Source organism: Heliconius melpomene, chromosome 8, assembly GCF_056956725.1.
Source record: "Heliconius melpomene rosina isolate 202511_hmr_F chromosome 8, ASM5695672v1, whole genome shotgun sequence".
NCBI classification, from domain to species: domain Eukaryota; kingdom Metazoa; phylum Arthropoda; class Insecta; order Lepidoptera; family Nymphalidae; genus Heliconius; species Heliconius melpomene.
In genome coordinates this window covers 9,041,796-9,479,846 of record NC_140396.1, presented here as the reverse complement: position 1 = coordinate 9,479,846, position 438,051 = coordinate 9,041,796, and the positions used below count along the sequence as shown (strand labels likewise).

Genomic DNA, 438,051 nt, shown 5'->3' with positions numbered 1-438,051 from the left:
TGTCTAGCAAGCTAAAAATAAATCCCATATATCACATGTCACTTACTTCGATTCCTATTTGAGAGAATGAAATATTTAATGTCGACAGTGGTGCAGGGGTGTAAGTGTGCGAATATAAACATGAAAGGTTGTGAGTTCGATTGCCACTTGAGAGAATGAAATATTTAATATTTTCTTTTCCTCGCTCTGGTAACGAGACAAAAGGCGTTGAGTTTCGCCTCTCAACACGCAATGTATCCAGAAAGTTGGAAACGGAAATGTTTTAAGGTTCCTATGTTGCCTCTGCCTACTTTTATATGTGCGGGATAGAGCGTGAAGATATACTATAATAAGAATGATTCTCTTAAAAAAGTGAGCATTATTTTTGAATATGTTTAAAAATAACTCTTATCGATATCAATTTCATGCAATCAAAACGTTCGATCATTTCAAAGCACCTGGAGTTTAAAAGGATCAAAAATCATCCAATTCGACCAATTATTTTCTCACCATAATTATAAAATTAAATGTTTGAATCGCTATCTCCATTCTGTTGGTCTGTGGGTCTGTTATTTCTTTATAATTATAAAAGTTTGACCGCTAAGCTAATGATAGCATACGCGTTTTTAATTGCAACCCCGTCGCGCCGCGCCCGCCGTCTTAAAGGATATTGCTATGCTTTTTAAATTATCTACAATTGTAACTTGTGGTAAATTTTCTTTTTGTTTCGAGTTTTTTGGGTTCGGGCTTTGGGGTTGTTTAGTCACGTTTCGTATTTAAAAGGGTTTAGTTTAATAATATATGTTAAATGTAATTGCAATTATGCTTTTCTTTGTATTTTACTAACTATTTATTAACTGTGGTTTCGCCTCGCTTAAATTAAATAAATTATTATAAATTTTTAAGTGTGTCATCAGTTGTTAACAATTGCGACAGATATAGATTCTCATTTAATTATATTGTTAAAGTTAAAAACTACTGTTATTTAATTTTTTCTATGTCCCGCTTTTGGCAAAAGTATCTTTAGCTTAAAATATTTAAAAATGTCGCTTTGCCCCAAGATAGAGTCTGTAAAAGCTGTTCCAATTCCCAGATACAGTGTTTTTTATTGGAACTATTGGCCTTATGTAATAAAGTCTTTAGCCTTCCTTCTAATCGAATTAATACCACAAACCGCAATATGTATTTCTTTAGTTTCACTTAAAGTTTTCACCTAAAGATTGACTAGAGATCTTATATAGATGTATAATATAACATGGATAATTCTTGGACGTATAAACACTCTATTTAACTATTTTATATAGGTAGGTATAGTCGTAATTTTTGCACTGAATTTTAATTAATTCTATTATTACCTATAACTTAATTTTAAAACTTAAAGTTAGACCATTTTGCCTCGGGCTAGCACATTCCACTACCACTGCAATAATAATCATTTGAACAAACACAAGCGACTAAAATGCCAAAGTCGTTAACTAAGATATCTAGAAACGTAACGTTTTAGTGCATAATAATGTTATGTCCGGCGCAATGTCTGTTAATCTTCACTAGATACCTAAATGAAACGTTATTGAGAATATTCCAATTTAATTACGGATAATTGCACAAATATTTGCTTAGATTACTTAATTTAGTATCCTTCCATCGTGGCGCAGTAGCACGGCGGATGATTGTAAACTTGAGGGTTGTGGGTTTGAAATCCAATCGGGAGAAAGCTTATTTAAAGCTTAGACAAGTCATGGCGTTAAGATCCGCTACTCAACAAACAAAGTCACGAATTGAGGCAGAAAGAGGGCCAAAGGCTGAGGTTTTCTTTGTCTACTCCGCTATGAAAGCGTGAAAGTACAAAAGTCCTACTTGTTGGAATAAAGCATATAATTATAAGTTAAATAGAAATGTCCTATGGGTCGTAGGTTCGTATTAAAAAGAAGAAACTTCTTCGTAGTCTGTGGATTCTCTGTGCCCGTCATTTGCAAGACAGCTAAGACCCACTTACTTATATGGATACATTTTATAAATATATTTATATTTTATAAAACATTGTAATGTATAATTGAATTATATATATGTTATTTAAATTAAGCTAGTGGCCATTTCGTCCTGCTTACAACGTGGTCCCACTATAGGTGTGTGTTTAACGTTTCAAATATACTAATATTCATAAAATTATACAATTAAAGTTAACCTTTATAATATAAAATGCAGCAAAACTTTATCAATAAAAGACAATTCAAATCATTGAGCGTAAACAATTAGGGTCGAACTACTTGTGTGCAATTGTGGTTACTAAGAATTCTATAGTAGCGTTAAATGTCAACGGAAATGATAACGAGGCATGCGCGTGCGCATTTACTTATATAATTTATTGTTCAAAATACACCATTATATTAAAAATATAATAATGTCGTTTTCTATTTTATTTGTAGGTACGACAAAAACAGTGTGAAATGGTAATGTCGAATAAATAAAATTGCAGAATTCCTTCAGAATCCTATAACATTTAAGGGTTTAAGGGAAACTTAATAATAAATATAAGTTAAAGTTGAGCATAAACTTTACATTCTTATATAAAACGTATAAATATATTTAAAGAGGTGGTTATATTTTACGTGAACAATGTTTTCTATCACGCGCCCGGTGGGGGGCGACGAGCTAACGAGTCGACGTTAAATATAGGCACTTGTACTTTGTATTGAGTTTGAGGTCCACGCCTCGTAGATAACATGAAGATTTTTTTAAATATACATTTTTTTTATTTTACGCTGTTTCCGCACATAGCACCCTGGCAGAAGAAACATGGAAATTTAGTGTTAGACACTGTTCCCATTAAGACACTATCGTTCTCCATTTTCCACGGTCAATAATTATTTAGGCCGCCGTGACGCAGCGGCCCAAGGGTGTGACTGTAACGCGACGGTTATGGGTTCGATCCCCACTCGAGGAGGCGAAATATTTATTTACGTTTATATTTCCATTTCTTCGGTCTATCGCTCTGTTGAGCTCTGCCATTAGCACGCAAGCCTCCAGAATTCGGCAGAATGTGGGGAACGAAGTGTCTTTAACACCAGGTTCCCTCTGCCTACCCTGCAATGTGCGGGATACAGCGTGAAGCTAAGCTTATCGGCTTAAATAGAACAGTAATATTTGAAATGTAATTATTTTATTTATGCTTATCTGTGGTAAATAAAGAGGTTGTAACAAGTCTTATTTAAGAGTTCTTATTTAATATATCCTATACATGTAGAATAATCTCTTACTAATGACAGATGTAAAACAGATTTTAATTTTCATTCATACGCAAATATTACAATGCATCGTAATGGAATAAAAATCTTCAATAGCACTAAAATTTTGATGCCAAGGTAAAGTTATAAATTTAAAAATAATATTTTTTCAAAAGTTAATCTTTAAAAAATAAAAGCGACGAGCAGGAATCTAATACAAAATAAATGATATAGTTTAAAAATAAATTAAGCTTCACGCCGTATCCCGCACACAGCAGGGTAGGCAGAGTAATTAAATTTTTACCTACTCCCAATTTAAGTTGTTCCCGCTGGACTTCCAATATAGCCAAGAACAATGAGCTCGACTGGCGCGACGTTTTGACGGAGGCCGAGCAAATAGTGGGTTATCCCACTTCCTTTCTAAACCTGCGATGGCTTTTTAACGACGAGATAGCCAGCACTGCCATACATCTCAGAAAGTTGGTTAGTACTTAATATGAAAATAGCAAATATAATTTAATATGGGTAATGTTAATACGTAAAACATATTACATTTAATTATTTACTAAATAAAATTGAATGCAATTAAATAAATAATGTTAGAATCTAATAACAATTTAAAATTAACGATTATAGGCATATGATTTTTTTATTTCCAAAATGAACTACGCTGGTATGTAATTATATCGTTAATCCTTAAATATAAATGACATGACAGATATTAATATAATATAAATGTTCTAAAATACAACATTTTTAAGACCGAGGTACTCTTTATTATTGATCTATCTCTTTTCGAATCAACTTTTAAAGAAACTATATTATATTTAAGGTTGGCACAAATCATCCACTATTAAAATCAGCAAAAAATCTCCTCATTGGTTCCAAAAGTAACCTGCAATCAGTGGGTCTCATTATCCTGTTAGTTTCAAAGGCAGCCGGATTCGACTCCCAGGACTATACGAAAGACAAGCATTCCTCAGGCATTCTTCATAGTCAGAGAGCACTCGCTGAGATCGTGGAAATGAAGAAAATAGGACACATGATACACAAAACTATGGTGAATTTGAGAGAAAAGGAGAAGCATGGGGAGAAATACAAGGATCTGTTGTATGGAAATAAAATTGTTTTGCTTACAGGTAATTTGTTAATTTTATTTCGGATATAGAAAACAAATTTTGTTAACTTTGGATGAATAATAATGGTAATATATAGGTAATATCTAGTGTGGCCGTCGTGGTCCAGAAGCGCTTAGGCAGATACGTTCTTACCAATATGCGTCCATATTTTAGGTGACTATCTTCTGGCAAGCTGCCTGAAGAATTTAGGAGGTTTATATAATAACGAAGTGACGGAACTTATTTCGACTGGCCTAAGAGATCTAGTGGAAGGCGACTTCTTGGGTGAATATGATGATGATAACAATCCATTGCCGAGCAGACCAGTAGGTAATGAAATGTTTTGATCAGTATTATTTATATTAGTAATTTGATTCCTGTTTTGTTTCCTGTGTTGTTGTTTTGTCAAAAATACTAAATTAATTATAGAAAAAAAAAACAACCCCTTCATCACCTATATTTTCAAAGAATGCGCGATGAAAGAATGTATAAAAATAATTATTAACCTATATTTCAGCGTGTAATGATATGAAAGATTATATATGGGTAAAAGAAAATAATCTTGGCACGCTTGGTTCAAATGATTATCTTGGCCAAGGAAAGAATGAATGGCTCTTGCGGACAATGCTGACATCGGGCAGTTTACTTGGTAAGGGTTGCCAAGCTGCCATGAAGTTGGCAAATAAGGGTCAAAGTATAGAAAGAGATGCTTATGTCCTTGGCGGGCATTTGGCAATTATTTGGCAACTTTATTTAGATATAAAAGACTTTTATATTCATCCATACTCTTATTCTTTGGTGGGTGCGCCTGTAATCTTAGCTATATGGGAATATCCAACCATCTATAGCTTTATTATAGAAGCGAAATTAGAAAAAAGACCGGTAGAATATAAACAATTATACTACGCCGTTAGAGCAACTAGATCTTTGGACTATTTAACGACTCTTCTTGAAGAGGAAATGGCTGCCATTTTGGAATGCAGTACCAAATTTCCGGTTGAGGACGCTAGAGTTGCGATTCAGAAGATGGCGTCTACAGTACACAGCGAAACTTTACAGTACATAGAATAGTGGCCATAATAAGAATAAAAAAATATATATACATACATTTGGATAGGTCACACACAATGTCTGATTCCATTTTAAGTAAACCTGTAGTATAAGAGTGTTCAGATAAATAATTCATTTAAATATAATATTTATAATTAGGTATATAAATACAATAAATTCCTGTTTATTTTACTAAATTTCTTACCGACCTCGACCTTATAGTATATTAATATATACTTAATAAGGTCGCCTTTGCATACTACTCTATGCGCAAAATGTGTTTATTGTTATGTTTTACTATATGTGTTATTTTATATTGCTATTCCTATCTCTCTTGTAAAATGTTTTATTTCCACTATGTATGCAAAAAAGAGATTTATCTGTCTTTCTTCTTTTTAGAAGCTAAACTCAACACCCTCTTATTTAAAACATATATTAATTATTATTAACAATATAACCAAGCTCGTCAATAAAAAACAAAAAAATAAATGTATTATTCTTTACGTCACGACACCTGAGATAGAAATTTAAAAATACGCCTGTTGCAGTTACATTCGTAATTTACTTGTTTTTTTTATTCTCACACGAAGGCAAGCACTTATCACCGTACCGTGCAAAAATACGTTTTTGACATTTCAAACATAAATTTCACATTTTATTGACGTTTTATATTATGAAATTGAATTGAAATTTAAAATATTCTTAAAATAAATCCAGTGTCGGTACGATAATTAAAGGAAAATTGTACGAAACTGGTTTCCAATGATGATGTGTTGTTCAATTAAAATTTCGCGACTGAACTCTTGGTACTGACCCGTAATGTCAAATATGGCGGTGCGGAAATGCGCGGGAAATGAATCCCGACGCCGCGTCAATTACGTATTCTGAAATGTCATTTTGTAAATTATTTTATCATGTCGCAGAGTTTTAATATTCATGAAATCGTATAAATTTATACAGTTGACTTTATAAAAATATTTTTTTCTTATATTTTTCACGTGACTATTTTGAAATACAAGTAGGTAATATTTCTCATCATCATCTTCAAATCAGCCTTTTCGGGTCCACTGCTGGACATAGGCCTCTCCCAGGGTGCGCCGAAGCTCCCGATCCTCCGCCTTCCGCATCCAGTCGAAGCCAGCAACCTTCTTCAGATCGTCCGTCCATCGAGGTGGAGGGCGCCCTACGCTACGCTTGCCGATCCGCGGTCTCCACTCAAGGACTCGTCTGCTTCAACGGCCATCGGTCTTTCGACAGATGTGTCCAGCCCATTGCCATTTCAACGTATTAATTCTGCGAGCGATGTCGGTAACTCCGGTTCTTTTCCGGATAACCTCATTTCTGATTTTATCTTTCAAAGAGACTCCGAGCATAGCTTGTGGACTAGACCGACTGTTAGTGTCCACGTTTCGGCACCGTAGATCAGGTATTATTTATTGTAAGTAAATTAAAATATATACTTCTATAATTTTAACTTATAAGTAGTTTTAGTTTTTAAATTACATAGAACATGTGTCAATCCTAGTCCTAGTACCTAGTCGGCGAATTTTTGGACATTCAATCGGCATGTGGCTACTGTGCAGGGGCACAAACGTGCGAATGTAAACACGACGGTTGTGGATTCGAGTCCCCACTCAGATATGAAATATTTGATATTTTCATGTCCTCACTTTGGGAACGATGCAAAGCGCTGCTGATAATCCGGCGGAAAGTAGAGAACGGAAGTTATATGGAAACAGTATGTCTTAAAATTAGGTTGCCATGGCCCTCGGCCTAACTTACATAAGTAAAAAAATACTGTGAATATTACAATGCTTATTAGGTATACCGTATACGGCATACCTACGCATATCTATATACTTTATAGTATTTAAATAATATATTAAATTAATAATGTTTTTTGTATTAAAAATAATTACTATGCTATTATTTTTTCTAATATTTAGCTTGAAATAATTAAAGTCAAAAGCAGACAAAAGTACATTATTATATTTAAAGTCCGTAGGTTCCATATAAAGTTGAACCAAGCGATGATAATTACTTTTTTTCAGTGAATATTGATTTGTTAAATAATTATTCAATATGTACTATTCATGATCAAAACTCTTATTCATTGTGCTAATCAAAAGCAATAAGGAGAGTTCATATAATAAATGAAAAATAAAATAAACTTTAAAAACCCATCGTATTTATTGATAACAAACACAACAATCGCTTAAATTATATATATCACAAAAACGATATTTACAATTAAAATAGTGTTACATACTAGTTCTAAAATAAAGCAAAAGTTAATAAACAACAACAAATTTTTGCAATAGCAATATTTAATAGCCCTTAAAACAATTGTTATAATTTATGTGGTTATTTTAATATATTACAAACAATTATAATTTGCATTACATTAGTATTACTTGGAAATTGCAATCACTATTAATTATCTATCGTTACTTTTTAATTATGAAGTAGAGCCTCTTTATTAATAAAAAAATTTACAATTAATTTGTACTGTAATATAAATCTCTTTAAACAGGATGTTCCTTCTAAAATAATGCAAGGTATTAAAATATATATATGGGATAGTAATAAATAACTTAGTTTTTTTAAAGTATTATTACACTAAAAAAACGTAAATATTTAGAAAAAAGTATAAAATGTACAACGTTTCAATGAGCGCTTGGACTGTTTCGAGTTGAGAGTCACGCTACATTATTTTTTTTAAGTTTCTCCATCTTTTAAAGTACCTACTGAGTCCTTTTAAGATTCTAAATATTTTCCCTCCCTGAAAGTAACTTGTTTTAAATTTCCGTCGGAATTTGTGCAAAGCATTTTTATTAATTAAACTGAGATGTAGTTATATTTCATGATATTCCCAGAGGGATTCGATTTCATGTATTCAATGTCACAAACGTGCTAGGAAAGCGTCAAATGTGTAATTATCTAAAATTAAGCAAATACTTAAATCATTTTCAATATAAACTCAAAATTTCAGTATTCCTGTAAATCATATAATTGCTGTTTAAAATGTAAAGAAAATTACCAAGATAACGTGAATTAACCATTTTTAATTCGAGAGACTTAAGTAGTTGGCGAATAAAAAATATCTTTCGAGTTACTTATATTTGTATCTATATTATTTCTTTTAGTCTCCGTTTTAAGAAACAGTTAATTTAGCCTTGGCACATTTTCTACACAATGATTTAGAAAATTTAAATTTGTAAAAATATTTTCACGCTGTCCTTTCAATAATGTTTCTTTTGTTTTGCTTTCTAGGTTGCTAGTTTCGCAATTTACTTTACTAACGTCGGTGTTATGACGAAAAACGGTCCCCGAGGTAGTTATATATTAAGATTTTTTTTCTGACTGCTGACTGGTCAAATCTACATATTAGTAGATACAATTAAACATATCCCGCTCCTCTTCGACATCTATGGAGAAGTACATTATGAAAAGAATCTTGGATGAATGAGATAGATACCTATCACAATTAGAGAAAAAAAGATCAGCAATGCCAGACATACAGCGCGGCATCAGGGACTACGATGGCTGAATTATTTAGATGTACAGAATAATTCAGCCATAGTAGTCCCTGACGCCGCGGCAACAGAAGAATACAGAGAAATACCTAAAGATCGATCATCTGATACCTGATGGTATACTACCGTTAAGGAGATAGGCATAACCTTCAATAGTGAAAAAACCAACCAGTGGTGTGTCTGGTTAGTACAAAGTGCTTATTTACTTAAAATATTAGAAAACAAATACTGCTCTACATTATAGAACTGATAACAAATATCATCAATATAAATATATGGCCATAATATATCAATATAAATATAGTATACCCATATTACTTGAGATTGGCTTATCTATTATATGTTATTATCACTTAAGTGATAATATTTTGTACTTATTGTGAATATTTCAAGGCTAATTTGCATATATTTGAATTTGCTGCCTTTTCTAATATGCTGTAGGAACTATGATTTGATATGGTGAAATAATAATAATATTCAATATGATATAAAAAAAATCAATAATTAATTAATTATAATTGTCTATAAAAAACACTTAACAAATAGAAATTATATTACCAACACTTAAAATCTATATCAAAATTAGGATATTTTTTTATAACTTATATTGTACTAATTAATTTTTTTATGGTGCTCACTGATTCATTGTCTCCAAACATCTCAACATAGCTCCTGGCTTTGTCTGCATTTTCTATATACAATTGTTTAGTTTTTTCTATAGCACCAGTATTTAAAATTTTTGATTTCAAATCAACAAAATCTATACTAGAAACATTCTTAATGTTATGTAAACTGTTATACAATTCAGGTAATTCGTTTAATGCGAATAAAACTGGGGCACTTACTAAAGAAAATGTTTCTTTTGTGTTAGTTGAAAATTGTTGTAGTTCACTTGAAGCTTGCCATGCTAAACACAAATGGCAGCCGAATAAATAAGCTTTTTTCTGTTCAGCTGCACTTTTGCTAGATAGCAACACCGCACCCTCACATCCTCGACCAAATAAAGACCCTCCATTATACATAGTCCGTAAAGTCCACTCACGTTTTGGTGAACCCAGTATATCTGTCACATTTAATGGCACTGTTTTGTTATTTATTTTAAAACTATCATGTTCCCTCAAAATGGGTTTTCCTGGTAATGGCATATTCTGGTTATCTCTTGGCCCAAAAAATTGACCTTCACTCAAATCTCTCAATGCTGTCGATATTAAATACGACAAGTCCTGATTTTTCAATCTAGCTAACATTCCATTTGCCGTAACTAGTAAATAGTCACCTATTAAAATGGCAATTTTGTTTGCAAAAATTGATGTTTCTTTGGTTTTATCTCGTTCTTCCAAAGGTATGTTTAGTAAGCCTCTGTGTATGTAATGGCCAGTACGAATCATTTCTGTTAATTCAGCGAGCATTCTTTGATGTTCTGTTAGTGTAGTTGTCAATAATGACTGTGTTGAAGGAGTTATGGCTTTAGATAATAGTAAAATAATAAGACCCCATGGTTGTAAATTGTTTTGTTCATTGTATAATACTGTTTTAGCTGTTTTCATGATGGGATGATTACTTCCTACCTATAAAAATGCAAATTTATTATAGCAAGTAGTTCTAAGAGAAATAAAGTAAGTTTATTTACATTTAACATTTATTTTTTATGGGATCAAGACTGCATTTACAGCATTATAGTTTTCTATTGCATCACAATAACATCTATCACTAATTAAAATATTTTTATTTAATAAGTTAACCCTAATATTTTTTAGAAACATATATGTTTCTAAACATGTATGTTTCTAAAAAATACAGTAGAAAAAAATATGCAGGATCAATTTTAGGATTATTTTTTTCTCTCCAAAGTGTACACTTAGCAATATTTTAAAAATGTTAAAATGAGTATGTTATAATAAGTTAACCTTAGTTGAGCCTTCATATTATAAAAAATATTTTAAAGGTTGGCTTCAAACTAGTTTAGTATTGCCTTTAAGAGTAAACCTTGACATATTATAATGATAATAACCTTGAAAAACATCACATATTATTATGTAGTTATAGTAATACTTAATATTATTTATGTAATAAAAATAAAAAGTAAATAAATTTATTTTTCAAAATAAATCATACATTTAGAAATAGTATATTTTTGGTGACTTCAACTCAGATTTAATTTCAGGTATTTTTTTTTTATAAATAGATAAAAAAATAAAATGTAAAAATAACATGTAAATGTCTATATTTGTATAAGATCATTTAAAGAGGTATCCCTAATTTAAATACTATATTTGAAATTTTAGATTAAAATAGTCTGTAAGAAAATTATAAGATAAGATCTACTTACAATTTTTCTTAAATGCATGGCTAGATTAGCAAATTCATCACTTAATAGCCACCTCAGGTTCATAAAGGAGGTGGGATATCCCACTATTCTTTCAGCTTCTTTTATAACTTTGCTCCATTGAGCCAGTGGTGGGCGAAATACGAAATCCTCTTGGGTTAGGTTGGTCATGGTACTCTCGAGCCTTATTTGCTGAGATAATACAGCTGTTTGACGCAAATGTCGTATCATAGCGTACGACATATTGAAATACGTATATTATTTATTTTTTTCAAAAGTTCACAACTAGTTTCAGTTAGGTTTTCGAGATTTATGATACAAAATGTAATTTACTGCGCGCCTCGACCACTCGTGATTATGTCATTCGTTATTTTGACGTTTCGCTATTACGTTACGTTCTGAAACGCAATAGTTGACATTTAACATGTTTGAAAAATGGTATCTTGACATTATAATTAAGATTTTAATTATAATTTAATAGTTTTAAAAAGTGTAAATTAAGTGGAAGTGTTAAGTTTGATATTTTATTTTCATTTTAACAGTGCTTTAAATTCAAATTATATTTTGTTCTATAACGATAACTCTTATTCGTTAAATTTCTTCAATGCAATATTTTTTTTTTTTTTAAGAAATGATAACATTTAATTAAAAAGGTCTCGTGTTACGTGTGAAGGTAAAATATAAACAAAACAATATAGTTACAGGCAGGTGCTAAAATTATTCATTATTTTGTGGTTAATTTATCGTTCACGGTTGTATTGTATACAGCTGGTGTGTTTGAATAAGCATTATACGAGGTAGATAAATAAGTACCTACTTCTATATATTTTATTTCCATTTTTTAATAAATTTATTATTTTTTTATGCTTTCTGATTAGCGAAATTGCTTTATTATTATATAGATGTCAATATATTAAAATGAAAAATCAGCTTCACGCTGTATCCCGCATACGGCAGGGTAGGCAGAGGAAACCTACTGTTCAGACTGTCTTAAGTGTTGACTGGCGGGACTCAACGCCACGCTTAGCCTCGACACCAGAGCGAAGAAATGAAAATATAAAATATAATGTAATGTCATATCAAGTTCTCGTATATTTATTAAACAATAAAAATTAAACACAAAACTAACAACCTTTTGTTTCTAAAACATACAGAAAATATATCTAATCTATTATATTAGCAATTAGCTTTTATTATAGATATTATCGTTTAAACGTATGCGAGGTAGTGAAGTCCACCGGCCAATCACATGTCTGAGCTATATAATTCAAAATAAAAGGGGCAAGTTGCCTTTGGCGAAGACGGTGGCTCGCTGTACTTTATATTTATATATAAACCTATGAATATTATAATACTTCTATTGTACTGTAATGAATTATTATTTATAGTTTTAATATTCGCAAAAAAATATTATAAAAATGTAAATCAACTTCTTAGTTTAATAAAAATATATTTTTGAAAATAAGTTTATAGAACTACCACCAGAAGACACTATTAAAATGACGCTTTTTAATTACGGTAGGAAAATTAAATTTATCATGCGTGCCTCGTTATCAGAGCTATTGTATATTTCTATTTGTTAAGTGTTTTATTCGTGCTTACAGATTGCCCATGTGCCACGGGGACCTCAAGTCCTATGTTAGCTATGCTATTTATTAGTACAGTGACTTTTCACTGTGATTATTTTAAACGAATTCCAATCACATGGCTTTAGAATACGTAAGTATTTATTTATTACAGTTTACATATAAAATATATAATATTTATTAAATCAGTTTTTGTTGATAATCTTATAAAAATCTTCAGTCTTATAAAAATAACATTATATACTTACCAACTATTAAAATAAAAAAGACATAGGTAGTTTTGATCTTATTTATTTTTTTATGGAAAAGACAAGGCGAACCAGCGTACCGGTCACCTAATGGTAAGTGATCACCGCTGCCCACGACACACCCCACACCACCCGACACCAGAGGAGATTCAGGTTTGTTTTCGTGCAACCTCCTTCTTGTCTTCTCCATACAACGTGACATTGGCGAAGTGATATGTGCTCAACTGGCACGCTCGGAGCGCCAGATTTAAAGAACCATACACCATACAGGTTCGTTGCCAGCTTTGGAGATGGAGATAGACGAGCTTTTAGAATGTACCGCAGGTGCCTACCTGCTTATTTATTGATAGCTTTTATAAGCGGCGTTAAGTTTCGTCACTCAATACACAATTTCTCCAGATTTCAGCGGAAAGTGCAGAATGGAACGGACTGTCTTAATTTTAAGGCCGGTATTTATAAATCGATCTCAGAGTTAAGAATGGTTTATGAGTACGGGCCTAAGTTCCCAGGTTCCCTCTACTTATCCTACTATATGCGAAATACAATGTGAAGCTAAAAATATAGCTTTGATACAAGATTGATTTGTTTAGCACCACCTATTTCAATAAGCATAATATCTTTGTTTTTATGTTTAACAATCTGTTTGAAAAAGTTTTATATGGATTTAAATTCAGTTATAAAGTAAATAAAAATAGCATTGTTCCATTGCATTCCATTAATGAAAAAAAATTACTATCAGAGATATAAATTCTTTGTGAGATGCAAAAAATTTAATAGTGTCATTTTGATTTTTTTTCATTTTTAGATATACCTATATGTATACCTATAGATTTATATAAACCTACCGTTACTTAGGATCGTATTTAAAACATCGCTCTGAAGTCCGAGATCGATCTTGAGATGCCGTTTTCAGTCACGGATATTTATTTTATAATTTATGAACGGTATCTCAAGATATCGGTTTTCTTTTTAAGACAAAAAAACCCTAGAGGCCTGTCCTGGTACAAGAGCAGAAGTCTGCAAAACGCGACGGTCATGGGTTCGATTCTCACTTGCGGAAATGAACTAATTAATAATTACATTTCCTGGTAACGTGGCAAATCGCGGTATTAAATTTCGCCACTCAACACGCAATGCCTCGTGAATTAGTCCGAAAGTGAGGAACGGTAGTGTCTCAACGGTAGATTGCCAGGTTTCTATTGCGTACCTTGCCACGTGTGGGATACAGCATCAACCTAGAACAATATAAAAATAAAAAAATGTACACAGGTAAAGCCATGGACCTAGCTAGTATAGGTAACGAAGGCACACCGGTGGCGGTCAGTCCGTTGCAATTAAAAATAAAATGTGTAATTTGTTGCAGGTTACCGAGCCCGAGTCCGCAAAACGAAGGAAAAAACAGTTTTGCATTTGCATTTTGATCGGCGTATTTCTGATTGAGTGAGCCCTCGCGTTGCTTGGAGAAGGTATTAAATGTATTATATTGTTTCATTTATTTTTTTGAGAATTTCTGTATATTTTTTCATTATTTTTTTGTGGAAGCTATGGTGGCGTATGGAAATGGATAATAGACAATATATTTTTTAATTTTCGATATAAAAATTTAACTTAAACTCTAAGAAGTTGTGTAACGAGGGTAAAAATATTTTTGTCAATACCGTAGGTAGGTAAGTAGTTTTCTGATTCCGTTAGGCGGAACATAACGCCACAGGCTGTTTTGCACAAGACCGATATAAATCCACATATGAATACTAACCTGTTGTTGTGTAACTATGTTAAATATAATATTTTCTTTCCAATTGATTTTGAATTTAAGTCCATCGATTGTGATGCCGCAGTTACTGTGTCAAATTTTTTTTTTGCTTAACGTTCAAAGTAGAATATTTATTTTGGTTTGTTAAAAAATATTACCTAGCTTAATCATTAAGACACTTCCATTTCCACTCCGACTGGGAATCGAACCTACTACCGTCGCGTTTACAGTCGCTTGTGCCCTGTACAACGGTGGTCTCAAATGAAATTAAAAAATATTTTTTAAAGCTTTTTCCATATTATTTGAGACCTTCTTAAGTATCCGCAACAAATTTCGATATAGATAATCTTCCTCTTAATTAACGTATTTAAATCTTTACCCTAATATCTTATATCTAATGTCAATTCATATATTCGTATTTTTTTCTTTATACGTTTTACGTGAAGATATAAGGATCAACTTAATTTCTAATTTAAAAAAACACAATCGATTGTTTGCAGTGCGATTTCCACTCGAGGAAATGTAATAGGTATTTAATATTTTCATTTCTTCGCTCTGGTGGTAAAGAGCAGCGTTGAGTTACGCTACTCAACACGCAGTGCTTTCAGAATTCAGCGGAAAATGGAGAACGGTGTGTCTTAACACTAGGTTCCCTCTGCCTATCCTGTTGTGTGTGGGATATAGCTTGAAGCTTGAAAAAATATTTATGATTGTTACTCATTAAATGACCCTTGGTTTTAGTGATAATATTATGTAACCTTATCTTACACAGGAAAACTATAAAATCACTTGTCTATCTGTACACGCAATAATTGAGGGTTCGATTCCCACCTAGGGGAATGAATTATTTAAAATTTTCCCTTTGCTAATAAGACAAGGCGGTTAAGCTCTCCAAGGTCTCGAACAATATAAAAAGAATATTTAATTTCGAATCAGTAAATCATGAGATTAGCATGTTGGACCAAACCAAACTCTTCAGTTTTATTTGTTAATATTTTCATTTTTCTGGCACTTAGACAAAAGCCTGGCGGAAAGTGAGAAACGGAGTGTCTTGACACTAGATTCGTGCCTACCCTGCTGTGTGCGGGATAAAGCGGGAAATTGATTTAATTTACAAAAATAAAACTGAAAAACCCTATTCTACTTACTTTTTTATATCTACCCCCATAAACTATAATACATAATATATTTGAATGTAACCTCTAATAAAAGCCACGAGGAGGCAAATTACAAGAGCCTTTATCCACCATCGCCAATCCTATCCATTTAAACGCAATTATGTTTTATTATGGCCAGAGAGAGACGGACGTTGATTGATATGGTGTTAGACAAGGATGGCAGATAACTGACCACAGACAAGATATTAGTTATAGATAGTATAACTATATAGTATTGGTTATTATATATGTATATATGTATAGAGACGGATGTGGAATAGTGGCATAGGGTTTGATTTTTAACATCACGATTGTGGGTTCGTTTCCTATTAGGTTTAATGAATTATTTTTATATTCTTTAATAATAAACAATTTAGGCCACTCAATAGGCAATGTCTCGAAAATTGGGAGGTAAATGGGGATTGACAGATGACTGTGGGAACCTAATCCTAAGGTGGAGTACCTGAGGATTAGGTTCCCACAGTCATTTTGCAATATATGGGATACAGCGTGAAGCTAGGATCCTAGATTGGATCCTCCGGGACGCCCAAGGAAGCGCTGGTTGGATGTCGTGATGCAGGACATGAGAGCCAATGGTCTAACCATCGAGGACGCAAAAGACCGTGCAAAGTGGAGTAGGTTGAGTAGGAAGGCAGACCCTGGCAATAGCCGGGATTAATGCCAGGATGAAGAAGAAGAAGCGTAAAGCTAGATTGAAATTTTTAACATACAGTTATACTTTACATTAGATTAGTACTTATTATATTCATTACGAATATGACACCTTTACAATATTTTTAATAAAACTTGCTTTGGAAGCTCTTTTAGGTAAAAACTGCTTCTTTTCATTTTAATAACTATATCTATTTTTCCCGTTTCACGCTTTATCCCGCTTCAACTTTTTTCTATTTTTTTGCACGCACTGATGCGCTGTCTTGATCTCTTATTGTGAATGGAGTCTAATGGACGTTTGGATATATAAAAATAAATGTAATAATGACTTACAAGCTATCACGACCAGGGTCAACCATCCGCGGGTCATCCTTTTGTTCTTCGGTGAACGAACCTTAACTAATTAAAATGAAATTTTCTTATTTCTCAACTCTCCTAATGTATCTATACTTAATGGGAAACGTCAGAAGTTGATTTTTGGAGAAAAAAATCACCGGTTACACGGTCAAGGCTGAGTTGATTCGTGGGCGTTGCTATTTGTGATTATTTAAAATGCAAAAATTTATCAGTTCGTAAAATTTTGGCTCTTCTAGTGATTTATTGTATGTTTTTGTGGTTGTTCTGAATGTTAATATGTCATATTTATTTTATAAATATTTAGGTTTTTAGTATCGCAATACGCAAAAAGTAATTTTTACATTTGGTATGGGAAGTATTGGGAGGAGAGCACGTCGTGGCGCAGGGGCAAAAGCGTGCGACTCTAAATGTGACCAATAGTGGGTTTGTTTGACGCTCGGGGGAATGAAATATTTAATATTTCCCTTTCTTTCCTCTGGTAACGAGGCAAAGTGCAGCGTTGAGTTCCGCCACTGAACGGTGGAAAATTGAGGAACGAAAATGTCCTAATAGGAACAAAGTGTCTTAACTGTAGGTGTCCAGGTTTTCTTTGCCTACAAAAAAAACTATTTAAAATCTGTAATTAAACTGAATTAGTGATAATAGTAATAATGGTATCATCATAAATTTTCGCAAGAAGTTATACACAGGATAGTTATTTTTTAGTTATTTTATTTTTGCTCTGGTAATAAAAATGTGGCGATTACACATTGCAGCAGATTTCGCAGAAGGAACCCAGTGTTACTCCATTTTCCACCCAATTTCCTAAACATTGTGGCAATCAATGATACCTTTCATCTTCTTACTACAGCAAAAAAAAAAAAATTAAAATTAATTTCCACAATTGAGAATCAAAATCACAACCGCCGCATTGACAGTCAGAACTTTTACCGCTGCGCCACTACGACCCCCCCAATAGTAATATAGGCAATATTGACGCAAAGGAAATCATCAACCAAAAGTAATTTAAAATACTAATTTGTTACGAATGTAAAACGATTATTATCGCCGTTGGCTAAATTTAAAACTAAATGCCTTATTACCTACGCGCCGCCCGCGGAGATCGCGGCCTTAATTACGAACGCCATTTTGCGTAAAGGATGAGGTATTCTCATTTGTTATATTTGTTTGTTTGTTATTGGTTTTTTTGAAATAATTATGCCTATTTTTTACAATATAATCACTCCCCCGAACGGCAATCGAACCCGCACCCCTCGTAGTCCCAGTCCCACGTCGTCTCGCTGCACCACGACCACGACAACCACGTATCTATAGAAACCACCATACAATGGTGTCCGTCTGAATGGCGCATTAGCGTACAATGTACCCAACGAGCTTTGATCCGCCGCTATCTCAGTATTTAGTGCGTTCCCCGACTCGGTGACTTGGATTTTTTTTTTAAATTTTGTGTATTTTTTTTCTTTTTTAATATTACTTTTCCCTTTAAAAAATGTACGGACGTTATTAAGGCTTCATGATTTAGGTCAAAAGTATTTTTTTATTGACTTCCTTTTTTATCCTGGATTTAGCAGGGTAGCCGACGGAACCTAATGTTTAGACATTCCGATTATTGAAATATAATTAGCAGTAGTAACGTAGTATTAACTAAAACTGGTAATGGTCCCTCGTTTTATAATTCATGAAATTCTTAAAAGTACGTATATCTCTATATCACTTTCACACTGTCTACCCGGGCTCCAATTGCGGGAAAAAGCGTGAAGAAATAAAATCTATTGTGGGTTATTTCTAAAGCTGCACAAGAACAGTATCTTTGATTGAACGCGTTTATTTCAGCAGCTACTTGTACGAATTATTTAACTCACTATACCTACCTCAATATGAAAACTCGATTTACTATAAAATAACTTAATAAATAACGAAAATTGCTTAAAATTGTAATTTTATTAAATTTTATATCCCAAATTTTTAGCACATTTAAAGATTTTAATAAGACAGTAACATAAAATGTATTAAATAACATAATATCATTCATGTACATTTGTAATTTCGTATATAATTTAAAATTAGCTAATATAATCAACGAAATGTTGCCTCGCGCATTTGATTATGCATCAAATAAATAAGACAAAATTGGGAAAACTTAAACAGTTATTAACTTCTTGTTATATTTCCTGGATGAACCCATTAAGTAGAACACCATTTAGTTTAGCTACCGCGCGGTAGATGGCGCTACCTTTATCGTTTTTTGCATTGATATATATAAAGAAAAGATAGAAACAGAGTGCCTTGACACTGAGTTTTATTTGCCTATACTGCAAAACTTGGGATATACCGCGATTTTTTTGCCTCAATTTACACTCTGTATAGCGAGTAGGCTGAGGGAAGCTATGAAACTGATGTCAAGATACTCTGTTCCCATTAAAACACTTCCGTTTCCCAATTTTCATCCCATAAAGGCACTGGCGCAACTCAACGCCACAATGAAAATATTAAATAAGCCATTTCTTACTTCCGTTTACTTTACGTTACGTTTACTTCCGTTTCAGGCTTATGTGCCTGCGCCACGACTGGCCTCAAAGTGAAGTTAAAAAAAAACTTTTAATTCTTTCCATTGGACGAGAGACTGCAAAAGAAGACAAGAAACTACTAATGGTGGTAAGGCAATTGATATATAATTGGCAATATTATCACATATATCCTAAGTCGAATTGGACTAACTTTCTGACTAATAGCTTAATAGACGAAGTCAAAACTCAATAGAAGAAGCAGTCATATAAATCATGTAAGAGAAATATGAGATTCTAAAGCAAATTACAGAAAGAAAGAAATTTAACAATTACCTACTTTAAAAGAAATGTTTACTAAAGTTGTTACTTTTATCATACTTCAAGAATAGTATAGTTACAAAGATTATGGACAATACAGCGTTCTATATACATATTCCTTAAAAAAATAAAAGGTATAAAAAGTGGAGATAAAGGCGAGTTTCTTTTAAGAATGCGGCATTGACTTCGTTGACTTTCTTAATAAAATTAGCCTGTATGTACGCTTAATGGCAAATTTCGTAAGTTTATACTTTTGAGTGGTTAAGGAATATTTTTTTTTTGCCAGGAATCAGGGTATGTCTACAAACCTAGAGTCTCTCCTTTCTCGAAATTCGCCAAACTTTCGAGACATTGCGTGGTGAGTGGCGGAATTCAATACTGCGCTTTGTCTTGTTATCAGAGTGAGACATTAATGGAAATGAAACCTACAATCGCGTTTACAGATGAAAAAAATAAATGATGACATGTAAATGAATAAAATAAATGAAAATTGATTAAACTCAATTACAAAAAATATCGAATTTCAACCCATCGTCAACTCCGGTTATGTAAAAAGAATAATTAACCACTATACTAGTCAAGTTATTAAAGTAGTTAACGTTAAGAACAGTATTAGACGGCAATTGAAGATAACTAAAAGATTAACTTTAGTATAATTGTATTGCATCTGACCTTAGCCACCTCTCTTGCAGCTACAATCGTTGGCATTTGTTTAATATCGAAAATATTGACTGTAAACGCTACTGGTTCTGGGTTCGATCCCCAATATATATTTTCCTTACATTATTCTAGTGTGTATATTCAAGGGGTTATATGCGGTGTTCCTGGTTAATTTTAATGATTGAAGAATTACTAATAGGTCCCGACTGTTAATCCTAATAAACTATTGCGTTTCTTTATTTTCTGTTTAGTTTTGTGCAGTCGGTGTTTTTGTTTTTTTAAATATTTTTGTTATTTTTCTTTAGCCATAAACTAAACTATTATGTTATTTTAAATATTTATTGAAGTTTACAGTTTCTTTTCACCTTAATTATTTTTCCCGTATTTAGAAGAGTAGACTGGGTTTTGTTCTCCATTTTAGTGAAATGAAAATAATGAATTTCCCCAAATGGAGATCGAAATCACTACCAACGCATTTTCACACGCCGTTCCACTGAACAACAACAGTTAAGTACACATTCTATTTCCATTAGAAATAATAATAAATTTAAAATAAACATTTGTCAGCACATAACTACTTTAAGCTATAAATAAAATAAAAGGAAAATTTGTTGAACAAGCTAACAATTTTAAAGTATCTACATTTTTAAAGCGACAACGTCTCCGAAGAATCTCATGTGTCCTTACTTTACGTGTTAATAATAAATGGGGATGAGAATTCAAAGTTTTATTTATAACTTTTTAACCCTTATCTTGATAAGGGTAGTTGAGTGAATAAGAGACACTGGGTGGACAGGTAGTGGGTTCGATTTATGTTTTGGGTATTTTTTATATTGCTATTTTCGCGTTATATACCTACATATAACGTAAGTTAGAGATAGATAAATAGAATCTTTTAATATATAATCAAAATTTACATTTTTCACCCTAAGCAGTATATATCCAAATTTTAATATTTTTTTTATATATAACCTAGTATTAACTTTAATTAACCTAGTTCACCTTTACCCACCCAACTTTCGAGACATTGTGTGTTGAGTGGCGGATATCGACGCCGCGTTAAGTCTTGATTCCAAAGCGATAATCGAAAATAATTTATGGTCCTAGTGGGAATGGAATCCACGTTCGTAACGATTTCAGATGCTGTGCAACTGTGTAAAGACGGCATCACGGAGAAATTAATTCAATAATAATGTGAACTAAAACTCAAGCCTCATTCTTTTATTTTCATTTCTTCTTCTATTACTGTTATTAACGTTAAAAGTTAACGTTAACTACTTTAATAACTTGACTGGTGTCGTGGTTAGTTATTTTTTCTATATAACTGAAATTGAGATTTGTTATTCCTTATGTAATTAAATTGTAAATTTACATTTTTACATGTCTCAAACTATGATAAAAATAACAACTTTAATTAATGTTTCTTTTAAGCTACTTGTTGAATTTTTTAATAATAGATTTAAATTTCTTATTAAGAGATTGTCATTATAACAAATGGATGTTTGTCCATTTTACCCCAAGTCTCCCAAAAAGTACATCTAAGAACTTTGAAAATCCATTAAAATACCAGTATTGCACTATAAATCAATATAAAACTTTTCTTCCGCCCTTCTATTGATATGACGTGAACGAAATGAAGATTTTGAAGCGTTATACACATAAAATTGTATACTTATCGTATGTATGTATGTATAACTGTATATAACTCACAAACAACGTTCAGAAACTAAAGTTAAATTTGCAAGTGATAGATATGCGAGGCGCTCCTGGAATGTAATTTTCACACGCTGAGCGACGTCACTGCGCCCCTAGACCCCCTTTTACCCCCTTTTTACCCCCCTTCGTGTAGTCTAGGAGCTGGCTGATGCTATAGGGTATTATAGTGTCTGTATTTAAATTATCATTGTATTGTTTTTTTTTCTTTTGCTTAAAAATATCTGTCCCATTTTGAGTAGATTAAGTAGTGTTCTTGTAAAATCTTTGATTTAAAACTTTTAAAAGTTTGTAGTTCATGGTGATATAAGTCTACCCGTGACCACAAATATACGCACATCCACCTTCATCCTTTTTACATCAATTATTATATTCCAAATAGTCTGTTAACGTTTATTATGCATAAAAGTATTATCTAATTATAATGCTGTTGCAATGCAAGAGAATGCAAGCGAATGCCAAATGCAAAGTTAGAACTGCTCGACTCTCAAAAAAAATCGACGTGCGATCTGTTCTAACTAAAAACGTCTGACTAAAAGTGTAAATGGAAAACGAGTAGTGTTTTAACATATACATAGGTTATTTAACCACCTACCTTACCCACCTACAAAAAAAATAAAAATAAAATAAATAATAACATAAAATAAGCCGCTCCTCCTAGACCATCGCCCCCGCGGCCTCTCACGACGGATGCCCGGAAAATTGCTACAATGATTGTGAGCGAGAATTTCGAAATGAAGGAAATGTACTAAGCCGCCCGTCCCGCCACTGACTTACGCTTGTCTCTTACTCTATCGTAATTACTTTCAAATAAGGTCCATTATTCTCTAATACGTACTTCTGAGGGTATGTACGTACGTGTGTTGTGTTATATGTGATGGATACACCATCGCGGTGTTGAGGTAGAGTGTGGAGGTGATGGTTGGGGGTTCGATTCTTATTCGTAGGATATTTTTTAGGTTCAGCGGCGAAGGTAGAGGGAGCGTGGGAACTTAGTTGCTTTACACATTAAATGTCTTTAACACTTCTGTTTCCCTCTTTCCGCCGAATTATCGAGACATGAAATGAAAATATTTCATTTTTTCAGTGTTAAACGAACCCATCGTTTCACACTCGAAGAAACTGGTCGCGTTTTTCATTTTAGTTATCTAATATAAAATATGAAACGCGTTATGAACCTTAGCGCGTGTAAAGTCGCAAGCAACCAGTAGCGAACAATTAATCATAACTTAATATAGATACAAGCTAGGCTCCAAAGCTAATTCTCATAAATTATTTAACCAACCTAGTTCCACATCCCACCAGCTCAAAAAAAACACAAACCACGTGCCCGCGCTCTTATAAATCAAAAAACTCAATTTTTCGGGTATTTCGCAAAAAAAATCTAATTAACTATAGGGATGTGTTTTTATCTGGGAATTTATGTCGGCCAGTGGCAGCTCGTCATAAATCAACGGACGTCGATCTTTCAATAACGCAATCAATGCTCCTCCCTATACGAACTAATGTTATTGTCAAACCGGCTATTATACTACGGCGAGCGTCTAAATGTCCAGTCACGTACGGAAAAAAGGGATGCCATTATATAATATGATGGAGAGTGAAAGGGACGGCGCGACGATGTAAATAACCTGCGTTCCTGGCAAGTGGCGGTCGTTGATGTTATACTGTTTCGACACCGTATCTAAATTTTAGAATAATGAAAACACAAATTTTCAGCGGTTTTTGATGGATTTTGAAAGTTTTTTTTGTTATTTTGCTAATAGTTGTTCCACTTTCTCGAGTGGGAGTCGAACCCACAATCGTCACTTTACACTTAGACCCTTGTGCTACTGCGTCACGACGGCCTCGAAGTGTTTAATAATATAACTAATTAATGTAAGTCTGCTGATATTTGAATAACCATCAGGTAAATTTTATTGCTGATTCTATTATTTAGATAATATTGGCTTGGCTTGGAGGATAAAGCAGTCGATTTTATATTAGAATTCTTTATGTAAAAATATCGACATTTATCTTGTCAGAATTGAAATGAGGTAATAAAGAAATTGCGATTTATTACATACATCCGAGGCTTTTGATACGATGAAATGTATATCGGCTAATTAAATATTTTTAGTCTGTTTTTACGTGTATCCGGCTCGAAGGACCAATTTATAGACCTTCCTATATAGGACTCGTGTATTCAATATTTAATTTTTGATATTTGCTATGCTTTTGTTATTTTTTTTCAGTAACTCGCTTTTTTCCGCATACAGCAGGGTAGATAACGCCTAATGCTAAAACACTCCACAGATAATAAATCGTGTTTCTAATATTAGCATAGACTTAAGCTTTTTCGTAGCGTGACCACCACAACCAAATACGTCCTAAGGGGGTATGGGAGAGTAAAATTACGAAACATAATTCGCCTACAGCCTGTATGTAACGCTACAGGTCGGTTTACTTCCTAGAATGTATTTCACTTAAGATTTAATACTAAGACATGGTCAATGAAGAGATAAATAACCCTGTTCCTAGTTTAAACGTTCATTTAAAAATTTATTCAAAATGGATGCGTGTTTGTTAGTTAAATTTTCATACAAGATCGTTTTAACATTGACATTTTAGTTATTATGCGAGTATACATTTTATTCAAATATAATTCTTGTTTAAATTTAGCTTTACACTGTTTCCCGCGTATGGCACGGTAGGTAGACAAAACTTAGAATCAAAACACTCCGTTCCTTAATTTATAGAGATTTATTCCGAATGGCAGATCTCAACGCCGCGCTTTGACTTGTTATACGATAGCTAAGATATGAAAATATTAATAAATAATAATAATTCATACTTCTGAATGGAAATTGAACCGACAACCGTCGCGTTTACCATCACACTCACTACAAGTCACTACAAATTAAGTACTGTAGTATAAGAGGCCACAGTTCAGTCGGGGCTCGGTTCCGGCGTGAGTGACGTAGCGGTCGCGAGTCGAATTTTTCAGACGTCCGCGAGGAAACGATCGCGTTTGTTGATGTACGGACAGCAAAAAGATAAAAATATATATTACTTAAATATAAACTAGGCGAAAACTAGAGAACTAGAACTTATAAGCTTTTTTTTATTTTTATAAGCTTCTTGCTATACCCTTTACATATGAGAGGGAACCAGGAAACCCAGAGTTAATACTCCTATCATCAACACTTACCAGGGCGAGAAAATAAAAATATGAAATAAATAGTAATAGTACTGTGTAGAAATAGTTATGATAAATTTTTCTACTGACTAAATTTCTTTATAAATATTAAGACCTAAATCCAAACTGTACTTTTAGTACTGTACTTACTACGTTCTTTGTAGTATCTTTAATTTGCTAAGTTATATTGCAATTATTAATGATTATATTTTTTTAATTATAAAATTTAACAGTTAGATACTTGGGTGGTCCTCAAGCTCAAGGACGTCCTGAAATTCGAACCCAATACCGGTCAAGTGGCAAGTATGCGGATGTTGAACTAAACCATTAGTGGGCTATAAATAACTGAGTGGCTATCACGTTACTTAATAAGTGATTTTATAAAAGATTACATTGAGTCAATAATGTTACCGTGTTTAAAATTTTGTATTTACTTGAGGTAAAAAAAAGGAATAAATCTTCTTTATTTAATATATATTTTATCTTCACGCTGTATCCCGCACATAGCAGGGTAGGCAGAGCGAACGTAGTTACTTAGTATAAGACATTCACTCTTCGTTCCCATTAAGATACTTCCATTCCTCACTTTCCGCCGAATTCTGCAGACATTGCATGTTCAGTGGCGGAACCTAACGCTGCAAGTTACCTTTTTTCCATTCACAACTGTTGACTGTTTTCAACACAACAGTCGCACCCCTACGACAAGCCTCATAATGAAATTTTAATTAAAATTAATCTTAATCAAACTGGTGTATTTCAGTGGTGACAAAGTTTTTTGTTTGCCTACAGTACACCGTTTCGCGACAATCGACACGGCCGTTAGTCGGCGCTCGAGCAACGTTTTTCACGGTCGCGCGTGATGGATCTGGCGCGTCCCAGTCGCGTGATTTACACCTGCGGCTTCGACCGCGCGGTGGAGCGGCTAAACGGCTAAATGAGTAGGTAGCTAGTAGGTATAGTATCTACTGGCTTAGGCATTCGTTGTAATTTGATGTCATTTAATGTGAGACGGTGGTTGTGGGTTTAGTCCCCAAAAGTAGGTATTTAAATGGTTCTGTCCTTATAAATTAAATGCAGCGTTTAAATCCGCCACTCAACACACAATGCCTTAAAAATTGAGACCGTTACTGACAGATAACGAATAGCTCCTGAACTAATGAAGTTGAAGTTAAGTATGTTTGTTAAGTAAGAGTCTAAGGGAGCGCAAAGATTTCTCAAAATTCTTTATATTCCCCAAAAATGGAAACAAAGTTGGAGACGACGACAAGTATTTTAAATATTGGGCAAATATACCTCACAGGCTTACCATACCAGGTGTATATATATGCTGTATAATGCAGAAAATAACTTCACATCGAAGCTTAAGTAAAGTCACCCAATAATTTAGTAACATCAGAAATACGTACAGCATACAGAGAGCAAACAGGGTACCCGCTCCATTAAATAAAGCCGGCAAGAAACATGCGGAACCCGATACGATAGAGCGTAAGCCGCAAAACAATAACAGTAATTTCTGAGGAAACGGAAATTTTCTAGCGAAAAATCCTGTGGACGGGGTCCAGTGGCCATCGGAGCTGCATAGACCATTTAACTTGATATAGTTGGGTATATGTACGTTTTAAAATTTAATTTATTAATGAGACTGGCATGGTGCAGGGGTTGAAGCGTGCGTGCTGTGAACCCGACAGGTTGTGGTTTGATTCCTACTCGAATACAATTTTAATTTTCTCATTGTGGTAACGGGACACTTGAAGTAAATGAGGAATGGAAATGTCTTCATGGAAACAGGGTGTCTCAACACTAAGTTCCTAGGTTCCCTCCGCCTATCCTGCTATGTGCGGGATACAACGTGAAGCTAAAAAAAGAATGACATTTATTGATGAGGTTGTCATGGCGCAGTGGCGTTGCGTGTGATTGTAAGTGCGACGGTTTTTGGTTTCCACTTTACGAAATTATTTTTTATTTGTCCGCTGTGGTAACAAGACGAAGCGCGTTCTGCCATTAAAATGTCTCGAAAATTTGCAGGAACGGAGTTTCTTGGCCATTGACACTACGTTGTCTCTGGCTACCCAAAATAGTAATCAAAATCAAGATATTATTCTTTAAATTAAGCCATTACAAGGATTTTTAGACTGTCAAGTTATGTAACTAGCACTTTTATGTAAATACTTCAGGTAGTGTCAGTCCTACAGGAAGCTATCTCCGGTGAGGAGGACACACTGAGCCCGCAAGAACCTCGAGTTGCTATTTAAAATATAATCGTAACAAATCTTTGTCTGTACATGGTAGATATATTAAGGGATAGTAAACTTGAATGTTAACACTTCCCCGAGCTGGTATCGAGCCCGCGACCACTGCCTGTGTTAACATATTTTGACATTTCCTGGCATAGACAAAAATAGATGAATTTGAGATTTCATTCAACACTGTCCTCTCAATTTTTGAGACATTTGAGTTGATTGACGGAATTCAACGGCGCGCCCTGTCTTATTCGAGGCAACAGAGTCTTACTAACGTAATGAGAAATATAGTCTGGCCCCCTAAATGGGAATTGAACCAACAACCCTCGCGTTTACAACCAGTCGCTGTGCCCTGATATAACGAAGTCGATATATACAGTTTAAACCACAATTTATTATATGACTAAATGCGAATGGTAGGCGCATGTCGCGAGTTCAAACGCCGCGGGAGTCCTCCTTTGACCACTCCGACGTTATACAGCGTGTATTTATTTCACCTGTATCTGTAATTGATAGAAAATTACTATAACTTTTCAATATTTCATCAAGCTGAGTTGGTTGCTTCCTGTTAATTTAAATGCTAATGGACGCTTATGTAAATATTTTATGCAGAATGTGAATTTTTGTCGATAAAACTATACTTTATAGTTTATTTTCAGAATTTTAGTCAGTTGAAGTTTAGTTTCGAAATTTTGATTAATTGGCATATCAGTATTAAAAAAAATATAATCCATAAATAAATCAGCTTCATGCTGTATCCGGCATACCACAGAGTAAGCAGAGGGAACCTAGTGGCGGTCAACACCGGGCGTTTGCCCTGGTGCCAGAGCGAAGAAATGAAATTATTAATCTTTTTGCTTACCTTGCTATATGCGAGATATAGGTGAAGCTGATTTATTATTTATTTATAAGTTTTATTAATTAATTATAGATCACAGCAGTATAATTCGTAAGTTCTTTTTAGAAAAAAAAATAAAGTTAAATCTAATCATATAATTGAAAGCCTCAAGTTTGTTTCAAAACAGAATTAACATAACCTAAGTGAAACATTCTGTATATAATTTAATAATTAATTAATAGTTTACAGTTTGTTTGTATGAAAGACTAACTAGACGTTAGGAAGGCGACGTGCGTGGGAGTGACGGTGAGGGCTCTTGGCGTAAGAAACTGGTCGAAACAGATTATTTTGATAATATACGTTTAAATTTAAATTAAGATAATTATTATTTGCTTTAGCTATATTTGGTTTAAGGGATTTAATTATTCATATATACAGCTTCACGCTGAATCTTGCATATAGCAGGATAGGCAGAGGGAATATAGTGTTGAGACACTCCGTTCCCCACTTTCCTCCGAGCCGAGAGTGTCGCGGGTGTCGTTCGACATGCAATGCCTCAATAATTCGGTGGAAAGCGAGGGACGAAAGTCTTAACATTAGGTGCCCAGGTTCCCTCTGCATAGGAAGGTGACGCAAAAATAAATTAACATTGTATTTTTTTTGTGGTTAATAGAGTGAATATTGTAGTATTTCTTTTTATTTAATATATGGTTTTCTATATCGAGCTAAAACATCCGGTTCATCGGATCGAGAAATAATTATTTTACAACTTTAAGGTTTAAATAACTTTTAACGAATCCACAAGTAGGTAAATATAATGAAATAATCCCAAAAAACATCAATTTCGTTGTTATTTTTCAGGTCTACCGTCATTTCTAATTATTTGTTTCTGAGTAAAAGTTTAATTAAGCTATAAATATGTCGCCGGTGGCCCTCTTAAATTAGCCGCCGTTGAAATTGGGAACTCTTGGGCTTTTGGTATAGTGAGGTCGACTAGTCGTGACCGCTCTGAAGTTAGGCTTTGAACTTTTGCACATTGTGCTGTAGGGAAGACAATACTTAAAAGTTATAAAAATGCCTAATATTAAATTTGCGCAGCCATCTACAGCATCAAGGCGGCCAAGACTCGTCAACCGTACTGTACATACTTTACTCGGTACTTCTACTCGGTACCTGCTGTGAATGGGATCATCGTTGTGGATTAAACTGAGATTTATGCAAGCAAAGTTTTTGTATTGCCTTATAAATTTTTCAACTACTCACTAATTTAGGTTAAATTTGGTCAAGGTTCAAATCTTACTTGAGGGAATTTTTGGAGGTATCGTGTCTACGTCAACTCGGTTGGTTTAGGTGATTATTGTATGTAATATTGGAAATTTTGTCCGTGGCAGGCTTTTAAGGCTTGCTTGAAAAAATATATAAGTAATAGCTCTCTGCCTATTTTAACAGATTCAATATAGAAGAATTTTAAAAGTTTTGCATATTTTATTATTAATTAAATTTAACAAGTAATTCTTCTAAAAAGCATATAATAAAAAAGTTGTTTTAAATAACTAAAAGCTTTATATTGTCACAAAGAAGAGTCTACCAAAAATAGCTGGCTTTGTCATCTCTTATTTCAATCTGTCGCTTATGCTACCTACGCCCTACATGTATAGAAGTTCCAAAAATATTAATATTTATTTGTGCTCTTTGAAAAATGGTATTAGCCTCTTTATCAATAATATCTACAGATATTATTCTGATATTATATCGGGATATAGCGTGAAGCTGAAAAAAAGACATTCCAGGGATTTATCAATAGTTTCTACCGTTCCCATGCTGCATTTTTTATTTTCTCCAAATGTTATTATGAATATATATGTATGGAGGAAATACAAAAGTAGCTACATATGTTTTCTAGTAGTGCTAAAACACTGTGTTCTCCGTTTTCAATCTCAATTAGAGATCTTGCGTGTTGAGTTGCAGAACTCAACACCGCGTTTTGTTTTGGTTTTAAATATTTTTTTAGTATAGTTTTTGTTTTTCTGTTTTATTTTCATCCACCTGCGCCAATAATTACTAAGGGATACACAAAACAATTGGAGCCAGGCATCATCTGGTTACTCTAAACATAAATTGGTACAGATTTAGTTTCTGAGCTCGCGTTTCTTTTGTCGCGGGGGTGACAAATGGGGGTGCCCCGTCCGCGGGCGATACAATCGGTGCGTTGCTTACTGTGCTTACTGGGTGGAATGTAGGGTTGATTGTGTTTTTTAGGTTGTTTTTTTGTGTTTTTTTGGTGCTTTTTTTGTATTTTTTATTTAGAAATAAATAAAGTGGAGTTTTAAAGGGTTGGATAGTGCGAGTTTTATTTTATTATGCGAGTAGATAGTAAATATGATTGGATTCTGTTATTTTATTCTTCTATTTTCTCCTATTTTTTAGAATTGTACAGCATTTATTTCTTGCTAAATGTAATCAGACCGAGGCAGAGAAATAAACTTGAATGTAAAAAGGAATTCCACAAACTTTTCCAGTTGAAGCAAACGGGTGTTATATTTAATAGTACTGTTTTGCTTCTTTCACGCTTCTTCCGCAAGGACAGGCAGTGGGAACCTAGTGTTAAAACATTCCGTTCACCATGCAGAGCAAAATTCAATAATTAATTTAATTTTCTTTCCTTATTAGTTATAGTATTTCTTAGTTTAACAAATAATTAAAGAAAAAAATAAAAATATCTATGTCCAAATTATCAAACCTATAGACAATTTAATGATTATTTTTACCACGTTTTCTTAGGAAATATATTATTTTTACCATATAATTCTACCACCATAATATAATTTAACAATAAAACACCAGCATTCCGCATCGGCAGCCCTGGCACGCGTCACTGGACCCGTCCCGGCGAGCCATTACTCACTGTCGTCCGCCATTCCGAGGCGCCACGCCCGCTACGACGCTACGCTGCGCTACGGCGTAGCACTTTGATGCTCTTGTATTATATATTATATGTTATTTGGAGGTTTGTTTGTTTATATGTTGTAGCTCTTGAAAATGGTTTAACAATGAAGCATTTTTTTTGTTAGTTCAGAAACTAATAAAAGGTCACTGTTTTCTTTATTTTTCTTAAAGCTGAACTTTATTTATACACACTAGAAAAATATTTATATGTTCATAAAATAAATAATTTAATTTTTAGTAGAAAAGTACAGTATTCGAACTCAATCATTATAATATTAAGTAAGGCTATAATCGATTTTATTTATGATGAGTAGATATGTGTTGTAGCGTGCGACTGTAAACGCGACAGGTTATGGGTTCGATTCCCGATCAAGGAAATTAAATATTTTCTTTTTCTCGCTCTGGTAAGGAAGCAATGCCTCCAGAATTCGGCAGAAAGTGGATAATATTCAAGTTATAGAATTTAAGTGACTTCAGTTGAAAAGTATTCATTTAATTTTATATAGTAATTTTATTCAAGTTGGAGTTTGACGTCATATGTATGTAAATTACTCAAAGTATATTTTGTTACATCTAGAAATTAATTATGAAAAATTTTATAATCAAAAAAATTTCTTGTTGTATATATTTTAAAGCTACAAACAAACAAGGGAACTTCACCTAACAAATAAACAAGAATAAAAACAAAAAAATGAAACAAAACCCATTTTTTATAGTTTTTTAATATTTTTTACACAATTCGTAGCATTCATAATGCCGACACGTCATGTCCCCCCGCGTACCGTCAGCGTTCTGATAGACCATCTCGGGTGAAAACTCAATTCACTTTCATACAATAACTCATCAATTATACAATACAAATATATAATAATCTCAGAAGTCGTTACAAGGTGTTTCGCTGACGAACATTATTAGTACTATATTTACACTTTGACTTCCAAACTCATATTCAATTTACATACATAAAACAATATATAATTATGATAAAGAAAAAAAAATCAAAATAAAATTCTTCAATTAATACATTAATCTAGACACTACGAAGACTGTCATCTTAATAAAAATATATTACAAAAATTGCATTAACAATAGTATCGTAACAAATTCCAGTGTTTTCGTGTTTCCAAATAAAGATTCTAATACTGAAAAATTGTATTGAAAACTGAACGGTTTATACATAGAGTTTGTCCACGTTTTATTTACAAAAGTTAACAAATATATTTCTAAAAAAAAAATAATATTATTATTATTATGCGATGTGTTTGTTTTCGGTTGGTAAATGTTGCCATATTCGTGTTTTTGTTCCTTTTTTTGTATCATCTGTATTTTTTTCAGTATTTACAGCGTAAAAAACAAACACAGCGCATTCACAAAAAACGGTTACACTAGAATAAAGCTTGTCCCGGATAACTATCGATTATGAAGTTAACCGCAGCTAATACCAAAATTCAATTTTTCGTCAATTTTATTTAAAAGCTCCAATCGTATACTTGCATTAAGGCTGGCAATTAGAATTACCTATGTTTTCGATTAAACATTTTGGTTCCGTAGTTCATTTTATATAAATAGATAAAATATAGTAACGAAAACAACGCGTTCTACGTCCACGGAACGAGGCCGTAACGCCATTCCATCTGTCAAACTCAATTGACACAAGAATTTGACGTTGACATTTAAAATTGTATACATGTGTTGCCGTACTTTAAAGTGTATTAACATTAATGTTAGAAGGCAATGTTAGGTATCAAGACAAAATAGAGCTAAAAATCTTTTTGTTTTTTTTAACAGTGTAAAATATCATTTATTCAATCGTATACATCGGTTACAAATTGTGCTACATTACTGAACACCAAGGCAAGGTGAATATGATATCCGATACCCATCATTATAAATATATATATATGTATATATAATCTATATAATCCAAAGATATGTACGTCACCTGTAAAGCAAAATTGCAAAATTACAATAATACAAAATAGTTTGAAACGTGAAATTGACATTTACTTAGATTTAAGTTGAGCGTTCAAATCCAATAAATAAATAATGGTGACAGTGTGAAATGAAAGTTTTCAAAGTAACCAAAAATGGTTGTTCCCGAATAAGTTAGAGTTGTCGCGCATTGTGTAAGTTTTAGGCATAGTATATGGTGGCCATAGCTAGTTTTTGTTTTAGTATTTATTTTTTATATAGTGTTGCCAGATTTTTTGACAATAATTATATATATTTAAACATGGATAATTTAAAACTGATTATGAATGTGCAATATATAAACTATATTTTAGTATTTAAAATTACTGTCTAAACATAATAATGTACAAATGTGAAAAGAAAGTACCTACTCTCAAGAGAAAAAGTACTGTAGTTCAGTAAATAGTGAAAGTAATAAGAATATTATTAATTCTGGCAACACTACACAAATTTAAACAGCACACAAACACACGAAACCCTCAAAAAGTCACAATAAAATACAGAAAAAAAAACTGAATAATCCAGACGCGTTATCCTCATATGTCATTTCACAATCCAGCGCCCTCAGTGATAGGTTTCAACTTACAACTAATCAATTATTTATTTTTATTTTTACGTAATAACAATACACAATTAGCTATAAATATTTATACGATAACTATCAAACCGTTTTATTGTTATATTCATTTTGCTCCGCAGTCGGCGGCGAGTCGTTGCGCGCCGTCCAGTGTCCAGTCACTTCGTAATTTACATTAATTTAAACATTAAAGTTGACTTTTAATCTTAATTTAGGAGATCGTATACTTTTTCAAATATTACAAAATGTTTCGCTTTATATACAAGTAGCATCTCCTGTGTGTATCACGTGCGCGCCGCGGGCCGGAGGCGGCCGCGAGCCGGGCGGCCGGACGATGGTTTAGACGTATCTGGAAACAGTTACATATTATTAGACACTATATTATTAAAAAATATTAAATTAATATTAGGTGTAATGATTTAAATAAATGCAATGGTTGTGGGGTCACATCGCTTTCGTGGAAAAGATTATCCTTGGAATGAGAGATTTATAAATAGATGTATGTTAGTAGTCACGGTTTAAAACACCATATCATAAAAGCAGTTTCATTCTCCTGCATATTATTAGGGTAGCCAGAAGCAGGTCAGAGCAGCGAAATGAAATTAATTAATTTCTCCAAATGATTTCTTCTAATTAATTAGTAAAAAAAAATACTTACATATACAAATGCGCATTAAAGATGATGACCGTAATATTCAGCAGGGTAGTGCGCGTAGCCCTGGTGGAAGGCGGGGTCCGTGGGTGGCCTGTGCATCATCTGCTGGCCGTCCATCATGTAGCCCATGGTCGCCTCCGGGCTGTACGCGCCGCTGGGGCCCGCGTGGGGGAACACTGCGGGGTAGAACACTGCATTGTTAATTAGAACTGCTCTAGGTGATGCTGTTGGTTTGTGAGCTAGTTTTTTCGATGTTGATTTCGAAGATCCTGAAGAAGTATATGGATATCGTATCTATAAGATAACGTTACTTATATTTAACTATAGCCATTCTGTTTATACCCTTTATTATTTGAATATTAATACTAGAAACTAGTATATTCAAAGATTAATATCACAGAAACACAAAAGTAGCAACAGTTACTGATCGTCATACTCGTATATTATTATAGACCAATCCAGCTTATCCGACATACGAATATAACGATTTCCTTCAGCCAACTCAAAAAGTTTTGTCATAGCCCATAATGCAGTCATAAAAATTAGTTTTGAAAGAGCATAAAAAATCTAAATTTGCTCTCAATTGTCAAGTCGGGCATCGAATCCGCTCAATTTTACCGCAAAACTGTTATGCCTTCCGTTACCAATAAATCTATGGGGATTATCAATCGCAAACTAATGGTGTTCGTCTATTATTGACGTCGATTTCCGTCTTCCTCGTGGGGCCTTTATGGTGGCACGCGCCATTGCACCGATCGGCACAAACAGGACTAATGTCGGGATCGGAATTACTTTTCAGAATAAGCTTTTTTTTTTTAAGAAAGGGAACCTGAAAGCCACGTTGTCGCTCCATTTAGCTAATTGTGTTTTATACGAATTTTCATCTTTTATTCTGTGGACGTTTTGTAATATATAGCGATTTCTCGTGGTCTTAGATATAAATCTTTATTTTTACGTTTGCTCTTTGATGATTTTGTGTAAAATATTTTTATAACGGAAATGTTACGACCCTTCGGTTACCACTTTCCACACGACACCAGAGTGCCAATATCGAACCCACGACCTACCGCGTTTAACCTCGCGCCACCATTGGTCTCAGTATTCTGATTTTAAATAAATACATATTTTTATATTAAAAAATATAAATAGACAAGAAGAAATAAAATCCAATATGTATTTCTATACAGGAAGCAACAAATAGCCTGCCTCTAAAAACGACTAAACAATCACTCTAATAAACACTGCATTATATTTTTTGCCGATAAAACACAATAGCTCATCCGAGGCGAAGCAATTCGAAAAAGTGGCAGCTTTTTTTACTTATTTTCTAAAAGAGCTCCAACAGTTTTCCAGTACGGAATATTAATGTGTTCTGGAGCGCTACAGCTACGGAATCTTATTTTTTTAGGGTTCCCTAGTGAAAAGGTAAAAATGGACGTTAAAAATAGCTAGAACTAACGATTACTGTTGTATTCTTATTGTCTTAGTTGCGAACTGCGCTTGGTGTCGGTTCAAGCGCTTTCCTAATATGTATCTATGCAATTTTTGGAATTGTTATTTTGGATTTGGATATCTTGAAAGGTTCCTATATTTTTGGGGAAAAATGTACGTCATTTTGAATGTTTTTAAAAAATAATTATTAACATGATGTATGGTGGTAGAAGCCATATTAGGCACATATTAAATATTAATAAATTGTTATTATAAATTTACAGAAAAATTGACATAGAAAAAATATTATGAATGTGTCAATGGTTTATAAAAAAAATGGTTTAAATTTCTTTTATTTTAGACTTAGTTGTAATTTGGCATGTAGGTAGATTAGATACTATTGAACAGCACTAAGGGAGGATTTCGAAATTCCTTTATGATTTTACATCTTAAAGTCCACTCAAACAAAGCTAGGAGAATAGACTAGTATAATATAGTTAATACGATTTCACGCTTGGCTCACACTAAACACAACGGTCTCGTAATTCTCAGGTGTTTTGAATAGATGTATAAAGTCACGCGATTTTTACGCGCCAATTAATTATAAAAAAAACCTGCTTTTGCACTTTATACAATTTCTATAATGTTAAAAATATATACGAATTGTATAAATATAAGTGTACTTACATCTAAGGTTTTATATATAATTTTTTTTGTAATAATAAATATATATTGATTTATTTAAAACAAATTTAATATTTAGTAGCGTAACGTAGTTTCACGCTATGGTAGATGTTTTTCTAGTCTATCTAAAGATAAGATATTGTGATGAGTTCATCTATTCGCATATAAAATTAATTTAGTATACTACTTGAGTAATATAAAAGTTATTTTATATCCGTTTTTAGCATCTATATCTGCTATCTAATAGTTTTAAACATAAAAACTATAATCTTTTTCAGTTTCTCGCTTCACGTCACTGAGAGAACCTACTCAAGACAGTCCGTTGTCCACTTTCCGCTGGAATTCAAGACATTTCATATTGACTGGCGGAACTTAACGCTGCACTTGGTCCTCTATAGTTGGGAAATGAAATTCACTATTCCGAGTGAGAATCAAATTACAATCATTCCAAGATCAAGCTTTTTTAAAATTATAATTATTTAAAATAAAATTATAATAGCGAATATCTATCTATATCTGTGTAAAACACTTAAGAGCACAGTGGAACTTCACTAAATCACAGTTTCCTGATAGTGCAATAGTAGGGATGTTATTGTTTCCTGCTGCTGGAGCACGGGAGATGCGCCCCACTAGCGGCTCCTTTATAGCCATCGTATAATTCTGTATTTGGATATAAAGTATTATATATTTGGCGATAGATTATTATAATATTGTCTTAGTATTTTAAATGGATTTTTAAAAATTATGTGGAATTTTAAATATATTTTCTAATAAGATCTGTCTACGTTTGAGTGTAAGCAGAGAGAGTAAAGGTCACTTCGTATTTTTAGAGAAAAAAAATATTACACTAGAATATAATTTGTTATAGATATTAACGTCTTATCGCAAAAAACAGCTATCGTTATTTAAGAAAAAAAAATATAATAAATGTAAATATTAATAACTAACTCAACGCGAATCTGCGCTTTGTCTAGTTACGTGAGCGAGGAAATGAAAATACCCATACTCTCGAACGAGAATCGAATCTTCAACCGTCGCGTACACGTCGCCACTAGAGCCTCCAACTAGACATCAACTATCTTAGAAATCCGAATATTACCTGTCCACAGTTTAATCAGCATAAGAGCAAAAATAAAGTAAAACATTTGCGTGCCGTCCTCATTGTCTTAAGTACTAGGGCGTCAGACGGCTGGCGCTGCAGCGTGGAGGCGCATAAACCAAGTAAATTCCGAATTCCCGTCTGATACGCCAAGTTCCCGGAAAATAGAAAAGGGGGTTGAAAATTGTTTTGGCAATCTGAAGACCACACATCCTGCGGTCAAGCCAACTTTTCCAATCGATTGTTTATGTATTCCTGTCGCGTTGCTTTCTACTGGTATGGGTCGTTTTTTTTCTCTCTTAATGCATGATTTGTCAATGTTCCCTTATTGCTATGTTTCGCTAGTGCTGTGTGGGAAACGGAAGTGTGAATAGACGTTTTTCCCATGTGCCAATATGTCACAGATATTTGGGCTATTGGACTATATAGGCGATGAATTTTAATGATTTTTATATTTGGACCATTGATAGATTTGTAGCAAGAAAGCAGTAAAATCTAAGATATTTTTTAAAGTACGTTTCGCGTTAGGTATTGTCAAGTTAGTTTAGTAAAGAGGAGACCATAAATCAGAAATATTTTTTTACATATTTTGTCAAAGTAATGAGTTACAGTAGTCTAGCAAACTAATTTTAGTGCGATGATAGTGTGCGAACTGTCCTAATAACGCACTTGTTTATTACTTATCAAATGTAATTACAACTTAATTATCTGCGCGCAAACCAACGCGCACAACGTTAAAAGCGTCAACGAGCTCTAAAACCTCACCAAACAGCACGACCGAGAGCACCATAAATATTAACGAACATTTAATAGGTCCGGCATTTACAAGTGCATTTTGTATTCGCATTTCCTTTGACGCACTCCCCGCCAGCCATCATTACTGGGGGTAATGAGTCAATAACGTGTTTTACGTTTTTAATAAACAGCTAGCCGTCAGTTTAATCCGGAAAGCTGGTGAAGCGATCGCTCCAAAATGGAGAACCGTAATTTTCACCAGGATAATAGTGGGGACCATCAGAGAGCAATTTATGCTGTTATAATAAATTCATTAGCCGTGGACCGGTCGGGCGCCGACAGGTGACTCGATAGTTGGCTGTCACAAAAGTAATGCTTATTTGGAAGATTAATTACGATTCACTCATTCAGGGTTGAGGATACTTTACATCGTTAATGTCGAGGGAATTAGTCTGGTGTTTAAAGTTGATGGATGCGAGCATGATGGCGGTGGTCGACTATTGGCTGAGGTGATTTTTACCATGATTACTAAATTATTGTTTGTGGAAGTTTCGATATGTGATGAGACTAACAACCAATAGGTTGTTTTGTATGGTTGGAAGCTTTCTGTTAGAAAGCACATGTCAAGAATCGTCAGTTCTTAATGTGTAAAGAAAGTTCGTACTGTTATTTGTGTAAATGGCACAAGGTATTCGCCATTTTATTACACTCAGACAAATTCATAATATTCTTAGAAACTGACATTTTCTGAATATTAAATAAATATAGAACAGTTGTTCCTATCAAGATGTAACAGACCCCGATATCAATATCAGTTCTGTAAGTTTCGCAAGACTCCTCTATATATTAATATGTGTAGCAATTCCGTATATCTGAGAGACAAAGGCGATCTAATCCCGTGTAGTAGCACACATCGAGATAGGGTAGCCGATTGTCGGGGGCGCGTGATGGATGGCCCAGGACGGGTCAACGAATTCCGACATTATTCTTTTTTACCCTTCTTTCGTTCGTAAGCCCTTTTTGCGACGTCCTTTTTTTCCCTTGGAATTTTTACGTTTTATGGACTGTTACAATTACAAAGTAAGGATGGAATTGCGCCGTAATTCTTGAATTGTTGATGTGCTGCTTTTTGTCGAGTTGCTTGGCTCCTGAATTTTTATTTTGTTAAAGTAACTGTTGCTAGTTTTTTGTTTGTCTGGGTCACCTTTTTACTGTGGACTTTTGAGCTGTTTGGAAAAGTTTTGGCTATAGATACGAGAATAATTGTTATTATTATTTAACTTTAATTTCTTCATCTAAACGTATGTTAGAAGTCATTAATCATAAGAAAGCATGTGTAAAGTAAGAGCATAATTATTATAATTATATATTTTCATTAACTTTTGATATAAAAATGTTTAAAAAGACAATAATTACTCTTTGCTTTTAATTTTTTATTGACTAACACAACACTGTTGACCTTTGTGACCCGCCATGTAGAGCTCTTCTCTTCGTAAGAAAAGACATACACTATTACATAATGTAACTTGAATACTAAGCAAAATATATATTTTGTATTGACAATGTCTTTAGAATCAGCTTTTACCTATTTCCCACTTTGAACTTACTTTAATTTATTACTTTTAAAAGAAATACATTTTATTTTCATCTCCATTTTAACCCCAACTATCAACTGATACTTTTCATTCCTAAAAAGGCGTGTCTCTGTGGACTGTATTGGGAAATTCGTTTAAGTAGTGGTCAGTCCGTCGGTCCCGGGGGCTCTGTGGTGCATACTGTATGAAGACGCAACTCGATTGTCGACTTCAAAGCTGACCTCCTGAATTATAATGAACCACGTACGAAATGGTCGGTCGTGGGCCTTTCAATAGCACTGGACTGGCTAAAGGTATTTTGGGCCTTATTGGCAATTCTGTTTCAATGTTAATGCATTTCGTATTAACTTTTCATATTCGTTTATAGTTTTTTTCTTACTCCATTTATATAGATTTTAGATTTTGATTGTAAATTTTACTCAAAATGTGTATAGTAATTTGTACATATGTTTAATTTTTTCTTATATTTAAATGTAAATATATACTTATAAGAAAAATGTTACCTGCTCTATTAGACTGGTCTATCATAGGCTGTACTATCCTACGTCTCGCGTTGATAAACCTGGAAAGAAAAAAAACATTATTGAATACTTATTATAAAAATAATATCAATATCAATATCTTGAAAAATCTTATAATATATTCATAATGACATAATTAATTATATTTTGCCAAGAAATGATGTAGGTCATCGTGATGGAGAGGCAGCATCTGACTGCAAATGCGACGGTTGTAGATCCAATCCTCACTTGAAGGCACGAATAATTTTCAGCTGCCTGTTCTAATGATAAAATAAAGCGTTGAGTCCCGTCACTCAACACAAAGTCTTAAAACCTGGGCGGTTCGGAACTTGATGATCCCCCCACCTACCCTGCTATATACGGAATACAGCGTGGAGCATATATATATTTAAACAAACGCACACGTAAACAAAAATTCCATTTCAAGTATTTCCACCATATTTTCAACAATTACTCGTATCGTATAGGTTATGAGTTGAATAAGTAACAGAGCGGGTGCATTTCGAAATTAACTGTCGTCATCAATTGCGATACCCGCCGCCGCCCGCCCCGCCGCCCGTCTCTCCGCCCTCCGCCTGTCCGCCCGCCCGATTGCTTTGTGATTTGATTAGTTTTTCATGTAATACCATCGAAATCATATTGTAAATCACATTGTGAAGTTTAAATTCAGGTTGAATATACTACTTGTTTACAAATGAATGGATTTTGGCAAGTATTCTGGTGGTTTTAACGCGCAGTTTGTCGTGAAAGAGTATCTGACTATAAATGCAAAGATGTTAGGTTCGATTCCTCCCTATGGAAATGAATTATTATCATTTTTCCGAGCAGTTCGACATAGCGTGTTATGTTCGAACAAGAAGAATAGTAAAATAAAAAAAAAATCAGTTTCACGCTGTATCCCGCACACAGCAGTGTAGGCAGAGGGAACCTAGTGTTAAGACATTCCGTTCCCCACTTTCAGCCGAATTCCGGAGGCATTGCGTGTTGAGTGCCAGAACTCACACTAGTAAAATAACTGTGACCCAAAACAGAAAATAGATGTCATCAACAAAACTACATCAGAAAATTATCTCCAATTTAAACTTGGGAACCCTTCTGGGGGTGTAATTGGCGACGCGGCCAGCGTCCGATGCTACTAATGTATTGTTAATATCAAGATTACTTAATTAACTCTTCATCTGTTTGTTCCCCCAACGGATGTCGCCGTGTGTGATTGTGTAATAAATTTTATTTTGAAAGTATTAACACCGCTGTAGCTTAGGTACAATTGGTGGGTGTGGGTTCGATTGATGTTAGAGGAATGATTTTAGGTGATTGGTGAAGTCGCACTCGAGAGGAGTATACCATAAGGTATTTAATGTTTAATTCGGTTCGGTTCTGGGTTGGATTCTAACACGATGATAAAAAAATTGAAAATATCCAAAATAAGCTTTTCTAAATTAAAGACTGCTGTATGAAATTTTTCTCACGACAACCGATTCCAACTAAAACAAAAATACATACAGACATACAAACAAACTAACATAGTTTATATCGAGATTAGTTAATTAGTTCTTTCATCTGTCCGTTCGCACCGTCTCCCTGGGGTATGAAAAACGGCAAGTTTTACGTGCGACGTGGGGGCAATTCCTTGTATTAATTTTGACAGCTAAAATTGTTATTACAGTGTTTCTCTCTCTCCTGCAATATGTTACAGAGTGGGTGATTTATTGTTGGACACTAATTTACCGATTGCGTAGTGTTCGTTTAAGAATTATATACTTTGATTGGTTCATTTTGGTAGATTGGGCGTATTATCGTTTTAGTTAAGTTACTTTATATATTTTCCTACATCTAGGTCCAGTTTAGACGGTTTCTTTGAAATGATGGTTCTGAGGTCTATTTGTATTTAAGGAACGTAAATTTTAAGTAAATTTTTCAGTTTAACTCCATTGATTAGGTTAAGCGAGTATTGTTCATACCTACTAGGCATATAAAGGAGAAAAAAGTATTTTTTTAATTAATATATATTTTTTAAAAAGATTTAAATTGAAATAAGGATATGTAAAAATAAAAAAATTGCTTAAGGGTTTTACTTTCACCTAAACACCGGCGCACGCCGTCTTGTTACCTTAGCGACAGAAAATAAAAATAATTCATTCCACCGAATGAAAATCGAACCCACAACCGTCGCGTTTACAGTCATGGCCTCTTATATATATATATATAGTAATATGAATTATTATTTTGTATGAATCATTAACTTTATCGAGTCATATAGATATTTGATCAGAACAAAGAAGCGTATACTGCACACTGCATATTGCAGTCCATACAAACACAAAATTACCATTTGTTTATCTGCCGGACCCCAGACGAGGGTGCCAAATCATTTTCACCCGACAAGGGGTTGAAGAAAGGAATGTATGTAATTCCTTGTATCTATCCAAAAATTACTTTTGATTTATACGTTTCTGATGCAAATTAGATTAATTGTTAGAGTTTAGATGCCCCTCTGCTATGCTGTTTGTGAAATATGGACTGGGTGAGATTTTTCGGTGTGTTATCTATTTTGAATAGATTAGTGATAAAAATTACCCTTTTATTATATTAGGGCTTAAAGAAATGTATGGTGTATGTGTAGTGTATGGTTTTTGTTTAAATGTTATTAGTAGATGTGGTTTTACTATGAGAGATAGACAAAAATGATCGTTGTCGACTGTCGGTTTCAGATCCACTCAGGGTATGCTATTTAACTTTTTTACCCTATTTATGATGCTACAAAAATACTATGTACGAAATTTCAATTTTTTGAATAGCAGGGTAGGTGAAAATAATCTATTGTCAAAACACTCCGTTCTTTGCTTTACGTATAGATTCGAAACTTTGCATGTTAGGTGGTGGAAATCTACTATTAATAATAATAAAACCACGTGTTACTAAAAAAAATAGAAATTTACCATGTACCTATTCTTGAAAAAAAATCGAGTGCCTATGACCTACTAGGGAAGACACACGAAGACATTTGGATATCTTGTAAGATAAAAAAAATAACACAACACACAGAAATATCTTAAACATATTGAAAACAGCGATAGCATAAAAAATATTACCAAAATTGACTCTACCTATAAAGGAGTACAAATACCCAATATTAATTCATTAGCCATACAAAGACATAAGGATTTTGTATAATAACGTAGCAATGTTCATTATTTTTATTACCAACGAGTGTTGTATAAATAGGTTATGTTAATGGTACTCCAGCTCATGATCTCTGGGTTTCTGTTATTATAGCGAATGCTCTCCCTAAATAGGAAAAGTTAAAGTGCCCATTTAGTTCCTGGGACACGTCCGATACGATCCTGATTCTGGTCGAGGGAGTCAAATTGAGTCTTGAGATATTTCACGCTAGAGCATTATGCGTGGCTTCGCTTGAAACATATACGTAATGAGAAAAAGCAGCTTCACGCCTTTATCCCTATAGTATAGAAGTAAGACATTTCGTTCATCTTCGCCCAATTCTCGAGATATTGCGGGAACCTAGTGAGGTTCCCTTTTTCTTCTGCCTCAACTCATCAGAGTTATGCTATGCATCTAAGCACTGAGGCCCAAGTTGCTTTTTTCTTTTTATTTAAAGTAGGTACGTTTTTAAGTAAATAGTTTCTCAAGACAAAGAACATTCATTAAGACCGGAGTCTGTAGCAACAAGCAAGGAAGGGGTGGTTCGCGGATCGGGAATAAAATTTAATTTCATCTCAAAGTTTTTGGATTTTAATTACCTGAGAGCAAATTAAATAAAGGGGGGTTGTGTAAAATTCCACGGATACTGAGACAGCGAGGCGAAGCTCTGCTAATTTATTACGGTCGGTTCTAAAGTATTTTACAATTAATTGATTATATATAAAGTTTTGGCTGATTGTTTTGTTGTTTTAAGCAACGATTTGTTGTTTTCTATGCATCACGCTAACACAGTTTAGCTATAAATTGTTGATTGAACGCGGCAGTTGCAAGTTAAGGCTCTACTAAGACATTTTTTTTAAGAAAGTGATGATGGAAAATCTTTTCTCTTGGTTGGTCAAAATGATTGAAATTTTCTATGGTCAATATGACAGAATTTCTGAGAAAACCGACCGAAACTGAGTTATTCAACGTTAATTGTGTCAATTTGTCAATAAATTAAATACGAAATTGAAATCGAATAAGATGCTTAGAAATATCCTTCTTAATTATTTTTTTATTAATATGTATATTAATATCTTCGCACTAGGATGAATAATTTTCACTTATGTTCCTATTCTTACGTTACACTTCTTGTCAGGAAAGATGATGTATTATCAATTAAAATTTTCACCTCAGCCATGTCCAGTTCGCACTCGGTTGCTTTCTTTAATGAATTAAGTCGTTGTTTGTACATGGATTGATTTATTTAGTAACTAGCTTGTAATAATTATTGTTTTTTAAAGTAATTATTTAACGTTGAATTGGTATTTAGGCTTAATTGACACTTACATTGCATAGGCGAGACGTGCGTGACTTCACACGGTGGGTAAATATAATTCTTATGGGGCAATTTTTTTATTAGTGTCACGGTGTATCCCGCACATAGCAGAGTAAGCATAGGGAACCTAGGAACCTATTGTGAGAAACTATGTTCCCATTTAGACACTTTCGGGAAGTATATATATCGGAATGTTTAAATTTTTTTGAACCAAGTTAAAAAAACATGGCCCCAACCAAAACTTATTAGAACTACAGGCCGTGGAAAACATTGAGAACTTCCACTGTATTCTCCGTAAAACGCATGAACTAAAAAGATAAACTTTAATCTATTATAACACACAAAATTGGACTCTACATCTAGCGTTAACGAAGGCATAACACATCATTGATCTTTTGAGCTCCCCCGAAAATCCCGGAATACACCGGCCACGCTCAAACCCATATATTTGTAGATATCCAAGGCTGAACTGCTCCAGGGTTCCGCATCTTAAGCACAACAAACTGGGGTAGGTGGGCAGCGATAAATTCTATTTTTCCCTAATTAAGGTTCCCTGCCGTCACGTTTCTGTCTCTCGGTGGTATTATTTAGCGGATAGTTTGGTAATTTTGCTTAAACTAATACATGTTTGGTGGACTTTTGGTGTTTGTTTTTGTTTTGTTTTAATTGAAATTTGTATTACTTTTCATTTATACGTATACGTTTTAATTTGAGGATTTTTAATAATTATTAAACAATTATAAATATGGACCAATCCCATAATACGGAGAAACCAATTTCTTCTATTTCGGATGTAATATTTTCATTATCAAGGAGAATAGAACCAATTGTAGCGTTGAGTATTTTCTTTAAAAAAAAAAAACACACTAAAGTGCCAAAGTTCCTATAAAATGACACATTTAACATAATTTAACACCCAAAATCAAAGTTAAACATTCTAAAATTAGACATTTTCGTTATCTCAGAAACAATACAAATTACATGGCATTTGGAAAGAAAGTTTTATCGCGACGGGTCCGGCCCGCCCGTAATCCCTGGGCGGCGCAGCTTATCGGACTCGCCAAATGAAGGCATTAGTTTTCATAAAGCTCACACTCCAGCCGGCTGTAGGCTGTGCTTCGATATTATTGTTCATATTTGGTGTGGGTTTTTAGAATTCAAAATGGGTTTTTGGGTAATAATAATAATATTTTTATTGTTATAGTTATTGGTAATAATATGTAAAAATTTTGAACTAGAAATAGAAATATCAGCTTTTAATTTTAAAGTAAAGAGGAGAAGAAAAGTTGTTCCATTTCTACTCAGGAGAATGAATTATTTCCATCTTCTTACTCTAATTACAGAACAAACAGTTGTGTGGAGTTCGTCAATACTTAGCACGTCTCGAAAATCGGAGAGCGAAGTGTTGTGGCACTAGCAGCGTAGGCCTATACTGGAATACAGGAAAAACTAACAAATAGAGAGACCCACACACAAATAATACAGAAACCATATGAACCCAACAATAAATAACGACCAAAAGTAATGTTTACGAGATCCAAGAGCACCAGAAGCCTGACGATTATTGAAATAGTGGGAAACGAGGAAAAACAAACGTCACATAAAAACTTACGACGTATTACGAGTAGAGCTGAGGCACCGCCGCACCGCGCGGTCGGACCGGCAAAACATCGACTGTAATTCATTATTAGCAAGTTGTTTTTCACTTCCGTTTGCGGGTTAAATTGTGGTCTGCGGGAGAGTTACGTCTTCGGATTTTTGGGTGGTGGTGTTTTTGTCGGTTTGTTTGTTGTTTTTGTACGTGACGTTTTTCGATTTGTTTTTTTTTCGTTAATTGATTTGTGTGATCTATATATTCCTTAAAAGCCTGTTCCTTAATCAGGCTAATGGTTATATTTAAATTATTTTAAATTCTCCACTCTGGTAGACAAATCACGGCGTTGAATTTCACAATACACAATGTCTCGAAAATTGAGCGTTCTGTGGGAAGCGGACGGTATTAGGTTGCCTGGGGTCGTCTAGATGACTTCTAAATACAGCATGAAGTTGTTATAAACATTTTATTACAAAACAAATACTATGTGATGGTCATAACCGAAATTTCAAGTATTTTTCTTAACTTTAATTTAAGATTTTTATCTTAACTTACTTTAATTTATATACCTAATCATTAGTATCGCAAAAATCCGGGAGAGACCAGCTCAAATTCACCCAAACAAGTTTTCTAATTAACAAACGCGTAAATTACATGTTTTTTTTTTATGGAAAGTTATTTTAGTGAATGCAAAATTTAGATAAATAATGTGGATATTAATTATAAATAATATATCATGGCTTGGATCACGTCCACGCGATGTTGGTCAGTGTCACGCTAATTTATTACTAGCTATATATCAAATTAAAACATATTTCTTTATAAATAAATAAATCGTAGCGCCGTCTGTTTCAAACGTTCGCTTTGCCAAAATTGCTGTGCCTACATTGGTTTTTGTGTGACGCAAATATGTTATAAATAATACTAATAAAAAAATTCGTTAAGTGCGAGTCGAACTTGGTCGCCGAGGTTTTCGTCAATTTCTGAATTATAAGGTTGGAGTCTCAAGCATCGCTGTTTTTCCAGTTACACCTTAGGAGTTTGCTCCCTGAGATGTTTGGCGCATAGCAATTTCTTAGTTAGTCTTCAAAAAATCCTCAAAAATGATATTACTAGCCTTTATATGCGGCTTCGCTCCTGTAGTCAGATGGACATAACTAAGACTAGTGTATGATACAGTGGGTTACATCGAAAAAAATAATTTACTTTAGTATACTCTACTCATATAATTTTCTTTTGATAAGTAGACAATCCAAAACAAAATAATTATAAAATTAGAACCTAATCTCAGGAACTACTTTCTAATATAAAAATGTGCAACCGAACAAATAATTTATTTCAGATAAAAGGAATTTTCTCTGCCACTTATCACGCAGAATAAATACCTTAACACTAGGCTCTCCACCAATCAGCTATACAGATCGAAGCGAAAACTATCAAAACACGACTAAATCTCTAACATTTGCTATGAAAACTGCATCAAGCTCACAAATAAAGGGTGAATAATTCAGTGAAACGCCGTTGAAATCCCATAAATCCAGTACAAGACGGACGGATCGCGTTTTGATGGCGGGTTATCTTACGTCCGACCAATTGATGATACTGCTTACGTTCACTGCTAACAGATGTTACTGGGCTAAATATTTATTATTGTATTGTTTTATTGCATTTTCGTGTGCTCCTGACCTAAATACGTTTTGTGTTGTGTTTAAAATGTTGTTTTGGGTATTTTATGTTGTTTTTAACCTTTTGTTGTTATTTAGGTACTTATAGGTATAGCTTTTTAAGGCAAAAATGTTAGGGATATGAAAATCATTGTATTATATTATAAGTTTAATAAATAAGACTTTTAAATGAATCTATTTATAATAATCTCATTCGTTGCTTCTTTAATTGAAATTTGGAGATATGTTGAAATGGAGACTAACGAGAACGTAAAGTAGAGCAAGGGCCTTATGACGAAATGTACAAAATAGGGTAACTTGAGTATTTGTTTTTCAGTAAGTTAAAAATTTTGTTTGAATTTGAGATCTCTAGCTTACTTTAACTAAGAAAGACAGAAACTAAAAAGAACCATTTACGACAAAAAACAAAATCTAAAACTCAAAACCGTTATGAAACAACAAAATAAGAATCGATTGAGCCTTATTTCTTCATCACTCGCCAAAAGAACTGACAACAATTTACAACAAAACAAAAACACATACAGACATCACGTACAAATTCTTCTAATCCGAATCGGCCTCGTGGGTAATAAATTTTTTCTATGAAATCCCGAGGCCGCCTCGTCGCATAGAAAGTGCGCTAAAGCAGGCCATTATAGGTGCGACCAGTAAATTATTATAAGGGAGGATCAAGAGTGGAGGCCGGACAAATGGACGAATGGACGAATATTGCTTATAGGATTTTTTATATTTGTGGAGAGTTAGTTGCTGTGTTTTTAGCACTCTCTTTATTATGGTTTGGAGAGATGATAAAATATGATATTCTTAGTATTTAATATACTATTATTATTATTATATGTTGGTAGTATAACCCGGCGGCTTCGTACCTGTGTTCATATGGAATTAACTGCCTATAACAGTACGATACATCGACGATAAGTGAACAATCCAACACAAAAATGATTTTCCGAACTATATCTTGTATCCGAACGAATAGTTCCTGGTTCCAATATAGCGTTATCATCCAAATAAACTCTCTACCTTTATAATAATAGTTTAAATAAATTAAAATTAGCTTCACGCTGTATCCCGCATACAGCAGGGGCAGAGGGAACCTAGTGTTAAGACATTCCATTCCCCACTTTCTGCCGAATTCTGGGATGGCCTGTTGAGTGACGGAATTCAAAGCCGCGTTTTACCTCAGCACCGAATAATCGAAAATTAGTTTAGAAGTATAAATTTGCTTAAAAATCAACCAACTTAACGAATGTTTGGCAAAACTTAGAAAAAAAGAAATCGATAAGTCCAAATGAAAGTCATTACAGTAATAAATGCGCCACTATAAGGAGTTCAATCTGGCGCGGCGTCAGCGATTACTGCATACGAGCACCGTGACCCTTGCCCTTCGACCTTTGCTCCTCATCTGCAACACATGGGAGTGTAATTATGAGGGTAGTTTCCGTTGTTACCACTAGTTGTGTTGCCCGACTTTGTTTAATTAAGGGATTTTGAGAAATTAATAATATTTGTGGTTATTTATTACGTTGCTATTGAGATGAGAATTCTGGAACTAAGGATGTAACGTTATGTAAGAAAAGTGAAGAACAAAAAAAGTTTTTAAATAACATTATTCCGTTCTCTCAGATTAATTATTTTTTGAATATATAGACTGATTAGATTTGTAAAATGAATTCATTTATAGGTTCGTCGTAGATGCTCTAATGGACACAGCACGGCGATGAGTTTCATTAGTCGACACCCAATGTCTTTAAAATTCGACGAAAAATGACGGCGGAATGTCTTAACATTAGGTTCCCTTTACCTACCTTGTTATTTAAAAAACCCAAAAAGAAGCTGCCAAAAATTATCCTCTATGCAAAATAAATTATCATCCACTGCGGAAGGCTAAATTAATTTTAAAATATCAATTATTAAAATGATCTTTCAGAAATTGTAAATTCCGAGTGGATCCTTATTATAACAACGACGTAATATAATCTTATCTGGGCCAATTAATGGCGTCGCGTAAACGGCAGTAAATATCTCAAGCTGTTGTGGATGCCTTGGATGTTATCGTTATATTATTAGGATTTCGAGTCGAATTTTGGAAAGGGAAAGTTGTTTGCTGATAGCCAAAATAGAAGGCAGTTCCACGATTTAGTTAATATATACAAACTTTTTATATACAAAATATATTTAAAGGCAGCCTAGGAATTTCCCAGTAGATAGGTCATAATAAGATTAATTTTAGATATAGCTTAAATAAGTTGCTATATATAAAAAAATATATTTAGGTATATATTAAAGGCAGCCTAGGAATTTGCCAGTAGAATAGTTTCCCTCTGCCTTGCGCGTGATACAGCGTGAAGCCATATTTATATAATTAATTTTAATAATATTATATACTAATATAGCTACAACCAATCGTTAATAACTGTAACTAATATAATATTTAAGATGTATGTAACGTCTATATCCGTGAGTGGGTCGCGGATACATAACGGCGGTAATAGGCCGACCCGGCGCCATGTTGTGTTGATTGCTTGACGAGAGTGCCGAATTTATTCCGCATTAAATAAAGGGTTTAGGTGCGAAATGTTATTGTGCGACAGATGTTTCATATAAACAAGATACTGAAATCTTAGGAGGGGTGCTTATTTGTAAACAGTTTAATAATTTTAGTATATTATTAATAATATTTTAGGGAAATTGGTGTGCCTACCTGTTTTAATTTAAATGTAGAGCGTTAGGTTCCACTGTTCAATATGCATTGTTTCGATTTAAATCGTAATATGGTTTCTTAAAATAATTTAATTATTTTGCTGAAAAGCTCACTTGCTTTTGCAGATTAATTTCAAATGTCATTAATTATGTTATTTTCTTTCAAAACAATATAGTAAACAAGACAAACGTAAAAAATTGTAGAGCTTTATAATTATTAAAATATTTAAATATATTTTGTATTATAATTAATTTATTGTAAATAAATATTAGAATAGATATTAAATACCAAATTAACATTAAAAATATTTTTTCTCCAACAAAAAAAATCCATATATCCAAAAAAATAAACATCTTAAAGTAATTTATTTATTTGTTACCAATTCACATTATCTGTGCAAAACTGTCCAGTCATTTATCCTGTGCTCGACTCAACTCTACGTGTTAAATACCAGGGCAGCATAACGTGTACGCAGTAACCGCTAATGAGTGCGACAGCGGCGCCGTGCGGCTGTTGCGGCGGCCGCGCGAACTAATTGCTGCTTGATGGATTGCTTGGCGGTCGTAGTGTCTGTGTCTTGTTTTACTTAAAATATATTAAATTTATGAGGATTTTTGGGTTTATATTGGATTGATGATGTGTTATGGCTTAGTGGTTAGTGTATGGAGGGGTTAGGGTGGGTAGTATAGTCGATCTTAGTGGGATTTGATTATGAAAAGCTTGTTGCTAATATATAAGTAGAATGTTATTGTAAATGTAATTAATTGTTAGTTTTGCCATTATTATTATAACCAAATTCATTAAAAAAGAATTACATAAAAAAATATTGTGAAAAGAAATAGCTTCCATAGAAGTTTTATATTATAGCTATATAATTTTCACTATAAATAGCACCACAGATAATAATAATAATATAACAGAAACGCAAAATTCATTAAACCGGAAACAGATCAGAGGAACTGTGACGTCACATATCAGGTGCCCGAACCCTGATCCCGGCCCATTAATTTGACAAACGGCCACTGAACGTAACGGTCAGTTGGCACCGACACACGACGCGTTTTGTATCTTTTTCGATATGGCCAAGAATGCCAAGATTTTATGCTATATTTTGCTATTCTTTTACATTACAATACAATTGCCAAGAGAATGGTGGGTGAAAATCTTTGTTTCTTTTTGTTTTTCTTTATCGTTTTGCTAATTATGATTAGTTGTTTAATACTTTTTCACGCTGTTTTATGCCTTATGCCTTATCACGCATACGAGTAGGTATAGTAGGGTAGGCAAAGAGATTTTTAGTGTTAAGGCACTCCGTTCTACACTTTTTAGCCCAAATTGGAGACGTTATATATTGAATGGCTAAATTTACCGTCGCGTCTCGGCTGGCAATGGCAACCATACAAATAATTTATATTTTTGTACTTGTTTACGAGTTATTTAGAAACAGACGTACCTACATATTAAATAAATTAACCTCCTTTTGGCATTGCCACAATCGTGTAAAAGTAATTTTTAACCAAACTAGAGAGCTTTTAAGTTAGAAAATTTTGTAACTGGCAAATATGTAGATCGATACGATAAGGCTAGGCCATATAAATTATAGCAGTTAAATTTTTAACTGCGAGATTTATCTAACTTAATGACATGGAAATTGTTGAAATTGGGGTTAAAAGTTTTTATTATTGTTATGGCGTTTTTTTTAAATACTAAAGTAACTAAATAATGGTTTGTTTTGGACTGTTTTATAATTTTGTTTATTTTAACTTATTTAAGGCTTTTCTGTATAGCAGGCTACAAACTAGTGTTAAGACGTTCTGTTGCTCATTTTTGGCTCAATTTTCGAGCATTTAGACTTGAGTGACAGAACTCAGGTCTTTCCATTTTTGAACTTTCTTTCTTTAAGCTTACAGCTATCGCGATTACCTGTAGTCCGGCCTCCTGCCTACTAAATATTGTATATTGTATATAATACCCTATGTATTACTCCATACAAAATGCGTTTCCATACAAAAAAAAAACAAAAATGCACTTTACATATGTACGTACATACAATATATAATATATTATAAACTAAGTAGAAAACGAGTCAACGGCTAGTAAGATCACAAAGCGATATCGATACAGAGACAAAGGTCCATAAATAAGGCGAAAAATTTTAAGGGCACCATTAGCCCCTTAGCGAGGCTGATGTGAGATTGTAGATGTTTGTTCAGCGTGAAATGCTCATGCTGGAACACGAAATATATAACTTTTTTATGGTAGAGTGGTGGTATAGCGATTGACTCTAAACGGAATGGTTGTGGGTTCGATTCTCACTTGAGTCACTCACTTATTTTCGTTTCTTCGTCCTCTGGTAGTTGCCAGAATCCCTGGCAGACAAATGTGTCTTGGCAAAAATCGAAGATGGCAACAGAGTGCCTTAACACTAGGTTCTCTCTGCCCCTTTGCTATATGCGGGATAAATAGTGAAGTTGTATATAATTTTTCTTGTTAAACCGGGATTACATTTAAAATTAACTTAAAACGTTTTATACAATTTTTTGCATATACAGACGAATAAGTAATTCCAGTCCATCAACTAATAAAAAATCATACAAAATTCATTAAAAAAAACTACAAAATAAATAAACTAAAATATAATACAATATTTTCTACACATAAAGAAAAAAAATACTAAGCTCAGTAATATTTTAAAATAGCACAAAACATTTAAAAGAAAGCTTATTCGACGCCTTTAAAAGATAGGGAAATCCCCGATTTCGTTGTAGAATATATATTTTTTAACTCTGCAATTACTTTGAATACAAAACAAACAGGGGTACCCTTATCAACTAATGACAACCGAGAGCGCGGACTCTTAACCACCTGAGCCCTTAAATAATTAAAAAACTGTTTTAAGCCCTTCCCTACGGGAAATTTTTCCTTTTGAACACGAATATATGCTTAAGCTGGAGAGATATAGACGTGTAAATAAAATGTTATGTGTTTTGTAAGTGATAAACCAGTAAATGGTCAACAATAGTAGGGGTTTTCCTCAAAGTAGGTAAAGGGGATCTAGTTTAAGAGACTCCGTTTCCTACTTTCCATCTATTTCTCGAGGCACTGTAAGTTGAGTTGCGGAATTCAACACCGCATTTCGCCTACGAGAGCGTGATAGTGAAAAAAAATTTATATATTCATTCTTTGGATAGGAGATCGAACTCACGACCAAGGCGTTTGCAGTTAGCACTTTGGGCACTGTCTCAGCATGTTATTAATAGTTATTAAATACATATTAAAATCTATATAATTCATAATTTTATACGAATTCTTGAATATACGGGTAATGTAAAAGATTTACCTAATCTGTGTATCTAAATATATATGAAAACGGCGAAGAATTATTTAATTTTAATTCATTTTTTATATTAAAGATCTATTAAAAGATACAAAGTAGAAAACTGACAGCCAATTGAATTAACGAAGCGCGACTATAAACTGAATAAAAGAAAAATAAGTTCCGCCATTTAACTTACTTGATTTAAGTTAGGCATGTAAAAACAGACATTTCAATAGCCACAAGAAAAACAAGACATTATGCGTGTATAAAATACGTAGGTACGTATAAAATACGGGCAAGGGTGGGCAATGCGGATTTTTTCAACACATAAATTCAATTTAAAATTTGCATTTTACATACAACATTCCACGCAATCAAGACACTAAAAGCTCGAACGAGAGTTGATATGTGAGCTTGCGACTCAATTAAGTTAGTACCAAAATAGATAAGATATTTTTTAGTTTCACGCGATATCCTGCATTTAGCAAGGTAGGCAGAGGGAATTTGGGAACCTAGTGATAAGATACTTAGTTCCCCATTAGAACAACGAAAATGCCGTTACGTACTTTCTGCTGAATTCTTAAGGCTTTGCATGTTGAGTGGTGGAACTCAACGCCACGCTTCACCTCGTTGCCAGTGCGAAGAAATGAAAATATCAAATATTTCATTTTCTTAATTGGAAATTGAACTGACGTCCCTGCTACTGAAGGACAAGACGAAACAAAGAAATCGACAAAATCAACAAACATCTTAAACAAAAGGGGTAGAAAATTTACGTTTAAAAACAACATAGATACTAAGCGGGATAGCATCTATCCTATTTAGATATTAATCTAAGCGAAAAAGCAAAAGCGATTCAAAATAGGCAACAAGCTACCGACGGGGACGGGGCGGGCCCTGTAATTGGCCATTTATCAAACTGCGAAGGGGTTACACTCACCCTGTAGGCACGGCTTAAGCGGACAAACATACGTACGTACTGTTTTATATTATTGTATAATTTTGTTTGTTAGCCGAAAAGGCTAATCTGAAAATTTTAATAGTGTTTACTGAGTGAATGTGTTTGGTTGTTCTTTTTTTTTTGTTTTTGTTTATATATTATGTACTTATATAATATGAATTCTCTTCTATTGTATTCAACTAAATAATTTTTTTTCAGCTTCCCGCACACAGCTGGGTCGGCAGAGGGAACTTAGTGTTAAGATACTCGGTTCCCCACTTTCTGCCGGATTCTGGAGGCATTGCGTGTTGAGTGGCAGAACTCGATGATGCGCTTGGCCTCGACACCAGAGCGAAGAAATGGAAAGATAAACGCAAACAAATATTTTACTTCCTCAAGTGGGAATCGAACCCACAACTGTCGCGTTACATACAATATTAACTTTTGCATTGATACTGCTTAAAAACTTTTAGAATCGTAATACTTATTCATTTTATGGCGCTTTTAAGACCTCTAATGCTGGTAAATAAAAATTCTACCAAGGTAAAAATAAGTATCTTCACCAGATAATACAAAACCAATTTCAATATAATAAATAGGTAGTTTATCAATATGAAAATGTAGGTATATGACGATGTTATATTATTATTAAGGTAATAAAATTTCACTACCGCCCTTAATTTCTTTCTTGTAAAGAAATTAAAAAAATAATTTCAGTCTCGTACAAAAATGGTCTCAAAATAGTCCAAATCACACCACCAAAAATAGATAACAAATAATAATAATATAATAGGCAATTAAACCAGCGAGGATATTAGAAGTTGGTAGTCTGCGCGCATTTGAATAAGCCGCCACCATAATTCAAAACAAGGCACTGATAAGAAAGTTTCATTACCCCAAAACGTTGAATTTAAAACCGGCTTAATCAGCTTTATGGGGGTTTATCCGAAATCAACGGGATGACCTGTGTGTTTAGGGAACGGATTATTTTGTGAAAATTTTGCGTTCATATCGCGCCGCCGCCTGGTTTATGCTTTAAATTAGGTATGAATTACAAATATGTGCTTGGTTATTGTTTTTTTAATATGTTTCGGTATTTTTTTATGGCTTAGATAGATATTTCTTATACATAGAAAAAGAACCAGAGACAGAAAAAGTTACATAATAATTCAACTATTTTCATCAAAATGAGTCTTAATAAATTCTATTATTGAGAAACAAACATGTATTATTCGATAATATCTACAAAACTACCAAAAATCCTCTTTAAAGTACCACAAACACCAACTAAAAAGCAGCCACAGATTAAAAAGAAATGCAAAACAATAACAAATCTAAACGTATTATCATATTTAGAACAAATATAAACAAGCAGACAGCAATTTGTCACTCCAATTCACCCGGACCGTTAAAGGGTACGCCAATCCAGCCGTGTTTAATTTGAGCTTTGTCTATGGCGTCGTGATCGGAAAAGTTCACTTGTAATCTCTATGGTTACGCTATTCTGTGTTTGGGGTTGCCAGTTGAAGGACAGATTAGATATGTCTTGAGGAGTTGGTAAATTAATATATTATAACAATAATAATTAAAGTTATTTTTTACAGCTTCATGGTTTTTCTTAGATGTAGCAGGGTAGACAGGTTCTTGGAGTTAGAGTTAAGCTATGTTTCGTATTTCAATATACGCACAATTTTCGATTGTATTTAGATAGAAAATATTTTTACTTTTATGAATGTGTTAAAAAAATATATTAGTTTCATAAGAGCTTTAATTGATTCAGGTCTTTGAAAAAAACAATCAATCATAGAATAAATGTCAAATATCAAGCTTTTCTCGTTTTTTAAGGTTTCGAAATCTACAATTGCGGTTCCCACTTTCTGCTGAATTCTGGAGGTATTACGTGATGTGTGGCGTAACTGAACACCACGCTTTGCCTCGTTACTAGAACAAAGAAATATTTAAAAAATCATTTCCTCGAGTGGGGAACCATTTTTTTTCATATTCCTTCTTTTATTTTACGAAATTTCAATATTAATTCCAAATATTGGCTCTATAACTAACTCTAAATAGTATCCACTCTGAAAAAAGGTCACCAAACCCGTCTCTTTCCAAACACAAGCTACAAGACTTATAATATAATAACAAAACTTATCTACCGTAATTAGGGGGCAGATGAGACCAGCTCGGGTGCACTTCTTAGCATTTAACAAAACTTTGATAAAAAGATTAACTATGACACTTTGAAATATGGCTTTAGAAAAATAAGCATGGAACTTTATCGGGAGAGGTCTGGTACTGCTGGCTGGTAGGATTTATTATGGAAAGAAAGGCGCAGGTGTCCAACTCTGGCTGGTATTAATTTGAGCGTCTCGTCTAATGCGAGCGTATGCGTTGCTGGTACTGGGCGGGACTCAGCTGTATTATGAAGCGTTGGTACCGAAGTTGTGGGGATGATGGGGGGTTTTGGATAAATCCCGTTGTGATTATGATGTCCCCGTGACAATTGTAATGCTGGCTGGTGTGGGATTTCTTTTTGTGGGGTAATTGGATTTTGTTTTGCAAATTCTATGTGTGATAAAGGCTTTAGATTTCTGTTTTTAATGTTTTAGTATCTGGGTTTTAGTCCATTAGGTTCCTTCACACATAAAGGCACTCCGTTCTCCACGCATTGTCCACTTATTATTCATTAGAAAAAACATTTCCTCGCCTCGCTGCACCACGTCTTGCCTCATCCGTATGTCCATTGACGTTATAGTCAATCAAGTATCACCAAAGCTACTTTATAAATCAACATATTACAGAACCACACTTACATCTCGTACACGATTCTTCGATTAAAAGATAATGTAATACAACGAAAAAAAACTACAAAAATACTAAAAAAATCATCTATAAAACTCGTAATTGTAAATTATAGTCCGAGGTTCCCCATTAACATAATTGTTTTAAAAGAAACGGCGTCTCTAGTAGATTGTAGTAAAGATATTTGAAGCAATTAAGATGTGTATTTGCATAGTGATGCGACCGCGTGACAATTTTGTCTCGCAATTTCACTTATCTTGAACTTGGCTCGACTTGTTATCATTTTCTTAGCAACGAAATATGTTTTCATTAGAGGTTTGGTCTTTTTCTTTTGTTTTTTTTTAATTCTTAATGTCACGGTAAAGGGCTAACGTTTTGTGTCAAGTTGACTGTAACTGTCAATTGATTGTATTTTTTATTGTAATCGTGTGTGTAATTGACGTTTCAATAACGATTTTAACTATTTTTTATGTATTCTCTTCTTCGTTTTTGTAGAATATAATTGTTAACTTATTTCTTTTTTCAGTTTTTATATAAATAGTAGTTAATAATTAGAATCTTAAGCAGTAAACACTTAGTCACTCGACAATTATGCGACGACTTTCTATCATATAACTTAATAATAAAAATAATTAATTATTTTTATAGGTAGGTTAGTATCTCGTACAATCATGGAATACAAACATAGCAATTATAAACTATGAAACAACTTATTATACATAATCTCAAAACATTCGCCCAAAATTAACAGTAAATTTCCAAAATGTTACCTTACGCAGCGTTGCTGTCTAGAACAATTGTTTAATACGACACAAATAGGTAACGAAAATACAATTTCCAAATATTTTCCTTTAAATTGAAATAACGTCGCTTAATTCCAAACATTTGTTTGCAAACGTAAGCCTAGAACGTATAATTTATATTTAATTTAAAGACGACATCGGTATTCGCAGTGCGAGTGCGTAATTAAAATTCCCGCCATGGCCGTCCCGCGACAGTTTTCGCGCCAATTTCGTGCGGAAATTAATTGTGACAGAAGGACGCGGCCACATCCTCCTGCGTTCCGTTGTACGGGTGCACTGTTAACCTTTTATAATAAATAAATTGTTACGTCATTTTTGTCACATGTTAACCTTAATCAGGTGTTGATAAATTGAAAAAAAAAATAAGTGAAAATTTCGTAACGAAAAAAAAATTGGTAATTTATTGTTATGTAAAATTTTCAAAACATTATTCAAAATGATAAAGTACATAGATATGATCGATAGATCAACAAAAAATGTGTAGGCATAAAAAGTTGTGTCATTATTTATAAAACGTGTGGGCGACAAAAAGTTTTAATTATTTCACTTGAGCTTGTATAAGATCTACAATATTCAGCCTAATATTTCTTTTTATTTACATTTATGGTCGCAACTAATGATAATTAAGCGCCAAAATATTTTAATTCAAATACTGATTAATAGGTTTTAATTAAAAACCATATCTAAGCGAACTATTCGTAATCAAATGGCTCGGAATTTTCATTACGAAACAGAACTGTATAGCAATTAATATTTGTCAAACGAAATGTAAAAAAAATAACTGAACTTGTGTTGAATGTAATATAAATGATTGTATTTTTATGTTTTTTAAAAAATAGTTTTAATTGATGGTTTTAATTATTTAACACTATGTTTTAAAAGTATTAAGCAATTATTTTTAGTAACTATTGCAGCTAGCTTCTAGCGTTCTAACACGTTGCTGAATTTTATCTCCTGATATTTTATACAAATTTACTATAGTACGAAATGTATAGCAACGACAAGTATTTATCTACATATGCTAAATAAACACTTTTATGTACCTTACTAGGGCGAAGAAATAAAAATGACACAACTTCCATCCAGTGGGGATTGAACCTATAACTAACTTAACAGAGACTGCTGGCCCGCTAAGTGTATATGTACTTAATTTATAGGGACAAAAGTTAAGGTGTAAAAAATGCAACAGTTATTTATTTTCGACCACTTCGGATTGACTACGGACAGTAAACAATTCTAATATTCTTGAATAAAAATATTAAATTATAAAGAATATTTCGACTGTTATCTCTCGTCTGCCTCGATCATAGAAAAATGATTGATCGATGACTGTTACATTAATAACATGTACGCATACTATATACGTGTTTTTTTTTACTTTGAAAGTAATAAAAATTATAATTTAAAAAAATATTTAATAGCATTTTATAATTTCCAACTGAAATAATCAAATTTCAAATCGTTGTAGTCTATACCAGTTATATTATCTGTGTTGTCAGAACGACAGATAATAAATGGCTTCAAGCGCTACAAGTCACAAAATTAATGTTTAAATTAGATTCGAGATAAGTCGATAATTCTCAAAACCATACATTTGCATATTACGCAGCTATTTTACAATATGACAAATTATTAAACATGGATAGGGAGGATGTTTTTTTAAATAGGCACGCTAATATCGAAAAGGTAAACTACTAATGTGAGGTGCTAGTCTTTTATATAATCAATAATTGTACATTTAAATCAATATATAAATAAATGTCATGTAAGCTGTGAGAACTGTCAATTTTTAAATTACGATATTCTAAGATGATATCAATGATAAATATTTATTGACTTTTAGTTAAGAATTTTATGATAAACATAATTATAGCGATAAAACGAAAAATCGCTAGATCAAATAGCTATTTTCACTTAAAACAGATTGTATTAAAAAAAATTGAAACGTCTAAAAAGGCGCGCTGTCACTTACTTTTTTCAATTGGATATTAACGGGTACAGATAAAGTCGGAGCGCACTCGGCCGAACTTTTATTTTTTTCGTTTATCAGATGGCTTACCGTTTGAATTTAAGGTACGTCAAAAAGTTTTAATAGACTCCAGCAATCTGATCTTCTGTAGCATTAAAATAAAATTGTTGAGTTGAATTCTTTTAAGATTAGGGCTTAAAGCAAATCCTATCTAGGATTCCATTTAAATTATAATATGGAACGGTCGCAAGTATTTTACAAGTTTAATTTATTATTATTACAATGATATTCTTTTGAATAAATAAAAAAAAACTAGAAACAGATAAAAAATACAGATTAAAAAGGCTAAAAATACAGTCAGACGTATATGACGGAACTCTTCGGCGACATCTAGCGTCAGTTGGAGGATAGCCAGGCGCTTTGTAAGCTCCAGCTCCGGTATCGTGAAAGCTTTGTGCTAATGCTATATATAAATTGCCACAGTATCTAGCATTTCGTTTACGACTAGCTGTACATGTGACTCTGCTTGTGATGTTTAAATATTTACTTCTATTATATATTTTATTTTTGTTTTCACTTTTGGGTGGTAGGTAATTTTGTGTTTGGACTGTGTGAAGAAGAATTTAGATGGAAAGCGGAGAAATTATCTTATATCTATATGTAACATACTCTTTCCGTGTTTGTAGGATATTATATCATGAGTATCAGAGCTAGTAGGATACCTATTCTTAACTTGTCCATCCTCCAGCTAAAAATGGCAGATATAATAATCATATACCTACTAACAGAAAATTTTTAACTACAGATTCACGTTATATCAAGCGCACAGCAGGGGCAAAGGAAACCTAGTGTTGAGACACTCCGTTTCCCACATCACTCATTTAACCTAACTTCAATAGACTCAAAATATAACACATCAATTATAATAAATGTAATACATACAATATTTGTTAACAGCAAATATTATAAACGTTAATATTATTTAGCAGCGGACTTCCCGGTACTCCTTCCGGTGCACTGCAGTTCAGGTAGACGCCGTAGGTGACCGGGACACTACCAACAATAGTGATGATTTACAGCTCCGGGATAAGGAAAATACTGTTGTGGATATTGTATACTATGTTTCGTATGCAATTACTTTAACTAAACTTTGAATTGAAAGCTATCTTATAATGGTTGAATTTAAAGGGTTTTTTTAATGTTATAATTGTGTGTTTAATATATAAAAAAAACTATTTTTTTTTAATAATTTCTAGATGTTAGCGCCATTTTGAATTGGTGCTACAGATAATTTATTAGATTATGTTAAATAAATTATATTACATGAATATAATCTGTAGTTTCGTTTTACTTCTCTTTATCTATGTTCAAAATAAAAAAAACAACATAGAAATAATTAAATTTCACATGTTTTTAGTAACTATTGATGTTAACCACATTATTTCAATATAACAGATAATTTCAACCACACTTCTATTATCTACATCAAAGACAAAGCTGTTATTATTAATATTTACATATAATCCGTATTATGATAGACAGACGCCATCAAGTACACCATTAAATATGTATTGGTACCATCTCATTTGGAACAATTAAGCATTTGGCATGAGATCAGAAGAGCGTTAGTCGTTATTAAGCCTTTTGTTATTTCGAATGGAAAAGATGAAAGGACTGATGGAGTAACAAGAAATGTTAATAGTTGCACTTGACGATATATTTGTTTGATTTTTGTAGATTTTGTATACAATGTTCGTGATTCTGAAGAATGAGAAGTCAATTTGGATTTGAAATAGACTTATTCAGATAAGTACAAATGGATAATAATTTAAATCAATAATTAAAACTGGAATTGAGTTTATTTGTTTTGGTTTTGAATGTGCGTAAAAAATATTATGTTTTTTGTTATTGTAAATATAATTTAATGAATCCTTAAAATTCCCTTCAAAACTAATGCGAACATTTGTAAAGGCAGTATAAATCACAACCTTAAAATATGTTTTTTTCTATCTTATTTTATAAGATTTGATATAAATTAATTATCTTTTCCAAAAACGATTAACAACCAATTCCACCCAAAAAAAAACCCCGAAAATACATAAAAATAACGCCTCAACGTTTGACAGCGAGAACCCACAACCCACATTATATATACACGGGCACGTACAAAATGAAAATGGGGGAGGTATGGAAATTCTGGTCAAATATATCATGCGGTGCTTGACAGGCCAATTCTCTTATCGCAGCCGCGCGGCGCCCGGACGATCTAAGCCAGCTAATATAAAATGGTTTAAATTCAACTTTAATTCAAGCTATCTGCACCCTGAAAGGCTACAGTACAAAGGGCGATTTACTGAGACGGTGTATTTTATATGGGATTTTAGATTGTTTGATCGTATTTTTTGGTTTTTAAGATGGGATCGAAAAATCAGAAAATCAATCTATAGGTACCTACTAATATTGTTGAACGCGATAATTTAAGATTGGAATTAAAGTCTTTTTGTGTCGTTTAGTGGAAGCATTGCATATTTCATTGCCTCGAGCGGGGATCGAACCCATAACCTGTCGCACGCTTGTACCACTGAGCCACGACTTACTTACATACCTCGTTACAGAACCTGGGCACTCAAATTGTGTCACAAACAACTTTTTTAGTACTTTAATTCAATTCAACGACGGGGGGCGAAGTTGTAGATAGAAACTAGTAGAAAAATAAATTTTAAAATTATTTTTAAAGTAAATAATGTAAGTCATACAATAAAACTATACTTGCCTAACTTACAAATGAAAATATATTCTACCATATAAATATTTGCCGCCGCATCCTCACCAGAGTAACAGCTGCAACTCTTAATAAGAAGTCGACTTGGTGCACGCAGTACTTATCACAATATCCATACCACATTGAAAATATATTTAAAACTTTATTAATACCCTTATTTAGCCTTAAAAAAGTATATTTTAAATTGTCGTTGCCTTATTCTTTTTATGGAAATAATAAATTTAAAAAAGCACCTTCACGTTTTTCTCGCAAAACAAGATATTATATTATTGGAAACTTACTTATTTATTTAAAATAGGGTAGTTTTCAGTTGATCTACATTGGGAGAAATTATTATAGTTAAATTATTTTACATCACCGCTCTGGTAATTAAACGCGCGGCGTTAAGATCCGCTATTCAACACGCAATATCTAGAAAATAGTTAGTTGATAGTTTGTCTGGACAGTTGATTCGTAGGGAATTGTGTGTGAACCAATGTTAAGTGGTTTCCCTCTGCTTTCCAAGCTACAGCGTAAAACTATTTTCAAAGGAAATTATATAAGAATATAAGAGAAAAAAACACCAATAACTCTCCACGATAAACAGTGGGCAGAGAAGCTAAACATTATCGGCATACAGTTTACAACGAGACATCATAAACTGCAAACAACGCCATTTTCCATTACAATATGTTTACCCAACAGCATTATGTGTGTTATCCTGGGACGACGCCGGAATTTATGAGGCATCCGCAAATATTTGGACTGAGAGAGATACCCTGGGCTGACAGGCGAAGATTGGCTGTTTGGTAACGTCCATGTTGATTGTGGTGGTATTTTGGGTTTTTTGGGACTGGTTTCGTTTAGTTTTTTTTTATCATTTTTCGTATAGAAGTTCATTCAGGTTTTAATTGTGGTGTGTTATTTTTTGGCGTATTTAATGCACTTGGAGTTTTCTTGATTTGGCATTAGCAAGGAAAGTTTTTTTTAATTTTATTCTGTGGTATTTCTTAATTCAGTTGTTTTTGTATTTTAAGTCGATAATTCTATAAAATTGGCAAAAGGCTATTTAATGAATGATTTATTTATTGGTTATAGAAATAAGTTTTTAGGACATTTATTTAAGCCATTCCATTCTTCGCTCTCTTCCTAAATAGCGCGTTTAATGGCGAAACTAAACACCGCATTATGTCTACCATTTTTCCCAGATTGAACTCACAACCATCATATTTACAGCCAGACATTATCTTAACAACACGCTTACCTCCTATCTATCACTAAGAAAACAAACACCAATCAAACTCAAAAATTATTAAAAAGACATCACCCAGCAAACTAGCGCACCAACGTTTGGTGTCATTAAATCTCGTAATAGGCTATCATAAATTGCAGGAGGTGGACGGCGTCGGGCGGCGCGCTGTCATCGTTTGTCAGCCATTTCACGCATTGTTGGACAATAGCGGGCATTGTGTTGTTCTGACGTGATGCGCGTGGACCGTCAGCCCTGGCATAGCTCAAATGTGACACCTGACTCATAATTTAGATTAGAAACAGGATTTTGGACAAGATATCGTTTGGGATATGCACGGTATATATATGGTACGCCGTTTGGAATACGTTTTGGATGATTTTATGGTAAGTGTCCGAATAGTTGGGGTATGGTTTGATTTCTTTATTGTTAAGGAAATATGGATGGGGTTTTAGTGTCTTTAGATATTTGTCACTACAAAGCTACACAGTTAGAAACGTGCCTCGTAATTTAGATTAGAAAGGGGGTTTTCGGCAAGATAATAATATCTTAACCTAAATATAAAAGCTGTTTTAGTTATTAATGTCTATTAGCTTATTTTATCGCAATAGATTGAACATTTGGGTGATAAATCAATTGTAAAAAAAGTTGGATGAGCGTCTTATTATTTAATGTCTTTAGCTTTGTGCAGTGTCTGGAGGCAGTGGAAGCTTTTCTCAAATTCTATGATATCCTAATAAATTTTGAAGAATATTTATTGTGTATTTTTTCGTATTCAATACAGTTAGGTACTCTTAAAATTTATGTTATTCGAATATATTTAGAAATAAAACATAACAAACCAAAATCAACACCCTCAGAGTATCATTATCCGTACAGCGTAGTGTAAGTTAACAAAATTGTTGGTATCCGACACATTCGTTGGGAGATCGCAATTTGAAAGCGCGTTAATTCTCACTCGGCTGTCTTGTTCTGTCGCTGAGAAACCTGGCACCCGGCTTACATACGGCTAAGCACGTCCCTTTAGGTCCACGCAAATTCCACCTTTAATCCCAAAGGGTACGAGATAAAATACCATCAGCCCCACACTCCGGTAGTGGATGCTATATGTAAAAAACGTACACCACCCATACCTTTGCATGTCCCAACGAATTTATCTTTAAAAAAAAACTATATATATAATACTGGACGGCTATTGGAAAAAAATCACTGTGGAACATCAAGTATTCTTGGTATGCGTACGAGATCTCATCAGAAATTTGAGCCCTCAAGCGTTGGCTAAAAAAACGACTAAAATAAAATCTGACCCCGCCGGACTTGTGAATTCGAATCAAATGTCATTATTTATATGAAATGATTTTTTGATACTGTCTGTCAAGTTTGTGTTTTTGCTCGTAATATAAATAAACATGGGGCTTAAAAAATAACAAAAAAATATATTAAAATAATTTTTAGTATTAATTTTAACGATTTGCATTATTATTTTTAATTTTGATAATAAAAAATAATTTATAATACTACAAGCTGTCACAACATAACAAAATCATAGTCAAAAAATTTTTTTTTTAATTAAACGCAACGCCACAGATACTAAACAAATAGCACCACCGTAATTACCTACTGCAATACAAAAACAACAAATCGAGAAGTCTGTCATATGAGATATTATCGTTTTTCCTACTCGATTCCTCAGCTAGTGTTGTATCGAATGTATCGGATGACGGCGTTCGTGTCTCGAGATAACCATCTCGGGCTATAAGATACTGTGTCTAGTTTAGACAAAGTTTCTATTTATTAATTTCTAAATAAATGCCGCGTGTTTTGTATTCACGCTTCGATAGCATTGTGAGGTGCGGAGGGAGAAATTGATATGGCAACATTTAACTCCATTCTTCTTTCATTAAGAAACAAATTTAAGTGTATATTATTAAGACGGAGAAACAAAAAAATATGTGTTAATAAAAAATAAATAAAACGACTTACTATTGAGGCAATGTGGTGATACCAATTAGTAGATAAGAACTTACTGTTGCCTTTACAGACGATTTACTTACCTAAAACAAAAAAGAACATTATATATGAATAAATAAAATCAAAGTTTCTGTTTGTAATTTTGAAAGGAATTACGTAAAGCTAATAAATAAGACCTAATTTTTAAATTTAATTAGTAAACTAAATAAGAGAACATTATGTCAAATATTTAATATTAATTTACCTGAAAAAAAAATGGAAATTAAAAAATAGAGCCATTTTACCTTATCACCCCATTCGTACCTACATGCTTACATGATCACGCTTCCCGCTAACAACACGACCACTACACAAGTTAACGACGATAACAACAAATTAAGCAATTAAGTGTAACTATCACTTAATATAATTTCAAAACGACTGAATGAATCCCTACGAACGACTGACTTCAGAATGATTATACAGCCAGGTTCCCTAAGACTAAATTAAAGGTGAAAAATGCATAATAATATGCAACAAATGATTACACGGCCACAAAGGTTCCCTAAGACTAAATTAAAAGTGAAAAACGCATAATAACGCACAACAGTACAATAATTATATGTAATTTTCATTTGATACGCCGAAAATTAAGTTTTGATTGGAGCTCTATAAATTGCGAATTGAATTGAATTGTGTTGAGCATATGGCGGGTTCCGTGATTAGTGTAATTGGTGTCATTATGGTGATTTTTTTTGTCGTAGTTACATTGAATGATTTTTTTTAGGTTTACCATTTGTGTCGCAAATAGTACGGTAGGCACAGGGAACCTGGGAACCTAGTGTTCCCCACTAACCACTAAATTCTGGAGGCATTGACTGTTCAGTAGCAGAACTCTACGTCGCGCTTTGCCTCTTTACAAAAGCGAGACTTGACATTTACTCGAATGGGAATCGAACCGACAATCTGGGCGCTAATATAAAATATAGTTGTTATTGTAGTTTTTACAAAATATTAGATACTTTTTAAAACCTTGTATGTTGCGTTGCCCAGCCCTACTTTCTCTATTATGTTGAAAGCAATTATTTAAAATATTACTTATGTTTTCTAACTTAATTATGCTTGTTTAGTATATTATAATCAATTAGAACGTAAATTGCAAATAATAGAAAATACAGATAAAATAGATATTATTTATATATTAACCTTTAATAAGGTTCCGCTAGATTTATACAAAACAGTAATTTGCCTGATCGTGATCGCGCAGCGTGACCCACCGTCACTCAGCGTCGGTCATGATACGAAAATTGCTCAGTTCGCTCAAATTGCTCAAATTGCTCAACTTGCTCAAATTGCTCAGTTCGAATTAATTAACCAATTTGTTCCGTGACCGATTCAATTGTTACGATTCTTAATATAACGTTATTACTATTGTGTGTAGGAATCATAGGTAATTTTGTATATAACAATGGTGGTATTGTCGAAATATTATTTTTAATGGATTCTAGAGCGTGTTATTATTATTTTTTATTCTATATTATGAAATTTGACAATAATTTTATATATAAGTATATCTATTAAAAAATATATATAGTATATGACTAATAATTTTTAAAAGATTTTTATATAAATACTAAACCTAAAGAAGAAATATAATATTTATATTATATTTCTCATCTTCATTATTTTAAACATTACTGAGCACTTGGTTAATTTTATTAAAGTGAAACCGTCCATAAAATACAAGATACAATGTAAGTTAAGCTGTTTGTTACGTTTCACAGTAATTATTTAATAGCTCGTTAAGTAAGCTATTAGTTTTACAACTAAATTGTAAAACGACTTAAACTTACAAAATATTGTGAAATTATAGGCATTGTTTTATTGGGTGGAAAGTGGTATAGGGAGTGTTTTAACACTAGGTTCATATAGCAGGCTGTATAAGGGGCACAATTGATGCCAAAAGAATAATTATCTTATTCAATAAAAACCATAAGCCATAAAAGCTAAACTTGTAATAAAACGGACATTATATTACTTTAACGTTCAAAAATGATAAACCTCCAAAGAAAATAAAAAAGCACACGCAAAAGTGCATTAATAACAAATATCCTTACATTTCAACTAATGAACTACCGAAGCAATTTCCACTGCCATCTTTTTCTCGAGATTTCCCAGTCTTGGCGTTTCCTTTGCTAAAAAAAAACTATACCTGTCCCACTCTGACGCACTGCACTTTGCAATACTATTATAGCCTTTTCACTCTTTTGTTTTGTCGACACTAAGCCCCGCCCATTTGTAAAATCGACTTGCCATCCTTGCACCTGTCTCTTTCCCGGCAATCTGATTTATGTGAGAGTGAGCGGTCTTGATCGATGTTTTGTTTTTGCCACTTCGAATGTCCGATTCGAAAAAATACGATTAGGTTAAAATATACTTTATAACTAACTGTACTGATAATATAGAATTTTCTAGAAGCTCGTTTTGAAACAGGTTTTTTTTATAACATATTATTATTATACTAGCGGACGCGCGCAGCTTTGCTTGCGTATTTAGGGGGTGAGTTCGAAAAAACCATGAAACACATGTTCAATTAAATATTTTTTTGAGTCGAAATTTCAAATTTTATAATAATCGGTGGCGTTTTAAAGATTTTTCCATACAAACTTTCAACCCCTTATTTGCACCCTTAGGGGGTGAATTCTAAAGAACCATGAAACACATGTTCAATTAAATATTTTTAAGAGTAAAAATTTCAAATTTTATAACAATCGGTGACGTTTTAAAGATGTTTCCATACAAACTTTCAACCCCTTATTTGCACCCTTAGGGAGAGAATTCTAGAAAACGATGAAACACGTGTTCAATTGAATACTTTTAAAAATCTAAATTTCAAATTTTATAAATATCGGTGCTGATTTAATTTTTTTTCCATACAAACTTTCAACCCCTATTTCACCCTTTTAGGGTTAAAATTTTTCAAAATCCCTTCTTAGTGGATGTCCAGATTACGAAAGTAAATATTTGTCCAAATTTCACGTTTCTACGCACAGCGGTTACGGCTGTGCGTGCGTCTTACCTCAGTCAGTGAGGACAAGTCCTTTTATTATTATTATATTACATAATTAATATTATCGATTGTTATCACTATAATGGAGACGTTTAGTTTCTTGCGTTGCGCATAAATAATATGGCTGAGAAAAAAAAAACGGAATTAAGTTTTCAAGGCGCGGAATGGCGGCAAAAAGCAAAATGACAAGTTGAGAAATATGGCGGCGGCGAGCTTTCGGCTAATCAAAATAGTTTACGTGTCGTTCGTATTTCACTTGTATTGTTTCATTTTGTTCCATTGAAGCCCAACACTCTATCGTGGGAACGGGGTTCGAAGTTATGCACGTTTTTATTTTTCTCTCTTTTTATATCGACACCTATTTGTGAATCGAGATGACAGGATGGTGTTTCTTAGAAAAGCTCAAGTGTTGTTCTTAGAAATGTGGGATGGCTTATCATAAATTAGATTAGTAAGCCTGTTAGAGAGATATCTGCATACAATATGAGTAACTAAACATATTATTACTTTCATTCAAAAATATATGATATTTTTAATAGAGACTGGACAACCACAGACAACTATTTCCACAAACATAATAGGTAACTGACCCTTCTAAAAACACACGTAAAAACCCAATAATTATCTATTTTGAGGCCAGTCGTGGCGTAGAGGTTGAGTGTTTGATTCTGAGTTGAGGACATGAAATATTTAATAATTTCATTTCTACGCTCTGGTATTTAAGTGAGTGAAATGAAGCGGAGTGAAGCGTCCTAACAGTGAACACTAGACTCCCTTTGCCTGCCCAGCTACATGCGGGATACAGCGTGATACCAAAAAAAAAAGAAAACAAAACTAACTACTAACAATTAAAAAGAACACCTCCCCCCTACACGCGCCGCCATAAATCAAACGCGACAAATAAAAACTCGCGATGCAAACGTTATTATCTTTATAATTGTACGTCAAGAGGCCCCCGCCCCCCTCCCCGTATCAGTCCCCTGGCCCCGTGATATATCGCCCATGAATACGAGATAGCGACACCTCACCTGCTTATGGATCTGGAGTGATAAAATTATATTATTTTTCCGTATTTTTCCCCTAGAGAAACAGAAGAAACACAGTGTTAAAATACTCCATTTCTCACATTTTGTTATTAGTTAAGAATAATAATTCCCCCAGGTTGAGATTGAACCTGCAAAGCATCGCTTTTATAATAACACCACTCCACCACTACGACCTCTTAAGCTAAAACAGTTTTATTTTTGTTTATTTATACTTGAAAATATAGAATTTCTGATCATATATCGTATTGGGATTAATATGCCACACCGTTTTACCACGGATTACCGGACGTAAGCGTTTTTTTTTATATACCTATATAATAAACTTTATGCAACAAGACAAGCCCAAGAAATATGTTACCGCGCGACATTTATATTTTTTTCTTTAAAAGATATAATTTATGTTCTCTTTTTGCTGTGTTTAACATATCTGTTTATTTATAATATTTTCTTATTTATAACGGTTAATATCAACGTATAAAGAGGTAGATGACTGAGTGGCAAGATGAATGAGGTATGGAGTGACTATAGAGTATGGCTTTCCGTACAGATAAAAAAAGTAAAACTAAAAAAAAAAAATAGTGACGTGCTTAACACGTTTTTAATCTGTACAAACTAACCGCTAACGACAAGAGCACGTGTCCAATAAAACAAACGTCAAACAGAGAAACAATCGTAGAAACGGACATCATAATACAACCAAATTGATATTTATCATAGAAAGAATAAAAAACAAAAATCTAACAATGCACTTACACGGCCAAATCAAATAGGCATAGAGTAACAAAATGGGAGATAAGGAACCCCGCCTGGTGCCCCGACGGTAACGAGGCCTCACTATCGATGTCTATGTCAAAAACTGTCAATGGAGTGACAGACGGCGTGTTGGGCTAACGAACCGCGAGGTTGCGGAGTCACTGTGATACGGCAGTTTGTGAACTGTGGGGGCGCCATCTAGTGTTGGATAGGTTTTGGTAAAAAGTTATTTTTCCTGCATATAACAGTATTAACAGACACCAATCGAACCCACAATCATTGCGTTTACATTAAGAGGATGTGCTGCTGCACCAAGATGGCTTTCAAAGTAATGAAAATAAATAAACTGACTTAAAACAGCTGGTAATTATCTAGATAGTTTATAATGTATTTTTAGAATCAGTTTAAAAGGTTTTGAGATATACCTAGGTATAATGAATCGATTTTGATAAAATTCGAACTGTTATCTATTGTTGTTGTTGCTCTTTATTTATGGCGTTCCGAGCGTGCCAATTCAGCACTAAACTGTTATCTAATTCGGGTGTAACTAATTTCCGAGACAATTATAGACAAACACGCTTAAAAAATCAGCACACATCCTTAGAAACTAAATACCAACGTACTCAAATATTATCCAATTCCCAAAAAACATACATACAAGTAACCTCCTATTCCAAAGTCGATTAAAAAAAATGAAAAACAATCTATAGTATAGCATATTATAGATAGATATATAAAGATGCAAATACAAGTCGCCCCCAGGCGGCGGGCGGCGGAACGAATTTATCGTGGCGCGCGCACCTTATTATCGCTAACAAGCGTTCGGGCTCTTTCTTTACCCCATAAATATTATATTTTACACCTGCATTAAAACGATCGAGCTATACAACTGAAACACGGTGTTTGTTGATCTTTTCAATGAATATTTATTTGTTTTTCGGTGTTAAATTCCGCCAATTGACATGTGATGTTTCGCAAATAGATAAAATGGCGAACGGAGTGTCTTAAGACAGAGGTTTTCTCTGTTTATCCTGTTTTGCTGTAAAAAACAAGCTTTTTGCTTGAGTTCTTAATTGTTAAAAAAAAATACTGCCAAAACCAATAATGTACAATTTTTTTTTATATCAATACCTCTATATAGAACAGAATCTGTCTATGAAAAAAAATATTAAAAATATATATTTATTTTTATTATCTTTACCAAATTAATTCTCCAATATTAACGAAATTATTTCCGTACCTTTAACCATTTTTTAACACGCATAAACAACTGTCAATTTGACACATTACACTTTTTTTTTTTAATTTCAATGCAAACCATAGACAAGTGGCAACAGATGTTCAACAGTTATGATCAATAATTACAGTCTAATATACATGTCACAGCGATGCGTCTTTATTACTGCGACGCAAAATTTATAGCCTATAAAAATATACGAATATATTCTATGAGTTTTAAATGTTTTTTGCTATTGTTTTACATCTTAATACTTAACTTTTTAAGTTTTTCTTAGTATCATGCTGTGTTATACATACTTACCTATATCAGTTTAGGCAGAAGGAATAGCGTTAAGACATTCCGTTTCCTTCTTTCGCTCAACCGGTTAGTAGGGGAACTTAACGCGTTATGTCTATCAGAATAAAGAAATTTTGGTGGAAAATAGAGTCTATGATCTCTCAGCTCACCCTACTGCATGCCAACAGGATAAAGCGTCACACCAAAAAAAAGAGAAAAACCCAACTATCACAATACTATACCTATACGCTTAAAAATCTATTTTTATTTAATCCATTTTTTCAAAATAATAAAAATAAAATAAAATAAATTCACTCAATTACAACGATTAGCCTGACATTTAAGCTCGCAGGTGACTCTTGCATACAAAATTACATTCGTTATACATGAGTATTACAATTTATTACTGTTTTTTTCTTCATTTTCTACTGTACAGACAGACGGACGGACGCTTTGCATTTTTAATTATTTGTTTAATTTCCTTTTTCGATTGAAATGGTTCTATTTCTGGAGAATATATCAATGGTGAGCTTTTTTCTATAATTGAATTGTTTGTAAACTTTTGCATATCCACTACTTAGATGGAATTAAAGTTATCACTTAATATATAATGAAATAAAGATAATAAAATAAACCTTAAAAGAACGAATGAATTAAAAATTATTATAAAATTCTCGAATTGCAACTTAGTGATGATTGTGAGTTCGATTCCGACTCAGAAGAATGTATTTATTTCATTTTCCTATTCTGTTAAACAAGGTGGTTAAGATTCACACAAGAAGATTAAGACATAGTGCCTCGAATTCGGGCGGAGAGTGGAGAACAGACACTAGATTCTCCATCCAAAAAAACTTACGAAACAAATTATACGGCGTAACTCAACGCCGCCTTTTGCCTCAACACCAGAGAGTAGAAATGAAAATAAAAACTTACACGAATAGGTATGTTATAATATCTTAGCTACCATTATAGCTTCACGTATAAAGTTAACGGAATTCTTGGTGGGGTATCAAATAACACGGTATTTGCGAGATTACGATAGCCGATATACCCGATTGATACCCGGATGAGCTCCCCGGGGAACCCGGGAAATATTACGCTTACATACTTCGGTGATATTTTTTTGTCCTTTTTTTTGGTGAATACACACACTTTTTCTCGAAACTTTTCTTACTATTGTAGAAATAATAATACGGAGCTTGAAGCCTATAAAGAAAACAATGATTGCAAATATTCTATTTAAATAGTAAAAATATTTGTATTGCTCCTACTTCGTATTAAGAATTTTAAAAAATCGAAAGTATAGTGACTTTTATGATATTTCAAAAGAAAACGTTTAACTATAAACATTTTATAATTAATTTACAACCCAAAAAACCATACAACCGTATATACTCATAATAATACAAAAAAGAAATACCAGTAAACAGAAAGAAATAGAGAAGGTTATCGCAACGAAATCCAAGTTATCTGGGCCGACGGTCTCAAAGGAAATCATTGTGAAGGCATCCGGAAAATTTACCGCACACCGCTCTCGAGTACCACACCTGCTTGCATCTTGGTACGTGCCCTATTCTTTACTGTGTTCAGTACAACACTGAACTGTACTATACTGCACTGTATATATTGCACTGTACTATAGGTACTAGGCTATAGGTACAGTAGAGTTCTGTACTGTGTACGCTTAAGAAATTGTCGCTTAAAAGATTTATGTGGGATAAACGCTTTTTCGTTTTCGTATACGTTTTAATATGTATGGGATGTGGTTTGGGGAAATTGTTGGTAAAATGTTTTCTATTTTTTTTGTATGGGAGCCTTTTTTTAGTTTTGTTTGATGTATTTCGTAAAATAATATTATGGAGCTCAGTTCTGTGGCTAATAGAATTACTTGTTTATAATAACTATTTATATTATAAAGGAAAATAGTAGACAAAAAACTACTTAACGCTAAGTTAAAGTTAACTTTTTTTTTTCAATTATAGGGGGCAGGGTACGCAGAGGGAACCTATAGTTAAGACTATTAGTAGATAGGTATTTGTATAATTTATAACAGACTTAGTAAAAACGTATAACACAACCACAAGTTAATTATGATTTTCTTCTGAAAAATAAATGTCTTTAGTGTTGTGTTTCCACTCATTCTAATAATTAATGGTTTCATTATTGTCAGCTCCATCTTGGATTGCGATGTCGTATAATTTGTGTTAGAGGATATACCAAGCTATAATATGGGAAAAAGCGTGGACTGAGAGCTGGGGTAGGATATAATGGTAAACGATGGTTATAGGTTCGATTACTACTCGATGGAATTAATTATTTTTATTTTTTGTTCTGGTAACAAGGCATAGCGCGTAGTTTAGTCAGCCACTTAACACGCAAATAAGGAACAGAGAGTTTTAACACCAGGTTCCCTCTATTCAGGCATATCTACTATAAGCAGATACTATAAATAAATAATAGCTGTACTATTACTGGTATAAAAGATAGATATAGATATATCCAAGTACGAACCCGCATCCTCTTGCATACATCCGACAACCTCACATCTCAAGTGGCAATCATTCATAATAAGCACTTAAACTAATAATGATAGACTCATTACTTATTTAGACTTTAGTGTTCTAGATTTGTTTAGACATACGTACTAATATTATGTCGTAAATAAATTATCAGGATTTTAATAAACAGATGCTGATACACACGATGATTGTAGGTTGGAATCTCATTCAACTACTTTAATTTAATGTAATTTTAATTATTTTTCACGCAGCTTCACGCTTTATCCCGCGTTTAGCAGGGTAGGCAGAGGAAACGTAACGCTAAATTTACCCCAAATGGGAATTGAGCCCACAACTGTTGCGTTCAGTCGTACAATCGTATGCTGTGCTACTGCGACACGACGGCCTCTAGTTATTCGAAAGCAGCCTCTGCAAATATACGAAATTTAGCAAAAAACCAGACTAATTCATCCCAACAAACTAAACATTATAACACACGTGCCACAAACCTATTAGACAATCGATTATATTGTAATTATTCATACCGGGGTTCTACCGCGCTATTCGGGGGCTACCTGCGGGTAGTCTCGTTAATTATTCACAATGTCGACACTGTAATGGAACACGCTGTATAAATATTTAAGAGGCGATCGAACCTTTCGTTAGACGTGAAATTTTGTAAGCCTATCTTTTGCTGTGCAAACGTGTGAACGTTGGAATTGTGGAAAAAACCCTTTTTTAGTAGGATTTGAAGGTAGGACCCTGTTAAATGTGGCGTGAATACAAGGTTTTTTGGCTTGACTTCGTATTTCGTATATAGACAGCTGGGTAGGTAGAGGAAATCTAGTGTTGACACTCTACGTTCCCCACTTTTCACCAACTTTTGAGACATTCCGTGAACGGCGAAACTCACAATATATTTACCGTGAACGGGCATCGAATCCACCGAGACTGCCAAAGCCAGCTAGTCTTTTTTTTCCTCAATAACAAAATCGGCTATTAAGCTCACTTTCGTTATATTTCTACAATCTAATTTTCAACACAAAAAACGACTTCAGCAACACATATGACCTTTCAACGGGCAATGACAACATAAAATTGTGCCCAATTAGGCCACATTGTTACTCTTTTGTAAGTACGCGGTGTAAAACCGCGGAGTTCCGATCAGCTACTTGACATTTGGTCTAAAAGTGCGGTTACAGATTTTTGGAAGAGTTCATTATTTTTGTTTAACTACTGTGTTTCCGGACTACTAAAATATTTTAATTTAATTTTTTTAATATTTAAACTATTGGGGCGCAGTGGTAAGGTGTCTAGCTATGAGTCTCTTGCTATAATGGTTTAGTTCCTGCTCTGAGAATATTATTTTTTTTCATTGGAAAGAACAAGACGGTGTTGAGTTCCGTTACTATGCGTTATAAATCGTCCTTATAATAGAGTGTTCTTAGAGACCGAACTAAATAATATATTTGAATTGTCAGACATAAGAAACTCTAAAAAAGTATGAATAAAATGGAAAGTAGGTATTTGATATTAAATAGGTATTATTTTAGTTTAATATAAACTGTTATTTATAAATAAATAGACCACTAACTAAAAGCTGAACAAAAACACACCAACAGTTCCTGAGATTAACGCGTTCAATCAAGCTAAATTCTTCACCTTATTATATTAACTACAGACTATTATATGTAAAAAGGTCAACAAAAATCACTTCACAATACAGGGTGTACTCGTAGAGCAATTAGCGGTCGGCTTCGAACCCGTGACATTAGAAGGCCAAATTGATTCCATTGCGCACGCGTTTCAACTTTCATTGCCATTGTGGTTTAGTAATTGGGCAATTTTTGGCGACGTCGTCGGTTCGTGTCATGTCACGGCAAGTCACGCTAGTATTGTTTGAATAGTATTCAAAATGGTGGTATTTAGAAGTTCTGTGGTAGGATTTTGTTTATTGAGGGTCGGGGGTTCCATCTCTTAGGCACGATTATTAGGCAGGATTGTTACATTTTTATTATACCTATCGAAGAACTTGAAATAAACTCCAGTATTCAGTGGAAATATAATTATTCAAAGAAAATAGTGATGGGTCAGTAGATTAAATGTGTATCTAACATAAATAAAAATTATATATAGCTCTACTATATAATAATCACTTTTGTAGTGATCGGTCACTATTATCTACTTCTTTACCTTTCGTTTTGCTTGCAAAACATTTTGAAATACGGAGAGATATACATATATACGTACATTATAAAATCTCAAAATTAGTTACGAACGAAACCTATTGTTGTAGCTATAATATAACCACCTGTAATCGCAATCAAGACTACACTATACACTCCGTAATCACGGTAATTCGTCGTAATCGCCGTAATTCGTTGTAATCACGGTATTACCGGGTAATTCCGAGTGGGGCTGGCCAATGGTGTGTTAATACCTATGCCTGAACGAAATGTAAGTTTGGGGAACCTATTGAATGTTTTGTTAAATATTATGATTTGGATATAACTACACGCTGTGTTTCACATAAGACAGGGTAGGTAGTTAAGATATAGTGTTTAGAATCTCCGTTCTCTATGCACCTACAATAATCGGAACTTTTGAGACATTGCTTGCTCTACCAGAGCAAGGAAATCAAAATAATTTAAATGGTTACTTAAATTGTACCCATGAGAGAGAACAAAACCCAGAACTCGTTAAAAGTCACTTTTTATACTTTTTATACACTGCGTCATACAGGAAACGTAAAATTTTTGATAAAAAATTATTATATTTAATTAAATATCATTATAATATATATATTCTCTTCTTCTTAAAAGAATATAGACAAAGTAGAGAGTAACAACTAGTATATATTACAAGTACTTATTCACATTACAAAACCAAGGCGTGACAATTATGGAAGGTGGTCAATTCTAAATGCAATTACTGTAACATAGGTACAGGTTCATATCTAGGATGTAGTCGAGGCTAACCACCTAACTCGAGATCATTTGCTAAATTACTTAGGTGTATGGGAAATTACGATAATCGCTTCGTGGTATATGAATTTGGTTGTTTATTATTTTGTTTATATTATGTATGTATAGGTACAGCGTTCGAGTGTAAACGCGACGTTGTGAGTTCGATTCCTATTCGAGGGAAGGAATGATCTTAATTTCTTCGCTCTGGTAACAAGAGGAATTTCGCCATTTTATACGTAATGTTTCGAGACTTGGGAAGTACGTTGGGAACGGAGTGTCGTAACAATAGGCTACCTCTGTCTACCCTACTATACTTGGAACCTGAGAACCTAATGTTATGATACTCAATTCCCATTAAGAAACTTCCATTTCCCTTTTCCGCCAAATTTTGAGGATAATGCCCTATGAGTTGCGGAACACCACTCCGCACATTGCCTCATTACCAAAGCGAGGAAATATATTTTGTTTCCGCGAGTGAGAATCGAACCCAAAAGGGTCGCGTTACTACCATCGAATTACACATACAAGTTCACAAAATTAATAAATTCAATACTATAGTACCAAAACGGTACATTCAATAATATGCAAATATGATAAGTAACGTTAGAGAGTACCTCCATTTAAGGGAAGACCCGCTGCGGTTGCAAATTGCGACATCCCTTTGTTCCCTACCTGGTACCTGCCTGGTACCTGCCTGGTACCTGCTTTACTAGCACCATTGAGATACCCGATGAGATAACAGAAAAGATATCCAAAGATGGTATTCGGACTATATTTGTTGTGATTGTCCTTTTGTTTTGTACTATGATCGCTTTATTATGGGATTTTTTTTATTGATATGGAATTTTGTTGGAAATTGTTTTTTTTTCATTGTGTGCAATGTGAATTTATCTATATCTAATTTTCTTTTATTGTCTAAATAGATAATAATAGATACCATCTTGGTTCAGTAAGACAGCTTCTGACTGAATGCGACGATTTCGATTCGATTACCACTTGGCGGACCGATTATGTTTAATTTATTTTCATTTCCTGACTGACAGACTATTCGCGGCGTTTTAAAAATTGCTATGTGAGTAAAAACGTGAAGCCGTTATTTAAAGAACAATATAACTATCCGTAGCCACTTATAAGGAAATACTAATAAATTATAAACATTTACAACATAATTAACACAACAATAAAACAACTCGACATTTATTAAGACATTCTGATGCGATCAAATATTCCAATATAGAGACATCAAAGGGAAGTAAACTACGTACGGTAGTAAAAAAAATATTTTTCCAGCTGTTACAAATTTTTTTTTAGATCTACCGCCATAAATTTATCTAGACAACAGCTTTGTAATCCAATAAGCTATCAAATTCACGTTTTTTCATTTGAACCTAAAACTATTCTCTAACGTCTTTCTCTACAGCCACGATCGTTAAGTTATAATTTAAGAATGATTTACGATACTACAACAGTTAATAGATTTTATTTGCGTTGATACTCTTTTAAGTGAACATAATTTATGTGTGTCTGCTGTGCCCATATGAGTCATTCTGTGTCGTTGCTCGTGATTTTAAAAGCTTTTTTTATATGTAAATCAAGAAGAAGAAGATTTTATTTGAAATGGATTTGTCCATTGTTTCAGCTTTACACTGTATCCGGGAAGCAGGGAAGGTAGAGGGAACCTAGTGTTAAGGCACTTCGTTCCTCACTATTCCCCGAAATTTTGAGTGTATGTTGCGAAATAATGTTATTACTTTATGAGTTTTAATGGTAATAATATTATAACGCAGTAGGTTGAGTGGCGGAACTCAACGTCGCGCTATGTCTTATTTCTAGAGCGAAGAAATGTATATAATTCTCTGAGTGGGAATCGAACCCACAATCATAGAGTTAGCACATCGCTATGACAATGTTATAGTATGATTATTAAATCATTATTTTATATCTTAACAATGATAATTTAATAATTATCATATAACAGTTATTGCCACTTAAGAATAACCATTCGTCCATTAAAATTAAATAAAACTAAACATTATATGTCGAGTGCTTATAGTTACAGTCGTATATAAATAGTCCTAAATTCAAATCCGTTTTTGAGAAATATCTATAAAAATGCACTAATATTAACGCTAAAGTGGGTTCGATTCCTACTTGAGAAAATTAATTATTTTAATTTAGATGGGAAAAGCAAGCCGGAGAGTACGGAGAGGTTTCTTTAAAACTAAATTCTCACTACCTAAATATTTTTTCCACTAATCTACCAAAAGACACACAAACAAACACAACTATTAAGAAAGTTGTACTAAATTACTTATACATGGTGCTCCCATGTGGGGTATTACGTCGAGACGACGGTCATTAGAGGATATTAGCTATTAACCTCATGTACGCGTAAGTTACTGCCGGGTAGAGGTAGGTAGGTAGTAGGTAGTGGGTAGCAGGTTGCGGTGGACTTGATTCTTGTGTCATTTAGCTTAAGGTTTCTGGTGCTAAATTTTATAATTTATGTACCTATTGGATTTTTTAGTTTCACGCTTTTTTCTGAATATAGTAGAATAGGTTGAGGGAACCTAGGAATCTAGTGTTAACTCCGTTTCCATTAATATATTTCCGTTCCCTACTTTAATATAACTCACAATATTATAGAAAAAATCAAGGATTTTTTTTATTAATAACTGAAATACGACGGTTATGAATTTGAAACTTATTAATACGTTTGATATTAAGATTTAAAATAAGTATAGTTTATGGTTTTGACCACACGTGCTCTAACTTTACAAAGCATATAGAAGTTTAAAAAGAAAATATAGAAGTATAAGTTTAAAGATAAATGCCTTATATTAATTAATAACCCCCAATATTAGCTATTACAGCGAAAATATCTAAAAACCGCATCTAAGCACAAAAATGAACTGCTAGATCTTTATTCACATAAAAATAAGGGCGTTTCAGACTTGTCTACATAATGCGGTCGTAAACTCAACAAGTGAGCAGAGGTCGCTTTACGACGCCATAAACGTCTGTCGTCTGACAACTCACTAATATCTCATAAACTAAAATTGTAGGGAAAATCTTGTCACTACGGCTCTTATGCTTGTATGGTTTATTATTATCAATATAAGTTACTTTTATTGGAAATGAATCAATCTTTTATTTATAAGGCGGTGTTTTCGGTTGGAATTTTGTAGCTTGATGTTGTACCCCGTATATAGTAGGATAGGCAGGGAACCTACTGTTAATACACTCTGTTCTCCATTTTTCACCTGTATTCGAGACATTCCGTGATCGAGACATTGCGTGTTCGAGACATTCTGTTATGTAGAACATAGGAACCCCACAATACACGTTATTTACCACAGCGGTTAAATAACTGTTCTTTTTACAAATTTAGTTAACTATTTTCAATAATTAACTCCAAATCATAACAAATATCTAAATAATCTATTAATTTTACAGTATTTCCACTACATAAAAAAATCAACTTCTTCCCTGAGAATGTAGCACACAGAAGCTACGCAAAGGGTACCTAGTGTTAAGACACTCCGTTCCTCATTTCCAATATATGTTCTGATGAATACATTATATTTTTCATATTCGAAAAATAATAATAAATCGTTATAGGGGTAGGCTCCGTGCGCTCTAGCGTGAGCGCGCTGGGGTCGCGCCGGAAGATGTAATGATGTTTGTCAAATGGAAAATGAGATAGGGAAACGTACGCGTTGTCATATTTTTGCTGACAATAATTTTTTTATAGGTATTTATAGAAGCTGGGTGCTTATAAAAGGGTATAAAAATCTAGAAATTAAATATAGAAACTCTGTGTTAGATAAAGAATAATTACCAGAATTATGCTTAATACCTCTATGTACCTGGTCGTTATGGCGCAGTGAGATAGTGATTGTAAGCGAGAGTTTTAGGTTCGATTCCCACTTGGGGGAATAATTATAATAAAAAATATTTTTACTTTCCTCGCTCTGGTAGCGTGACACTAAGTTCCGCCACTCAATACGCAATGTCTCGAAAATTGGGCGGAAAGTGGAGAGTGGGGCGTCTTAACACGAGATTCCTATCACACTGCTATCTATGCATGAAAAATAATAATGTTAATAAAATGCCAGAATCTATACAAAATGATAATTTTTATAGCAATAAATCTACATCATAAACTAAGAAAATTCATTAATTTCCAACATTAAGGCACTTTAAATAAGTTTTAAGCGTGCAATTACACAGAATTGCAAATATTAAAATCATCCCCGGCGCCGGGGTCGGGGGCGCCCCCGGAAGATGTAATGATGTTTGTCAAATGGAAAATGATATAGCGAAGCGGGTTGTACGAGGCTAAGGGTTGTACGTTTTGGTGTAAAATGTCGATGAAATATGAATTATTTCATTTATATTTCTTTTAGAATCACGTTAAATGCCACATATAGTAAGATAGAGGGAACCTGGGACCATTGTGTTAAGTCACTCTCCGTTCCCATTAAGACAATTCGGTTCCACACTCTCCGCCGCATTGCGTGTTGAGTGGCGGAACTCAACGACGTGCTTCCCTTCTCTTCTATTCTCCCCACCTCGTTACCAATACGAGGAAATAAAATATAACGAAATTTTTAAAATATGCATTAACTTTACTATAGTTACTATTTATAGGAAGATAACTATCAAAAAAGGTTACCTTATAAATTAAATATCGTCATTGATAACGATCGAGTAAACATTAATATAAAATGTTCGCAATCAAAAATATGGTAAACACCACTTTAAATTAATTAAAATAAGGTTATTACATGAACCAATGAGATTACTTCTGATTTTTTTAATATTAAACAAGTAATAAATCGTCTAGCGTCTATACGGTGGCAACACCATAATATTTACAAAAATAAACAGAAGGTGGGAAGTCTAGCGGAAAGTGGGGAACCTAGGTTCCCTCTGCGTGCCCTGCCGAAAAAAAACAGTTAAAAGATAATATCTAATTCACAAATACAAACATACTGAAATACCCACCAATAAAATGTATGAATAATTAAACAGACTAATAAATGTTGCCCTTTCCAGCTATGTTGACATTTAATTAAAGTATCGCATTAAATACCTACTGATTAAACGATTAAATATAGCTTTTAATTATAATTCGTGTTTATTTTTAGTTAGCGTTACAATGAAATATTTATTTAAATTCATATTTTCATTTCTTCGCCGTGGTGTCGAGGCAAAGCGCGGCGTTGAGTTCTGCCACTCAACACGCAATCCAGGATTCCGCGGAAAATGGAGAACGGACGAATTTCTTAGCACTAGGTTAAATTTCCCATCTAGAATCAAACCTATATTTTCCGTAAAATCACAGAACACCAGGCTGCAACACATCAATTCACTCATCCCCCCAAAAACAATACAAAAAACCCGAGCAAAATCGCACACAAAAACTATCTTCCCACTTAATTGAAAATTTAAATCGCAAATCCTATTTGGAATCGAGTAATAAATCTCCGCGTCTCAACAGCTGATGTTTCGAAAACATCGGCGTGCGCCGCCCAGATAAAATAAATGGTGGAACTCTGAAAAATGACGTCCGCCGGAAACAGAAAGGGCTACGTCAAAGGCTTTTGTGTTTTTGTGTATTTCGGCGTCTTTTTTTTTGGGTTATACCCCCACGCGAAATTAAGCTTACGATACTACTGTACGTGGTGGGTTTTGAAAAAGTATGTGTCCTAATGACCTATAAACGTTGATGGGTTGAGGTTTTTTCGAAATTTTACGGTCGGTCTCTTTGTTTTTGTTTCATGAAAGGCGGGATCGAAATATATTTTCCGGAAAACAAAGTATGTAAATATTGTGCATTTTATTTTCCTCTTTCTTCTATTTCTACGAATTTTACTCATTGATTAATTAAGTCGATTTTTACGGCGTTAACCATCTATAGTGGCATCTAACGGATTCAATTGTAGTTTCAAAAATAGGAAATATTGGGAAAATTTCATCAAAATCAGTCCAGCCTCTTAAAACGAGCAAGAGGATAAACACACGCACAAAAAATCATATAATATACAAATCCAATAATTTTTCAGTGGCTTAAAAACCAAAACAGATACCCAACAAAAATGACTACTTACCAAAAATTTCTGTAGATTCAAATACAAGAAAATCCACTTACCTGAGAACAAAAAGGAGGAAAAAATTTAATTAAAATACAATGAAAAAATGCTCATGATAATTTATTTACAGAGAGAGGCTCCTTTAATTATAATTAATATTTACAAGAGTACAATAAGGAGGACCAAGGATATTTGAGGAAAACCCCTTGCTTTAGGAATTGTATTAAAAAGATAAATAAATGACGGACGTATTTTTTTTGCAGGAGTCTTTTGTATTTAGTAGGAACTTGTATTTAAATTGATGATTAGTGATAAATATTTCAATTTAGAATATTTTCATTTAGTTTCACTTTGTATCCCGCACACAGTGGTGTAGGCAGAGGGAATCTAGAATTAAGAGACTGCATTCCCCATTTTCCGCCGATTTCTCAAGGCATTGCGTAAGGTATGGCCGTAATTCAACGCCGCGCTTTGCAAATTCGAAATTTGAACTGGTAGTTTCTGAGATTAGAGCGATAAACAAAAAAATCAATAGACAATTTGTTTACACTCAACAAAAAAGCTACTAAACGCAACACTCAATATTTAAGCGCGAATAAACTTTAATACCCAATAAAACTGGTGTAAGTCAAATTTTCGGCCATTCCAAAGACATTGGACCCCGCAAGGGGATGTACAGATATAGCACCGGCGGTAGGCACGGTACCGGTGGAACGAGGGCAGAAGGGTCTTTAAGGGAGTCCCGGACTTATCTCCCGTAGTATGATCATAAAATAAAGGTTTACTAGGCCGTAAAGAAAATTAAAATGAATTATTTTGACGAGTGTAGCGGGGTTAAGGGGAATTGTTACGAGCCATGGCGGGTAATTGTTTCTCTTGTTTAATTCAAAGGTTGTTTTCTTTGTAATTATAAAGAAAACTGCTGTTATGGTGATGTTTGATTGTTTTATTGCGGATTTGATGTGGTTGACTGTTGATGGTATGTTCTTTTGGTAAGTAAGTGGTGCTCGTGGTGTTGAATTTTTGGTTTTCGTTGTTATAGTTGTATGAACAACATAATACATGATTCTAGCATAATTTAGAAAAAATATGTCTAACAATGTAAGCAAATTTTACAAAAGACCATTTTTTTACGCACGTTCTATCCCGCATGTAGCAGGGTAGGCAAAGGGAACCTAGTATTACTCTTAAGGTAAGGGTAGGTATTGCGTAAGGTATTGCGTATTGATGGCGTAACTCAACGTCGCGCTTTACCTCGACACCAGAGCGAAGAAAATAAAAATATTAAGTAATTCACTGTTTCCAGTTGGAGTAGAAGAAATAAAAATCTTTTTAAGAAATAAAAACCCAAAACAAATAAGACTGCGAGGAAAATCAATGATCCTTTACATAAGAGTACAGATAAAGACAATCTCGGAGGTTCCTCCCGTTAGAGTAACGTCAATCGCCCTCCAAACGGCGTATTGATGGTGGAACGCCTCGTTCCTGATACAGATCTGTTAAAATTCACCCATTACGACCATCCCATTGTTTTATCGTGGTAAGGATATGTGTGTGTACGTAGGGGCTAGAAATACGAGTAAAACCTTTAAAAACATACAAACACGCTGTATCCCGCATTTAGCAGGGCAGCGGGAACCTAGGAACCTAATGTGAAGACACTTTGTTACTATTAAGATATTTCCTATCCAAATTTTCTGCGGAATTCTGAAAGCGGATTCTTGTTGGATGGCAAAACTTATTTTTCAAGTACCCTTTACCTATACTGCTATCTACGGGATATAGCGTGAAACTATCCATAACCTAACGTTTTAAAACCCATTACCCACCCGTACGTACCCACAGGGAACCCCCGCCGCAAAGGTGCAGTAAACGTGAAGTAAAACGCGGAATAGTGTTTTCTTTTATGGTATGGAGATGTGATTTGATCGTCGCGAATGGATTTCAACGGCCTCCCATGAATATGTGGGGCGTGTGCCATTGTTATGGACGTTTAATGGTTTACTTATTGCTAGCGTATTTTGTTTTTTGCGTATTGGTATCGGAAATACGTGTTTTTCGTGGTTTTTAGAGATGTGAGTTTCTTATTTGTTTTATTCTCTGTGGAAAGTAAAAGCAGCGTCACGGTGTAACGGGACATAGGAGAGTAGGCGAAGGGACCCTTGTGCTCCCACACCCCACCTTTTCTCCTAATTTACGAGACATCGTGTATTTAGTGTTGGAACTCTACGTTACGTTTTATCTTGCTGGTAGATCGTGGAAATTAAAATACTGAATACCTCCGAGTTAGAATCGAACTCACAACCATTGTGTTTATTGACAGAAAATATAAACACACATTTATTTAGAATAATTTGTTTACACACTAAAATATACTAAATACAATAATAAAAAAACCCCACTAAATAGACCTAAAAAAGCCACAAAATTAGCATTCACAAAGTATCAAATGAACGTAACAAAACGAGAACACAGCGTTTAAAATTACAACGCTTTTAAAAGAACATAAAAATAATTCGAGATGAGTAAAGTATAAGGGTATACCAGATCTCCAAGATTTTATCTTGGCTCTGGGTATTAACCGCGTTCGCGGCGCGGGCCTCGTAAAATGTCTTTGATGGACAATTTGAGTTTTGAACGCCATTTTGGGGGTTAAAATCGTATTTTGGTTGAATGTAATATAATCTAGTGTTGATATTGATAATTTTCTTTATTTTTATATATGCAATTTAGCGGAGAGAAAGTTTTGAGAGTGGCAAATTATGTTTGGAAATTGAGGCTGTCATGACTCAATGAGATTCCGACTGTGAATGCGATGGTAGTGAGTTTGATCCCCATTCATAACTAAAATATTTACTTTCATTTCCTCGCTCTTGTCTACAAAGAGCGGCGTTGAATTCCGCAACTTGGATAACACATACCTTTAAGTTCTAATAATATGTTTCAATAATCGAAAGGAGTGACTTATTTCCATCTCCTTATTCTAGAAAAATAAAACTGTAATTATATACATTTTATTTTGCAGCGTTACTAGCGAAAAGCGTTTTGCCTCTACACTACGAAGAAATTTAAATTAATAAATGTTCTATTTTTCCAATGGAAATCGAACCCCCAACTAGCTTGCGACTAGCCCCAAACATATACCTTAACCTATACCATAATTAAATTGAGTGTCTCCATAACAATGGATCTGAAATCGTGTATTCAAACCAGCAACCACAATGGGGTCTACCTAGATCTAGTTCTAGAGCTGTAATGGCTCGCGACACTATAGCTTAACCAGCTTATCTTGATTAGTAGCCGATAGATTGTAAGTGGGGATAGCAGGTTCATTATTATTAATGACCAATTTGTGATTTAGTATACGTTTGTGGTATTTAATTAGGTGTGGTAATGGGATTGGTGGGTTTTGTTGGCTTTTTGTTATGGGATTAATGGTTAAGCTCCGTTAATTTAATTAACAAAAAAAACATATTTATGCTTTTTCCTCCGCATAAGTAAAGAAATGTTACTGTCAAGACTTCGTTCGTAGAAGGGATCCTCTACTCTATGTTTCGGAACAACGCGTTCTCGTAGACGGCACTTAACGCCACGATCTATCTTAGTTCAATTATAAAAATATTATTTTCTTATTAATATACTTAGCCCATTTCTACAATAGAAAAAAGAAACAGAATACTTTTTTACAATTCACTGATGGATGGATGACAGTCCCAATTCACTTTACTCATAGAAAGTAACCACCAAGCAAAACCATAGACAAAACTATGTTTCACAACAATATTATATAACAATAAATCAGAAATTAAGTGGCTAATACGTTTAATCGTGTCTAAGCCGGCTAATACAGCCTAATGTAGAGTCAGGCTCTATGCGGCGATAATAGTTGGACGTTTGGGATTTACTCAAAAATATACTTGCCTTTTAATATTAAGATATGGAAATCTATATTTTTGTACTGATTTTGTGAAGGTGTAGAGTGTGTTGGTTTAAACGAGATAATCTCAGGAACTGCTAGTTTGAGTTATTTTTTTGTGTTAGATAGTCCCTTCATCGAGGAAGGAAGACCATATCTTCTTTCTATATATATAAAATCGAAAGGTCACTCACTCATCACGAAATCTCAGAAACTACAAGTGCTAGAAATCTCAATTTTGCATAAGAGCTATTTATAGGACGTAGGTGCTCGCTAAGAAGGGAATTTGCAATATTCGACTTCTAAGGGGTTGTTTTTTGGGTCGAAAGTTTGTATGAAACTTCATTACTAAAAATGCTAGGAGTCTCAAATTTTGCATAGACGTCACTAGGACGTAGTCATGGAGACAGAAATTAATAATAACATAGTTCACCCGGGTGAAACCGCGAGCGGGCCGCTAGTTACTTATACATGTACAATTAGAGATTAGATAATTTGTGCTTCATTATCAATTATGGAAATCAAACGCGTAATCTTCTCCAAAAAGACAGACAGACAGATTACAAGAAAAATAACAATTATTTGGTATATCAAGTGCTATAATAATAAAGGGTTACCAGTTCCTTTGTGCGAGGTGGTGGAACCCTCACGTTGTTCTCTTAAGGGAATATTTTAAGTAAATATTTGATAAGCCGCGCTTACGCCGTTACGCGTCTACGGCGTTTGCTATTAACAAATTGTATTATTCTTTGATGGAGGCCCCGTCGTGGGTCTGGGACAATATCTGACTTGTGGGTTCGGTTCTTACTCGGGAGAATTATTTTTACTTGGCTTGATAAAGATAAATAGAGAGATGAAGTCTACCAGTCATTAGACAAAACCTTATCTAGTGATAAGACAAGCAATCTTCCCTTTGTCTACTCTGCTATGAGGAGAAAAAACATGAAGGTTTACGTGATGATTTGGGTTTAATTCTCAGTTGGGGTAGTAAATTATGGTCTTTTCCACGCTCCGCTAAGAAACTGATCTGAGATTAACCATTGTCAATTGTTATTAAGACACAATGTCTTGAATTCAGGCGGAAATACAAGAACGGAGAATCTTGAGAGTAGGTTCTCTTCACTTACCCTATTTTATGAGAGATATAGCATGAAGCTGAGTTTAGAATTATTTCCCAAATTCTATCATTTTACAAACAGAATAATATCCCAAAACCAGCCTAACAACATTACTATTGAACATAACCATCAAGTAAAACAAACAACAATGACAAAATAAAACAATAAAATTTCCATACTCCACTCGCCTTCAGGCGTTATTTCGGAACAAAAGGCGATACAAAACGGCAGGAAGGCTTCCCCAGAGGTATGAATGAAAAATAAAATTTGAATTTCAAATTGGCCTTATCAATTACATGTACATTTCCAACAATACTGTGGCCGTAAGTATTTGCATCTTCATATAATACCAATTAGGGGCGCTGTCGTTAATTCGTCTGGGACTGGGGGGTTTCGGTTACGAGTTCGAGTTTGTTTGTTACATTGTTTAATAATTTGCATGTTTATTTTGGTCTAATCATATTGAATATTGAATAATCTGAGGGAATCGTGGCGTAGTGAGACGGGCGTGTGGCTGTAAGCGCAATCGTTATCAGTTCGATCCCGTTTGAGTGGAATGTTTATATTTAAAGTATTTTTTAATTTCATAAATTTTTAGTAGGACCCTCTTCCGTTGTGCCACGACGGCTACAAAAATGTTAACTATAAAGAAATCTTATCACGCATAAGCCTTTTTAACGTATTACGTGAAAATGCGGGCTCAGTCATGCAGCTAGCAGGAAAATAAAGGAAAATCATATTAATTGATGTAAAAAAACACAACTACAATCTACTCTGCGGTTACAAAGGCGGCCTCTTTCCTCCTTCTCTACTGACACTCGACGTAAGGAGGGCTTTAGAAATAGAGAGAGTGCCCGCTGAGACACCATTGACCCTTTCCGTAACACATTTTGAATGGGTTAACCTAATTTTATGTTTTGTTTGCAAAGAAAAAAGATCTATTTTTTATTTTTTAAGGGAAATTAAAGGCAAAAGTAAGTAAAGTATTCTTTTTTTGAGAAAAGTTTATTTTCTTGACTTTTAAAATTTATAGTCTTTTAAAATAAAATTAAGGTAATTAATTATAAAATTTATCACTCACGGTATAAAGAAAAAAAATTAAAAGCCTCCAAATATATATCTCTCTGTAAACTTCTGCTTAGCAGAGTAAGCAGAGAGAATCTCAATTTTTTAAACATTGTGAAGTGGCACAACTCAACGTATTGTCGCTATCAGAGCGAGAAATGCAAAAAAAAATATAATCCTACGTGTCACAACGACCTGAACAACCTTTGAAAAATTCATATCCACACAAAACATACCTACCCACTTATAGATAAGAAAAGATATAATAAAAGATAGCCCAGCCCACCCATTCACATATTTAAATAATAAATAAATCGCAAACCAATAACAAAAAGGTTTTAGACCATATCTGGTCGGCTATGGTCAATTTGTCGTGCTTTTTATTAGTGGTCGTGGTGCGTCCTACGTAGAGAGAACGTATGTAGGTATTAACGAATTGCATATGATTGTGTCGATTTAAATCACATTTATTGCTGGCTGTAGGTAGACTTGGGTGTTTTTGCGAGGAGAGTTGTTTAGTAGAAGCTGGATGGTAGTGGGTTCTTATTTGGGGGGGTGTTATATTTGTTTGCTCTTGTAGTGATAAAACTCGGTGTTAATATAATTTTCCTTCAGATTACAGTGCTATAAGTGAAATACAAAGTAAACCTAAAGAAATGTTTTTCTTTTTAAATCATTAAACATACTACCTATGTAATTTTTAAAACATAATATTTTTTAACATATTATGTTTTCAAAAAATAAAATAAAGGATAAAAAGATTTGTTAAGCCTGTTTTTATCGTACACCCGTTATTGAGGATTTTTTCATATATATTTATAAACCACGAGTTATCTCTGTCAATATATTTGATATTTAATTGCTTTCGTTACAAGAAATCGATAGATAACCGATAAAAGATTAAAAATTGAATAAATTTGCAACTTAAACTGCATATATTAAAGAGGTAATTCACGTTATTTTCCAATTAACTAACATTTTATTATTGGTAGCGTAACTCAACGACGCAGAACAAAAGGCACATCGAATTTAAACTCATACTTAACGTCCAACAAATTGTTCTTGCCACAATTAATAATATTATTTAAAACATCTTTTCTAAGAAATCGGTTAGAATTTTCTTACTCATATCAAATCCCACGTATAAAGAATTACTTATGCTAGCAATATTTTTATATTATTCTAGTATTTACATTACATTGCGGCATAGTCGACATTAATAAGAACATTCACTGCACCTAGCTCGCTGTGGTAATAAAATTGTGAATTTTATAGCTATTGAAATAATCACGATATTACCATACTAAAGGACATCTCACACTTTATGGATGTATCTATATACGTAGGTATATCTATCTATATCTAATATCTATCTATATTTATAAGAAAATCGTAATTGATCGGTGTACATAGATATATAAGAATTAATGGAATTTTATAAGGTAATTCAAGAAAAAACATTGATTTTTTTTGTCTGTTTGTTGAGAGTTTGTTCACGCTAATCTCAGAAACTGCTTAATTGATTCTATTGTGTTTTCATTATTGTATTGTTCTGTAACATTTATAACATTTTTTTAATTTCAATTGGTTTATAAATCAAATAGTTTTAAACTTATATTATTTTAAAGAATGATGTCCGACAAAATTGCTATAAATATTTTATTGAATTATGCAGTTTTAATGTAAAACTAGCCGTCGCTTGCAATCTTGTTTCCGTGGACTCTGAGACGTAAAATGGAAAACTATTTCTTCCCGTTACTGCTACGTGCTCCCCTATAATCCCTAACCTTCCTACAAGCCAAATTTCTAGTTTCTATGTCCAGCAGCTTCGTTTGTGTGTTGTCAGTCATAACTTAAAGATTTTGCGGGAGATTATCGTATTTTTATTTGGTATCTTTAATTTGGCTTAGGTGTTTTAAATTGATACTTTATGACTTTTGGTTGGAATTATGAAAATTTAGACAGGAAGCGTGGGATTTTAATAAATTTCATATGTTATTCACAAAATATGGCAAATCAGATGCCATTTTGTGTTAAAATAATTTGACTAAGCCTTGGATTGGAAATCCTAGTGTCAAATAACTTTACCTACCTAACTAGGTTTTAGGTATTTTTTTGTGGAATTTGAACTCGTTACCTACGAATGACTTAGTCAATACGTAAATTAACTACGAAAAAACAGGCAATTTTAGTAAATTCTCTCATACGACAAATCTTAAGATATATCTTAAGTGGAGAAACATCGAGAATCGCTATACGGATGAAGATGCGTTGGCGATATAATGATAACTGCATTCTTATGACCAGTAAATAACTTAAAATGGTCAGTTGCCTTGTATTGCCAGATTAGTTTTGAGTACTGAACGGTAGTAGTGGGTTCTTTATTGTATGAGTTAGTAAAATTAGTTTATAGGACCTCTTGGTTTACTTATTCATATATAGGCAGTATTTTGCCATAATGGACAAATGACAGTATTTTATTTCGCCAAATGGGAATCGAACTCATAGCGTTGACAGTCAGAGGCTGTTCTATTGCGTTATGGCAGGTCAGTCAACAAATTGGCCTACAAATTGAAAGTAACTTTAAAAATATCCGAATTTGAACCTGCTCCTACCACCATTAAATATAAAATAAAATATACAAAAAATGGCTGTTTTACTTAAAATTTTATCAAAGAAACACGTCACAAACACAACATACTTGAGATGTAAGCGAGCAACGGCACTTTATCGTTTTAGGTTAAGTGCATGGAATATCATCATCATGATGATGCAGGAAATAATGATCGTAGGTTCAAATTGCGTTTATTCTGTTCTCTTTAGACTATGTGTGGCGTTGGGTTCCGTTCAATGTTTAATTTATGTTAGAGGGATCGAAAATGAAAAATGGAATGTCTTAGCAATATACCCTTTTTGCCTATACTGCATAATGAGGGAGATGTATGAAGTTAAGACATTTACTATACAATTTTTGCCAAATATAGCAGGGTGGGTAGAGCAAGCATAGTGTTGAGACATTCCGTTTTCCTCTTTTCGTCTTCATTACCACATTTTATCATTTACGCCAGCGGTAATCGAACCTATCTAAACCGAAAGTTGTACAGACGTAGAAAAATGTGTCACAGTTATAGTAGATATCCGGAAAGAGTGCAAGATGCTAATAATTTTAAAAAAATCATTAAATTAATAAGATAAGCATACGGGTCCTCTAATAATTTAATTATAGAAAAAACAGAAAAAAAACACTCACCAATTATTTACTTGTAGTATCGTTAACCCTGTATCTTGTGCCAATTGCTTCTTTTGATCTTCCGAAGGATACGGATGCTGTAACAAAACAATCACTATGAGACAAATTCAATTCAATTCCATTCAATTCAATTCATTTCGGCTAATCTAATTTCGTCTGCTTTGTATGGCAATTTAAATAAAATTGCCTTTTGGATTTCTTTAGAGATCTATTATTTGGATTGAGTTTGTGCTCTAATTTTATTTACAGTTTAAAAAATAAATATACTATGTATGTATAGTGTATTGATGGCAGCGTACATTTTCATTTTCACTACGATGATTGGTAGTTCGATTCTTGTTGAGGTAAAAATAAACGATAACTTCACATTGTATCCCTTATATGACGGGAATAGCATAGGGAACCTATCCTATTCCCTAAAAAAGGCTAAGAAACCTAAAAAAATCGTCTTTCTGAAAGAGGATCGAACCCACTACCGTCACGCCTAATTTTAATTTCTCCATACAAATATCAAGATCATTACTTAAAAAAGCACTTAGAAAACCATAGAAGTATCTACACGAACGACACGTTCCTATAGAGGCATCTAATGACATTGGTTTCCGAGGGAGGGTCCCACGAGAGGGAGTTCCGTTACCCGGCAGTGTAAATTATTTACCTGTTAGATGCCCCGGTCGATACTGGACAAGTTTATTTTATAACTTGTTTATATAGTTTATATGGGAATTAAGAAATATTATAGGTTGTGTTTGCACCAAGCAGGGTCGGTAGAGGGAACCTGGGAACCTAATGTTAAGATACTACGTTCCCCTGTTATCGTGGAGTTTTGATAATTGTGAAGTATTTAGTTACATTCGCAAGGTCAAGATGAATTGATTGATGTAAGTATTTTCAAAATCGATAATTTTTTCACAATTTGGTCTCTACAATGGAACAAACATACATACATACATATATTATTATACAAAACAAACACCCAATACAATTACAACATCGAATTTCCTCAAAAACATCGCTTAAACTTATCCTTTACCTTTTAAAACACACAGTGTGGCCAGCGCGTGTATAAATCTTATTGTGACAATAAATAAAAATGTAAAGGCGACACCAGATCCGACCGATAGTGCGGGTTCCCAAAGAAATTGATACGTCACGTTGGTGCGTGCGCGTCTGACGTGTGCGCATAATGTGTTGTGTGGACGCGCCTTTATAATGATTTAGTTGGCCAGCGTAAGAATTAATGGTGGATAAGCTGGTGAAGAACAGCTTCTTATCATGGTGAAATATTCTAGTGAGTTGGTAGTGACACTTTAGGAACAGTGAGTGTATGTTTGATAGTTACAAGTTCGATTCTTTATTGGGATAAAGAATAGAATAAAGAATATTTTTGTTAAGGTAGAGGGAATGTAGTTCTAATTTAATCAGAATCTCATTACTAAAATTATTAAATTTGGGCAGAACTGGACAAAAATGACCTTCCTTTACGCTGCATCTCGAATTTGCAGGATATCCAACAATTTCCCAGATATTGCCTGTTGAGTGGCGGAACCCAACGCCGCGCGAAGAATAAAATGCAATACAATTCTCTAACCAACCAAAACACATGAAGTGCACTCGTGTTTCTACAATCATAGTGTACAGAAAGCTTTATTATGATTTACTCTTATGCGCTGAGAATAAATGGCGTATGAGCCACCATGGGCGCTGATACACCGATATCTTGCCATATCACTTGTATGAACAATGCATCAAAACCTTATATTACTGGTAACTTGGCTTGTATAATATTTATTTTAAACTATCTTTCATTTTTGTTTTTGCGACTTTAAGACGTTTTCGTAGAAATTGCGAGGAATTATCTTTTAGTGCTTTTCTCTCTTTGTTTTAGCTTCACGCTATAACCCAGCAGGGTAAGCAAAAGGAACCTGGGAACTTCCGTTCCCCATTTTCCATGATAACTGAATTCCTAATCTAGATTTCAGCTTAATCGGACCGTGGGAAGTCAAATTACTTTCAATACATTCTAACTTTTACATTTAAGTACAATAAAAGAAAAAAAATCAAAAAAGACATAAATTACAATAAAATATAAGACGAATTTCCAAACGATCTTCATTCTCCCATACACTAAAAGCAGTCACGTTGAAAATGACACTCCAAGAAATCGCAATTGAATGTGGGGAGCGGGTTACACCTATTTTATGTGTCGTAAAGCAATGATCTCTTGTTTATATCGACTTCCGTAAACCTTGTTTCAGTGTAAACTGGCGTATGTATAAAAATATATATTTAATTAATAGGATTTAATTTTTTAATATATTTTCATTTGGGGTCCTTGTTTTAATAAGTAAATATAATCAAGTGATTTGGGAGTCTTAGAAGTTGTCTATTTTTTAGAGATATTTACAAACACTACGATAAACAGCGCAGGTTTTCCCGCATAGTACGAATAGAATAAGCAAAGGAAATCCAGATTTAAAACACTCCGTTCTCCACTTTCTGCCAAATTTAGAGACATTACGTGATAAGTGGCGGAACTTAACGCAGCGTCTACCAGTAAATGTTAAACTAAATTAAATATAATCATTTGTTTGAGTAGAAATCGAATCCCAGACGTCACTGGTCCCCAACCTCTCGACAGAATAGAAAAGCGCAAAATATAACTGTTAGACATATCACTGTTTATTGAAGAACCTCAACTGACAATATTTCTTAAGAGCGAATAAACTCTCTAGTGGATATTAAAAGAGTTATAAAAGGGAAGTAGAGAAATAAAATGGACATTTCTGCGTTATGTTACGAGTGTGTTACATTCTGCTATGGGACACCTTAAGCTCGAGAGTTTTCTATACAATATACTTGAAGGCAAACTTATTATTATAAGCAATTTCTTTATTTTTTTAAGCTTTATGCTGTATCCCACTTTATAGCAGTATCTAGTAATCTAATGTTACGAGTTACGACCCTCCTTTCTCTACTTTCCATCCAATTCTTCGAGACATAGCCTGTTAAATCAGAAAGGTTCCCTCCTAGGTTCCTTCAGCGTGGAGATTAATAAAAAAATCAAACCAATCAAAATCAAATGCTAGACCTAGTTAATTCTAAGCAAATCAAAGACAGTCGACTGTCGATCTCAATAAAGTTTCTAAGAAACACTCGTTGCAATTGCTAAAACCAAGTTGGTTTAGTTCACTTAAAGGAATTAGAACACTTACTGTATGACATCACTTCCCTTTCAGAGAGAATTGCGTCACTATATATATTTGTTTATGATATCAATATTATATGAGATTTTAGTTAGTATAGTTTTTATTATTGGTCTATTCTTTCTGTGTCGATAACCGAAAATAGCTATGATATAGGGACAGACAGACAGACACGACGAATTATGTATATTGGGTTCCCTTTTTTGCCATTCGACTAAGGAACCCTAAAATGAATAGCGGAGTGATTGTAAATTTGAAATACAGGATGGTTAAAAAATGTACTTATTTATTAATCCAGTAAAAAACCAATAAATATGACCATAAGTTATTTATTAAGCACTTTTCATCTTGTACGTGATCAATAGGAACAAGATAACTCATAACTATAATCTAAAATTTATAATTTTTTCTTACTTTTCAAGTATTGCGACTTCGAATCCAAAATATTTTCTTTTAAGATTGTTTCTATAACACTTCAAAAAAAAATAGCTAGTAGCAACACGCAATGCCTCCAGAATATAACAGAAAGTAGGCATTCACATGTCTTAATGGGAACGGAGTGTCTTAACACTAGGTTCCCATATTCTCTCTGCCTACCTGATGTACGGGATACACAGTAAAGAGAAATCGAAGCTAGAATTACTCAGGTATGCTATACTTCTTATGTAAATATGTATATAGAAAGCACGGGAGGTCCGCCAGTTTATTATTACAATTGATCGGCGCACCGCTAATGCATTATACAGGATGTTTACGCGTATTGAAAGATGGGAGCGATGAAGTAATTATAAACCTATGATTGATTTTGTATGTGATTTGCTGAACGGGAATGTAAACTTGGAGTTGTGTATGTTGTGATTGTTGTCTTGTTTTGCGCTAGTACGACGGAAGTGATGGGTTCGATGGTCGGTTTGTGTAAATTTAATTGATAGGAATTGATATTTAAAGTCAATGAAAGTTTGACTTTTTTTGCGTTGCTTTTTAAGTGGCGAAACTCAAAGCGTGCTTTGCTTTTTTACCAGAGCAAAGAAATTAAAATATTAAATATTTAATTCTCTGAATGGGAATCGAACTCACAACCGAAGACAGTCACACGCTGTCACTGCGCCACAACGGTATAATATTTCTAAATTTCAATACATCAAATTTGTCTTTTATTTCCTGCTCCTCACCCTTCACAACTCTAACTTTAAACTCTAGAACCCCTCGTTCCTCGGAGACGCATTTTTGTTTCAAAATCACCGGCATAAGGCAAAAAAATATTATGTAGCGGGACACTGTACGCCACATACCGTTAGGGAATACTAGTGTTGATATGAATTTTTCAACAAAGGCGTTCTTTTTGACATTTTCTTTTATATTTTCTTCTAAGTTTACGAATTTTAGTTTTTTGAGTTTTTGCTATTCCTTTGAAAAGATTTATCTTTATTTTACTTGATACTGGTGGTGCTATATAGTTAACAATTTCTCTGTCAATATGGCACCTGTATTCCAATAATAACCAACTAGTTTAATAACCGCTATTGTAAATTGACAAAATCTTCAATGGTTACAAATAGGAAAACCTTTTAGAACGCTATCCAATACAGACTAAGAAAGTGCGCAAAAAATGGAAAAAAGAGTGAATCAAAATTCCTTTCTGTACAGAGTAAGTGTTCACTTAGAAGCATTACCTGAAAAACCTCAAATTCGTAGTAGTAAAGTAAAAAAATGCTAATAAACCTTAAGAACACCGCTAAACTCTGACACCATCCACACAAATCTCCATACATCTCATCCATTGATTAAAGCACCTACAAATATATTGTTTCTCCTCTCAGTTGCCATACAAAAACAAAATGTATAGTAGCGCGTATACGAAATTTTTCGAGCCGTTCGTTACATTGGGGGCCTTTTTTCACGTTCGATTCCGGATTTATAGCAAACTTATGCCCGGTATAATCGCGTTTTTAATGCACACGTGATTTATGCGGGTTCTGCGGGATTGCTTTTGCGAAATTTGATATCTCTATATAGTTTTATTATGCCCCCGTGGCATGGTGAAATGTGATTTTCTGAAAAATTATTCTTGCTCGTATGAGAGAATGGGTTGTTTATTTTCGTATATATTGTTGGTTGAGGTAGTCGGTGATTTGTAAACGTTGAATATATTTGAGTTGTGTATATATATATTTTTTTATATATTTAAGACAACCCTGAAATTATCAATATGAAAATACTGTAGGAAAAATTATAACTTACTAGTCTTTCCTATTAAAAAGTTCTAATAAGTAAATCTATACAATTTTTTTACCAGTAAAGCTGCTTGAGGGATCTAGGCGTAGGCCTACTAGAAGCGCCTTTTTCAACTTTGCGTGTTAAGTGAAGGAACTCAACGGCATATTTTACGGTTGATTACCAGAACGGGAGCTACTATATCAAAACTGATAGCTAAAATTGATACAAACATACAAATCTGGACAAGCTTGTCCACACACGTAAAACCAAAAAGAACCTTCAGTTAAGAAGAACAGTTACCGCATCTTCATACAAACGTTCAAGTTGAACCAACTTTTTGTGATATCTAAAAGGTGGTCACGAGCCAAACGTTGCAAATTAAAAATAATTGACGGTAGTCCAACAAAAACTCGGGGTCCCGTATTTTGACAACCACCGTTATCCTGGATGTCGCTAAGTTTATCATTTTCCTCTTTTTATCTTCCATAATAGGCATCATAAATTTTTGATGTTTTTTCGTTTCGGAGTCCGTTCGGACGAGCAGTGAAGCTCCAACATTGGTTCATTGTAAATTGAAAAGTAATTACGTTTGTTTGTTATTAAAATATTAATTGGACAGTATTCGTTACGTATTTTATTTTTTTTATATATAAATATTTTCACTATTTATTTATATTATGATAATAAAAGAATCTAGTTATGTTATGCAAGACATTGCAGGTTTGGTGGCGGAACTTAACTGCCTTAAAAAAATTGCATAATTCCCACATATTCCACATACTTCAGGATAGGCTGTTAGAATATAATATCAATACACTCCGTTCTACTCTCTCTAAGTTCTTAAAACATTTATTAACAAGCAAAGAATTATATACCAAGAAATATTACAGTACAAATATAATATTCCATTTTTTTTCATATTAGCAATTTAAATAGAAAGGATTACTTTCCGATGCTTGTGCCAACGGAACAGAACCAAGTTGATGTATTAAATTTTTCCTTCACCGGACGTGATGTTTCAGATTGAGCTAAAATATGCATGCCCCCATAGTGCCCCCGCCTACGCTGTACGTGCCCCAACTTTTCATACACGACGAAACTAATACAAAATATGTACTTTTTGATTAGGTTAGAATTTATAGCGGGATATATTGTTTTATCATAATATATGAAGAAATAGGTTTATTTTTATAAAAAACTAGCGGCCCGCTCGCGGTTTCACCCGCGTGAACTATGTTATTATTAATTTCTGTCTCCATGACTACGTCCTAGTGACGTCTATGCAAAATTTGAGACTCCTAGCATTTGTAGTAACGAATTTTCATACAACTTTCGACCCCAAAAACAACCCCTTAGAAGTCGAATATTGCAAATTCCCGTCTTAGCGAGCACCTACGTCCTATAAGTAACTCCTATGCAAAATTTGAGATTCCTAGCACTTGTAGTTTCTGAGATTTCGTGATGAGTGAGTGACCTTTCGATTTTATATATATAGATAACTGAACATGTAAAGAAAAATCTTATGTTATTATTTCTTGATAACTTATGAAACTAAAATAGAAAGACTAAGGTAATCCACACCCTAATAAAGTTTTTCTGCAATTTATATATTTAAATATACAAATACTACCGTAACCTAACACCGAATAATTAGAACCTTATCTTGACAATAAATATAATAAATTATCAATTATCCTGACATCCGTGATGTAATTTTGAAATTTAATTTAAATCTTCCCAACTCATTCGCTCTGGGACCAAAGGAGCCGTTAAGGGCAAAGGGCGACCACAAATAGACGTCAAAAAACCGGGGCTCCAGACTATGGGGCTTTTACGGCACACGGGGGACCCATAACGGTAGAAGTGTACTAACCCTATCGAAGATGTGACCGGATGGATGGCACTATTACCCACCGGCTGTATTTCACCGTTCTCAACCTTGGAACCTTATTTATGCCATCCTACTTTATGAGCGAAATTCCCTGTAGTTCAACGAATTCTTTTTTGTTGTTCCTCTAAGAGCTTTTTCATATTTGGAGAAGAAAAAGAAAAGATTTTATAAATATTTATAATGGTTGTTGTAATAAAAAAAAATCGATTATAATTTAAATCCCGAAAGCTTTGTGTTGTAAGCGAGCTGTCGATTCGTTTTAATATACTCATGTCATTGTCACGTTGGATGTGATAGAATTAATCGATTTTTTTTGGTGGAAAAATCGCAATTTAATCGAAAGACACCTGCCAGTACGGCACGTTTGGCTGGAGAGGTACATAAAGAATTCATCGGCTAACATCGGCCGCAGTACAAAGGGTGAATTATGCAAATCTGTAATTGACAACGTCCGCACTTTAGTATCGGAAATAGTGTGCTTTTTAGAATTTGACACGTAATATATGTCTTCCAGTTTAAGCTTTCTACGGGAATTTGTTCGAAAATAGTAAAGTAAGTTGTCTTTCGTTATTCTAAATTTAATGTTTTTAAGATTCACGTCAGATTTTCTAGGCATTTCTAGGATTTTTATTAAAAATATAGTATTGACACCTATAAACCATACAAATCTAATGCAATACGAAATTTCAAAACCAATACTAAATGCAAATAGCCATTCGGTATTATAGAGTCCAAAGCTGAATGCTTCTATGGACCTGTGGAGACAATGGTGGAGCGTCAAACGTTGATACTAATCTTCGAGCCGGATGCTGTGACGTCTCCCGGAAACGTAACTGTGCTGGGAAATGAGATAGTTGGAAGCTAGCTGTCGCTCTGATCGAATTGGAACTGGGTACAACAAGGTTACAATGAGGTATCGGTGAAATGATCGTACTTGTGGAGAATATTTAGGAACTGACAATAGTTTACAAGTAATTTTGTATGGATGAGGTATTTATTATTTATTATTTCAATATTTCTTGTATTAATTATTATTTTTATAGTATAAGCACATGTAAAAATTTTAACGTTTAATCATTATTTAGCACATAAACTTGCTTTTTTTTATGAAATTAAAGAATTTCATAGAATATACTTAATTTCAGACAGACAGACAGATGATAGTTATTGAACAGAAAGTGAAGAGCCAAGTGTAACAAAGTTTCCTCTGCCTACCCTGCTACATTCGGAATATAGAATTATGCAAGAAAAGAAAATTCTCTCCGAAATGTAATATTCGCAAAGCGGGGACCTAAGGACAATACCGCGTAAGTACTATATACCTTTTACAATATACGTAAAAAGATATTCCTACATATACATTTGCTAAACCTCTTCATCAACATTGCAACAAGACTCCACCAAGAGAATCAGAAATCTTTAAACAAACAAACCGTATCTCCACAGAGAATCATACACAGCAAAAAGTCGATGAATATGTATTCACTTATAAAACTTTGCATATCAATACACATCAAAGGCGGCGTGCACCTGCGCCGGCGCATGTACAAACGGTTGGCGAAATCAAATAAAATGAAATAAGATAAAGTGAGGTAAAAAAATATATAGGGTCCTATTGGATGCTGAATGAAATACAGGGTTGTTACGTTTGTATCTACTGTGAAGCTTTCTGGAAGTCCGTACAAAATTCTATATTTAGCTTTTAATTAATTTTCTTAAATGTAACAAAAACATTTTTATCTAATATTGAAATAAAAAAGCCGACTCTATTTATTAACACGTTATTTTAGATACACATAAGCTATTTCTTTAAAATTAGTTGATTTTTTATATTATGTTTGTAGAAAAAAATAAATGCTTTTGAATTTATCTCCTCTTTCTTCTCTCCACTTCCTTCTTCCCATAGCTGATCCTATCTAATAATCAAAATATCAATTATACGAAGGAATATCAGGTCTTTATCTGAAATTTGCATCCCCAACCTTCTTTCATCAATTCAATCAACACCACCGCGACCCATTCTTCCATATTAAGATAATACTTTCTACAAGTAAAATCCAGTACACCAGCCCTACATTGCGTCAATTTAGCTCGTTTTGCATGCGGTTCGTGTAATAAATAAGCAGCGAGACTGAAAAACCGACGCAAAACAGGTATTGTGTTCACGTCAACAGCTCTACGAGTACGACGAGTACGTAGCGGTGTACGCAAATTGACAATGGGTTATATATTGCCATATCTATATAATTTTTCAACATAGAAAAACGACATAAATATGTCAAGTTAAATAGGACGCGTTGGTTCAGAGGGAATTTTAGTTAAATCAATAGTAGTTTTAGGTTTTGCGAATCAGTTCGTTTTTGGTATAAAGTTTAACATTATAGTTAAAGATTCGTTAAATAAAGCGAGAGTAATGAGCTGAGTGATACGTGATCACTTAAATTAACTGCCATTTAAAAGAAGCTAGGATCCTGGCGCAGTGAAATAGTGGTTGAATCTAATCTCGATGCTTGTGGTTTCGTTCTCTATTCCGGGGACTGATAATTTAAATTTTCCTACTTTATCAACACCAGAATATGGGCAGAAAACGAAGAGTGGAGTCTCCTGAACCTAAGTTTTTTATGCCTATCATAATAAGCAGTATACCAAAAAACAATGCTTGCCAAGTGGTGCAACCTCATCCATTACATCCAAGTATATATACTACAAGTACAAATAATCTCCCAACTAGTATTGTAGAACTATTCATGAGACTACTATGTCACCATACTACTATACTATTGTGAACATTTATATTGGTGTATACAGATTGATGATTTAGTACGCGCGATATCTGCGAGAAGGATTTGTCATGATAGCAACGGTTTATGTGAAGTGCACTATGTTTCACAGTTACGATTATACTGAAACATTTGTTTGTTAGTGGAACTAACAATAAAAATATTAGTAAATAGAAAAAAACGGAAAAGTAGTGGAGAAAAAAGAGTTTGCTATAAATAAAAATAAGTTATAATTTAAAAATGTACATGTATACATTTGGAAAAACTAAGATGACACCTTATTTAAAATAGACTAAGAAGTAGAAAATATTTTTATGCATTATAATCATCAAACAACTTGAAATATCAATAAGGCACTGTCGCCAACTGTTAAAATTTTAAAAAAAATACTAGCTTGTAAAAAAAAAAAGAATATATTAAGAAGAATATTAAAATTGGACAGAAATTGCATAAAAATTCAAATTCTTTTTTTTTCTTTATCTTTTTAATTAAAAACACAAAACGAATACCTCAATATTTTATTAAAATCCTAAGATTTATCTCCACATACTAGAACAACAGACATAAAGGCACTACCACACTAATGATTTACCGCGCGTCGATATCTGCGAGATGCGGAATTTGTCACAGCGGCTGTTTATGCGGAGCTGTGCGCTTGATAACGCTGATTATACACGATCACTTGTTGGAATACCATTATAATGATTTAGGTGTTGTTCTGTGATTTATTGGTACATGCTAAAGATTTTTGGTTTATCGCAGAAACTTTAATACAATGCCTTTAGGGTTCATGTAATTTATTGTTCTAAAGTTCATAACAAGTTCAGATAAAAGAATCATAATAATATTAGTGTCTCATTTTTCCGTATTATTATTATTACGTTTTCCCTGTCTAAATTTAGTCATATCATATATTTAAACTCATTGATATAGTTGCTTTATTCGAAGTCATTCGCTTTTAAAACACAGTATAATTATACTTATTTAGGAGTTAGTAGCCCATAAAATGTATAATTGTGAATGTTGTCATTACTGACAACATTCTTCAAACAAGGTGCTGATCTTATAGTATTATTATTAATACCGTTTATTTCTTTTTATAAAAGTCAGATGTTTTAGCCCCGTGAAACATAAGGCCTTAAAGAATTTCATTTATCCAAATATTACGACCTTATTTTAACCGTTGTAAATAAAAAACCCTACTTTAATAACCACATTGAGTAACATTTATTCTATCATGTCAATAAATACAAGCTACTCAAAACAATGAAAAATTAAACCAATCTTGTCCCACCCTGGTCTACAGCGTCGTGTCACTTCCCTGTCACTTATACACGACCTCTGTAAGGGCAGACGAGGGCGGAGCGCCCGCCCTCGGCCTCCAGTTACACACGTATGGCGGGGCTTCTACCTTGTACCTCGACACTTGCTACGGTAGATTGTGTATATAGTTAAAATTAATGTAATACTGATCTCTATAGAAAATGCGACATATTCTTAAGTGTTTTATTAGTAAATGTATTTTGACAGTTTAGAATTAGCTATATTTAAGGTAAGTAACTATACTTAGTGAATATTAAAAATATTTTGAAATAAAACATGACGAACTATGACTTTGATGACGATTCGATAATATCATAACTATTACAGAATCAATAATTTTAACGAATTTATTTTTGTATTAACATTTATAAAAACAGAACACCCAAACATATTTCATTGGAGAATCCACTATTAACTATTAGAATCATTAAGCGAGTAAATAATCCAATATAATTGGCATATCGATTATACAAATGTATATATTATACATCTCAATACAAGAAAGCGATCAGGGAGCGACCTCTGCTCCGCACCGTCCTGTCCGGACGCCGACACTCCATAAATCAGGGTCGGGCGGTGCCAGGGAATGATGGATACTCGACTCACGACCATTGCGGCTTCGAAACCGAATGCATATCGAGGCTCGAACAGAACTTCAACACGATAATACTATTATAATATTTCAAATGTGGGAAATATCAGCCCGAGACCATCATCTTGTTTGGAGAACGAAGAAAATAATACAAATAAATGTGAAGCTAGCTGTAAATGAACTTTAAATGCTACACAAATATTTTTTCTCCTATTAAACAGATTGTATCACCGAATAGGCCCCCAAAAAAAGCAAACAGTTAACTTTTTGCGAGCAAATTGTTATAATCAAATCAAAATCATGAACGAAACACCCCAATTACTGAGCACGAGCCGTCGAGATGTGTTTTTTCTAATCTTCCCACGCGTTATGTTCGCGCGTAATTATAGGTTCAAATGTGTAATAATACATCGCTTCAATAAAATTGTACATTCCGCCTTCCCCGATGCTTGATTAGTGCCGCCATCTTGTGGGCGTGGACGGCCGCGGGCGACGCGATCCTCGGTCCCAATTTCTAAAACACTAATCGCTAAATCGAGCATGCGTTCTCTAACGTGGGTTTCTCGCTTGGGGACGAGCTCTCCTGCACCACTACCGGGCGGGGACATCACTACTGTCACTTCTGACGTCCCTGATTGACACTCGTATACAAGAGCTTGTTAAGAAAACGTATTATTAAGATGGAAAGCTTTCGATGTCAGTCGTTGTAACAATTTTGATTTGAGAGTGGACAGTTTTAGGTTTTTTTCTCCCGGAGAGCTCCTGGGTATGATATTAATTAACTCGGCCGCGCGCTGCAGATGAGTGCATATTGAAACGTCAAAAATCAGAGTTTCTTTTGCTTCTCATTTTCGGTTCGCTCCAATATCCTTCACGTCAAGAGCGAGACAGACAGCGTCGGTGGGCAGCGAATTTTTTTTAAGTGATGAAATAAAAAAAACCCGCCTGTTTTTCCAGGAAATGGACTCGAAATTGAAATTTCCAATTTTCGCTTTAGATATTTTTTGTGTTTCACATACACACACACATTAGGGAGGTTTCTATTTTCGAATGTGATTGATATTTGCATTCAGTAAACATAACGGAAGCTTTCAGCTCTAGTCAAAGTCGCGGCTGCAACACTTTTAATTAAACCTATTACAGTTTCCTCTTGAAATTTGAATGACAGAGAAAGTCATTGTTTTATTGCTGATGCAGGATGTAGACGTAAATGTTAAAACCAAAATTGATATTACGTCAAGTACGCTCTCATCACACAAGATATAAGTAACCCATAAATATTAATCACAACACAGCTAACATCGCAAAATGCTCAACTTTAATCCAAGAAATGATCTGAATCATTCATATTCATAGTGACGGAACCGAGAGGCTTTCACGAAAATGGCTCGGTGTCTAGAAGCCGGATGAGATGCATGAATATTAACACCGAGTACCATAACTATATTAGAGATATAGTGCATGGTTGGGGCACGTTTGAAGTTGCGCCGAGCGTTCTGAAATTTGACATTTTGACAGCTCTCCGACGGCTGCCTTGCCACCCCCTCGCACCCTGGCGCTCCCAGGGTATCGGCGTCCCACTCCCGCCTCCGCCACGTCTGCTCTGAATTGTTAATGCATCGGTAATTGATATTATAATTTTGATAGCTATTTCTGTAATGGCGCCTTTTAGTTTACGCTCCGTGTGTTATTTGATCTTTTGTGGTATTTGGTGTTATATTGAGTGTGTATCAATAGATTTTAGTTAATTACTTACCTGTTTATTTATATAGGTTATTAGACTTATCAGATTATATTAATTAAAATTCTGAGCTACCACTATCGTATGAAGTTAACAAAAAAGAAACTGTGATGCTCCAACAAGAGTTTCGCTTAAAAGACTTGAAATTTGACAACGAGTGAACACGTGCCGACTAATCACCAAGTCTAGACCAGAAAATAAAAGCTGTACCAGACAAAAAACCGTCAACGCGCCTGTCAATCGCTTACATACCCTTACTCCGGGTAAAACGGAAAAAAATCATCACAAAACGCGTATTTAAGGTTTAAAATAGAGTGGAGTGACTTACCAGAATATGCACTATTCAGTTTTAGGTGGAAAACGTTCAAAAGGAAATAGTACCGTCAAACGGCTTTGTTAAGTGAACATGACAGTAAAACTTCGAAGACACAGGATAGGTTTTAGCGGATTTTCGTCGGACAGGATAAAAATAAGCTGATTTTTTTTATTTTCTGCTGCAAAGCGTCAATTTACTAAGTCAAAGTGAGAATAATGAATACGGAACTCCATGTGAAGTGTGTTTTTATGGACGAATACGGGTCTTATCAGGATTTTTTAAAGGATTTTTTTCAACCTTAATGATTATTTAGTTCCTGATTAATATTAATAAAAAAATGAAGTTTCACAATTTTCTAATTAAATATAAGCATTTACACTAAGAACAAATCAAACCAAGATTTGAACCAGCAACCACCACCACACACAAATATATTAATTCCTCAACCAAAACACACATAAACTATGATCAGGAGAAACAGGAAAATTGAAAATGCTCTGAGTGCGTTTAAATGCAAATACAAACTAACTACCAACCTTAGCTTAGTAATTATCATAAATAGGCAGAGGACGTACGAGTATATACTATGGTTAGTTATTTACTTTACATTACCTTGCCCATCCCTATATGAGATTTGCTCTTGTAATCAACCGCGTCATGCGTTTATTATGTGGTGTCTATATAGTGATTGCAATTTATTTTGCTGTTTTACATAAGTTTTGAACTTGCAAACTACTTGGATTTGTCTGTTATTTTTTTAAATTTGGTATGTGATACTTTGGCAATAATTAAAGATAAAATGTACTACTTTTTTACTAATTTCAAGGAAGTAAATATTTATAGGTTCTTTATTTAAGACTTAAATTTAGTGACAAATTCCTTCATTTTATATTTACTATACAGTACAGCGGTGGGGGATTCACGTTTTTTTAAACATTTCATAATCAACAAAAAAATAAAATATTTTTTTAATATCATCCTATTCGAACCTCAAATATATGACCAGTATTAGCTGTAAATATTTTCACCAAGCACCAAAGGAAACGAAATCGCACTTATCAAGAAATGTAAATTTCAAGAAAACACCTATTTACATTCAAGCAACATCTAAGTTCAATAAACAACACATTTTACATCAACGATACGACTTCAATAAGCGGATTTAACTTTAGTTTTAGCATTTTATCGTGAATTTTCGCGCGTAAATTATTACATCCACTTTCAAATTCAAATATTCGAACGAAAAAAGGCAGCAAAGTGTACACGGCACCATGAAAGCCTTTCCAAAATGATTTTTGAACGGACAAACAGTTTACTCGCAAAAGAGTATACATTTTATTCAACGAGATATTGCTCTCTGCGTAAACATGAAATTTTATTGACGTTGGCGCCGCGTGCGACTTTTTTTACGCAGTTCTGTACATTTTTTTTAGGTTTTTTCCTTTTTTTTTTGGAATGTTTTTCCACCATTTTTATTGACGGCAATATAAATTCATACCTTTAACCTATGCCTCTTTTGAATTGCGCTGGACGGAATGAATCGGTTCGATCATTTTGTTGGATTTGTTTCAACTTGTATAAGCAAATGGGTTTAATCTTTATAGACGGATGAAAACAAAGTGCCTTGCAGTGTTTAATAAAAAATGGAAGAAGAAAAAAAAAGAAAAGGAGGAGGAGGGAGCCTGGGAATGAGTTAAATAAATAATTGAAGAGAGAGAGCCTAGCCTGAGGGAAGCTAATATCGTTCGCTATATTTTTGATAAATCTAGCGTTAGTAACAACATTCATCACTGCCGGTCTGATGTTAGGTTTATAGGTCCCGAAAAAAACAATACTGTCTATACCTCCTTGACCAAACATCCAAAATCCATAGGCTATTTAAGATTCGATTATACCCATCTTTCACCATAAAATAACAACAACAAAACCTTTATCTAATGAAATGCGCTAAAATCGACAAGTAAAAGTCTTTGATACACTTGAATGGTTAAGCGTTGTCAGAACAGCTCTTTGTTACAAAGGCAGCCTCGAGGCAAGCAAGAAGCCTAATCAAACGTGGAGTCCCACTTTGTTGGTAGTTTCTTTGAAGTCTGTACCTCCTGATATCATACCTGAAGGTACTGTAAAGAAACGACGGCGAGCCCCAAGCGAAGTAGTGATAGACGTTGTTTAATATAATTGTTCGCTTTGTTTGTTTGTGTTGCTAGATTTGTAGTAGCTGAGTATATTTCTGGTTGAGTCAGGTAATTGTTGAAGTCTTGTTACATTTAGTGTTTCTAAGGAATAGCTGAATTTTGATATGTTTAGGTATTTTTAATAAAAATTCTGAAGAAGTGAGCTATAACACTCACACAAAGAGAGCTATAACACTCTGTTATTGGCGATTAATTTTCTATGTTATTAAAAACACAATATTTTCAATTTGGACGCAAAGTGAAAATCAGAGTGTCTCTACACTAGGTGATCAAACCCTGCAATATGCAAGATAAAGAGTAGAGCTAAAAAATCTTATCCCGTCACTGTCTTTGTGACAAAAATGAATACTTGCCATGTTCTAAAGGGACAGACGAGAACAGGTCCTCTTAGTGTAGAAAGCATATTCTGATACAGCCAGGAACACGATAAACCCAATCAAAAGACAATACATAAGACGCAAGAGCCCAATGCGACCTGACAATATATTGTAGTTAGCTGTGGTATAAGTTATAAGCTTATACTGAGTATTCGTATGTATATTAATCTATATATCTATATATATAAAATCGAAAGGTCACTCACTCATCACGAAATCTCAGAGACTACATGTGCTAGGAATCTGAAATTTTGCATAGGAGTTACTTATAGGACGTAGGTGCTCGCTAAGACGGAAATTTGTAATATTCGACTTCTAAGGGGTTGTTTTTGGGGTCGAAAGTTTGTATGAAACTTCGTTACTACAAATGCTAGGAGTCTCAAATTTTGCATAGACGTCACAAGGACGTAGTCATGGACACAGAAATTGATAATAACATAATTCACGCGGGTGAAACCGCGAGCGGGCCGCTAGTACATATATAAAACCCTTCTGTTATTGAGTGACCGAATGATATCCCATAGACGTATCTACTGGACTTAGAAAGTTTAAATTTGTCGTATAAGTATAAATCACTTTTTAACCTATCTACGTGTGAAACGAAGGTTAACACTAGGTTCCTCCTAACTACCCTGATATATTCTGGATACAGCATAAAGCTAAAATTTCCAAAGAAATGCGCGTATTTCTCTATTATCTCCATCTTTATATTTAAGATACCTTTTCGCTTCAACAGCCAAAATCTTGTAAATTGAACCGCTCGAGTCTACCACCGATAACCCTGTCAGCGGCGTGACTGAGTATCGCGTTATCTACCCATTGTCCGTATTGTTGCACCCTTCGACGTCTTCATGCCGTAGTTACCATTAAAGGGGATATTTTAATTGAACTTTATGAAAAGAATTTAATGTTTTATAGGATGAAAGAGGGATCTAGTGTTGAGACACTCCGGTCCCTTCTTTCCGTCGATTTGGGACAATTCGTGGTGCAATTGAACGCCGCGATTTGACTGAAATATAATCTTTCTCCTGAATGGAGCTCAAACCCACAACTACTGATTATGGTTGACACTGTACAGACGATGTACCATTGTACCATGACGGGGTTAATGTTTTTCTCTTTGTAGATAATTTTCCTATTTTTTTTTTTTAAAAGAGAATTGACACTGCTATTTAATTTTTGCATTTTCTGTAAAAATATCGCGTTTTTATAGATATATGATTTGGTAGGGGAATTATAATTTTAGCACCAACGTTTACATATAAAACACCACCTACCATTTCAATGCATTAGAAACATAAATTAAACCATTTTTTTCATAATTCACGAACAAAAGTAATATTTAAATTGCAGCAACTAATACCGTAATTAGCATTAAGTTAAAATTACTTTAGATTTTATAAAAAAAAAGTATCGTGACGCGAAAGCAGCACATAATTTTAATTCACACGAGGCATTTTTAGCAATCTCGCTAAGATCTTACTTTAAGCCTATTAAAATTGCACCATATTTGCATATCAAAGTTTCTTTTAAAGTCACGCGGTGTTTCAACCATTTTTTTTAAACTTAAATTCACTTAAATAAATGTCTTTATAAGGCTTTGTTTGTATTTCTTTGTTGATTCGTCGGTATTATTTGGATTGGTGTTTAAAAGGTTGTAGATTTGATTCCAGCTTAGGTAGCCTAAGAGAGATTCTCCAGTGACAAGACATTATGCTCTCCGGTTTCCGCCTGAATTCCAAACAATGTGTTCTAAATGACAAAATTTAACGTCGCATTTTAATTTTACCAGAAAACATGAATGAGAATTGAACCCACAATCAACGCATCTACCATTATTTTTTTTCAAACTTCACGCTTTATTCCGTATACAGTAAGGTGTGCAGATGAAACCTGGGAACGTAGTGTTAAAACCCTTCGTTCCCATTAAGCCATTTCCATATTCCACTTTCCGCTGAATTCTGAAGGCATTGCATATTTCCTCGACTGGAATTTGGACTTGTCGTCTAGTCCCAACTACCCTCTATAGATACTGTTAAAACATTAACATCCACACAGGTTGCAAATGCACCATTCATTTTTGCTTTAACTTTTAATAGTTCTTAAAACACCGTGATGTCTTAATGTTGTTCCTAAGAAGAATATATCACGGTGCAAGCTGCAGTTCCAGAGTTAGTTCAGAATGGCACGCTAAAATATTACTAAGAATTTACTTTATGCCACGTTTAAGCTCGTAAGTTCGAGAAATTTTAGTTTTGGATGTTTTTGGGAGTTCTAGTGCAGATATTATTTAAATCTATTCGGATATCTTTAGGGATTAGATAATATTGTATAGAAATGAATGTTAACCTTTGAAATTTATAAACATTCTTGTTTTTTTTGTCATCAAACCTCTCTTATATTGCAAAATACTAAGCTGAAGAATTTCTTTGATGCCTTCTTGAGGAAGTGTTAAGTTCTTTCACAACTTTTAGTTATTTCCGTATGGCCTCGCAAGCAAAACCGCAGTCAAAAGCTAGTAACAAATAAAGTATCAAAGCAATTACAGTCCTCTAAAAGAATTGGTCGCAAAGGCGAGCACCTGCGCACCTACAAAGTTAACTTACGTTTCTTAGCAGCGGTATTATGAAAATGGCTACCAGACACACCCGCGCCGCTAAGTAATTGTTTGACATAAGTTGCTTCTTTGTAATTGCTTTTGCTATATAATAATATCTTTTTTTATATATATATTTGTGTAATTATTTTTTTAAGGTTAGTTTTCGAGAATGGACAAAAGAGTGACTCATCACAACATTCTCTCTGAATAACGCAACAAAAGTCACAATGAAAGAAAACTTGTGACTATTTTTTATCTTCACGCAAAGCAGCAAAGTAAGTAAAGGGAACCTGGGAACTAAATAAATATTTCATTTTCTCGAGTGGTAATCGAACCTACAACCTATAGCTTTACACAGCAGTTTAGCCTTATCCTTAGCTTAGTTTAGCCTTATAGAAATATTTGAGCTCTAAAAATACACAAAAAGACTTGCCATTTATAATTTTTAAAGGCTTTTAAAAATAATATGGCCTTCTAGTCGCTGACGGTGCACGGCGGCGGAGTAAATCCGGGATGACGTCACTTCCGTCCAATCCCGCTAATGGCGGCTTAAAGTTTACTTACTTTGAGTTATGCAGCGATATTGAAAATGGAAATTCTGGGTCATTTTGTACTGGAAATTTTGTTTTATTTTCGTTCTAGATTTACTTATCTTGCGCTTTATTACTTTTGTTAGGTTTTCTATAATATATTGATTGATTTTTACTTATATTTTTGTTCTTTAGATCTTGAGAGCGTGGCGCAGGGGCAAAAACATGCGACTGTAAACGCAGCACTTGTGGGTTCGATTCCGAATGGGTGAAATTAAATATTTAATATTTTCCTATTTCAAAAGCTTGGTGTCGATTTTCACCAATTACCAGGTTTAAAATAATTACACGGAGTGACGTATAGTGGAAAAAATTCAAATGAGATGTACAAAAAAAAATACAGTCGAATTGATAACCTTCTTTTCTTACAGAAGTAGGTTAAAAAGTATTCTCTCTATGTTATTTGTTCTTGTAACAGATTAAAAACATATATATATATATATGTATTTTTTTATTTACTTTCCAAATAAAGTAAAATAAAAATTATAATATCTTTCATCCAATTTACTCATTGATTACCATGAAAAGTCATGACTTTTCGACCGACGACGCTTAAGAAGGATTAACTTTATGTTAAATTTCACGGGGATTTAACAGATGTTGCGTAGGACCGAGTGTAATCATATTATGCAAAACTAACTTATTACAAGCTTAAACCTTTTGAACATTTTATTGAAGTGTTAAATGTGCACTTAAGAAAAATATATAAAAAAATAACGTGACGGGAATCGAATCCGCGCCTTTTTGTAACCGTCTGAGCCAATCTACTAATGTACCTACATATTCAATTAAATAAAAACAAATTAGTTATATGCGTGACAGTTTAGTGCTGTTTTGAATTTATAAATATTGCATTATAAATAGAAGTTTTGAATAATTGTAAGCAATTTTCATAATGTCAGTGTCGTGAGTACATCGACACGCTAACTTTGTACTATAAAGGTAGTGCCCAAAAAAACGGTGAAAAATTCTTCTCACATTTTTAATTAGCTTCACGCTCTATCCCGCAGAGTGAACCTAGTGCTAAGATACTCCGTTTCCTACTTTCCGTCAAATTTTGAGACATTGCGAGAAAATGAAATTATTTCGTTGCCTATATTCGTCGTGTTTACAGTAAGACGCTATGCACTTGCACCACAAAAACCTATTATAAAGATTGAGATTTATTAGATTTATTTTTTAAATAAAGAATGTCATCGAAACTTTCTATATAAAATTATACGCAATAATATAATTACCAAATAACTGAAAACAAAACGTACAATATCTAATTTGGTTTATTAAATTATTAGTTAAAGTTCAAACACCCGATCTAATATCCGATTAGGCGGGGTCCATTTAGGAGAACTCACTATCAATGCTTAGCAATAGGATTAAAGTAGGGAACCCGAGGTGACCAGACGGGGGTACAGAAGTGGTCAGCAAGGGTAATCGCGCGGATGTTATCGCAGGGTAATACCCCGGCGGCCGCTGATTACCTAAGCCCTTACCCCCTGAGCTTGGAATTATGCAGGCACGACTTGCTCCAGGCGAAATTAGATGGGATAAAAACGGTCCTTCGGGCCGGATATCTATCGATTGCTAATTGTGATTACGAATCAATTTGATTTCTATGTGATGTCTTGGAATTGCTGTATTGTTTAAATGAAGAAATGTAGTAATAAGTATTATTATAATAGTATAAAAGCAAAATAGCTACTTTTATACCAATTAATATATAATAATTCTATACATAATATCAAGTTAAGTCGCTCGGCTAGAAATTCTAACATATTTGTAAAAGTAATAAAAAAAATTACTCAAAGTGTTATTTTACCATGAAACATATATTTATATTTCTTCTTTCCGCTTAGAACTTTCTTTCCGGAAAGAAGAATCAGAGGGTTTAAACCTAGTGTTAAAGCACTCCGTTATTCAATCTTCGTCCAATCTTCAAGTGACATCTGCCAGATCCTACCTAACCATACCCACGAGTAGGTAAGAGACTAACGAACCCACAACTATCACTTATACCATCAGACCCCAACCCACTTGACCACGACAGCTTCACCACGTATCTACATATCTATATATTTCTATGTATAAATATCGCAACACATTATATCGAGTGTCACACAGCCACCTGACGATAACTCATCGGATGCAAATATACATTATCAGTGGTCCGCACGCCGCCTATGCAAATGATTATTAAAATTAAATAATTCTACCCTGTCCTATACTAGTGTATAGGTACATACGTGGTACACTGTATATACAGTGGTCGTGGTCGTGGTAGGGCTGGGTGAGCTAGTGTATTAATGCGTAGACTCTATTAATGAATATTAATTAGATTTAATGTATGTTAAAAGTATTGATAATGTTTTGATTTATTATAAATACAAATTATTCTTTCTTTCTTTGATGAGTGAGTTGATTTTTCCGTATTATTTGCGGGACATCGTCTTCAAGATCGAGACAAATTCGAAAGAGAACGAAATGTGAACCATTAGGTTCCATACTCCCTAATATATCGGAAAACCTGTAGCCAAAAATAAAAAAAAACCTAATTGATATCCAGCCCTACCTAACAAATACATGTATAATAACGTTATTTTCTGATTACTCATCAGAATGAAGATGCCATACTCGATGACCATGTACCGATACCAGCTTGAGATAGGGGAATTGTGCTCAAGATGGCATACTATGATAAGATGACACACTACCAATATTGATGAAACTATTAGCGCTAAGTGCGATCTTGTGACGTTTTAGAGAGTGTCTGTAGATGCAGCTAGTGCTTAAATTCAGTATGGCTGAAAGTGAATGCAGACGGGCAAGTAATTCATGTTTTCGTTATTTTCAATTGCAACAAATTTTTCTTTCGCTTTTGCTTGATGGTGAAAAGACATGTAAGATAAAGATTTTCAATTTGAACTAATTATAAATGTAAAATAGGATTATTATATGACACAACTAACGTTAAAAGCGCATCCTAACCTATAACCTTTTGGCACAACGGTTAAAATTAAATTCATATATCTATTGGGTAAGATGACATACAAAACGTGAGTATAAGATGGCATACTATCTTACCCTTATAAATAGAATCGATGTATTTTTTTTGCTTTACCTACAAAATGCCTGGCAATTACAAACGAATATATATTGGTCACAAGAAGAGATGGATGAGGCTGCTAGAGCAAGGGCATTCAAGAGCCGTCAGTGACGAAGCTTATTTCCCTTTTGGAAAAGGAAGTGACTGATAACGGAATCCAACCTCATAAAATTTGCAACATGTATGAATCTGGCCTTAATACTGTTTAAAAGCCCCCCAGCAAAGAAGAAACTATTTATTTGTGAACTATGCTCGACAAATAATGATGGGGTTTTTATACCACATACTAAGTATGTCATTTTACCCTGTAGATATGTCGTCTTACACTGGTCGACCTAAGTGCGATTTTTGTTTATTTTTAAGATGTTTGAAAGATGATTGTTCTGAAACTAAAATAATTTCGTAGATTATGAAATATATAATAGTATACGCAATATGCTGTTCTCAGATGACTTTATTAATTTGAAATATTTGTCTTCAAACAAAAAGTATGTCATCTTAAGCACAATTCCCCTACAGCCGTTACATTCCACATGGCCATTATGAGAGGAACTAAGCAGCGATATATTATAGATAACAGTGGATTAATCTTTGAAATGTATGTTAAAATATCGAATTTTACATATTAATAAAGTATGTAATTTTTATTTTAGATATGACGGTGAATTTTAATTTCATTTTTAAATTCATTAAAAAATTAAAGTTTCAATTAGTGCGAATTTGAAATAATTTATTTAATATTATTAAGCTCAAGTTAAGGTTCACGCTGTTATCAGCATATAGTAGGGTAGGCAAAGGGAATATAGTGATAAAACACTCAATTTCTCGCGCGCTTTGCCTTGTTACCAGAGTCAAGAAATGAAAATATTAATAAATAATCATTCATTTTCCAGAATATGAATCGAACCCACAAGGGTCGCGTCGTCTACAGTGACATACTTGTGCCACTGAGCCATGACGACCTTAATATTACATAGATTTACATAATTAATAAATAAATTACTATTTGTCAGAGAAACAATATATTTAGAAAGATATATTATAGGTTATATATAAAGCTTAGTTGGTATATATTTCAACTTAGTCCAATGTTAATGTCATTTACAATCTTTTCCAAACAATCTAGTCTTATCTTTCACTTACAACAATATTTTAACTCTAACACGTAACCCCTATAGAGTTCATCTCATTACTGATATAAGAGTTTCCAGAAAAACGTTTAAAAGCACCCGAGAAACACTCCCGTAGTTGGCCAGGCTCACAATCCAGATATATTGCGAAGTTAAGATGTGCATCTAAATAGCCCGCCGCCGTCCCAGCTAACTTTAGATTACTTGCACCAACTTCACCGACTTTGTAAAAGCAAGTTTTGTTGGAAAAATTTTCCAAGGTATCCCCCCCCCATTCAGCTCGGCACAAATTTACTGCGCAACTTCGACCCCGGAAATTACATTGTAAACGGAATTAAAAAGCAAATAACTTCAATTTTGTTTTTGAAAAGAAAGTTTTTATATTGTTTGGTATAAAAATACAACAATTTTTCAAATCTAATAATATTGTATCCTGTGTGTACCTTTCCTTCGAATTGCCGCCCTGATGGAAAACAAATTTCATCCCCTATTATCTAATAAACATTTAAACTACCCTCGTTTAAAAAAAGCCTCGGACACCAGCTCGGCGAGAGGAAGGGTTCACTTGCTTATTAAACATTCATCGGTGGAAGCACTAAAACCTATTACGGAGGGTCTCTGCGGGTGTGGAAGGTGCATTTTTAAAGGCACTTTACATTTTAGTTATCATAACGCGATAAAAAGGATTATTGATAACTCGTAAAGTGTGCTAAATTATTATACTGATACAACTACGGAAAATAACCGGTTCACTTTAAATTTCTGAATGAAATACTAAAGATAAACTCGTAATTTTCGATAAAAAAATTATATGTTGTTTTTTTTATTTTAGCTTCATGCTGAATTCTACGTATGGAAGTATAAACACCATGGAAACGAAAGAAACTCATTACTTTGAGTGGGAATCGAACCTACAACTGTCGCATTTACACTCAGACATTGACTCCAGAGGTCCAGCGCCACGAAGCCCATAAAACGTATATAGTAGATATAGAAATCGAAACGACCAAAACCATAAAACCAAATCTGCATCCCACCAAGGATTTAGCACCACCCAAAATCCAAATCCCATTCTTTTTACTGTATATTGACTATTGAAATAAAGATTCATCTCGTCGACCCATTTAAGCGCAGGTGTCACACAACGTTCCTTTTAATATACTTAGATTTGCAATAACGTCTCATGTACCAAGCACCCTTTCAAATAAATTCTGGCAATATAGCGACACACGGGCCAACATTAATCAAAGACTGGAGCTCTCTGGAGCTTCTTTCCAGGATTGTGGATATTACCCGGTATGTATAATATAACTTATTGTAACATTCATATTATATAGGATGGCTCAGATTATGTTTTCTTCTCGCTGTCGTTCCTTTTGTTTTATTTATGAACTAATTTTGTCTTGGTTTATGAGGAAATTAAATTTTTTATATCATATATTTTGGAGATTTTCGATGGATTCTTGGTCTTTGGTATGTTTCTTTTTGTTTATTGTTCTAATATTTGTGTATTGTAGATATCAATAAGAGGTTTCGGCGTATTTTGTATGGTATTTTATCAAAATAATATTAAAGAAACTCCATATTAAAACTATTTATGCAATCGACCGGTCTAATCTAAGCGACATAATATCAAGATCAAATAAGCTAATAGTATTACACACAATTACTTATAAACAACAAGTCTCGTTCCAAGAGTATAGTTAGTTGAGTTGACCAAAATTGCCCATTCCATATCTGGGTGAGATCTGGGGTGACTCCAGCGGCCAGCCCCCGCGGGTGGCTCGTTAAGATAAGATATCAGGGTGGACGGTCTCAGGTTACAGGATGTGGGGGTCCAGAGTAGCGGACGGTCCAAGGGTTCTTGATGTATGGTGGCTATCGATTTTGTTTTGTGGTAAATTTTAAAGAGTTATATAATAATGGATGAGAAATTTATGATTTTTTTTCTATGTAAAGAATAAGTTAGTATATGTAACTACTAAATAATGTCATTAGCATATTGTTAAATAACGTTAAATAAAGACAAGTACGAGCCATAAATATGGCTCGTACCTGTCTTGTTATGATCATTATTTCTTTATTACAATACGAATATTTCTTTATTGGAGTATCTCTAACTGGAATTTGGGCTTTGGGCTAGCGTACAGAAGCGTACACAGAGGCTTTCTCATATTTAGACACTGCGTCCAACATTTTCCGTCTAATTTAAAAAAAAAACTCTATGTTAAATGGTGAAACTCAATGCCGCACTCTGTCTCTTTACCAGAGCTAGAAAACGAAAATAACTTATTGCCTCTACTGGCAATCGAACCCACGACCATTGCGTTTACAATCAAACATCAAGTGCCCAAACACTCTTACAATCTAAAGAAAATTTGAGTTTCCATCATCAGAATAGCACCGTGAACTCTGAACAAATCGAGCACAAAGATAAAAGATAGCTTTTTCATCCATTAATTAATACTTGTCATTCGATCCTGTTTACCCCAACTGTTATCAGCGTGTGCATAGCCGCTGTGTCGGCGGCGCTATTAAAGGGTTACTTTGAGACAATATTGACGTGGATATCTATTTGGCAGGAGTCAGGAGTTGGGTAGAGAGAGAGCACGTCGTTGGAGTTGCCGATTGTTTGTCAATCAAAGGATGTTTTTAGTATTAGGGTTTGTTTGTTTGTTTTTGCTGACTAATCTAATAATATATAATAATCTTGTATGGTTTGGATCGAGTTTGCTATATATTAAAAAAAGGCAGAAGGAACTTAGTGGTAAGTCATTCCGTTTTTACTTTCCGACAAAATTACGATTTTTGCTATTAGTATTAATTAAAACTTCTCTTACTCCATTGCCTTTCAATAGCTCTTCCTTTTCTTCCGTGAATTTCCTCAGACCAAATTTTAATTTTAATTGATTTGGAAACATAAAACGTTTTACACTATCTAAAACACATTACGTATTCAAGGCGCGCTCTTACAATATAGCTATCCCATTCCATCTCATAGTGCAGTGCTATTTCACGTAGCTACTCTATTTCCGTTGGATCCGAATTTCCTGTCCGTCCCGTTAAGGCATTAAACGATTTAAAAAGCGCGATCTAGCAGGACTCCCCTTTCCGGAAATAACTTCTGTCGCCCTCTAGTGTGTAAAGATGGGGGTTTTTTTGGATAAATATATGCAACATTATAATAATATAAGATTATATATACATTTCAAAATTCCTTTTTCAAGAGGCAACGGAAATGTTCGATTTTAAATATTTCTTACTTACTTTTTTTTTCTTTTCTAAAATATTTTATAACTATTTCAACATTCTATAGATTTCTGAACATAATAACTCACTTTACTTTTCTACTTCTCTGTAATGTGTATTGTTTGCGGGAAATTAAATTATTTTAAATATATAGTTTCTCCCCTAAGAGTGATCTATATAAACTAAAAACATAATATATAGGTACAGGTACAATACCAACACAATAAAAATTATTATTTACCCAAAACCTTTCAAAATTTCTTTTAAAAAATCCACAATCTACTGTAAAACGTTAAAAATATCCAAATACACAGTTCGCATTAATCCAACAACGCGTATGTTCCAAAATATGGTTCAATTTTGTTTATTTTCGCTGAAAAACCGTTGAATAAAGTTCGTTATTTCCCTTGGTTTATTCGGTAAGGGCGACTCATAAGTTTTACTTGGAGAAGTCGGGGCAAATTGCATACGAATCCTGGAGATGAGAATTTATTAATATTGGACGCGACGCGGCGAGGGTATCTCCTAAGAATTAAGGCTGTTTTTTCGTTCGGTTACGAAATAACGTCTGCTGGGTATATTTTGTTCGGTTTGTAATTTCGCCACATGTTAGAGTGGCTCGTGTTGGATACAATTTTTAGTTATTAAGGTACCTATTTTTAAAAATTTTTAGTATTTTTTACTGTTTTGATTAAAAATGATAAGTTATATATCCTATTTATTATACATTGGCCGATGTGGAAATTGGGATTGTGCCTGATTTAAAATACTAATGGTGGTTCAAATCTCACTTAACGTTTCTTTTGAAATATTTTTATTTCCCTCATCTAGATTAAGCATTACATTAGAAAAGCGATATTTAAATAGATGCAAAGTTATATAATATTTAAAAATGAATTTTGAAAAACTTTGCTATGAAAACAAAGCGAAAATTAATTTCAATGTGATATTCTCATGACGATTCCAGGACCAGAACGATGATACAATGTTTACAACTTTGTTATATTGGTATTGAAATATGGCTTGCTTGTACCTACGTAGTATTAATGTGTGGCAATCACAGAATTACGATTAACTATACTCACTAACGTTAAAAGATATCATCTGTCCGTTAATAGTTAGATAGATATGTACAAATAGATAAATTGTATAGATAACTGATAGATAAGTGATTTCTAAAGAAGAAATAAGTGAATGCCTTTTACAGACATTATTATCATTAATATTAAAAAATATATTCTATCATAAAAATACCATTAAAGTTATAAAACTACCTCATTTTCGACACCCACGCACGTCACATACATATTTAACGCGCTCGCTATCGAGCATCGAGCAGATACAGTTCTCGTATTGAACACAATCAACTATTAACCGAGTATTTCCGACATGCTCCCATAATAACCGTAAACAAACATAACAAAGGACGGTACTAGCATAAATAAAGTATAAATTCTTTGCCGATGCTTCCATTCCGGAGCGGTGGATATCAAAGAGAACTCGATACTGTCGTAACTTAACACCGCGCTAGAGATTCCGCGTTTCGCCATATCACGTCTATGATGTTGGATCTTCTTGTAACGGCCTGTCGCGTGAAATAAAGCTTGTGTGTTTTGATGGGATGGGATTTTTTTTGTGTATTTGTTGTTTAATATATATTTTGTTTTCTATATTATGTTTATGGTCGTATTTGGTTTACGTTTTGTATAAAATGTCTTTTTTTATTAAGACATTTTGTTTGTCCTATAGTTCTTGCGGTTCATTATATTATATCTTCCAACTATCAAGCGCAAGACATGTCACAACTGCATTCTTAATGTTCTCCGTTCCCATTAGGACATTTCCGCTTCCCACTTGGTGCATTGCCTCGTTACCAGAGCGACGAAATGAAAATATTAAATATTTCATTTTCTCGATTGGGAACGTTAGTGCTCCTAGTTCGCTACGACCTCATAAGACAACTTCAATTAGAAAAATATCAACAGAAAAAAAAACAATATTGTAAATGCATAAAAAAATTAAAATTTACAATCATTTTAACAACCTCATTAACCATTCTACAGTATTTGTATAAATGACAAGATAATCATCATTTGAGTCCACGAACAGATGTTCACAGAAACAAAAGGCAGCACGGGGCTGCGGCGTGTTGTCGCGGGATTACCGAGGCCTTATAATTATTTTTAGCCCCCAAAAAGGGCTTAAAGTCCCAAGGTGGGATTTGTGAGGCGTCGTTATTCAATATTATATCTTGTGAAATATCCCGGGGTGTCGCGACACGTAGCAGGTACATCCCTACGACGGCAATCCCGGGATAGATTGATGATTAACGGGATTACGTGACAATACACTTTATTATGTATACTGTATAAGAGTTTGGTTTTAATGAAAGCGTAAGTTAGTGCTGGCGGGTATTTCATGATTTATTATATGCAAAAAAATGCATTTTCAGATAGACATATGGTCAGAAACAATATTTTTGTTTATTTAAGTGATAAATCACTCACTAATCTATTTTCCTTGTAAGTTTGCGTTAGAGTACGAAAAATCACGCTTTTCTTGAATCAAATTGAGCAAACATGTTAGGATTGTACCAAAACCATGTTATTAAGCTCAATTTTGTCCTCAAGGCCTCTTAACATTATATATGTACTTAATTTAAATTAAAATAGTCAGTCTGTCCGTACATATATTACGAAAAGGTCAAGAACGAACGCTAAGAGCATAATTTGTCTATCTAACACTCGCTTATACAAATTAATCATTTAATATGCAATTAACGCGTTATCTGCATTATAATAAGCCCTGAGTGTGTTTAGTAAAAGGTCATATCCATTCAGAACACGCTCTCAACCGGTCCGCGATCGTTGGAAACCACCCGGATCAATGAAATACAAATTCGTATGGACGCAAAAGTTTTAAAATTCATACCGTTCACAGTCAGATTGTTACCAATATTGCACGCCCCGTACGGAATTTAAATACATAGACCAACGCTCGATGGCCACCAACTAGCGGTCACAGATGACATCTCCTTTTTTGGTTTCATAAACGACACGAGCCTGGACTAGTGTTGTTTGGTGCCAGAATTATCCTAGATACGGAATAATGACTGAATGATCAGCAAAGGTTAACAAGCGAAGGTATGCTCATACGAGTATCTTCACTCATTGACCTGAAACATTCCGTTCATTCGTTCGATTGATAGTCGCGAATGCGGCTTCGGCAGGTGTCAGCGCTCGGCGGTGGCCGCGGCCCATTTCCCGCAACGTAATCGAATGAATATTACAAACGCCGCGCCGCAACGACCGACGGCGTGGAGCGACGTGCTTTTTGACGCCCATTTGAAGTATTGTCTGCGTCCGACCGCACAGCCAACGCACCAATCATGCAGTGACCGAGCATGTAGCTGTTCAATTACAATTTGAAATACGATACAGATTTCCACGAGTCCCAGCGTCCACGAGTACCGCGAGCGCGCGGTGGAACTCCGCGGCCGCCGTAATGAAAGCACTTAGCACTAAACGAAGCAATTATAAGTAATTTGGAGAGCGGTAATGGACGCGGACAGGGACGCGCAAAAACCCGCGAAACGGAACGCTAAAAGCTCTCTAATTCGATTGTCGATGGTACCTACTTTTTTAAACTCCGAAAGTTCGCGGACGGAAACAAAGCGCTGGAATTTTAGTTTACAGGAATAAATCCTCAATGCTCAGCTTCTTGGCGTCGGTAAAAGCTTTTCCGCGGCGACAATTAAAACTCAAATTCGTAGCCATAAAGAGAGTGAGGTCCGCGGGGCGGAGGGAAACAGAAACACCGGGCTCAGAAGACTTTGCGAGCGTCACCTGAACTGAGCAGAGCGCCTTCTTCGGAGCCGGTGATTTATGGGCGCGGATCCGGACCGGTAATGAAATTGCATCCCCTCGCAACCCTCCCTCCCTCCGCCGCCCTCCCGCGCACCCTCCAGTCGCAGAAGCCATTCTAGAAATTACTACGCAACGCTGTGCACTCGGCGAGCAGCTCAGGTAACTTCTTATGCTAATGTTTATTTTTTACCATCAATCACTATGATAGAAGGTGGTACCGTTATTGAGGTGTTGAACGCCGCGGACGAGTTTAATTGCATTCATAGGAGCCCTGCCCTTTGAGTCGCTCCCGTTCTTTGTCTACGCAATGAAAAATTTATTGCTTTCGCTGGAAAATTTTAATTGAAAACTCCGCAGCTCCGCCCGTGCCGTGGTCCAATTGTCTCGCTGACGTCCGTTGCGTGATTTCAACTTTGTATGGTGAAGTTAAAACAGCTATTAAGCTTATTCGATAATAATTTTAGTACTGAACTTTTGTTGGGTTCAACCTATTGTCCATTTGTGTTTCGGGTAAGCCTGTCATATATTACTGGGGTATGAATCATCATTGTTTAGAGTTATATTATATTCGTTTACGTCTGCGATATCCAATTAATATTTTGTTTTGGATGATGATACTTATATAAATATATTAAAATTATAAAGAAAAGTTATAAATCGTTTATTGCAGTTTACAAAAATCAAATAGGGTACCTATCACATCTAGTTTTCTCATAGTGTTAATGAATTTAAAGTCTAAGCATGGACTTAAGTCTCATGAAGAATATGTTACTTACCGTTAGATGTTGAAACAGCCACGCCCGCAGGATGTTGGTAGCCACTTTGGGGAATATGCCCCGTTTCTTCTGGTTCTTCTTACCGTTCGTGTCATCATCTTCTTCCCCCGTGCCCTCGCCTGAGCCGATACTCGCGTTACTGGCATCTCCTGAAAGAGAAATATAAGATTAATATTTTAATTTAAAATTAAATCTTTTTTATTTTTTATTAGCAGATTATGTTACTTCTTACTAAAATTCCTTATTTTATATTCTTGTTTGGCTTCACGCTGTTTCCTACCCATAGCAGGATAGGCAGAGGGAACATAATGTTAAAACACTACGTTTCTCACTCTCTGTTTTATTTATGATAGGTACATTACTTGTTGATTGACGGAAATCAACCTGCAACCAGTCTTGCTACCAATGCGAAGAAATGAAAATAATTAGTTCCTTCGAGTGGGAATCAAATCCTTAACCGTTACGTTTATGGAACCTTAAAACGTACGAGTACGTATATTTTATACGCTGTCTAAATACAGTATATTGGCTTGAAAATGATCACAATTATTTTTTAAAAATTTTATAGCACCTATTAATGCACATATTTTTGATAATCGAATTAAAAATAATCACAATCAAGACTGAACTGAAGAAAGCTATTCGTGTCAAATCGTCAAAAATCATAAAAATTAGAAAAGCTAATAATATATCGAAGATAATTATGGAAATAAATAAAATTTAATTAGCATAGACGTTTTGTTATCAAAAATAATAAAGTAACATTAGCAGATAAGTTGATTCGCTATCAACGATACAAGATTCAAACTGGTTTTAATTAACTATATTTGAAAATTATTTCATTAATATCCAAATAGCATTTAATTTTTTTTTATTTATTTTAAGGAATGTAAGTGGAGAGATTTAAGGTAAGCAGTCTATTCTCTTTTAGCACATTTCCGGTGACATTATGTGATAGATGTACCTACTCGGAAAGTAAAAATAATTTAAACATAATCATTCCCCCTAATGCAGAATAAATATACATTTTCCAATATCAAACCGAACCTACTACCTAATATACTGAACTGTATCACCTACTATGGAATCATTCCCTAGACTAACCTAACTAGTATAAAAGAGACAAATTCGTCTGCCACATTATAACAACGTGTTAACAGCAACACCAGGCAGCGAGTAACGCCGCGAGATGTCTCGACTTCGCTTATCAGCGGTGCGTCTGGCATATTAATTAGAAACACCAACTAGCATTTATTTAATCACCTGCCACTATGATTTCTATCTCGAGTATATATGCTTAATTAATTCTAGGTACGTCCCGTCGCCGTCATACGTGTGGCTGGTTGACTCGAGTTTGTAATTGCTATTCCTTTATTTTGCTTGTCTATATTAATTTCTGTATGGTTCATTGGTGGTGTGGTTGATTGAAAGACTAATAATTGTTTTAAAAATATATTGTTTTAATAACCATAAATATATTGATGTGTGAAACTAAATGCTGTTTAAGACAACCACTGTTGAGTTCTTTTTTCGGATATTTGAAGAAGAATTACCATCCGTGCTGGTGGTAGCTTCTTATAAGACTACTGACCATGTAACATGACTTCCTAAGTACTTGTAATGAACAAAAAAAAAAGAATATGTCAATTTGTAAATGTGTGAATTTAAAGTTTAAAGTGAATTTTGTAAAAAAAACTATAAATTTCACTCACTCAAATACCAAACACACAACTAACACTAACTTAAAAGTCCACGCCTAGACTTAAATAAAATGTCTCGCAACAGTGAAGTAGGCAACGAGCACAGGACTGACTGCATGTAGGCGTTTGTAATTCTGAATAATTGAAAAGAAATTCACTTTGGAAAAGGCACGCTACGTGTAAGGAACAAAAGCTCGAACACGATAAACAAATTAGAGTTCACTGAGGCACATCAAATATTTATCACAACACTGTATTGAATCAGCTCGAGGGTAGATTTCATCTTATTTCTTCCTTTGCAAGCCTTTTCTGTTGGATGGAAAAATTGTTTTCGAATTTGCCGTTTCGTATTGTTTTTTTGCTGTTTTTCTGGACTGGTTAGTCCAATAACCAATTTTATTTTTAACCATATGTAAGCAATTTTCTTTAGGATCATAGCTCATAGCATAATTGTGATATCCATGGTTTATCCAGTCTAGATAGACTAAGCTGTCAACGAGTTTCAGGCAAAATTTTTAAATTAGAAAAAAGTTAAGAACTCAGAAGTTGCGTTAGTCACTGTCATTATCATTTATATCATGATATATCTTCTCCTTGCTTATAGAATAACAGCTGTGATATATGGACAGACAAATAGTCAGTCAGGCAAATTTATAAGGGCGGAACTCTTCTTTCGTTTTCATTGACATTCAGTTACGGAACCCTAAACAGGTTCTTTCACTAGATTTTTTTAGCATTTGTTCTACAATCTATTAAAATTCAGCTTTCTCGACGTATGTGTCAACGCAAAATTTATATTTATGCACATATTATGTTAATTCAAAATTACTGTCGCTTTATACAATTTGTGTGGGAATTTTGCTATTTAAAGAATAATTTCATCATTCTCAGACGATTTTTCACTAATTTCTAATAATGTTATAATTATCAGTTTTATATTTTATGAAAGTAAATTAAATTAAATATATCGATCGACTAAAAATTTCGTATCTATAAAATTTTACGTTAATGGATGTTTTATATGTTTATAATATTAAGTGTGGGAACAACATTTTAAAATATTGTAAAATTATATCTTGCTAAATTATAATTTACCTACACATTTCATTATAATATACTCTCCTTTTGAGTTTCCTTTTGTTTTTATGAGTTTCTTGCTATTTACTACATAGCGACACAATCCTCCGTTTGGGAATTGAACTCACAACCATCACTGCGGTACGATAGTTTCAGATAGAAATATTTAAAAATAAAACCTATATAGATCCAAATGCTGTAGCATTTATACGTATATAAGTATTTCAATATTTAAAGGCAAAATTTTTTAAAATATATTTTTTGCTATTAAAACCTAATAAAATTAATTTAATATATTAATTATATCTTCTATTTTAAATATATTATATTAAAATTCAAACGTAATGTATGACAATGACGAAATGCAGTATCGAGTTGCGTATCGTATGCGACCGGTGGCTTGCATTGTCATGTTAATAGGGGCAAAGTAATAAAATTACTTTTACGCCATTACCCGCCACCCCCACTTGTTATATAGGGTGTTGTGATATAGTTATTTTTATTAATTATACATCATTTTAAAATTACCCTAAAATTATAATTCTATATCGATCATTTTTTAATTTATTTTTTGAAGTAAAAATTAATATTTGGAAACCGTCCAAGCCCTTGGAACGTTGTCAAAATGCGCGGGTTCGAATCTCGCTAGGTTAAAATTTTTGTGCATTTTTATTTTTCTATCCTTGATGTGGAATAACACTTAAAAAATTAAAAATATTATATAAAAATTGAAATGTATTATATTTGTACTAGTTTTTACTATTAAAGATCAATGAGATATGGTACTTCCTTATAATTCATCATTTTCTGATTAATCTATCATGTAGTAGAGGAAATCAAGTGTGTGTTTTAGTTGATTGGGCAAGTTCTTGTAATATAGGCTCAAGGTGTTATGTAAATCACTTTGCCTTTTAGTTTTTTTAATTGTATAGTGACAAACCACTGTGTGCTATTTTCTATCACTCAGACACAAATATAATATAATATTTTAATTAGGTATATAACTTTCAATTTTATCTTGAACCAAAGATTATGTCCTTAATAAAATAATAATGATTATTGTTTTAGGTAAGTAATAAGTATAACTATAATTTTAAACAAAAACAATCATCCTGTACACTATCAGCGTGCAAAATCAGAGTGCATTCGCATGATGCAGGGCTAGTAATCCCCTAATTCATCTTACGTGCACGCACACAGACACACACCCCCTAATATTCACTAATACACCCCCAAATGAGTGTACAAACACGGCGTGGGGACGCGCGTGTGAAAAGTCAAGAGAATGAAAATTAACTTAATGTAATGGAATTGGCAGTGTCATCTTTCTATTTTGTTTTGCAAAAACAATAGATAGCTTTTCAATTTAGTGGTGTGTGGTTTTTTTTCGTCATTATGTATTGTTTAAATTAGTGGCAAGTCACTTAGGTTCACCCTGTATCCCGCTTATAGCAGGATTGGCAGAGAGCACACTCTGTTCCCCACACGCCTCTCATTTTTTGGGACATTGAGTATGACCAGAACCAGGAAAAGAAAATAATTTATACCCTCGAGTGGAAATCGATCCCACGACCCGCAACGGTGGCCTCTAATTACTTTCAACTTTTCTATTACAATAAGAAATTGAAAATAAAAAGACATTGTCAAAAAATATACTTTACATTTATAACATCCATCAACATATGTACGTATGTAAAACACGTACAATCGCTTGAACTAATAAATTTAAATACCATCTGGTCAAGGAAATACAAAATAACATAAAAGAGCGCACTGAAACCTAATATAAACACTTTTTTCTGTGGAAAAACGCTACAAGGCGAAAGAATTTCCACGCAATACAAGTAACTAGTATATCGTAGCGACAGAAATAAACTCTGCAAGCGTTCGTTTACTGAACTGCTCATTAGAGCGGATCCTTCTACGGCATGGTGTTTGCTCCCATGGCATTTGTAAGCCGATTGCCGCAACCCGACACCGAACTCGCGACCCTTGCACGGTGTACCACCAAACTTGGGGCTGGATAACTGTTGGGGTCGAATCGATGGGGTTATTTGAGATAATAACACACATATTTATGTACGATGTTTTAGTTATGAAATTTGATGATTTGACTGAAATCTTTGGTATTAGAGAAGTTGTCTTTGTATTTTTTATTTTCATATTATATATAAACCAGCTTCTCGCCGTATCCCGCATAAAGCAAGATAGGGAGGGGGAAACTAGGGTAAAGGCACTGATTTTAAGGTTAAGGTTTTAAGGTTAAGGTTGAATTCCGCCACTCAATACCGAATGATTGGAATTCGGACAGAAAATGGTATGTGGAATAAGGTATGAAGATTAGTAGAAAAAACTAGTAATATATCATAATATTTTAGATTCCTTCTTCTTAGATGGATACAGTAGTCACGTATCTCGACTAGATGAGGTTTCTAAAATAAACCTAAAAATATATATGAGCACACACAACAATAAATATTAAGCTCCAAAGACATCTGACAGACAGACTGACACGTCTTGGAAGATCGTAATCTCGGAACTGTTAATCACGTTTAAAGAGATGAGTGCGTTGAACCCGGAAAAAAAAACTTGTCTAATATTTAAAAAAATAATCTAAGTTGGTGTTTAAAATTATAATAGATATAGATGTTAGATTAGTTACTATTTCACCCTGTACAGAAAGGCAGAGAGAACTTAGTGTTAAAACACTATTCTCCCCAATTTTCGTCAAATTTTCGAAACATTGCGAGTTGATTTTCAGAACTCAATATCCTATGTCTTATAACCAGAGCCAGGAATTGAATTTACTTTATTTTTCCCCAAGTAAGAATCGAATCCACAACCGTCTCATTTACAGTTAGAGCCGCTACGCCGCTATGGCTTCACTATACTTAGTTTAATGTATTTTGTTTGAGAAAACAGCGATACCCCTAATACTGGAGTGAGGCAAATGGCAGAACTATCGAGTTACGCCAATCAACCGAGCGCACGTGCCGCTAGGGATGTGCCATCGTGGGAATCAACGGAGTTGTGCAAAATAATAAAATAATAACTCGTACAAGCCCTAATTTTAAAGTTTCACAACACTAATATTAGTTTTTAATTTTTTGAATTAAGGGAATGGAAATTTTTAAAAGATTTTTTTTCGTATTTTTGATAAGCTGTAATAATCCACAGATAAGGAATTATTCTCTCCGTTTCTTATCAACTTCTAAATTGCCTGTATATATGATGCTGAATGAAATGAAGATAAATTCTTATTTATATCGCTTATTATCTATAAGTAAAAGCTTACGTGTAAAATATCACTATTTAAAATATTTTAAAATTAAATTATAGTTTGTGTTAAACCTTAATTTAAAACAATAAAAAATGAAGAACGGAAGCGTCTTAATGTGAACGGAGTGTTTTAGCCCACCTTGCTGTGTTTAGGATAAAGCGTGAAACAGAAAAAAAGATAGAAAAAGATAAAAATCTAATTTACCTATATTACCAAGAAAGTATCACCACAATTATACGCAAAACCAACACCATAGAATCCAACACAATTCAGTTTTGTATATCTATCACCTATCGACGAAAAGCTGACAATAAGACGATCTATCGACGTCACGCCCTAATCCGCAATCCCTATAAAGTGACAAGCGCGGTGTCGTAATGATTTTGATGGATTGGCTCCTTCTACGCAGGTTCCCTATTTGCACACCCTCCGCCGGACCCTATAGATGGTTGGGCTAATTAAAATTGGCACCCAGAGTGGGACCCATAAATGCTTTCTACCCAAAACATCTATGCCAATGGCTGCAAGGTTGTATTTTCTGTGTACAGTACGGTTCAAGAGTCGTGGACGCCCTGAAATTAGCTGTAGACGATTTTTCTTACTTTTCACTAATTTCTTCCCAAATTTAGTATGCGCAAAACTTCAAAGCGGCCACAATTCATCAACCGTACTACATAAAGTCTCATTTTTATTTTGACATGAGGGTAGCGTTGCATCTCCTTTATTAGTTTATTGGGTAGCGTAATGACGTTATACGACAGGAATGTGGAAGTGGAGGTGGAGGAGCACCTCTTATTGGGAATCTGGCGGAATTCCATGGAGTCATTAATTCTCCTGTCCCTGCGAGCGATTCTTATAATAATTACGAATTACTACGCTACGACGTTTTGACTGGATTGGGTATTTTTGGAACGTTTTATTTGGGGTGAACTTTAACTCTTCAGGAATTGAGTGAGAATTGTTATATATTTTTTATATTAAAAAAATATTGATTTTTTATATAGAAAATTTATAAAAATATTTGTTTCGTGTTGACTATTAGTATCTATTTATTTAAGAATTTTCAAGTTTCTTTACGCATAGCAGAGATTTTTTTTAATAAATAATATGAAATTAATTATTTTCATTTCATCTATAAATATCTTTAATTATAAATAATATAGATAGGTTATAGATAGATCTTGCTACGTTAAGTTCCGTCACTCAAGATTTAATGCCTTACTTCCTTTAACTTCTAAAAATCTTAACTCTAGGTTGCCAGGTTCCCTTTGCCTTTTCTGCTGTGTTCGCGATAAATGTGAAACATACTATATAGATATCAATAACATAATAAAGATAGATATCACACAGATATAGATATATAAGAAGCAAACTTTGCAACCTTAGGCTATTATTTGTAACGAGGCAAGTTGCCAGTCACAGGCATTAGCGGAGCAGCATCGAAGTGAAAACGCTTCGCACGCTTAATGACCGCCGCTCCCGACTCCTGAGTCGTCACTTTTGTGGACGTTTAAATTTTATATATATATAGAATATGGTATATGTATGTCTGTACGTTGTTTTTTTGGGGAAAGGGTTGAAAAGAAAAATAGATTATATTTTCCTTTTTAGTTTTCGGAATTTTTTTGGGGTGTAATTTTGGTTTTACAGTTAAAGTGGGAAGACAATTATACGGTTTTTTTTTATTTTTATTACAGTTGAGATTAATTAGATCCAACTCGTTGGTAATAAGTTGAAAACTTGTGTAGTAGAAGTATGTTAAGTACATATTTTCTAATTAAATACTTGCACTTCTGTTCTCCAAATTTGGGGATGATTTTGTTTTCTAGCTCCCCGCTATATCCCGCAAATAGCTGGATAGGAAGAAGGAACCTAGTGTTAAGGCTTACCTTTCCTAATTTTTGCTCAATTTCATAGACATTGCGTTTTAAGTGGTGGAAGTCAACACCACGCCTTACCAGAGCGGGAATCGAACCCACCCATTGACTAGAGCTAAAAGATATAAAAATACCACCCACAAACACACACGTCCACCGAAACTACAAGCAATTAGAAAAACATACAGCAAAATTTCACGACAGTAAGTTAACCCTTACAAAGGCACGTCTATACGATTACACAGCATTGAAAATTAGTTTAATATCTCGAATTGACGATTCCGCCCGGAACGGCCAATTAAGAGGGAATAACACTCGGAATGATCCTCCTGATAGCCAAGTTATGGGGTGCCTTTATAGACCATTAAGTACTGAGACGATTCAAGAATATTTTGTAGGAAGCTGGTCTTTTGGACCGTTTAGGTTTGATTGCTATTGTTTTTTAAGTAATTTTTTGATTGGTGCGGGTTATTTGGTTTTTTTTGTTCTATTTTCTATGCAGTAATAGTTAAGCTATAAGAGATATCTTGCTAGCTTAATGTTATGGTAGTTGTGTATTCAAATCAGATGAGAAAATATTTTTAGGAATTACTTTTGTATATTACATACATATTTGTATGATAATTAAATAGATAAAATTAAATATTTAATATAGATTTTAAAGTTATTCGAATATGTTTTATTACGAACGATACTACGAACATGTTTTTCATCTTAAACTAAGCAATATAAATATAATAATAATAATCAGACTACTTATCAAAGCAACCTTCTCCTAATACATTATATCTTTAAAAATTTCTCTCTTAATCTAGCTTATATTTTTAAAACGCTAAATTTTCCAACAACATAAACTATCACAAACCGTCCACATAATCAAAACAGGTCCAGCCCCACCCAGTCCCGTGTCGCTAAACACATATTAAGGGATTAGGGCTCCTAACGTTCACTCGCGCATTGATTTCAATTTGAATTTTAATTGAGGAATATTGTACGAAAGTTCATTACTTAATATTCACCCTTGGCGGTGATTTTTGCATAATCAAATCCTCTCGATAAATATCGCATTTTTAAATGTCAGCTACGTGATAAAATGGTGGTGTTATGGGCTTGAGAGGACGTGGTGGTACTGGGTGGTATATTTATACTTTTCTTTTTGGTTCACGCTGTATTCCGGATATAGCAGGTTAGGTAGAGAGAACTTAGTGTTAAGGTACTATGTCTTCTACTTGCTCATAACGTTAGAGACATTGCGTGTTGATTGGTGGAACTTAACGCCGCACTACATCTTTTTACCGGGGTGAGGAAATGAAAATATTTAATAATTCATTCCCTGGAGTAGGACTCGAACATACACGTGTAGTATTTTACAGTTACACGGTGTGCCATTGCGCTACTATAGACTTATACATGGATATACTTAAAAATGGATATTAAATATATGTTTTGGGTTTTTTTTTAAATGATTTCGGTCAGAAATAAGAAAAAGAATAAAAAATAAAAATCACATGTGATTGACTCAATAAATGCATATTTTAGTATTCAAATTAAAAAATATTTTCTTAATAACGACATAAAGGGGTTAGGGTGAGTCGCATCATGTTAAATGAATTCGCTCATATTTGACACATGGTTTAAATTCAAATTATTCAAATGAACGAAAAGTAATGGCTTTGTAACACATTTTGTTAAAATGGAATTAGAATTGAGGCCAGCCGTGGCGCTGGGGTTCAATACTGGGGGCTGCAATTGCGACAGGTTGTGAGTTCGATTCCCACTCGGAGAAATGAAATATTGAATCGGCCGAAAATGGGGAACGGAAAACCTAGATTCGCAGGTTTCCTCTATCATGGTGCAGTTGCGGGTTATAACTAAAGTGGGAGAACGTTCTATTTACTTAACTGAAATATGAAAGCCTGAGCAATTTGATTAGAACTTCACAAAAACAAATTAACTCAAAAAGTTCACAATTGAACGTGAACTAATTTTCAATTTTCAACGTTAATATCTAGAAAACTCCCAGAGCGACAAATTAAAAATAATTTAAACGAATCGAACCTGAAACCCTCGCGTTAAAAATCACACGCTACACCAAAACGTCATTTTCATATCAAAAACAAACAAAAAAAAGAGAGAAATCAAAGTAAAATGCAAGTGTAATCGCCCACGCACCGACACGAACGTTAATCGCGGCCTCATATCGCGTATTTATGAACACTGCTGTAGGTACGTCTGTAACACTATATCTCCTCTCCTGTGATTCATTTGTCCCCGCGTTTGATGCGGCCATCTTTCTCTTCACGTATTATGTTACTTAAATGACAATATTGTAAAATTATATATGAAATATGTGTGTTTGATTGTGTGGGACGTTAGTTTTGTGGAGGTTAGTGCAGGTTCGAAGATTTAAGTATTTTGTTAGTCAGTTTGTTCTAGTTAGAAATTGCTGCGTTCTAATTAGAAATTATACATTCAGAAAAGTTAAAATTTGAAATTTTATTGTTTTAGGGATGGCGTCGGATTGTATACGCGTCGGTTGTGAGTTCGATTCCCACTTAAAGCAACGAATTATTTTTATTTCTTTGCCCTTGTAATAAGATAAATAGCGTTGTGTTCTACCACGTTTTTAAGATTCAGCAAAAAGCTTCCTTTTTACACAGAGCAGGGGGAATGCATAAAATTATTATTATTATATATAGACAGCATTAGACATATTATTTCTGTCTATATTAAAAAAAAACCTGAACTTACATTACCATCCAAGATAAACTTATAAACGCCTACAAAACCACAATAAACCCAAGCAAAGGCTAGTTATACAATAACACGCTTAAGCTTTTCAAAGCTTTAAAAACTTTATGGTGCCATTAATAATTTTATTATACCACTAAATGGTTTGAGTTATAGAGTGTCCCTCATTTAATTATTATCTTCCTTGCAGAAATTATTACTGTATCACGAGGCTGCGGCAATTTCGAGGCAGCGGGGGTCGTTATATGGAAAAAACAAGCTAAAAAAGCTAAAAAAAAGGCTAAAAACTACATCACGACCGTAGTATCATCTTGGTATCGGGAGGCGAAAATTAATACTGAGAAAAAAAATATGTTATCGAAATCGAAACGATGTCATCGTCCGCGGACGCGCTGGGCGAAGCGATATAATCTTGGGAAAAAAGCTCTTATTGCGTAAAAGGTAGGGTTTTCTTTGAGAGCGGTTGTTGTTTTTTTTTTAATTAAGGCAACTCTACTAATCAGTCAAGATGCGAGGCTTTTGGTCCGAGTGTTGCCAGGGAAAAATATTAGTTTTTTCTTATTAATGTGTTATTTATTTAATTAAATATAAAGTAAAATTATAAATAAAAACAAATATGGTTTTAATACTTTTCAATATATTTCTTATGATCAAATATGTAAATAAATATATAGTTTTTATTCTTTTTTTTCTTTTCTCTCCAAATATTTTAAAGCACACAATAATATCATAATAGTAATTATTATATATTTAGAAGTTTTATAAAAATGCCTACATATGTTCGTCGTAGGTTCGAATCTCGTACAAATAGGTATATGTAACTAACATAATCTTTAAAACGGCAAATAAACAAGTTTGCTGTATGGGAGCTCCTTAATTATTTATTTTATTCTGCTTTTTAGTAGATATATGTTGTTATAGCAGCAAAAAAAGCATAATCATAAAAAAAGCATAAGCATAAGTTCATGAGATACAACCTGGTGACAGAGTGACAGAAAGCGGAGTATTAGTAACGCGGGTCCCAATTTACCCTTTGCATATGGAATCCTAAAAATGACCAATCATTTTTTTTTCTGATTTCTATAACCATTTTCGTATCTATAACAACCACCTCACCGAATACCTATAGCGTTAAAAATATAAATAGCCAAAGCCACACCATTATAATGCAGGCAAGACACAAACACGGTTAGCCTCTACTTAGCATTCCTGCCTAGACCAAACACTTGGCTTATCCAGAGTAAAATGCTAATCTGGTGAGCAGTTCCGGCTATAGTACAAAAATACTTCTGAATGCCGGTCTCGGCGGTGCTGGGCTGCAGCTAATTGTTATTTGAATAAAAACGTGACGAAACTGCTATACTATGATCGCCACCGATCGCTACGTGGGAAGAATGTTAAAATTTAAAGTTATTAAATATATGTAATTGTGTCGTAAATCTTTATAGATGTTTTCATGGATTGATGGAGTCATTTGAAATTATGGATTTTGATAGGTTTTTAACATTTTTAAGTGATATTTCATACTCAGGTACGAAAAATACGTTTTTTTTAGAAAATATGTAAATATTATAAATTAAAAATTCAAACTGTATACGAATTTTGTGTTTGTGGCACCATTTTTTATATATTTTTTTAATAATATTTTCATATAGCAACACAAAATTAAACTTCAAATTGCACAAATGTCAAAACGACGTAACCTGTCACCGGGCACAGATATTAAATCGAATCTATCTAATTGAGTCATTATCTGTGCTCGTAAACCGTATGTTTTACGATACCGTAACTAAAATAAATCAGGTGAAAAACAAACATTACTTTCAGTGAATATCATAAAGGAAGGTATTTATTATTTATACGCAATAAAATAACTGATTTTAAACGCCATAACTGAGATGACGGTGGGATTAAAACTCGATTGATGTGTCGTAACGTCTTACGTGTGTGAAGTATATTTTGCATGGAATAATTAAATTAAATTAGCTTTACGCTGTATCCCGCATTCAACAGGGTAGGCAGAGGGAACCTAGTGTTCATCAACACTCAATGAAAATATTAATAAATAATAATTTATTCCTTTGAGTGGGGATCGAACCCACAACCGTCGCGATATAGTCGTACCCTTGTGTTCTTTTGCCTCGACGACCTCTTATTTTACATGTTCCGACGCCAAATAGAAATTACTATATTCTTGTTTACTGTTGCTTAATTAAGAACGGTTATTTATGTCGTATGGACCTTTCCCGACTCCCGCACAAATAGGCCGAAAGCTTGTTAGAAAAGACAATTATTTGTTATACCGAGAAAGTGTATTAGTTTTTTTTTTTGGAACAGAATTTAGTGTGCTAAAGCTACTTAATGGCTAAGTGGCAAATGTATGCTACTTTTAGCGGATTCTGTATAAGCTTGTTTGTATTTTTTAAGTTGGCAACACCGGTTTATAGTGCTGTGAGCTGTATGAGTGTTAATAGTTCAATAAAATATATTCATTTATTTGTTATAGTTGGATTAAAGTAAATTATGGTGTTGGAGAAATATTATATATTAATTTAGTGGTAATATTCAGATTAAATAGTAGAATTTAAAAAAATAGTTTTTAGGTACTTATTACATTTAAACAAAACTCTTTGCGCATACTTAACAATTGTAATCAATACTCCATATAAAACAAAATAAAATAACAATTTATCAAAGTACAGCGTTGAGTTACGCCACCTGTAAAATCTCAAATTGAAATAGAAACCGGAGTACGGAGTGTTTTGACAGTAGGTTCTCTTTATCTGCTATTTATAACAATAATTTATTTAAGAATCTGTTGCGATACTAAAATCTGACATCATTCATTTAGTTCTAATTATATATTTATCCAAATCGGCGTGACAGTCCAGTTACGGACGCCCACCTCGTTACGAGTGACACATAGCGTCTAATATAGACCGTCTGAACACCTAATTTAATATGAAAGTCTTGGGAGAAGTTGTTATGCCAGAACAGCTACTTGGTGATAGTGTGGAAATATCTTTATATAAATATACTAGCGACCCCCTTGCGGCTTCGCCCGCTTTTACTACTGGATTATTCATATAATGTATGTTTGCAAAGCACTTAAGATAATGTGAAAATTAATTAAACTCTAATGCAACCCGCATTTTCGTAGTTTCAATAAGGATTTTCCAATTGTTTTACACAGCAAGGATTTTTTAGTAGGTACCGTAATTTTAAATCTGTGCTACTAATCTTTTCAAGTACTTATGAAAATATTTTTAAATGACTATTTTTAGATAGTTAAATGACTATTTTTAAACGGAAGAAATTATAAACAAAAGCCTACCTACTAACAACTACTACAAAAAATATGAAACCAAATATATCTCGCTGAAATAATACATTCAACTCCAATTATCCAATACGTGCAAACGCATCTAAATCTTCGTTGCTATGACTCTATAGCGGGCGGGGTTTTTTTCGAGCTTGTGGTTAATGCTGAAGAGGGTATTCTGTCCCTGATGAAAAGCAAGCACGACGTGGCTGCCTGTGAAGAAAATTAAATAGAATGCATTGGCCGGGAATCGAACCCGGGCTGCCCGCGTGGCAGGCGAGCATTCTACCACTGAACCACCGATGACTGCTCATGACGCGCTTGTATAAGCAAAACGTGGCGGGGCGCGTTTCGCAGCAATGATTTTTTGATATTGTAACAATTTCTAAAGTACTTATTAAAATGAAAAAACAGTAAAAGCCACTTTTGATCTACATTAAATGGCCAACGTAACTAATATACTTATTTATATGCTGAGAATAAGGGATAAGTAAAACTTGAGTCGGCACAGCTGATGTGTCAACGGCGTGATGTGTCAACAATTAAATGCGTTTTTCTCTAATACTATTCGCAATTTCGAAATAGTTTAAAAAGCAAATTTTATCTTCGTTTAACGTAGAAATTTAATAAAGTATTTTAAAGGATAAGGATTAATACCATTATGGAAAAATATCCCTCACAATAAAAAATATCTTGAAATTACTATTTTTAGACAGAAATATGATCACTACACGTTATCCTTAAAAGATAAAAATATGCTCTCGCGGACTTTTTTGTAGATCTTATTAAGAGGAACAATACTCCAGTACATTTTTTTCATGTAGTACTTACCATTAAAGCAGCGCATGCGCGAAAGTGTCTCAACGGGTAGGACTTTAGACACATCTATCGTATTTATGTTAATTTACATAAGAATGTACAAATAATAAACTATATATAAACCTTCCCTGAAAAATACTCGACCTAATGGTGAAAACCGCATAAAAATCCGTTGGGTGGTTTAGAAGAAGAAGAGTTAGAAAGTTCAGACAGACACGAAAAGCGACTTTGTTTTATAAGATATAGGATTTAGAATAACAAGTAAATAATAATTTGCTTTAAAAAAACTAGACAAACTTTATTTCGTTTCAATATTTTATCTGTATCGATTTTATAGGTTCGATCATCACATCTGAAATCGATAAAGCATATTGATTTGCGACTTTCTGCTGAATTTTTAGGACATTATTTATTGAGTGGCGGAACTAAACGCTGGGCTTTCGAAAGACAACTTGCTATGTTTAAAATTTTATCAATTTCATGTTTACAGTTTGGATTATCACATCTAAAATCGATTATAATTATCGAGATATTCGAGAAAAAAAGCGACTTTAGCATACTACCCTCCAAAATTACAAAACAAAAAGATATCAACTAGATTTATAGCATTAATATTCTGTATGAGGCACCATACATCCATACATACATACATACAAAACGCAGCATATTTTCGTACCGAATCATCCCGCACAAAAGGCAATTCGTTCAGTAACGTAAACAATGGCGGGCCCGTTTGTTTTTAATTACAGTTCGCGTTCACGGGAACGCCGGCCGCGGGATGTTCGGCGAAACTGGTGGTGTGTGCCCATCGACGGCTATCACGGTGTAACTATTAATAGATCAGTGTCTGTATACTATTATTTATTTAGTTTTTCACGGTGTAGCCCGCATTTAGCAGGATAGGCAGTAGGAGTCTAGTGATAAGGCACTCCATTCCCATGAAGACAGTTTCTCACTTTCTGCGACATTCTGGACCCATTTCATGAGTGGGATTCAACGCCGGTTTTAAATATTTCATTTCCTCAAGTGGTTATCGAACCCCCAACCTGTCGCGTTTACATTCACACGGTTGAGGCCTGCGACTGGCCTCACTTACAACTATGCACATAAAAAAATCATTTTCTCAAATATTTTTCAAAACTACCCGTAAAATTTAGTGATATATTTCAACACAAATGTCACACATACGAGTACGTCATTCCGTTCACATCAGCATCTTGATAGAAGTGAAATCTTTTGTTCGAATTTTATGGATTGCTAAGCGCTCCCGGGCGGGTGTCGCGACGCTGCCAGCTCGCCAGTTAAAATGTTAATTTATGTAGAATCATAGAGATTTATGAGATATCTGTAATGATGTATAAACACTTAAGAGACTATGTTGGAAATTCCTTTAATTTTCTGGGTTTATTGGATTTTATTTGAAATTGTAAAGGCGGTTGTGGTGTAGTGGTACAGTGTTTGGTACTCCCATTGGGATGAATGAATTCTTTTGCTTTTTTTGCTGTGGTTACACATGTTGTTGTGGTGGTGTTGAGTTCTGCTATCATCTAGAAAGTTAGACGGAAAGTGGAAATTGACTGCCATAACACAAGGTTCCCATGGTTACTCTGCTTTATGAGAGATAGGTTATAGATTCAAACTTTTCTCGGGGAATTTTAAAAAACATAGCAAAAAATTTATCCTTCCTTATTAGACAAACTATAGAAGGAAATAAATGTTTTTATTTGACTATACAAAATATAAAACTTAAATTACAACGCAACGCCATCTATCTTTGGATAGCTACACTATATAACGAAAATCGATTTTTGTAATTAATGTTAACAAAACATATTGATTTTTTTAAAATAATAGTCATTGTCCTAAATCATAATAAATGATGAAACACAACGTCTAATTGTTATAAACGTAGGAAAGTTTATTCCCTCCAATAGGAGTCGAACCTACAGCCATCCTGGTCAGTCCCAATGGGACTATTAAGAAAATATTCAAACTCTTGTTTAAGTATTTTTTTTTTATACGAACTTTACGTTACAGATTATTTTATATTTAAAATATTATTGTATTATACGCTAGGGATGTACCTACGTAGTTATAAAACATTGTCTCAATAATAATAGATTTCTTTGACAGTGCGCGGTGCGGTTTGACGCTTAGTTGACTCAGACCGCAGCTCTAACAGCCCTCGCTCTCTTTACTCTTGTTAAATCTTGTATTTATTTTATTATCTGTTGTCAATTTTTTAAACCCCATCACTACACGTTTTGTGGTGAAAGATTTTTTTGTTTCTAAGAACACACATGAAAATGGTGTTATTATTATTACAATTATACTATTTTTTTCTTTTTTCTTTTCAGACAGTCGCAGTTCGATTTCCATTCAAGTAAATTAAATATTAAATATTTTCATTTCCTCGAACTATATTATGTATTATATTTCAAATATATATTTATTTACCAATTCCAACTTACATCTATCACATGCTTCGTAAACATAACATCTGCACCGCAACGGCTCTTTTTTATTTATAAAGTAAATAAAATCACCTTATATGGAATACAAGCCTACACTAACCTTTGTAAAATGCTAATTACATTACCATCAACATCTCTCAACCTACGTAGGTACGTATGTTTGTATTATTTTAAAAATACAATAAATTTAAAATTTATAGAATTTCAATTTATAAAATTTTTAAAGTAGCAGGAATCGAACCCGCGCATTGTCGTTCCCAAAGCGTTATCTTAATTGATATGTGTTCTATTACCGTTCTGAAAAATATATCTATTAATAAAATGCCTTATTTTATTCATTATCGGCGATATTGTCAAATGTCAATATCCCATAGCAATCGTCCAAGTAACCCCCATACAAGTAACCCTAACTATCGCGGTTCATGTAAAGTCTGGCGAACCAAAGACAGACGGATGGATCGACAGCAGTTTCTCATTTTACCTTTTAGGTACGGAATCCTACAAAATTACAAATTTACGCTTTTCCCATATATCAGAATAGAAGCCTACCCAAACTTGTATACTACAAAAATCGAATCCAACTTCAATTCTATACTACGCTACAGGTACACAACAATTGTATAGTAAACAGTGGATTGTTTCCCACATCGCACCTAACTGCACTCGATCACGGCCATTACCAGCGATTACCGCTAATGTTACGTGTTGGTGATTTGAAATAATCACGCTGAATGCCTACACATGGCTGTTTAATCATATTCCATGGGTTTTATGGTGGTGTTATGGGGAATAGATAGATTTAATATAGAAAAAAATTATTTTACATGTGGAAGTGCCTATTTCGGCTTTAAGTTCCGCCACTCGACAAGAAATGTCTCAACAGCAGAAGAGTTTTAATGAAAATGAAAAGAAAGTGTATTAATATCACAACACTAGGTATTATTGTCAAGGCTATTAGGTTCCCAGGTTCCCTCTGCCTACCATGTGAGGAACACAGCGTGAAGCTAAAAAAACATTTACTTTCCTTTATCCTCCGCGACCGCATTTCAAAATGAACATTGACAGCTCGGCGGGAAACTAAAGAGGTCGCCATACTTTATTATTATTTTATTTTTTTAATTTAAAGTGTCCCATACACGATGAGTTTATGCCAAAAGCGATATTTTATTCGTACAAGCTATCAAATCACTCATATAATGTAATGAGAAATCCTTTCTTAAGCCTTTAAAGAAATTTTATTGTCAGTAGGTGGCTTTAATCTTTTGACGTTTCACAAATTGTTTATATTTGTAGGTATTATTATAATAAAACATAATAAAGTGTATGGATATATGGGTGGAACATGAAGTTTTCATGCATTTAATTTTTGTTTCTATTAAATCTATTTTTTATTGTTTCTTATACAATTGACTCCCTTGTGGTCCCATAGGAGTTTGTCTTAGCTACTGCAATTATTGCAGGTTCAAACGCTTCATTTAGTTCTTTTTTTCCATTACCAGGTAAATCACAGTGTTAAGTTACGTATATCCCGTATCAGATGCGTAAAATGAAGATAAAATAATAAAAATGATCGAGACTCAAAATGTTCAAGTCATTCTGACTCAGCCATGTTACTTATTGTTCGAGGAATATTTCAAAGAAATGAAAGTTTTATAGGTAGATATATTAAAGTATGAACATATGGCATTGTGGCATAGCGACACAACGTCTGACTGTAAAGGCGGTAGTTGTGGGTTCGTTTCCTCTGAGAGGAATGATTTTTTCCACTTTCGCGTTCCAGTAACAAGACAATGCTCAATCTCTGCCATATCTCAGCTCTGGCAATGTTTTAAGTCTATGTTTCTTCTGCCTGCCCTGCTGCAAAATAAAAAAAATATAAAATAAAAAAAATACATTTAACATTAATTTGCATAGGTATTCCTCTCATATTTATACCCAATACCTAACTACCTTTATTTATTCGTCTCGCAGTCAGGATTACACCGTCTCACAGTTAAACGCAAAAAAAAAAGAAAAAAAAACCCCCGGTCCGTAGCGAAAAAGCAATAAGACGCACGTCAAAAATAACTTGAATTATAATTTTAATCTTGTCAAATCCCCGTTTTTATTGTGATACGGAGGAGGGCGGTGGACATCATTTTAATTTTTAAACTTCAAAGTTATTTAATAAGAAGTGGGTTCCTATTCGTAACTTATTACAAGTACGTACCAACTGAACGCAGTAAATTTGAGATTTTTTATATTTTTTACCTTCTTTCGTTTCGAGACGTATACGGCTATAGGTATAATGTTAACAAGGCAGCATAGAGTTGTCCCATCACTCACTACGCAATGTCTCGAAATTTGTGCGGTGCGTAGGGAACGTAATGTCTTAACCAGGTTCCCTCTGCCTATCCTAATATTTGCGGAACTCAGCGTGAAGCTAAAAAAGTATCCAGTTTTAAAAAAGGTAGGTGCTATAGTGCAGAGGTATTATATCTCAATGGGCAATTATCACAAATTCGAATTCAATAAGTATATTTGTATAATTTTTGACAAGTTACGTGAATACGGCGTTGGGTTCCACTACCAAAAATGTCATTATTAAAACAGTAACATGTTTAACGAAATGCGAAATTTTCTTTCGAACTTTATTTTCTTTTTAAAAAGAAATGACAACTTATAAATAAAATTGTTTATTCTAAAGCAGAAATGATTACAAAAAAGTTATCTGAGCCGCGTGTCTGCGTGCAGGTCGAGCTCGGATGGTAATAAAATGTATAACGCATTACAAGGTGGGGTAAGTTGAAACGGTTTTATTTATATTACATTAGGCCGTCGTGGCTCAGTGGGTTGGTGTGTGAATGTGAGCACGACGGTTATAGGTTCGATTCCCACTCATTACAATGTGTGTTCGTAACATACTACGAAACTTTTGAAAATTGGTGTCTCTACCATACCTACTATATAATCTAATAGTAGTAGAACCTGGGAAACTAGTGTTTAGACACTCCGTTCACATAAAGACACTTTCGTTTCCTACTTTCCGCTGAGCTTTCCTCGTTAACAAAGCGAGGGAATGAAAATAACTCATTCCCCAAACTGAAGATTGAACCTAGAACCATCAAAATAGCTTCAACACCAATAAACACAAATATAATTAACTATAAAATATTTTAATTCCAAACAATCTAAACTATATCGAACTCACATCCTCTCAATCGACATTCCTTACATATTCCAATCTATTATAGATTACACTTCATCAAATTTACATGTTTTTTTAATGGGGTTTTTTATAGAATTCTAAGTATATGGGTGTTTTATGAAATTACTATAATTCTGGTCAAACAAAGCTACGAGCTGTCAAGATTGACGAACGTAAATCATCGGGTTGGCCCTTTTTTTTTTAGTTTTTTGTTACTATAATAATTTCGTTAAGGACTTTTTAAACGAGCCGCATATTTGGAATAGTTGGTTGTGGTTACTTTGGGTACCTATAGGTAGGCAGTTCGAATCAGTTTTATTGGAATTTAAATGGGGACCACTTAAATTGTTGTAGAATTTAATTTCTTTTTCTTGTTTTGTATTGCTAAGTCGGAAAGGAAGGTAATGTAAAGAGCAATATGGTTTTAAATTAAGTATTTTAATTTTGTTTTAATAGTATGTTAATAATTTTATTTATATATCAACAATATTCTGTTCTTCAAGTAAAACTAAGGAAGTAAACAGTGATATATCATTATTAATTCCGCATTCTGCTGCTATACTTATGTAGTGATATGGACGACGGAGCCACAGCGACGGAGTTTAACACAGACCACACCAGTCCGGTAGAATGTAAAATTACAATTATGTATTACCATGGGAGATATTCCCTATTAAATTATCATATTCCTTTACTACCAATACTAAACTATCTAAATAAAACATTCAATCCATATCAACCGATCAATCCAAACGGCAAACCTAACCACAAAGCTAGCTAGCTATACTATACTATACTAAGCTAGCTATACTATAAAGCTATCAATCCACTTGTAGTAGAAGCGTAAAAACAAACACCATTACGTATCAAGATAGCCAATGTAAAGCGGAAACTATTAGGGTAAAACCCGGATAGTTGCCACACTTTTTGAAAAAGCTCTTTTGTTAGAAATGTATACCACTACATTACCTATTCAATGTGTGTTCTTAAACATAGTATATTAATCTTCTAACTTAGCCAATTTTTTCAGATATAAATATTATTAATTTTGAGTACAGCCTGTTTTATGTGGCCTATAAAAAAGGGGATAGTTGCCTACTATGGCGGATACTAGCCTAACGTTAAAAATGGTTCGGGGGATACTTGCCTGTCTATTTTTTTTTGTTCAAATAAAAACGAACTTATATTAATTTAAGTAATCACTTTTTGTTATTGAATACAATCTTTCATAAAGTATTAATCAAAGTCAATATAATTATAAAATTACAACAAAATAGACTCCAAAATGGTAATTAAGTATCCAAAATAATAATTAAATATTACTATTTATTTTAAAGGTAGAACAACAATAAAAATAAGAATTAACTTTGGCATAGCATCTATTAAATAAGTATTCAGTTCTAATTACTTACTGAGATCCTTTATAATTATAACCCAAACAACACTTAAAAGTACTAAGGTTTTAAAATTTTAAATTTGAACATGTAATTTTTTAATTTAAAAAAATAATTCAATATTAATATTTATCTTAAATATTAAAAATAATTATGGGAATAACTTTGGCATCTCATGCAATGGTTTTTGAATATTGTACAAGTTTCATGCAACCACATACGACACATCTCACATTGTATCCAATCTGATTTTGATTTAGTTAAATTATAATTTTCAAAACATTCTACACAATAATTATCAACTTTAACTTCTTTGTTGGTATTTCATTTTTTTGAATTTGCTAATTGATATTGCTATTTTGAATTTATTATGGTTCGAGAGGATATGCCATAAATCCGGGATATTTCGTTGATACTTTTTTGTTTTTTATTTAGATCTTCGAACGCAAGTGCTAAGCTATCTTCTGTCCAGCTGATGTGGCGCGGCACCACACCTGGCTTTCGTTTATACTTGCGAGGCATTTTGCTGTTGAGAATTTATTTTATTTAAGATAAACTATAGTAAACCCCAATAAAAATATCACCAAGAAAAAAAGGTAAAACCAAATGAAAAAAATAACTAAGAAAAAACCTGTTTGCTCGTTAAAATGTGTCGTTACGGATAGTTGCCCCAGGGCAACAATCCGCAAAAGACAGTAAGGCAACTATCCTTTTTGATACGGATACTTGCCCTTTTTATTTACAAAATAAATAAAACATATTTAACAACAAAACGTTTATTACAGTGCAATTTAAACTCTAATGCAATCAAAGAAATAATTATTTTTCTGAAACCGCAATTAGTTACAATTATATTTAACGGAGATTACTTGCCAATATAATTCTGACGCTCGTCAAAGCATCGTCGCGGAAGATTTTTACTCACACGGACAAAACTCGTGCACCTACTTCGACAGCTGATGCGGCACCGAGTCCTACGCGGGGGACGCTTCTTATTATGATCAAAAAGAAACACTGACAACACGTCTAACATAGAGCATTTGAAACTGAGGCAAGTATCCGTCCGAGGCAACTATCCGGGTTTTACCCTAAAGCAAACGCCGAGTTCCGACGTCTCAGCCGATAGCGGGGTAGATTTATCACCCGCACACATTACTCATATCTCAACAAAGGAGAAGAATAAATTATTCGCCCTCGAAAATATCTAAATCCTAATCCATTCGCTTCGCCTGTCCCCGAATGGATACGATTCTAAAATATTTATGGAAACGCAAACAAAAAAATTAAGAAGACAGCATTAAAAAATATAATAAGAAGAAAAAAAACGCACGCCTCGAGAACGAACGCCGGAAAAAAGTCGAAATGATCGTAGGGTATCTCGATGCTGTGTTGTTTTTTTTTCGATACACCGAGTGGGTACCTACCTACCCATACGTAGGTACCTGTAGGTACCTATAGGTAGGGAGGTAGGTACCTACTCAGTTTCATTAGATCCGTTTCAATTCAGGCAGGATTAGAGAAAGGTCTTGATAAAATGCGATGGCCGTTGATTTATGTGACTCGTTTCAGTCGTCGTAATGAATCGGGTTCTATACGCTTTTTACAGGTGACTTTCAACTTAAACGGCACCAAATTGTCTCTGTTTTTGTTAAAACGCTAAATTTCTCCTTAACAGTTAGCTAGTGATCGTGAGAAATAAACTCGATTTAGTAAATACTCTCCAGCCTAAACTGCAAGTGTCTAAACGGCTGTGTTTTTTTATAAAAGAACACGTATTCGTATATCAATATCGAGGCCTCAGATAAAGTTAGCAGTGATATTTATCTGATCTTTTTATAAATATTACAATACTTATCTCGCAGTACAAATTAATCGTATGTTTATTTTAATAAGATTTTTTTTATTTATATATGTACCCAGCATCTGTGTAAAGTGCGACCGCGCGGCCTCACGTGCTCGGGCGCTGCGAGTGACAGCCCCAAATTAGTCACGTGGCCGCTAATAGCCCAGGGTGAGTGCGGGTTCCAAGGTTCCCCGGTGTTTACAACAGTTGGTGGCTATCGATCGAGACGTAAATAACTCATGTTTGTTCGAGGGGCGTTCTCTGTTTTCCATCGATTTTCCGCCGGACCGCGGTAGGCATCTCGGAAGGCTATGCGCTTTTACGTGGCTGTCGAGGCGCCGCGCTGGTGTGCGTGCGGCGCGCGTGTGTGCGTCCGGCTCGGGGCGCAGTGCACGATTAGCGCGGCACCGCCACGCCGCCTGATTGGGCCATCCATCACCGCCGCGCTCCCCCGCGCGCCCGCACCCGCCGCCACCCTCTAGCCCTCCGCGCGTCGGTAACCCACACAACCAATACACACCCTATTCCCTTCTATTAACGTCCAATTCGCTTTAGCGAAACGGGGCGCGTTTCCACATCCCGCTAATGCCGCGACGGAGATCGAGGCGTATTTTTAAGACGGATACTTAGTGCGTTACATTATTATAGTTTTGTTGTTTTTGTCCGTGTCGGCCGCAGTCGTGTAACTCACACGGGCGGGTCGACGCACGGGGAGCACGGGACGCACGGGACGCACCGCTCCGGTTATGATACCGAATGCCTCAAACATTTTTGATTGAGGTTTTATTTTATTTGGCCTGGCCGCGTTCGGACGATTACATTTCTTGTATTCGTTCGACGCTCGCCTCGCTTTTTGTTTCGACGCATTTCATTGTTCGTAACGAGATCGATTTTAACGATAAGCGAGTGCTTTTAATGAAGACGTGGGTGTGTCGGTGCATCGCGCTTTTGAGTTGCGGCCTCCGGACCTCGTCTACCTCCTGCCCACCTATTATTCTGCTGTTCCAATGTCCACCGTCTTATATTTTGGAAGCTCGACGTCGCCCACAGTCTCTTACAGTAAACTTATAAAAACGAGTTTGTCCAATTACAGTTATCAAAGCTTAATACAAGTTTGTTAATCAAATGCCGCCTACACTTCACTTGGAGAGCTTAAAGTATTTGGTGACGCAAACACATATAAGAAATGTTCCATCTGTAAAAATATAATACAAAAAAAAATCCTCTTCGTTTTGTAAAAAAAACCCATGACTAACATTGTCCATTTCTAACGAATACTTATTATGAAAATTATTGCCCATAAAATATTCTAATTTAAGACTAGCAATTGACTAATAATACTGTAAAATATCAAGCTTGCAGTACATAGCAAGATGCTAGCCGAAATAAAATGTCTCTTCAATCCAAAGTGGAATATTCATTGTACGAGTAGGTACCTCTCGTTTACGTAAATGGCAGGTTATTCTTGTATTAGCATATAATCGACTCTCGGCCCATGCTGGAGGTGAGAGGTCAGGGCAGAGCGCCGGTGTAACGAAACTTACAAATTGTTCACTCATGTTTCGGACCACCAAGAGATTGCATTTAAATTGAAATTTGAGATTGAGATACATTTAAATCAAATCTGAACTTAGGAAAAATTGTGATACAATTTGTTCACTACTGTTTATTATTTTTGATACATTGTTATTAAAGAAACTTAACATTACATTTTACTCATTTCTCCCAAAGAGCAATTGAACCTGCAACCATCTTGTCCATGGCTAATTACGAGTGATCTCGATCTTAGTGGAGAACGAACATATATTACGCTAGTTTCATTACAAACTAATGAAAATTAAATAAATAGTTAAATTAATTTGCAGATCAGTTGATGTTTGTTTAATTAAAATTACGTTTAAATCATTGGACTTTGATGTTGTTAAAAGAATATTATTTTAATATTATTTTAAATAGTTAATTTAAAGTGTATTGGTAAAGTTGATGATGTGATCTCAGTGATGATAAAATAAAAAATAAAAAATATTTCTTATTTAGAATTACGAAGTCTAATATAACTTTAACTCTATTATAATTATAAACTTATGTTAGCTTTAAAATGTCTAAGAAATCTCAAGCTATATACTAATATATAGTTAAATTACTTAACTTAACTAAAAACAGGTTCCGCAGTAAAACGCACGCTATCTCCCCATCGATAGATAGGTCGGGCTTAATTGCGTTACAGTACAGTCACCGATGAGTAAAGTCGATGCAATTTTCGCGACCGGTGAACGATCGTCGCGTCGACCACTCGGGACAGTTAAAAACATTTTTTTTTATCTTCACGCTTATCCAGTTTTTGCGGTGTAAGTGGAAAGAATATAGTGTTGAGACACTTATAGACAGATACCTATATTTGAAATATTGCCTGTCTGATAGCGGAACTTAACACTGTGCCTTTAGTTAGAAAGGAGGCCGAGTAAATAGCCTAAGTAAGTAAGGAGGTAAGTAAAATACTATTTACAAATAAGCCACGATAGTATCTTCTATATATAAAATGATGTTCCCACTGACTGAGGTAAGATTTACGCACAGCCGTGACTGCTGATGGCAGAAACGTGAAATTTGGACAGGTGTTTATTTTCATAATGTGGACACCCACTAAGAAGGGATTTTGTAAAACTTTTACTCTAAAGAGATGAAATAGGGGTTGGAAGTTTGTATAGAAAAATCATCATCATCAAATCACAACTGATTTAAAAAAATAGACTTTTAAAAATATTTCATTGAACACGTGTTTCGTGGTTTTTTTGAATTTACCCCTTAAACTGAAAATAATTTCATAAACATATTTAATAAATATTCGTATAGTTCAAGCGGGTGAAGCCGGCCAGGCCGGCTAGTCCAAATATAAAATAAGATGGAGACTAAAATGTATCTTTAAGCTTAAGCGGCGAGCTTTGAACCAGCGATATAGAGACACGCGAGCGTCGAGACTTCTTTTTTACTTTACTTTAGTATATATATCTTGACTTTTGCGGCAAATTAAAGACAAAATGTAAAATTAAAATAAATAAAAATAATCGTATAACTCTTTGTATAACGAACGGTGTATCTTAACACTACCTACTGCTCTACTAATGGAAATTGAGTTGCTTAAATGTATCAAATATATCAAATTAAAAATGAAAGTATTTAAGTAGAATCGAATTTACTAGCATCATGTAACAGGGATCGAATCTATATAACCACCTACAGTAAAATTAAATATCTCAAAAGTGTGCCACATTAGTCTAAAATACAACAATAACTAGATTCATCAGCGGCTTCAACCGCTTGGTCACATGGAAATAGCTTTTCTGTTTTTGCAATCTTTTTTCTATATACCCGATAAGTAGACTATACAATATATATATTTTTTTAAATTTGAAATAGTTATTCTTGAAGTTAGCCCATTCAACTAAATAAACTTTGTAATAATAATATAGACCTATAGATATAAAGGATAGTACTTTGAGGTCACACACAAAGCTCAACGAACACCAATTTGTGGACATGGCGGGAGATCGATCTTATTGGATTTTTTGGGAAAGAAATTCACATCATGAGTTGAGCACAAATTGAGCAATTTCATTCTGTTTCACTCTCGCAATATAGCCGTCTCGCATAATTTTGCTTAAGCGCGAATTGAAACTTTTCAAAATTAGCCCGAGCCCCATATAATTATGTTGCCGGGGATAAGATGGATGAACATGGCTTTGTTTTAATAAAACAACAGTAAATATGTTTAGTTTAATTAGTTATGTCTTAAAAATGCTGCACTACATTAATATTGAAAATTTGTAAGATAATCAGGATTTGAACCCGTGATAGTTGGGCCTTCCAAGCACTCTAATTGTTTTTATTGAGCTACATGCTCTTGAAATCAATTTTTTTTTACACTTATTAAGATTAAGTAACAATATACGATTTTATTTGCTATATTAATTTTTATTTCAAATAAAAAAAATATATTCTTAAAAATAATTGTCCTACAATTTTAATAAAGAAAAAAGATCTTAATCCAAATATAATAAAAACAAATATTAAATACTTCTCTACAAAGGAAACTAAAACAAATATACATCAGCTGTTAGTCACAATATGACTAGTTTTATTTGTATCTACAATACATACATATATTCTAATTTATGAGAAAATCATCGTTGATGCGGGCAACTCTTCAAGTTAACCTAAACATTCCAGCGCAGCGGGTCACCATAGCAACCATCCTACCAGCCTGAGTCGAACCCAGCACCTTCTAAAACCAACCTTCTAGGACAACCACTGAGCCTTATATCCCTTACATATCAAAATCAAGTTATAACATTTCAGTACTAAACGCTACAATTGTCATTATGCAATAATAACAATAGAAAAACGACCTTAAAACTCAGTAATAAAGTGCTATTTTGATCGTGCGAATGACTTAAGAATAGCAACATAAGGAATTGTTATATCTCTTTTACACGTCGTAAAGACGAGATCGCGCGTGCTCTTTCTTTCAATCCTTTCTGTTTGAGGACGGCATCGATTGACTGCGAGTGTCCTTTTCTATCGCAGTTTTTGTGTACTTGTAATCCGTCTTCGGCATTCATTCGAGACGTTAGATAAAAATCGGAATTGTAACGAAGCTTCGAATAATGGTTTCGTTTCGAACGATTTTACCACTTTATTCTGCATCTTTATAAAGAAAATGGTACTGTGAGAATTTCTCTAAGGAATATCACATGATGTATACTTATCTAAGCTTTTTATGTTGAGAAAAAATATATATTATTTGCTAAATTAAGTATTCTTTTTTATTAACTTTTGTTTTTAATCCTTTTTTTTATTAGAAGTTTAGCTAAAAATTCTTATATGTAAGCCTCGATACTTCATTTTTACTAAAAAAAACATTTGTTTATATCAAAAAACAACAAAACAGATCCAAATGCCTGTTAAGTGCGAATAATTGATTTAGTGTAATGGAAACGGGCAATGAAGCTGATGTAGTACGATACGAGGGAGACAACAATATATCAAAACCACGTGCGGAAAAGAGATGAATGGTGTTGACGTGTACAGTACTTAACGGTGTAAGTGCACGTTCGTGTTATTGAAATTGTTGCTTTATAACAATGGTGTAAGATTTAATTTGACTTGGAGTGTGGCTTTCATTTTATTGTTATGAATGGGCTAATAGATGGCGTTGGTATATCGATATCTTTTGTTATATGACAAGTGGTTTGATTGAACAATATTCGGTACTAAATCCTAATATTATTAATTTGAATGTTTGTATTTTTGTTACAATATAACGCGAAAATTTACAATTTATAACTGAAATAATATATACCTATAGAATATTTTTTATGTTGAGGGAAGAGAGATGTAAAATTACTTCTGATTTAAAATATTTATGTTTTGATTATTATTATGTTATGTATCTAGGTTAGTGGTAATGGGTTCAGAGCTTATTTAGGGTGCTACCACTTGTAACGTTAATATTATCTTTGTTTTGTATATTCAAGAAATCGTAATATAAAAATTGAAAATGAATTCTGAATAAATAAAAAGTAATAAACAAAGTGACTGCTCACTCAACTCTCTCCAAAATCATAAAAAAAGCAAAAAAATCTCCACAAATTACCACAAACCAAGAGAAACAAAAGCGTAAAGCGTGAGTAAGTATGAAATTTGTCGTAACTTTTCGTCACATCATTATGAGATCGATTTGACTGTCAACGCGTGGCTGTAGCTATATAAATATTTATTTAAAACGCGGAGACGCAGAAGTTTTGCTTGTGGGCCGTTCTTACTGTTATAACCGATGGTAAAGCTAATTTTATGTACGGACAGACGGTTAATGTACGTATATATTTTTTGTTAAATTAAATTATTAGTTTTCTTTTTGTTTAAGGTGATTTTTTGTATTTTTTGGTAAAATATTCTTAATTTTTGTTTGTTTTATTATATATAAGAAATAAATATGATATTTCTATCAACTTATTAACTAAAACCTACCTGGATATTCACCAGGGCTGCCCAGGAACACTGAGGAGTACACCCGCCGCGCCACGTCCGGCGGCGATGACCATTCTCGCCTGGATCCGCACCATTTGCCTGGGGGAGAAGAAAAAAGTTAATTAACACAGTGTCTTAACATAGTGTCTTACTCTGCTACACCTATGAGAGATGCAGCGTGAAGTTATATTTTCTTTATACTTATTATATTTTCAACAGCGTATTGTTTTGCAATACGTAGAAATATCGAATGATTTTTAATGTCAAAAAAATTTTTCAACATTTCAAAAAATTCTTAAAAGGAGTAGGTTTCACAGTAAAAATATTACTTTATATCCAAAATGTAATTCACCTGACTGTCAGTCTCTAAATACACTGAATATATAAAAAATAATAATAAAAAATAACACCAAACTGGTTACTCGTTTCACATAATCGACTTTAACCACTGCGCCAAATGGTTTTACAAATAAACTGCTACATTAAGACATTTTCTATCTAATGGATATTTCCAAGTCTCGCAGGACCTCGACGTCATTACGTAAAAAACGTGTAGAGAAGAAAGAATACTTGAAAAAAAACACCTCCTGGGATCGCGAAGGTGTTACCACCCCAGTGTTTTTACCCTAAAAATAGGGGAGGCAATATCATACACCATTAACAATTTTCCCTACTTTTTTTAACGGTGTCACCCTGTATAAGTGTATTATAGGAGTAACGACGAAACAAAATTATCTTTTTGAAATTTATTTCCTAAAGAAAAAATATTTGATGTTATAGTCTTGAAGTAGGTACCTAGTAAAGGATTCAAATTTCACTTTAAGAACTCGGTATCAGTACTAAACACCGCGTTATATCTTCTTACCAGAGCGACAACATTAAAAAAGCTAATTCCCAGAATGAAAATCGAATCCAGACCCATCTCATTTACAATCCACCAACGAACAAAAACAATTAAAATTATCGAAAATTCACAATTAATAATTAAATTGAATAATATGCATAGCAATAATACAGTATTTTCCGCACAGAGCATAGTGCGAAAAGGTTCCAACTGCCACAGTTCCCGTACAACGTACACCTCTTTCGGAATACGCAACACGAACAAAAGCGGCGCAATGGTGCATGCATGATTGATAGTGGAGCGATGACGGTTTACTCCAAATGAACATTCGATTTTATGAAAATAAAAGTCCTTGACCCGCGCTTTTGTTGGGCGTTGCCTTAAAAATGTGTTGTTTTTTTCTGTAGTGACTCATCTCTGCTAATTTTGTGGAGAGAATAGTGTTGGGTCGTTTTAGGATTTCAAAATGTATTACTTTCGAAATGTTTCTAAGCTTCAAAACGGAACAGAGTATCCTTCATTCATATTTGCAGAGTGAAATTAGTGTTGAGTCACTCTCTTCTTAAGTTTCTTACGTGAATTGTATCCAGGGTAAAACCTCGTAACAAGACAATTCGAGACGCTGCGAGGCTAGAGCGACAAAATATCATTCCCTCAAACAAGAAAAGAACCCACAACCATCGCGTTAATAGACAAACTACGTTACTTGTCACCTATCTGAACTAGAAGAGTAAATATTTCCCCCCAATTAGATTTGAATCCGCATTCAACACCTCCATTCAAACAAGTTCCAATTCCACCACAATAGCAATAAAGTCACGCTATAAGACACTCAAATAGCCAATTTGCGCCTGTAAGGGAGGCCGCGTAATGTCGAATTACACGTTGATCGTTCAAAAAAACGACTATAGCCCTGACGCTGTTGCCTTTAAAGAAAAAAAAACGTTACCACCGTAAACAAATAGTAAAAATCTTGTAACCGAAATAAGGCGTCGCTCTAAATAAGAATTAAAATAAAATTGCTGAGGTGTGACACCCTCGAGGGTAGACGAGGTTAGACGGTATTCATAACGCGAAAAATTGTAATATCTGAATAGGTGGCGACGATGCTTTATTTATACCGCTATAGGTACGGTAGGTACCCGTTAGGTAGGGGCGAGACCCTGCGTTTTATTATTTGTTGAGGAAATTGTCTAAATATGCCTCCTTTCGTAGCCGTGTAGCGTGACGGCAGTGAACGAATACATATGTTGAAGTGTTATTTAATAATAGTTTAATAATGTTTTATTTTAGTGGGTGTTTGACTTGGTGTATGTTGTTTGATGGTGGCGGGTTTGAATCTGGTGAATCTAGCTTTTTGTGTAGATAACAAATTATTAAATTGATACCTTAACACTCAATTACAGCGAGTAACTAAAAAAAATAATAACCAAAAAGCCCACATTTCCAATCCAATTAAAAACAACAAATTCTAATTAACACAACAACAAAAACAACAATTTGCCTAATCAAACCTGTCAGAATATTTATGTAGATATATTCCAGAGGATACACAACCAATAATTAGATATGAGATATGGAATACCAAAAACACAACAACAATAGTATTTGTTGATTACACATTCATAATTCTTTTCGACGTTTCCAGAATCAACAATTGCTTAGATCCGAATCGCTATAATAATAACATAGTAGTGTATGGAAGTAGATCGAGGTGTAATTTGTATGAACCATCAATTATAATTAAATAACAATAACTATTAATTACTATTTTTATTATTGTTTTTGGTTCGTTTCGAGTTATTTTGTATGTAGGATAGTTTTTTTTTTTATACTTAGGTATATAGTGTGGAAAGGTGAGTTTGTTATTAAAATATGTGTGGGTATATTTTTTCAGCGTAGTCGATAAAGGTAAGTAGGGAAAATTGTTTACTAGGGCAGGGAAATGAAAATATATCCCTCCCCCAAATGGGAAACTAACCTACGACCATCGCGCTTAAGGGCAGACGCTGTTGCACTGTGGCACCGTTGCCTCAAATAAAAAAATGTCCTGAATGTAAAATTAAATATTATTAATAAAGGAACTCTACATATCGCTCTATTATTTATTAAAATGAAGAGATAAAGATTGTTTTTTGTATTTAAATAACTACACTTTGTCCAGCGTATAAGAAATAGGAACACGTGACCACTGACCTTGTAATAAGAAGCTATATCTAATATTTATAAAGTTAAAGTTAACAAATTTGAAATTTATTAAAAAAAACAACTTCACTCGTTTTCCCGTATAACAAGGTAGAGGGAACCTAGCGTTGAGACACTCCGTTCCTACTTTACGATATATTTTGAGACATGCGTGTTAAGTGGTGGAACCTAACGCCGCCCTTCATCTACAAGAAATTTGAACCTACAGCCATTGAGTTCACATTGAAATACTGTCCCTTATGGCGGCAGCCTCAAAAGGCATTAGAAGTTATTCAATAGCTACTCATAAATCAAACCTACTATCCCTAGAATTCAATATCAAATACAATTCTATAACAAAACTAAACTAAACTAAACTAAATATACTTATATCTGTGCCTGTAAATATGAAAAAAAAAAAAACTAACACCTGCCAGTATACCTGAAAGGGCCACAGTGTCTTCTCACGATAAATCACATCTCCAGAGACACCCCGTGTTTTATGTCCTGAGCTTCTTTTTTTTACTTTTTTTTGTTTTTTATTATTTTTTAAACGGTATTGTAGAAATGTGTTTTTGTGTTTTAGTTTGAATGTATGATAGGTATACTAGCGGGCGGCTTCGTCCGTTTTATCTTGTTATTATATAATAGCCAAATTATACAAAATGTTTACATAAATTGTAGCATATGTTTTATTCTGATATATTTAACTATAATATTGTAAAGCTCTTCCCCTGAATGGAAATCGAATGTACAACCATCCCGTTTACAGATAGACCACTGCACTACGGCGGCCTCATACTAGAAACTATGTCAAAATATATATACCTATCATACGTAGAAAAAAAAACAGCAACGTTTCACATACTGAAGCTACCCTACGCGGGCAATATCCCGGGTCTATAAAGCAATTTCCTTAATGGTGCGCCCATAGCTCTCCGGTAACCCTGATCCTTATCGATCTAGTCCGAGGAAATTAAAATGGTAAAAATACATGTTACAATTGATATTTTAGTTTTTAATCTGTATGTCTTTATAGATACACGCTGTATCCCGCATAGTGTAAGATGGGAACCTAGTGCTAAGAAATTCTGTTCCCGAGGCATCGATTAATTTTCGAGATGTTGCGTGCTAACACACGCTGGTATTAGAGTAGAACATGAAAGTAATTCATTCCCTCGACTGGGAATCGAACTCACAATACAATTATCATAATCGGGTGCTGCTACGACATAGGTACTCATTACAATTTGACGTTAATTTTATATTATAAAAGTGTAAGATAGGAGAGTTTAGTGAAAAGCGTGTTACTTTCATTTAATTATTTTCACTATAACGCTTAAAATATTAAAGATATTATTTTTTTTAACACATATGCAACTAACTAATTCAATTACCTAATCAATCGATATGTTTCTCTGATTTTAACTACTAAAATAATATTTAATTAGTAAAATATACCGTATTTCATTCTCATATCTCTAGATTTATAGAATTTGTTATTTTTAACACTTCTTTCAATTATGTTCTTATCATAAAGTGTTCTAAGACAATAAAAGCTTCAAACAATACCTAATTTACACTACAAGTGGCCATTACGACAAAATATGATGTACCAACGTAATCTAACATCTAATGCTATAAAAAACAAAACAAAAAAAAACCGCGTACGGGAGCTTTGTAAGGCCAAAGTTTCTCAAACAATTATGTGAAAAATTAATATTGAGAAGGAAAAAAATAAGTTTATAATAACAATAGTTTGTTAAGCCGACCGTGAAAATAAGTAATAAAAAGATGCATTTTTAAACGCGAAGCAACTTGCCTAATTGCTGCCCAAGATAGGGCGGGCGGTCCGCCCATCGGTTTTCCTAAGCAATAAAGCCTATAATCCCGTGCACCGGACAAGTCTTTTACTGTCTTATCGAAAACCAACTCGATTTCGCAGACTTGGAATCGTCATAAGAAATTCCACATCTGCTAAACGAAAAGAGATTCTGATCAGTTAACTTAAGGTATGCTTTAGTTTGTCAGATTGGAAGGTCGATGCCTTGGGGTATATTCTAGGTACATCATCCGTAGGTACAGAAGAGATCGATACTTAGTACCTATACGGTAGTTCGGTGTTTGTTTTTAGTTACGTCAAAACAGCTCAGCTTACGGCGTCGTTCGGTTAGTTTTGCAGCCGAAAATACCAACGGAATTTTCTAGAAAGCTGTCTTCTGAGGGCACTCGACAGCCGTTTAATTTATTGGCCGTGTCCATTCGGGAATGGTCGATATGAAAGACCTTCTTTGACCGTTATACGATGTTATTTCTTTTCGTTTTCAATCTTATTTTTCAATTCATTTTGGTTGTCGTGTGTTTAGTTGTTCTGAATTAATGATATAGATTATTGTTAGTTTATATTAAAGATAATCGTTATTGTTTGTAATGTTCTTAGAAACCCACGCTTTTATAAATCTAAATTGTTTTCTATCCTAATTAACGTAAAAAAATATGTTAACAAGTGTTATCACGGTCGGGATTGGAACTGGTATCAATAAAATGACTAAAATGTTCGATTCTTATATATGTATTTTTATATAAAACAATATTCATCGCAACGCATTAAGTATTATCTATTTTCTTAGAGAAATAATATAACTTTTATACTTAATAGGAGACAAGCAAAAAACCACTTTTAATCTCACCAGCTTAATTTGTTACTGTGATAATAATTCCGTGTGTCCAAAGCCTTTTTATCATTCAACATTTTTCATCTGTAGCATTTTAAAAATGGAGTTCGATAACCTGTCAACTTTGAAGTTAAAGATACTCTAAAAAATAGATTCATTAATTACCACAGACAGAAAAAAATGTTTAATTAACAATTCGAAGCACTTAGCGTTGTTCGGGAATAAAAATATCAATGGGAGTTAGAAAAAAACATACGATTATTAATATAAAAAATATATATATCGACCGTAGTTCGTTGGCCCCGTAACAAACATGGCGTCATGGCACAACGGAAGGCTATCCATTACGGCATGACAGCACCGCGTTTTTCAGCGTAGCCCACTTTGACAACCACTGTCTGGGCGGTTTGACAGCTGTCAAACTCGACCTTGACACTGTCAGTTTGACAGCCCGCCATCGATCATCGGCGAAGTGGTCGGTACGTCACTATTTATAATATGCAACTTTCATAGGTTACCGGCACAGGTATTTCAGGGGCATGAAGTATTTGGGGAATTGTTCAGCTGGGAAGTTGAAGTTCGATTCCAAGCTGAGGCTGAGTCACAATATTGACAAAACAAAACCCACATTATTAAGATATAAATTTATAAGAAACACTAACGATAAAAAAATTGACTGACCAATGGTTTTATCCCTTGCAGAGGCGTGAAGCGGCACCAACTGAGGGTGCATTTGCCAAATGAATATAAAACATTGAAAGTATCGAGGGTGTGTTTTAGTGACGACTTTTTGATGACGATCGTACCGGCACGTGAGAGCGACATCTTAATTGGACTGGATAGAATAGATGTAAGCAATAGTATTAGATACTTTGCTGTAAAGGAAGTATTTTACATGGATCTCTTTTTAACAAGTATTCTTCTATCATTATCTCTTTTCTACCGTACAATCTCCTTCGAATCGAAGCCTATAGCGAAGTCTATACAAACATAACAAGTCAAAATAGGATATCATTGACAAAACTTAAGTTAACCTATTGGTGAATCCTGCCACTAGAGGATAACTGCCGTTTGAGGCCATGGTAGGCAATTAAAAAAAAAAAAACTAATATATTAATGTTGAAATGAGTCACTCCAGTCCACATCGTAAAAAGGCAAAAATCCCCACAGCACGATGGCCAGGTCCATACATTTGAAACATACTAAACATGAGTGTATACGGACTTACGGAGGGATTACGGAACGCAATAAAAAAGCAAAAATATCCATACGTACCTACTTCAAAGCAAAATTGTGCCAGTCACGAGGATCGGCGGCGAGTAGGTACGTTCGGTACCGTTAACACAAAATTCTGTTCAACCAACCGCTTAAATATATACTCTAATATTATAAATACAAGGTTCAATTTGCAATACTTCCCAAGCTATACATATACAGGCTGTTACAACAACGAAATGAAACGCACCTATAGAAAAATGTGATTATTCATGCCGACTTTGGTAAAAAATTACAGACTACAGGCCTCGCGGGGTCGCCCGCTCGTAGCTAGTTCGTTTCTAGGTCATCATCCTTCATTGAGTACTAAGATGCGTTTAAAATACTCGTGACTTTGTCGAATTAAAGAAGTAATTTCAAGTTGTAAACAAGTTGGCTGTGGAAATTAACTGTTTTGTAAGTATTGTCTTCTTATTGTTGTTTAATTATGAGAACTATAAACTTAAGTTTGTTTATCGTCCATATATCTGGCAATTGCATTTTTAAATGTTAACTAAATATCTATTTATTATTAAAACTCTTCTTTTACCGAGTGACTTTCTAAGGCACAGACTTCTGGACTTAGAAAAAATGGTATTTTGGCATTTTTTTAATAAATGTAATCAAAGAAGTGTACGGAAGCGAAAAGACTGAATGTTCCATTATACATCACTAAAATCCACAAAAATAAAGTTGTGGACGAAGACTAGTGACTAAAAAACTCGAAATTTTTCTATTTAAGAGTTTATTAATATTGGATAATTTAAATCTAAATCTAAACAAGCTACAGCCATATTAGATATATTACAATAACATTGTGCTCTGATTTCGGCAAAATTGCCACTCTCGTAGCATAGGCAGGTTGAGAAGTAATTAACAGTAGTGACATCTGCCGGTGGCAGCGCGGCGGGGGGTCGGCGCCATCTTAGCTAGCACAGATAATGTATAAATGCTAAGATCACTATCTAATATTGTTATGTTATCTGTGTTTATGATATATTATTGTAGAATGTTTTAATTTTAATTTTTAGTAGCTAATAGTTATCGAAGTATAGAATAGGTTATTGTTAAAAAGATATAGATATTGTACTGTATTCGCAGAATTAAAACGATTGATTATGTTTTCCCCTTTTTAAAGATGGAACTGGCAACATTTTTTTTTACTTCTGCATTAGATGTGCAATGCACTTTTAGTACGTTTTAACCATTTAGACATTTGCAAGCATTACTTTGTTTTCAAAAAAATATCATATAACTTTAAAAAATACATGACATACAGACTCTATATTTATTTAGATACATTATTGTTTTATTATCTACTTCCAAGCTGTAACCTAAAGTAAAATATATCCATATATAATCTGTGCATAAAATAACCCACATATATCTAAAGTTTTATTTCACAACTACCGACCCATCTGCCGCTTCGCCCGCTTAAATTTATTGTTAAATTAACCGAATTATACTAAATCTGTACCTAAAATTGATGTGTAAGCTATATTACTGTAAAGTTACATCTAAATCGGTTCAGTATTTCCTTTAAAATGAAATAAACAACCATCTCCAGAAACTTTCACATTTATAATAATAGTAGGAAGCAGGATTATAATAATCTGTGGGTAAAACGGCACGTATCTAAAGCATTATATCACAATTATAACAAACGAATCGTTAAAACCGTGTAAGAAATGTTAACGTAAACAGTATCAACGACCAACGTATTTGGGAGTGCCAGTGCCTGCCACTGAGGGCGGGAGGGAGTTGGGGGGGGGCTAGGGAGGGAGGGGAGGGCCCTCTGTAACTAAATTTTGAACTGTCACGTAGATTAATGATGCTAGGCTTGTGCGATACGCGCTAATGCTGCGAGATTACTGTGGACCGTCTGCTGTTTTTCTTTTTTTTTTTCTAATTGCAATTTTTGCATAATGATTAAGTTTTTTTACGGGTGACTTTATTTTTGAATCTTATTAGAATTTACGTACGTTGAAAAAAGTAATATTTTTTTTAGTTTTCTGTGTATTAAGAACCGTTTTTTTTTAAGTGAAACTGGAACCCATATTTACTACGAACAGATAAACAAAATCATTGCTGATAAAACTGTGTAATTTTAATACCACTAAATACAAAAACAATTGACGTAATACAACGTAATATTTGCATTATTTAAATTTAACAAAACAATTCTATGTTTCTATAATTCTAACTATTGAAGAAAAGCATCTATCACAAAAATTATTAAAATTTTATCAATAATTAATATTCTGACGAAATTCTAAAAATAAACTACGTATATTTTAAATCCGATTTAGAAACACTCAGCGAAATCAATACTAAAAATAATTTTATACAAAAAAACCCAATATAATTTTAACTTTTTAAAATAATTAAATTTGAATAATATATAAACGTCGTATCCTCATCACGAGTACGGCGCGTCGCGAGGGTAGGCAGAGAATGGATTTCGGAAATCGATTGCCTCCAAAAATATTTACAGGGTTCACGTGCGCTTCACACACTCTACATATTACAGTATAGTTTTAACTGGAATGTTTTATTATTAGCTTTTATTAGTAGCTTCACGCTGTATCCCGCATTAGCGGGGTAGAGGCTAGTCGTGGCGGGAGGACACAAGCGTGTTAATGTAAACGTAAGGATGTGAGTTCGATTGCCACTAGAGAAAATAAAACATTTAATATTTTCATTTCTCTGCTTTTCAATTTTCAATAGCACAGTGTGACTGTAAACACGACTGGTTGTACGTTCGATCCCCACTCGAAACAATTAAAATATATGCTTAAATTTAATTCCTTCGCTCTAGCTTTAATTTCATTTCTTCGCTCTAGTGCAGAGTGTCTTAACGTGTACGGAGTGTTTTAACACTATGTCCCCAGGTTCCTTCTGCTGTGTCTGAACAGCTCAAAGCTCATGAAAAAGTTTAAGTTAAATCAATTATTTTTTAAGATATTGTAGCGCAGTGGAGTATTTGGCTGTACGTGATGGTTGTAGATAGGTGTTCAAATAGAAACAGTTAAAAATATAAATTATTTTTATATACATTCTGTATCTACTTATATTTTAAGCGAAACATATTTCAGTTAATTAAAAAAAAACCACACAGATTTTCATTTAAATGTCACATTCTCTGACTTGGCACACACATATTTGTTTTATTACGATTATTTATATAAGTATTTTTAAATTGTTAGTTATTTTCGTTTACGTTGAACGAGAGCCGAGAACTTTTTACGTCTCACTTCATACTTGATCCCAATTAACCTTTGGCAAACGACCACGAGCGCGAAAAGCGAACGCCATTTTGTGAATTTTACGCGTGACGTTTGTGGAAAGTCAATAATATAAGCTTAGAATTGTAATAAATGTTTGTTTATCTCGCTGTAGGTAGGTAATTACTTTTTAGCAAATAGCATTAACTTAACGCTGTATCCCACACACGCTGTAGGCAGAGGGAACCCTTGTGTTACGACAATTCGTTACCCATTTTCCGCTGAATTCCGGAGGCATTGCATTAAGAGGAGGAACTCATTGTTGCCCTTTGCTCGTTAGCAAAGCGAAAAAATTAAATATTTCATTACCCCGAGCGAGAATCGAACCTAAAACCGTCGTCGTCACAAACGCATATGCCACTCTAAAAAATAATTTTAAAAAGCTCAAATATAACTAAAACCATGACCTTACCCAACACAAATAAAAAAAAATGACCAAAACAACTATAATATAAATTATGAAAAAAACATAGCACTAAACGTCACGGCGATCAGCTGATCAAATATATTGCTACTATAAAAAGTGAAAACGCGATCAATTCGCCCCTATCGCTGTCTCTCTCTAGCCCACGGGCTGGACACGCGTACGAGCGAGACACAAACACCACCGGGTATGCCGTCAAATGATATATTAGCATCAGCTGCGTTTAGGACCTTGGGTGTCTCTGTCTACAAAATAATAGATTCTTGTTTATTTTTTTTAATTTCACGCTGTACTTCGCATTTAGCACTATAAGCAAAAGGAACCTAGTCGATTTTCAAGGCTTTGCGTGTTTATGTGGAACTTAATGCCGCGTTTTGATTAATACCAGAACGAAGAAATAAAAATATTAAACAATTCATTCCCAGAAACGGGAATCGAATCCAAAGCCGTCGCGCTTACAACCACTACGCCACAGCGACCCCAAAATAATAGATAGTCGCAAAATAAACCCTCAAATGCATTTCTGAACCAATATTCGTTCGTCGACCTCGACCGTGGCGTAAATCACTATTGATATACGATTATACGACGAAGGTCGCCATCTTGAATGAAATTTGAATCTGTTACAACGTTCACTTTGTGTAGAGTCGGGCTTTGTTTTGTTTCGTGGTCTGTCGATGGTAATATAGGTTATAAATGAATTGGTTTGTTAGAATTGATTGTTTTAGCTGTCATGGAAAATGAATTATTATTTATTATTATTTTCATTTCTTCGCTCTCGTGTTGACGCAAAGCGCGGCGTTGAGCTCCGCCACTCAATATACCTTAAGTGCAGGTACGAATCTGCCAACGCAATACATACTTACGGACCGACTTTAACACCACCATGTTCCTATTTAGTTTAGGTATTATATTATCGAAGAATTTGAAATTTTTAAATAGCAATTATGTAACTTTTACCTATCTTCTAAAAGACTCTCCGTACTCTCTTTAGTTAGGTTAGTACAAACAACAAGAACAACAACAAAATCAATTAAAAAATCTATTCGCATAATCAAAGCTAACATGTAGTAAAAGCGAGCGTAACGAAATATGTATGAACGTACAAAACATCACTCATTGTATGTAACATACATACATAATTGCTGTTATCTCGATATCGTATGATAGAGCGTCGATCTGACGTATGTTTACTATACTATACAAATTGCTCACGGCTCGTCTGTTACCATATTACTATGAAACAAAAATTGATTGCGGCGTTGAATTCCGCCATTCAATATGCTCTCGAAAATCGTGCAGAAAAAGAGCAACAGAGAGTCTTAGCAATACTCGTATATCTTTGTCAATTCTGACATACTTACTCTCTTGGTACTCCCCTCCATCCCATCAAGATAGGTGATACATGCCATAATTCAGCGTTCTACGCCGCAGAATTCCGTTATTTCGAAACTAACGTTTTTAATATATAGATAGACATTTAATATTAATTTATTAAGTTAGGTCAGCTGTCTATTTAAGTGCAATCCACGATAATTTTAATGAGAAGTATTAATTTGTAGATGTACATCGCACTTACACTCAATTTGTGTCAGTTTTTATTTCATTTACAAGTATTTAAATTTGTTAGATAGAATTATCTGAAATCTGAATTATGTATTTACTACATGTTTAATTTTGTGAGGAACTGATAACAGCGGCCAGTGGTGGATTTACCAGCACTGAGTGGGTACCTATCTGCTTCTTGATGCTCTGGGGTTCCGTACTGAAAGGGGAAAATGTTGGACCCTATTACTAAGACTCTGCTGTCGTTTCATCTGTCTGTTTGACTGTAACCAGGCTACATCTCATGAACTGTGATAGTTTGACAGTTAAAACAGTTAAGAAGAAAAGTGAAGTGAATAGAAGAAACACATCGTGCGCGAGCCCGACTCACTCTTGGCCTTGTCTTAACGATTAAAAATTTAAATAAATACGATATAGTAAATCAAAACCAATTGTAAAAGTATATTTTCATTTACAAATTGAATATTTGACAAAATAAGAAAGTTAATATTTTATTTTAGATTTTTTTTTAAACCGAATAAAAAAATCTCTAAAAGTAAAAATATAAATAAAATATTTTACAGATGAGAAATAACAGTATGGATACGCCACACAGCCGCATGTAGGTCGGCGGTCGCTTATAGAATCATTAATCATGAAGTAGTGATTACAAGACAATGCTGCACCGACGCGGACGTCGACCATGTAATAAAACATATTACTATTAACGGTATTCTCATAAGAAAAAACTAACGTGAAAAATAATATTTGACATATCTATATAGTATTTCTTTATTTTAAAAAATTCAAACGAAAATTGTCTTGGCTGAATATTTTTTTGCTGACGTCAAACCGTTACAGATGAAACATAATAAATGTATGTTTACTCTATATTATAATAGATGGCGTTAGTTGTGTGTGTAAATCGATATCGACAACGTCAGGCCATAGTGGCACAGTCGCCATTTGTAAGCTTTACGGTTGTGGGTTCGATTTCGAATTATAACGGAAATCAAATTATAAAAACGGAAAGTGGAAAAAGAACGAACACTACGTTCCCTATGCCAACCTGGCAAAATGTGGGATACAGCGTGACATTACATAACACGGTTCGTTTTTATAAATACTATCTATAACATATTTGATTACTGTTTTTCTTAATATTTATACTTAATACACAGAAAATAATCACAAATTGCCTTAATTTTCCCTAGATGTAATAAAATATCTGTCGTTTTAATGGGATGGAATATATTTTGCTTCAACACGTGCAGTATTAGTGTTTTATTTAAAAAGGTGTAAGACCTTTGATAAAGATAAATATTAAAATGTAATATACTAGGGAAATGGATTATACTTCTATACTTATATTATAAAGCTCAAAAGTTTGTTTAATTGTAAAGTATAATATCGAGCACTACTGGTTCAAAATGAAAAAAAAAACGAGTTGGATAGTCTATTTACAGAAGCAGGCTTTAGGCTGTAGGTATTATTTCACGGTAGATGCAGGCGTAACTGCCATACGTTTACTCAAACTAATATCGACTGCGCCACCACACCGACTAGTTAGTTTAGTTAAAATTAAAATAAAAGAACAAATATGGCTGAGTGTGTTCCCATGTCCGTTATTGTACAATTTAATTTACTTTACGCATTCCCGCCAAATGAATACCCAGTTTCCGAACTGACAAAATTCCAAAATTGAAACGGATACGAACGTTGATTTTTGAAATTGGAATGAATACGTCATTTTGACATGTATGAATATGAATATGGCGTTACGGTTTTTACGGGGATTGTTTAATATTTAATATTTAATCTGTTAGAGCTTTGTTTTGCCATTCTATATTTAAATTTATTCAATTAATAAAATGTATGTACATTCTGTGTTTAAAATGTGTGGTTGTGTGTTCTTTAATTATATTCGTATTTTAGTTTTGTCGAAGCATTTAATGTACTTGTGTTATATGGCGCACTTTAAAAAAATATATGTATTTGCATTAACATTGCATTAAGAACACAGTATTTCTAAATCAGCACTACCGACAATGAACCGTACCAGAGTCCAGAGGTGAGGTGATTTTCGATTCGTACTGGCAACAATTTAAAAAGTCGTAAACGCCGTCACCCGCCACGCCGCATAAAGAACGCTAACGTAAAACTTTTATGGACGACTTTTGTGTGTTTATTACAAATGAAAGTTGGTTCGAACGCTAATAAATTAACATGCTTTAATGACCTAATCAAAGTTTATGACGCGAGGCGAATCCTCGACTCCTAGTGTTGCCCGATTAACTTATTTCGCGTTGAAAAAAACCTCACGACCTTAATTATTTTTCGAATTTTATGAAGATTGGAAATTTTTGTTAACATGATCTTTTTACTGCCTCACCATGATTTATGGAGCTTCCTGTTGTCTCGGACTTACCCATGGCATCTGAAACAAGACAAGAAAAACATTTTACTATATTTGCTATGCGTTTATGTATTTTCGTTCAGAATAGAACGCATTGCAATTATGGAGGAATGCAATTAGTGTAGAGCGGTGAGAAAAATGTGAAATATTAAGTTATTTGAACTACCTTCAACTTTGCAAGTTATTTATGTTTTATTATAACAATATTATCATGTAAATGTTTGTTTGTTGAACAGTTCCAAATATTATATAGATTTTCCTAATTGATAATTCCTTTAAAATATTCTATAGTAATTGACAAATTATTATGGATAAATTGCTCTTTTTTCTTGCTATCCTATATAATTATATAGTGTGTCAAAGAAAAAGGAATTAAAAAAACATTATATTAACGCCATATTTAATTTAAAACAAGATATACACGGCAAGAAACATCATTTGTCACCGAGATTAGAATATCGTCTGAAACGTTTCATCAAGGGGCTATATTGGGCTGTTATCATCGTTATCAGTTCTAAGAACACCACTATCATATCGACTTGACAGAATGACAGCTTGACAGGTTGACAGGTGATGGGGCACAGAGTATGAAAGATGTAGATTTTAGTTTTGTATCATAAAAAATTTATTTAAATATTTTATTATTATTTTATAGATATTTTCTTACTAAAATTCTTGATATATAAATCTCATAATATCACATACTCTGCTATGCTTAAAGTTCTTTTGTGAATTATTCAAAATATCTATAAAAAATATATATGTGTTTTTAAACACAACCTTGAATAGTTAAATAAACTCATGTAGAACCATGTAGAAACATGTAGTGAATTTTAATTATTCTTGTACAAATTGAAGTTCTCTCAGTGTAATAAATATCATACATATACCATCATGACACCGTTTTCAGTCATTTCACTGACATCTAATGGGTTTAGGTTCGATTCCCATTGTAAAAAATGTTAATATAAAAAAATATTACGTAAACTAAAAATATTATTAAATAGTGACTTAATTTCATTTACTCTATACATTTCTCTGTCTATCTAAAAATAAATAATATATCTAAAAAAAAACATTAAAATTAATCCATGTAATACGATGTTGTAAATAATAATAATAATACAACTAGAAACCACTTCTAGAATAGAAGTAAGACGCCATAGAGTAATACTGTAAAACTAACAGTGAGACCGTGAGGCATGACTATGCTATGCATAAATGATAAATAATTTAGCTTAGAGTTTTTGCTCAGCGGTTGTTGCCCGTCTATTTACATTCCGCGTACATTACACTGTACGGTACCAGCGTGCGCTCTCTGTCTTTATTACCTACTCTGTGTTCGGTAGTTATTTTCGACGTGTAAACAAACACTTGTTGTGTAACGTGGTTTCGCTTGGTTTAAGATTGGTTTTTGTTTTATTTTTATTATTTTTTTGTTGTTATAGATAATGTGTGATTGATAGAGCGCGGTGTTGAGATCCGCCACTCAATTCGCAATGAAAATAGGGAATTGGTGAATTGTGAAGTGACACAATAGGTTCTCTACTATTATATGTGTGGGGTACAGGGTAAAGCTGTTAGTGTTATTTAGTTTATTAATATTTTTTTTTTTTTTTGTAACCCCACAGTTTTTAAGATTATAAAATCTTGTCAAACACGATTTCCGTTGAAATTCCCAATTCAATAGTCTTATTAGAAAAAGTGCGATATCTAGTCTACTTAATACTTGTAAGATATTTTATCTACAACGCAAAATAAGATAACAATAAATAGATGAATAAAGATAAAAGAATTACAAAGTATTTTTTTAAACTAAGTATATTCGTTTTATATATTTTTCTTAAATTACAACTAATATATATATTTTATTTTTTTTCCTGTTTCCATTGGAATTTCAAACCCTCTCTCTTTATCCCATACCATGACCTTCATGTCAAATTTCAACTAAGCCCAGTCAACAGTTTCGTCTACCTCCTCTATAATATATAATCATTAATTCACCAAAAGAACGGGAATAACTAGTATCTAGTGTCAGAACACTCCGTTCTCCACTTTCCTTTCACTTAAATACAAAACCGATTACTTTTTAAACCATTTTAAATATTTTTACCAGGTTTAAACGTAAATCTCAGGTTACCATAGCGGTAGTTAGGTCTGCGCGAGGCGCGCGGCGGTGCCACCGGCCGCTGTGACGCAGCCCTACTTGGAAATGTACGTATGATTCCACTTACTGCTGCACGCCGGGTTACATGACGCGCTCGTTGGTGTTGGTTTTTTTTGTTTTCTTTTTTTTTAATTAAAGATGCTTATTAAGAAGCAGAATTTAACATTTTATTTTTTTTTCTTTACTGTCTTTCTTCTTTTCTCTTCTGTCTTTCTTTCTGTCTTGTATAGTGGGTATTTGTTTGTTATTTAATAATTTAATAATAGTAAACGTGATTTTTTTAGGTTGTCATATTTTTTTTGTTGATAAAATAATGTGATATTCTATAAAATGTACGTAGTTCTTTATAATAAACCATTATAATGTTTCCCTCTTAATATAAAACAATAAATATTTTTACCTTAACCTTGTTTTTTTCAATATTACCTTAATTTCAAGTTCGATTACTCAACACATACTGCCCTTGATTGAGTGGAAAATGAAGAACGGAATATTTAATCACTAGATTCACATACATAACCCACAATACACATCAGATCGTGTAGATAAAGGAAATATAAATATATAAAATTGTCCATCTGATACCGTCATGTAATACTACGTTTACACGCTTGCATGCCTGCCTGAGTGGGAGTCACTCTTATTAAGAATCTTATATACAATAACAGCAATCTACAGTATTTGTTTAAAATTAAACTTTATTCCAAAGGGAATAGGGTAAATTTTAACTTTTAATATGTAAAGTTATTTATACGTGACCCGTAGTAGTGAGTTTGACAAGCAACGACACAGTTTTATAGATTCAGGTGGATTTGAAACGGAATGGTCAGATGATTTGTACGGTTTCACGCTTTATCCCGCATATTGCAGGGTAGGTGGAGGTTACTTAGTTTTGAGACACTCCTTTCCCCACGCTCCCCCCAATTTTGTGACACATTGCGTAGTTAGTTCTGTTACCAGAGCGAGGATATGAAAACAATTAACTTCCTCGAGAAAGGGGAATCGAACCTATTGGGGTAGAGTAGTCAGTCAATGTGCCGCTAGGCCACGAAGGCCTTATAAGTAAAATAAATATGAAACAATAGTAAAACATAAATTAATAGCTGCTTATTAAAAATCGAGACATTACTGATTGCATGTCAGATGGAGAAACTCAACACCGTGGCTTGTTTAACCACTGCGAGAAAAACATAAAACATTTTTTAAATAAACCCCCCGAATCAAAATAGAACCCATAACCATCACTTCTTCAGCTATACCAACCAGTATGGTCCATAATAAACATTTTTAATCACCACTATCCTTTATAAATATAAAATATATACAATATATATAATATATTAAAGGGTCTTAATGCAGCACGATAGGCGAGTGACGCTAAGTGCAATCGCTTGTTCCGTAGATAACGCATACACAAACGTATACATACAAACATACTTACATTACTTACAAACGATGTCACTTTTCGTCCTTTTGGGATTTGAATGATCCCTGATCTATTTTTGTCAGTGACAGATGTACTGAATGTACCTACCTATATATACGGTGCAGTTGGAAATCATTTAAATTATATTGAATTTTGTTGTAGTTTTGTATATTTTTGTTGTTAGCCCTTGTTGTCTTTTGAAGGTTCAGGGTTCGATTTTGGTAAAATTGTATTGGAGAATATTCTAATATCTGATGATCAATTAAGTTCTAGTACTAATATTTGACAATAATTTCGAAAAAAATAATTAATTTATATATTATGTTTAGATATAAAAATATCTATATTTAAAATAATCTTTATTTTTTTTTCTTTAACTTACGTAAGTTAATTAATAAATATAAAATTGCTGCTTACGTTACTTTTGGAATAAAATAATAAAAAAAATCTTAACATAATCACTTTTGATATACTTTTAAAAAAAAGTAGAATCGAAGCCTTTCTATAACTACGAACAAATCCTCGCGAAATCGAAAGCTCATGATCATTTGCTACCTATCCTGCCCCATATCTCTTATCATTTTTGCTCTCCGGGATTCGGGAGCCCGAAGCAAATCCCGGTATCTGGGGATTCGTATGGAATCCCGTAATCCCGGTTAATAGTGTTCCGCGCCCCGGTTACGCTTACTTCGCAATATAGTATAGTTATAATTGTATGTTAACGCCATAGTGGCGCAGTAAAAATATTTTATTATACGCATATTGGTTTTCGGTTCGATTCCTACTTAGGATAATGATAAGGTATATTTAAATTGCTTTCATTTCGTTGTTCTGATAGGCGGCGTTGTATTCTCTTAACTTACAGTCTCCAAAATTACATGAAAAGTGTAGAACGGAATGTCGTAACAATAGGTTCCCTTTGCCTGTTGTATACGGAAACAGCGTAAAACTAACAAAAACTAAAGTACTTTAACGATGATTTCTTTCATATTACAATATAGGAACCAATGGATAATAAAGGTATCCTCTAAATCCGGAATGAGGATAATACTTGTATCCTCCGAGGGTGGAAATTGCATGTTACGTAAACGCACAATTTATACCCATTACTTATTTCCTTACGACATATGGTTCTAGTGCTGAATTGCATCATTTTGGATATAATTTCTTTTTTTTTTTAATATTATTTTAGCTCCATATTTTATTTCAGATAGCAGAGGACTTTGGCTTTGAACAAATTTGTTCGTCCCAATTGATTTTTTAATTTTTTTGGTGATTGGGATGGGCAAAGACTATCCCGTGGTCTGTGCCCAGCCCAAAAAATAGTCCCACCTGCTGTCTTAACGCTCATAAGAATAGTGTCTAAGATACTTCATTCCCTGTTTTCAACAACTTCTTACGTTCTTCCACAAATTTAATCAAAACCCCAAAAACCGAAATTAAAAACCATCAAAAACACCCAAACAATTTGTGGAAAACCGATAATAAGAAAACTAATAAAAATAAAAAAGTAACTTGTCTTACACTCAGTTGTTACATGTTAACGCACTTTTTATAGTACAAATCTTTTGATCTCCGCCCATCTGTTGGAAATTCGTCGTAAGGGCTGACCACACACGACCGTTTACGATCACTAACAGTTTTACAGCCAAACAAACACGGGATTCCAGGCAGAGCTGGTTTAATGCCGGCGTTAAACGCTACTATCAAAGATGAACGCCGATTTTCAATTCCTAGGAATTTGGACGTGAAAGATCATTTAAAAATACAATAACTATGGTTGGATGCAATGTATGTCAAAACAAATCAAATGTCGTTGTGTACGGACGGACTGTTTTTAAAATATTTATCGTTTAGTTAGCCATACACATAACTATAACTAAAAAAATATTAAGGAAATAGATGACATGCAGAGTTAAATTACGCAGTTCAGCACGCCCATCTTTAATGGAGAATCAATTATTTTCATATTTTCACTCTGGTAACAACAATAAGTCAACAATAACACTCTGGTAACAAAGAGCAGTGAGTTCCGTCACTAAACACGTAATGTCTCGAAAACTAGATGACGAATTGTAACGGAGTGTCTTAACACTAGGCTCTTCAACCTTGCCATATGCGAGATAGGGCGTGAAACTAAAAAAAAATAAAAACAAAGCTACACATCCAACAAAGCCATATGATATTCATTAAAGCTGGCGCAATAGAAGGTTATTCCAGAGCAGAACAGAACAGAAGAGAGGTGGACATGAAATTTTCTATTCCAACAGACAAAAGGCTCAATTAACAGGCTCATTGTTCGCAGTACAGGCGGCCGCGATTATTACGTTATGTAATTTTATGGGATTCTTTATTATAGTTGTCAGTGTAAGAATGCTAGTTTATGCTGAGTTCGTTTAAAATTCTTAATTGGTTGTTGGTTGTTCTGATGGATATCTGTATATTTTTAATGGATCTTCGATTTTCATTTCGTTAATTATTAAAATATCTATTATATTTATGCAAAACAGAAGTTGACAAAAGGATGTTTTGATTGATTTGAGTGATCTCTTGGTAACCTTGGTCAGGTCTCAGTTCTCGGCTTTATAGCCAATTTCAAGACATTTCGTATTGACTGGTAAAACCATGGGCGCAGGAAGCCGCATCTACCCCAGAATAGTTTGGTGCCTCCCCAGAAATTTTACTTATAAAAAATTGCCCCGAAAAACTTAAAAAAACAACATTTACAAGAACATATCCGTTCAAACAAGAACAGAACTTAAAGGCACAAAGATTATAGGCTCGTTCCCACTCGAGAGACGCAATCAAAACTGGTGGAAAATAGGAAACAGTGTCTTAACAATAAATTTTCTAAGCTAAAAATGTATATAATCAATAGAAGAGAGAGAGAGAACAAGAGATTGACATTAATATTCAATTACGATATTCCTCAAAAAGAAGTAACACCACAGACAGCAGCTAGTGAACTGTAAATAGCAAATGTATCCGTTTAAGACAAAGGCGTTCGTGGAAGGGCCGTCCCGATCCTTTGATATAGCTCTAATAATAAATACACTATCTTTCCTGCATTGTTAGTCGAATGCGTTTTTAGATAATGAAATAGAAATTATTTTAGGAAATAAAACAAGAAGAAACTGAAGAAATGTTTCAGGGAATTTTAGTGAATGTTTCTTCTTTCTTGGTAATGTTGCAAGATGTTGGATTTCTTAAGATCTACCAGCTAAGAGAAATTTCTTAGCATTCCATTAATTTACCATGGGCGTTGCAGGGTGTGGAGGTACGAGTAGGAACCTGGTATTTGCAGCGAATTAGGATCCTTTATTTATATGTGACGGTCGTAGGTTCAAGTTTGTTTGAGACAATATTTACACACATGTTTCATTACTAAGATGAATATATAGACGAGATTGTAGCCCGAAGTATCAAATTATATCCTAAATTAACTTAACGTTAGGTTATTCCTAATTTCCTACCAGAAAGAAAAATTGTTACGGCACGCATGCGTATTACTAAAAACGACAGTTCTAGGTTCAATTCCCACTCGGCGGAACAAATTATTTTCATTTCCTTTCTCTTGTAACACTCAATGTCTCTTAAATTGAACAGTTCGTGGAGAACGGAGTGATAACACCACGTTCCCTCTGCTCTCCTACTACATGCGGGATACAGCGTGAAAGTAAACACACCAAAAAACATAACTCGCTCTAGATTAATCTTACATTCTTAAATAGAAGCTACGTCTCTGTTCCTTATCACTGTTACATCTGCTAATCTCTTGTGTCAACCGTGGGGCAACAGCGTTCCAGCACCGCTACTGGAGATAGCTGGATAAACAAACTGACTGTTTGTTATAGCTTTAGAGATATAATATGGGCTTTGGTATGTATTACGATTTTAATTTTAAAATGGTATTTAGTTAATTTAATAACTCTTTTAATACCTTCATGATAATAAATTTATTAGATATATTTATCTGTGGATGCGACGGTTTTGGGTTCGATTTCCATTTAGATGACTGAGTTACTTATATTTCCTCGCTTTCATTACAAGATAAAGTATGGCGTTAAGTTCCGCCACTGAATACGCACGCCTTGGAAAATTATTTGCAACGAAATTCTAGAGCCGGGTTATTCTATTTTTCTATACTTTTAGTATATTTAAAAATAGCATAATTATGTAAACCTAAAGTAAATTAAAAATATCCCCACCAATTAACGTTGAACTTATACATACAGACATATCTATTTTTATATACTTATCAATTGTTTTATATTTCACAAGTAAAGTCATGAATTCAAACTAGTATTATATAATTAACCTGTTACTCCATGACATATTTAGCTTTTATCAGAAAATCTTATGAATACATCTCTCTATAAAGTGTGCAAAGATATTAAAGATCTAAATAGCTTATCTATTGATAATAATATTATGATAACGTCGGTGTCTTAGAAGTACAAACACTTGTAACGTAGTTTGTTTCTTTGCTAAGTTAGTAATAATACCTAGATATACCTAGGCCATAGTGGCGCAGTGGAACTGTGTATCGTTAACGCGGCATTTATGGGTTCAATTCATTAATTCATAAGTTCCATTTCGATTTTATGATAGATTAGCAAATACAAAAATATTCATAATATATATAAGACTCTTCTGTTATAGATTGACACAATCTAAACTAAATTTGTTATATTTATTTAACTAAGAAATATGAGATTTGACATACAAATAAATTAGGAAGTATAGAGGGACTTCCCATTTTACATTTAAAGTCTACGCAAGCGAAGCAGCAGGCCACAACTAGTACAGCATAATAGAACCAAAAATACTCCTACTGTTCTGTCACACCAACAAGCATTAAAGAAGACAAAGGCCAGAGCCAAAAGTCAAGAGAAATGGTGTGTCACAGCGATTACACTGTCACTGCGTGGTTTATTTGGAGGAATCTATCAAGTCGATATGCCTGCATGCATGCCAAGTGCATCATTTAAATTATGCTTTTAATAGTTTGGTCTGACTACTGTGTTAATTTGATATATGGGAACTATGGCTGGTCTGGCGGTGTGTAAAATGAGAACTGTAGGGATGGATTGCTTATAGTTTATTTTTTTTTGGAAATTGGCACGAAATTCTTAAGATTTTTTAGGATTAAGTTATAAAGGTATTAGAGTAGAATCTAATGTGACAGATTCTTTGTCTAGACTACAACGAGGGAAATATGAAGATGGAAGTTTTACTAGGCAATGGATATATATACATTCTCATTTTGTCATATCGAAATTCTTATAAGACGATTTTTTTCTAGTTGTCTCAAATACCATTAAAAACTCTATGAAGTCATTTGGGAAGAAAAGTCAAGAAGCCATATAAACAAAAAAAATCACAATTTCAATACAAAAACATGAACAAAACAGGCACAGACAACACCTAGCACATTATCGGCACAAGCACAATAAGTCAGTAGCTAATAAAGACGCGGCAGTGCATCGCATGTCCGCTAAAACACTGGGCGGGGGAGCCCCGCCCAGACGAGACGGCTTTTAGCGCAAACTCGCCTTACGTTTTACGATCCCAGTCTTCACTATATTGTTGCGATCCAAATTAGTTTTGTAGACAATCGCATCGCGTGTTACTTACGGGGGAACGGAATGGAACGGAACGTAACGGTTGGGTTTTGGGGAAGTTGGTTTTATGTATGATGATGGCAGTGGTAGCTATGTAATGGTATTTTGAAATAAATGATGAGAATTCGTTTCTTTAATTATATTATTTTTCAAATAAATTGACTCATTTATTAATACTTTGTAAATATTTATGTATCACGAATAACTAATTGTGGAATGACCCAATCTTCTCCGCTATAGGTAGAAGAACAGGAAAATATCAAAGTTATAAAGGTACTGAATGAATACTTAAAATCATCTGAAATCCAAAAAAATAAAGAACACAAAAACAACAAAAGCCACGTGAAAAACTCAAACTGTGGGCGGCACCAGAAAATTAGGGTGTCTTAGATAAATCGTTGCAAGCATCGAGTTAACGGGAGAATAATGAAAAAAATCACCACTATTGACGATCGCGTGACCCCTCTCGCATCCCTCATTGAAAAAACTACCCCCAAACGAAGTATAATTTGTATAGACATTTCGCGTGCTACAACCAATTAACAAATTATAATTGGAATTTGGCATTACTGGTGCATGGAATGGGCAGTTCTGTTCGCACCTTTCCCGTTATTTTTATATCATTAGATATTTATTATGATAATGACGAACGGATATCGATAATGATATTATTACTAGCAGCTGAGTAAACTAGTGAATGCTTTATTTCTCATTAAATTAAATAAAATACACATTTTGATATATTCAGAAAAGACTTGTTTGTTTTATAAATTATTGGTGATATTACAGCTGTTGTTTTATCAGTAGGTATCTCTCGTGTCATGCCAGGTCTGCATGTAGAGACAACGTCAGCAGATTCACAATTTTATTAGTATTTTTTTCATTTTAAAGACAATGCTTAACTTATTAACAATACCGTAGTATACTCGTACATGTTTTGTATTTATTTAGACAATGAAAATAAAATTATTATAAAAATAAACACCAGTAAGGTCGTTTTGGCGCAGTGACAGTGTGAATGTAAATGAATGTAAACGCGACGGTTGACGGGTTCGGGGAAAAGAATTATTTTATTATATTTCTAGTAACAAAATAAATCCTTTAAAACGCAAATTGAATAGAAGTATCCCGAAAATTTGGCGGAAGGTGGCGAACGGTCCTCCTTACCGTTAGGTTCTATTACACTGTAATGTGTAAGAGAGAATAGATCTAAAGAAAAAAAAGATAAATTAAATTTCTCCTTAAAGAAAAAGTATCTTACTAAACATCTTAGATCAGCTTAGTAAATATTGGAAGAGTTCTTATTCACGACCCGTGTTAACGTCACGTCATATATTTTTAAAAATAAAATTTACATGTACCAGGCAAAAAATTGCAAGACCACATCAGCGGTGGCGCCACTGTACTATCTATAGCCAATATTATGAAACATGATACTCATGGCCGTAGGATGCAAATAACTCGAGGATTTTTACCATATTCTTACAAGTTCAGCTTCTTTACTTAGTATGTTTGGGTGAAAATTTCCATGGATTATTTTTTTGTTGGAGAAGACGCGTATCTCGGTGAATATCTCAGCCACAATCGCTGACCGTAGATTAGATAACGCCGGATGTTGCTTCTGAGATCAAACAACGTTTGCTTAGAGATAGATAAAGTTGGTATCGGTGCCTACTGCTTGAGCAAATTACAATTTGGAGGCCGAAATTTCTTAATATTTTTTTATCTTTGTCATAGAATTTCGCTTAGAAGAATATCTGTTTTGTTAACTTCCCGCTACATCCCGCATATATCAGGATAGGTAGAAGGAACCTAGTGTTAAAACAATCACAAGATGTTCCATGTTGAGTGGTGGAAATCAGCGCCGTGTTTTTTATAGTTGGTACCATATAACCGACGGCTTCACTTTTCCGACGAATGAGAATCGAACCCACGACTTCCGCGTTTACAATATTGGATCGGCAATCAACTAATTTCAAAATCACACCATTAATCTAAGACCAAATAGTCCCGAGATACCTATATACATACAAACATACATACGTCGATCACATTTGAATCCCGCGGGATTGTTTACATTCTCAAGTATTGTCACTACAGATTACTGGCATTACGTGTTTGTAGGTCTATTGACTTTTTGAGTGGTTTTAAACAAACACCATTGAGATGAGAACAGGAGATCTCTTGTGCCCCTCGTAGGCAAATAGCACTGTTGTGTTTATTTTGAAAAAAGACTAATCTCGACGTCGAGTGTTTTATCGTATCCGGTTAGAATTAAATATTTACAAAGAAAAATGTTAAGTATCCATACAAAAAACAAACTCTGTTAGTTTTTCTCATGTATTCCTATACTAAATAGTAAACCAGTAGCGAATTCTATGAAACGGCGTTTCTAAAAACAAATTTAAATCTAACGAGGCGATGACACCTCATTTATTAAACGAACACTCACGTCACAGCTTAAAAATCCAACAGATAACACTAAAATTAACATATCTCACAAATATTGTCTCTGGCTGTATAGATGGCAACATTAATAAAGCACTGACGTTTCACACGACATTCATTACTTGAAGTATCATTAGTCAATTCTATTTCCAATACTTTAAAAGTTTTTCTAGACGGCGACGATGCCAAAACTTTTCCCACATGTGACGATTAATTAATTTTAACCGACACAGAATATGTATAGTGAAAGCTGAAAGTTAGAAAAATCCTATAGAGGACCTGTCAAACTGACATGCTATGAGGCGTTGACACTTGACTGTGGCCGCGTACAGTGTGGCTATTGGTAAAAAACATAAACGTTCATTTTTATAATGGGTATCTATTTCTTGGCGTCGTGTCTTTTTTTTTATTGTTTCGTTTTTAAACTAAAATAGATGGACGTCTTGGTATTTTGTTTTTGATTTTTAAATTTTAGCGTAGTCGCGTGTGGTACGAAATTTTAGATTCGTACAATATTTAAATGTTTTTAATATAAAAAACCTTATGTGGGAATTGATTTTATTCTATATTTATTTTAGTGCTTAATAAAGATACATCAAATTTGTAGACAGTTTAACTTTACACAACCAAGAACCTAGTCACCATAATATTATAAAAAAAAAAACAAATTTACCAATTAAAACGAATAAAAAATTGTAAATTTACAAAAGAGACACCCGACCGAGTTAAATTAAGATACATTCGCTATCATTTACACGTTATAAAGCGCGGCGGCGGGCATCGGTCACTCACGGTGTATTGGCGAATTTGTCGCCAATTATTTTACTATAAGATTAAATTATAGCATTAAACTTAACTTCACCCCGTGGCATAGTGGTAGGTACAGTATATTACTATGTGTGTGATGGTTGCTAATTCGATTCCTTTCGAGGAAATGATGCTTTATTTTTAAATTAAAAAAACTTCTTCGATCATCAGTCAGTTAAAGCAGAAGTCAACTAAATTTGTAGTTTAATACTAAATTGCATTTTTCACATGTAATAATTTTATGTGTTATATGTTTATGTAAGTTATTGGAGATCAAACCCCCTTGTAACATGTTTCTAGATACGTCGATGCAGAGAAAAGAGTGTCTTGGCACTAGTTTCCCTCTACTTAAACCACGATAACATCGGTGACATTGAACTTAAGAGCAATTTAAGAAAAAAGCTACATATAAATTAGTAACAACTTCGATACGGGATATCGAACTCGAGACCACTATCAATCTATATCTAAGCCACTGTGAGGTTCGTCCGTGAAAACGATAATACCCAAACAAATTAAAACAACATGTAACATAAATAAAACATATCGTCTAAGTTACAATTTTGCTGGTCCGCATATTAATGCAACTCGCGTAGAAATATTCAAATAGATTTGTGCTATATCATCGGAATACGAAAACGACACGTTGCTAGTACTATGTAGGAATTGATTTAACTAAATGCTACATGTGTAGGGTTGGATAGGCTGTTTGTGTGTTTTCAATTGATTTTTGTTATTTTCCTTTATTGATTTCTTTTTAGTAGAAAACCTATTTTTAAGACTCTCCGTTCTCCGCTTTCTCGGTTTGAATTTTTCCCTAAGTTTAAGGGGATCCACGATAGACTTTAGAAGAAAATTTTAGTAGAAAATTTTATCGAAATCTGTTAATTGCATGATTTTCTATATTTAAATGAGAATAAACCTAAATATTTTGAAAATTTATCTAATATTTCTTAATCATCATTAAATAGATGCTTTACCTACTGGAAGATATATGCTTTATCAATATAAATATACTTTAATTTAACTAAAACCATCCAAACAAAGTCATATAACGCATTTAGTTCAAAAACGTGACGCAAATGGTCCCCGTAGTGTATTGCGCCTTATTGCAAGACATGAATAATAATGACAATTTTTTTACGAACCGTTGTTTTATCGTTTACGATCTCGATCTAAACTAATAATGTCTCATAATAATGTGGAATTCCACCAGTAGCCCGGGTCACTGGACGTGGATTTAAATTAGCATGTGACACAGTCTGGTCTTTTAAATGTGGCGTTAGGTTACGCAATCATTGATGAACTTTGTAGATAGGCTGAGTGACTGAGAGATTCTTTTTTAGTATCCAATAAAATATTGTTTTTAATTTTTTTTAAGATTTTTGAAATTTCCTTTTAAATTTTGTGATAGATACGAATAGAAAAGTTAGGTTAAATTGCACAATAATGTAAAGAAGAATTAACCCTTAATCAAACAAACTTTATTTTTCGAGTAATTTGAAATCTGGTCACGGCTTTTAGGTAAGTGGGTGCCGTAGATTTCGAAAAACAACTCCTTTTTTTTATAAAAAGGGGGGAAATGGGGGTTTTGCAGTGGGAAATTATTTCCCAGTATCCGGTATTTCAAAGCAAAATATAATTAAGTGGGAAATTATTTCCCATTATCCGGAATAGCTCTCAACTTTTGATATATTTTTACTACAAGTTCTATACATGTAAGTTGCTCCTACTTTACTTGTTTCTTTTTTGTCTTATATAATAAAATTGAAAAAAATACTGTAATATGAGTGAATAAAGTTATAAAATGAAACAACAACGTTAGGAATGATATATAGTTTTAATATAAACTGAAACTTAATTACTAAGAAAAATAATATTATTGAGGTGGAACAGTGTGAAAGGTTTTGAAGCAATTTTTAGCACACAAAGCTACTCCACAGGCGGAACATTGTATTTTTGTTCTCTGTTCTTTCTGTTTGGTACTGCAAAAGCGACACCTTTTGTAAGTATTAGTCTCTTCTGGCAAGTGTATGCCCACATTCAATAAACGAATTTCGTCTGGCACGCCAAACCTACCCCCTTTCTTATCTTTTTTAAAAAGTACACCTGTTTGTGCTTTACCTTTCCGTGTTGTGTGATTATCTATTAGGGCACGTGCTAAGCGTAACCTAAATTCTCGGTGTCCGTGAAGGGTCGCAACATGTGTATAGTTGTAGGTAATATATGCATTTATTATGGATGCATCGAACAAAAAAAAGAAAAGTCTCATCCAGTATTTTCGTGATTTACGGCTTATTGGATACGATGATCTAAAATGATCGAATAGATCAACTCCACCCATGCTAAGTGTATACGAAGCAATTGCTTTCGGGCAAAGAATGTCTGCTCTAGAACCATCCTTTTGGGTCCTCTTTACAAGCATTGTATCTAGTGGCTGATGGGCTGTCGTAAGTATAGCGACTTCTTTCGTATCAAGCCATTTAATGGCTGTGATTGGCTCTGCAGTAACAGCTGCAAACTGATGTTTTTCCAATCGCAATGGTTTTGGTTGCTTTTTCTTTATTATATCAGGTAGATCTTTTCTATTGCATCTGACTGTCCCTACTGCATAAATCTTTTTATCATAAAGATCTTCCATAAGATTACAACTTGTAAAAAAGTTATCAAATGCGACTAAAGTATTTTTTGGTACACTACTGCAGAGTTTCATGACAACATTGTATCCTAATCCTTCATTTTCCGTGCTGTCGCCTTTTCCAGTATAAACTTCAAATTGGTAGAAGTACCCGGTTTTTGCATCGCACCTTGCCCAGACTTTAAATCCTCTCTTGATGGGCTTTTTCGGCATATATTGCTTTAACGAACTTCGACCTTTAAACTTCACCATACATTCATCAATTGATTGTACTTCAGAATTAAATGCTTCTCTCTGATAAACCTTGTTCAGTTCTGTGAGGAGGGGTCTCAGTTTATATAATTTGTCGTATTCAGAAGAGCCTCTTGGTGGTTCCATTTCATTATCATTTAAGTGGAGATTTTCCGTAATTTTTTTAAATCTTGTGATTGGGAAAACCTGGGCAATTTCCTTGTTGTAATAAAAAGGATCTGAAGACCAGTACAGTTCCATGTCCGGCAGAGGATTTAAGCCCATGAGGATTAAAACTCCTAGATACGCCTTAATATCTTGTTGAGTTACTGGTTGCCAATTGTTGCTATTTTTCTGATATGCGTATCTATTTGTTTGTTCCACAATTATAACAATCAGTTCATCAGGAAAAAGCCGTTCAAAAATACTTAGTGGTGAAGTTTTGTGCGTGTCATTCGCCTTGGGTTTAAAACGTTTTTCAAAAACGGGAATATCATGGGTTTCGGATTTTGTCTCCCATACTCTTGGCTTAGAACGATCTCTGCGTATTTCGTTGTTAGTTTCAGTCTGTTCATCATCTGCCAAAAACTCTTCCATGGGAACGTCAATGACATTTATTAAGTCTTGCTGAACTTCAAATGCGTGAATGTCTTGAAGTTGTATATTACATTCGTCATTTTCTGTATCTAAGTAAGTTAGCAAAGGACTGTCTGTTGTTGGTGAGTTTGTGATATGAGATGTTTCTCCTAAGGCTGTCAGTAAGGCATCCATTGAAATCTGTTGGGCTTGTATAGTAGGCGTTTCTTGTTTATCTTCATTCGATTCGAAGCCGAAGATATATTCAAGACGTTGTTCAATTAGGTTATCGTCAAGCTGATTGAGGTAAGTATCGGATGGAGAATGAATGCTATTGACATAGCATGAGTCATCTTCAGAATCTGAGGCTGATAAATCAGACAAGTTGTCTAAATTTTGCACCACCTCTTCCAATTTTTTCTTTGTTAGAACTTTTTGTAACTTTTTAGCGTCCATATTTAAATATCTAAAACAAATAAAAGGAAGTCTAAACTAACTTGGTAGTCTGAGCAGTACAAATAGTTCTAAAATATAATAGTTATAAAAATCAAGTGAGAAATCACTCAATCGCAGTCATAACTCTCGAGAAAGCTCCATATATGAGTTACTCGCTGACAATGTTGTGTAAGTTAGATAAAATTATAAGTAACTATACCTGTTTAGGTACTTATATAGTGCAACAGACAAATTATTTATTGTATATATAGAAATTGGTATTTTTCAAATGCAGGAACAAACAATGGGAAATAATTTCCCACATAATTAAACCTAAGAAAATACAACAAATATCAATGCTGCGAGCCCAAAAACCGTAAGAAACATTCAGAAAACAAATCTAGTTTACAATATTATTGTGTTTATGCACTTACCAGATTTTTTTTCTTCAAAAACTTTTAAATCTTCCGTTTGAACCGGTTTTTTCACAAAATATTTCAAACTGTGTTTTTGACATTGACATACAATGACAGTTCGCGCCTTAAGACAAAATGTTGCAAATTAATAAAATTAAAAAATTCTGTACGATTATTTTTCCCTAAGGTTGGTACTGATTAGAGTTGCCAAAAACGAAATAAAACAAAAAAATTACAGTAGTGGCATGTGGGAAATAATTTCCCAATATTTGATTAAGGGTTAAGTTACTTTTCTAACGCAATATACTTAGAACAGAAATAAAAATTCATATATTCCACCCGAAAACATTTACATTATTAAATTTTTTATATCAAGTGCTCTCAAACACCCGAGATAGTGTTTTTGCATAATCCAAACCACCCCCGGCCTAACAAAGTAACATTTCTACCGCCAAGTGGTCTCAAATTCGATTACCGACTAGTGCCAGGGGCCTCTAAATAACTTAACTCGCTTTCCTCGAGTGTCACTTTATCCGATTTAGCAGCGATTACAATAAGTGTTGTTCACTTCGAGAATGCGGTTTGGGAAGCTTTTTCTCGATACTTTTAACTTTACGACGCCCATAAAAGTTATTTTATAGTTACAAATATACGTGTTATAATTTTTTGAGAAGTTTTCTCCTTTGTTAAGTCCGTTTTAAATAACTTTTGGATATTTAAAGTTATAAAACTTGAATAAAATGTGTAGATTAACGTCGGATTATTAAATCGGTGTATGTCATTGTATTGTGTGAATGTAAATGTGTGAGTGAATTATTGTTTGTATGGTTGTGGAGATAATAATAAGCTTGTATAAAAATATTTTTTATTTCACGCTATATCCCGCATAGCACGGTATTCAGAGGTTAGTGTTAAGAACTTAGTGTTAAGACACTCCGTTCCCCACTTTCCACTCAATTTTCAAGATTTGTACAATTTTACGTGGAACTCTACGCAATTTGTCTAGTAACCAGATAAATGGAATGATAATAACTCTCTATAATTCTCCCGAGTGGGAATCGAACCCAAAACCGTAGAGTTTTCAGGCAGTCACTATACTAAAACGGCATCAAATCCTCAAAATAATTACCAAAAACCAAAAGAAAAACACAACATATCACCCAACAAACATAAAATAAACTCCAAACAACATAACGCCATGCAAATTTCCCCCAATACTGATAAACGTGTCATAGACCATCAAGTTGGGGAAACACATGCAATCTCGAAATAACGTCGAACCCCACGATACGGTCTTAAGGGCCCATGAAGGCATCAGACGTCGAGACGCCGAGTATAAAATTGCTATGAGAGCGTTAAATAAAGCTCGAACGAGCTATAAAACACTCACGTTTTCTTTACGCAGTATAACCTTCTTTGTTTAGGCCGAGTGCTTGATGGGGTGTCTTGGTTTATCTGAATTATATGGGATGGGTTATATTTTGGCTAAATGAGGAAGGTATTGTTTTAGATAAATATATAATTTTATTAGTATTTTAGGTTAATTATGTTAATTGATTATAGTATAAGAAGAATTTTAGTAAGGTAGGATTGGTTGATGGTCTGATAATTGTCAGGATTTGTCCAATGTATCTTGGCGTACTTAAAAGATAAAGTAGAGTATTTTAGAAAAATATTAAAAAAACATTCCAAAAGTCGAAATTCTAAAGAAGAAACCTTCCACTGGTAGATATCGACAGAAGAAAACCAATCATAGCCCAAACAAAGTAACTCTTGTCTTTATTTAATCATCCACCAATTGAATGTTAGTCGTTTGACAAATTCGCACGCCCACTACATCTCCTAAACGTGCACTTAAGACGTACCCTTCCTTCACCCTTGGATGCCTCTATTCTTTTTATATCGCAACTTTATTAACGTATAAAGGTCTGCCGATGGCCCTTTAAGAATTAGGATAGGTCCCGTAGCCACCCGAGCTGAACAAATGGAGTGCCGGGACAGGGACTTAGCGTGATAGCGGGACATCCCCACGCGCAATTAATGAAACCGTTATCGTCGCCTAAATTTGAATTGCGGAAGTTACTGGACCCTGGCTCTTTGACGCGACAATTAACCATTGTTTGGACGCGTCGCTTAATTGATTATGTATATATTGTTTTAGTAGATGCTGTTTTTACTGTGAAGTTAATCTAACAGCATCTAGCACATTTAGGGAAATATTAAGTAATATATTAATAATAATAAATAGTCTTTGATCTATTTATTTGGATTTCTGCGTTTTCAAGTCCATTTATTCTTTTAAATTACAATTACGTCTTGTAAAGCGGTATTTTAGTGTAAGAACTATATATTTGCAGCCCAACATAGCCTGCTCATTTTTTATTGATTTCAGCATCGCATTCCGGTTTCTTTCTGGTAAACCTTTTGCGTGACCTACATTTGACTAGGACACTCCTTGGGTTCTTCCGGTTGATGAAACAACGATTTTTAGTTAAAATGTGCTCAAGACATCCAAAAATCCTGCTCCTTTTGACATCACATAATATCTTACTGCAATCCATTGCTTACATCTGGCAGAAATAAACCAAATAGCTTGTTTAAAACCAAATAAAAAAAAAACGTAAAATAATTCTATTAGGAATGTAATACATCGAATAATGTGGGGGGGAAATGCTCGTATATGAGTATCGACGAGAAAGCAACTCGATTTACATGTATACAGCATTGTACTCAAACGAAATCATGAATGAAGCTCAGTATAGGAAACCCAGAACATTATCCTTATGCTGCCATTTTACGACTTTTACCCCATCCAGCAGAAAGGGTCACATTGGTACGACACGCTGTAAAACTTCCCTCTCGCTCTCACCCTCGGGAACCTCGTAAAACGGAGAGAGATAATCACGAAGATGAGTCGAAAATTATTTTTTTTATTATCACCATCGGCGGTGCTCTTTTATTTCCTTTTTACGGTCCGAGTACCTCATAAAAAGACAATAAACTTACTATTTACAGACCATCAGGAAATTGTTAGCCGAAGAGGTCTCTTTACGACACATGTTCGGGGACGGGGGGCAAGTGATGTGCCCTTTACGATTGACGCGGCGTTAAACGTACCGAATTATACTCTGCCTGGCTACTAGGTCTGCGTTTATGTGTTACGTTATTCTTGCAAGTACAAGTAGTTGAGGCCAAGCATGTGATTGTAGACGCGACTGGATGTGAGTTCGATTGTCACTGGAGGAAATTAAATATTTAATATTTTCATTTCTTGGCTCTGATGTCGTTGCAAAAACGTGGTTTTGAGTTCCGCCACTAACACGTAATGGCTCCAGAAATAGGTGTGTTAAGACACTAAGTTCCCATTAAGACACTTCCGTTCCCAACTTTCCGTCAAATTCTGGAGGCATTGCATAATGAGCAAGTATTTGATTTCATCATATCATATAGCGGTATACTAGGTACTAAGATATATCTATTATAACTGTCTGCTGTCTCCTAGAACCTATACCTAAAAATATACCTTAAAGACGCCATGAATTATCATTTTCGTGTCCAAATTTTGACACCTACGGTCAAAAAATCTTACCAATGTCTTTTATAATTTGTAGCAATATTTATAATATTTTAATCGTATGTATGTTTGTTTGTTTAATTACACAAAACTGACTGAATTGATAGCCACCAATAATGACCACTTAAAAACAAGTATCGTGCCTCATAAAAAACCTGTCAAAATTAATGGCTACGAAAATAAAGATAAGACGCTATTAAATTAGTGCTTTTTGCCATGTCCCTTTTCTCTTTTGTAGATATAAAGGAAAACAATATAAAAAAATAAAGCCCTATCGATTAGACCAACGCGACTGGTTGTGAGTTCGATCCACTCGAGGAGAACAAGACATTCCGTCTTAACACCAGGTTTTCTCTGCCTATCCTGCTGTGTGCGGGATGCAACGTGAAGCTAATTTAATCGATTTTTTTTTTTTTACAAAAATATAACTCAATTGATTAGAGCAATCAGGATATCCATAAAGTATCAAACGGTTGTTTTGAAACCACTTTTTTATCCCAAATTTTTTGGTGAAGATCTTTAATAATAGTTATTAAACGGTTGCTTCTCGGCTAATACAGGCCATAACCACTTTTTATGATTTAACGCCGATTCCACCGATATAACCGGGCAGTAAATCCTTACCAGATTACCGGGCAAATTGTTTTACGATATGTTTTTATTATTAATAAACAGATAGATAGATACACTCTTGGTGTAAGTTTTGGGAAAGTTTAAGGGGATTGTGCAATGGATGTCTTAAAATGGAATAATAGTTATTTAGGGGCCATCGTGGCGTTGTTGGACTGCGTTTGACTGTGACCTTCCATAGTGGGTTCGATTCCCATTAGGAGAATTGTTTTTTTTCAATTCCTGGTTCTGGCGTAGCGTTTCAGTGTGGCGATGAGTTCCACTACTCAATTCTAAATGTCCTAAAATTGGGGTGTTATGTGGGGAAAGGAGTGCCTAAACACTAAACCTAATCTTTTGGCTAACCTGCTACTCGCGGGATTCAGCGTGACATTTCTTAAATGCTCAATGACGCTATGCCGCATTTTAGTAATTAGTGTTTGAACTTATAAAAACTCTAGGAATCTACTTAACTTAGTTCAACGTTCTAGACTTAAAAAAAATTGTATAACAGTACATATCTTAAAAAAATTATATCCCTTAAATGATAAATAAAAAGAAAAACAAATTAAACAAAAGCAACACTGGTTTTTCCTATACAAGCTAATATGTAAAAGATACGTGAAAATTACAATATTTAAATAAAAATAATTAAGGATGTAAGTGAGTCACGCCTCGTTTGAACATTACTTTTTTTATCCAATTATAATTGCTGTAATCTAATGTGCATCGGCCGGACAAAAAATTTAATTTAAAAATAAATAATAAAATGATTATCAAGTAATTTAAATAAGTATAAGATATTCGACTTTATATCTCTAGCTCTAGTCAAAATTAGATACAATCTTGTTAACATATGTATAATTAATAACTTCATCCCGCACATGGCAAGGTCTCTCTAAGGTTCTCAAGGTTCCTATTAAGAAGTGCCGTTCTTACTTTTGCCGAATTCTTCTTAATTTTGTTGAGTGGCGGAACTTAACGCCGCGCTTTGCCTCGTTATTAAAGCGAAGTTCGAGTGGGAATCTAACCCACAATTGTCATCTTTATAGTCACACTTCTAATAGCTTGTCAACGATACAAAAAAATGTTACTTAATCGAAATATTATGTTATACAAATACTATATATTTATTTTATTTTATTTATATGAATTAATCATGTATTTTCGCTAAAATAATTTACATTTTTAATCTTAAATGAGACAGACGAAGACATAGAAATATCACCAAAGATGCCACACACCACCAGATCATAAACAAAACAAGTAGAATAAATTTCTTGAGCGTTGATTGCAAATGCTTGAAAGATTCCAAACACATCGTTACGGGAAACACAATTTATACGAGCGCTAGTTCCAAGGCAGTAATTTCTTGGAGCGGCGACGCCAAGGATTTCAATATTGTGAATTCTGAGGATGTTTTCGCATAATGAATTTAGGGATACCACTGTGGTTTTCTTTACCAACCCTCCAGACCCTCGAGAGGTATTATTTTCAGTTTATCAGATATAACGGGCCTATGTAAAGATAATTTTCGAAGAGAATGCGTAACCAAAAATACTTGGGGCTGTTCCGTGAACGGAAGACGGTGGCAGTCGCGGCGTGGCACGGCTACAACCAAATATATGATAATAAGGGGTGGTATTATTTAGGTCCGGCAATTCGTATGATAAAACTGAAGTGATATTTGCCCCAGACGATTTCTATGGAGATTCCGGTCTTGTTTCGAGGTTGAATCTGAAAGGAAATGATATATAACGGCCGCCGAAATTTTCCTTATGTGGAAATATTGGGCCAGAATATATGGGATTGGTGTGCCAGCGATATTAGAGTAGTTGTGATCCAACCAGTCGAATGGGATTCGGCTAATAAGAGCCAATTGGCAGATTTTGATGAGACTTTCTATATGCCGTAGCTGTAGTTTATAGATGATAATGTATGGAGGACTGTCGAATGTGATTTCAGAATTGACAAAAAAGTATTGGTCCATATTTGTCATCAAAAATCTTTTTAGTTATTGGAATATTTTAATGTTTTATTTTACAAATTACTCATAAAAAACCTAAACAACCACAATTCAAATCTAAATGAAACAGTTTCAAACAAAATAAGTCATCAGAACCCATGAGTTACAGGAAACGTTGCGGATGCTAGAAATCATTGTAGTGTTCTTGTTAATTTTTTAACGCCAGGTTGTGCTCGAGCTGCGGTCGCCCGAGGCGGACCGTTCTAATTAAAATCGCTTCGTTTCTCTGGTATTCATTTTCATCCTTAAAAAGCCTTTGTTCTGGTCCCTGTTAGCTTTTTGTTCCCCAGTTATTATTGTGGCCAACTAATTTACATGTTAATGAGATGGTTATAGCGTTATTCAGAATAATCGATTGGTGGACGTTGATTTATCGTACTCGTATTAATATTGGATGTGATTTTATGTTATGTTTGTTCGAATTGTATGATTCTTTTTTTGGTGGAAATCTTATGTTAATCTATTTTTTTTTAATAAATCTTTGTAGTATCTAAATGATAATATTTAAAACATATATTTACAAATCAAGAAAATATAAATTATTTCTTTAGTCTTGACGCATTTTGAAGCTTTTTAGAGAGAGGCATGTCTCATTTCTCTTGGGTTAAAAAATAATTAAAACGTATAAACATATGAATCGATGACTATCTAAAAAGATTCAGCAAACCTATTTAAATTCCAATAAGAAATAAAACGTTATAAACTAAATATAAATTCTATAAAGAACTTGCTACTATTGATTACCTATTTATTTTTTAGCAAGATAGGCAGAAGGAAAGTAGTCTGAAAACATTCTCATGGCCACCTTTTGGCCAATAGAAAATCTTGTTTTTACAAGACATTCAAATTCAAATTTAAGGAAATGAAGTTACTTATTTGTTTCATTTCTCCAAGTGGAATCAAACCCATAACTTTCAAGCTCATAGTCGGCCTGAAATCTAAATGCATTATTATAAAAAAAAGTATAACCGAGGAGGCCCTTCTTTGTCTAGCATTATAATATGAAAATTACAACTACCTACACCTGGGCTCATTCATATGTATGTATAAAGATGAAATGGAAAATAATGTCTTCCATTAAAGCTTCTTATTTAAAATTAAATAAAATAATATTTTATATATTTTATCCAAGTACCCAAAGAAGGATAATGTGTTTATCAGTCTATGTATAGCATTAAGCTAAAAAAAAAACTAACTACTATTTGCGTGTTAGAAAAAAGGAAAAACAACGTGTAACATATGACGCATTGAAGTGTGTGTGTCTATGCACGTATAATTGGAACTCGTTTATTAAGCCCGCTGCGTGTTAGCGCGTGAAAAAACTAGCGACCGCTAGAAATAATCGCACGCTACTCTTTGATAGATTGTGTTCAACCACAATGTAATATAATTCGTTTCTTCTTGTTTTTTTTTTACTTAGTGATCTCTTCTATCATTTATTACTTGAAATTACTTGATTAGGTCGTAGTGGAACCGAGAAACTGTGCACGACGGTTGTGAGTTTGATTCTCACTAATGGGAAAAGATTATTTTTATTTTCTCGTTCTGGTAACAAGGTGATTCTTTTAATTTTTCAATCTATATAAGTTTACCACGCGTCTGTTAGTACACGATGATAACAGGTTCAATTCTCATTTCGTGTAATTACATAGAACCGGTAAGTTCTCTTTGCATGTATGAGTTCAGTACCTTCATGAATTTTACATAATTAAATCATGGTAATTGAATTTCGTACTAATTTGCAAACAGAGCCGTCGCGTCGTGACGATTGTATGCTGATTGCTCTTTCCATAATATATTCACCCTTGAAAGAAAAGCTGCTTCACGCTGTATCCCTCATATAGCAGGGTAAGCAGAGAAAAGCTTATATCAAGACGAAGTCCAAATTTCATGTCTACCGGAACAAGAAAATGAACTATTTAAATATGATAATTTCTCCGTTTTAATACTAGATTCCCTCCGCCTACCCTGCATGGTGGATAAGCATTTTTTACCATATTTCATTCAATCGAGTGGAAATCGAACCTGTCGCGTCTACACGCTTGGCCCACTGCGCCACGACTGGCGGGAACAGAGCTCCTTTGAAATGTTATCTAAGTATTATAAAATAAAATATAGAATATAATAAGTATAAGTATTTATGCGCCATCGATAGAGACTGTGATAATTCTAAAGACGCGAACCAAAGTGAAGTATAGATTTAAGCCGATTATTTTAAAAGCCCGGCCCGTTATCGTAAAGTTCGGGAAAGCCATGCTTTATGGTCCTAATGTTTCTTGAATCTTATATAGCTATTTATATTCTTATAAACAATATTTTGAAACTAATTGTTTTTCCTCACTCTCCTTAATTGATGTTTTAATCGATTATTTATTATTGAAATTATTTCAACAAGTGTTTTTTTAGTTTTACACTGTATCTTGTAGGGTGAGGGAATCTACTATTAATATTGTATGTTCCAGAAGCTATAGCTAGGTTAATAATAATAATTACATTATTAAAATATCTTTACTTAAACTGACTTTTTCATAAAATAACACCAAAAATTGAAAATAATCGCGATCGTCACCCGCAAAGGCATTTCGAGCGCTTCGTTCTAAATAAGAAGCGTCGCGGGGGACGCGCGCCCCTTGTGGGAAACGAAAAAATATTTATATATATTTATCAACTTTACGCCAAAAAGTGGTAACTCTTAAAATTGTTTTTTTGATTTTTTTCTTGTACATGAGGTTGATTTTTTGTACATGAGGAACCTTGTGTTACCACTCCGTTACCACTTTCGATCCAATTTTCGAGACTGCCTTTCTGTCAAAGCGATGAAATTAAAATAATAATTCATTCTCCTGAGTGAGAATCGAACTCACAATCGTCTAATGTACCTACAAATACAAATATAGGTACAAATGACATATAAAAAAAACAATTTATGGCGTTACCACCCTTTGCCCTCGTACTGCCTTGTATTTTGACGCTAACATATTCACATGTGATAAATCATCTTCGGGAAATTAAAAACGTCTTCAAAACAATGCTATACTTTCAACCCCTCTCCACCCTTCGCTTCGCGCAAACTGCTTATTATTTTTATACATGTTTGTGTCTCTGTTGAAATATGAATATTAGAATGTTTTTTTTTTAGTTTTACGCTGCATCCTGCATATAACAGGGTAGACAGAAGGTAGGAACTTGGAAACCTAGTGTTAAGACTAAACGCGGAACTAAACACCGCGCTTTAAACTGTTTCCACAGTGAAAATATTTAAATTTGATTCTCTCGAGTGGGAATCGAACCTACAGCCTCTTGTGTCGTTTTGTTTTGTTGAATATCTTTGATACTTTACAAGAAATAGAATTAAGTGATTAGTCACTTAACTCTCTGCACCAGTAGACGTTCACTAAGACATACCTACTCCCAGAGCGTGAAGTTAAAAAAAAAAACAAGTTAAATTTCAAAAGCAACATCCCCAACACATAAATCTGATAAAAAAAAACAAAAACACATTAACGAATGAAATCTATCTATTCCTATTCGAAACAAAAAAATCTTAATTACTTTTTCTGTCTATCACAGAGCGGCAGATAAGAGCAGTCTTTTGTTATCAGCATCCCCTGGCACTTTCACCCTTACAATTTTTTTTCTTTTTCAACCCCTAGCATACCTATCTGGCGTAATTTTAAGATAACTAATGCCTACAATCATTAGGGGGCATTGGAAGGCCAAGATGGGAAGTAAGAAAAACTCAAGCAAATGCATTTTTAATAGATGAAACTCTCGTTTTGAGATGATAGTGTTTGTATAAGTTTGTTTCATTTTTTTTATTAAAAAGTCCACATTGAATATAAATTAAAATTGAATATTGTCTCTTAGAATAAGTCTTAGTAATTAGGTATATGTAAGGTATATAAACAGGAAAGTTTTGCTTTTGTATATAATTTTTTACCTATCAATACATAATTTTACTCTTATATCTTCTTTTAAAATACTACTATTACTTTTATATCTTTTAAAAATTTGAACTCAGGACTGCAGGATTATAGGAAACGTTAGGTTATTTATTCCGCTGAGTTGTAATCGAAATCACAACCGTCGCGTCTTTACTCAGAAAATTAGTTTAATTATTTTTATATTAGTATGTTATAACAATTAAAACATTATAATAATTAGTTAACTTCTTAATTAAGATACCAGAAGATATTAAAGTTATTAAAACATTAACATAAATTATAAACAACCTAGTTTAATGAATAAAAAAATATAATAAAAATCCACCCCGTCGTCATAACACAACACATAAAAATGTTCAGAAATATATTTATTACAATTAAAAATTTTACAGCCCAATAAAAGTTACGAATGAAAAATCTCGTTACCTTTGTTAGCGCTGGTCTAATTGACCCTGGCACGCTGACCCAGGGTTTAACGACTCAAAAAACTAATAAAAATCATATTAAAATGAATAGGTATATCCTAGAAGTAACGATATAAGCCACAAATTTCCCAATTTCTGTTTCTCCATAAATTTCCAGTTGTGAGTGGTAATGTCATAAATTTCTCATTTTTTCTTATATCTTGTGAATTTGTAAGACATTTACTACAAATTGAGTGAATTTAACAAAAAAATGGAGATATTTATGTGCGACAAGACAAAAAGTTTTATGACACACTAACTTGGGCTAAGACGAGCCCTAATTCGGAAAATCCATCAAAAATGTAATTAACTTTTTTTTTCCTTTTGAGGTTAATATCGTGGCTATAAAACTTAGAATCAGTTCAACAATTAATTTCATGTCAAGTAAGTAAAGTGATGTTCAGCCATTAATAAGATTATTATTACAAAATGATATAAAAATAATAATAAAAAGTAATATTAAAAAAATGTAAATTAAGGTAGTAAGTTCAAAGTCAGCTTTAGTAATATTAGTTTTGTAGTAAACTGTAAAGCTTAACAGTTATGTTAGAGTATTTGCTGTAACCTGATCTGGAGAACGCAGACTTTCTTCTAATAAACATGGCGACGGTGACAGGTTCCTTAGTTTATTCACTATTACTCGACTATGTTTACGAAATGAAGAATAACATTTTCCAAAACAAAATTTAAGCTTCCCCACTTTCCCTCCAATTTTCGAGACATTGTGTTTACAATTTGCGGTAGAATGCAACGCCACGCTTTGTCTTGGTGTCAGATCGAGAAAATGAAAATAACTCATTTCCCCAAGTACAGATGGAACCTCCTCGAAGCGCCATAAATAAAGAACTGAACTGATGGAACCTATATCCGTCGTGTTTACAACCAGACGCTGCGCCCCTGCACAATAACGGTATCAACAATATTTTTTTAAAATTTTCATAAAATATAATTAAAATTACCTAATTTACCTCCAAATTAACATTCAAGCACTAAAAAAAACTCCCCGTAGGTATTTCATTATTTTTTACTCACGTTTCAAAAATATTATGGGCATCGCACAGAATGCTAAAAAGTAGTCTTGATTAAATAAAATGTCGCGAGGGGTTGGACGTGATGCGAATTAGGTAGACGGGCCTATTAACTGCGAACAGTGAATAATGGGTCACTAAACTTTGGGGATTTAACGTTGATACCAAATTGAGTTCTAAATAAGGATTTTAAGGTAAACGATCATGATTTTCAGGGTTCCGAAGCGAAATGGCGAATTTGAGATGGCAACATCCCATCATTTGTTATCATTAATGATGTAAAACATTGTTTAGTTGCTTCAATCGGGAATTGAACCTGTAGAAACTCAACAACAGCATTTCAGCAAAAAGAAATCGGGGCAAATTTCTAAATAGCAATAAAAAAACACGAATAAGGGTCAGAATCGATGTATCAAGGACTGTTCTGCCCTAAAAGATGGCCAGCAAATTGCGCATTCATACCCAACATACCACATAAATATCCAAGTAATAAGTTACATTGTATATGTATACGGAGGAAAAGATCACAAAGACCTTTGCCATTGTCGTAGGGAGTCCAATTTATCGCGTATTTTTCCTACCTTTTGGGCTGAAAAAAATATATATTCTTATATTTATTCATGAAATACTGCTAACTTATTGTGTTTGTATATAATACAAGTGACCCGCCTTTTTTATATGTTTTTGGTAAATATTTTGTTTTTTCTTCGCTGCACACATATATGAGGCCTGTCGAGGCGGAGAGTATAAGGGTGTAACTGTAACAGAAATACTTAATTGCATTTCTTCACTCTTACGTTGAATTTCGCTACTCAACACGCCATGCCTCCAGAATTCGGCATAAAATGGAATGGAGTGCCTTAACACTAAGTTCCCTCTGCCTATCCTGCTGTCTGCGGGAAGTGTGAAGCTATCTGCATACATCCAGCAATGTTATAAAGAAATAATAAAAAGTGAATAAGTTAGAGACACTGATTATGAAATGGTCTTCAACGAGAGTTTTAACGATTTCACTCATAACCAAGAAGTTAAATATACACTACCATCATAATATTTGTTCTAAGCGGAAATCAAACCTAGAACTTAAAATGTATTTTACTATCAATTAATAAAGAATTTCTTTAAAGCAACCGCCTCTTGGCGAGTAGGCATGCGATCGTTTTTACTCTATTAAGCATTAATCGAGTAATTAATATGTTATTTTATATTGGAATGTCGTCCTTATACATGGTGCTTCAATTTAACTAGAGATCCTTATAGTTTAATTAGGTTTATTCGTTTACTACCTGTGTGTATAATAAATAATAAACTAGTTTTAATGCTGTATATCCTAAAGTATTTATACGAGTATTTTACATATTACTAGGTTGTCGTGGCGCAGCGACACAGCGACTGTCAGCATGATAGCTGGGGGTTCGATTACCACTCATGGTATCATGGTACCGCTATTCTGGGAACAAGACAGCGCAACGTCAAGTTCTGCCACTTAGCACGCACTATCTGGGAAATTGGACGAAATGTGACTGGAACAGAGTGTCTAAACACTAGTTTCCCTGCTAAAGAAACCATCGTGAAGTTTAAAAAAAGATCGAAATGCATGCAGGAAGTGCACGTTCTGGGTTCAAATTCCACGTGATTCGCATTAGAGCGGGTGGTTAATAAATCAAAAGTCCCAACTTCGAATCCCAATAGCCTCAATCAAAAATTAGAAATACGGGGTGGAATTGTCAGCACCACTTTAAATGAAACTATAGTTTTAACCACTTTATAAAAGCCTAATATAATTCAGAAAAAAAATAATTCCCAAAAATGAAAAAGTTATTTTTTCAAACAAAATAAATAATAAAATTATCGTTTTAAAATAAAACGCCATTTGTAAAGTATAACATAGGCACGCACACATTTACCTGTCAAAGCGGCAACGTCGCTTACGTATGTGTGCGTCACACGAAATACAGGTATGGATAAAAATCGTGAAATTAAAAAAAAATCTTACGTCAAAACTGTTGAGGTACCTTGATTATTTTTTTTAACTTTGGGTTTGAAATATTTTACCCTATATGCAGTTATAGTAAAAGAAGCGCTGCCTCTTCCACCCTGTATATATAATATATACATATAAACACATATACCAACATAGGAAAGAAAATACACACAATTTTATCAATCGCAGCGGAACCCTCAAACACTGTCACGGCTGACCAGCCCCAACAACCCGGGTGCAAGGGGATGAATAATTGCAAAAAGCGATGCACCCGAACGGACAGACAAAATATATTAATATTTATATATGTCATATGGAATTAACATCGCGCGTTCATACACCTTTCGAAGTAATGTTATAATTGGCGGGGTGCTTTAGCTATACAGGGTGTTATTACGGAGTATTTTTCTTTAGTAAGGTATGCCATTAAGGTGGTGTGAAAGAATTTAGCTAATTTAATACTAAAAAGGGAGTTTAAATTGTCGAATATGAAATGTAATTGTTGCATAGTCGGACCAATTAAAAACACCTTTTTTTTGTTGCTTCACGCTCTGGGATCAGGGAACCCAGTGCTAGAGTGAAAACACTCCAACACTTCTGCGTGATAGAGCCAATACCGCCTTTGTCTCATTACCAGAACGATTAAACAAAATTATTAAATATTTCATTGCCTCGAGTGGGAATCAAACCACCAACCATTGAGTTTACAGTCACACATTTGTGTTCCTGCAACACGGCTATAGACAAAAAGCTTTTTGATAGATCTTTCCAATCTCCGCTTTTTACTTAATTACAAAGATAGATGGCAGAATAAAATGCTACACTTTCTGCAATTAGACCGGAAAACAATGAACTCAGTACCATAGCACTTAGAATAACCCATTATCACTAAGCCAGAACAGTAAAATGATTTGAACGAAATACTTAAATAACCTTGTTAATTGACTTATTTAATCCTAAATATCTACCACACAATCAAAACTAAACAGACAAACAGATCTAAATCTCTATAACATCGCAGTGCAAACCGCATCGCTCTCGTGCCAGCCTCCCGCTCCACGCCAGATTGACATCTGTCATTGAAGGGGGTCCATGTGACCCCATTGGAGTAAATTTTTAATCAAAATATTTCGCTTCCCCTACAAGAATGTTAATTTCTATTGTCGATTTGACGCAAGTTAACTCGCTTCGGGTGTGGCCTGTGTTGTGCTCGTATGAATAAATAATCGTATTGAATCATTAAAATAATATGGATAAGTGTTTCTACATGTATAGATGCTGTGTTATCTGTATTTATTTGACGTTTAGTGTTGCCATATGAATGACAGTTTGTTTGTAGGCAAGTTTGTAAATTGGGAATGAAAATTTTTAATTATATATGTAGTTCTACTTCGAAATAGTGTTTTTTTAACAAAACGAAGGAATAAAATTAATTAATAACCCAGGGTGCGAATCGAATCTACAACCCTGGCGTTTATATTTAGACTCTGTCAACGGCCCCGAGACTGTAGTCAATTATTTAACGACATTGATTCTATTAATATTAACGTATACAAGCATTATTAAAAATCTAATAATATTACAATACTCGTATATTAAATTTTTCATAGGTTCATAATTATTTTAAAGATGTATGATAATTTGTCAAATATAAAAGTTTTATTACACAAGACTCGTTGGCAGACGCATTACTTTTGTCAGCCAAAAAAACAAAAGCAACCAATTAATTCAGTTTCATCTTATGCCCAAAGAGTTGCTAAAAACGACTTCAATGGTGTTAAAAACCGTGAAAATTTACTCAAAACCGGCACAATAGTATTTCAAAGTAAAATTAACTTTACAAACAAAAAAATAGAGTTCAAAATTGAGAAAAAACTAGTATTTCCTAGGTGGTAACTTTGTAAGGAAGTATAGACCTTATATATTTAAAGAGATGCGTTAAATTCGAAGATATATTACACTGTGTAGAAGATATTGGGGATATATGGTCAGAAACAAACGGTAATCGGCCGGATTCGACACGGCTATCGGACCACCGGAGAGAAATGAGTGATTTTTGTGATTTATGAATATGATAATTTTCTGACGTACGCCGTGCCTCACTTTGTATGGAAAATATAGTTTGGTAATGGCGACAAAAGATAACGAATAGTTAATGAAATTCTCCATATCACTCATTATGTTGTTTTGTAAATATCTAGGTTGCGCTATGTACCACAATTAGCAGTGTAGGCAGAGGGGACCTGGGAACCTAGTGTTACGATACTCCGTTCGCATTAAGATACTGCTGTTCCCCACTTTCTGCCGAATTCTGCAGGCATTGTGTGTTGAGTGACTCGTGAGCAGAGCGACGAAAAGAAAATACAATATTTATCCTTTCCTCGACTGGGAATCGAACCTACAGACAGTAGGCGTACTACTATTAATACATAATATACTAAATGAGCCTCATATATATACACATATATATATGTAGAGGCAAGCTAGAGACGTACCAGCATAGGTGGAGCAAGTGCGTCGCGTGCCACCACCTGGATATTAGATTCCTCGCCAACATTACGGAAATACTCGCGACATTCTGAATTATACAACTTCTAAGGTGAAAAATACGTTGAAGTTGGTACCATAAAGATATTCCTGGAAAACTGGAAACGTTCTACATTCCTTTTCTTTATCGAAAAAAACGCGTTATTTTTCGCATAAGTTGGTAAATGGTATGAAATGAATGTTTTTTAATAACTATTGTTAGAGTTTTTTGTATGTTTCGCCAGTTTGCGGACTTCATTGCCATTTGAGTGACATATTCTATTAATTAGCTGTGGAATTCTTTCTTTTTTCGTATTAAAAGTGCTAAGAAAAAAAATTGTTGACTTAATTGTTTAAGCCGTAGTGGCACTGGAGTGCAAGTGTGTGACTGTAAAACGTAGACTGTAAGTTCAATTTTCATTCGAAGGAATTAATTATTATTCCACCACTCTACACGGAATGTCTTGAATCTGCGGAAAGTGGAGAACAGAGTATCTTAACACTAGACTCCCTGGCTTTCTCTACCTTGTATGCGTACACATATCCCTCAACGTTATTCAATATAATATTTAATACAAAAAAAAAATAGCAAAAATTAAAATACTTATTTTTTTCTTTATTTATTTAAAAATTGGCAATTACAACAATTACACCGATACGCCCGTACTCTCTAACGCTATAAAACTCATAATTTCCATCAAAATTAAATATAAACCACTTTAGTTTTTATCTTAAAATCTTGTTACACCATTTAAAACTATCTGAACGAAAGAAATATTATTGGAATAGTCATTACTTATGCAAATTAGACGTTCAACATGAAATTACAATGTTACTTTTAAAATATACAATGATTTATTGCTCGCATTCGGGGCCCTTTCACACACAGACAAACAAACCGAAAATAGGCTACTTGAATAAATATTTCAAACTTAAAAATGCAAATGTGGAGACCAGTCTTGAGATCTCTCTTAAATGAGGTGAGATAGCGTCGATTGTTTTAGAGAAAGGGTCAACTTATATTGGTATTTGTGGAGGGTATTGTGAACCAAAGTATACGGTAGCTTAGCTTTATAGTTAAAGACAATTTGGTTCTAATTATATTTATGAGATGCAAGAGTCAGTTAAATTTTTGTATTGTTTTTGTAAGCTTTTGAGATTTTTTTCGAGTCAAGTATTTTAGGTTTAAAAATTATGTATTTTGAAATAGAAAATGCTTACTACTTACGCGTTTTGGTATATTTAATGTTTTGGAAATTAAATTAGGTAAATTGTTATGTTTAATATAAAATCTAGATTTTTTTATAGGTGTTTCCGAGATATTTGTGGACTAACATACCATTCTATAATTACAATTGCACACCTTCTAGTCTAAAAAGATCATACCCAACCACATACATGTCAAACTGACTTCCTTTTCCAAAGTCAGTCAAAAATCAACTCCAAAACTATAAAATTTTAATTTCTATCACATCATCATTATTCATGATACAACAATATAATAATATAACACGTTATAATAATTGTCGATCTGTTCATCCCTCTCTCCGCCCGAATCTCCTCAACGCAGCTGTCATTGGTATGACGAATCACTTTGTCATTTTGACAGCTTTTTGTTCGTGAATGCAATTCTCACCCTTTTCGGGATTGTTGTAAAGAAATTATACAGTTGGTGTAACTCGGAATTATACATATGTATATTCTTTATTCGTTTTAGTCTTTTTTTTTATTAAATGTATAATGATTTAAATTTGTATCTTACGTTTTGTATGAATGCTAATATTGAGATTATTATTTTAATAACCATAAATGGTTGTATTAAATTTGTTTTATTTAGTTTTTTGTGTCCATTTATTGAGGAAGGCAACCCAACACTAACCTGCAGTTATAGTTACTTTAGGCACTTAGAATATGTCACGTGTGATAAGAAAACTCTTAGTTTTTCTTCTCTTAGAAATAAAACCTAGTTCTTTATGTGCACTATTTGACCCCTTTCAATAAAATACTGAAATATTTTATTTAGAATATTAAAACTTTTAATTATCGCAATATTTCTAAAATCATCCAAAAATACCTATAACCCTAAATATCATTAAAAAAAATTAAACACGCACTACTTTCTCCTAAACACGCTATCTGCATTGAAGTTGACGTGCATTTCGAATAATTTTGAAACATTGTAATACATTTAGTTGAGTTACATTTGACGGACAAACAAACCCTCTATACTCGTATATTATCCCAACAATTACCACGGATCAGCCGGCTAACATCAAAGGGTTACAATACAATCACCCCGTATTGTAATATCCTTGCAAATAGTATAGACTGTAATGCTTTTATATCAAAAGGTTTATTCTCTATAGAAATTCTTTATATCTGCAAAAATTAAAGCAAAATTATGTTTCTTTTCAATTTTTTTTCCTAATTTCTAAACTAAGTATGAGAAAACACAATAAATAATAATGCCTTATCTCCAAATCGTGTTATCTCCAATTATAATTTACAAATTAAAATACGAAATATACCTAAACAACGTTCAGGTTAACAAGTTATTTCTTCAGCACAAAGTTTCCATTATGAAATGAGACGTTCCAACCAATCATACTCCTTGGGAAAGTACCGAATCTATCAGAACCACGCCCCGGGGACGCCCGGGGACGCCGGGGCAACTCGCCCCACCGTAATCTAATATTAACCACGTTCGGATATTAGATACAAAGTGAACATTCACAGAATTTAATAATCCCACCTATTCGGCTACCACGGCCACGTCCCGCTCCTTGAATTATTAACAACAAATTTTATGATTACATTTAGCATTGGTGTAAGTGCGGCGCGACGTGACGCGAATGCCGATGCGACGTGAAAAACAGCGGGAAATCGTTACCAGTTAATATTTTATTGGTTTCGATAGGTTTGAGTTATGTACGGGGTCCTGGTAATTTTCAATTTTGTGCCTCAAATATTGATGAGGCCAGGCCCTGGAGGATGGTTTATTGGCTAACTTGGAATTAGGAACGCTTCGTCATGGTATAAAGATTGAGGGTTCATCGTTTGATGGTATGATTTATTTTTGAGTTCCTTAAGCTTACTTTGAGTCGGCACGAGCTGAAGTTAGTTCACTAGTCTACAGTTAAACTTAGAAAATAACTTTAATTATCTAATTATAAAGTTATAAGACCTGTCAACTACAAATATAAGACGGTAAGTTAAAACTTTGAGCACAAAACGAAACACTGTTAACAATTACCACTTTGCTACAATTAGTGTGAGGAATCAATAAAAAGTAAACAAAGCGGCCAAATGGACAAGCGTGAAAGAGTCGAATCGATTTAAATCTTTCGTTCCGTCCGTTTGCGGCGAGGCGCGTGACGGTCGCGATGTGCCAATGAATGTATTACTTTAATTATATTTACACCATTTGTTTAAACACGTACAAGAGCTGATAGAAAAACTACAATAATATTATTAGATGCCAGTCGTGGTGCAGGGGCACAAGCGTGTGACTGTAAACGTGACAGGTTATGGGTTCGATTCCCATTGGAGGCAATGAAATATTTAATATTTCTTCGAGGCAAAGCGTGGCACTGAGTTCCGCCACTCAACACACAATACCCCCAAAATTTGGCAGACAGTGGGGAACTGAAGTAGTACCCAGGTTCCCTCTACCCTGCTATTTGCAGGATTACCAAGTGAAGCTAAAAAAAAACAATATTACTATTTAATAACTTGTACTACAGTATTGAAAGAAAAACAATATAAGTTATTTATTTCTGTAACGAATTTGTCTGCATTCATTGAATTGGGCACACTTTGTTTTAATATAAAACTGTAACTAGCGTTACTAACATCGAATTATATATATTAACTCAAATCAACCACATTAGCATTAAATTAAATCTCAAATCATTTAATTATTTTTACGTAAATATTTTAGATAAACTCAAAGAAACAAATGCTAAACAAAAATTCTTTAAATTTGAAAAAAAAAAAAACAATACTATTTCTACCAAACATAACCCACTAAAGCCCTCCAGCTTTAGAATGCAGAGTAATTTAACAGTACATAACATGACAAATGAAAAATAAAACATTTTCATAAGATAAGAATTCTGGGCGAGTGGTCACCACGTGCCCCGAATGCCGACGTCGTGCCCCCAAAGTAGGGCCACGACATGTTATGACGAGAATGGGAACGAACAAGTTGAGATAATTTTATTTAGAACCAACTTTCCCCCTCCTCCTCTGTAACGCGATAATCGTATTGTCTACAAATTACACTTAACGTTTCGGGTTTCGGATTATTATTAGTGGATTTTTTCTATCTCTCTCTACATATATAAGTGTATACTGTTATTTTGTGCCAAAAATAATTTAGAATTTCATTGTTTTCTTACTTTTGAGTTAAATATAAGTACTTTGTAGTGACATTCTATGCAAGCAAACTTAGTAATTTATCATCGCTCCACTTTATTTTCCGTTTTTTCAAAGGCGGGCTGGTGAAATCCAAAGCCATAATTAAAAAACAATTACTTCAATAGGAACTTCAACCTATAACTATCGACAGAAGTCTGGCAACAACTGTGCTGGTATGTTGCAAATCATAATTTACTACTGAATTTAAATTTTAGTAACATCGGTATGACGTGCAACGCAAATATGAGGATTAAATAAGTGTAAAAATATTATATAATCCCACTTATAAAACTAATATTTTTATTACTATTAGAAATGTCATACGTCTCATAAAATAATGATCGTATTACTTATTTAAGCTCTCAACTGACACATTGTAAGTTGCTTTCATTATATCTATATTTTAATCCATTTCACATTATTTAAAGATCGTAATAAAAATCTAAATAAGTTATCGATAAACTTTTCAAAATATCATTATTTAGTAGTTTTTATGTATCGTACATACATTTAAAATAACCCACACATATGAAATATATTTAATCCAACAAAAAACACGGACCAACAGACAATTAGCCGAATCATCTCGGCTCATCCGAATTTCATCGCATAATTGTCAGCTATAATTGAAAAACGCAATTATGTGCCGAGCACGTCAGTTAATTAATATTAAATTCGCAAATAATCATCCCCCTCCCACCCCCCTCTCATCCCCTCCCGACACCTCCCGGGGGAGGAACGCCATGATTGAATTATAGGGAAATTTGGAATTTTGAATAATTCACGCAAGTTAGCCCTTTAGTCGAGGGCTCGGTCAGATGACATCCTCCATCCTGTTTAAACTTGTATTCGGATTTCGGAAAATCTATTGTTGAAATTGAAAAATCTTGTCTTCGTGGCATTTGACTATTCTCGTATAGGGGTTGTTTGCTTGAATATTACTGGGTAAAATGATTCTAAGAGTTATAACATGGCATTTGGTGTCATTAAATACCGTTTATATTTCTTTAAGTGAACAGCTAGTGAGAAATCATCTCAAGAATATCTTAATAGATGGAATGATGGAATGAGACCTTTTACAAGGTTTTTTGGCCATAAAAAAAAGGTGAGAAGATGGCGAATTGAAAACATTTAAAACATATCGTAGGGCAGGAATGTGGGATACATTTAACTTTATTTGGACACCGGCATCGGCTCACCAAAATTCAATTTCGGCCATACCACCGACAAAACCGTGCGACAAACCGAACAATTACACAAACGCGTGTCGAAAGCATAATTTTTCCACCCGAAGCCGAAAAAAAAAAGAAATATATCTGAAAATATCAACAAAAAACAAACCGTCGCTTTGTTAGTTTCGCGCCAACACTGAGCGCGCCCGCTATTTTTGACAGCTGTCAAAGTCCCACCAGCGCGATTGCGTCTTTTGAAGTAACACCTTTGCTTTTTTAATTCGAACCCGCTTTGAATACTAACACAATGTAAACCAGAAAATTAGGCAGGACACCTCACGGGCGTATCACCATCAGGTGATAATCGGTGGAGATACATACGTAGATACATATATTACAATACCCATACTGGCCGGTTCCTTTCAATAGGTATTGTATTGTACGACGGCGGCGAAACGTCATAACTGCTTATTCAAACCGCACTCATCCGTCTTTGCCATGCGAGTCGTATGACAATCGATCTGGACTCTAAATGTAGTATGTGTTGTTGGGTGTGAAGTGATTTCGATGCTAGGAGTTGATTTTTGAACGTCCACACTTGCTTCTTTAGCATCTGTCTCTATGCGCTGTATGAGCGTGACAAGATAGTGACGCGACGACGTGTCGCTGTCACTTTTAAATTGGTTCTTGACGGGTGTTGACGTGTCTCGTCGGATCTAGATCGTTGCGGACATGTTAATTGTTGGGTGCGGGACGCGTGGGAGCAGCACGCCCCCTTGGCGTCTCATTAAAGACATGTCCTCTTGCTGGTGACCTTTGACCTATACCAGCAGTTATCATGCAAATATTGACATTTATATGCACTTTCGGTAAAACAATATAATAAGTTGCGTCGTTAAGTACTAGACACGATTGGGTTTTTTCCACTAACTACAATAAATATGAAGATTAGTAAGATTATACTAAGAAGAAGATAACACATAATTGTCATATAATCTCCAGCATCCATATTTGTTTAGCGTTTTCCTTCTATTCGCTCACTAAGTTACATACAAATAGCTCATTAAGCATAATTTGTATATTCCTTTATTGGTCTACCTAACCATAGTTAAACGTTGTTATTTTAAAGAATAACTATATTTCTATGAATATTCTATATTTCTAAGACAACTAAAATGTATAATTATCTAAATATGTTTAGATATACGTAATGATGTAAATAAAACCTATACCTAACCTATAGGTGTTTTAGATTATTAATATTTTACCCTGTTATTTCCTATCGTATTTAGTAAAAACAAAACATAAAACAATCTTTTTAAGGTCTTCATTTTCACATCTAATATTTCACATTTTTTTTAAATAATAACCATTAAAACCTCCTCATTAGGCTCCTTACTTAGGAGGAAAATTCTAAGAAAATTCTTGCAAGAGTAACTATATTTTTAACCTAGACCTAAAATTTCACGCAAATTATTTTAAATCTAGGGCCTACCTGGATCCGTTGCATCGAGGGTCTGCGGCGGGGGTTGACTGAGGGGTCCAGGGGTACCTCCTGAGCCTGGTGAGCGGACATCATCGTTCACTGCTCCACCGTACGATAAGGAGGAAGATGGCGGCCTCTGTTGACAAGAAGAAATTATATAATTAGTTTATTATTTTTCAATTATTACCTACTTATATATTTTTTTTAAATCTTGACTAATTTTCATATTTTGTTTTAAGGATTAAGAATATATTTTCATTTTTGGCTAGAAGTTGGATGTTCTTGATTGTCCGTTTGGTTTCTGTTAGAATTTCGTTCTTCTTTATAGTCATGATGTCAGTTTATTTTCTTGCATTCTTTGGAGTATCCCTTTTTGCTATAGTAGAACGATATAAAACAAATTTCGCGAAATATCCCGAAATTTCATTAGTGAATACCCCAAAAATTATGTCCATCAGTGATCACCCATAGAAATCGCTAAAAGCTGAAGCTACACCACGTCTCAGGAAACCAAGAACCGATTTCTACCAAACCAATTAAACCATCAGCTCTAATTATATGATAACCAGCTCGCAATCCTTCACATATAGACAAATAGGTTCAGAATTTCCGTTTCGCAAGCCAGGCCAGGGTAATGAGGCGCGGGCGCACGCCACACAGCCATTACACGACACCTGGCCGGCTATAATGGCCGATACGCTTAAATTAGTCTGTTCTATCGTGATTCGTTAATGCTAATTTGACTATTTGTTGACATTTCTTAGTTTTACTTTTGATTACTTTAAAGAAATACTAAGAAATAGAGATATAGAAGGGACTCGAACCCGCACCGCATGGATACCATCTAAACGCTCGTCTCCCACGATGCGTTCCCAAGTTACGGTACTTCTTATAAGCTTGTTATAAATCATTTTTTTAAAATATCATATAGATATTTTATCATAATGTGAAATTGCAGCTATCGCCAGAATTAAAAGGCTAAGGTTAAATTTGAAGGCTTTGAACCTGCAACGATATGTACTGGGTACGTTCGAACTGGAATCGAACCTACGACCGCCAAACAAGCAAACTCCAATCCAAATCTAAGTAATTACAAACGAAATCGTCAGAAACACTCAAATTTGATTGATACACACTCTAATTACACATGATGTATTATTGTAATTAGAGAGAAAAAAATCTTTAATTACTGTTATACAAAATGGTACGCACTAACGATCGTTAGGTGTAGGTTTGATTACGACACACGATTGTTTTAATTTAATATAATAGCACCACTTAATTGAATATAAGCCTTAGGCTAAATTTAACTGAGAGGCCGTCAAAGCATAGTAGCGTTCGACTTAAGTCGCAATTGTAGGTTCGATTCCCATTCAGAGGAGTGACAGTTCCCGCATATGGGTGGGTAGGCTGAAAAACCCAAGGAAACTAGTGTCTGATAGTATCCCTTAAAGACACTTCCATTATCTCCTTTTTACAGAATTCTGGAGACTCGTCACTAAAATGAGGAAATGAAAATATTAAATACTTAGTCTCATCGAGTGGCAATCGAACCCATAACCTCTCGCGTATACCATCGCACCCGTAGGAAACGATTGGCTTTACGGCGGAATGATCATTTATAAATTCCGAAACTCAACACTCTCTATTGTGAATGTCTCTAAATGTTGTGTTTCTTGTCAGAACTAAACACAACGTGTTTTGATACTAGTTTCCCTCTGCTTACCCCGCTGCGTGATAAGCGTGAAGCTACCAAGATAATTGAAACCGCTAAAAATCTAAATAATTCCAAACTATGTCACCAGATTCCAACACAACATATTAGTAATTTACAACATTAAAAACAACATAAACCTACTTTCACAACATTTTACCTGTCAATAGCAACACTATAACGGCCACTCGAGGAATGCCGAACCAAAATAGAATCTCGGACCGACACCGGAGTGGCAATTTCAATAATCATTAAAGAAACCGTACGGATGGTATTTCGTATTTGTATTTGAAGCAGATGTCTGTCGTTTGCGATTACTGGTAGCTGTGTGACGATGATCAGGGTTACTAATTTTATAAATAAATCGGCTTCCCGCCCACAGCGAGGAAGGCAGAGGGAACCTAGTGTTGAAACTCTCCATTTTCCATCGATATCTGGAGGCACTGCGTATTGAGTGGTGGAATTCAAAGTCGCAGTTTTGCCTCGACTCCCGAGCGAAGACATAAAAATATAAATTTAATTAAATATTTCATTTCCTCGAGTAGGGAATGAACCGACGACCAGTCCAGTTTTATAGTCACGCTTTATGCCTCTACGCCACGACTGACTTCTCTAGTAGAAAATAAAGATTTTTTTTTATTTTATGCTTTATATATTTTTTTTATGGAAAGGACAAGGTTCTGTATAGACCCCTGAGGGTCGATATAGACCACTTTGGGAATCACTGGACTAGACAGTCTCAGTCATTATATAATAGTGTCATGTGGACAGGTTTCACAACCAAAATAAATGAATAAAATGCTTGAAAAATACTTGTTATACAAAATGACAAGTCAAATTCGAAAATTTCTTAACAGGAAACAAAAACTAACGCATTTCATACCATATGTACTAATAGATATTTCTGTAGAGTAATATGACAACAGCTAAAAATATTATATTTATTATTTTCTTTAGCCTATGCTGTATCTTGCACACAGCAGGATAGGCTGAGGGAACCTGGGAACCTAGTGTTAAGACACTCCGTTTCCATTAAGGAAGTATGGCGTGTTGAATGACAGAACTCAACGTAGAATGATAATATTAAATATTTTATTTCCTCGAGTATGAATTGAACCTACAACCTATAGCACGCTACGACTGGCATCAATATAATTATATTTTTATTATAATTTTGTTTATCCACGGACAAGCAAACGCGTAATTTAGTATCGTTAGTGACTACTGTCAGTCAGTCACCATTTGGCTAATGATCGTCAAAATAACACCTTTTCATTGTAATTATTTTCCAATAAATTCCGTTAAGTGTCATGGACACGCGATTGGACACTACGAGGAGTGTGGGATCTAATTCGGCTATTTTTTTTTAAATTTAATGCCTACGAAGCGAGTTACGAAAGTCGAAAATGGAAACATATGTTACATCTGTGTTCATTAGTATTTCTCTATGTATATACTTTTATTTTTATTTTATCTTATTTTTATAGTTTGAAAAGTAAAATTTTCATTTCAATCCTATTTTTACACTTCCCTGTAAGAATTTCCCCTACATTCCCCTACACTCCCTAACCTACCTAGTAGTCCAGTAAATTCGCGTCTGTGTACCTAGTCAATCACTCAGTAACTCGGTAACAGATTTTTATAGATATGTGTACCTATACAATGAAAAACCAAAATAAAATTTCATACAAAACATTAAACGAATTTTTAAAACAGCAACACTAAGAAAAACAAAAAAAAAAAAAAACTAATAGCTTTTAAAAGCAATACTTGTATAATATATATTTCTCCACCTAACCACCAGTCACTAGGGCGTGGTAGCGCAGGTTGTAATTTCGCAACACATTGCGGGTCGCAGATTTGGTTCCCGGAATGGGCGGGACAGTTTCTGATTCGGGTGAAAGTTTTTTGTGGTCTCCATCGTTTAACTTGTGGGGGAAACATTAAATGTTATGTCATTTGTGGCATGGCATGGCGTGTAATTGTTGTCTGTGTTTATCTTTTTAAGTTATTTATTGAGGCCAGTCGTGGTGCAAGGTTCGATTCCCATTCGAGGAAATTAAATATTCAATATGCTAGTTATTCCTCGCTTACACAACGAGGCATAGCGCGACGTTGAGTCCTACCGCTCTAAACGCAATGCCTACAGAATTTGGTGACAAGTGGGGAACAGAATTGTCGTTGCGGGAACAGAGTGTCTTTTAGGTTCCCAGGTTCCCTCAGCCTACTAATACTAGCTAATAAGTACCTACTTGTACTTTATGTTTACATTTTACCAGGAATCGAAGCCCCAACCACCGTAATACTCAAATAGCTACAATAGCGTAAAATATATCTTAGACGTACACAATCTTACTTAATCAAAAATATATTTACTATTTATTAAATTACAGTATAAATAAATAATTTACTTATAGTTATTATCACGCCACGCGTGCGATATCCGATGTCGTGGGAAACTGGCGAGATCAAAAGTCAAACTACAAGAATTGTTTATATCTATCTATCTATCTATATATCTATCTATGTTCACCAATTAAATAATATTTTACAGTAGGTGTTAAGTTTTATGGTCACAGCTTATTGAGACGGTGGTCACGAATTCGATTTAATTTATTTACTTTATGTATTATCTATGGGTTTATTAGACATAGAGCAATAAGTAGCTTTCTGTGATTATTATTATGCCTTTATTTCAATTATTTATACCAACCAATAGAAATAAACGCATATTTGAGGCATTTGTGGTACAGTGGGTGTATGTAAACGCAATGGTTGTGAATTCGATTTCCATTGAGGGTAAGAAATTTCATGGATTGATATCATTTCATCACTCTGATAAGACAATAAGGCACGGTATTTAGTTTTGCCTCTCAACACGTAAAATCTCGAAAATGGAGGAAATAGATTATCTTAATCTTCTTTTTATCATCATCATCATCATCACAGTTAGAGCTACCTTTACCTACTCTGCCATATTCGGGATACAGCGTAAAACCGAAAAAACCCAAAAATACATAGAACCAACTACCTCCCCCACCAAATATTATCTAAAAATACCCAAAAAAAGAAGTAAATAACAGCATAAATTATAATAAAGATGCCCCGATAAGCCCCGTCCAAGACGTCCGACTGGGGGGAGGGAACCCGACTTTTCCATTACCATTAATCGTACCAAATGAGAGTTTACTATTGTGTCATCTTGAAAGGTCATACGTCTTAATACAGCTTTTGTTTCAGTTTGTTTATTCCACTCTGGGAGAATGGGTTTTTTTATATCTATAGAAAATAGAACATTCACGCCATAAGTTATAGTAATTTTGTATAAATATGGTACGAGGCTGGAGTGGTAGTAAAGAATCTGATTGTAAACGCGATCTTTTAATTATTAGTGTGATCTGGTAATAAGATGAAGCGCGGCGTTGGGTTGCGCCACTTATAAAAGTAGGAAACGAAGTGTTTTAACACTAGGTTCCCTCTACCTACTTTGGTATTCGTGAAAAAACGAGAAGATGCTTATATTAAAAACATATGCATCGCTTGTAAGTTTACTTATAAATACGGTAAAATACAGCTTAAATAAAGTATTAAATTTTTAAATAATTTATAATATTTTTTTGTAAAGGGGATAATTAAAATAGAACGACAAGATTTAGACAAACACTACGAGACCAGCGAAATTTAGCTTTACCCTAATCCTCAAGAAAATACAAACAATTATTAATTAATGAGCTACCACAAGTATTATTATACAAATATAATAAAATAAAATAAAAACAATACATAAAGCAGTATATTCAAAATCTATATTAATAGGTATTTCGAAACCACTCTATCCCACCTGGCGGTATGAAACCTGATCGTGCGCACGCGCCGCTCTACATCTAAATAAATTAAATATTCTACGGAACCCTTTTATTGTTCTTTTATTAATTCCTCTATAGTATTACGTGACCGTTGTGCTTGTTGGACCTTATTTTGTTTTGTTTTTCAAGATTTGTAATAAGAATGTACTGGAAAATTGTTTTAGCGGTTGTTTAGGTGCAAAAAAGAACTTTTGCCTATTATTGAGAATAAGGCAGAGAAGCTGGTCAAATACTGTTTTTTATGATGATATGGACTACTGAGGAAGAAGAAGAATAACAGCCCTATCACATTATTAGTGTGTATAGTAAGTTTGCTTTGGAATGATTTATTAATCTGTATATTATATAGTTCTCTAAGACACTCCGTTCCTCATTTTCCGTTGAATTCTGGAGGCATAGCGTATGCTTGACAGAATTCAACGCCGTGCTTTGCCTCAACGCCAGAGCGAAGAAATGAAAATATTAAATATTTCTTCGAGTGGGAATCGAACCCACAACCTGTCGCGTTGACAGGCACACGGCTGTGCCTTTATCTCCATACAAACAAAGTTGTAGACAGCGACAATTAACATAATTATAATAAATTAATTGCAATACATATCAACGTATGCCATAAATAGTAACAATTATATAAGAATGATAAATTGAATATCGATAAATAATAATTAATCGTATAATAATAATAAGTATAGTATAAGTTTATATTAAATATTGTCGCGAAAACCTGTCATTAGGCGCCATATTTTTAATGGTAGGATCGTGTCCAGAATACTTATATATAGTAAGTAAAGTTACGACTCGCTTCCGGACTGAACAATTAGTGATTATATTATATTATACACAAATTAACATATTTCTTTTTTGTTTATGGCCAGTTGTGTGTGACATAAGGAATGAGCTGGTTTTATGTTGTTTTTTTTATTATTTTTCTACTAAAACAGATGATAAATCCAACATATAAGATAAATAAATTATATTATTGTCGGTAGTGGTAATAACTTCAATGACAACATTCTGTAAGGAGCGCGGCGTTTAGTTATGTCACTACAAACAGACTATTTAATGTTACAATTTTTTAGCATCACCCTGTATCCCGCATATATAGGATAGTCAGACGGAACCTGGGAACCTACTGTTAAGACATTTCCGTTCCCCACCCATTACTATGACGAGTGAATATAAAACAATAAAAACATTTAAATTAACTGCCACTTTTTTGTTTAAAATATTAAATAACACAAACAAACCACTAATTAAGTTATAAAAGAAAAAGGAAATAACTATAATAGTTAAATACTTCATTTATTTTATTCATTTTAATTTGTCAACCGTAAAAAGAGTCACGTAGCAACCATTTTGAATGCCACCGCCAGCGGCAGGTTCATTCATGAGAAGGCGTGTAATTCACTTTGTATGACAGACGAACATACAGCCGATATTATATAAGTATTGAAGGTCAAACTTTATGATTCCTTAATCCGTTCATAGTCAAAGTTTTATAGACTTCGTGATGTAACTCCTAAGTTCTAATATGCGCAGGCGCCGGGTCGACGACCGCATGGGAAAGGACACCATAACTCAGGAACACGTGACAGACAGACCAACATAGATAATAGGAACCATATTTCGTTAATGCTGATAAGCTATCAATTTCGCAACACAAGTGTTTGTGATGATTTCCTGGCCCAATTCACAGAGATATGGCAGTTTTTTTTTCGTTTTCTTTCCTTATCTTCTTGAGATCGAAGAACGATTAGAGTCATAAATCTTTTAAAGTATCTTGAATTCGATTACGAACGTTTACCTTAGAATATATTTTAATTATTTGCAACTTTTAATATTATTTATATTAAATAAAGCTAAGCAACTTTACCTTCAAGAAGAAATTAAATCTCCTCACAATTTTCTAATCCACTAAACAAGTTAACGTGTAAAAGCTAGTCTAAAATTATCTAAAACTAAGAGAAAATTAATATTGTTATTTAATATGCAAATATCGTTTATCTAGCCTGTCCGGTGCGTTCAATCAAAGTGTCCTTTATCCACTATCACCGCCATCTTGGCCGCCATCTTAGCCGCCATATTTATTACCGGCGGCTATCATTAAGGATAATCTGTACAGTCTATTGGAAGGATTTTTAATCTGTGGTATGTGGGAAATGTGCGTGGGTGTCTATGGTGTTTAATAAGATAAGTTTTTGTCTTCACTCGTTTCGAATCGCCATATTTATTCACGCGAGTAATTGTGAATATATTATTTGTTTACAATTACCATAAATATGCATATTCTCTGTCATTTAGTGCTTATGGGACAAATGTAAGGAATGTAATGATTTTTATTCTAACTAAAGATGTGTTTCACATGTAGACTCTTCTTTCTCTATTTTCCGTTTAATTTTCGAGATAATTTGTGTTGAAGTTAAGTGGCGGAATTCAACGCCGAGCTCTACCTTCTAACAAAAAAGGAGTAAATAACCATACAAACAATTAATTCATCTGACTGAGAAGCAAGCCCACAATCACGTTTTATTTTAAAGAAACACTACATTTCTTTTTTCGACTTTTTTGGCACTTTAAAAAGTTTTCTTGCATCTTTAGCTATAGTTCACATTCTAATTGGTAACTTTTCATAATATCTAACATTTTCTCATATTACACACCAAAATACTGTTTATCCAATCCAAATTAAGATCTACACAAGGATAATAGTAAATTCAATGGCTAATCAGTGGTAATTGTGTTGCAATGGGTTATATTCGGTTACCATTGTAACCCGATCCGGCACACTCCACTCGACTCCCTCCCGATCCCGCGGAACCTGAGGGGACGTGCGAAAGACAGCATATTGCGTGCAGTATTGTTGTAAGCTCATTGTTTGGCTTTTAGATTGTTTTTCTTTATGTGGGGTACTTATTTTGTGTTTTGGTTAGCGGAAAATTTGTGTTTGTTTTTAATATTTAATTTTGATTTTTATAATCAAATAAAAAATAATATTTGTGAGGGCAATAAAGCAGTAGAGGCCAGTTGTGGCTTCGATTTCCACTTAAGGCAATTAAATATTTTCATTTCCTCGCCCTAGTAATAACGACGTATAGCATGGCGTTGAATTCCACCACTCAACACACAATGGCTCAAACATTGGACGGAATTTAGAACGAAGTGGCTTAAGAAAAGGTATCCTATACACAAACTTAAAAAAACGCAAAATTTTCTCTACTTATTGGTAAACTTCAGAGACATGTATGACCGGACCAGTACATACCAGTTAAAGTTTTTTAATATTGATTAAAATAAAATAGCGCATATTTCCCTAAATAACAAGCGACTAAGCAAGGGTTGGGACGTAAAAAGTGCAGCCATCGAAATGCGCACGCGCATGTAACGTGACTGAGTGCGTCCCGCTGTGACGTGTTTTATAATTTACCACCTCTCGCTGATATGTTGGTGTACCATTTATTTCTATACTATTAAAACTCACTCTATTTAAATAAGTAAATCTATTATAAATTTATTTTGACTCATATTGAATTAACTATCAGGTTATTCTGACTATTTATGATTAATAGCTTCACGCTGTATCACGCACGTAGCATGGTAGGCCGAGAGAACTTAGTGTTAGGACCCACCGTTCTTTACTTTCCGCTGAATTTTTCGAGGCGTTGTGTGTTGAGTTGCGGAACACATCGCCGAACTTTTCCCTTTTTTCCTTTTTGAATCTCCGTTCACTCACACTCTTGTATGCAGGGCCACAAAAAGTTTCAAATTATTCCTATTTCTAATATTATCTTAACAAGCAACAAGGACTCTTGGAAACGTCACTCAAAAGGGCTCACACGTCATTCCCTAACACTTACACATTAATATTTATGTGAGAACTTAATATAACTAAAACCACATTAACAGTATATCAAAAACAAAGCCACGGACTTCTACGGAATCGAATTAACAAATCAAAACTATTTATATATGCATCGTCCTTACTTTCCAGGATGCACTTGTAACCTACATCAATATGACATTCACGTGGAGCCGAGACGGTGGGCAGACGAACCCGGGATATTAATATTAACTAACAGCAAATATGCTGGACACAAGTCATTAGTTATTCAATGTAACGGAACGGTAGGGTATAAATAATTCAGGTACCGTATATGGTCAAGCTTAGATGAAGGTTTATCTTTTGAAACGAACGGAATTACAAATGTTTGATTTTTCGTTTGGTAAATTAGAATTTTGGTTAAGGTCAGCTTGGGCTGTGGTGTAAGGTAGCTGTACGTTTGTAGAATTTTGGGTTGACTATTATAAATATTAGGTATATACTGTTACATCAAAATATTTTTTTTACATAAATTTATTATAGGCCTATAAGAAAAGCGTTTTTTAGTCATTTCAGCTTTACGTTTTATCTCGCACAGAAGGGCAGACTAAATCCTAAGGCTAAAATCTAATGTTCAGACAGTCTGTGTTACGACAACTAAGGACAAAGTTTGCTCAGTGGCGGAGCTCAACGCCGTGTTTGTCTACCAGAGCATTAAAATGAAAAAAAAATCCACCTATCGATCATCGAACTCACAGCCATCACGTATACAATCAGTCGATATCCAACCACACCCATACAGTCGGGGTGTTATTTCTATTTCTCCGCCAATTTCAAATGTATAGTAATTATATAAATAATATCATCCAGACACCTCTCCCATTGTTAGCTACATGCACTTCAGCTATCACTAGAATATCAATACCTAAACGCTATTCATATGCACGACACGATGGTATTAACGTCAAAGTGTCAAACAGGATACCTAACGAGCTTCCTTCCGGTGGCTAATTGAATGTCTAATACGATTTTTACTGATGTTATTCAAATTGGATCGGGTCTAGATTCCGATTTGGCCCGGCTTTTAACATTATCGAGGTTCCGGGGGACCCTAATTAATTGATTTAGCTCACTGCTGCTTTCGTAATTATTTTCTAATTGCCCTCTTTGTTGTCTAATTCTGTTGTCTAATTTCTGGATTGTTTTTACAATTTGATTTGATTTAAAACTTGAAGCAATTCCTTTTAAATAGCTCCTCGACTGCATTTATTTGTGCTTCTTTATCCATCACAATCGATGGGTACACCAACCAATCAAGCGTGATCGTGGCTGCAGGAACAACAAAAACCTCCTATTTGCTCTCAACCCTTGTTTGACAGGCGACAGGCGTCTCAGTCATTGTTGAACCCGCTACCCCCAAACTACTGAACAATCGGCACATAATGACTGCACTCCATACCGTACCGTGTTTTCCTTTGTAATCATCCCCTCGCTCCCCTAATGATTTTTCCTATTTGTTTTTGTGTGATAATTGTTGTTTGGTTTCTGGTGTATTTCTTGCGGCTAAGCAGCAATAAAGAAGGTTTAGACGTATGTTATTTTGGCTTTTAATTTGGATTTCCAATTATACTAGCTGAGAGTTGTAATGTAAATATATAGTTTATATGTATACATTATCATATGAACAACTGATGTTATCGTGGAAGTTGAGGCGTGTCTGATTATACGCGATGGACAAGTTCGAATTTCTTCTCGTCATTCCCATCCATTTTTAACTTAAACCAAAAATTACACATAGCCTTACCTACCTTCAAAAATTATTTTAGATACAGAGAAAATTCAATATCTACAGCTATTTCAACAGTAAATATTTATTCTTGCTTTTCACACAGCATTCACAGAGAGGGCCCAAAAATAATATCAATTGTGAATTCCTAGAGGCCCTCAGAGACGTCGACACGTGTTACTCAGCTTAACTGCACTCACAATTAAGCTTTAAACTCCGGTTAATTTAACTCAGGCTATTGTCGTTACCCTTTAAGCCGCCCACAATGGGAGCTTTACTGAAAAAGTCCATTGAACGGACGACCATTGACGACTGAATTGTATGAAATGTAAATAGGATTTTGATTGGGCCCATACTTCCGCTTTTGAATGTTTAAATTTTAATAGAGATTACTGTGTGTGGTTAGTTTTGATTATAATATTTATAGATTTAATGTATTAAAGGTTGTGGGGTTTATTGGTTTGCTATTTAAATTTGGTGGTCATTAGAAATTTTGGGGTAATGATAGTATTGATTTATTGAATAAATTGTAAGTTTAACTTCAGAAATCTAAATAAGTAGATGAGTTAAGATAAGTGATGAGTTCGTTTTCCACTCGTAGAAATAAAATATTTAATATTTTCATTTTCTCTTTCTGGTAATGAGGCAAAGCGCGGCTTTGAGGTCCGCCACTCAACAGCCTCACATAATGCCTCAAGAATTCAGCGGAAAGTGGGGAACGGACGTGTGTGAACACTAGATATCATACTATCATACTACCTACTCTGCTTTCTGCAGATACAGCATAAAGCTAAAAAACAATTTATTATAAATATTTCCTTGAGTGGGAAACGAACTCACAATCACCTCTGCCTCACGAGGCCTCACATATCACGAGGCCTCAGCTTCTACAATATGTAATATATAAGTATATTCTAACCATATATGTATGTGTGTATGTATGTACATTGTAACTGTAACTCAACGCTGTATGTATGTGTAAATTAAACGTGTCGGTAAACCTCAAATGGTTAAATGTATCATGAATATTATTCGGTCTATTCGTCTGCGTTTGAAGTGCATTGTTTGGAATGAAATATATTCATGGGTTTTAGTGATTACCTATACCTAGTATTTTTTACAAATTTACAGCCAGAGGTCCACATTCCGAGATATTTAGTGTTGCGTGGCAAAACTCAACGCCGCGCTTCGTCAACTAGAGAGAGGGGATAAAAATAAATTATAAATAATCATTCCCTCGAGAGTTGTCGAACCCATCACCATTACGTTTACTGCACCACGACAGTGTCAATTATACAACATTATATATTTGCAACTTATATAGGTAGTTAAAAAAACTATTTTTCAATTTGTACTTGAAAAAATAGTCAATAAAATCTGCCGCAAAAGAAAAAAAATGAAAATATTAAAACAAAAGAAAACTTTCAATATAAAGAGGGAACTTTGTAAAAATATGATTGAAACAAAACCGGCAAAGTTAGCGTCACGTCGCTCCCTAAGTGTATTAAACCGCTCCAACTTTGCAAAAAGTGAAAGGAGACAAACTCAAATAATATAAATACTTTCAATAATAAAAAAGTTCATATTCGTTCGGGACTGGTTCGTGTGGTCCAAGTGGTGAGAGTCGGGAAATAAATGAGAAAATAATAGAAGACACAGAACGGCGTTAAGTGCCGCCAGTCGATACGCGATATTTCGGGCAATTTGGACTAGATCTATCTGTATACTCTAGAAGATCTATACGAGTAAGGTAGGCAGAGGGAACTTAGAAACCTAGTGTTAAAACACTCCGTTCCCATTAAGACGTCTTCGTTTCCCATTTACTACAGAATTCTTTAGGCATTGCATGTTGAACGGTGGAGCTCAACGCCGCCTTTTGCCTCGACGCCAGAGCCAAGAAATAACAATACTAAATATTTCATTTCCTCGAATTGGAATCAAATTGATAGCCTGTCGCGTTATCATTCACAAGTTCGTAGTCCTGCACCACGTCTGGTCTCACTTAATATTCTCAAGAACATTTTAAAAGACATAAAAATCTTCTGTACGTAAAAACTAAAACAGAAAATTCCTTATATGGTATCAATATCGATGGAAACATACCGATCGTTTAGACTCATTTGTTCATAAAAAGGCGAGTCTACGAGTGTTCGTATGGGTTTCAAACATTTACATTACTTTCGTTATCACCCTCAGTGTGTATCTGCACTTTTAACTTATCTCATAAACTGAGTGATAAGTTTTTCAATTTTTTGCTGATTTCAATAGAAAAATATCAGTTTTGTAAGAACTTTTCTCATAATTTTGTTATTTTCTTTGTTGTGATCGAATTTATTGAAATTGAAATATCTAAGTCAATATACACTGACATCTATGTGTAACTACATTCGTATCTTATACAGTATTCAATTATAGTTTATTTGCTAATTTTAATTATTTTGCTTATTTTCTTAAGTAGTTTTTATGAAATAACGAGAATTTTAGATAAATTTAGCCACCTTACACCTAGATTCGGCACCTACCCGGCCATCATCAGCTATCTATATCAACAATATTCTTTGAATGGGCTAAAACTGCAGTTGACCTAGAATTATAGTTACAACGTCGCCAGGTTCCCACTTGGATTGGAGTGGATCAGCAAAACATATTTTTAAATATCTTTCAAATAGTTTTATCGTCTATTATCTGTCTAAGTAACACATAATAGGTATTATTAAAAGATCATAAAATACGATAACTTAGAGAAATTTGTCAATAAATAAACAAAAAGGAAGGCGATAATAAAACTTTAAAAATAAAGTTTATACTTTGCCCGAATTCGATAGAAAATAATAAGGCACGAGGGACGTGTGTGTCAGTCAGCGTCGGATGGCCGCCGGATCCCAATCAAAGTTGCAAACTTTTTGACTTTATACAAAAATGCTATCAATATAATATCTATTATAGATAGACGGTAAATACTTTTGATGTCGTTTAAAAGTTTTTATATATCGATATCGCTTTCTAAAAGAAAAAGCATTTTTAACATATTTTTATTAAGACTTGCAACTATGTGATAAAATATAAGAAAAAGATATATATTCAACCCAAGAATAATAAGATCAATAACATGCCCAAGATAATCTATGTGAAAATTGAAAAGTATATATTAAATTCTACCATACAGTATGTAGTTACTGGGTATCTTTAAATAGCAGTCAAGACACTTTCTCCGCCTTCCGCTAGATTTCGGAAAAACTGTATTGAATTGTGAAGAACAACCCAAGGACCTCCAAGTGGAAATGCAAACTTCAATCCAAATCAGTAATTTCAAATAATAATAAAATATTTTAAAGAATTTAACACCAAATAAAACTGAAAAACTAAAAATAAAACTGTTATACGTTACTTCATATTAAAACGCCTATTAACTAAGGATTTATTAGTTTTCCCACAGGTACGTTTATAGAGGCCAATACATAATAATATGAAGAAAGCTTGGATTTATGTATTATAAATTGATTTGCATGTTACACTTGTTGCTAGAACCAGCACTATCTAGGAATCATCGGTCATAAATCATTGAATCGTAAAAATCAAATATTGCCAGCAATAAAATTCAACACTTGCTGATGGGAACCACAAGAGGTTTGATAACTGAACTAAATAACCGATATGGTGATAAAAATATACAAATTAATGGCCATTTTACTATGTCATCGTTAGAAAGTTTAATTTGTTGTGATTTATTAATTATATTAATTTGTAGCTGGGCAGGCTGACGGAACCTACTTTGAGTACACTTACTTCCCGATATTTCGAGACATTGCCTGCTCAGTGGCGGAACTAAACGCGCCTTGTCTAATAGAGCGAGAAAATAAAACTAATTTAAATAGAGTAGAAACTCGATTGACCGGACTAATTGATGTCGTTAGTCATTCGGATAATGGAAAGTCCGGATAATCGAATGTATAAAGAAAAGTTGGTTTTGTGCATATTATGTAGTACAAAATCGTTATATGTATATTAAAAGCAACAGGTACCTACATATCAACGAAAATCAACGTTTATTACCTAAAATATTATAAATAAAAAAAAATTATTAACATTTTCCAATATAAGACTACATATATTTTTTTTAGGTTTAATTGTATAAAATAATTATCGCAGTGGATAGTGCGGATAATCGCGAATTCGTATAACTGAGGGCTGAAAAAACGAGTTTAAACTACTGTATAATCATTCCCTCAACGGAGATCGAATCTACAACCCCCAGTCCCATCACCTCACGATGCCCTCCAAGATGTTATCACTATCACATTTTGTTTACGAAAATGTCCACCATTTAATAATTAAACTTTCCATTTCACAATATCTATCACGATTTTTATTGCGTGTGATACAATCATTAGGACTACATAGCGTTAGTAATGAAAACTATGAATTTTTATTAGAATTTGTTTTATGTGAAATTAAATTTTAAGTCTAAAAACATAAGGATGATAATTGTATGCAATAATTAAAACAATATAGATTATCTGAACAAAATCTTCAGTCGATATAGAAATTATTCGCATTATAACTTTGGAAATTGATGAAAATGGTACTATTTATTAGTCGATTTAAGGAGACGTGTTACAAATTAGAGAAGTAATTTCCTGTATACCGCATACAGCTAGGTAGGTAAGGTAGGTAGTGACCTAGAGTTAAGACACTTCGTTCTCGACTTTTCGCCTAACTATTGAAATATTTTGTGTTGAGTAGCATAACTCAACGCCGCACTTCATATTGTTACCAGGGTCGGAAGAAATCAGAGATTTTTATATAAATTTATATTAAAAAAATTAAATTAAATTATTATAATTTTTACTTTTTTACTTTACAAGATACCTATCGTATAGCAATTGTGATCTGAATTATTAATCATTAAATAAATAATTCATTAAATAATTCAAGCAAAATGCTCGAATCGCTAATGAACGTAAAGTATATCGTTTCCAAAGCTAACATTGGTTGTTTCTAATAATAGTAAGCACCCTCAAATCCACCCTTTAAGAATTCCTGACTAATAGAATGCGGATAGACAGACAGACAATCCATCACGTTCCCCTTCGATGTATTATTTATGGGGACATCCTGCACCCTGCTAATCTTTCAATATCTTGAGAATTTCGAGAATTTGGGGATCCATGTACTTCTGATACCAAGTTTTTGAGAAGATCTTACATCTTCAGATATAGAGCTTATGATTGTAGAGCAAAAAATCGCTGAAGAAGCAAATATGGCGAGATCAGATGAAGAAATGATAATTGATTCTTATACAAAAATCTCTATACAGTGAAAGATAAGGTCTATTTTTGGATCAGCCGTCGTAATGTCTAACATTGTGCTGTTACAATAATTGCAGGATTTGTTTGTTTTGGTTGGGAACGAGAGTAATGGCATTGCAGTGGATGGGAAACGTAATTAATGGTGCTTCCTTAATGAATTTACGTTATGAGAACCGCGGCGTTTAATCGACTCGTGATATTGGAGTACACGTTGTTATATTCGTCATTTTACCTCAAAATTATATGGCTATAACGTTATTTCTACTTTCTTACATAAATATATTGTAAGCGTCAGATTTTTTTTTAAATTTTCGGTAATATAAACTTTTTGTGCAAAAATGTGTTAAAAAATTATTATGTGTATTCAAATCTAGATATTACTCAAAATTTTAATAAAGCGTACACTTAATAATTTAAGACCCTCCTGGCATGTAAAGGCGACTTTGGGTTCGATTCTAACTCAGAGGAATGATCAATATTCATTTCCTAGCTTTGGCTACAAATCTCTGATATTGAAAATTGGGCGGAGAATTGAAGCGGAGTGTCTTAACCCTATTCCCTTTCTTTTATATACTGGTTATAGCGTGAAACTACAAAAAACAAAAAAACCTAATCAACCAAATGCACTGGTATAACTTTCTCGAGCTTGGCATGGAGCGGACGGTAACCCTAAGGCGATCGCCTATAAGTGTTGTAATATATTTTGTGTACGTCAAACACAGGCGAGGAAACTTGAAGTCGTTCCAATTATTTCTTTAAAAGCATTTTCTAATATCTCTCCGCTAAAATATACTGTAAATAAATATATATTTATTATATTTTTTAATAGAAAATGAACGTATACATTATTGGTATTTTTTTATTTATTCATTATTATGAATAACGTGGGTTAAATAGTTTTAGGTAATTTAAAAATAATGATATAATTTACGGCCATAAGATAAATTTTAAGAGGAACTATCGCATTTATATTTTTAAATTTGTAAATATTTGGATTGGTAAAGATTTATCGAACTTTGTTAATTGTGGTTGGAACTAGAGAATTTTCTAAAAAATATTGTTATACTTAAATTATACGAATATTTAAATGGTCAAGGTCTTATCTATTATTTTAGTTTTCAATAAAACAATCGTTACTTATTATATGTTTAGTACGAATAGGAAACTTTTTTTCCCAAATTGTAGGCATAGCATTGAATAAATTTGGTAAATTTCTTAATGGCGGAAAGGGGAGTTTAAATACGGGATAAAGCGTGAAGCTACAAAAATATAAGCATATTTAACCGCCTTACACTCATACTAAACTAGATCTCATTCTATACGAGTATAACTGTAACACCATGACTCCAAAAGAAAGCACCAACCAAACCAAAGACTAATATGTAATCAAATATCAAAAGTAAACCGATATACCGAAACGGAGACGCGGAATCGATATTCCTGATCTCATCAGCACGACGCGACGCCGGGGCCAGGCGGTGTCCGCTTGATTTACCGGGGGTCGTTACAGCGGCCGTAATGAGCTGCGCCTGCGCATCGATTATGAAGCGAGGCATTTTTAAATTAACCATTCGTTGATTTGCTCTGCCTGTTAGTGGTAGTGGATTGCGAAATATTATTAATGGTGTGGTGGGATTTTTGGGGTTTTGGAATGTTCTGATCTATTTTTGGGTTTGGTTTTGTTTTTTTTTTGGTTTTGAATAATCAAAACCAACCCGACCATAAGGTCGGGCACCAAAAATTTTGAAGCTTTGCTTATTTTCTTCGTACGTATGTACGTGGGTAACGATTCTAACAACATTATTGTACCTAGCTAAATGTACTACTTTAACGACTCTGGTAAAGCAAACGTGGCGTTAGGTTCCGCCATTCATCATGCAATGTCTCGAAAATTTTGCGGAAAGTGAGTAACGCTCGATTCCATAAAATCAATCCAAAATATAATAGAGTCAAATTCATTCCAGACAAAAAAAAAACAAGTGTCAATGTTATTAGAAAATCGACACATTTAGATATTGATATAATTTTGTATGTTATGTGATATATGTTATCATTTTCAGTAATAGAATTCAATTTTAACGTTTTTCATTTCCGTACAAATCGCATCTGTAATATTTTTTTATAAACAACTCCAAACAAACATCCCCCGGGAGGATTATGTAAAAAGTCACTCAGGTTGCCGGCGGGGTCACTGAGGGATCTATTCTCGGCACTCCTTGAAAATAAGTGTTTTCCCTCCATTCTGTAATACTAAGTGCTGTATTTATAGAAATGGCCGAAGGAGTGTCGGATGTAACATTACTATGATTTTTATCTATATTTAAAAGATGTTTTTAATCAACAATACCAACGTATTGCTAAACGTTAGCTATCAAGACGTAGTGACAGCTCATATATTTGCCTGAAATTATTTTTGTGCTGACAATAAAAAAAAAAAAAATCACAAAATGGCTGGCATAAACAATTACCAGAGCATATATGATATATAAATATATTTTTGGGGTCACGCTGTATCCCGCAAACAGAGGAAACTCAGTGTTGAAACACTCCGTTCCCTATTTTCCATCGAATTCTGGAGACATTGCTTGTTGAATGGAGGAACTCCACGCTGGGCTTTGCCCCGATACCAGAGCGAAGAAATAAAAATATGAAATATTACATGTTATAGAGAACTTAAAACTGATTATAATATTATTATATTTAGAAGCAATAAATTCCTTATGTGATACATCACATCATACATAAACACACATGCGCTTACACCGAATAAAAATAAAAAGATTTATTTAATTTATATCTCAACAGTTTATACGTTCAAAATCATATATAAATCTCGTTTTAAATACAAAATAATCAAATTCAAAGAGGTTTTTGTTTACTATTTACACGAATTTACAAAATTTAACTGTATTTTATGTTCGCATGGTTGAAATTTGGTCTTCTGGTGCTGATCTTGGTCATTGTGACCCAGAATGTGGCTCACGCTTGCCAAATAATTGACGGCGATGTCATCGGAACACGCTGCCAGGAGATATGTTTTGTAATCAAAGGTAGAATGGTTTCTTGTAATAGCTCGACAATAAACCGCTTGGAATTCCATTTTGTATTTATTTTTGTGTACAAGTTGCAACGATGTTGTTTGTGAAATTCTTGGATTTTTTTATTATTATTGGCAAATTCGTTAAATTTTTACGTTTACAAAATTAATTCAGCTGATTTAGTTTGATGAGTAATTATAGGAATTTTATTGTGGAGAGTTGATTATAAAAACTTTGGAACAGTTCAACCAAGTATCATATAACAAAAGAAAAGATTTTAAAAAGAACAATTGGTGAATTGACAAGTTCATATTACAAAATTCTATATGAAACATCTTCTTTAATAGTATAAGAAACTATGTCATTATCCGTTAAACTACAGTCCATGGGTTTTTGTTGCTCTAACCTCATAAACTCTTACTAAAGATATATAACAAACAAACATACACAATAGCACAAAAGCTGCGGGCAATCATCTTGTACCAATTTAATTAACAACAAGCTAAATAACTAAACCGATCAATCAAATAGTTTAACCATCCAGTTAGACCTGCATAGGGTCTTACTTATCCAATTGTAATCGAACCCGCATCACAATTGTCGTTACGTACGTTCACCTATATACCCATGAGCGCCTTGGCAACTTGGCAACTCTCCTAATAGAAGCGGCATCTATCTCGGATGTCATCAAGTCATTCCTGGCTGTCGACGAGACTGACGGGGTGGTGGTACCTGACAAATTGACGAACGCTACCAATCAACCAGCCTCATTCATTGCAGACTCGGAAGTGATAATTAGTTGTAATCTAATCGATTTAATAATCGATATTATTAGTGATTTAGATATAGTAATATAATCGATTTAAATGAAGTTGTGTCTGGGAATGTGTTTGCAGATATGATTATAAATCTGGCAAGACTTGGCACAATATTATATTTCACCATAAAAATAATAAAATCTTATATAAACAATACTTTTATATTGCTATGTGTATTTGATAGCTTCAAATAATGTCTGAAAGCGCATTCTTAAGTTCTGCCAATTAACTCATAAAATCTTTAAAAATTGGTGAAGAGTGAATAACGGAGTGTCTGAACACTAAATTCCCTCCATAGAGCTCCTTTTTCAATATCCAAGTAAAGATATTATATTAAAACATAATCCCCAATGCAGCCAAGTACACGAGACAATAAGCGGACGTCACTCTAACAAGAGGTAACGCGACTCCGCAACCGATACGTTCATTAGCCTCCCGATATTACGTAACGGATGATAAATTTGTGGTATTAAATCTGAACGAAGATCCAGAACAAAGGAATTGAAGAACATGAGGAGAAATGAGGCTTTGAGTGATCTCTTGGTCATCATATATTAGAAAATTATCAAAAAATATATAAATTAGTGGTAGGAATTGCTTATATCTGACGCAACGTAGCAATCTATCCTTTGAATCCATCTCAGAATTGTTTTTTTTTTGTGCCTTCAAAGCAATGAAACTGTAGATTACAGTAACTTCTTACGTTCTCTCTACATAACCCTCATTTCGGGAAAACGGGAACCAGAAAAAAATTACATATGCAAAAAACTAACCTTGGGAAGATAAAATTGTTGCAAAAGTCTGGGTACGTAGGGCGCATCTCAATAAAAACTCGCCAAATTCAAACACCCGACGAGAAAGCTCCTGAGTTTTTGCGGCCCGACAGCTTCGGAACAAGTCATAAAACTTACGCACCCATTATTTTTGAGTTCCGTATAATAAATATTTTTGTTTGAATAAAACATCTAGTCGTGAAGAGTATTCGTTTGATTTTCCATTATTGTATTTTTTTATAGTTTACCGTTATTCGATTGTAATAAGCAATTTCAAAACCCTTTTTTTTTGCATTTTTCGCCTTATAAGGGAAAGACCAAAACAGTAGTTTTAATATATTTAATTACAACAGATGCAGCGTGGCTACGATGCTAATAGTGGATGGATGCCTATAAAATTATCTTTCTTACAAGACCAGATCAGACCTACAAAAAAATTACTCAGGGTCAACATATAGATGCAAATAGAAAAATTACAAAACTATACTTTTTTAGGCTTACGCTGTATCCCAGACATAGCAGGATAGGCGGTAGGAACCTGGGTATCTAGAGTTAAGACTTAGTTCCCATTAAGACATTTTGCTACTGGCCTTTAGGCCGGCAACGCACCTGTTGTGACACGGGGTCGTGGGCGGCTGTGATCACTCACCATCAGGTGACCCGTGCGCTCGTTTTGTATCTTTTTCCATAAAAAAGTGAGAATCGAACCTACAACTGGCCTCAACAAAACAAAAATAATTATAGTGTAAAGATAATATTTATCATAAAAGATTAATTATATTTTTTTCATACTTTTTACAACTACAATAACGAACCCTAAAAACTAATTAGCGGTACAATAATTAAAAACTATCATCGGCTCCGCAAAAAAGGTGGCTTTCGAATTTCGCTCCTCGTATTTCGAAAATCGGCGCGCGGTCATCTTTAAGACTGGATTCTTGAGTTCTTGCATCTTGAAACAACATACATACAACAATACACAACAAAAACCTACTTTATTACCATCACATAAGGTTTACGTTTCTTAAGCAATAATTGAGAAAAACAAACTATTTGAACCATACAATTTTAAGCTTTAGGTCTTCAAAAATAAGGTTAGGTTTTCGTTTCTGATTGAAATTACGTTGAACGCATGCGTTATAGTGAATTATTCGCGAGATAGTTTAGGAGATACGGTTGTTTAAAACAAAACTATTCGAGTGAGCAAATTGAGCTTTCGAAAGGATTCTAATCTGTAGACCGGCGAGCATAAAGCTCTGACAACTATTTATTGTAGTATTGTAGATACGTAATTAAGAGGTAGAGCTATCTTTGTGTTTACATAAAAAAATATTCTCCATATAAGTAATTGCATATAGCAGGATAACCCATTGAGTAATTAATTTTGCCGAATATGAATTGAACCCACAATCGTCGCGTTTACAGGCCATGCGGTGCCACTGCGCCATAACAGTCTCAATCATTAATTGATTTCTTTTCCATACGAGTATGACTTTTATCTTCTATATATTTTGTAAGGCTGTTTGAAAACACTAAACACAAGCACTTCCTCCAATTTTTACCTATTTCCAAATCCAATTAAATATTTTGTCTAAAATTTACTGTACTGAACTGCTGCCCCACGCACCGCCTAACCTTCGAGACATTGCTCACTTATGTACTAGCTCGATCATAAGAAAATTCTGAAAATATTAACTATTTTCCACCTTTCTGCCTAAAACATCAGAGAAATAAATATAAGGTGAATGCCTTATTGACATTAACATCATTAGAGCTGCCTACATTGATAAACAATAAAGAATATCGTCCAGATAACACAGCCAGATGTTGATACGTAAAATGGAAGCTATTATTGGAGTTTCATTTAAACCCATATTTTTATGGACAATTACTTTATTTATATACGAGATAACAATGTAAAATATTTAAAAAGGAAACTTGTATGTTAAGAAATATGCAATTTCCAGTCAGTCAGTAGGTAGTCGAAGCCGAAAGTGGACTTGCCTCAGCCCAAATTTGAAATTGTAATCCAGCCAGCGGTATAGTTATATTTGAAATTTAATAAAACGAGACCCGCTCGAACACCACTTATACTTTTTAATTTTATATCTCGATTGACCTTCGATACAATGAAATGAATAACTCGAATCGATTTTTTATTCGATACGAAGTTTTTGCGTCGTGTTAACGTAACGGTAGAACGGTTAAAATTATACATGTTTTTAAAACTTTAGGTTTAACTTTACAGTGCTAAGTGAACACACGTGTCCCGGTTATATTTGGATCGTCCGTGAGGGTGAGGGCATCACTAACGAAGCTTTTTTTAGATGCACATCACTATCTCTGCATCATATGATATATCAGGACTAACAAGGCAGATTTAAAAGTTACAAATGTGAAAGTTTTTAATGAAATACACGTCGCTTAAAGCGTCTTAATATATATAGATACTTTAAAAACAAACTACAATTATCTTATAAAGATTACCAAAACAAAGAAGGTATTTGAAACAATTTGGCATAACAGAAGATTACAAATAAAAAAATATTTATTTTATAACAAATATTTTCCATTATCCAGATAGAATGTTTTACAAGGTCCGCGAAAATTAGAGGCATGGGAACCGCCAATATGTTGTGTGCGTTCAGAATAAAAATGACCAATTTTTACATGATTTTCCAGTAAAACCGGCGAGAGGCGTAGTCAGCGAGGTGCACTGGTGCCTCTTGAATACATAATGTAAATTGTAAGTGCAATATTTGCATTTTGAATTACTCGCCCGCGGGTTCGGAGATGAGCAAGCCTGGGCCAATCATGAACCAATTAGACTGTATATAATGTGTCTCGAAAATGTTTTGGATAATGATTCTGTGTCGTTATGTGCTGATTGGGTATTCTTTAAGTAAGACGGAGAATAGAGAATATTTTTTTGAAAATTTCAAAAAAATTAACTTGAGATATTTTAAACGAACGTGAAGTAAACAGCAGCATATGTATAGATTCACAAACTTTTCTTTGTTTTGGACTTAACAAAATTAATCAAAATTGTGATTTTACAACGGAAAAAAGATACAAATGTTAAAAAAAAATTTAAAAAAAAGGAATTTTAAAATCCAAAAAAAAATTATTTAGCTAAAAACTTCAAATTTAGTCAAAATCCAAAGCTCAAAGATCAAGAGCCGCGAAAGTTGCATATCAAATGAGCGATCAACATGCGTCGTATGTGTGTATTGGTATTCCTCGCGCACGCCGCACCGAACGCGATCCATCACCTGCCAATTTACTTACATTCCTATGCCAATGCTGATAGATATTTTTATTAATCAGACCATCTGACCATCTGAAAGTTTGGACGTTTTTGCCATGTGTTAATTGGAGAAAAAGTTTTATTGTCTATACTTGCTTTAATTGCTTGAGGAATGTTCGTTTCAATTAATTAACTTATAACATTTATATGACCATCTAAAAAACCAGTTGTTAAATCTTACTATATTATAGCTGCAAAGAAATCTATTAGATATGACTTGAAATGTTTATTCAACATTCATTGTCCATAGCCCCATGGCATTTTATCAGAGAGCACATATCACAGACCATTTTCCATACCGCGAAAACCATGAGAATCAAGTGAAGCTGTCGAGGACATTATGTATTTAGTTTAGGCGCGCGTGGCGGGAATGTAGTGGACGAGATATCGCGCGGGATGCGCGCGCGCCGCATACCAACAAACCTCTAGATCCCGAACTGTCACGCCAACTTTAATGATTATAACTTTGTCGGGCCGTTGTAATTGCCTATTCTTTATTGATAAAACTATCTACTTTCCACGTATCAATGAATATTATTTAACATGTAATTCTTCGGTTCGAGTTTTGTTCACAACCTTTTATAAGAAGTTTCTTAAAATATCAGACGGTGCTAATTCTTTTTAATTAATTCGGAAGAAGTTTGATGCTCCGAAGATAGAGAGGTTTACGTGGTCATTTGGCTGATGAAAAAGCGGTACCGTAATTAATTCATAAAAATACGCGCGTGAAAAGTTTTTCCAACGACACGAATTCTTACTAATCTCGCCGACTTATTTGGGTGCACACAAACAAACACAATGGCCGATAAACGAGTTTAAATCGCGGCCCGTCCGGACGAGACAAGCATGTCATTAAGACGCCAACTTACTTCTACAATCTCCGGCGCAACGTGCGCCTTTCACATCACTATTTCTTGGGGCATAAGCTGCTATATCCCGGTGATGTTCCCTTTCATTGACAAAAATAATTTTGCTACAATCATATATTGGATTGACATATCTTGAAGTCAATCTAGCGTTTTCAAGTTTTTCAAGTCGATCGGAGATTACGGAACGCGGTGTGCCTTCATTACAATTGGCAGATACTAAAATCTGTTTGACGTTAATTGTCACGTTTTTTTTTAATTTGTCTAAATTGATATGTATTCTTATAATAGATTCCACATATTGATTTTGCTTTTTATCAATTATTATATGATTATAATCAGATTCTTTATTGAATAGTTAGTTATGTTTTATAAGGAGATATAAAACTTTATTATTTGTGTTTATTTTTGGAATGAAATAAGCTTGCGCTTATTATGTTTGCTGTTCAATGTTATTTAAGTGTTCGTAACCATATTGCGGGGATGTTTTCAATTCGATGAATTACCAGTGATGAATAGATTGAAGTAAATAAGTACGTCTAATTAGAGCGGTTTCCTTGCCCCCAGATTCCAGGCGATTTTCAAAGGAGACGCGTGCGCAGGCGACGCGCAGCCATCTGTCACGTCACAGCTGCTCCTCCTCGCTCCTGCTAGCTCTAATTATAGCTACGCTAATTAATTAGGAGATACCCTCGCCAACACTTTTATTTCATTGCATGAATGCCTATTCAAATATTAACGTTAGCTCTGCCCTGAACTCTTCTGCCATTCATTAAGTTATAAAAATTTGAATATGACGTCGTTAGAACGTTGAACTCCACGTCGTGACGCATTTCAAAATAACCATACATAATACAGACGTCATGATTAGAGGACCACTGATGATAAACTGCGAACCCGCGGTGACAATTCACGAGAAAACGAGACGGAGACATATGTGACACGGCGAGTACAAGCGGGACAGGGCTTCACACGTGAGATATAAAAACAGAGGCCGTTGATTTTATAATTTATTTGTTACACATTTGTCGTTGCGTGAAGATCGGGAGATACATGAGCTTTTTGTAGGAGACTAGTGAGTAGTGGGTAATACGCATCACATGTGATTTCAGATATAATTTATGGTGTTTGTACACTGAACGTCACTGCGCGTTGTCGTAAACAAGCAGTTTATTGTAGACATTACTTTCGACGAGTGGCGGAGTGGGCAAGCGACCGCAATGAGCATCATAAAGAACCCTACGGAGAAAGGATTTTCAACGTAATTAGATTTCAAGGAACATTAATAAGATCAGAAACTAACTAACGACGCGCAATAATAAAACGACGCTAACTTTAATGTATTTTGTGTCATTTGTTTTTATTTTACGTCTCACTACCTTCTCTGTACTCTCTCGTAGATATTAGCAGAACATCTGATGAAGTAAAGATGAGGTTTAGCTTTACCATTATAAATTTAGCTCGTATTGTCTAATCTCTCCGTTAATTCTCGTGCATGTACGATTTTTAACTGAATCCGCATAGATCCATCACGTGAGAATTAGCCGCGATCCAGCTCGCGCCAAGTCGCTGTCCACCGCGACGCGCCCGCCGTATATCAAACACGTTTGAGATATAGACCGCGTTTTATCAATGCATCGTCGCAATGATTTCTATGATTTATAAGCAATTATTATTGCGCTTGTTAATGTCGTTTTCACGGAGCATTCGCAACCGTCGCTGAGATAATTTCGTTTTTAATTTATGCTCCGTATAAAGATTAGCGTTATTGTTTCAAATTTGATCTACTACTGCTACTGCTTGTGCGAAATCTTAATGGCCTCACATTGGACTGACTTGCCACTTTGAATTAATTTATTATTTTAATAAACAAATGTTATTGTTATTATCGTTACATTTATCATCCTCATTACATGCTCTTGAAAAACTTCAAATAAAACAACTACTAAAATTCTTAAAACAAGCTGAATAAGTAATATCTTCAAGCATCAAGAAAAAAATTAATAAGCTTTAAAACTAAGAGTTGAACGCCCTACAATCCTGACAGTTTACGTGGCGAGCCCAACCGGGGATAAAATATAGCTCGCGTTCAGACACCGTAGTGGGGGGAGTGCGGGGGAGTGCGGGGGGAGAGGGGGGAGACGTCCGCAAATAGCTGCGTCGGGCAAAACAATGCTATGATGTTTAGTAGAGACTACAGATCAGCGAGCTTGAAAATATTCCGACGGCTTAGGTCTTTGCTTTTTAATATTTTTATCGAAAAACTATATTAATTGGTGTTTTGGTGGATCTTTTTAGTTTATTTAGTTAATTATGTATCTAGATTTTAGAAAGGCGTAGTCACGTGGACTAGTTTATAGAAGTAAATGCACAAATAATAGAGCTTCGCCTATGTTTGCAGTGCAAGCCTATACTACTGAAAAGAATTTGAGAAATTATTTTCTATAATTAATTATATAAATCTCTTAGATATTTGCTTAATGATCCTTGAAACGTATTATTTTTAATTAAATGTATTGCATTTATTATTAAAATTTAAATCTGTTAAAGCTTTGGATTGCCAAATTAAAATGTAAAAGAAATTATTCTCATTATTTACTGTAGTAAACGGATCGAACAGGTGAAAATGAGCCAGATCAACCACCGCCCAAATTAAAAACGTTTTGTTTGTATTCACAAAAATTTATAACCCGGTCATAACGAGACAAAGAAACATGGTATAATGCACTTTATATATATAATAAGCGGGACAGACGGACGAGCGACAGCCGCGAGACGACTATAAATAAATAATGCGCCAACATTTTATTATTATCATCATCGGGCACGTGCGACGACATTCCGCCACTCTGCCAGCTTCTGAGATTCAAATAAACAGCTAAAGACCGAGCTAGATGAAGATGGAGAAACAAACAAATATTCAGGCAAGATGAATGCTCTTGTCAGAAATCAAATTTTAATTCTTTTTTACTATTACGTTCACAATATATAAAATTTATAATATAATAAACAATATTGTTTGACAGTATTTCTAAAATAATGTCCAATTTAAAAATTATATTTCTTGTTTTAATATACTGCTATAGAGTTTTTTCTTAATTTCTATATCTAAATGATGATATAAAGTAACAGATAATAATCTTTATATATAACATCTGATTTCTTAAAGGAGTTTACAAACATTCGTAAAAGTCGTTAATTTGGAGCGAGTCCTTCGCAATCCTCTGGAGATTTAATCGTCGATCGTGAACAAACACATTCATCATAAAAGATTATCGCTTTAGCGGACCGCTAATATCCAATTAGCGAGTGTAAAGATTCAAATCGATTTCGAGTATTCGAAATAGAAACCGAGATATAGGTAATTGGAGAAACGTCAACGAAAGTAGGAAGTATTCGTGGCCCAGATAAATAACAAGCTATTAATAATGTACCCTTGCTTGCTTCTCACTAATATCAGCAGTTACAGCGGCTCCGACCAGTTTGTCTTATTGAGATCATCACTATTTGTATAAATATTGAATAGAAAGAAAGAAACAAACTAAATATTAAATAAGACTATGATTTTTATAAATTTAACTTTGTTATGAAAGTAAGACATATTTTCTCAAAACAATTTAGATTAAATCGCCTCGTTTATAACAAGGTCTTGGTCACTACTATAATTAAAACAAATGAACCAAAATAAGTGCACACTAGTGTTGTTCCTTGTTAGTGTAATTATTTTGGCTAGTGCGGTCCACCGGGGTAGTCGCCTCATTGATTATTATTTTAACGGACTATTAAAATTTGATGACCACTTCTACTTCTACTACGTTCATCTTCAACTCACTACGTATTAGTATAGTGTTCTTGGCACTAAAAACCAAAATCGATAATTTGTTCGTTACATTTTTAACTCTATCTAAATTAACAAAAGATTCAAATTCCAAAAGCATTTTTATCTTGTACGATCATTTTCACTGCAATTGCTACACTGAGTGTCGGAGCTAAGCGTCAATAAAAATAGTCATAAAATCTGATTCACATCTAAAATATGCTTTAAATTCAATACGCTAAAGTTGCTTTTGTTTAAAATCATTCCTTCCAGTATCACGGGAACGTGTGAAATAAAAATCATGCGTATGCACACATTCGTTAAGAATTGACACTTATTAAGGGGGATAATTTTTTTTAATTGGCGTGACGACATCACTTTATTTAGTTGACCACTTGTAGCGTGACACTGTTTGATTTGAAATTCCCTTAGTTGGCTCACGTCAATCATTTTGACACCCTTTCTTAATGGTCTCTCAGCTGCTTCTTTTTGCCTTATACAGAAAATATATATTTGACACGCGCTGCGACTGTAACTGCCCCAACGATTTATGATTCGTTCACAATCTCCTTTTGGCTTGTATGAACTCATTTTGTATGTAGCTCACGGATTCAAGTAGCTAAACGAATTTTCAGCCAAAAATCGGTATAACAATACTATTTTTGTTTCAACTTTCTCAAAAAGCCAAGTCTAAACTTATACAGACAAGAATAACATTAAAAGATAATTGGACACATCCAATTCAGAAGTCATAAGAAGCTGCATATTGAAATGAACCCGTTATCGATGACCACAAAAAGCTTTGTGAGCAAATCATAAGCCAGAGCGGTTCAAATTCAAATTGCCCGATTCAGATTTAGTACAAGAGTGCGACTGGCCTCCGAGCGCGTGACCAATCGCTAATTAGAAAATGTGTTCGACGATGTGCTTTTACGGAAGCCGATCGCTCTTCTATAATTAAACTTTTAAATTTAATTCCAATTTTAGATTTCAAACGCCATTTCCACTTCTGGTGTTACTGTAGCCAGCTTTATTTTTTATAAAAGAAGAGAAAAAAACAACAAGTATAGACAAGGCGCCTGATTCCTCTAAAACTTAAGGTGCTGTAACAGGTTTCTCAATTTATTTTACTGAGCCTTTGGTTCTATTTTATTTATTTTCAACATATCTCATCGAGTTCTTTTAATTTGAAAAAGAAATATATTCGTTATCATCTACTTATGAAAGTTAATTGTAGATTTACATTTCCTGTTAGAAATATTTGATCATTCCGGATTATTATTCTTACATGAGACGGAAATTTGTGTAGGCCTCCGGAAATCTCACTGGTTTTGCAGCAAATAGCGCGACGGGGTTCCCAACCCCTGGTCCAAGAAACCTAAACGTCCCCTCTTGACACGGTCACTGGCTACGGGAAAATGCTCGGCCACGAGAAAATATTGCACTTTTATGGGATTCAATTTCCGTAATACTGGCTTGTTTTTGTATTTTTTTCTTCTCTTTTTGATGTTGTAAATATTAGTAGGTATAAATATTAAACTCTATGTTTGTTCTTTTAACTTAGTTTTTTTGTTTAGTTATATAATAAAATATAACATACTTTGTTTTATACATATACCTACTCACAAATGAAGAATTTTTATTACATTTTATCATATTTATTAGTTACTATTTAGTCCTTATAATTTATTAAAAAGATTTCTGTGATTTTATATCGTTTTATTATCAAGAAATATGAATGCAATTGACAACGGTACAATCAATCCCAAATCGTATGAAGACATTGGCACCCTGTAGAGTGATCGTAAAACGAGACGCAGCAGGTACTCTATTGTCGGTAAGTACGTACAATAATGATCCAGATATAAAAATTATATCGACTTGAATAATAGGGGAAATTTGGTGGAGATTTGTTATAAAAATACCTGTAATTTTTCTTTCTCGACAAGATTACAAAAAATTGAGAGAGTGAAGATTATTTGGGTTATTTTTCAGGAGTCATAGATTCAAACCTTCCTACAGAAAAAGTAAAAAAACAACCCAATGTATCCGTTAAAGATGAACTAACAATAATTCATACTAAAAATAAAGTAAACATGAATATTAAATACAATAACCCTTAACTGCCGAGCACAACTTCTGCCACTAATAAACAACACGTGGTATTTACTTACAAACCGTAACAATATAATTTCTTATAAAGGAAATAATTACTGGGAACGCCATGATAATAAATTACACGGCATTTACGACTAATTTATTAATAGAATTTTCGCGAGCAAACCTTAGGAGCGTCGTAAACAAGTAACCACAGCGTGGCCAATGTTTGATCGTTAAATTTGTTTCTGCATCCCGATTGGTTGTTTTCGAACCAATGACCGTCGCCTAAGGATTTAAAACCGGCGGTTTATGATCTCCAGGCGTCTTGCTTTTTGGCGCCAAAAATGATAGTTAAAAATCTAATTTTGTGATTCATGTTAGTGGGGTGTATAACATTCTTAGACTTAGATTCTACTAAGATCTACATTATAGCTCAAATTATTTTTGACTAAATCCACAATTACTATAGTTGAGATTCCTTGGTTGATATTTTGTTACTAAAAGCCTAAATTCAAGCTTATTAGCTGTGGTTGTTTTTGGTACATAATGGTTTGAACCTGGCAGAAACAGGTTAAAGAAGTGATGCATCACTATATTCTCTTTACCTATCATAATGAGAAAGATGCAATAAAACACTACAGCTTCGAACCACATAATCTAAATAGATCGATGATATCACATTTTGCATCGTGTCACATACTCTAAATGATATCTAAGACATATTTATGTGACAATCTGTAGCTGCATAAAATTGTTAACTAACTAGAATTTAGTGTGTAATAAAGCAGTCAGGAGAGACGTACCTACTGACAGGCTGGCTAATATAAATATATACGTAAGGGCGGACCTGAGGTGATTTTGATTAGAGCATTAATTAACATTTTCAGTATGTAATAAGACTTTGTAGTATGTAACGCGTTTATTGACTTTTAGGTATAAAAAGGAGAGATCTCTCTCTGTTTGTCGAACAATAATAAGTTAAACATTAACATAAAAAGTTTATTATCTTAATTGAACTAATTATAATAAAGAAATGATGTTTTTAATTACGCTAAATTGTCTACATTTTGTCGTAAGCAAAGAAAATACCATAGAATCTTGAAATATTCGTGACAATTAACAACATGGAATTGCTAGAAAATTACTTAATATGTACATATTAGGTATCGTTTACAAGTGTTCTTACATCCAATATGCTAGTTGCAAGTAAAATATTGTGAAATAGAATACTAGAAGCAACATCTTATTTAATAACTACTATGAGATACCATTATTCTAAAAATTATGGACATAGGTTGGGTGTACTTTTTTAAGCAGCATGTTCAAATTCTAAGAGTAGGCAGGAATTGTTTTTATTTGATTTGGTAAATTCTTCAAAAAAATCAACAATAAATTAATTTGATCCATCATTTTAACAAAAAACTTTTATACTACAGCTCAACCTAAACCATATTTCATGGATAAGAATAAGGAGGAAGGGGGACAAGAATTGTCTCCAGTAAGCCCAGCATTGTCGCTGACAACGACGAATCCGTGACGAATCACCACTATCCTGTACAAATCCCGGTACCCTTATTTCATTATATCACTTATTTTCTTATTGCTCGAACTCTAAATGCATTATTCATGGATTTTGTTATGATTGTTAATGCTATTGAAAGGTTTTGGACAGATGACGTTTTTAGTAAAATTGTTTATTTTTTTATTTAAAATTAAATTATGTTTTTAAAAGCCAGTCGTGGTGGAGAGGCACAACTTGATGGTTGTGGGTTGGATTCCCACCCGAGATAATAAAATATTTAGTTAATATTTTCATTCCCTCAGTCTAGTAATAAGGTAAAACGCAGCGTTCATCTCCGCCCTCAAGTTCATTTGTCCTCAAGTTTATATAGTAGGGTACTATATACGGGATACATGGTGATGCTAAAAAACAAAGGTAAACTCCACTATCGTCCAGATTAAAAATACAGATTTCAGTTCCCGATCGAAGACTATTATTAATTTTGACTATTAATTTATGTATGATTGACTATTAATAATATTATCGTTTTGGATAAATGAAAAAAAAACAATTATCCAAACCAGCATCGGCTTTACAAATTATTTGCATCTATATTACTATACTTATCAAACGAAATGAAGGATCTATTAGAGGCCCCCTAACCCAGTCCCCCGCGGCTCAGTCGTCAGCCGTCAATGGCAGACGTGAAAAATAAATAAAATGTCAGATTGTCGTGGAAAACGTTCGTAAAAGATCCCACCAAGCTTTTACAGGAGTACCTTCTGTGTTTACGCACTGTAGGAATGGGGGTGTTTTGTTTTTTATAATTTATATAGGTTTTATGTAGTAAAGAAAATATCAAAATTATCAATAATTTAGGTACTGGATAAAGAAACAGAAATTTGAAAAACAAGGATTTTCTTATCTGTGCAAATAGCATTTATATATTCTTATTTTGTATAAGCAAATTAATTATCTGTGGATATTATAATAAAGATTTTTGGTACATAGATAAAAAAAACTAAAAAGATTTAAATATATCAAGCATTACATATTCATCGTTGAATATTTCTATCAAAATGTTCCCTAAAAACCGTAGTGCGTGTATTCCTAGCGGGTAGGAAAGATTATCGCGGCGCGCAGTAAGCAGTAAAGAAACAATTCCCCCTCCCGGGGCGAGAATCTGCGACATGATAAAAATACAATATTTTCCGCATAAAACATTCTCTTTACACTTTTTACTGTTTTCACCTTTGGAACATTTAACGAGTTTATTTTTGTAGCGTTGAGAAATTAGATCAACGTACTTGAAGGGAACTTTGTGTTGCTGATATTTCTTAATTTAAGAAGGTTTATTTTTAAAACAGGAGGCAGATTTTTTCTTTATATTAAGGTAGTCGTGTGTCATCTTAAAATTATAAAACAAACTCCCATGTTATTTCAAACAGAACATTTTATTGTAATCCGTTCAGAAAAATAATATTATAAAATTAATTAAAATCACATTGACATACAAGATGGACGTACACCAAATAGCATATTAATTATACATTTACGAGTTAGAATTATGAAAATTATTTTTAAAACATAAGAAACCTACCGCGCTGTTTACACCTAACTTAGACTCGAACTAGACAATAATTGTTAATAAAAAAAACTCATATACAGACATAAATAACCACTGAAGAAGACCTCCATACCAAAACATTTATTTAGAACCACGTGTTAGGTGCATTAAGGCTTCGAGTTAACAATGTGAGAAATAATATATAACACAAACAAAACAATTCAGTCTCAACGCCCAAAAACATACCTTATATATCACTAAACAAACATACAAAAAAAACGCGGTCGTTGTCACCAATTCTGTCAACTATTCGCGCCAAACGATAAACGTCACTTTCCACAGATTAATAATGTCGACAGATAATATCAATTACAATAGAATGTATTAATCGATTATTCAAATACAATAGTTACAGAATTGGCATTATTATTTTATATATATAACGTAACTTGAATAACTTATTTTATTATGAATGTATTGTAGATATTTTGTATCGTGCAATACCAATATGAAAAATACCAACCAGTTAGAATGCAGTGTACAAAAATACAGCAAACAATCTTAATAATTAAATGTTTACTTATCGAAGTTAGGAGAAATAGTGGAACCACATAAACGGCACTAATTATTTTTAGAAGCATCTAGATTTCTATTCATAACGCACATCCATATAATATATCCGATTATTATAATCGCTTGCACTTTAATCGATGGTCGTGATGCAGCTCCATTACAGACTCACGCGCAAAATGCAATCGATCGCGAACGGTCTAAAATTACACCTACCGTATACTGAATACGTATTTTCTTTCTTTTAAACTAACTAAATTTAATTTTTTTTGTGCTTCTTGTTAGTTAACGCAATAAAACTGCAATTATTATCTATTTACGTATATATATTTACTGTTTACTAGCCAAAAGATAACACTAGCATCTACCACCTTTATAAATCAATGACAATAATTTAAAACTCTTAAGTAATTCTTATTATCTCACTTAGGCAAGTTAAAGTTGTGTTTTTACGTATACTTCGTTTTCCAATAGTTTCCAAATAACCTAATTAAGTTTTAAACTAAGCTCAGAATTGTAATCGTAGCTTCTAGAAAGAAATTATGGCAATAGTTCTGGAGCTCGAAGGAGAGCAGAGATTTGAAAGACTTATCATGCTGTATTTACTTACTATAGTTATTTATTAGTATACACATATTACAATCAACGTTATACGTATGTTTTTTTTTAAATCGTATACATAATTCCGGCGCAAAAAAAATTTCGAACATCGGCGCAAAAATGTTCATTAGAAAAAGAACCAAATCGAGAGAACCCGATCTGATCGCACCCTCACCCTCACACCCCTCCACTGTAACGTGTGATCGATAATTTAGATAAATCAAATCAATGTTCAAATGGTACAGTGCAAAGAGGTTGGCCAATTGCAAAAACGAAGATTTTTAACTTAAACTATATAACTGGCGTTCGTGGAGTTTGCGGGACAAACTCCAAGAAGACCGTACAAGCTGGGGAGGCGAGATATAAACTAAAATGCGAGCACCCCCTGAAACACTTCGTTTTTGCAATGGCCAGACTAAGAGCAGGGGTGCACGAGATAGCTCGTGGTAGAATTGGGTGCTAGCTGGGGATCGCGCCTCTGAATCAGGTGTGATTTGCTATAGGGGGTACTCACGACGTCGGGGGTGGACGCGCCGTCGTGGCTGCTGTCGGGCGCCGAGCGCTCGCCGTTGGTGTCCGGCGGCCGAGCTGACTCCCGCTCGTCGATCACCAGGTCGATGGGCATCTTGCCCTTCAGGCAGCTGATGTAGCGGTGGCAGAAGTTGTCGCATAGCTCGTGCACCTGCACAGACAGATACGTTGTCGTTAGTTCGATTCTTCGTTCGTCTTGTTGAATTTTCTTTGTTGGTTGTGGCAAACAAAACCTTTTACTTTTGTCAGAAGTAAAATATTTAAATATATAACCTAAAAAATCTAAACTACTCTTAACAATACTAGAAAATTATCGTATCTCTATAATATTCAAATTGAATGCCCGCATTCCAACGAATACTTCGTTCACGAATAAAAAATAAATAATTCAAAACTAATCAAACAACATTGATTGCTTTTGATTTATTAGTTAATTAATGACACAATCCACACATTTACATAAACATTAATACTGATGTACTCGTATGGGAACACGTTTCCGAAGACTCTATAACATTCCCATATTTGGTATGTATTTGAAAATAATTATAATAATGAGGCATGTGAAAAAAATAATTATTTTATTTTATCATTAAGCTTTGTACATTTATGAAATATTTTGACAAGAAAATGAATATTTCTATGTTTTAAGCAATAAAGACCGTCGTAGCGCAGCGACACAGCGTGTGACTGACTGTAAACGCGATGGTTGTAGGTACGAATCCCACTAGCGGAATGAGTTTTCATTTCCTCGCTCTGGTAAACCACACTCAATACGCAATGTCTAGAAAATTTTGAAGAAAATGAGGATTGAAATGTCTTAAATCTTGGTTCTGTCTACCTACCTTGCTAAGACAGCGTGAAGGTAAAAAAACTTAAACAATATTTAAATCAGCTGTTCCCATGTTCGAGTTCGGACACGGCTGAATGCTTGAACGTACCCGCCAACCTCTGAACTAATGTCATTTGAACACAAAAACAATAAAAACACACACACAAAAGGAAAGAAACAAAGGGAATACATTTAGAGGCGTTCGTGGACCAACTGACGCACATTACGCGTTAAACTCCAAACGTAAAAACAATTCCTTGTTAAATAAAAAAGCAAATACATTTTTTTTTTCATTCCAATAAAATACGACCCCCGCCGGGCGAGTATTAATTTTTACGTCGAGGCCTTATAAATTTTCATAGGCATAATTAACTTAGAAATTAACATAAGGCAATAAAAAAGCTAACGAAATTTTTAGATAGCGTTTACACGATGGCGAGCTATAAAATGGCGGCAGGTGAAGGTTCGCGTTCAGAAAAAAAAACAAAAAAGGAATCGTCTTAGCGGATTTTGAAAATAGAACGCGTCGCAGGAAGCGGAAACGACTCTACCCGTCGCTGACAGTTAATTTTGTCTTTGGATAGTAATTTCCTAATCGACAAGTTTTTCTCAAATCATAAACTGTGAACTCGTTTGTCGTATCAAATATTTGGCACAGATTATATAAAATTAGACAGATGCGGCTATAAATGTTTATAATATTTTAATTCGCTTCATGTATACGAGAAACGTCATAATTGTGGTCATTTAAAGTAATTTGAATTTTACAGCTGTTGAAATCCATATTTATGGTCGGAGCGCGGGTGTTCTTCACTGTCAAATGACTTAACTGTGTCTGTCAAAATTTGATAGAGGCTGTTTACTGGGTCACAGATATTTCCGCAGATATGTCATTATTTTTTCTTTAAAGTATGCATGAACTATCGATCACACAATCACAATTCAGCGGGAAGTGCTAAACAGTTCCCTCTGCCTACTCTGTTATATGCAGTATACAGCGTGAGTGCTTAATATATAAAAAAGTATATAAATCTGACCGTTTCAAAAAGAAACATGTTATCTACAATGAAATTAATTCCAATAATCCGTCGTCTTTGTGAGCGATGCCCAATCTATTCTTAACCAGAGAAAGCGACAAAGATGACATCGTAACTCTTCGAATATCCAAATTTGGGATTGCTGTACCACCAGACAGTGAAGGTTTTATCTCCATACCGTATCGTTCAAATATAACCCTTATGGCCACCATAAAAGCATCATAATTGGTTGTACTGTAATGGAGAGATAGCAATATTTGAGTAAACTGTTGATGTCTTTAATGAGATATTACGGCATTCCGGGCCCCGACTCGGGCCGATTATCGTTACGAACATCAAAACTCTTTCCAGAAATTTAAATTTGGAACCGGGATTGAGATATGGAGTGTTTCCGAACGTATTCTTATTTTTTAATTTGAAACGTGATATATAATGGCAGCTCGTTGACGTTTAGAGCGTCTGCCCTCGGATGGAGTTTTTTTGATCCTAGTTTCAGAAACTTTTGTTTATACGTCGTCGTAGTCATCGTCGAGATTTAAACAGATTTTGTATCGCGATTTAGCACAGCTGTATCCCGCAGAGAGAGCTTAGAGTTAAATAATTCCGTTCCTCACATTTCGCTGAATTCTAGAGGCGTGCGTTTATTGCAAGTTGAGTGGCATAACTCAACACCGCGCTTTGCCCCTACACGAGAGCGAAAAAATTAAAATATTAAATATTTCAAGTCTCCGAGTGAGGATCGAACTCACAACCTATCAATTTGACAGACACACGCTTGTGCCCACTACTGGCCTCTACCACAGGTATTTGTTGAGTATTTTTAAAGATTTTTTTAAAGAGGGCTCCTCGTAAGATTGCCAAAAGCGTGGGTCGCATAAAACCCGCTCCGCAATGTGTGCCACGGCCGATTCGCGATTAAAGGGTTTTTTTCGCGATATGCACCGTGGGTGTGACTAGGTACCTAACGTAAATTGGAACGTACATAAGAAATATCATAACATTTTCTTGTTTAACCGTTCCAAATAATTTATTTTAGTTATATATTATTGTAGTTTATAATAGCATGTCAGAAACGTATTAAATAATAATAAAAAATTGTCTGTCGTTTTTTACAATTGGTTTTGCTTATGAAAAATTGATATTATATATTAATTTAACGCGTTATAAATAGAGTTTTACATAAAAATCTATACGATGAATTCTTGTAAGAGGCCAGATTTAAACTGTCACTGTCATTTTATATTTTTAAAAAGATATCCGAGTAGACTATGACGAAGCTTGCGATGACTTTTAATGTTTTTCACATACCTAGTGGAAACTCTTATTAATATAGACACATTCGTTTTATTTTATCTTTATGTATATTAACATTCCTTAGTTTCTGAATATTTTCGTGTTATTTTCTCTTATTTAAAAGATTTTAAAAAAACGGAATCAAACCCACAGGCGTCATAACTTAGCTTCAATCGTTTTATTTAAAAAAAAAACGCAAAATATTTTTAAAAAAGCACCTCACTGGAATGACCCACACAATGATATGCATAGGCAGATGCAAAAACGCATCGGACGACATTTCTGATCGGCCATCGAATGTTCCCTTTGTACGTTGTTTTTGCCGTTTTATATATATTTTTTTCCTTTTAATTTAAATAAAACCTGAACCGGCATTCAAATGAGGCTCGATTAGTTCGCACCTCACTTGCTCTACCATAAAGTTTTTTCTAGTCTTTAGAACAATTTAAAACTTATGCAAAAAATATTATGACAATTATTATTTCTTTCTCTCTCTCTCCATAATTTCAATAATAAGTCGAATTAATAATAATAAATCAACATAATAAATACAATTATCATTTAAGTATACATAATTATAAAATACAATTAATATAACTTGTCTTTTTGTTATTTAAATGAAATGTGTATTAATTAAAATGTTTTTCGTCCGTTAAAAGTGACCAGAAGAAATCGCGTCGCACTATCGACTTAATGCATGTTGTAAAAGTAATAAAGGCGCGTCGTAAAGGGTCGCGGGTTCGAAGCACGTAAACAAACAAATCTGACCTAGATCGTAAATCACTTAGCCACGCTGTTACAGATAACAATTTACGAGTTGAAGTAACAAAATATGAAATAAAAGCACGCATTCTAATCAGTTGGGTTTATTAACAGCCGTTTAGCGTTCCTACAAAAGTTTATTTTATACTTGTAAAGATTGGACTTGATAAAAAAATGTTTTATTATTTGTTCGGAGGTCGACAAGACGCAGGAGCACAAGCGTACGACTGTTATTGCGAGGGTTGTGAGTTCGATTCCTACACGGGGGAATGACATATTTAATATTATCTTTTTCACTAGAGATAGGAAAAGAAACCAGGAAACGAGGTGTTGACACTCTAGAGTTCCGTTTCTAATATTTTATAGTGGGCAAAGGAAGTGCCTTAATAAGACGGAGTCTCTTAACACTAGGCTACTAGTCACCCAGTGCCTACCTTGGGAGGATACAGCATGAAGTTAAAAAAACAAATTATTTCTCCTTTCTTTTTCTTTTTTGTTTTAATAAAGAGGACAGATAAATCTAATAAAAGTGGACATTACCGCAGGAATCTGGCTGTCTACCACATAACGTAATTAGGGAACAGACTATATAAAAAACCTGCTAGTGGACCAATCACCGATCGCGCGACCGAAAAGACCCATGATTCGAATTTCGAACCCGATGTGACCGCCAGCGGCCATGTTTAAAATATTAAAAGCATAAATCAAAAAACGTTATTGGATATTTTAATTTTAACGAGATTTTCTATTTGAAAATCTTAATAATGGAATGATAACTAGAGACGCCATTGTGGTGTAGTTAATAAGTGCTTAAGTGGGTTCGATTTCTTAGAGGTGTGTTAATCTAAATAAAAATAAATAAAACTCTTGTTACTGAATGACTGACAGACTGACAACGAAACTACTAAAGTTAGAAAATTGAAATTTGGTGGGTAGATTAGAATACGTAGGGAAGCACTAACAGAATATTTGTGGATATTCCTATAGGTATGGTAAAAAACGTGATTTTTTAATTTACGTCTTCAAAGTTGCGGCCAATGACTAGTGTTTGTGGTATACCTAGTGCTTTCTTATTTTGGATAGACACTGTGGAAAATTTTAAAATAAAAAAAAATAGTAGACTTGTATAATATTATGTTAAGAATAAAATATATATATTTCTTTAAAAATTTCTCTATTTCTTTACGACAATACCAATTACAATCATCGATCTTCTTTGTGACGGGCTCTACCTCTAATGTTTTTTATGTAAGTTTTAATTATTATTTAAGCTCCAAAACATCACCTGTGTACGGTGTGTAGTGAAGCGGAAATGGATCCAACTAACGGCATGTCTTTTTTTTACTTTGCTTTTATTTCGACAAAAACTATGGACGAGATAGAACCTGACGCATAGGTATAGGATATGAGCAATGGACAAAAAATGTTTTTTCTTTACAATATAATAATATGGTTGCTACAATCGAGTTTATTTTATTTTTATAGGTATTATTTAAGATAATTAATGTATTAAGTTTTTCACGGTGTATCCCGCAAATAGCGAGATAGAATCTTGTGATAAAACAGTCGCCAGATTTGCCTTGACACCGAAACGAGGGAATCGAACCCACAATCGCCAGATTCACAATCGTTGTGCCACGAGGGCGTCTGTATTAAATAACGACATTTAAATATCACATAGTACCTACATACTAATATATCGAATATTATACCTGCAATTCGTTTCATTATTTACTTTTAATGGAAATCTTATTACTTGAATTTATCATTGATGCACATAACTTGCCCGCAGTCGTACTAAAGAGGAGTTATAGCATCGGATCATTTCTGACTGCAGCCCGCGGGCTCCACGGCCGATATTTTGAATTTAAACCTCTTATTTTTATTCTTTTAAATGGTCTTTATCTCGCCCCCGGCCAGCGTAGACGTATCACATTTCGGGTTATCTCGTTACATACTTTTAAGTTGTAGGTATAATATATAAGTTTTAACTAATTTACCGGTTTCGAAACACATAATACACCTACTCTGGTAGAAGGTACGTACATAGCCAGTAGATACAGCGTGTGTAATTTTAAAGAATCTGTGGGAGCGACGTATCTAGTTACGAGATCGTCGCGATAGACTTTGCTCATACTAGTTCAGTACAAACGAGACCATATTGTAGAATAGACAAGTGGGTTTAATTCCATGTTCCTATAACTCACGCTTCGATGGTTATATGAATTTTACGTGTCTAATTGATGTCTGTACGCCCGAATCGTCCGATTTGATGGTGGACGACAAAAAGCGTGGGTCCGCCGCGTTACCGTTACCCGTCGAGGGTATAATGACGCGAATCGACGATGCGACACACGCAAGAACTCGGACCGGTCTCCGGCGAAACGCCGAAACGGGAGATAAGGGGGGAAAAACAAACACACAAAACGCGGCCCATTCACGGCACGGACACCTGACTGGCCAAATTGAGTGAAAACAACGAACTAGGTTCCCAATTTATATACTCAATATTTAAACGGGACCCTGAAGAGATCAGAGTTCAGTCGTAGCTCGTATGTGACATATGAGTTTGACAGTTGGTACCAAGAGTACGTCGCGACGAAACTAATTCAAAGTTTGAGCATTCAAAGAGCTGGAGGTGTGACCGGCGCGGCTCGTGTGCGTGCGCCACTCGCACGAGATCGATACGTTATCTCGATTCAAAATCGATACCCGAGCCCTTGGATAATCGAATCGATACTGGACAATGTCAGGTGATATTTTCCTTTCAAAACCGGTCCAGCGCGCCTCGAAATGAATTCCCTCGTAAATAAAACATTAAAAACACTTACTTTTTCTAATTCTAATAGGTGAAACCGTAGGACTTGTATCGCTTGCACCATCTGGAAAGAAAGAAGGTAACGTTAGTTTGAATAGGTATCTTGGACATGTTTTATAGTCGTTCGTAGGCAACCAGCGGGCTCTATCAGACAAAGACGAGCGAGTACAAAGAGCTGCACAAAGCGCACCGGTGCCCCGCTGCGCGTAGGGATGCGCTCGCACGATATTAAATCCGAGAATATTCCTCTTTAACTCAGACGCGACTCGTATCGCGTAAATTATAATATTACAAGATAACTCATAAATTACTACCTATTTGCCACAACAATTTTCATTTATTCTAAGCAAAAAATTGTATGAGCTTTATGTCTAAGAATTTACCTTCTAACACCTCAATGAAATAATAACTAGAGACAAAAAATCTTATTCACATACGTACTTGAGATAGTGATCTCCACTATGTTTGGAGATCTAATCGGAGTTTTGAATCGATCTATCTCAAAGGAGGTAATGCCGTTTTAATAGCGCCATGATTCGTTTCTGATTGCCGAGACGTGCGCCGCCTTCCAGAATATTCTTTACCGATTTTAACCTTTTGATTGATGGGGTTTATTAGTTGACTAGATTAAGTTTAAATGCCGGAAATTACGGAAGTTTACTTTTTTTTGTATGTGGCTACCGTAATGAGTGTCAGCGGCCGAGACAACTTCTGTACTATAAAATATATACAATGTAACTTAATTCCCAAGCACCTTCACTTGTGACGACGATATTGTTTGTAATAAAAATTTTATGCGAATATATAATAAATCATTATGATAAAAATAAAATCGATTATTGATCGTTTAATTTTTATGGTGAAATAAGCATCTTTGTGGAAAACTAGTCAAGTTTAGAAGACCACACGTAGGTATGTAATGTTTACACAATTGTTTTTTTAATAATTATTTTATGTTATACATAGTGATGTGCAAAGCCGTATCAATTAGACGCCACCGTTCGTTTGCACAGGCGTCACAGACACAGATAAAAATATATTGACATTAGACCCATATCTTTGGACAAACTTTACACTTTACAGCCTCTTCAGAGAGCCCTTACTACAAGGGCATTAGGGGTGATAGTAAAAGTTTTAAAAACCGTAGTGAGATGTTTGCCTTGTTTGAGGGAGGCTCCGTCAACATTATAAACGCAGTCCAATCTGTTTGCCTGACAAGCCACTTAAATATGCTACCGTCCCGAATAAAAACTTTTGAACTTCTTGCGTTTTAATATAAGAATTTAATCCTATGATTCTCATTATATTAAATATACCATTTGCGCAATATAAAGAAAAAATAAACGTTAAAAATTAATTTATTAACGTTGAGCCTTAAGAAGATATTTGAGATATTTCGTGTTGAGTGGCGGAACTCAACACCGCGCTTTGTATTCTTACTTGAGCGAGGAAATGAGGTGGGCATTATTCTATCAATAATCTATGAGGATGTACTACTCTAAATAGTGAGCCATATCCTAACTACTACAGTAAAAGTATTACCATTTATTCGATATTTACAAAATAAGAACGTCACTATGAAAATGTAAAAAACAATTTTAATGGGTTTTTCTTATAAACGTTCATTACAATAACGTAAGCTGTATTTTTTTAATATAGATATTTGAAATCATATTAAAAAAATACATACTATTTAAATTTAATTTAGCAGAATGAAATGACTCAAAACTCTTTTAATAGAGAGAGAGAGAGAGAGAGAGAGAGAGTCTCTGTCTGAAAATAACCTGGACACTAAAATTAGGATTTTTATTTTTATATAAAAATATTACAATTAATGTAATCAAAACATTAAAAAATTTAAATTTAAACTGTTTGCTTTATATGAGTTACTAATGAGATAGAAGTATGTTTGCGGACGACCCTTGATGGCTTAGCTGACTGTACCAACACAGATGTGGTCCAAGTAAACACCAGTGGTACTTTTACAGAGGGTCCATCATATAATGGGGAAAAGCTGTGGAGAGATTGAATTTAGTGTGTTATCTTATGAATATATTAATTTGCTTATATTGTATGTAATTATTATTGATCCTATATTTAATTAAAAATATTAATATTCATTAATAGAGAAGAAATTAAGAACTAAGAAATATTTTTAGCATCAGGTAGATCCGCTATGAACGGTATAAAATAGATATTTCTTTTTTAGCTCTCTCCTATACCTTTCCTAAAATACTTAAATGTTATTTTTATGGCATAACTGAAAATCTCAATATTTTCCCTTTCCCCATACTAAAAATGCACTAATAAATTTATTTTGAAACTTATGGTTATCCTAGCCCCATGCCAATGGGCTTGTCCCGAATAGTTTAGTCAATGGCCCACTGTTAGTTTGACTATTAAATATTTAAAACAATCTGTTGTTAGTTTTATGGTGCCATGACCACACAAGAGTTAAGAGATTTATAATTTGTGGCCCTTTTTTTAACTTCACACCATATTTCTTACAAATAAAGTTTGTTAGGGCAGAATTCTTGAGTTTTTTTTAAATATTAGGTTTATAAATTATGTAAGTAAGAATTGGCAAGGTTTAAACTTAAAATTTTAAGAAATTGAACTTTTTTTTTTACTAAATCGAGGTTCCCTAGGATAGGAATCGAACACATAATCACCATGCAGAATCAAACACAACGTTAACTACAACTAATATCATGTATATTTATCATGTAGTTGTATTAATCGACTTTTTAATTTTAATACATTAGCTTATAACGGACGGTATAAATTTCAAATTAAAGATAATTGCAGTCTATAATGAAATAATAACGCAGTGGAATAGAGGCTGACTGTAAAAAAGATTATGGGTTCGATTCCCACATGGGGGAATGATTTTATTCAAATTACATTTATTTTTCCGGTCTAGTAGATGAAGGGCGCCTCTACCACTCAAACGTAATGTTTAGAAAAATTCAGCAGGGAGTGTTTTAACACTAGGTTTCCTATACACTATTTTTTAAACAATAAAGTAATATTTCAACTCAACACAAATGAAAGAGTATTACGAATTACAAGCTCATTACATTGATACAGCCACTAGCGTTAAGCGCAAACAACGCTGTCAGGTGGAATGACAGCTTGCATTACAATTTGGTTATTGTCATAATACTCGTTTATTAAAAGTACTGTTGCTATTATAATTTCGATGATTATCCTATTTAAAGGTTTATTGGGATTTCTATAATAAATTATTTAATATAAAATAGCTATATATATTTTTAATTTCAGATTAGATTTTGCTCTAATAAGCTTTTGCTAAATGATAGGTTAAAATTTCAGTTGGATTAATATTATATATTATTTACCTTTTTTCCAGTAAATTATCTATAATTAAATACATTTTAATATTTTGACACTATCAAATATATCTGATATAGGTATATATATAAAATACATTTTGTCGCCGCGTCTCGATGACACCAAGTGCCCATATTTACCTGACGCACCGCAAGATGGCGCCTTTCAAACTAAATTACCCTTTTCAAAAGCACCACCATTCAAACTAAAATAACGTCAATTGAATAGCCGTAAACAAGTAACAAGAGAATTCTTAAAATAACCCAGAGCTTTACTCAAAAGAAATGGGTTAACCGTCGCGTTGTAATTAGGTTCCTTTTTAAAATATTTCAATAACTATGATATAATTACGATTATTTTTTTTTAATTTTATTTTATTACTACCGTCAGCTCTTGGAAGTATCAATGTGAAATCGATATTTATAAAATGATTTTAAAGTCTAACTTCCACTATTTGATAATAGAAAACAGAGTAACCTTGCACTAGGTTCTCCTTGCGCACTACGCTGAATACAAAACAGCCATAGCATAACCATAAAACGTATATTATTATAATTTTCTTTAATTATTTAACCAAAAGTCAAAAGTTTCACGTTAGAAATTCCATAATTAATTACTATAAGCCATTCCCATATCTATCTCCGCCTAATGACACATGACACATGTGGTGGCAACACATGACAGCGACAGTGTTCGAAACGAAAATATTTTAACCATTTCTTGCAAGTTTGCTCAGCCCGGATGTACTAAAAGTTTGTTTTGTCCTTATCTAAAGGTTGAGCATCAATAGCGCTTATCAGCCACCCAGGTACCGAAACCTCGCTACTGTTTCGACTTTAAAACCATGATTTATTCCCCTATAATTAATTTGTTCTCGCATCCACAAATTCCGATTAAATTTAACAATTTTTTCCATCATAATAGTAAAAGAAAGTGCACGATTTGATTAAAGCAATTTACCAAACTGAGTCAACAGCGATCGCCACAACCTACCAATTCGTAATGCTTAGAATTTATTTGTTAAAAATCGGTTAAGTACCCGTGTCGAACGGCACCGGTGGGTGGCCGCCATCTTTTTATTTCACGTTTTTGTCCACGCTAGAGCCGCGGGGGACGCACTGTGCGATTCAAACTTTTATGAGTGACAATACTACACCTACCCACTATATCTATAGCTATAGCTATATATATACAGATATAGACGATAATTCTTTTATTTTGTTATTCCGAGAAGAGTCTCGTTTACCTGCGGTTAATTTTAGACAGCTCTTTAACTAATCAAATCGTAAATTACTCGGTCGCCGGAGACGTGAACTATAAAATGTTGACTATTTTACGGCGTATTAAAATGGAACCATTTATTTATCTTTGAGGACGGTGGACATCATAAAACTGTATGGTACTTACTAATGAGTCGACCTCTGGGTCTGCTATGTAATAGGGTTTCTCTTGGCGTATCTGTGGAGAGAGAAGAGCGTGTTATTAGATTTGCTTGTATATTATAAATAAAATTATAAGATAAAATATTTTGTAATAACAATTATTATTAAAAATACCTCAACAAATACCTCATATAAAAATATAAATAGATAACAAGACAAGCCGGGTGGCAACACCAGGCTAATAAAGCCCGCTTCGCTGCGCCCGCGCATAGAGTAAATGAAGTCAGAAGATGTTATCAGCGTGACCAAGTGCGATGATTACATTCCACAAATCATTGCAAAAGAGGTTTCGACCATGTCATAAACGGGTTAGAGCGTGTTTTAATTTTTTTTAACTACTAATATTAGTTTTTTGTGGTTAATTAAAATTTTTTTAGCGTTACTCATAATGTTGGTATTCCTACTCAGTTATTTGCTTAGAACTTTAAATTTTAGTCTGTTCTACAGAATTATATTTTTTTATAATTCTATGCTAAGATATAGATGACTGATATAAAAAAGCTTTCTTTATAATGTATTTCGACATGAGAAGCATTTTTTTTTAAGCTTAACCTCTAGCTTGACCGGAAGTGCGATACTATCACGCATCTATGCACCGTGCCCGGATTATAAATGGTCTACAATTTTTATTAAAAAGTAAATTCTAAGGTATTATTGTAAAAAGACATGTGAAAAATAAAGTTAGATTTAAATTTTTTATTCCATTTTTTTTTTGTATTCTTAATACATTTTTTAACGGCGTTTATGTCTATTATTATGTGAGCTTATTCAGAGCTCTTGTAGGGGAACTTAACACTGCACTATATCTGATTAAACTAGAGAAACATCGAAAAGAATACATTAGTTATTTTTCTTAAAGAAAACCCACAAAAACGTATATCCCTATATATTTGAGCTAAACAATAATTTGTACATCTCGATAACCAATCTAAAAGCATGTGAGGTCACGCACGCCCCTCCTCCGCCGCCGGCGAGGATGTCCCTCATTTTGGGAACCACCGACCCGTAAACCCCCACTTTTGGACAATTAAATGCTAATAACATACATAAAAACCATTGGTACATACTTAAATAACAGATTTATATAATGTATTGTTCTTTTTATGTCTTTGAAGAACCTTTCTTAAATTTTTATGTGAATTTAATTAGTGACTAGTGTTTCTACTCTCCTTTTACCTGTTTTGAAATATTATTCTATATATTCCTTAGTAACTTAGATCCATAATCAATGAAGTAATATGTAAAATAATATTTAGACTTTCCTTATAAATTCATTAGAAACTCTTTGCAAAGTAACATGCCGTGCAGTAACCCTTTATTAACGTAAAAAGTCTCTGTAACGGTCGTGGATTCCATAAAAACGATTATTGTGTAAATCTAAAGGTCAAACATATCAGCTTATTCATTGCGATTACTATTTGCGATTTTATCATAAAAATAATATAGTCTATTAGTTTTTTTTTTCAACGTCGATATAAAATGTTATGCAAAGTAGGTATAAGTAGATGAGAACTTTAGTCTGTACGGTGTGTGATGATCGTTGTTTGGTTGTTTTTATTTTGCTATTTCACGCTGTATCAGCAGGATAGGCAGAGGGAACCTGGGAATCTAGTGTTAAGACACTTCGTTCCCATTAAGATATTTCCGTTCTCCACTTTTAACGGAATTCTGATTCCATGTTGAATGTCGGGACTCTACGGCGCGATTTACCTATAGGAAAGAAAATGAAAATATTAAATATTTCCTTTCCTCGAGTGGGAATCGAACCTACAGCCTGTGGTGTTTACAGTCGCACGCTTGTGGAACTGCAATTAAGTGAAAAACGACTAATTCTTTGTATCCTAATTCATTGTACACATCAACGAGGACACATTACATAGAACCCATTATGTTAGAATTTCTATTTTACAACCAATACTAAAAATCCCATAAAAATAAACACTTTTTAGTATAACTTTTGACTTGTCCCAAATATCTTTGTGCGATGACAATTGTACCTGGCTTTTATTATTCCTTTGTGCACTTTCAGGCGAAATACAGCATTGTTTGTATAATTGAATAAATGCTTCGTGTAAGCCCTTTTGTCCGCTCCCTAGGAGCTAAGGACGCGTAAAGATACATTGACAGGATCCTCATAACCCAGTTTTTTTAAATAAACTAAGGCAGGACGTGAGCTGAATGTGTGAACGCGATGATAGTGGATTCAAATAGTGGTTGGGGGAATATATTTGTCTATATTATAAGAATAGTAGAGTTTCTGTGTGTTTTTACTTTGCAAAATGGTGTAGATTTGGATATAAGATAAAAATAACACGATAGTTTGTCGCTTCACGTCACTGGGCTACCTGGTTAAATTAAAACACGGAACCTTCAATTAAATTTATAAGGTTATAATCGAATACCGTCGTAGACACAATTCGGACGTTTGACAAGGAACCCTGTTAAACATATATTACGGTGCATAATGTAATGGCCGTTTAAACGTTACTTATTATCATACATATCGGTGGTCGCGACCATCAAAATCGCTACCAAACGGGGTACCCTATAATTTGTGATAAAAAAATCTATTTATAAGATAAAATAAGGCATGGAAAGGCTACCTAAGATGCTCACCGATCGATCTCAACGGACTTTTAATAAATCAATCGTTCCAGGCCATTTTGACGCTTGTCCAAACTTTTCATAGGACGTACATTTGTGCGCCGGCGCAGAACACCGCGCACTTAATTATTCTGTAATGCGTAAAGGTTGAATTTTGTAATTTAGTTAAGTTGCCTCCTATTTAATAACTTTTTATACGTTGGACGGCGGGCAGGTGATTTGTCGTTTTTTTTTTTCTTCATTTTAACGTTCACCTAAAAAGTCTGGCCGGTCCTCGGCTACTGAAGTAGTTCATGTTCAAAATTATAGTGTTTTAACATGGTGCTTTCTGTTACAAAATTTATATTTATAGCATACGCGCGCGACGCCGTGGCCACGTGGCGGTGGCGGAGCTCCCGCTTGTTTTGGTGACTCCGTGGTCACATTTAATCACCCAGAGGACCACGACGTGCGAATATATATATTTCACCATCTTTACAACAGCTATAAAGGGACTTAATGAACAAACGTCTTTATGACGCCATAGTAAACGTCAGATATCACTCATTTCTCCTCTTGCCCCAACAAAAAAATGCCATAAATATTTCTTAACAGAACAACTCCTACTGAATATTGTAACCATAAACGTAGCTATATAAAATGAGGTTTGGTTTTTGTAATTTTTGTTAGACCCGGAGCTGGAATTAAAAGAACTTAGACGTGGGACGGAACGGGACCTTTTGTTTGCTTAACCCTCGTGTCGTCTGCGCCATAAATATGCAAATGATAGGAAAGTATTCATAACTAACTGGAATAAATAAATATTTTACGGTTGCCAGTTTATGGAAGTGGTGTTGGATTTTGCCGTAACTTTCGGAACTTGTTCGCCCTAGATTCCAACGTGAGGGCCGATCTTTATTGAACGTCTCTTAGAATATTTCTTCTAATAATTCGATTTGTCGGAAACTCATCGGATATCGTATTCTTGGATATGTGAACCACATGGCGAACTGTGGGAAGGGACTAATCTAAATCAGAAATTTCAAATGGTACTTCAGTGTCTGTGAAGCGTTATCCCCATTAGAGCGAGACACTAAACCAAGCGAGAGGGAGACAGACGAAATGAAAGGAGAGTTTTTCGTTCATTTTTTGCCCCAAAATTCGTGTGTTCGAAAATTTTATTTTTAATACAAGTAAAGTATTCAAAAGATACGAGAGCAGGTAGACGACGGCCGGGCCAGGCCGGGCCGGGGTGTTTGCTTAGTTTTTTTATCGCACAAAGACTTTAACTTGATTTATGGTCGTGGTCTGTGACGATTTGTGACCTGTAATTTTTGATGTGATTTTTGTCACTAACGGACGCCGGTCCTGATTTATTAATTTATAAAACCTGAGGAGGCGTGATTCCATTTTGACAGTTGTCCGAAACGTGTAATCTTGTGTTTATGGAACGTATTATTTTGGACGAAACGATGATGTGTCAAAATTAGGGTACGAAGTCTTTTTGCTTGGGCATCTGTGTCACAGTGGCCAATCATTATTCAAGACATTTATAATTTCCTGTTACCTTTATATAACTAGGCGGAATATAGAAAACGTCAATATCTCAACTTTAGCCTAACCAAATAAACAAACAGACGAGCATAACAATAAACTGTGCAAATCACGCATCCTCACACGGCAATACTTTCGCTGCGTTAGTTGAGCATTTAACCGGTCCCTCGGGGGTCATTTCAGCCCAGAAGGTCAGTTTTTCGACCATTAACGCGTTCAGAGGGTTGTGGAGGAATTAAGCAGGGTTATAAAGGTGGTGCATAATGACTCACTCCGGGGCAGTCGAGTAGAATGAAGTGCAAGTAATAACATCATTCCAAACCACTAATATTGTTTCAACGATTAAGGTAGCCAACTACTGTTATGATTGTCTAGGGATTTATTTATAACCGGGCAAAATTATAAAGCAATTATCTTATATTATATTGTTTTTATACTGCTATGAATTATTTTCATTACCACGCTTTGGTAACAAGACAAATTACGGCGTTGAGCCCCGCAAGTTAAAACGTAATGTCTACCCTGTCTAGTTAGGGTAGGCTGCTATAAAAAATTCGAAAGTTTCTTCGTACCATCTAAATATCCTATTGTTATCTTATGAAATGTTTAATACCTTTAATATATTTTTTTCATACAAAACCTTGTATCGTTTGGAACTCATGAATCCAAATGATGGATTATATTTTTTAAACGCCTTAAGATGCATCGGATTAATCTGTTATGAAAAGGCAGATGTTTCTTTATAAATAACTTCAAAAAATTACAATTGTTATGTGAATGTATAGGACAACGTATGTTATTATTAAAAATCCTCTTAAATATCACAAATTTTATTACGTAACAGTTTACTTCCAATGTAGTAGCGGGTTGTGTGCCCGAGTAACCTTTGTCCAATAGACCGATTGCTACAACAAATATTGAAGGGTATAAGGATGAATCCATGTGATGATAATTCAAAATAAACACAAATTCAAGTACAAAGCTAAACGTTTTCATTAAGAGCAATCACAATCACGGCAACCCTCAATATTTCCCATGACTTCACCGCTAAGGAGGTTGCAAACAAACAAACACTGTATTCATAACCGTCCGTGTTTACAACAGAGCACTCGCACACGTACCATATGAAAATAAACGGGCCAAAGTGTTTTTCGACGGCGAAAAAAACAATTTTTAAACAACGCTGACGAGAACAAATACTGATTCCATAGTTAAAGTTAACCCTTAAACAACTACGTGCACGTATGTAACGTACCACATTATGAATAAGTTAATATTCGGCATTCGGCGTTCGGCACCCTCATTTTGGGTGCCTTTTTTAATTCCACCCTAAATCCCGCGGGGCTAAAAATTAAAGTGTAATGGTCCAATGTTTAATAACTTATCTGCGGGACAAAATGAGTTTTGCCTTTTGTTAATATAATTTTTAAAGTTAATACCTTAAAAGGGTTTGTGAATCGATGCGTTATTTGCATATAAGTATTAGCTTATGGTATTTTATAAACGAATACTGTGATTGGAATTAGGATATGTTATCGAGTTTATTGGTTTATTATATATATTTTATTAATTTATTTTTTGACTGATATTATGATTATAACAAATCTAAAATATAAAAACTAGCGTGTAAAAACGGTAAGTATTTATTATGTGACAATCAGCAATGGACGCTGAAACTTGATCGCTTATCACAAGTTCGATCTCTAGACAAAGTAAAAACTCGTCCATAAAGATATTTATCTCAGCGGTAAAAGCGGGAAGTCGAACCCAACCCAATAGACAATATTTAAAATGCAAGTGAGTTAAATAACAAAACAACCGCAGTGTTGATTTATTTATGAAAAATAAAATTTGTTTTACCATATCTTATTTTTTTATTTCTAATTATATAGATAAAGACAACATTCGGAATTAGGTTCTGCTGCTTAGTACTGAAAGTAGGTAGGCGAGTAACTTTAAGGCAAAAGATACAATAAATTAAAAAATATATTTTTACAAAAATGTTAATATATCTTTATCCACCAAACTTCTAACAACATCAGATTAAGTTAAGATTTTCTTAATACTAGAGCAGGGGCGATACTCAAAACAAATTACAAGATTTCGCCATTACCGACCCCTAATCATCGACACATTGATGAAACAATTACAACTCTGGACGCAGAAGGGGTACGTAATCTTGATTGATCTACTACAAATAACAGTTTCTTAGTGACGAATTTACGCCATACTTTTATTTGGGGTTAACTTTTGTATAGCACTTTAGTGGGGTTAAGTTTGGTTTACAAATAAATAGAATACGATAAAACATCTGAAATAATAAATATATATAATAATAAATTAGAAATCATATTAAAATTGCTACTAATATACCTGTGTAAATTTCTATAACATTACTATAAAAATATATTAAAAACCACGAAAAATATGTTTAATTTAATTATATTAAAAATTCTACTTTAAATTTATGCCAGTACCTAGTAGTTATTATATATTTTTTTCTTCTTCTGTACTTAAATAAATTTAACATAATATGGTGATCAAATAACTGAAGTAAAATATACCTAAACTTATAACTCCATGGATAGGACAGTTAAACACGTTATAGAAAAATAACTACCTGCATAAGAATCAAATGTGATATCATCAATTTAATGACCAAGAAATCAACCACCATACTAAATGGTTATACACTTTTAATATCATACACATAATAGGTAAATGATCAAAAGGCTCACTTAATTACATTTCATGGCTCGGTTATAACGTGAAAGTTTAAAAAAAAATGCTTTAAAATGAAATATACGAGCTGCAATTAAGTAACAAGTAATATCTAATTTTAAACTACAAAGCGTTAATTAAAAACTATGATGGGTTGTAATTTCTAGACTTAGGGTATCACGCAAATTGGCTAAGACCTGAAATTATAGGGCATTTGATCGGGGTGAAATATGTACGTATTGAATATAAGGGGGTGAAGAAGCTATAAATTGTTTATGCAGAATATACCTTCTAAAAGTTATTTTAAGGGAAAAAAATGTCTACTATTTTCATTTTAGGTACATACTGCATTTTATACCATATATAAAATATTTTAGGCATTTTTCTGTCAAAAATGTAAAATTATTATTGTTTATACCTATGTATATCGGTTATTGTAATATAGTTTAATGATATAATATAAATGTATTAAGTAATTATATGCTTGTAGCATTTGTACTTCGTTTTAATTAGGTACTTTTTGCTGTACATGCTTAGTAGTACATTTTTAAGCCTACTTAAACATTAAGCAGTGACTTTTAGTCACAAAAAATCTAATAATACAGGCGTCTATAAATACAAATTATAAATACAAATTTAATAGTTAGATAGAAAAAAAACCATTTGAGTCCACTATTCCAACTAAAGTGTGATCACAAATTGATTCAGTTTGCGTTTATAACAAAATTAAACACATCTACTATACAATTGATAAACATTAGGCACCGAAAAACGTTTCTACCCCATATTTGTAGGTAAAGACACCCTAATCCACGTCAGCTGCTTCTGACTGGTCGTAACACCCCCACAGGCAGTCCCTTATTTACCCTCTGACTGCCCAAGACCTCTAGCCACCTTCGAAGTCCACAAAATAGGGTATCATTTTATACTGGTCTCATCGACCGCGACCAAAATGACTTAGCCTACAAATATGTACCGACAATAGCAGGGTTATACGAATATGCTGGTTGCTAAGTACCAAGTTATACTGGTCTTAGTCAACAGGGGCGCTCGTACCCTGTCACATACATAATGAGTGTGTTTTTTTATTATTTTTAGGAATTATGGCGGAGGCTTAAAAGATCGATTGGCGTTTAATGGTTTTTTGCTTTGGGAAACGACTATTAACGCAATGTTGACATTGATACGTATCGAGTTGAAAATCGGTACCAATTAGTTTTATGTAATAAAAAATAATCAGTGTATAAAAAAAAATGTTTAAATTGTTGTGATATAATTTCTTAGTACAAGATAAAAACAGTATAAATCATAATTAAACATAATAAATCATGAATGGTTTCGTATACATATAAAAATTTCAAGACATATAACCCGGTGAATGCTGTAGCGCGATTACAATCAAGTCCACAGGCACATTTATAAAATCGGTTAATAGTGAAGAAATCAGGACGTGTGCGCGGAATGCATTTGCGGCTTTTACAATTAAAATTAATGTATACAGAGTGTTTTAAATTTACAACTTTATAAAATAACCTAAAATAATTGAAACCATTCTTTTCATAGATTGAGGTCATCGTGGCCTATTGGTACAAGAGTGCGATTGCAAATTTTAATTCTTATCTATCTCAAGCCATAAGAATAACACTACGAAATTAAAATAAATCATATTATAATTGACCCTTGACATTTTTATATCATTTTAAACGTTCATTAATAACATATTTATAGATTACTCATATGAACCAAAACAAACGATCATTCGAGCAATAAAAATTGATAAATATTAACTTATTATTATTCTAACTGATAAGAACGTTAAGCACTTAAAGATTTCTATACAAAAAAATGTAACATAAACTAGCATTGAAGTATGCAGAAGTTCTCGCAATTAAACAAAAGGGAAAAAAACAAAAACAAATAGGCCTTTGGAATTTTTCAATCAATACGTCGAACAGATCTCTCTATCGATCTAAGATCAATACAAAAAAATACCCAACCTGTATGCGAACCTAGTATATTTATGTCATTATTAACCACTGAGAATTAATACTCATTTGGTGTTCATTTTTATCGCAGGTTTCCTTAGCAAAAAATGTCATTCCACCGCCGGCTTCGTATCTAGTTTTTGTTCGTTACCAAAACGGTAGTAACGACCTAACACATAGCTGCGACACTAAAAATATAATAATTAGAATTATAATTACACAATATTCCTTTGCTGATGCCGTTACTTTTTTGTCTGTAGATATTTTGAACTGGGAGTGATTTAGATCTCCGTATTATAATGACATATTGGTATTATAAAGTTTTAGTCTTTGCAAAAACGGCAAATAATAATAAAGTTACTTAAAAGCTCAACGAGGTCGTTAAATTGATTATATTATAACATAATTTAAAAAAAATCAGCTTCACGCTATATCCCGCACACAGCAGGATAGGCAGAGAAAGCGGGGCTAGTGTTAAGATACTCTACTCTCCACTTTCTGTCACATTCTGGAGGTATTGCGTGTTTAGTGGCAAAACTCAACGCCCTGCTTTGCCTCGACACCGGACCGAAGAAATGGAAATATAAATGTAAATAAATATTTCCTCGAGTGGCGATCGAACCCACAACCAGTCGCGTTTACATTCACACTCTGCGCCACGAATTACTTACGATCATTTAATATAATATTCTGAGAAAATTCCAGAAAAATTACCTAAAAGTTTAAGTTTTCAAACTTATAATTAGATATTGTATGTTTAAAGTGACGTTGTGATGAAAGAAGGTACTGTTTTAACCTTAATGCCGTTTTAACCTTACAAAAACGCGATCCGAGTCGGCACGCCGTGTCTGCTAATTGAGTCGCACACGCTATCGCATGGTACTGGGGTTCAATCGCGAACTTTATAAGCAAATTCCTTTATATCGTGCATATTTTTTTTTATTTTTCGAGTCAACGAACTCACAATTTATTGGGTTTGAGCAGCATTTGTTAAATTCTAAATTATCGGACCTCCTGCGGCGATTTTACTTTTAATTTTACTATATTTTTAGTTCTTTTCTCAATGTAAGCGGCGTTTCCTGTTGGAAGAAAGGATACATATTTTATTGAATTTTAATTTGTATTTATATTTTCCATTATCACGCACATCTGCAGTCGAGTGGAGCTGCTTAAAGAAACCGCGTTGAACAATAAAACTAATTTTACTATAATAACTCTACTGGAAAATGAACCTGCACTGACCTATATCTTTATTTTCATTTTACCGAACCTATAAACCAACTGCAGGTGTCTCTGCACATTGAATGCGCTTAAATCGAGGTATTACGTCAATACTATGCGTCCTATTCATATCTATGGTAGCCATCTTTTGTTGCATAGAACTGAGAAATTTCTAGGTCAACAGCTCGCTATAAAACATTATACGACTATATACTGTATAGGCCAACTAGAAGTAAGTGACCGCTAAAGTGACATTTAAATTAACAACATTTATTGAAGAATCGTAAACGAGAAACATTTTAAAGTAAAATAAAAAATATCGATTGTATCGATTTTTCCTGTATATTTAATATGATAATGGGTTTGTTTACGTTTTTCGTCACCTTACATTGACCAATGAAATTGAAATATACCTTTTATCTACTTTTTTACACAACATACAAAAATTTGATCATAGCGAAATTTGAACCCGCGCCTCTTGAAAACTGTTCAACCGCTCTGACCACTAAGCCATGCGTTCAGTACGTCCAAGAGGAGCAGTATTATTTACTTCCCTGTAGTAGCATCAAACCACGAACTTTCAATAAGACCTGCCAACTGAACCACGATGGTATCTCACAATATAAATACAGATCCCACACAAGATAACCATAAGATTTTTAATTAAAACCGACACATCATCTCGTATTCTAGCAGCACAAAACAAAAAAAAGAACACAAACCAGAAGTAAAAATTGAAGAAAAATGTGTAAGGAATTCGGAATTGTAAATCTAAATCGAAGGGGATGATAAAACGAAATCGGTGATGCGTTAAAAAAACGACGAATGCGAATGCGTGCGAGCGGGACGCAAAAAACGTATCGTATTGCGGTTCCACTCTGGCGCGCTCCGCTAATGATGGACCAGGGCCATCAATTTGATTTTAAACTAGATATACCATACGACTTTGCTTATCTCTTACAAATAATTTATAATAACAACGTTAACGCTAGGTGTGAAAATGTAAATTTTCACAAAATCTCTGGAAAATTCGCTTTTTTCTGTTCATTATGACTAAATAAGATTATAATCGTGATATATTATTTGATATTTATACGTTAGATTAGTAAATTCGTGTGAATTCGTAATAATAATACGGTAATAAGAACCCTGCGCACGCGCAGCTGCACGTTGTCTGTACCATTTATTTATTCTATATCCGCGCGAAAACATCCAATTGGATCATCGCGACAAAGAGCTTAAATTGCGCGTTCAAATCCCATAACAATGACAGACAGATGTAACTGTTGCTCTTGTAGCTGTCCATTGTAATTGGTACAGAGAACTAGAATTAGTGAATAAAATGAAATCTTTGATGGCGTTTTGTAGACACTTTCACTATTACTTTATTTATAGTAATTCTATTATATACTTTTCGTATATTCTAGAGTAAATTGTTGGGCAGAAATTTGATCTAAGCTTTGGACACCTCAGGGAAAAGATGGCATTTTAAGTATTATATATACGGAGTGCCTTAAAACCTAGTGTTAATCCACTCCGTCCCCATTAAGATACTTCCGCACTTTTCACCGCCGGAACTCTACGCTCTCCGCGTCATTACTAGAGTAAGGAAATACTTCATTTCCCCGAATGGGAATCGAACACATAACCTGTCGCCTCTACAGTTGCACGACTTGGGACACTTGTGCCCCTGCGCAAGGACTGGCCTCAAGTTCTATAATAATGATATACTGTTTAATGATGGTTTCAGTACACTAAATATAATATATTTGCCGACTAAATAGGTTTCTATTAACTAATAACAGAAATGGAGCATGAAAAATATATCTACCGTACCGTACATAAGTACCTAAGTATATTATAATCAATTGAAACCAGTGCAATAAACATTAAGATGATATGGTAAAGTAATTTTAAAAGAAAAACATCAACGTTTACATTATTATTATACATGTTTTTATACACGCTGTATATAATATTAGACAGAGGGACTCTAGTGTTAAGACACTCTGAATCCCCACGCACCGCCCATTATTTTTGTTCACCGCGTGTAGACCGACGTCAATACAATTTGTTTTATTAATCTTCACTAACGTTTCGAGTTAACGCAGTAAGCTGGGAGTGTTAAAACACTACGTTTTTTAAAATATAGAATATATAGCTCTAGCATTAGAATCGAATCTAATGCCATAGCAAATATCTCATGAATCTACTAAAACACTTCCACGATAGCGTGAAGAAAATTATACGGCCGCGTTAATTGCCCATACAAAAAACAAATGCGTATAGTAATCTAGCATTATAATATTATAATTAAATGAAGTCGTAAAAACTATAGCAATGCTACAGCCGTAGAGGTACTCGAAGATAATCTATTTGTAGAGATATCTTGATTTAGAAACCAGGCTTATACAGTCCGTGTTGGTGTCTGTACGCAATCTACACTTCATTACTATCTTAGTATACAGTGTGGTTTTTTTTCTATAAATAATAGTTTTAGTTGAGGCCAGTCGTGGTGCCGTAAGATCGTAAATACGACAAGTTGCTGGTTTGAATCCAATTTGAGGAAATGAAATATTTAATAGTTTTATTTCTTTGCTCTGAAATTGAGACAGAGTGCGGCGTTGAGTTCCGAGCAATACGTCAAAAATTCCGCAGAAACTAGAAAATTGACTTAACAGTACGTTGCCTGCCTATCCTTGTTCTAAAAAAATGATCTTATTGTAGAGTTAAACCGCGTTATCTAATTTGGAGATATCATTAAAAAAATCGTTTCATTAACATGTCCATGCCAAATGTCGATATATAACTGTTAATTGATATTATTAAAATTAATATATTCATGCTATAAAACATCGTTGCATATTTTCACACCTTGCCAGCCCTAGCCACTGATATACATCAAAATAGCTTTTAGAACGTTTATAATGAAGCAGAAGTTTATAATTAAAATGCTACAAAAAATACCTAAGGTCTTTCATAATACTCAATTAAAGCTTAAAGTTTTGAACTTAAACTTGAGATTTTTATATAAAAAAAAAACAACATGGACGCGGCGATAAAAATAAAAAGATACGATCCGATAAGAAAATACTTTAAATTGTACTAAAATTGAGGTCAATCACTTTAAAGTTACATGTAAGTTGTAACACAATATCAATGGAATGAGTTTGTTTTTTTATTAAAAAGGAAAAATAAAATACTTAAGGTATTTTAAAATAAGTAAAATAATATACCCATTATAAAAACGAGACACTCCCCTCCATATTTTGTCTAATTTTCGATTTATTTATTTTTAATGATTTATACACTCAAGTGGTAATCGAACCCGCAATCGTCACGTTTATCGCTGCACCACTACGACTTTTATTATAAATATTCAAATGATATTTCATGTTTAATAAAAATCGACACAAAAATACAAAATCGTAGTAATATTTTGTTTTTAAACTTTGTAAGCTACTCTAAAGAAAAAGTCATCGGACAAGTGACTTTCCATACATCTGCCGTTGGAATCAGATTATTTATTTATACCACTTACTTGCTTTCGTTTTCTATAGTTTTAATGAGTTATAAAACCGGAACCAGATATCTTTTATTGCATACAAATATAAAACAGCTTTAATAAATATATTTTTTGAATAATTTAAAATTACGACTTGTTATGAAATAAAAATATATATTTAGATTCCTAAGCAACGGAAATAAATGAATCAAAATGTGATTTTGCCAATAAAAAAGATCTTTTACAACTTCTCTTATCTTTCTCTCTTACCAGGCAAGATTAATAAATATATAGAAATATTAAAAGAACAGTAAAATACATTGTTTGCTTCACGGATGAATTGGCGCCAACTATGATGCTATAGCAATTAAAATGCCGCCATTTTTTTGTGCGTCCATTTTAAATATTGCAAATGAGTTTCTCGTGCGCCATAAACGGAGATCAGTATCAGTAAATAGCCACTTCAAATACAATACCTACTTTGACAAACGACGGATAAGCCAACTAAGCAAATATTACAATTAAATTGATCAAATGCCACAAGCTGATACGTTCTCAAAAATAAAAATAGAAAGGTAAGTTCGTTCGATACCATTTGTACGCGCTAAAATAAATACAGTTACAAAGGCACTTGGCGTATAATTGATCTGTATTTGTTTTTATTAAAAACTAGTTAGCACCTTGAACGGTTGGGCAATAAAAAGCTTCAGAAACCGACATCGCTACTCGATTTCGACGAGCGATCACTCGATCACATCACTACAGTATAGTAGTAGTAGCTAGTGATGTGCCGCGCTCGTGGCGATGACAGCGCAGGATGACAGTATCACTCCCGAGCCGATCGCCACAGAGAACACTATATCAATCACTCCACAATCGTACCGCATGCCACTTAAATAAATTTATAACATATTAAGTACGTTGAAAATAAACACTTTGCCGTTTATGATTTATTTGGTGCGCGGATGAATTATGGTCGTTGCTTATTAAACTGTTCTAGAGAGGGAGGTCCGAATTTTTTATCTCTTTTCGTGGCGATTTCACATGCCACCGCCACCGCCACCGATAAACGTTTTATTGGAGTAATTAAAAAGCAGCGATTAGCTTTTGTACGTGTTACATGCGGACGCATGATAAATGTGACAGTTTACAACGTAATCGGTAAACGATATTTTTATTGCGCTATCACTACTTGTCGGCCGATACAGATTTCGTAATTTATGTCACTACATAATAAAAACACTCGTCTACGCTGCTCCACTCGTAGCTATCTAGCCTAAGTCAATGTGGAAATATATCATGAGTAACCGGTCAGTTCCGCGACACTGACACGCTATCAGCACTATCTCTTAACCCCGAGTTCACTCCGCTTGCAATATTGTAAATATAAATACACAATTATATTTCAATAATTAGTTCACATAAGTCTTTGACTGATAACGAACGAATCAATAATATTATTGTGTAGGGTACTAAAAATACGCACAAACTGACTTCCGGTGTTCTTGACATTTTAATGTCAGTGAAGACGTCAAAATTGTTTCGAATTCCACCGCAACATGTCAACGCCTATTCACGGCGTTCCGGAAAAAAATAATACAAACAGGTTGCGGTTATAGTAAATTTATAAGAAAATAACATATCTGGATGATTGTAGGTTTAGTTGCCAGATTACCGGTACACAATGGCGAATCGTACAAAATGACTCCATTTAGTGTTTTTTTTTATCTTTTCATTCAAATAATAGGTGTTACTGCTGATTTACATTGTTATGTTATTACCGGAACCGCATAATGAAATATTGAAAACGTTGCCGCGGAAAATATTACCAATATATTTAATATTATGTTCAATTATTTGTATGGAGCATTCAATTTAATTTTTGTTCCGGAGATTCGTGACGGGCTTATTAATTTTGCGAATAACATAATAATATTGATGGCCACTCCACGAGAAATGAACGATTGGAAACAACTTATGGAAATTTATTAAAAACGTGTACGTTTATAATAACCTGTTGTATGTAGATGTAGATAATACATAACACTTTAAAAAAAAGAATGAGCAAAATTAAAAACATTACAATTTACAAGTCTTAAACAAGCGGTGCACAGATTAAAAATCGCATGACAAGTTTAAAATTAAAACTGGACGTAGCAAATCGATTGCGAACATATTGATATCGATATTTGACGGTACTAGCTGACCAGTCCGTAAACAATCGATACGTCGCCCACGCGGACGCGAACGCGAGCGCAAACCCAAACCAATAACTGATTTCCCATTGCTAATTACGCTTTATAGTTATTAAAGCCCGAAGAAATTGCCGCCGCTGATTTACGGGACGCCATTTTGCGACATTTTAATATCCGAATGCGTTGGCGCGCTTTTTTTTTCTTTTTTAATTCTGATGGGTAATGGAGGCAGGTGCGTCGCCACAAAGTTATTCAGCCCTGCATTCTCTCTTTCGCGAGTAATTTTCGTATGGTGTTTCTAAATGGGTTTTGTGTATGGAATCGAATTGGGAGGGCATCAGTTTTTATTTTTGTTCCAATGGTATTCATGAGGTTTTTTTTTCTTTTAGGTATATTTTTTTCGCTGTGCCCGATAAAAAGCGAGCGAAGAACTCGTATTGACGGTTGATGATTGATTAAAATTTATTTATTATCTGTATATTTTTGGGTACATATGTATTTTTTTATTATAATTAAGAAATATTTAAAGCAATTACCTGTTTACTGAAGACCGCAATATCTTCGTTGAATGATTCAGACGAGCAAACGTCGCCGCCGGCCACCCCGGGGTCCCGGGGGGTACATGTGGCCAGCTCGCACTTTTCAAATATCAGCGCCAGCAGGGGAAAGAGAGGGTGCCTGTAATATACATGTTAGTCAATATAAACCTTGTATCGTACACTAAGTGAATACTTTTAAAACAATCGATTACTTCTCTAATTAACTGGCAACACAACTCTTTTACACACAGGAACACAAACCAAATAAAATGTATTTAAATTATTGACACACATTTCATACTTAAAAAAAGCATAACTAAATCTTGAGATACTGTCCTATAAAATAATAATATAACATACATTCACATATGACAGCAGAAAGATCCAAAGATTCGATAACAACGAGATAGATGAAACGTGACAGTGATACCATCACATGAGATGTGTAATAATAATAACTTATATTTTATAGCTTCACGCAGTATCACGCACATAGGAGGCCTGGTGGAGAGAACCTAGTGTTAAGACACTTCGCTCACAATTCTCCGCCATGCCTTGAAGTGTCATGAAATGCCCTACTTGCTGCTCTTGATATCACAGCATTGAAATGAAAACATTTTAATAGGTCGAATGTTTTTTACCATAATTATTATCTATAGTTTTAATTCCATTATGTTATTGTAAATTCAGTTTAGTTTTATACTTAGAGCAATTTTTCCATACATCCTATAGATGTAAAAAAAAAGATAAAAAATTCATTTCTATAGTAATTAAATCACACAAAGATGTTTAAAAAATATAAAAAAATAATAAAAAAAAACCATGAATGAACAAGAGCTGTCTAAAGACCATATAAAAGTCGTAATTGAGTAAAGAACAAAAGATAAAATAATATTGGTTAGACGTGACGCTGATACCATCGAATGGAGGAAGTAAAACTTAGTGGGGTTTGGTGGCAGTGGACGCGGGTTAACAACAATTTAATAAACTTTTTTCACGCTTTATCCCGTATTGAGAAGGATAGGAGAAGGGAATATAGTGTCAAGTTTCTCCGATCTCCGCTTTCCATCTGAATTTACCTCGATAGCTACCTCGTTTATTTTTATAGGTATTTAATAATACAAAAAAAATCTTTAAAAAAATGTAGAAAGGTTTTTAGAAGAAGTTAGTTAATAAAAAAAAATGAATGTATTAGATTTAGCGATTATTTTAACAAGTACTTTAAAAACAGTACTCACAAGTTTGATATTAAAAAAAAATGCCAACACTTAGATATCATAATAAATATGTAATATTCTAAGAACTATCAAACATAAATATCAATATCAACGATGGCATGTAATTAAAATATTAAAATAACTAGAGAACTAGAAAACGTTTAATAAATATTACTTTTAATAATAATTTATCACGCGGCAAATAAATATTGGCCGCGATAAACGAACGTCGCATATCAAATCGTGGAAAAAAATGTATATACATATATATGATTTAATTGAAAAATAATGTTTAATAGTTTTTTACTTATAAATTAACATGTAGCGCGCAATGAGATAAAATCTATGGTTTTTATATGATAAAAATTATTAATTTGAATGATAAGTGGATGTTGTGGCGTAGTGGAATAGAGTATGTCTATAAGCGTGAAGGTCGTGGGTTTTAATAATTAGGGTCAGATCACAGCGTTAAGTTCCGTCACTCAGCACGCTCAATGTTTAGAAAATTGGGGGGAAAATGAGGAAAAGAGTGTCTATATTTTACTATATAGTAAAAAGCGTGAAGCTACTATATTAATCTAGCAACATAACTTAAAACAACTAAAATGTATATTATGTAGCGTTAACACACGTCTATAGGAGTAAAGTAGTTAAAATCATAATAACAGGGCCCAAATGAGCAAAAAGTAACTTCTATCGTATAAAAAAAGCGATTAAAACAACGATTAACCTTTAAACAGAAAGAACCATGACGAGTGTGTGGTCCCATCGACCGAGTGATTATTTACATTATAACCCATTAAAAATAATTGATCTGATAACGCGTTATAGAGTAATTAGTAATATTATTAAAATTAAAATCAGAATTGTATCATGTGAAAGTAACATTGGTAACGGTCAAAATATTACTTAATGTAAAGTATAAATGGGGAAGTCTGAGTTCCCTATACCTTCTCTGCTATATGTATGCGGGGTACATCGTGAGGATATTTTGGCTTCTCTACACTAGGTACCCAGGTTCCCTCTGCCTATCCTGCAAAATTCATGATACAGCGTAAGGCTATATATTATACTTTTTTTTGGCTTTTTTGGCCTAGGTATATCTACTTATTTGGTGGTAGTACAAAGTCTTTTTCAATTATAATAATATAAAAATGATTTAAAACAATATAACGAAAAGAACAAAGGTTTAAATCTAAAAAAAATATAATCTTACTAATATATTTCTAATTATATTTACATTAATATTATTTTAATATCAAATTTCATAGTTGAACGCTAACACTACCGCCATACAACCAAACTCCTTGACAAGTTTTGATCAGATAAAGCACATCGTGAGGACAATCCGCGAAGCATCACACCTCACGGCTATCTCATAAGTAAATCTCTATTATCAATCTAACCTCGTAATAAAATAGTTTTTCATATTAATATAGTAAGATATAAAAAAAAAAATATTTTACCTTCGCGATTATAGCCGAGTAGGTAGAGGGAACCTGGGAACCTAGCGTTACGACACTGTTCCCATTTATCTTTCAATGTTTTTTTTTAAAGATAGCTCGAGTTGATTTTTTTTTAATGCAATGACATTTACAATTAATATATCTATATCCATCGATAAAAGAAATTAGTAACTAAAGATAAAACAAAACATAAATAATTTCAATTCTATCTAATCGTGGATTTGAACCCATAATCCCAATAAGCCAGTAATATCTTTTAGACATGCAAAAAAATTGTATTCTACATTATCATTTTATCTTTCAAATGATTTTTTTAGCTTTATTTGCATTTATATGTAATGAGGCCATAGTTTCCGCTGTATTCTTAAAGGAATGGCGTGTTGAGTGGCGTAACTTAACACCGCGCTTTGCCTCGTCACCAGAGCTAAGTAAATATTAAATTATGAGTCGCCAAGACCACCTATTGATTTTACGTTGATTTTTTCAATAATATAACGAAAACTAAGTATTTACGTTAATTATTACTTACTATTTCTTAAATGAATCAATTATTTTTAGTTCTACTTCCCAATTTTAAATCATATAGATAATTTATTAGCTCGGCTACTGTAAATTGCAAATAACTGATATCTTTTTTTTTATGATAAGAAATACCTATAATATAATTTTGTGATATTTGTTATGACGTTTTACGGTGATTAAAAAGATAATAGATTTAAATAATAAAATGTAATTATAAATGATAAAATAAAATTCATCGAATTATAAGTAAAATTCCTGCGAAATCAGCCGTTTCACTGATAGCTGGTTTGTTTGTTATTGTCAAATTTATTTATCATTTTTGTATGTTTGGTTGTAAATGGTGTCACACGTGATTTTTTAATTTCAATTTGATTAATTTAGTTCTAAAAAGACTTGCTCCTAACTAAAATAAAATTGCTTTAAAATGTTCTTTTTAAACTAATTTCTGTTTTTATAATATTATTTTTATTATATTCTAACGTTTACCTGTAGTAAGGTAAAGTTTATGTAATGTATAGTATTTTTCAATTCGAATCCTTAGTTTCTGAGATTAGAGCATTCAAGCAAACATATTTTCTAGTTATATGATATTAATATAGATAGTACAGATATCACACTTGATAAAGATATAATGATTTTTAGGTAATCTTTTATGTTCATAGAATCGCACACATTATCAAGGCGAGGCGCCGGCGCAGTAACAAATATGTAACACAAGTATGTAATAAGACATTAAATAAAAAAAAATTGAAAACTAAAGTCGCAAATTCAATTCTAGCCTTAAACAAATTTCAAGCAAAAACTAATAACTATAGTTAAGTAGTATTTTTTTTATATTATCTATATTTTAGAAAGATATAAAAAATCACTATCATTGGACAGAGGACCAGTGTCTTATTGTAAATGTGATGGCTGTGAGTTCGATGCTCACTCATAAAAACAATTTCCTATATTTAAATCAAGTTTTATATATATAGTTATATATTCATTAATATCTTTAGTTTGCCCAGACGTTCGAGGTGTTAACTAAGTTTAGGGAGCCACTCATCACATTATTCCTAAAATTTTACTAAAAATGTCACCGCAAAGCGCGTTAACAGTACGATCTACAGACACTACCGTGCTACAAACTTACTAGGACTTCAAGCTGTATCCTCCATAAAGCAATGCAGGCAGAAGGAACCTACTATTAAAACATTTCCCCACATTCCTTCAAATATTCAACGTATTGCATGTAAAGTGGCGGAACTCAACGCCGCCTACTCACTAAACACCTAAAACACTACAATAAACAAACAAATGAACACTTTACCACCGGACTCACCCATATATCGCGTCCTTATCCCGCTTGTGCACCAGCGGCTCGCCGGGCAGCGCGTGCGCAGGCGCCGTGGGGGGGTAGTGCACTGGGGGGATGTGGGGGTGCGCGAGCCGGTGCTCGTGGTACATAGCACCGCCCTCCATGTAGCCCCCGCCGTGGAGGCTCTCGTCGTACTGGAAGTAGAGAATAGAGAGATAAAAATAAAAAAAGAGAACGAAGAGGAAAAGAAAAGAAAAGAAAAGAATGTGGCACAGCTTGTGGCCATCAGCGCGACAATAGAGGATTCGATTGCTAAGCTGGGGAACGATATATATATATATTTTATTTTCATGACATGACATGACTACATTATTATAATTTACACTTTGAAATATTACAATAAAAACAAAGAGATAGGTAGAGGAGAGATGTGTAAAATTGAAATAATAGAATATAATATAAATTATATTTAAACATGAGTTTGACACGAGACCAACAATGATTAAGCACTTGCCACAGATTGTTGTTACTCTATTTTAAAATGAAAACTGTAAAAGCATGAAAGTACCTAACTAAAAACATGTTTTGAACCTGTGCCCATTGATTCATTTCCTTTAACATTTCTATATATGCATGTATGTCCCTCGGAAATATCTCAAAAACATTTACTTATGAAAATAAACGGTATACAATACAAACTATACGTAACTTCATTAAATTTTGTGTTTAATTATCCTAAGCAAATTGCGATTTATTTACCATATAAGGGCAAGATATGTAAGCAACTATAAAGAAAGTAATAGAAATGTTAACACTAACAAAAAAGGAATATTTATTGTACTCTACATCAACAACTTCGTTACTACGCGCTATAAATTTATTTAAATGCTATTGTTTTTTTATATCATAATTGAACAGAGTGCTTTAACACTAAATTCCCTATGAAAAAGAAAAAATAAACAAAACCAACAAACATCAAAATTTTGCCCATTTAAAAATAATATCTAATAAATGTATTCAATTATGCAAACGCACGATATTTATTATGCTAATATTTTAAGATAATTCAACTGAATGTTTATATTGTAGTGTTAATGAACTCAAAAACTATTAGTAAGCGTAGGAAGGATCGTAAGTAAGAGAAAAAAAAAATTGCCGAGTCATACACCGTATCTATCATCTTTTACCTCCAATTAAATGCTCTTTCAAAATATATCTTATACTCCGAGGATGAGTATTTTAACATTTGACAGGCGGCGCTTTTGTACTGTAATTATGTTAAGTGTTGTTTTAGTAAAGAATATAATACGTGCATTAAGAGAGCGACTCGACTAACTCTCTTAGTTATTGTTATTTTTATTTCTTTTAAAAATTCCTAATGCATAATATGATCTGACATTTTAATTTCTCCATTATATTCACACTTACCAAGCACACGACTTAGGTTGAATCAGACGAATTACAATAAAAAAGCAATATAAAGTTTAATATTTTATTTATTCATATTTTTTCTATATAAGCTAAAATAGCGTTTAATTATCGGAAGGCGGACAAAAAAAATAACATTATAACGTCGTAAAATTTCGACTTAACCGCAAGCAAAGCGAAAAAACTACATAAACAAATAACCGTGTACACAACAATGATAATTGTTACAGTCTATGCTAATACAGTATCTAATTTTCGTATTTTTACGACCCATGAATATACATTAGATGGAAGTGCGTGTCTAGCGGAGATTTTGTTTTGGGAAATCGCAACTATTGTTTTTTTTTCTCCATTGTAATAAAAAATAAGAGTTCATTTACACTTATTGATAGTTTACATTTAAGAATTAACATTTAATTGAAGTTACATATATTATGATTGTTATCTTATGTGCATATGTATGTTATAGAACAGAAATTTCAATAGTATAACAGATTCAAGTTTAATATAAATTGTATTATTAGGTAATTTATTAATATATATCGTATACTTTGAAAATACGTAAGCTACTAATAAAACTTTCTCAGTTTTTGTATACTTAAAGGATGATAACATCAATTGTAATTTCAAGATTTAACTTTTAGCACTCAACTTAAAACTCAAGCTAAGCTATATATAACCATTTCATAAAAGACATTTAAAAGCAAGCTCTCCGCAGCACATAGCGGACCATCAAAAAGAATGAGTAAGCGATTTGTGCGATCGATAGCTCAGCAGTGGAACACCTGTTCACGCCTTCAGTTTATACTTTTAATGGCTGACAGTGTATTATTATTATTTTACAATCAAATAAAAGTTAAATTCTTAACAATACCAGATCTTATCCCATTATATTAATTATAAGGTTAAGTTTATAAGTTCTTTGGGATACATTTTTCAAGTTCATCCGTTATTTAAGAAATGTTTATGTGTGATACAAGCTTTATTATATTTTTAAGTTTTGTAGATATATATAATATATAGGGATGTTAGGCTTCTATTTTAAGATATTTCATGTTAGATGGCGGTTAACAACGCCGCGTTTTCCTTTATTTTATAACTATAAACAAATATTCTATCTATCATTTGTAGTCCACCAATATAATATGTCAATAAAAAGTAAATAAAAACGTTTCCCTACAATATTTCTGAGTAATAGCTTATAAACGTACAAACAAATTGTTTCACGTAATAAGGATGCTGGGCTACACCGTGCAGTCGGTGCGGGTTTATAGCTCATTCAGGGGTATTGTGTATATTTTATGTACAGATTAGCACTAGCGTATTAAGTTCTATGCCCCGTATAAAGCAATAAGCATTTCTAGCTTTCATATACAATTCGATCTTTTCAACGGTCTTTAATTACATGTTTTTATTTCTTTGTTAGTGGTTTATGTTGAGCGTGGATTTGAATAGCTATAGGTAGTCGGTTCGATTCTCAGATAGGATAACTTTTGTTATTTTTGATAAGGGTTTGTGTTATCCGAATCAGTATAATATATTTATTAGGATTATATAACTATATTTACTTGAAAAATGTCCATAATATGACAAAGATAGACATTTAGGCATATTGAAATAAGAAACATTGTAAAATGTTGTAAGATAAAATAATAAGTTACACAAATATCTTTTGAAACAGCTCTTATCCGTAGACTTAGGCGTAAAATTTAAATTAAATTATCTTTTAGTGGTCCTTCATATTTCCTAACCTACCTAGAAGCCCAATTTTAACTAAGAGAGTTAGATATACGTTTAGATAAATATATCCTAGCCCTCTTATCCAAGATTTCGTTTCAAAGCTTGCCTTGGCAGCGTTCGCAGAGTTTTATTAAAACAGGTAGGTACTATACGATTAGTCGGGACGGCACTAAGCTTAACAAATTAGGTTATTTCAGTTGCTACAGATGATATTGTCGTGCCTCGTACACCTTATTAATATTATAACATCATTTATAAGTGACACGATAAAGCACCTATTAGATACAAGTAATGCTAGCGATGTTAGTTTTAAATAGAATACCAAGTGTTGTTCTAGCAAGGTGGTTGACCGTCGGCGTTATTTAAAAAAAAACGTTATTTTCTTTTTTTATATTGACAGATAATAAATATAAATAATTGGGAAATTTTGTTAGTTATCTAATTAATTATCTTTAGTTAAATGATGAAGATCTGGATCATTTTTGTCTCCAACATTTACAGAAAAGTGGTACAAATTAATTCATTATAAAAATTTCTTTATTTAAAATTTATTAGATTTAATAAAATGAAAATGTATAGTTTTATCAATACAATATATAGGCAAAGCCACAATCAGGCACTAGTCTACCACCGTTATTGGCCGGTCGTCGACATGACACAGTTTGTCTTACGTCATTAATTTGTAGGCATTTGACACTATGTGGAGCAGACTTCAACATAGTCCAAGCAACTTCAACTCTTATAGCACCGCCTATAGAGCTATCTAACCAATTTGATAGATAAAAATATTTTTCCCATAAAATTTTAGGTCAGTGTCGTCCCACATACCGGCACGCATCTAAATATAGGGGTTATTTGAATTCAAAATCGTATTTATTATTTTTAAATTCTATTATTTAACACCTCAAGCGACTAGTTACGTACAATTTCGTAATATAGACAAAAAATAAATAGGTTCTCAGTTCCGGCGCTATGCTGTCTCACCCAAATAAAATTCGATCATTAAACATTTGGAAAATATGTAATGACTACCTTTTGACGTCTTGAGAGCCGGTTCCGAAATTAAATGATACGTTTTAAAAATGGAATCGCTCAGTCCCGCCTTTTTTCTGAGATAACCTTTAGTCCGTCGGGTTGCCATAAGGGAAAAAAGAATAAAAATCATACGTTTTAATTTTTTTAAATGACATTCCTGCGGTTTTTTCTCGCTGGGATGGGATTCACTGAGTAATAAGTTCGTTTCGATTTAGGTTTTTGCGATCTGTATGGTATGTCGGATTCTTCTGTTAGTGATGCATAACGTGATTAAATTTTGACGGTCTGTTAGTGTCGCGGCTCTCTGTTGGCGGGCATAAGTCATGGCCGGAGCTGATGAGCTCGAGCCCCGTCGCGATAATTAAAGCCCCGTGAATTAATCGTTTCAGTTATTCAAATGCAGCCCGCAATACGCCCGCTGGCTTGGTTTTTTACGATTGCCTCTCGAGATTAGCGTAGGTTGTTTCTGAGAAGTAAAAAATCTGTTTTGTGGCAATAATTAAATATGACTAAGATCATATGTTGTGGTCGGCCATTCCGATAACTTCCAACGTAAAGGAATTCAGAGTATACAAGCTGTTATATAAAAAATAAGGCGAAAAGGGACGACGTTTTCGAATACAGACGGTTGGGGAAGACAGGAGCGTCACTTGTGCCCGACACGGGGTGGGACACGAGGAACGCCACCCTTAAGCAGCCGTCCCTCTCCAACGCGCCCGCTCGCCCTTCGCCCCGTCCTGCTCCCGTCATCTGGCGAGGCCCTCACATGTCTGGGGCCACCAGAAGCGATTCGTAACAGTGAATAATGTATTTGAATAGTTCACAATACCTAATAGTAATAATGCGAACCGGTACAAAATTCATCACGCTGCAGTGCACTGCCTTTTATTATGAACAAGCTGTTGCTGCAAATAAAACGTAGAGATGTACCGGGTTATCGCCTTAGGTGTATTTTTATGTACTCTTCAAATTGATAGCGGTAAATCAAGCATCGTTAGACCTCAGTAGACGCTCGTGTCGAGTTTTACTGCGCCACTCGACCCGTACCCGAGATCGCCGTAAAACTTGGAAAAATCTTTTATATCACCTGTTACACGGAAGAATTGAGATGTGCGTCCCGCGCTAAGACACACACTGGGGCACCACCCGCTTTAAATTATCAGGGTGTCGTAAATTCCGTTCATTGATGACGCGGCAGCAAGATCGTACCACCAACCATAAATACTAATAAAACGGCCTCGTTACAACAGAGGGACAGATCGAAAATCGGGCACACGTCTTCTTAACGACACCTATTAGAGATCTTCTGTCTGGTCGGTGTAATTGAAAAATTGTATCCAGAGCGTTGCAAGAGTTGTATCCGACTCCCGCGCCGGATGCGGGCCCAGACGTCCATTATCCCATTTGCTCATCCGCATGGGGACACGGCGGCAGGCGATAACACCAACACGTGTCAATAAACCAATCGCGGCCGTTTCCGAGTGTAGCGCCCAGACCAGCTCGTTCCAGCCAGGCTAGTCACGCCAGCCGGGCCAGCCAGGCCAGCCAGGCCGCTTGGACAGTAATTGCATCTAACTCTGCACTTCTAAATGTGAACGCGCGACCGCAACGCGAACTGCGGTCACCGCTTTTTCAATATTCATTCACCTACAATATTTTCTCGTCCTCGAAAATCGCCGCGATATAGCTGATGTGAGGATACACGCAGATTTATCGTTCGAACAACAATTTTAAGGCCACAGATGAAAGCTTTAGCGCACACGTTTTTAATTTGAACTCTCAAAGTAAACAGTGCCCCTCGCCTCGAGCCCGCTCAGATCAGCTGGTTTCAACCGCCATTTTTAAACTTATCAGATGCCAGAGTGACTCTTAAATTATTTATGTTCTCGAAATTAATTTAACAGACCGTTAACCTCGGCCCGATCGTTTACAAATCGATGCTAGTCTTCGGTTTATCAATTCTGCGCATCCATATCATCGGCGCCGCATATAAACAGTGCGCGAGGTCGATAGCTGGCATATGAACCCGCGATAGTGAGTGCCCCCTTATCGTCTGCTGCACTCCAAGGGACAGTTTCGGACTCTCGTTCAGATTTTACGTAAATACTTCGCCGTCGTTAAGATAACGATTTCCTTTCGACGCGACGGCCGTCTCCGTTTTTGCTTTTATTAAATACATAAAATAAGTGTCTGCTTAGAGGATTTTGTTGTCAGTGGAGTTGGCGATAAGTAGTCGTCCTGATAAATAATTCCAACTAATTTCAGATTTAAGTCCGTATAACAAAACAAAAAAAACAAAGGAAAAAAAAAAGGAAAATGTAAGATAGGTGTTTCGTCATAAATAACTTTGACTAAAGCCCACGCGCGTCTTATTACCGTCTGTCCGTTTGTCCGTTCGTTAACACCATTGTGAGTTTGAATGCAAGATTAGCCACACCGGCTCGTGATTGACTATTTAACTCTAAAATGACTGACGCCTTTCTAAGCGCAATGAAATTTACTCGGGCACTTATTAAGTGATACCGTTCGAAGCAGTTTCTTTTTCTAAAACTTCATAAAAAACTGTAATAGATAGATATTTTTTTCCTTACTATTTCAAAGGAATTTGGTTTGGAAATTCACTTTTTATAGATAACCCGGAAAAATAGTCCCATTAAACTCCGATTTCTTTAATAAAAAGGTAAAATTCGCTTTTTTTGTCAATTAGTTGTTGAAATACGTATATGTTGTTAATTTAGTTTAAGGAGTTTTATCAAGATTTATTTGCGGTGCACGCGGTGTGAGTGGGAGCGGCGGGATCTTTGCAATGATTTGGTCATCGCCCCGGCCGCGACTGACGGCCGAAACTACCTACTTACATACCTGACCACCCGTAGATACCTACGCTAATATCGATTTCGTTTTGTATTTTAGTAAGCAATAATATATATCTTATATATGTTTATAATATAGGGTTTAAATTAAAAATTAATATAGTTACTGTTAAAAAAACTCCGTTCTCGCCTGAAACCTGCGATATTATTTACATTGTAAGTACGTAAGACTAGATTTTATATTTAAGGAAAAATAAAATGACACATTATACTCAGTTTGAATAGAATTTAAATGAACGTGTTAATATACCATCAATTTTTAAGACGTTCTTGGAGGAACTTAACGCTGCGCTATCCCTTGTGACCAGAGCGCGAAAATGAAAATAATTCACGCCCCCGAATGAGAACCGAACCCACATTCACCGTGTAATAGCCCGATTATAACAAAAAAATCAATACTAGACCCGTATCGCATAGTAGGAATTCTCCAAAAATACACCCAACACCGTTAGGCTGTCAGTTCAAAGTTTTGTCCCTGTCGCCCTATTGCTGTGTCATCGTGGAATAATTCATATGCCTTAGGCATCCCGCTATAGCAGCATATTAGCTATCTTACTAGCAAGACCGTCGCGTCCTTTAAATATATGTAGCACTAAAACAACTAAATTTATTGGTATTTTGCAGTATTTACTTGATTATTTTTTTCATTTAAGTACAACCACGTACCTATATTTTTTATCATTTTCGGCATTTTCTAACACAAAAAGTAAGGATAAATAACAACCATTTAACAACTTTCCACCATTCTAGAGACACTATACTCCAAGGCAAAGAATTTTTGTTTTAAAATCATGTATCTACATATATAAAAGGTAAATATATTTTTATCTTGGTAATTTCAAGGTTTTGCCTAGGAATAAGATGGTTTTTAATCTATATAACACATTATTTTAATATTAAAACTTTAATTTTTACAAAAGTATCCACAAAATATATTATAATTATATACATTCGTATAAAAATATCTAATATATCTTTATTAACACTACTAAAGGAAGCGCCTAACATCAAAACAACTCTACCATACGTTACTCTATCAAGAATTCATAGCTGCCTTTTAAAAGGATGTTTGTACGACTGTTACACAATAACCCCTAAATTAGCGATCGCGCGAATTATTCTTGAATCTAAATTGCGCAATTAGAGGATAGAAAATGAAGTGCGGTGTTTAAATTGAAAATGGCTACGCGGTCTGAATGAAATAATAGGTAAGTAATTGTTGTGCTAACTGTGGATCTTTTTGGTGATGGCGCCTATGGTTGCTGATTCAAATCCTTATTTCTTTAAAACAGTTGTTTTGGTGAAAAAACGGTTGTTATGGGAATCTCGATGGATATACATAAAAATATGCTTAAATGTGGAATATATAACCTCCTTCTTATTTTAGGTCGGTTAAAAGGAGAGCGGTTTGTCTTTTTTTTTGTTTTATACAACTAGAAGCAAAGATCAGAGAGTACTAATGCTAGTTTTTTTTACTTTTCTCACTCTCCACCTACTATAATGTCTCCGTCTACTTTAATGTATATTAGGTGCTGGTTATATATATATTTTTTATAATAATATCACATATTCAAAGATTTTAACTCACTAAAGTTATTAGGTATATCAAAAAATTCTGTTATAGCCACAACCGTCGCTACCAACACCACCGACGCGCAAACCCAAAAATTTAATCAAAAATCACGAACTAACAATGAAATATCCCACCACACACCATTTTAACATATAAAATTTAACTAATTCAGCCACTTCTGGAATAAACAATTAGATCCAGGTCCTATAAAGTGACAACGGCCTTTAACATCGAGTTTTTGCATTAAAATTCAAGAACAGCTATCTTTTAATATATTTATTTGATATTTAAACTAGTATATATCTATTCAACAATTGTGTAACGTTTTTTTTTAAACTAAAATGGCCTGAGATTTGAATTTAAATAGCAAATATCTTTTTGGGGTTAATAATTCGCGTCGGTCGTTGGACTTTGTCGATTTATATTTCATGTGGGCATAACGTTAAAGGCTTTATCGATTCTAAATTTGTTTTAAATAGAATTGTTTAATAAAAAAAAAAATAATAGTAAAAATTCGATTTTATTTTATATTTTTGATTATAATAAAGCATATAATAATAATAATAATAATAACTCTTTATTGTACACCCAGGAAAAGACACAAAAAAATACAATTAAATTATATAAATGTACAAAAGGCGGCCTTATTGCTTAATAGCAATTTCTGCCAGGCAACCTTAAGGCAGAGGAAATAGCAAATTAAGATATGGGTAGGGTGCAAAAATATATATATATATATATATATATATATATATATATATATATATATTTATATTCTTATATATTTTATACCTTTAATTTATGTATATATATATATATATACATATATATATATATAGCATATATATTTAGTATTATTATATAATATTAATAAAAAACTTACAAAGAGAATAGAATCACTATTTTTCCTAATATCCGTCGTAAAACATATCGTAGTTGAAAATAAAGTAAGTAGTGCTCACTTTAATTACACACAATTGCCTGTATTTATTTGAAATATAAGAACTTTTTACACCCACTGTAACTATAAGCCGATCAAATTGCGATTTCGTGTACTAACTAATTAAAAAGTAATTTAATTGCGTTTACACTTTTAAGTTAATTAACTGTTTCTAATTAAATTGGTTTTTATCACATACGCTAGAGTTGGCATTTATAGAAAGAAAGAAAACAATTTCAGTAATTACTATTATATTAATATTAAAATATTAGAAAACTAGTTTAGATTTTTTTCATATATTTACACATTTAGGTCCATTTAAACAAAGAATTACTTACGTCTACGCGGAACAAACAGAAACGAAAATAAAATATATAAATTATATTTATATTGGAGTGGTATTAAACGAAACTAAAATAAATAGAAAATTTTTTTCGTTGGTTTCGAATCCACTACGCCTACGCCTTTTACGTAGTTCAACTACGTCAAAAAGGCATTTAAAAATAATACATCAAAATGAACAAATAACTTTAACAACAACTCTAGCCAGGCAACAAAATAATTATATAATAAGATATTATTATAGTTAATTGTTTATTTATTTATCGTAAAACCAAGTGCTGGAGTCTTAAAAACCTATTTTATAGCTAATACACAAGCTGTAAATCATACAAGACGTTTATAGTTCGATAAGGGAAACTACGGAGTTAGGCGACATATCGTTAAAATTAAAAATTAAATTTGAACGGAAAATAAAATAGAATTTCTCCGTTTCTTCTGTTAAGAAACCTTTCTTTTTATTATTATTATTATATTTTACTAGGGACTTACTAAGTTGGCCTTATTACTTCAGTATAGTTAAAGAAAATATGAAATGCCGTTTCACATATACTATAAATATATTTTTATTTTTATATATTTAATTTCTATAGTAAGTGTTAAAATATTGGCACAATATCGCGCCTAAATATAAGAAATAGGTATAAAACCGTCCGTTGGTGATTATAGAACAAAAATACAATACTTATCATACATTTTAAATACTTGCAGCCATTAGATATATTAAAATCAATTATACCTTATCTGTTCTAAGTTATTTCTTCAAATAAACTTGGAGAAAGAATATGTAAAGGCTACCTAGAGTTTTTCACCCGCAACCAACCGTCGCGCAGGCAACCGTCCTTAAATGTATCTAATTAATATATCGCACCCGTATTATACTATTTTGTAAAAAGAAACTAATAAAATATCACTCGTCGTATCAAAAATATTACCGCGCGGCATAAAATTTGACACTTTCCGCCATCTTTGATCTTCTTTTTTTTTCTATTTACAAAATATTTCAACAAAAGATATAAAATATTCAGCCTAAAATTAGTTTTATTCCATTCCATATCTATAATTACATTAGTTGTAATATAATACATCACAAGATATTTTATTTTTGGGCAAGCGCTGACCAGCTTAAGTGCTATTTATCAATCCGAAATGGATTCGAGTAAAATGAGATAACTGAGGCCGTTTCTTAAGAACCAATCTCGGTTTTTTTTCTTTTATTTAAGTAATTTTTCTATGTCTCGACGATACTGTCGTAGGGTGGACGGTTTGGGAAAATTTAAATTAGATAAAAGTTTCTTAAGATTTAATTTAGTAATTATAACATATTTAGGTATATAACTTAAAAACTGAATTTAAATACTATTCAATTCAAACACGTCGTTCCTGTAATCCGGCGGTTATCCACACTCAATAGTAATTAGCTCAAATGGTTACTAAAATAAAGCTTGCTTATTTAGCTTCACGCTCTATCCTGCACGTGGCAACGTGAAGGAACCTGGGAACCTAGCGTTAAGGCACTGTTCCCCATTTAACGGTTACGCTCATATTTTCTATTCTAATCAATGGTTATCATTTAGCGTGTGGAAGCACTTCGTTAAGTCACTATCTCTCGTTTCCTGGCCAAGGTGTGAAACTTATGTTCATTGTTTGTAGTGAAATTAAAAATTGCGGTTAACGCTATCGGCACTAACTGATATTTTAACTGGGTAATTGAAAGTTTTCTACGTTTTTAACCTTTTAAAAAAAACAATATATTACAACGAAAGGTACAATTGTTAGGTTGGTATGTAAATTCGAGCATATTATTTATATGCTATTAGTATAAATTTAACCTAAAATATTGGAGTTGAGTTTATAAATAACTTTTTAAATTAGGAATAGAAATACCTACACACTGTTTTTCCGCATAGAAAAGGCAGTAAGAACCTATTATCATTTTTTCAGATTTCAACTTAATATTATAATTTCTTATTTATGTCTTTTCAATATTAAATCATTAAAATAAATATTAATAACTTGTTTAACTTTTTAAACTTTTTTTATATAAAAGACTATAGAATGTAATCAATTGTACATATTTAATTCTTTATAAATAGATATTATATATAGATAGGATTCAGATTTTTTTGTCACTTCGTTTCTGTTGTATTCAACTAATAGCCCAGTTAGCAAAATAATTGCTTTAATTGTTTCACGTTTAACGATTACCATATGTATTATGTTGTTTTTTTATTATAATTATACGTTTTTTAAATTATTTCAATGAGAAAATTCTATTTAAAACACAATAACTCTATTTGCATTATTATTATCGCAAAATTTTGAATTTAAAACAATTATCAAATAATATTTATTTTTTTTATTTTATTATTAATAGTGTTATTTCATTGTAAACGTATTTTTTTCAGCTTATAGATATAAAAATAATTCTTGCTTCAAGTAAGTATTGAACCTATAACCGTCATTTTTTCCCGTCACCACTGAACAGTAAATGCTATAACGAAAAATTCGTTAACACAAATTTATATTTGCTGAATACATATTAATATTGTTATTCGTAGGGTATCTGTCATAATCATAAAATTTACGATTTGATAACACTATCACTGACCGCAAGGTACGTTTGCGCTGACCGACTAACTATAGCCACTGCTGATAATATCCACCAATTTTTATCATATTAGAAATGATATCTCGTTCGTATCTAGTGACCAAATTTAGTTTTCGACGACGGGAATATGCTAAATTGAGCTATCGGGACGTTCTAGTATCGTTTATTCGATTCCCGTCTGTGTCATTTTTAATATTTCTGTTCTGTTCTTTCTAATATGGCGTTCCGAGCGTGCCAGTTGAGCACAAAATCACTTCGCCAGTGTCAAGTTGAATGGAGAACATTTTAATATTTCTTCTTAAATGAACTTTTGAGCGAGTCCGTTGAGAATTTTTGATCAAATAATCTTATAAAGCATTTTTTTTTTATTATAACCTTTTAGCATAATAAAAAGTTGTATGCTCAAGCTTCGACTTTAAATAAAATATTATTAACTTTGAATAGATCCTAAATTGCTATTAAACGAAAGAAGATTGCATATAATTTTGAAAACTTCTTAGTATTGTAAAAACATATTTAGTTGCCCGCATTAAGTATTTAAAATAGGGCCCAAGTCACGATAAATATGCCACTGGAATACTCCAGATAGGATTTTTAAAAGCATATGGACGCATAAAAATAAATTTTCTTCTTGTTTATCAGTTGTTATCGTAATAAGAGCCTAAATCCTCGTTCCGAGACATTAGCGCTTATATGAATTATAAGTATATCTTCGAAATGTGTAATTTTATTGCAATTAAATGTAAAATGTCGCATTTATTGTGTATAGGTATTTTATTAAGTTTTTTCACTAATTATTTAATGGATAAAGACAGATAAGATATTAAGATTTTCGGGTGCTTCTGCCTTTTTTATTTGACAGTTAAAACTTCAATGCAGATTAAAATATATTGCACTTAAGAATTATTTATTATCTGTACATTATTTCGATATATGTAAAAATATTTTAATTAACACCTACTGAACATTATTTAACATAGAGCTATAAAAAATATTAGATCTTATAATAAAAGTATGACAAAAAAATTCGCGAACTGAAAAAACAAAATGGCCGCACCCGCGCACGTTTGCCTCTAAAACTAAATACAAGACTTCGTTTATTACTTTGATTATGCATTCTCATGTTTATTCACACTGAATACTATTAAAAACTAAGCGTCGGGTGATCACGTCACTTATAATTAATGTTACTTCATCTTTGAATTAAACTAATATATATTTTGCATCTTTATTTTCCCGCTTTTTTTATTTCACAGTGAATTACAGATTATATAAAGTATTATGTTAATTTGCATCAGTATCTATGCATATCTGTAGTAGTTTTTTCAATATTTCTGTTAATGTAGAGTGCTAATAATAATACCTAATAGATATGTATTTGTGAATTCCGATGCAATTTTTGGATTCATCTCTGTACCTAATTATTTATCTAACATAACTTATTTAAGAAATTGATATTATTTTTATATAATATATAAAAATCTGAAAATGTAAGAACATATTTTTATTTTACTTCAATGATCCTTTAGATAATTTTTGTTTTCTTAAAAGTTACCATTGATAGTTTTAACTAAATTTTGAAATTTTACTACTTTTATAAAAATTGATTTCAAATATAGACCAAAGTAGTCTAGACTTAAATGAATTTACACTGTGAATATCTTAATATCTCTTACAATAGCGTATACACAGTTATAAATATTAAAGACAGTTTTATGTATAGCTATCTACATAAATTATGAGTAAATCAATACTCAAGCCAAGTGTGAAATTAATTGTTCAGTCCATAAGAAAAAAAGTCTGTAATAGCCTAACTAAAATATATATTTTCTTAAATAATTTTTAAAAATTATCTTAAGATATACCCTAAATTTGTTTAAACAAACTTTTAAATAAATTGTGTTTTGTTTAAGAAAAATAAAGTTAATGCATTATCAAATTTTGCTTTGGTAAATCTAGGTAAAGCTTCTTAATCCATATTAATAATCACTATTTAATTTATATTAATAACAATTTATTTAATATATTTCAATAATGGTATTGATTCTTCTGGCGATGCACGCTCACGTCATTTACCGTCGGCACTGATATGCACTTAAATGAGAAAGCCGCCGCGTAAAAATTTTATTTACTTATCTAATATTTTTAATTTAATAATTTCTTATCAATCAGCTACTTTATTTTTAATCAATTTGTCGCGAGTAGATTATATTGTTATCGAAATCAACTTGCTTAGTACGAATTTTTCTACTGATATCAATTATAAGTATGTTTATTTTTCGTATATTTAGAAAAATATTACAGAATGAAAACAAGTTACAATTAATGTTGTTATCACAGCTTTATGTCATTTTTTATTGGGTAATAAATCATTATGATGAAGGAAAAGGTAAGCTATAACTATCCATGTCTAATTATATTCAAAAGCGTAACTTTATATAAAAATCCTCCGTTTAGTTACATTTTATATTTATTATTACACATATTACATTTACAAACGGGATGTCTCTTAATAAAAGGCGGATTAAATCCACTACCTGGATAGGCAAAGACAATACAACCCCGAATCTCTTAGAAAGTCCCATTCCGTTAGGGTATTTTTGTGGCGCGAACAAACTTTTTTCTTTTCATTGTCAATTGAATTTTATTGTTGGTTTCCGAGATAGGCCCTTTTGTGCTCAACCGTGCGTCTAAAGCCGCTTGTACTTGTATGCCGTGACTACGGGGTTCGTCACCCATAAGAGCAACCAGCGACAAAGGAACCCCATGGTGCCATTTTATCTCATTTATTGTGGAACATTTTGAACCATCAGGTGCCCTTAACGTTTTAATTCGTGACAATTCTAGTTAACCGTAGTATAGTGACTCGACTCTACATTATTATTTATTCGTATGTTAATTTTAATATATCAAAAGGCAGACGGTGAATTATAACATTAGAATCACGTTATCTAAGCTTTTATGTGTATAAAGTAGTCATTTTGTTTTCATTACCGTCAGTAATGCGTCGGTGGTGATACAAACGCATTTTAAACCACCATTACGTATTCCGGACGTGTCCAACTTGTTAGAACAGCTCCCCTGACGGGACGCGCCTGTATTGTTTTGGACATACACTTCCCAAATCTTTGAACATTGGTGATTTTATTTTATTACGCATACTTTGTGTTTGTTTCGACTTTTTCTCGAACTCTACATTTATTAAAAGTGGTTTTATTTATTTGTGGATGTAGTTTATTTTCCTAAATACGTTGCTACATATGGAATGGTACCTACTGTCCCTGTCAAACTCACGTGCAAGCAAAAACCAGTTACATACCCTAGGCTGAGCCATGAAAGCTCGGCCCGAGCCCGGGTGCAGGGCTCCGCTGGCCACCACGAACGTTTTTAGAGGCTAACACCAAACACAAGCACGAGAACACAGACACACACACCGTCACAACGGCCCGCTATCTCACTAGTGTCATAATGCACTCGCGGTTGACTTTTAGTTAATCGGGAGTTGGTATCGCGTGGCCGAGCAGGCGCGGGGTGCGGGAGGCCCGACGCGCTCGGCAGTCTGGCGGACACTGGCGCGGCTGGCGGCGGCCGCGGTAGGGCGTGCCGCGCCCGCCTCGCCGCCCAATCGGAGCGGCCGCCCCGCCGCCCCCCGCCGCCGCACACGCCGCCCTCGCGCCCGCGCCCCGCCGCCCTCGCACCCGCTCGCCCGCGCCCCTCGCCCGTCGACACTCCTCGACGCGACGCCGAATGGTGTACACGTGCTGTTTCAGTTTCTTTTGGATGTTTTTTTTAATGTTATTATTATTATTAGTTATTTTTGTTGTTAATGCACATATTATATGTCTCTATACTTCTCTATTCTAGCTATAGTCTCCTCACCCGTCGCTACTTCTCAACGTAATGCCGAATGATATTAACGTGCTCACGATTGGTTGATGATTATTATTATTTACTTTGTTATTAATTTCACACTTAAGTGCGATTTCGTCTCTACATTCTCATCTTTGCTAGTAAATATTTTATGTATCTAAATAAGGTTTATTAATATTTTCTATTTTATACTTTACATTGAAAACTAGTGGAAAATTCTAACCTATGAACACTATCAAAAAATGAACTGGTAGTACATTTAAATGAGCTTGTACAGAATAATTTAATTAAAATAGATTCCCTTTTCTTTATAAATAAGTAGATAAAAAATTTACATTTCAGTGGTGGGTCTAACTAAACTTCGTTGATAAGGACCTGTATGTATGTATAATTTGAAGAAATGTTAGAAACACAAGTTTATCGTAATTTAACTGAATAACATTATGTTATCGGTAGTTTCTTTTTCAAAGAGTCATTATTTCTTTCATAGTTGCTCTTTTATAAAATTGAAAGATTAAAATAAAAAACATATTTTTTTGTTAGTATAAAACTATTTAAATGGTTCAATTTATGTTAGACATGTATTAAGATTACATTTATTATAACATTTTCTTTGCTTTACCAGCAATTTATTGATAAACTTGAAGGCTGACTCTATATTTTGTAGAGACAAAAGATTTCTATAATTTCTATTTTTATGTATTTTATGTTTCTTAGTCTTATGCATGTTATAGCCTCACATAGTATCTCACATAACAAGTTACGTGGAAGGAACCTAGAGTTAAGTCACTGCATTGCCAACATACCATCAAATTTTCTGGATATTGAAAGTTGAAAGGTGTAACTCAACGTCACTCTTTATCTACTAGAGTGAGAAAATAGTTATTTATAGCTTAAATATACATTTTCTCCCGTAAGAGTCGCACCCAAAACCGTTGTGTTTAATGTCAGATGCTATTCCACTGTGCCGCGATGGCTTCATTTACGCATATATTTTTCTTCTGCTTCACGCTATTCCAACATTCCAACATGTATCAGGAAAGGCAGAGGTAGCTTAGTGACTAAGACACTCCGCTCTACACTTTCCGCTTAATTCTGGAAGCATTGTGTGTTGAGTAGTGAAACTCTACGCAATTATACACATGATGCCACATATATTATCTAATTACTATGCATATTATCTCTAGGAATAAAAAGAAATAGGATGAGGATTTTTTTATGGCATTCTATTCTCCATTTTCCACATCATTTTAAAATAAATATAATATTAGCAATTGTAATAATATTTTTTTACAATTTTAAAAAGCCAAAAGTAAAAATTGTATAATTTGAATATTTGTTAACAACGTTGAAAAAAGCCAAATTATATTTTTAAAATACTTATAATAACATGGACTCTACCATGATGTAGTTAGAGTCCTGCCGCTCGATTATTTAAGATTAATTTCTCACTAGGAGGAGAGGAGAGGAGGGGAATCATCTAAATAAATTCAACATTTTCTTTTCTAGTTTGATTAGGAAAATCGCATCGATTTTCTTCGATATGTTAATAGGCTTATTAATGTATCGAAAGTCGAAAATAATTTGGTTTTAGGTTCCTTACTTACAAAAGTTTTTACAATTTAATTCTTTGATTTATTATGGAAACTGGTTGTAAAATTTAATTAGCAAATATATTTGAAATTAATCTTTAGGGGAATTATTTTAGGAATGTTATTTATATAATAAACATAAGTAGATATCTATTAATATGTTCTCAAATATTATATTTACAAAAAATATGCAAGCACCTATCTGATGAGGCCGTCATGGCGTTTAGGGGCACAAGCGGGTACTTAAACGCGACGCTAGTAGGTACGAATTTTCATTCCCTCGCTCTAGTAACGAGGCAAAATGTAGCGTTGAGTTACGCCACTCAATACGCAATGCCTCGCAAAATTCGACGGAAAATGGGGAACGGATTTTCTTAATACTAGGTTCCCTCTGCCTACTCTGCTGTGTGCGGAATACATTTTAAAGCGGGAAAAAATATATTGTAACATATACCTATTAATGTTTATATTTTAATTTAAAATACAAAAATAATTTCATTTATTTATGATAATTTGAAGAAATATGCTACATATTTCGCAGAATAAAATACACTCCACCTTAAAAACAATTCATTAGTGGCGTCACTTATTGTTTCTTATAACTAGAAAACAGAAAACTTATTTCTAGAAAACCATAATTTTAATTGTAACTTTTTAACCGGACTAATCGCGTATATTTAGTATATATTTGTATATATTTATCTAACACACTGAGATATATGTCCGTGGTTAAGAGTTTCATTTGAAACCTATGAAAATCGCCTAAAATCACAAAAAAATAAAAAATAATATTAATTTACGCAAGACTTGCAGTGTCTTAAAAGCACAGGGGCACGAAGTGTGACTGTTAACCAACTGGTTGTGGGTTCGATCCCCACTGAAACAAATTAAATATTTATTCAAATTTATATTTCCATTTCTTCGCTCTAGTATCAATCTCTCCAGAACTCGACGGAAAGTGGGGAATGGACTGTATTAATACTAGGTTCCTTCTGCCTACTCTGCTGTATGCGGGATATAGCGTGAAGCTGATAAAAAAAAGAATTATTTAATATCTTCATTTCCTCGCTCTGGTAACAAGACAAAGCGCAACGTTGAGTTGCACCACTTCACGGAAATTTCGACGGAAAATGGAGAACGAAATGTCTTAAAAAAAAACAAATAAGAAATAATGAAAAAACAATAAATATACACTTATCTAACATAGAAAAGAAAAAAAAATCAGCAAATACATTTCAGTCACGAATGAACTGAAACAATGGAATTGTAAATTTTTTTTAATTGCGTGTCGAGATTCGAAGGCGTTACCGCCCCGCCTGCTTTACTTTCCGCTAATGATGGCTGTGTGATGAACGTATTTCTCATTATTACTATTAATTATAGTATAATTATTTTTTAAATTTGCATGTAAATATTTTGCATAGATGTGTATAAAATTATTAAGACTAAACACGGCGTTAAGTTTCGCCATTCAATATGCAATGAAAAGTAGAGAATTGAGATATTTAACACTATTTTCTTTCTGTCTACTGAGTTACAGGTATGCGGGATGCGGCATGAAACTGTTTTTCTGTTTTTAATAAAGTTATAGGTGAAAAATAGAGTGTATTAACTTTAAATTCTCCTTGCTTATTCAACTATATGGGGCAAATAATTATGTTAAAAATAGTTGCGTTGCTTTAAATTTTTTTTCTTTCAAGAAAAAGGAAAATTAAATAATTTTGTCACTATTTTCCCTCCAATTACTTACAATATTAAAAAATATAATATCTTACTTTAGAAATTGCTTTCAAATAATTATCACAACACTATATAATAACAAGATTTACTTCGTTTTAGTGCGGCGCTAGTAATAATCAATTATTTAATTAGTTAATTGCCAATTTGATTTTATCGATTGAAATTATCGATTTTATACTGTTTAGTCCTACATATAAGATATTTATGTACATTTTGAGTATTTTTTTATGGGTACTTAATAATTTAGAAGGATGGCGATAAAAAATTCTAAATGACGGGTCTTACCCGCGATCGATGCGCGGCGTTGAGCTCCGCCGGTAAACACATGATTGTCGTATTACGTACATTTTTAATTTAAAATTGTACATTTTTTTATGATTATACTAATACTTACAATATATCTATATATGGTCTAATATAGGTATAAAGGATATATAGCTAATATAATATAGATGTTACTCAGTTTGGAAAGAAAAAAAACAGTCTGTTCGACAGTTTTTTTCTTCACCTCTTCCTTTTTTGAATATTTTTATATATATAGGTAAATGCAGTGAGGAACGGAGTGTCTTACCACTAGGTCCTCTCTGTCTACCCTGCTGTGTGTATACCTACAGCATGAAGCTGAAAAAATAAATGTAAATTCTGAAAAAGAATTATATTACTATTCTATTCTATTCTATTCTATAGGTACATTTGGTAAAAGTTACTAAAACAAACAAAACTGTAGGTAACGTTCACACAAAAGAGCAGAACAAAAGAAGCAATCTAGTGTAGTTCCGCTAAAACGTAGCGAAACGCAGTCATTTTTGAAATTATTTATTTTCTATTTTTTTTTCAGAAGTTTTGGCATTTTATTGCCAGTATTTATTGAATTGTAGGCATAAATGTGCCTATTAGTTTATACTTCTTACTATATAGAAAAGAAACTTCTGCAGGATATGTTTAGTAGATAATAAAATTATATCTCATATTTTATAATGTTAATGATTTTGACACGTATTTTGAAACGTAATAAATATTTTTTAGATTACTATTATTTTTAATACAATTTAAAATGAATAAAGATTACATTAAAAAAATTAGGCACATTTTGAAGTAATGTTGCATTATGATACTAGTCGCGCCATCTATCGTCAAGTAGCGGAACTACACATACTTAAATTAAATCGCTTTGTTAATCATATTTTAATATTCTTTTTAAAAACATTTACTATTTATTCATTATGATTATGTTTTTTTATATGAAAAATAAAATATTTTAAATAAAAAATGACACTTCCTCTCATTTAGAAAGTTGTTAGTATATTTTATTATCACGCGTCACTCTCCTATGAAATAACATTAAAGAAGTGAACCTACTAATAAATTCTAATATTTTTTTTCTGTAGGTACTAATATAGATTTTGTATATCTATTTTTTTAATATTTTTAAAGTGTTATACCACACTTAGGAAAGAAAAATACTACAACCCGCGCCTCTTAGTTTCGACGGCTTGCAAGGGGCGCGAATTCAAATCCCGCTGCGTTCAAATTTTTATACGTTTTCTTAATAAACTTTACATATGCTTATAATTATATCTACACATTTCAAAGTCGACTATGATTTTTTTTAACTTACTAGATCTGCGCCCCCTAGAATTTCACGTTTTGTATCAAAAGAAATATGTCAGTAAGTTTTAAAAAGGAGATTCCGACGAATTGAGAACCTCCTTTTTTGAAAGTCGGTTAACAAAATGATACCTTTCTCGCCAAACTGTCATTCTCATTTTCAAAATAAGAAATTTTGAAAATAAACTCTTAAGAAGATTTTGAAAAATAAAAACTAACCGCAGAGAAATTTAGGGAAGTGTGTGACTACACACTTACCTATGGCCCTGTGCCACGACTGGCCTCAACTAAATTCCATTATATTATAAAAATTATATAAAGGAACAATATAAAAATATATCTCATTTAAATAAGCAAAGCAACTTAAATCAGGGACGATCAGTCTCATACAAAAAAGAATCAAGAGCGTCTCTCAATATCTCTCTCTCTGTCGGAATGTGAATTAGAACAGAAAAAGGGCAAAAACGTAATTATTCGGCTTAGGCCTTTCCGCGTCCACATTTGTTAGGGTTTTGACAGGCGCGGTTAGTGTGGAGGCGGGTTTTGCCTTATATTATTATATACTTATAAGAAAAATTTTAACCTTTTTTGAAATTGGTAAAAACATATTTTAGTAGGTAGGTCCCTAAATTAGGTATTTGGTAATTAGGTTCTGTTAGTAAATACTAGAAATGTAATTTCAATACCTATAATTTAAAATTCATTTGTATTCATTATTTTATTAGTATATTTAATTTAAATAGTTTGGAACGAATTATTATTAATAAAAAAATTATACTAACGTCATCGTTCTGCAATTGAATAATCTTTACAATTATACGAAAAATTATTATAAAATAGTTTCTCCAAAGCAATAAGGCAATGTACATACCTACACAATTTTGCCTCACAAAGCAAAATATTTCTTAAAAAACACTAAAAAAACAGAGTGACAAATCACTTAAAACATAAAACAAGTGTCTTCCATATTCAAAACCATGTACCAACATATGCGCAAGCACATGTGCCTCTCCTTCGAGGAATCTGAGCATCTATTCAGTTTAGAGGATTATAGTTACAGACGCATCCCCTTCGATACAATAATAGATGGTATCTTATTAATGAGAAATGGAAATAAATATAACTAATTGACTTATTTATTTTAGGTTCATGCAGCATCCCGGGTGAGGGAACCTGGGAACCTACTATTATGATACTCTGTTCGCATTAAGATATCTTCTACTACTAATGCATTCCTTAGTCCGGATAATTCGTGCACATCAGTCTTAAAAATTATCTCAAATCTCAAAACTAAATTATTTGCGCTCCCACTGTACTACCTGCAATTACCAGGGACCTGGAGCACTAAGAATATACCATTGAACCAGAGGGCCAAGCCCCAGGTAAAAGCTAATACTCATATAAAGCAGTGATTATAGAGTGTATCCAATATTATAATTTCTTATTGCGGAGCTTAACATCGCCATTTCTTTTTAACAGGCTGAAAATGAAAGCACCTATATATCTCGACAATCGAACCTACCACCACCTACCACTATATATTAATAGGTATTTCTCTAAGCACAAGTATTAGACAAAACAAAATCCTCTTCTAAATTTTTTTTAAAGTAAGTATATTTTTTTACGTAATTTTTTTGCACGTTACGAAAGCGTGTTTTGAGTTGGGAATATTTATGGGCTGTGAAGTGAGAGCCGGCAATAGACGGTCCGTGTCTGTCTGTGCACTTGAGATTGATTTATATGGACTATATGACTTACAATGTTTACTAAACATATCTAAAACTATCTTAGAATTTATATAAATGTACCTGGGATTTAATTTATCAATTTCTAGTGTTTGTGGCGTACGCGGTGGTTATTTTCTCACTTACTCTCTTGGGGTAGGCAGAGAGAACCTAGTAGGTAATTATTAAAGACTTAAGACACTGTTCTCCACTTTCTTCCCCATTCTCAAGATATTACGTAGTGAGTGGCGAAATTGAACGTTTTTCTCTGCCTATCAGAGCAGGGAAAACCACCTACAAGTACCTACTATAAATATAAATTTGATTTTTTATTTAAAAAAATTGTTCAGATTCCTAAGTTACAAAATATATCGGCCCTACCTTTAAGATAACAAAAAAAGCATTTACAAGCTAAGTTCATTTCAACTTGCTATTATTTTGTATATGTACTAGTAGTGTTATAAAAAATATAAAGGCAGCTATACCGCAGTGGGTCACCGTCGGACTGTGAACACGATGTTTGCAGGTTCGATTCCCACTAGGATGAATGAAATATCTAATATTTTAATTTCCTTACACGTAATGCTTCCAGAATGCCTCAAGTAGGGAAAGGGAAAGTAACGAATACCCTGCTAAGTGCGGGATACGGCAAGAAGCTAAAAATGAAATATGTTTCTAATATATTTCTTTACAACGAAATTACTCAACTATGGGCATTTCAATTATTTAGTAATAGCAACGGACCAAGCCTTTAAATGTTTCAGTTCGATAATTACTTACTTTTCAACGTAAAAATAATAAATAAAGTTAAAAAAACCTCACATGTTTCCATTTCATTAAAAGCCAACGTTTTTTCTATCATTCTATCAATACTAGAGTGCATATTGCAAGGTGCGGCGCCACACGCTATGTAAGTATTTAATCAATAGGTAAAATAAAAAAAATAAAAGACTGAGTGACGTAACACTACATTCCGTATCTGTATGCTTGCGGTAATTCAATATTAATTTAATATTAAATTTTAAGCAAACGAACATATTAAATCCAAAGCTTAATCAAAATAATATAAAAACTTATAGATTAACACTGTATCCTGCACAAGGCATATGGAACCTCGTTAAAGCCTAGGGAACCTAGTGTTAAGATAGTATGTTCCCCACATAGCGCCCATCATTGATGCGTGAAACATTGCGTGTTGAATGGTGGAACTCAACGCTGTGCTTTGTCTTTTTACCAGAGCGAGAAAATGAAAACAACCAATTTGAAACGAGAATACTAAAAACCAGGATATAATCGCAGGTTCATATACAGTGAAGGGGGAAGGGGGGGAAGGGGGGAGTTCTAAAATTATAAAAAACTGTAATAGTAATTACAAGTCACGTGTGCTGTAGCCATGTTGTGGCCACGCCCACTGTAGAGCCACCTCGATATTTGCATGCTTGTAGAGTGACCATGCTTTATAATTGTAGTTTTTGCGTGATGGCGTAGACAGAGGGAACCTGGGAACATGAGGTTAAGACATTCCGTTCACACTTCCGTTTCCCAGTATCCGCTGATTTCTGAAGGCATTGCGTATTGAGTTGTGGAGCTTAACGCCGTGCTTTGTTTCGTTGCTACAGCGGTTAAATGAAAATATTAAATATTTCATTCTTTCGAGTGGGAATCGAACACATAACCAAAAAATAATTATATAGGATAAATTAAAAAATAAAAAAAAAACATGAAGAACTTGGTTATTTAACCAAGAATTTGAGAAGAACTACATGATATATGATACTTTTATTTCTCTCTATATATGTTTGTATACTTAAATGAAATAAACTTAAAAGAATGATTGTGAGATTCGAAGTTTCAAATTAATTTAGTTATTTATGTTGTTCTAAAGTAACAGTTATCAATGTCTAGAATCTAGATAGTCCAGAGTCCAAATAATATTACTCATATGTTAGACATACCAAATATAAGCGATATTTATTTGGTGGAGGAACGACGTAATTGAATTTTTTTTAGCTTTATGCTGTAGGTACCTTGCACATAGGGAACCTGGGAACCTGCGAAACTAGTATTAAGACACTTTTTCCCATTAAGATGCTTCCATTCCCTAATTTCCGCCAAATTTTGGAGGCATTGTATGTTGTATGACGGAACCCAACGCCGTACTTTAAGAAAAAAAGTTATGGCCACAACACAACAAAGTTATCTACATTTAGCTACACAGAATTGATTTTAGGATTTTTCTTGTATTGTGGTCCAAAATGAACAATGCGCAAACGTCCAAAAACTCAAACTTCAAAGCAACCACGACTAATCGACCATACTATAAAAATATTTAATACATCTCTTGAAACAGAATGTGTGGTCACTCCACCACCGTACAGCGTACACGACCACAATTAACACGAACGGACCAGTTTATTTTTGTTAGCTCATTTTAATAGTCCTTAAGCAACTACCTAGTTTTTAACGATAAAGATCACCCGCGGTTTCTTCCGCTAAATACTAAATACTAATTTTAATCCGCGGCTTCGCCCGCGTATTCAAATGAAAAGAAGTAAGATTCATTTGGCAGAAAACATTTATGAACGAAAAGTGAGCGCTAAGAGAGGTAGGAGGAGACTTCAGTTGACCTTTGAAATACAATATTAGGAAAACTAGTTCCTAAGATATTGCAATCAACCAAACAAAGTCTTATTATTTATGTCTCATTTATTAAGAAAGTATAGATTTTTTTTTCACTCAACAGAACATGTCATGTTGTCTTGAGATTTGTCTTAACATTAGGTTCTCCCAGTACAGGACATAGTGACACATGCAACATATATCTACATATGGCTAAACATATAGGCATATGTTTTTGCGAAAAACTGTAACAAACAGCCATCCTCACAAACTCTCACGTTTATAATAGATAATGGTAGTATTTCTCCACTCTTGTAAAATAAAGCGTAGCGTTGAGTTACGCCATCCGACGCTTTAATTATTCATCTTTTCTATTTAAAGAATTGCGTGTTGAGTATTAAAATAAACATTTTATATTATTCACAGTACTATATTTACATATTTAAATATATGTTCGTAAATAAGAATATTAAACAAAAGTAATGTTATTTTAGTTAATTTGAATTAAATTTACAACTTGAACATTTATTTAGAATACTGTATAATCATTATTTTTTTATACTTATTGCAAAGAAAAATACAGTTAGTATGTTATATGCTAATAATATTTACACAAAAAGAATAGCTGAGTCATGGCGCAGGGGCTCAAGTGTATGACTGTAAACATGGTTATGAGTTCGATTCCCACTCGAGGAAATGAAATATTTCTTATTTTCATTTAAGTAAGGCGCGGTGTTGAATTCCGACATTTAACGCAAATTCCCTCTGCATACCCTATTATGTACGAAATACAGAGTGAAGCTAAAGAAAAAAAAAGAAAATAATAAAAACATTAAGCGAGAATTGAATCTATATCCTTCGCTCAAGCTCTTATACCAAAAGACCCACGCAACCTTTCTTTATCGGCGCCAATACCGCAACGTCATTAAATATAATCAATCACCATTTAAAATATCTAAAATGATTATATTAATTTTTTGAAAGCATTATTTGACTAAGTATAACAAAGGAACAAGTGAGTGGCGGGGACTTGTGGAATGTAAAAAAGGAGAGAGTGGAGAGCCGCAGGATGACATGTCAATTAGATGACCATCAATTGTTCTTTTTTTCTTTTGTTGTGGTGGCAGAGAGTGTTAGACGATTTGGAGCCTTCGCTGTTGAAAATGGATTTATCTATGTTTTTTTAGCTTCACACTGTATTTCACATATAGCAGGGTAGGTGAGGGAACCTGGGAACCTACTTAGATCCCCATTAAGACATTTCCCTCCACACTTTCGACCGAATTCTACAGATATTGCGTGTTAAGTAGCGGAACCTAACACCACGCTTTGCCTCGTTACCAGAGCAAGATAATGAAATATTTTTATTATATAAAAGTGTAATCTGCTATCTAGATGCACTCTCAAATTCGGACGGAAACAAGCAAATGGAGTGTTTTAACACTAAGTTTTCTCTCCCCCTTCTATATATTCTATAGTACAAAAAAAATACTGTACAACTTATTACTTTATATTTGTTCGGTTTAATTTCCTTATTTTCGTATGTATGACAAAAAATAATTCTTAAACAATATCGTAAATCTTAAATCTTACTTTTAAATTTTAAATGTATTGAAATTGTCATTTCTATTTACAAAATAATATTGAATAAGACAAAAAAAACCGCCATTGTCTCAGAACTATAGACCTCAAGTACTCTAACGGAACATTGAAACTATTGTTATCTTATTTTTGAAGTAAAATTATACTATTATCTTGTAATTTATGAACGTAACATCTAAATTTATTATTGTTATATGTTTTTATGATTTTTAAATGACGTGAATATTTATATTTTTTATTTTGGTTGAATTTATAATAATTATTTAGAATTAACACGTAATAAGTGGTTTTTTTTAAATTTCCGCTTCTAGGCAGAATTATGCTACCTTTTCCTGATCTGAGATATTTTTTTAAACTGGCACAGCGTAACTTAGCAACGCACTGTATGTTATGGCGGCAAAATGAAAATAATTTAATTATAATTGTTTCTCCGGTTGCGGTGGTTAGTAGAGTAAAAAGTAAAGAAATCATTTTATAGAGCTATAAATTCAAATGTTACTTATAATTTTTTAAAATAAAATACAAATTCTATATAAAATTTTAAAATATATATAAAGAAACTACCAATAAATTACTCAATTCGTCGCATTTAACATATATTAAGCAAACATGTGTTGCCATACATATGCTCGATAAAGTTGTTAGCGTGTCAATGAAATAATATTTATTAAATATTTCTGGCAATATTTTATAAATATTTACTAAATACTATGTCAATAACCTTAATAGCTGTAAATTATATAATTACAAAAGTTAGTATGACTATTGTCCATATTTGTTTTTAAGTTCAAAAAAAATGGAAAAGTGAAAGTGTTCCATTAACCTAAATTCTTTAAAACTTTAAAAACTTCTTTTATTTTATTATCTTTTTTGTAGCTTCACATTGTATTTCACATATAGAGAAGTAAACAGAAAAACCTACTGTTGAGACACTGTTCCTCATGCACCACCCAATTTTCGAGATAGCGTGTAGAGTGGCGGAATTCAACGCCGCACTTTTCTCTGAAACCAGAGCTAGGAAATAAAAATAATACATTCCTCGAGTTGGGAACGGACCTACAACGTTTTTCAATCAGACGTTGTGCCTCTGCTTACGAAGGCCTTTTATTTTAATTTACTTTAATTTTTAATACATATACTCTCTACATGCCTTATTAAAAGTCTCAAAATGGGTATACCTATGTCGAAACGTAGGAGATGATTATCCACGAAAAGTCCACTTTATAAAACATAAACCTAAAAAAAAACAGGGAAAACCACAATTCTAACAAAATAAAAACAAAAATTTAACACCAAAAACAAAAGACAGCACCTACAGTAACCTGTGAAATATGTTTAAGCATCCGGCATCTTATAATGATATAATAATTTAAATAACTGATCACCCCACAATCAAAACGACCAGCAAAAATTTTGACAAATGACGCGATTTACGCAACGTCACGTCATCTCAATTTTACACAATAAAACAAACAAATAAACTACCAAATCTCCTAAACAATTTTAATGTCTTACAGAAACACCCATTTAACCTAACCTAATATTGCAAATTTGTTATAATAATAATATCTGACGTATCGACCATGTGTTCCAAAAAAAAGCACAGCACATGACACCAAAATCTGAAACTTAAAAGCGATCTCACGCTGGGAACCTAAAAAAATTCTCGGACTGCCCTTTCTGGGTCCCTTTTTGTACTATTGTAGACATCCGCCGAGACCCCAGGGCTCTTTATTAACAAGATTTCGTATATCCCATTGTCGCTAACACTTTCTATATTAGAAATATAATTTTTTTCCACTCAGTTTGGACATTTCGCTTGAATTATACTTATTTTGTTAAAAGATTTAAGGAGATTGCTCTTTTTTTGTCCAGCCATCACCGAATGGGCGGCTGACGTGGGTGAGCGCGTGTATAATTGCCGTCAGGTAGTTTCGTTTTCAAATTTTAAATATATGTATAATTAAAACGTGGTTCAAAGTGGAATTTTTGTCAATTTTTATAGTCTTTTTGATTGAGGTTATAGCCAGTTGGGTTCCCGATACGGTCGTGAAGTTATTATACAATCCGGCGGTAGCTTCAAATGTGAAATATTAAAATATTTGAATCTAGTTTCGAATTCTAACGATTTGTAACGGACCATTATAAAAACATCGAGATTCGTCGTTAATGCGTTACAACCGATAAAACCGTAATGGAGAATTCTTTGTAAAAGTTCATTAAATGTGGAAATTAGTTTTTATTTGGTCGTTTTCGTTAAATATTCGGTCTTTAAAGCAGTATAGGTTATGCCTTGTGATGTTAAACATATAATACTTCAAATTAAAAACGGAGAGCCCACGTTTTTATGGTTAATAATTAAATAATTCGGTTGTCGAGTATAAATTATATTGGCTATAACAAATCGTCTTGGATTTTTAATAATATGTAGAATAAATATATTAGTTTCACGCTTCATATGTTTCGGATTAGTTTACACCAGCTTATCATGGTAGATATCTCAAATACTAAAATTTTTTTAGTGCTTTTATATCCCGCACTTGGAAACCTAGTGTTATGACACTGTGTTCCTATTAAGACGCTACTGTGCACCACTTTGTGTAGCTCGTACATAAGGTAGTCCGAGGGAACCTGGGAATCTACTGTAACGACACTCCGGTCCTCACTTTCCCTTAATTAGGTACTTGAGGGCTTGCTTCGTTACCAAAACAAGGATTTTTTTTTCTATGTCTGAATTTGAGACATTGTGTGCTGAGTGGCGGAACTAAACGTCGCATTTTGTAATACGAGCGGGGAAATAAAAATAATGACGGTAATATCAATTTGTTTATATTTACAATATATATTATTTTAGGAAATTGTTTTAATTAACGTTTCTCCACCTCCCCTCCCCAGAGCAACGAACTTCACTACCTACCTTATATAGGTATATGTAGGTAGGTAGGTAGGTAGGTAGGTAGGTAGGTAGATATATATACACGAAACGCGACAACCCCGTAACTGAATATGACCTAAGTAATTTGATTTATTCCAGTAATAAAGAAAGCGACAGACGCCATTGACATTATTAAAAACACCTTGCATGTTGATTTTGTTGTAAGTATTTTATTTATGTTATGTTTGATAATATGATAATTAACATTTCTACGTTTGTATAATGACAAATTAGAAAATAGTTATTTAACTAACAAATAAGAAATGGAGGCCGCGACGGTTGTGGATTCGATTCCCACTCGAGGAAGTGAAATATTTATTTACGTTTATATTTCCATTTCTTCGCTCTGGTGTCTGATTGATCTGGTATTGATTTCTGCTACTCAACACGCAATGCCTCCAGAATTCGGCGGAAAGTGGGAAACGGAGTGTTTTGACACTAGGTTCCCTCTGCCTACCCTGCTGTGTGCGGGACACAGCGAAAAGCTGATTTGATTTTTTGATTTTGATTTATGTGTTTATGTTTGCTTGAAATTATTTACACAACTTGATAGTTTTTTAATCAATAAAATTATGAAAATATTGCACCTATATAATATTATTGGAACGTAGCTTTGTGTTTTATTTTTGTATCGAGAAACAGGTAAACAGACAAAAATTTAAAAAATATTGCCTAGATTCCTATTATTCTATTACATTGATAAAAGCCCCCAAAACCAGGTTTCCTCACATATCTCCCATGTACAAACAGCGATCATTTACAATTTTATTATATAGGTATAGAAATGTATAGATAATAACTAAAAACTAAATCAACACACAAAATCCACTAAGAAATTCCACAACTCCAGTATTCGCGCGGAATGTTTATTTTTAGTTTTCGCAAACTAAAAAAACGAGTAAATGAGCATTTTAATCACTTTGGCCTTACACTAATGAGAATAGTCTAGCTTTATGCTTAATGGCTTCCTTTAAATTATTGATATGCTTAAACTAATGTTAACCTGTTTGGCGAGTATGTGTGTGAACTAAGAAAATTAAATCAACTTCACGCTGTATCCCGCATAGAGCAGGCAGAGGGAAAAATGTAGTGTTAAGACAACAGTCTCCTGTTTCCATTGGATTTTGAAGGTGTTGAGTGTTGAATGGCGGAACTTAACGCCGTGCTTCGCCTTGACACCAGAGCGAAGAATTGGAAATAATAATTTAAATAAATATTTAATTTCCTCAAGTTTCCATAGTTTTGTGTACCAAGTGTGAAATGAAGAAATATGCACAAGAAGAAGAGTTGAAATTCGGTTCCTGGATTCCCTGGAATTCCCTGAACCTATCCTGTCCCAGCATATACTTAGAAGGGATATGCGGAGACAGCGTAAAGCTACAAAAAAAAAGATATTAACTAAAAAAATCTCTGTCTAAAATCTCTTCATGTTAAAACATAAATAGTAAAATATATATAAGTATGTTAAAAAACAAATAAAACAAGATTTTATACAATAGATTTTTTTACAAGTAGGTAATTCATGAACGATGTGAAATCAAGGATATCGAATATGAGGAAGTGCTGTCAAGTGGCGAGGTACAGCCCTCTAGTATATTATTATTTATAGATTAGATATATTTCTTTTTTACTTAAAAAAGAAGGTTGAATGCACTTAGCACGCAGGTTAACACTGCCATATAGCAATATGACGTGCAATACAAATATAAATGCAACTAACCATTTTTATATATTTTCTAAAATATTTTGCCATCTTCTGTGGAATAACAATTTACAAAAATATTAAAGATTGAAGAAGAATTTGAAATTGAATGGCTTATGAGTAAGTTAGGAAGTGTGGGGAAACACCAAGAGAAGATAAAAAAAGGATAAGAGACATTTTTACGGAAACGGGAAAAAAAGTTAAAGTTCACGCAAGCAAAGCTGCGGGCAACGACATCTTATTGTAAAAAAACAAGTTCACGCTGTATCCCGTTCCATATAGCAGGGTAATCAGAGGGAACCTAGTGCTTATAGAAATATGTTAAAAATATATTATTTTCAACGCACGGTTACATCCGTTACATTCGCCGTCGCTTGACTCATTTTGTAACTAATTACTATTAATTAATATTAATTTACTTAATATTAATTTAATTTTAATATTTTATTATTTTTAAAACTATGATTTAATTGAAAAAGACAATTATAATTTTCGTACGACTGAGTTTAAAATTATGCTTTTGTTTAAAGAACATTTGCATTTTTAACGTATTTTTTCTTTTTAAACATATAAAGAATAATATATTCTGAGTTATATATATGTTATTACTTATTTAAATAATTCATAGTAAATTATACAAAAAAATTGGCGCCAGCGTGACGCGGTTTAAATAAATTTTTTCCTATCTATATTTATATCTATTATATATTTTTATATCTATTATGTTATCTATCTTTATATCTATTATGTTATAAAACTGAATATTTCGTTGGTTCAACGCACTAATCCCATGAACTGCTGGTTTGAACTGAAAAATGTTTTTGTATTAGACCGCTAGTTTGCATTGCGTGATGAATGGCGGAACTCAACGTCGTGCTTTGCCTTCTTACCAGAGCGAGGAAATTCTAAATATTAAATATTTCATTCTCTCGAGTGGGAATCAAACCCACAACTAACGCTTTTGTGCCCCTAAGCTACGCGGGCCTCACAATTTTCTCTAGGAAAATGTTATATGGGTAGTAGAATAGAATATTTTTTTATTTGTTATTAACAAATGCAAAATTCTTATGACGATCAAAGAGGTTAAATCTTGGGGATGAAGTTTTGTATGGAAGACGGTTCCCAGCGATGTGTGACTCGAGGGCGGGTCGGTAGTTGTCAATATATTGAAATTACACTCAAAATTTTAGACATTGCAGAACTTAAAACTTATATTACCGTTTTAACTCTTTAATTATTATAGTTTCCATCCTGCCATCGTAAAAAATCCAAAACAATATTTTTATAAAGATTCTCTTCACATAATATTATGAATGAGAGATAATTCGCGAAAGAGGATGCTGCAAATTAAGTGAAAATCTTTCACTCTGAGATTCACAAAGATTCGTTAGCTAGGGTTTATTGCAAAATTAATATCTAACTCAATAACCACTCGTCGTATATGACACACGCATACATTCTTAGAAGAATGTGTCATTTCGGAAAGTAGATTGTCATATTGTGAAATAACCATGATTCCAGGTACAGTGGATAACATCGAATGCTATAGCCTATATATAGCCTTCCTTTCGACAAATTGACTTTTAAACATATAGTACTTTGTCAAGTTAATAAATTAAATAAGTATTTTTAGTTCTTATAAGTAAAAGGATAGCAAAAATATAAAACTAATAATATATATAATTAAAAAGAAGTGTGGATATCATTATTAAAAGCTTGCTCACATTAAAACTTTTAGAAAGCGACCAGCCAGCATCGTCCGGAAAATACGTTCATTTTAAATACACTTTCCAAATAACAGTGTTAAGTTAAAACAAAATAAGTCATTTTCAAGTATACTACAGACTATACAATTAACTTTAAGACTTAACGGCGGCCATTTTGCAGAAATATTGCGCGCTAAATTCTGTATTCAAATTGCTCTTTCATATGTCGAAGTCTAATCGAATATCCATTTAAGAAGTTAAAAACATAGATAACATAATATGTATTTTTAATTGCAAAATACCTACATAATAATATTATGTATGTAAATTGCTTGTATTTATTTATTTTTTAATAATGAATGTCAAGATTTTTTAATTGTTAATTATTTAAATGTCAAATTGTTAATGTTTAATCCAAGTCTACTAATTAGATTTCGATATTTTCAGAAAGTTTTTTTTTTCTTAGTACTATATCAATTTTAAAAAAATGTGGTATTTTATTTTTCTTGGAAAAAGAAGCCACTAGTGATAATTTATTTCACATATATATACAATTGCATATATTTATGTTACAAAATCCATTTTCATATATATTTTTAATCTACAGACAAACATACAGATAACATTAAAAGCATGTATGTCATAATGGAGTGAATAAATTTGAATTAATTTTATGATACCATATTAACTATTTAGCCTTGACGTTGCATTCCTAATGAGGAATTTCGATACTATTTAAATTAGTCACAAAATGAAGAAGACTTGTATTTTGTCATTTTAATATTTATAGAAATAAAGTACTCTAATAAGAAATGTAATATGTCGTTATGTGAATTTCTATGTATTATATTATGTGAAGTTAAATAAATAAATATATATATAATATGTTTTATGATTATCCTTAGATATTAGGGTGAACAGTAAAACTAGAATTGAGTTGCTCTGAAAAGAGATTTATTACGTAAATAAATGTTCACACTTTTACAAACATTCACAATCACAAGCTCACCTGAAAAGAGAAACAACATTTAAAGCCATTGTTTCACCAGTTCGTATTAATTAAATATTAAATATTAAAATATATTTTTCTCCTTAGTTTTTAAGAGACGTCAATGGCATATGTGAAAGAAGTATCACTAACTTCTTTTACATATATATAATTTAATAATACGATAGATACTTAAAGAAATAGGTTGTGGTCTTAATCCGCACTCGAGGGACAAATATAATATTTAAATTAAAAATAGCGCCTTTAAATAATAAATTTGCAAATTCTTAAAAAAAATCTTAAATTTGAAACCAATGATAAAATAAATCCTAAAAGGATAACAAAAGATATATTATATTCGCTTCACGCATAGCATCACGCAGGATATGTAGAAAGAACCTAGTGATAAATATCAGTATGTTATAGCGAAACTCAACGCCGCGTTTTACTGTAAAAGGACAGCCATAATTTTATTTTCACGTAGAGATTACTCACACAGTTCTTTTTTGTTATAAAAAGATAAACTTATTATCACAAATAATTATCTTACGTATAATTAATATCTTCAATTAATTACAATTATTTATCTGTTTTTGTAATAAATATTATTCCAATGTTGTACGTGTATTTTCATAGCCGAAATAGCTCAGTTGGGAAAGCGTTAGACTGAAGATCTAAAGGTCCCTGGTTCGATCCCGGGTTTCGGCAAATAGATTTTTTTGTAAAACTTTTTACATAAAATTAAATTTATTTATTTATCTTTTTGTCTGTTGTAATTTTGTAAGTTGAATATTATTGTAGTCTTGATTTATTTTTATTTACAGATAATTCATTAACTTGATATCTAAATCTCAGCTCAGGTAGTCGTAAAACTTATATTTATATGATACTAGCTGCCCGCTCGCGGTTTCACCCGCGGGAACTATGTTATTAATTTCTGTCTCCATGGCTACGTCCTAGTGACGTCTATACAAAATTTGAGATTCCTAGCATTTGTAGTAACGAAGTTTCATACAAACTTTCGACCCCAAAAACAACCCCTTAGAAGTCGAATATTGCAAATTCCCGTCTTAGCGAGCACCTACGTCCTATAAATAACTCCTATGAAAAATTGGAGATTCCTAGCACATGTAGTTTTTGGGATTTCGTGATGAGTGAGTGACCTTTCGATTTTATATACCTATATAGATTTGATTTACACTGTGGAATATACTTTTATTAAATTAGTGAATCAATTTTACATTTTTAAATATAAATTATTATAAAAAGATACATTTAAAAATATAAAAAACCACACTTCCGAGGGCGGGACAAGGCTCCAAGCCATCGGTGGCTAGGGCTCCAGAGAGAGGAACCTCCGCACAATACGTGCCGTCTCAAGTAACACTGCCTTCTGTATCCGGTTCTTGATCCAACAGCTAAGCGATAGCCTCTTAAGGTGTTGGTCGAGGCTTTTCGCTTTTAATGATATTAATGATGATTTACATATTATTAGGATTACTTGGTACATTTATTTACTTTGTACTCCCGAAGTTTTAAACACCTTACAGTAGTTCGTGGTCGCAAATAGACTGAGGGGCCATCAGTTGGAAATTTTCCACCAATTGGGGTTATCAACTCCTAAAAACGTTGAAGTCTCAAACCTACCACACCATAGAGCTACCAAAACGTTAAAGCTACAAATACCAAACTATAAACATATTAAAACATCGCTTTCAATTCAGTGGACGACGAACCTCGAGCTTGCTCTTAAACGTCTTCATTTAACAATACCTTTTAAAACGTAGCATCTCTTATAGCTAATTGTCTTTGCTTAATGTTTCTACGAAAGAAGTGGGTCTTCGTACAAAACGTACCATATATCGCTATAATATTTATGTATTTACATAAATATTACATGTTTTTTTTCGAAGCTAACAACTTATTCTTCTCGAGATTAAAAATTATACTTGTTCTGTACTCGGCTTTGCGTGTATTGCGTTTTATTTTTTGGAAGAGAAGAAAAGAAGAGACACGACATCGATTCCCGTTAAAAGAAATAAAAAAAAATAATATTTTCATTTTCTCGCTCTGGTAACGTGAAAATTCCGCCAACACTCATTGCCTCCAGAATTCTGCGGGAAAACGGGGAATGGAAGTGTCTCAATAACAACGGAATGTCTTAACACTAGGTTCCCAGGTTCCTTCTGCCTACCTTGCCATGTGCCGGATACAGCATAAAGCTAAAAAAAAAATACGTATTTTATTTCTTTACAGAGGCGAATCCGACTCTCAAAGAAGCTTATTAGATTTAATAACTAGCTTTAACAAACTATGGCTTTTCTTAAAAAGCATAATAAAAAGACGTTTGCGTATCAAATGCGTCAATGCGTAAAACCATAAACGTGACGGTTGTGAGTTCAATCCTCATTAGTAGGAACTCATTGTCTTTTCCTCATTCTCAGTAGTATCTCGAATAAATTGGGCCAAAAGTGGGGAAAAGAGTGTTTTAACACTAGGTTCCTTCTGCCTAACCTGCGGGGCACAGTTCAAAAAAAATATTTATTATTATTATTAATTATTATTTAATATGGAACTTGTACGTACCTATACAATTATACTAGTACTTGCTTTTAACTAAACGGTAAACATTCACAACAAATGTCGTTGTGTAAATCGATTATTATCTATGACATGTTAATCTTACTGCGTTTCTAAATTAATTTATTAATATGATAATATATACCTACATATAATTCTAGCTTCGGTATTGTTTGTACTATAAATTGTAGGTTATAATATTACACATGTTTTTTAATACATTACTTCACAAGTTCTTAATGTATTTGGAACACAAAATGGATAGACAGATTGTTATAAATAATTATATGGAACGTGTAGCTAAGTTCTAATGAATGAATGACGAAGAATATTTATATAATCTTTACTTCAAGGACAAGCACATAGTAGTACTAATATACTAATAACATTTGCACATAAACTGCTGAACATATAATTGCTATTCTTTCTAGACGATTGAAAAATGTATTAGAAAATGTCATTGTTCTCCTCAGAAATATATGTAGTGAATACTTCCTGATTTAAAGTAACGTGTCATGATCGCCGTGGTGCTCTTCAAGGGCTCATCGGGCGTTAGCTCCCTTAGCCGTCCCGCAGGGGGCGCCCTTACAGTCAACTTCCTCACAGGCAGAAACATAGTGCTTGCATTTCTTCAGGGACAGAGTAAAGTCGTGGTGCAGTAGCATTGTTCGATTCCTATTAAAGGCAATAATTACATTTCCACGCCCAACTGTAAATTGAGATTTAAATTCCGCCACTCAACACGAAATTTTGGCGGTATAAAAGTAAGTTAGGTTTCTCTACCTATATGCTTGTAGTATCTCAATATTATACGTAAAAATGCGAACCCAACTTGCTTCTGATTAACGTCGATTAACAAAGCGATAGAAGGACGTTTAATTTTTCCGAACATTTTTTCTGTTAATACACTATATATATTTCATATTTCATCTCCTCGAGTGGGGATCGAACCGACAACCACTCAATTATACAGGCATACTTTGTGCCCCTGCGCCACGACTGGCCTCACCTACAAATCAAGATATTACTTATATTATACTAATTGTTAATTGTGTAAATGTTTTTTTCTTTGTATACTTAGTATTACAATATAAACAGCTCATTTCTAATAAGAAACTACCTATATGTTATTGTTTCTGATAAGAAGCACTGTGACTAGCTCCAATATTACACAATGCTTATTGTCAATTGAATCATTCAAAGAATTAATAGTTAATTATGTTAATGTTTTATGTTATAGGTAAATGAATTAGATAAAACAAAAGTGCAACGACTCTATTGTATTAAATAACAAAGAAAAATAAAAATGTCTCTAAGAAAAGGGACTCATGGGAAACCCCCAACTGACGTTTGAGAACACGTGTTGATGATAGTGGAGATAGATGACTAGGTCCCGAAGGTCACACTGATGAGATCGATGATAGTGGACGAGGAGATTGAGGTTGAGACGGTTTGACGCTCTATTCTCTCTCTACCCTACTAGGGATAAAGCATGAAGCATGAAGCATAAAGACTCTACTTTTAATTCCATGCAATTAAATTTAAGAATATTTTTAAATGTAAACCTTATTAATAGAATCTGAAATGTGTGTAGTGTAAGTAGGTAATTAAAATTATCATCTATTTTAGCACAATTAAGAAATATTGGTAAAATAACCATATAATCTATGGTAAAGAGTATATTACTAGAAAATCTTATTTGAATTTAGGACAAGTACCTATAAACAGTACCTGGCGGACACCTTTAATTCCCTTTAAAAAAATAATGTTATTATGAAAGTGGAAGTTTGTGAAGTTGGATATTTATTCCACATTCACGCAAAAATTTCTAAATGGATTTAGATTAAACTTTACAGTAATATAGAGATTATACATACATCAAAATAACAAATCATTTTGTATAATTTTCAAACTACAAGACATATAGTTAAAAGCGAGTGAAGCCGCGTTTTGGTCGCTAGTAAAAAAAATCTTGACACCCATAGTTTACTAAGTATAACAATTAAAAGTTAACGTAATTTATTTTTATTACTTTTTTAATAAACAGTAATCATCTTGACATGAGTTAAAATTACATAAAAACCCGTTCGCCTCTCAGTACACCCGCTGCTTGTCGACATGAGTAACATGGAAGGCGATATGTTAGCTCAAATTAAACAAAACCTGTAGTTTTATTTAAAATAAAAGTATATTTAAGAAGACTATTTAAGAACATACGAATATCTGGAATGAATATTTTAACTATTTAACTATACGGGAAACATATTCGACGTAATAGCCTCACGATCTTGAAACCTAACGAAAACCGAGTGTAAATGATAGATACTTCAGTGGGCCGTATCTATATTTACATTGTTTTACCCAACAAATTTAGTTTAAGCCTGTTTCGGTACACATCTTAAAAGATAATACTTGTAAGTATATATAACCTAGCATCGCTCTGTCGTCTTGTTGTTTTACATTTTTATCGCCCAGTTCTAATAACAATATTTGCCATATAATCCTCGCTTCCTCTGTCACATGGTGAACGGTAGCGTTGGATTTATGACATACGGCTATATCTTATCACAGGCACTCACCAACATATGTTGTACTAATGGAGTTCATTAAATAACGCCATAAAAACTAAAATATTTACGTAAAAGCGTCGAGCACAGCGTGTACCGATTTAGTGTTCCATTCCAGGGCACTTAACTATATCTATAATATATATTAAAGTGCACAAATTGGTCTCCATAGCCTGCATCGGTGCGTTTTCTCAGTGTTTCACTAATTCGCGCCCTTTCACCTGTCAATCAGACGCCATGGCGGCGTAAACGCTACGTCGAAATTAGCCATTGCGAAACGCTTATTCCTCTTGCAAATTACACTGAATTTCAAGTAATAAGAAATAAAAGCTGTGATTTAAAGGGATGGGAACGCTAAAATAACAGCAATATCAAGGTTTCCACGCGTATATACGTCAAGTTGTCGCGATATCCTGATTAAATGGCAAGATGGATACGTCGTTGAAACAGTTATGCGGATAATTTGGCGAAATGTCAAATTGTGGTCGTTTTAAGCGGGAATCGGAATGAGCGCGCCATTTCAACGGTCAAACGGCAAACCTGTCAACAGTTACAGATTATTAATTGTGTCATTTATTTATGTTATATGTTTATAATTTTAATTAATTTAATTATTTTTTTATTTAATGTATTTAAATAAGCGAATGTCACGTAAATTATAGGTAAATATTAATAATAATATGTTCTTAATAAACAGTTAAGAAATTGCTGTGGGTGAAGATTGTAAAGCATATACAATCATTCGTCAATAAATAAAAATTTTCGAGACCTGGCGTGTTGAATGGCGGAACTTAACGCCGTTATACCTATTTACTATAGAAAAGAAAATAATCTAATTCATTGCCCCGAGTGACAATTATACTTTTAATTAATTATATTCGTATAAATGTAATCATAATAATACTAAGTATAATTAGGTCTTACATAAAATTATATCCAAGAAATAAATCGTAATAATTTGATTTATTTATTAAAAGTTAAAATTAGACTTACCCTGCTAATTTTAACCCATTTATTTCAGTCACGAAACAGCTCAATTTCGTATAAAATTAAAACATACAATTTTTTCTTGACACGCATAGAGTAACTACTGTAATACAAATACCCTAGAATATTTAATTATTATAAAACCTACCGTATTTAATAACGGGCCTTTTATATTATATTTATGCAGAGATATCAAATAAGGTTTATTTTCGTAATCTGGTGTTAACTTTAAAAGAAAATTCTTAAATGAAATTACTTTACATTCTGTGCCCGGAACTACTATTTAAAAAAAATGAACCAAGAATCGTTTGTCAAGACAGATACTATGATTTCAGTTCGTATTTTTTTAATTTAAATTATATGCGACATACGAGTACAAGGTAAAGCAAGAAAAAATGATTCGATTGACTCTCATAAATATCATTTTTTTTTTAAATCTTTTAAAATGTTAAGAATGTTACAGTATTTGAAAGACTAGCTAGAGCCCTTCAGCCTCCTAGTAAAGGTGTTAGAATTGAAGTAAATATGACAGCCTAAGAGATTGAGGAGGTTCATCAGTGACATAAGTTGAAGGTGTAAAAGAGAATCGAAACCAATTTATTTATTTTATTGTTTAAATATGAGAAACTGTAATGGATTAAATAAAAACGAATAAACATACGAAAGATGGAGGCGATGTTTTAACCGTGGTAATAGTAACAATTTCATGCTTTTTCTCCGTAGCAGGGTAGGCAACCTAGTGTTAATACACTCCATTTCTGTTCAATAGTCGATTTAATTATAATAATTACCTTGAATGTTAACAGAACCCAAAGTAACGTAACCATTTATGTGTTAGGTACAACACTATTAGGTAATTAAACATTTACCATTTAATAATAAATATTTACCGTTATAAAGTTTCACCCTGTAACGTTAAACACATAATACCTGTTGGCCGCCGCTGTCAAATGTCACATCACTATCATTGTGCACATTTCCTTTTATTGATAGTAGGACTTAGATGAAACACTAATCAAATATGGCTGAGCTGAATGCTTTTAGCAATATTCTCTAATAGATATAGAGATAAATATATATATTTGCTTCACGCTCTATCCCGCATATAGCAGGGTAGGCAGAGGGAACCTTGTGTAATAAGACATTCCATTTCCCATTTTCCGCCGATGTTAATAATAATTCATTCCTTCTAATGGGAATCGAACCTAGATATACCGCAGACAGGCACAAGCATGTAACGGCAAACTCAACAGTTCGTGGATTCGATTCCCACTCGAGGAAATGAAATATTTAATATTTTGATTCAGCGAAAAATGGAAATCGGTGTGTCTTAACACTAAGCTCCCTCTGCTACATACGTATTTTTTGAATATGTATTTTTTGAAAACTTGTAAGACAACTAAATGTTTTTTTTTTCTAGAAAATAATGTCATTAAATTATTGCTACGTCAAATGACCAATATATATATTTACTTTAACTATGATATATACTAATTGCAGGAAACGTACCTATACCGAATTTCTAACTCGGCCATAGATCTTGAGTGGCTATTAAGAGACACAGGTTCAAATCCCACTACGTTCAAATATATCTATTGTCTACTTTCTACCTGTATTACGCATTATGTGTTAGTGAGGACTATGGAAGTAATTAAATATAGGTATGCTCCCTACACCTAATTTGAATCGAACCTACGACCATCGCGTTAAAAATATAGACCTCTATGAAAAATATCTTATTATATTTCTGCTTGCTTCCATATTAAGATTTAACCTAATAAAAAAAATAATTTATTTACCAATTAAATAATGACATAATAAATATAGTTTATATTTTATTTTTTACTCCATCGTCAAATGTCGTCGTCTGCTGTTAAAAGTGATTAATAAATCAAGACAACTCTATGGGTGGTCTTTAATAAATTAATGATTATAAAAATGAAAATTATTACAAAATTTACTTTAACACAACTTATGAGGTCTGAATCGATTACCTACGTCAAATTTCACTTCGTCAATTTCCATATAAGTACGTATAAAGTAGCTTGTATGGAATGGAAATAACTAATAAACGTGATCTGATGAAAAAATAAAAGTGCCCAAAACAACTGACTAGAGGGCTGCCTAGTTGTTTTTTTTTTCATTTCCCACGTTCCGCCAAATTCTGGAGACATCACGTTTTGAGAGTCGGACCTCAATGCCGCGTGGGTTTCATCAAAACGATTAACACGATGGTTTTAGCCTTCCTCGATAAATAGACCAGTAGTTCCTGGGATTACCTCACTCAACCAAACTACTAGCTATCTTATCAACTTTATACTTAATACGTAAATACTAATATAGAGTACCCACAGGCATAAATGAACCTGTAGGTATAGCACAGTTAAAAGTTAACTACATATCTACTATATGTTTACTTAGGTAGGTATACCTTATGAATACAAGCGTGATTGTCGATCTCCACTCGAGGCAATCATTCATTTCCACGTCCTTATAGGACAAAGTGCTGTGTAGAGCTCGAAGGAGATTCGAGTGGAAAGCTGAGTACGGAGTGTCTCATCACTTTGTTATTTTTTCTTTCCTGATAATGCGTAACTAAAAAAATTTGTAACCTACTTTTGTTAACGAAATCCAAGAAAAATCTGATCGGGATTTTAAAAGAAAAATAAAAAAATCAGGAATCAAATTCACAACCTCATCTTTCACAATCAGATAGGAAAATTGCAAAAAGTATTTTGTCATAAAATACCTCCACACCTACCCCCCCAGCTACTAAGTATGTCTCACGTAACATTATTGACATCTAAATTTAGACCTAACGAAATAACTAAGCAGTTTGAAAATTTAAATTGAGTCAAAATGAAAATGTAACGGCTATGATAACACATTTATAACGAACCAAAGATTTATTCAGTGAAATGTTTGAAGTATTCTAAAATAAAACGATCATCTGGTGTAAATTTTACTCGACGTGATTAATTGATTACTGAATCATTTTTGGACAAAAATTGTGATAAAATTTAGAAGAAAACAACGAAGATCAAAATGGTTTGTAAGTTAATTATTGATAATTAAAATATATTTACAAAGCAAGAGTGAGGGATAAGAAAGGCTGGGATAGACCTCAGTTGACCTTCAAAAAGACAGCACCAATGATGATGGAGAAAAGTCACGTAAAAAGCATGAGGATCTCTCGGAGAGCATGTGGATATTTGTGGGGCGACGAAAGAGAAATGCAGAGACCGTGGCGTTTGGCGCACCGTTCCTACTCCCTACTCCTCTAACGATAAAGCTTGACGCTTAAAAAATAAATTTCTGTTCTTACAGTTTGTCTCTTCTCCATAAATAAACAAGTACTGTCAATTTATGAAAGAAAATCAAGAAAAAAGAGGACCAGAACCGGTACACCTTACATAATGCAACCTTCATGCTTATAAAGCTCTATAGGTACTTCATATAATAATGAAGATTACCATATACATATATCGTTCAGTGAACGTAGGCCTGAGCTGTCGAGTCCCGTATAACGAATGAGCTAAATATAACCATAACAGAAAATGCCTTCGACGATAATAAATAGTTCGGTCGTATCATAAAATCCCTAATAACTGTTTATACGCGAAAATTGAAGAATAAATTTGCGAATAGATTTTTTATCATATCTGTAAACTTGTTATCATTAGTTTATAGTGCATCAATCTCCCGCCTAATAAGCTAATCCATCTAAAAACAGAAACGCCCACCATTCCAGATCAAATCATAAATTTATATAATAATTCATAAATCATATAACAAAAATAAAAAGAGAATTCTTTTCTCTTTTTTTTAATCCTATATCGTGCAACATACAGGTGTCGTTTCATCCTACGTCATAGCCTAACCATAAACAAGCGCTGAAAAAAACATTTACTTTCAAAAATAGAATTCGAATTCCCGCGCTTAATTGCGGAACTGCCAATCAGAGTGTGTGGGAGCGGGACGGAAGAGAGACACCGCCCAGTTAACAACATGGCGGTTTTGTTGATTGGCGGGCTTCATTCGCTCCTCCTATGAAATGTGTGACAAAAAACAGTTTAAGTAAGGCTATAATGCGATTGAAATTACTATTTTCGTGAGTAAATCATATATTTTTTTGATAATTTTAATTTATATTTAAACGTCGTATATAAATTTTAATGCTGGACTGGAGGAGGTGTTGCCTTCCTGTAGGTATATAACATGTAGGTAAAAAATTGTTGATGGGCGATAATTTAATAAAAATTTCAGTGATAAAAGTGAATAAATAGCGTGTTAGGTGTATAATTATGTATTGATTAATATATGCGAATATAATATAACGGCTAGCTTCTTAATTCTCTATTTATCTAAGTGTTCCATAGAGATACGAGTAGCTAATATAGTGAAATAATGTCGAACAAGAAAAATGATTATTAATTTAGCGGGCAGCCGTCTCTTACCTAACCCTACAATTTTAGAGAAAAATAGAATACAATACGCCGAGGTAGAGAAGAGTCACTACTTTAATATTCAATATTAAGATCTAGCTATCGATTCAATAACAACTAAAGTTAATGAAATTACATAGCTTAGCTACCTACATATTCTCCATAAAATTCTCTAGAAATACATGGTATAAGTTTTACGGTCAAAATATACCTACAAATAGTACGTAGGTACGTATTTAAAATTAGAAATATCTAGAAATAAGTATAATAAATAGGTATATTAAAAATTGACTTCTTGATCCTTTCGGTGAAGTCGATATGACCATATAGTTCCCTCTGCCTCTGCGTGAAGCTGACCTAACATTTAAAATAATTTTCATTTACCAACCCACTCGTTTTTAGTAAGCCAAAACTTTTCAGTTACTCTACTTAACAAGCGACATCTCTATAAATTGGCAATTAATTTTATAAGAAATTTATTTTTTTAATTCGGTACTTAATGGTTCAATTTTATAAATCAAACACCCTTCATTTCAATTCAATTTCAAATTGAAAAACTATAAATATATATAGACATAGATAGAGAAATAGGACTAGGTACGGACATAGATACCTACATTGCAGAATTGAATTGAAATTTTTCTTTATTAAGAATTAGTAAGTAGAAACTTTTGAATTTACCAAAAATCAATTAAAATAAAAGAAAAAGTAGGTGTTGTCAGTTTTATGGGACTCTATTATTTTATTTTCAACTTAAACTTTCAATAGTTGATTTACAATTCTGAGTTCGATTGCCGAATTTTGTAAAAATATATGAAACTACTGGAATTATTGTCTTCTCAATTTCTAAACCAGGAGGTTGAGAGTTTGATTTCCACTGGAAATTACATATTTAATATATTTATTTTCTCGATCGAGTAACGAGGCCAAGTGCGGTGTTGATGTCCGCCACTCAATTCACATTGCCTCGAAAGCGGAAATCCAGCGAAAACTGGGAATGGGTACGGAGTGTCTTGAGCCGTAACATTAGGTTCCTTCGTTAGCTCTGCCTACTCTACCATATGCGGAATACAGGAAAAGCTATAAAAATATCTACAATTTTTACATTATATTTAAGCTACCTACTTTATGTTTTCCATGAAAATAAATCAAGTGGCTGACGGACATAACTAATTCTACTTGTTGCATATATTTAACATACGTTGCAAATACAGTTAATTTAAAATGATATATTAATTTAATCTATAGAATAAACATCTTGACTGAAACTTATTATGAGGATGTTAGTTTTAAACAATTTTAATTCATAAGCCATAAATAATTTTAATCTCAAACATGATTTTTTGTACAAATTATTCATCTAAGTACGTAGGAGTCCTACTTCTGTTTGATAAAATTAAAAATTATTTAAATAATATGGATTTCAAGCTAAAATTACCTTATATTTCGCAAATAGATAAGTATAATTTGCCTTTAATTTCCATATTTTCAATGTTATAGTAAATCTGTATAAAATAGAGGCCATCGGTACGGAAGTATATAATATAAATCATAAGTAAAATTTAATGAATAATGCAAAAAATATAAGATAATTATAATATTTTAAATAGCACCAACCTTTGAGAAACACCTCTTAATTATAATTGCATAACTTTGATTTAATGTTATTTAAACAGTACTTATGTGAGTACTGTAATAGGTCAACTTTATGAGAAAAGAAAAAAGAACATAATAATAGATAATAAAAACTTTTCAATTCACCTATATGATAATAAAGTTTAAAAACAAAATATGTACCTATATAAATATTTTATTTGTAGCAAAGGATAATTTATAATAATTACATAATATTTATCATATCTAGTTAAATAAAGAGTATCTCTCTCCGTAGCAGAACTACACAGAACTACGTAGAACGCCGCGTTGTTTTGTTACCAGAAGAAATGAAATAAATATTTAATATTTTCAAGCTCTGGTAACAAGGCAAAGCTTGGCGTTAAGTTCCTATCAAGACATTTCCCTTCCTCACTTTTCACCGATTTTCGGACGCCTTCACTCAACAACGCAAGATAACTCTTAATTAGATAATATATACCTATCTCAAATAAATTTTCATTACTATATAAAATTTGCAAAGCACCTGTGAAAAATAAATAGCATTAAAATTTATTATATCAAGACGTAGATATGTAGATTGTTATTAATAACTCGATTGAACTGTAACCGGTTTACCTTCGGAGTGTTCATTGATACTTGTTAAATGACCTTTAAGTACTGTTTTATAGTTGTAATCGGGGGGGAAAAAGCAGAGAAGACAGAGAAGAGAAAATAATTCCTCACAAGAACATAAAATATTAATTTCATAAAAATATTTTTTCAAACATATGCTAGAGCAGTATTCCTTAAAATGAAACTTACCATATTAAATATTACAAACCACCACGTATTAAATATTAACTCACATATTTCATCACCCCAAACAATATAATAAATATAGCCAACAAAAATAAGTATAAATTTGAAAAAAAATCATCAAAATCTAAGTTCACTTGTTTCTTTTTTGTCTGTTTTAATTAATTAATTAATATAATTATTCGTCTAATTTCATAATTATTAATGTAATTTTATTTCTAATTTTAAGTTAAATAAATATAAAATAGGAAAAAGTCTGACAAACAACGAACGCGAAAATAGCAATGCGTGTGGACGGTGACAATTTTTGCGAATACTGTAGAGACGTTTGATGTTATAACACGTGCTTGCCCCCTACGAAGCTTTGAAGTTCAGACCACACAAGTCAATGATTGAAATTTTGTAAAAACAATCATTTAATAGAAAAAAGTACTTAAAAGTCGGAGAAAAGAATAGATTAGTAAAAAATTAACTAAGTACTTGATGCCACAGTTAGATGATATTTTTTTTCTGTTTTGTTTTGTTTTAGAGGGAGTCTGAAGTAGCTCAGTTCCCCAGTATGCGTGATAATGCGTGTTGACTAGCGAAACTCAACGCCACATTATATCGTGTAAACAGAGCAAATAATTTTTTATACGTACTTATTTTAAAACAATATTAACATTTTATACTACTTCCTAATATAAACTATTACTGTGCCAAATTTCATACAACTCCGTCCGAAAAAAATCTTAAAAGGGCTACAGAATTTTTGGTTTTCGTATGACCTCATATGTATATTGATAGGGAAATAGCTATAGAAATGAACAGCATATTAAAAAATCAAATCAGCTTCACGCTGTATACCACTCACACCAGGGTAGGCAGAGAGAACCTAGTGTTAAGACACTCCGTTCCTCACGTTCCGCCGAATTTTTCCAGGCATTGCGTATTGCACCTTTTTACGAGAGCGAAGAAACGAAAATATAAATAAATACTTAATAATTTATTGCCTTGAATGGGGGTCGAACCCACAACCATCACGTTACAGTCATACCCATACACCACTGGGCCACGACGACCTCAAACCGAATACTACCGAATACTAAAAGCAATAAATCACAGCATACACTTGTTGTGACAGCCGAGTATTGAGCAGCGGGGGCGAGTCTGTGTGGTCTTATTGACCTCATTCCAACATATTTTGGCAATAACTTACTTACCTCACACTACTTGTATGTACATGTGACATGTTGTATTTGATAACAAAAAATTGGTATTTATAAATATTTTGCTAAAAATGTAGTTTGAGTGTGAGCTCCTGTGCTCGAGGTGGACCACCATGAGCTTAAGTTCTAATTTGAGTTCTGAATAGCTAAGAAAAGTATAATATCTCGCATGTAGCAGAATAGGCACGTAATGCCTCCCGAATTCGGCGGAAAATTAGGTTCCCTCTGCCTACCCTGCCGTGTGCAATACTATGACGACGTTCAAAAGAAATTGAAACAATACCATGACTATTCGTCATAACGAAATGCTTTCTAGATGAAAGCTAAGCAACTACGTCGATTAAAATCTGACATAGTGTGAAAAATTATTTTCTTCATTGCTTCATGCTTTACCTATCTTATAGCAGAGTAAGCAGAGAAAGTCTTATCTCAAGGCACTCCATTCAAGGCCGGGAAAAGAAATCAATCTGTTCCCGCGAATGTCAATCGAATCTGCAACGATCGCGTGTGCAGTCAACAGCTTTTTAACCGACTTCTGTAAGAAAAGGAGGTTATCAATTCGACTGTATTTTTTTTATTTATTTTTTTTTATGTTTGTTACCTCATAACTTTTAACTGGGTGAACCGATTTTGATAAATTTTTTTTATTTGAAAGGTATAGCTTCCCGAATGGTCCCATTTTTTTTTGGTCCATGTCTGACAATGGTATCCATGAGAAAATCACATAAGTCTTAAATTTGCATTAGGCATGTGCGCGACTAATAGCCGAATAACTCAATGTCGCGCCAACCGATTTTGATGATTCTTTTTTTATTTGAAAGGATACACTTCAAGGATAATTTGGTGAAAGTTTGGTTAGGTTTCGATTATGGAATCCGGAGAAAATTGAGAAAGTTTGTTTTTTTTGGTAAAAAATTGATTATACTGTAATAGTTACAAGCAAAAACTTTTTAAATTGATGTCAGAAGTGAGATTCCTGATCGTTGCATTTCTTTTCAACCAACCTCAAAAAAGAGGATGTTCTCATTTTCAACCAACTTCAAAAAAGGGAGATTCCCAATTCGCCCGAATACTTTTTACGTGTGTTCTTGTCAATATACCAAAATGTTACTTTGCACAAAAATAATACCTAATTAAATGAAGTTTTACATGGGACAACCACAACCACTCGTTGAAAACCACTACCACCACCATCACCACTCGTTTAAGAAGCATCATTTTAAGATCTACCCATCACTTAAAATCGTAAAATAAATTAATTTTTAACAAAAACAAAAACCGACTTCTAACAATGAACTAAAAAGTGAAAAATAATTTTACAAAGATTTTATAATTTTGAAGTCGGTGTCAAACTAATGCTACAACACCTTTACTACAATATCTAATTACTAAGCCTGTAGCAAGTAAAACATTACTTGGCACCGACTTCACAATTATAAAATCTTTGTAAAATTATTTTTCACTTTTTAGTTCATTGTTAGAAGTCGGTTTTTGTTTTTGTTAAAAATTAATTTATTCTTATTTTCGTGCCACGATTGCGCCAACATGGTCTCACATATATTTAATCTATAAAACATAGGATTAAAATCCGCTAAGAGATCTATCTAAACATAGTAAAATACAGTTGCATTTAGTCATAATATACGTAGCTTCACGCTGTATCCTGCACATAGCAGAGGGAACCTGGGAACCTAGTGTTAAAAAGACTTCTTTCCTATTAAGACACATCAAATCACCACTTTTCGCCAAATTTCAGAGGCAGTGAATAGTGTAACTCAACACTTCGCTTTGCCTAGACACTAGAGCGAAAAAACGTAAAAATATTAAATATTTCATTTCCTCAAGCGAAAATCGAACAAAAACCCTCCTGCCCTTGCATCACGATTGACCTCACTGGCCTCAACCATTTATTTACATAAAACTAAATTAATTCCATCACTATCACACAATTAAAGTTGCATACAAATTCACACCTTCGTCCATTTCGTTAACATAATTTAAGCACCCCAGTAGGTTCCCAGAAGCGGGTACCTACAACACGACAAAACAAATATAATTAATTAACCGAATGTTCGGCCATCGCGGCTATCGCGGCCATCGCGGAACACATTGACAAACTAATCGATAGTTTGTTTCTTTTTAATTCATATAGAACATTGGCCAGAGGTTGTAAACTAATTTGTGTAACAGAGTATAAATATTAGCAGTTTTTATTATTTTTTTCTTCCTTTTTTTTAGAAACATAAAATATTTTTATTTCCTTAGTGTGGAATAATATTTTAAAAATTATTAAGATATTTTTTCTTTTTGTTAAGTATCATTGTATCACATAGTTCTTGTACCAGATAATGTCCAAAGTTTAAAAGAAGATGATCTACAGGAAGATGGCACTATAGAAGTAAATGTGATCCAAGAAATGACACCTGGATAGTGTACGCAGACAGGAGTGCTTTGTGCAATTAAATAAAAGGAAAAGTTATAAACAGAAAAGGTAGAGGCAGAACTCACACTACCTGGTTAATATCTATGGCGCCACATAATAAGGAAAGCCGACCCCATCTAACAAGACAAGGCGAGGCGAGGGAAAAAACGAGAGATTGAGTTTTCCCGCGCTTTTTGAATTTGACAGAATTAATTAAAAAAATATTTTGTCAGCATCCAAGCTTCCATTAGTTTATTTGTTTGACAGCCAGTGCTGTTTCAAGCTGTTTTAAGGCATCGGCGGCTGGCTCTACACCTGCCATGATTCACTAAACATTGCGAAGCTTCGCTACTGCAATATAAAAATATATTATCATTCGAAATGATATAGAAAGCGCGTATACATTTACATATCAAGGTTATATGTATATAATTATATATAAAGAAACAAATAAAATAAACATTGACAACTTTTGTAAAAAAAAGTTTTAGTCGTCTGCAACTTTAGGTACTTGTGTGTACTTTAAGATGGAAAATCTCCTTTTATCATTTAAGGTATGAAACCTTAGTCTTAGGAACGTACGTAAGTAGTAGTAATAGTAGAAGTAGTAGTAGTAGTAGTAGTAGTAGTAGTAGTAGGAGTATGGAAGATTACGTCTTCTGATATATTTCACTTACTTTCTGACTTAGCTCCACACTTTATCCCTAGCAGGATAGCCAGAGAGTGTGTGCATACCTCTGTCACCTCGTACACCTCCCATTCATCATTAACCTCCTCACACATGCCCTTTGAAGGGTCTTCATGCTTCTTACGTAAAAATATTTCAAATAATGAAAATACGTCATTGTAGCACCAAAAAGTCGACACGTCAAAAAATCTACAGATAAAATATATTATACAATCATCTTGAAACCATCGCTACCGTTACTAACTGAATAACACATCTACTTATATTTTATTCATTAAACTTTTTAATGATACATATAAATTAGAATCGTGTAATTGATTGTAACGCCGTTGCTCGTTCATCGTTTTTATGTAAATTATAATTGAATTAAATTATTGTATAATTCAACGGAGGTGTCCGACCGGAAACGTCGTCCATCTTAATTTGTTTACCCGAAATACTATACGAATTACGATAAACACGAACTGAATAATAGTTGACTTCCGGTAATTGATATTTTGTTTTTTTTTTGTTTAATAAATAGATATATTAAAAGAGAACACGTTATTTACATATTATTCCACATTTGGAAAAGAAAATTTTTTTTTAGAAAATACATAGATATATTAAAATTTGTATTTATTATGTATTTCCATATTTAGAAAAGAAAAAATATTATTTAGGAAACGTATAAAAATTTGATCGTAGCGGGATTTGAACCCGCTGGAAACTGTCCAAGCGCTCTGACAAATCTGAACATATGGGTTACTCTACAATATAAAAACTCGTTTCTAAAAATAAATGAACATTGTCCCTAGCCCGGATATAACATGACAAGGCACTTCTATAATGAATTTTAGAACAAAATGCAAAATAATAAAGTATCACATAATAGCGTGTAAGTATCGTACGATAAGTAGCCCAGAGGCGTGGTTGGTACAATCGCTATACGAATTTAGTATGGCTTAAGTCATAAGAATTTACTTTGTTCTTATTTATTTTTAAAAATATATCTATATATTTATATAAAATTAATAAAAAAATCATGGCATCATAAGACAGCGTCTGCTTAAAATGAACGGTTATAAGCTTAAACTCTATTGAGTGAAGATTATATTTTTTAGTTTCAAACTGTAGGTATTCTACATATAGCAGGGTAGGCAGAAAAAAACAAGGACCTAGTGTTAAAACACTCCGTGGTTCATTAGGACACTGGATTTTTCTATTCTCCGCAAAATTCCTAAGGCATTGAAGGTGGAGTGGCGGAACTCATCTAAAATGAATATGAACTATTTCATTACCCCCTATAGAAATTGAACCACATACAAGTATCGCATTTACAGACATTACGACGGCTTTATAGTATATAGTAGGCAACTGTGAGTTTTAAAAAAATATTTAAAAAAATACAGTCGAATTGATAACCTCCTTTTCTTACAGAAGTCGGTTAAAAAAAAGCATTTGCTTATGCTTTGTGACGAAGTAAGAGTTTATTTCTTCGCGCGTTACGTCATATAATGATCAATTTTTAAGACGAATTTACAGCATTCATTTGTTAAATAACAACATAAATTCATCTTTGTATATTACGTCCATTACTTTTTTCGAGATTCAATATTAAAATATACCTATTTAGGGCATCGTAGTGCAGTGTAACAATGTCTAATTGCAAATACAATAGATAGTTGTGGATTCGATTTCCCGATTGAGTTAAGCATTAGCTTATATCACACTAAAGTGTCTTGAATTGATCAGAAAATAGAACGAAGTGTCTTAAAAAGAGAGTCGGTCGGTCTTCTTGTAGAAACTGACACTACTAATATTTTCAAGTAACTTGGCGAATCAAAAAAAATACAATGACCTAATAGAACAATAATTGTAATTTTTTTTTATTTTTTTCTACCCAACTATACACAAAACATGTTTAAAATTACAACAAAATCCAATACTAACAACACACTGTACACTCGTAATACAGTCGAGAACAACATTTAATCCGTTACGCAACAAGTGCATCCACCTTACATCGTTTAAATATAACCACTTAAACTCACATTACCGCGATCTCCGCCGGATGTCCGCGTTACATCTCATACTAGCATCTACTATCTGCTGGTATATGTACTTAGCAATGTTTATCGTACGATCTGATGGACCCAGAAATATTATGGTTACTTATAAAAAAGAGAAAGGTAGGTTAATATTTGAGTTAAAATGTTAGTTTGAAATGTGATAAAAGCTAGAGATTCTTTTATATGAAATATGGCCTGATTTGGTAAAATTCTGAAGTGTTTTTATTTCAGATATTAGGTTCGTTTGTTTGTCTAGTCAAATACTATCGACTTCGCCTGCTTCAATTTATAGTTATATTATAAAAAATATATATACAAGATGTACCTATACATAAATTGCAAGATAAGTGATATTTTGATATACATATGAGCTATATGCTGTTCAGTAGTTTTTGCCTAAAACTGGCCACGCTCACATTTTTTATTATTTATAATATTAGTAGGATTTCTAAATAAACAGAAAATATGCAAGAAGGAAAGAAAATCCACGTGTCGTTGTCGAGTTTTATTCAACAGAAAGTATTATTTATTTTATCTTGTCAGCCAGATGCTATAATGAGGGCCCAACATTTTATTAACAAGACTATAGGAATAAGAACATCTAGACCACCAAGAATATATCATCGAATAATATTATAATTAATTTTTAATTATAATTCAAGAGTTCATCATCGTGCGCATTGGAGCAGCGTATGATTGTGAATCGTTTGTCAAAGGTTCGATTCCCGCTCGGAAGAAAGCTAGAAAAAAATATGATTCAACCAATTAAAATTATGAAAGTAGTTCATAGATTTTCTAACTTCGTAATAATTTCTGCATGTCAATGTGAAAATTACTGGATATACCTAGGAGGTGGACAGTGCGTAGGTAGCAACTGTCATGAACTGAATAGCGTCTAATACAACAAGTTGATTATAGAATAAACGATTTTCTAGAAATTGGTAATTTGAAAAGTGAAAATAGTTTAGTTTGTTAACGAAGTTCAATTTAATTAATATTTAGAAACATATAAAATTTTGACAGGCCGTCCTAGTGTAGCGGCCGATCACGCTATGAATAATAATATATCTAGGTAATATAAATAAAAAAATATCTGAAAGGTGCTGAAAAGAAAAAAAACATTTTTTTCCTTGTCCTGTGAAATATAAAGAAATATTTGAGTTAATATATTTTTTAATACAATTATATTTATTTTGATCTGATAGAGAATTATTAAATGGAAACTACACCATAGATCATGGGGTCTGCTCCAACCCATCTGCTCTGACTATAGTCAATTTATTTATTTATGCATTTAAACATATATTAGTTTATCATATATTAGTTATCTGTTGGCCATAATACGAGCAGACTGCATACTCAATTAAGTCTTGTGGTCATTTGGAGCTGTTCAGAGATATTTATAAACCTATGTTTATTCTCTAAATATTTATTTGAAATAAGAATTATTTTTTTTTGTGTAAAAAGTGTTTTTTTTAATCCCATATCTAACAGAATAGGCAGAGGGAACCTTCACCCCCAATTTTTTTTGTCAACCTACACCTACGTTAAGAGTTCCCTTGAGCCATGACTGGTCTCGATATTTCTACATAATATTTATAAAAATCAAATCCCAACCATCAATGAAACTGACAACTGTATCATGCTTATATTATACTTAGATATATAAAAATTACTAAACCCGTTAAGAAATCATTCTAAATGGATACACTACGGCCCTTTACCGTACGTACTTACTACTTAGATCCAGTACAATCCGTCACAGGCCCGCCTCGATCTGTCGATCAATATTAATTCCTAATATGGTGAAAGTGAATCTGGCGGCACTGTGTGTGGTGTCATGTTATTTAATAGCTTTCTTTGTAAAATTATGTATTAAAGTTATATCTGATATTAGTTTAGCTTTTCATAAAAATATCTTTCCTTTTTAAGGTGCTAATTCACGCTGTACGAGTATCCTAGACACTAAGGCAGGCACAAGGAATCTGGTGTTAGGACACTCCGTGCCCATTAAAACATTTCCCTTCTAAATTTCTCCACTTAATTTTTTGTACTTTTTTTTTCAACATCACACTGTATCCCGCATACAGCAGGACAGGCAGAGGGAACCTAGGAACCTATCCTACCTACCAATAAAAAATATTATACCAAAACCATTTTTATTAAGCATTAACAATTCAAGACATACATTCATGAGATATATTTATGTATCACACATACAAACACTATGGACCATCCATCATCAGTTCCCGATACGGGGAAAGTGTAAACTTTATAGCTACATTTACTTTACTCGTAATTTAACCGTAATGGTTAACTGATATTGTAGACCGCGTGACGCAGTGGCGGCGGCCATACGTAAAGTTCTGGGTTCATATTCTATTAAAATTAGTCCTAAACTGTATAGGAATCCTGATGACGTTGTCGTGATGAATACCAAGGTGTAGATTCGATTCCCATTTAGGGGAATTTGCTTCATAGTGTTTCCTGCACTGCATATGATAGATTTGGCAGAAGAAACCCTAGAACTTGGTGTTAAGATACTTCGTTTCCATTATGGTACTTCCATTAACTTCTTTCTGTCGAATTCTGGAGGTATTGCATATTTATTGGTGGAATTCAACGCCGCGTTTTGCCTCGTTACCAGAGCGAAGAAATAAAAATAGTTAATATTTAAATTCCTCGGGAATAGAACCCATTACCGTTGCTTTTACAGTTGCACGCTTGGGCACCTGCGCTGGGCCACGACGGACCTCATGATGAAGTGAATGATTATATTTACTTATATTATTTACATTTTCCCGCTCTGGTTAATAAAGACATATTGAGTATTGGAACTCAACGTCAAGTTTCAATACTCAATATGTCTCAAAAATTTGGTAGTGCCTGGAGAACGGAGTATGACTTTCTAGGTATCGCTGTTATACAGCTTCTTCATAAATGTTACATGTGGTTGTTCATATTATTATTTTTTCCTTAAATTGAGTTTCACTTTTCAAATGCCATACCTTTAAAGATTTTTTTTTCAATACATATCACCGTACCTATATGTTTACCTATTATTTTTATCATACAACCAAATAAGATGGTGTAGGGGCACAAGTGTGCTACTTAAATCAAGACGTTTATAGGTTCGATTCTGACTGGGAGGAATGAAACATTTTCCTTTCTCTAGTAACAACGGAAAGCCCGCTATGGAATTCCGCCACTCAACACGCAATGCCTCAAGACCTGGGTTGAAAGTGTGGAACGGAAGTCTTAATGTGAGACAGAGTGTCTCAATACTAGGTTCTCAGGGTCCTCTCCCTATCCTGCTATGTATGGAATAACGCGAGAAGCTTAATCAATAATCGACAATGGGAATTCGAAAACTAATTAAAAAAAAACAATAGAATTTTGCAAAGTGTGCCAAATCTGAGACCGATATAAGAGCACTAAGAACCTAACATCTACACGACTTTCTACAAATGCATTACAAAAACAAAACTAACATATAAAATCAAAACAAAAAAATCCCTATTACGCCGTAACCATACTAACAAATAGTCACCATGGGCTAAAACGTATAAAAACTACAACTTTAAATAAAAACTATACATTACTCCATCAGAAAGAACTAATACTATAATTTATACTAAAACAACTGCAATGTATAACTTACAAGGTATTAGAAAGGCTGGGTTTATTTTGTTTAATACAACGTGGTAGGTAGAAGCTATCACTGAATGGAAAGGCATGCGGTACATTTCACCAAGTATAAAACGCTCGTGGGGATCTCGAGCTGCATCAGTCAAAGCAAGGAGCCAGCACAATCTAAATCTAACAACATGATTGCTTTCGTAAGTTTTTTTCAATTTTTTATTTATTATTTTGTTACGCAATTCGGATACTCGCTGTCGCGTTTTAGGATATTTTGAAGTAACAGATAAAAAATATTGTTTTATCTGACCTGATTTTGTTAATCTATTGAAATATAAATTTCATGTATTTTTTTTATTAAAATAAAAAATATAATAAAATAAAATTTAAAAGATATTAATTATTCATATTTACTCTAGATGTAGTGTTTTATTCGTTTCAATTTGAAATCTTTACAAATAATATTTTTTTCTCAATATAAAAAAAATATTTACTAAGAATAACTATTTCTTAACAAAAAAAAAGTATAATTAAAAACTAACAATGTCCAACATTCAACAACATCAGATAAAACGATTGGTTTAATATCTTTTTGTAATTTGCCGCCAGTGAAAGGGTATTCTCCTTTCACTTCCCAGTTCCTAAGAGTAGAATAATGGAGTGCATTCCTATTTAATGTTAGGTTAAATGTGCAAATCGTATTTACAATTATCTTGTGTAATACATCTCACGAATCTTTAAAGTTATATAATTTTAAATTAATCAAAAGTTTATTTATGTTCAACGCCAATGGCGTTTTTAATTCTTTAGAGAAGTTGTTAAATCTGTAAAGCATTTACCTGAAATTGAAATTGAATTAGTAACTATCAAGTTTTATATTTATTGTAAAAGAGTTATATAAATTTGTATATGAAGCAACATTCAATTTACGTAAAAAGTTAAACTTTTTAATGAATTACCCAAAAAAAAAGTTTTAATTAACCACTTTCAATTCCAGAGAACAACAGCCATCCTCCTCTTAATAGCTTACACCAGCGCCAGGCCTTCCGAGGAATGGGAGCCCGAAGGTCACTCCCACACGGAGCACACAAAGCCGTACCACGTCACCGTGGTGAAGAAGATAGGAGTGCCTGTTCCTCATCCGGTGGCTGTGTCGGTTCCTCAATACGTGAAGGTGCCCATCCCCCAGCCTTACCCAGTTCATGTGACAGTTGAACAACCGATCCATGTGCCTGTATACAAGGTGAGATATGCTCCATATAGTAGCAAAACATAGAGCGGCGTAGAGTTCGCCACTCAATTTTCAATGACTCTAAAACTGAACGTCGTGTCTTGACCCTAGGTTCCCTCTGCCTACTCTATTATTCATTTTTCATGGGAATTGTGAACAAAAGAAGAAATAATAGAGTATATTTAAAGTAAATGAAATCGATAATAAGGCATCTCTAGAAGACATTAACTTTATTATCTTTGTCCATACAAATACGAGTAGATCATAAAATTTACGATATTTTACAAATACCTTTGTTTTTTTACTACATTCGTATTTTATATTTGCTTCCTTTACACGGTTTATATAAATTCCTAAAACCATTCTCTTCATCATTACTCGTAAAATCATTTTGTATTCTTTTTATAGCTAGTCTTAAAATTAAATGTAAAGTCTATATCATTCCGAGGCCAAGGCGCAGGCGCGAGTGCGATTGTAGTTGCAACGTAGTGTGGGTTCAAAACTCATTCGAAAAAATGAAATATTGAACATTTTCATTTCTTCGCTCTAATAACGAGGCTAAAGTACCACAGTCAATGTCTCCAGAATTCGACGAAAATTGGGAAATGGAAATGGTATAATGGGACCGGAGTTTTTTAACATAGCCAGGTCCCCTATGCTATGCTGCTAAATACGAGATATAGAGATAAGCTAAAAAAAACAAAATCACTATCAAAATCTTAAATTAGAAAACACCAACAAAAATATTAAAAAGCAACGAATTCGCAACACAAAAAAATAAAAAGAATCTTCAAAGTTTCTCTATGTACGACATTTTCTCTAATCGTGAGATCTATTATATGACGGCTATTGTTGTTTTTGTCGTGGACTATTGACGAGTAACATTGACAGTTATCTGTTATTATGTAAGGCTGAAAGTAAGAGCGGGCAGCGGACCGTGGACTTTACAGATATTTAATAGATAATTGGGTTAGATTTGATGTTTTAGCCATGTTATGTTAGAATTTTGTGTTTTTTTTTATTATTAGCTTTACGCTGTATCCCGCTATTTAGCAGGGTAGGCCAAGGGAACACGGGAACCCAGTGTTAACATGCTCCGTTCTCTTTAAGACACTTCTGCACTTCACCTTTCGCGGAATTCTGAGATATACTTACAAAGGATTTTATAGCAGGATCTGTAAAAATACAGTAAAAATATTTTATAATAGTAAAAATATCTTATAATATTACTTCTATATTTTTATAAATATATTAATTTTCAAATCCTTTTTTCATTAGGTCGTTCCTCAAATTGTAGAAAAGCCAGTGCCCTACACCGTAGAGAAGCCAGTGCCCTATGAAGTCGAAAAACCCTACCCCGTAGAAGTCGAGAAGAAAGTTGAGGTGCCCATCCCTAAGCCTTACCCCGTCCACGTACCTGTATACAAACACATCTACCACCACAAAGGAGGAAAACACTAAGAATCTTCTCTAAACCGGTAAAAACTGGTTAAATGTTGCATTTAACCGGCTATAACCGGATATGGAGCCGGTAAAAACTGGTAAATACCAGTTATATAAGGCTCTGGTTCAACTGTAAATATTTTGTTATTCAATGTGATATTTATTGTGTGCAAATCTTCTCTGTTGTTTGTTGTTCGCATCGTTGTTGACTATTGTGTAATTGTTTTTTAGTTTATAATAATATATGACAATTTTATAAGATAAGGGTTTTTATTATTTCTTTTCTACATATCAATATATTTGCCATAATATATCTACAGCTGTCGTGGTCTAGCAGTATATCAATGGTCCTGGGTTCTATTCCCACTCTGAGAAACGTATTATTTTCATTTGCTCGCTCTAATAAAAAGATAAGGCGTTCTTAACATTAGGTTCCCCTTTTACCCCTGTTATATAGAATTCCGTAAAGAAATTATTTTATGCTTTTTAATAAGTTTAAAAATGAATTAACAAGCAGACAGCAAAGTAAATTGCATTAACTACTAAACGAACAAACTTATATCAATAATAATTGAAAATAGTTTTAAACGGTTAACTGCCCTTTAAAATAAAGTGACCTTTAAATACAATGAACTAATAAAGTAAAGTATTATGCATTTTGTTTACATAACGTCTGAACTTTATCTACTTAATAAATAATTTATCATTATAATTTTCTATCAAACTAATATTTTACTATTAAACGAGCACTGCATACGAATTGTACGCATTATCATTGTTAAGGACAGTCGCGGTGCAGCTAAACAAGCTTACGATTAAAACAGGTTGTGGATTCGATTCCCACTCGAGAAAATGACATATTTAATTTAACATTTTTAATTTCATCACTTTGGTAAAGAGGTAAAACACGACCTTGAGTTCCGCAAATTACCCCCAGAATTCAAGGCATTACGAGTGTCATATTACTATATCTCAGGTTCCCTCTGACTACCCTCCTGTGTGCGACAAGCAGTGTGAAATTAAAAAAAAGAATACGATAGCACTTTGCTAACATAACTATAAAAAAATATTACTATTATTTAATCGAATTGAGGCTGAGAAATTGAGGTCGCGGTACAGCGTATGTCTGTTAACGCAGTGGTTATAGGTTCAATTACCACTCTGGGGAATGAATTATAAAATATTTTTATTTTATCGTTCTGGTAACAAGACAATGCGCAGCATTGACTTCCGCAACTCAACACGTACTCTCTAAACTTCGGCAGAAACCTGGGAATGCACTATCTTCCCTCTTCCTTTCCTGCTATAAGCGTGATACACCGTGAAGCTAAGAAATGGAGGGATTATATTTAAGCTGGTGGTATTCAACCCGATACTCCACCGAGCCTACCCGCAATCGGATCGAGACTGATATCATTAGATAAGACCCGTCGGTACACTTTCACTGGCGGTCAAGGCTTCGGTCGACGACTTCGAGTTAAATGTTTATTTATACATGTATTTGTATAGATATATGCTTTGTGCCTTATAAATAAAGGTGTGTTTGTTTTCAATAATTTTGTTAAGTGTAGGTTCTATTCTTGCTTGTGATACTTTTTAAGGCTTAATTTTTTTTTGTTTCACGCAGAGTCCCGCACATAGCAGGGTCAGCAGTGGGATGGTAGTGTTAAGGCACTCCATTCCCGACTTTCCGCCGATGTCGTTCCACCAAATACTTAACGTCCTCTATACCTCATTAAAAATAATATATATATCAAACTTTTTTATGTCCCAAGATTAGATAAAGTAAAGAGATCTTACAATAATAATAAATACTTAAGAGGCTATCGCTTAGCTGTTGGATCAAGAACCGGATACAGAAGGCAGTATTACTGGAGACGGCACGTATTGTGCGGAGGTTCCTCTCTCTGGAGCCCTAGCCACCGATGGCTTGGACCCTTGTCCCGCCCTCGGAAGAGTGGTTTTTTATATTTTTAAATGTATCTTTTTTATAATAATTTATAATTAAAAATGTAAAATTGATTCACTAATTTAATAAAAGTATATTCTGAATACTTATACTCTTAAGCTCGGAGGCGATTCTGGAACTTAACGCTACGAGACTGCACCTTCATCCTCAGAATGGAACTTATTTCCAGAGTCTGTATTTCCTATGACCTACAAAAATAGAGTGGATAAGCATTTGCTAGGCAAGCTTGAAAGAAGAATAATATATTTAATTTCACTTGTTCGGTTCTCATTAAAAATCAAACGTTTCTTCAATATTTTTATTGTCAGAGCTATTTTATGTTATTTTCAAACTGCCATATGTAATTTTATTAAGGTTCCAAGAATTTTATACAAAATTTATTGATATGCAAACTAAAACCTTCCCACTTAACAATAAGCACTAAAATCATATATCACTTTATAAAATAATTACAGTAGGTACCTACATTTTATTAGTCCCAACCACTCGATCCTCTCAGAGGGGGTTAAATTAGAATTGCAATTTTATTTCATACTATATGCTTTTATACAACATATCTTCTCTTTTACTTAATACGTTTTAGATAGACTTTTTTATATTTTACTTACTATTGATCTATAGCCAGCTAAAGGCAAAACACGGCGTTGAATTCCGTCACTCGACAGATAATATCTCTAAATTGGGTGGAAACCAGAGTCTCTATGCGTAACTTTCTGTTTCCAGAATATGACATAGCTCTTCTGGTGTGATCACTGACCATCAGGTGACACATACGCTCGTTTGCCTTGTCTTTTACCATAAAGCTAACAAAAAAATGCAACACAAAATTTAAATCTATCGAGTTGTATTAATAAAAGATTTCACGATTTAACAAAATTAATAACTCCATCTTTTTTTTTAAGCTCACACAGTATCACGCATACAGCAGGGTAGGCAGAGAGAACCTACTGTTAAGACACTACGTTTCAATTTTTCCGCCGAAATTTCAAAGCTTTGCATGTTGAGTGGCGAAACGCTGCGCTCTGCCGTGAAAGAAAGAAAAAGAAATGAAAATAATTATAATTTCGCCGGGTGGGAATCGAACCCTCAACCGTCGCGTTTACAGGCACACGCTTGAGCTCCTGCACCACATCCTCAGCTTTATCAAAGTCAAGAATATTTAGTAAAGTATTTAAAATTTTACTTAATGCTTGCATACATATATTAATTATCAACATCCGCGCTCGCCATACATTAAAATTATATTAACATGTTTGACAGGTGATTAAAAATGATACTGATATTGTAATTAATTAAAATCATTTTTATTTATTTATTAGTAATGACGATGGTATATATTATATGGGATATATATTTACGTATATTGAAATTCGGCGTTGAGTTCCACCACTCCAGAATTCAACGGAAAGTGGAGAACGAAATCTCTACTCTCTCAATGAGAACTCTCTTATGTGATGCTAAAGATCACGTTATAGAAATGTCTGCTTTTAATTCTTTTCAACTAAAATTGAATTAGAATATAATAAAAAAAATAAAGACCTCGCTTTTCTCCATGTAGGCAGAAAGGGAGCCTAGTATTAAGGAAGTCGACTCTCCACTTTCGACCGAATTCCCAAGGCATTGCGTGTAGTGTGGCCTCGACACCAAAACGGAGAAATTAAAATATTAAATATTTCAATCCCCGAATGGAAATCGAACTTCAATATTATTAAATTTGTAATAATATTATAAAAAAAATTATACATTTTTATTATTCTTTAACAAATACAGATTATATATACATAGTACTTATATTAAGCTATTGACGTGAGTCATTGAATCGTATGAGTCAGTTTTACGGCTATTTGATACATTTTATTATTTAAGATTTTTTTATTCATATCGTTTATACACACAAATGGGGTCCTGGTGTTTTTTATTACGGCAAATATGATTATCTTTATAGCTTTTCGATCTGGAAAATAAAATTATAATATTTTTAAATGCGACGCCACAACAAAGCACCTACGATTAATTTGCAGGATACTTTTTTACGATTTAATATCCGTTAAGTTTTATTGTAAAAAAAACACTAGCTGTGGTATATGATAAGTAAATGGTAGAAATTTATAAAATTTTATCGTGATTTTTTTATGATATTAGTATAGGTACATAATATAAATTTCAATTAGTTTACACTTTAGATCTCCTTTGGTTTTCTTGTTCACAAAAAAATTTTTGTTAATATTGTCGATTCGATTTTTGGCGGAGGTACAAAATATGTAACATTTTCATCTCTTCGCTTTGGTAGCTAGACAAAGCGGCGTTAAGAACCGCCACTCAAAACGAAATGCCTCTAGAATTCGGCCGAAAGTGGGAAACGTAATTGTCTTAACGAGAATGGATTGTCTTACAATCCGCTTTTCTACTACTAACATACCCCCACTTCGTACACTAGGTTCCCATGTTTCCTCTGAATACCCTGTTTGGAGCGACATACAATGTGAAGTTACGAAAAAGGCTGATTATACCATTTTAAAGAGATTTCCATAAGCACTTTAATAATTTACTAAAAATGCTCTAAAAGCGTGGGCGTATTCACAAATATTTTCCAGTACGTCAATTATTCGGGATATGGTATTTTTTTTAGGATTAATGGGGTGGGGTGGGCACGGACCATCGGACCCTACCTACGATTATGCCCTAAAGGTGTAAAGAACTTGCAGCCTAACTTATAGCCAATGGCTCTGAAAATATTGGTTGACGCGTGTAAAAAAGTTTAGTTGAGCTTGTATAAAGAAATTATTTATCGTGTCGAAACCAGAATTGGCTGTTAGTAGGTAGTTAAATAAACATACATAATATATGTATATTTCATTGTAAGTAATTATTGTAGCAATGGTTTTTTAGTAAATGTAATTAGATTACATTAATAATATTAGATCTTCGTGTGAAACGTCACCTAATGAGGCGAAATGTTCGGAAATAAGAAATAATAATAATCATATCTCCATAAGAGCGATTGGTTCTGCCCGCCGGCGCGCCGCGGCCTCGGCCGAGAGTGCAAGGGGCACGCATATATTAACTTTTAGAGATCCAATGTATCAATGTGAAATCCTAATTAATATTAATAGATTTTATTTATTTAGGAACGAATTATTTAATATTTCCATTTTTTTCGCTCTGGTGTAGAGGAATTCCGCCACTCAACACGCCAAGTTCTGGAGATTCACGAGAATATAACGGAAAATGGTGGTCTTAACACTAGGTTTCTTCTGCCTATCCTGCTGTGTGCGGGACACATGCGTGACGGTAAAAAATATATTTTAAGAAATTTGTCTTTTTATTTTTTAAATTCTTAAGTCGAGCAAAAAATTAAATATGTCAAACAAACAGCGCCTACTAAAAAACAATTGGCTTATTCGTACAAAAGATAAATATGTGAATAAATTTTATTAATTTTAATTGCAAAACATTGAGAAAGATCTTTTACATACGGCACCAGATAACAAAATGTTGTCTTGTCAAAGTTTTTTTATATATTTTTTTTGGTATCGCCACACCGAGTTGCGTACGCACCTGCCAGCCCCCCGCCGGGAGCCGCGTCTCTCAGACGGATTAATGCCGGGTTTTCTTCAATTCCCATAAAAAACAACCTAAACCACCTCGAGAGATTTTAAGAGGTCATTATATATTTTTTTCAAACGTGTTTTATAAATAATACAATTGACCCACGCCGATCTTCTAGAATTTTATATTGCTTTATATGAGATTTGCTGTTATTGTAAGTTATTAAATGCATATTATTGACTTAATGTTATAGGTATTATAAAAAGATTAGTGGAATATAAAATTCTTAAATAGTTTTAAGAATGCGCTGTGACAATAAAGTCACCATTTTTTTGTATATATAGAGTTAGAAACGTCAATATCTTAAGGAAAACAGCCTAAAGTTGGGATAGGTATATTTTTTTATTTGGCTAGCATAAGTATATTATGTATATTAATTAAATTAAATAAAAAAATATGTTACGCCATGTCTAAATATTTTGCATAATATTTAGAAATGTATTTTTGTCTGTCCATAAACAAAGCGAAAAGCGCGCGAAATCTGGATAATTTCTGGCGCGCGTCAACAAACATGGCCGCGATGAGCCTCAGTGTATTATTACGTTATTCATAACTTACCAAATGCTTATTTAGAATATAGTGTTAGTGAAATTTGCATTGAATGAAATTAAACGTAATTCCTTGTGGTTTTGTTGGAATATAAACTTGCATAGTTTAAACATGAGTGGCCTACCCACCCAAGGGTAAGTGTAGTCCAGATTTTTAGCCAAAATTTAATATTCCAATCGGGACAATCAAAAGTCCCGTTTTCACAGATTATTTTTCCATGTACGGCGAGATATATTTTCGAATTACTTTGTCAATTTCATAGAAATACAGATAATTATATTTGTAAATTAGGTAAGTATAAGTTGTATTTTTAAGTGTTAACTGTCTTACAAGGTAAATCAAAATTATGACAATTTTCTATTAAGAAATATTTTATAATACTATATAATCTATGGAAAGTTTTATTTTTAATTAATTATTTATTAAGTGTGTATATTAAATATAATCTTATAACATTTTCAAAATATAAGATTGGTACCTATATCTTACTAATCTTACCTAGTCATAAGTCTAAAGAACAACAATTTATATGTAAAGCAAAAAGTGGAAAAGTTACATAAATGGACAAGTAATCAATCAATACTGATTGAATCAATTTATTTTGTTCCGCTTTTGGTGAAAGAATATCATTTTTTTACTTAAAACGTTTGAAGGTCCTGCATTTCCTAGAAACAAAATATAGCATCTTATCAACTAATAAGTAGTAAGTAGCACCTAATAGCTAAGTATACATATTTCTCGTTATCGAGTATCTTTCTAATCCTGAAAGTAAGTAAAGCAGGGGGTGCCTAAAATCTTTCTCCGGTCTAAAATTGAAGTGTTAGATATAATATAATAGTATATACGACGGTAAGCCGATGGTTTGCCTAGTGTAAAAAAACTCGGTTTCTCATTTCTTGTTAAGTGGCGGAATTCAACGCCGCGCTCTGCCTCGACACTAGATGATAAATGCATTATCAAAATGTTTTGCACCTTTTAATGTATATGGTTTAACTTAGTGATTGTCCAAATTTTTTATAGGTTCATGATAATATGTCTAAGAAGAGCAACCATTCACCAACATTTCTATTGCCTCTCTTAGCACTTGCTCTTCCTTCATAAATCTTTCATCATTCATGCTCTCCATGTATCTGAACCATCTCTCTGTGACGCATATCCTATGAAGATATCGCATCTCCACAGCAGTTATTTTTCTTTCTTTTTACGCCCCGGTACCAGCAGCCAGTAGCTAAGACACCGTTACCTCATCCATTTCGTACTTTTCGCCTCTACAAAACATACTTCCCAAATACACCACTTCATTAATTTGTTCTAATATCTTACCATTTGCACTGATCTTGCATTCCTTCCTTTCTGCATTACTTTTAGGTTTTTTAGGTGTCATATGGTTCACCTACCTATTCATTATAAACCTATATATTAAAATTAAATGCAAACATAAAATTAATTATTTAGACCATTTAGACGTTTACAGCGTATATTAAACTGAATAGTGCAACTTAACGCTGTTTTGCTTCAATATTGTTATTCTCAATAATAATTAATTGGACAGAAACTGTTAGGGTTGGTCGTAACACAAAATAAAGTGCATAATACTAACCATTTACAGTTCAATAATAAATATTATAGATTGCAAATAGAATAGATATCAAAGCAAGTAAATATTAACCTCTGTATTATATTATATAATATTATATATTGAACATTTTATGTTAATTAAAATTAATAATAATTTATAATTATTAATACTAACAACCAATTAGGTATTATTAATACCAAGCCAGTATTAGTATTCCCTGCCTGTTATAGCATAGATTTGAGTTTTTTTTTTGTTTAACGATATAGATACGAAGCAATCAGGACTTTTTTTAATTTTTATAAATTACAATTTTATACGGTCACTTTATGTCAATAAATAGTTTAGTTTGATCGAAATAAGTATATAGGTACTCGTATCTATATTATCAAAAAGGGCCAAATGTTTTATGTTTGTCTAGTCAGATTTTCTTTTTCAATATTAGAAATTTATTTAAATTACTAAAAAGATTTTATATTAAAAAAATAATATATTTTTATAATCCTTTTAAGAATGAATTTTTTTGTGACATCGTAATGTCTTAAAATCTCGTTGCTTTGAGAACGGAGTGTCTCAACACTAGATTCCACCCACCTACCCTTAACCTACAAAAGTCATTAGATAAATAAAAACAAACCACAAATCTATGATAGATCAGCCAAGTCATCAGTAAGCGGTAACGTCGCGTGCAGCGCAAATTGCATCGCGCCCCGCCCTATGGATGCAATTAAACCGCCCTATTGACATGTAAGTACTAAAAGCTTTTTATTATCTAATTGTTTTTGTGTGTTAAGTTCACTTTTGTTATATAATTATTTCAATCAGTTTCAGGCAGTATCTCGCATATAGCAGGGTAGGCAGAGGGAACCTAGTGTTAATACACTCCATTCCCCACGTTCCGACGATTTTTTCTAGGCAATGCGTGTTGAGTGCTGGAACTCAACAAGCAATATATTTATTTTGTCTTTCGTTTTAGTTTAATAGAGATTTCTTTTATACCTATTGTATCTAATATATTATATTTTCCATAGAGATTCTCTTAGGTTAATTATTTTCATTATTACTTTTACTCTAGAAAAAAAAAGCGTGGCGTTGAATTATGTCATACATCCTGAAATCAGGCGGAGATCGGAAAGTTGCAACATTAGGCTTTCTCACCTACGCTGCTATATGCGGGATAATAATATAGGTATAAAGTTGAAAAAAATAATGATCTTAAAATATCATGTAAGTAATTAAAATCTTTCTAGAACTGAATTCCTAAATCTCCAAAAACTCATTTTGCTAGCAACTAATTAAATTATATTTGAATACATTATTTCGAAGTAAAGGTTCTTCTTTCTTTAATTAGATCTTTCTTTTTTTAATAATTACACCATCAAAATATTCTAGAAATTCCAAGATCTTAATTACCACCCTTTTTAAGACTTCCCTGCAAAAGTCAATTAAAAAAGGTTATAGGGTATAATAAGTCAAAGCTCGCGTGCAGTACTAATAGCGCCCCGCCCAGGTCCCGGTGTGGTGCAGTCATTACCCCCACCACGTATTGACATTTAACTCCGCTTAATGGAGTACTAACACTATTTAGATTTCCATTTCGCGTTAATTTATCAACACTGTGTTGTCTAGTGATTGACTTGTTTAGAGAGCATTTTTTTTTATATTAGTAGCTTTTTTTTTAATTTCTGTTGTATGTAATGATTATAATTCCGTACCCGTATCCTCTTTTTTTAATTATTTTAAATTCTGCACAGGAAATATTTTACTTGCATACATATAGCAGGAACGTAGGAACCTAAAGGTAAATATTAAACCGTCCTTGCTCCACAATCCGCTAAATTTTACAGGTATTTTGTTAGCTTGTTGCGTACCGGAACTCAACCATGCGCCTTATCCTTAGCTGTTTGTTAAAAATATTTATATTTGCTTATTCGTGTTAAAAAAAACTGCTAATTTACATTCAGCCATCGAATACAAGATGAGGAAATTACATAAAGATATATTTGTAACTCCCTTTTTAAAGCTCTATTGTTCTTTCTTATTCCATATTTCTTTTTATTTAATTGACGTGACGATTTTAATGTCACTTTGAAATAGAATATCTTGCATACGAATATTGTACTGACCATATTATTCTTCCATCAGTAACAATAGTACTACTTAAGCTGCAAAACATCTGGTGTCACAAAAGGCAAAAGAAATTGTGTCAATTTCATAAAATATAAGGAGACAGTTCGTGTTGGGTGGCACAATTCTAGTCGAAAGTTTTTTTCCTAGGTATAGGCTTGCATGTCGACTTTATACCAAACCGGGATTCTGATCGCGGATTCGCCTCCTTCGACTATAGTTTTATGTCTCTGATAATGAATTTAAGATAGGTATAAGAAGAAAAGAATATAAGGAGAGAATAGAAGCTTTACGCTGTATGTTACGCTTACGCTGCCGTACACAGTATGGCAGAGGGAACCTGAGAACCTAGTGCTGAAACACTATGTTCGCATAGACACTTCCGTTCCACACTTCCCGCCGAATTCTGGAGACGTTCAGCATTTTAGTGTTATATTTTATTTTTACTTAAATAATTATTAAGTTATTATAATATTTATCCTAGGTATTATTGTAACAACTATACCTACGTATCTATGTTGGTATCCGCCACCCAGCATGAAATAGATAGTAACTCTAAATCTACGAAGAAAGAGTGAGAAGATAAAAAACAAAAAAAATCTAAGTTCAGAAATTTCTGGGTGTCACATTTTTTCTTAAAAACACTAAATTGTTATTGTTTCTATGTGTAGATTGATCTTTTATAAAACTATCGACAACACACCAGAAGGTGATTTAATGTTATTTACGGTGTCTTCGAGTGAATTAAATCAGAATTTTAAATACATTTCTATGTTCAATCTTAGTGTAGAACAAAGTAAACTTTAGGGTTGCCGTAATACCAAAGTACTAATATTTTTGATTTCGTTGTATACCTAGTGATTTTTTCGTCCTCATGATGGAAATTATTTAACTGTTATTCTATACCTAAAAGTAAAACAGAAACTTATCTGTCTCTCATCTGAAAAAAAAACTTATCTGTTCGTTTGACTGTTCTATATTATAGGTACTTATATATCTATAATATAGAACCTATGTATATATGTAAGTAATAAAAATAATCATAATACATATTTAAAAAGACATATATTAAAAACTAATTTTACATATTCTGCTTTTTCATTAAAAAATTTAAAACAAACAACCCTAACATTCGAAATTTAAATACGAGCGGGACGCCCTAGTAAGTACGTTATCTGTGCTCAAAACAAACAGACTACAAAACATAAGGCGGTTGACATTCCAACCTCCTTTGAATATTCCTCGAGATAACACATCTCGGTTGTAATCGAGCGAACCGATCGAACAGCTACTGACCACATTAAAATACTACTACAAAAAACTATTCTATTCTATTTTAAACTTTATACCATTAAAATAGAGGCATGACCCGCCATCCGAATTGCCAAGTATAACAATACACAGCATTCCTGGTTGTCGATTCGGGATGACTCAATTTGAACGAATTTATATCTCATAACTCGAAGATATGTTTGACTGATTATTAATACTGGCTACAAAGTTGTTTTTTATATCATTGTTATAAAAAATATGCACCTTTCAGAATTTATATAGTTGCTTGTTTTTAGGGTTCCTTGCCTATAAAGGTAAAACCGGAACTCTTTGGAGGATCACTTTGTTGACCGTCGGTCCGTCTGCCAAGATCATTCGTCTCAAGATCGCATAGAGCTCAAATTAATATTAAATATTTAGGCTTATAGTCCCTTGAAGTACAGAAAAGAATAAGCTTCTAAGTCAACGTTATTAAAAAGATACGAACATTAATGCAAAGATTTTGCTGCATTTAGTGTGGAATCAAACTCTATAGGGCATTATGTGAAACTAACAATACAAATAAAGGAAAAAATCAAGGAAACGTTCATAGAAAAATAACACTACAAACTTATACTTGTAGTTCTTTTCATACAAAATGAGTACATATGCCTGCAAACTTAAATTGTGCCTGTGCTTCTCTTGTTGCCCTCCAATCCTGTAACTGGTACGGAAGCCTCGGAAGGCGAGATCAACTCGCACTTAACGGATGTTTTTTTCTAAATTTGACACAACACTGAACACCAGGTAAAAAGATATTTTACATACACTTTTTTTTCTATATTCATATGCAAATTATAATATATTTTTCCTGTAATATATAAATGGGACACTGATTTTAATACTGTAGGACAACATATCTTCATTAATAAAATTGGCTTTATATCTCTCAATTAAAAATATTTATTATGTGCATTTAAATGACTTAACTAGCTAAGGTTCGCTTAAGCACTTTACTTTCCATGTAAGAAGATTTACCATAGACAGGTTAAATATTTATTATAGTAGGTAATGCTTAGTGCCAACAAATGAAAACACTGTTGCAGCTCGGCTGCAAGCTATAGAAAGGAGAGAAGAGAAGAGAGATACCCAACATTACGATGAGGTATAAACAAGAATATGATAAATATCTCATAATTATGTTATATTAAAATCTGAATGACTTAATGACATTGTAAAAGCTTCATGCAAATTGGTTTTGATAATGTAAAGACTGTTATATAATTAAAACGTTCCATTTCCGTTCCGTTCCGTTCCCACGAAAAATTGATTTAGACATGAATATAATATATATAACTAAATAGCCATATCTTAACAGTGAAAAATTTTGTGAGTTAAATAATAATAGTACCTACGCATGAAGATGAGACGAGGCATTGAAAATATAATTTAAGTTTTTTTATAATATTATATTATTATATTATATTATAAAAAAACTTAACTTAACTTAACTTATATAATAAATTTTAATGTTTGCTCCTCTGCCTGCCCTATATAGGTACAGGATATGCGCGTAGCTCCGAGAAGAAGAATCTTTTGCAAGATTTATTACTTATTTAAAATTATTATACGATTGCAGTCTTTTATTTTCATTATTTATGCATTTCTATCGTAGTTTCCGTCATCAGGAGCAATCGATTATTACACATAATGAATCACTACGTTCTCCATTTCCCTATTTGCGTGCAAGTTAACCGAAATAAAAGTCTAGCTTTATATTATACTAGCGGCCCGCTCGCGGTTTCACCCGCGTGAACTATGTTATTATTCATTTCTGTCTCCATGACTACGTCCTAGTGACGTCTATGCAAAATTTGAGACTCCTAGCATTTGTAGTAACGAAGTTTCATACAAACTTTCGACCCCAAAAACAACCCCTTAGAAGTCGAATATTGCAAATTCCCGTCTTAGCGAGCACCTACGTCCTATAAGTAACTCCTATGCAAAATTTCAGATTCCTAGCACATGTAGTTTGTGAGATTTCGTGATGAGTGAGTGATCTTTCGATTTTATATATATAGATGAAACCATTGAAGTAGGTACTATATTTCATTTTTCACGAAATTGATAGTATTGTAATGTTAAATCTACATTAAATATGAAAAATTATAAAACTAAACGTCCATCAAATAGAAACATAATATTGGCCTTCGCTCGGCCACCATTAATATTGGTCGTTGACACCCTAATTCCAAACTTAAATCTCCAACGTCAAACATTCCGCCCATAGACAAGCATTTATCAAACTGTCAAACGCGCGTCGACCTGTCATTGAACTATCTATAACGCTCCTAGTGACCAGTAGCTCAATTTTAAATACATAACCATCACTTTTTAAAATAAACTAAAATATTTATAGTATATAAATTATTATAATATTTAACGTGTAAAGCAAGATGTCCCATCAAACCCAAGCACATTAGAAGCTGATTGATATATTGCGACTTTTACCTGATTTTGATTAACTATGTCACGAGTGACGTATTGTCAAAACGTATAATAGAGTTGGTGAGTTCTCGTATTAATCGATGGCGGCATTAACGTAATAGGACGTTCCTCGTCCATCACGCTGATAAGTTGCGGTTAAAAATCGCCCAAATAAAGCAGTTAGCAGACAACAATGGCGGGCCATTTGAATTGAATTCCTGTTACTGTTACGTTTTGTTTCACGTCCACGTCCACGTTACGGTCAACAGTGACTAATATATCTAATTTGTGTAACTTTAACAATTAATGTTTTTAATTATATCTTTTAATCATTCGTTTCGTTAAATTTGACTGGTATTTTAAATAAAAGTCTATTTTATTCGTTCACATTTTATGGCTCAGTCGTAAAGTGACAGACATGACAGTTAGTTCACTATATGGTTGTAAAATACTCGTAATATTTTTAACGACAATGATTGTGTTTTTTTTTACAAGCTTTTATTTTGGTATCTTCTCTAGGTTCATATATATTATAGCTTTAAATTCTAAACTAGTTTTTATATCTGTTTAATGACTACGACTTTCATAAAAAAGTAACAGAAAAATATGTATTATTTATAGAAAAAAAATTATATAACAGAAATTATGTATATGTTTAGAAAAATAAATATGGAAAGATAAATATCTAAGTTATCCATTCATATTTATTTTCCTTAACATATTTTCGAAATGAAACAGTACGAATAAACGTTAGTTCCAAAGCGTTGACCATTTCTAAACTAAGCTCTATATTTAAGCACTTAAGAGTAAATTTTCATCAGCTTTGTCAAATAATGATATTTATATTTGGAATGAAATGCGCACGCGCAGCTTGCTCGCACCTGTTATCCTTGCTGCTATTATTCTTTATAATTGTTTTCTATATGATATACAATATGTATATTCCAATAATATAAATACTTTTTAAAAAAAATCTAAAATTCTAAAAAACTATAAATGTCATTAAAAAACATTTAATCTCTTAAACTAAAACTTAAACTTTCCAACGGTACTTTCGTAATTTAATATATCGTAGACAGAATGTTGGAACAAGATTTTCATTTAGCATCGAATTGCTTACAAATATATGCATCAGCGGTCAGGGGCACAAGCGCGTGATTGTGAAAACGACAGGTTGTATTGTCGATTCCCACTCGAGGAAATGAAATATTTAATATTTTCATTTCTTCTGGTGTAGAGGCAACACGCGGCGTTTAGTTTCGCCACTAAACACGCAATGTCCACAGAAATGCCCAGCCACAAGCGGGTAGCACAAGCGGGCACGTAGTACCTATACGTGAAGCTGAAAAAAATAACAAAGTACAATTAATGATAAGTATTTTTTTAAAAATACTTACATAATACTCTTACTTACTAAAACTGTGCTACTTAGTCCCTCGCCAATATAACAAACGTTATTAAGGTCACATATTACAATAACAACCACATTAACAAACGAATGTTATAAATCCTTAATTAAATGCAAAAATGACTGTTAATTTAAAATTCCGAGGCGGTCGGCCATGTTGCGTAAAGGGCGAGCGGTGGGCAATTTGTCAGTCGAGGGCGTTCCGAACACCGTAATTGGTGGTCAAAGGCCGATAAAAAAGGGCTTTGTTTGTTCGATGCTTAGTACGAGTACGCCCATGTCGTTTATTTACCTGTTCCTAGTAATAATCGTGCAGTGAGTACACTCCTTACACCTACACGTACAGACAGATAAGTAAATATTGTTTTTAAAATAGCAAAAAGTTGTAAAAATCAATATTATTATTCCTAAGCAGAATTGTTTTTAACTTAATTATACTAGATACTATTAAATGTAACGTGTGAACATTTAGTATTATAAAGCAATTAGGGGAGAGCGGGGCCAAAAGTTCCGATTTTTTTTAACCTCAAATATTGCTACGAATACTTGATTTCAGTATTTATACAATATAATCAAATTCAACTTACATATCTAGACTTGCAATTAAAACAGTAATTTGGGGTATTCTTCGTAAGACTTTTTTATTATGATTTTTTTTATAACTGAAGTCGGAAAGTAACAACTTACCCCGAATTGGGGCAAGTTGTTAACAGACCGGGGTAAATTGTTACCATATTTTTTAAAGCTATTATTTGCAAAATAAAAAACAATAAATAATCGAACAAAACCTGTTTATTTAAGGAATAACCAACAGTATCTTTAATAATCACCAGGCGCAAAAGAAAATCTTTTTTAACTGACTTCTGTAAGAAAAGGAGATTATCAATTCGACTGTTTTTTTTTAATGTATGTTACCTCATAATTTTTGATTAAGTGAACCGATTTTGATGATTTTTTTTACTTGAAAGGTAGTGCTTTCCATGTGGGAACCAAATTTTTTTATGGTCTATTTTTGACAATGGTATCTATGAGATAATCACATAAGTATTAAATTTGTATTGGTACGTGTGCGACAAAATGACGAATAACTCAATATCACGCCAACCGATTCCAATGATTCTTATCTTATTTGAAAGGATACTCTTCAAGGATAGTTTGATGAAAGTTTGGTTAGGTTCCCATTATAAAATCCGGTCAAAATTGAGAAAAATTGTTTTTATTTGGTAAATTTTAATTATACTGGAATAGATGCAAGGGAAAACTTTATTAAAATTATTGTCAGAAGTAAAATTCCCCGTCGTTGGATTTCTTTTCAACCAACTTTAAAAAAGATGTTTTCATTTTCAACCGACTTCGAAAAAGGGAGAGGTTCCCAATTCGCCCGAATATTTTTTATGTATTTTCTTGTCAATATACCAAAATGTTTGTTTCCACAAAAATTTTACATCAAGTCAAGTTTTACATATCACAACAGATGCCACTCGTTAACAACCACTACCACCACAACCAACACTCGTTTAAGAAGTATCCTTTTAAGGTTACTTATCACTTAAAATCATAAAAAGAATTAATTTTAAACAAAAAAAAAACCGAACCGAAAAACAACGAACTAAAAAATAAAAGATAATTCTACATAAAATAAAACTTATTTTGATTTTGTTAAACTAAAATAATAAACAAAGATTTTATAGCTTAGCTTTTCCCGCTCAATATGTACCTATATATAATTCTTTGGTAACAGTTTTTATCATGTTCCTGCGATCTTTGAAAACTACATCCGCTGCTATTTGCATCAACTCATATGACACATAACCCCGAGTTGATTTTCTAGCATAAGTCCGCATGTTACTAAATTACAATATTTTTTTGTACGAAAAATTACAATATTTACATCCCATTATTGGTACAAATGAGTTGACGAAAGTTTTTCCGAGGTCACAACATGCCCCAAAAAAAGGGAACATCTAGCCCCAAAAACACGTGTTGAAAAAAAATAAAATATAAACAAGATTAGGCAACATAAATAATTTACAAATAGTGTTCCGAAATAGTAGATAATATATGTAAAAAAAACACTAACATACTCGAGGCTAATCGTTAAAATTTGTGAGACAGACCAAAATTATCAAATGCGAAAATATTTACAATCGTGCACCAACGACACCCGTGTGCTATTCCATTGGTTTCGGGTGCCACTGGATTGTTCAATATGCTGGCCATGGGTGCGCTATCACATTGCATTTCACTATATGTTTACTAAATATTCCTATCACTTTTCCCCGCGAAATTATTTCCATCGGAACAACTTACCTCGGTAACTTTTAGCCCCGCTCTCCCCTAAATATTTTATGAGGCAAACCGTAGGAGGACAAGCTTGTAACGCGACAGATTGTGGGTTCGCTTCCCAGTTGAAGAAATGAAGTATTTAATATTTTCATTTCCTCGCTCTGATAATGAGGCAAAGCGTTGGATTACGACAGAAGTGTCTTAATGGGAACGAAGTGTCTTAACCTGGAAACCACCAGGTTCTCTTTGCCAATCCTGCTATGTAAATATAACGTAAAGCTAAAATATATATATTTTATAAGTTACGCTCATAGTAAACAAACTAATGATCGATGAATACATAAATACCATAAAAGCAGATGTTTTTGCCAATCATACTTATATTTAACTCTTTATACATCGCCACCTGTAATTACAACATATTGCAAATACAGACATCTGCGATTTTATTATAAGCCCATACATTATTTGAATTAATGACCTCACCGCCTAATGATTATTCGATTTTCGTATCGATATCGATTAAACATTTAAAACGCAGTAAAACCGACAAGATCGTTCGGATTTGTTACTTGCGACATGTTTTAAATAAACATTAACATTTATTTTGGTAATGTTAAATATGGAACCTTCTAACTGCTGCATTCATTGGAATCCAAAATCTAATGAATATCTATAGGTACGTTTTATCAGATGTATGTAATGTGATAAAAGTAGCGTGTATTTTGTATATTTTTTACATATTTTTAATCTGTATTCTTAATAATATATTACCTACAGTTTTATCTCTGATATTATCTGTAAAGATAAGATGCATAAACTCATTTAAGTATATCTATAGTTTTTTTAGGGTAACGATATATCCCGCACAAAGCGGGGTAGGTAGAGGGAACCTAGTTTTGAAACACTCCAATCTCCATTTTAAGCCGAATTCTGGAGATATTGTGTGTTGTGTGGTGGAACTTAACGCCGTGCTTTGCCTCGACACCAGAACGAAGAAATGAAAATATTACTTATTTCATTTCCTCGAGTGAGAATCGAACCTACAACCTGTCATATTTACAGTCACACGATTGTGCTCATTTTTATTCTTTATTCTTAATACCTACATTATCTCTGAAATTATCTGTATAGATAAAATGCATAAACTCAGATAAATATATACTTAGTTAAACTAAGCTAAACTTTTTAACACAAGAAAAAAAACTAAGTTATTTTTTTAAATTAGGCATGCACCGGCTATCTCCCGACGACATCTAAGCCGTACCGTTCAGCAGTAAATTACGGCAAACTGGAGCGCTCCAGCATTGTATGCAGATACCGCCCGACGCATCTCCTCGTGATTTGCATCAACTTTCGGCCCGGAAATTTGCAACTTTCTTAATTATATCGCACAGTGTTTTTATATAATGTGAATATATAATAGTTGTTTTACATACTGTATTTTAAAAGTAATATGATAATTGAAAGTCAGGTTGGTTAAAACAGCTGAAAAATTACTCGCATTCATTTAATTTTATCTTTGTACTGTTAATAATGATTGGCTGACCTTCACTGTAAGAGATGTATACCATAAAGCTTGTTTTATCGAGGACAGGTGGCGCACCGACATCGCCGCGTCCACTATCATATTCAATAATAGAAACAATAGGCGATCGGAAGCCGCCATTGTTCAAACTACAATGGCGCGTCTCATTACTCAACCGCTCGTTAACGTCCCGACCGCCGCAAAACACTAACTTTATCAGTCCCTCACGTCAAATATCTTCCCATCTCGGAACCATATCTCCTGCGGACACAATCGAGTTGAAATAAAAGCAAAGCAGAGGACATGACTCCGGCCGTTCCCCAGAAGCCAGATGCGTATCGGCGAGCCAAAAAGCAGACCGAATGATATGATGTTTCGGCGTTCCTTTTGCGAAATGCCCGCGAATTGTCAACTGTGGCATAGACAACGGAGAGCGGGCGGCGGGCAACGGCGGATTTGAATACAGCCCAATTTGAATATAAAGCTTGGCATTCGCGTGTCGCCGCCATACATCAATTCGGATAGCTTTAAGTCATTCGAGCGCTTTTTGGACACAAATAAGCGTCTCGTGTTCGACAGACGCATAATGCGGACTCGCAACGGGCGGGACGCGATAGCGCTGGACTATTTATGGCAACGCTGATTAAAACCCGTTTATTTCAGCGGTCATTTCGCAATGGGGTGCTAATGTTTTAACTGCACCGACTCCTCAGCCTCGGCCTGGTGCCGACGCGTATGTAAATTACGAGGTGAGGTGGCGCATTAAGATAATCATTTAAAATATTTATAGAGTGTAAACGTCGATATTAAGCCGGTGAGACACCCACGACAGAGAGTCCGTATCGCCCAATGCCATATTTCATTTGGCCACAATTACAACCATTAAACGGGGCGCAACTCTTTGATATTTCTACCTTTATTTATTGTAGCAAACTTATTAGGATACTATGGCATTAATGATGACAGATGAGATACCGTATCTCGGCTTAATGCGTTTTGTGTCGGGACTCGGGACTCCGGACCGATCAGTTGGTTGCTATGGGAAAGGAAGGATTTACGTAAATTATGTAGTGCCTTACTTTTTTTCTTTACATAAAAAATATGTTATAATTAAACTGTAGGTGACCTGTAGTAGGGCTTAGTAATTAAATGAATGAAATAAAATATTTCTGAAAATTATCATTATTTTTTTTAATTAAATATTGAAAGCTAAAATAATAAAATAAAAAGTTCAAGATTTTTTAGACAATAAAATACTTTAGCACAATATATAGACACCTATACCTATCTTACTTCATTAGCATATTTATCTAGCATCAGCCAGTATCAATCTTGTTACACAAAAAAAATATAAAAAACGAAAGATTAAATACGTCATAGACAAATTAGCGCAGATCAAATCATGTTGAATGGAATGCACTAACATGGCGGGTACGTTGTTTTTACCGCGTTTTAATTTAATTTTGAATTCCGAATGTCCGATGCGCCCCGCCGCGTTACAAATGGCGTCGATACATCATGCGATGATATCTCTTTCAATTTCTGAAAGAAGCCCGCCACGGCCAGCGAATTAATAATGGATAAAATTACTCAAAAGGTGAACTATGTGAGGGTATTTAAATTAGATATTGTGTGAGATATTACATGGGTTATTCTGGAATTAGGTTCTATGACATACTCGTACTTATAAATATACGTTAATGGTATTTTTAATTAATGTCTTTTGAAGAAAATGATTCTTAATTTGTATTTCACTAGATAAAGGTTTATGCTAAAGGTTAAGGCTATCTGTTTAAAAAATAAAACAGTAATGTAAATTATCGTTATGTTGTTATTATCAAAATTGTGTGGTTTGTAAACGTTTCAAAAGTAGGTAGACTCTTTTTTCCTACCTACAATTAATTTTACGGATGTTTGTTTTTACATCATTATCACTAAAATTTTTAGGGTTCTTAAGTTCAATCATACTAATGTTAAAATAATATCCCGCACGCAACAGAGTAGGCGGAGGGAACCTGAGAACCTAGTGTTAAAACACTCCATTCTAATTTAATTCCTTACTTTCCGCCGAATTGTTGAGGCGTGTTGGGTGGTGGAACTTATCGAACCTACAACAGCCGCATATAAAATCACAAGCTTGTATGCCTCAAAAAATTATTTCTAAATAAAAAAGAATACACTAAATTAAAATTAATAAAAGCTATTTAACTCCATTAAATAAATACAATACCATAATTATTATAAATATGTTACGTGAGAGGTCGACTCCACAAACCAAATTTATCGTTTCCTTACCACATTAGGTATTTTTTTCAGTTAATGTACATATCTAAGAAGGACATCAACAGTTATATCTGTAGGAAATTTTTTATGAAATATTAATTTATACACTTCTACGTTATTGTTAAATTATAGAAGAGGAGAAACATTTTAAAAATGTTCACCTCCACTGTTCAATTCAACAAAATCGATTAATATGTTATTATATCACTTAGCACCTATTAAGATTTGAGAGCAAAGCTACTATCATGTTAGTGTAACATTGCTCATAGTGTTAAATAGGCCCCAACTAAATATATAAGAAGAAGAAGTCATTCGCCTTATATATGTTTTAGGTATTATATATCAATTTATTAAACTAAATTAAACAAAAAATATAATAACTTTAATAAAAAAATACATTACTAATAATGTTTTATACAATTTCTAAACTAATCTCAAAACGACACTAAGACATTAACTTTGACAGATGACAGATGTCATAACCAAGTGTTACGAGAAGTCGTGATACAAATTTCAATTCGAAATTTTAATGCTCCCCACCAAAGAGACCGACTCATCAGCTTTCACCATGGTAAAGTATTAAATAGTTTACTTAGAGCGATGAGTGGACATACTACTTAGAGTCGTCTGTAAATGTTTAATATAATAACTGTATATTGACAGGGTACAGCTATGTTCGCTAGAGTCACATTTTATCCAACACTTTTGTATAATGTGCTGATGGAAAAGGTTACCAGCAGACGCTGGTATGATAGAATAGATGATAATGTCATCCTAGGTGCCCTACCTTTCCGAGGAATGAGCAAACAGGTACTTTTTATTGGTTATAAACAATTAACTTAGTTGGCCCGTTATTAGTCTATAAAAAATTACATATAAGTATGCAAATATTTAGTTTTTATTTAATTTGTACTCCTTTTAATTTATTGAATTGCATCATTTTATTTCTTTCTTCAATTTTTCTCTCATATTTTTATCCTATATTTTTATGGTAACTTTTAAATATTATAAATTATTTTTTGTTTCTTTATTTAATATTTTCCAATAAGTAAAGGACAGTATTGATTCCAGTTAATAGAAGAGGAAAACATAAAAGGAGTTGTATCCATGAATGAAACATATGAATTAAAAATATTTTCAAATGATGCTGAGGTAAGTAAATGTATATTAAGTAGATATTAGTTACATGATAATTTTATGTTTCAATACTTAATATTTTGTTCTAAATATATTCTTCTAATAGAAAGATAATGATCACTGTAGGACTCTATTATTTTATATATATAACTTTATTATTTTTATTATTTATAAATCTATTATTTTGTGTCAAATATTTAAACGTAAAATAAAACTAAAACAATACTTTATCCATTTATTCATTATATATTTTTATAGCTTCATGCTGCATCCCACACATAGCTAGATAGGCAGAGGGAACCTGAGAACACAGCATTAAGACACTCCTTCCCCATAAAAACATATTCATACCACTCTGCAGAATTCTGTAGGCATTGCATGTTGAGTGCTGGAACCTAATGTTATCCCTTGCCTTGACATCAGATCAAGAAAATATGACCTTTTACAGGCAATTTTTTATTTATATAAACTATTAGTAACAGACCTTTGACAGTAGATAATGTTGCATAAAGATATTTTTGTTATTTATTATATATCATACACACATATATACATACATACAAACATATATGCACAAAACAAATACATATACTATAACAATACTACTCTTTAAGAGTTCAGACAGCACTTAAAGATATTAACTGATGTTGACTGGCTGATGGGACTCAAAAAATTAATGACATTACAAAAATATTCTTTTTTTTTCATGGATAATTAATTTTAAATATTGTATTAATGTAAAAAAAGACAAATATTTTATTCTGATATTTAATTATTAAGAACCATTAACTTAATTAGCTTTGCATGTCATAATCCTATGGTCCTTGGCATAACTAATTGTTTATCTTGCAAAATATTAAGTAAAAAATTTTTAGTTAAACTATTTTTTTTTCTGAAGGCATTGTGATGCATTGGCTCAACTTCCAGCTAAACATGACAGTTGTCAATTTGTTTCCAATTCAGTGAAATGAATTAAATTTTGTTACTCCTCCGACAAAACAAAGTGCTGCTTTAAATGAAGGTACTCTAGAATGGATATCTTCAAAAAAGGATGCTTCTGCTTACCCACCCTGGACCCTTTGACTATTGTGACAACATTTTTGTTAACTTTGCGCCGAATCCTGCACTAGCAGGGTAGGGAAAGGGAACATGCGAGCCTAGTGTTAATACTATTCGGCCCCATTAAGACACTTCTGCTCCCCACTTTCTACTAACTACAACTGACAGACTGATTTATATATTTTGTTAAAGTTTAAAGTTTTGTTATGGTGATGTTCATTGTCTGTTGTAGTCTTACATTTCTATATAAGTAATAACAGACTTATTCTTTAATTTTGTCACTTGACATATAAAAAATTATAAAATTCTTTTTTTGTGAAATTCTTTATTTTTGCAATACACAAATTTGTATCTTAAAATTAGCATTATCCTTGCATCATACTCAATTATATATTATAATATATGCTGGGAATGCTTGCCAATAACCATTGAAAAAGCAATGATAATAAGCTATACTTAGTATTTTTTCTCCAATCTTTTTCTATGGTATTACTTTTTAATCTATTTTTAATGTGCAATACTTAAGCTCCACATCTATTAAATACTTATAAATTGTTTCTCTATCAATTGTTTGACTACAATATACTTCTTATATAATACATATTATGTGAAAAATTATTATAATTTCTTTTTAATGAATAACAGATAATAACGTTTTTTTTTGTAAAATATTTAGCTGCCTCCTATATATTCAATGTCAATTTTATTACACATATTAAATGAGACTATTTTATATCCAGATTAATATGGGTAAAAGCACTGTTAACTAATAGGATTTTTATTAAGGTTCCTTAGTTATTGTATAAACTGCAGCAAGGTAGGCCGAGGGAACCTGAAATCTTAGTGATAAGAACTTCCTATTAAGACACTTTCGTTTCCTATTTTGTGCCCCACTTTGTCGCCGAATTTTGGAGGCATTGAGTGTTGAGTAGCTCAACGAAGCGCTTTGCTTGCTTTGCTTGGTGCTAAAGCGAGAAAATTAAAATATTAAATATTTAATTTCCCCAAGTAGTAGAAGTAGGAATCGAACCCACGGCCTGTCGCGTTTACAGTCACACGCCTGTGACCCTGCGCCACGACTGGCCTCTATTCAGTTTTGTATTTATAACCAACAATCTAAACGTACAATCTTTTGTCATCCTAACTCGCTTATGATGTTATTTATATATTTTTTATCGTTTTTTTACATCTACATATTATTATATTAATCTTTTCATATGTTTATTTTTTCCTATGCCTTTGTAATTACATTATGGAATTGTGCTCTTAGCTTACTTTGTAATGTCACGTGTAATATTTAAAAATATATATCACAAGGTCTCAAATACTCAATAATTATTTATTTAACTTTAACGTTTTTACTTATTTTTTTTTAATAATCTTAAAGTTTAATACTTATTTAGAAAACGTATAAAAAAATTAACGGGATTGAATCCGCGCCTCTTGGAAATCGTCGTCTTAAAGATTTTGGTTTTACTCTGTATCCCGCATATGGCAAAGAAGGCAGAGAGACGCTACATAACTACCTAATTTTCGAAACATTACGTGTTGAGTAAAGAAACTCAACGCCGTGCCATATCTTCTTACCAGGGTGAAAAAATCGAAATATTCAATCGCGTAGTGTAAAGTCACTATTTATAATTTAGTTTTTCACATATCTGTTAATATTGTTCCACAGAGATGGCGGGAACATGGTGTTCAGTTTCTACAGCTAGCAACTACCGATATCTTCGAGGCGCCAGATCAAGATAAATTGTATGAAGGAGTTAGATTTATAAATAGGTAAGAAATAATTATTATTTTAATATAGTTAAAGTATTATTCCACACTTAGGAAAAAAAAGTATCTACTTATTATAAAAAGTATAAAAAATAATTACTTTGTTATTATTAAATTAGTTTAAAATATATATACGTTTTTTTAATATTATTATTTTTTAGTCGTCGCGGCGCAGGGGCACTGTGACTGTAAATACAGGAAACCCATAAAGCTGAAATATTCTTTAAGGAAATAAAAAATATTTTTTATATTTTCTTATGATAAAAGTTTTGTACTGCAGTTTTATCAAAATAAGAATAATATCCATTCGAAGTCACGAAGTGAAATATGATAGTTGAAAAAAAAAAATATTATAACCTTCTTTGTACATTTATTTATTCATAAAATTTAAAAAAATAAAAATGTCAGATCTATCGTGGCGTACGAGCAGGGAAATATAAAATTTAAATTATTGGAATCGGGGCCGTCGTGACATAACGTCCACGACAATCAGTGTCTGATTGTAAACGTGACGGTTGTAGGTTCAATTCCCACACGGTGTAAGAGAAGGGAAGAAATTTAATTTCCTTTCCCTGCTAACAAGACAAAGTGCTTCATTAAGTTCCGATACTATACGCAATGTCTCGAAAAATTGAATTGAGCGATCTGACAGAGTGTCCTAACACTAACTTTTCTCCGCATCCCAGCTTTACGGGTCGGGTTACCGTGCGTTTACTAAAAATATAGAGTATGTGACATATTTTTACACCCTTCTAATATTAACAACAATCTTAATTTGTTATTTATTTTTCCCCAGATTTTTGCCATTAGAAAAGAAAATATCGAATATGAAAGATGAGAATCCAGTCAACAGTGGGACGGTGTATGTGCATTGTAAAGCGGGTCGTACGAGGAGCGCTACATTAGTAGGATGCTACCTTATGTTGGTAAGTTATATTTGATGAATAATAACAAGGTAGACAGAGAGGCACTCCCTTCACTTTCCTACGAGCGGCGGAACTCAACGCCGCCTTGTCACCAGAGCGAAAATTAAAATATTAAATAATTCACTCTTATGAATTTTATACATTTATCGCGACTTCATTAAATTCAAGGTTTTAAAATTTATTTCATATACTAAATGTATACATGATAAATTTGTTTAAAATAAAATATATTTTTTTATCTTCCGTTATATTTTCAAATATCTAAGTCAGTTATTTCGTTCAGTACTATATGTAATAAAAAAAGCATTTTTATATTGTCACTGTACAAACAAATGGTTATGTATTGAATTTCGTTTTTTTTTTCAATTACTATTTATGAGCATTTCGGAATTGAACCCATTGGTAAATATAAATCTCAATGTAAATACATCTATACATTAATAATATTTTGAACTTTGTACATTTACAATATATTATATTATTTGTTTATTTTTTTCAATTTCTCACTGTATAAATGTAGCAGGGTAGGCAGAGAGAGCCTAGGGTTAAGAACTCCGTTTCCCACTTACTTCCGAATTCTGGAGGCATTGCGTGTTACAGTCGCAAACCAGTCCCCCGGGGCCACGGCCCGCCTCAAATTATTAATTATTCTTCTCATTTTACAGAGAAACGGTTGGTCTCCGGATGAGGCAGTGGAACATATGAGGTCGAGACGACCTCACATATTGTTACATACAAAACAATGGCAGGCCTTAGATATATTTTACAGGCGACATGTACAAACATAATTTATTAATATTTATATAGATAAATACTTTATTAGAACTATTTAATATTTATTTACGTGACATATGGTAACATCGATGTTGATATTGGTATAATATTTCGCCAACTTTATTTTATTAATGGGTAAATATGTAAAAATCTTTTGTATCTTGTAAATTCAATAAAATGATAAACCTCGGCCTCAAAGAAACTACAAAGAAGATTTTTTTTTTTTTTTCTATAATTTACATTATTTAATGGTATATATTTTGTTATTTCATTATATTATTTTTGGAGCTAAAATGTCTTGATTATAATGGGGGGTAAGGTTTTGTATTATACTTATATGTATGGTTAGTGAAGACATTTTAGTTCATATATAAAGAAATATTGAGTGCAAAGCAATAAAATATATTTTTAGAATTTATTATTGTATTGACAGAAATATATATTATGTTGCTGTTAGAAATTGTTTTTATTTGACCTTAACCTTCAACTCTTTGGCCTCACTTTGCGTAAATTTAAATTACTCTAAAGAAATTATTTTGCTATAAAAAATACTATTAAAAACGAATGATCTTTAATAATCAATAATTTAAAAGTTTGTGATTTCCTGTCCGTTCTTGCTATTTAAAAACAATATACAAGAGATTATAATAATACATAATATTTAGAGATAACTTCTGTTTAATGACGCTGTCATCGTTAACAAAAAATCATTTTAAATATTAATAAATCATTGAACCTAAGTTTAATTTTTTTTAGAGATTATGATATTTAATAAAATGTATGCCACTCATTTCGTTATACAGGGTAGCAAGAATACAAAGAATAATCTACAGGATAAGAAGTCTCCTCTTACTGAAACTGCATATAGGGTAAAATATTTCAAACCCAGAACAAAAGAAATTCCCTAAATTAATGAAATGCGGTTGAAAGTTTGTATGGATATTTTTTGAAATCGGCAACGATTTTTATGAAATTTGACATTCAGACTGTTAAAAATATTTCATTGAAAACGTGTTTCATGGGACGCGCACTTCTGTGCATGCTTATTTGTCTTAACTTTCAACGCTATTTAGTTTATCCTTAAGGGTGGAAATAAACAGGCAAAGCTGCGCGCGTCGGCTTGTTAAATATATATACATACCACAAGAGTATGTACGTCAAAAATTCTCTACGATATAGAGATTTTGTCAAGACAAGTCTTAGTCATATTACGCGGTCAGTTTTATGCCATATTACGCATTCAAACCGTAACCATAGCGCGATATAACTTATAACAGCGCCATCTAGTTTTCCTTTCGGACTTTTTTTTTAACCGACTTCTGTAATTATTTTAGACGATTTGGACGAGGCGACTTATAATTATAGTCAACTGTAAACACGAAGTTTTATGAATGCCGACCAAACTTCTATTTCGAATTTGGTTAGGTAGAGAAATGTGTTATGTCGCACGCTAAAGCGTGTGACTGTAAACGCTACTGTTGTGGGTTCGATTCTCATTCGGGGAATTATTTAATATTTTCATTCCCTTGCTCTGGTGGCTCTGGCCAAAATTCGTCGAAAATCGTAGGACGGAATGACTTAAATCTCAACAATTGGTTCCCATGTTGCTTTTGCTGACCCCGCTATGTGTGGGATAGTAATAAATATAAGAAAAAAAAACTGGAAAAGTAGTGGCATTAATTTGTGTAAAAATACACAGTGATATTAGGATTACTCATCTCATTTGAAAATTGTCTGTTATAAATATAAAATACACAAATACCCTTCAAAATTATAAAAATGTTATTCAATGTTTTTTGTTTCATTAAATAAAAATAAAGGTTTTATGTAAAGTAAATTTATTCTTACTTTACTGCTTGAAGTCGGTTTTTTTGTTAAAAAATATGATTATCGGATATTAATTTGAGTAGCGGAAATTTGTAAAAATATCTCTATATAGATGCTTACAACATAAATAAGTTGTAACAAGCGTATAAGAATTTCGAAGTAGCTTGATGAGAACGTATGGCTTAGTGATCAGAGCGCCTGATCAGTTTCCAGAAGGCGAGGGTTCATATCCCACCACATTCAAATCTATTTGTTATTACTACTTACCAAAACAAAGATTTAAATTAAACTCCCTAACCGATTTATTGCATAGGCTATTGGTTATAAATCACTTTCAACACTAAGATCGATTTTGATATATCAATAATTTACTAATGTTAAATAAATAAATCCTGTATTCGGTCAAAATTTTTTATTTCATTCAACAAAATAATTTATAAACATTCAGTCACATGTAATAGAAACAGTTGAACGAATGAAGTAAAGAATGCTGCCACTATGTACACAAGACATAAGTCAATATTAAAAAAAAAGAAAAAAAAGCAATCTTCCTTACAATCTTAACAACAATTGTGCTTGGCATTAAGTACTTTATAACACTGAAAATTTAGAAAACAATAATTCCTTTTCAAAAGAAATAAAAAATCCAACAAAATCATTTGAAACATGTTAACCATTAACTATTGTCAAAACTTATGTATATTTGTATAAATGATTTAAAATCAATGAAAAAAATCTCATCAAAATTGTCTAGTTAACATCTAATGCTTACTATTCTAAATAATACAGATAAATAACAATTCATACGGTAAACAACTGATGATCACAATGTGTTGCCATAATCAAAAATAAATTATGCCTTTTGTCCAGATTTAATAGACCAGAATTGTTTGATAGAGTTGGCAATACCAATATCGTGGGTGATGATGTAGAAAAGTCCTCCGAGGGTGGCAATAGAGATGAGGTAGACAAGGCCTATGGCCATTTTAGGTATGATGGGCCCAAAAACGCCGGCGCGGACATAATCTACTGCAATGGCTTCTAGACCCCTTTGAAAGAAATACTTTAATTAGAAAATAATTTATCATCCAGACACTATTGTGGGACAGCTTCTGACAATGTATATGACAGCTGTGAAAAGTCATTAATGAATATTAGGCGAATTGTGGCGCAGGGAATTAATATTTTCCTTTCTTCACTCTGGCAGCTAGACAAAGTGTAACATTACAATCATTCCCTTAACATGCAATGAGAAATTTGGCGGAAAATATTACTGAGAAAGGAGTGTCTTAACACTAGGTTCTCAAGTGCCTGCTGTCTACCCTGTCGTGTGCGGAATGCAGTGCAATGATGCTATAAATAAAAAGACATAAATTCAACTATACATTGTTGAAGTACTTGATAATTTGTATATAGCTACTAAAATATTACAAGAAACTGGACTTTTCAGGAATACCATAGACACTTAACTAAATGAAAATAATATATATAACTAACTGATTATGCTGTGTACGGGATACAGCATAAAGCTGATTTGATTTAATTTTATATATAACATTATATCACAGTAGGACAGTATTTAACTGTAAACAAAATGATTTTTGGTTCAATCTCCACTCAGGGGAGCAAATATTTTCATTTCTCCACTCTGGCTAAAAAAATCCCAATATGTCAATGAAATTGAAGAATTGAATGTTTTGACACTAAATTCTCTTAGAACAAAATCAACTATTATTTCAAACTTACCAAAAACTATGGGCAACAACTAAAATAGCCAAGGCAGAGTCAAACACCTTATTGGGTGCTATTAACGCTAAAGGTATGATAGGCACTAAGAGTGCACTGGTTATCTTCTCCACCACCCATAATTTAGAGTGGTCATGGACCTTTTCACCTGCTAACCTTACAGCTGAAGTGCGGAATGAGCGAACCTGTAATTATAAGAAAACAATTTAATGCAAAAAAGAATTAATAATTCTATTAAGCTCATATATTTTTTTTTTTTTTTTACATCCAATATAATGAATAGACAGAAAAAACCTGTGAAAAAGAAAAAGAGTTATGACACTCTGGTTACCACTTTCCACCAAATTCTAGAGGCATTGCATGTTAAGTGGCAGACCTCAACACCACACTTTGCCTTGTTGCCAGAGCAAGGAAATGAAAGTATTAAGCATTCCTCTGTAGGAACGGACTCAAATCCACAATGTCTAAAATGTTTAAAATAAATAAAATAAAATTAATGGTAAAATGTATTAATATATTGCATTCTTACTTATTTATTCTACATTTAATAATGTGACAAAATATTGTAATACATACAAAAAAATTTTAAAAACTTACTGAATTAAATATTGGCGCAGTTTCACTTTTAAGTAATGTTTGTGTAAGTGCATTACCATTACTTAAAGTACGTTGAGCTATAATTGGCTTTAGGGCAGGTTGCGATCCCAACTTGGTCAACTGCTGAGATAGAAGTCTACTTGAGACAGCTAGAAAAAAATAATAACTAATTTAATTTATAATTATATTTTTTAGTAAGTAAATTAAAAAATATTAATCACAATTTCCGTTACTGTATGATTTAGAAATGTTTGTTTTTTTATTACTAACCTACACTTTCACACTATATATGTATATTTAAAACATTTTTTATAATTACATTTTGTGACAGTTAAAAAGCCATTAACAAATACTTAAGGCATTGCTATCTAGAAGGTTTTATTTGGGCGATTATAAGTTGTAACCGATTATCGTAACAACAACAAGGATTATGTAATATTTTTTAAAGTCTTATCCATAAAGGAATAATTTACCTGGTGTGCGTAAGAACATAGAGAAAGCCATGTTAAGAAAGAAATTTAAAAATGTTACACTTAATTAAATAGGATAAATTAGCAAAAAGCTGCAAACACACCACTGTGGCACTTTATTTCGAAATTCAATGAAAACACGAGCTGTCACAATTGTATAGCAAAGTGACAGTCGTACAGACTATAGTTTACACATAATTATTACATAAATTGCGATTAGACCACCTACTGCGGTGTACTCGCTGTAATGTTTTATTATTTAATTAATATACCGTAATAGATCAGTTCATTTAAACACTTATTATATTTATTTTTATTACAATTTTTATTTAAAATACTATTACCGTACGGTATTATTTCTGTAACTGGTTCAAATAAGATATTTTTTTATCTATGCTAATGTGAATGAACAATGACAATTCATTTTGGTTGATGTGAATTGTAATTGTATTTTTAAAGTTTTCTTGATTGTGTTATTATTTAAGTATATTTAACAGACATATTCGCAAATACAAATTAAAATGGCCACAACACTTGAAGATAAATCTATCTGGGAAGATGGAGAAGAAGCGCTTAGCGAGGAAGTTCTGCGAATGCCAACAGATGAAATTATCAGCCGGACTCGCCTTCTTGATAATGAAATTAAAATAATGAAGAGTGAGGTGATGAGAATTTCGCATGAGCTTCAAGCACAAAACGACAAAATAAAAGAAAACACAGAAAAAATTAAAGTTAACAAGACTCTGCCATATCTTGTATCAAACGTTATTGAACTACTGGATGTCGATCCTCAAGAAGAGGAAGAAGATGGTGCTGTCGTTGATTTAGATTCTCAAAGAAAGGGAAAATGCGCTGTCATCAAAACTTCCACTCGCCAAACATATTTCTTACCAGTCATCGGTTTAGTTGATGCTGAAAAACTTAAGCCTGGTGACCTAGTCGGTGTTAATAAAGATTCTTATTTAATATTGGAGACATTACCTGCTGAGTACGACGCAAGAGTAAAAGCTATGGAAGTAGATGAAAGACCAACAGAACAGTATTCTGATATTGGTGGATTGGATAAACAAATTCAAGTAAGTACTTCATATAAATATTTTCTAAACTAAATAGAATAGTTTGACTATTATACCTCTGAAAATATCACAGTTTTTTTTAAAGTATTTGAATGTTCTTTGTTTAATACATTTTTTTTTCTCCAGGAATTAATTGAAGCAGTAGTACTCCCAATGACACACAAAGAAAAATTTGTGAATCTTGGCATCCACCCTCCCAAAGGTGTCCTGCTTTATGGCCCTCCTGGAACTGGTAAAACATTGCTGGCTAGGGCCTGTGCTGCACAAACAAAGTCAACATTCTTGAAATTAGCTGGACCTCAACTTGTTCAAATGTTCATTGGTAAGAATAAAATATATAAGTAAAAATATATTTATATTTCTTGGACATTTGAGAGAGTATGTAACATTAGGACAGTATTTTCTGAAAAGAAAGAATTGTCTTTTCTGGTACATTGAGTGTGGAGTAACTCCACTCAATGTCAAATTTTGCCTTAATAGAGTGTGGAAATGAAAGTAAAATTCATTCTTTTGAGTAAAATCAAAACCAAACCATTATATTTTACAGTCAGACACTGTCTCACTGCACCATGATGGACATAAAATGAATTTTTTATAATACCTTTTTATAATACCTTCTAAAATATGAGAGATATTTAAAATAAATTTATATTTTTTATAGGTGATGGTGCCAAGCTTGTCCGTGATGCTTTTGCCCTAGCTAAAGAGAAGGCACCAGCAATCATTTTCATTGATGAATTAGACGCTATAGGTACTAAGCGTTTTGACTCTGAGAAAGCTGGTGACCGCGAAGTGCAGAGAACTATGTTGGAACTGTTAAATCAATTGGATGGATTCAGTTCTACAGCTGATATTAAGGTTTGGCTGACATGATAATTAATATAATATAAAAGATTACAAAAGCCTACATAATAGTAAAAGTAATAAAATATATATATTTTATGTCTTGAAATAAATGACACTAACATTAATATAATTAACTAGCAATACTAACATTATCATTAAATAAGAAAAAAAAAAACAAAAACCACTAAAGGACAAATTTATTTATTATATATATTAAAATTATTATTATTGATATCTTTGAAGATCTTAATGTAAAGGCAACAGTAGTGAGTGATTCTCAGTTGGGATAATAAATTATTTTGATTTCCTTACTTTGATAACAAAACAATGGCCACATTGAATTTCTAAAGGCAATAAATATATAATATCTTGAAAATTGGGTGATTTGTGGAAAATGAAGTATAACACTAGGTTCATATCTCATACCATGCTGCATGAAAAATGTGGTATATTAAAATTAATATTTTGTTTTATTTTTTAGGTAATTGCAGCAACCAACAGAGTTGATATCCTGGATCCTGCTCTATTGAGATCAGGGCGTCTTGATAGGAAGATAGAGTTCCCGCATCCTAATGAAGAGGCTAGAGCCAGAATTATGCAAATTCACTCAAGGTATATTATTTCTATTATAGATATTTCTTAACACTAAAATATCATTATATTTTTCTGTTATTACCTTGTTGTTAGCATATAAGAGTTTCAATGTAGCTAGGTAAGAATGTATGGCTTATGCCTAGACTGATTGGACTTTCATTCTTTTTTTGATGTATTATTATCACTTTAAATAAAATGTTAAGAGAGATACATATTTTTATATACAGCATACCTTTTCAATACTATAATATTAAAAATTTGTTAAACAAACCCAACAATTATATTACTATAAGCACATTTACAGTGATCACCTTTTATTTCATGTATTCAAATATTTTTGTACAGAAAAATGAATGTATCACCCGATGTAAACTTTGAAGAGCTTTCTCGTTCTACTGATGATTTCAATGGAGCTCAATGCAAGGCAGTTTGTGTTGAAGCTGGTATGATAGCTCTGCGTAGATCTGCTACTGCTGTCACCCATGAGGACTTTATGGACGCCATACTGGAAGTGCAGGCCAAGAAGAAGGCCAATCTCAGCTACTATGCTTAGTTTAACCAGCATTATGTATAAGTTTTTAATAAATATATAGTTTAAAATTGTTTTGTTTAATTTTTATTTCTTTTTAATATAAATGTTACTCGCAAATATCAGGATAGATACGGTGGGATAAAGCGTAAAGTTAAGTTACAATTATTTTGAAGTAAAAATGCATGCTTTGAATGTAACTAGTACGGTATATAAAATTCGCGATGCAAGTTTCATTTTTTAAAAGATTTTATTGAATATTGCAGCCCTAATAGGACTAACAGGGATATTTTTTTTTGTGTAAGAAATACTATTCAATAACATAAATCTGATTTTGTAAGAGGAGGTGGTTTAATATTTTGGGAAACTTAGCTGGCAACAAGCTAGAGATGATGGACTAGTTAGAAAGCAAATTTCCTCTTTTACTGAAAGAAATATGAAAGTTTTCTGGATTATTGAATTTGAAATTTCAGAATAAAACATTTTTTTTGATATTGTATTTAAAATGACATCATAGTGAAAAGAAAAATATATTAAGTAAAAACAAATTGGTCTGAAAATTTACTTCTCTTTGAATTCTGCCGCTAATGTACAGACTATCGCTACTCGGCGATCAAGCTGCTGGTAAGTCCGCCGACCGCAGTTGGTGTGACAGAAATTAAGGCTTTTATTACCCGATAATAGAAAGATTTATATTTTATCAATATAAATCAATAATTATACGAAAATCTATTCTTCCTAATATAAAAGTTGAACGCTTCCATAACGTTAAAACTGTTGACAGCTGACGTGCGTGTGCTAAATTTGAAACATAAAAATATGGATCTTTCAAAATTCTAGTTTTATTTATTTATAATAAACACAAAATAATATAAATAAAGTTACTAATGGAAATGTGAAATTATTTGTGTCATTTACAACATCATCAGCAGAACATCGACGAAGTAAATTGGCGTTCTAAACGTAAGTAACCTATTTGTTAATATTCGCCGAATGACAGTATTATAAATTGTTAAATATCTAAAATACCGCATAACGTTATTGATTTTTGTATGTTTTACAGTATGCGGTCTTCAATAATTGCTTGATGCTGTGTTTTTTGCTTTCGATATGTTTGTTCTTTACTAAGAAATACTATTTGATTGTAGTTCGAAATTATGTGGTAATTTTTTTTTAAACAGTACTTTGTGTACATATTTTTATTTATTGACTGTTTACATGTGGCCAAAATATTACAAAATTAAGAAGCTATTCATTATAAAGTTAAGTTTATTGTCAAATATTATAAAATTTTACTTTTATCTGCAATTTTGTCCCCTTTTCCTTCCATTAAAGTCCATCATGGAACAGGAAGAGGAATTCGAGCCTCAATGTAAGCCTTTCGTCGATTTACCCAAAATACACAAAAAATGCAACCACAACCGTCCACACACCAGGTTATAAATGAAAAATTATTTATTCATATATATTTATATATAATATTATTTCATGGAGATAAAATCCAAGATATTAAAAAGTTTCCCCCATCATTAGTAAAACTAAATGTAATAAAATGCATATAGTTGACTACTTGGTTATATTTGTACTAAAAACATTAAATTAGTTTGGATTTTATGCTTCAATATGTCTATATTCAACTTTATACACTTCACTTTAATGATTTTCACATTTCAATATGCTTGAATATTCATTGAGCTAATATTTTTAGCATAGACATTAAATTCACATAAACTACTATCATATTTTCAACTGCAATAAAAAAATATATAATTAAAATTAACATTATCATTGCATGTACAAAATTCAAAGTTGAAATTTCTCCTATTTTCCAATCTTTCAATATTTTTTTTATTTCCTTCTTTTCACAATGTCTTTATTAATTTTGATGTGGGTTATTCAATTAAAGAATTAAAATAGAAAACATTATTGTCACTATTATATTTTACAAAAAGTAATCATCATTGATCTATCTGCCTTTGTGTGTTCTGATTGTGAGACTCTGTCTAGCTGTAATTGTGATAGTTGTGGGTTGCATCCCCATTCAAAGTAAAAAATGTATTTTAATTATTTTCATTGCCTTACTCTAGTAAATGAAGCATTATATGAATGCTGTAATTCAACACACTGTACTTCGAGCAGCTATCGGAGTGTTAGCAGTTTTAGGATACCTGTATTGACACATTTTGTAGGGTAGGAAGAAAACTTTCTATAACTGTTTTATTGTGTGACCTGACCTAGTCTAATGTATTTTTCATAGCTTTAAAATATATCTTGCATATAGTAAGGTAGGCAGAGGGCTGCCTACCTTACGAGAAGATACAAGATAACTTAGTCTTAAGACACTATTCTCTCCTTACTTTCTGCATAATTTTTGAGCTATTCTGTGATAAATGGTGGAATTAACGCATTTTCGTGTAAGAGTGTGTGATGGGTGATAATAGTTTATTCCACTGCGAGGGAGTCAAACATAAGACCGTCGCATATAGAGTCAATTAAAGTCTTCTTTTCTGTCTCATACCTTATGTTTCATATCAATTGTAACAACAGTGTATAATTGGCTTAAACAAGACTGGATGTTTTCACGTAAGACTACAAAGCTGATTATAAGCCAGCATGCACTATTAATTCAATCAACTTAATATATTGACTAAAGTGCTGTAGTTGCGATGTATCTGTTTGTTTACACTATAATTGTGGATTCGATCCCCATTTGGCGTAACATTTAGGGTTTTTTTTATTTTCGTATAATAGAAGCTGAAAGTGAAGAATTATACGCATTGCAGCGTACGATGCGGGAGATGATTGTAGATAAAAATATAAGGCAAAAATATCATAGATAAAAAATATTATAAAAAGCGAAATACTCAGAGAGACCGCGACTGTCTTATGAGAATACAGGATCGATGATATTGCAGGAAGGTCTCGTAAACTGATGAGGAATAGCCAAAAGAGACCGTATGTTTTGACTCTCCATTCTCTCTGTCTATCCCGATAGCGATAAAGCGTGAAGCTAAAAAGAAAAACTATTGTAGACCTAATTATATAGACTTCTACGAGTATGTTGCATTTGTATTATTACCTATAAAAGTGTTTACATACAATTCCTATGGACTTTAAGAGGAATTTTGAACAATTGACAAAAGTCTCTAAAATGGTTAATTAATTCATTGGAAGCGAACCCACGCGTTATTTTTAACTGTCTCGCCGTCAACACGTAGATGTAATTTTAGTTCGTCACCATATGTTGCGGAATGTTTCGCTTCGAAGACATTTTTATACGTCGTGCGCTGTTGAAACCAAAATATTTACCTTTTTTTATATCTAGTTCATCAGTACGATGCAAGACAGAGAGGCAGAGACTCTAGATTTCGTCTTTGTCAGAAATAATCCGCGACTTTTATATTGGATTCGTTACTTCGGTTACTAAGAGTTTATGTTTCGAATATTCAATAGTTTCTAATGTGAAATTCGATGATATCTTTGATGTTTGCAAACATAAAGTAAAGTATTGCGTTACTTTCAATAAATCACCTGTTTTGAACCTACAACCATCGTTTTCAAATAGGCAACCAAACTGTTAATTTTCCCTATTGGTTATCCCTTATAAGTGATCTTAGATTAATATGATTATACTGCTTAAATGCACATTCTTGCGTTTCAGCTAATTTCCTTCCTGATAAAGAGATAACGTAACTACTTTCTTACACTAATTGTAGCCTAACATGGCATGAAATTGCAATTTATTAGTATTATATGAGTAAAATAGAATTTACTATTCTAAATATAATATGGTTATAGGTACGATCCTCATTAATTGTGAGTAGGCAGAGAGAACCTGGAAAGAGGGTGTTAACACTCTGCGTTCTCTTTAAAACATTTCCGTTCTCCACTTTGCTGAATTGTCGAAGAAACGAAGAAGGTGACGGAAAATGTTTATTGTTTATACTGGATTCTCTGTCATGCAGCAAAAGGCGTGAAGCTTAACAACTTAAGATAATAGGATTATTTTTTACATTTTACTTCATTCTTCACGTGTTTTCATAAACACACAGAGACACTTCATAGAGGACATTTCATAGAGGTCATTCGTGGGGCAAGAGTTGATTTCCGTGACTCACCACGCAATGCCTTCAGCATTTGGCGGAAAGTGGAAAACGGAAGTGTCTCTGTTCACAGTCTCTGTTGGTAGGCAGAGACCTACTCTGCTATTTACGAAAGACGTGAAGTGAACTAGATATAAAAGTTGATAATATTAGCAACCTAAACATTGCCCTGAGTGCCTCTCGGACTTACGACTACTTGTCGAAATTACTAGTTATGACTAGACTGACTTGAAAACTAAACTAACTTAACTATTTTAGGGTATATATTTTAATTCAGTCTGGAACGTAACCTGCACCATCCGTTGCACGTTAAAATAGTCTATAATTAATTAATACTACAGACGCATAGTAAACACATTTTAATTCGAGAAAAGCTAATAAGCTGATTGTGAGATCACCGAAGGCTTTGTACATACAAGTAGTTTATAATATAGGTACCTACTCACATAGTAGTCTATCATTGGCTTTGAACGATAAGGTTACAGAAGAGATTAACGCGTTTTTTTAATATGGAACTAGGTTTTACTTAGGGGTTCGCCCGTATAGTTTTTTTGTTTCACCAGGGTAGGAAAAAAACTTTGGGAACCTAGTGATAAGATACTCCATTAATTAAAATAATTGCCTGAAGTAACACTTACCGCTGGTACGATATATAGTCCTCCTGGATAAATGAACTAGAAGGTATCTAGCACAAAAATAAAGTTTTCAATCCAATTTTTGAGATTTTCGTGTATAACCAAAAAACTTTCCAGTTTTATAACAATAAATAAATATCTAAGATTGAATTATCTGTTTTCTTATTTTTTATGATATATATATCGTGGTAAAATGAGTGCAACTCTTGTTTGTTTTATAAATAAGGTAACCCATTTTCATCAAAAATTATCAAATAAGAAAGTCTAATTGAAAGTTGAAGTTCGTCGTGGAGCACTAGGACATCTGTCTGTAAAAACGATAGCTGGGAATCCCCACACGAGGAAAAATTATAATTTTTCTATTCCACGCTATATAAAGAAAACTATTTTAGAAAACATATACAAATAGTTGGGGACTCGAACTTGCACTCCATGGGTACCATCAATTCGCATCAAATTCTTCTGTAATAGCGTTCCATTGAACCTGTCACCTAAATACTCTAATACCTTGAACAATTAGTGCAATATTAACTTCTACCACCAACGGTAAATCACCATATGGTGGTAATACTTAATCAAGGCATGGTTGGTGTAGTTCAAACCTCCTCCTCAGTCACCTGCCGGCGTCCGCGCGTGACGGACCGACAGACAGACGGCTCTGTTACGCTAACTAAATAATAGTGAAACTTTACGTACCCTATTATATACTTTATAGTGCATAGGAAAAGTGAAAATGGGAAAAGTTTTTGCGTAAGAATATCCTTTTTTTTGTCTTGTTTTGTTATTAAAAATTGTTTTTTTTTTTTTTTAAGCGGGTTTATAAGAATTTTTTATCCATTTAAGGAAAATGATGGTGATAGTAAAATAATGTTTTAAAAGATAATCTGTGGGATTTTAAGTGGGTTATAATTATATATTTTAATTTTTTATTGACGTTGATTAGCTTATTATGGTTGGCGCAATTAAAATTTAATGTTTGTAATAGATAATTTGTAGGTTGCATATTTCTATCATTTAATTTTTATTTCTTTTATATTTAATATTTTTTAATGCCTTGTATTCCAAATCTGGTTTTGAGATCATAGAAAGTTGCACTTATATCTAGATGTAAAATAACAATTGATTAAATAATGTACTACAAATGTAGGTATAAATTATGGATACCGTTTTTATGATAATTGGTTACTAATTGACGTATCTAAAATTCTAAATCCGTTACAGTTTATTATATACTTTTAACTTCTACTATGCTATAATTTTTATTATTACAGTAATAAACCTGAGAATTTTCAATTCCCCGAGAAAATACTCTTTCCATAAGCTTAATTTCCATCAGGCACATTTACAGTTCTAATGAACACGAAGTGCCGGCCGGTACGGCGTAAAGTGAAGAACGGAATGTTTTAACACTCGGCCAGGCCAGGCCAGTCGTGGCGCAGGGGCAAGTGGAACTGGTTGTGGGTTTGATCCCCACTCAAAGAAATTAAATATTTATTTTAATTTCTTCGCTCTGGTATCGAGGCCAAGCGCGGCGTTAATTTCCGCCACTCAACGGCGACATTGGGGAACGGAGTGTCTTAACAATAGGTTCCCTTTGCCTAACCTGCTGTGTGCGGGATACAGCGTAAAGCTGATTTAAACTAGCATAATTTAAAAAAAACCCTACCAAAACTACCTCATCTTGGCAAATTGCTTGTAGCTCTACGAACCACCGTGATGAACAAGGCTTTAGTTAAAAAAACCGCATTCAAATCGGTTCATTAATTCAGGAGCTACGGTGCTATAGACAGACACACAGTCAGACACGTAAAACTTATAACATTCCTCTTTCGTCACGGGTTAAAAATGTATGAAATAACTAAAAAAATTTGGAAAATACGTTCTACCCTCCTGGTTGCCATAGGTCCAACCCTTTATGGTAATCTGTTTATGTGATCGTAACATGGAATTCGCTTTACATGTATTGTATTCAAAATTACCGGTATAGTCGCGAGCGACTTGGAAAGTCAAGAAATAAATGCAGTTTTTGTACTTTCACTTGTAATGGGAGTTTGTCAAGTTATCTTACTGGTCCGGTTCTGTAAAGTTTATATATTTTTTTTATAATATTAATTAGATAGTGATTGCTTTCGTTCTTTACAGCGGCACACTTGTTTCTGTCTAATTAATTTAGTTTAGGAGGTGGATTTGTTTTTTTTTTTGTAGTGTGGTTTTTAATTTATACATATTTTTATACTTATATGGAGAAATAGCGAGATTAATACTAAACTATTCCGTTTTTCACTATCCTTTCGTTTAGGTATATTGCATTCTGGAGACACAGAATGTTTCGCTTTATTTTGAATACTTAGGAAAGTTTGTATTTTTTTTAGTTCTCTGTAAGAACGACACTACCGAGATTTTTAAGATATAAAACCTTTGACTTTTGTGGACCTTTGACTTTTAAACCGGATTAATCACACGTACATTTAGTACTTATAATATAAATTTCCTGAAATCCGACGTTTTGACTTTATACTTGCAGTGGTGAGTGGTCACAGCTAGAGAAAAAATTTTTTTTAGCTCCACGCTGTAAATTGCACATAGCAAGGTACGCAGGAGGAACCTGGGAACCTAGTGTTAAGACACTCCGCCCCTACTAAGCCGCTCCTCACTTTTCGCCGAAATTTTAAAAAATTGCGTGTTGAATGACGGAACTCAACGCCGCGCTTGAAATATACCTAAGTATAAAATATTCAAATAAACGCGATTAATCATATTAAAGAGTTTTATCTAATATATTTTATAAACTAACATAAAACTATTAATAGGCTATAGTCTCAACAGGAAATCAAATCCAAATGCGAATGTTTATAAAATGAATCAGCTGACACATTTGTAACATTTCTGTTCCTCAGCAGTGCAGCGTGACTGTACTTGGTGGTCTTGCTGTGTAGGTACAGTGTAGTGTATTGCCTTGTACGGTAGCGACGACGACGTTATCGTGTTTTTGCATATATATATTTATATGATTTTGGCATGCCAATTTTGATTATGTTCTAAGTATATATGTAGTATTTTAGTTTGAGTCTAATATTTTCTAATTAATTAAAAAAAAATAATTAAAATTTGTATGCTGAAATGTTTAGTCTTTGGTCCTCAATGTTGTGTGAAATTTAAATTAGGTGTCGCGTTTAAAGTTAGTATTTCCATTTTTATTTGTGAATGTTGCCATTATTTCAAATATGGCATGCAAGAAAGAAAATTATTTTGGGTTATTTTTAAGGTAAAAATTAAAATAAATTCAGCTTAAATAAAAATATTTTAAAATATTTTAAATATTAAGAAATATAGGGGAGTACTAAGAAAGAAAATGATTACGGTATTTGAAAACTTAAAGGCAACGCAACGAATTTTGCTTTTCGACTAGTCATGTATAAAATGATGCCTCAACAGAAAAAATAAGAATCGTCCTCATGTAGTCTAGCAGTTACTATGTCAATCCACTCACGCACCCCGCTGGGGTCGGACCCTTCACACTCTAACCAATCAATATCAACATCACGACGTCACCAAGGATACCATGCCTACTGTTGGGTCGCGAAAACCACTCGTGTCCAAATTGACTCTAACCAGTTTTATCGAATAGGCTTTTTTCCGTTTACTTCTCTTTTAGATTAGGCGTTGAGATTAAAAAATGGATTAGGAAATACATTTGAGCCCTTTTTTTCTTTGAAACCTAAGAACAGATTTTGTAAATCAATGTAGGATAGACAGAGGGAACCTAGTGTTGAGACACTCCGTTCTCCACTTTCTGCCGAATATACATATAAGCAATAAATAATTTACTTTAGCCTATTTAGACACAGATCATTCTCTATCGTGACTCAAAAATATACTTGAAGCTGTTCTTCCAGTGGAACAGCGCGTAACTGTAAACATGGTGGTTATAGGTTCGATCCCCACTGGACATTATTATTTATTTAGCACTTCCCCTCTCATTTATCTAATATGTTAATGATATTACTTAATGTACAATTTTATATATAACAAATGATTTGTTAAACTGTCACATCGTGGGTTCGATTCTCACTCAGGGGAATGAATTATTTTCATTTTCTTCCTCCTTCCTATGGTATCAAGGCAAAGTGCAGCGTTAAGCTCTGCCACTGAACACGCAATAACTTGGGTCTGAGCGGAATGTGGAGAACGGAGGGTCGTGAAAGAGAAAAAAAAAATGTAAAGTCTGACTCATCCCAACTAGGTATTTTGCAACATTGGTATATTTACGTTGCTCTTGAAATTTCCTCTATTCTGTCTATTACGGCGTGCGGCTATCGTCACAGACCACTGCGTGTGGCGGTGAAGTTAACCCATTAACCTGATTTAAATATTTTAAATAAAATATCTTTTAAAATATTAAAATATTAGTTTTTATACTGTTAACCGTTTTCTTAAAAATTAACACTTTTTAGATACAGTTTTATTCTGTACTAGCCATCCGCTCGCGGCTTCGCAGGCTTGTACTAGACATTTATTTATTTCCTTATCTGAACTATTTTCGTCATCTAATTGGACATTGGAAATTAAAGTTTTAGCCCAATCCAATATGTTTTTCCAAGTCTTTATATTGATATAAGTTTTTTTTATTTATAAACCGATTTTAATTTAAGTAACACTAAATGTTGAGGGAAGTTAACCAAATACAATATAATACAATAATGAAAACTACATTTAATTCAGTTAAACTGTTTCTGAGATTAGCGTGCACAAACTCACATACAAACTGACATTTCATTATTGTCTTCTATTACATTTTCGTTTTATTTTCATTCGTTCTATTACATTAATGTCTCCGCAAAAAGATTTTCTCTCATACTTTTTATATTTGAAGCCAGTCGTGGCGCAGGGGCGCAAAGTATGACCAAAACACGATAGGTTGTGGGTTCGATTGCCACCTGAGGAAATTAAATATTAAATATTTTCATTTCGTCGTTCTAGTGTCGAGGCAAAATGCGGCAAAGTGTGAAACCGAAGTGCCTTAATGGGAATAGAGTGTCTTAACACTAGGTAAAAGGGAAATATAATTACAACTCTTATTAACATTTTAGATTACTTAAGATAATAATTAACCTTGTTAGTTACGCTTACGTTCGTGTTACTACGTGGCAATGATGATTAGAAACTTGAAAATTTTTAAGTGATTGCTTTGCGGTTACACCAAGTTTCAATGGTTTAACTTAGATATATTCTTGTTAAAGAATTTCATTTATAAAAGGCTGATATTTAATTAAGCTTTAATAAAGTTGTTCTAGTTATTGTATGAAAATAAGTTTCAGGTAATCTTGCTTTTTATTGTTGCTTAAATTTTGTACAATTTAAGATTATCTTATCTGATTATATTTAAAAAAATAATAAAATTATAAATTTGAATTATATTTGCATTTAAATGACTAATTTAGTAAATTATATTCATAAAGTTTGCCATCTTAATAAACAACGGTTATATTTTAGAAAATCTTTTAATTTTTTTTATTAATTATTAGTCGGACTTTGCCTCGAATAAACTTTACACCTTTTCATAGAAAATAGGGTAGGCGAAGTATCAGAGCAGCCTTTTTGTTGGGTATCTTACCGGAGTGGGAAAATAAAAATATTTTGAAAATTGTTGAACCCACTAACATTACTTTTCACAGTCATGTACCGTACCATACATAACATTCTCAAACATTACTGAATTTATAATTTTAACTTTTTTTTATTACCTACGTTTTTATACTTGTTTTCTTGTTCACGTAATTATTTCGGAATCTATGAACATTTTTAAATATAATATCTATACAAGCTGCTCACAAAGTGATTGAAGTTCAATAAACTTAATTTCTTTTGACATCCTCCCGCGACATATTTGGCTTACGGTGGTTTGGATTGAATATCAAAGAGTTTAAAATTATTTTAATTTATATTTACAATGCGATTTATGGCATCAGAACTCTCATATACATTCAAGCGTCCCAAGCACCTCAAAATTTTAGAGATGAGCGTGTAGAACGGCGGTAAAATGAAAATAAATATATTTATTCCCATTAGTGAGGATAAATAATATTAGGTTCCCTCTGCCTACCCTGCTGTGTGCATACAGAGTTAAAGGTGATTAAGTTTTAGATTTTTTTAATTTTAAAAATAGATAATTACCCAGTATAAATTACTTAGTACTACTTAGTATTTATTTATATTTCTTTATAAATACTATTTACTATTATAATAACCCGAAAATATATCTGATCATTTTCCTCTTTGATATTTGAACCCACAGTCCCTGCTCATTTCACGACTTCGCGTATCAAAATAAATGAAGAATATATTTTTAACAATAAATAATTTATTACCAGTAAATTACAAGAGAGAAACATTCGCTCATTTCATATCTAACCGTATTACAAATATGGGTTAACATTGTATGAAACACATGGTCAGTTCTAAAATAATCTCAGTTGCGCCTCAGATTATGGGATCAGTTTATATCGACTTATTGAATTGAAAGTGATTTAAAAAACGTAATATAAATTGATTCCTCGTTCCTGTAGGAATTTCAGGAAATCCTCTCTTATTGTGAAAGTAGGAAATACGTGTCTTAACCACTAGGTTCCCTCTGCCTACCTTGCTTTGCGCGGGAGACAGCATGAAGCGCTAACACTATATGTGTTCCCAAGAAACCTGCCAAATATCAGCTTTGTTTCGGCTGTGCGTCAGTAACTGAAGAGTTTTATCACATTTTTCCATTATAACAGGAATTTGGACCTTTTTCTTCTGGTTACCCCTTTTTCTTATTTCTTCTCCATGTTTTATTTCGTCTAGCAGGGCAAGAGCAGGGCAGACAGACGGAACATACGTGCCGTACGTGACACGATGAACAATCGGTGGTCATTCTTTAACCAATTAAATGCTCCTAATAAGCCCTGTGAAATTTAAATAGTCCTTGCTTTTATTTATCGTTTAAGAAACGATTTTAATTATGTAATATATTACTTTTGTCAAAAATCTAAACTATTGGGCTTGTTTTCTTTCTCTTAATTTTTTTATGAAAGTCAGGGTTTTCTTTATAAATAAAAAGTGATGGCAACCTTGGGTTTTAATTATTTAATTATATAAAACTCTTCTGTTACACAGTGACTATTAGACAATCTATCGGAAATACGCGGTGTGGAACGCTGAAAATTGGCGTTTAGGGTCCTTGGGGAGTGTAGAGTAGCACCTACCTTAATAATTTCCTGAATTTCCAAAGGAAATGGAAAAAACGAGATTTTACAAATTACGTCAGTCTGGTCTGCTTATAGATTTCTTTGTCTTACTTGGTTAGTATTCAATTTCATGGATCATTTGGTTCATTCAAAGTGTCGCCATCCTATTTAAATACAAAGTTTAAACTGGCCGTGTGAGTACTATATAAAGTTAACAGATGACATCACTGGCATTAACTGGGTTTTCAAATACTGTATAGGTAAGTGCGCATTGTTGATGTCTGTAGTTGGGTATCTATATAATACATAGAAAATTTTTATCTCTACTGCACTCAGTACTCTGGCTCTGAAGTAGAAGCAGAGCCAAAGAATATAGAAGAAGAGAATTCCAGAAGAGATTCTACGAAGATTTTTACGAAAAGGGAAAAGAACGAGATTTTTAATTTTATGCCTTGATGTCCCATAAACTGCAGGCGGCTTTGAAATCTTTTATTATAAAATTGAAAGATTTCACGATCATTTAACGTTTAATTAATATTAATTCAGTAGCAATACGCATCTCGGCGTTTCTAAATGGACATCTATTTTTATGTACCTACATACAAAATTCTAATATTACAAGTATTTCAGTGAGACTGGTTAATTCGGATAAAATCTCCACTCATTCTCGCGACGTGTCCAAACTGCCTGGCCTATCCTATGAAGACACCACATCTATAGAGCATTCATCTTTCTTTAATTTTTATAGAATCTTCTTAAGAAAATCGTTCATACTGTATTTTTGTTTTGCATGTCTTGGTTTACAAAATTGAATGCCTCACTTCGTTAACTATATCGAGGTATTTGAACTCGCAATTGTTGCTTTTTATAAACGTACCAACCAACTATACCAGAATGATTTTTTTTTATGGATGAAAAAGATTGCCTGTATAATGCTATATTTACAAAAAATACATCCTGTCACTGCGTTGTCATTATGAGGTGGATACACAAAAACCACTTTTTGTGGAACTCCCGTGGAACTAATTTCCTGAAGGTTAAAGGTTTTGTGTACATTATAATTGAAGACTATTTGCAGAATATATACAGATATAGTGCTAGCCAGATTGAGGCCAGTCGTGGCGCAGGCGCACATGTACGACTGAAAACACAACTGGTTGTGGATTCGATCCCCACTCGAGGAAATGAAATATTTGTTAAGATTTATATTTTTATTTCTTCTGCTTTAGAAACATTGCGTGTCGAGTGGCGTAACAGAACGCCACATTCTCTAACCAAAGCCAGAAGACGTATTTAAATATAAATATGAACCTTCAAACGTTTGATGGTTCTGTCGTAAAAGTTTAACGTTAGTTTTACTGCACTTAAACACCGAAGAGCCATGGTGATGTTTTATGAGTACCGTCACGAGAGTCACGTCATATGAGATTGAAGACTTGTGTTGAAAAGCTGCCACATATATTCATATATGTATTTTATTTTCGTTTTAAGTATTCAGGCAATTTATTTACTATTAATCTGTTACTGACTTAATTTTTATTCGACTTTTTTTTTCTTTATTTATCTAAAATCTTAACAGCTTTAGTTCTTGGTGTAATTGATGGTTTTGTTTTTAATTCGTGTAAAAAAATGATGGCGACGATTCGTTTTGCAAAACATTTTCAGATTATTCTGTGTCTGTAAAGTTTTTAATAAATAAAGTTCTTTTTTAATACAATAGCCCATCAAATGTTGTACACTAAGTACACAGTACATAGTTATCAAATATATAAAAACACATTATTCAATATACAATTACTTATATTAAAATATCGACTTGCTTTTTATTGATAATTTAATTTAATTTGAATTTTATCGCCTAATAGCCGTGAGATGAGAGCTTACAGCCGTGTAATGGCCTAAATTTCAATAAACCTAATTGAAAAGTCCGCAGTGTTATTGAATCGGCTTAAGTAGTCACTGGACTTTTGAAAGGAATATTTTCTTGACTTTTAAAATGTATTTAAAGATTTTATGTATGTTGCGGTCGTCTACACCTACGTACCTTATTCCTACATGTAATTAAAAATTTATTAATTTATCTTTGTCCAGGAAAATAAAAATTTTAGGTATTCCTAGAATGAAAAAATCTAGAAAAGTGTAATTTTTCTGTTTAGGCACATACCATAACTGCAACACCACCACTATATGGAAATGTAATGGAAGTGGAATATAATAGGAGAGACATTTGAACATAAACTGAAAAAAAAATAGATTTTCATAAATTATTCTTAACTAGATATTGTCTATTTAAACGTTAGCATTACAACGACTAATATAGACGAGATAAGAGGCAACGGAAAATCTGTTTATCTTTAAAATGATAGTACAAATAAAGCGATGCAGTTACATCACGCGTGGGTCACTTCGCACACTGTGGAATTCACGCGTCTCCATATTTGTACGTGCACGATCGTATATTGACTGACCGTATGGTGACTGGCTGAGTGTTATATGCATTTGTTTTAAATATATAAGTATATATTCAAACTTTATTTTTTACCCTTGTAAAAAAATAGATTTTATTAAATATGAATAATTTTTATTTAAAAACATATAATAATTACTAGCGGCCCGCTCGCGGTTTCACCCGCGTGAACTATGTTATTATTAATTTCTGTCTCCATGACTACGTCCTAGTGACGTCTATGCAAAATTTGAGACTCCTAGCATTCGTAGTAACGAAGTTTCATACAAACTTTCGACCCCAAAAACAACCCCTTAGAAGTCGAATATTGCAAATTCCCGTCTTAGCGAGCACCTAAGACCTATAAATAACTCCTATGCAAAATTTGAGATTTCTAACACTTGTAGTTTCTGAGATTTCGTGATGAGTGAGTGACCTTTCGATTTTATATATATAGATTATATGTTTTTTAATTAGTCAGTTTCACGTTGCATCCCGCAAACACCGCGGTAAGCAGAGGGCGCCTATTGTTAAGACACTCCACTTTCCGTATTCGTGCAGTGTATTTTCAAACTTTTTGCGAATGTTTTACGAAAACGACGATACATTGGACGATTAAGCTAATGTCATAATCACATTTTTAACTTTTGTATTCAAAAAAATGGAAATTAATTAAATCAGCTTAACGCTGTATCCCGTACACAGTAGGGTAGGCAGAGGGAACCTAGTGTTAAGACTCCAGCCGTTTCCCACTTTCTGCCGAATTCTGCAGGCATTGCCTGTTGAGTGGCAGAACTCAACGCCGCGCTTTGCCTCGACACCAGAACGAAGAAATGGAAATATAAACGAGAAATAAATATTTCACTTCCTCGAGTGGGGATCGAACCCACCACCGTCGCATTACAGCCACACCCTGGCAGTGTTTCCAGGTCGGTACGATATGGGTACCTTCAAGAAGCGCGTCTATCTCCACCTCAAAGGCCGGCAACGCCCCTGTAGCTCCTCTGGTGCTGCACGGGGTCGTGGGCGGCGGTGATCACCACCAGGTGACCCGAACGCTCGTTTGCCTTGTCCTTTTTCCATAAAAAAAAAAAACCCTTGTGCCGCTGAGCCACGACGGTAAACCTTTGTTTTACTTCGTCATTTGTTATAGTTTACTTTCGCTTTGGGTAATAATGATTAAGATTCGGATTTAAATTAAATAATAATTAAACTTCATTTTATTTAAATTTAGAAAAAACATGCACGATTGAGACTGCCGCCTAGTCATAGGCTTCAAATGAAAATGTGAATGATGAAAAAAAATCTCTAAAACTCGCATTTGCGAATGTTCTAAGAAATGAATTTAATTACATCACTACTAGGTAATTCACATCTCATCGCTAAGAATTATTGTAATATGATGTAATATGATACAGTAATTTTTAACTATAGACAAGTTTAAAGAGTCGAAAACTGTCTTCCGTCTTTCAAAGATATGATGTTCCCTTAGTCTTTCTAAGATATATATAAGTAATTTTAAAAATATATTGTAAACAACAATATCCTAAGTTAGTAACTGTAAACAAAATTCTATCACATTTTTTTTCTAGCAACTTGCTATAAATTATTTCATCAGCCATGACTTCTAATTTTCCAAGAATTTTCTTTTTTTTCCAATGTAGGTACATACACATGTTGGCGCTAACTTAATACATTATTCACTTCACTTTCGAAATCAATAGTATCAGATCAATCGATAATTTCAAGGCAATTTAACATACAGCTATATTTAATTGGTATAATGCTTGGCTTTCTGTGTTGCCTCATAGTGTTGACTAATGAAAAACGTTACTTTGCAAAAATGCATGCGGCCAATATATATTATTATTATATAAGAAAATAATAATTTTTTTTTGAACTGTAAAAGCCTTTTTAAAATAAAATTGTTGAGGTTTTGATTTCTTTTTTTATAAAAAGTGATGATGATAGTTTATCATTTAAATTAAAAAATCAACTGCTTTGACATACAGGGTGTTAAACAATAAATATTCTCACGATTTCTATCAGCTAATCTACTACTGTTTCACTAGAGATAATCATACGCTTTACAAATCACAGCGCCAGTCATTATCTAACTCGAGATAAGGAGTAAATGAAAATTATTAACGATATATCTCATAACTTTTGCAGTCCACATGTATCATCAGAAACTACAATTCCGTCTACGTCGGGCCTTCAAACAGAACAAGATAGTGACAGCATGAGAAAGAATGATGACGAAACAAACAATGAGAAAGAGAAAGAGAATGAAGGCTCCGTGTCCGATTGGGTGTCGGGGGGACCCATCGGGTCAAAGGGCGCAGTTCTCGTCTTTCGATCCTGCGTGTTGGCATCTCGCACACCCTCCATGGAGACCACTAAAACTGTTGGCAATAATACAGGGACCACGATATTATTGAACAAGGCAAAGAATATGGCGAAACGATTGGTTGCTGAACCCCACGCCTTCAGCATGAGGCCGAAGAACATAATGCACGACGTGATGGAGACATTCGGAAACAGCAATAAGTTTACTGGACAGGCGTACGTTGTAAGACATATAAGTGATACAGACATGGCAGAAACGGAGTCGGTTGAGGATCAAGGCCACGAACCTGTAGAGCATAAGCGAGACATAGAAGATGTGTTGAATGATCTGAACAAAATAACTCTTAAGAAAAACCTTAATATCGAAAATACCACTGCCAATATCAAACCGCCTGAAGAGCCACCACCGCCTGTTAAAGGTATATTCATGTTTTTTTGTTATCCCGCACATAGCAGGGTAGGCAAAGGCAACCTGGGAACCTAATGTTAAGACACTTCTATTCCTCACTCTCCCCCGAATTTTGGAGGCATTGCGTGTTGACTCGACGCCGCGTGTTTGAGTCGTTGCTAGATTGAAATAAAAATATAAAATACTAGCGGCCCGCTCGCGGTTTCACCCGCGTTAACTATGTTATTATTAATTTCTGTCTCCATGGCTACGTCCTAGTGACGTCTATGCCAAATTTGAGACTCCTAGCATTTGTAGTAACGAAGTTTCATACAAACTTTCGACCCCAAAAACAACCCCTTAGAAGTCGAATATTACAAATTCCCGTCTTAGCGAGCACCTACGTCCTATAAGTAACTCCTATGCAAAATTTGAAATTTCTAGCACATGTAGTTTCTGAGATTTCGTGATGAGTGAGTGACCTTTCGATTTTATATATATAGATAATTAAATACAATATAAATTTTTTTTTTATACTGCACACACTGTGTAAGGTGGACAGAGATGGTCTAGTATTAAGTTACTCCATCTAATTTATGTTACTAGAAGTATTAGTAGAATTATTAGTTACTGACTAGTAGAACTATTAGTTATTAAATTTTACTAGACGTTAAGTTAGTTGAAACTGTTTCCTTTTAATATAAATTGATACTATTTCATAAAATAAAAGTTAAAATGTAGATTATTTTACGTAAAACAAAGTTATTTGCTATATATTTTTTATTACTAACGACTAATCACATTTTATTTCAGATATTAAAGAAGAGAAGAAAGGCAAGAAGACAAAAGGCAAGAGCAAAAGGAAGACACAGCGGGCGTCGTCACCGACCGACAGGCAGGACAGCGATGATTCTGAACACATGTTAGTTAAAGACGTGGATAGTATTAAGGTTATACTTTACTTCACATTCTTTCTTTCTTCTGTTCTATTCTTTTTCTTCTGTTCTTATTTCTTGGGTCTTTTTTTAGTTCTATTACAAATATATCTTTTTTAGTAATCTTTTGATAGTTATATATTCTTTAATCTCTACTGTTTTGGGGACATTTTACATTGAGTAATTTACCGCATTTATTTTGTTAAGACAAAAGACGTCGCCTATAATTCAAACCTCGTGTAGAATTTGAATCCACTAGCACCACGTGCAGTAAGATGTATTATAAATGTGACTGTTGCGATCGCGGCGTTGGGTTCCGCCACTCAGTTGCCTCATAATTCATTGGTAATTGGGGAACTATTAACGCTAGGATTTTGAAGCCGAAAAATAAATTGTATCTTAGGTTTGACTTATATCGTACAGTAAAGATTGTAATCTTGTAAATGAAATACAAATGATCAGTATTTGATGATGAGTATTTTTTAATATGTTTAATTTAATATTTATAATTACTTATTTTTATATAGCTTTAAGCCATTTCAAAATATAAATTTTCCATCAATAAATAGGTACATAATTTCGTTAATTGTATTAAGTGATATTGACATCTAAAATGCTTTGTTCTGAGATTATACAAGTAACACAAAAAGAATTTTTAATAAATGGACTTGGAAACTAAAGTCACTACAATTGAGCACTATTAAGTATTTTGAGCATTATTATTTGTACCCATTTGTAACCATTTTTGTCCAATTCTATAGCTTCTTTACATAATTTCCTAGGTATTAGAAAGTAGTCGAATGCCAGCTCGGGTCCTCAAGATAACCTATAAGCTAATAAATACGGAGACTAAATTGCTACACCGCCTTCTCCAAGCCCACGGCCTCCAAGAAGCAGCAACTGAAGCTAAGGAGTTTAATTTAATGTGGGCAGGACTTCATCCTAAACCGGACGTGTTGAGATCTCTTACACCATATCAAAGGGTTAATCATTTTCCTAGGTGAGATTTTTTTTGCTGTACAGACACCGATCCTTTACGACTTTATCATAAGTAGAAAGTATAGATAATTAACAAAGTAATTTTACTTTCACAGATCCTATGAGCTTACGCGTAAAGATAAATTATTCAAGAATATAGAAAAAATGCAATACTTTCGCGGCCTCAAACATTTTGACTTCATACCCACTACGTTTCTGATGCCCAACGAGTATAAGGAGCTTTGTTCGACACACTACAGGACTAAGGGGCCGTGGATTGTTAAACCGGCGGCCTCCAGTCGGGGACGTGGGATCTATATTGTTAATACTGTGAGTTCCTTAAAGTTAATATTAACTAGATTTTTTTTATAATAAATAAAAATGTTTATTGGTCGCACAACACATGATTCATATATGTTAGTAATAATACAATAAAATTGAATATATAGTGTTAGTACTTAATAACTAATAGTGACATTGAAATGTCACACATATGCCGGATCAGCGGACACTGTTGCGGCTGCCGCGCACTCGCCTTAAAAGAGAGCTTGCTTTCTTACGGAGAATGGCCAGGAAACTGTCGACCCCTGCGTGCGCGAACATACTCGAGGCGCTACAGTACCGCGGCAGCACCAGCAATGCCCTGAACGCGTTATTGTATTGAACACGCAACGCGCTGTACGACCTCTGAGTATAGTTGACCCACAGACTGCTCGTATAAAAAGAAGTGCAGTAGGCTTTAAAAAGGCTTTGTAACTTCAAGTTTATTCTTTTGTTTTTTCGTTAGAACGAGGAAGTGAAGCCACTATATATTGCGTTTACCGCCGCATGCTTGTGCTCCTGCGCCATAACTTGCCTCAAATTATCTAATTTTATTTAAGACTTAGATTTTAATTTTAAAGAAATAAATTGTTAGCTTGAATTGAATTTTTCAATTAAATATTAAAGTTGAATTATTAAAATAATTTATTTTTATCTTAAGAACCTACAATTAAATTAAATCTTTGTAAGGATATAAGTAATAACTAAACTTAAGGTAACAAATAAAATTAGCTTCGCCAATTCCGCTTGTGACGTATTTGCATCTTGTTGATTATATCATCAATTAAGAAAACACAGAATAAAAATACTTATATCTAGAGATAGTAAATAATAAATAATATATAATTCAAATACTAACACCTAAGTAACTAACAATTTCATTTTTCAGCCAGAACAAATACCAAAAGGTGAAAACGTGGTCGTAGCTAAATATTTAGATAAACCTCTTCTAATAAATGGTCACAAATGCGACCTTCGTCTCTATGTCTGTGTAACTTCCATAGACCCACTTCTTATTTATCTCTATGAAGAAGGCCTTGTAAGATTTGCAACGGTGAAATATGATAAAACGAATAAGAACCTGTGGAACCCGTGCATGCATCTGTGCAACTATAGTATTAATAAATATCACACGGATTATATTAAGTGAGTATTATTTTTTTGTTTGTTTTGATTTTAATTCATGGATTTTTTAGCTTATGGGGATGAGCTGGGTAGATTTGTAACTGCCAAATTAATAAGACAACTAGAATTTCTGCCACAACAGTATTAATACATATCACATAAATAATACAAAATATTTTTTTTTTCTTAACTTCTACCTAATTTACTCATCTATTTAATTTAGTTTATCTATCTATCCATATAGGAAGGGCATTGTATCAATTACTACAGCCAAATATGACAAAACTAATACAGCAACAACTATAGCAATAATAGTTCCCCTCATTCCGCCGAATTTTCGAGAGTAAGAAAATTCAAAAAGAAAAGTTTTAATAGCGAAATAGTCAATAGCTTATGTATGAAACTGTTAAAATAAAAATAAATGTACTCATATAAAAAAAATGAGGCCAATCGTGACGCAGTGGCACAAAGTGTTCTGCAAAATCGAATGGTTGTGGATTTGATCCCCAATCGATGAAAGGAAATATTTATTTAAATTTATATTTTCATGTCTCCGCTCTGGTGTCGAGGCAATATATACTTTTTCTATTCACCAGATGCGAGGACCCCAACGCCGGCAACATAGGGCACAAATGGACACTATCAGCGCTGCTGCGTCACTTGCGCAAACAGGGTCGCGACACCGCCGCGCTGATGGCCGCCGTCGAGGACCTCGTCGTCAAGAGTATACTGTCCTCAGCTCAAACCATAGCGGCAGCCGCGAGGGTGTTTGTGCCGGGACAGTTTAATTGTTTTGGTAGGGTATTTTTTGTCAATAGATTATATGAGATATTAACTTTCATTCAAGATTTACTGTGCATGTGTGTGGACAGTGCCTGGGGCTTTTGACCGTAGTGTAGGTCTCCTCGCCTCTTTTTATGTGCTTTAATGCTTATCTCCACTGTTAAGCTCCTCTGATGAAATGATGATACCAATGATGAAATGATGGAGCGTTTACGTCACTGGTTATTTAGAACGTTATTCATTAAAAAGATTGAATGGAACTCACAGCTAGTTTTCAATTAAATAAATTAAAATTCGTTATGAAATACGGTTTTTGTTACAGAACTATTCGGATATGACATCCTAATTGATGACACATTGAAACCTTGGTTACTAGAGATCAACTTATCGCCTAGGTACTTGTTTATTATTATAATGCTACAATTACAATGCACTCACATACTATAAATCGAGCCCGTAGTGGCGTAGGTTTACAAGATTATCGATGTTTTTTTTAAATTTCATTTTATAAATTTCTTCTCCAGTTTAGCCTGTGAAAGTCCACTCGACGCTCGTGTAAAGTCCGCTTTATTAGCGGATACTTTGACACTAGTGGGGTTGCCAGCTATACCGATGTCGAAAAATGAAGCGTCGCCACAAACTAATTCGCTGAAAATGAGGATTGGAGCTGTAAGTATTATGTTTTTCTGTGTCTATTTCTCTTCTTAGTTTAGTCCGCCATTATTCACTTAAGAGTTAGAGCTGGAAGTTTTTACATGATTCTGAGTATTTTTGAATATTTTTCTTCTTCTTTTTCTTTAGCTTCACGGTGTATCCCCCGTGTAGCAGGGTAGGCAGAGGAAAGTGTTAAGACACTCCGTTCCTGATTTTCCATCGAATTGTTGAGGCATTGCAAGTTGAGTGGCGAGTTTTTGCCGGTTTATGAAAGAATCATTGGTTAACTAAATAATTTTGAAAATTAAATTACTGAGATAAAATATCATTCAATCATGCTTGAATACAATTTAGACATTGGCTTATTTGTAGTAAGTGCAGCACACACAAAAATGTCTTGCTATTCCTTACCGTTTTTCTATCTACATCTATTTAAAAGATGTATAATTAAATAAAAAGTCTTGTTCTTTGTTTCTTTTTTCAATATTTTTTCCTATTGTCATTGTATTTCCTGTACATATTGTAGTTTATACTCAGTGTTATTTTTTTTGTACAGTGTCGTAGAGTCCACTCGGCAGAAAACACCTGTATCCGCACCAAGACAACCAGTGGGGGTGTGGGAGGTGTAGCAGGTGTGGGGGGTGGTGCAGGTGTGGGAGGTGTCTCAGGTGGTCTCACGGGGGAGGAGATGCGCACAGTGCGTGCAGTTCGTGCTCAATATGCTCGGCGCGGTGGATTCGTGAGGATCTTCCCCAGTCAGAACTCTTGGCAGAAGTACTCGCAGTATTTAGGTAAATAAATATGTATTTTTTTAAAAATATGTTCTTGATAAAATTTAACAATATTGTAAGCCATAATAAAACTTATTTATGGCTGAAAGATAGTATGACGATTTTTTCTTAGCTTCACGCTGTACCCGTTGCGTAAGGAGGCAGAGAGAACCTAGTGTTCAAACACTCCTCTATGAGAGAACGAGGAAATGAAAAAAAACATGTCTCTGAGTGGAAAATGGAACCTGCAACCGTCGCATGTACGGTCAGAAACTTTGCCAAAATACCCTCAATAACGTTTCATAAGTTATCTTGACGATTTATAAAAAAAAGGAAACAATTCCCACAGACCCGGTAAGCGGCATCCCGGTATGCTCAACGTCACTCAACAACAACGCGCCCTATAGTGTAGTCCAGCACAACTACAATCTGCTGGTACATGCGCATGTTCTGCCCCACTTCAAACATGCACATGCACATGCTGGTGCTAATACAAGTGCCTGTCCCGCGTCACCGCCGGATGCTCCTCAGAGGTAGTGACTTATGACGTCATGTGTGATGGATTTTGGTAGTGTAAAGAGTATTATTATAAATTTGGAAATGACTAATCAAGTGGAATAGTTAAACATGACTTATTGAATTTTGAGTTACGATTTAGAAGTTATAGGCCCGTATTTAAAAACAGCTCCCAGGTGTGAGTTCGATCTATTTTTATTATCTCGAAACTTAAAATATGACTTGACTATCTTCAAGTGAAAGTCACCAAAGCAATAAATTTTATTTGCACATGATATATATTATTTTACTACCGTTACATTCATTAATTCTCACTTACATCAGCGTAGTTACACGAAACCTAGTGCTAAGATTGTTTGTCCCCCACTCATCAACTAATTTTCTGGACTTTGTGTTTTGAGTTCCGGGTACGCCGCCCGAAAGCTGACTTGAGTGGGCTATTTGGGACTTATGGACCGACAGATGCAGGACGTTCACACTACCCGGTTACGGGAGCCAAGGATTTCCTCTACAATCCTGGTTTCGCGTTACCCCAATGAAACTCACAACTGTCGCGTTTACTATCAGACGCTGTAATTCTTTAATCGTAAACAAGCCTATAAAACATTTGTATTCTTTAAACTATTTCTCAATTCTAACAATATATTTTAACTGACCACAGGCTAAAACGCTACGAAACAGTGTGCATAACGGGCGCAGCGCCCGCTGTACAAATAAGTGATGCATCCCCACCGCCACAGCCTCCGCGAGACGCGAGACGGGCCAAGGATCTGGTGAAGCAGCAGCTGGCTGACGGCATGAGATTGACGTTAGTATTGACGTTAGCTTATTTATTCAAGCCTTTGGTTTTATCGGGACTTTTAACCCTGTGGGACATTACAGGATTTAAGGATTTAGTAAAGCAATAGCGAGCTGTTGGCGTAAGACTTAAAACATAATACTAGAGTGACCTCAAATTTAGACATAAGAAATTGTTTGTATATTAGAAACTTTACTCCCAGCAAAACCCTCATGGAATACCGGAGAAACCAAAGCTACCTACCCCACGCTCACAGGTACAGGGAAGTAATCCTTCTTCTACGTCCCCAGGACGGGTGAGATGCGGCGCGCATTCGGGCTGTACCTAACGCACGTGCTCAAGCGCGTGTCGTCGCCGAGCAACGAGCTGGGCGCGCAGCACGCCGGGCTCGTGCTGCGCTTCTTGCGCCGCGCCTCCTCCTCGCTACGCATGCCTTACAATGTAAAGGTGACCTCCCCCCACACCCGCACGCACACACGCACACACACAACGAGCTGGGCGCGTAACACGCCGTGCTCGTGTTGTGCTTCCTGCGCCGCGTCTCGCTGCGCATGCCTTACAATGTAAAGGTGACAACCCGCACGCATGCACTTCACCCTTGCACATAAGCACATACACACACTTGCACACATATTATAAAGACTTCTTCAGATCACATATTTGAAGAAATCTTACTATACTCACACTTACATGTATACACACAATTACAATCGTCGCCACCCTCGTACTTAAATATAAGAAAGTATTTAGTGATACACTGTTACTTGGACACTTCCTTTTAACACTTGCATTGTGTTGTATACACAGAAAGCTATACTCGCAGACTTATTATTGCTTGTTTATATATATATATATAAAAATATTTTTTTAAAATGAATATATTGTATCTGTACAATTTTTATTTTTTATTTGGAAAAAATTATAAGTAAAACAAAACTTAAAATATTGATATTGCTCTGCAGGGACCACCAGCTAAGATGTGCGACAAAGACAAATGTGCGGTTATTGCCAAACAACTCAACGACTTCCTGTACATGTACTACCGGGAGACAGACTTGTATACGGATAGCGAAGACAGGACTGGTTGTGTCTCTAACATACATTTTGCACAGTTCTTGTATTCCGCCAGGTTGGTAGTGTGTATAATTAAAAAAGTTACAGTGAAGGCCTTCCTATTTCGTCTAAATACCCTCACTTATTGTTTTTGTGTATAGGCTGTATACATAGAGTACGAGATGAGCAGACTTGGAGGATGTGCTGCTCCTCCCCTCCTGGATGGAGTTTAATTTAAATATTTCAATATTCATTTCTAAAAAATTACCTGCATGGAAAGATATTTGTAAAATGTTTACAAATTTTATATTTATTTCCAAAAACCTAACAAAGTTCTCTTACATGCACAATGTTACCAAACTACTCTGAATTGTGAACATAAAACTGAACATAAATATCGAAATTCATTTGAATAATATATAGTGAAGCGGACCACAAAAACTCCCCCTCCCAACCCCCCTTCCCCCGGATGAAAAAAGAATCTTCATAAGATTTTAAACACTCAATATGTGACCATCAACAGTGAGGCGGACCTAGAGGACGTGCTACTGCTGCTCCTCCGCATGGAGAACTACGTGGCCATTTTCCTGGGTGACGGGCGCAGCGCGCTGTGCGTGGACGTGCCGCCGGAGCGCCGCGCTCCGCCCTCGCCCGGGGCTCCGCCCGCGAGACACACGCTGCTGCGGCACCTCGCGCAGCTGAAACACCTTAATTGTAGGAGGTACAGGTGGGTAGTATGTCAGGCTTCTTCTGAACTTCGGACCATTGGCACTCAGAAAGAAAATTATTTAAAATGAGAAAAATCCTAAAATTATGAGATTTGCTGCGCTTCTGACAAAAAAATCCTTGTTTATTGTTTTCCGTAGCTAGTCCTTACTCAGAATAGTCTTGTGCCCACCCCAGATATCTTACTACTAAAGAGTTAACCCAGAAAAACTGAAAAGCTTTATACAAACTACATATATCTTCAAATTTAAAATCCAGGATCCATGAAGAATATCTGTAGATAACCCCATACATTCATATGTGCCAGGGATATCCAATTACACTTAATAGCCACCAACTATGTATGCATAGTCTGTAAGCATACTGTCCTACCTCACAATCCTAGTCTTCAAGGTTTATTCATAAAAAACCCACATGCATTACTTATTGATTGTCAAACAAATATTTGTTCTTAAAAACAATAAATATAATTTTCAGACCCGAAACGGAAACGTCGATCCGTTCAGAGCCGGAACCGGAAGAACAATCAACTGAGAGTCCAACATTCACAAACTCCGACGTCGTTATAAAAGACTCACTAAAACAAGAGAAACCTCAGAACGTCGCACTTAAGTACGCCAGGTCGTAGCTTAACATAAACAGGAAAAGGTTTTTTACTTGATTTGACTTTTTTTGTTTCATTTATTTGTAACATTCCGGCCATGAGAGGAAGTAATCATTGGTATGTCTATTTATGTAGAAATTGATAAACAATAGACAAGTTTGCTTTTTAATATGGTGTTTGCTTAAACATAACACATATCTCAATAATTATAAAACCGGCCAATTAACAAAATACGTTCTGACAATAAAGTTGTTATTATAGATCGTCCTAGTTGATATGCCACACAATTATTATATAAACTTCTATTGATCTCTACCAAACGAAATTAGAAATGTCTCAAAAAAAATTTCTTATTAGTAATTCCAAAAAACAATAACAGATCTAAAAGGAAACGCACTAATAGTCTCAATTGCACAGAGCACAGATTCCAATATGACACGTCGATTTTTAACTCTCTTAATACCTTTACCTTATAACTCGCATGCTCGCAACTCGCATAAGTTATTCTAAAATTATCACCGATTTTTTAAATATGCAATTCAATATTGTGTAACTTTGTCTCTTTTTTACCGACCATTTCCTTCAGTTCAATTCTTTAATAATAGCGTTTCGAAGACCTTTTCCTTTGTCTGTTCTCTAAACAACGTGACAAAATATTAACACATTAGAAAATTATAAGTAAAAAAAATTGCCACAAAATACTATATCTGCGAGTTTCTAGCATGCGTATTATATCAGCATTAAAATCGAATAAAAAAAAATATATTTATAAAGCTGACATAACAGCTTTAGTCATTTGCAAATGTCCTAGTTACCAATGTAGTAATAGTACCTAAACTAAACTTTTTATTAAACATTTAAATAAAGTACTAAATTCATAATAAATATATATAAATTATTGATTAACTAAAAAAAACAGTATTTTTCGTAACGTTTAAGAAAATCATTACTTTTATTTTATTTTGTATGTAACTCATGGATTGATTAGTTCCATTTTATGTAATAACATTATGACCGCTCAGGACTTCTCTTGTGTTGTTTCTAAACTGAGAAACATCAAACAAGAATGCAGAAGAAACAGGTCTAAACATAACATTTTAAATTATATTAACAATTTATTAACTTGTTTTTCTTTCATTAAGACTTAATTGTACATTTAAATTTTTAATTCAGTAATATACTTATATAAAAGTTTTAAGTTATCTCTAAAATATGTACTTATACTTAAGGCTTAAAAGTCGTCGAATCTCTGTCTCGTATTTATTATGAATGAAATGAGTAAGTGAATACACAACATAAAATATCACGCAATTCTTAATTCTTTTCTAGTTTACTAAAACCATTAGAATAAAACATTCCCAAAAGCAAAAATACTAATAAATCATTTTATTTTAAATCAAATTTAAAAAAAACTTAAACTTAAATACATTAAAACTTCGTATTGCCATTTGAACATTAAAGTTCCTCTTTAGCTAATTTGCTATAATTTAAATTAAACAAACGAATTATAGATAATATAAATGTAGATTTTCTATTAAAATTTAATAATTTAGAAATTTCATGTCTGTCGTAATAATTTGCTATTTTGGTTGAAAATGTCGTGTCTTATAATGAATATTGTGTTGGAAAATTGTAGGAAATAATTGGATGTGTTTTGATCCGTATTTTCATGGAATAAAGAAAAATTACTCATTGATATACTGTATAATCTAACTACCGTACTGATATTTCATCAATTATATTGAAATTTCATACAAGAAACTTAATTCAAACCGTGCATTAGTAATAATATTTTAAAATATTGCTGTACTTCATGAAAATGATATTGAATATGATATTTAAAAATCCCTATTAAAATAGACGCAACGTCTATTTATTCCATCGAAAGTACGAATAATCTTATAGTATGGCAACACCTTTATAAAAGGTCCCAAAACGGAAAGGCCTTGAAATGGTACAAAATATCGCGTAAAAGAGAATTAACGTTTTTAACAGTAGCGGTTATTTGAGAACCAAAGATATTTACAGTTTACTCTTGCACTGTAGGCTATTTAATAATCGAGGTGCTACGTGAATTATAGTAACAAACAGTATAGATGTAGAGGATTCTGGTTTCGTCGCAGAGCCATTATAATGAAAAATAGTTTGTTTTTTCTGTCATATCTTTTATTTACCTTTTTTATGTTGAAAAAACTCAATTAAAAATAAGTAATTTCATTAATCATTTTGCACTCATTTTAAATACTACATCTAAACAAAATATTTTAAATTATGTCGTAAGAATAAATAAAAATTAAATTTACAGACATTGCGACATTGGTGCCAATTTGTAAATGCAAAAAAAAATTGAAAAGGAATAAATTTAAAAAAATCAGCATTATCAATGAATTATTATACATAAAAATCTATAAATTATTAAAAACATAAAATAAAAAATGTTTAAATTTTTATTACTTTAAAAATCTATAATAATAGTTACTTTATTCATACATACTTTTTCTTTATACTATGCTCTGTGACGTCTCCAAAGCCCGCCATTTTTAAGTTAACGTAGACTGAGCTAGCAGTAGTGAAGTACTTAATTTTATAACAATGTTTCTCATATGATAGTCGTTATATAAAACAATGGAGCTTGAACACCAATTAATTATATGTAAGCTTAGAATGTTTCATATCTTCTATACTCTGAATAATTATCTTCGATTTACTATATAATTTATGAAGTTTCTTTCCATAGCACTATTAGTTTCTTTCACGTAAAAGTATTATGTAAGAATTAATTACATGTAAATGTTTTTTTTTATTTAATTCTTAAAAAGGCGGTCTATTGGTATCTTAAATTATGAAATAAAATTGAATATTAATAAATGATTTTTATAATATAAAAAAATCTAATTTTTTTTATAACATGATACTATAGTGCTACGGAGGGAAGGTTGTTTGTAAATTATGAATTATAACCTCATTGTAATCTAATTTTAATCACATAAAATATAAATTATCATGTATTGATTATTATTGTATTTATATCCGTATATAATTTTCGCCTCATGTTAGTGATCGGTACACGATGCTAGTCGATAAACATAACATTGTAATAAAAGTATTGTTTTATTAATAACTTTGTCATTTAAATTTTTTATTTATTTATAAAACGTGTTCGGGCATCGATTCTAAGGGCAGCTTTTATATTTATTTTATTACCAAAGTTTGTTGACAGCTCTCCTTTAGCTGGTTTCAGAATTTTATTTAATTTTTAAAATGTATTTTGTTTGATTTAAGATAAATTTTTAAAAAATAATGTATAATTGCTATTTGAATTATATAATTTTCAATTAAGAGCTTCTTTTCGGCACATAGTCGTAAGTAGTGCCATAAAGATAAAAGGCAGTGTTCAAATGTATGCAGTGGCATGTTGACGAAGCTTTGCTTGATTACAAAGTGTGATAACTTAGTGAATATCCTGAGCAATTTTAATCTTTATGAAATTATATTTTCCATATGCTGAATAAATCATAAAATATAGGTTTGTTTTATTTTTATGTAATTTATATTAAATAATATATAGTCTGGAAAATATGTTATTGATAATGGGAAGCACGCGCGGTAAATTGCGCAGTATACGTATGCGCAGAGAACGTTCGATCAGTGTTACCCTGTTATGTTGTTTTACCTCAGGCTTAGCAAATCACATTTACCTATACAATAATTAAAATATCTGATCATGTTTATGTTGTAGTAAATTATACAAAACGAAAATTTTATTAGGATATCTAAATATCGCAAAATAATCAGCTGTTCCATACATTGTTGTCGAGAATAAAATCAAGACTAGCCCGAAAAGTATAATAACATTTTTGAGTCAATAAATAATTAATCAATTCTAAGCTTCTGCTTATATAACTAATGGCACATGATATTTACGTATATGTGTATATACTATATACACACTTATGAACAACATAAACAATCAGTATGCATAATACAAGCTTATAAACTATGCAATATGAATAAAGAAATATCTGGCAATATTGAAACTTCTTAAAGATTATATAAAAGAAAATAATATTGGGTAAATTATTTCAATAAATTTTGAGGTACAAAAAATGAGAGTGCGGTATCCCTTTGCCATAGTTTGCCATTTGCGTCAGTGTGAGCGCTACGTCCTTACAGGAAATTCGCACCCACACATCTTTAAAGGTACAATCGAGCTCACACAATATTGTTCAAACAAGAATATAATTAATTGTAAACAAAAATGCCTTTTACCGTTTTGATTATTTGCTTTATTATTTGTCAATTTTTATTTTTTACTTTCTTGCATGCATTAATTAACGTTTTAAATAAAACGGTAATAAAATTTTGATTTAATTTGGAGATATAATTTATTAACATAATTTATTTGTTAAGACCTCTATTTCCATAATCAAAAAAAATATTTACTTACCCATAAGTTGATTTTGCATGTTGCCTAACGCCAAAATCTTGTATTTGTTTGCATGTTTTATATATTAAATTTACTTTTTAAATTTTACTTTTTTTATTGAATTTGGATTGAGAAGATTTGTATGTGGCCTCATTATAATTATTTAATTCAGTTTTTTATTTAATTTTTCAATTTACCATATCTTCATTTTGCATGTTGCTTTGGTGTTTTTTACAAATTTTTATAATACTAGATAAATATGCTCTACTACGCCATTCCGCATATATGATGCTATCATATATTATATTCATATTTCATAGTAATGAACTGATAGCGTTGTACTCGACTGTCCGGTCACACCCCGCACCGATTCCCCGCGAGCCCTTACGGGAAATCGGTCCGGCCTGAGCGGGTGTCTATGTGCAGACATCAAAATACGCTTTCTGCGCAGTTTGCCGCGCGTGCTTTTTTCTCCGATGACGCCATTACCATAGCGAATGCCCCGTATGTAGGTAGGAAACACACTACTCACACACGACACAAACACCGTCGTCGACGGAATCGACGACGAAGTCCAGCTTATTCAACGGCTCGATCGCGTCTCGGCGCGGTCGGGCCCAGCGGTTAGGGACCGTTAGCTCCCTTAGAGTAGTCTAATTTGTCCCCAGTCGCGACTTCATGTCGCGGCTGGTTTGCTTAGCATAGGTGAAATCCCAGTCCGCTCGACGGCCGCAAGCCGAGGTTCGAGTCCCGCAGGGGGCGCCCTTACAGTCGTCGACTTCCTCACAGGCAGCCACTTAGTGCTTGCATTTCTTCAGGGACAGAGTACCCTCTTCCCTACCCAACCGGTGTCGCTGTAAAAGCCAATAGGGCTAACAGCATTATCCACATGTTCGAAAAAAAAAAAAAAAAAAAAAAGCGCGTGCTTTTCATTATCAATAACATGTTTGCCAGACTATACTATATATAATTTTTTTCTTATAAAAATAATGTCTACTTCTTTCTTATAAGAAAAATATACTCTCGGTCACTTTGTTTTATATAAGTAAATGCTATTACATCACGTTTTTTTGAAATTTGTAGTAAAACAGCAGGAAATTAATTCATCCGAGAATCATTTCCATCGTTGTAATATGAATTGACTGGTTTACATCGTCATACGCCATATACAACCTCCCCATTTTATTTAGAACTACTACTAACTATGAAACTGGGAATGTTTTGAACATTTAAAACAAGATAATTATAATATTGTATATCTTATGCTCTGTGCGAAAGGTACATTATAATTTATTCTTGCAAGCAATTATCTTTATAGCAATTCTTAGTAATTTGATTTTTTATTTTACCGGTCGATTTTCAAATTGCACAATATTTTCCTTATGATGTTATTGAAATATCTTCATATATTATATACATAGATAAACTGTAATATAAATTATATATTGTAAAGTAAATTAATGCCTCCAGAATTCGGCGGAAAGTGGGAAACGATGTGTGTTAACACTAGGTTCACTCTGTCTGCTATGTGCGGGATACAGCTTGAAGCTGATTTAATTTTAGAACAATTAAAAATGAAAGCCTTTCAACAATAATTATGAAAAACTCAAAGGTTATACAATGCGGTCGCATTCATATCTTTTATAATATCAAATAGAAATGAATTCTCCGGCATCACTTTTATATTTACATTTTTCTCATTGAAAAGTGCTCGCAGAAATTAGGTCAGTGGTTTTATTCAGTTGCAATCTGAAAAGAAACGTTTATTCTATAAAAAATCTTCTATTGTTACTTTTTTAAACTCAAGAGGTCAAATAAAGGAAAATGCAAATTATTTTGTCAGAAATCTTTTATTTACATTATCAGAATAACCTCAAGCCAGATCACAGTCGAAGCTGCGATTTTTCTAGAATCCAAGAGTTCCTCGAAGCGACAGTCAGTGCCACTTCACCCCGGCGCCCACGCCCTGTTAAACATAAACATATAGTTTACACTGAAAAAGATGACTGAGGACCTATCGATTGATCAAATTTAATGAGAAAAATTACAAAATTAACGAGAATAAAAACGTTACGTTGTATGCGCATACTGTGGTCGTCAATCTTAAACACCGCCTGGTATTTAGCTATAAGTTTTCATCGTTTGTGATAAAACGTTTAAGTCCACTTACAAGTACGCAAATAACTTTCAAGATGTACTCTGTATACTGTATATAGTGAGAGAGAGCGTGTCAGAGCCGCTCGCCGCAACGTGTCCGACTACAGCCGTACTTACGTAGCGCTCCGTACGGTGTCCGCAGCGCGCCCTCGCCCGCAAGCACGCACGCACGCATGTCCGCACGCCCATACGCATGCACGCACGCATGCCCGTCCGCACGCACGACGCACGTGCACGTTAGCGTTCAACGGTAATGCAAATTATTATCTACATCGAGAGACAAGTATAACATGATTCGCAACTATCGCCCGCGAGTTCGGGCTATGGAGGCCTGCAAGTCAATCACATGTTAGAGTAGGAGCCGCAACCGTGGGAGCAAGCTGGGCGGGCAGGACGAGGACGGGGTCGTGGGGGGTTGTCGGATGGGGGCGGACTGCATGCCAACGGGGTGTCGGGGGCGATTAAAAGAAATACGTTCCAAAAAAGGATTTAATCTAAAAGAAAAATATACATCTTAATCACCTTACAATACACTTATCGTTATAGCGCAATCATTCACATAATTATAATCGCAGTCCAATGCTGAGATATGTCAACAGCGACCGTAATCGGATTAAATGAAAATTAGCCGTGTCAATTGGTATTCATTTATTGTGTTTGTTTGTACGCCGCCCTAGCGCTAGCCTACGCCGCCCTAGCGCCCGCGTTTAGCGCCGCTCGCCGCTAGTAGCGCCGCGGGACGTCCCGAGCGCCGCGCGCTGCGCCGCCGCCGCCGCTACACAACAACACGCCTGTTATCTACTCCGCCTCGAGTCCACGTCAGCGTCGCCGCTACCGAACGACCCGAGCAACCAGAGAGTGGCCTCTGCCAACTTGACACACTATTCCATATACCTCCATTCAAACAATCGTCATCATTACTTTTTTAATGGTATTATCTAATTAAATTAATAAGTTCCTAGCACAGAGCTGTGTCTAGTTAACATATTCTATATTATTTACTATTTATCTGTTATATATCAACTTATTGTTCACATACAAACTCAGTACAGGTGCCGGAAATGCTAATATGTGTAATATCTTCTAGTTTACATACATTTATGGTTATTGTTGCTAAATCTAGGAATATGTAACTTCATGCAAAATATAAATGTGAATTATTGCTATAATGGTGAAGCAGACATCATTTTATCAAAGAATCACTAATTAAGAAGCTTTTATAATAAATATTAATCAACTCTAAATTTTAGAATAAAAATACATCTATTAAATTAAATCTTCAAAGTTCAAGAAAAAGTTTTTAGAAAGAATGTTTTAAAACACTATTGAAGTAATCACTAATTAAGTGAGTTTATAAATATTACATATTCCTAGTAAAAAGTGAAGTAAACATTCTCTCTGGTTGCTGTACTTATAAGCTGATTCTTACCGTCCCATAGGGGGGTATTGTTGGGCATAGGGGTCTCTGTCGTAGCCTCCAGCAGCTCCTGCTGCCCCACGCCTACAAACACAAACAAGTTGAAGTTATAGAAGATATATAAAGATTATTTATTTAAGTGATAGTGTAAACTTTAGTAAATCTTAAAAATATACTTACATGGGAGGTGGTGTTCTCCTGCTGTACATGTCTCCATTGCCCATAGGTGCGGCGCGGGGAGGAGCTCTGTCATAGCCAGAGGACATGGGCATAGGTCCCCCTCGCATGGGTGCTCTGCGGTCCATCATGTCTCTTTCATCTGGGTACATAGGTGCTCGTCTGTCATCAGGGTACATGGCGGCCATGTCGTCAACTGGGGCGCCGTATCCTCGTCTGTCATCTGCGTACATCGGCGGGGGAGCTCCGTACTGGTCACGAGCGCCGCGGCCGTCCATTAGAGCGAATCCGCGACGGTCTTCACCGCCGTAGCCGTTGTAGCGATCGTCATATCCTCCTCCTATTGGGGGCCTTTCAAGCGTGCGGTCGTAGGGTGCTCCGCCGCCCATACCATTCCTCATCGGCATGCCACCGCCGCCCATGGGGGGCCCACGCATGTCACCGCCGCGCATGGGGCCCATGGGCCGGGAGTCGCGCATATGAGGGTAGGGTGCATCTCGAGGACCGCCGGGACCACCACGCATCGGGCCGCCGCCTCTGCGGTCCATGGGGCCCCTCATGCCACCGCGCATCCCACCGCAACCGCCACCGCTGCGCTGTCCTCTTTCTTTTATTCTTCCTTTTTCTACCGTTATTACGCCGCCATTGAAAGAGGTATTATTCAGAGCCCTGATAGCGGCGGCGGCCTGGTCCTCCGTTTGCATATGGACAAAACCACATCTGTTCATAATATCGCATTCTGTTACAGCTCCAAAGCGTTCAAATAACTTCCTGAGCTCTTCGGGCTTCGAGCCCTGCGGCAAGCTTCCCACGAACACTTTCGTTTGCTGTAAGACGACACAATCGTAAGAAACTTTCAACGTTTACGTAACACATAAATAAAAGTAAAATTATCTTACGTACCGCCACCATGTTGAGAAGATTATTGTTTTTCTGTTTGTATTTTTCACTTATTTATTGCACGTGTACTGTGTAACCCGCCTTGCCCGCTTATTTTTCTAACAAAATGGCGGGGCCGAAGTAACGCTACAGAAGCCGGAATGACGCCGTGATGTCATTACTTGTCTATGGCATTTAATAATTGATTGGCACGCTCACTTTGACAAGAACAAAATAAACATCATGATTGGATTAAATTATATCACGACAACTTGTAGATTTCACGGTAGAGACAATTAAATAGTTTATTATTTATTAAAAAATCTATTCGATAAAATGTAAATAAATGTTATATTCATATTGCAAATAATTGATTATGAACGAATATTTCAAAATTGAAAAAATTTACTCATCGATTATAAGGACCATAAATCGTTCTTAGACGCATGAGAATAAAAAATATTTTATGTGCTTCGAGATATTCTACATTAAAATTAGCTTTGATGAATATATGACTTAAAAGTAAATAATTTTATATAGTGTTCTAAATAGAAATACTATTCACAGAAATTATGAATACAGTGCTTAATAAGATTTTTGAATATAGCAACACAAGCAGTAATTTTGCTTACCATCAGAAGAAAATATTAAACTCAATATCATGTCAAATGTCAATCTAATATCCACAGAGTACATTCTAATATATTATACTAGCGGACGCGCGCAGCTTCGCATGCTTATTTGCACCTTTGAAATGAATGTTGGGTTTGGGTGAATTCTAATAAGCCATGAAACATGTGATCAATAAAATAGTCTTAAGAGTCTAAATTTCAGATTTTATAAAAGTCAGTGGCTATTTAAAGATTTTTCCATACAAACTTTCAACCCCTTATTTGCACCCTGAGGGGGAGAATTAACATAAAGCACGAAACATGTGTTCAATGAAATATTTTTAAGAGTCTAAATTTCAAATTTTAAAAATGTCGGTGGCCATTTAAAGATTTTTCCATACTAACTGTCAACCCCTTATTTGTACCCTTAGGGGGAGAATTCTAGGAAACGATGAAATACGTATTCAATTAAATACTTTTAAAAATATAAATTTCAAATTTTATAAAAATCGGTGCCGATTTAAATTTTTTTCCATACAAACTTTCAACTTCTAACTACGTTTCTACGCACAGCGGTTACGGCTGTGCGTGCGTCTTACCTCAGTCAGTGAGGACAAGTCCTTTTATATATATAGATTATCTATACCTACATTTTACCGGCAATTTGTATAAATTCGGTATCCTAAACAATACCGCGGCAATATATAGAATAAAATATAAAAGATATATATTTTATACAGGGTGGAAGAGGCAGCGCTTCTTTTACTGAAACTGCATATAGGGTAAAATATTTCAAACCCAGAATTAAAAAAAATAATCAAGGTACCTCAACGGTTTGGACGTAAGATTTTTTTTTCATTTCACGATTTTTATCCATTCCTGTATTTCGTGTCACGCACACATACGTATGCGACGTTGCCGCTTTGACAGGTAAGTGTGCCGTGCCTATATTATACTTTACAAATGGCGTTTTATTTTAAAACGATAATTTTATTATTTATTTTGTTTGAAAAAAAAACTTCTTCATTTTTGAGAATCATTTTTTTCCGAATTATATTAGGCTTTTATAGAGTAGTTAAAACTGTGGTTTCATTTAAAGTGGCGCTGACAATTCCACCCTGTATAGTCTATTATTAATTTCTTATTACATTTAAATTATTCTTTCGAACGTTATATTCGTTTAATGTGGTAATGAATGAGCAAACAAAAATAATAACCTAAATACTTTTAACTTAAATTAGGCAAAATAAGTAAGGATGACGAGTTGTGGCCGCCCCCAAGGTACACGTGTATTGTGATGTTACGTACACCACCATTACTTTTTGAAAAAAAAAATCTATTAATATCTTTATTTTTGCTTAGCTTTGTCTTCTATATAAACTTATTTTTAGATTTCAAATTGAAACAGGTGGAAACTTGAAATATTGTATATTGTTCTCTTTTATTTTGGCTATTCAGTGTGTGTACGACTATTTTTCTAATATTGTATATTACATAGACCAGAGTTTTTAATCATTTTAATGACTTTTGAACTCATATAAATTGTTTTATTTCTTATCTACTTAAGTAAGTTTTTTCTGTCCAAAATTACTTTTGCCTCTGTGCTTTATGCGATTGTTTTAAAGTGAAATTTAAAAGTTTCCCACTCTCCGACGAATTTTGGGGGCATTGTCTTTTGCCTTACTACGAGAGCGAAAAAATGAAAATATTCATAAATAATAATTCATTCCCCCGAATGGGAATCGAACCCACAACTCGAGTTTTCTATATCACAACACTATACCATTGTATTTCGTTTTGTTAATTAACACATATTATATGATGATACATCCGTTACAAGCAATTTAACTCATGTCATATCCTTATATGTTTACTATAAAGTAACAATATCAACCAGTTCCCCACACACCAGTTTCTTAATATATAATAAAGGTAAAATAAATAACTAGCAATTATTTATTTATATACAATTTCTACTTTGAAATGTTTTCAATAAATCTTTGTATTTAATTAAACTTGAACATATACCTAAGTAATGACTTCAGTACCTACGTATAACATGCCAAAACTAGACTAAATAGAAATTAATTAGTTTACTTTCCCTAAAATAACATTAATATAAGCAAATTCAGGAGAGTTAATAATCCTAAATTAAAATTCTTACGGTATAAAATGATTTGAAATAGCATCGACTTAACCTTGACAATAAATTTAAAAAAAAGTGCGCGTAAATGCGCACTGAAACATTTTTGTGTAGATAATTTATAGCTTCATAAAATAAAATATTTTTTCTCAAAATTATAAAAAGTTTGATATTTTATATAAGCTAAGAAAACTTTATTTTATTCATATGTCATCAGCAAGCAAATTCCAATGATTTACGTTGTATCTTGCACACAGCAGGGTAGGTATAAGGCACCTGGGAACCTAATGCTACTGACACTCCGTTCCCATTAGGACGGATTGGAGTCGGGGATCTATTCTCCTGACTTTTAGTTGCACACTTGTGTCTCTGCGCCACGACTGGCCTCAAATTCCAATTCATTTAAAAAGTTTTAAAAGTAATGTTATTATTATTTTGAAAATGCATACAAATATTAGTAGGCATAAATCTGAAAATGCTTCAAGTTACAGCCTTAACGTTTTGTATACAAAAAAGATATTGTAAACTACATATACACCAAACTCTTTAAAACTACTAATACGAACAAAAATAAAAAATCTAAACATAATATTTCCATAAATTAGGTAGGTATTCTTAATACCAAGAATATTAACAAAAATCTTAGAAATTACAAATCCCTATATATTATTATATATTCGTCACCTCAACGAATCTAAATAAACGGAAGCATTATTAATAGTTCTTATTAGTTTAGCCACTTCGTATCTTATTGAGGTTTTCACGAATTCCGCAACATTATAATTTGAAATACCACCACAATCTTGAGAGGTACAATTGAAAATATCTAATAATTTTAAAGTAATTTTCTCTGGATCGTTGTGTAGGACGGCTTTGGGAGTGACCCGTTTCGCCTTTTTGAATAAACCGTCAGCCGCGATCGTTAGGTTGATGGAGACGATGTCGTTGCTCCTCCTCACCTCGTTCCGCGCCATACGTCCCAGTAAATAGCCTGGAAAATGTTGACATTTTTTAATTATAGTTGATATTTTAATTGTTAGTTATCTTAACTCTTAATCAATCTATTCGGCGGAAAATGGAGAACGGAGCGCCTTGATGCTAGGTCTCTCTGCCTAGCAAAAAAAAAGCAAAAAAAAAATACACAAGATAACCTAGTGATAAGACACTCATTTAAGTAAATCCGTTCCCAGCTTTCCGCCGCATTCTCGAGGCATTGTGTGAAGAATGGCAGAACTCAACGTCAGGCTATGCCTCGTTTCGGGAGCAAGGAGGAAAATATTAAATATTTCATTTCTTCGAGTGGGAATCGAACCCACAACATATTGACTCTACAGTCGAACGCACTGCGCCACGATTGACTACATTTTTTTTCAAAAAACTTAGTTACCTAGTATGTATTAATAAACATAGTATTTGACTATTGTCTAAATAATTATTGTATAAATAATATATAGAAATATTAAAATAAAATTGATGTAAACATTCGTGCTGTGCGTGCAGTAGGTACGTAATTAGGAATGCAGTGGATTTGAGGATTCTAAAATAAGCGCAGAGTTTCAGTGACTTTTTGGCATACTTATTAAAATAACAATAAAACTTACCTGCTTTTTGTTAAATATATAAAATAGATTAATGGAATGTGTCATATACTTACAGAACATATAACTAAAACTATGTCTACTGTATGTTTATAAAAATATTTTATACAATTCACAATTTATTGGTTTTTGCCCTTCAAACTGTCAAACTTAAAGAAATAAAATATATAATATTTTCATTTCTTCGCTCTGCTCTCAATGGAAAGCGCGGTGTTTAGTTCCGCCACTCCACAATGCTTCGGCATAAGCATGCAAAAATATATATGTAAAAACAACAACACATTTTAAAACAACAAAATCGCAAGTAAATAACGCAAGAACTCACCTCCAAATATACAAACAATCCCAATAAAGAACATCAGGGTCGCACACAGTCTCTTGGTAACGTGGGGCGCGGAGCCCGAGCACGAGCGTCTCTCTATACTCATTTTTCACCAGAAAACCACTTTTTCATCTATCACTATTTTAATCAAAAACCCAAAAACGATGTTTCCCCACCACTCTGTGGAAGTGGAATGATCATTTCGTAATGCGGCGGTCGTGAATCCTGGTTATTTATAAATTATTGTATTTTGTCTATGAGTTTTCAGTGGAATGAAGTTTGTAATATTGTGGTGTGTTGGTGTTTCCTGCGGGCGTGCGGGGTCGCCGGTCACCTCAGGGCTTGGTTTTGTGCCAGCTTTGTCAGTTAGGAAATAATGAGTCATGATTGACGTGACCAGACGTCACGTTTTGAACAAGATCGTCCCGTTTTTTTATTGTGCTTTTATGTGTCGAAAAATAGCCGAGAAAAACAAAAGTAGGTATATGTATAAAAAATGAAAGCCGTTGAAAAAAACGAAAGCACCCAAAAAAATTCCTAATATTATTGAAAATAAAACCTATGTCCCGTTTCAAGCTGAAAAAGAATGGTCATTTTAGTCATAGTCAGTGTCTCTTGGTGAACACGCGTGGAATTTTTGATGCGATTACAAGATGAGTGGTGATCTCGATTTCGGTTTGTTACGCATCTATGTAGGTATGAGGTGTAATTCTGAGTAATATTATTTTATATATGACTATGAAAAGAAAATAAAATAGTAAAACTACAGGAAAATTTCATCATTCATCTATTCTTTATAAATCTATCATACCTAGTAATTTTTCCAGATGTTATTTAAAAACTAAACAAAAGATTACAGACATAACAGAAACTAGCCTAACGAAACATTCATACACGCCAAAGTATTGTAGATATATAAAAATAAAATATAAATAGCATTACCACTTTTTGATATTATAGAGAGTGGGAGCCCACAATCCATTTTTATATTGAAAATATACATTCTGGATAGGAAAGTACTTATAGGATTTAATGGATTATCTTTAAATAAGTCTTTTCTATTTCTTTTTTTTGGTTTATATTTAAAAAATCTAGTGATAAATGCACATGATAGAAATTGAGACCGTCGTAGCGCAATGGAGCAGCGTCTAACTGTAATTATTATAATTATAGGTTCGATCTCGACTCGTGAGAATGATTATAATTATAAAAATTATTTTCCTTCAAGTTCTGGATTTATTAAAGGGCGGCTTTAAATTCCAAAAATTGAGATTTATCTTCGCTACGGATGTCTTAACATTAGGTACAAAGGGTACCCCACCCTGTTACGCAGGAAAATGTATGAAGCTATATTTTAATGAAAATTTTATGCGATTCCTTTCACTTACTATACTTTCATTTGATTTCAAAAACGCGGCGAACAGAGGGCACCAACACCAACTATGCCACATCGGTGTTCTTTTGACTTTTAAATAAAACAAAATGATAAGTTCAACGTTCTGGATTTGAATCCACGATATGAATGAGGCGAATAATTTCCCGAAACTAACAACAAAAATAGATTAATGTCAATGACTGCTTACATAGAATTGTATAGTAGATACATACTTAAAAGATATATATGTAGGTGTATATTGAAGTCGATAGAGGTAGGTCATCGATAGGACTGACACTACTGACATTTCTATCTAACTTGTCGATCTAAGTTCTTGTAGTAGTAATTAAATAGAGAATATTTTGAATCATGTGTGAAGTGACATGCATACCGATATTATAAGAATTTAAGTAACTTAGCTTGAGCTTTTTCATAATCTTTTACATATATTTAAACATATTTAACAAATAAATAAAAAACTCACAATATAAAAACAAGTATTTATTCATAAACTTAAATCATTTCTGTAAAAATATTATTATATCGCTGTACACACATTGTTCAAAATTAAGTCATAAAAAATTATATGTACTCAATTCCCGGAAGCCATGACTCGCGAAGACATTAAACGAAAGTTATTTATTAGTTTTTGCGTAAATGTAACACGCTACAGACATAAATATTTTCAGTCCATATTATAAAAATCTAAAGCGTAGACGAAACAAAATTAGGGCCTGCTATTACTTTTATACAACGAATAATTTGAAATTCTTTTATTTTCATTAAAATCTCATAAAAATATAGTTTTTAAGCATATATTTCACGCTGCAGCCTGCGGGCCCATGTTGAATAGTACTTTAAGGTCCTCAATAGTAAGTTTAGAGCCGTTGGTTGGTCTAGCTCCAGTGAGCACACTCTCTGCTAACGCCAGTTTTGCCTTCTGTAGCTGTCTGATGGACTGTTCCACTGTGTCCACACACATAAACCTGTTAAGGAATTAAGGAATCATTTAAATATGTATTAATCAGAAAAAAAAACTAAATCAATCAGCTTCTTGCTGTGTCCCGCACTTGCGAGTTCCCTAGTCACAATAGTTAAGCTGGTCGTCCTGACGAGGATATAGGTTTCTTTAAAATACAATCATCAAAGTAACATTCTCTCGCAATCTATTATGGGTGCTCTAAAAATAAATGACGTAAATAGCACCCTGCTAGTGATCGATTAGTAACTGAAACTAAACTATCATTTACTTCAAGGGTATTGAAATATAGTATATTCTAATAATCTGTATATAAAAGTGTGATTTTTTTGTTTGTATGTTTTAACAAATATGCTATATTATAGACGGCGACGTGGTGCAGGGGCGTGTGACTGTCAGCGCGACGGTTGAGAGTTCAATTCCCATTCGGTGAAATGAATGATTATTTATTAATATTTTCATTTCTTCGCTTTGATAACAAGGAAAAGCGCGACGTTAAATTACGAAATTTAAGAAGCAATGACAAAAATTCGGTAGAAAGTGGGGAAACAGAGTATCTTAACAGGAACACTAGGTGTCCAGGTTCCCAGAAAACAAGGAGTTAAATCTTTACTCCACACTTTTGAGATCCAAGGCCTCATTTTCACAAATTTTAATATATTAAATATTGTTTACTAAATAATGCCATTAACAAAGAATTTTGGTAGATATAGTCGGGTTGTAATGCCAATGCCATGTTAATATAACACGATGACAACTCACAAACTAAAGACTCTAAAATTTTTAATTATATTTGTATAATTAACTTGTAAGTTTGTCTTGGCAGACAAAAAGACAAGTTACAAATAAAATAAAATAACCTAAATTAATTCAAAATAAACTTTAAAATATGTTTCAAATTTGAGGAATTGGCAAACAAAGTCGGGTCGGTGTGCCAGTTAAGTCAATGGCCAAATTCCGGAAATACTGCACAGTGTGGAGACATCGCGAGAAGCTCTCATTACTCAATGATTGTAGTATAGAATCATTCACCGATGACGTATGTGAGATTCTACTAAATGATATTTTTTGGTATTTTTTTGTTTTTACAAAATTATAAGTATAAATAAATTATTAAAAGGTTTTTACACTTTCGAATGATATAAAAATGATCATAACGACAAAACAAAAAATAATTTAGCGGGTTGTATTGGTGTAAGTAGTTCAAGAGGCCTAATATTTTTATACAAATAAAAAAAATGAGAAAATTTAGTATTAGATTTTTCGTAATATTAACACTTTTGTAACACTTAGAGTTTGTACGTGAAAGAATCTAATTTAAACGCATTAAACTTTGTATAGCCGACTTGTAGAAAAAAAATATTAAAAACTTCACAAAAGATGGTTCTAGAAAAATCATTAAAGAAATTGTTTCAAGCAGAAGATTTTCCTTTATATTATATCGACATATAAAAATTGAATACCAAAACTTGGCATGTCTCGAAAAAACAAAAAAAAAAAGAAACTAAAAATCTAAACAGCGGAAATGTAAAAAATCTGGCGCGCGCTACAAAGACGTCACTCATTATTGAAGTTTGTTTTATGAATGAATTATTTTGGTTCATTCAAATCACTTTGTAGACATTTTTAAAAATATTATTTTGGATTTTCCTAAAACAGATTTAGATATATTTTGTTTTTTTTTGTGTTCAAATATTGGTTATGAAACGCGACAAAATATATTTTTTACATTACATGTAAAACAAAGAGAAAAAAAACTATAACACGAAAAACAGTTATAAACTAAATATTTAAATTAAAAAAAAACACAAGGCGTTGAGTTCCGCCGCTCAACATACAATACTTCCGAAATTCGCCGGAAGTTTATTAATAGGAACGGAGTGTCTTAGCATTATCTTCCCAGGTTCCCTCTGCCTACCCTGCCATGTACAGGATACAGAAATGTAGTACAGGCATCCCTCGTATAACACGGTTAATTCGTACCGTGCTATATCGAAACCGTGTTATACGAAACCAGGTATACCATACTGTACACCGTGTAGTATCGAGACCTTGTCTCGTGTTATATCGAAACCGTGTTATACGAGACTTTGAAATCATACAAATAAAGGCAATGCGTACCGTGTTATATCGAAACCAAATCTTAAGGTGTTAAATTTTATGATAGCTGAAATTTCGTTCCAAATACTACATAAATGAAAAAGGAAGTTACCTTGAAGTTTTTATTAAGAAAAATAAATTAAATTCTATTTTATGATGAAATACAATAATTAAAAAATACAACAATAAAATATATTCAAAGACTAATAATAATAATTACAAAGTATAAAACAAGTAGAAACAGCTTATTGAACGAAAAAAAAGTTCAAATTTAAAATGCATATTTTTCAAAATCGTGTTATACTAATATCATTTCTTGCATCGTGTAGTATCGAAACCGTGTTATATTAGTCGCAATTCTTGGACCGTGTAATATCGAAACCGTGTTGTACAAGTACCGTGTTATACGAGGGACGCCTGTATAACAATAATATATAAATAAATAAGCCACCTATAAATATGCACAGGGCGGGCCTGCCCCACGCGGTACACGCGGTCCTGTGCCTGCTCTTCCAGCTGCGGGTTCCAGTGCGGGTCCAGCAACAGCAGGTGGCTCGCGCCGCACAGGTTCAGCCCTACGCCGCCCGCGCACAGCGACAACAGCATCACCTGGCGGGGGACATATACTTATTGTTTATTAACTGAAGAGAAACAGACATCAGACTTGGAGTCATTAATGCAGCTATAAAATACCACCATTGCTTTCCACTACATGTTACGCACCCCTACCACAACTAACACTGGTTTTTCATCTAGTCTACATGTACTGGATAAATATAACTTTCAATCACCACTAACCCTGATATCAAGGTTGGAATAATTTAGTTGGTTAATTACTTCTTGTTGTGATAAGCACTTCTTTTACATACAGATATACAAAATAGTCAAATCTTTATCCTGCCCTCAAGCTCTTGTCTAAGTAACAGTATTGGCAAACACACCATGCAACATCATCACTGTGACACTATCACTTCTTCAAAACCTAAGTACATTTACTAAGTTCTTTGTTCTATCTTTTCAAGATTATTACACATTTTAAATGAAACTATTTAACGGGATTAATCACGTATTTTTAGTAAGTAAGTCACTACTCGTGACTTACCCTGACATCCGAGATCGGGATCATTCAGAAAGTCGATAATTTTACTTCTTGTGGTGACAATCACAATGCCTAATAGCATTTCTTTCACATCTAGATATAAAAAATATTCAAATCTTTCTCCTATATCATACCATTGTCTAAGTAACAATATTGATGGTATGGTGTGCGACAGTGTCACTATAACTCTAGCTTTTCTTCGAGGCCTAATTACACTGTGTGAGTAGTGTATCACCACTTACCCTGACATCTGAGTTGGGGTCGTTCAGCTGATCTACCAGCTTGGCGCGTGCTGTGACCGGCACAGCTCCTGACAGCGTTACGGTGCGTACCCGTGCTGCGGCCAGCTGGCGTTCCACCAGCGACAGCACTGACGTCCACTGGGACACCACGACGGCTTTCACACCTGGTGGTTATACTAAGTGTTGTATTGTAAGTAGTAAAAAACATGTAAGATGGACTCAAGGTTCATTATAAAACTATTTAAATTTAAACATTATTACAAATTCTAACACAATATAATAAGAAATCTTCACCAACCTTTATGTGATATTACATTTTCATTCAAACAATCTATAACAGCTTTTATTTTGGAGGAACGGTTTTCCAAACTAAATACAGGGTTATTTGGAGACAGCACTGATCTGATAGCTTCAGCGGCGGTAGTGCCTTCTGTATGTCCTACTTCTTCTTCTTCTTCTTCTGCTTCATTGTTTTTACCCTGTGGAATTTATGGAGTTAATATTTAAATTGAACCCAGTCGAGCTGAAGGCGCACAAGTCACACTTTACAGTCACTCACTGGCTACACTGCGCGATAGGTTGTGGCTTTGATTCCATGAAGTAGGAATCGAGAGCTTAGTGCCTACACACTAGGTTCCCAAATTCCCTCTACCTACCCCGCTATACACGAGATATAGCATGACAGTGTAACTATATTCAGATAACCTACCTTCCGCCTACCATCCTCCAGGCTGAGTTTGTTCAGCTCGGCCAGAAGGTCCTGAGACCCGGCGTCCTCCTGCACCTGATGGTCCTCGTCGTCGTCCAGCATGGCGGCGATGAGGCCGCAGTGGCAGCAGACCTGACGAAGACGCAATAGCAGCACTAGGATCTCGTGGGATTTTACTGGTTTAGCTCCTGTAAGTAAATAACTTGTTATAAATTGGCTATTTATTTAACAATATATTTTTTAAGGAACAAACTTAAGGTCATGGTGGATGCAAAGCGTGCACAAGCGTGTGATTGCAAACGCGATTCCCATTTGGGGAAATTATATTTCATTTCCTCACCCTAGTATGAAGGCAAAGTGGCTCATTAAGTTCCACCATTCCTCACGCAATGTCTCGGATATTAAAAATATATACATATTTATAATAAAAAAAATAATTTTCATGATCTTTACACATTTTAGCAGTGCATGATCAGGACAAGACTATATCAAAGTGTTTCAAATGTAGGGGTTTCTAAAAATCTTTTATACAATATTTACACGATTAAAGACTTCCATCTATTCACATTACCTTGTAGAGCAATCATTTTCTTATGCATTTTAGCATACTCCGAATCTTTCCCTGCGGAGAGTGGAGTTTGGAGGTCGGAGTGCTTCTCCGCCCGCTGGTGCAGGAACTGGGCGAAAAGCGTCTTGGAGAACACTAGCACCTGGAATACATTGATTTTAAGCATAAAATACAATACATATTATCTTATTTTAGTAATAATTATAATCTTGTTTTTGTTACAAATGTCCTTATGTTGCTGTTTTCTTCATTTTTCGAAAGTTGTAGTACTTTATGTAGTACTCATGAGAGTTTCTGGCGAACACTTAAAAGTTAAGGAATTGAAACAAAATATAATAAGATATTCAAAAGTAACTACAAGAACAGCGCAGTGAAAAAAAGGAGATAGGAGATCAAGTTAGAAAAAGGAGAAAAAATTAAGTTAGAAAGAAGTGTATTTCAGGCAGACCCAACATCTCTCAAACTATTTACATCCCTGTTCAAAGAAGTATTTAGGCTATAAGGGAATAATCATAAATGAAGAAAAATTTTTACATCAAAGATTCGCAGACGACCTTAAAAAAAAATCCTCGTTGAAAGACAGCCTTTAACCAAAACTTGCAAGGGCTATTTATGAAAAGTCGTTAGTCCCACTAATCCTAAACCTAAGTCTGAAGGAGATAATGACAAAATCCGATATGGTGCGAAACGGTGCAAAAATATGTGATAGATTAAGAACATCAACAATAAAAACTTAAATTATTATAACAATGGTCAGGAATCTAAGATGGATTTGTCACCTAGTCAGAGGAACAGAAAAGTGGAGTAAAACAATAATCTCTAGGCATCATAGGAACAAAGTAAGAAGAGAAGCACAGGAATAAAGTAAGAGAAGAAGCCGACCATCCAAGCGTTGCGTATATGAGATAAAAGCATTGGCAGGCAGCTCATGGACCGAGACAGTCATGGTCTTTACCACACAGCAAACAGATACTGTGATTCAATATCTGAATAAGAGTCTAATTGATATAAATATCAAAGGTAAATGGTTACTTGTCCTACTTTTACGCTATAACTAATAGAACTAAATGGATTCTGAAATTTTACTGTAATGTAAACATTACAATAACACAGGCTAAGTTTTAGTGCACAAGCATTGTTTTTGTTTATTTCACGTCCAAACTACTCAACCGATCATCATGAAAATTTGTATACGTAGTGTTATAGGTATATATAGCAAGGACATACTTATTATTAAAAAATATATATTTCTTAAAAAATCGTTTGGTTACACTATAAAAATGAACTCATAAGTTTACTTGTCATAGAGAGCGAAGCCGCGTTTGAGTGTCTAGTGTTACTCTAGTGTTTATAATATCCAAGAAATTACTTTCTGATAAACATTCATTTCTTCCTTCTCCAGGGTAACATCTATTTGATGCAAGGAGCGTTCCGGCAGACACTGCAGCTGACCTTTCAGCTGCAATTGAGCTTTCGTTCTTCGCAGCATGAGGCATCTCATGATGATAGAGAGACGCTCCTGCCCACCCAGGCTTTTGTTGTCGATCCACTTCTGCCACATCTGTTTATTGATTATGTTAGTGTCTTACGTTATATTTTCATTTTGATTTATTACTATATTTTATTATATTTGAGGCCAGACGTAACGCATGGGCACAAAGTGTGATTGTAAACGCAACTAGTTGTGAGTTCTATCCCTACTCGAGGAAATGAAATATATCTTTAAATTTACATTTCCATTTCGTCGGTCTGTTGTCGAGGCAAAAGCGTGGCGTTGCATTCCGCCCCTCAACACGCAATGCCTCCATAATTTGGCAGAAAGTTGAAAACGGAGTGTCTTAACATTAGGTTCCCTCTGCCTACCGTGTTGTGTACGAGATAAGGCGAGAAACTGATTTTAATTATAATTTCATTTCTTCGCCCTGGTACCTGGTACAAAGCTCAGAGTTGAGTTCCAACACTCGCAATATCTCAAAACTTCTGCAGAAAGTGGAGAACGATGCATCTTACCACTAGGTTTCCTCTGCCTACCCTGCTATGAGCGGTGTAAAGCATGAAGCTAAAAAAAAATTTTCACGCCAACACAATATCGAATAAACGCTAAAAAATATGTCTTGAGTCTCAAATCTTTGAGAGGAACTACTGCTTACCTTGAGATCATCAAAGGGTGTGCACTTCAAGAACTTCAACAGAGCGAACAGATCCAGATCTTTATTATGTAACGGGGTCCCGGTGAGGGCCCAACGCCTCCTGCCCAGGAGTGCGCACACAGCGGCCGACGTGGCTGACTTGTGGTTGCGCACTGCGTGTGCCTCGTCTAGGATCACGCGGCGCCAGTTCACGCGGGTCAGCGCCCCGCCCTGAGGGGATAACATAATTACACATTTCCTAAAGTAAAAAATACCTAATTAACCGTAAATGAATCGCGTTCTTCGACGGTTGTGTGCGTCGGAGATGGCGCGAAGTGTTTGTGTGTGTGTCTGTGTGTACATACCTTCTCCGACTCCCTCTGCAGTATGTTGTAGGTAGTCAACACCAGGTCGTTGATAGCCAGTCTCTGTGGCTGTGTGGCTCGTGAGGCGCCGTGGTGGAGGACGACGGAGAGGGCGTGAGACGCACAGTGTTTCTTCACTTCACCCGCCCACTGCTGCATGAGTGACGCCGGGCACACCACTAACGTGCCGCCGCGGACCACTATTATGCAAAAAAAGCGTATTATTTATGTGTTTTTCTTTTTAAAAAGTTATTTATAAATTATATTATTTATAAATTAAATAGGCGAACGGAGAGTTACCTTTGTCTACCTTGTAACATGTGGATAAGCGTGAGGCTTAAAAAAGAGGAAAAAATAATAATAAAACACTCACATCTCGTCTTTTTCTCCGTGTAATTATCATCATTTTGATCATTGTCGATGGTCTCCTTGTCACTGATGACCAGTGCTATCATTGTGATGGTCTTGCCCAAACCCATATCATCAGCTGTAACAACATTATAATTAGTACTTTTTAGAAAACCTATCAACGTATATTTAACGTAGCGGGATTTGAACCCGCGCTTCTTTGAAAAAGTCCAAGGGCTCTGACCGCTAAGCCGTTATACGTTCTGATCCAGATCATCATCGAAGTATTTTAAATAAAAAGTATTTTTCTTTCCTAAGTGTGGACTAATACTTTTAAATATTATAATTAGTATGTACGAGTATATAAATATTATTTAATAATATAATTTTAATAGATAAACAAGAAGAAATATTTATAGCTGAAGTATCTATTAATAGAGAAAGTTGAAAAAAGATACAGACCACATGTCTGTAGTGTGTAATTTCCAAATAAATCAAAAAATCAAATCAACTTCATGGAAATTTATACTATGGAATATATAGCTTCCTCATCAGAGAGCTTAGACCATCTGCAAGAAATGTATGATCAAATTCTATTATGTTAAAAATTTTACACATTTTGTAAAAAAAAACTTTCCCAAGTATCAAACAACACTTTATAAATGTAATAAAACCACATACCCAATACTCCACCAGCTGGTTTTTGAGTCTCTCTCCATTTCAACCAGGTCAATGCGTACAGCTGATGTGGCATGAGCTGGGTGCGGAGCCCTGGGGGACCCCTGCCTTGTGTTTGGGGCCCCGCCCCCTCGTCGGCCTCCGCTGGACGCGAGGCCAACGACTCGTATAGAGAACGGAGACGCTCTTGTATTAGGGATCTCTCCGCCATGTGTGTCGCCATTGCTGTGATGGTAATATTGTTGGTTGTTAGTAAAATTTTTAATTATTTTAATTAATTTAATATGTGAGTTGTCATTAAAAAATAATAATATATGATTTGAAGTTTGGTGAACATTGTCGGTATTAAACTTTTGTGGGTTCATTATTATTTCATTTTATAAAAATGTTAATGATTTTAAATAACAAAATTTAAATTAAATAACAAATATTGTAGTAATTTGCATTAGAAGTTTTAATTCATTTATGACATACATTTAAGATATCTTTTGCATATTTTGAAAATATTTAAATCTATTTTATTCATTATACACATAGAAACTAGTTATATAAATTTAATTCACCATACTTTCCGAAACAAAAAATAATTTTAAAAAAACCTTGCTTTCCAAACATTCTGGGTTGCACTTCATTATTAGCTTTTTGTATATCATCCCAGGACAGACCCTTGTTCTCGAAACCATCTTTGGCTATATCTTCAGGTGTAGGTACATCTGTAAATATAAAATTATATTTATTATGATTATATTTATTTAACAATAAATTTAATAACCAAATCACATTAAAAATTTTAAAATGTTTAACCTCCGTAGTTTAAGATTATAGCTCCCAAAGAGATGAACCGATTTTGATTTAGTTTTTTTTGTTCGAAAACTCTTCGGTTCTTTTCTAATTGTTGGACTATAATTCCAACTTATCAAGTTTAGTAATATACGATTTTATAAAACGTTGAAAAATATATTTTTAAACTTTCCAAAAATGGGCGGCGGAAATCAAAGCGGTATTTTCTCTTATATACTACTAAATATTAAAATACAAGCTTTCTAACCTGGTTCCACTACCATATTACCGACTTTGTCCCCTTGTCGCCGCGCCTGTTCCTCTAGTGTAGTAAGACGTTCGATGAGCTTCATGCCACCGTCGGGTAACGTGTTCACATCCATGCTCTCTAGGATATACTAGGGAAAAACAAATATTCCTAATAAAATGTACATTTTAAAAACAATATTTATTATAAAATAAAAATAGAACCCACAACATTAAGGCACTATGTCTGTAATACACATTTTCTCTTACCCGAATATTCTTCAACTCCTCCCTAAGTCCATTTAGTTTGTTAAGTTCGTTTTCCCTAACATGTTTCTTCACATAAACCACTTGGCTGGGATAGCTTTGCGGTAGTAAGTACTGCTTTATGTCACTATCCACTTTCTTGCCTTTCTCTTTCTCTTCGCTTCTGACCTTTGGTGATTTCTTAATGTTGGGAGATTTCTTCTCATCTTTCACCTGGAAATATATCCATTGCGTCTTAAGAAATGGTCACGAGTTCGAATTTAGATTGCAGTATATAAAACCACTACATTAAGTAGTCTTACAATGGATCCCTTCACACGTTCATATTTTGGGTAATGAAATTGCTGATACACTGGCCAAGGAGGGAATTACTGATGGTGCCCCAATGACTATCGAACCGGCATCTTCTGATTGTGTTTATTTAATTAGGAATTTGTGTTACTCGTTTTGGAAGGAATATTTCGACCAACGATCTCTAACTAAGGGTATTTGGTACAGAACTATTCAAGCGGAACCATCATTAAAATCGTGGATTGACTCTGTTTGCCTAAATAGAAAAGATTGTGTGACGTGTTTAAGACTTAGGTCGGGACACATTCCATCAAACAAATTCGCATTTCTAATGAAAAAAATTGATTCTCCTAATTGTTGTACATGCAACACCATAGATGACGTATAGCATGTTACGATGGAATGTGTCCAGAATGAGCCTCTGAGACGTCGGTTAATTTGCAAAGATTTCTACAATGATATAGGAGCATGTAATAGTGCTTTAGCAGTACCAAACTCTGTGTTAGGAAAAAAAATATTGTATATAGTTCAGAATAAAAATAATTGATTGTGACTAATATTAATTAGAATGTTAACCAAACAGGGCGGCATGGTCGTTGTCACGACAAAGCTCTTAAATAAAAGGAAAAAAAAATAAATATACCTATACAAGATTTTAACGCGATCGTGATATTGTTAGTAATCCTTTAATTTTATGTCATAGTTATAAGACTTATAAATTCTATCCACATTCAGTGCAATGATTCTAAGAAAAACAGTTCAGACTTTGTTAAGTCGAGTGATTTATCTTATCATGATTTTTATCATATAACAAAAATAAATATATATTTACTTAAAAAATTAAAGTAATTAATTTATGTAGAACATCACTTCGTAAGAAAAGTAGAAATGAAACAAACTACTCACAGATTTCGGCATTTTTCCAAATTTCAGTTTATCACCCGAGAGAAAAACATAAGTAATTAGTTTTTAATTAAATCACGAAAATTAATAAGAAATGTAAATTAACAACAAGAATGAGTAATGACGAATGACTGTTGATGGTTATTTTTAATGTACCCTCGAAAGTTAAATTAATTTACAAAAAAAAATGGAGGTCATCATGATAGTAAGACATATTGAAATTGTGAATTAACGTAAAAATGTCAGTAATATCAGTAATATCAGTAATACAAGAAACTGCTACTCGTTCGGAAGGCACTTTTGAATAGAAAACTCGATTATTGTTCTCTTTAAATATAATTACATATGTAAAAATGCCGGATTTTGCCTTGTTACCACAATGAGGAAATGACAATGTTAAATATTTCATTTCCTCGAGTGAGATTCGAACCTACAAACTGTCGCGTTTACAGTTACACCCTTGTGCCACTGCGCCTAGCCTAAATTATAATTAATACACTTTAAATTATTAAAGATACTATCTGTTTTCGTGAATTTAATTTATAGTTTACTTAGTTATGATTTTGAATTTGACTGAAAAATTTAATATTTGCTAATTCCATTTTTTGTAGAAGTCTTCCATTGAAGTTTTAATAATTATTAATTTATTCAAAAATTTAATATTTTCATCAATATTCTCCTAAAAGGAATTGAATCCACAACCATTCGAGATTTTATAACTATGCTACAAATTCAACCTTACTTCATACATAACACTTTAAAAAAATATTTTATTGTCTAGCGACCCACTCATATATTTGACAAATAGACAAAAATTTTAAAAATTATTGTTTTTGGTACCATCGCGTTATTAAATGCCACCAATAAAATTTTGTCACACCACCCATTTTTCGGATAATTCTACCAGAGGATAAAATTAAAACAATTTAAATATAATCATTTCCTCCAATTCAAAACAATCCCAGATCAAAAGTCAGAAAATATTCAAAGTATCTTAGGGCCCTATATGTAAGAAGAATAAGTAAATACAAAAAATCTTACCTCATCTTCATCATCACTACTCAGCGCTATTATTTCAGGATTTGTATCAATAATCGTTAAATCGTCATCTATCACTTTTTCTTTATATATCATCTTTAATTCCTTAGTACTGTTTAGACTTCTTGATTTACTATCATTAATGTCTGATTTAGTTGAGCTAATATTTGAACTCCTTTTACTGGAGACATTAGAAACATTATTTGAATTATTAATTTCATTTGTTATATCATGTAGAGGACTATCTATGGGTGAACATGATAATCTGGAACTTTCTCCATCATCAGATTTGTTTTCAGGAGTTTTGAGTATTTGTACTTCTTCTGTGTCGGCTTGAGGTTCCAATAAATTTATTAAAGAACTCCTTGATGTTTGGGATGTCTGAAAATTCTTATTAAAATTTATATTCTGATAATATATTATGCATATATCATGAAAAATAATTTATTTTTATAATAAAACATGAGCCACATTTTAAAACCACATGTTATGATTGGAGGTGTTGGCCTCTTGCTCTATATTCTATTTTATGATAGTCTTCTGATGACTGTCTTACACAGATAGCAGATAAATAATGGAAGAAATAATAATATAACATTATTTTAGCTTCATGATGTCTCACATACAATCAAATATCAAGACACTTCCTGAATTAGAAACACTGTTTGTTGAGTAGCGGAACTCAATACAGCACCTTGTCTACTATAGATGAAAAGTGAAAATAATTAATTGAATGGAGTGTGGATTGAACAAAAACCACTGCAATTACAGTTAGATACTATTCTACTGTCACTTTGGCTTCACTATTAGGACAATGGGTATTAGCAATATAAAAATGTTTATCCACATAACACAACTACTAACTTACCTTTAGAATTTTTTTTTATTATCTATTGAATTTTTCATGGTAGGAACAAAAAATCTATTAAAAATAATTTTAAATTTTGAACAAATTCAAATAATAATATTTAAATTTGTTTACCTAAAAAACCATTTATATAGACTTACATCATCAGATTGTATATAATCAGAATCGTCACTTTCATTTTCCTTGGGTATAATACCCATGATGCTCATGCGTGTTGCACGAGACATCACTATCTGGTCTTCATCACCATCATCACTGGTACTAATTCTTTTATTGTCACTTTCATTATTTTCATCATCACAATATGTTTCATCATTATTTTCACGAATTTTGTCAATTTTTTCACTATTATTGTCACTATCATCTTCACTGTACTGAAGTTTGTCATTATTCGGTCGACTATTATCATCATCACTGCTTATGATGCTTACATAACTTTGCATGCTTATATTCTTCATATCTCTTAGGTTTTTCTTTAAATTGTCAATCTTTAATGGAGTGTCTTTCAAACAGGCTACTTTTCTGTTTTTGTCATGTTCTATTATTATAGAATTTTCTGTATCTGAGTCTATCCTCATAATTCGCTTTTTTGTTTTACTTCCAATAAAAGAATTGGAAGAGTTAGGTGTTGCTTTCGTGGGTCGTCTTCGAGGTATGATTTCGGGCGAAACTGTACCTGGAAATTTATATAAAAAATTGATAATTTATAAATATTTTAGTGTTTTTAATAAAAAAAAAATACCTTCATCCTCTGATGAACTAAGCACAACTTTATTAAAAGCATCAGATTGTATTCTTATACTGGGCAGTATTAGATTATTCTTGCTATGGTCTGAAAAAAATTAATAACTTAAATATAAGCATAGTTTTAACAACATACTATACATTGATATATTAAACACTATTTACCGTCATCGCTACTTGAAACTATATGATTTGATGTTTTAATACTACTTCTTCTTGAACTTGATTTCGGTGTACGAGAAAACGTGCCCTCCTCCTCAGTTTCATCTGCCATACAAAAATTATTTAAATTTTTAACTCTAATACTTAAAGTCTAAGAAAATTGCATTTTAAAAACGATACCTTCAGTTAGGGAATCCTCAGACTCTGGTATAAAAGCAGTCCGATTTTTCTTGCCTGGTGTTTTCTTGGAACCTATTGATTCATCTATTAAACTATTATCGATAAACTCGGATTCTGAATCACTATCTCCAGTTTCGTCACGATATTCAAAAAAAGAATTTTCCATTCTTATAATTTTATTTATCCATTAAATAAGAAAAGAATTATACATTAAAATAACTAAATTATTAAAATATTTGTTCCTTTCCTTTCATCAAATATGAAACAACGAATCAAAACAATTTAAAACTATTATCGTTGTGTGGCGTTTTGGTAATGCACCCTACATATTTATTTTAATTAATGCTTATAAATAATATTTAAATTTTCATGGTGTTAAAATGTTTAAAAAGCGCTTAACTGATATAATAATTGAAACGTATTATGATAGATAAGGTATATAAAAAAAGAAAATATCATTAGTAAACTAAATAAATTATAATTAAAATTATTTTTATTTTTGTCAACTATCCTCAATTTTTGCAAAGAACATTTTGCCAATATATATTGTTTGTATTAAAATATGAGATTTAAAATCGTATACCGTATAACGTATTTTACAGTACCGTATATTTATTATCCGCCTTGGAAACTGTCATCATAATGAACTACTATTTTTATCTGTATTGTTTTTAAACAGTTGATTGACTTGCCAGCTGTTGACTTTATTTTTGCTTTATTTGTTTGTAAATCGTAAATAAATATTATTTATGAATTAAAGGAAAACATCTGTTTAAAATAAATATTAGAAAAAATGACTGAAATTCAATTACAAGAATTTAAATTAGAACCTGACTCGGAGCTCCGTTTTGAGGTTGAATCTAAAAATGAAAAAGTGGTCTTGGAGGTAGATTTTTTTAAATGCGACTATTTATAAAAACATCTACATTAAATATTGTTTTATATTATTTTTTAAAAAAGTACGTACGTATAAAAATGTATATACTATAAAAAGTATTTTTGTTTTGATTAGGTTAAGAACGGATACGCAGAACTATTTGGCACGGAGCTGGTCAAAGGAAAACCTTATGAATTCCATACTGGAGCTAAAGTAGCTGTGTTCACATGGCATGGATGTACAGTTGAGCTACGAGGACGTACGGAAGTCAGCTATATTGCTAAAGAGACACCTATGGTTTGTAACACTGACTTTATACTTAATAATTAATGAAATATTAATGAAACCATGGTGGCACATTAAAACGATGATGACGACGGTCGAGGATACTAATTGTCTCGAGGAAATTTTGTGTATAAAATATTTTTACTACCATTCTGATAAGTAATTGTTGTATAGTGCAACATACAATGGTTTCAAATTTGTCAAAACTAATTAAATAAAGTTTGCTCATATACAGCTTTTACACCAATTTTAGGTAGTTTACTTAAATGTACATGCAGCTCTAGAACAGCAAAGAGTGGCAGCAGAACAGGAGAATACTCGAGGGCCAGTCACAATGGTGGTGGGGCCAGGAGATGTGGGGAAGTCTACTTTAACTAAAATCCTACTTAATTATGCAGTCAGAATGGGAAGACGACCTATTTTTGTTGATTTAGATGTTGGACAAGGACATATCAGCGTTCCAGGCACTATTGGTAATTAGTTGTTTGTATTCGCAATTTGAACAAGATGAAATATGATACCCACACTAGACTCTTCCAACAAAAAAAAGAACCATGCCTACAATATATCACTGTACAGGCTTATTATAGTCTAACAGTTTACTGTTTTTTAATTTATTAAAAAAATTTTTAATTTATTAAAAAATGACAACTATTTTAAGGCCTGTTTTGTTTTTATTTCATTCACTATTGGTAAATACATAGTTTAGTTTGGAAAATGGAGTATCTTAACACTAGGTTGCTCATAAGTTTATATTTTTTGTAACTTTTTGATAAAAATAAGTTATAAATATATTTTTTTACTATAGGTGCATTATTAGTTGAGAGACCAGCATCCATAGAAGAGGGTTTTAGCCAACAAGCTCCCCTTGTGTATCACTTTGGTCACAAGTCACCTGGTGACAATCTTGAACTGTACAACACAATTGTGTCGAGGCTAGCGGAAGTTATTGCTGAGAGATGTGAAAATAATAAAAAAGGTAAATTTGTTATGTTTTAATTTAAATTTTGCCAATCCCTGGGCCCATCACTTACTGTAAAAAATTGCAATCTTAAAAGGACATTTGTTTTTAGCTTCATGTTGTTTCAGCCCACACATAGCAAAGTAGGCAGAGGACTAATGACTTACTTAAGCCTCGTGAGTTGTGTCTTTACACCTAGGTTCTCCATGAACATGTTAAACTAAAATATATATATATATACACACACACACTTATATAATATGTTGAAGTCAGTCGTAGACCAGGGGCACAAAGTGTGAATGTAAATGCGGCTGGTTGCGGGTTTGATTCCCATTCTAGGTAATGAAATATTAACTTAAACTTATATTTCCATTTCTTCGCTCTGGTATCAAGGTAAAACGCGGCGTTGATTTCCGTCACTCAACACACAATGCCTCCAGAATTCGGCGGAAAGTGGGGAACGGAGTGTATTAACACTAGGTTCCCTCTGCCTACCCTGCTGTATGCAGCGTGAAGTTGATATATATGTTCATATGTGTGTCCTTTAGCGTCAACGTCAGGAGTAATAATAAACACATGTGGATGGATCAAAGGCGCAGGATACAAAGTACTAACGCACGCTGCTCAAGCATTTGAAGTAAGTGGGTTTTTTTATATTTATTTTAATTGCAAAGCAGAGGCCATCGTGGCGCAGCGTCACAAGGGGTACAGACATACAGTAATGGGAACGCGACGGTTGTGGGTTCGATCCCTACTTAAGGAAGTGAAAATTTATTTACTGGTGTCGAGGCAAAAGCGCCGCGTTGAGTTCTGCCATTCAACACGCAACGCCTCCAGAATTTGTCAGAAAGTAGGGAACGTAGTGTCTTAACACTAAGTTCCCTCTGCCTACCCTGCTGTGTGCGGGATACAGTGTGAAGATGAAGCAAAGTAAGCAGGGGATGCTTCGTGTAAGTCCTTTCAGTTTAAAGATATTTTATACATTTGGTTCTTGGAACCAAATTCCACGATATATATTATACATTTGGATAAAAAGTCATATTTGAACTGCCATATATTATTTTTATATTGTTTCTGCTTCCCTCACTGTTTTACAAGGTGGATCAGTGGCGTAGCTAGGGGGGTGTGAGCGGTGCGGTCGCACTGGGCTTCAAAAGGAAAAGGAGCATGAAAATCGACGATCACTTTGTTTTTTTTTTAGAACTCATCAACAGGCAAGGGGCATCAAATCCCCTAAGCCGCACTGGGCACCAAATACCCTAGCTACGCCACTGAGGTGGATACAAGTGTCATTGCATGTTGACTGACACACATCAACGCCTCTTTGTGTATTTCCACAGTGAAATGAAATTTTTATTTTCGTGATTTTTGAGGTTAATTAAAATAATTATTTACCTCAATTTTTATTTTCAGGTTGATGTGATATTAGTATTGGATAACGAAAGGTTATATAATGAGCTCAAAAGGGATATGCCAAAGTTTGTCAAAGTTGTGTATTTACCTAAAAGTGGTGGGGTGAGTGCACATTTTTTAAAGTTTCGACAAGTTATATTTCCATTTTCTTACTCTGGTAACGAGATAAAGCACTCAACACGTAATAATGCCTCTAGAATTCGGCGAGAATAGATATGCAAGTTAACTCTGCCTAGGATACAGCGTGAATGTAAAAAAAAGTAATGAAGTTTTGCCTAAATTATACGCGATAACGGCAAGCGTATGTTACACCTATAAATACTAAACTATCAATTATTTATTTTATTTGTTATATTTCATCGAATTTATATTGAAATTATAATCTGAAGTGTAAATAAGTTCTTATTACTCTTACATTTTTTTTACATCGATAGAAGAGGTTTGTTTGCCAATCATCATATGATGAGCGGTGGAACCGTGTTAAATTCCGCCACTCAACACCCAATGCCTCCATAATTCGGGGGAAAGTAGGGAACAGTGTCTTAACATTAGGTTCCCTCTGCCTAGCCTACTGTGTGCGGGATTCAGCGTGAAACTGATTTGAATTCATTTAATCATATGATTAATTTGTAGGTTGTCGAGAGGTCTTCTACTCAACGTGCTGAGGCCCGAGACGCGCGCATTCGTGAGTATTTCTACGGGAAACGGACACCATACTACCCTCATTCATTTGATGTCAAATTTTCTGATTTAAAAATATATAAGGTAAGTTAGTTTACACTATAAATATTGTGCAAAATATTATTACAATAATATGTAAATTCGAATGTGTACAGATTATTTAAATTAAAATCATATTTTAAGTATAATCGATAATTTTATAATATTTTTAAAACGCAAACTACAACTGCGTTACAAACTTTATAATATACCTAAGTATAATAAAAAAATAATATTAGAAACTTTCTCATGTAAGTCTCTAATCAATATGATAAAATACAGTGTAATAAATTCAAACCCATTCCCACAGGTGGGTGCGCCTTCACTTCCTGACTCATGCATGCCGCTAGGCATGAGGGCGGCGGACGCTCTTACTAAATTAGTAAGCGTATGGCCGACCCCCGCTCTCGCACACCGACTATTAGCAGTATCTTTTGCACCAGTGGACGAAAATAGTGATGGTACCGGTGCTAGTGTTAGTGCTACTGCTGGTGCTAGTGGGAGTGCTGGTGCCGGTGTTAGTGCTAGTGGCGGTATTAGTGGAGGTAGTGATGAACACGTGCTGCATTGCAACTTGGCTGGTTTTGTTTGTGTGTAAGTATATCATTGATTAGTTTCAAAGAAATGTTTTAGAAAATTTATCGAAAAGAGTTTTGAGTCTCGCTATTTAACTTGGTGGAAAGTGGGGAACGGAAGTGTCTTAAGGGGAATAGACTATCTTAACACTAGGTTTTGCCAAGTTCCGGGGTGTAGCGTAGCGTGAAGCTAAAAAGAGGTCAAATTTCTTAATATGTTCTAACTAAAAAATATTTATGAAGCATTTAAAATTTAGCACAATTGTGGCACAGTGGGCCAGTACCAGACCAGAGTTCTGTAGTCCTACAACTCTACAATGTCCAAAAGCAGAGAAAAGAAAATGGAATGTCTCAACAATAGGTACCTTCTGGTTACCCGAAATGGGGATAAACTTATCCTATATACTAACTAAATCAATTTAATTTACAGGACTGCAGTAGACATGGAAAGACAGACTCTAACCATATTATCACCTCAGCCTCGACCGCTGCCCAACACGGTGTTACTGCTATCTGATCTACAGTATATGGACAATCATTAAACTTAATCGAGATTACGTTTATTGTTATTTATCTATTGTCTTATAAGTAATTGTTAACTTGCCTTTAATTTATTCAACAGATATCTTGTGTATGTTGATATAGTTATTTGGCAGTATTGCTGTAGGGGTTTAGTTAGAGTGGAAATAAAAGTTACCTATATGCAATATCATATGAAGAAAAGACATTATGATTTTGCGCAATTAGTATATTAAGAAATAAAAGAAAAGTATTTTCATATATTTTTATATTGATATTAAATACTATTTGCATAAAATCATCGAATTCGAAACGAAAATCGAACGAAATTCTTTTAAAAAAATTGTATGAGATCATACAAAGTTTTATAAATAAAACGATTTACTTTTATGTGTTTTGTTTTTTATTATATACCCAGAAAGATAATTTTGATGTAAACAAAATAGGAAATTACAAGACATTGTAACACTATACACTCCTTAGGTTCCTCCTCCTGCATATAGTATTGTTGGCACAAATTGTGTTAAGACACTCAGTTCCCCACGCTCCCCCCAATTTATATAACCAATACGAGATATTGGTTAAATGGCGGGGCTCAAGTGTACTTACGAAAACAAAGTTACATATGTACTTCAAACTTAATTCTGCTTACCCTGCTGTGTGCGGGATACAGCGATATTTTTATCAAGATTTACAAAGTATTATAAAATAAAACTACAATTTTTAAAATAAGTCTTTTATTTTCTATTATAAGACTAGAAAAAATAATGTAATTTTTATAATTAATTTATGTAAGCTATATACAATACATTTCAAAAGATTTCCAAATACTTACAAGATAGCCAAAGAAAGAAGAACCCAGCAGTTATTTAGTGACTTTAGAAAATAACTGAAACACCGAATAGTTTATTTTCGTGAAACTAAACTAAGGAAAATTGTATTTTTTAAAGAAATTTGAAATCTAAAGGATTTCACAATATCATTATTATTTTGTGTATACTTAAATGTATCACGGTTAAAAATTATTATTAATTCAAAATAACTGCCTTTGCAAGGCTAATTGATAATCTTAAAATAGCTAAAGAAATAAATGTATTAAAAAAATACGAATCAAATAATAATTAAAACTAGAGGAAGACAGCAAATTTATAAATTAATACTAAATACAGATCAGAAAATATTTTAATACAAAGAATAATTTCATTTAATAGTTGTCCTTGAAGTCATTGAACACATTGAATAGTTTATTTTAACAACTATCAAATTTAGATGCATCTTATACCCTGAGATCCGGCCGTTGAATCCTGCATAAACGAGTTTTCTTAATTAAACCTATATTAATGAATAATACATGATTAGTAGAACAGATTACACCTGGGTTGCCTGGAAGAATCCTGCCGCAATCACCTTTAATTACATTTTTTCGTAACTCGTTTTTGGAGAAAATTGCACCAATACGTTTTTTATATGAATCGCACATCATTTGAAAGATAATCGCGTAAGGAATTGGAAAATTAAGGGTTGCCAGCTCTCAGTCTGCCGCAAGTCTAGGGTTGCCTGGTTTAAACATGTCACTAAATGTTAATAATTTGCACTCATGTGTTTTTTTAATGAATTATATATCAAATTAAAGCTTATTTTTTTCTGAACACTATAAAAAAGGGTTGCCTGAAAAATTCCTGCCGCAAACAGGGGTTGCCAGCGTTTGAAATATTTTATTCCGGTTCCGTTTGACTATGAGAATAGACGATGAAATGCGCGGTCTGCCTTATGTTTTAAAGTAAAATATTATATAATAGAAGGTCAATCTTAAAATCAATGTTTATTCTAATTGTTCACCTGTTAAATGAAGATTTTAATCATATTAAGTACACGCAGAAAACTATTTAAAGATCATAGGGCAGAAGAAATCATCCTTATTTTTCAAGTAAAATAATGAATCTATAATATTGAGTCTTTGCAAAATCTATTTTCTAAATACTAATATTTATTTATTAATTTAAATAACCCTTTCAAAACCACTAAATTATCTAATTAAGTAAATGTTTACAAATATCGATCTACTATAAGGTATTAATTACAACATGTTTCCTTAATATAATGAGAGGTGACAATTATTGCGGATATTTTTTTATTAATTAAGAAAATATGGAAAATTACATTTCAATAAACAATCTCTCTCTCTCTCTTCGCCCTCTGCTTGTTTGATTTGACAACGCCGTCCGTATCCGTAGAAAGAACTATGGCGCCCATCTTTTTGGTACGAATATTTACGTTTTTGCAAAGTAAATGAAAACTATTCAACTAATGAAAACTATTAAAAAATATAGATAAAAAAATGTCGCTAGCAAGAACTTGTCCTGATAGTTTTTAAGGCATTTAGGTCTGAAAGAATTGTTCTTATAATTATAATAAAGCGTAATCACTCACTCACGTCCCTAACTTAGTGTAATCAAAACTGAGGCAATTCCCACGGCCACAATTGTCACATTTTATTAAACTATATAATATTAAAGATTATAGTATACTTTCGTTTTGCATTAGAAAATAATTAAAAATACTTCTTTATATTTTTGTTTTAAAACAATGAACTTTTTGTAACACTGTAAATGATAACCGTGCATTGTGTCACTATTTAAAAAAATGTCACTGTATTTAAAATTCATTTTTTGGCGAAACAATAACATAATTTTACACTTTTGGAAAGATTCCTTGTTAAATTCTATCACATTTTCACATCTTCATTTTTGTCAAGTAAAAACGTCTTTACTCCAAAACGAAAGGTAAGTAACTAAGTAATATGCTCAAAAACAACTCATTTGGCCATCTGCACTTTTATTGCATTTAGAAACAATACATCTTCGAAAATAATTTTATTGCATTTGGTTTG

The 438,051-nt window shown here is 33.5% G+C and overlaps 12 protein-coding genes, 1 long non-coding RNA gene and 1 other non-coding gene across 21 annotated transcripts; 8 read left to right on the top strand and 6 right to left on the bottom strand.

Moving 5' to 3' along the window:
- The first annotated feature begins 3,288 nt into the window (after nt 1-3,288).
- LOC146537039 (all trans-polyprenyl-diphosphate synthase PDSS2-like) lies at nt 3,289-5,392 on the top strand. The gene is made up of 5 exons (XM_085189655.1): nt 3,289-3,341; nt 3,524-3,686; nt 4,036-4,342; nt 4,496-4,651; nt 4,839-5,392. The coding sequence occupies exons 1-5, from the start codon at nt 3,289-3,291 to the stop codon at nt 5,390-5,392; spliced, it is 1,233 nt and encodes a 410-aa protein (XP_085045781.1).
- Nucleotides 5,393-7,539: 2,147 nt separating this feature from the next.
- LOC146537038 (all trans-polyprenyl-diphosphate synthase PDSS2-like) lies at nt 7,540-11,604 on the bottom strand. Its single transcript, XM_085189398.1, has 2 exons — nt 11,237-11,604; nt 7,540-10,475 (listed from the first exon to the last, which is right to left on the bottom strand). Exons 1-2 carry the CDS (start codon nt 11,474-11,476, stop codon nt 9,510-9,512), a joined length of 1,206 nt encoding a protein of 401 aa, XP_085045524.1. The 5' UTR covers nt 11,477-11,604; the 3' UTR covers nt 7,540-9,509.
- Nucleotides 11,605-12,743: 1,139 nt separating this feature from the next.
- LOC146537037 (uncharacterized) lies at nt 12,744-27,074 on the top strand. The gene is made up of 3 exons (XR_014878189.1): nt 12,744-12,952; nt 14,431-14,533; nt 26,172-27,074. It is a non-coding gene; the product is annotated as an uncharacterized LOC146537037 (long non-coding RNA).
- Nucleotides 27,075-32,112: 5,038 nt separating this feature from the next.
- hth (Meis homeobox homothorax) lies at nt 32,113-294,997 on the bottom strand. 2 transcript variants are annotated; one of them, XM_085189188.1, is made up of 14 exons: nt 294,733-294,997; nt 278,899-279,068; nt 274,367-274,508; nt 258,032-258,082; nt 253,284-253,334; nt 246,512-246,679; nt 210,558-210,684; nt 170,561-170,569; nt 155,923-156,021; nt 126,172-126,320; nt 94,224-94,300; nt 40,657-40,715; nt 34,613-34,800; nt 32,113-34,303 (listed from the first exon to the last, which is right to left on the bottom strand). In XM_085189188.1, exons 1-13 carry the CDS (start codon nt 294,745-294,747, stop codon nt 34,628-34,630), a joined length of 1,290 nt encoding a protein of 429 aa, XP_085045314.1. In that variant the 5' UTR covers nt 294,748-294,997; the 3' UTR covers nt 32,113-34,303; nt 34,613-34,627. The 2 variants fall into 2 exon arrangements, with proteins under 2 accessions (XP_085045314.1, XP_085045315.1); XM_085189189.1 differs by having other exon boundaries at nt 34,613-34,785.
- A 19,137-nt stretch (nt 294,998-314,134) lies between these two features.
- Nucleotides 314,135-314,207, top strand: TRNAF-GAA (transfer RNA phenylalanine (anticodon GAA)). The gene has a single exon. It is a non-coding gene; the product is annotated as a tRNA-Phe (tRNA).
- A 22,361-nt stretch (nt 314,208-336,568) lies between these two features.
- Nucleotides 336,569-339,436, top strand: LOC146537034 (uncharacterized). Its single transcript, XM_085189580.1, has 3 exons — nt 336,569-336,698; nt 337,496-337,741; nt 339,008-339,436. The coding sequence occupies exons 1-3, from the start codon at nt 336,585-336,587 to the stop codon at nt 339,188-339,190; spliced, it is 543 nt and encodes a 180-aa protein (XP_085045706.1). The 5' UTR covers nt 336,569-336,584; the 3' UTR covers nt 339,191-339,436.
- Nucleotides 339,437-360,702: 21,266 nt separating this feature from the next.
- On the top strand, nt 360,703-366,380 carry PTPMT1 (protein tyrosine phosphatase, mitochondrial 1). Its single transcript, XM_085189393.1, has 6 exons — nt 360,703-360,816; nt 360,909-361,055; nt 361,317-361,397; nt 364,120-364,223; nt 365,017-365,146; nt 365,812-366,380. The coding sequence occupies exons 1-6, from the start codon at nt 360,775-360,777 to the stop codon at nt 365,932-365,934; spliced, it is 627 nt and encodes a 208-aa protein (XP_085045519.1). The 5' UTR covers nt 360,703-360,774; the 3' UTR covers nt 365,935-366,380.
- A 1,764-nt stretch (nt 366,381-368,144) lies between these two features.
- SdhD (succinate dehydrogenase, subunit D) lies at nt 368,145-370,730 on the bottom strand. The gene is made up of 4 exons (XM_085189080.1): nt 370,564-370,730; nt 370,091-370,239; nt 369,494-369,678; nt 368,145-368,796 (listed from the first exon to the last, which is right to left on the bottom strand). The coding sequence occupies exons 1-4, from the start codon at nt 370,592-370,594 to the stop codon at nt 368,601-368,603; spliced, it is 561 nt and encodes a 186-aa protein (XP_085045206.1). The 5' UTR covers nt 370,595-370,730; the 3' UTR covers nt 368,145-368,600.
- Nucleotides 370,731-370,944: 214 nt separating this feature from the next.
- Rpt5 (26S proteasome regulatory subunit Rpt5) lies at nt 370,945-373,676 on the top strand. The gene is made up of 5 exons (XM_085189079.1): nt 370,945-371,636; nt 371,763-371,958; nt 372,298-372,494; nt 372,964-373,094; nt 373,422-373,676. Exons 1-5 carry the CDS (start codon nt 371,082-371,084, stop codon nt 373,627-373,629), a joined length of 1,287 nt encoding a protein of 428 aa, XP_085045205.1. The 5' UTR covers nt 370,945-371,081; the 3' UTR covers nt 373,630-373,676.
- A 699-nt stretch (nt 373,677-374,375) lies between these two features.
- On the top strand, nt 374,376-403,535 carry TTLL5 (Tubulin tyrosine ligase-like 5). Of its 4 annotated transcripts, none has more exons than XM_085189073.1 (17): nt 374,376-374,568; nt 374,941-375,041; nt 390,182-390,777; nt 391,560-391,696; nt 392,464-392,681; nt 392,776-392,989; nt 393,870-394,126; nt 394,702-394,901; nt 395,211-395,283; nt 395,413-395,557; nt 396,099-396,333; nt 396,662-396,845; nt 397,490-397,636; nt 397,918-398,068; nt 398,590-398,756; nt 399,204-399,407; nt 399,884-403,535. In XM_085189073.1, the coding sequence occupies exons 2-17, from the start codon at nt 374,947-374,949 to the stop codon at nt 400,032-400,034; spliced, it is 3,174 nt and encodes a 1,057-aa protein (XP_085045199.1). In that variant the 5' UTR covers nt 374,376-374,568; nt 374,941-374,946; the 3' UTR covers nt 400,035-403,535. The 4 variants fall into 4 exon arrangements, with proteins under 4 accessions (XP_085045199.1, XP_085045198.1, XP_085045201.1 ...); XM_085189072.1 differs by having other exon boundaries at nt 397,918-398,074; XM_085189075.1 differs by lacking the exon at nt 374,941-375,041 and having other exon boundaries at nt 397,918-398,074.
- Nucleotides 403,536-406,267: 2,732 nt separating this feature from the next.
- On the bottom strand, nt 406,268-409,248 carry LOC146537029 (uncharacterized). Of its 2 annotated transcripts, XM_085189076.1 has the most exons (5): nt 409,091-409,248; nt 408,191-409,014; nt 408,023-408,094; nt 406,711-407,368; nt 406,268-406,402 (listed from the first exon to the last, which is right to left on the bottom strand). In XM_085189076.1, the coding sequence occupies exons 1-4, from the start codon at nt 409,097-409,099 to the stop codon at nt 407,317-407,319; spliced, it is 957 nt and encodes a 318-aa protein (XP_085045202.1). In that variant the 5' UTR covers nt 409,100-409,248; the 3' UTR covers nt 406,268-406,402; nt 406,711-407,316. The 2 variants fall into 2 exon arrangements, with proteins under 2 accessions (XP_085045202.1, XP_085045203.1); XM_085189077.1 differs by lacking the exon at nt 406,711-407,368.
- Nucleotides 409,249-411,093: 1,845 nt separating this feature from the next.
- On the bottom strand, nt 411,094-414,047 carry LOC146537028 (uncharacterized). The gene is made up of 2 exons (XM_085189078.1): nt 413,744-414,047; nt 411,094-412,811 (listed from the first exon to the last, which is right to left on the bottom strand). Exons 1-2 carry the CDS (start codon nt 413,844-413,846, stop codon nt 412,501-412,503), a joined length of 414 nt encoding a protein of 137 aa, XP_085045204.1. The 5' UTR covers nt 413,847-414,047; the 3' UTR covers nt 411,094-412,500.
- A 1,554-nt stretch (nt 414,048-415,601) lies between these two features.
- lds (transcription termination factor lodestar) lies at nt 415,602-430,153 on the bottom strand. 3 transcript variants are annotated; one of them, XM_085189068.1, is made up of 19 exons: nt 429,812-430,153; nt 429,635-429,736; nt 429,468-429,557; nt 428,866-429,401; nt 427,861-428,247; nt 425,629-425,838; nt 425,381-425,510; nt 424,932-425,045; nt 424,336-424,557; nt 423,680-423,793; nt 423,307-423,506; nt 422,963-423,172; nt 422,182-422,373; nt 420,816-420,954; nt 420,245-420,432; nt 419,834-420,014; nt 419,536-419,699; nt 418,646-418,803; nt 415,602-416,101 (listed from the first exon to the last, which is right to left on the bottom strand). In XM_085189068.1, exons 1-19 carry the CDS (start codon nt 429,975-429,977, stop codon nt 415,936-415,938), a joined length of 3,669 nt encoding a protein of 1,222 aa, XP_085045194.1. In that variant the 5' UTR covers nt 429,978-430,153; the 3' UTR covers nt 415,602-415,935. The 3 variants fall into 3 exon arrangements, with proteins under 3 accessions (XP_085045194.1, XP_085045195.1, XP_085045196.1); XM_085189069.1 differs by having other exon boundaries at nt 427,861-428,238; nt 429,812-430,151; XM_085189070.1 differs by lacking the exon at nt 429,468-429,557.
- Nucleotides 430,154-430,468: 315 nt separating this feature from the next.
- On the top strand, nt 430,469-435,551 carry cbc (protein CLP1 homolog). Its single transcript, XM_085189031.1, has 9 exons — nt 430,469-430,697; nt 430,824-430,985; nt 431,227-431,446; nt 431,782-431,952; nt 432,483-432,571; nt 433,348-433,449; nt 433,981-434,112; nt 434,378-434,661; nt 435,073-435,551. The coding sequence occupies exons 1-9, from the start codon at nt 430,605-430,607 to the stop codon at nt 435,182-435,184; spliced, it is 1,365 nt and encodes a 454-aa protein (XP_085045157.1). The 5' UTR covers nt 430,469-430,604; the 3' UTR covers nt 435,185-435,551.
- Nucleotides 435,552-438,051: the final 2,500 nt, after the last annotated feature.

Coding starts and splice junctions, on each gene's coding strand:
- LOC146537039 (XM_085189655.1), top strand. CDS start 3,289: ATGCATCGTAATGGAATAAAAATCTTCAATAGCACTAAAATTTTGATG. Junction 3,342..3,523: donor ACTAAAATTTTGATGCCAAG/GTAAAGTTATAA, acceptor TCCCAATTTAAG/TTGTTCCCGCTGGACTTCCA. Junction 4,652..4,838: donor ATTGCCGAGCAGACCAGTAG/GTAATGAAATGT, acceptor CCTATATTTCAG/CGTGTAATGATATGAAAGAT.
- LOC146537038 (XM_085189398.1), bottom strand. CDS start 11,476: ATGTCGTACGCTATGATACGACATTTGCGTCAAACAGCTGTATTATCT. Junction 10,476..11,236: donor CCATGCATTTAAGAAAAATT/GTAAGTAGATCT, acceptor GCATTTTTATAG/GTAGGAAGTAATCATCCCAT.
- hth (XM_085189188.1), bottom strand. Junction 274,509..278,898: donor GATAAGGACGCGATATATGG/GTGAGTCCGGTG, acceptor TGTATATTACAG/GCACCCTCTCTTTCCCCTGC. Junction 94,301..126,171: donor GGCTGTTTCAACATCTAACG/GTAAGTAACATA, acceptor GTTTTGTTACAG/CATCCGTATCCTTCGGAAGA.
- LOC146537034 (XM_085189580.1), top strand. CDS start 336,585: ATGGAAAGGCATGCGGTACATTTCACCAAGTATAAAACGCTCGTGGGG. Junction 336,699..337,495: donor CTAACAACATGATTGCTTTC/GTAAGTTTTTTT, acceptor TTTCAATTCCAG/AGAACAACAGCCATCCTCCT. Junction 337,742..339,007: donor TCCATGTGCCTGTATACAAG/GTGAGATATGCT, acceptor TTTTTTCATTAG/GTCGTTCCTCAAATTGTAGA.
- PTPMT1 (XM_085189393.1), top strand. CDS start 360,775: ATGCTCCCCACCAAAGAGACCGACTCATCAGCTTTCACCATG. Junction 360,817..360,908: donor ACTCATCAGCTTTCACCATG/GTAAAGTATTAA, acceptor GTATATTGACAG/GGTACAGCTATGTTCGCTAG. Junction 361,056..361,316: donor TCCGAGGAATGAGCAAACAG/GTACTTTTTATT, acceptor TATTGATTCCAG/TTAATAGAAGAGGAAAACAT.
- SdhD (XM_085189080.1), bottom strand. CDS start 370,594: ATGGCTTTCTCTATGTTCTTACGCACACCAG. Junction 370,240..370,563: donor TATGTTCTTACGCACACCAG/GTAAATTATTCC, acceptor ATTTTTTTCTAG/CTGTCTCAAGTAGACTTCTA. Junction 368,797..369,493: donor GTTGTTGCCCATAGTTTTTG/GTAAGTTTGAAA, acceptor TTTCTTTCAAAG/GGGTCTAGAAGCCATTGCAG.
- Rpt5 (XM_085189079.1), top strand. CDS start 371,082: ATGGCCACAACACTTGAAGATAAATCTATCTGGGAAGATGGAGAAGAA. Junction 371,959..372,297: donor ACTTGTTCAAATGTTCATTG/GTAAGAATAAAA, acceptor TATTTTTTATAG/GTGATGGTGCCAAGCTTGTC. Junction 373,095..373,421: donor ATTATGCAAATTCACTCAAG/GTATATTATTTC, acceptor ATTTTTGTACAG/AAAAATGAATGTATCACCCG.
- TTLL5 (XM_085189072.1), top strand. CDS start 374,947: ATGGAACAGGAAGAGGAATTCGAGCCTCAATGTAAGCCTTTCGTCGAT. Junction 392,682..392,775: donor AGGGTTAATCATTTTCCTAG/GTGAGATTTTTT, acceptor TTACTTTCACAG/ATCCTATGAGCTTACGCGTA. Junction 397,637..397,917: donor GCTGACGGCATGAGATTGAC/GTTAGTATTGAC, acceptor CTACGTCCCCAG/GACGGGTGAGATGCGGCGCG.
- LOC146537029 (XM_085189076.1), bottom strand. Junction 408,095..408,190: donor AGGAGAACACCACCTCCCAT/GTAAGTATATTT, acceptor TTGTGTTTGTAG/GCGTGGGGCAGCAGGAGCTG. Junction 407,369..408,022: donor CAATACCCCCCTATGGGACG/GTAAGAATCAGC, acceptor GTTGTTGTGTAG/CGGCGGCGGCGGCGCAGCGC.
- LOC146537028 (XM_085189078.1), bottom strand. CDS start 413,846: ATGAGTATAGAGAGACGCTCGTGCTCGGGCTCCGCGCCCCACGTTACC. Junction 412,812..413,743: donor GATTGTTTGTATATTTGGAG/GTGAGTTCTTGC, acceptor AACATTTTCCAG/GCTATTTACTGGGACGTATG.
- lds (XM_085189068.1), bottom strand. CDS start 429,977: ATGGAAAATTCTTTTTTTGAATATCGTGACGAAACTGGAGATAGTGAT. Junction 429,737..429,811: donor TGAGGATTCCCTAACTGAAG/GTATCGTTTTTA, acceptor TTTGTATGGCAG/ATGAAACTGAGGAGGAGGGC. Junction 420,955..422,181: donor AAATGAATGTTTATCAGAAA/GTAATTTCTTGG, acceptor AATGTATTCCAG/GTGCTAGTGTTCTCCAAGAC.
- cbc (XM_085189031.1), top strand. CDS start 430,605: ATGACTGAAATTCAATTACAAGAATTTAAATTAGAACCTGACTCGGAG. Junction 430,698..430,823: donor ATGAAAAAGTGGTCTTGGAG/GTAGATTTTTTT, acceptor TGTTTTGATTAG/GTTAAGAACGGATACGCAGA. Junction 434,113..434,377: donor CTGATTTAAAAATATATAAG/GTAAGTTAGTTT, acceptor CCATTCCCACAG/GTGGGTGCGCCTTCACTTCC.